The 487,587-nt window shown below is 39.2% G+C and overlaps 3 protein-coding genes, 1 long non-coding RNA gene, 1 other non-coding gene and 1 pseudogene across 8 annotated transcripts; 2 read left to right on the forward strand and 4 right to left on the reverse strand.

The window, feature by feature from the left end:
- Window positions 1-1,705: 1,705 nt before the first annotated feature.
- LOC118553185 (large ribosomal subunit protein uL2 pseudogene) lies at window positions 1,706-2,445 on the reverse strand (annotated as a pseudogene).
- Window positions 2,446-38,501: 36,056 nt separating this feature from the next.
- On the reverse strand, window positions 38,502-43,936 carry NKX6-1 (NK6 homeobox 1). The gene is made up of 3 exons (XM_036120165.2): window positions 43,267-43,936; window positions 41,361-41,533; window positions 38,502-39,079 (listed from the first exon to the last, which is right to left on the reverse strand). Exons 1-3 carry the CDS (start codon window positions 43,934-43,936, stop codon window positions 38,822-38,824), a joined length of 1,101 nt encoding a protein of 366 aa, XP_035976058.2. The 3' UTR covers window positions 38,502-38,821.
- A 77,363-nt stretch (window positions 43,937-121,299) lies between these two features.
- Window positions 121,300-184,157, forward strand: CDS1 (CDP-diacylglycerol synthase 1). The gene is made up of 13 exons (XM_036120163.2): window positions 121,300-121,947; window positions 137,203-137,330; window positions 142,449-142,545; window positions 150,576-150,673; window positions 153,312-153,451; window positions 168,826-168,884; window positions 170,454-170,536; window positions 171,863-171,950; window positions 174,628-174,696; window positions 175,435-175,587; window positions 177,070-177,189; window positions 179,261-179,364; window positions 183,911-184,157. Exons 1-13 carry the CDS (start codon window positions 121,831-121,833, stop codon window positions 184,038-184,040), a joined length of 1,386 nt encoding a protein of 461 aa, XP_035976056.1. The 5' UTR covers window positions 121,300-121,830; the 3' UTR covers window positions 184,041-184,157.
- Window positions 184,158-186,782: 2,625 nt separating this feature from the next.
- Window positions 186,783-206,676, reverse strand: LOC144381358 (uncharacterized). Its single transcript, XR_013446402.1, has 4 exons — window positions 206,252-206,676; window positions 205,119-205,203; window positions 188,072-188,197; window positions 186,783-187,549 (listed from the first exon to the last, which is right to left on the reverse strand). It is a non-coding gene; the product is annotated as an uncharacterized LOC144381358 (long non-coding RNA).
- A 400-nt stretch (window positions 206,677-207,076) lies between these two features.
- WDFY3 (WD repeat and FYVE domain containing 3) lies at window positions 207,077-481,517 on the reverse strand. Of its 4 annotated transcripts, none has more exons than XM_078068879.1 (67): window positions 480,940-481,517; window positions 448,022-448,115; window positions 384,424-384,634; window positions 374,404-374,527; window positions 362,931-363,040; window positions 358,765-358,926; window positions 354,099-354,291; window positions 352,210-352,396; window positions 349,708-349,874; window positions 343,238-343,705; window positions 342,166-342,267; window positions 339,517-339,710; window positions 334,633-335,090; window positions 333,145-333,228; window positions 327,488-327,665; window positions 326,480-326,694; window positions 323,531-323,643; window positions 321,063-321,294; window positions 319,773-319,873; window positions 319,412-319,630; window positions 314,990-315,171; window positions 312,823-313,054; window positions 311,345-311,505; window positions 309,266-309,377; window positions 307,338-307,528; window positions 305,978-306,130; window positions 301,243-301,316; window positions 300,996-301,157; window positions 299,593-299,687; window positions 296,047-296,167; window positions 294,986-295,203; window positions 291,028-291,218; window positions 289,667-289,801; window positions 286,634-286,813; window positions 277,895-278,128; window positions 271,529-271,628; window positions 269,227-269,387; window positions 267,663-267,892; window positions 266,446-266,555; window positions 264,447-264,629; window positions 263,423-263,580; window positions 262,245-262,322; window positions 260,569-260,796; window positions 254,023-254,076; window positions 251,344-251,512; window positions 248,747-248,910; window positions 246,074-246,222; window positions 244,853-244,973; window positions 244,232-244,317; window positions 242,560-242,640; window positions 239,196-239,250; window positions 238,810-238,929; window positions 237,337-237,454; window positions 236,019-236,125; window positions 234,298-234,451; window positions 229,377-229,468; window positions 228,937-229,149; window positions 225,699-225,846; window positions 224,354-224,508; window positions 223,263-223,421; window positions 222,003-222,182; window positions 218,860-219,042; window positions 217,651-217,747; window positions 214,997-215,317; window positions 214,299-214,410; window positions 213,703-213,900; window positions 207,077-210,462 (listed from the first exon to the last, which is right to left on the reverse strand). In XM_078068879.1, the coding sequence occupies exons 3-67, from the start codon at window positions 384,601-384,603 to the stop codon at window positions 210,339-210,341; spliced, it is 10,536 nt and encodes a 3,511-aa protein (XP_077925005.1). In that variant the 5' UTR covers window positions 384,604-384,634; window positions 448,022-448,115; window positions 480,940-481,517; the 3' UTR covers window positions 207,077-210,338. The 4 variants fall into 4 exon arrangements, with proteins under 4 accessions (XP_077925005.1, XP_077925003.1, XP_077925007.1 ...); XM_078068877.1 differs by having other exon boundaries at window positions 290,983-291,218; XM_078068881.1 differs by lacking the exon at window positions 333,145-333,228 and having other exon boundaries at window positions 290,983-291,218.
- Window positions 472,079-472,186, forward strand: LOC118518379 (U6 spliceosomal RNA). The gene has a single exon (XR_004908599.1). It is a non-coding gene; the product is annotated as a U6 spliceosomal RNA (small nuclear RNA).
- Window positions 481,518-487,587: the final 6,070 nt, after the last annotated feature.

The raw sequence follows: 487,587 nt of genomic DNA on the forward strand, positions 1-487,587 counted from the left end.
ATTAACCAACGTCCATAGTTTATATTACAGCTCACTCCTGGTGTTGTACATTCTATGCATTTAGACAACAACATAATGACATGTATCCATTATTATGTAGTATTATACAGAATGTTTTCAATGCCCTAAAAATCCCCCGTGCTCTGTCTATTCATCCCTCCCTCCATCCTCATTTCTAGAAACCATTCATCCTTCTACGGTCTCCACAGTTTTGTTTTTTCCACAATGACATAACTGCAACCATACAGTATGCAGCCTTTTCAAATTGACTTCTTTCACTTAGTAATATGTACTTAAGTTCCCTCCATGTCTTTTCATTGCTTGATAGCTCATTTTGGAGGGGGGGGGGGCACTGAACAATATTCCATTATCTGGATATACCATAATTCATTTATACTTTCACCTACTAAAAGACATCTTGGTTGCTTCCATGTTTTGGCAATAATGAATAAAGCAGCTATAAACATCATGTGCAGGTTTTTGTGTGAACATAAGTTTTTAACTCCTTTGGACAAATACCAAAAAGCTCAATTGCTGGATCTTATGGTAAGAGTACATATAATTTTGTAAGAAACTGTCCAACTGTCTTCCAAAGTGGCTGTACCATTTTGCATTCCCACCAACAATGAATGAAGAGTTCCTATTGCTACACATCTTTGTTAGCATTTGGTGTTGTCAGTGTTCTGGATTTTGACCATTCTGATAGATGTGTAATAGTATGTCATTGTTGTTTTAATTTGCATTTCACTGATGTGAGCATCTTTTCATATGCTTATTTACTATCTGTATATCTTTAGTGAATGTCTGTTAAGGTTTTTGCCCCATTTTTTAATCAAGTTGTTTGTTTTCTTATTACTTTTAAGAATTCTTCATATATATTTTTTTAAGATTTTATTTATTTATTTGACAGAGAGATACACAGCGAAAGAAGGAACACAAGCAGGTGGAGTTGGAGAGGGAGAAGCAGGTTTCCCGCAGAGCAGGGAGCCCGATGCGGGACTCGATCCCAGGACCCTGGGATCATGACCTGGGCCGAAGGCAGATGCTTAACGACTGAGCCACCCAGGCGTCCCTCTTCGTATATTTTTGATAATGGTCTTTTGTTAGATGGATTCTTTGCAAGTATTTCCTCCTAGTCTATGACTTATCTTCTCATTCTCTCGACATTGTCTTTCACAGAGCAGAAATTTTTAATTTTAATGGAGTCCAGCTTATCAATTATTTCTTTCATGGATCATGCCTTTGGTGTTGCATCTAAAAAGTCATCATCATACCCAAAGTCATCTAGGTTTTTTCTAATGCTATCTTCTGGAAGTTTTATAGTTTTGCATTTTACATTTAGGCCTATGACCCATTCTGAGCTAATTTTTGTGAAGGGTGTAAGGTCTGTGTCTGGATACATTTTTTTTTTTCTTGTGGGTATCCAGTTGTTCTAGCCCCGTTTGTTGAAAAGACTGTCTTTGCTCCATTGTATAGCCTTTGCTCCTTAGTCAAAGATGTTGACTATGTTTATGTGGGTCTATTTCTAAGCTCTGTATTTTGTTCTATTGATCTATTTATTCTTTTATCAATATCATACTGTCTTGATTACTGTAGCTTTCTGGTAAGTTGATTTTGTTGTTGTAGTTTGTTTTGTTTTTGTTTTTGTTTTTGTTTTTGTTTTTGTTTAGTAGCAGAAAGACAGACTTTATTGAGCCCCTCAACCCTAGTTTTCTTTGTCCTGCACAGGTTTGGTTTCCCAGAGACCCCTGTTCTGGCGGGCAGCAGTAAGACCCACTTTGTAGCTAGCAGGGGCATCTCTGTGGATAGTAGAGGGTTTACCCGTGTGCTGCTGGTTGCCCCCTCTGAAAGGATACTCCACAGGATTCATAGCCCCAGCCCACATTCATGGCCAGCAATTCCTCTCAACCAGCCTTCAGAATGAGCTTGTCAGTGCAGCCACCTCCAGCCACCACACCGACCATAGCTCTGTTGGCTGAAGAAAAGACCTTCTTTGAATCAAAAGGACAGCTTCCCTTGGGTCTTCTTGGCCTCGGGGTTGTGGGAGATGAGAGTGGTATAGTTTCCAGAGGCTCAGGCCAACTTGCCCCAGTCACCAGTCTTCTCCTCCAGCAACATACAATGATGCCCTCCAGCATACTGCCCACCGGGAGCACATTGCCTATGTTGAGCTGGTTCTTCTTGCCACAGTACACGAACTAGCTAGTGTGGATGCCCTTGGCAGCGATGAACAGCTCCCTCCACTTCTTAAACCGGTATGGATCCTGGAAGACTACCTCAGTGAGCAGTACACCCCAGCCTGGGTCATGGATGATGTTCTTCATGATGCCCTTGATGTAGCTTGACCACTCTGTGAAGTCCACAGTGTGCAGACAGGCAGTGCTTCATGTGGGTGTAGAACACTGAGCTGGCACCCTTTCCCTACCCCAGAGTTATCTGGCTCATGGTGGTAGCATGCTGACAAGCAGAGCTGGAAGAGCTCTAGTAAGTTTTGAAGTTAGGTAGTGTCAGCACTTTGACTTTCTTCTTCTCCTTCATTAATTGCTTTGGCTATCTGGGTTTTTTACTTCTCCATATAAATGTTAGAATCAGTCTGCCAATATCCACAAATAACTTGCTGGGAATCTGACTGGAGTTGCATCAAATCTATAGATCAAGTTGGGTTAAACTGATACCATCACAATATTGAGTCTTACTATCCATGAACATGAAAATGTATCTTCATTTTTTTTAGTTCCCTGATTTTGTTCATCAGAGTTTTGTAATTTTCCACATATAAATCTTGTACATATTTTGTTAAATTTATGTTGAAGTATTTCATTCTTTGGGTACTAAAGTGAATGGCATTATGCTTTTAATTTCAAATTCCATTTGTTCATTGCTAGTATAGGGGAAGCAATTGACTTTTGCATATTAACCTTGTATTCTGCAACCTTGCTATAACCACTTATTCCAGTTTTTTTGTCAATTCTTTCAAATTTTCTAAACAGATGATCATGTCATCTATGAAGACAGTATTATTTCTTCCTTCCCAATCTGTGTATCTTTTATTTCCTTTGTTTGTCTTACTGCATTAGCTAGAATTTCCAGTGATAGTGGGGGGTGCCTGGCTGGCTCAGTGGGTTAAGCATCTGCCTTCTGCTCAGGTCACGATCTCATTGTCCTGGGATCAATCCCCGAGTCTCCAGTCAGGTGCTCTGCTCAGCAGGGAGTCTAACTTATCCCTCTGCCCCTCCCCCCTGCTTGTGCTCTCTCTCTCTTTCTTAAATAAATAAATAAAATCTTTTTTGTTTTAAGATTTTATTTATTTGACAGAGACAGAGAGAGCACAAACAGTGGGAGCAGCAGGCAGAGGGAGAAGGAGAAGTAGGCTCCCCACGGAGCAGGGAGCCCAATGCGGGACTCGATCCCAGCACCCTGGGGTCATGACCTAAGCCGAAGGCAGATGCTTAACCGACTGAGCCACTCAGGTGCCCCAATAAATAAAATCTTTAAAAAAAATCAAAAAGAGGGCGCCTGGGTGGCTCAGTTGGTTAAGCGACTGCCTTCAGCTCAGGTCATGATCCTGGAGTCCCGGGATCGAGTCCCACATCAGGCTCCCTGCTCGGCGGGAAGTCTGCTTCTCCCTCTGACCCTCCCCCCTCATGCTCTCTCTCTCAAATAAATAAATAAAATCTTAAAAAAAAAAAAAATCAAAAAGAAAAGGAGTGGTAGGAGGAAACATCCTTTCTTTGTACCTGATCTTAGTGGGAAAACTTCTAGTTTCTCATTTCTAAGTAGGATGTGAGCTGTAGATTTTTTTGTAGATATTTTTATCAAGTTGAGGAAGTTTCTCTCTCTTCCTAGGTTGCTGAGAATTTTTATCATGAATGAGTATTGTATTTTGTCAAATGCTTTTTCTGTATCCATTGATGTGATCATGTAGTTTTTCTTTTTTAGTATCTTGATGTAATAGATTACATTAATTGGTTTTGAATGTTGAATCAGCCTTGTATACCTGGACTTGATCCCACTTGGTTATGGTGTGTATCTGTGGTCTTTTTTATCTTTGTTTTGCTCTATATAATGTGATCTCTCTAGTTGCTCTTAAAGTTTGCTTTTTGACACTGGTTTTCAACATTTTATTTTATTTTATTTTTTTAAGATTTTATTTATTTGTCATAGAGAGAGAGAGAGAACGAGCACATGCAGGGGGAGCGACAGGCAGAGAGAGAAGCAAGCTCCCTGCTGAGCAAGGAGCCTGATGCAGGACTCAATCCCAGGACCCTAGGATCATGACCTGATGCAAAGGCAGACGCTTAACCAACTGAGCCACCCAGGCATCATATTTTATTTTAGAGAGAGAGAGAGCACAAGCAGGATGGGCAGAGAGAGAAGGAGAGAGAATCTCAAGCAGACTGTGCTGAGCATGGAGCCTGACACGGGGCTCCATCTCACAGCCCTGAGATCATGACCTGAGCCGAGACCAAGAGTCAGACGATCAACCAACTGTGCCACCCAGGTGCCCCAGTTTTAATTATAATATGCCTTGACATTGTTTTCTTAATGTTTATTTTACTTACCACTCATTGACTATGTTATATCTGTGGGTCTGTACATTTTCTCAAATTTGGAAAATTCTTTATCATTATTTCTCCAAATTTTTCTTCTGCTCCATTCTCTTCTTGGACTCCAATTACATGCATGTTAGATTTCTTAATATTGTTCCATAGCTCACTGAAACTCTAATCAGTATTTTTTTTCATATTTTCTTCTCTCTGTTTTTCAACTTGAATATTTTATATTTCTAGGTTCTCAAGGTCACTAATTTTTCATATGCAGCACCTAAGCTCCTATTAAACCTATCCTGCAGAGTTTTTACTTTAAATCTACAGTTGACCATTGAACAATGCATAGGTTGAGGAGTACCAATCTCCTACACAGTTAAAAACCCACATGTAACTTTTAGCTCCCAAAAAACTTAATTGTAATAGCCTACTGTTGACCAGAAGCCTTACCAATAACACAGTCGAGTAACACATGTTTTGTATGTCATATGTATTATACACTGTATTCTTACAATAAAATGGCTAGAGAAAAAAAAATGTTATTAAGAAAATCATAAGGAAGAGAAAGTACATTTTCAGTACTCTACTGAATTTATTGAAAAAATCCACATATACATGGATCCATGAGTTCAAAACCTTGTTTTTCAAGGGTCGACATATTTTTATTTTTTTTATTTTATTTTTTTTTTTTTTTAAAGATTTTATTTATTTATTTGACAGAGAGAGACACAGTGAGAGAGGAACACAAGCAGGGGGAGTGGAAGAGGGAGAAGCAGGCTTCCCGCGGAGCAGGGAGTCCGATGCGGGGCTCGATCCCAGGACGCTGGGATCATGACCTGAGCCGAAGGCAGGCGCTTAACGACTGAGCCACCCAGGCGCCCCAAGGGTCGACATATTTTTAATGTACAAAAGTTCCATTTTGTTTTTTATATCTTCCATTTCTGTCCTCATCATGTTCATGTTTTTTTTATTAAATTCTTAAAAATATTTATACTAGCTATGTTAAAGTCCTTGTCTGCTAGTTCCATTATCTCTGTCATTTCTGGCTCTGCTTCTGTTGACTGATCTTCTAATCATGATTGTGGTCACACATGTTTTTTCACATATCTAGTAATTTTGATGCTGGACATTGTGGATATTATACTGTTAAGTGCTGGATGATTTTGTTTTGTTTTTTTAAAAATTTTATTTATTCATCTGAGAGAGAGAGAGAACACAAGAGTGGGGAGGGTCAGAGGGAGAAGCAGACTCCCTGCTGAGCAGGGAGCCTGATGCGGGACTCGATCCTGGGACTCCAGGATCATGACCCAAGCCAAAGGCAGTTGCTCAACCAACTGAGCCACCCAGGCACCCTGGATGATTTTGTTTTCGAAATTTGTCTTAATAATCAGATAAATCATAGCTTACTCCTTTTAAGATTGTTTGTTTAAACTTTGTTAGGGCAGGTTTCGGAACTTTACTCTCAGACTAATTTAGCCTGGTTATTGAGGCATGTCCCTTCTGAGGTTTCTACTAATTGCCCCAAGTGTTCAATGAGATCTCTCTAATCTGGCTAGATGGAATTTGGTCATCTCTCTGCCCTGTGTGAGCTATTGAATTTTTTTTATTTTATAGCCCTCTTATGACACATGTTCTTTTCCTAGCTTCATAAACAAATGCACTGATGGGTATTCATTCAAAGACTTTAGGGGCCCCCTATGCAGGTACATGAAGCTCTCTTGCTCTGCAAAGTTTTTTCTTCTCTGGTACTCTGTTTTCAAATTCAAGCTGCTTCAGTCCCCCAATCTCTATCTCCTCAAATCAGTAAGTGTCATGTGCTATGCTTGAGTTCCTTCTCCCTCTGCCACTGTTTGAAAATTGCCTCTAGAGACAGAGCATTCATAGGGCTCATATTTTTCTAAGGGATCACTGTCCTGGATTGCCTGTTGTCTCAATTCTGCAATTTTTTAGTTGTCTATGGTGGGAGGGCAAGTTCCATACCATGGCAAGTCCTATCATGGCCAGAGCACATAAAAGTTTTTGCTCTATTAAATTTGAATAAATAGGTCCTTTCATTGGCTGGCATATCTTTTCCAAAATTTTAATATTCTTAATACATCTTTAGATAAATATGTGCATAAAAGAAAGAAGTATTTAAAAACAAAAATCTGTATAACCTCCTTACAATGGATCTAATATGGTTTTCCTATCACAATCATGAGTGCAAAAAAGCAAGTCAAGGCAATTTTTGTAACAGTATCCTCTCTCAATTGCAAAGGAAAGTTATTGGCTCTTCTTACCTGGAGATTCAAAAACTCTGAACTCTAATCGCCTTTCTTAGTTACTGATTAGCTTTCTGTGTCCATTTTATTGAATAACAGGGACTGAGGGAACTAAAATTGATGCTTAAAGGCATATACATATAAGGAGATGGGAATTTCAGAATTACTTCATATGGATTTAAGCCTCTAATATTTGCTTTCACCTAGGTCAGGCAGGTAACCTAGAAGGCTGAAGGGACAAGGTGGGAATTGAGGCAAACTGTGTAACACATGGCCCATCTGAAGAGTTCCAACAGACTACTGACATGTGGGATGCAAAGCAAATGCTTTCAGCTCTTCTAATTGTTCAAGAGAAGATAAAAATTTCAGAAATGTAAATATTTTGTGTGAAATCCCCCAACATATGAATTTTGGAAATTAATTCAAAATTTTAAAATATTCTAAAGAATAGTGGGATTTAACCTACTGGCCACCACTACACTCTACTGCTCCCTTCCACTCCTGAAATCAAACATTCCAGACAACATCAACAATTAGGAGCAAAACTAATGCATTATAGAGAAGGTTCAATAGAGGTTGAGAAGACCATGTAAATGATCAGAAGATATCTATAACAAGAAGCTAATACATTTTGTGGGGAAGGAATGTTCATAAGAGTTATCTTGACATTAAATTCCCAAAAGTCTTTTATAATATTCCCATGAAAATTATTATTAAAATTGAGTCACTATGAGATTAATGGAGAAGGATAAAAAACTTAGAAGAAAAAGGAAAAATTGGGTGGGGTTAAGTGAATATGCCTTTAGTGGAATAGTTAGAAAAATGTTAATGGAGGAAAGCTCCTACAAGATGAAATATCCAAGTTGTTGAGACACTATGCATTATAAAACAGTAAATAAATAACTGTAGAAAGTGTAGAAACTTTAGAAAGATATCATCAGTGCATGAATCAAAAGTGTGAGAGTGGAAGATAAGCTTCTCTATGGTGAGACATTCCCTATCATCACTTCACCCATTTAGGTGTAGCAATTGAACATGCAACAGGCTGCTTATTTTCCTTAAATACTCTGTTTGCAGTTAGAGTAAACCTGATCTAGAAGAGTAACAGCAATTTTATGCATGGGAGTCAAGCTTTCATTTACCAGGTAACCAGAACATCATCATCACATTTTTTGTCTCCTTTAAATAGAAAAGTAACTATTTACCAAAATGTTAATATAACGATATTAAAGAATATTTTGAAAGTTATATGTAATACCTAAAATTTAGATAAATTAAATATCTAAATACAATTTGGCACTTACACATTAATTCTTAACTGTGGTCAACTACCTGGCTTTATGCATGAATTGAGAAGACCCTTCCTTCCTAATTTCAGATCATTATCTGGGAATCAAGGCCTTTCCAGGGCCAAGTCCATGAGCGCTAAAACCTCAACGTACTTTTAACAAATGTTTGTGACTTTTTCTTTGATTCTCATTGTTTTTCCTTTTCAAAAATAAAAATAAAAAACAGTTATTTACACTTGACTTTTTTAAAAGATTTATTTATTTATTTGAGAGAAAGAGAGAGAGCATGCGAGTCATGGGAGGAACAGAGGGGCAAAGGGAGAGGGAGGGGGAGAATCTCAGGCCGACTCCTGGCTGGCATGGAGCCCAATGTGGGGCTCAATCCTACAACCCTGAGATCATGACCTGAGCTGAAATCAAGAGTCGGATTCTTAACTGACTGAGCCACCCAGGCGCCCCATACACTCGGACTTTTAAAGGTAATTAAAATAGTTGTCCTTTGACTCTTAGTTCTCCTACTTTATAAGGAAAAGAAACAAAAATCTAAAAAATCATAGCAGTGTAATATAAGTTCTTATATTTAACCCAATTGTCTCTTCTTTCATTTAGTGGATTCAAGTTTCCTTACCCAAATTTCACTGCTCAAGAAACTGGCCCACCTGTATCCTGTCACTTGCCTTTTCTAGGACTGTTTCGTCTATTAAAGGAGGAATTTGAATTGAATTATCTCTGAGATTCTATCATCCAGTCAAATTCTATAAAATTGCAACCTAAGGCAAAATCTGACTTGGACTTCCAAAAATATCAGTTTACACTGGAAATTGTTCACTAAAAGGGGTGTACCTCTTCTAGAAAAAAAGCACTTTCAAATAGCATTTATATATAAAATTTAATGTAGTTTTTAAGCGAATATAAAATAATAGGATGACAACAGTATGTTAAGAAAATTTCCATATATATATAAAAGATACTGGGCAGAGTGTCACTACCCAGTTAATGGACCTACAAGTCATTGTGAGCCTTTCCAGGATTCTGCTGCAGTCAAGAGAACAAAAATATTAAACATCAACCCAAGAGGCAGGGTAAATAAAATTAAGAAGCAGTATCTCACTTTCATACAAAATTATAAGTTATGCACAAAATTCTGGGCCCCACAGCACGGAAAAGCAAGCCTGAGGCCATAGTCTTTGAGGTTAAACTCTTTTAAAGTGAGACTGCTTAGTTTTAGTGACAAAGGGCGAAGGGGATACAATCAAAGTTATTATCATTTTAAATGGAACGGACAGCTTAAACATGAACTCATTAATCAAACCCTAGAACACCAGAGTACCAATTGAAATTGGAAAGAGGTTTTTATAGAGCAAAGGAAGGAAGATAGCTAACATGGAAATTCTTACTTTCAAGAAATGAGACAGGCTGGGGGAAATGTGTGTGTGTGTGTGTGTGTGTGTGTGTGTGTGTGTGTGTAATTTCAATGCAATTTGAGATAAGTTGAGATTTAATTTAGTGAAGATGTACCTGTTATTGTGTCCAGAACAATACTAGATATGACAGAAATGTTTAAAACATGGACCTTCTCTTCAAGATTTATAATCTGTCTGAAAGAAGTGTACATTCATGGATTAACAATTCAGAGTAGGCTGCGAAGTGAACAGAGTTATGTTGGGGTATAAATCTAACCTCCTCAACTTTTTTGATGGCACTGTTAGATATGAAAATCTGAGAAGCAAATGATGCTTGACCCTATGATAGTGTTCCTTATGTCACACATTCTTAATGAAAACTATAAAGATTATAAACTGTAATTTCATGTTCACCTATGACTGCATTTCGTGAGTTGAAAAATTAACCTACAAGAAAATAGGAAACATTAGCAAAAACACAAAAAGTCATAAAAACTGAGGACATACCTAGGCCCTAAAGTGATATGCAGCAGAGCATAAGTGTGCATGGACAGCTAGTCTCCCTGGAGGGCCAACACAGTAATGTTCGCTTGGGAAGGCAGTTAGCTTAGTGATGAAGAATATGGATCATGGAGTCAGCCTGCCAGCGTTCGAATCTTAGCTTCAGCATGGAAAAGTTGTTAAGCCTTCATGACTCTCAATTTCCTCATCTGTAAAGTGAGGATAGATATTGGGTTAACCTTACAGAGTGGCTGTAAAGATGAAATCAGGTAATCCATGTAAAGAACTCAACACCATACCAGCACATGGCAAACACTCCTTAAATACTAGCTATTACTAAAAACAGATCCATGTGATATAAAGAGCAAAGTGTCCCAGCTATTCCTTTAATAGCTAGTTGAGTCTGGGGAGTCCCTTCATCTCTAAGACAAGAGCATTGGTTTGCATACCTGTAAAAAGACAATAATAATAATATTTGCCTCATCCAGGGAAAACTCCAGGGGGAAGCAGAATAAGAACATGTATGAAAAAATGCTTTGTAATAAAGAAAGTGGTAAAGGCATGTGGGTTCTTGCTATAGTAATGATTCCTGTGCGCCCTTCTAAAGAGGTCAGCGGCCTATATTTTTGCCTACTTTTGCTCACAGATGTACCCCAGCACTTAGGACAGTGATGGGCACAGAGCAGTGGTCATTAAAAATAATAGAATGAATAAACGAAGATCACATTTCTATAACCCTGAAGTTCATTTTGTTTGGCCTGTCATCTCTCTGGAATCAGTACAGATGAGGAATCTGAAGGCCTGAGAGCAGTCACATAGACCGCGTTCGTTTTCTGTTGCTGTGTAACAAATTATCAAAAACAACACCCATTTGTGCGCTCATGGTTCTGTAAGGCAGAAGTCTGGCCCCACGTAGCTGGGTCCTCTGTTCAGAGGCTCATGGTGTTGACATCAAGCTATCAGCCAGGCTGTATTTTCCTCTGGAGGCTCCACTAGGGAAGTCTCCCAAGCCCATTAGGGTTGTGACAGATTTCAGTTCTTTATGATTGCAGAACTAAGGTTCCCATGTCCTTGCTGGTTGTCATCTGGCTGCTCTCAACTCCTTCAGGCTGACTATATTCCTTCCCATGTGGCCCCTCCATAAGCAGTTCACAATATCTCCTCAGCAGAACCCTTCATGGCCAGCAGTAGGATCCTCCTCACCGTGAATCCCCCACATGCTTTGAATCTCTCTGACTTCTGCTCATTGGCTAGAGAAAAACTCTACTTTTAAAGGAAAACCCAGATAATCTCCCTTTTGCTACAGAATGTAACCTACCCAGGGGACTGATATCTGATCATAATCAGAGATTCCACCCACACTTAAAGGGAAGGGGTTTATGAAAAGGCCAGGACCATTGTAGGTTATCCTTAGAATTCTGCCTACCACATATACTATATTGTGTGAACAAAGATAGCTTGTCATAAATATATTGGTGAATGTTTTAAAAGCAGGTGAGAGAACATATGTCTAGGATGATCCTTTATGTTTTAATTAATGTGTTTAAATATCCAAGAAGAAGGTCTGACAGGCTACACACTAAACAGTTCACAGTGGTTATCCCCGAGGAGTGAGAATAAGTTTCTTACAATAAACATACAGTATCCTTACAATTAAAAATAATAAAAAGAGGAGATACAAACTGACCCTTTCCCTTTACATTTCTTATCTTTTTTCTAGGTCACAAATCAGGTCTCAATGCAAATTCTAAACACTTGTTTCTCCTCTACTTTAACTCAGCTCACGAATAATGCTGCAGATTAAGTAAAATAACTTCTCCTTTTACAGCATCTTTCTCCAGAGTTTTACAGATATTTCCTTATGACTCATCTCTTACTCCACACTTCCCTAGATTCTCCACTTAAGGTTCAGAAGGTCTGTCTTCATGGTCCCAAAGGCAACAAGAGCTTCTCAGCTCTGCAAACCCCACTCTCCTACAGTATGGACTCAATGCCATCATTTTTATCAAGTAAGCTAGGTCTCATTTATGTTTTTTTGCCCAAGGAAGGAAAATAAAATCTCAGAAAACCCACCAGTTTAAAGAAAACAGTCGTGCTGTAGCCAAGCATAACTTCACAAACCATGTTTGCAGCAGTAGATTGGATTAGCTGTATATTGTACAATAAATGAGTTAGAAATCCAAACAGTAGGTGCGCTGATATTTTGTTGTAAAATTCATGTGTCAAGAAGTATTTGACAAGCAGTATTTCCATACTTAAATTGAACAATGGATTGAAGCCTGAAAAAAAGCAAAGGGAATGTATTCTGCAGTTGTCTCTTAAATCGTGTTACCCACTGATAGTTTTTTCCCATGGAAAAAGCAATCCCTCCAATAGAGAGAGACGGCAGGCCAAGAAAACAGGCTTTAATTAAATCAGTTATGTTGCATTATATCATGTGAACAATGTGCATCCACAGCAATCTTTCCATGGAAAATTAAATAAAGCATATTTATAATTCATATGTATATAAACATGGTTGGGCTATCTCATACATTGCCTGTTGTCTATTCAAAAGAAACCTCTAAATTCTAAATATAATGGATTCTTGGCTGGGGTGAGAGATACCAAAGAGATCTTATAACATATTTAAACTTCATCAGATTTCTACACAGCCTTCTCAAATAAGCTAGAAAAAGTCCAGAAACAGTGATCTTTTGTCAGTACCAACCCCTACCCTGATTATCTACTCTTGTAGTTTCAATAATACATTTCTCATTGTGCCTTGGTATCTCCCATCTTTACCCACACAAAGCCTAGGATGGCTTTGCATTTTTGGAAAGTACCACAACAACATAACATATAAATCAAAAGCAGTGTAAGTGTTAGCAAAGAAGAGCTGGTCACCTTGAGTAACTTTCCCTAGCCGCCTAATAAGGTTAGGAGTAAGACCCATTTTTCAATGTGTGAGCAGTGTGTGATTGTTGTTACTATGAGAGAGATTTTTCATTTAAAAATGCATGATTCATCTTTAGAAAAAAATCTTCTTATCCAAATCTTTCAAAGAACTGAGCAAACATACATTATTCTATACATTATTATGTGGAAGAGCTTTGAAAAGCCAAAAGTGCTACATAAATTTTTTAAGTTATCAATATTCCAAGTGTTTAACTTCTGAAATATGCTGGATGCTGAACTAAATTGGCTTTTTGAGTTTTCTACTTAACTAATAGGTGGGCTCCTGTGTTCTATCTAGTACTTGAACATGTTCACAAATATTTCCCTTGATGCTTAATTTACTATGAGAGATTGAGGAACTGGGTTTATTTAATTGTATAATGTCCCTTTAGGGCATGTAATTAGTAAAAATGGGTTACAAAGAAGCCAAAAGACATAACCATAGCAAGAAAATACAGCAAACAGCAGAAATGAACCATATGTTTTAATCCTCAAAGTTCCATTTCTCATGTCAAATAAATATTTAAATAACAGCAACCGAGTTTTTTAAACAGCACAAAATCTGGATAATAAAGATACCATTCAATCAGTCAAGATAATGCTAACTGATTTAACATTTAATATCTGAAATCTCAATGGCTTATCATAAAGGATATTTCTTTCTCATTTAAGGTTCAGGGAGGAAGGGAGAGCAGAAACTCCATGGAGTCATTCAGGGACCCAGGCTGATGAAGGCTGTCATCTTCAACTATTAGCTGTCAGTGCTGCCCTAAGGATAAACATCTAGCCAGTAGTCGGAGCAAGAGGGAGAGTGGAACATCACAGAGAAAGTGTTCCTGGGTCAATCCTAGAAGTGATATACATCACTTCCGCCCACATTCCATTGGCCTGAACTCAGTACTCTGGTCACATCCAAATGCAAGGGAGGCTGGAAAACGTGATCTATCTGTGTGCTGAAGAGGGAAGAAAACTGACTTGGTAGACTGCAAGCCAGTTGCAGCCAAACTACAAATGCTTTCTCTTAACCCCCATTCACAAGAAAAAAGAAAGAAAACAAACATCAAGAACAATAAAGAGAGAGAAAGAAATGTTTTCTTCTAGCAGGGCAATTGAGTGTCTAGCTTTTCCAGAACTTCCATTTTTCCAAGCCATTTGAGCCCCAATGTTTGTTCTTCTATTGGGCGGTATGTCCATTCATATGACATTCAATAACACAAGAACCATAAAATATAGAAATAGAGGGCAGAGTAGAAAACTTATGCAATTTAGTGCTCAGAAGTTTGTGGGCCAACTTGATTTGCTAATCCACAGTCTGTGCTTCTGGAGAGGAGAAGAAAGGGGAGTTCACAATCCACAAACCAATTTGTGTTGTTTCTGCAACACTGCAAAAGTGCGACTCATGAATATGCTAATGAAATTGCAATGAGAGTTTTGGCACTATTTCATCACCTCAACTAGATTAGAGAGTAATAACACTATGGGTTTACATGTCTTCAGAAACTGCTGTGGTAGTAGAAAAAAAAATTGGATCTGTGATATTTATAATGCAACAAAAATTATAACCATGCTACAATAAAATAATGATAATTATTTTATATGTAAGTAATAGTTTGCAGCACACACACACAATAGTTCACTTTTAAAGTCATTCACTGCTTTTCATGTTTCTGCTTCCTAGTGTTGATGTGAGTCTATATTTGTGAATGGGTTCACATTTCTATGCCTTCTTCCAAAGATAGAAAAGAGATTTTTTTTAAAAATGGAAATACTGGTGGAAAAAATGTTATTGGCAAGGCAGGAATCTCCTCTTTATAAGCATTTAGCACCCTTTTTAATCATTAATTAGGGTTCTAAGATTAGAAGAACTAAGAAAAAGCTATTCTTACCTTTATATTCCAATTTCTCACATAATAGTCAAACTATATCCTGGGACTCTAGAACTGTCCCACAATTCAAGCCTACTTAACAGTTTATGAATGCACTGTTTTAAGGTAATGACCTCTTCAACAGGTAGGGAACTATGTAGAGACAAAAAGATTAAAGATTAAATGAAAAGTCTCCAACAGCTTCATCAGGCAACCCAAACCACAAGGAGGCATCTGAGCATTTTCTCCACATGGCATTCAGAATGCTTTATAATAGGATCGTTCATCAGAGCTGACCCCCTGCAATATCAGAAATTATGCTCAGCCTTCAACTTCCCAGTAGATGTGCTCATTAGGAGCTATAAGAAGTAAGAGAAAATATGCGGAATAAAAACGCATAGGCTCCAGGATTTGGAATCCTCTCTGATCCCTAAGAGATGAGGATGTTGCTGGCTCCATAAACTGAGGGGAAGCTGCTGATTTTCTCACCATGCTTCACGGGCACTTTATAAAAGAAAAGATACTAGGCTTTCTTTTACACTTGTTTAATCAAGAGAGAAAAAAATTTTTCAGATTAGTGAGTAATGACCTATGTTTAAGAGACATGCAGCCGCTAAATACTTTCATACACGTTATCTCAAATAATGCCATCCATCCAACAGTATGAGGCCAGGCATCCACTGTTTATGTTGTTAAATATCCCAAAGTGATGAAATTGCAAGGCTATTTATATAGACCCTCTGTCCTTCTGCTGTGGCCACTCGGTTTATTTTTAAAACAATAAAAAAGTTGTGACTAACTTCAGTGACACTTTCAGAATATCCCCGACCCAGAATGCCTTCATTCTGAGGGCAATTAGGTGCTATTAAATAAAGAAGATGATTTTGCTTATAGAGAAGTTTGTTGGGATACAAGAAATGGAAATAATTCACTCTAACTGTACATAAATAGCACTGTACACTTTTGGGCTTTTATGTACTTATATTTGTATATATATATGTATGGATATGTGTACACACACACATATACACACATACACACACAATCGTGGGGGAAAAAGAAACAGCCAGATTGGAAATTATCTTTAAGTTGGTATGCATTGTGAGTTCTGTGCTTACTTCGATTCCAAACACACGCCTAATCGCCTTTGGTGATACAGTTTCATAAATAAGCTCTAGGTTGGGTTTAGCAGAATCGAGTTGTAGCTCAAAGTCTTCTAATTTGGTAAAGAATGATTCAGTAATATCAAAGATCTCTTCCAACTCTGAAATTGTCACTCTCTGCTTTTGCTATACCTATGGAGACCTGGCCCCTATGGTCCTAAACACATCTCTACATTTCCTTGGATCTCATTTGGCACAACTGTAAAACTATTTTATATGTGCTTTATCTCACAGGGATAATCCAGGGACATAAGTGTTTCTGCTACATTTGTCAATCTGAAATATTTGGGTAATTATTAGATTAATTTGGGACGCTTATAATGTGGACAAAACATTAGGAAGAAAAAAACACAGAGCACCAGAAAGGGTCATTTATATAGCGATCCATTTTTCTTTGTTACTGTTTAGTCTCTTTTCAGACCCATTTCATTTGATCAAAACCTGGGGTGGCTTGGTATCAAAAATGACTTCAAGAAATAAAGATTGAGGGCGCCTGGGTGGCTCAGTCGTTAAGCGTCTGCCTCCGGCTCAGGTCATGATTCCAGGGTCCTGGGATCGAGCCCTCCTGCTCGGCCAGGAGCCTGCTTCTCCCTCTCCCACTCCCCCTGCTTGTGTTCCCTCTCTAGCTGTCTCTCTCTCTCTCTGTGTCAAATAAATAAATTTTAAAAAATCTTTGAAAAATAAAAAAAGAAATAGAGATTGAAAATTAAAACTATGAAACTACTTAAGATGAAAGAGTCACATGGGGTAGAAAGCAATGTAGAAAAATGCACGTATATAAATCAGTAGGATTTCTTAAATTCATATGCTTACAAAGGAAACTAAAGGATTTCTTTAAAAAGTCAAGAACTTTTAGTTCTAGCTGGATCGTAAATAAGTAGCAGATATTTATTCTAATTAAGTAACACTTTCTGAAAAGCAGAGAATGTGAATGTGATTTGATTTAATAGAACCAACTAGAATATTTATACTACATTATGGTTCTTAGACTCTTTGGGTGCTGAACCCCTTTGAGAATATAATGAAAGCTGTGGACCCTCTCTCTAGAAAAACACACAGGCATGCAATTTTGCATATAAATTCAGGACCCTACTGGGCCATGGACCACAGGTTAATAACTCCTGATTTACAATGTTACAGCCCTGTTTATAAAGTACCAGGGCTCTTGGATCAGAAGAGTCTGAATTTGTAGGGTTATTTACATAAATTTGCATACTCTATTCAATCTGCTCTACCTCTATGTTTATAAGATAAATTATTTAGTCTAACCTACTACAATAGTATTCAAATTCAATATCAGTGACATGATATACATAAAATCCTTTAGCAGATATTTAAACCAATCCATTTAATCACATCTCACAACCAAGGCATAGCTAGAAACACCCTGGCTGAAATGAAGATTGCTCCATGGGCTCTCATACAATGAAGCGAGGCATAGCCTGGCTTGGTCTTACCACAAAAACGCCACAGCCCCTTCCTGATGTTGCCTGTATCCTGTGCAGCCCTAGAATGTGATGAAACTGCCTTTGGTGGTTTATTTACTAGCCATCAAAGCTATTCTTTCATTACCTTCAGAATGTAATGGTTATTTTATGAAGACTCATTAAATTTAATGAGATACAGCCATGTTTATTGCTATCCTATAAAATGGGGGTGGGGGGAGACCCATCTTCAAACTGACTTTTGCTCCTGTGGAGTAACAAAAATAAAATGCCAGCCCTAGCACTGTACTCAGAGGAAGGTGCTTCAGAATTCAGAAGTCACTCCCAGGAGTCAAAGTTGATTAGGATCATAATAATCATTGTTGTTCTTATTATAACCTGGCCTTATTAACAATAACAGCAAACTCATACAAGTCAACAGTAAAAATATAAATAATCCAATTAGAAAATGGACAGTGGATCTGAATAGACATTTTTCCAAATAAGACGTACAGAGGGCCAACAGGCATATGAAAAGGTGCTCAACATCACTAGTCATCAGGGAAATGCAAATCAAAATCACGAGATATCACTTCATACCTATTAGAATGGCTATTATCAAAAAGGCAAGAGAGAACAAGTGCTGGTGAAGATGTAAAAGGGGACACTTGTGCACTGTTGGTCAGGATGTAAACTGGTGCAGCCACTATGGAAAACAGTTTGGAGGTACCTTAAAAAATTAAAAATAGAGCTACCATATGATCCTGCATATATCCAAAGGAAATTAAGATAAGATCTCAAACAATACCTGTACTCCCATGTTCACTGCAGTGTTATTCACAATAGCTAAAACATGGAAACAACTTAAGTGTCCATCAATGGATGAATGAATAAAGAAAAGGTATATATGTGTCATAAATTGCATCTATAAATACATATTCATAGAAATATGAATGTGAAATATTCTTACTTTATAATGGAATATGATTCAGCCATAAAAAGAAGGAAATCCTGCCATTTGCAATAACATAGATGGACCTGGAAGACATTATGCTAAGTAAAATAAGTTAGACAGAGAAAGACAAATATAAGTGGAATCTAAAAAAGCCAAACTCATAGAAACAAAGAGTAGATTGGTGGTTGCCAAGGGCTGGGTGGTGCGGAAATGGGGAGATATTGGTTGAATGGTACAAACTTCCAGTTGTGCAGCATGGTGACTATAGTTAACAATACTGCAATATATACTTGAAAGTTGCTAAGACAGTAAATCTTAAATGTTCTCACCATAACAACAACAAAAAATGGTAATTATGTGAGGTGAAAGATGTGCTAATTAATCTTATTGTTATATGTGTATGAAATCATCACACCGTATACCTTAAACTTACATAATGTTATATGTCAATTATATCTCAATAAAGGTGGGGAAAAAATAGTAACAGTGATAGTCATAGTAATAGTATCAATAATAATAACAGCTACCAGGGCACCTGGGTGGCTCAGTCGGTTAAGCATCTGCCTTCAGCTCAGGTCATGATCCCAGGGTCCTGGGATCCAGCCCCATATCGGGCTCCCTGCTCAGCGGGGAGTCTGCTTCTCCCTCTCCGTCTGTCTGCTGCTTCCCCTGCTTGTGCTCTCTCTCTGGCAAATAAATAAATAAAATCTTCAATAATAATAATAACAGCTACCAATTTTTGCATCCTTACTTTGTACCAAGCATTACTGTAGGCACATTACAGATTATAGCACTTAATTTAGTTATGCCATTAGTCATAAGGCAAGAAGATGCTACATTTTCCTATGCAATCTGGAGCCTCAGTCCAGTCTAAAAATTGTAAGTTGGGACATGATGGCTCATAAGAGGCCCAAAGGAAAGGCAAAAGAGTAGACCCAGATCTCAAAGTAGAACCAGGAAAAAACCTAAGAAGAGAATCCAGATTCACTCTTCAGTACAAGTTCTGCCTTATAATTTTATGGCCAGATCTCACAGATGGAGCATCTTGTCTTAGAACTCACCTAAACCAAAGGCAACCAGTCTGCCAAAAGTGACCAAGAGCTGAAAAGTACTAACAAAGAGCCACTTAAATGGAGTCTGAACACATGGAATTTGGAAATAGGATTTGCTGCCTCTGTGGTCCATCATGTAGGAGATGAAATATTTAACTGTCAATAGTGATTGGGAGACCATAAATTTTATATGGCAGCCCTTAGAGCAGATTTTAGATTTTGTCGTATTTAATATATGAGACTTAAGTTCTATGTTAGAAATCAGGGTAATTCCAGAATCTGAGCGATGGGTATATTCATTGCATTACCTTAATTTTGTCATTCATAAAGGGAACAAGAAAACTCTATGCTGGGCCCTGAAATTAAGTTAGGTGTCTAACTGATGGTGCTTGTCTCCTCTTAAGTTTTCTTTACTTTTAACCCAGTCCCAGAGAGTGCCCAACTTCAGAGGCATTAAAAGAAAGTCCAAGGCTGTTTGGAAGGCAGAACAGGAATCTTCCATTGCTCTGAGCCCAAATTCATCCCACTGAAAAATCTTCCACAGTGTATAATGAACATTGAGCATCTGGTAATGGAAATATTTCTATTTTCAAACGATTTCCAAATATATTTCTTTTTTTTTTTTTTTTTTTTTTTAAAGATTTTTTTTTTTTAATTTATTTATTTGAGAGAGAGAATGAGACAGAGAGAGAGAGCATGAGATGGGGGAGGATCAGAGGGAAAGCAGACTCCCCGTGAGCAGGGAGCCCGATGTGGGACTCGATCCCGGGACTCCAGGATCATGACCTGAGCTGAAGGCAGTCGCCCAACCAACTGAGCCACCCAGGCGCCCCCAAATATATTTCTAATTAATTCTAAATATAAGCTTATGAGCAGATTGTCCCTGCAATCTGTGACCTACAAGTGTCCCAGAAAGTTGCATTTCAGAGGCCAGGTAGAAAAATAGTCTGGATGAAGAAAGACCAGAACAAAATGTATATTTCTCCCTTCAAAAGATTGGGTCCGGCCTACACGGGGAAAGCAGGTTAATAAGCAGACGAGACAAACAGAAAACAATACAGTGCTGAGGTATGAAGTCTGAAGAACAAACCCTCCCAATCACCAGGAAAAGTAACTCTGAAGTAGGATGCTTATCTGAAATGTTCTAAATTACATTGAAAGTTACCTTAACTTTTTTTGTTTTGGGGGCACCCATGTGAGCTAATTTGATATAATTAACAGTCTGCCAGTCAATTTACAACAAAAGAAGTTTCTAGGAGTGACAGTCCCATGAGAAACTGTGCCTTGGAAAGTACCCATCTTCTTTCTTCAGGAGCCACAAGGAATCATTTAACAAATTACTTTACCCTGGCAGTAAGGGGCTTCCTGCGATCTACTCTTACATCTCAGTTGCCTCAAAGAACTTCCTAACTGCAGAGATCAGGCAGGCCATTTACATTTGGTGGTGTTGATTGTCATACTCACTATGGAACATTTTTTTTTTTTTTTAAGATTTATTTATTTATTTGAGAGACAGGGCACGTGGGTGCAAATTGGGGGAGGGGAAGAAGGAGAGAATCTTCAAGCAGACTTCCCACTGAGCGCAGAGCCCCACGCGGGGCTCTGTCTCACCACCCATGAGATCCTGACCTGAGCTGAAACAACGAGTCCGAGGCTCAACCGACTGAACCACTCAGGCGCCCCAACACTACGGGACAATTTTAATTAAACAACACCGATTTATCATCCTACTCAATACTTGTTTATTAAAGTGTTGTCTGAGTTAAGTACAAAAGCTTATTTTTCTTAGAACCAAAGTACATTTCTTAGGCCTTCTCCTTCTATCAAGTTAAACTATATGTAAGCCAACAGCTGCAAATTAAGATAAGAAAGAGTCTATAATGATGAGAAAGAGTTTGCAAATGAAAGCGTTTTAAGTGAGGTGGAATGTGCTTCATGAAGGCAGCGTAAGGCATTTTAACTACTTTAGAGTCTGAATTTGATTCCAGAGTAATACCTCTATTAATCTTGGTCAAGTAAGTAACCTCTCTGAGGCTTGGTATCCTCATCTGTAAAATGGGGATCATAATAATAATAATAATACCTACTTCATCAGGTTATTGACAGGATTACATGAAATGATGTAAAGAATGTGAAGATGTATATACAGTATGTTACTTAGTGCCTGGGATGTAGTGAGCACCCAATAAATGACAAATATTGCTAAAATTTGGGAAAAGAAAACTTAAAAATTATATTTACAAAAAAGTTACTTTTACCATACTAAGAAATGAGTTAAAATCTCTAAGGAAACCTTAAAAGGTAAGGCAAGCTTGTCTATGCTTATTTAGATGAAGTTGAGTAAAAGTCCATTCCTGTTTTAATGCAGTGATCTAATTAACCTTTTGCCAGTATTAAAATGACCTTGAGTTGGTCTTGTGACCTCGAATGCTTCATGTTGTTGACTTTAAAACAGGCTTTTTGGGATGGTCAGAAATAGCATCTGGTGAAATGGGCAAAAGGTCATATTCATTTACTTTGTAATAAATAGCAAATATATTTTGCATTAGCTGCTCACAAATAGGAAGAAATGCATAAAAGTCATTTGTCAAAGCAAGTAAGATATTACATAAGGATTTAGAATAAATCAAAAAATTCCAAGAAGGATCCAACATTGATTTTTGGTCTCATGCCACTTATTTTATACCAGGAAGTGATTAAATTATTCATTTTTATAAACTAAAGAAATACATTTCCAGCTAACATTAAAATGAAGTAAAGATGCATCTAATTAAACAACACTGATTTATCATCATAAACATTCCTGTCTCAGGCAGAGAAATCACTGAGCTATGATGAAAGCGAAAAGATAAATGTAGCTTGTGAAAATGTCAGAACTGTAGAACTATATGATTTCTAAAACTCTTTCTTGTTTTACAAATGTTTATGCTTCAAAAACCAAAACTCTAGTGGCATCCTCCATGTTATCCACAAGCTTTAGGGTGAATGACTCAAAAATAGCCTCTTTGATCAACAGAACTACGTTGGGAAAATTAGTTTCAAAAGAGAATCCCAACCATGAATAATATTACATACATTGTTTAACCAAAGCCAGTAAATACAACCACATCTGATTTTTGTACCTCTTATTGAAATCTTGGTGGGGGTTTTTTCCCACACCATTCGTAGAGCAGGTTTCTTTCTACTCGTAAAACTCTGAGTTGAGTTTCATCGTATGTAATAATCATAATTACTCTTGATACAGCACAAGTAGCCATATCTTTTTATTTACAAATTCCATTCATCACCTTAATGTCCATTTACATTTCAAAAGGACACCAAAAGGAGGACATGAAAGCATTCGAATATACTGTTAATATGTGTGCAGTCTAGAGTCTTTTTCAAAATGAAATCAAGTTCAAACGCCTGCCTGTCCAGCATTGTTAAGGAAGATTTGTAAAGAAAGCATCACCTTATTGGAAATACACCCAGCTTCTCCCTCTTCCCTGTAATAATTGTTAAGCTATTTAGTCAATATCTGGCATCTGTGCATAGTTACTCACATTATGCAGAAGCTCTTTATGCCTCCAGTGATCATGTAGGGCTATCACTCCCCTTGTATTTCTCTAAGCTCAAGTGTTTACCTCTGCAGCAGGCTCATTCAGTTATCATTTATATCAGTTATTGGTTACAAACTGATCATTCCAATCCCTCCATTATTAATTTTTTTATTGCCCCTCAGATCATGCCCCATTTTTCAAGTGGTGTTTCAGAGCCTAAATCATTTCTTCCTACAAAAAATCTAGACATAAATGCCAACTATTTGTAGTGCATTATCATTTGTAATGTTCTAATTATTTTACATAATCAATAACATCAAGTTCCTTTTCTTGGGGACTTTCTGTTTATTTACATTTTATTCTACACACGTCAGTTTCCATCAAGAGCAAAACCGATTTTCTTGTCCTGCATCTGCTCTCAAGACAACCTTAATTCACCATAAATCTATTTGTGTTCACTACATAGTTAGACCCAGTTGGCTATGTTGATACAATCGTGGGGCCAAACATGTCTTGCTCTGCAAAACAAGACTTAAGTATAACTCAAAATGTTACTCTAATGATGACCACGGAGACCAGAGGTGGTGTTTTATTTCATTGTTGTTATTTTGCAGAGGTCTCTGTTTATGATGTGATGCATTTGGGCCTAAGCACATTAGCTGCATTATTCATTGGGTACATTTGTCAGAACATGCACGTGTATAAAGAACTAATGATCCATATTAAATTAATGGTGCTATAAAAAAGAAAAATACTCCATACAAGCAGCTATGTCAGAAACTACAGACTTTGATAAACCATAGAAAGGACCTAATCAGATGAAGCATTGGACTGTTCTGTCTCCAAAATTACATTTCTAGAAATGTACTTGTACACAATGTTGGTTTTATTAAAACAAATTAATTCAGTCATTAAGGAATCATAAGGCAAGTGTCTCATAAGTCAGGACCTCCAGTGTAACAAATTGATTAAATGACTGTGTAATAGTCTCTTTAAACAAATCTAGTGTAACAAGTTAATAGATCTGCTCAATTACCATGCTGGGGTGATGAGGCTGTGGGCGACTCTCTCATTAAATCTGGGAGATAGTTCTTAGTTTTTTCCCCTTTTCTCTCTATTTTTCTCTGAGGGCTGTGTTGTGTTTTGGATTTGAGGTTTATTTTTAGGCCTCTGGAAATTGATTGTTCCAATGGCAATTAAAAATTAAAAGAAAAAAAACTGAATTTGATGCTGCTGACTTCTCCAGTGGATTTGTCAGCTGCTGTTTCAGATCCATGTCCGCCCACCTTGCGCTTTCTCCACCTCAAACCTGGGCGTTGGCTGAAGGGATGCGGGGCACCACTGCCGCCCCCACTCTGTCCTCGGTACGTAAAATAGCAAAGTCCCTCCGGGATCAGCCTAGCGCTTGCCCTGGTTTAGCAAAATTTATAGCAAAGCGCTCTAACCAGGAAACGCGCGGCCGGGGGAGGGGTGGGGGGAACGGGGAACGGGGGGCGGGGGGAGAGAAAGGGGTGGAGCCGGCGGAGGGGCACCTACGTTTCTTCTGAGTCGAAACTGAAAGGAGATGTGCTTATAATTTAGCCAGGAATTATTTTCAATAGAAAGTTTTTCCCCAGGCTTCTACACACGAGGGGGAAATTTGCCAGCAAGTCCCCGGGCCTTCTTGGGCCTCCTTTGCTCCTTCTCCATCTTGTGACTGGGGGGAAAGAGCATCTCAGAAAGTACTCGAGGTGGGGTGGGGCTCCCGGTGCGGTTAGTGTGGACCAAGAAGTAGCCTCGTTGGGGGCAATGAAGAGAGCGAGAGAGGGAGAGAGAGCGAGAAGGCGAGAGAGATTTGGGGAGGGAGAGAATGGTTTCAGCCATAAACCCTACATTGACATTTCTTTCTGGTGAATGTTGAAATCCTTGTGCCGAAAGATGGAGGCCAGGTACGGAGGAGCTCTGGAAGCTTTTCCTCTCCTAACTCTGAGGATATCTCTCCGGGGCTGGTTCTGGGGTTGGGACAGGGCAAAGTAACCTCGAGCCTTTTGCCTTTTCCGAGGTATGGGTGCCCATGACACCCTTTCGCCAAAAGCCCTGGGAGAAAAAAAATCTATTACCCCACTGCCATTTTGTTAAGTGTTTGCTCCTGCGATGTGACCCTGCCACTTTATCTGTTGGTTTTTATTTTCTGAGTGCATGTTGCCCATATGTTACTCTAATAGTTGCTATAATTCTTGAGCAATGGGGCTCGTATTTTACGGGGCTGAATTAAAAAGAATGCACTTTAATAAAAACCTGAGCAATACACTAATGGCCTGACATTGATGTATTTGCATAGAAATGAATTATACGGGCCTGCTTGACACGACTTTTAATAAATGATTGAGGAGGTTATTATAGGGATGCACTTTGGTGTGTGTTAACAGGTTATTTTAGTGCATCCGTAGCCAAAACTGAGAGCAATACAGTCCCGCATACAGTTGCAGGGTACTTTTTTGTCTTATATCTTGTGACATTTATTGGGACCAATCCGTCCCCATATTACGGTCGCAAACTACATTTCATTAACAGTTCGTAATGTTCAATGTGAATGGAATCGGGGGAAATGAAAAAAGGAAAATGAAGCCGCCCCTTTCCCCATATACCCCTCACCCACATTAGCCAATAATGAGCGTTTGATACCAGGAGCCCCCACTTCGGAAGTTACAGAGGGCTGGCTACGCTCACCTAGAACACGGCAGGAAAAGCGGCGGCTCTCCCCGGAACCGCAAGGAGAACTGCTGCTGAGCAGAGGCGATGAGAAACCACCAAGCGAGAAACTGTCGGTGGATGTGGATGATTCAGGAAATGATCCTCCCGGCTTTGTGGGCACATGGACCGACCCATGACAATCTTTCTGAGCCCAGAGATCCAAGAGCTCAGACACTCTTTAGATAAGGCACCCAAGAGAATATATTCAAATACTTGCTTGCATGTGCGTCCTTTTGTCCTGTTTAAATTTGTTTTCATCGTGTGCGTACTAGCTAGTAAAATATAAGCAGACAGTGTAAAACTTATTTGTAACTGAAGGCGGCCCTGCCTTGCCTCCTTGTCTTTGAAGAGACTGCTCGAACGCGCTCGCTCGCGGGGTTTCCGCGCGGGGCACGGGGGGTTAGTGCCCCAGCTCTGCGCCCACAGTGCCCCGCCACCGCGCCGCGCCCTTCCACCCGCACCGGGTCCGCACGCTCGCGACCAGGGGCGCGGGTGCAAACCTTCACCTCGAGCGGACGAGGACAGTGGAGGAGGAGAGGCCCCCACCCGCAGCCTAGCGGGTGGTGGCATAAGAACAAAGGGCCAAGGTGGGTAGCATAGGATCTGAGAAACGGCGGAACACCCCCACCTCGCGCATTTCGGGCGGTGTCGCCGCGCCCTGCGGCTTGGGGTACCTGCGGTCTCGAAAATCATTTGCGACCGGCAGGGGCCCTCTCCCCTGGCGCCGCGCTGGGGTGGGGTGCGTCCCGCAGCGCCGCACCCGCCGCCACGGCTTCCAGCCTCTGCCCGAACAGATGTCTTCGTCCCTCGCGGAGATTTGTACCGGATGTTCGGGACAGCTGGTAGACGGCGCAGGCAACCTGTAACCTGTGTCTGTTCTAGAACATACCTGGTGGGAGCTGTGAGGGGAGGGGGGTGGAGGCAGGAATGATGAGAAGAAATCGGTGTGTGTGTGTGTATGTATGTGTGAAGATAGATGTACACACGTGTGCACACACTTTAAATATATCGTTTAATAGCGTTTCTAAAATGGTGAGGTCCAGCATAGCTGTGGTGGCCTTCATGGTTTTGTCGTAAGCCAAGCAAGGGAGAGAGAAGACAGAAAACTCCGCGGAAGCGAGAACAGGGCGTCTCGGTGCCGAGGAGCTCGGGGAAGAGGCCCACACTTGTCTACAAATTGCAGGACCCGCCCCGGGCTGGAGCTCAGTGACCCCAGGAGGCCCAAAAAAGCCGACCATTTCCCTGGGTGGGGGGCAGGAAAGGTGCAGACGGCGCTGGGGTTTCAAACCTGGGACGCTCGGCCTCTGTGGGGACAGCCTGGGCCCGGATCCGAAGCGCCGGAACAAACAGCCCAGCCGGCAGGGGGCGCGCCCTGGGCTCGGTGGGCCGACGTGCGGGCTTCCAAGGTCAGGCTTCCGAGGCTCAGCGCCCTCCTCCACGCTGGGGCTAAAAACCCGAGGTGGGAACAAACGCGGGAGCTGCCTATGATCCGCTCTGCCCTGGACACCCCGGTTTGGTTCCTCTATGAAGCCGCGCCGTCAAGTGCCTGGCAGGAATGGGGTCCGTCCTGGGGAAGGCAGTAGCAAGGGCTGATAGTACCAGAGGACTTTTAGGGAGTCCCCAGGGGGGCTGCTCAAACCCTCTCTTTTCAGCGGGAAGGCCGTCCTGGGGGAGGGTCCCCAACTGATTGAGCACACCTGGCGAGAACAAGTGGGGCCCACAGGCCCCCGCAGGCGTGTGCCCAGCGACCAGGGTTGAGGGGTCCGGGCTCAAAAAGGAATTTACCGAAGGCAGAACCAGGACCAGAAAGGGAAATACGGTGTCTGCCACTTCCGAATTCTCTCGAATTTCCCGCGCCTTGTGATCCCCAAAAGAGAGAATGTGGTAGGAAGTGTCTGGAGCTCTATGGAAATGAGTTCCCTGAGACCCGCTGTCCAGTGACTGGATTTTAGCTCAATCCAAACCGCAGAGAAGAGAACACGAGAAGAGGGGGTGTATAAAATAAGGGGCAGTTCGATGGCGGAAGGCAGCGGCCACGGTTGCCCTTTCTGGCTCTAGGGGGGGATCTTCTGGAAGGATCCAGAATCTGCAGCGCCTGTTCCTCTGCGTGTAGGCATGCACTTCCTGGGCAAGTGGGATGTGCAAAGCAAGTGTCTTCAGAGGCACCACCCTCTGAGCTTAAAGGTGTCAATAAACAAACTAGAGAAGCAAACCCATTCAGGGGACCCTAATTGCCAATGTCCCGGCATGATCCACGTAGTGAGTACCACCCTTAAACCCCACCTGCAGACACGCTCTTGCCCTCTTGCCTCCCTTTCCAGTCGTGGACTCAGGAACCCAGAGTGTGCAAATCAGAAAGACAGGAGAGGACCCAGCTTGAGCCTGTGCATAGGATTCCCCTGTGGGGAGCCGCCTTCAGAGCAAATGGCGTGACACAGGCAAACAGCGTTTTTTAAGCTGTCTTCCCATTTACTCAAGACGAATTCTGATTCAAAGGGAGCCCCAGCCCCTTAAACTCCGCATCTTTTCTTTCCAGGCCCTTTTTGAACCGGAAGGACCCTGGGAGGTCCGGGTCTTTAGGCCCTGGGGGAGGGGGGCCTCCCTCTCCCCTCACCTGGAAGGAAAGTGTAGCGAGGCCTGGGCCAGACATTCGGGGAGATTACTGCAGCCCCAGCCCATAGATGGGACCACTGAGCACATTCCAGACTTTACCCTTCGGAACAGATGTCCCAGTCTGGGAAGTCTTTCCTCGCCAGATATGGCCCTTTCCGCCCTAGGGAAGCCAAGTGTCCTCATCCTCTGCTAGTATACAGACCGGCTCTTTAAAGAGAGCCTTATTTGTGCCAGTGTCAGGTGAAAGGTGGGATCTGGGAAACAGCTCCTTGAAAGGGAAGCAGGTCTTCGGCCCAGCTGAATAGAATGAGGTGAAATAAGAGAGCCCAGATTTCAGCTGTAGAACTGAAACCTGAGAACCGTGCTGCCACTCCCCAGGTAAAGGACGTCCAGATTTGAAGGGAGCGAAGGCACCACACAGGGCTTTTCTAGGCTGCCCAGGCCTCTAGGGGACAGTGAGGGGGCTGTTGCTCTCATCAGCTACACAGAAAATGTACTGAAAAAAAGGAGTTGAACGATGAAGCCCTTAAAAGTGAAGAATGCGAACCGCTTTTCGGAGGGGGTGGGGATCGGGAACTGTTGAGTGGCAGGTGTTGCTCGTTGTATAGTCTTATTTAAAAGACCTGAGGTCTGGACTTATTTCTCCTCCTCCTTGGACCCTAAATTTGTTCATGAGCTGGGGGGGGGATTTTTTTTTAAACCTTCCCCTTGGGAACAGACGTGGTCATTGCAAGTTGGCTTTCAATACAGAGGCTAATTGGGAAGAGTAAACAAAAAACCAGGAGCTCCTAATTTCCCTTTCTAGGGGAAAGGAAAGGGAGTGAGCTGAAGAAAACAGCCTTAATTGTAACCTTGGCCAATAGGGTAAGAGAAAGTTGACTCCAGCCGCACCACCACCTAACTGCCCCAAGTTCTGCTTCAGGCTTCTTAGCCCTCACACAGCCTCTAAGAATCAGTTCACCACAAAGGGGGCTCTAAAGACGCCAAGGTCTCCACAGTGCATCCAGAATTTTCAGGTACTGAGATGGGCATGAGACAGACAGACAGATGGAGAAGGTGGTCAAAAGAAATGCTTCCAACTCTTAGAGAGAGGGAAGCCTAGTTAAAATATGTAGGAGTTAGTTGTATTAATTTATATCATCCTAAATTTTTGTCTCAGGGAAAATATTGCTGAAAATCTAAGTTTGGTATTACTCTCTGATGGGATCAGTGAAAGAGACATGAATCTCAACTGCAAAGTATATTTTAAATGGCCAATCAGTCCTCCTCTTATTTATTGCTCTATGCATTATTTTAACCCATGTGCCTTGGAAAGTGACATACATTTCTACAAATGTTGATTGTCCTGAAGATTTTATTTTTAAGTAACTTTTGTGAGCTGAATAATGAATGTATTATAATACCCTTACTTGATCTTCCATTTTTCCCAAGGGAAAATCTTCGCATTGAACTCACCCATTTGGTACTTAAGCTGTGCGTGCTTATTTTTACAGCAATTTGTCAGATATTTACATATATACTCACAGCTAAAAGAGACTCCTGATAGTTTGGAGATCATTTCTCCGCTTCCAGGCTGGGAGAACAGAAAGGGTTACCTTACAGGTCTATCATTTTCTTTAAAATCTTCAAGAGAAAAACAAAACAAAACAAAACCCTGCACGAGAATGCAAAGTTCCCTGTGGCTTCATTGTGTGGGTGTTTATGTGTGTGTGCTCAAGCAGGAGTGCAGACACTCAAGAAATGTTCCTTGAACACCCTCTTTGTGCCAGGCAATGTCCTGGGGATACAACAGTAGGCAAGGACTGTATAGTCCTGTGCCCTTTCAGTCCGACTATTCTGGGTTTCAGTTTTCCGAGAGGTAGTACAGTTACAGCTCTTCCAAACTGTCACCCACTCTGGTCTTTCACGTCTCTCGGAGGCACATTCTTCCCCTGGGTGAAGTGGCACTGCACTATACTGTACAGAAGGAGAGGGGGGAGAGGAGAAGAAGGGAGAGGGGAGGAGGAAGAGGAAGAGAGGAAGAAGAAAAGGGGAGAGAGAAGGTAAGAGGGAGGAAGGAAGGGTGGTGGGCAGGCTGTCCACCTGGAAGCCATCATGATCTCCAGGTAGAGCATGGGTCCCTGGCTGATACAGTCATCTTAAGGGTGCTGAAAGCAAGGTCCCCGAAGTCATCCACTTCTGCCTTACTTTCTATCTCATGGAAGTTAATGACAATGTGCTGATTTCACATTTGCCCTTGCAGTCCCTTTTCTCTGTAATTGCTTTTAACGGAATACCTAGACAGGCACCAGGATGGCTTCTTACACCAGAGGCAAGGAAGCCCAAGTCTTCAACTGTACCTTCAGTTTTTATTGTTCCCCTGGTGCACTGATTTCTCTCTGCTGCTCTGTTGCCAAGGGGGTGCAGGAGTCAAGTAGGCAAGCAGGGAAGAGGAACTTTGTGCCCACCAACTTCAAGTGGCAAATAATGTCCAAGCAACCTGGAAGGAGCAAGGTCTACAGGAGCTTTCTTCTGAATCAAGAGCTCTCCTGACTTTAGGGCCAGGCGTGGTGGGGGAGGTTTCCTTTGTTTTTCTAGGGGCTTGCTGCCTCTCTTCCTTAACCCCCAGTAACCAGCAGCAGCTTCACTCACTCCCTCTCTCTACTGCCTTCTCCCAACCTGGACTGTCTTGGAAAGAGTCATGTCCCTAGTTCTCAAAGGAAAGGTAAAGGGGACAATTCCAAATCCTCAGTCCTAACTTGAAATCCAGGGTCCCTTCTCTTCTTTGCACCTTTTTTTCTTTTCCTGAGCTCCCCAACCCCCCTGGGTTTCCCAGCATCCAACCAGTCTGAGTAAAGTTGAAAGTGTATCTGGGCCATGTTCCATGGGGAGAGAAATAATACTGCCTTGCAAAGCCAGATTCAGGCTTTTTTCATGTCTGAGATTCCTTTATGGGAAACAACATTATGACATGTTTAACCAAACTATACATCTTTATTACAGGACAGTCATCACCTCTTACATTTATGTGCTACTTTATACTTTATGAAGCCCTTTTGCTTTTGCAACTTTGTGAGGTAGTAATTTTTTTTTACTTTTTTTATTAACATATAATGTATTATTTGTTTCAGAGGTACAGGTCTGTGATTCATCAGTGTTACACAATACACAGCGCTCACCATAGCACATACCCTCCCCAGTGTCTCTCACCCAGCCTCTCCATCCCTCCCACACCCCTCCCCTCCAGCAACCCTCAGTTTGTTTCCTGAGATTAAGAGTTTCTTAACGGTTTGTCTCCCTCTCTGGTTTCCTCTTGTTTCATTTTTTGTGAGGTAGTAATTATTATTAAGATGATTTTATAGATAAGGAAATGGAAGCTTATTTAAGTAAAGTGACTTTTTTGGGGGTCAAGTTACCATCAAGAAATAGAAACCAGCAATAGGGCTCAAGTTTTTCGACCCTGATGAAGTTACCCAAAGGCTTCTTTCATACCACATGGGGTCATTCTGGTGGCATTTTCAAATGAATTTAAGTAATCATGAAAGATGCCTTCCTCAAGAGTCTGTCTTCAATACAGTATTCTTTATTCAGAGAACAAACATAGGTCTGTTAGATACTGTATTAGTTATCTATGCTATATAACAACTTATCCTCAAATGTAATGGCTTAAAACAATAAACATTGATTATCTCACAGAGTGGGTAAGGAATTGTGAAGAGCCTAGATGGGTGATTCTGCCTTGGGGCTCATAAGATGGCAGAGAAGATGCTGGCCAAGACTGCAGTCATGTGAAGGCTTGACTGGCCTGGAGGACCAGCTTCCAGAGTTTGTTTATACTCCTTGCAGATTAGGACTGATTGTTGGCAGAGGCCTCAGTTCCCCACCAAGTGGACCCCCCCATAGGGCTGCTTGAGTGTCCTCACAACGTGGCAGCTGACTTCTCCCAGAGTGAGTGTTAGAGAGAGAGACAGAGAGGAGGGAGCCATAATGCCTTTATGACCCAGTCACACACCATCACTTCTGCTGTACTCTGTTCATTAAAGTCATTAAATACAGCCACACTCAAGAAGAGGGGGATTAGGCTCCACCTTTAAAAGGAAGGAACATCAAACAATTTTTAGAAATATTTGGAAACCACTACCAGCAGTTAGCCTTTAAGTTTCACATAAAAAGAAAATACCCCTTGCTTACTTCTCGTCCCACTTTCACTTTTCATAACCTTTCCTCAGTTAAGTAGTTATCCTACACAAGACAGCAGGGTCCAAGCTAGGAGCAACTGGAGACTGGGCTTTTCATGATGATCATGATAGTGGTGATAATGGCTAAGAACTCCATAGCTTACTATTTGCTGAGAACTGTCCCAAGAACTTCTATATATTAATCCATTTACTTCCCCTAACAATGTTATGGATTAGATACAGTGATCTCCATCTTACAGATGAGAAAACTGAGGCATAGAGAGGTAGAGTCATTTGACCAAGATCACACAACAGTCAGTGATAGAACTCCAATTCAGATCAAATAATCTGGCTTCACAGTCCTACTCTCAACCACTATGTGATCTGATTGTGGCAATGGTAGAACATTTCTCAGACCCTCTCATTCACTTGGGACCATCTGGATTTGGAAGAAAATTAGGCAAACCCTTACAAACCAAGTAAGGGGCTCAAAGAGGAAAGAAGAAAAATCCAGTGGGGGCGGGGGGAGGAGCAGAGAGAAAAGGTTTACAAAATTCTTTTCAAGGGCTGAGCCACAAAAATAAATAAATAAATAAATAAATAAATAAATAAATAAATAAATAAATAAATAAATAAATGGACCTGAGCCATAGCCTCAAGCATAAGAACCAAAGCTACCCATGATGACTAGAGGAATTACTACAACCATGGACCCATGGAGAAGGCTGATTGGAGGCATGAAAACTTGGATGCGCCTTTATTTGAAGGTGGTTAGACCGTCTGGTAATAAAGTTAGTAGATTTTTTCAGCAACCTTGCCTTTCTGTGATCTATACAAGCAGATTGGTCCCAAACAATTTCCTGGTGATTAATAGTTTTTTCATAATTTTTGCATATCCAAAAATAAAACTATATTACAGAGGTGTGCTGGTTTTCTTTCTCAATTTGATATATCTTTCTCCCTTATAATAACCAAATATATTTGATAATTATATTTTCACTTTTCCTTTGGCTTTACCAAGATAGATAGAGGCAATAACATTAGAGAAGTGGTAGGGCTCCTCTATAAAAATAATGCTCACTTTCAGTTCTGTAGAAAAAAACTCTTTCTCTCCCTAGAATGAGGAAGGGATCCATCCTTGAATATATCTTCATTCAAACTAGCTTTTAGTATTCAAAATACACGAAAATAGAAGCTCTGGATGAGGCTTCTGTTTCAGAATCCTGGCCAGGCTCCAATAGATATTAAACACCACAGAGACATCATGCTCTACTTTTTCAAGTCTTCAAGTGTGGTATTCAAAGAACACGTTTTGTGGGGGCCAGAAAACAAGGGATGCATATCTAGACATTTCATCTTTGGGGTCAATGATCTGCTGGATGAAAGAGGAAGAGCAGAGAGTGTGAACTGAGGCTCTCAGATAAACTTTCCAGTTTGTGGAGCAACCCCAAGCCAATCTATGGAATGCTGAAGGCCAGAATTCGGGAAAATAGCCCGTCCCTTTGTCATCCCCTCACACCATTGCTCTGCTCCCTAGTCATACTTTACATTAACAGTGGGGAGGTGTTGTACGACTGTGTTTTCTGCAGATCTGAAAAGGGGCTATGTTAGGAAGAATGTATTTCTCTGTGAAGCTTGCTGTCTAAATACTGCAGAACAAAATACAGACTTTCCTGTCAAAAAAGGAAGTGTACTGAGGAACTGGCTTTTTTAAAAGTCATACTGAGGAGGGGAGAAGAGCATTTGTGCACGTATCTGTGCGTATGGTAGAAGCGAGGAAATTTAGTGCGGAGAAAGCTGTTCAAATTAGGTTAAAATAGAGTTTATAGATGAAATCTGCTTACCTCTGTTGTTACTACATGATCGTATTGTCAATGATTAACAAAGGAGCCACTGTCTCTTTAAACTATTCAGTGCTAGGAGTTCCCAAGTGGAATTTCACCTCTCCAGTGTGTGTGTGTGTGCGTGTGTGTGTGTGTCCACTGATGACCAGCTTACAGGACAAAACAGTGTGGATCTAGCCAAGTTTATGCTGGTCTAATAACATACTCATGTATATGACATTAGGCTCCAAAAGGTTTCAAATGCACCCTCAGACTCTGTTGTCTAGCACATTATTTCCAAGAAGAGCTGGCCTCCAGTCCAAACTGCCTGCACACTAAGCAATGATGAAATGCACATCTTTCCAGAAAAGAATGAGTGGTTTTCAGTTTCCCCCTTCCCACTGTCTCCCAAGGAGTGAAAGGAAAAGTGGATTAAAGTGCTCACAAACTTGGAAAGCCACTCACTATACCACAGCTTCTGGGAAAGAAGGCATAGAGCTCTAAGTTACAGAATCCTCTGAATGTGAAGTGAAGAGTTTAGCCACCAATGGAGAACTGAGCTTGGGCTTTGGAGACTAGGAAAATAACTTTGTAGAAGCTGCGAATTATAAATGCTGTTGGGACATCTGAGAGACCCATATAGGGCCCTTCCCTTCCATTCTGTGTCTCTCACCCAACCTCACTGACTCTCTTTTCAGAAAAAGAAACAGACACACACATTATAAAACAAAAATGAAAAAGCAGTTTTACCCTTCCTTTCACAAAAATCCTTGTTTTTCTCATTTCTCATGTTTCCATGTCGACATTTTGTTGCCTGCAAGCATTTTTAAAAGTAGAGGTTGACTGCAGGGGGAAATGGGTGATGGTGGTCAAAGGTAGAAAACATCTGGTGATGTGATGGTGACTATAGTTAACAGTATTGTATATTTCAAAGATGTTAAGAAAGTAGATCTTAAAAATTTTCATCACACGGAAGAAAACTGCAACTATGTGAGGTGATGGATGTTAATTGGACTTATTATGGTGATCATTTCACAATATATACATATATCAAATCATATTGTATCTTAAATGGATACAATGTTATATGCCAATTATATCTCAATAAAAGTGGGAACATTTTAAAAATAAAAGTAGTCCATCAGGTCACTTGCTGTTACTTTGTTTTTAAATCATGACCCCTTTAGCTGTAATGACTGGGTGGCAGCCTTAATCAGATGTTTATGGCTGGTTAATGCCATAAAAATTTCGAGCCCAAATGGAAAATGATTCTTACTCTGCTGTGCTTGAGGTGTTTCCTCAGCTTCCCCACCATGCTAACTCTTTAAAAAAATTCTTGTTGCACATACACAGAACCAAATCAAACCAACCAGTATAGAGGAACACCTAGGTAAAGTGTCCCCCCACCCACATATCCCTCATTCCCGGTTTTATGGGGCCAGTTGCAACTGGTGGCCAGCTGGAATCCTGGGTGGAAGTAAATTAACTGGAAACGTCAAGTCACTGTTGCAGTCAACTGGAAAAAAGGAAAGAATGCCAGTGCTGCAGGGCCAGAGAGCCCAACGCAACTCAGAGCACTTTCCTGCAAGCAGGAAGACCTTCGCGTAATTGCCTGTAGGGCGGAGGCCAGGCCACCAACCCTCATTTCTCAGATGCTCTCAATGTAAAGGCGAAGAGCTCGAGGGAATGCTTCCTAAAGGAATTGGAAGAGGTCTTTCCACATTTCTAACTTGAAATAAATACTGTAACCCTATTTGCTTCTTGAGAGAAAGCTTCGGTCTTGGTTCCAAGTTTCTATGATTGATACTACTATATTACTATTACTACTACTACTAACAACAACAATAATAGTTGTTATTATTATATTCCAAGAATAGCATTTCTAATTATCTTGTGAATTTTTGTTTTCTTAGGAAGAAGGAATAACTAAAAAGTTGCTTGGCTTTTCAAGGCAAAAAAAGGTTAAAAAGTAGTTAATAAAGTAGACAGGACACTTTCACTTGTTGCAAATTAACAAATAATAAAGTGCAGATAATAGACTTTCCACAACACCCCCTCCCCAGATTCTTTCACAAAAAGAGAGAGAGGGAGGAAGAGAGGAAGGGAAGGAGGAAGGGAGGGAGGAAGAAAGGAAAGGAGGGAGGGAGGAAGGAAATTCTTATTATTTATAGCTAAGACTCAAATTTCATCACTCCAGCACAGCAAAACCTCTTTTGAAATAGCTGCCACTCTATAGGATACACACCTCAGTCTTGCTAAGAATGCTAAAATTCAGAAGTTTAAAACTTATTGGGAACTTCACAGACAAACTAGAGAAAAGAAATAGGGCAGATTTGCATCCTTTCCATTACACCATGCCATCAGGAATATATTCTATAATAATTTCCTTCAGGCAATCACATTCCCAGTTTTCACAGTTTTTTTTTTTTTCCAAGGGAACAAAACAGACCCACACTTTCTTTACCTAACGCTAGCCTGAAGAATCTACTGAATTCTATTGATTTTTCTCTCTTTGAACACAAGCTCATTAACCTGAAACACTAAGGGGATAACTATATTTCACCAAGCCTATAACTGAGTGTCTGAAAACAAAAAGATCCCAAGACAGTGATACAGCCCTCTCCCTAGGTAGGATTCCTTTTTCTTCCCCCTGCAAATTTAGCTGCAGAAGCTGTGACATTGATTCCATAACCCTAAAGACTTTCGCATCAGCTAGAAGAAGCTTTCTTTAAATTCATCCTTTATTGTAATGGTTAGCAAAATCAAGGTTCCTGTCTTTCCAACAACTTCTACATTCTTACAAGCTACAGAGTGTGGGTAAATGTTAGCATCAAATAGCAGGGCTGCTGCGCCAGCAAGCTCCTCAGCCTCCTCTCAGCTAAGCGAGCTAGGGCTCCACCAAGGAGCTATCTTGGATATATGGAAATGAGGCCTTCCCAAAACCCTCCAGGGACTTTTTCGAAAAGGAAAAGGCGATCAGGAAAAAATTAGACAACACAGACATCAGAAGCAGCCTGTTAGACAAGTCTCTTCAAGAAGCCCCACGAGTGGGGCTACATTTCTTTTATCTTCCTAATCCAAGAGAATGAGAGATGTGACCCCACTCTTAAATAAATAAATAAATAAATAAATAAATAGCAGCTATCTTACCCAAGGAACCAATATAATAATTCTGTGGTCTTGACTTTTGAGATCTCTGGTGAGATCAGATGATCTCTACCCTTCCATTCAAGGCAACAGACGTCTTCAAACTGTTTTTTAATTTGATTTATCCTTTGAAACAGAAAGTGCATTACATTTAACTGGTCTTGCAAAGGGGGGTTCTCTTCTCTTTACAAACCGAATTCCTTATATAAATTAATAAATGTTAAAGATGCTAATATATCACCATTATTAGCTTAAAAAAGAAAACAATATACATAGTCTATAGTATTCTTATGATACAAAACACTTCAAATTCAATTACAGCAACTAAATGAATTTTTATGTTTCTGACCCAGAGCAGTTGTAACAATTCCCACCATCTACTTTAACACGCATTTTTATCAGAAAGGAATTAAATTAAATACAAGCTATTGTAGCCCCTCCCTCCCCAATACTTTCTTTAAATCACTAATAAATAGCAACAAACGACTGTGCAATTTCTGAGAGGGACGGAGAGGCAGGTCTGAGGCCTTCCCTGGTTCCACGTCTTCTACTTCGAGTCCTGGAGGCGGCAGCGGGACGCCTGGCAAGGGGGTGGTCAGGGACGAGCAACAAGGGACAAAGGGAAAAGTGAGATTGAACAAATCCAAACCCGGGCGAGGAGCGGGGGTGGAGAACATTCTTGTCTCGCTTCTCAAATTAAGTTCCAAATAAAAGGGAAACGTGTGGTTTGAGTAGCTCTTAAAGGGGGGGAGGGGGCAGAGTGAAGGAAGAAGGAGGGCCATCTTTTTATACCAAATTCAAAAAAGCATTTTACATTTTAAATATTCACAATAAAGTAACTTCTAGTCAGTGTGACTCACGATTTATTTACAAAGAGCCTTCAACAGGTTGCTTTAGTCGGCACAGCAGTTTGTGGGGGGAGAAGCCGCCCGCTCTCCTCCCATCTGTGGCGGTGGCCCGCCCGCGTGGCTCCGAGGTCCCTGCGGTGGGTGTGGAGCCTTCAAGAACACCTCTCCGCGCCCCGCCCCGGCCGGCCGCGGGGGCGCAGGCGGGAGGGGGCGGTGCGGGGACCGCGGCAGCTCGCGCCGGGGGGACGGGTCTAGGGGACCGAGCGGGGCCGGGACGGTGGCCCAGCTGCGAGTTTCGGTTGCCTTATCTATGCAGTGCATTTCGAGGTCTTTTCTGCCTTCCGATCAACCCCCGAGTGTCTCTCTCTCTCTCTCTCTCTTCCCCGGCCCCCTCAACTTCCAGGTTAAAAAAATAGATATGTACATCTCAGAAAATAGCAAAGGGCCCCGGCGGTTGGGGCCGGGTCCTCCGGGGCCCCGAGGGGCGGGCAGGCGGGGCGCGCGCGGTCCCCAGGGCGGAGGCCGGAGGCCCGGCAGGCGCCGGGGGGGGGGGGCGGCGGGCGCTCAGGACGAGCTCTCGTTCTCGGACGCGTGCAGCAGGAGGCCGCCGCCGCCGCTGCTGGACTTGTGCTTCTTCAGCAGCTGCGTGATTTTCTCGTCGTCCGAGTTGGGGTCCAGAGGCTTGTTGTAGTCGTCGTCCTCCTCCTCGTTCTCCGAAGCCCCCTTGAGCCGCTCGGTCTCCGAATCCTGCTTCTTCTTGGCCGTGGCCATCTCGGCCGCGTGCTTCTTCCTCCACTTGGTCCGGCGGTTCTGGAACCAGACCTGAGGACCAAGAAAGAGGAGGAGAGGGGAGCCAGCGGGGACAGGAATTGAAGGCGAGCGGATCCAGGCAAGGCTGCCTCTCCCAGACCCCCTGGTCGCTCCAGCGGGCGGGCCCCTGACGGCCTGCCACCCTCCCTCAGAGACCTTCCTTGTTCGGGCCGTCAAAGTCTGTCTCCAACGCGCCAGCTTCCTCCGAGTATCCGGCACCAACAAACTGACTGCCGTTGCCATAGCGATAGTAACACAAGAGTACAGACGTTGTCAGTGAGCTATCTCTAAGAAGAGAAAAAACTTGGAAACTTAAAATAAGTTTCCCTAAAAATGAGCCCGCTTTCCTACTTTGTAGTTTGAAGTAGAAAACTTCTCACCTTCCTACGTTTGCCTCATAATGACTGTGATTTTATTTGTTATTTACTTTCTTAGATTAAGACTTTGAAACAACTTGAAGTGTACTTGCTTCTTAGTGTGATTTGGGGGGGAAAGTACGGCATTTACCCCAATTACCTCTGTTCTCCTTTTCATTTTTGGATATTTGTCTGTTTCACGGATCTCAAGTCTGAATCCACACAAACATGGTAGGTAAACACTCCCCTCCCCATTTACACTTGTAATGTACCATGTAAAGTTAAAAAAAAAGAAAGAAAGAAAAAAGAAAAAAATTTGCTAAAACAGAAACCTCAAATCACTAATAATAATCAACATAAATGCTTGAAAATATTGAATAGGTTAGCTAAAATCATCACAGTAGTTTGTGTGTGAGTCTTTCTCTGTGGTTTGTTTTTCATAAAACCAAAAATCAAGCTGAAATTTTCATTAGTTATTTTTTAAAGTGAAATTTTGCCAATTACATTATTTCCCACTGTTAGCATGTCTAGTCTTTCAAATATTATTTTAATATTGTTCTTCTCTAAGACATTTATTTTATATAACAAATATTTTAAGCTATTCACGATGTTTGACACCGTGTTTGATACACATAATTTAACCTAAAGCATCAGCAATAAGCAAACAATTTCCCAAAGATATTATCCTCTTTTTATGCTACTCATCCCTTTTCTCATCCGTTATGTATTTTATCTAGAGAATCAGAATTGTTAAGAAAGTGATTTTTATTTTCCTTATACAGCTATAATAATTCACTTTTAGCCACACAGACATATTTACGGTGACAAATGAAGACTTCCAGATTACTGTGGTAGGCTCTGTACCAACCACTGCAAAAATAATTTTAACTGTGATGGTATTCTAATGGTCACAAACAAAATCACTCCTGAAATGCATTTTATGATGCTTGCCCCAGGGGAAATACACTCTAACCAGCAGACGTGGCTAACAGTTATTCCTACTTAATTTAAGGAGCAACAAGATTACTAATGAAAACAGACTTACACTCCTTCCCCTCCAAAAACACCCAAATATAATAAACTGAAGAAGAGACACAAAAAAGAATACTGGAAATACTGGAAAACATTAGATTTAATTTACCTACTGGTTCAATCCTTTTATTTTTCAGGGAAAGATTTCTCAAATTTGATTCCCTGGAAATATACTATACAACTTATAAGCTAAGTGACATTTTAATTATAAATTGTTGTCACAAACAGTAAAATATCATACATCTGTTGATGAACTTAAACAGAATTCTTTCGTAATACAGTAATAATCTTGTCAATTCATTTGGAAAATTGCTATTCCAAAGTTTTGGTCCTCAGGTAAACTAAAAGCAGATTCATGTCCTGCTAAGTTGGATCCTGTGGACTTTTTTTTTTTTTAACCTACAAGTTAATTTAGTAGCACTATAAGGCTGATCTACATCGGGAAATTATATAACTAGCGGAGCTTGAATTGACAAACAAAAGCTTGAATATCCTTACAGATTGAATAAATAGAAGCTATCTAACTGGCGTGATCTATTCTAAGGGCTGATATTTCGGTCATGCTTTTATTCTCCAATAATGGCGAGATCCCCCAGCACATGCTGCTATCTAGATTAACCTAATTTCAAAGGCGGGGGCTTGATTCCTTTTGTTCATCAACAGTTTGCCCGCCTCGAGACCCCAGGGCCTTTGTAACCCCCACTCCCACCCCCTTCGCTGATTTCATCTTCTCCCCAGGCTCCTAAGATCCGCACCCCGGAGCGGCTGTTTGTTAGAGGGTTGTGTGTGTGTGCGCGCGCGCGTGCCCTTGTGTGTGCGTGTGTGTGCGCGCGCGCGCGTCTATGTGCGCGCGCGCGCGCTGGGAATTGGGAGACCATCCCTCGAGGTTTGCAAGGTCTACTCACCTTGACCTGACTCTCCGTCATCCCCAGCGAATAGGCCAAGCGAGCCCTCTCGGGCCCCGCCAAGTATTTCGTTTGTTCGAAAGTCTTCTCCAGAGCGAAGATCTGCTGGCCAGAAAACGTGGGTCTCGTGTGTTTTCTCTTCCCGTCTTTGTCCAACAAAATGGATCCTTGATCTGCGAGAACAGATAAACAAGGGAAGGGGAAAAACAATCGGTTACAAGCGGCTCCACTGAATAGAAACAAACTCAAAACACGATGTTTTTTGGAAAGCTTATTCCGCGGCAGACATCACAAGTGTCTGGCGCTTCCAGTCCCACCGCGCGCCTCCCTTGGCCTTTTTACGCCCACCTGTTTTTAAAAGCCGGGTGTGTTTGGAGCAGCAGTAAATAACCTTCTGCCGAACACAGACGTCAAACAGTGAGGGAGCGCATTGCTGAAGTTTGCCGGGGCCGAATCACCAGGCCCCAGTAAATTGAGGAATGCCGGGAAAAGGCTCCTCTCGCCTCCCAGTCCAGTCAGTGCTTGCTCGGCCCCGGAGACTTTGCTTGAGGATGACTAGTTTTTTTTTTTTCTTTCCCCCCCTTTTTTTCCTTTCCTTGAACGCTTTCTTAACCTGTGTCCGCACAACAAAGGGCGCCTTGTTTTTTGCACACAAGAGAGCTAAATCGCCCCCAAGTCTAACGCCTCTGCGGCCGAGGGGGAGGGGGTGCCGCCTTTGTTGGCGGTCCCTACATGGCCATCAAAACGAATACAATAGCGTCTCCCCGACACCCTCACCCGCCCGGGCCGCCCTCCATCCGGAGGCTTCCCAAAGGAGCCTCTACTTAGCTCCCGCAACTTCCCTTAGTTACTGCCGCTCAGCCACACGAAAGAGGCCTGGAGACTCGGGGGACTCGGTCAAGAGCAAAGAACGGAACAAGAGAAAGACCTGGGCTGGGCCTCGAACTCCACTTGGAAGATTAGGAGCCTCCGCGGCGGTGGCCAACTACCCAGAAAATTGGACGGATCGCGGGGCAACTCAGTTGGTTTGAAGCAAGGTCTTGGTGGGATGTGCATATTCCCCGGTCCTTCTGTCGCCACCTCGTTCTTCCTCTGGTTCATTTTCATGTTAGGATGTTGAGGGCCACGATGCTTCTCAAAATTCCCAAGCCCAGGATGTTCCGGCCCTTCGCCACCCCCACACCCCTTCCCCGGGGCCGAGGCAGGTGGGAAAGTGAGAGCCCAGCGGAGGGGAGTGGCCCGAAGTGACTGAGCTCGCTCCTGCGGCTGCCGCGGGCCTGTCTTCAATGGGCTCACCCGGCCCGACTGTACTGGAGTGGGGGGGGGGGAGCTCCTCGAAGACGAAGAGGTTAGGTAGGGACACCCTGGGCCGAGACGTACATGCAAATACACGCACTCGGGCGGGGGGTGTGGAGGGCTTGCAGCTGTCGTGCCCCACCAGTTCGCAGGGAGGCCAGTTAAGCTGGCGTAGGTAGAGTGGGGCCCTCGCCGACAGTCGGGAGCCAGGAAAGAAGGGGTGTAGCCGGGGTCTCAATGGCCTCTCCTGCCCTTCCCACCTCTTTAACCCAGGCAGGGCCTGAGATTGTCGTCAGGCTGCTCCAGAGTAGCCGAGGCCTCGGGTGAGACACACGCCTAGCACCGCGTTGTTTTCAACGCGGACTCATGCACACCCGCTCCTCGAGGCGTGCCCAAGACTTGGAGAGCGGGGGGGGGGGGGGGGGGGGCCTTGGACGCAAGCTTAGGGAAGCCAGAGTCCCTCAATGAATGCCCTGGCAGAGCCCAAATCGTGCGATTCTGGCGCTGCCAACCTACTGGGGAGCCAAGAGGGTGCATGGATCCCCATGCACACCAGGGGCCATGACCCGAGAGTGGGCAGAACACACACAACTCAGGCGATCGTACTCACGAGGAGTGCAGGCCAGGCGGGCGTCCCTCCAGGGTGGGCTCTGCATAACTCCTGGCCAGAAGATGGGCGTCCGGCCGGGCAGCTCGGCCAGCGGCTTGGGGTACCGACCTACGGCGGCCACGGCCGCTGCGCTGGGGCTGAAGTAGAGCCCAGGCGGCGGCGGCGGCGGACTCAGGCTGCTGAAGCGGGGCAGGCCAGCCAGCAGCCCCGCTGGGGATGAGGCGGCGGCTGCAGCGGCCGCGGCCGCCGCGGCAGCTGCCGAAGCGGAGGAAGCGGAGGTGGACGAGGAAGAGGAGGAGGAGGAACCCGAGGGCGAGGCGGAGGGCAGGGCGGCCCCTGAGGCCACGGGCATGGAGGGCCGGCTCAGGATGTCGTTGATGCCGTGGGGGGTGGCGGCTGAGAGCTGCTGTGGGGGGCTGCCCAGGGATGAGAGCCCCCCCGCGGTCGGGGGCTTCAGGCTGCCTGGGTTGTGGGCGCTCAAAGGCGGGGAGGGCGACGACGAGGAGGATGAGGAGGACGAGGAGGAGGGGGGGCCAGCGGGCAACGGGGGGTACGCCGCGGGGTACAACGGGGTCTTCATTTCGGCCATGCTGTGCAGGGCAGCCAGGGGTGGGCTGCTGAGCAGGAACGCGCTCTGCCGGGTGCCCTCCATCGCCCCCACCGCTAACATCCCACGGCCAGGCCGGAGCCCGCAGCCACTCAGCGAGGGCGCCGGCCGGTGCCCCGGTGGGGCTCAGGAGAGCGAGGAGTGCCGAGGGCGCGAGCGAGGAGTAGCTCCGTGCTCCCAGAGGCGACCTGCCAACTGGGCCGAGAACGCCGCCGCCGAGAGTTGCTCTCGAAGCTGCGCAGCAGAAATGTCCAAACACGCCACTGGAGAGGCGGTGGCTCGCCGAGATCAGTGGGCGTCCGGGCGGGTTTGGCTGTCCTTTCGCTCCTAGAGTCGTGGACTCAATCTCGGTCTCTTCTCTCTCTTCACTTTTCCTCGCCTCTCAATGTGCGCTACTTCTCATCTCCCCGGGAGAAATAAGCAAAGCAAAACCCAGGCCGGCCCCAGAGTTTGCAACAAAGTTAAGAGTCACCGAATCTCCACTTCGATGTTGGCGTATAGGGACTGGCTCGCTTTCTTTGGGGAGGTTTAAAGGACTCCAGGTTCCGCCGGACGCGCTCCTCTAATCTTACTTGACTGCCCTGTTCTTTCGCTGCGAGGCTGATTCGCACTCGGCGCTCGCTGCTCCCGGGGAGAGAGAGCGCATCCAGCCCGCGGGAGGATTTTGCCTCTGGGCGGGCTTCCTCCGCCGACTCTGCCAGGGGCTGGTGCGCCAGAAAGGGCAGTGCCACCAATCCCCGCCACTCCCGGATTCGGCGCGCCAACCCGCCTTCCCCTCTGGGCCACGGGGCACTAGAGTTGCAATATTGAAAAGAAAAACGGGGAGAAAAAAAAAAACACAGAAAAACAAAGACTAAGTGTGAAAAGTCTGACGGCTTCGGTTACGGCTCCGTTCGTCTGTCCACTTCTGCAAACGGGCCTGGCGACCCCCGCCCCACCCCCCCCCAGCACCCTCTCTTCTTCTCACTCTCCGCCTTTGCCTCTCCTCTCTCGCATTTTCTTCGCGGCTTTACAGGCTTCGTTCTTCTAAGTCCTGTCCTCTGGCCAAGCTGACCCTCTCCGGCTCTTCCACTCCCTCTCTCTCTCCTCTCCTCTCTCCTCTCTCCCTCCGGGCCTGACAGTTCAGATGAAGCTCTCAAAGGTAATAAAACATTTGCATCACTCCCTACCCCTCTTTAGCTGGGGGACGAAAAGGAGGGGGAAGTGGGGGTCCAAAATGAGAACTTTGAGGGACGTCACTCAGAGGCTGCCGGGGAGGCGGAGCCGAGGAGCCGGGTACAGGCCGGGGGCGTAACCACCGTCTCCAATTGCGCGCAGCCTCGGGCAGCGCGTCGCCTCTGGGGCACGCCCACTCCGGAGCGCCGCGCCCTCTGACTGGCTGGGGAGGGCGAGCCGTAGGGCCGCGCCCGCTTGGTTCCCGCCTCCTCCCACCTCCATCGCTTCTGTGGGTGGGGCCAGGGGGTGGAGCCTGGCGAGTGGTGCGGTTCCGCCTTGGGGCCCGCGGACGCCTCAATTAATTGTGTTAAATAAAATGGAAAAGTGGAGGGGGGAGCAGAGACGGAGAGGGTATTACTTTTTAAAGAGAAGAATAATGAAAATCCAGCCCTTTTATGGAAAAGCAGTTCATATTCTTCCCTCGCCTCCACCCCTCGCCTGCTCGCGTCACCCTACCCACCCCCCTTTCCCCCACGAGCTCGCGACGCCTCACCTCGAACAGTCTGGTCCCTTGTAAAATGGAGCTAATGGAGCGGGCAGCCGGCGCAGCCCTGGCCTAGCTCCTTCTTTTGAAGGGATTAATTAAAGGCCATCTGGGCTCTTCCAGAATTGTGTAAATTAATTTGTTGCTCCTTAAGCCTATAGATGTCCTTAATCCCCTAGTAGGCCGAAGGATCGTCCTCTTCCATTTTTGCCACCGCCCTCTTTCCTTCTCTGTTCTTTCTTCGTTACTTTTCTTTTCATTCTTAGGTTTCTCAGCAATGATATCATTTATAGGGTTACTCAATACTCAGAGAACAGAATCAGCATAATGGGAATATTTGTTTTTCAGGTGATGTTTAGACCTGAGAGGAGTGAACCCTTTTTTTTTTTTTTTTTTAACTTTTCTTTCCTTCGATTATTGTCGTTATTTGTTCTGAGTTTACACGGGAGCAGAATCACCAAAAGGGGCATCTATATTAGAAGTATCTGGGTATGCCCCGGGGGACTATAAGTTTTTGAAAACTGTCTCCAAAACTCTGGCCCCTTGCCCTCAACTCCAGGGTTGTTTTGAGAGATGGAGATGTCCAGCCTTCTGGGTTGTGGTGATGGGATGTCTAAGATTTAGGAGTTGGAGAGTGATTTCCTTTATTCCCTTTCTATCTTCCATCCCTGGTCCCTTGTATGAGGGTCTTGAAATTGCTGGCAGGGTTGAGCTGTGCAAGGGAGGAGGAAGACTTTTGCACAATTCTGAGATTTCAGGGTGTTGAAGTAACACACCAATGAGGGGTAGTCACTAGAGCAATTTGGATGAGATCATGAAGTCCAAACTTAATTCTTAGAAAATAGAAATAAATAGCTCAAGAATAAAATCTGAACGGCACCACCCATGGATGGAGTTTGACTGTGAGTGCCAAAGCACTCCTATGGGTCCAAGCACCAAAAGCTAGGAGGGCTTATTCCGCTTTGATAGCTCTCATTTCTAAAGCTTTGGTCTTTTCAAGGTGGCAGCTTGAGCTTGAGTTGTTTTTTTAAAATGTTTTTGTTTACCCTTTGCCACTTTTATTATTCATTTCTGAGATAAAAGTAATTTTGTTTTTATTTGGTCCCCCTCTTCCCTCTCCACCCGCTGGCATTAACTTCGAGACTGGGCTAAATAGATCACTTCTCAGACCTTAGACTCTGACCTGAAAGAAAGTGAATTCCTTCCTCCACGTGAATTATGCTGAGTTGGGCAAGAAAACAGTTCATGCGGGGACTGTCTGCATTTCCCTACGAGGGAGGATGCTCTGCTGGGCTATGGGTCTAAACCCCAGTGCCCTGCCATTTCGGCCGAAAGACTTCAACGGAAGGATGAGGCGGGGAGCCGAGCCGGGGCCGAGTTGCTGGGGCCCCTCTGCCCCTCGCTTCGTTACAAACGAAACTTTTCCTTACCTCGCGGGCTTCCACTTGACAGTGGCACACAATCTCCCTCCTGAACCCCCGCGCCTGGGCCACCAGCGACCTCCTCACATTCCCCCAGTACACTACATTCTCAAGAACTAGGTAGGAACGGAGCGGGGGAAGGAGGCCAATGATCCCCAAAGATTCCAATTTCCAAAAACGATCCCCCATTTATTTCATGTAAATATTGTGACCCGGGAAAGAATTGGATATTCTCCTTTTGTAAATTTAGTATCTGATACGGGGAGAAGTGAGGTAAAGAGACAGAGAAATATGAGAGAGACATTCAACTCAATCCAACCAACTCTGGCTTAACTGACATTGGTAAATAGTTGCAAAGCTGGGTGCAAGGCATCTCCATCGTTTGCTTTTATTTATCATTCACACTGAGGAATTAAAATAGCAGCATTTTTTTCTTGTGACAACAAAACAATTCTGGGGTCTGTGTACCTTGATTCCCGGGGGTTAACCCTGGGTGCCTGAATCCCGCGTGAGGCAGCTTGTATTCCAGACACACACTGCGCTGCGCTGAAGGAAGGCGGGTGCCTCCTGCCTGGTGCTGGTTGTCATCGATCTGCTCTGTCTGTCTCCAGCTGGGAGCGGGAAGAGCGAGAGGCGTCTTCCGAGGGGGGTGGGCTGCTCCTGTCACTCGCGCGCGGAGAGATGTCACCCTGCCCCTGCAGAACTATTACCACCTTAGGGGCCGAGTCTTGGAAGAACAGATCCCGATGCTGACCAGGGAGGCCTGTTTCTGGTCGGGGCCGTCCTGCACGCGGCTTACAGACGCCCTAGAGAGTCCGGACTTTCCCTTGGGGAATCCCCAGGACCCGCATGCCTTTCTGCCCAGGACCTAATAAAGTCAGACATTTCTAAGTCCAAGTAGGAGAAGACTCTAGTAGAACGTGTATCACGTGGTCGCGACATCCCCCTCGCATCTCAGCACAATATATATATTTTGGGGGGGGGGGCTGTGTTTGAAAGCGAACGATTTGCATTTTAATTGAAAATAAATGAAAGAGTGTTGGCAAATTTTGAGGTTGCAAAAAAAGCTAAAATGATAGGGATGAGGAAAGCTACACGCCTCCCTTGACTTTCTTGAGCCCGAGAACAAACGAACCAGTTTTCAAGTTATGGTTGTTAGCCTGCTCCCACTGTTACGCAGCCTGCGCGATCCCCCTGACCACCCTACCCTCGGTCTAACCCTGGACTCAGAATCGCCTGGCGCATTTGGATTCTTCTGCTTTAAGTTAAAGGAACAGCCACTAAATTCAGGATAACTCGCAGAAGGAATGCAAATGAAATCTCAGCTAAATGTACTTAAATTCAGCAGTCGGGAATGAATGATAACTATTCTCCCCCAAATATATTAACGTCCAGTGTCGGGGATACTCAAGTGTAGCCACAAGAAGCCTATTTTACATTCGCAAAAGGCGGGGGACACGGGCGGGGGTGGCGGGTATGAAGGGAATTAGGTGTGTGTTTCTGGCCAATAACCTCTCTGAAATGTGTTTGCTTCAATTGCCTAGATGACTTCTTTAAGGACTCCACTTCGCCAGGGAGTGGGGCCTGTGCGGACTGAACCCGGAGGCCAGCTGGGTTTATGTGAGTGTTGTAAGAGGGGTCGAGCAGGCACAAGGGAGAAAGAAGAAATGTCCACAAGCTTGAAACAAGTCAGTCTCAGAGAAGGAGAGCAGGGGAAGGGGGCTGCTTTTCTGTCTGTCGGTCTCTTTGCCTCCTGTAAACGCCATGAAGGGGAACTGGACCCTTGGCTGCTTCTGCTGACCAGCAACTAAGGAGACGGATTTGGGAAACGCTGGAGTAGAAAGAGGCCACCAAATGCCCGGTGACCGAGAGTGCTGTAGGGTCTTGTGGTCCACGCTCTCCCAACGAGGCCAACAAAATATGTGAGGGAAGCGACTGGTGTAGACTTAGAATCTGCTATCGGAAAGATCTCAAACCCCAAGCCAGGACATCCCTCAGGAATCTTCCAAATGTCAGCATGGCCCTCCTGCTGCATAGTCGCTGAATAGGTACTGAGCTCTCACTGGACATACGTGCACTCGGAAGGGAGGGTTCTGAAATGTCCCAGAAGATGAAGAACACTAAAGTCCAGAAATGTCTGCAATATCAAAACCCAAATTCAGGAACAAGAGTAAATGCAAGAAAACACTAAATACCTTGCTGGAGAGAAAACTGGTCTTGAATTTCAGCAAAGCATGTAGACGTGTATATATAATCCTCTCCTCTCCAGAATTTTCTGCGGAGACCCATTTGCTTCCAGGGAACACCCCCTTGCTTGCAAGTATATTCTGGAAAACGGGCTCCGGCGTGGAAATCCTGTGCTTGAAGGAATGTCTGTGGGTTACTACAATTCCTTTACGGAATAAAATGCTAGCCCGGTTTGAGCCACCAGATTTTACAGTGTCTGATGTGAACAGCCATGAAAAACTTCTACCTGTATACCTGTATAAATAACATCCACGGAACATAATTAGGTAATTTAGTTCCTCTTCATGTCCTGCTTAGAGTTGTTGCTTCTGACTTGGGTGTGCGTGCATGTGTCAGAATGGGTCCTTCCCGTGCCTCACACGTGCGGCTCCTTATTCTTCGTTAAGAAAAAGTTATTTCATTTGCATTGCTGCTTGGTTTACAAGTGTCTGGGTCCTTTAGAAGTCCCTTTGAAAAAAAAACCCTGAGCAGTTACCGCCCTCTTGTGGAAAAATAACTTCTTAGCGTTTCATTCTATCGAGGGAAGACCAGCCTCCGGAGTTAAGTGCCATACAGGATTTACTATCTCGATGAGGCATCTGCCTTTGTTTCACTCCAGGGTTCATGGATTAACATTTACTTAATTTTATCTGAAACGCCAAATTCATAAAATGAAGTGTGGGTCTGACAGTTCTTGCTTTCTCAAATAGCAAAAGCTCCCTAAAATGAACATTTGAGATTTTAAATCTTTCTTCCTCACCTACCCTTTTGATGCTCCGTTGTTGGACTCAATGGTACTAAAACAAGTTTCTATTTTTATTGGAATCATTTTTGTTTTCTACTTTTCTTCCCGGATTATCAAAACAATACTATGCTCAATACAGAACACTTGGGAAAGTAGAGACAATTATAGAAACAAAGAATGGCCCATAATCCCACCTTCAGGGGCAAATGCTTCTGATATTTGGCCTATGTGCTTGCTATCTTTTCTCCAGGTTTTAGGCTATGCTTTGTTTTAATGGTTGAGATCACGTTGAGTGGATCCTTAAGCCTGTTTTAATAACCTGCTTTTTTCACTTACTGAAGCAGTTGCAGCTCAGCACTGAAATCTGCCAGACTTTATCTTCTGTGGGGTGAAAAGGACCGTGAGCACGTGTCAAAAGACATGGGTCCTACAAAAAGGTAATCTTGCACGGAGGCAATGTGCTCCAATACCTGATTTTTCCACTCACCATTAACCCCTTCAGGCCCTCAGACACTTTGTCACTAGTTCTTAGAATTTTATGACATAATAATAATAACAATAGCTAACACTGAGTGTCTACAATTCTGAGTATAGTATAAATTCAACAGCAACTCTGAGTCTCTGAATTAGGTACTATGGTTGCCCCCATTATAAGGATGGGAAATGATGATGAAAACTAAAGCAAGGAAAGTTAAGTAACTCATTTAAGATTACACAGCTACTAATTGGGGAAGATGGAGTTTAAGCCCCAGGTAGTTTGGCTCTAAAATCTATACTTTTAACCATTACATTAAACTGCCCCTCTGACAACTGAAAAAAATTTTTTTTAATGCATATGAAAGCAGTCTGAATATTGTAAATTGATAAACAAATATTGGCATATTCCATCACAGAAGAAAAACCACAACTCACATTTTCTTAGATAAGAAAAACATTTCAAAGGGCTTGGGAGCTTCTTGAATTCTTTTTTAAATTACTCAAATACAGGGGCACCTGGGTGGCTCAGTCAGTTAAGCGTCTGCCTTTGGCTCAGGTCATGATCCCAGGGTCCTGGGATCAAGTCCTGCATCAGGCTCCCTGCCCAGAGGGGAACCTGCTTCACCCTCTCCTCCTTGCTCCTGCTCTTTCACACTATCTCTGACTGTTTCTTTCTCAAATAAATAAATAAAATCTTTAAAAAGTTATTCAAATACAAATTTAATTCCTGAAAATAATATTAGGTATTATTAGACAAATATTTAAGTTTCAAAATAATTTTGATTTTAGTTACCTTTAAAAATTAACAGACTTTATTTTTAGAGCAGTGTTAGGTATTTTAATTTTTAACTTTAATTTTTCTTTTAGCATACACACACCTCAGCTTCATATCTTCATTCCCTGATCATAGATTTGCCTCACAGATGGTATAGATTGTAGCTTTAAAATCCATTCAAAGACCAAGTAGTCTTCAAAACAAATCAGTCATCCTGGCCATCTTACTCTGCAAAATTGCCAAAGATGTAGGTTATCCCCTTGGTCACCAAGAAAATCTCCAATTACTTGGGATACTTCGTGTATCATGGAGTAATGAGCAAATCCAAGTGGTACGAAAGTCATTTTACATCAGCACAGCTTAGCTATCAACCAACCAGAAGTGATACTCTGTCTATTAAGATGCATGTACTATTTATCAGCCTGGAATTCAGCAACTCTATCAAGTTCTGGTTCCTGCCCTACACCCTCCTAGCTGTGATCTTAGGTAAGTTCGTTACTTTTTATATAAAACTTGCACTCTTGAAGAGATGCTGGATCTAGTGCACTATCTTCCCTAGGATTGTCTTGTAGAGGTGATCTTGCAGTGATTGTCACCCTTGTGTCTATAGGGGTGAAGTTTCCTCAAAGGAAGTGAACGTTCTTGATCTTAATTATTAGTGGAAGAGCAGGAAGGAAGGAAGAAGGAAGGAAGGAGATACTTCAAGGCAGGCCTTAGATAATTAGAAAAGAGGAAATGTTTACCTCACTCAGTGTCCCTTGTTTTGGTTTGGATTTCGAGCTCTCCGAGGTGTTTCTAAGGTAGAGGCTAAAGGTAAGCACTGTCACTGGAGGCAAAACTTGAACCAAGAAGGAGGAAATCCTGCAAAGAACCCCAAATTAATGATGAGTGTGTTGTATAAACTAGTTTATCTTGTTTTATGATACTCATTTTTGCACTGCAATTTTCTCTAGATTATAAGTAAGGCTTTGTTGAAATGTTCTAGCAGGGTCTAAGAATTGCTCCTGGAAAGTACAAATCCACTGTCCACATTTGGACAGAATATTAAAGAGAGACCTGTGCCCCTCCTAGGCCATCTGGTTAGCTATCCAGGTACTTCTCCCTTCCAGCTCAGAAATATTGCCCCACCTTAGGAAGGAGAGTATTAGTGTACGATAAGAAGTGACAATTTGTGTTTTTTATAGAAATGTGCAGTCCTCTGGCAGGTTAAGAGATTACATACAGCAAACAATGAGAACAAGGACCGCATTGGTTTAAAACAATGGCTCCTAACCCTATTAAAACTAGAGCTACCAGTGTCGTGGAATGAATATTTGGTAATGGTTCTTTTACTACTCTGAAATTATATTAATAGGTAATGAAATCTACCTACCCACATAATTTCCAAAACAATCAATATAGAGCTTGAACTATAACACAAAGGAGAAATAAAAGGAAAACTATTTATAATGATATAATGTATAATTCTGTATGTAAATGCACAGGGACTATCTACACCGAAGACAATGAAATAATCAGACATACCTATATATAGAATCACAATAAATGTAGTCATTGCAAATACAGGCTAATTAAGGAGTTTCAAATATTATTAGTGGCACTGACATTTATGTGTTGATTTTTCAGAAATGGTGACTAACTCTTGAATGATACAAAGTATGTCCTTCTCTTAGTTTATATGGAAGTTACCTTCTTGGATAAATCTGTGTTTATTGAAAACATATAGAAATGCTCTGTGTTTATATATAAAACAGAGTAAATTCTGGGCTCAATAATAATAAGTAGAATTTTTACCTACACAAATGTTCATTAGGAGGATTTAAATTTTTACTTTTGCAGGAATGTTCCATGTATTATAGGACATCTCACCTCCCTGGGCCCTGCCTGTTAACAGCGTATTGCCCTTAACCAATCTGGCAAAGGAAAATCACCCACAGATTTGCCAAATGCCCCCAATGAAAATCACTGTTTTACAACTTGAGACAGTTTTTTTTAATTATTTTTTTAAAGATTTTATTTATTTATTTATTTATTTGACAGAGAGAGAGAGAGCACAAGTAGAGGGAGCAGCAGAAAGAGAGGGAGAAGCAGGCTCCCCACTGAGTGGGGAGCCAGATGTGGGACTCGATCCCAGGACCCTGGGATCATGATTTGAGCCGAAGTCAGATGCTTAACGACTGAGGCACCCAGGCACCCCAATCAATACTACATTGCATGCATTTCTTTTTTTGACCCTCATCTTGCAGGGTAACTGATAAGGAAAATATGCATGCTCTCACATAAAGTGGATATAAATAAAATTAATCTTGAAATCCAGGTTATGAATTAGTTTAAATGACAGTATTTAATATTTACTAACTCCCGTCCCTGTGCCCAGTACTATGATGGAAATTTAACAGATACAGAAAGCATAGCTCTTGCCCATGGCAGCCCATTGTCCTTGGAGAAACTGAGTACATACAATATATGAAATGTCTGGAGATAATTAAGCAACATTTAGTAGTGCTTGTGATTTAAAAGTGTAAACTAAATATTGCAGGAATACAGAAGTATACAATGTTATTAAAGGGTGGTGCTTAGAAGAGAAAGCTTTGTGAAAAAGGGCCAGTCACTTATAGTGGGTCTTAAATGAAAGCAAGATTTACAGAAAAAGAATGAGAAAGAGAATTCTGGTTCTAGAGAAGAGCATTGTAAGTAGAAAGAAAGCATGTAGTCAAGAAATCAAGAAATAAATGAATGTGATGTTGGCAAGGGAGGAGATGATATGAAAATACATTTTAGCATTTACTGGGTGCTTATTTTGTACCCTTGACACAATGGAGAGGTGAGGAAAGGGCATTGCTTCATAGGGGTGGAAACTTTTAGTTCTTCCTGAAAATATGAGATTTCCCTCAAATTTCCCTCTAATTGTGCCAAATATCTGTGTTCTTTCCATTAGTATTTATCTACTATTCCTTGGATCCATTTTTGCAGGACTTGACTGCCCATACCTCAATCAGGTGAAAAAAGAAACAAAACCCAGATGGAGGCAAATGACACAGGATCAGGCCAAGGAAAGAACCAGAAGCACCTCCCCCAGCCCCATGGGAGAGTTAGACTTAAAGCAAATGGAAAAATCAGTAGTTTAGGACACTAAACCCCACAGGAATAAGAACAGAGAAATTCAGGGTTCCTAAGCCACATTTGAGAATCCCACTTCAGGAGTCTAAGCCAAAGACAAATAAAATTGTTCAGACCACTTAGGAACAAATGTCATGTTTTATAATCACAGCCACAATTCCCAGGTTTGGGGCCTCTCTTTGGTTAGGAATAACCTGGGTTTGGGGTCGCAGAATAGCATGGGTTATTTAATCTTGGCAGATCTAATTTTTCTCATCTTCAAAATATCGATGGGTAAAGGAGAGAGTTGATTTAGGTCATCTTGTGGTGCTCTTTGATGCTCATATTCTGTGGGTCTAATAATCAACCAACAGCCAGGTGTTTGCAAAAGAGCAATGTAAAAGCTGGTATGAAGCTGACTGCAGGGTTGGAACTAGGAAACCGATGAGGAATCCCAGCAGACTCCAAAGAAGGAGGCCAACGAAAATACTGCTGTGGTTTGGTTTCCAGAGGGCTGGCTTTCTGGAAGGCTGCTACCCACTGGCTGGATGCGATTTCTGTACTCAGAGCAGCGCAGGACACTTGCGATCAAGCTCATGTAGGCACTCACTTTAACTTAACGCTGTTTCCCTTATGCTGAGGTATTACAGTCACGTGCATCTGGAGAGCATTTACTTCCCCAGCATTCTTTTTTTTTTTTTTTAAGATTTTGTTTATTTTTTGACAGAGAGAGACACAGCGAGAGAGGGAACACAAGCAGGGAGAGTGGGAGAGGGAGAAGCAGGCTCCCGGCCGAGCAGGGAGCCGGATCCCAGGACCCTGGGATCATGACCTGAGCTGAAGGCAGACGCTTAACGACTGAGCCACCCAGGCGCCCCACTTCCCCAGCATTGTAAGACCCATGGCAGGGGGTGACTCATTCTGTAAGAACTCTCCACGGAATTCCTTCACAATTACTTATTATTTAAAAAAATTATATTACAGGCAACAGACCTCAAAGACTTACTAGAAGGATGGCATCACCGCCTATCTGCAATTTGGAATAGGAAGAGATATATGGGCAGGTACAAAGATGTTTAAAATATTTTGAGAACAAATTCAAAATCTGTTTCTACATTTTGGATGCGAATTGAGTCCAGAAGTGGAAGCAAGATGTGATAGTGAAGTTTTATAAATAACTTGTATTTCTAAAATTTCTGGAATATAGTGAGTAGAAAGAGTGCTTTACTGGAAATTGGAATCTTAGGTTCTAGCACTCAGTCTGGTTTTCCTCATCCTTAAAAAAAAAAACACAGATTAAAATGTATGTCTATTCAAAAACTTTTTTTTTAAGTTTGTTTGTTTGTTTGTTTTATTTGACAGAGAGACAGTGAGAGAGGGAACACAAGCAGGGGGAGTGGGAAAGGGAGAAGCAGGCTTCCTGCTGAGCAGAGAGCCCTATACGGGGCTGATCCCAGGATCCTGGGATCATGACCTGAGCCAAAGGCAGACGCTTAACGACTGAGCCACCCAGGCGCCCCTATTCAAAAACTTTTATGCTAATGTTGACAGTAGCATTATTCATGGTAGCCAAAAGGTGGAAGCAGCCCACATGTTCATCAACTAATTGATGGATGAATAAAATGTAGCACATCCATACGATGGATTATTACTGGGCAATAAAACAGAATGAAGTATTGACACATGTTACAACATGGACGAACCTTGAAAACATTATGTTAAGTGAAGAAGCCAGTCACAAAAGACCACATATTCTATGATTCCATTTATGTGAAATGTGCAGAATAGGTAAATCCATAGAGACAGAAAATAGATTAGTGGTTCCTTGGGGATGGGATGGGGTGAGGAAGCAGAAGTGGGGAATGACTGCTAATGGGTATGGGGGTTTTTTGGGAGGATATTGAAAATGCTCTAAAATGAGATTGTGGAAATAGTTGCACAACTCTGTGAATATACAAAAACCTCTGAACTGTACACTTTATATGGGTGAATTTTTTTATGGTATATGAAACATACCTCAGTAAACCTATTTTTTTTAAAAAGCAGAGAGATTGTGTGAAAGTACCAAAAGGAAAATGCTCTATTTGTGTAGGAGGAGTCACTGTGGTCTTCACCTGAGGAAATTTGCTGGGAGGGAAATGACAAACTGCCAGTAGCTAAAGGAATAGATACCTGAAGACAAGGGCACAGGAATGACTGCCTTATAAAAGGAAGATTAAACTAAAATGTAATAACACAATATGAAAAAATGGCCCCAATTTATTTATTTTTCCTTCTAGGTTTGCCTTATGTTTCATATGTAAACAAGATGTAATTGGCTTGTAGAAACAACAAATATGCATGTCAGGTACTTTTTACTATTTCAGAATCATAGAGTCCATAAATCAGTCCTTGACTGCCCTAGAGACAAAGAAAAGGTATGCAGAGGATTCAAGCCAAGAAATTTTGACGTCCTACTGGGTGTTAATTCTACCTCTTAATCAAGATCTGATTACAAAAAAGGAAGCCAGAACATAAAAATGCTATAAAGATTTAAAGTTTTTCACTCTTCTCCATAACTCACACTGTAAATGTGCTCATTATGACATTCACTAGAGCAAGAAAATTGAGATGTTGTTACAAGGTTCTGTACAACAGAATTTCTGCCAATTATGATGAATAATCCAAGTCCATATGCTTGCTCTATAAAGTTCTGCAATATCAAGGTACTCCATTCTGCTCCTGCTTCTTCAGAAATATACTATATCCAAAGAATAGTAAAAGGGAATTAAAAATACTTAATAGCTTAATCACAATTAGTCTTATATTTGCCCAATGCAGACACTGATTTGCTGGTGATATAGGTGTAAGGCATTTTCTTGAGCCAAGAAAATGAATCAGATATTTAATGGATATGTGGAAACGGAAATTTTCTTGTAAAATTACAAAAATGCAAGCCAATAGTACACTAAATTATAATAAAGATTTTCATTAAAATTCTGAGCAGGAACGTTATACATTACATTCTTTCCCCTGAAGGATTAGGTATTCTGCAAAAGAATGCTTGAATACCATGTTCATCCTTTTATAGATAAATATAACTTGTAGGCTAGTCTACAGAGCAAGTGGATGAATTTTCCCCATTTCATTATTTCTATACATTAAAGGCATGGGGCAAGAAGCCCTCCGGTTATCAACTAGTCAGTTCTGTGTAGATCTCTAAATCAAAACTGAAAATGCCTTATAGCAGAATATCAGGTCAGAAGCTTAAATCTCTGAAGAGTCAATAGGAGTAGTTCATACTCTATATAGCACTACAGTGCTTTATCAATTATTCTTCTTTAAAAGTAAGGCTTTGTCTTTGGTGAAAATTGGAAGTCCCTGGAAAGACTGAGCAATATGCCTTAGCAATCATATAAGTCCGGTTATAATGAATTTAGCAGATCCTTACCTAACAGTAAGCTTTTTTTCTTTTTCTTTTTTAATTAACGTATAACGTATTATTTGTTTCAGAGGTACAGGTCTGTGATTCATCAGTCTTACACAATTCACAGCGCTCACCATAGCACATACCCTCACCAATGTCTATCACCCAGCCACCCGATCCCTCCCACTCCCCTCCACTCCAGCAACACTCTTTGTTTCCTGAGATTAAGAGTCTCTTATGGTTTGTCTCCCTCTCTGGTTTCATTTGTTTCATTTTCCCCTCCCTTCCCCTATGATCCTCTGTCTTATTTCTCAAATTCCACATATCAGTGAGATCAAATGATACTTGTCTTTCTCTGATTGACTTACTTAGCTTAGCACAATACCCTCTAGTTCCATCCACGTCATTGCAAATGGAAAGATTTCATTTTTTTGATGGCTGCGTAATATTCCATTGTATATATACACCACATCTTCTTTATCCATTCATCTGTTGATGGACATCTAGGCTCTTTCCATAGTTTGGCTATTGTGGACATTGCTGCTATAAACATTGGGGTGCATGTGCCCCTTTGGATCATTACATTTGTATCTTTGAGGTAAATACCCAGTAGAGAAATTGCAGGGTCATAGGGTAACTCTATTTCCAACTTTTTGAGGAACCTCCATACTGTTTTCCAGAGTGGCTTGCACCAGCTTGCATTCCCACCAACAGTGTAGAAGGGCTCCCCTTTCTCTACATCCTCGCCAACATCTGTCATTTCCTGACTTGTTAATTTTAGCCATTCTGACTGGTGTGAGGTAGTATCTTATTGAGGTTTTGATTTGGATTTCCCTGATGCCGAGGGATGTTGAGCACTTTTTCATGTGTCTGTTGGCCATTTGGATGTCTTCTTTGCAGAAATGTCTGTTCATGTCTTCTGCCCATTTCTTGATTGGATCATTTGTTCTTTGGGTGTTGAGTTTGGTAAGTTCTTTATAGACTTTGGATACTAGCCCTTTATCTGATATGTCATTGGCAAATATCTTCTCCCATCCTGTCGGTTGTCTTTTGGTTTTGTTGACTGTTTCCTTTGCTGTGCAAAAGCTTTTTATCTTGATGAAGTCCCAATAGTTCATTTTTGCCCTTGCTTCCCTTGCCTTTGGCGATGTTTCTAGGAAGAAGTTGCTGCGGCTGAGGTCGAAGAGGTTGCTGCCTGTGTTCTCCTCTAGGATTTTGATAGATTCCTGTCTCACATTTAGGTCTTTTATCCATTTTGAATCTATTTTTGTGTGTGGTGTAAGGAAATGGTCTAGTTTTATTCTTCTGCATGTGGCTGGCCAGTTTTCCCAACACCATTTGTTGAAGAGACTGTCTTTTTTCCATTGGACATTCTTTCCGCTTTGTCGAAGATTAGTTGACCATAGAGTTGAGGGTCCATTTCTGGGCTCTTTATTCTGTTCCACTGATCTATGTGTCTGTTTTTGTGCCAATAACATACTATCTTGATGATTACTTTGTAACAGAGCTTGAAGTCTGGAATTGTGATGCCACCAGCTTTGCTTTTCTTTTTCAACATTCCTCTGGCTATTCAAGGTCTTTTCTGGTTCTATACAAATTTTAGGATTATTTGTTCCATTTCTTTGAAAAAAGTTGATGGTATTTTGATAGGGATTGCATTAAATGTGTAGATTTCTCTAGGTAGTATAGACATTTTCACAATATTTGTTCTTCCAATCCATGAGCATGGAACGTTTTTCCATTTCTTTGTGTCTTCCTCAATTTCTTTCATGAGTACTCTATAGTTTTCTGAGTACAGATTCTTTGCCTCTTTGTACCTAACAGTAAGCTTTAATGATGGGAACAGGGTGTAGGACTTCTTGGCCACACTGAACATCTAAGGACTGGGGAAAGGGGCCATGCTGGAGCAAGGGGTCTTTACAAAAGATGGCATAAGAATAAGGGAATGGTTCCAATAAGCTTTGACTTCAGAATCATGGAGATGGGGAACGTAATCCCAGAGTTCCAAGGCACCACATCAGCCCAGGGAGTCAGCAGATATGCACAGGAAATAGGAATATAAAAACTTTGTAGGGGCACCTGGGTGGCTCAGTTGGTTAAGCATCTGACTTCACCTCAGGTCATGATCTCAAGGCCCTGGGGTCATGATCTCAGGGTCCTGGGATCAAGCCCTGCATAGAGTTCTGAGCTCAGTGGGGAGTCTGCTTCTCCCTCTCCCTTCTCCTCCCTGCTCATGCTCTCTCTCTCTCTCTCTAATAAATAAATAAAGTCTTAAAAAAAAACTTGTAAAATTTCTCAAAGTTAGTAACTTAAGTACACTTGTTTTCTTTTTCCCCCTCAAAGCCCAGGGGTTCTTTTTGCTTATATTTACAGACAGCAAGCAAGAATGATACCTGGGAGACTCCCTATGACTCTTGAGCAGGTCTTGGGGAGAGCTCATTACCTGGTGTGTGTGTCCTTGTGTCTGTGTGTGTGCACTGGAGAAAGCAGGCATGTAGTGGAGGAAGGCTGTTTGGCCTACAGCTTCCACACACAAAGCGCCTCACATTTAGACCTTGTACATTACTTCCAAAAGAGAAAATATACACAGTCACAATCATATACACTGACCAATGGAAAGAAAAAGACAATCACCTTCTAATTTTAATCCTGTGGTCCCAGTACCCAACCACATAGCCTTTGTATGATCTACATTAATATTTTTAATAAATCTCATAATTAGCTTGTGAATAATAAAAAATGCATATGTTAAAAGTCCTAAATTGTTAAAAGTAAATAGACCAGAATTTTCATAATCCTATTTTGGAATTCATTTATCTATTAATATACCAAGAACCTCAACAACTGGAAGTAGTTTCTGCCCCTATCAACCTTTGACAGATTCTGATGTGAAGAAATTGGATGGGTGTGTCAGCTGCTAAGAACAGAGGCAAGTAAACTTAATTTCTGGAGTCTGCAGTAATGGGAAAGGGGTAACAAATAATTTTCCTGGTCTGAGAAGGGACTCTGGGACTCTTTACTAAAAAGATCCTTAGGAGTGTCCTTGGCATTATTATTTGGACATTACATCACAAATCTACTTCTGCTTGAATTATCCTAATATCTTCAATAAGAGTAATTTTTTTTGTTTTTTTTAAAGAAGCATTCTTTTAAGGAGGCTCCATGCCCAAAGTGGGGCTTGAACTCCTGACCCCAAGATCAAGTCATATGCTCTACTGACTGAGTCAGCCAGGCACCCTTTAATTTTTATTTAAATTCCAGTTAGTTAACATACAGTGTAATATTAGTTTCAGGTGTACAACTTAGTGATTCAGCACTTCCATATGTCACCCAGTGCTCACGACAACAAGTGTCCTCCTTAATCCCCATCACCTATTTCACCCAACCCCCCTACCCACCTCCCCTCTGGTAACCATCTGTTTGTTCTCTGTAGTTAAGAGTCTTTTTCTTGGTTTGCCTCTCTCTCTCTCTTTTTCCCCTATGCTAGTTTATTTTGTTTCTTAAATTCCACATATGAGTGAAATCATAAGGTATTTGTCTTTCTCTGACCGACTTATTTCACTCAGCATAATACTCTGTAGCTCCAAGTAATTTTTTATTTAGATAAATAAAAATTTTTAGATAATTTAGATTTTTTTGTTTAGATAATCCAGAACATCAATTTACCCTTGACTTTAAGGACATAGAATATAGTCTTGATCTTAAATCAGCTAGATGCTGACAGGAGCATTTCTTACAGGAGCCTACTGATAACTTGGTTCATTTATGTAAAAAGATAACTAGCAATGCATGGCAGAGGCTAACTGATAAGTACCATGCCAGTGGCCAGTCAGCTAGGAGTATGGGTGGGAGTTCATTAAGAAGAGAACCTCTGGCCAGAGAGAAACTTGCAGGTAAGACAAAATCTAATCGAAGTGGAGCCCTTTCACTTTTGAATATGTGTTTGTGCGTTTTCCCCTAGACCAGATGTTCCTGTGCATTTTTGCAGAAAGCCAGAAGGAAGAAAATGCAATGGAAGAGACTGAAGATTCTAAAAAAGGAGGAGAGGATTGCCAAGCAATATCCAAGAGGATGAAAAGAGATGGAAAGGTAAGCCTTTCTTTGGGGTTGAAGGAGGCAAGACTGGGTATGAAAAAACACAGGCATTTAGGGTAGGAAAATAAATAAGGAAACTTCTCTCAGGTAAGCAGGAAACATCCATTTGATGGAAAGATTTGGGGAGGAGTTGGTAATGTGAGAAGGGAGAGAGGTCAAGACAGTTGCCCCATAGATATGTGAATGGATCAAGAAGAGGTGAGTAAAAGGGTGACTAAGTGGCGGGGTGGAGCTGCCCAGGGATTGCTCTGAATGCTTCAGGGATGGATGGCTGTGAGTGCAGCAGCTCCCCCACCCCACTCATCCTGCACCGGAACCTGGGCTGTTGAGTCATTCGAGCAGGGCCAGCAATGTGACCCATGCTGTGAAAGCAAAGGGCCTGAACTTTGAATTCGTTTTCTTATTGGTCCAATACTTGGTTCCTATCTTTTTAGGCTGGAGGCATGGGCTAGAGGAAGACAGCCTTCTCTGCACCAGCCTGGCCAGATCTCAGGTTTTGCAGACACTAGAGGTGGCCCGGTAAATGCGATCATCTTTATCTGCACTTTTTATAAGCGGTATTTTGTAAGTAGCTTACTGGCAGTGCTCATCTCTTCCATCAACTGGTTAAAATGCTGTTCCTGTTTCTCACTTGTATTATATCAATATAGTTTAAAAAGTGCTGTGCCCTAGATTCAGAATTGCTGACAAAGGAGTTACACTGGTTTCTCTTAAAGAGCTTATTATAATGGTGATTCAAGATAGAAATTCCCAATATCCTTTTTGACTCCCAATCAAGATTCAATTAACAGGAAAGAAGATGAAACATAAAATAGCAGCTATAACAGATTTGCATTGCCTTAATCTCCATACTTGATACATCACATAATGTACCTCTTTCGGGCCCTGAAGAATTCACCTGCAGAAGAGCGTCCCCAAGTACTATGTTTATACACTGTACCGATCATGATACATTGCATTTTTTTCAACCCCAGAGGAAGAGATTTATCCATCCTGTATGACTGAGGCAACCTACTCTAAGCTATCTATTTACATCACTTTATCCTGACCTTTGCTTCCAAAGCTTGATTAGCAAAGGAGCACCCACCAATGGGTGTTCCTTTCTATAGTTAGGAGAAACTGCCAATTATATAAAAAGACATATCTTCCTGTCAATTGATTCAAATGCATAAAAAATACAGTCACCCAAATGACTACAGATGCCAAGTCACAAATTTGATTAAATTAGGAGTGAAGTGAAGCATTATTCAGCCATAAAATACACGGGGCCATGACCAGTACTACCTCCTCCATCAGTAGGCAGAGAACTATCACGAAATTTCACCTGGAGCACCTGCTAGGGAAGCCGGACAGAGGGTGATGTGATTTATATTTTTAGCCCTGACTCATCACGCCACAATTACTTGAAATATGGTATGCTTCCACACAGCTATATTTTTATAACCAATATTTTCCCTTAACAAAGATAAGATATAGTTCATATCATATAACTCAGTTTAATGTTAGGTTTAGAATAAATTAGTTCCACAAATGGAATTTTAAGTAAGAGTAAAAGCATTGTCAAAAAAAAAGGGGGAGGGCGCTTGGGTGGCTCAGTCGTTAAGCGTCTGCCTTCGGCTCAGGTCATGATCCCAGGGTCCTGGGATCGAGCCCCGCATCCGGCTCCCTGCTCAGCGGGGAGTCTGCTTCTCCCTCTCCCACTCCCTCTGCCTGCCTGCCGCTCCCCCTGCTTGTTCTCCCTATCTCTCTCTCTGTGTGTCAAATAAATAAATCAAATCTTAAACATACACACACACACACACACACACACGCAGCACAAGAAGATTCCTGCACCCATGGAATGCAGTCTAATAAGGGCAAGTGGGCACGACACGCAGGGATAGAAAAGCAGACAGTTTACAAACACCCACAGCTCGGATCAGGAAGGCACAGACGCAGCCAAAACCAACCTGCAGACGTGAGCTACCAAGGTAACTCTGGGCTCACCTCATGTACACAGAGCTGATGGTCCTTGAGTAGCAGGGGGCAAGACAGCGTTGCTCAGCTTCATCTTCCCCATTTCTGACTGGGAGTGGAAACCGCTCTGAAATCCTCCTCTGAACTTTCCCTCAGTCCAAAGTCAAATTCTCAGTTTAGAAATTTGAACTGTGACACTTCACATTGCAACCCAGGACCCACACATATATGTATAGAGATGATATCCTCTAATGTTTCCTATTTTGTTTTATTCTATTTCATTCTTTTTAAGTTCTGATGAAGATACATGTTATGGGCTGCATTGTAGCCCACCCAAAATTCATATGTTCAAGTCCTAACCCCCAGTACCTCAGAGGGTGACCTTATTTGGAGATGGTATCTTTATAGAAGTCATCAAGTTAAAATGAGGTTTTGGGGGCACCTGGCTGTCTCAGTTGGTTGAGTATCTGCCTTTGACTCGGGTCATGATCCTGGAGTCCCAGGGATCGAGCCCCGCATCAGGCTTCCTGCTCAGCGGGGAGTCTGCTTCTCCCTCTCCCTCTGCCCCTCCCCCCTCTCAAGTTCTCTCTCTCTCTCTCACTCTCTCTCTCTCTCTCAAATAAATAAAATCTTTAAAAAATATAAAATATAAGAAAAATGAGGTTATTAGGGTGGGCTCTAATTTGGTATGACTTGTGTCTTTATGACAAGGGGCAATTTGAACACAGAGATGTGCATCGAGTGAAGACTATGTGAAGAGACACAGGGAGAAGTTGGCCATTTGCAAGACAAGGAGAGAGGCCTGGAACAGACCTTCCTTCACAGCTTTCAGCAGGAACCAACCCTGCCAACACCTTGATTTCAGACTTCTTGCCTCCAGAATTGTAGGACGGTAAATTTCTGTTACTTCAGCCACCCAGTCTGTGGTGCTGTGGTACACATCAGCCCCAGCACATTAATACAACACGCTAAATCAATTTCATGATCCATTAATGGGCCATGAAGAGCAGGGTTTGGGAAAAAATGCTTCTGGTCACACCACCTCCTCCAGCATCTTCTGTCCATCTTGAGCACTTGCAATGACAAGGAACTCACTACCTCTCAAGGCTGGGCATTTCATTTGTGGGTATCTCTGACAGAGCCAAAAATCCAATGCCTGTTAACTTTTTCTCACAGCTTGACTGCCATCTTTTGGTCATTCAGAGAAGTCAGATTTCTCCTTATCATGTCAGTCTTTCAACCTGGCATTTGTATTCTGGGACCACCATATTTGTCTCAATGTCTCCTACAAACTTTCTGCTTTCTTCCAAATTGTTGTCTTTTGGTTCTCTGAATAGATACAGACCTATTTCTTTGCCTTTTTTGCTGACCTCACCAGCAAAGTGGGATCGCCTGCCCTTCCTCTCCCACAGGCCAGCCCCAGCCTGTTCTAAAAGGCTCAGCCCATCCTCACCTTTACAAGTCATTTTTTGGTCCTGCCAATGTCAAACCTCTAATGCTCTGTGCTAAATAGTAATTAAAGATGGGCCCGTACATATCCGTACTTAGGCAAATGGAGTTTTGACAATAGTTACTGAACTTATCACTTAATAGAGGGAGTTTGAGGAGACGGCAGTTTCACGTATCAGATCGAGGGTTGACATACCTGAGTGAGCACCTTCTAACCCCTTTCCTTTGTTCAAACCAGTTTTTCCCAAAGCATCTTCTAACCAGCCTCCTCTTGAGGTGAGTAGAAGTTCTGAACCAACAGACCAGGAAAGAATGGCAGATTCTCATAAATCTGAAAGTAGGCAGCTGACAGAATTCTGTTGTCCCCTCAAAGCCTCTCTTCCCATCCATGTTTTCCCTTCTCCTCTCTCTGTCCTTATTCTATGCACTACCCTGTATGATCTCTGCTACTTTTGTGGCTGTGAGACATCAATGCCTCTCTCAACAGGTATCTTACTTGAGCTCTACACTCACCTGTCCAATAAATGATTTCACAAGCTCCTCAGACTCCACAGGCCCAACATGGAGCCCATCCTCCTCTCTTCATCAGTATTTCCCACCTCAGGGAATGGTCTCATCGTCTACCCATTTGCCCGAGCTAGAAACATAGATATCAATATAACTCCTCCCCTGACCCCACAGTCAGTCAGGCACAGCTATTGTGGATTCCACCTTCTTTTTTTTAAGATTTATTTACTTTAGAGAAAGAAAGAGCGAGAGAGAGAACACATGGGGTGGGGGGAGGGGCAGAGGAGAAGAAGAGAATCTCCAGAAGACTCCCTGCTGAGTGCAGAGCCTAACACGGGGCTCGATCTCAGGACCCTGAGATCACGACCTGAGCTGAAATCAAAAGTCGGACACTTAACAGACTGAGCCACCCAGGCGCCCCTGGATTCCACCTTCTTAATATCTCTCCAATTAACCTCTTTTCATTTTAAACTCTGGCCACTGCCTAAATTCAACCCCTCAGCACGTCTCGCCTGGGTTACTGGGCCACCCTCAGTTGGTCTCTCTGCTTCTGGCTCCCTCCATGCAATTCATTTTCCCCAGCAGTTTGAGTGATCTTTCCCAAATATTAATCGATTCTATCATTTTTGTACCAGTCAGTGTCCAGCCACAGAACAAACTACTCTGAAAAGTAGATGTAATTTCCGACTGAAAATTGACTGCACAGGTGATAAAGGAGCCTAGAAGTCAAAGAAAGGATGGAGGGGCAACCCACAGATTAGGAACAGCAGAAGAAAGAGCCACCACCACCCAAGGAAGGAGGAGTGACAAAGGGGAATATGGTTATTACTGGAGTCCAGAGTCTGGGGTCGCCCAGCAAGTGGAAATGACATCCAGCCTGTGTAGAGAGAGACAAGGGCCACCAGGCAGATATAGCTGCAGCTGGCCATGCTGCCTAAGGTGGAAAGAGTTGAGAAGGAACACTCTGATTTCTGCCTCCCCACGACCACCCAGTTTTCCAACAGTACTTCCCTTTGGCCAAGTCCAGCCAGAAGCCAACAGATACTGGAGCCTGGGAAATGCAGCCTGCACGGGTCAGACGTGGCAGTACGAGGGAAGGGCTACGAAAGGATATGGGGCCATCAGGCCCAGCACTGGATGACTTCCCTTCCAGGAATGTGAGTGTCCCACTCCTAATGCCTTGCATAAAGCACAACTCCTTGCTATGGAAGACAAGATCCTGTACTCTTACTCTGGCTCCTGCTTGTCTCTTTAGGGCCACCTTTTACCACGTCTACGAACGCTGACCTGCCCTCATGCCCAACTCAGTGCTCCCAGCTGACTCTACCTGCAGTTTTCTGAATATGCTAAGCTCTTTCACCATTAAGCCTTTCTTACTACTACTCCCCCAAACTAGAATCCACTTGATACCCCTTCTTCACCTTCACATACCAGCTCCCACTCCAGCACCCTTGTGCCTCCATGCACCTGCCAGCTCCCTGGGAAGCCTCCCAGAACCTCCTGCCTCCCACCCTCCCCCATTGGGTGCCCTTTCTATGCATTTCCATGACACCCTGTGCTCACCTCCAGCATAGTATCATCCCCTGGTTACCAAAATTGTCACTTTTCTGGGCTTCCTCATTAGAATATAAACTCTTTAAAGATAAAAACACTTTCTTATTCTCTTTCTCCCTTTCAGTACAAAGCACAGTGCCTACTACGTTTAGTAAATACTTATTGAATAAACAAGTAAGTTTGGTTTTAAGGAAAGTTATACTTCACTTAAGACGGCAGGGCCAGTTCGACTCAAAACTTAGGATTTCACTCTTCAACCACAAGGTTTATTTTTAAAATTTACTCCAAATATTTTTAATACTGGACAAAGTTTCCTTTCTGGAGACCAGGGAATCCCTCCCAGATATTTTTGGAATATGACTTGAAAACTGAAAACCACCTAAAAATAGAAGGTAAGAAAGCTAAAGAATAAGCAGCATTTTAATATTCTCTAAGCTATTTAAGGGTATCAAGTTTTTAAACAAATAATATTTTACTTAACAAAAGTTTTTGTTCCAAATCATAGTGGGACAGTGGTTCCCAAAGAGGGGTCCATGGAAACCTAAGAGTCCTCAAGACCTTTTCAGGGGGCCCACCAGGTCAAACTATTTTTATAACAATACCAATTGCCTTTTTCACTGTGCTGACGTATACACTTACGGTATAGAGGCAATGGAGGTTAGACTACTATTAACTTACAATGAATTTCGGTCACGGCACCAAACTATACTAGTAGTCATTAGGTTAATGCACCAACATGCACTTGCAGGAAAAGAAAAACTAAATAATGACAGTTTTACTTAATAATGTCCCTGATGAAGCTGTAAAAATTATCAATCTTATTAATGTTGACCTTTAAGTACATATCTTTTGAAGAGTCTGTTTCATGACTTTGGAAGTATACACAAAGCACTTCTGATGCATGCCAAGATGTGAGGGTTGCCTTGACATCATTTGTGGTTAACTTATAAGTTGAACTGGACACTTTCCCCCCCAAAATACCATTTTTACTTGAAAGAACAACTGATGGACAAACAGACCTGGGTATTTGGCAGACATTTTCTCAAACATAAACATGGTAAGCCCCTCACTTTAAGGAATACAATGGACAGTATTTTTTTCAATGATAAAATGTAAGGTTTCAAGCAAAACTTCTGGATATTTGTATTTGCCACCATGAGTATGACCACTTTCTAATATTTAAATCCTTTTGATGACCTTGGTGGTTGGAGAAATGATGCCTTGCTGACACAAATTACCATAAACTTAGTGGCTTACACCATCACAAATTTTTTTATTTTATAGTACTATTGTCTAGAAGTCTAACACAGGTCTCTCTGGACTAAAATTAAGGTGTCAGTAGGTCTTTCTGGAAGCTCCAGGGGAGAATTGGTTCATTTGCTTTTTCCAGCTTCTAGAGACTTCCTTGGCCCCATGCCCCTTCCTCCATCTTCAAAACCAGCAACATAGCATCTCTGACTTCTGCTTCTGTCATTGTATGTTTTTCCTCTGACTCTCTCCCAACTCTTTATCCCACTTTTAAAGACCCTTGTGATTACATTGCATCCACCTGGATTATCCAGGCTGATCTCCCAATTTTAAGCTCAGCTGATTAGCAAACTTCATTTTATCTGCAAACTTAATTCCCCTTTGCCAGGTAATCTAACCTATTCACACACTCAAGGGATTGGGGTGTGGACATCTTTGGGGGCCACTATTCTGCCTACAACAGATAGTATTATTAACAAATGTAATTTTTTAACATTTTAAAATGATATGTGTTAACATTTGAAAGATCTGCATAATCTAGTGAATCAACATTTTTGAAATGACCAATGTTTGATGTTCAAAATCATGCATGGGTAAAAGATCCATTCAAACTGCAAGGCACATGGATTTCAGGTTATAGAGTACAAAAATGTTATTGACATGGTTTCAGAGTCCTAATTTCACTCATCTTTTTTTTTTTTTTAAAGATTTTATTTCTTTATTTGACAGAGAGAGACACAGTGAGAGAGGGAACACAAGCAGGGGGAGTGGGAGAGGGAGAAGCAGGCCTCCCGCCGAGCAGGGAGCCCGACGTGGGGCTCGATCCCAGGACCCTGGGATCATGACCTGAGCCGAAGGCAGACGCTTAACGACTGAGCCACCCAGGCGCCCCTTCACTCATCTTTTAGAAACTAGTACTTGTTGGGACGCCTAGGTGACTGGCTCAGTCAGTTAAACATCTGCCTTCCGCTCAGATCATGATCCCAGGGTCCTGGGATCAAGTCCCGCCATCAGGCTCCTTGCTCAGTGGGGAACCTGCTTCTCTCTCTGTCTGCCGCTCCCCCCTGCTTGTGCTCTCTCTCTCTCTATCCCTCTGATAAATAAATAAATAAGTAAATCTTTAAAAAAAAGGAAACTAATACTTGCTGAGTTTTGATGTAGTATCAAAGAATAGACACAATTACCTGAAAATGCTACTAAAATACTCCTCTTTTCCCAATTTTCTTTATATAAATCAACCAAAACAATATATTGCAGATTGAACACAAAAGGAGATAAGAGAAACGAGCTATCCTCTATAAAACCAGACTTTAAAGAGGGTTACAAAAGGTAGAACAATGCCCCTCCTCTCACTAATTTTTTTGAAAACATGATTATTTTCATAAAACTATGTCATCCAAGGGCACCTGGGTGGCTCAGTCGGTTAAGCATCTGCCTTGGGCTCAGGTTGTGATCTCAGGATCCTGGGATCAGCCCCACATGGGGCTGCTCAGCAGGGAGTCTGCTTCTCTCACTCTTCTGCCCTTCCCCCTGCTGGCGCACACTCTCTCTCTCTCTCATCTCTAAGATGGGTAAGATGTCACCCATCTTAACTTGTAATATGTTTATTATTGTTACTTCTAAATGGATTAATAATGGATTAATTAAATTCACATTTTTTAAGTTCTCAGTTTTCATGTCTAAAACAATGTATATTGATAGGTGTAACTCACAAAGGCAAAAGCTTTCTGAAGACTTCAATAATTTTTAAGAATATAGTGGAGTCCTGAGACCAAAATGTTCGAGAACTGCTGCACTAGAGTTATAATTTTTCTAGTGAGACAAAAGAATATGTGATCTTTAAATTGTGCTCTGCCTTGGGACGTTTCCTTATCTTCTCATGGCCCCAGATTCCTCATCTGTTACCTAGGACTGCCTATCCATGAAGGTTGTTGTGAGGCTCAAAAGCAAAAATGATGTATATGGTAGGGCTTTTCATAAACTATAAATTGTCTTTTCTTTTTTAATTTTTTTTAAAGATTTTTTTTTTATTTGAAAGAGAGAGAATGAGAGAGAGAGAGCACATGAGAGGGGGAAGGGTCAGAGGGAGAAGCAGACTCCCTGCTGAGCAGGGAGCCTGATGCGGGACTCGATCCCCAGACTCCAGGATCATGACCTGAGCTGAAGGCAGTCGCTTAACCAACTGAGCCACCCAGGTGCCCCAAACTATAAATTGTCTTATACAAATGCCAGTGCTAAGGAGGAACTTGATGGGGTAACTTTATTTCTCCCTCCCATCTTCATCGTCCCCACTCTCAATTCAACCCAAATGCAACCAAAGTAAAATCATAATTTTTGCTATAAAAATGTAAACTTATGGGCCTCCTGGCTGGCTCAGTCAGTTAAGCATCTGCCTTCGGCTCAGGTTACAATCCTCAGGTCCTGGGATTGAGCCGTGCATCAGGGATCCCTGCTCAGCGGGGAGTCTGTTTCTCCCTCTGCCCCTCCCCACTCCTGTGCTCTCTCTCACTCTCTCTCTCAGATAAATAAATAAAATTAAAAAAAAAAAAACGCAAACTTAACCTTACTCTTCTTCCAACCAAACTGTTACTCCCAATACCTTTCTACAGAGACATCCTCTACCATTCTTTGCTCTATTTATTCTTCTGTTCAGTTCTATACCTTTCTCTGTTTTACCTATTAATATTTGGCAATATAGTGTTTATACAAGAATTTGAAATGCTCAGTGACTGACTTGTGCAATCAACCATTCATTCAATAAATATTTAAGTATTTGCAAAGTGTCAGGCTCCGAACAAGGCAGTGGAGATATAGCAGGAAAAAACATACAAAAATCCCTGCCTACAGAGAGTATAATTCTAATGGGGGCTGGGGGTGAGATGATAAAGAGGTGAAAACCAACACTATGTCAAAGGGTGGTGTGAGCTATAGCGAAAAAGAAGGGAAAGGGATAGGGAGTGCAGGGCATTGGTGACCGAGAGGAGGGTGTGAAAAATTATATAACCAGGACAACGCTTCATGACTATGATGTTATTGAAGCTAATATATGATGCAGTTACCATAGAGAAGATGGTTCAAGGCAAAGAAGACAGCAAGCACAGAGGTCCTGAGGCCTGGTGTACAGCAAGGATACGACAAGGAAGCAGGATACCTGTGGAGAGCAAAATAGGGGGACAGTAGTAGAAAATGAGTAAGAGAGAGAGTGGTGTGGAGGAAAAAGACAAGATCCAAGGGCTTCACATGTCACAAGGAAGAGCTTTGAACAGAGGCCTGCATGACCAGATTCAGGTTAAAAGAACTACCTTGGCTACTGTATGGAGTATGGACTGCTGAGCAGCAAAGCCAAAGAAAGACTAGCGAGGAGGCTTTGGAAATGATACAGGGAAGAGATCAAAATGGTAACCACAGAGATGGTGGGAGGTAGACAGTCCAGATATGTTTTGATGGTAGAAACAAAAGGATTTGCAGGACAGGATGTGGGTTATAAGAGGAAGAGAGGATGACTAAGGATTTGGCCTGAACAACTGGAATAATGGAGTGGCCTTTTGCTGAGATGAGGTGGACTGAAGGTGGACCAGGTCTGGATGGGTGGAAAAATTAGCAGTTGTTTTGCACATGTTAATTATGAGATGCCTCTTTACATCCAAGATGTCAGGAGGTAGTCTAATATGAGTCTGGAATTCATGGGGAAAGGTCTGGGTTGGATATAAATTTGGGAGCATCTGTATTTATATGACATTTAGAGCTCACTGAGACTAAATGATATCGAGATAATGAGTATGGATAGAGAAGAGAAGAATTTCAAGGACTGAGACCTGAGCCTTTAAAATCAAGAATCTGAGGAAGAACCAGCAAGAAAGACCATGGAGTGACCAGTGAAGCCTAAGGAAAACCTGCAGATCGCTGTGACCTGAAAGTGAACAAGATTATCAGGGAGCTCGGAGTGAGTGGTCAACCACGTCAAATGCTCCTGATAGGTCAAGTCAGATGGGGACTAAGAACTGACACTCAGATTTAGCAAAGGGAAAGTCATCACTGACCTTGACAAGAGCAGGACAGTCATGGCAGAGCCCTGATGAAGTAAATTCAAGAAAGGATACAAGGAAAGGAACTAGAGACAGCAAATACAGATGACTCTTTGAGGAGTTATGCTATAAAAAGAAACAGAAAAATAGGGAGGAGAATATAGGGTTGAGAGGTTTTGTCTTCTGAGATATTTTTTATGGAGATGTTTGTAAGACGTTCATAGACACTTTATTCATAATTCTTTATATGCAAGTATATAAAGAGCCAAGGTCAGACATAGATGGGTTTTACCCTAATTTCTCTTTTCATAAACACGGTTAGCAACTGTAAAATAAAGAAAGAAAAAACCAAGGCTTAAAAGCGACCAATGCCCCATCCCTCGACACGCAGCTAAGAGGGAGATCTTAATTGGCTTCAGACTTTGAGCACAAATGAACTCAAATGGATTCAACTTTACTGAACTATGTATCGTTTATTTTGTTACTGAAATAAGAGTATCAGGCAACTGGAAATCAATGAATTGATTTAAATATTATGCAAAAGATGGAGCTATTACTATGGGCACATTTTTATGATTTAAAAATCACATTTCAGCATTTTCCTTATGTCAGGGGCTATGACAGGGCAGCATTGATTAACACATTCAGACCCAATCATCAAGAAAAAGACTTGGAACTGCAAATTTCTCTTGTAAAAGATGTCTTCATAGGTACATAGAAGTTCAAAGTTATTAAATAATGACCATTGGGTTTTGGAGTTTTTTTGGCATGTAATTTTTTTTAAACTTTTTACTATGAAAAATTTCATAATATGCAAAAGTAGAGAGAATAGATAATGACCCTCTTCTAGATATTGAGGACCCTGCTTCAACGATTACCAACTTATGGCTAGGTTTATTTCCTCTAAATCCTCTCCCACTTCTCTCTCCTCGAGCACTGCACTGTCGTGAGACAAATCCCAGACAACATATCATTACATCTGTAATTATTTCAGTGTGTATGTCTAAAAGAGAAGGACTCTTTTTAAAAAGCCCACTATATTACTATCATTTTCACACCTAAAAACTGGATAGACTCCTTAATTCCATGCAAAAATTCTTCGGTGTTCACACTTTCTCACATGTCCCGTAAATGTCTTTTTACATGTAGTTTGTTTGTATCAGAATCCTAACAAGGTCTAAAATGGACCCATCATTTTTGAAAGAGACAAATGGATATTTTTAAGACGGTTCTGCAAATTACCAGCTCTTTAGTGTTAAGGTAGATAGTATAAAAGTCATTTTGATTGAAATGGGAACAGTGTATTTCTAAATATAATTCAATAGGGTATAATGAATCTTCCAAATTTGAAAAGAATTTTCACAAACAAAATAAAAAATGGAGATATGATCTGGGACTGCCAATTACAAATACATTCATGATGGACATGAAAGTTTCCAGTTGAAAACTTAAATCTTATTTTTTAAAAATATGTATTTCTTCCATAGCTGTCTTGGCTTTGTGCTCTAAGCTGCACCCCCGCCATTCTTCGAGCTGTGCTAACGTAGCCAGCTTTAACATTCTTCAGCTTGGGCCAGTCCGAAGAAACTATTCTCTTATCCTCCAAAAAGGACCAAAACAAAGCAAGTAATACTAATCACATGTTGGAAATATCTGTGTGAGTAAATTATGACTCTGATTCTGGTGTTAGGAGACGTTTGTCTAGAGCAAATAAGGACCATATGACTATAACACTTAAGGTATTAAGAGTTAAGCAAATACTTACCTTAAACATAATTACACATAATTTACCGTTTTTTACTGTCACTATCCTAGTGTCAGAACCAGAAGGACCCTTGGAGCTCCAGCCCTTCTCCTCTTAGGGGGAAGGCAACTGGGGCAGAATGAAACAGCAGAAAAGCTGGCCCCTAAGCCCAGGTCACCTGAGTACTAGACCAATCCTTTCTCGGGCTGCTTTGTTGTACTGAGTCCCTAATTGCCAGATTATTTCTGATTCAAAGCCACTCTGTTTCTGTTAAAAGTCTCCCCTCCTCGTGGGGGAGCAAGACTTGGGAGAGCCACTTTTAAATTGTCATTTGTCTTTATTTTGCTTTTCTACAGTCATTTCAGAGAATGCTGTTAATGATTTTAAATGGTTTGTTTTAATTTCACTATTCAATGTGACCCTATTTAACTAGAAAGCCCTACTGATTATTTACCTCTTACAATTTCTGTGAAATCCTTTTGGCCAAGATGGAATGAGATCCTAGTGCCGTTTTTCAAAGTTTAGTAAATACTTATTCTCTCCAAATTAAATTAATGTTTGTCTTTTAAAGCAGTTAGCTATCATATTTATAGTCTGCCCAAAAGTACAGCATAGTACTTATCAATTTTCACTTCACAGCAAAGATATATTGTCGATAAACTATGAAAAATATTTTTAAAAAGAGTACCACATAATTTGTTATAGTAGCTCCCCCTAGCGAACATTCCCACTATTGTTTTCTGAATGCCGTTTAGGGCTATTAATTTTAATACTTGTTACTGTTCCTTAGAAATTTTCTTTTTCTTAAGCTTTTATTTTTTAAAATTTAAATTCCATTAATTAAGATACAGTGTATTATTGGTTTCAGAGGTAGAGTTCGATGATTCATCAGTCTTATATAACACCCAGTGCTCATTACATCACATGCCCTCCTTCTTAGAAATTTTCTGTCACACATTGAACAAAAGTTATGTTACCAAACGGCCTTTTCAGCCTTACATATACTCACAAGAATTAACCCTATCAGCAGAGTGATTTTCAACTAGAAAAGAATAGTACAATCTTTTTCATTCAACTTGAAACAGAAAAAAATGGAAAAGAACAAAGAAGTCAGCAAATATGATTGATAATATTAGCTGTGATTTGGGGCGCCTGGGTGGCTCAGTCGTTGGGCATCTGCCTTCGGCTCAGGTCATGATCCCAGGGTCCTGGGATTGAGCCCCACATCGGGCTCCCCGCTTGGCGGGAAGCCTGCTTCTCCCTCTCCCACTCCCCCTGCTTGTGTTCCCTCTCTCGCTGTGTCTCTCTCTGTCAAATAAATAAATAAAATCTTCTAAAAATATATTAACTGTGATTTATTGAGGATTCACTCTGTGCTACAGATTCTGCTCAGTACTTACATGGGTTTTTAATTTAATCCTTGTATCACTTTATGTTGTTAATACGATTACTAATCTCATTTTACAGATGCGGAAACTAAGTCTTTGACCTAGGATGTATAGCTGGCATGTGACAGCTGAAATTTGGATCCAGGTGGTCTGATTCCAGAGTCCATGCTCCGGGCCATTAGTCTATTCTGTTGACACAGCTACAAAATAAGTTACATCTCAAACCTGGTTTCTCTTATGATAGCAAATCTGTTCGCCAGAGTATTGCATTACTTATCCTCTCCACTCAGCTTATGTCACAGAAAGACTGAAAGTCTTCCTGTCTCAGAGGTATAATTTCCCCCCTTTCTGCCCACCCACCTGAGTCTACAGCTGCCACACTAGTTAAGAAGTAGTAGTAACTAATTCCAGGGCCAAGCAGGATAAATACATGATGAGCCTCAAGCAGCTTGTTGTGTGAAAAGGTAAGAAAATTCTTTTAAAAAATGAATAAGTAATAAGAAGTTAGGTGCCAGCTTGAAGACACTTCTGGCCAAACCTGGGAAAATTTGGGCACAAAAATGATGCCATGTAAACATTGAAACATGAAGAATTCATGAGTTCAAATTAATGCTAAATAGGCAAGCAAACAGATTAAGAAAAAGGGAGGGCTCTTGCTGACCAGAGAATGTTGAGGGCAGACTAGTAAATGTGGAGGGAGTGCAAGAGTTAAAAAATGATTATTCTGCAACCATCATAGTGGGATTGAGTCAGACAAGAAACATCAGTAGATTCCAAATCTAAAAGAGAAATGTTGATGAGTAGGATGTTTGCATGGTGAAATGTCTTTTCACCTACTATGTGTTAGTTGCAAGGGAGAAAAATGACAGAGAATTAAACTGGAGAAACAAGACAACACCTTGAGCTGGTGATCAAACATAACATAACTACAGAAGCACGACTGGACATCATGTGCTTCCAGATGGGACAGCCTCAGAAAATCATATCACGTCTGCAGTATTCTTGTTGAGGATGCATAACCGGACTGCAACCACAAGGAAACAGGGGGAAAAAATGGTGACTGTTCTGCTCTTTTAAAGACAGGGGAGGAGGGAGTATATTCTTTAAAACAAAATCACAAAAGATAAAGAAAGGCTGTGGAAACAACCCAGGTTAAGGGGCTAAGGAGATCGATGACTAAATGCAATGCCTGTTTCTGGACTTGATTGTTTGGGAGGGGGAAATGCTCTAAAGGGCATTTACAGGGCCAACTAACAAATGAATAGGTAGACTGGATAAAATAGTGGATTAGATGAAAGTATTGCATCTGTGTGAATGAATTCACTGAACTTGAGCCCCACACTGTGCTTATGTAAAATAATATCTCTATTGTTAAGAAACATACATGGAAGCATATAGGGGTAAGTATACAGGGAAATAGAGGGAAAGGGTGATGACGTACATAATTTACCCTCCAATGCTTCAGAAAAAGGGGTGTGGGTACACATGTGTGAGTACAGAATTTTAGGGTTGCAAGAGGAAAAGTTCCCTGGTCAGATGAGGGTATGGTTGCACAGCAGTGTGAATGTACTTAATGCCACTGAACAGTAGACTTAAAAATGGTTAAGATGGGGCACCTGGGTGGCTCAGTTGGTTAAGTGTCTGCCTTCAGCTCAGGTCATGATCTGGGGGTCCTGGGATTTAGCCGGGAATGGGGCTCCCTTCCCAGCAGGGAGTCTGCTTCTCCCTCTCCCTCTGCCTCTCCTCCCCTCTCCTGCTCTCTTGCTCATGCTCTCTCTCAAATAAATAAACAAAATCTTAAAAATACATACATAGAGACAGAGACAGAGAGAAAGAGAAAAGCAAATGGTAGAGCAAATTCGGGAAAATGTTAAGGATAGGTGAATTTGGGTAAAAGACATTTGGGTGTTCTTCATACTACTTTTACTTGTGCAATTTTTCTGCAAGTTTGAAATTTTTCCAGTACAGCAACAGTCACAGCTACCTTGGGAGTGGCAGGAGATGGCCTCTGGGAGCGGCCACCTGCGCCCAGGTCCGTCCCTCCCCGCTGCACCTGTGCAGGGGCCCTTTCTTTCAAAGGCCTCTGATGTGAGGCCAGGTGACCAACCCGACTGCATTCTTTTAATGAACTGCCTGGCTCCCTGTGGCCAGGATAAGCTCAGGGAGTGGGTGTAAGGTAAAATGCCCTAGACCAGGAGGGGAGGAGTCTGCACACAGCTGATCCTGGCTCCACGGATCAGCCGTGTGGCCAGAGCAAGTCACGCCACTCCAGGTGAACATGCCAACCTGGAGTTTGTCTAAGGTCCCTTCTATGATTTCATGATTTACACCCACCACTTTTCAGAGCTGGCCACCGATGAAGCAGTAAGCGATAGAGCTCTAATGTTAGAGCCATGGAGGATTTGAAATCTTCCATGCATTACCTTTTTTTTCTTGCTGCTTGACTTTTGGTATTATGTCCCATTCTAGAGAAAGTAGAGGTAAGGGTATGTGTGTGGACGTTTGTGCAGAGAGAATTTAATATCAGGAAGACAATACCTACAAATGATGACATTTAAACATCTGTAGCTTTGGGGGAAAAAATATGTTGGGACAAATACAACCTGGAAGCAAGTGGTGAAAGAAGTGTTTCTTCTGTATGGTCCTTAAAATGTAATTTGAATTTTATATGCTCTTTAAAGAATACTTTAGCAGAATTCACAATACTGCTTTTAATAAAGAACCAAAAATGTGGGCAGTTAAAAAAAATCTGTAGCATTAACTCACAACTAAAATGCCTTTCTTTTTTTTTTTTATTCTTTATTTAAATTCAATTTAGCTAACATATAGTGTATTATTAGTTTCAGGGATAGAATTCAATGATTCATCAGTTGCATATAACACCCAGTGCTCATTACATCAGGTACCCTCCTTAATGCCCATTACCCAGTTACCTACCCCCTTGCCCCCTCTTCCTGCCCTCCAGCAACCCTCAGTTGGTTTCCTAGAGTTCAGTGTCTCTTATGGTTTACCTCCCTCTCTATTTTCATCTTATTTTGTTTTTCCTTCCCTTCCCCTGTATTCATCTGTTTTGTTTCTTAAATTCCACATATGAATGAAATCATATATTTGTCTTTTTCTGACTGACTTATTTCACTTAGCATAATACCTTCTACTTCCATCCACATTGTTGCAAATGGCAAGATTTCAAACTTTTTGATGGCTGAGTAATATTCAATTTGATATATATATAAAATAGATATATCATAGATATGTATATAGATATCATAGATATAGATATATAGATACATCTTCTTTATCCATTCATCTGTTGGTAGACATCTGCAAAATGCCTTTCGTTTTGTGAAATGCTTTGCAGTTTGGAAGTACTTCCAGATCCACATTTTTATCTTATCTTCTGAAGAACTCTGAGACAATCAGGTCAGGCAACATTATCCCCATTTTAAAAAAATATTTATTTCTTTATTTTAGAAAGAGGGGGAGGGTAGGAGCAGAGGGAGAGAGAGAGAGAGAATCTCAAGCAGCCTCCCTGCTGAACGTGGAGCTCAACACAGGGTTTGATCTCATGACCCATGAGACCATAATCTGAGCCAATTCAAGAGTGGGACACTTCATGGACTGAGCCACCCAGGTGCCCCAACATTATCCCCATTTTAAAGACAGGTAGATTGGTCCTGAGAATGCAAACAACCCACAATTCATTTCTGGTGGATCATCAGTTAGAATCCCAGATTTCTGGTCCTGTGTTGATACTCTTCCCCCAAATTTCAAAACATGTTAGATTTTTTCCCTACAAAACAGGTCTGTAGGGTTCAAAAATGTCACTGTCATAAAAGGCAAAGAAAGACTGAGAAACTGCCTTCTAGAATAAAGAAAACTAAAAAAGCACCATGACTAAATTGAATATGTGGTTCTTGATTAAATCTTGAATTGGGGGGGGAAGTTGCTTTTATAAAATACATTACTGGGAAAATTGCCAAAATTTCAATTTGGACTGTGTATTAGTATTGTTTCCTGTTAAATTTTTGGAATTTGATAATAACACCATGGTTATATAAGGCAATGCCCTTGTTCCCAGGAGATAATACTGAAGTACTTAAGGATAAAGGGTCATAATCTCTAACCTACCTCTAATTTGTTCAGAAAAAAATAATTAAAAGAATAAAAAACATGGTGTGAATTAGTATATTATAACCATATTTATTACAAATAGAGGTGTAGCAAATATGGCAACATCTAGGAGTTCTTTGTAATATTCTTATAATTTTTCTGGAGTCTGAAATATTTTTCAAGATCAAAAGTTCAATAAAATAAATAAACAAACAAGAAAATATCTGAGATCAAAACACTCTAGGAAATGTCATATTGCTCTTTCTATTATTTTCATTACAATAATAATAGTATGTCATAGTACTGTTTCTATGATTTTATTACAATATACTATCTTCATCTGTCATTACTGAGAAACATAATAATTCACAGAAATCACCTTTCTAAAACACAAGTGAAAACTAAAGTGTAGCCACATGCAGAAGAATTAAACTAGACCATTTTCTTACATCATACACAAAAATAGACTCAAAATGGATGAAAGACCTAAATGTGAGACAGGAATCCATCAAAATCCTAGAGGAGGACACAGACAGCAACCTCTGTGACCTCATCCGCAGCAACTTCTTCCTAGACACATCACCAAAGGCAAGGGAAACAAAGGCAAAACTGAACTATTGGGATTTCATCAAGATAAAAACTTCTGCACAGCAAAGGAAACAGCCAACGAAACCAAAAGACAACTGACAGAATGGGAAAAGATATTTGCAAATGACATATCAGATAAAGGGCTAGGATCCAAAAATATGTAGAGAACTTACCAAACTCCACACCCAAAGAACAAATGATCCAATCAAGAAATGGGCAGAAGACATGAACAGACATTTCTCCAAAGAAGACATCCAAATGGCCAACAGACACATGAAAAAGTGCTCAACATCCCTCGGCATCAGGGAAATCCAAATCAAAACCTCAATAAGATACTACCTCACACCAGTCAGAATGGCTAAAATTAACAAGTCAGGAAATGACAGATGTTGGCGAGGATGCGGAGAAAGGGGAACCCTCCTACTCTGTTGGTGGGAATACAAGCTGGTGCAGCCACTCTGGAAAACATTATGGAGGTTCCTCAAAAAGTTGAAAATAGAGCTACCGTACAACCCAGCAATTGCACTACTGGGTATTTACCTCAAAGATATAAATGTAGTGATCCAAAGGGGCACCTGCACCACAATGTTTATAGCAACAATGTCCACAATAGCCAAACTATGGAAAGAGCCCAGGTGTCCATCGACAGATGAATGGATAAAGAAGATGTGGTATATATATATATATATACAATGGAATATTATGCAGCCATCACAAAAAAAAAAATGAAATCTTGCCAATTGCAACAACATGGATGGAACTAGAGGGTATTATGCTAAGTGAAATAAGCCAATCAGAGAAAGACAATTATCATATGATCTCACTGGTACGTGGAATTTAAGAAACAAAACAGGATCATAGGGGAAGAGAGGAAAAAATAAAACAAGACAAAATCAGAGAAGGAGATAAACCATAAGAGACTCTTAAGCAGAGGGCAAAGTTCATTCTGTGATCGTTTTAATACATTTTCGTATTCGAACAAACATATGTAATAGATTATCAAATCCATATGGAGTTTTTAAGATAAACCACAGAACTTTAAAGGAAGTTCACTATTTTAATTATTTCACAGTTTGTCTGCCACCATCCCTGGAAGATTGCCTTTCTTTCCTTTGCCCTTATAGGTAAATCGCTGATTATTAGCAAAGCAAGGGAAGATATAGAATTAAATAGTTCCATGCTTGGGTACATTGCACCTATTTTTTTAGGTCAAAGTAACGCTTTAATATTTATGTTAAATCTATTTCTATTGCATTCCTTTCCTTTGTTTTATGCTTATAATGTCTTTCATGCAGAGATCAGTGAGGTAGCCACTCAAGATTTTTCAGCTTTCATATAATTTCCCTGTATTTTTCCTCTTCACAAACTTTAATCCTTTGATCCATTTGAATTTTATTTTATTTTATTTTATTTTATTTTATTTTATTTTATTTTTATTTTTATTTATTTGACAGAGAGAGACACAGCGAGAGAGGGAACACAAGCAGGGGGAGTGGGAGAGGGAGAAGCAGGCTTCCCACGGAGCAGGGAGCCCGACGTGGGGCTCGATCCCAGGACCCTGGGACCATGACCTGAGCTGAAGGCAGATGCTTAACAACTGAGCCACCCAGGTGCCCCTTTTTGAATTTTATTTTTATTTATTTATTTTAGTGCATGGTATTAGGCATGGAAACCAAAAAGGGTTTTTTTCTTCCAAATTACCAATTTTCCTAATATATCCTATTATTTTTCCTGTTTATTCATGGTATGCCCTTCATCAATGCCAAGTCCTTTTATGTTGTAGATTCTGTCACTGGGCCTATTTATTATCTCCAAATGGAGTTTTGGTTGTCATTGCAGGACAGTTAGAGTTGATGGAGTAGAGCCAGCCACCGTACAGTGGTACTCAGCGTTCTTACGACCAATAGACTGATTTCTGCCTAACTTGGACAAAGAAGGAATTGGAACAGACCTGCGGTAGTTCCCAGAGTCAAAGGAAAAGCTGAACAACCAGAGGGCAAGTCCAAACCCCTCACAGCTCCAGGTTCTGGGTGGCAGGAAACAGGATGCTCTGTAGAGAACCACCTCTGGGATGGATGTGGGTCAGTTCTCCTGCTTTTGTGTCAACCCATCAGACCTCAGACTGCAGGGGGACCGAATCAACAGAACCAACCTGGGTCACGTGCCCACCTAACTCAAACCCATGTTACTAGAAGAAAAGAAAATGAATGTCAAGTAAATCACTCAATGTAGCTCTACCTGGGCCCCACCTCAACTGCCTGCACTCAAGCTCTTGTCTCAGGCTCTGCTCTCTGGGAGGAACCAGGCTGGGATTCCTTCCAATACTAGATGTGACAGAGAAGAAGACTGAGACCTCCCTGACGTTGCCACTTCTTTGTGGGTAACAATTTTCCTGGATTCTTGTAGGATTTCTTCTTTATCGTTAAAATTTTCAATTCTATCGGGACACCTGCGTGGCTCAGTTGGTTAAGCGTCTGCCTTCGGCTCAGGTCAAGGGCCCAGGTCCGAGTCCCACATCGGGCTCCTTGCTCAGCGGGGAGCCTACTTCTCCCTCTGCCTGCCGCTCCCCCTGCTTGTGCTCTCTCTCTTTCTCTCTCTCTCTCTGACAGATAAATAAATAAAATCTTAAAAAAGAAGTTTTCGATTCTGTCGGAATACATTCAGGCATGTTGTTTTTTGCAAATAATTTGCCTGGGACATGGTACTTGCTCTTAATTTTCAAATTGGGGTCTTTCTTTGGATCAAGAAATTTATCTTCTTTTATTACTGCTTCTGTGGTGACTATGCCACCCTTTCTGAAATTCCTCATACTAAGAGATTAGATTTCTTCCACCTGTCCAACTTAAAACTTTCATAATTTTCATCATGTTGTCATTTGTGTCTGAGTTTTGGAGAATCTCTCAAATTTGCCTTCTGTTGAACGAGCTAGATTTTCAGCAGATTTTAGGCTCCTATCTAACTAGCCCTTTGGGGTGGATACATTGGCTCAGGGTCTCTGCTTACTCCTGTAAGTAGATACAAATAACATGTCATACCCTTTTTGTGCTTAGTGACTTGCTTTGCTCAAATGGAACTCCCTTCAGTGCCCAGTCCTTGCTTGGAGTGGCCAAACACCCTGTGAACCCTTCAGTTCTTTATCCTTCTAATGGGCTTGAAATGTCATCGTTAGGAAAGAGGAAGAGATAGGTCCAAGTGGAGCCCATCCCTACATTCCCATAGGTTAGTCTCATTTCCAGGCCTTCGGGCAGATGATATTTGTTCACAGTGTTGTGAAGGTTACAAAATAATGTACATGAAAGTGCTTTGGAAACATGAAAAGGCCTTTTAATTTAAAACCACCTGGTGGTTGATCAATGAAAACACTCCAGTTATGGAGCTTTACATCACAGCATTATCACCTCCCCAGTAAGATTTGGGAGTGAGCAGACTGACTGACTGAGAGAATTGGGAGCATCAGCCCCTTGCCAACACGCTTTTCTGAACTTTCTGCTCCTTGTGCCAAGTCTTTACCCAGCGCATTTTCCCCCCATTTTACTAGTACCAGCACTAAATGTCCCTTTCTAGATGCACCTCCTCCTCATTAGCAATGAGCACAGTACAGATAGGGCTAACCCCATACCCATTCCAAAGGTGGGTGTTTGACCCAGTTGGGGCCATTAAATGTAAATCTCTTTCTGCTAGGGTTGGTAAGTGGTAGAATGTAAGCCTGGAATTAGTGGTGGCCATCTTTGCCACCAAAGGAAAGAACCTGTTGGAGAATGGGATCAGAGCAAAGGAGAGCAGAACCAAGGCATAGCAAGAGACGGACTTCTGTCTGAGCAGTTGGGCTGTGCAGTATCTGGGCATGACCTACCTTGGCCCCTTTCTGTTTCCTACACCTATAAATTCCCTTTTCACACAACCTTATTAGAATTGACATTCTGTCATTTACAACAAAAGATTGCTAATAAGAAAGGCTACATTTAAATTTGGTCCTTTGTTGAGATTGCATTTGCAGTGTGTACTGGCGGGGGGATTGAAACTGGAATTTAAATTAGTTTGTTTCAAATCCCAACACTTATCAGTTGCTTGACATTGTGGTGTGGTCTGAATGTCTTTATCCCCACCAAAATTCATTTATTGACATCCTAACCCCCAAGGTGGTGGTATTAGGAAGTGGGGCCTTTGGAACATGATTAGGTTAGGAGGGTGGAGCCCTAGTGAATGGAATTAGTGTCTTTATAAGAAGCCAGAGAACATGCTTGCCCCTCAACCATGTAAGGACAAAACAAGAAGCCTGCAACCCAGAAGAGGGCTTGCACCCGACCTTGCCAGCATCCTGATCTCAGACTTCCAGCCTCCAGAATGATGAGAAACAAATTTCTGTCGCTTATAAGCTGCCCAGTCTATGGTATTTTGTTATAGTAGCCCAAACAGACTAAGACATATTGGAGAGGTCATTTCTGAGCCGTATTCATTATCTTTAAAATTGTTAAGAGCCTACTTACTTCACAGATCTGTTTGTGTAACAAATGTGAAGTGTATTTGGAAGTGCTTTGTGAATTATATAGCATTCTGAAAAAGTAAGTTATTAGTGTCTGATTATGTTATTTTGCCTCATTTCAAAAAGAGATATATTATCTGGGTATTTTGTCATGAAAAGTGGTGTCAACTGACCGTTCTTTAAAATCATTTTGTTTTACCCTTCTAGCTAAAAATTTAGGTATGTCTTCAATTCCTTCTCATTTTTTTCCCACTGATATTTCTAACTAAAATAACAGGAAAGCTTTATTATCAAAACATGTCCTGATATAAATGGTACAATGTCTGGTACCATTTGCAAGATGGGGAGTGGCAGGGTAGTGGGTTAGGATATAGATTCAAGAAAATTGACTGTGAGCTGATAATTGTTAAGGTTGGATAACTACATGCATGTTCATTATACCATTTTCTCTACCGTTGTACATGCTGGAAAATTTCCATATAAAAATGTAAAAATTCTACGGCGTCTGGGTGGCACAGTCGGTTAAGCATCTGACTCTTGGTTTCAGCTCAGGTCATGATCTCGGGGTCCTGGGGTTGAGCCCTGTGTTGGGCTCCACACTCAGCATGGAGTCTGCTTGAGACTCTCTCTCTCCCTCTCCCTCTGCCCCTCCCACTCATGCTGTCTCTTTTTCTCTCTCTCTCTCTCTCTCAAATAAATAAATAAATAATCTTAAAAATTTTTTAAAAATGTAAAAATTCCCTGAAACTCTAAGCTGGCAAACACCTGTCCAAGAAGACTTACTAACATGCATACTCAAATGTCAGGCCTAGTTTTGTTTTTTAAGGTTTTATTTATTTATTTGAGAGAGAGTGAATGAGAAAGAGTACAAGCCGAGGGAGAGACAGAACGAGAGGGAGAAGCAGACTCCCCACTGAGCAGGGAGCCTGACATGGGGCTCAATCCCAGGACCCTGGGATCATGACCTGAGCCGAAGGCAGACACTTAACCGACTGAGCTACCCAGGTGCTAGCTTTATAGATTAAATCGTATCACTCAACTTGCAGAGATATAGTGGTGATAGATAATCCAGAAAAATGGCATACCCTAGGTAGAGCTAACAAAGAGAAAAGCAGGGCTTGACAATGATGGTGATAATGATAAGAATTTTTCACAAATATAAACAACATCATTGCCATTATAACTACTACTAGAATCCTAACACCTTAGTAGACACTGCTCTTTGAATTGTTTTGTGCTCTATATAGTGTTTAACTGTACCTATGCCTTTATTGGAAAAGAAAAGAAATCCATGGAAAATATAAAAGAAAAAAAAAAAGCAAAAGAACATTCTTGAAGAATATCAGGACTTCCTTGAAACCAAAAGGTCATGCCCTGCATTCCAAAAGGTCTACATTTAAACTCTTCCAAATGGGTGGCCATCTAGCCTGATCAGTAGGGTATCAGTCACCATGTAGACCAAAGCTCATGCGACAACCTTGAAAGAATCTGGGATTTGGAGTTAAAAGCAATGGATTGAAATAGCTCGACTGTCTACTGGCTCTTGTTCCTGAGCAAATCATTTAATCTCACTGAATTTTAGTTATTCATCTTTAAAATGGAAATAATAGTAATCTCCACCTGGGGGGATGCCAAAGACAGCAGGTAGAGAGAGGTAGAGAGAGGTAAAAGAACTTTGTACTGTGGCAGCCTGACTACTTTATTTGGTTATTGTTGCCATTGTTGCTATTAGTATTATTATAAGAATATTTCATGGTAAAATGTTTCAAAGTAATATAATCCTTACGTTCAGAATGTTTTTCTTAAAACCCACTTAAGATCCTCCTGCTAAAATTAAACTCCATTCTTCTTAGTGAAAATAAATGGATCCATTCAACATCATTCATGGAGCATCCCACCAAAAATCACAGATACAATCAAACATTTGTGTGCTAGAAGGGGACTTGGCAATCGGTCCAGCCTTCTCATTTCCCACATGAAGAAACCAAGGTCTACAGTATTGAATCATCAGTCAGGGTGATAGAACCAGCAGGGGAGATAGCTTGAGCTGTAATCTAGGTCTCTGGATTTCAGGTCTTCATCAGACTATGATATCATGATGTCCACGACATCATACTATCTAAAAAGGGAGACAGAGAGAGAGAGAGAAAACATAATCAAGAGTAATCAAGATACCCTATGTCTATATTATTGTTTACCAGATGGTGTCCCTCAGAATACAAATTCCTCAAGATGTTAATAAATGGTATACAGAAAAGGGTTCCAGAGATAAATTTATGAACTGTTTTAGATAATTTGATGTTGAGCAGGATTATTTACAAAAAGACTTCTCAAAGCTTTGCACTAATATATTATAAATCTAAAAAAAAGAGCAGAATTTCCAAAAAATATTTGATCATAGAACCCTTATTTTAGTAACAGACTCGAGAGCCGGATGGCCTTTGTTCAAATGCTCTCTAGTAACTCTGTCTATCTTGGACAAGTTACTTAATAATTTTGTGCCTCAGTTTACACATCTGAAATGCTGAAATAATAAAGGTACCTACTTTATTGGGTTGCTAGGAAGATTCAATGAGTTAATATATGTAAAGTTTTGGAATAGTACCTGGCTCATGGTAAACACTAGAAAGGTATTTGGTTATTGTTACATTGTTGTTATTATTATTATTATATCATTGTTATTGTTATTCCAGTTATTATTTTAGAGGACTACTCATTAACTGCTCAAGGTCAGTGGTTACCCAACCTGGTGAATCTTCAAACAATAGATTGCCAGCCCTCCCACCTGAGATTCTTTTTTTTTTTTTAAGATTTTATTTATTTATTTGACAGAGAGAGACACAGCGAGAGAGGGAACACAAGCAGGGGGAGTGGGAGAGGGAGAAGCAGGCTTCCCGCGGAGCAGGGAGCCCGATGCGGGGCTCGATCTCAGGACCCTGGGATCATGACCTGAGCTGAAGGCAGACGTCAAACAACTGAGCCACCCAGGCTCCGCCTCCTGAGATCCTGATGGGATGGATCTGCAATGGGGCCCCAGAATTTGCATTGATTTTTTTTATATAGTCTTAAGAAGACTTTTATTTGACATTCAAATTATAGTCATTATCACAGAAATGGATTCCTTTGGTATCATTTGAAAGTCTCATGACAGGTCTTTGTTTGAAGACATGTCTGGATAGAGAACCAGAAAGCAGCTAGACTTTTGGCAGTCACTGTTGATGCCCATCTGGTACCTTGCTCTTCCTGTCCCTTTCTCAGTAGCAGAGCCCCTGTGTGACTGTGTGCCCAGGAAAGCTGACCCTATTCTAGCCTCAGAGTGAATGTTAATTAGTCTTAGCCAGTCTTGACAATTTCATCCTCCCTGCTAATGGAATCACCAGGCAGGGGCCAATAACACCGAAAGAAGTTTGGTAGGGGTGTTTATGAAAGATTTTTCTCTTTGTCAAAAAAGAGACACCAAAAGAGAAGCTGCCCTTCTTCTCTTTGAACAAATTTATGTGAAGACATGATGTCCAGAGCCGTGGCAGCCTTTTTTGGAACATGAGTGGAAAGCTAAGAAATATATGGAGATGGTGCCTGGGAAGCTGGAACGACTTTCCAGTTCTGTGAAATAATGAAATATTCTCTCCATTAGGCTAATGATTCTCCCAACTGCAATGTGCATCTGAATCACTTGGGAATCTTGTTAAACTTAATATTATAATTCAGTAAATCTTTATGCTCCCAGTGAGGCTGTTACTGTAGGTCTAGGGTCTATATTTGCAGTAGCAAGATAAAAAACTTTTGCACAGCAAAGGAAAGAGTTGACAAAACTAAAAAGCAACCTATAAAATGGGAGAAGATATTTGCAAATGTCTTATCAGATAAAGGGCTAGTATCCAAAATCTATAGAGAACTTACCAAACTCAATACCCAAAACCCAAAAAATCCAGTCAAGAAATGGTCAGAAGACATGAACAGACATTTCTTCAAAGAAGACATCCAAATGGCCAACGGACACACAAAAAGATGCTCAACATCACTCGGCATCAGGGAAATACAAATCAAAACCACAATGAGATACCACCTCACACTGGTCAGAATAGCTAAAATTAACAAGTCAGGAAACAACAGATGTTGGTGAGGATGTGGAGAAAGGGGAACCCTCTTACACTGTTGGTGGGAATGCATTGATTTGTAAAGCACCCCATTTTCATGGTCACTTGCCTTTCTTGTTGCTAAAGGAATCCACAGGGCACCAAGGAGACCTTATAGCTGTTCCTAACTAGAGTTGACAAGATGTTCCCAGGTTCACCACAGAAACAATAGCCAACTTTTCTTCATCAGTTAAGTTAAAACATCATGTTGGGTTCCCTTGTCTGGGTAAATAGGAGCTTTGATCTCTACCTTTAAGAAATCTATATTGTCTGCCATTCTCTTAATCTTCCATGGTAATAAATAGATTGACTTGAAAATGTTATCTTTTCCCACACATCAACAAAAAGAAATGTCAAGATGCTTTAAAAAAAAAATTGGTTTCATACCATTATGCTATTCTGTAAACCAAATATGGCTATTTAACACATTATGGAAGCTAAATTGATTGCAGTATTGAGACAGTGAATTGATTTAAATTACTCTAATTCAAAAAAATATTATCTATCTGCTAAGCATAATGTATTTATATAAAGTTTTATGTATCACTTAAAGCACAACTAGAATTGAACCCAACATGGGAGAAGTCACTGGCTTCAGCTGAGGGAATTACTTTATCCTCTGCAGAGCTTACTAACTAGAAGGTACTTGAAAGTTATCATATTGATTATAATACCATAAATAACTGTAAAATAATGGATTTTTTTTCCCTTAGCACACACATATTTTCTTTTATTCCTAATGCAGGGGTAAGCAGAAAGGACACTTTCATCCAGCTATTCCATGTGGGCTCTCATCCAACAAAAGGGACAAAGACACTAAAGAATGATCCTACAAAACACTAAATATATCATTTCCCATTAGCACAGCACACGTCCTATTCCTGGTAGTAGAAATTAGGCCATGCTAATGTGAGAGCCCAATAATGAGAGCATAAAAATTAATACACATCTCTACAATGAGTTTCAAGTTTCCAAGAATCAACCACTTCTCTTTTTAATATGCTTACTGGTTTTTGGTGAAAGAGGAAGAAAGAATAGCATGATGATTAATTTTGTGTCAACTTGGCTAGTCATGGTACCCAGATATTTGGTTGAATGTTATTCTAGGTGTTTCTGTGAAGGTATTTTTTAGATGAAATGAACATTTAAATCAGTAGACTTTGCATAAAACAGATTATTCTCCATACCATGGATGGGCCTCATCCAATCAGTTGAAGGCCTTAATAAAAGAAAACTGACCTCTCCCAAAGAAGAGGGAATTCTGCCAGCAGATTACTTTTGGACTTGAATTGTAGCATCAACTCTTTCCCTGGTCTCCAGCCTGTCAGCCAATCCTGCAGACTTAGGACTTGCCAGCACCCACAATCACATAAGCCCATGAACCAATGTCTTAAAATAAATATCCATCTCTTTCCCTCTTGATTAGATAGATAGAGATGTCTATCCTTTTGATTCTGTTTCTCTGGAGAATGCTGACTAATACAAATAGTAAAGGGTTTGCAAGTAATACTTGGAAGTAGGCATGTGGGAAGGAGCAAGGAATGAGCCCAAGAAGGAAGAGGCAACTCTCTAAGCAGCTAACATATCTGTAATGACTTGGGCAACCACACAGACATCAGACCAATTGAGGCACCTTCCAGCTGTGACACAAGGCTTTAACCCCAGGCTAAACCATGCAGCTATCCCACAGTAAGAGGGAGCGCAAGGTGACTCAGCCCTATTTACAATAAAAGTTTGAACTCTCCCAAAATCTCCTGCTTTGTTTCTTGAATATATTCAAGTGTAGGGGAAGAAAAATAATTTTCCCTTTTAGGTTCTTGGCTGAGATTTTCCTGTACTAAAAAGATTAACAGAAGAAAAATTTAATTATGTACACACCTGTAAACATACAGGAGCCCCACAAAGGTATGAGACTCAAGTAACCAGAGCAGGAAGGTTTTATACCTTTTAGACAAATAAACGATAGATTTGTGAAGAAATGACAAGACAAAGGGGTTTGGGTTAATGGTAGTAGAATGGTGAAGAAGTAACAATGTTTGTTCATGTAGCCTTCTTAGCTGTTAAATTCCCAGACTCTGGTGATAAGGATGTTTTCTAGCCTCCTGGCACAGGAAGGGTACCTTTCATGTGTGAGATTTATCTGCTGCTTTTTCGAGTTTATTTCTTGCACTGGCAGTTTCTCAGGTACCTTCAATTCAAAATAGTCAATATGCCAAAATGGCATGCTGGTGGTGACATATTCTGAACCCTGGCACAAATTAGCCTCGGGTTCCATCTCTGGCTTCCACCTCCCCCCTCATCATCACCATCATCCCTACCACCTGATGATAGCTTTTGTTTCTTCCACTTAACCCTTGGCAGGCTTCCATGGACATGTGACATGTGTCTTCTCGCTTTATCTACTCTTGAAATTTCTCCGAACAGGTCCCATTCTCAACCCCTGTTCCTAGGATGCTGACCATTCATTAAGGAGAGACTCATATCTGCTCACTTAATCTTAGCAGCAGGGTCTTTCTTCATTGTAGGCCGGTAAGGCTCTCTCGGTTCAAGACTCTCATCTTCTCTTTAATAATACCTATAGAGACTTTATAAAGGAAGCAAAGATACTACTTGTAAAGAGCTAAACCTATAAGATGGTATTAATAAAATATAATCTACTAGATAGCTAACTAAAGTGTGTGTGTATATATATATAGAACAAAATACAGCTGCCCCTTGAGCAACACGGGGGCTCGGGGCATCCTGTACAGTCAAACATCAGCTATAACTTTTGACTCCCCCAAAACTGAACTACTAAAAAATAGTCTATTGTTGACCAGAAAGCCTTATCCATAACATAAACCATCAATTAACACAAATCTTGTATGTTATATGTGTTATATACTATATTCTCACCTTAAAGTAAGCTAGAGTAAAGAAAATGTTATTAAGAAAATCATAAGGAAGAGAAAATACATTTATAGTACTGTATTTATTTATTGATTGATTGATTGATTTGAAAGATTTTATTTATTTATTTGACAGAGAGAGACACAGCGAGAGAGGGAACACAAGCAGGGGGAGTGGGAGAGGGAGAAGCAGGCTTCCCACGGGGCAGGGAGCCCAATGCGGGGCTCGATCCCAGGACCCCGGGGTCATGACCCGAGCCGAAGGCAGACGCTTAACGACTGAGCCACCCAGGCACCCCTGTATTTATTTTTTTTTAAATCCACATGTAAGTGGACTCACACAGTTCAAACCCGTGTTGTTCAAGGGTCAACTGTATAACAGATGTGACTATAGTTTATCCTCATTTTATGGATGAGAACACTGAGGCTCAGAGTTTTCCAAGAGATTTGCCAAGTCTCACATCTGGTTCCAAATCCATATTGGTTATCAGATTCCAGAGCTGATATTCTTAACCGCTACAGAAAACTGTCTCCTAAGATTCTGTGGGAGATTGGGATACTAACAGCAAACAAAACAGCAATAACAACAACAAACTTCCCATTATGACAGAGAGTTGAAGGGAATTTGGTATCCTTACAAATCTTTATAAATAACTCATGGAAGTTGCATTTCATTGTTCAGAATGTATAAGGCACTTATCAGTAACTGATAAAACGAGAAAAGCAAAAGTGAGCACATTTCTGTAGGGAAGTGTTGCTGGTGATAAATGTTTAAATGCATTTAAATGTTTAAATGTGATGATTATGTAGATTATGCAATTACTTCCCAGAATGGGTTCTGAGGTACAGCAGTACTGAGAAATTCTCCTTTCCAAAAGAATTCTAGGGTTAAAATAATTGGAAATGATTGTATATTCTGGGATGCCTGGGTGGCTCAGTTGGTTAAGCATCTGCCTTCAGCTCAGGTCATGGTCCCAGGGTCCTGGGATCGAGTCCCACATCAGGCTCTTTGCTCAGTTGGGAGCCTGCTTCTCCCTCTGTCTGCCGCTCCCCCTGCTTGTGCTCACTCTCTATTTTCTCTGACAAATAAATAAAATCTTTTTTTTAAAGAAATTTTTAAAAAATGACTGTATATTCTTGGAAATTCACAAAGCACTTGCAAATAATTTTGAGAAGCTCTGCAATAAGAATGGGTATTTAACTGTCAGCCCAACATGTCCCAAATGTATTTGCCTATGGAACAACTTTTTGTTGTTGTGACACTTGTTAACAGCCTTTAGGATTACTGTCCTTCAAACACATTTTGGAAAATGACATTTTATAATAATGAAGGAAACAAAAGTAACACTTGCTGAGCACTATCATTCATGTTCCTTAATCCTCATGACAACCCCAGGCTGGTATCACTGGATTTGGGCCACTTATTTCTGTTTGAGATTTCATTAAACAATCCTTAAATTCTCAACTCAGGCAATGCCTTCACCACTTGAGTGCTATACATAGCGCTATCCATAGCTGTTTACGGAAGCATTTGCCTTAACTGCAGTTCTGGTCATTGGGTCATCAACAAATCTGGAGATCTTTAAGGCAATTCAAAGAAATTCTACAATTTTCAAACAAAGCTAAAAAACAGCAATGGCAAGACTCAGAGCCTTGAGGTGGATGTTGATGGTTGTGCGTCATAACAATTGGATTTTTTTCTTTATTCTTTATTTTTTAGAGAGCCTTTGGCTCGCTCTCCCATTCTAATAAACTCGCATTAACCTTCCCTCCCCTTGAAGTTTCACTCACTCTCTTTTCTTTCAAAATCAAACTTCTGAAAAGAATAATCACCAGTCGCTGTCCTCATCTCTTGTCTTTCACTCAACCCACTGCAGTTTGGCTCCCGCTCTAATACTCCAATAAATTTACTCCGACAAAAGTCACCCATAATCTCCGAAAGCAATTTTATGGCATTTTAAAGCTTTTTAATGCGAGAAATTTCAAACATAATTAAATAGACCAATGAGTATAATGTGCTATTTGTCCCACGTACCCATCCCCCTGTTTCAACAATTATCAATTCATGGGCAAGCATGTCTCATCTCTACCACCATTCCCTCCCTTCTCACAGTATTTTAAAGCAAATCCCAGACATGATGTCATTTCATCCTTAAATATTTCAGTATCTATCTCTAAAATATAAGAACACTTTTAAAAAAGCTTAACCACAACGTTCCTGGCCATTTGTCTATTGCTTCTCCCACTCAGCCTCTCTGCATCATCTTAATGCTGATAGGTTTTCTCTTCTTGAAACTTTTTTCTCCCTTGTCTTGCTCATCAGTTCTTTCTCCTCATTATTTTATTTCTCCTGATGTCCCTCCTCCTTCTCTAGCAATCTTCCTCTGCCACTGCTACCCCATTATCTCTGCCCCACTTTTCAATAGTTGCCCTGCCCCCTCCCTCCAGTACTGTCCTGGGCACTCTTGTCCTTTTTAGTCCACTTCAGAGCTTCTCAAACTTGATGTGCATAAAAATCACCTGGAGCTAAAATGCGGATTTTAATTCATTAGATGTGGTATGAGGACTGAGATTTGGCATTTCAAGAGGCTTTCAGATTACGACTTTGATGCTGATTATATTAGTTATCGTTTGCTGCGTGTGCATGACTCCAGAAGTTAGCAGCCGAGCACAACAAAGGTATTATTTCACACAGTTTCTGATGGGTCCCGAGTCACAAGGGCTTGATGGGTCTCATAGGAGGTTGTAGGCCAGATGTTGGCAACAGCTGTAGTCATGGAAAGCTCAAATGGGGCCGGAAGATGATGTGCTGCAAGGGGAGCTCACCCACATGACTGGTGGGAGGAGTCCTCAGTTCCTGATCACTGGGTAGTTCTAGTGTCCTCAGGACATGGCAGCTGACTTCCTGCACAGCTAGGGACTCGAGAGAGCAAATGAGAAGCCACAACACCCTTTATGAACTCTCCTTAGAAGTCACACTCTGTCACTTACTCAACATCCTGATGGTTACACAAGTCAGCCCTGTTTGTTGTGGGAGGGGACTACACAAGGTCATGCACACCTGGAGGTGGGAACTATCTTGGAGGCTGGCTTTCACACTGGTCTGTGGGCCATGCTCTGTGGAGCAAGACTTGAATATATTGAATATTGGCGTCACTGGATGCCAATTGCATATTCCAGTACCCTTGGAAGCTTTTGTTGTTGTTACTCCCATGGCATCCGGTTTCATTTCTATATATAAACCCTAAATTTTTTATCACCCCCCCCATTTTCTCCTGAGTTCTATACTTATAACTGTCAAATGGGCATATCTTGCTATTTGAGAAGCACTTCAAACTCAGTATGCTCCAAAATGCACTCATTTCTGCCCTCACATGTCCCCCTTGTCCTCAGCCCCATCCTCTCAGCACAAGGCAGAGTATCACCATCTGCACAGGTGTCCAAGCGAAGAACCTGACAGTCAGCGACCCTTCTGTATCACTTTCCAATATCAAAGTGGTTGCCAAGTCCTGCATTTTTGCCTTCTAAATTTTGCCCTTCTTCACCAACATCATCAGTCCTCCCACCTTAGGATCAGACCAACTGGCCTTAAAACAATTTTCTTTAACTAATTCCACTATGATCACACTATTTGCATAGTCACCTAAAATTCATTTGAAGCATTCCATATATAATAAGCAAGTGTCAGTTCCTTTTAAGAATTTCTGCATACTTTCTCTTTCTCTTGTGGGGAGGATTTCTATTTCACCTATTATTTAGCCTTAAGGATTTTTTAAAACACATTTGTCTAAGGACATTTCTTTTTTTTTTTTCTCTTAAGATTTATTTATTTATTTGAGAGAGAGAGAATGAGAGTGCATGCATGCACGCACAGGAGAGGGAGAGAGAAACCCAAGCAGACTTGGCACTGACCAGGGAGCCCAATGCGGGGGTCAATCTCAGCACACTGAGATTAGACCTGAGCTGAAACCAAGAGTCAGATGCTTAACCAACTGCATCACCCAGGCACCCCTCTCTAAGGACATTTCTAATCCATGTTGTTATGTTGTTCTTCTAGTATGATTTTTAAATAATACTGATGCATTTATACACAATATGATATCAATCTCTTTCTGAATATGTATGCTTTTTGTTTTTCTATTTTGAAAATTTCAGACTTAGCCATCCAATGATGTTGCTTTTTTATTTTCAAACTTTTCATATATTTATCAAATCTGTGATGGTCAAATCCTGTATGTCAAATGTTTTCAATATTCTTGCCTTTGTTCAAACTTTTTTCCTGATTGATTCCTGATATCTTTGCTACAAAACGGACTTATTTCATAAATTAGCACATGCTCAATGTTGATTTCTGATTTCTTCAGCCTTATGTGCTGAAAGTAAGAGTAAAAAGATATTATGGATAAATCCAGTGCAATTTTAGTGTACTCTTCTGTTTTTCGTGTTATCTAAATCATCAACTGATGCGTGATTTGAAAATATTTATCAATATAAGTAACATCTTTTAACCTAGTCTTTTAAACAAAGTTTTTTTTAAAGTAATATAGTTCATTTTCTTATTTGAAAGATACAGACTAATTTTTAAAAATCAGTCATAATAAGGGCCAGATTATGAACATTAGAAATCCTAAGCACTGAAAAGATTGCTTTTCCACTCCCAGTGTAATTCTATCTAAACCACAAAAACACAAAACTTATATATGTGCTGATATTGAATAGGTTATTTCTACACTTTTCTGAAGCAATAGTTTGAAACCAAACTTTTCTCTCTCCTTCCTTCCCTCCTTCTCCCCCCGCCCCACCCCGCCAGCCTTCCTCTCTTTCCTTTTCTCTTTCTCTTTCCCTCTTTGTTTTTGTGTATGTGTCCTGTTTTGCTATTGTTCTAACTGTAGGTTTAGTTTACTCACTGCAATATCCATCATTGTTCATGGCCCCACTCCTTCATTTAACAAATATATATTGAACATCTGCTATGAGCCAGATGTTGTGCCAGGTGCTAAGAATACAATGGTGAGCAAAAGAAAAACGGTGCCTGTGCTCCCTGGAGCTTCCAGTCAGGCCTGGGTGTTAGCTGTTTAAAAAAATAACAATAATCCCATTAATAAATATAGAATCTCAGTCTGTGGTAAGCATCTCAAAGGGACAAGGCGGGTTGCAATGAGAGTTGATTCCCTCCTAATTTAGGGTGCCAGGAGAGTGTGCTTTCCTGAGAAGGAAATAATTTTTTTAAAAAAGATTTTATTCTTAAGTAATCTCTACACCCAACATGGGGCTCAACTCACAACCCTGAGATCAAGAGTCTCATGCTCCACTGACTGAGCCAGCCAGGTGCCCCAAGAAGGAGGTATTTCTGAGTAGAGGTTATTAGTAATAGATAGGAGTTAACTATACAAAGAGAGGAAGGACTGAGAGCAGTCCAGACAAAAAGAACAGTACGTGCAAAAGTCCTGAAGCATGAAGGATTTGGTGTACTTGATCAGCAAGGAGGCTGGTGTGGCTGGAGGATGAGAGGGAAGGACAGCTAGAGTGGCAGGTGAAGCGGGATCTTGCACAGCTTTTAGGTCTCAAGAAGAGTCTTGGTCTTTATCTTTCCTTAACAGCTGAGAAACTACTGAAGGAGTTTAAGTAGGGAAATTATAATATTTGCATTTTTAAAATATGCTTCAGGCTGCAGTGTCATGAATGATTGGGAGGGAAGAAGAGTGAACCAGATGGAAGCTTTAGGACAAAATCAACCAGCTATGAAGGTAGCTTGGGCTAGGCTGGTGGCACTAGATGAGAGATAAGGGACACTTGATGCATTTTCAGAAGGTATGGTAACACTGGAAAGTGGCTGCCTATGGGGGCAATGGGGAAAGGAGGTGTCAAGGCATAGAGCCAAGAGTGGTCAACTGGAGAACAGAATCTAGCAAAGAACTTATGCATGTAAATATAATGATAATTTGGATATCAATTATGGGTGAAGCATTTTCTCTAATCTTTTACAACCTTGAGAAGTAGGTGTCATCTCTATTTCTTAAGAGAGGAAACCGAAGCTCAAAAGTAGGATATGAATTATATACTCACTGTGGGTAGTGTGTCCAGCATGGTAGCCACTAGCCACATGTGGCTATTTATTTTCAAGTTAAATGAAATAAGACTAAAATCAAGTTCTTCTTTCATACTAGCCCCACTGCAAGTACTCAGTAGCTACCTGTGGATAGTAGCTACTGTATTGGCCAGTGCTAAATCACAGAACATTTCCATTCTTGCAGAAGTGCTGCCGGACAGCCTGGTCTAAGTAATTCAACCTGATCCCATAGCTGGTAAGTCATGGAGCGGTGATTTAAGAGCAGATCTGTTTGACTGCAAAGCCTGTCTTTACACCAGGGGTGCTTGATTTACACCAAGAGTGCTGCTTGATTCTGAGCTAAAGGTGTCCTAGACAAGGATTCACTGAGGATGGCCTCACCTGGCCAGAACCAATCTGAAAATGCACATGAATGAGCTTAAAGCCTAAAGGGGCCAAGCAGGGAGCCCTGGTTGAAATAGGAACTGTTGTTGTAAGAAACAAGCAATTACTAATTTGTTGACGTGGTCTACCCACAGTGAGTATATAATTCATAGCCTACTTTTGAGAATGAAAGGGAGCACTATTAATAATTATGCCGGACAATAGGCAAAAAGCAAGACTGTGCTGAGCACACCTTGTCACGCTGGTAATCAGGCACTGTGTGTGATATAAATACACAGTAGTCACTTTAAAGTTACCTTCATTTTTTGCAATTCTTATGTAATTATTCTTTTAGAATAATTTAAAACTGTGAGGAACTTGGGGTGCCTGGGTGGCTCAGTCAGTTAAGTGTCTGACTCTTGGTTTCAGCTCAGGTCCTGATCTCAGGGTCGTGGGATCAAGCCCTGCAACGAACTGTGCTCAGCAGGGAGTCTGCTTGAGATCCTCTCCTTCTGCTCCTCCCCGGCTCGTATGCACTCTCTCTCTCTCTCAAATTAATGAACAAAGTCTTTTTTAAAAAGAACTGTCGGGGCGCCTGGGTGGCTCAGTCGTTGGGCATCTGCCTTCCGCTCAGGTCGTGATCCCGGTGTCCTGGGATCGAGCCCCACATTGGGCTCCCTGCTCAGCAGGAAGCTTGCTTCTCCCTCTCCCACTCCCCCTGCTTGTGTTCCCTCTCTCGCTGTGTCTCTCTCTGTCAAATAAATAAATAAATAATCTTTAAAAAAAAATAAAATAAGAAGAACTGTAAGGAACTTAAAAACACTTCAGTCCTTCATTGTTCAAGGAAAAATGAATAATTTTACAAATTAAAGGTATAACAAGAGCTTTTTATGTCATTAATCTAAATAAAAGTGCCTACATACAGTTACAAGGAAAAGTGTCAATGATAAGCTACGTTAAAATGAGAAGAAAATACAACTCTGATCTTTACTCAACAATACCACTTGCTTGCTGAGAGTTCTTGGAGAACTCACTCAACTTTTCAGTACCTCAGCTTTCTCATCTGTAAAATTAATTTCCTGTTGTGGCATCACAAATTACTCCAAAACTTAGATGCAATTTAGCTGGGTAGATTGGTTCAGGGCCTCTCATGAGGTTGCAATCAAGGTGTCAGGGAGGGCTACAGTCACCTCAAGGAGGAGCCTTCATTTCTACCCTCCATGATCTTCTCCACAGTGGCTCCTGCCATGGCAGCCGGCTTCCCCCAGAGCAAATGATCCAAGAAAAATTAGGAAGAGCAACCAAGATGGTTGCCACCATGCCTTTTATAACCCAATCTTGGAAGTGATATAACATCATTTCTGCCACGTACTATTGGTCACACAGACCACCTGGCACAATGTGGGAGGGAAACAGATAAGGGGGGTGAATACCAAGAGGCAAGAATTGGGGACCATGTTGGATGCTGGCTACCACAGATGTAAATTTGCTTCTTTGGGCCTTTTGTTTTGCCTCAAAAGCATAACAAAAGCTGGGTGGAGAATTACTGAATGATTGGCGAGTATTCCAGATAGATGTTTGCATTAAAAGTAAAGATGCTTGATGAATTATACATTGCATTATGCTCCTGAAATCTTAGAGAAGTCATTGCATGAGAACAAACTGCCCCTGCCACTCAGTTATAAATCATACTTAGAGGAACCATTTGGGGATGCAAGTTTGAAAGAAAAGAAGCAAAGCAATATATACTACTTGGATACATTTCATTTAGTTGAAAAGTTAACTAAAAGCAAAACTTTAAAAGAGCTCAGCTGAAGACTGACATGTTTCCTTATGAGGTGCCTCCTTTTAAATGAATACCACACAGAGAATCACACAGCTGACCCAGAAGATAATCTCTTCCTAGTCCGACACCATGACCTTCAGACCCAGGGAGTTTATGAGGTTTATTAAAGTTACATAGCTGATTTACAGCAGAGGCAAAAGCAAACATGGCCTCCTAATTCCCAGTCCAGAGTTTGTTTTTTGTTTTGTTTTTTTTAATTTTTAAAAACTTATTTATTTGGGAGAGAGAGAGAGCGCATGGGGGAAGGGGCAGAGGGAGAGAGAAAAATCCTGAAGCAGACTCCCTGCTGATCGCAGAGTCCGACTCAGGGCTCCATCCCAGGACCCTGAGATCATGACCTGAGCTGAAATCAAGAGTCAGACACTTAACCCACTAAGACACTTAGGTGCCCCCCCGTTCAGAGTTTATGCATCGCTTACCAACAGTGCAAACTTGACCTGCTTACTTAACTTCTGCTGCCTTAGTGTCCTCATCTACAAAATGGAGATAGTATTAAAGCCTAACTTATTAAGGTTGCTCTGAGCATGAAATTAGTCAAGACATATAAGTTAACATTCAAAAAAATGGTTCTTCTTATTAATATATTATTCACCATGACAAATGTAAAAAGAGCAAACAGGACTTTTATTTAGCAAAGAATAGTATGACCTGGCTTATGTCTAAGCCTGGTGTCTAATCTTCTGTCGGGACAGCTGAGCAAGGACTTTAACTGGGTCAGTAACAGAGTCTGGAGGTTTAAGGAAAGGGTTAAGATCAAGCCAGGAAAACAAGTCCAATTCAAATCTCCAATCCAAAGGAGTCTAAGAGAATTATCAGTAGGCATCCCAGAAGACAAAGAGAAGAAGGGAAGGGAAGAGTAGAGGAGAGGAGAAGAGAAGAGAAGATAAAGAAGAGAAGAGAAGAGAAGGGAAGGGAAGAGAAGAGAAGAGGAGAAGAGAAGAGAAGAGAAGAGAAGAGAAGAGAAGAGAAGAGAAGAGAAGAGAAGAGAAGAAGAGAAGAGGATTCAAGTAGGCCAACAGGAGATAGGTGTGTATTCATTCCTGTGATGGGATAATAGTCTCTGGAATGACTTTTGCATATTCCTCATTCATGCTTTTGTGGGAAATCCAGATGTTTAAATTTCATTTTTAAGATTTAATTTATTTATGTGAGAGAGAGAGCATGTGCGCATGAGCAGGGGAAGGGGCAAGGGGGAAGGAAAGGAGAAGTAGACTCCCTGCTGAGCAGTGAGCCCAACCAGGGCTCCATCCCAGGACTCTGAGCCAAGCCAGCCACTTAATGGACTGAGCCACCCAGGCGCCTCAAGGTTTTTAAATTTTAAAAAGTGCGGGGATTGAACTCACAACCCTGAGATTAAGACCTGAGCTGAGATCAAGAGTCGGAAGCTTAACCAACTGAACCACCGAGGCACCCCTTCTCTGTACTTTCTGCCCAATTTTACTACGCTCCAAAACTGCTCTTAAAAACTAAGGTCTTTTCTTTAAGTAATTTTTTTTCTTTTTTAAGATTTTATTATAATTTTTTTTCAAAAATACTAAATTAGAAAAAATAAATTGAATCCATCAGGCCAGCTTCAGTAATTATCAACACATAGCCAGCCAATCTTGTTTAATCTATACTCCCACTCACTTCCCTCCAGCTCCTCCACTGGGTTATTTTGAAATAAATCCCAGATATCAAACCATCAAACCATCTCATCAAGCCAAGTTAACTTCAAGGAGCTGAGACAGAGTGAACCAAGCATATTAGGTACTCATTATACCAGAAGATCTCAAAAGTCCTCACCATTTTCCTCACTATGCAATAATAGCTAAAAATGGAAAACTCAAAATAACTTCAATTTATATTCAGGCACCTAAGCTAATAGTGGGAATTATTTTACTGCATTATGCTTTTAGATTTTTTTCCTTTTATGTTGAAACATTTTTGGATGGTTTTTCTCTAAATTCACAGTATGCCCATCTTTTTCAACCTCCAAATTTAATTTTTTCCAAACCTTCTAAACAAAATCTCTTTATAAAAACTGAAAAATATCATGACTACTGTACTAACCAAGTGAATAATTTACAAAAGCTGTAAGGGAGAAAAAATAGAACACTACAAAATTGTGTCTAGGTTGTCTTATGACTCTTTAATAAGTTTTAAGAAGTAAGGAAAACCCATGCTTTTATTATTATATTTTCTTGGCACCAGGACATCTCTTTATGGGCAGAGTTCTCATTTACCACTCAAGTAAGCTATTACGAGGCACAACTTGGCCAACACTCCTGGAATGCTGAAGTCAGTGACCTGAGCTTCCTCAGGAATGAGCTAAGTAACTTCACATAATATGTTTAGGAACACTTACAACAGTATCACCTGCTAACGAAGGGCAGGGCTGGGGAATCTTCTTTCTGACAAATATTATTATAGGTCATATTGCAATAAGGATCTCCGTTTACCCACAGTATACTTAATACCATGTTTATCACCCACTACCTACCAAGACTCCACTGAAACTACAGGAAGGGAATTTAAAAAGATAGAAAGCCAAAAGAATCAAGTAGAGGGAGATGAAAGAAAGACAGAAAAAGAAAGAAAGAAAGAAAGAAAAGAAAGAAAGAAAGAAAGAAAGAAAGAAAGAAAGAAAGAAAGAAGAAAGAAAGAAAGAAAGAAAAGAAAAGAAAGAAAGAAAATGGAAATGAAAAGAGAGCAGATGAAATGTCAACAAAATTTTGGAAACTGGGAAGTAGATAGATAAATAATAACTAAGGTAGCAGCCCAGAGAAAGCTGAAATTGAATTGTTACCAGGGAGAAAAGCCAATACAAAGGAAGGTATTTCTCATACAAGGCACCTCCACCTCTTATCCCGGCCACTGAAAAGACATGATAACACCAAGCCTGCCTGCAGATGGGAAGTTGGGAGTAGGGTGAAAAACTGGAGGATTTATTGAGATGCTACATAAGGAGCAGATATAATTATAAGGAGTTCAAGATCCTCATACACACTCTGTGTAGCCAGGTTAGGACCATTCCCCACCCCAGCAGAAGACAGGTTGATTCTCTTTGAACCCTAGAATCCATGGACCTGGAGAGCCTAGACACGGGAAAGCAGTGGGAAGGGACTGAACTGAAAGCAAGTATAGAAATCCACATCCCCGAAAGTGCGACTTCCAAATCTGCTCCCCTCCACCACCAACCTCCATACAGATTCTAGAACACGAGAGGCAGACTTAAATCTATAGGCAGATGACTGAACAATTTCTCTTTGGGGAAATCAATCAAATCAAGGGTGGGGGGAGGGGAAGGATATCGATATTCAACACTTGATCATGCAGGAATGAAGTCCGTAGGTCAGCAAGGCCTACCATGCACACGGATTCCCAGCAGATTTTTAGGGGCCGTGTTGCTGGCTGCAGAGCTTCAGAGCCTGGCTCTGTGATTGTCCCAGAGATTTGTTCAGCTGCTCAATAGTCTTCCACAAATTCTCTTCTGTTTAAATCATTCAGAGGAAATTCTGTCATTCACAACTAAGAATCACCACAAATACTGTACAATGGAAAATGGAATGGTACTCTGACATCAAAATTATAAAGTTCATTGATATGTCCTCATACACAAGGAGCTCCAAGGTGTATTGTGAAACAAAAAAAGAAAAGATGCAGAACGATGCGTAGTATTCAAAAATAAATAAAATAATATAAGAAAGACCCTTGGATTCATTGACTTGATAAAATCAGTGAACTAACTTGATAACACTCCAAAATATCACCATATATTAGGAGTCAGATTGTCGTTGTGGAAAGAACAAAACTTTAGCATAAAATAGACCTGTGTTCAAAGCGTAGCTTTGCTGGTTACTAGCTATTAAGTTTTTGACAAATCTCTTATCCTTACCCTCTCTGAAACTCAGTTTAGGCACATGGAAACTAATGATAGTATCCAGTGCTGGAATAGACCATGGGATTGCATCAAAGCTGTGTGCATAACTGCCAATTATACCTGGGCTGTGGGACATTATGAAAGAAGAAAATTGGCTGGCATTTTTCCCTCCATTTTCTCATCTCCAAGAAGGTCTTTGTGAAAAGCATTATGAAAGCATTATGAAAGAAGAAAATTGGCTGGCATTTTTCCCTCCATTTTCTCATCTCCAAGAAGGTCTGAAAAACACACTATAAAAATGTACAACCAGTGAAGGGGGTAGGCGTGGGTGACTAGGGAAAGAAGGATTGAGTAGCTAGACTGTTCAGACTTGAGGTTGAATGGTTTAAAGCGCTACATAGGGGGCGCCTGAGTGGCTCAGTCATTAAACGTCTGCCTTGGGCTCAGGTCATGATCCCAGGGTCCCAGAATTGAGTCCTGCATGGGGTTCCAGGCTCAGCGGGGAGTCTGCTTCTCCCTCTCCCTCTGCTCCTCCACTCTGCCCATGCTCTCTCCCTCTCCCACTCCCCCTGCTTGTGTTCCTTCTCTCGCTGTGTCTCTCTCTGTCAAATAAATAAATAAATAAACAAATAATAATCTAAAAAATAAAAAAATATTCCTAGAGAGGAATATGTCAAAAATCAACAATAATTTAAAGTTTAAAGCAAGGCCTCAGAAAAATCCAAATCCTGAGAAAAGAATAACAATTCGAAAGGGTAAGAGTTAATAAACAAACCAACCAAAACCCCATAAAATTCACTCCAGTTTTGGCAGGAAAAAAAAAAAAATCAAAGTGATCATCCTAACAACAATGAAATAAATAACCCTTAGGCTATTAGTGTTCTTTTCACCTCATCATTCATGAGGCATGCTGATTTGTGGGCTTTGGTTCTTGGTTTAGGATTGTTTCTGGGTGTGTCTGAAGAAGGCAGCAGGGTAGGAGAAGTGGGAACTCCACAGTCCTACAATTCTTATTTTTGTTTCTCCCTCACACAGAAAGCTGATACTCTGGGTTCAGGTTTTTCCTTGTATTGCAAGGCTCAAGATGAAGAAAACAAAGAAAACTTTTGCTGATAAATATATTGAAATGAGTTTGAAGTTAGGCTGTCATTATCTGCTTTTAATTTCCTCCTGGAAAGAGATACTGTTTGTGCTTAAGGATTTTTCATGGCAGCAAATTATGTTTGGCGCTGGGAGCAGCCTGTGAAAACAGGAATAACACGTTTAAGTGGTAACATCCTACTAGCTATAATTAAAATAACACCCCCCCTTTTTTTTTAACCTGTCCAGCTGAGCCAGTGGTATTCTGTAACTAGAATGCCTGCCTAAAATTGCTAATTAGAATGGTACCAAGTCTTAAATACTAAACAGGAAGTATTTGTTGGACAAGTGTATGAGTTCTATAGTATAATTCATTCAATTTTACAGATGAGAAGACAGGCTTATGGAGATTAAATAGCTTGCCCAAAGCCACAGTCGGGAGGTCAAAGAGCCGGAATTACAAACCAGGACGGCCTACCTGGGAAATGCTCCTAGCCACTGAACGGCATGGCCTCACCAGAGCTCGGTTTTAGAAGCTGTTGACCTAAAAGTAAAATAGCTAGTTATTTTACCAGCAAAATGTGTTTATTTGGGAACAGCAGAGGAACTGCAAACAATTAGGGACATGCAAGCTGTCCTATAAGTCATAAGAAAATCCAGAAAACAAAGGCGAGGACTGCTCTTTAATAGAGGAAAGGGCTGGTGGTGCCCGCGGGGCTGTTATAAATGAAGAGTCCATTGGCCTGAACTGGGAGTTTGACATGTAGCGACTTTTCATTGGCTGAGTTGTGACTGTCTCCTATTGGCTGAATTATGACTATCTCTCATTGGCTGAATTGTGACTATCTCTCATTGGCTGAGCTGTTGCCAGGCCAGCAGACAATCTTCCTTCGGCTTCCGGGGTAGTAAGAAAGCAGAGTATGTCTCTTCCTGTTGGATCTACAAAGGGCTGCCGGGAGCAATACGGTGTGAGAGCTCCCCCTTTTCTGGCCTCCCAACTCCATTTTAAATGAGGTTTCTTTTATTTCATTTCACAAAGCCAGCAGCTCAAAATGGCTTAAGTTGTCCTGTCACCTTTGCATCCCACCTCTTGGTTTCGCATCGCCACTCTCCCCACCTTCACTAGTGCCTGCTACACACTGCCAAGGATGGCCAGGGCAAGTCGGGAACTATTGAAAAGTTTGTTTTCCTCAGGTCAGAGAGATTGAAGTCAGAAAATAGATATTTTCTTTAAAGTATGTGTATTTAAAACACGATTTAAATTAGTCAGGATGGACTTGTTCTGTGAAGTAATACCATAGGGGCACCTGTCTGGCTCAGTTGGTAGAGCATGCAACTCTTGATCTTGGGCTCATGAGTTCAAGCCCCATGTTGGGCATGGAGCCTACTTAATTTAAAAAAATAAAGATAAAATAATGCCATAAAATAAATAATTTCTAAAGCAATGTGGGGTGGGTGTATGTGTATGTGTGATAATTTGGGCAAATTTGGATTTCTTGATATTCAGTTTAGATTGATACATTGAACACACCCTTACAAAGTACATCCAGAATTGAGAAATCAGACAATATTGAATGAAAACAAGATTAAAGGACCACATTGGATTTATTTTGAAATAGAGAACATTTTGTTTACAAAGAGTAAGTGGAGTGAAAAAAAGGCTCAAATACTACCTATGAATAAAAAACAGAAAAAAAACTACTTTAAAAGATCTTTATGCAAAATGTACAAAGGAATCTGATTAAAATGGTTATTCTGAAAGGGACAAAGTGAATTACTCTATGTGGACAAATAAATCAGATAGTTATGTTGCATGGTGAATACAGACTGGATGTCCACCAGTTCAATGGCTTTGAGGTAAGACTGATTGGCTTCTGAGAAGTTGCAATCTTCTGAATTCTAAGAATTCTTAACATGGAAAACAGGTAAGTAGGTGGTAAGTCATAGGTTACTAAATTATCTTAACCTTTTAACTCAAAAGTAATGGCAAAATGTTTTGTGCAAGGATGCCACACCAGTAAGAATGGTTTCATTAAAAGCTTAAATTGATTTGGATTCCAAGGTCTTTCCAGATTCTTGGTCATATTTTACAGATATGCATAATCAAACATAAGCACTTTAGACTATCATCACTGAATATTTTTATCAATATCTGTGGTGAAAAATAAACTGCAAATATATATTCATGTGTTTTAAAAGTTAATAAGTATATTTGCCTTTTATTAATCAATGTTGGGTTTTGCACATAGCATACATATTAAAGGAAATAGGAGCTGAGAATATTATAAGTTCCAGGAGGGCAGGGACCATGCCTGTTTTGTTCACAGAGAAGCTGTACATCATAAGAGAGTGGACTTTAACAGTAAACTGCCTGAGTTTCATCCTGCCATTGACACTTTCCGGGAATTGACCCTGGTGAATTATTCAGGCTCTCTTTACATATCCAGATGGGTGATTTTACCCAGATCACCCATCTGTAAAACGGGTGATGATTATTAAAGGACCTACTCATAAGAGTGCTGTGAGGGTAGGATGACTCCATACACTCGGGGCGGTGGATGGCACAAATGAAGACCAGCTGTCATTCCTCACAGCTATATCCCCAGCTGGGCTTAAAGCAAATCCTTGTTGGCTGCATCAGTGAATGACAAAGAATCAATTCCTTTTTTTTCCTCTTTTGGATTTGTTAACGGATATAAACTGTATGGCAATTCCATGGTGTTGACATACAATAAGTTTTCTTTACTGTCAATAGGTATAAAGATATTAGATCTAGCAGAGGAGAAGAAGCCCAAGTTAGGAAAACCACAAATCAACATATATTCTATCCATCTCCATCACCATCATGTTTGGTTCTGATTAGATATCTTTAATGGTTTTATAGAGAAGAAAAGGGGCCTGAAGTTAGTAGGTACTATGGAAAGTGAGAAAGTGAATAACCTATTTAGGTAACCAATTAGGTTACCTCAAGACTTCAATCAGGTATTTAAAATTAAAGAGGAGAGGCTTTGGGGGGACTTTGAGTAATCACTTACTTGGTTTAAATAAGTTTGAAAATCACAGAATTGACCCTAATTTTCAATTGGATAGATTTAGCCAGTGAATGCTCAAATTCAGTGTGAACCCAGATAGCCATGCGACACCCAGACTGAACTTACAGCACAAATAAAATGCAGTTTAGCTGCATGTCATGCTCCATTCCCTGGGAAATGTGGGCGTCCTCTCTCCTGTTGTCCACAGTATCAGAGTACTCAGGAAGTATGGTTTATAAATATCTCCAAGTGAATTCAAATGGAACAGAATCTCAGAGGCAACACTTTGTACCATTTCTCATTTTGTGCAATGACTCGCTGGGTTGAATTAATTTGAATTGTCAAGTCAGAAAAAAAGATGATCTGAACTCATAGTCTGGTACAGTTGCCAGATAAAATACAGGATGCTTGGTTAAATTTCAATTTCAGATCAACAGTGAATATTTACTTTTAGTATAAGTATATTTCAAATACTGCACGGGACATACTTATACTAAAAAGAAAAAAAAATTGTTGTCTATCTGAAATTCAAATCCAACTGGGCGTCCTGCATTTGTATTTGCTAAATCTGGCGATCCTACTTTCTGCTCATAATAAGCACATACCTTTTTATTTTAGCCACTGCTCCTCTATCCGTTCATGGGGGAGAGGGAAGAATACTAGCCTAAGAGAGAGTGGAAGATATTTAATATTTGTCTTGGCTCCTATCGAAAAGAAAAGAAATTGAGAAGGGGAAAAGAAAATAATACCTTCATGAATAACATTTTTGTCCATTAAGGCGGTCAGCTATTTTCTACTTGCAGCTAAAATCTGTTCAACTGAGACTATTGGATCCTTCAGAAATGTCAAGTTCTCTGTGGTGGCTGAGAAGGAGAAAAGGGACAAAAAGTGGCAGGAGACCATGAAATGGATAAGACATTACGATTTTCTCAGAGGCTGAGCCTGCAAGGTGGATGCATTGCAGGGAGGGAGTATAAGAGTCACCTGACAGAGGTTGAGGCAGAGGCTTTCAAAGTTTAGTTTCATGGAATATATTTAACTGCTAACATGGAATAATGGCTTTTTTCCTTTAACCTTTTTTTTTTTTTTTTAATAAACTCTGGAACAGACTGATAGAGTTCCAATCCCAACCCCACTATTTAACAACTGTGTAGTCTAGGGTGGTTACACCTACCTACAATTTATTTGGGAATAACGGGTCTGCCGAGTGGGTGAGAATTCAACGAGTATACACAAGGCACATCCCTGAGCCTCGTGCCCCATGAGGATTATATAATTGTATAGAAATTCTGGATTCTCAAATGTATCCTCTGGAGTAGTGCTTAAGGGCCTGGATCCTAGGGTTCCCCTGATCTGAGTTTGATTACCAGCTATGTGACTCTCAACAAATTGTTTAACTTTCATAAGCCAGTTTTCTCATCAGTGAAGAGAGGTATAATGTAACAGTACGTTGATCATATGGTCATTGAGAATTTTCACTGAAATAATGCATGTCATTATTTTTTTATTTTATTCTAATTCCGGTATAGTTTACACACAGTGTCATATTCACTTTAGGTGTACAGTATAGAGATTCAACACTTCCATACATCACGCTGTGCTCATCACAAGTGCCCTCCTTAATTCCTGTCACCTATTCAACCCAACCCCCCACTAGTGACCGTCGTCTGTTCTCTATAGTTAAGAGTGTGTTTCTTGCTTTGTCCCTCTCTCTTTTCCTTTGCTCGTTTGGTTTTTTTCTTAAAGTCTACATATGAGTGAAATCATATGGTGTTTGTCTTTCTCTGACTGGCTTATTTCACTTATAATGCATGCCACTATTAAAGGTTTATAAGTGTTAGCTATTGTTGTTCTTGTTGAATGTTTTTCTTTTTTGGCATCCACAGTGGTTTAACATTCTGTTCTGTTCTTACGTCTTCATCCCTGCTTGTTGCCATGCCCGTATGGTTTCCTTTTCCCTGCCAAAGTCGGTAAGCCTTTTGCACACTCACCCAGTCTCTCCCCGCCAACCCCCACCTCCATGCTGGCAATTCCTGAGTCTTTTACCTTCACTCTTTGTTCTCCCATTTATACCACAGTCCCATGCAACTTCCACAACCTCAACGTTGTTACTTCAGAGTATTACTATCATCTCAAAACATGCATGTCCAAATAAAATTCTCAGCTCCTACCCGCTGCTAATTTTCACTGGGGTTATAGAGGAAGTAACAGCTCTTTACAGTTTTCCTGCTTTTGGCAAACAATGTCATTTTCTAGCGGTCTCCAAGGTAAAAAGTTTGGAGCCACCTTTGACAGGTCCATTTCTATCCTCCTTCATGTCCACTTAATCACCAAAGCACTGGGCCACCTACCAAATACCAGGAAAAGAGAAATCAAACTCCCTGATAAAAATAAAACTACCATCTTTACAAAGCTACATCTGACAGGAAAAAAGAATTAGTTATTATTTAAAATCTATACCCCACCCCCTCCCCCCAAAGCTCACGCACACACTCCCTTGGACTTCTCAGGGAGGGTAGATATTGATTGGTAATTGGAGTATCTTTTGCTTGTCATTTTCAGGATAAAGGCTTTTGCACATTTAAAATAGTAGGAGGGGCGCCTGGGTGGCTCAGACAGTTAAGCGTCTGCCTTCGGCCCACGTCATGATCCCAGGGTCCTGGGATGGAGCCCCACATCGGGCTCCCTGCTGAGCAGGGAGCCTGCCCCTCCCTCTCCCTCTGCTTGCTGCTTCCCCTGCTTGTACTCTCTCTCTTTCTGTCAAAAATAAATAAAATCTTTTAAAAAAATAAATAAAATAGTAAGAGAAGGAAGCACAATTGAGAGAGCTGAGATAAAGTTAAATTGTTCTTCATGGAAAGGATGGGAGATGGGGGTGGATGATGCGGAGATGTGCCAGGGGAAAGCTAAGGAGACCACTGCAGTGAAAAGTCGCCGAAGATGAACTCCGAGGGAAAACACAAGTTTTCTGACAAGCTCTTCTGTTAAAGAGTGGAACCTGGATTGGATCCTGGCTGGGCTATTGTGATGGTTAGCTATCTGTGTCAGCTTGACTGGGTGAAGGGGTGCCCAGATAGCTGGGAAAACATTATTTCTAGGTGTGTCTGTAAGGGTATTCCCAGAAGAGATCAGCATTCGAATCTACAGAGTAAAAACCACACTCACCAATGGATAGGCATCATCTAATCCTTTGAGGGCTGACAGAACAAAAAGGTGGTGGAAGGTGAATGTGTTCTCTTGTTTGAACTAGGATATCCGTCTTCTCCTGCTCTTGGACATGGGTACCCTGGGTTCCTGGGCCTTCAGACTTGGATGGGGATTTACACCTTCCATCCCTGGCTTTTGGGCTTTCGGACTCAGATTGAGACTTACACCATTGACTCCCCTGATCCTTAGGCTTTTGGGTTTGAACTGGAACTCTACCACCTGGCATCCTAGGCCTCTGGCTTTCACACAGCAGATACTGGGATATTTGGCCTCCATAATCCATGAGCCAATCAGTTATAATAAATCTCTTTCTAACATGTTTTTTTTTTTTAAGATTTTATTTATTTATTTGACACAGAGAGTGCACAAGCAGGGGGAGTCGCAGAGGGAGAGAGAGAAGCAGGCTCCCCGCTGAGCAGGGGGCCCAATGTGGGACTTGATCCCAGGACCCTGGGATCATGACCTGAGCTGAAGGCAGATGCTTAACCAACTGAGCCACCCAGGCGCCCAAATCTCTTTCTAGAGACATATATCTTATTGCTTTTATTTATCTACTATCGAATGTTTTTTTCCACAATCATATTTTCCATTTCTGAGAGCTTTTTCTTATTCTTTTTTTCCTTTTTACAAAAGCTGTGATATAATGCTTTCTTGACATATTTGGTCTTCATCCATATTTCTGAAGCCATAAAGGTGACATGGATGTCTTGTTACTAATGAACGTGATTTTGGATTCCACCGAAGGGCGGGGGCTCTTTGCCAGGAGGACCAACCATGTGATTAGAAGGTTGCACCTTGCAGCCTCACCACCTGACCTGCAGGGAGGGGAGAGGAGCTGGAGGTAGAAGCAGCCAGTGGCCAATGACGTAGTCAATCTTGACTGTGTAATGAAGCCTCCACAAAAACTAAAAGGACTGGGTTCAGGGAGCTTCTCGGATGGTGAACAGGTGGAGATGCAGGGAGAGTGGCATGCCTGAAGAGGGCATGGAAGTGCTGAGTCTTCTACCATACCGCACCCTATGTGTCTCTTCATCTGGCTCTTGATCAGTACCCTTTACCATATCCTTTAGTAAACCAATAAATGGGAAGTGTTTCCTGAGTTCTGTGAGCCATTCTAGCAAATCGAAAAAACCAAAGGAGGAGGTCCTGGGAACCTCTGATTTATAGCCAATAGGTCAGAAGTACAAGGTAACAACCTGGACTTGCAACTGGCATCTGAAGTCCAAGGAGGAGATTGTTGGAATCCCCAATCTATAGCAGGCTGGTCAGAAGCCCAGGTAAACAGCCTGGAGCTTGAGACTGGTGTCTCAGTCTTGTGGGACTGAGCCCTTAACCTGAGGAGATTGGCACTATCTCTGGGTAGATTGTGTCCGAATTGGGTTGAATTCTCTGACATCCTGCGGGTGTCTGAGAACTGCTTGGTGTTGGGTGGGGGAGGGGGATCCCCTGACATTGGAATTGGGTCCAGGAACCCAAGGAGTTTGTGTCAGTAAAACAGCACTCTGTTCTTATTTCAAAATTCTCTTCTAGTTTTTAAATTACCTTTGCCAGAGGTCATTGTTACTGCTTAGATATCTATATCTTTATTTTGTAGCATGCTTTCTTTAAATGTCTGTGCCTTTTTCCCCCTTCATATTAAAGAACAAGCCGGAAATATCAGGCTTGATACTGCCTGTGGGAGGAGTTGGTCAACAAAGGGAATTTGCTTTGCTTGGAGAACTGGATGAGATGCAGGCAGTGGAGAGATTTTTTTCCCCCCTTGGACTGGTCCATTATCTTTAGAAAAAAAGTCTTTGATATTTGCCAAGCATTCTGTGCACAAGGATGAGGTGGAGACGTAATGGGATGAAGTTAATTCTTCAATACACTGGTTTCCAATGCCCATTTTCAGTCTCATTCCCCATGCTGATAGCTGGCATTTTATTAAATAATATGCTCCAAGGCATATTATTAAATTAAAAAGTATGTTACAGAATATTATATAGCACATATATATGTATATAACATATAATGTATATATAATGTGTGTGTGTATGTGTGTATATATATATATATAATGTATATATTTCTATGTGTGTGTGTATCTGCAAGGAAGTCCAGCAAACAGTTAAACAGTGGTTATTTCTAGGAAAAGTAGTATATTTTTAGGAAGAAGGAAAGAAGACTATATGTTACTATATACTCTAGATAATATAGATTGTTTAACTTTTTAAGTATGTATTCATGTATCATTTGTAACTGGATGTGTGTGTACATAGATAATAAAAAACAAATCCACATATTAGAGCGGGCACGTGTTGTAATGAGCACTGGGTGTTACACGCAAATAATGAATCATGGAACACTACATCAAAAACCAATGATGTATCTTATGGTGACTAACATAACATAATAATAAAAAAAAAGAATTTCAGTTGGTTTTTATCTCTGGATCCCATAAAATGCCTAGCACAGTGCCTAGACATTACAGGTGCACAATAAATATTTGTTACATAAACAGATGAGTGTCTATGGAATGAAAACAGATATGCATTATTATTGCTGCTAAAGTATAATTTCTAACAATAATGAATCATGAATCTCGTAAAAATATGAAATGAACACATGTCAAAGATTTTAATGTATTAATTAATGAGGGAGCCAGAAAGATGTTAAAATCAAATGGGATTTTGACTTAAAATTACTTATTTTCTCTATCAGACAAAATTCACTTACATTGTCATGAGCAAGAACCATGTCCATGATTATTAGTTTTCCACAAATCAACTTCCATCCCTACAGAGTTATAAAATAGCCTAAGTGATCAACCACAATTGCTATAGACTGAATGTTTCCCCCTCCCAAAATCATATGTTGAAACTCTACCCCGCAGTGTGATGGTTTTACGGGGTGGGGCCTTTGGGAGGTAATAAGGATTAGATGAGGTCTTGAGGATAGAGTTCTCATGAATGGGATTTGTGACTTATAAGAATCATTAGACAGTTTGTTTCCTCTCTCTGGTCTCTGCCAAGTGAGGATCTGAGAAGTCAGCAGTCTGCAACCTGAGAGAGGGCCTGTAAAAGTTGACACCTTGATCTTAGACATCCAACCTCTAGAACCGTGCAGAATAAATTTCTTTTCTCTATGAGCCACCCAGTCTGTGGTATTTTTGCTACAGCAGCCTGAGTTGACTAAGACAACAAAGGTGCATCCCTCGGTAGTATCAGAGAACTCCCAGTGGACCTACGAGGCAATGCCCAACACCCACTGCAAGTGGACCTCTTCTGCTCCCTTCCAAAACACTGTCAATTTTTCCTGACACCGTTAGGTTAACAATCATCTGTTGTCTTAATGTTTTGAAACACTTACGAATCTCTTTTCTAACATATGTCAATGATTCCATAATTCTGAATAATTTCTTTAATCCATATATATGCAAATTGATACTATTCATGCATTCTCGTGACAAGATTGCCAAATGACAAGGTTGTCTAAATTTGGTTTGCAAGTAAGGCAATTCAAGGTTTTGCCTTATGAAAAGTTCGGTGTCCTTGTACAAAATTTTTTTTATTGCACTACTTATCTCCTCCTCAAAAATGCTGGCAATAACTTGGCAAAACCCAGTTTGAGTCATTTTGGCACTTGTTCCCTAAACACAACAGTATATAGTATTTGTAGTCTGAATGACATGTTGCTAAAGCCAGGTTTGTTGACAAAAACAAAAACCTACACTGCAGTATTCGGTCTTTCTTAAGCATCTTAGGTTAACAACCACTCCTGGCCCACCCAGATACTCTCATCAATTTCCTATTCGAGGCTCTTCCCAACTGCCTGGAGGCTACAGTCCCTTTCTGTTCTCATACATTTAAACACAAAAAAATGCATCAAATACTCATTGATCAAGACATCACTTATTGTTGTTAAGGGGATAGGTGAAATTAATTTAGTCTTTGCAATAATTTGGGATATTAATATTAATTTGGGAACAAATAAAATCTCTTAAAATATTTTTAGTAAATCAAACTGTAAGAGGGCCAACAGACAATAAATATTACCAGAGATACATCTAACATTAAAAGTCTTTTTTTCAGGGGTGCCTGGGTGGCTCATTAGGTGAAGCATCTGCCCAGGGTCCTGGGATCAAGCCTCGCAGCAAGCCCTGCATCAGGCTCCAGGCTCAGCGGGGAGTCTGCTTCTCCCTCTCCCTCTGCTCCTCCACCCTGCTCCTGCTCTCTCTCGCTCTCTCAAATAAATAAATAATCTCAAAAAAAAAGGTCTTTTTTTCATATGCAGGAATAAAATAGATTCACTAATGAAATTACTTTTTAAACATGCTTGCTGATGATATTTTCCAAACCAAAACTTAGGCCTCAAAAAAATTAGTCTAGCAAAAGGTGTTTTTGGTTTTTGTTTGTTTTATTTTATTTTATTTTGCTATGAGAATATATAAATGTGGAAAAGTTTTTCAAGTTTTTGAAACCTTAATAATATTACAGTTATATATTGAACAAATACCCTTTACTAAAAAGAAAAAAGATGCATATAATTAGGACCATCTGGAAAATCCCAGATATGTGATCTTCCTAACCAACGATAGCCAATCTTTAAAGTGCTATACTTCATTGACTCAATTAAACCATCATTTTTTTAAATGCACCATTATTTCATGTACTGCTAAGACAAAATGGCCAATTCAAATATGACACTATGTTTTCCTACCACATCAACTGTAAGACACAGTTGATTTGAATGATTTCAGAGGGGTTGAAATGTAAATAAAAAGAGAGTCTTAGAAGAAATACGGCATGTGTTATGTCTTCCAACAGACATGAACTATATTTCTCCGTTCAGTAAGGATTTTTTTACAAAGAGATCTTACGGCTATTATTGCATCTTTTCAGATTATTTTTTTCCTTTTTTCTATTGAAGTATAATTAACACTTATACATACAGTATTATATTGGTTTCAGGTGTGTAACATAATGACTCAACAATTCTATACATTACTCAGTGCTCACCATCTGTCACCAAACAACATTATTACAATCTTATTGACAATATTCCCTATGCTGTACTTTTCATCTCCATATCTTACTCATTTTACACCAGGAAGTTTGTACCTCTTAATCCCCTTTGCCTAGTTCACCCATCCCCCCACCCAGCTCCCCTCTGGCAACCACCAGTTTGTTCTATTTAAGGGTCTGGTTTTTTGTTTGTCCCTTGGTTTCTTTGTTCATTATTATTGCATCTTATAAGGAAACGATCCCCATCATTAAAGTATGAGTAAATAAGGGTTGGTGAAGAGAAACCTAAGTGAGAAAGAGCCAGCCATGGCAACTATGGCCCCCAGTGGCTGCTGCCCCCCCCGCCAGAAATGGTGCAAGCTGTGGTGGGCTGTCCCAGTGGGGACCCCAGTTGGCTGGTTTCGGGTATGGCTTGGACTCTAGTCCTGGCTGCTGCTTAGCATCTTTTGTTTCTGCCAGGTTCCTATGTGGGTTCTTCAGCTTTCCCAACAGTTCTGTGAGCTTCTCATCCTTTCAGTAAATTCCTTGTCTGCCTACGCCAGCCAGACTTGCAACGAAGAACCTTGACTGATACCTCTGGATTTCAGCAATTTGTTGACAGAGATCATTGATATAATTTGAAACAAATCAGTAATTCAGCCCCTCTAAGGGCAGTTAAACAATCTCTTCCACTTCTCTACATGACCACCTCCAAAAAAGATACCAATCCAGCCAGATTCAACATTAACAGAATAGTTGAACCAAGTGGTATTGAAAAGACACATATATCTATTCTTTTAGTACACAATTTAAAAAGTTCCAGAGGGAATATACTGCCTATTTTACAAGAGAATTAAATCACCAAAATATAATTTGCTGAGAGTTACTCTGATCAGTGGAGAAGCTAGAAAGAGAAGGAACTCTACAGTTACCACACCATATACAGGCTACTTGGCAGGAATCGATTCCAGTTAATGACAGGGACTGCCGATTTCATTAGTCTTACTACCACTGGAAGATAAAGCAAAAATTAATTAATTTGATAAGCTGATGATTTCTTTGTACTTATTTGCAAAGTTGCCCTACCCCATTTTATAATTTCTACCCACCTCACCAATGCAATGTCGGCATATCCTGTCTGCTTCAAAGTATTCTAGGGGAGTTGAAGCTTCAGTGAGTTTAGAAGTTGAATATTGTTCTTGAGAAATGCAGCTTTTAATAATATAATGATCACAGATAACACTCATGTAGTCCTTCACTATGAGCAGGTACAGTTCTAAGTATTTTACATATATTAACCAATGTCATCTTCCTAAGGATTCTAGGAGGAAAATATTATTACCCTTATTCTCATTTTATACACTAGGACACTGAGGCACAAGGGCATTAAGTGACTTGACTGATGGCACAGACCAGTAGGGGGCAGATCTGGGATTTGAACTCAGGTTGGCTCCAGCAGTCTTGTGCTTAGTTGTTATAATAAGTTGTCCCCTTTTAGAAGTTATTTGTTTCTGCTACTACCTATTTGCAGTACAGAGTGGACCTGGCAGAATTTGAAGTATAAAAACCTGTGTTTCAACGCCAAACCTGGGCAGTTTACATACTGAACCTCAGGTGTTTTTTCCTTGTAAAGTGGGAATAATAATAATTGTCCTGCCTACCTCATTGGTTGTTGAGTAGAACAAATAATGTATGTAAAGGCCTCTGTGAAGTGTTCCATGAAGAGTTATTACTTAAACTTCGAATGGTCATGTCAGTTAGCATATGGCTCCACACCGAAAAGTGGGTGACAGCTAGAAGATGAAAGAGCTATGACTAGAACCCATGGCCGCCCAAAACCTGTGCTTCTAACTAACTACACCTCTGCACTTGCTCTTCTGATGCTCAGTCACTGTAATACTTGGTGGTACACCATTGATTTCCCGTGTCATTTCATTAAAAATAAGAATGTAAACATAAATTGCCTTTCAAGAATTTTCCACAGAATGTTTCTCTGGTAGGCCTGTGCCAGAAATTCCTACCTCCAACTTACAAACTGACAGAGGGCAACAGAGAAATACAGGTCGAGTGAGGAAAGTTATAACATGGGTGTCCAAGCAACCGGAAATGATGCTTGGCTGAGGAAGATTTCTTCTTCCCCTGGCAAGCTGGGGACATTCCAGTCAGGCGCCTTGGAGGCTCTGATGTGGAAAGCAGCTCAAATTCCCACACAAGAGGAGAATGTTTATCAGTCTGGGAACATTCTGAGGATTCTCAGGGAGGACAGTGGTAACAGGTCTCTCCATTTCATCCATTTACCACTCCAGGCAAGGTCTGTCCATCTTTGGGTAAAATCAAACTAAAATGAAAACCATATAAATAATAATGTTAGTATTCTCCCTCTTTCCCTTCTAGCAAATCCCTTGCTAAGGGTTATAAATTGTTCCAATATCACTAAAGTAGAAAATCTATAAACCAACCAAGAAGTATTGGCAAAGTGTCTCCTATGTGATTAGTCCATGCATGAGCTTGGGGTTTACATGATGCCCTTTAGCAGATTAGACTCTCATAAAACTAACAGGTGAGGACTTAGAAACCATTCCATGCCAGATTTTGTGTCACCAAACACAGTAAGCTCCTCGAATGAAGAAAAAAGAAAGATGACATGAAAAAGCACACCCGAAACTAATGTAACATCATGTGTCCAAAAAAATGAAAAAAAAAAAAAAAAAAAAAGACACCAAGAAAGTCTGAGAACATAGAGCTCAGGAAGGCCATTTGTGGTTGATTAAATCATAATATATCTTAAGTAAAATGTGCAAGTCATTACTAGAACCCCCTTTAATACATATTAAGATCAATCTTTCTCTTTTCATATAAAGTGAAAAATGACAAGTGAGTACCTATCTAAGTCTAAAATAGATCTTCTCATTACAAAACCACAAATACCACATGTCTTTCCCTGGTTATGCTATACCTCTGCCACTCATTCATTTCTTCATTCACTTCTTCAACAAATGTATTAACTACATGGGGGTGGGGGCCAGCACTGTGGCAAGGGCTTGGCCTGTGAAGATGAATAAACTATGGTTCTTGTCTGGACTCAGTGTGATCACTCAACGAGTGGCAATAACTATAAAGAAGAAGATCAAGAAATTACTATCTCAGAAATCCAGGAAGTAGGCAGAGCTTAAGGAAGGGTGAGGTAACATAGTAAACCAGTTTATTTTGGCAGTCTCTGCATTGGTCCCACTTTTCCTAGGTCATGCACTTTTGTCCTCTGTTGTTCCTCCTCCTACTTCTCTCACTCTCTTTTGCTCCTGCAGCAAAAGAAGAAAGTTAAAGGAGCTATCAGGTTGAATAGGGAAAGGGGAAGGAGGAAACCTTTCAGGTACCTTGCTATGCTAGGTATCCCTATCTTGAGGCATGGGGGAAAGGAAGGACTGGGCTCTGAAAAAGGGAGACTTTAGTTGCAGAGTCATGTGTGAGCTGGAAGGGACCACGGAGGCTATCCTCCCTAGTATCCATGGTATAGCTGGGGACACTGAGGCTTATCGACTAATTCAAGCCAATGAGTGGCATCAGTTTCACTAGAACTCAGGCTTCTGAACTTCCACGAAGGCTAGAATGGACCAGAGGAACACTTCTAATGCTCCCTTTTGCTGAGTTGGGTGAAGGAGCCAGAGTTGGAAACTTCACTACTGCCTTCAGCAGCCTCTTCAACCTTATGTTCTTGACAAGCAGGCAGTCCTTCATGTCTGGTCCTCCAAAGAAATGGAGGACAATTGATTAACCTAGTCACCCCATAGTGTTCCATTCCTTAAAGAAAACCACACCGTGACCATCACTCAAAGGACTTTTTTCATATCTTTTATCATTTTTGTTACTCTTCCCATGAATCTGATTTCTCTATATCCTTTTGAAAATATGATGACCCAATCTGAACTTAGAGCTTTAAAGATTTATTTTGGTGAAATAAAATGATGTCCCTGTGCTCTGGTTTTTAATGCATCCTACTTTGACTTTTTGGTTTTGCTTGTTATTAAATTTTCAGGACAACGTGTTGGTAATGACCTTACTTACTTTCAACGTGCTAGTAATGACCTTGAGAAATTTATATTGTTGATTTATTTCTCTTAGGGGTGTCTTCCTGAACGTTGTTCCGTTTGTGTGATGGCCTGTCTCCCCTTACCCCCCCCCCCAATTTGTCAGCGTATCAGTCATCACCAGGTGGTGGATACATGTCAAGAAAACTAATCACCTTCTAACAGGATTTGGAATGGAATTAATGCGGATCTTGTGCCCTTCCTGTTCCAACTTTAGCAGCCCAAGGTCCACGACTGCTTAAAGATTAGCTGGTTGGCAAATGCACCCCGCAGCATTTTAGGGTCTGGGTTCTCTCTTCGGGACCTACGCAGTGAATTTTGTGAGCTCCAATACTCGAGTTTCTAGGAGACAGAGCTTGGGTTTGTGACTGAAACTGGCCAGTCCATCCCAGGACACCCGGTGGGGTAGATGCAGCTCTCGGCATCTATTTTCAAGGTGCTGACACTGAGCTACAACGCCGCGAAGTCAACGAGTCCGTCCTGCCAGACAAGTTTCTGCTTCTGGACGCCTGTGAAGCTCCGACACGCCGCGGTGTACCAAGCTGATGCGGCCGTGGAGTCATCTGAAGGGGGTCGTGCATAGTGCTGTCAATATGTACCAGGCGTTTTCGGGCAGTTCTTCCAACCCTCTCGGTTGCGCGGGGACGAGCCTACAAGTTCTCCACTTCACTGCTAACCACCGTACTCGGCCCTCCTCCACCGCCCCGCTCCTCCCTTTTCTCCAGCCGGCGCCGCTCCCACCTTTCCTCAAGGCCCCCACCTGTGTGCGTGCAGAGACGGGGGTGGAGCCGGGGGGGCTCGTGACGTCACCTCTCCGCGAGGGAGGCGGGGCTGTGGGAACCGCAGTGCAGCGCAGAGGGGCGGGCCGGGGCGGGGCCTGCGGCGCGTGACCTGGCTGCGGGAGGCAGGAACCCAGAGAAAGGTGTAGGGGGGCCGGGACTAGCCGACTCCGGAGTCCGGAGGCGGGGCAGGGAGTGCCGCGGCTAAGGCGGCGGGCGCCCGGTGAAGCGCTAAAGCGGGTCACGCTTCCTCCTTCCCTCCCCGCCCCTTCTTCTCCTCCCACCTGGGCCTCTGCGTGTAGACGCGCACCTGGCAACCGGCGGCCGTGCTCCGCCGCGTCCCCGCCTTCTCGGCTCGGGCCGGGTGCCCCGAGCCTGCCCCGCACCCCGAGCCGACCCTGGCCCCTGGCGCTCGTCCTTCGCCCCTCGAGCGCTCGCTCGTTGATGCCGTTTTGGGGGTGACCCGGCGCGGCGGCGGCGCCTCCATGGTGGGGGCGTGTTAGTGGCCGCGGCTCTGCCGGACGTCGAGTGCGCGGCTGGTGGGTGGCAGAGCAGCCAGCCAGTGAGACCCCGTGCGCAGCTCGGGTTTCGGGGCGCTGGAGGAGGCCGCCACGGCCGCGCGGGAGCGGGAGATGTTGGAGCTGAGGCACCGGGGAGGCTGCCCCGGCCTCGGGGGAGCGGTGGCGCCGCCACCCCGCGAGGGAGAGGCGGCCGGCGGCGACCACGAAACCGAGAGCACCAGTGACAAAGTAAGTGGAGCCGCGAGAGGCGCACCTGCGCCCCGGCTCGGTCCTGGTTTGGGCCGGGACGCTTGGGAGCAAGGGTGGGGCCCAAGGAATGTCTGGTGAAGCTGCAGGCTGCCCGCTCCGCCTTCCTCCGGCCTGGCATTATTTCCTCCTTCCTCAAGTGGGCTTGAGAACCCAGGCACCAGAGACGGCGCGTTTCCCAGGATGACCACGACCGCTGCCCAGCATAGCTGGATGATTCAACTTGATTACAATTTAGTTTCTTCCCATTCCGGTTCCCCTCCCTGTCATTTGACCGACACTAGAATCAGGATGGAACCTGCCAGCCTAGGAGCTGCCACCTAACACCTCTTCTCCCTAGAGGAACAAAGTTAGGAAGGACGAAAGTTAAGACATGCACCTTGGTTTCTAACGTGTCATTGGATCCTGACGCTGGAAGCTTGGCTTGTTGCGCTCCATCCCCCATCAGCACTTTTTTCGTTTTCTCTGCCCTTTCCCCGTAAGATAGATTTGAGGGTGGGGGGTGGATGGTGTTGAGAGTATCATACACGTGACACAGTTGTAATCCTCCGGCTTCTTTTGAGTCCAAGACAATGCATTTTTTCTGTCTATAGTGGATTTCATTTGACCTGACATAGTAATTCATGAGGACTTTTAACTCCCATTTTATTTAAAGGTAGAAAAAGAGTCAAAGTTCGGCTTATTCCATAATATAGTGGTCGAAATAGGGATTTTGGGAAGCAAAGCACTTTTATGACCTTTTAAGCTAGATGGTTTAGGAAATTGGGCCAGAAAATAGATTGTTTCATAAAATCTGTTTATACAATTCCATTGTCGTTTAGAAACTTTTAAACTATTCCTAGAAGCATTCTTTTTTAGAAGTAGGTATTGCGGTTTGAATTACAGAAGTGAAGTGGATTACCCAAGGTCAAGTCAATGGCCTTTTGGAAGTAGAACGTGTTTCCTGATACCCTTTCTTCTGGTTTGTACTGTTGCTGAGACTCACTTGGCAGTTGTGATTTGGGGAGGGTTCCACCTGCAACTTGATGTTGGTGAACTTGATGTAACCCAAGTTTCAAAGCCCTGGTAGGAACCTCACAGGATATCATGAAATAATAAATTTAACAGTGAATTTAGGAATGAAACTTTAGAATCAGTGGGATGACAGATCCTTTTATTTTCTACCCTTGATAGCAGGAGGAGTAAAATGAGAATCTGTGATAGAACATATGTGTCAAGGAATTACACAAAATATAACAGTTTCCAGTTACTGAAGGTTGGTGTTACAAAGCTAGAAACAGAGGGCTGAGAATAGTCTTTGTGAATACTGCCTTGGAAACTAGACCAAAAATAGAATTAATTAAGTTGGGATTTGTTTTGTTTTAGCACTTGTATAGTTTAGAATCAAGGAAATACCAGCTTCCCCATGTCGACTTCCTTAACCAGCAGAAGCTAACAAGCTTTTAATAAGAGAAAACATGTTCAGGAAGTCATGCATAAAATAACTTTTGAATGAATTTAGTTTCTTAACACCCTAATGTATTTAAAATGGAAACTACAGTGGTTTGATTTAACTCATTAGAACTGTTGTCTCTAGCTATCTGACTGGATTACCTCACTGCATATTTATTTATTTATAAATACTGCACTATTGGTTTTCATTAATATGTACCCAGCTGGATTTTGTTTTCTGAGAGTAGATATTGCCATATGTAACCCAGTCTGTTAAGATTCCTTAGACAATGATGAGCATTTTCAAACTGTCTAAAATATTGCTGCACTTTTAGTTTATCACAAGGAACTCTTGACTGGGCAAGCTCTGAGACATTGAACTCTATCCCCTATCTGTCCTTTCTTATCAGGGTGTATATTTGAATGCACCTGTATTTCCAGGTCAAGGGCTGTTTTAAAATCAGTTTGCACATCAGAGGCTGGTTAATATTTGGTCCATTTAAACTATTTAAGTCCCTTCTCTGTTCAGGTTGAAGTAAAGGTAGAACTCTTGGGGAATTAATGAAGTGGAGGAGGTGTATTATATATTCTGCTATTGTACACTCCTATGTCATTTTGTAGTCTTTTTATAATACTGTTGTTAACATGACATTCTCATTGTTCAGACCTGGAGACACGCTGGGAAAGGCTCTGTGCTCCAGAGAATTAGCAAGTGAAAAAGTCTGTCTTACCTGCAGGGGAATGTTCCCAGTTGTTAAATGCTGGAGTAATACTTGAAAGATGACAAGACCAGTCCCTCAAGGAACCTCCCAGGAGACATATGAGTTAGATTTATTAGAAGTCTGAACAAGGCTCATTGTTGGCATAGAGGGCATAGTTGGACTCTACATTGGAGACAAGAGGAAAAGCTTTAAAGAGGAGGTGAGGATTGAGCTTGGAATGAAAAGATGCCTGGGGACTCATCAGGTGTCCAAGAGTTGGGACAGGGCACTCCAAGCAAAGGGCATGAGGAACTGTTTCTTGAGTCAGCATTCTAGGCACAGGGAACTGAAATTAGTTTGATAATCCTGGAGCATAAACTGTGTATGTTTGGGAGGTGAGGTTGGGAGACTGAAAGTCTTGTGAAGAAGGTTAGGCTTTATTTTATGGACCCTGGGAAGCCACTCGAATGTTTTTGCAGAGGCATTAGCCTATCACTCTAGCAGCAGTCTGGAGAAAGTGTTGGAAGTGGGAGATACCTGCTGCAAAGAAACCAGATAGGAGTGTATTGCAAGGGGCGCCTGGGTGGCTCAGTCGTTAAGCATCTGCCTTCGGCTCAGGTCATGGTCCCAGGGTCCTGGGATCGAGCCCCGCATCGGGCTCCCTGCTCCACGGGAAGCCTGCTTCTCCCTCTCCCACTCCCCCTGCTTGTGTTCCCTCTCTAGCTCTCTCTCTCTGTCAAATAAATAAATAAAATCTTTAAAAAAAAAAAAAAAGGAGTGTATTGCAAGCATGATAGATATGAAATGATGAGGGCTTATAGTAGGTCTGATAGAGGCAGGGAAATAAGGATTGAGAGAAAACGTATATTTTAGATAATGGTTGTGGGACCTAGACTAGGGTGATCAGAGTAAGAGTAATACAGGAAGAGCCTGCTGACAGACATACTTTGATTCATAACTTAAGAGATTTTAAGGGAGGAAGCAAAAATTTTGGAGTTTTGCAGGTTGAGAGTGAGCATAAGTGAACTGGGTTGGGCAGGGTTTGTCGTTCTCTAAAATGAGAGGTGATTCAAGGTGGTGATGGAAACTGAAATGAAAGGTCAGGTCTGGAAATGTCAGCCTTTGATTAGAGTAGAGAGGGGAGAAAACTGAAGACAGAACCTTGAGAGGCGCCCATGTGTAGAGCAGAGTTGTAGTTGTAGGGACGGAACCAAGATAACAAGGTCCTGCGAGCTAAAGGAAGAGGGATTGCTTAGAGGGTATCATCAATAGGATTTAGGAATAAAGGTGAGGCATAGAACACCGAGTTTGGCAAAAGATCGTAGTAAAAGCCAGGTTTTAGGTTGAAGACTGTGAGAGGTGAAGTGCTGGTGGTTATTGTCAGGAAGTGGCAGTGAAGGGGAGTACATAATAGCTAGAGAGGATGTTCTAGTGAAAATTCCCTTTTTCACGAGAGGGGAGATAGGTATTTGAATGAAAGAAGTGAGAGTGAAGATGCTGACGAGGATGGGCAGGCCTAGAAAAAAGGAAACAGACATGGTGTGGAGAGTACAGAAGATGAGGGTAATCAAGGAAAGGAAAGAAGGAATGGCAGGTGGATAGAGAAACATTTTGAAAAGCAGAAGAGGGGAGATCAAAGTGTGTGATTCTTTTACTTGTCTCACTAGAGTCTGAGAACCACAGGGCTTCAAGGGACCTTAGAAACAATTTAGTTCAACCCAATCTTTATATATATATTTAAAAATAATGAACTTGGTCTAGAGTGTGGTTGTTACTGCTCAGAAGGACCTAGAGCAAGCAGCAGAGCTGGAACTAGAAGTCATGTCTGACTGGGACCTGTTTGGAGTGTTATTTTAGGGAGTGTGATATGAAATGACCAAGAGGCATATCACTCAGTGAAGATTCAGTTGAACTAAAATAACACAAATTTGTTATGCACCAAATTAGCATAGTTCTTAACTCAGTAGCAGTATTGGTCATAGTAGTTGATGCTGGTAGAGTGATGTAGAGTTCACAGAGTACTTTTACATTATCGAAATTGACATAAGACAGACTAACAGGAGAAAATGAAATTTAATTTTATATGTACAAGGAATCAAAATAGACATGGAAGTTCCAAAGACAGGCAACATGAGGTATATATGGTACACAAGGAGAAGGGGGTATATATGGTATATAAGGGGGGGGTAGGGATCTGGGATTTCGGAGGGAAGGAATGCAATTTCACAGAAAGATGAAAAAGAGTAAATGTTCGATAAAATGTTTGCTGGGCCACTGAGAAACAATGGGACATGGAGGACTTTGATCAAACAGGTTCCTCCTTATCAGACCTAGTTCATAGTGTAATATAGTTATCTATGGTGATAGCTCTCTACCTGGAGCAGGTCCTCTATCTAAATCTTTTTATGCGGCTTAGGGGGAGATAAAGGCTTTTCCTGAGTCTGCTGGGTTTTGATTGCTTTTAATTCAAAATAATCTTCATGTCAAAGTGGCCCATCTTGGGGCTGCCTGCTCTTGGCCCCTGTAACATCTTACTTTACTTGTTCCTCACAGCAAGTACATGTGTTGGGAATAGCCACCATTTAATAGCCGAGAATAAGAAAGGCACTAGGTGTCATTTCGGCCTGGGAATGCCAGGTCAAGAATGCCCAAAGAACGAACAAATCACAAGTTAGGGTAAGCGGGGAAGTGGACTGAAGGCCAAAGTGGGTCACTGAAGCTCTGGATGGATTGAGAGGGGTTGAGCAGTTGGAAGTTGAGCTAAGACCTGATTTCCTGGACCGAAAGTGGGAGAGAAGGGGGTGCACATGGAAGTTACGGCTAGTAAAGGGGAGCGCATGTGAAATAGTGTGCTGTGGGACAGGGTCCCTTGTAATGCTTCTGTGTGAGGCTGCTACTTCACTACAGATTTTGGTTTGTGAGGTTGAGGGTGAAACAGTCTGGTCGGTTAATTTCTGTCCTTCCCCATTTCAGATGTGTGTAGTTTCTTTCATAAGTGATTTTAGTATTTTTTAAAATAAACTTTTAGTTTTGGAACTTGTGTTTCTACAAATTCTTCATTTTGGCCCACTTCTCTATGGGTTGTCTTGGTATCACCTGTAAGTGAATAAACATTTTCTGTTTTTTTTCTTTCATTTAAATCTAGGCCATGAATAAATACTAGTATTTAGATATAGACATCTAGAATACTGTTTAGACTGATACTTCCCAATTGTTGATCAATTATTAGTCAGTATTACCACCTAAGTAATTTTCCATGATTCTTTTGTCATTTGCAGCATATTCATTTTATTTAACATTTTTTGAATGCTGGCTCCCCAAATACCACCAACCAACCAATTGATAAGACAAAGGTGAGTTTACGGCTTCCTGCGTTGAGGGAGAACAGCACCTCAGCAGAGCTTCGACAGAGTCTTGGAGTGGGAAAGGCAGGGTTGGATTTTAGTGCTAATTGGAAGTTTGGCTTGAGGCGGGTCTTTCAAGGCAAGGACTTGTTTAGGATTGAGTAAAGATCACAAATAACAGTCTGGGGTTGGTGGCAATAGCAATGTAATGATTTTAAGGCAAGGGTTCAAAGAATCTTAGAAACTTATTTGTTGATCCTTCCATTAAAGAGTTGATGTGTGTTTCAGAAGTGCTTTTGGTGAACAGTGATTTCCAGATCGAGTGTCCAGGAATAGTACAGTTATGCTAATGTAGACAGTCACATTTTAAAGTCATGGTAATGTAGGCAGTAAACTTTTGGAGGTGAGGGTGGGTAGTTTCTTCTCCTATCTTTAAATTATGTTTTATATTATTCTTGGGACATCTAAAGAATATCCTGGTGTCCCCGTGTGAGTTTTTACTTACTGTTTGTGATCTTGTCTTTAGACAGTTTATTTTAATATTTTGAGAAATTTTTATCATACGATGTCATCAGCTGCATCAGGCTTTGGATGTGTACTGTGATGGACTTTTTTGATGCAAACGTTATTTTGTTTGTCATAAATGTACTAGGGGAAAGTGGGACAATTTAAAGTAGTACTCTGGAAAATTATCTCATACAGAAAAATTACACTGTATACATGAAAAGTATGATTACCCTTTATGTTTACGTATATGGCTTTTTGTAAAACAGACCTTCACATGTTTCTTCATGGAAGCACAGCTAAAAAACAAAGGTTTTTTTTCTGTTTGTTTTTCTTTACTCTGTGGTTGGGAATGTCTTTAAAAAAAAACACAGGTTTTGAGTCAGTATAAGGAAAATAGGTCATTTAAGAATTTGTATACAGACATGTTTCGTGAGACTTGGCTTGCTTCTCTGCATTCAGCAAATACTTGTTGGATGCCTATTATATTTGAGGTTCTGATTAAATGTCATCTTTTTTGTGGTTCTTTGTACCTTTGAGAAAAGGGGTGAGGCCGAGATTTGTTGCTCAATTACTAATTGTAGAATATATAATAATTTCTTGGACTGTGGACTTTAACTGTATGGAATAAAGGTCATAAAGTAACTTATACTTTGCAAAATACTCACTTGTGTATAATGCCAATTTGAGTCTCTTAACAATTGTGTAGGCAAGGGAAATAGCCTTAGTTTACACCTGAGGAAACCTATATTCCTTTCCCAAGGTCACATGGTATTAAGAACTGGGATTTACCTTAAATTTTCTGACTAAAAAAATGTAAAGGAGAAAATTAGGTATGTGGTCCTAAATTTATAAAATTAATTAAAATATTTACTTAGGAACTTTTTTTACTATTACCACTCTGTGTGGCTTTTTAAAACTAATTTGGCTTTTCTGAATTTGGTTAGAACCTTTTAGCTGAAAACCTGTAAATCTGTGATTTTAAGCACCTGGATTCAAATCAAGCAAAATAATTTCTAGGAGCTCCTGGGTGGCTCAGTCCGTTAAGCGTCTGATTTTTTATTTTAGCTCAGGTCACGATCTCAGGAGTGTGAGATCGAGCCCCACATCATGTTGGGTTCCATGCTGGGCATGGATCCTGCTTAAGATTCTCTCTCTCCTTCTCCCTCTGTACCCCCACTGCTTGTGTGTGCGCGGTGTGAGCACGCTCTCTCTCCCTCTGGCAAAACAACAGCAAAAAACCCAAAATAGTTTCCTTTTTTTTTTTAAAGATTCTATTTATTTATTTGACAGAGAGAGAGGGGGAGCATAAGCAGGGGAACTGGCAGGCAGAGGGAGAGGGAGAAGCAGCTCCCAGCAGGGAGATGTGGGACTCTATCCCAGGACCCTGGGATCATGACCTGAGCTGAAGGCAGATGCTTAACCGACTGAGCCACCCAGGTGCCCCCCAAAATAGTTTCTTACTCACTTATTTCGTGATTGATTAGAAGAAATCATTCGTTTTTATTTTATAGGCTTTTATGCTTTGATTCATTTAGTTGGGAAATGTTTCAGAACCTATTTAATGAGAATGATGTCACATTTTGAAGTGACTCCAGAAAAGGAACTAATTTCATTAGTGACCAATTGGTTGTTGATCATATGCCAAGCTTAGTTATCTTTCTAAGTGTTTACTAATTTTCTTATCCACAGGGAGAGGTCAAAGTTATTTTTCATGTCATGTCATTGAATGTTTGTATGTTTAAGACTCAGAACTATCCACATTGTAAGCTTTCTTTTAAATATAAAACTGGAGTGCACAGGAAGGGAGAAACAAGAGTCGAGGCCAGCATGAGGAGCTCGTAGCAATGGAAATTTAAAGTTCCTTTGTGCTAACTTGGTGACTAGGAAAGCAGTGTTGCTTTTCTGTTTCCTGGCTATGCTCGCAGTACCCTTTGTTTGCCAGAGCCTATGGCCAGCTACTGAAGAGCTTTAGGTAAGGCTGATGAAGCCAGTCTGACTTCATCATCTGTCTGGCCCAGGTGGGACCAAACCTTGGCAGTTAAGATTGGGCTCAGTGCCACCTTCCTATTCCAAGCAGATTATTTGAAAACAGTGTAGTGCGGTGGGGCGGCAAATGTTTATTAAGCCCAACTGACGCTTAACATTTTACCTTGAAATACAAAAATCCAGATCTGGAAAACAAAATGAATATCCTGTCTCTTTCAGGGTTTTGGTTTTTCTTTTCTTTTCACCCACTTAATATGTTTGTACTTGAACTGGTTCTGTGTTGTCTTTGAATGACCCTGGGGCGCCATTCATGTAGGGTTTAATGTAGATGATGCCCCTTGGAATTCTGCACGTGCTGGTACTACTTATAATAATCTATATTATTATTAATAAATATAGAATTGGTACAAATAGATCATGATTATAAGGAAGCCCTTAGGCACCTAACTAATCACAGCTTGAATTTTATATTCAGTATTTCCTTCTCTCGTTAGGTTTACAACATATTTGTATCCCCAAACCGTGTATTTTTTAGTTTTGAATTTTTTCCTAGCTTTTTATTATAAAAGTTTCTACTGTAGAGAAGTTAAAAGGTTAGTATGGTGATTATCTGTACACTCAGCACTTAGAGTTAACAATTGTTAAGATTTTGCCAGATTTGCTTTATCTTGCCATATATGCATATGCAAATATTTTGTTAATGAAGCATTTGAAAATAAGTTGCAGACCTTGTGGCTCTTCACTCCTAATATTAAATCATGCATCTCTTAAAGACATTCTCCTTTGTAACCACAATACCATTATCATATCTAAAAAAATTAACTTTCTTATCTACAAACAGTCCATATTCATATTTTCCCATTTGCTGCCAAATGTGTATTTGAGATTCTCCTCTTCCTCTGCCCTTTCCCTTCAAACCAAGATTCAGTCGAGGTTCACACATTGCAGAAAATATCCAAGGACAGGTTGAATCACCCTTAGTGCATATAACTTGTTTTTCCTTCCAAAAGGCAAGGAGAGTCAACAGTCTTGCACAAAAAAAAAAAAATGAAGAAGAAGATAGCAGGAGGGGAAGAATGAAGGGGGGGATAATCAGAGGGGGAGACGAACCATCAGAGACTATGGACTCTGAAAAACAAACTGAGGGTTCTAGAGGGGAGGGGGGTGGGAGGATGGGTTAGCCTGGTGATGGGTATTAAAGAGGGCATGTTCTGCATGGAGCACTGGGTGTCATATGCAAACAATGAATCATGGAACACTACATCAAAAACTAATGATGTAAAGTATGGTGATTAATATAACATAAAAACAAACAAACAAAAAAGGCAAGGAGAGCTATAAGCATTATTTCTCTTAGCCCTGAGCCCTGTGGAGAGCCCAGCACTAATGTGCTCTCAGATAGAATGCAAATTTGTGATGGTAGTAATATTTTACATTTGAATAAAGCTTCTCCAATTTCAAAGTTCTTTTGTGTTATCCCATGGATCTTGCCTTCAGGGATCTTTATTTCTAATTTGGAATTGAACACTCATATGAATGAAACCATAAGACATAGTATGATTTTAATGTGTAATAGAATTGGGTGTCATTGGGGGAAAATCAGAATGAGCCAAAAGTTTAGCAAAGACTTAAATCAATATTTTTAAAGTGCTTTTGCTCTTATTTTCTAAGTGTACTTGTACTGTAGAAATTAAATTTACAGGGTAATAAAGAAACTCATTTCTTCAACTTTCAGTCATCATTTCCTAGACATTTTCATTAAAATTTAATATTTGGAAAATAGTAGTCCTTTGTAGTCAGAAGCCTTTATTTTACATAAATAAGTGCATCCAAGGTCCCACACAAGGTAACTTGGCCAAGACTCAGTTAGCAAGAACAGATGAGAACTTCTTATTTTAATCTTAAATGTTAGCATGAGTTGACAGACTCAATTCATTCAACACATATTTATGTAGTGTTTAATAAATGTCGCCTATGGGGCAAGTTCCTCTGCTGGCCTCTTGGGATTCAAGAGTGAGGCCAGTGAATGGTATTTTTTCTTCTCACAAAGCCTATGGACTCCTGGAAAATGAAGATAAGCAAACAAATAACTTTAATGTAAACTGATAGGTAAAAATTGGGATTGTGGAAACACAGTTGAAGAGCAGCTAACCTGGAGCTGGGGGTCAGGGAAGACATTTCCAAAGGAAACGGCCTTGAAGCTGAGGTCAGAGGATGAGTGGGCAGTAGCTAGGTTTGAGAAACGGGGAAGAGAAGATTGGAACTGGGATGAGACCAAGAGAGTAAGTGTACAAGTTGTACTTTGTACATAGAACAAACATCTGGATTCAAGGGAGTATGGCACTCTTTTTTTTTTTTAATTTTAATTTTATTATGTTATGTTAGTCACCATACAATACATCATTAGTTTTTGATGTGGTGATCCATGATCCATTGTTTCTGTATAACACCCAGTGCCCTCCTTAATACCCATCACCGGGCTAACCAATCCCCCTTCCCCCCTGCCAAAACCCTGTTTGTTTCTCAGGTCCATAGTCTCTCATGGTTCATCTCTCCCTCCAATTCCCCTCCCCCCCATTTTTCCCTTCCTTCTCCTAATGTCCTCCATGTTATTCCTTATGTTCCACAAATAAGTGAAACCATATGATAATTGACTTTCTCTGCTTGACTTATTTCACTTAGCATAATCTCCTCCAGTCCCATCCATGTTGATGTAAAAGTTGGGTATTCATCCTTTCTGATGGCTGAGTAATATTCCATTGTATATATGGACCACATCTTCTTTATCCATTCATCTGTTGAAGGGCATCTCGGCTCTTTCCACAGTTTGGCTATTGCGGACATTGCTGCTATGAACATTGGGGTGCATATGGCCCTTCTTTTCCCTACATCTGTGTCTTTGGGGTAAATACCCAGTAGTGCAATTGCTGGGTCATAGGGTAGCTCTATTTTTAAATTTTTGAGGAACCTCCACACTGTTTTCCAAAGTGGCTGTGCCAACTTGCATTCCCACCAACAGTGTAAGAGGGTTCCCCTTTCTCCACAACCTCTCCAACATTTGTTGTTTCTTTCCCTGTCCATTTTTGCCATTCTAACTGGTGTAAGGTGGTATCTCAGTGTGGTTTTGATTTGGATTTCCCTGATGGCTAATGATGATGAACATTTTTTCATGTGTCTGTTAAGTATGGCACTCTCTTGAGTGTGAAAACTGGGGAGTCATCAATCTGTGGCTGTAAGAGCAGGGTCCCATCATGAAAAACAGTAAAAGCAATGCTAAGTAGTTTGACTTTATCCTGGTGATTTTTAGGCTATAGAATTTTTTTTCTACAAAAATTAGAAAAAATTTTTCTATAAAAAATTGTAAAATCAGATTTGCAATTTAGAAAGATCCTTTTTATGTTGAAAATGAATTAGAGGGGCGTCTGGGTGGCTCAGTTGGTTAAGCATCCAACTCTTGATTTCAGCTCAGGTCATGATCTCAGGGTCCTGAGATCAGGCTCTACGCTCAGCGGGGAGTCTGCTTGAGATTCTCCCTCTCGGGATACCTGAGTGGCTCAGTCAGTTAAGCAGCTGCCTTCGGCTCAGGTCATGATCTCAGGGTCCTGGGATCGAGTCCCATGTCAGGCTCCCTGCTCAGTGGGGAGCCTGCTTCTCCCTCTCCCTCCACGTCTCCTCCCACTGGTGTTCTCTCTGTCTCTCTCTCTCATGCTCACTCTCTCAGATAAATAAAATCTTAAAAAAGAGAGAGATTCTCCCTCTCTCTCTGCCCTTCCCCCTGCTTGTGCAAATGCTCGCTCGCTCTCTCAAATAAATAAATCTTTAAAAAAAATGAATTAGGGTAGGGGGATGAGCTACGTGAGAGAGGATGATGCTCAGCAAGGATAGAGCAGTGGGTGGGGATGGAGGGGGGGAAAGATGAATGACAGGCTTGGTCCTAACTGAATGAGTTTTGGTCAAAGGAGATGCAGGTGTTAAGTTGATAGCCAAGTTTCAAACCTGAGTTAATTGTTGAACTGTTTTGGTGGTGGTGTTTTTACCTGAATAGGGAATACAGAAGGGGTAGCAGGTTTGGTATAGAAAAGATAGGTCGGTTTGCTTATGTTGAATTTCAGGTGATGTTCATGGAAAGCCCACCCATCAGGAAATGGCATGTTGGAAGCTAGACATGCAGGTCTATTGGGAATTGTGAGCTCACAGAGAGATGAAGAGGCAAGCTACCAAGGGATCACCTGGTAGGGGTGAAAGAGAACAGGGCCTAAGATGAAAAGTGGAGGATCATCATCTTTAAATTACAGGCTTGAGAAGAAGCCCTGAATTTGGTTTTCTTAAACATTTTAAATACCTTCATTCAGCAGGCACCATGCTTCATGGCTCTAGTTGATCACTATAGTATTTCCTTCTTTCCCAGGATCTCCAGTCACATTCATTTTCTTTGCCAGTTTTGGTATCTTTGTAACAGAGGATCCATACAAGAAATAGAGCAACACAAGAGTCTCTGCTATTCACTGCAGTATTTGAGTAACATTGCTCTAAAATGTCATTATTTTGGAATTATCTTTCGTTCTTTAGTTATTAGAACAGAATTGAAGAAGCCTAGTTAAATCTTAAGTGTTTCATTTTGTGTTTCTCTAAGGTATACAATAGAAATCAGAGGTTTAAATCAGAAAAATAAAAGCAGGGCAGCTATTTTGAGAATGTGTGCATGGGGAGGGGGGTTGTGCACATCACCATTATTGCCAAGTAGAATTTGAAGTGGCTTGCTGAGAGAGTTAGTGTTTGGAGCAGCACAATTTGTATTCTAGTCCAGTGCTTTATTTTATGGGGAAACCAAAGGTGGAGTTTGTTTGTTTGTTTGTTTCTCTTTAAAGATTTATTTATTTATTTGACAGAGAGAGACACAGCAAGAGGGGGAACACAAGCAGGGGGAGTGGGAGAGGGAGAAGCAGGCTTCCCGCAGAGCAGGGAACCCCATGCGGGGCTCGATCCCAGGACCCTGGGATCATGACCTGAGCCAAAGGCAGACGCCCAACAACTGAGCCACCCAGGCGCCCAAAGGCAGAGTTTCTTAACGAAAGGGCTAAGTAATTTGCCTTTCATCACAGTAATAGAGTAGAAGTGGAATTAGTGCTGGTAACTTGTGGTTCCTAGTCTAGTACTCTTTTGGCAACATGGTGATGTTGCCTTAGGGAGCCACGTCCATTAGTCACCATCTCTACTACTTCTCACACCACGCCTACAACACTGGGTTACTGAAGGTTAAAAAAGAGTAGCAGAGAAAAGGAAAAAAAAAAAAAAAAGTGATGTGTTCCATTGTTCTAGATGTCAAAGATATGCTGGCAAGTCAGACTCACAGCAGGTGCCCTGAGATTTTCAGGGGATGTTCTGTCTGGTGGTTTATTAGTCAGCATCTCTCTGTTTAAGCTGCTTTGGGGACAACTGATTCTGTCACAGTGGGAATTCAGCATGTCTATTTCATTTGTCATTTTTGGTATAATGACACATTTAATTAATTGTTTAATAAGAAAGTTATGGTTAGTAAACAAAAGTTTATTATTGCTTTATGAAAACTGAAAATACTCCCCCAAGGCTAAAATTTTATTTGGTAACCTACTTAATGAGGAATTGGAAGACTTGGTTCAATCATAATCATAGCTTACTACTACTTTGACTTTACTAAGGCCTCAGCATTATATTAAATGCTTTTATTTTATGGATGAAAAAAAACAGGTAAAAGGAGTGATGAAATTTACCAGAACTTTGTTGCCCATAGGGATGGAGCTGGGTTTGAGATTCCTGAACATTCTGAATTCCTAGGCACTCTCATTCCTAGGATCACTTCTGGCCCAATGTTCTGCTCAGTGCTCCCTCTACTTGTATTCACCTCCTGTGAATATTCCCTTCTTCCCCAGTTCAGCCCCTTTTGCCTCAGTTTCCCCCTCTATAAACCACTCTCCCAAAGCACATTTATGTGTAGCACTCTTTACTCAAGGTTGCTGGGGGTGGGGGGCGGTGGGTGTAGGAGAGGGAAAGACATAGGAGTGGAGACACATTACAGCAGAACAAACAACTTTAAAACAACATCAGGCAGCTCTGTTCTTTTTTTTTTTTTTTTTAAAGATTTTATTTATTTATTTATTTGACAGAGAATGAGCACAAGCAGGGGGAGTGGCAGGCAGAGGCAGAGAGAGAGGCAGACTCCCCACTGAGCGAGGAGCCCTATCCCAGAGCCCTGGGATCATGACCTGAGCTGAAGGTAGACGCTTAACCAACTGAGCCATCCAAGCTCCCCAGGCAGCTCTATTCCTAAAATTCCTTGGCCATTCTACCCCTGGAAATTCCACAGTGAACGTTCAACCTTTGTCTAAAGGCCCCAGCATACACACCCAGCTCCTGTACATGTACTCTTAGAAGGCAATTTGGGTTTTAAATAACTTTATGAAAAATATTACCATCCAAGCAAATGCTCTTGATCGTAATTACTTATCAGTAAGACAGAGATGATAATGTCTGTTTGCCTTGCTTCACTGAGATTGTCTCTTGAGGATCTAATAAAAATGAGGGAAGTGAAAATACTTATATATATGTAATATATATATTATATATATGTATATTAAATAAAATGCTATGCCAGTGTAAGATTCTGCTTTTGTTGTTGATGCTTTGATTGTAATCAAATAAAAAAGGGACTGTGCACAGTTCATCAGAATTTACATGGAATTAACACCATGTTCTCCCAGTTAAGTAGCAAAACAACAAACATTTGATTCTTGTTGGTAAATTTCTGATTTAGATACTATAGGAAGTTTCTATTTGTGCCTTTTGTTTAAATTAATCCTTTATATTGATAGATTTTAGCAAAGATCATCAAACTTTCCTAACAGGGAAGTACAACGGTGCTTGGTTATTCAAGACAGGTTAATAGTTTTTCTTTTTTTTTTTTTTTTTAAAGATTTTATTTATTTATTTGAGAGAGAGAATGAGAGAGAGAGCACATGAGAGGGGGGAGAGTCAGAGGGAGAAGCAGACTCCCTGCTGAGCAGGGAGCCCGATGCGGGACTCAATCCTGGGACTCCAGGATCATGACCTGAGTCGAAGGCAGTCGCCCAACCAACTGAGCCACCCAGGAGCCCAGGTTAATAGTTTTTCTTTGTTTCAAGTTACATAACTGAGACTTGACACACTGAACAATAAATAAATGCATTGGCAAGCATGTGCTTTTTTTTCTTTTTCAATTTTGCAAAGTGATTTTCCTTTTTCTTTAATTTTAGGAAACAGATATTGACGACAGATATGGAGATTTGGATTCCAGAACAGATTCTGATATTCCAGAAATTCCACCGTCTTCAGATAGAACCCCTGAGATCCTCAAGAAAGCACTATCTGGTTTATCTTCAAGGTATGATTGGATGAAGATGACTGTAATGGGTGCTCAAGAGAAGTTTTGAGGTTATGCTGGTTGATGTTATAAATCTCACTTTTTCTAAGTTTTGGAGCTGTGAAAGAGAAGGCTTATACTTTTTCACCATATGTGAGGCATGGTAGTAAATGCTTGATGTACATTCTTTCATTTAATCCTTATAGTCTTTTGAAGTATGAGAAAACCAAGTCTGAGAGGTTAACTGGGGAAGGTTCCAGAGCTAGGAAGATGCAGACCTGGGACTCTTGCCCTAATTTGTCAGATTTCTCGAGTGATTTACGACATCAGGTTACCTTTTCTGGTATGTATTGAAACATCTAATAAAGAAAATTCCATATTCTCTGTTCCCTGTTTTTCAGATGCCAGATGGAAATAGGTCATTTTTTTTCTTTTAACTGAGTTTAAAATTATCAGCCAAAGCTCTGCACCCTTTTACTATTTTATGTTTGCTATAGTTTTGAATGTTTGGTCACCACCAAATTTGAGCTACTCTCATATTGCCCTCCATTGTATGCTTTACTGATATGAATTAGAAAATTTTTAAAAGCAAAATAAATACAAGCTTTTATCCAGATTAATGTGTGAAATCTTAAATGTTGGTGTAGAACAATGCTTTTCCAACTTTTTTGACTGTGACACACAGTAGGAGATACATTTCACACCACATCCCAAGAGACACACAAATGTGTATTTTAACTGTGGCAAAAATACTATGAAACAGTTCTTGCTATTACTATGTGTGATACCCTCTAATTTCTTTTGTTTGATGCGCTTCTGTATTATTGAACAAAAATGCTGGATGTGACTTACTAAATTGATTTTACTACCCATAGGTCATAACAAAAAACACTGGTTAGTCATATCTAATAAATGTAAGTTTTTCTGTTTTTAATTCCTAGCAGATAACCATATTAAAATAAATTGGTTCAATCAGAAGTTTTCATATTTGTTTAACCAATAGAAAAACTTTCTGCTGTTCATTATTGAAAACCTGATTATTATTTTAATACTTCTTGATCTCAGTTTTTCCGACCTCATTCACAGATATATGTTTGCTTTAAAATCTTATCAGGTCTATCTCAGATCTGAAATTTTTTTCTATTGTTATATAAGAATGATGCTGGATTCCTATATGTCATTTATAGTAGATTTTTCCTTAATAATGAGTTTTGTTTTTTTTTCCTGGTGTAAAGTAACAATAGCAAATAATAGCAGCTGGTATTTATTGAGCATATGCAATGTGCTGGGCACTACTCCAGGTACTTCACACATACTGACTATTCTCACAGCAACCCTGTAACACAGGTTCAATTATGTAAACCTGTCTTGTAAATGAGGAAACTGAGGCACAGAAATGTTCTGTGTCAGGGGTCATGCAGTTAGCAAGTGATAGAACCACATTGTGACCGTAGGTATTGTGCTCTGTTTATAAAAGAATTGGTTTTTAAAAATGAACAATAAATAAATAAGAATATAACCAGTTTCAGTCTTCTCAAACTTTGCCCTAAAGGCTACATGAATGTTTCAAACTCTATCTTATTTTAGGGTCTTTTTAAGCTAGTAACCAAAATGGCCTGTCTTACAAAGATTTAGAAGTTATAGATACATGGGATTAAAAATACTAATTACATTTAAAAAGTACATGAATTGCAGGGGAAAAAAACTCCTGTAATCCTCCCCCCCAAAAATTGATATTTATGGTATTCTGATATCTACTGTTTGAAGCTTTTTTTTCTTGTGCATTGTGTATATATGTATATATGTGTATGTGGGGGGCTGTATAATATAAAAATAGCATTGTACTGTTTCCTACCTTTCTATTTACATTTTCATTCTGCGGTTTTAGGAACATCATTACATTACTTAAATATTTTTAATGACTGCATGATAGTTCAATTTACTCAACTAAACGGTTATTGCTGGGCATTTAGCCGGTTTCCAAATTTTCACGATTAAAAACAACTCTGTATTAAACATTTTTCTTTGTAGCGAGGTTAAGATTTATGCTCATTTTTAAGTCTTTAGTATATAACATCAAACAAAGCATAAGTTGTTGAAATTGGAAGGGGCCTGATGGTTTTCAGTCACTTGGCAAATTGTCCCAGTCTGTTTTGTGACCTGTGTGTGGGTCTGTGGGAGTGAATAGTCATTAACCAGCTAAGGCTGGTTTTGTCTGTTAGTGAAGCTCTTCTTCAACTATCAGTCTAGGTTAGTAGTCCTCATCCAGGGGCAATGCCCTGACCCCCCAGACGGCACCAGTGGATGTGTGGCATGTGATCATTTTTGACATTTTAGGTGGTCAAGAGAGATAGCGTTACTGGCATGTAGTGGGGAGAAACCAGGGAGGACGTTAAACATCCTGCAGTACACAGAACAGCTCTTCACAACAAAGAATTCTCTGGCTCAAAATATTACTAACACTGAGGTTGAGAAGCCAAGGAAAACATCCAGGCATAGCCTTATACTCGGTGCTTTTATACTGTATGATGCATTTTCCTACTCTCAGGAACTTGCACACTTCTGTCCAGTTCCTCCAAAGGCTGATAGATGAATTTTCTCAAAACTTCTCTTTGCCAGATGGCCCATAAAATTCTTGCTTATTCTTGACGAGTATCTCTGTATACCAATTCTTGGCTCAGGTGAACTGCCTTGCCAACCCAGGTTCTTGATGACTCATGATGTTTGTGCCACAAGGAAAATAATTATTTTTAAACCTTGTCATTACTTTTGAAATAAAAACCACTTAATATTTATAGTAACAGTAAAACATTGTACATCTCATGAACGATTTGAGCAATAAGTGTATAACCACTTTCGATAATCACTTTTAAGGCTACTGCTTAATTATATACTTTTTAGAAATCTCATTTCTATCTCAATGTAGGTCCTGGAGACAAGAGACTTGAATGCAGTTCTCTTTTACTGATTCTGAGTTCCTTTTTTCAAAGCAATCATGAGGTGATGACTTGGACTCAAAATTAAGACTTTATTAATGTGATCATGGTAGCATGATAAATCAAGAATTTTGAATCAGAATCAGGCTATCCTCTGGTTTTTAGTAACAATGTTTTTTTATCCCTCATATCATGCTCTGTTTTGAATTTAGCGGTTCTCTCTTAAAAGATGACTTTCAGTTACTGCATCAATGTTCTTTTATGTGCTTAACTTTGTATTAGGTGTTCTTAGGAGATTTGGGGAATCCGTTAGAATAATTAAAGGAATTAAGTCTTTGACCTTGTTGGGGGAGGGGAATTTTTCTGGGAGGGGAAAAAGCCATATAAAAGATAACCAGATAGGATATATTCCTTGAGGTGCTCAGGTTTTCAGTTACCATGGAACTTTTGGATGATATGAAGAAAGTAGGTTTTCTGTTTAAGGTCTCTGGTTCTCAGCAGCTATCATCCTCTGAAGTTCAAAGCCAGGCATCTAACAAAGGTACACATGGACCTTGGCAACATCCGCCTGGAGACTGATTTCTGACACTTACGTAGAGTCCTCTTCTGTAGGTTCTGAACAATTCCAAGTCTGAGGATCAGTTATAAAGGAGAGCGAAATACGCTTCTGGGTTTCATGCAAACAGGGAAGAATTATTATCAGGAGACTGGCTTTTGGTCCTTTATTTATCTCTGACTAGCTCTGTGACCTAGCCCAGTTCCCAGTCAATATATTCATTAATCCACAAAGAGTTATAAATGGAACCTTTCAGCCATAGCATTTTTTGACTCTCTGCTCACTTCAGTTCAGTTCTAAAACTTACAGTCTCATGAGAAATTTATGAGTCTATATAGTTTGTTACACAGTAGAGGGAAATAAAGTTAGGTAAGTACAATTTGACCACCTCATGAAAAACCTGGGAAGCTAGATGGAAGAGTTGTGACTTAATGTTGGTGGCATTTTAGATCTTGAGTGCAGAAATGATATCATAAAAGGGATATTAAAGAAATATCTAGACTGTATAAGAGAGTGGTTGAAAGCAGGGAATGTAATCAGTATTTGATAAATGGATGAAGTCAGCAAATATTTCTTTTTATAGACAGGAGAATGAAGGCCTGTGCTTAGAGCACAGTACATATCTGTTACTATACTTTAAGGTGAACCCAGACCTTTTATAACATAATTTCAGTACTGTCATTTGAATTAATAGAAATCAGAGAAGTTTTAAAGAAAAACTTTATTGTGAGCTCAGTGTAGAATGAATAAAACCAGGGGGAAGAAATTTTAGATTCAGAAATATCATCCATATATAGGTATTATTAGAATCCTTTCAGTTTTACACAGGACATTTTTCATGACCTGGCCACAGAAAGAGTGACAATATTTGTAAAGTATGCTGGGGATGAAGCCTGAGTCTCCTGGGTGTAGTGGGAGAGCCACGGGGCAAAACCCCGGCCCTTACTGGCAGCCAGAGGACTGAGGGAGATCAGTCTCAGTCTAGCTGGGCCTACGGCAGAGCAGCTCTGCTCTAAGGAACAAGCGAAGGCCCGAGGGTGAGGAAGTACTTTTGTCCGTAAGCGAGGAGAGCCAGCAGCACACTTTGAGCACTAGGAGTGGCCATCAGTCTGGTCTTGCCTCCATGACTGACCTTCTCGTGCCTTCTTCATTTCACTGAAATCACTGTGCTGTGCAGTTTCACTTCTGTGTTAAACTTTTTTTACTTTTTCTCATTAGAAGGCTGTGTTCTCTGTCTAAACCACCTTAAAATCATTACTGTTTTTTCTTACCACCCTAAAGGATAGAGCGTCTTTTCAGAGGGCTTTTGCACCTGCCTTCTTCCTTCTGAATGACCCTGGTTGGGACATGCACATAGCCACATTGACCATCTCACTGCCTGACCTGGTGATTCATCCTTAATCACACTTGAATAAAAATTCATTTCTCTCTTTGGGAATATAATTTTTACACTTAATTTAGCTCTGAGTAAGTGAACAAATGCTGTTTGTTTGGTTTTCATTTTTGTTGTTATTATATAAGGTGAAGTAAGGGATTCTTCAAGTAGAGTTAGGGAAAATCCATATGCGTCTGGTAATACTGAAACCACACAAAAAACTTTAAGAAAGAATACATTAAATACTAACTTTATAAACATTTTCTTTGTAGGTGGAAAAACTGGTGGATTCGTGGAATTCTTACTCTAACTATGATTTCATTGTTTTTCCTGATCATCTATATGGGATCCTTTATGCTGATGCTTCTTGTAAGTGTTTCACATTTCCGTGAGTATCTCTTGCTTTGTTTCTCAGCACTGATGTGATTGAAGTAATTTGAGCCTGTCATAAAAAAGAAGGTAGTTCAAAGAAGGTTTGATAACAGTGAATTTTGTTCCCTTAAGCATCTTCTAGTTCATGAAATGACCTGGACCAATCTTTTCTGTTTGCAAAATAGCCATTCAGTGTGTTCACTCAGCAGAGACCAAGTATGCATAATAAATACATTTTGCCAAGCATTAGATACTGCTAATGAGTTCACACACACATGACTTTATCATATTGGACTATTAGCCAGATCCCTTACTTCAAAGAACTCAGTCTAATGGCAGAGACATAGAAGTAACTATATGAATAAATAGTGTAGTAAATAAGTGGGTGAGTGCTGTCATAGAACTTGTTGGTTGAGCACGGTAAAAAAAGTGTCTAATCTAGCTTGACAGAGAGAGAACAGGGAGGACTTCCAGAAGAGGTGATGCCAACGTTGAGTCCTGAAGAAGGGACTGGACAGAGGAGGGCATTTCCAAGGTGGGCACATCAGAAGCAAGACATGGAGGTAATGAGAGAATGTGGTTTGTTGGGGGATTTGCAAGCTGTGCATTTGGAGGGTACCTAGGGATGAGACCAGAGAAGCAAGCTGAAGCCAATCTCCTTCTCACTTTCTCATGTCAGCAAACTAACAGAACACAGAAAGTGATTTCTTATTCACTGCTGTTACCCTGATATCCCCAAGGAAGTACAAAATTAACGAGGGGACAAAGGGGACATGAAAGGGCTTTATGGCACTAATAAGAGCTGCTGTAAGTGCTTTTAGCAGGTGATGGGATTTTTTCTGGGCGTTTGGGATTTTGTTGTGTATGGGAAGTCTAACAAGGCATGAAGCCAAACAGGTATTTTAAGCTTTTAATTCATTCGTTTAGCACATACTTCCAGGATGCCTGCTGTGGCAGGCATCGCCCTGATTCTGGGGTGTGATACGGGCTTGGTAAGAAAAGCACACTCGTCTCTTCCCTCAGGGAGTTTACTGTCTACATTTTAAAGAACTGATCAGAACTATAGTTACAAACTGCAATAAGCATTTGAAAAAAAAAGAATAAGATGTTGTGAGGGCAAGTGGGGGAGCCAGAAGACTTTCTGGAGGTCTTCTGCCCCACACGCATGCTGCAGTTTGAAGCTTGAGCAAATGAGGTGAGAGGGGGAGCTTGGGAGCAGGAGGGTCACAGCAGAGGATTCCCGGGTGTAAAAGCCTTGATACCCAAAGAAGCATGAAACATTTGAAGCCCAAAGTGGTGGGAGTGAGAAGGAGAAATGCGCTTGTTGAACAGATTCATCAAGCCCTTAGTGGGTGCTGAGCGTGTTTAGCAGGGTGCAGGGAGAGCCTGCTCTCAGCGAGATGCATGTCCCTCTTTCTTGTTGTTTCTTTTCATCATCTTATCTCCATTAGTTTAGCCTCTTTCGCACTCACCACCCAGATCTCTGGCTGCTCTTGCCCACTTAGATGCTTATCTGTCTGACCTGTCTGCTCCCCTCCACGCTCAGTCCAGTTCACAGTGACGAGCATGGGCAATAGGATGTGGTTTTCCTTTCAGTCTATAAAAGAATAAATAAGTTCTGAAGTGAAATTAGACACCATTGGGAAAAAATCCCATCACCTGCTAAAAGCACTTACAGCAGCTCTTATTAGTGCCATAAAGCCCTTTCACGTCCCCTTTGTCCCCTCGTTAATTTTGTACTTCCTTGGGGATATCAGAGTAACAGCGGTGAATAAGAAATCACTTTCTGTGTTCTGTTAGTTTGCTGACATGAGAAAGAACTTTTTCTTACAAAGGAACAGTGGATCAGGGATAGGACCACTTTAATGCGAGGGCGGAAGATGCTGAGCCTAGAAGCCAGATCGGCCGGTGTGAGCATTGTTCAGTTGTGACCCCAGGGAAGAGCCCACCTCTGGTCTTCTCAGTGGGGACCTGCAGAGGACGATGAGTGTCAGCGACTACCACTGGCCTCAGAATCTGGGCCTTTCAGGAGTGAGTGTGTGCGGAGCACTTTTCAGTGCTGTGTGCTGAGTGGCAGGCCAGGGGGCCAAGGGACTGGGTGATGGCAGACAGTTCGGTGAGGCTTGGTGGAGAAGGTGAACTTTCAGGGGACCTGAGGGTATATCGGGGTGGAGGGAGCACTGTGAGTGAAGGTCTGAATGGCTGGATGTGTCAAGAAAAGGCGGGCGAAGCCCTTCCCCTGGAGCACAGGGCCTTTGAACTTGGGAAAATAATTGGGGATCAGATTCTGGAGGGCCTTGCAATACTATGTGAAAAAGCTTGGGATTTATTTATAAAGCACTGGGGAGCCATTGAAAATATTGGGGATCGTTTAAATTATTATTTGCCTTTAGAAGGTACTTTTGAGCTAAGACATCAAAGAACATGAGCATCCTCAATACACAGACTCAGGCCAGCTCGGTGGGCTTCCTGTGAGTAAGTTACGTTGTTCTCCAGACTGAACTGTTTGATGTGGTAACTCAGGCCAGAATTTGTGGATAAAGGCTAATTTTTAATCACTCATTTATGAGAAAATTCAAAACACCTTTAAAGACATCCTTGCATATTTGGATTCTGATTTTTAAAAAGAGAACTATAAGTATACCTAAAGTGCTTGGGCTTTCTTGTTCATTTTTTCTACCATGAGAGGAAAATACCATTTTATTACAAGTTATTCCTTTCATTGGTGAGCTTAGTCAGCCAAGAATATTAAAGATGTAGTTAAAGTGGGAGCGCCTGGGTGGCTCAGTTGGTTAAGCGTCTGCCTTCGGCTCAGGTCATGATCCCGGGGTCCTGGGATCGAGTCCCGCATCCGGCTCCCTGCTCCGTGGGGAGCCTGCCTCTCCCTCTGCCTCTGCTGCTCCCGCTGCTTGTGTGCTCTCTCTCTCTGTCAAATAAATAAAATCTTAAAAAAAAAGATCTAGTTAAGTAGATTTAAACTTACTGATCTTATTTAAGTTCATTGCACTGCGTGCACACACATGCATGCACAGGGGTACACATGCATACATACTTAGGTTGTATTTATGATAATTCATGTTAAGGAAATGTGGATGGATTTACACATATGCACACACTGTTGGTACTCAAGTGATACTACTTTTATGTGTTTTAAAGTCCTACTTATATTCATATCCCTAACTAGGTCATTTATATTTTGAGAAGTATGCATCATTTCTAGCTTGCATTTGCCCTACAATATCAGCACTCATAAATGACTAATTTAAGAGCGTTTTATTAAAAACGTATTTCTAGGAAATGAAAGCTACTACTTTAAATTGGAACTCATAATATGAGTAATGAATAATAAGATGTTCCTTAAAATAAAAGGAGCTTTTTTCCCTTAGCCTGCTACTTAAAATACTTTTTTTTTTTTTTTTTTTTAAAGATTTTATTTATTTATTTGACAGAGAGAGACACAGCGAGAGAGGGAACACAAGCGGGGGAGTGGGAAAGGGAGAAGCAGGCTTCCCGCGGAGCAGGGAGCCCGATGCGGGGCTCGATCCCAGGACCCTGGGATCATGACCTGAGCTGAAGGCAGCTGCTTAACGACTGAGCCACCCAGGCGCCCCTTAAAATACTTTTTTAGTTGTTGCATTCATAACTTGCAATCATACTTTCTACGTGATGGAGGTACTAAAGTATAATTTGATTTAGAGGCAGATAGTGTAAGAGGTTCCCCCCTCATCTTCTTGGAAACTCCTCTAAGTTTTTATTTACATTATATGATTCAGTTTTAAATAGTTCATTTTTTCACATGCGAGAGTTATACAAGAGTGTTAAAATTACTTTGGGAAATTGATAATTTTTTGAAGTTCAGCCCTAACCCTATCATCAACTACCAAAACCCAATTAATACTGCTATTTAATATATTTTCTTTTATCCCTTTTTTATGTTTTAAAAATCATAGTTGTAATCATAATGTGATTAGACTTTTGTATCCTGCTTTTTAAACTAAATGTTATATTGAGTGTTTTGTGTTGTTCCACCATTGTTACAACCATCGGCTTCATTTAAAAAAAAATTTTTTTAGGGGAGCCTGGGGGGCTCAGTCGTTAAGTGTCTGCCTTTGGCTCAGGTCATGATCTCGGGGTCCTGGGATAGAGCCCCGCATCGGGCTCCCTGCTCAGCAGAGAGTCTGCCTCTCCGTCTCCCTCTGCCCCTCCCCCCTGCTCATGCTCGCTCTCTCTCAAATAAATAAATAAAATATTTATTTTCTTTTCTTTTTTATTTTTTAAAAGATTTTATTTATTTGACAGAGAGAGACACAGCGAGAGAGGAAATACAAGCGGGGGAGTGGGAGAGGGAGAAGCAGGCCTCCCGTGGAGCAGGGAGCCCGATGCGGGTGCGATCCCAGGACCCTGAGATCATGACCTGAGCTGAAGGCAGATGCTTAATGACTGAGCCACCCAGGCGCCCCATAAATAAAATCTTTAAAAGAGAGAGCGCGCATGTGTGCCAGGGAACAGGGGGAGGAGCGGGGAGAGAATCTGAAGCACACTTCTCACTCAGCTCGGAGCCAGATGTGGGGCTCCATCTTACCACCGTGAAATCATAACATGAACCGAAACCAAGAGTCGGACCCTTAACCGACTGAGCCACCCAGGCACCGCCCGCCACCCCATCAACTTTAATACATTCATGGACTCAGTGGAATGAAATGCGTCATAAGTTATGAACTACTGTGTTATTTTCAGACATTCAGGCTATGTTTTGGTATTTCTTTATGGTGAATAACACTACCCTGAACATATTAGAATGTAAAGCTTTTTCATATGCAGGATTATTTTCTTTAGATAGATTCCCAAAGTGAAAATAGGCACTTTCATTTGGATAACGCATAGATACCATAGTCAAACTCAACATACCCAAATCTGAATTCTGTTCCATCCCCAGTCATTCTGCATAAATCTGTCTACTTTCCCAAAAGCCTTCCCTAGTCTTATTCCATGTTCCCCTGTCACCCTTAGCCCCCCAATTTCCTCAACCACCAAATCCAGCCAGTTCTAACTCCTCGATGTCTTACTCCTTGTACCACCCCCCTCTGCCACTGGCCCAGTTAAAGATTCATCTACACTTGACCAGATGGTGGTATCTTGCCTGCCTTCCTGTCTCTACTCTTGCTGCCTCTCCAGTCCATTCTTTCCACCTCTCTTATCCCCAACACATACAGCTGATCATGTCCTTTAGTGATCAGCACGAACTCCTTTTTTTTTTTTTAAGATTTTATTTATTTGTCAGAGAGAGCGAACACAAGCAGGGGGAGTGGCAGGCAGAGGGAGAAGCAGGCTCCTCTCTGAGCAGGGAGCCCGATGTGGGGCTCAATCCCAGGACCCTGGGATCATGACCTGAGCTGAAGGCAGACAGTGAACCGACTGAGCCACCCAGGTATCCCCAGCACGAACTCTTGTGTAGTCCTTTGTACCGTTTGCTGTGATTCTGTGACTCTCTGCTTCTCACCTCCATCCTTGTGTCTCAGCAACTCTGAACTACTTGTAGTTCCCTAACATGCCTCTTCCTCTCCTGTATCTGTGATTCTGTGTATCCTTCTCCTCTGTCCCCACTGCAGCCTGTCCCCAGTGCCTGCTTTGTTGGTGTTCTGTTTGGCCGTGCTTTCATCCATGTGCCTATTTCCACGTGGTGGTGTAGCCACTTCTGTCCTCCCTGACAGACTAGCCCTCTCTGAAGACAGATGTCCGGTATTATTTCTCTGAATCCTCAGTAACTAGCAGAGTAAGCATTTACGTATTGGTTGTTGTTTTAAAGGCTCTTAACACATTTATTGGGCCAACAGAGTCCTACCAATGTGCATTGCTACCAGTATTGATGGCCTGGAATATCAGTTTCTGTGTGATCACCCAGCCTGGAAGATATACATATATTTTAAGGATTTTAGCTCTGTTGATTTGAATCCCTTAGGTTTTCTCTTTTCCCAGTAGCGCTATATTGATTCTACTTGCAAACTGTAGTTGACAATCGTATAAATATATATGTGTGTGCTATTAAAAGTAGTGTTTTCCCCCTCTCAGTAAAATACCATGTACAGTGCTAATGGTTGTTCTTGAGCAAATGTGTTCATTTAGCAAATAGAAATTGCATCAGTGCATCTGATATTTTAAAAGCCCTTGGTTCTATAAATAGCATGGCTTTGCCATTTTATTTTAACATCTAGCATTGTCCCCATTCTGTGATTGTTTTATTTATTTATTTTTAAGATTTTATTTATTTATTTGACAGAGAGATACAGCGAGAGAGGAAACACAAGCAGGGGGAGTGGGAGAGGGACAAGCAGGCTTCATGCTGAGCAGGGAGCCCGATGTGGGGCTCGATCCCAGGACCCTGGGACCATGACCTGGGCCAAAGGCAGATGCTTAACGACTGAGCCACCCAGGCGCCCCTCCGTGATTGTTTTAAAAAATGACTTTTGACATATTCAAAGCTTATTTGAAAGACACTATTTGAATTTCTTGTCCTTATGTTATAAAGCAGTAATGACTGTTTCTTAAAGAAAACTATAGTAGTTTGGCCTAATATTTTCTTATCATGTGGCTGAGGGGACACAATTACTTTAAGTATGTGATTGGACATGTAAATACAACTTAAGAATATCCTGAACAGTAGCTTTGGGAAAGCTAATTTGTGGAGAGCTTAAAAAGAAATACCAAAGTATATTCTTGGGCAGAGTTTGGTAAGCTTTTTAAGTAAAGAAGCAGGTAAAAATATTTTAGGCTTTAAGGAACCACATATTTCTCTGTCACATCATGTTTGGGTTTTGTTTTTAACTTTTTAAAAATATAAAATCCATTCTTAGCTCCAGAGCTATACAAGACCAAGCCCTTGGGTATACTCTCTAGAGGTTGAAATAGTCTGCTATATTCACAAAGATTTTTTAATCTCTCGGTTCATGGTAATAAGTGTTCAACTTGCCACTTGCTCTTTGAGTCTTGGAATTGACTTAAGCCAAGCATTGAATATGATGCTACATCCTCAGGGATTACCTATACTCAAGTTGGTGGTGGATACAACAGTTTGAAGGACTGCTAAGTAGACCATCAAAAAAGGATTCATAAATATTAACCCATTTTTTTTAAAAGATTTTATTTATTTGAGAGAGAGCAAGAGAGAGAGAGCACGAGTGGGGGTGGGAGGGCCAGAGGGAGAGAGAGAAGTAGACTCCCTTGCTGAGCAGGGAGCCCGAGGCGGGGCTCCATCCCGGGACTCCTGGATCATAACCTGAGCCGAAGGCAGATGCTTAACCCACTGAGCCACCCAGGCGCCCCTAACCCATTTATTATGAATGTACATAGGACACTGTGCAAACGAAACTGCATAGAATCAATTGACTGGCTGAAGTGGCTGCAAATGTAGAAGGCTGTTTTATAATTTGCCAATGTAGCACCACTTGGATTGATGAGAGATATACGCAGCTGTCTATGTGAGAGTTGGCACAGCTGGAAGAATGAAAAGATCATGCCCAAACCCTGCTGGGTGACAGGGGAAAGATGTTTTAATCATTTGTTCTGACAGTATCTTTATCCTTGGAAAGCATGCCAGGATGTATGGTTAAATATATATAAGCAAACTTGCACATTCAATAGTTTTCCTAGGGTAACTAAAGAAACAAAATGTACAAAAAGATCGTCCATCTTAAGAAGGACGAACTCAAGAAATGAAGTAGTAACGAGGGATAAAGCCTAGTCTGTGACCAACCAGACTGTATCCCTCAAACTTTAAGCTACAGTGCCCCCTCCTACCCCAGGAAGGAGCTCTCACTTTTTGGATAAAACATTGATTTGCTTACCCCTTTGAAATATCACTTGATTTTAGAAGCATTGACTATTCAATTTTTGCTACCGACATTTAGAATAATTAGAAATGGGTAAGCTAAAGATTTTTAAAATACATATGATAACAAACTGCATATTAAATGATGAAGCACAAATGTAAACACTAAGAGATGTATGTAAATGTGTTCTCTTGGTTTCAGGTTCTAGGCATCCAAGTGAAATGCTTCCATGAAATTATCACAATAGGTTATAGAGTCTATCGCTCTTATGACCTGCCATGGTTTAGAACATTAAGCTGGTAAGTAATTTAAAACTCTTTCAGATATGAAAATGTGACTGTTTTCTAGAGTTTGTAAAGAGAGCATCCTGATCAGTCAGTATCACACAACTGACCATATAGATTGATTTTTGGAGGAAGATAAATAAAAAGGATGCAATTGGATTTTGAAAAGAAGAAAATCACCTTTAAGTCTCCCATCCCAACACAACTATTTTCATATCTCATCTTTCAGTCTTTGTAGAGATACTTTATGTCTGTATATACTCATATATACACTATTGTCCTCTTTAAAAAAAACATATTGGGCACATTTTTATATTCTTTATAATTAGAATTTTAACACAGTTTCATTTTATAAAATGTTAGAAATATGTGTGATCTTTTGCTTTATTTTTCCTCAGTTGACCTGAGACCACACACAAAATTAGATTATCTCTACAAAAAGTGAAAGATGAGATATGAAAATAGTTGTGGGTTTTCTGTTCTGTTTCTCTTGAGTGATCAGTGGTTTGTTGAAGGGGAGGAAAGCCCAGGATGAGTATCTGTCTCCCTCCCACCCTCCGTGGCCCACCTCCCTGTCAGCCCTGGGGTCTGGGCAGGGCAGTGAGAGGAGAGATGACTCCACCTTTGTTGTTCCTGGTTTGATCTTGTGTTCAGGCCCTGGGCCCCAAGACGTGCTGCATGGAGGGCAGTCAGAGGGAAGAGTAAGACTCTCTGAGGGGGCTGTGTAAGGCAGCCTTGTAAATAGCACTGGCAGTTACCAGCCCATGAAATATTGTATGGGTACAAATGCATGTAAAAATTAGTTTTAAAAAAAGTCATGTGATTTTAATATTTAAAGTTTTTTTTACAACTTTTCAGGTATAATTCTTAGTTATCAAGACCTTGACCAGGAAACATATAATATGATTGTTCATAATTGACCTAACTGGCCATGCCTTTGAATATAGTTATTTGATTAGTATCAGCCAGAGGGTCCAGTGTCTTAAGAAATCAAATGTACACCTTTGGGGTTTAGAGTGGTCAAAAAATAGTTTCTTGGTTTTGGTAATAGCTAATTTTTCCTTATAGCAGGTTTTTTCATGAAGGGCAAAATTATGGGAAATGTTAGATAGAGTAAGCAGTTGGAGAATAATTAACTGCTAAACCATGCAGGATTGATTGATTCTAAGTGTAGGGGGAAAAAAGGCAGGTCGGGATGGGCTCCAGTGATTGTAGAAGTCTTTATGGAGAAGGTGAGAAACAAACTATCACTTGAAATAAAGACAAGTTTTGGATAGAGAAGTGTTCCGCATTGGTGAAGCTGCACCCATCAGGTTCCAGATAGGGGACTGAGGAGGCACAGATGGAGAGACATTCCTGGCTCTCCTGAGCAGAATAGTGGGCAAAAACTTGGGTTGGTGGGCTAGAGTAGGCCTTGATAGCCTTACGGAGGAGTCAAAGACAGTTTCCATTATAGGAGAATAGAAAATGGTAATGCAGCTGATAGAAGTGAGAATACTCTACTTTGAAAACACTGGGGTCTGATTCCATTCATGACAACTAGAAGGGAGATCCCTCCTTTCCTCCTCTGCTCTCCTGGCCACCTGGGACGCTGCCCTTCAAAGGATGAGGCACAGAGGAACTCTGAGGCAGTGTTTCTCAGCCTTTTTTCCTTGCTCACACAAGCTGCCATCTGCAAAATGTCATGGGTTCAATCCTTCCCTGGGTGGAAAAGACATACCAGAGCTGGGTGGAGGGACAGGTGATTTACACAGTTTTAAAAAGTTGCTCTTAGAGATTTTTACCTGCTGCTTGCTCCCGCCCCCCACCATTACCTCTTAAGCATCACTCTGCCACTGGAGTCCATCTGGAACATGCAGGAGAGGGAGAAAGACACCAATATGCACAGGGCAGTGCAGAGAGAGGTCAGAGGTTGAATTACCTCTTCCTACTTTCTCTGTTGATCTTCCTTAGGGCAGGTGGGAATTTGGCATAGGATCTCCACTATTAAAAAGCTTTAGAGCTGTGAGTAGTTGGGAGTGAATTTTCATTATAAACAGTACTGAATGTGTGTGTGTGTGTGTGTGTGTGTGTGTGTATGTATCTGTGAGAGAAAGAATGTGTGTGTTTGTATATGTGTAGTGTTTTTTACGTTGTTTCCCAATTATCTGTCTCTTAGACTTTGACCTAAGGAAAAAAAAAAGAGAGAAAGAAAGAAAAAGAAAAAAAAAAGATTTTTTTTTTTTAAGATTTTATTTATTTATTTGAGAGAGAGAGAATGAGAGAGAGCACATGAGAGGGGGAAGGGTCAGAGGGAGAAGCAGACTCCCTGCCGAGCAGGGAGCCCGATGAGGGACTCGATCCAGGGACTCCAGGATCATGACCTGAGCCTAAGGCAGTCGCTTAACCAACTGAGCCACCCAGGCGCCCAAAAAGAAAAAGATTTTGACCTAAGTAGAGGCATGAGCTATATTTGGTAAATTTTTGTTGACTGATATATTTGAAATTAAGTTTAAAAGCAGAAAAACATGTTTTGATGGAATATCCTGAACCTGTCTACTGAATTTGGTTTATGATGTTTGTGTCATCATCAAAATGTAGAGAATAGTTTTGTTGAGTTTGAGAGAGAAAAAAGGCTTCAAGTATAAAAAAGCTAATTGTTTTTAAATTATAGGTACTTTCTACTGTGTGTAAACTACTTCTTCTATGGAGAGACTGTAGCTGATTATTTTGCTGCATTTGTTCAAAGAGAAGAGCAACTTCAGTTCCTCATTCGCTACCATAGATTTATATCATTTGCCCTCTATCTGGCAGGTAAGGAAAATAGTACTGATATGTAGCTAGTATATTTTACATGTTTATTTTTGCTTACATGATTTAAATTCATAACATCCTTTATTTGTTACATTTTAACCCAGCTTCTCTTTTTATTTGTCCCATGTATAAAGGTGTTTTTCTCACTGTGGTTTTAAATAGCGATTACTCCCTAATGTGACTAATAAAAGTACATTACTTGTTTAATAGTCCACAGATTTCAAAATTTTCTTTGGAAATTGTAGTAAAGAAACTTTTAAATATATGGATTTGTTGTTAACCAAGTATAATTTACAAAGAAATTTTTACATATATATTGCTTTATTTCTACCCAGGAAATAGTGTTCATACAGAATTTATCAGGGTATTTAGTTTTGCTGACATGGTTTATTATATATTCTTTGTATACATTTATATATATATATACACACATATCTGTTTATAGTATACTTTATCATCTATTTTTATGATTTTATTTTTAAAGATTGTATTTATTTATTTTAGAGAGAGAGAGAGCAGGGAGAGGGACAGAGAAGGAGGGAGGGAGGGAATCTCAAGCAGACTCCCCACTGAGCATGGAGCCCAACTCAGGGCTTGATCTCATGACCCTGAGATCATGACCTAATCTGAAATCAAGAATCGGACACTTAACTGACTGAGCCACCCAGGTGCCCCCACTGTTTTTCATTTTAAAGGAGGATATGAACTTTGAGTTTTTTTTTACTTCAGCTCTTAATAGTTACTATTTTAGCTCTTAAGAGTTTTTCAATAAATAAATTCTTCTCAATACAGTTTTGGAAACTGAACACAATGCAGGTGACTCTTTTCCATCTCTCAAACTAGAAATACACAGAGTGTATGGGAAATACATCAGGTCCTCTAGAAGTATGTCATTTTTTTCAGTTGTTGTGTTCTTCATGATGTTCCTGCTTTAATAAAGCCTTCTTCAGATCCTGGTCTTGATTTTGTTTCTGAATCTAGAAAGTCAGAAAGTGAAGCACAATCTTAAATGATAATAGCAATTTTCAGAGAATCATTTTTGGGGGTAGGAGGAACCTATATTTTCTAAAGAGTTTTCCTCTTTTTACATTCAGGGTTTTTTTTGCGTGTGTGTGTAGTCCAGTTTTCTGAGTCTGTTACTATATTTTTAAAAGTTATTACTAATGCATCTAAAGAAAATACATTCTTGGGAAAAGATCCTGAAAGGTATTTCTGTTCTTTCAACGTCATAAGAAATTACTTATGACGTTTAAAACTGAATCGATTTTAAATTTGAATCGATGTAGAAGAATCATGATGATAGATTAATGATGACTGGTAACAGCTAAAATTTGGAGAGAAAAACACTTGGCTCTGATTCTATGTTTATCAAAGCACATTTGTGAAATTTTTTTTTTCTTGGTAGATTTGAGTGGTTTACCACACTTATCAAACCAACAGGGTTTGATTTGCATTGTTAAATGTAAAGTAGATTTTGGGATGGATTCTTTACTGTTACAAGAGAGAAGAATACAGTGCCTTCTCACTTTATATATAGACTGGCAAGACTTTATTGGTATTTTGAATTTTAAAAACAATTATTAGCAAGGAAATTGCCTATAGTGGCTTCTGTTGCTGAACCCAACAATTTTACATTATTTCATAAGATCATTCTTATAATTGCTGAATAACAAAGTTATGATTAATGAAAATGTAAGTCATTTGTAGCATTAAATGATCTTATAATTGCTGAATAACAAAATTATGATTAATGAAAATATAAATCATTTGTAGCATTAATATATGTCCATTTAAAAAATCAATTTTAAAAGACAATGTAAACAACAACCTGCCTCCCACCACTTACAGATTTTTTCCCCCATTTTTCTAAGTAATATGCCCATTTCTTAATTTATATCAGGCATTACCTATTGACTTCCTGCCACAGTTTGTTATTGTCGTTGTTGACATTGTTAAACAGATGCTGAAAATATCACTTCCTGGAGAACCAAATAGTATCTGTGATTGCACTTCTCTTCTTACACAACTTTTTGTTTTTCCTGAACTTAGTAACTGCTTCACCTTCTTCTTTCCACATCTGTAAATTTCCATGTAGGAATCCTTAATTTCTCTTCTGGGTCTATTCAATGTGTATTGGTAGTTTTTTCCAATTTTCACACAAATCAGTGTATCAGTTTCTTTTTTTACCTTGAGACCTCTGTCCTAGAAACTCTGTAGTCCTGTCACATTTGAACTGTCTGCTCGTAGCCCAGTGCCTCAGTATCCTCCTGATTTGGCCACCTCATTTCTTGAATCCTGCATCTTACAGTTTCTGGGTTGACATCCTTATTTTGCTGAAGCATGGCCTCCAATAGTTTCCTATGAAATGTGCTTGGAAGGTAAATGTTTTATGTTCATACATTTCTAAAAATATTCTCACAGTTGACTGCTTTGGCTAGAGCTTGCACTCATTATTAGTAGACTTTTACTTAGTACTCTAGTCTAGGAGTCTAGGCCCTACCCTGGCCTTCCACTGAGTCTTTTCTGTTCAGTTTTCTCTAGAAGATACTATCAGTCCCTGATTTCTCAGGTCTGCTAAAAGTTATCCCGTCTGTTTTCAGCTTGCAATTTTGTAGTCATGCCTCTTCTGTTTTTCTTGACATTTCTTCAGTTTTCTTCGCTCTGTGGGTTTTCACCTTAATTTATTTCTTTCTCTTTTTTTCAAGTAGTCTCCACACCCAGCATGGGACTTCAGCTCACAACCCCGAGATCAAGAGTCACATGCTCTAGTGACTGAGCCAGCCAGGCATCCCCTCAGCTTAATTTCATTTAATGTTAATTTAGTGGACTGTCAGGACAGAATAGAAATAAATGCATGTGATCAACCTGCATTTTAAGGCCCTGAAATCCTTAACTAGTTTTTCTATTTTTCCCTTGGCTTAAAACAGTTTATTCTGTTTCTCTCCTGATCCCACGGATTGGCTTGGCTTCACTGGGCAGCTCTAACTTAGTGCCTCTCTTACGATTGCAGTCAGATGGAGGTAGTGCTCGTTGTTTAGGTCTTGAGTGAGCTGGGTGTCCGAGGTGGCTCGCTCACGGCCGCAGTGTGTGCTGGCTGCCGACCTGAACGCGCACATCTGGCCTCCCCTTGAGCACCAGGGCTGGGTTCTGAACAGGGAGTGTGCCAAAAGCCAAGTCCTTCAAGAGTCCTTAGGTGGGTTGTGTTTTTTTTTTTTTTTTTCACTAGATTTGAAAGATAAAAACCTAATACATGCCCATAGTAAAAATCTGGACTAAAATGGAATTTTCAGTGAAATCCCCCTCCTGCCTCAGAGCCTCATTTATAATCTCCAGGGCCTGCCACTACTACTGCAGAAGGTTTCTGGGTATCCAAGCTTATGTGTTTACATCCTCTCCACCCTCATTTTTTTAATACAAATGAGAACAGACTATTCTGTACCTGTTTTTCTTTTCCCACTTAATGCAGTTTATGGATGGTTTTATATCAGCACATCTAAATTCATTTTTTCATAGCTGCGGTTACATCTTTATTGATTTGCATATAGCAATACTGGCGGTAGAATGTGAGAAAATAAGGTGATTACTGTTTCCTTTTCTTACTTTCCCTTTGGGGTTTGCTACAACTAATATTTGAAAATAACTTCCCTGTTGAATGGGTAAAGGCAATGGAATTTATTTTCTTTGTTTTATTTTACACGTGATATATACCCTAATTTTTAGTAATTGTTTGCATCATACCCTAAATTACTTTTCGACTCTGTTTTTCTAAAGTAAAATCAATATTTCTTCTTTTTTTCTGATTTCTGTCACAGAAATAGCTTACCACTTAGTATTTTAGGCTATTGGAACCATAAAAGCTCATTGCAAGTCATCAGTGTCATTTTTTCAGCAAACATACGAGTGTTTTCCAAATGCTAGGTACCGTGAATGGTATCGAGGACAGAGAGGGAATCAAGGCTGATAGCATGCCTTCCGGGGTCTTGAAACTGGTGGGACACTGAGTCCCCTCGTGCACTGCTGAGATGTGAACAAGGACCTGTAAGTGCGTGAAGGGTGAGGAGGACTCCGCTCTGCAGGAGACCATTGAAGGCCTTTGAGAAGAGATGGCAGGTGTCACAAAAGTAAAGAACAAGCAGGCATTTGCTAGGTGGATAGTGGGGAAGAGCATTCCAGGCAGAGGAAGCAGCTGTGCAAAGCTTGGAAGTGAGAAAGGACTGCATGTTCAGGGCCGGGAGCAGGCACTGAAGGCTGGAAAGGGGGGGCCAGGAGCCACATCTTGAGAAGCGTGTCAGATTCTGCTGTGAAAATCTTTGGAATTCTTTTTGTAAAACAATATCCAAAAAGTCCTTTCAGAATTTTAGTTCTGCAGCAGTCAAATGACTTTGGAAGGTATAGGTCTTAGCAGATTTAAACAGCAGAGACAGCCCAAGCTATTTCATTGATACGGAATTTTATTAAAATAGAATGCAGGTATCTCCAGGTCTGACCCCCTCACCATGGCCCATGAGACTAAATGACTTGACTAATATCATACAGAACGACTCACTGACAAAGACCCAGAAAGTCATTCTGATATTTAGATAATTTTGTTGTAAGACGAATTTGCCCGATAGCAAAGAGAAAATCAGTGAGACTGAAAGTTATTAATAAGGCAAACATTTTCTCTAGAGTCTAGATATATTTTTATATGTGCTGCCGAAGTGAGCACTAGTCTAGATATATTTTTAAAAGATCTTGGTGACTTGGATTTGAGGCTCTTTAGGAACCAGAGCAGTCATGTGATTAAAAATGAGTAGTGTTGAGTGAATAAGCTTAAGATGTTTGACTCTTTTTTTTTTTTTTTTAAAGGTTTTATTTATTTATTTGACAGAGAGCAAGAGCGGGAACACAAACAGGGGGAGTGGGAGAGGGAGAAGTGGGCTTCTCCCAGGCGCCCCAAGATCTTTGACTTTTAATATCATCACCTTAACATCTCTTTAATCGACCAGTGATATGCATGTTGTTTTTAGTTTTTTTTTTTTTTTTTTTTTTGCTTGTATGTATGCATGGCTATTTTGATTTTTAAAAAAACCCTTAAGGTGGGACACCTGGGTGGCTCAGTCAGTTAAGTGTCTGCCTTTGGCTTAGGTCATGATCTCAGGGTCTTGGGATTGAGTCCTGCATTGGGCTCCCTGCTCCCAGCGGGGAGTCTGCTGCTCCTTCTGCCTGCCGCTTCCCCTGCTCGTGCTCTCTCTCTCTGACAAAAAAATAAAATCTTTAGAAAGAATAAAAAATAAAAACCTTAAGGAGAAGGTATGACTTGAATACTTTGAATTTGAGAAAATCAATGGATATATAAAATTAAATTTAGCTAAAATTAAGGCATAATTAAGAATTTTTTCTCCAAACATCCTGGATATTATCTCAAAGGATATTGATGAAATCTTTAGAAAGATGTCACAAATAACTGTTCACAGAAGACTCTACCTCCAGAACCACTTACAGTTTTGGAGTAAAGACTGTTAGAGGGGCACCTGGGTGGCTCAGTTGTTTAGGTGTCTGCCTTTGGCTCAGGTCATGATCCCAGGGTCCTGGGATTGAGCCCTGCATCGGGCTCCCCGCTCAGTGGGAAGCCTGCTTCTCCCTTCCCTCTGCTGCTCCCCCTGCTTGTTCTCACTCTCACTCTCTCTCAAATAAATAAAATCTTAAAAAAAAAAAAAAGATGATTAGAATCTGTGCACTGTGCCAGTGTTGTTCTAGACTTTAAACTCACCATGTAGGGATGCCTGGGTGGCTCAGTCGGTTAAGCGTCTGCCTTCGGCTCAAGTCATGATCTCAGGGTCTTGGGATCGAGCTCCACGTTGGGCTCCCTGCTCAGCGGGGAGTCTGCTTCTCCCTCTCCCTCTGCCTCTCCCCACTGCTCATGCTCTCTCTCTCTCACTCGCTCTCAAATAAATAAAATCTTAAAAAAAAACTCAACATGTAGATTAATAGAAAACTTTTCTTTATCTCAGCTAATGTAATGGTTGGTTTGTGTGACAATTTCTACAATGCAGATTCACTTAAAACTTTTTTAAAACAACTCCGTCATAGTCTAGTGTCTCAGTAGGGGCCACATAATGCAGTGCATGTCTGAATTTACTTAACATGATATTTGAAATGTTTGGAAAAATATAACCACATGAAAGATCAAGGAAGAGTCATTAAGCTTCAGAATTTAATCCTGGGTCCACCTTAATGTCTGTTTCTTGAATTAAGGACTACATGTGTTTATTGAATTAGTTAATCACCAATAGTAAATTTTAAAAACAACTTCATTAATTTATGCTTTCTGTCTCTTCAACTAGATTTTGAGCTCCTTGAATGGGAATGCCTGTCATACTCATTTTTTTGTATCTGGTGTATCTTTACACAATAAACATTTTTTGATTGTCCATTTTTCTGAAATTCCCTCTATCCCATCTTTTGGACTTTTGAATGTCTTCTTTCTCCTTTACTTCTCCTGACTCCTTTAGAAATCTCATTCATTTTTGTTCTTTTTGAATATGCCTCTCTTTAGTCCTTTGGGTAACTGGATCTCCTGAACTCCCTGGGAATTCTTTGATATTCTAGACAACAGGACGTATGCATCTTTGTATGACAGCACCAGGCGCAGGGCTGTGTACATAAATGGTGATCAGTAATAGCAACTAGACATAGTTGCATATTAAAAACTGTATGTTAGGAAACTTTTTCCGTGAATACTTTTATTTATAATACTTAGGAAATCCCATTTTTAATTGGAAATGTAACCATACAGAGATTCTTTGTTAATTAGGAAAAAAGTAAACTATGGATCCAAATGAACAAAGTTATTCTTTTCATAGATTTGTTGAAATATAGTATAATGTATTTTTACACACTGAAACATAAAATATACACATAGCTATATGGTTGTGAATGAAAAAGTAAATTTGTGTGTTTTTCAGATTGTTTTTCTTTAAAAATAATATTCCTTAGATATTCTAGGGAAAACACTTTATACCCTTCCCAAATTCAGAAAATTGTATTATCTTAATGTATCTGGGAGTCAGACAATTCTGTCCTTTATTAAAGCACCCCAAAAAGCTGCATGTTACTGGTGATTTAACAGTAAAATTGGATCAGGTAAAAGTAAGTAGCCAAGACTGTCCTGGATAAAATCACCATTAGTAAAATACTGAATAATTCTGCTGGTCATTTTTGTTTGAAGAAATGCTTAAGGGTGAATGGTATTATATGATTTCAAAAATGAGAAAACCATACATGTGAAAGCAGTATTTGTGAGGAGATAATTCACAGCTAATGATGTTGAGAAGTTCCCAAGGTTGTGCTGGGAGAGCCTGAGAGTCCATTTGGATGGAAGGCATCTGTCTTGTCTCTGCTTAGCTCTTACCCCATTAGCCTCTGTACTAAGTCCAGTTTATATTTGCCTCTGACTATGAACCAGTGGCATAAAACACAGAATTTACATTATTCTTTGAGCCACAAAATAAGTCTACCTGCTATAGAATAAAAACCTTTTAAAAGCAATAATTTTTAAAGAGGTTTTTTATGCTAGTGGTGACTTCAAAGCCATGAATTTCATGTTTTATTCTCTACCCCCTCCCAGGTTCTTTCTTTGTCTCAAGAAAGTGGCGTATGGCTTTCAGTTGTGCTTCCGTTTGAAAATGGTCCCATATTTCTTTTGCAGATCAGTCAGATTACTCTGTAGGTGACAAATAGGAGGGGAGATAGGGTCTGGGAGCCAGTATGTATTCTCTTCTTTTGTCATTATCCTTTCCACTGACATTTCCAATTAGCCTTCAAAAAATAGCTCAAGGAAGCTGCTGGTTGAGTCTTTGCTCTGGTCAGAGTAGTATCAACTGTGCTTACTCTGGTGGGTAGAATTGCCTTGGCAAATATTACTTATATATATGAAATCTAGTATTTATTTCATATGGGATAGATTACCGGACAGTTCATTTTCTATCTTGGAGAACTCACTGTAACGATATTGCAAAACAGAATGGATGGATGCCTCTTTATCTGAAATTAAGCTTAGTTTATGCATTTCTAATATCTACCTCTGTAAAAGAATATTTCTGTTTAGAAGTTTACTGATATATTGGGCAAAAAGTGCTTCCCATTGCCTCCCATTATTTTTGTATATGATTATTAAACTTCAATTAGGTAGAATTTTTATTTAGTAAAATGTCATTGTAATAAATGTGTGGGATATAAACATAAACACAAAACACAGACTTTTGCTGTTTGTAAATCTTTAAATTATTAAGAGTATTGTATTTTACTACAATTATTATAATACGGTTCTGAGAAATTTCAAGTCATTCTTAACCTGAATCTTACTAATAATGGCTTATGGAACCACATGACTCTTGAGAGTCAATAGGAACTGAAGGTTTAACTGTTTTCTAGGCCTTATTTTTCAGTCAATTAATAAAGTCCTTTGTGCATGTTTCTTCATCTATAAAATGAAGATAATAATAGGGATGTTGGAAGCATTAAATGAGTTGATATTTGTAAAATGCTTGGATGAGAGCCTGGAACATAATAAGTGTTCACTAGATGTTAGCTGCCATATAATTATTATTAATTTTTGTATTATGTAGAGATTGAAACATTTTGTTCATACACTTGATGGATTGATGTAGCAAATAAGTTTTTTTCCCATGATGACACTTTGTGTTTTTTTAATGTAGTTGACACACAATATTATATTAGTTTCAGGTGTATAACATAGTGATTTGACAAGTTTATACATTATGCTGTGTTCACCACAATTGTAGCTATCATCTGTCCCTGTACGTTGCTATTACAATATCACTGACTATATTTCTTATGCTTGGCCTTTTATTCCAGTGACTTACTCATTCCATGACCGAAAGCCTGTATCTCCCACTCCCCTTCACCCATTTTGCCCATTCTCCCACCACCTCCCTTCTGTCAACTGTCAATATATTCTGTATTTATTGGTCTGGTTCTGTTTTTTGTTTTTGGTTTTTGGTTTTAGATTCCACGTATGAGTGAAATCATATGGTATATGTCTTCCTCAGTCTAACTTATTTCACTTAGCATAATACTCTAGGTCCATCCATGTTGTTGTAAATGGCAAGATCTCATCCTTTTTTATGGCTGAGTAATATTCCATTGCAGATACATACATCTTCCTAATCCATTTGTCTCTTGATGGACACTTAGGTTCCTTCCATATCTTGGCTGTTGTAAATAATGCTGCAATAAACATAGGGTACGTGTATCTTTTCAAATTAGTTGTCTTTGTTTGGGTAGATACCCAGGAGTGGAATTACTGATTCATATGGTGTTTCTATTTTTAATTTTTTGAGGAACCTACATACTGTTTTCCACAGTGGTTGTAACAATTTATATTCTTATTAACAGTGTATGAGGGTTCCTTTTTCTCTGCATCCTTGCCAACACTTGTTATTTCTTGTCTTTTTAATTTTGGCCATTTAATGGGTATGAGGTGATATCTCATTATGGCTTTGATATCCATTTTCTTGATTTTTTAATATTTAAATTTAATTAGTTAACATATAATGTATTATTGGTTTCAGATGTAGAGGTCAGTGATTCATCAGTCTTATATAATACCCAGTGCTCATTACATCACATGCTCTCCTTAATGTCTATCACCCAGTTACCCCATCCCTCCAGTCCCACTCCCCTCCAGCAACCCTCAGTTTGTTTCCTGTGATTAAGAGTCTCTTATGGTTTGTCTCCTTCTCTGATTTCGTCTTGTTTTATTTTTTCCTCTCTTGCCCTATGATCCTTTTGTTTCTTAAATTCCACATACCAGTGAGATCATATGATAATTGTCTTTCTCTGATTGACTTATTTCACTTAGCATAATACCCTCTAGTTCCATCCACGTTGTTGAAAATGGCAAGATTTCATTTTTTTGATGGCTAAGTAGTATTCCATTGTATATATATACCACATCTTCTTTATCCATTCATTTGTCGATGGACATCTGGGCCCTTTCCATAGTTTGGCTATTGTGGACATTGCTGCTATAAACATTGGGGTGCAGGTGCCCCTTCGTATCACTCCATTTGTATTTTTGAGGTAAATACCCAGTAGTGCAATTGCTGGCTCATAGGGTAGCTGTATTTTTAACTTTTTGAGGAACCTCCATGCTGTTTTCCAGAGTGGCTGTACCAGCTCATATTCCCACCAACAGTGTAGGAGGGTTTCCCTTTCTCCACATCCTCGCCAACATCTGTCGTTTGCTGACTTGTTCATTTTAGCCATTCTGACTGGTGTGAGGTGGTATCTCATTGAGGTTTTGATTTATATTTCCCTGATGTCGAGTGATGTTGAGCACTTTTTCACGTGTCTGTTGGCCATTTGGATGTCTTCTTTGGAGAAATGTCTGTTCATGTCTTCTGCCCATTTCTTGACTGGATTATGTGTTCTTTAGGTGTTGCGTTTGATAAGTTCTTTATAGATTTTGGATACTAGCCCTTTATCTGATATGTCATTTGCAAATATCTTCTCCCATTCTGTTGGTTGTCTTTTGGTTTTGTCAACTGTTTCCTCCATTTCCCTGATGATTAGTGGTGTTGAGCATCTTTTCATGCTTACCGTCTGTATGTCTTCTTTGGAAAAATGTGTATTCAGGTCCTCTGCCCATTTTTAAATTAGATTTTTTTTTTGGTGTTGAGTTATAGAAGTTCTTTATATATTTTGGATATTCATCCTTTATTGGATATATCATTTGCAAATGTCTTCTCCCATTTAGTAGATTGCCTTTTGTTTTGTTAATGGTTTCTTTTGCTGTACAAAAGCTTTTAATTTTGAGGTAGTCTCAATAGTTTATTTTTGTTTGCCTTAGGAGACACATCTAGAAAAATGTTGATGTGGCTGATGTCAGAGAAATTACTGCCTGTGCTCTCTTCTAGGATTTTTATGGTTTCAGGTCTCACATTTAAGTCTTAAATCCATTTTGAGTTTATTTTTGTGTATGGTGTTAAGAAGTGGTCCAGTTTCTTTTGCATGTAGCTGTCCAGTTTTTCCAGCATGATTTATTGAAGAGCCTATCTTTTTCCCATTTTATATTCTTGCCTCCTTTGTCATAGATTAATTGACCATTAATCATGGGTTTATTTATGGGGTCTGTATTCTGTTCCATTGATCTATGTGTCTTTTTGTGTCTGTATTATACTGTTTTGATTACTACAGTTTTGTAGTATATCTTGAAACCCAGGAGTGTGATATCTCCAGCTTTTTCCTCCCTGCCTTGCTTTGGCTATTTGGGATCTTTTGAGGTTCCATACAAATTATTTGTTCTAGTTCTGTGAAAAATGCTGTGGGTATTTTGATAGGCATTGCATTGAATCTGTAGATTGCTTTGGGTAATGTGGACATTTTAACAATATTATCATGATCCATGAGCATGGAATATCTTTCCATTTATTTGTGTCATCTTCAATTTTTTTTCATTAATGTTCTATAGTTTTCAGAGTCCAGGTCTTTCACCTCTTTGGTTAAGTCTATTCCTAGGTATTCTTTCTGGTGCAATTATAAATGGTGTTGGTTTCTTAATTTCTCTTTCTGCTACCTCATTATTAGTGTGTAGAAACACTATTGATTTCTAGGTATTAATTTTGTATCCTGAAACTTTACTGAATTCATTTATAACATCTAGTAGTTTTTTAGTGGAGTCTTTAGGATTTTCTATGTATCGTATCCTCATCAGTTTAACTTTTACCAATATGGATGCCTTTTATTTCTTTTTCTTGTCTGATTGCTGTGGCTTGGACTTCCAATACTATGTTGAATAAAAGTGGGGAGAGTAGATATCCTTGTCGTGTTCTTAATCTTAGAGGAAAGGCTCTCAGTTTTTCATTGTTGAGTATAATATTAGCTGTGGGTTTTGTGTGTGTGTGTGTGTGTGTGTGTGTGTGTGTGTGTATAAGTGTATATGTGTATATATACATAGTCTAACCTCACTTAGTTGAGAGTTTTTTTTATCATGAATGGATGTTGGATTTTGTCAAATGCTTTGCAAGTTTTGAGATGATCATATGATTTTTATACTTCATTTTGTTGATGGTGTATCACATTGATTTGTGGATATTGAATCATGCTTGCATTTCTGGAATAAATTCCACTTGATCCTCGTGAATGATGTTTTTAGTGTATTGTTGTCCATGGTTTGCTAATATTTTGTTGAGGATTTTTGCATCCAAGTTCAGGAATATTAGCCTGTAGGTTTTGTTTTTTTGTGGTATCTTTGTCTGGTTTTAGTATCAGTAATGCTGGCTTTGTAGAATATATTTGGAAGTTTTCCTTCTATTTTTTTGGAATAGTTTGAGGAGAATAAGTATTAATTATTTTCTGAATGTTTGGTAGAATTGACCTGTGAATCCATCTAGTCCAAGACTTTAATTTTTTGGTGGTTTTTGATTAGTGATTCAATTTCTTTACTTGTAATCAGTTTCTTCAGATTTTCTATTTCTTCCTGATTTAATTTTAGAAGATTGTATATTTTTAGAAATTTATCCATTTCTTCTAGATTGCTCAATTTGTTGGCATATAATTTTTCATAGTAGTCTCTTGTAATCCTTTGTATTTCTGTGCTTTTAGTTTTTATTGCTCCCTTATTTCTGATCTTATTTGGGTCTTTTTTCTTGATGAGTCTGGCTAAGGGTTTATCAATTTTGTTTATCTTTTCAAAGAACCAGCTCTTGGTTTCATTGATTTTTTTTTTTCTACTGTGTTTTTCAGTTTCTGTGTTATTTATTTCTGCTCTGATCTTTATTATTTCCTTTTTTTTTTCCTACTAACCTTGGGTTTTGCTTGTTCTTTTTCTAGTTCCTTGAGATGTAAGGTTAGGTTATTTATTTGAGCTCTTCTTTCTTGAGGGAGGCCTGTACCACTATGTATTTTCTTCTTAGAACTGATTTCACTGTGTTCCAAAGATTTTAATATTGTGTTTTCATTTTCATTTGTCTCAATGTTGTTGTTTTTTTTTTTATTTCTTTCAGCCCATTAGTTGTTAGGATCATATTGTTTAGCCTCCATGTGTTTGTGTTGTTTCCATTTTTTTCCTTGTGATTTATTTCTAGTTTCATACCATTGTGATTGGAAAAGATACATGGTATGATTTCAGTCTTAAATTTATTGAAGCTTGTTTTGTGGCCTAATATGTGATCTCTTCTGGAGAGTGTTCCATGTGCACTTGAATGTGTATTGTTATTATTTTTTTATTATTTATTTATTTTTAAAAGTGTGTTTATTTATAATCTCTACACCCAGTGTGGGGCTTGAACTCACAACCCTGAGATTAAGAGTCACATGCTCTACCAACTGAGCCAGTCAGGCACCCCTATTCTGCTGTTTTTAGATGCAATATTCTGTATGTATCTGTTATGTCCATCTGGTCCCATGTGTCATTCAAAGACACTGTTTCTTTTGTTGACTTTCTGCCTAGGTGATCTGTCCATTGATGTATAAGTGGTATGTTAAACTCCTCTAATATTATTGTATTACCATCAGTTTTTCCCTTATGCCCATTATTATTTGCTTTCTGCATTTAGGTGCTCTAGTGTTGGGTGTATAGTTGTTTACAATTGTTATATCTTCTTGTTGGATTGACCCCTTTATCATTATGTAAAGCCCTTCTTTATCTCTCATTACAGTCTTTATTTTAAAGTCTACTTTGTCTGATATAAGTATTGCTACCCTGCTTCCCCCCACCACCACTTCCATATCCATGGTAAATGCATTATCATCGCTTTGCTTTCAGTCTGTGTCTTTAGATCTGAAGTGAGTCTCTTGTAAGCAGCAGGTGAATGGGTCTTGTTTCTTTATCCATTCTGCCATGGTAGGTCTTTCAATTGGAGCATTTAGGCCATTTACATTTAAAGTAATTATTGATAGATATTGCCATTTTGTTGTTTGTTTCCTGATTGGTTTTGTCTTATGTCTACTTACAGCCATTTATTTTCTACTTAAGGAAATCCTGTTAACTGTTCTTGTAAGACTCCTTTATCTGTTGTTCCTGTAGTTCTTCTCTGTTCCTTCTTCTCCTGCACTCTTTCTTTGTCATTGATGAGCTTCTATAGTCTTTTGTGTGGTGTTCTCTCTTTTTATTTTTTGTGTATCTATTATAGGTTTTAGGTTTGTGGTTACCATGAGATTCATATATGACATTCCTAAGTAAATAGCAGTCTACATTAATTTAATGGTTATTTAAGATCAAACACATTCTTATTTAAAAAAAAAAAAGGAAAAACTTTTCTTTTTCCTCCCTGCCCCCTTTTTTTATTCCCGCCCCCATGTTTTATGTATATGTGATCATATTTTACATCTTTTTTTTAAAAGGTTTTATTTATTTGAGAGAGAGTGTATGCGTGAGAGAGCAGGGGTGGGGGGAGGGGCAGAAGGAGAAGCAGACTCCCCGCTGAGCAGGGAGACCAACGCAGGGCTTGATTCCAGGACCCTGGGATCATGACCTGAACTGAAGGCAGACACTTAACCGACTGAGCCACCCAGGCACTCTACATCCTTTTTTTTGTTGTTTTTTAAGATTTATTTATTTATTTGAGAGAGAGAGAGAGAATGTTAGCAGGGGGAGGGGCAAAGGGAGAAGGAGAGAGAGAATCTTAGGCAGACTCCACACCCAGCGTGGAGCCTGATGTGGGGCTTGATCTCACAACCCTGAGATCATGACCTGAGCCAAAATCAAGAGTCCGAGGCTTAACTGACTGAGCCTCCCAGGTGCCCCACATCTTTTATTCATAATTTTCTTATGTCTACTTATGGCCATTTATTTTCTACTTAAGGAAGTCCTGTTATAACTCTTCTTGTAAGACTCCTTTATCTTTTGTTTGTCTAGGAAACTCTTTATCTTTCCTTCAAATTTAAATGATTACCTTGCCAGATAGAGTATTCTTGGCTGTAGGTTTTTTCCTTCCAGCACTTTGATTATGGCATGCCACTCCATTCTGACCTGCAAAGTTCCTGCTGAAAAATCAGCTGATAGTCTTAAGATTTTCCCTTTTAGGTAACTTTTTGTTTCTCTCTTATCAAATAACTTTCATTCAACTGAAATTCAGGATCTGTTTTTCTATGTCCACATATTTGCAAGGGACTAATTGACTTAATTAATGCAGGGGATGTTTATTGAATTTATACCATGGACTATATTAGGCATTTTGGAGAATACAAGATTATTTCACTCAAGAAACTTTTATTTAAAATGCTTATTGTGAGTAGGAGAGGTGGCCTGTGAGTAAATGCTAAAGTATACATGGAAGTAGTACCGAAAATTGGCTTCTTTGAGCTCAGTGAATCTTATATTTTATAACAAATTGCACAACAAGCACATGTTTTTTGTTCTGAAACAGGTTTCTGCATGTTTGTGCTGAGTTTGGTGAAGAAACATTATCGTCTGCAGTTTTATATGGTCTGTATTAACCATAACTACGTATAATAAAAACGTGCTTATCCTTATTTTTTTTCTATAGTGAGAAGATCTAATCTGCTAGTTGATGTTTTGCCTAAATATGAGGGGTATTTCAGTTTTGGATGACTATTAAATACAAAAGGTTTAAGTTGTACAATTTTTGAAGATTTAAAAATTTTAACTGTTTTCAAAGTATCTACCATACTTTTCCATGGAAAGTAACTATAATTATTTGTCCTTAGCCTGAGCATAGAGAGAACAGAATATACATTTTCTTGGTAGCTATGGTTAGTCACACAGTTAATTGCATAATTCTTTTTGCCCTAAGGTGTTTTATGCAGTTTATCACTGAACTGTGTTGAGTATTTTATGAAATTTATCACTGTGTATGATGAACTTTTCTTATTTTCTTAAAAGGTAGCTAATTATAAGATTATAAAATGGAAAATATAGTATTTAATTCTGTGAATTCATGTATTAGTAAGGCTTATTTTGTATTTGGATATATTTACTATTTTTATGCTTTGCTTTTCTCCACTGAGACATTCTGCTGAGCATCATCACTGGGAAACTGTAGTATTTCTTTACATTTCTGATTTTTCGGGATCCTAAGGGGAGAGTAAAATTATCTGTGAAAATCTAGAAACCATCAAGACAAGTTAGAGATAATAGAATCTCCTATGAAAATATAAATGGTGCCTATTGGAAAAAAATCATTTATGCATTTTGAAGCAACCAAGATAAAAGAGAATTTGACCTTTTATGCAGATAAAAATAAAACAAAAAACTATTATTTGCCAAAATGGGAAATAGGTTTATTATGAATAAATCCAAATCTTAAGAATGTTGAACATTTTACAAATTCCAGTCAAAATTATGAGACAAATATATAGAAACACTAAGTTTTTTTTTTTTTCCACATTCTACTCATACTGGTGATGCTAAAAGAATTATTAAAGTGGTATCTCTCAGTCTAGATGGACTTGACGAAACACACAAGTTTGAGATTCTGAAATTGAATACTGTCATTGAATAGTGTACTGTAAAGGCCAGCTTTCAAGTATGGAAAGCTGGTGTTTAAGGGTAACTGGTCCCTGCTGGTTTGAATTATTTGAAGGCAGAAATAACTCTTTATGGGAAAAAGTTACCAGAATGAACTCCAAAAGAAAAGCTTTTCACATTTTTAGTGCAGAATGCAGCCAGAGTAAAATGTTCCTCTCTAAGTGCTGTAACAACACCATAAATTTCTCATTATCATTTTAATCTAATGATCCAAGAGTATTGTATATTTTGTATATGTTTTTAAATTCAGTAGTGTTTCTCAGTATTGTTAGCATTCCATTTGTGTATAAATTAAGATTACTTTGTTAAATGTCTTCGTGGTTTTAAGGTTCCAGTAGGCACCAAAATGACTATAATTTACTAACAGCATTTATTTTTACAATCCCTATCTTACAAAATTTGACCAAAAGTCATGCTAGAAATTTATGTTTCAAAACTGCTATTTTGCTCCAGGGCTGCCCTGATCAGCTGTGTTCACTAATTGTTGTGTTGTTGGGCTATTAACAGTTCGCATGGACTCATGTCACTTTACTGATAACAGTTACTCAGTCACATCTTGTCATCCAAAATCTGTTTGAAGGCATGATATGGTAAGGGGACAGCATTATGCTGCTTTGTATTTGTGTCCTAGCCTTTTTAAAGCTCTTTCACATTGGACAGTGTCTTGTAGATTTCTGCTAAAATGTACTCTTTATTGTTGCTCTCTTTCACTAAAATACCTTACTGAGTTTTGCTTACTATTTGACAACTGAAGACAAACGCTTTGTTAACAACTTGAAAACCCTTCTTTTTCGGGTTGCAAATAAAATGCAGGAAGTCCTCATAAAAGCTCCCAAAATTAATTACATTTTCAGGTGTTAACTACACCTTAATGTGGCTGTTTACAAAGCATACATAGACTTTAAAAAGAGTATATTATTTTTGTGGAATGCAAAAGAACATGAAAGTTTGCTTCTTAGCAAACAGTGTGCTGCCAGTGTGTTTTCTCTGGGTGAAAGTTGGGTAGGTTCTACTCTGCCTTTATACAGGAGTGGGCGTCCAGATTTCAGATGGAATTACTGCTGTGTAGCAGTGACTTGAAGATTCAAAAAGCATTTTTATTAGTTTGAAATTATAAAAATTATTAGTTAAAAATCAGAGTGGAGAAAAACGATTTAAGAAATCTGACCATATTATCCCCACTTTCTTTTTAAACCCATTAATTAAAATCTTTTATAGTTGATAGGTTTTGTCAAGATAAAACCCTTCACAGCTTCATGTTTGGGTTTTTTATACCAAGGTTGTGTGTGTATGTGTGTGTGTGTGTGTGTGTGTGTGTGTAAAGCAGCATCATTTTAAGATTGTCTTCCATATGCAAACTTCTAATTGATAGGAGGCAGTTACTGAAATTAGTAGGTTCTGTACAATTAGTAGGGTTTAATGTAACTATAGGCTAAGGTAGAATTAAAATTGATAGTTCTTCCTGAAAAAGGATTTGTATTAAGAGCTTGGTATAAATTTATGACATTATATTGTGTCTAAACAAATGACTCATTTCCATTTTGAAAGGCTGCTTTTTTTAAAAAATTTTTTGTGCTATTATAACTTGTTGCTCATAAAACTGAAATTTGAAAGTCCATAGCTATAGAAATGGATTGCCTAATATTAAAATTAAATTGATTATTTAATATTTTCCTTAGCAATATTCTCCTGGTATGTTAGTTTATTTATAGATTTTGCTCTGCTGAATTGCATTAAGCAGATCTGGGCAAATTTACTTGATATTTATCATTTCTACTAATGTTTTGGCAAATGTTATGTTCTGGATGAAGCTGCAGTATAATCCAAAGGGTTATTGCATTGGTTCATTATGAGTCATAACCTGTGTAAGTGTTTGCCACTTAATCATACGGATTTTTTTTCTGATTCTCTTTAAGGTTCCTTGTTCCAATATCAAGTGTTATTTGCAATGACATAACTGCTTACCTTTTTGGATTTTTTTTTGGGAGGACTCCATTAATTAAGGTAATGGAACAACATCTCAAGCAGGCCATTACCATAACCTTAAAGATGAGCCACTGGCGAAAATTCCCAACAATTTGGTGCTGTTGCACATTTTTATTTTTGAGGTGCTTTGATTTTCCCATAGCTGTATTTAACAGCCACAGTGTAGGGGCAGTGAGCCATATTTCCCAATGATTCCATCTAGATTCTTCATGAGACATTCTCTTGGCTCCATCAATAAGGACCTGACTCCATCAGTTATCCTCCATCTTGTGAAGGCTCATTTCATCTTTCTGCTGGTTTCTTTCCATTAGCTGTAGTGCAAGTTGTCGTCTTCCATTCTCTAGCGACCCTACAAACAAGCCTTTCCTAGACTCTACTTTCTCCTCAAGCCATCTCATTTATCACCTCCTTTACCAGATTTTTTGAAAGTGTACACTTAACCATCTTCACATACTCATGTCCATTTGTAAAACTTCTACACCCAAACTCATTTCAAAAAAACCCCGAGGCCCTACAATAAAATACTGATAATGCAAGTAATAAGTAAAGGTTAAGATAAGGGAAAGAAAAATACACATGTGCAGACCATGTTGTTTTGCCTTAGATTTGGTTCTACTTACAGTCACTGGAGGCAAGGAAGGAAATACGTTATACGGTTCTCCTTTAGGGGAAGAAGGAAACAAACCGATTCCTCATGGAAAAACAGACCTTTTACTAGAACTGATTACTTTTAAACAAACTTTTCATGTTGGGGCTTTAGATACGATTCATTCCATTCATGTATTGGGCAAAGTCTTTAATAATATTCCCACAAATATGTTAATTGGCTATTTTGATGTTACTATATGAAGGCTGTTTGGAGGGATTGAGACAGCTGTGCAGATACAAAACCTGTTTGATCAGAATGATACAAGAGTAGCTTAAGTGTTTCCAGAGGAAAGCATGGACTGCTTATCCTTCAAGAAAATCTTCCATAAATTCTTCCCCATATAGGAGTCTAGCATACAACATCAGGCTGAGCTGTAGGGATACTGGCAAGCAAGCTATATATATGTGTGTGTGTGTGTGTGTGTGTGTGTGTGTATATAACATTTCTAAAGCTGCTTCAGCATAAGAGCAGGTGATTAAATATTAAAGGCTTCTATACCAGATGAGAAGTTTTTGGCTTAGGAAGTCTTCAAAGAGGCTGTTATGGTTGTAGAAGAATGTTACTGTCTGATTTTGAACATAGATTCCTAGTGAATTTACCAGGCTGGATTAGTTGTGTGATATACCCATATGTAATTAAACAAGTTAACCCCTAAATCAATTTGATATAGATCAATTTAATTGATAAGTTATCTTTATTTTTTTTAAAGATTTATTTATTTGAGAGAGAGAGAATACAAGTTGGCGGGGGCGGGGGGGCAGAATAAAGGGAGAGAGAGAATCTCCACGTAGACTCCCCTGCTGAGCACAGAGCCTGACACAGGGCTCAATTCCAGGACCCTGAGATCATGACCTACTCAGAAATCAAGAGCCAGATGTCCAACTGACTGAGCCACCCTGGTGCCTGATAAGTTATCTTTAAAATAATCAACAGGCACTTTTGAATTTGAGTCAACTCCTACTTCATGATAGTAATACTGAATTATCCTAGGAAATGGTATATATCAGTCTCCTCTGTGGCAGAATTGTTAACAGATTTGTCAAGAAACTGTTTCTATCAACCCTTTTGGCTTTGGGCTTTATGAACATCATTAGGACAAGAGGTCTATAAAGAGATCATGTAGTTTAGCCTGTCACCTGTTTCTATCTGCATAAACTTCTGATATTTATTTGGCTTCTGTCCCCACCCATCCACTGAAAGGGTCATCACAGAGGTCATCAGTGATCTCCAGATGACCAGATCCCTCTATATCAGTCCTTATCTTATAGGGCACCTGAGGCAGTTAGTGCTGTCCACTCCCAAATCTTTTCCTCCTGCCCCTGCATCACTGATTTCCAAACTTTCCTCCAGATTTCTCTGCCTGAATGCCCCATTGACTGAGAAACAATAGCCGGAATCTGAAACAGTATCTATTCTTAGAAGCACAACATATTCCTTTCTTCATGGAGACAGACATAGATTGTGACCAAAGGGAGAAGGATATGTGAATACTTGTGGAGCAAATACTGTATCTGGAGTGTTTTGCCATTTCAGAAAGAGGTCTGTTGTATGCATGGCATTTTTGGGAATATGCGAAAATCTTGTGTGCTGCAATGTCCATGTTTTGTTATACTCATTCTATTTTTTTTTTGTCAGTGGTAGTTCAATACAGACCATATGTACTTGGAATGAGTACATCTTATCCTTACTGCAAGAACTACACTATTGTGGGGGTTTATATAAGCATAAAAGTCATGGGATGATGATTTCAATCTAGAGCTTATAGTTCTTTGAGAGAGAAAAAAATAAGTTGAGGTTATACAGAAATAGATATATTCACAGTATGTCAAATGTTTGAGGGTCTAATATGTTAGATATTACTAGAGAAATTGCACAAATAAATCAGGATCGTGGAATGAAGGAAAAAGGGTTGCAGAGCCATTCCAATAAGAAAAAAGTAAGAAGAGATGTATAAGGTATTGTGGGAATTCATTGAAGAGAGTTTGCCTATGTATTTGTGTGTTTTGTGAGTGCAGTAACTCTTTTTAATTTATTTGGCCTTTTTAGTTGTCTCCTAAAAAGACTTGGGAAGGATTCATTGGCGGTTTCTTTTCCACAGTCCTGTTTGGATTCATTGTGAGTTTTGCTGGGATTTTTATTTATATTTTGAAAAATGATGGCAAGTTTTATTAATCTGTTCTAAACCTAAAAAACTGAACCACAAAATGTTAATAATGTATTTATTGAAACGCACTAAACAGAACCAATTCTGTACCCCAGTAGCTCTGATCATGGCCTTGTATCAGAATTACCTGGGAATCTTATACAAAATCTATGTCCCAGCCCTATCCCACGTCAGTTAACTCCCCCAGCTGGTTCTAGTGCACAGTTAGGCTTGAGACCCATTGCTCTGCTGTTGTGTTTTGCTAGTTTCTGACAGTTGTTCTGCCTTACGGGGGACACAGGTGCTGGGACAAGTAGTGGCTTTGAGTAAAGCAGAGAACGCAAATGATGTTGAAGAACTCTGCCTCCTTAATGCATACTAGCTGATTGACTTAGTGGGTGCTGCTGTGAGCCCAACTTGCAGGAACAGTTTGTTAAAAATAATTGACATTGACTTTTAGCCATGCATAACAGATATTGTTAATGTTTTAAAAATTGGTGTACAGTTATGGAATTTAGGTTTTTATTAAAAGAGGTCTTGTGAGAATCAAAGATAACAATGAAATGACTGGAAAAAAGATAAGTATACAAAAAATGTCAGGAAGTTTAATTTTTGAAGAGTCTAATGAAAAGAGATTGATAAATATTTTATATATATATATATATATTTTTTTTTTCATTCGTTTCATGGACTTTTGCTTTGTTATTCAGGCTGCCTACATGTTATCCAAATACCAATACTTTGTCTGCCCAGTGGAATACCGAAGTGATGTAAACTCCTTTGTTACAGAATGTGAACCCTCCGAACTTTTCCAGCTTCAGAGTTATTCACTTCCTCCCTTTCTAAAGGCAGTGTTGAGACGGGTAAGATAAACATAGTTAAGGATCCTGTATCCCAAAGATTAAGGTTCATTTAAAAGTAGGACTAAACATTTTACAAGAAATCAGTTTCTACAGAATTTTAACTCTTTGCTACAGAAGTGGTATCCCTGTCTGCTTCGCATCAGTAATATTTTCTATCCCCTTGTGATTTCCCTTTCTTGAACATAAAATGAGTATTACTATCACAAACCAGCTGTCTGTTAGGAATTTACTTACCTAGTGGTTTGAATGATTGATTACTGATGGTAATTTATCTTGTTTGTTTTGCAAACATTTTCCAGTATTCCTTAGATTTCTATAAATCAAAGGGGTTACAATGAGCTTCACTTGTAACTGGTAGGAACTGACTCAATTTAAAGCTTAATTAAAATTCAACAGCTCAAAGATTCCTTGATTTTTAGGGGACCTTTAATAGTACAGAAAGCTGCTGCTTCTAAAAAATCAATTTCCCTTTGAAAAGCACACTCTTGCCATTTAAAGGCAATGTTGAGGTCTCTCACTGAAGGATGTTGGCAAGCTATCCATTAGAACCCTGCTGATATTTGCCATCAAGACTGGTGGGTAGTTGGTTCAAGTAAGGAATCAAACAGTTGTGTGTGTGTGTGCTGTGTACGTGTGTGTATCTGAAATATTTTTAACTAAAGTCCATAATTTTTGAGGAGCAGGTTAACGAACAAATTATTTCTCTCCTTGTGTGTGCAATACATTGAATCCAAGAATTTTTTTCAATGTCCAAGCCATCTGTTATCTGCTATAAAACTTTTTGATACTACCAATCTTTGATTGGGGCAAGGCCTTTGCTTTGAGAACAGGTCGAGATTGGTGTTCTGAATGATCTTTCTAAAGCCTACCTATTTATGCACTGTCTACAATTTGTAGTTTCAGTCTCTTTAAAGTGGAGCAAGAACCAAGAATTTACAAAATAATTTGCCTGCAGAATTCTTCTCAATTTTTATTATCTCCTCCCTGAATCTTTTATGACTGCCTTGCTGATGCTCAATTTGGTGGTCTTCTTTAAAGCAACTTAAAGACAAACTTTTCCCTCATTTTGTCATATAATATTAAAGTGAAATAAAATGCAAAAGTTACAATTATAAAGTTCTACTGGTAAGAAGCAAATTCAGAAATTAACTCAACTGATTCTTACCAAGCCTACAAATCAAGTGTTATAGAAGTTTCTAGATGAACTAGAGTATCCTGCCAACTGCAAGATTTTAGTGTGCCAGGTGCCGTCAGTATGCTTAGAGAGGGAATGGAGAGTGCTGGCTAAGCAGAGGATGGGAATGCCAGCTTTCTCCCTGCTATAAAACATATTTTTCTCCCATGGTCCTGAAAGTTTATGAAGTTAACAAAAATGTGGTATAATGGTTTAATATTTATATCATGGTTCTTATTAGTTTAGGTGGCATGCTCAAATACAACTTTAATGCAGTTAAATCCCTTCCCCCTTTATTTTCTCTTTAGGAAACAGTGAGCTTGTATCCTTTCCAGATACACAGCATTGCTCTTTCAACATTTGCATCTTTGATTGGCCCTTTTGGAGGCTTCTTTGCCAGTGGATTCAAAAGAGCTTTCAAAATCAAGGTGTGTGTTTAGAATCTTTGTTACATTATTAGGGAATATAATTTGAGAATATAATATAGTTGTAATTTGGTTCTTTCTTGGTCTCCCACATTAAGCCTCTGGGCAAAAACTTTTACATCCTGTTTGTTTCAGCTTCACAGAAATGCTTCCTGGCTGATTTGAGTATTTTCTCTCTCGTTAAATTTTGGACATGCCATGTTAATACATTTTAAAGTGTTATGTCAGCCTCATTTATGGAATTGGCATGTGGTCACTTAATGTTGGGACAAACACAGAATCTTGATCCTTCAAGTGCTCACCCAAAAAGCCAGCTGTGAATTGTCTGAAGTTTACGTGTTGCACCAGAGTCTCAATTGAAGAGACAAGCAGGGGAGCCTTTGGATATAACTGTCCATTCTCCTAGATCTGGGGTCAGTGAACTCTTCCTCTAAAGGGAGAAATCATTTATTAATCATATTGTAGCTACTCAACTCTGAACTCTGCCACTGTAGTGCAAAGCCCTGTGGGCAATATGTCAATGAATGGCCATGACTGGGTTTTAATAAAACTTTTACAAAAACAGGCAGTGGGCTAGACTTGGACTGTGGGACATAGTTTGCTGATCTCTCTTCCAGATACTTGAAATTTTCCCTATATTTCATTTAATTTGGATTCTCATAAAGTCATATATATTTTATCCTATTATCCCAGCTGTCCTCACATGCCTTCACTAAGATTGAATGTTGTGCCATTGGGAGTCAGGGAGTGGCTATTGAAAGTGGGGTGAACAGAGCAGGCCTCTCTGAAGGAGGTGGCATTTGAGCAGGGGTCTGAGAAAAAGAGAATGAGTCCTGTAGAGAAGTGGAAGGAAGAGAGTTCCAGCGAGTGCAAAGGAGAGGAGGAGCTTAGCCTATTTGAAGGGGAGTGAGAACAGTGTGACTGTAGTAGAGAGGAGGCATTCAGACTGCAGAATTGGTGGGGCCAGATCAGCGGGGCTGCAGAAGCCAGGGATATAAACAAACCCTCAGTGAGCACTTAAAAGGGGGAAGATACTATGTTAGGTGGAATGCAGTATGCAGAAGCATATAAATGTCCCTGTTCTCCAGATGCTCACCACCTGCTAGGGAAGACAACACTTGCCCACAGCGAACCACAGCAAGAACTGTGCCTGAAGACTGTCATGTCAAGGCTGCAAACGGCAGAGTGGAATTGAGTTACTATGGCTCTCTTGTTGCTTCAGAGAACAGGGAAGAGAAGGAAGGAAATGTGTGGGCAAAAAGTAACTGAAGAATTTTTCAATAATTGTTTGAAACAGAGAAATGTTACATTTAGAATGGTATTTTCTTCAGTGGTCTTTAATGCAAGGTTTATTCTTGAATGATAGATTATTTTGCATGTCTGAAATGAAGGTATATAGCTGTTGCATTTAGATGCTTTTAGGTTGCGTGCGTATGCTAGAAGAGCAGTCCGTCATTTCCGTATCTTTAGCACCCAGACATGTGGCTTGATTATCTATAGAGTCCACTTGAGAGACTTACTAACCATTCCCTCCACTTGGCCATTTAATGGACTAATGTGTCCCACATGATCTGTTTTGGTTTTCTTTTTACCCCAATACTTAAAGAAGAATATGCATTATAGTAGCAAAATATTTCAGAGTAAAAACTATTAGGATAAACATGAGTTAGAACTAGTAGTACATCTGTCAACAACACTAAAAAGAGCTCCTCAAATAATTTCCAGTTAAACAGAAAAGTAAGCTAGAACAATGTTAGATTAATAATAGCCGATAGCGCTTCTGATTTAGAAAAAGGTTTATTAACTTTAAAAAGTTAGTGCTAGATTTAATTAATATTTAATTAGTGTTACTTGAATGCTTTTGGTCAATTCGGTAATGATTCTAACATGGGTACGTATTTGAAAGATGTGGTTTTAACTTGTGAGACATGTTCTAGTAAGTCTGTATTTAGTGAGAAATCCAGTAGTAAAGTATTTTCTTTAGAGCCCCTGATGCCAAGAGACATTTACAGGTAGGAGTTTTATAGAAGGCGATTTTTTGAAAATTTGCTCATATGTTTGTTTGTTTCTGAAGGATTTTGCAAACACCATTCCTGGACATGGCGGGATAATGGACAGATTTGATTGTCAGTATTTGATGGCAACTTTTGTGCACGTGTACATCACAAGTTTTATAAGGTACTTTTAGATTTTTTAAAAAATGTTTTATTAGATGATTTCTTTGAGTTCTCATTTCCATAGGCATTAGTTTGAATGAGTTACTTTTTCTGTCAGTGGTAATTTATAATATAAAAAGGGAATGGTGGCCCCTGGAGTTTGCGTCACATTGTAGCCCTGAGAAGTATGATTAAGGAGAAATTAAGAAGAAATAATTAAATTATAATTATTTTACACACATTTGAACAACTTAAATAATAGTATGTGTCATGGTCTTTAATAGGGCCAAGGTAAAATCTAGGTAATGTGGATGGTACTGGATTGAATCATCAGATTTCCCATTTTCTGTGGTATACAATGACAGTGAATACTAACTAAAAAGGAAGAGGACGTAATAATTCATCCAGTCCACCAGTTATTGCTTGAGTGCCTGTGATGTGTTGGGGAATGTTCTAGGCATGGATATAGCAAAGAACAAAACAAAGTCCCTGCCCCCAGAGCTTACATTCTTACTGGGGAACTGGAGAGAGAAGGGGCAGAAACGGACAAAAAACAAACCTAGTTTGTTAGCTGGTGGTTAAGTGCCGTGGAGAAAAATAAAGTGGGCCAGGGGATTATGGTTGTATGGGAGGTGGAGAAGTGGGGTGAATGGAGGGGTGTTGCTTTTTTATGTAGGGTGGTTTATTCTTGTTATTAAACCCGTAAGGTTTTGGATCTGACCTAAAATGCTAGTTTGGGATGTGAAAGCAAACCACAGCAAGCACATATTAACTTTATTTTCCATGGTCTCTACTAAGTGCCTGACCACAGAAAATACGTACTTCCTTCAGAGAGTATTTAGAAACTCATATTTGTAGATCCCTAAACACGTATTTTAAATATATACCCAGAGCAGTGTAGGAATTTTGTATTAATTTTTATTTTTCTTGAGCAGTCTTGTTAGGAGTTTATTTCATTAATCTTTTCAAAGAATCAAGTTCTGGCTTTGTTAACTTTCTATTTCATTGATGTCCACTTGCATCTTTCATTCTTTTCATCTTTCTTGAGATGGAATTTGCTGTTGCTTTTTGAGCTTCTCGAGATAAAGCTTAGGTTATTGATTTTCAGCCTTCTTGTCTGATATATTCATCTAAGACTGTAAATTCCCTCTTAAGTACTACCTTATTCTCATCTTACATGTTACCTTTGTACTTTCATTATCAGTTACAAATATTTCCTGATTTCCAGTATGATACCTTCTTTGACACATGGATTATTTAGATGTGTATTGATTGCTTTCCAAACAAATGGAGATTTCCTCATTCTCCTTTATTGACTTTTGCCTTCATTCCACGTGGTCAGAAAACATACTCTTTATTATTTCAGTTTTTAATAGTTGTGGAGACTTGTTTTGTGCCCCAGCATATAGTCTGTTCAGGTATGTGTCCATGTGCCCCCGGAGCATGTGTGCATCTGCAGGTTGGGGATGTAGGCTTGTACCCGCCAGTTAGGTGAGGTTTAGCTAAATCTTCTGTACTGATTGTTTGGTTTGTTTTTTCCATTTTTCATTTTTTCAGGAAGAGAGCTTTGTCAGAATATCCCACCCTGATTTTTTTTTTTAAACTTTTATCTACTTATTTTAGAGAGAGAGCACAAGCAGGGAGGGGCAGAGGGAGAGAGAGAGAATCCCAAGCAGGTTCTATAGCCAGCATGGAGCCCAGCTTGGGCCCAACCTCACGACCCTGAGATCATGACCTGAACCAAAATCAAGAGTTGGACGCTCAACCACTGAGCCACCCAGGCCCCTTCTCTCCCACTGTGATTGTAAATTTACTTATTCCTAGTCTGCCAGTTTTTGCTTTATGTATTTTGCGGTGGTTTTAGGTATATACACGTTTAGGACTGTCCTATCTCCCTATTGAATCGCTTCTAATGTCATTCTATAACATCTATCTTTATATACCACTTGCTTAAAGGCTGTTTTGTTGGATATTAGAAGAATGGCATCAGGGGCACCTGGGTGGCTCAGTCGTTGGGCGTCTGCCTTCAGCTCAGGTCATGATCCTGGGGTCCTGGGATCGAGCCCCACATTGGGCTCCCTGCTCAGCGGGAAGCCTGCTTCTCCCTCTCCCACTCCCCCTGCTTGTGTTCCCTCTCTCGCTGTGTCTCTCTCTGTCAAATAAATAGATAAAATCTTTAAAAAAAAAAAAAAAGAAGAATGGCATCAGCCTTCTTTTGGTTAGTATTTATATAGTGTGCTCACGCTCTCTTCAAATAAATAAATAAATCTTTAAAAAAAATTGTGTGTTTCTTTTCTAACAAGTATATAGCTTGATTTTAGTTTTTTTTTTTAATAACCCAGATGACAACCTTTGTCTTTTTTTTTTTTTTTAATTTTTATTTATTTGAGACAGAGCAAGAGAGAGAGAGAGAGAGAGCATGAGTTGGGGTGGGGGAGCGGCAGAGGGAGAGGGAGAAGCAGGCTCCCCACTGCGCAAGGAGCCCGATGTGGGACTTGATCCCAGGACCCTGAGATCATGACCTGAGCCAAAGGTGGGGCTTAATTGACTGAGCCATCCAGGTGCCCCCAACCTTTGTCTTTTTAGTTGGGAGTGTCTAATCCATTTATATGGCAGTTCCTGATATATCTGAGTATTAGTAATTAATGTTTAAATCCTTAGAACTCTGGGGGCACCTGGGTGGCTTAGATGGTTAAGCGTCTGCCTTCCGCTCAGGTCATGATCCCAGGGTCCTGGGATCAAGCCCCGCGTCGGGCTCCCTGCTTGGTGGGGAGCATGCTTCTCCCTCTGCCTCTGCTGTTCCCCCTGCTTGTGCTCTCTTACTCTCTGTCAAATAAATAAATAAAATCTTAAAAAAAAAAATTGGGGAAAAAAAAATCCTTAGAACTCTGTTTTCAGATGGTGGCAGCTTTTAGGGCATTAACTCACTTTTTTTTTTTTTTAACCTGCTATTCTCTCACTAGAGAAAAGTAATGCTGAGCCACGTTGTCTACCATTTGAAAGCAAATATTTAGACTATTAGAAATACAGGGCTAGTGCCAGGGTGCATTTAGCTGGGAGCACCTGCTGACATAATTTTGCATTTAGCTGAACTTGCTACAATACTCTTCCTTTTTTCTGTGGGCTCCTACTCTGGGTTTGTTAGGAAGTTGCTGAATCTTTTGAAGACATGTAAGACAAGCTGTGCCCTGCCTTGAGCAGACAGTGGCTGTGAGAGGCATCTGGCCGCACTTTTGGCAGATGAGCTACGGCACGTGCACGAAGGTAACCCAGGGGATGGCAAATCTGTGCTGTGGGTTTTTTAATCAAAGACTTCTGTTGTGATATCCCTATATAGCGGACATTTCTTTGTTGCTGGGTTTTCTATTTCCTATAATTCCATTTGAACTGAACAGTCCTAATCATAAATTTAGTTACCTGTGTAAATGTCTTTCTCAGAATTCGGTGCCCTTCTCCCATATATCATTTACGTCTTGCTGTTTTCCATTGGATTTTACTAATCTCTCTTTACAAGAAGTGAACCATAATCTGCTTTTCATATTCAAATGGACTGTAGAAATTGCAGAGAATGACACATCTGCATTAAAGTCTGAATTCGGTTCATTCGGAACGTGACAAAATAGCAGTGCAGAAGACCACACAGGTGTAAGCGGGTTGAGTTCTCGAGTCCCGTGGTGGGGGGAGGTCACGAACCCCTGACCGGACAAGTGTCAGAGCAGGGAGAGGGTAAGAGTCCTGTTTAGCACCTTTTCCGATTCAAGGAGTCCAGTGCGACCCGGAAGGGTGGGAAGGGGAGGGCGGGGGCGGGGAGGCTGGGCAGCTGCAGGAGGAGCCGCCCCTGGGAGAGAAGGGGGAGCGCCGCACCACCGCCTCTGCCTTGCTGCCTCAGCTCCCCTGGGCTCGCCTCCCCTCTCCCGGGACTGCTGGCAGGGACTCCGCCTCCTCGTCCTCCCTTCAACAAGAAAGCACCCACTTTTGTTTCCTACATTGGGGTTCACCGAAGACTGTCTTTGGACAAAGGCTGTGGCATCCACTGCAGATCCCGGGTAGCAGCTTCAGTGCCGGGTCAGCACCCGTGTCCTGTCTCTCGAACATTCATAATACCCCAGGGGCACTTCTCGAGGTTTCTTTGAAGCTAAAAATTTAAAGTATATTTTCCTGCCCTCTTCCGGCTTCTCTTCATCCACCGGGACTTCTGCTCCTTTCCTTACAGGATGGTTTGTGTGTCTTGACCAGTCAGGATTCATTCCCTGTTCCCACCTCTAACTCAGGTTGCCCCTTTGAGAAGCTTTGTAGAACTTAGATCTGCACCCCCTAGATTGCCTAGTGTTGTTCCTGCATTTTGTGTTTGTGCGTTCTTCCCAAATCTAGACTGTATGCCTCTCGGTGCCGAATATTTCCGGGGCTTTTTTTCCCTCTGACACTAACATTGGGCACTAAAGTGAGCTTGATCAAGTAAAGGTTGTTACTCTTCACTTAAGTGCATGATTTATTTTCAGTTGGGGGTATATGCTTCCTTTAGGTCTCTCAAAATAGCATGAACTTGGCCTTTTCTGCTTTGTTATCAGGGGTCCGAATCCCAGCAAAGTGCTTCAGCAGTTGTTGGTGCTTCAACCGGAACAGCAGTTAAATATATATAAAACCCTGAAGACTCATCTGATTGAGAAAGGAATCCTACAGCCCACCTTAAAGGTATAGCTGGATCCAGAAGGGAAGGACTGACCATAAGGAGCTCTACAGAAAAGCACTGACAGATGAAATTTTGTAATTGTACAGAAAACTGGTTGAAAATGCAATAGATTGACGTTTTACTGACACGAATGTCTCTTCTCGAAATTACTGTGAATATTTAACACTTACTTGATCCAAGTTATAAAATAAGTAACAAATTATCAGCAAAAGATCCTGTACTTTTTCTAAAGTGTATTTTCTGATGTTAACTTCCTTCCCCAGACGTGCTAGGTTTCATAATGTAAAAGACTTGTGTTTTAGAGTCAAACAGGAAAAAAGTAAATTGAGGATGTCTTAAGATTGCATCTGGCATTGTGCCCTTTGCACAAATATTTACTTTTGTACTTGGAGCTGCTCTTAATTTTAACAAAGTGTTTTATGTAAGGCACAATAGGAAGTTCGTTCTCCTGTACTTCCTCCTCTTAGTCTGAAGTCCTTTCTGAAGGGCTGAGTTGGATCCAAAAAGAAAAAAAAAATGCTTGTCCATTTTTCAAAGTAAGTAAGTAATCATTTGCCAGGGGAAAACATTCCACTTTTAGGTAGGTTCAAAAGGAGCAGACATTAAACTCCACTCCTGATAAAATTGTTTGGAAAAACATGACAGTTGCAAGAAAAACAGGAGAATTCTGCTATGGAGAACACAATGTACGCATCCTCCTCAGATTATGTCCACGGAAGACAGTGATGCACGACCCAGGCCACCTCTTGGTGGAATTCTCTGCTTTTGCTTGTTTCCCAGTGAACTGGTTTCCATCAGTTCTGCAGCCTCAAGCACATAAGATCAATATAGAGGGTAGCAAGTAGGGGTGGTAGCTGACGCGGGGGGGGCGGGGGAGGGGAGGGTGCTCCTCTGAGCCAGAGCGGCCCATCCCCGGAGGAGGCTCCGCATGCCTGTGTCCCAGGGGCTTCCCTGCTGGCGCCCGGGGCGCCCGCGGGACACTCACATGGCAAGAAGGAAGATCTGCCTGCAGACTCAAGCCCCGACCAGCTCCCTGCTAACAGCTAATCTTTGCTCCCTTCCTCTTTCACATCATGTCATGAAATCTGAGGACATCAGCTGATGATTTTTTTCTTCTGAGAGTGAAAATCAAGCAGAAGTGATTCTCATCAAGAACCAAAAGCACACGAATGCCAAACCTTTCCTCTGTGGGACTGGACACTGTAACCAGATAAGAGGTTTATTCTCATGGTGAATGTAAATAAGCTACAGCTGCTGGGTGTTCCCCCACGACCGTATTTATTGTAGTGCACGGAGCCTCCCGAAAATTGCCTAATGCTCCTTGGCTAACTGTTCAGAGCGGAGAAAAATAGATTTTAAAGAATGTTTTGCTAATGAAAAGAGTAAATATTTTTGTTTAAATCAGAAACAGATTTCACTTATTTTAGATTTCCGTTCTCCGACTATACCTGAAATAAAAGAGGACACATCTGCCTGGGATCCATGGATGGAAGTCTGTAACTAGCAGCTTCATCATGTGCACTACATGATTACAGTAGATCTACTTAAACTCGGTACCAAGAGTCTAATTTCTCAGTTTGGCCCGCACGCAGTCAGTTCGTCCGCCTGGGATGTGTTCAGTCAGCATTATTTCAGACCATCCCGTGAAAACCTAGAATCGGCACTGGAAATGTTTTTACAGGAGGGAATGATTCCTTTTAAAGTCAGGCTACCTACAGGTTTAATTTTCAGCATCTCTCATTTATATTTGCCTCATTAAAAGCTCCAAATGCTGATCATAAAAGAATTTAGATTAGCAGAGGTTAAAAAATAAGAAGAAAAATTTGTCACAGGAGCTTACATTGAAAACTTGATTTGCACAATAAGAAAGAACTGCTTGGAGATACACGGTTCCCTCCACATTTTTCTTTAAAGTGATTGGTGAGGCACGGCAGTGCAGAATTATAAGAGACATTACTGAATACATGTATTATAAAATCAGTCCTATTATAAACAAAATACAAAGCTAGAAATATTTGGGGTCACAGTAATAGCTTTCCTCAAATATACTTTTAGAGGTGGGTGTACATTATTCTATATGTAAAAAAGTAAATTCTTAATTTTAACAGACCTCTAACGATTGACCTTTTTAGTGTACTTTTATAGCATGTATATTAAAATAGAATATATTTTAGCAAAAGATTGCCATAAAACCCTGACTTCAATCATTTTTATATTCGCACTGTGAAGAGAGCTTAAATTCCAGTGTAGGAATGTGGTGGCAGGAAAATAAAAGACTGGGGACTTCCTTCACAGTAATAGCTAATTGTTCCAAATTTGCTATTTTTGGAGGTACTCTACTTGTACTAATTGCTTGACTTTTTAACCTGTGGGATGCAAATGTTTCCTCAGTGCTTTTCCCCTTATGGTGGTACATATGCATTTACTGTCTGTGAATAAAAAGACCACACCTCTGCCCCCTCTCCCTCTTTGTTCCATTTGTATTATCTCCTCCTTGGTACTTTTGGTTTGAAGACAGTATCACCTTGTTCAGTGAGAAAGAAAAAAGTAGAAACAGTGGACATACATACACTGTAGATGGATGGGAGATAGCTAGCTTATGATTTGTGTCAGTAAGTTCTCTGAATCTTTTACTGAAACTGAGATAGGAAAATAAAATGGAAACAAATCACATTTTGACTCTGCTGTGCCGCTTTCTCATTGGAGAAGAATCATTCGCTCAGTGTTTACAAAATGACCACAGCTGTGTAGACATTGCATCTCGTGTATATTCCATCACCAGAGGCTAAGAGTCTACAGTGACATCTTCAGGGCGGGGTACATACTTCTGTGATGAGGGGACACATGTGTTTGTTGAAAGGTGATGTCCTCAATAGAAAGAGTACTGAATTTTTATATTTTCCACAATTTATAATGACACATTTACTTTTGTGAATCTCTGATCCGGTCCCCACCGGAGCTTTACGGTATATGGCCGCTGAATGGCATTCGTTTTGATCAGCCATTGTGTCCCCGTTGTGTGGCTCCAGCCCAGCACCCCTGAGGCCCTCGAGCTTCTGAACGGAAGAACGGGTTTGGAGTCCTAAGACCCAATTGTGCACATTTCTACTTGTCTTCCTTGGACAGCCCTTCCCTGCCCACCCCGGTCTTCATTTTGCATGACCCTGAAATGGATGTCATCCTTCCTAGTTCTTAGGGTTAAGGATTAGGTAAAAAAAACTCATACGAATGTACCATGATTTGTGTCCAGTATAGAGGAGCTGATTCGTAATCCTTCGTTTCCTTTTCTTCCTATTGCTCCTCTTCTGTTGCCCAGATCCAGTTCAAAGTGACAGCCTGGTAGAGCTGACCGAAAGGTAACCACATTTGGCCACTTAGGATTTAGGTGATATTAACGTTAAGAGTTCCTTGAATGGTAGACAGCCCGTCCATTGGCTTCAGCAAACCTACGGTGTTTCCCAGACATCCAGCACTGGGCTTTGTCCTGGCACCAAGAACAAGAACTGTAGTTCTCCGCCTAGTCACAGAGATAGGGACAGAGACAGAGGTGAATGCCTTATGAGGTAGATGCCGATTGGGGCAGTGACAAATGTATAAAGCAGAAGGGGAAATGGGAGACCAGCATTCTGGCCTCCACAGAGGATCTGTCACTCCTTAAGGAGGGGCTCTATTTGGGAATCTGTGTTGTGGCTGCAAATAAAAAGCAGGTCTAGACAAATGAACCCAAATCAGAAACCTGTCCTACCTTAATCCCATTGTCTTCCTTTTCCCGTGCCAACAGGGAGAACATTCTCAAATCATTAGATAACATCAAGAATCATTTAGTAAGGGTTGATGAATGGAACGGTATTTGATAATGGCAAGTGAGTTTCTTAAAAGGAGCTGAGAAAATACAGCCTGCTTCTCTAATGTGTAAAAGGGACATGGGTGGGTAGAGCAAAAGCCTTGTGGCCCAGGTAGAGAAAATCATTGAGGGATGGTCCACCCAAAGGTGTCCTCTCAGTGAGAGAATGAAATCTCCAACTGCAGTCAAACTTACAGCACAACGTATGGTTCCTGGGCTTGAGCTCTCAGAACCCCCTCTCCAGTGTGCGCCCAGCTTGAGTTCACTGGGTCCAGGTGGTATTCTGTTCAAGAATGTGTGATGTCAGGCTTGAGACAGGACCTAAAAGAGTGGTAAGTTTGAGAACATTTTTGAGTATTTTTGAGTAATCTATTAAGTATAGTTTTGATCAGTTTTAATCTCAAAAGTTTGTGAGGAAAAGGAACCCAAAGGCTTCAGCTAGTGTAGCTAAGACAGATAACAATCGAATCATCAGCAGTTCTATTTGTTTTTTCCTTTTCAACAGCTTTATTTATAACAGATTCCAGTTTACACACCGTAACCCTGTGCAAGCATCACCACCTCCAGCTTGACACTATTTCCATCACTCCACAAAGTTCCCTGGTGCCCATTTGCACTTAATCCCCGCTCCAACCCCCAGGCTTCAGCAACTGCCGCTCTGCTTTCTGTCTCTAGAAATGTGCTTTTTCTGGACATCTCCTATAAAAGGAATCCTACAGTATATAGTGTTTTGCATCTGGCATAATATTTTTGCCTGTATCAGTACTTCATTCCTCTTTAGGAATACCATATTGTACTGACCTACTTACCGGTTGATTGGCATTTGGGTTATTTCCAATTTGGGGTTCTTATGAAAAATGTTGTTGTGAATATTTGTGGACATGGCTTTGTGTGTTTGTGTCTCCATTTCTGTCAGACTTCTAAAGGTGGAATTGCAGGGTCATGTGATATTTATGTTTTAACTTTTAGAGAGATGGCCAAACTGTCCCAAGTGGCTGGGCAACCTTACAGTCCTGCCTGCAGTGTACACAAGTCCCCGTTTCTCTACATCCTCACCGAAACCCAGCATGTCTGTTTTGGTTTTTTTAAGAGAGGGAGAGAAAGAGAGCGAGCGAGTGAGCATGCACACGTCGGGGAGGGGCAGAGGGAGAGAGTGAATCTTAAGCAGGCTCCACGCCCCTCGCAGAGCCTGATGTGAGGCTCAATGATGTGGGGCCCTGCACGGGTCTGGATTCCAGACCCTGAGATCATGACCTGAGCTGAAATCAAGATCAGAAGCTTAACCAACTGAACCACCCAGTTGCCCTGGCATGTCCGTCTTTTTAATGATAGCCATTTTAGCTGGGATATAGAGGTACCTCAAGGTAGTTTTAGTTGCATTTCCCTATGGCTAACGGTGCTAAGCATCTTTTCATGTGCTTATTTGGCATTTGTATATCCTCCTTGATGAATTGTCCATTCATATCTTTGCCCATTTTTACATGGGATAGTTTTTCTTCGTATTGAGTTGTAAGAGATCGCTATATATCCTGGATGCAAAACCCTTATGAGATACACGACTTATAATTATTTTCTCCCAGGCTGTGTTTTTTTGTCTTTTTGGTTTCTTTCTTTTCTTTCTTCTTTCTTTCTTTCTTTCTTTCTTTCTTTCTTTCTTTCTTTCTTTCTTTCTCTTTCTTCTTTCTTTCTTCTTTCTTTCTTTCTTTCTTTTTCTTTTTCTTTCTTTCTTTCTTTTCTTTCTTTCTTTCTTTCTTCTCTTTCTTCTTTCTTTCTTTCTTCTTTCTTTCTTCTTTCTTTCTTTCTTTCTTTCTTCTTTCTTTCTTTCCTTTCTTTCTTTTCTTTCTTTCTTTTTCTTTCTTTCTTTTTTCTTTTTCTTTCTTTTTTTTATTCTTAAGACTTTTTTTAAAAGCAGTTTAAAATTCACAGTAAAATTGAGGGAAGGTATGGACATTTCCCATAAATCCTTTGCTCTGCACCCCCCTCCCCTCATCTGTCACCACATTCATAGCCTCCCTATTATTTACATCTCCAACCAGAGTCATGCATGTGTTACAATTGATAAACTTGCACTGACCCATCATAATCACCCAAGTACATAGTTTACATTAGGGTTCATTTTTGGTGTTGTACATTATTTGGATTTGGAAAAAAGTATGATGCTATGTACCCATCACTGTGGTATTATAAAGAGTATTTTCACTGCCCTAAAAACTTCTTTGCTTCCCCTGTTCATTCCTCCCCATACCCATAACCCCCAGCCTTTTCGGGAATCATAGTTTTGCCTTTCCCAGAATGTCCTACAGCTGGAATACAGTTGGAATCCCACAGGATGTAGCTTTTTCAGCTGGGCTTCTTTCACTCAGTAGTATGCATTTAAGCTTCCTCCATGGCTTTTCATGGCTTGATAGTTCATTTCTTCTTAGTGCCAAATGATACTACATTGTCTGGATGTACCACAGTTTAACCATTCACCAACTGAGGATATCTTGCTTGCTTCCAAGTTTTGGCAATTATGAATAAAGCTGCTGTAAACATCAGTGTGCTAGAAATATCAGGTTTGGGGTGGACATCATTTTTCATCTCCCTTGGATAAATATCAGGAATTGTAGTTTCTGGATCATATGGTAGAAGTATGTTCAACTTTGTAAGAAACTGCTAGGCTGTCTTGCAACATGACTATACCATTTTGCATTCTTAACCAGCAGTGAATGAGAATTCCTATTGTTCAACATCCACGCCAGCATTTGGTTTTGTTGATGTTCTGGAGTTTAGGCATTCTAGTAGGTATGTATAGTGTTTTAACTTACATTTCCCTAATGATGTGTGTTGTGGAGCATCCTTTTTTTTTTTAAGACAAGAAGTTTATTTAAACAACAAGACAACAAGACTTGAAGGGGAAATGATCTAGGATTCATTTAGAGTAATTTATCCCTATTTAAAGACAGATTGCCCTACATGCAACAGCTACAGACAAGTTATAACATTGTCCCTGGTTTTATAGGGATCAATGAAAAACATTAAAATTCTCCAATTGAACAAGGTATGTAAGGATTTTTATGTTGTTCTTTTTTTGTTAAAGAGTGAGAGCAAAGTAACTTACTGGAATATAAAGACAAGAGCTGAATGAGCATGCCTCGAATGGAGAGAAGGGGTATTTTCACAGACCCAGTATTTTCCCCATCCCATCTCCATTTGACGTTGATCAAAACATACCATTGGCCATTTTGTTACAAAAATGCAATATGCTTGTGCACATACAGTTACTTTATAATAAAGGAATGGGGAAGGAAAAAATGAAAGAATAGAGAAAACTCTGTTGTAGTGGCCAGGATGTGGTGGGGCCAAATTGCAGTTTTCTACCTGAGAATGTCATCTTGGTCTGGAGGAGCAGAGTTCTGCAGGAAAAAAGTAGCAGGTTCCCTTCTCAGTGGACACCTCCTGTCTGCTGCTGGAACACATCAACCGTATCTTCATCCTCCTTCTCCGACTGTGCAGTGTGTCTGTTTCATTGACTGGCTCAGGGAATCGGAATCTGAGTTGCCTCATTGACAAACCCTTTCCAAGTAGCAGCAACCCAACTTGCTTCAGACGTCAGCAGGTTTCTGATTCTGTATGAGAAATGAGCATACTGCTGTTTTCAGCCGCTGAAATCAATCTGGAATATGAAAAATCCCTGGGCTCTTTGTTGGCCATGGTGAGTACCAGAGTCTCCCCAGCTGCCGCCTCACAGAGAGGTACTGGGTCCGCACCCAGCGAGCACACGAGCGGCCGCCGGAGCATCTCCTCACAGGCTGTCATCCGTCTCTCTTCCCTGGTGTGACGCCTGGGAAGGTTTTTGGCCCATTTTTTAATGGGCTTGTTTTCTTGTTTTTTGTTTTGTTTTTTTTAAGATTTTTATTTATTTGAGAGAGAGAGAGAGAAAGAGAACATGAGCAGAGGGAGAGGGAGAAGCCGACTCCCCGCTGAGCAGGGAGCCCCCTGTGGGGCTTGATCCCAGGACCGCAAGATCATGACCTGAGCCGAACGCAGTCGCTTGACTGACTGAGCCACCCAGGCACCCGGGTTGTTTTCTTACTGTTAAGAGTTCTTGTATATTTTGGATGACAGTGCTTTATCACATGTCTTTTGCAAATATTTTCTACCAGTCTGTGGCATGTCTTCTCATTCTCTTGACATTATCTTTTGCAGGACAGAAATTTTATTTTATTTTTTAAAGATTTATTTACTTATTTAGAGGTGTGTGTGCAGGGGACGGGAAGGGGAGAGGGGCAGAGGGAGAGAGAAACTTCAGCAGGCTCCCTGGTGAGCCTGACTTGGGGCTTGATCTCACGATCCTGAGATCACGACCTGAGACCTGAGCTGAAACCAAGAGTCAGTCACTCAACTGACTGTGCCACCCAGGCACCTCCCCCCCCAGAAATTTTAATTTTAGTTAAGTCCAGCTTATCAGTTCCTTCTTTCATGAATTGTGCCTTTTGATGTAGTAACTATGATGTAACAACAACTTAGATGTAATCATTGCCATACCCAAGGTTATCTAGGTTTTCTATGTTATACTCTAGTCTTATAGTTTTGCACTTTGCATTTAGGTTTATGAGCCATTTTGAGGTAATTTTTGTAAAAGGTGTAACATTTGTCTCTACATTCTTTTTTTTTTTGCATGTGGATGTCCAGTTATTCCACCACCCTTTGTTATCTTTGCTCCATTGTATGGCCTTTGCTCCTTTGTCAAAATCAGTTGTGACTATAAATGTGTTTCTACTTCTGAGCTCTGTGTCCCGTTCCATTGATCTGTGGGTTTATTTTTTTGCCACTACCACACTGTCTTGATTATTGTAGCTATAAGTCTTACTTACAGCTTACTATATGTAAGCTTATGACTTATAACTTACGATATGTAAGTCTTCAAGTTGGGTAGTGTCAGTCTTCCAACTTTGTTCTCCTATAATATTGTTAACTGTTCTGGTTCTTTTGCCTCTTTATATAAATTTTAGAATCAGTTTATTGATATCCACAAAACAATTTTCTGGGATTTTAACTGGGATTGCATTGAGTCTATAGATCAATTTGGGAAGAACTGATATTTTGACAATATTGAGTCTTCCTATCCATGAACATGGAATATCTCTCCACTTATTTAGTTCTTTGATTTTGTTCATCAGAATTTTGTAGTTTTCCTCATAGAGATCTTGTACATACTTTGTTAGAGTTATACCTAAGTATTTCATTTTGGAGGATGCTCATGTAAATATAGCATTGCAGTTTTAATTTCAAGTTCTACTTGTTCATTGATGGTATATAGGACAATTATTGGCTTGTGTATATTATCCTTATATCCTGCAACCTTTTTATACTTGCTTATTAGTTTCAGGTTTTTTTCTTCAATTTCTTTTGACTTTCTACATATGATCATGTCATCTGCCAACAAAGACAGTTTTATGCCTTTTCAGACTGTATATTTTTATTTCTTTTTCTTGTTGCATAAGCTGGAATTTCCAGTATGATTTGAAAAGGAGTGGTGAGAGGGGACATCCTTGCCTTGTAACTGATCTTAGTGGTAAAGCTCTGAGTTTCTCACCATTGGGTATGATGTTAATTGTAGGGTATTTATAGATAGTCTTTATCAAATTGAGGATGTTCCCCTCTATTCCTAGTTTATTGGGAGTTATACCACGAATGTGCATTGGATTTTGTAAAGTTCTATTTTTGCATCTATTGATATTTATGAATTTCATTTTTAGCCTACTGATGTGATGGCTTACATTAATTTTCAAATAATTAGCCAGTCTCATGTTGCATACTTGGGATAAGTCCCACTTGGTTATGGTGTATAATTCTTTTTATACATTGTTGGATTTGATTTGCTAAATTTTTTTTTTTTAGAATTTCTGCATCTAATATTCATGACAGATAATGGCCTATAGTTTTCTTGTAATGTTTTTGTCTGGTTTTGGTATTAGGGTAATCCTGGCCTCCTAGAATGAGTTAGAAAGTATCTGCATCTAATCTCCAAAAAAGATTGTAGAGAACAGATAGAATTTGTTTCTTAAATGTTTGTTGGAATTCACCAGTGAACCCATCTAAGCCTGGTGCTTTCTGTTTTGGAAGGATATTAATTATTAACTCAATTTCTTTAATAGATATAGGCCTATTCAGACAATTTGGCAATTTGCTTTTGCAAATTGTGTCTTTCATGGAATTGGTCCATTTCATCTAGGTTATCAAATTTGTGGACATGGAGTTGTTAATAGTGTTCCTTTATTATTATTTTAATTTCCATAGGATTTGTAGTGATGTCTTCTCTTTCTTTTCCAATATTAGTAATCTGTATCCTCCCTCCTTCTTTCTCTCTTTTTGTAAATAGCCTGGCTGAGGCTTACTGATTTTATTGATCTTTCCAAAGAACCAGCTTTTGGTTTCACTGATTTTTGTATTGATTTTGTTTTTCAATTACACTGACTTCTGCTGTACATTTTCTTTTCTTTTCTCCTTTTGCTTATTTTGGATTTAATTTGCTCTTCTTTTTCTATTTTCTTAAGCTGGAAATGGTAATTGATATTTGATATTTTTCCCAATATATGCATTCAATGGTATACATTTCTGTCTAAGAACTGCTTTCACTGCATCTCACAAATTTTGATAAGTTGTGTTTTCACTTTCATTTAGCTCAAAATATCTTTAAATTTCTCTTGAGATTTCTTTTTGGCTAGTGTGATCTCCATGTATTTTGGGATTTTCCTGCTAATGATTTCTAGTTTAATTCCTTAGTGGCCTGAGAGCAGACATTGTATGATTTCTAGCCTTTTAAAATTATTAAGATGTATTTTATGACCCAAAACGTGGTCTGTCTTGGTGAATGTTCCATGCAAGCTTGAGAAGCATGTGTATTCTGCTGTGGTTGGGTGAAATAGTCTATAGATGTCAGTTATATCCAGGTGATTGATGGGGTTGAGTTCAACTATATCCTAGCTGATTTTCTGCTTGCTAGATCTGTTCATTTCTGATAGTGTCATGAAGTCTTCAACTCTCATAGAATTTTGAGGAGAAACAGATGAATGCACTACCAGTTTTTGCCTCACATAGTTTGACACTCAGTTGTTAGGTGCGTGGCTTGATTTTTATTTTCTTAATGGTGTCTTTTGAAGTTTGATGCCTTTTAATTTTGAATATATTCTGTTGATCACTTTTGCCTGTTGAGGATACTGTGGGCAGTGTCAAGGTCAGCCAGGAGTATGTAGATCACCGAGACCTTCTCCAGGTCTCCACTGTGCATGGGCGTAGCCTCATCCAAGAATATGCTTGACTCAACCACACAGTTCCAGGCTTATGGGGCCCACTCACTCTGCTGAGATGGCCATTTCCACTGACAGCTTTACTGGGTTCAGGTTTCATCCACTGTTTCAAATCTAGTGAGTCCTCTTGGACTGCTGGGGTCCTCATAGTTCTGTCATGCTCTGACCAAACCTCCATGTCAACTAAGCTGGCAGGGGAACGGGAGTAGCCCGGGGGAAGAACTGCAAAGACGCACTGTGCAGCACTTGTTAAAGCATAGATGCCTCTCAGATTGTTGTAGATCTTTCTTCGATTTCCAGAGCAGTGAAATAATCAGTTTTGTTCAGCTTTATAGACCCTTTTTGGGGAGAAGCTATACCAGTTTCTCCCTCAGCCGTAGCTAGAAATCTGACATTGGCAATTCTATTTTAAAGCAAGAAGAGAAGAGAGGTCTTGATTCAAATATGGCATCCTCAGCTGAGAAATAGTGACCAAGTGTACACACTAATATTAAAAAAATAATAATTAAATAAATAAATAAATAAATAAAACCAGTGCCTAAAGAACTTCTTATAAATTCTAAATGACAGCTTTCAGATACACCCTCCTGTCCTCAAAAGAATTTCCAGGTTACTTGGGGAGACATTGTCGAAGGTGCTGTGAATGTGGTCTCTACAGGAAGGGCCCCTCACCTGGCTGGATCTAGGGAGGGAAGGATGAGGAGAAGTGGCAGGAAAAACCCAAAGAGGAACAGAGACTCTGGTGCATTCAGAGGCTGCTGGTGCAGGCTGTCACCTACTTTCTTACCAGATACCTACTTGAAGGTATATTGGAAAGTGGCTTGTCTTGGAAAGAGACATTCTAATGAGGGCCTGTACGTGACAAGGAGGAGGAGTGCCGGTTGGTTGGTGCTGTTCCCTGAGAGTAAAAACCGACTGGATACACTGCTGGAGGGAATGTAAAATGGAACAGTGGTTTTGGAAAACAGTTTGGCAGTTCCTCAAAATGTTGAATGTAGAGTTATCATATGATCCTGCAATTCTACCCAAGAGAAGTCAAGTGCCCGTTCACACAAAAACCTGTACATAAATGTTTACAGCAGTGTTATTCACAAATAGTGAAAAAGTGGAAGCAACATCAAGTGGTAAATGAGTAAAGTGTAATATATCCATGCAGTGGGCTAAGACTCAGCAATAAGAAGGAACAAAGTTCTGATCCATGCTACGATATGGATGAATCTCAAACACATGTTAATGGAAATAAGACAGTTACTAAAGACCACATATTGCTTGCCTCCATTATACAAAATGTCAGAATAGGCAAATCTGTAGACAGGAAGTAATTCGTGGTTGCTAGGGGTTGGGGACAGGGAGGATGGGAAGTGACTGCTCATGGTATGAGGTTTCTTTTGGGGTAATATGCTCTAAAATCATATTGTGGTGATAGTTGCACAACTCTGTAAACATATTAAAACCTACTGAGTCGTACACTGTAAATTGATGAATTTTATAGTATGCTAGTTATAGCTCAATAAAATGGTTTAAAAATCTGATTTAGAAATCTGTAATGATAGGATCTGAAGGGGAGGCTATTCTGGGCCTTGGGAGGATCAGGGAAGGGCTGCCAGATGGTTCCATGATGGGACCCCCAGAACGGGTCCCACTTCTGTGAATTGTCTGATAGGCAGGAGAGGGGCGGGGCCTGCACTGGAATATTTAAACCTCCCCAGTAGGTGGGACTAGAAGGAGGGCCGGCTTTCTTCTCTGGTGTTGCTGCAAAGACCCTAAGGCTTCTACCCTGGGCTGGCAGGCAGCCGGCTCTCCCCACAGGGAGAGGGTGCCTTGCTCAAAGGTGCCCTCAAGAGCTGAGGAAATTTGAATGTTTAAGATCAAACCCTCGTGAGAGTTTGAAACACAAATACCCGGCATGTGGTCTATGAAAGCTCAAATTCAACACATGAAAGAGGATTTAAGCCTTCCCCCAAAGCAGATTACACTAAAGTGGAAGATCCACAACATTATGCTAGGTGCAATAAGCCAGTCACAGAAGGGCAGAGACTGTAGGATTCCCCTTAGGTGAGGTCTCTCCAGAATTCGGATGCCTAGAAGTGGAGAGCAGCATGGTGCTTGCCAGGGGCGGGGTGAGGGGGAACGGAGAGATGCTGTTCAACAGGCATAAAGCTTCAGTTGTGCAGGACGGTCAAGTCTAGGGGTCTGCTGTGCAGCACCAGTCTGACGCTAACAAGATGGGATTGTACGCTTCAGCATTTGTCAAGAGGGTAGATGTTAGGTTAAATAGTCTTCCTACAGTAATACAAACAAAAGCTAAAAATTAGTTATAGATTTCTGGGGCGCCTGGGTGGCTCAGTCGTTAAGCGTCTGCCTTCCGCTGGGGTCATGATCCCAGGGTCCTGGGATCGAGCCCCGCATCTGGCTCCCTGCTCAGCAGGGAGCCTACTTCTCCCTCTCCAGCTCCCCCTGCTTGTGTTCCCTCCCTCGCTCTCTCTGTCAAATAAATACAATCCTTAAAAAAAAAAAAAAAAAAGATTGCTAAATGTCGGTCGGTAGGCTGCCTCTAATTCTTTCACTCAGCAAATTCACCGAGCAGCTACTCTCCCTGCCAGCCACAGCTGTGGCCAGAACAGACGCCAGTCTCCGCCTCCGTGTAGCCCGCGCTCCCCCGGGGGGACGCCGTAGGGCAGACTGCGGGAGATGCTCCAAGGAAGAGCAAAGAGAGAAGGGCGATAATGGAAAAGTTAGGGGCCGGCCAACTGAGATACCGCAGGTTGGTCAGAAAAGACACCCTTGGAAGGTGACGCTTGAAGACTTGAAGCGGGTGAGGGAGGAAGAGGGGTACAGCGGGGTTAGGATCCTCACGGGCAGCTGGGGTGGGGGGCGTGGGGGGGAGGGCACGCAGGCAGGGCCCAGCGCGTGAGGGGGCTCCTGCCCGGCTTCGAGCAGGGGGGATGCGCCGGCCCCCTGCTGCTCCTCGGTTGGGAATCACAGAGGCAGGCGAAGGCGGCAGCAGCCAGGCCTCAAGCTAGCGGTGGGAGTGGTGTTAGGGAGAATTCACGCACGCTGCCTCTCAGCAAGTTTAAGCCTGGGCGGGAGTGCCCACATTCCAGAGGGGCCGCAGGAAGATCGTGGTGTAAGGCCTCCCTAGACCCCGGCGGGCGGGCAAGCGGGAGAATACTTGCCGAAGGCCAAAACCCAGCCCGGAGGGAAACCAATCCAGACAATGTTCTGGTAAGGCTTTGTATTATATATAACTTAGAACATGAATTCAATTCATATCAAAGATGAGATGACAAAATAACAGAGTGATACGTCCGAAGACTGCGGAGCTAAGAAAACAAATGCCAAGAGGGTGTCATTCTTACTGCCTTAGAAACAGTGAGAAGTAGAACAGACTTGCTGAAAATTGAGTTACAGATACCCACATGAGGGCAAGCCTTTTGTTCATGGCTAGAAAGTTCTTGAAGAGGGCAGTCATGTCATTTTTCTATCATCTTGAAGGCCCAGTGGCAGAGGTACCAGCAGGAACAAAAACTACCTTTGGAGAAGGCAAAACACATCCACGTGGGTGGACCCAAATTTGAGCCAGACACATACTTGAAAGCATTGCTTTGATAGATCTGTTTCTTCCTTTTAGCAGAATCAGCCTGCAGAGCCCGGCTGTGATGATCCTTAACTTTACAAAGACTCCTTAGGTTGACTTTTGCTCTAGGGTTTGTTTCTAATGAGGTTGCAAAAGAGTGGCTCCCTTTTGTGAATAGCAATAGCACTTGGGGGGCGCCTGGGTGGCTCAGTCTGTTAAGCGTCTGCCTTTGGCTCAGGTCATGATCTTAGGGTCCCGGGATCGAGTCCTGCATCGGGCTCCCTGCTCAGCGGGGAGTCTGTTTCTCCCTCTCGCTCTGCTCCTTCTTCCCCCACCCCCTGCTCATTCTCTCTCTCAAATAAATAAAATCTTTTTAAAAAAAAAGAAATAGCACTTAGGGTATAGCTTTGGTTTGAAATTTGAAGTAGTGCTTGAGGGCAAGTTAATAAATAAGTCATTTGTCTTTAAATAACTGCCAGCTTGCCCCTTTCCTTAGTAGAGCAGAAAATGTGACAGCTGAAGGCCAAGGCTGAAGTTCTAGTGTTTTATTTTCTCAATAAAGTAAGGCATGATTATGCACAGATGATACTGAAAAAAAATCCTAAGGACATTTTCACTGCAGTCACCATAAACAAACAAACGAAAAAGGAAAATGCAAACTGGGAACTGTTAGTAAAGAGCGTGGGCCTGGACGTCAAAGCTGAGGGGTGGAGCAGAGAAGGAAACCCAGCCCCAGCACACCCCTCTCTGAATCCCTTTCCTTTTGCATTAAATGAGGGTCTGGGCAGGTGATTTCTTAGGCCTCTTCCCACACCTAACATTCTGGGTGCTGTGCATCTAACTGAAGGTTAACCACCTGCCAGTGGCTTTATTTAGGCTTTTAGAAATGTTTTAGCGCATTCCTTTTATGTTCCTATTTCCACACTGACACAATATATTGAGAACATACATGTCTCAGGCACATGTCCCATATCTACGTCACCTGATTTAATTCTTATAACAAACAATTCTCTGGGGGCAGGTATCATAATACAAAATTTACAGGTGAGGTGAGGAAACTCAAATGCAGAAAGAGAGCCCAATTTCACAGTAAGTAGTAGGGTGGGAACTGAACCCCCAGACTGACTCTCTGCCACCATGCTCCTCACCAGTGTATTACACTTGGTAGAACTGTACCTAGCAGGAAAATATTACTTTTTTTTTTTTTTTGACAGAGAGAGAGAGAGTGCAAGCACAAGCAGGGGGAACAGCAGAGGGAGAGGGAGAAGCAGGCTCCCCGCTGAGCACGGAGCCTGACTTGGGACTCCATCCCAGGACCCCGGGATCATGACCTGAGCTGAAGGCAGACACTTAACCAACTGAGCAACCCAGGAGCCCCTGAAAACATTACTTAAGTTTTTTTTACTTGATCAAAATGTGAAAGTCTTGACCAAAGAACTAAGTAACAAAAAGACTAATTAGAGTTCTTTCCAACTTTCCTCTTGTGATTAAGTTCTAGTTGGAAAGAACTCAAATACATGGAGGCTAAAGAGCATCCTACTAAAGAATGAATGGGTCAACCAGGAAATTAAAGAAGAATTAAAAAAATTCATGGAAACAAATGAAAATGAAAACACAACTGTTCAAAATCTTTGGGATGCAGCAAAGGCAGTCCTAAGAGGAAAGTATATAGCAATACAAGCCTTTCTCAAGAAACAAGAAAGGTCTCAAATACACAACCTAACCCTACACTACTAAAGGAGCTGGAGAAAGAACAGCAAATAAAGCCTAAACCCAGCAGGAGAAGAGAAATAATAAAGGTCAGAGCAGAAATCAATGAAATAGAAACAAAAGAATAGTAGAACAGATCAATGAAACTAGGAGCTGGTTCTTTGAAAGAATTAATAAGATTGATAAACCCCTGGCCAGACTTATCAAAAAGAAAAGAGAAATGACCTAAATAAATAAAATCATGACTGAAAGAGGAGAGATCACAACCAACACCAAAGAAATACACTTATAAGAATATATTATGAGCAACTATACCAGCAAATTAGATAATCTGGAAGAAATGGATGCATTCCTAGAGATGTATAAACTACCAAAACTGAACCAGGAAGAAACAGAAAACCTGAACAGACCTATAACCACAGAGGAAATGGAAGCAGTAATCAAAATCTCCCAACAAACAAAAGCCCAGGGCCCGATGGCTTCCCAGGGGAATTCTACCAAACATTTAAAGAAGAATTAATACCTATTCTTCTGAAACTGTTCCAAAAAATAGAAATGGAAGGAAAACATCCAAACTCGTTTTATGAGGCCACCATTACCTTGATCCCAAAACCAGACAAAGACCCCATCAAAAAGAATTACAGACCAATATCCTTGATGAACATGGATGCAAAAATTCTCACCAAAATACTAGCCAATAGGATCCACCAGTACATTAAAAGGATTCTTTACCACGACCAAGTGGGATTTATCCCTGGGCTTCAAGGTTGGTTCAACATCCGCAAATCAATCAATGTGATACAATACATTAATAAAAGAAACAACAAGAACCATATGATCCTCTCAATAGATGCAGAAAAAGCATTTGACAAAGTACAGCATCCTTTCTTGATCAAAACTCTTCAGAGTATAGGGATAGAGGGTACGTAACTCAATATCATAAAAGCCATCTATGAAAAACCCACAGCGAATATCATTCTCAATAGGGAAAAACTGAGAGCTTTCCCCCTAAGGTCAGGAACACGGCAGGGATGTCCACTATCACCACTGCTATTCAACATAGTATTAGAAGTCCTAGCCACAGCAATCAGACAACAAAAAGAAATCAAAGGCATCCGAATCGGCAAAGAAGAAGTCAAACTCTCACTCTTTGCAGATGATATGATACTTTATGTGGAAACCCCCAAAGACTCCACCCCAAAACTTCTAGAACTCATACAGGAATTCAGTAAAGTGGCAGGATATAAAATCAATGCACAGAATTCAGTGGCATTTCTATACACCAACAACAAGACAGAAGAAAGAGAAATTAAGGAGTCAATTCCATTTACAATTGCACCCAAAACCATAAGATACCTAGGAATAAATCTAACCAAAGAGGCAAAGAATCTGTACTCACAAAACTATAGAATACTCATGAAAGAAATTGAGGAAGACACAAAGAAATGGAAAAACGTTCCATGCTCATGGATTGGAAGAACAAATATTGTGAAGATGTCAATGCTACCTCGAGCAAGCTACACATTCAATGCAATCCCCATCAAAATACCACCCACTTTTTTCAAAGCAATGGAACAAATAATCCTAAAATTTGTATGGAACCAGAAAAGACCCCGAATAGCCAGAGGAATGTTGAACAACAAAAGTAAAGCTGGTGGCATCAAAATTCCGGACTTCCAGCTCTATTACAAAGCTGTCATCATCAAGACAGTATGGGACTGGCACAAAAACAGACACATAGATCAATGGAACAGAATACAGAGCCCAGAAATGGACCCTCAACTCTATGGTCAACTAATCTTCAACAAAGCAGGAAAGAATGTCCAATGGAAAAAAGACAGTCTCTTCAACAAATGGTGTTGGAAAAATTGGACAGCCACATGCAGAAGAATGAAACTGGACCATTTCCTTACACCACACACAATAATAGACTCAAAATGGTTGAAAGACCTAAATGTGAGACAGGAGTCCATCAAAATCCTAGAGGAGAACACAGGCAGCAACCTCTTCGACCTCAGCTGCAGCAACTTCTTCCTAGAAACATTGCCAAAGGCAAGGGAAGCAAGGGCAAAAATGAACTATTGGGACTTCATCAGGATAAAAAGCTTTTGCACAGCAAAAGAAACAGGCAACAAAACCAAAAGACAACCGACAGAATGGGAGAAGATATTTGCAAATGACATATCAGATAAAGGGCTAGTATCCAAAATCTATAAAGAACTTATCAAACTCAACACCCAAAGAACAAATGATCCAATCAAGAAATGGGCAAAGAAGACATCCAAATGGCCAACAGACACGTGAAAAAGTGCTCAACATCACTCAGCATCAGGGAAATCCAAATCAAAACCTCAATGAGATACCACCTCACACAAGTCAGAATGGCTAAAATTAACAAGTCAGGAAAGGACAGATGTTGGCAAGGATGTGGAGAAAGTGGAACCCTCCTACACTGTTGGTGGGAATACAAGCTGGTGCAGCCACTCTGGAAAACAGTATGGAGGTTCCTCAAAAAGTTGGAAATAGAGCTACCATACGACCCAGCAATTGAACTACTGGGTATTTACCCCAAAGATACACATGTAGGGATCCGAAGGGGTATGTGCACCCCGATGTTTATAGCAGCAATGTCCACAATAGCCAAACTATGGAAAGAGCCCAGATGTCCATCAACAGATGAATGAATAAAGAAGATGTGGTGTACACACACACACACACACACACACACACACACACACACAGGAATATTATGCAGCCATCAAAAGGAATGAGATCTTGCCATTTGCCATGACAATGATCATTGCAAATGGCAAGATCTCATTCCTTTGGATGGTATTCCTTTGGATGGTATTATGCTGAGTGAAATAAGTCAACCAGAGAAAGACATGTATCATATGATCTCACTGTATCAAGACATGTATCAAGATCTCATTCCTTTGGATGGTATTCCTTTGGATGGTATTATGCTGAGCGAAATAAGTCAACCAGAGAAAGACATGTATCATATGATCTCACTGATATGAGGAATTCTTAATCTCAGGAAACAAACTGCAGGTTGCTGGAGTGGTGGGCGGTGGGAGGGATGGGTTGGCTGGGTGACAGACATTGGGGAGGGTATGGGCTATGGTGAGCGCTGTGAATTGTGTGAGACTGTTGAATTGCAGACCTGTACCTCTGAAACAAATAATACATTATATGTTAAAAAAAAAAAAGATAGCAGGAAGGGAAAAATGAAGGGGGGGAAATCAGAGGGGGAGATGAACCATGAGAGACTATGGACTCTGAGAAACAAACTGAGGGTTCTAGAGGGGAGAGTGGTGGGGGGATGGGTTAGCCTGGTGATGGGTATTAAAGAGGGCACGTGCTGAATGGAGCACTGGGTGTTATACGCAAACAATGAATCATGGAACACTACATCAAAAACTAATGATGTAATGTATGGTGATTAACATAATAAAAAAAAAAAAAAAGACATTAGAAACTCCAATGCTTCAGAGATGCACTCTCGGTCTTTGTGTTGCTTTGAGCTGAGGAGGTGGTGGTATTCCAATGGCCGGGTGTGGCCGCCAACAGCGGGGCCTGGTCTTGCACTTGGCAGGTTTCAGTGGGAGCCCAGTTGGAAGCCCCAGGCCTATGATGAGGAACACTTCCCAAATGAGATTGCATGCAACATGCTTCTTGACAATTTGGATTCCTTGGACCAATGCTTCTGAAAGTCTGGTTCACAGAGCCCTGGGAGTTCTGAGTGCCTTTTGTGGAATGTGCAATATTAGACTATTTTCATAATATACTACAAACATTACTTGCACTGATATTTGTACTGAACTAAGGTGCAGAAGCAATGGTGGGTAAAACTGCTGGAATCTACACACACATCAAGCCAGGGGCACCAAACTGCTGGTTAGGATCACGATACTCTTTATCTCAAGCACTTGCTAAAAAAAAAAAAAAAAGTGCTGTTTCACTTAAGCGTGTCTTTAGAGAAGCAGTAAAAATTGCTACTTTTATTAGATCTTGAAATTTAAGTTGTGTGACACAAACTGAGAAGTACCCATAAGGCACCCGCATCCCGGAGCACAATGTTGGTCTGGAAGAAAAGCACCGTGGTAATTGAGTTGTGAGCTGAACTAGCTGCTTGCCTCACCGCACACCAGGTTTACTTAAAAGAACTGACAGATTGTGGTTCTTGGGCAGAGATTTTCTTGAACTTAACGAAGTTAGCCTGTTGCATCAAAAACAGCGAACTATTTATTGCCAATGATAAAATTTTAGGTTTTAAGCCAAAATTCTACAAGAAAACACGTCTCCATCACTCTTTGGCTTAGAATTTCCCGAGGCTGCTGGTGATACTTCGAAGTTATTATTAAAATATTTATTTTGTAGTGAAATATGTCAACACGTGGACGATCTCTACACACGTCAGTTGGAGCAGTGATGTAGTTGACTACTACGTCGGTGACCCAATATTGTCTAAATGACCAGTGCACGCTGTAAATTATGCACGGGTAAATGCTGGATTCACCATGCAAGACAGACCAAAAGTTCACTGATGTGGTTCCAGATGCTATACAGTAATCAAACTTTAAGAAACATACTATTATCTTTAAAAAAACAATAATCTGGATAGGCTATTAATATATCCCCCCCCTTTCCAACCACATACCTGTGTGAGGCTGGATTTTCCTCATATGCTTCGACCAAAATGAAGTATCCCAAGATGGAATGTAGAAGCAGATGGGAGAATCCACCTGTGTTCAATTAAGCCAGACATTAAAGAGATTTGCAAAATTGTAGAACAATTCCACTCTTCACTAATTCTTTTTTTTTTTTTTTTTTTTGGCTTGGAAGGTTTTTCCCCATAGAAATATATAATTGATGTTAATATATAATGGTTTTATCATTATTATTTTAAAATGAATTAGCATATATTTTTAAAATTTGTTTTGATTTCTAATACAATGACTATTGATAGATGCAAACCACATAAACAGAAGTGTGGGGGTCCTTGACAGTTTTTAAGGACCAAAAGGTCCTAAAACCAAGAAGAAGTGCGATCTTAACCCCTCCCTGCTCCCCCGGCAGCCAGGGACACATGAAAACCTGACACTGGGAGCTATTTCAACAGGGGCTTCTCAAGTTCACAAGTGGGGAGCAGCTGCAGCCTCGGGCCCTCAACTCGGGCCCTCAACTCGTATTTCAGGGCTCTCCAAAACACCATGCTGGCTCCCAGTGTGGGAGCTCAGCTTGCTGCCATTCTAGCAAAAGTCAAAAGGAACAGTAAATAAAAAAGAGCTTTGCAATGTGTGAGGAAAATGAGAATAGCAGTAAGGAGACTAAGTCAATGCTAGACCACTTCTGCTGGCCTGCCTCTTCTCCGATGCTCCAAAGGGGCTAAAATGAGGGGTGCATGTGTCATTTTATTGGAGAGGAGAAGCAAATTGCAGAAAAGGGACTTAGTGATCATTTGCATGTTTCTCCTCTAAATCCTGAATTTCGGGGCGTTTGGGTGGCTCTATTGTTAATCATCTGCCTTCGGCTCAGGTCATGATCCCGGGGTCCTGGGATCGAGCCCCGCATCGGGCTCCCTGCTCAGCAGGAAGCCTGCTTCTCCCTCTCCCCCTGCTTGTTCCCTCTCTTGCTGTATCTCTCTGTCAAATAAATAAAATCTTAAAAAATAAATAAATAAATCCTGAATTTCAGCAATGCCCATCCTTGACTACAATGCTTCTTGAGGTCATTAGAACCTGGAGTAGTACTGCACTAAAGAAATGGGAACTACCCTGTTTTCTCTCTTACCATTGGCTGTTGTTGAAGAAATGGCTGTTCGTTCTTGGGAGTTCTTGGTATTCCTCTATCTTTGCCTCTGAAGGGAAAGGAGTTGTACTGAAGTGGGATTTGTAATGAGCACAATATCCTCAAATTTGGGACTCTGCCGTTCAAGCTTACATGGAACTGGGATTTTGTTTGTATCTTTAGAAAGAGGAAAATTAGTTGCTAAAGCAGCTTAAATAAATTTAAAAAAGTGTTTTCTATACTCAGAAGGCAGTTTTAAAACTAAGTAAGCTAGTAACAATAAGAATGGATTTGTGAGTTCTTAACTCTCAGCCTGAAGACTGAAATGGAAAGACTAGCTTATGACAATAGGTGCCGTGCTTCCAGAAAAAGGGCAGGATACCAAAATATTCCTGATGTGAATATGGTAGGGGTGGGAGACAGACGATTTACTGTTGCTTACTTTTCTTCACAATGTGATGGAGAGAGAATGAGGGTCAGTGAAAAAGAGCCAAAACCACACGATGCACTTTGTCCACGGGTCCATTTGCGCTTGCAGGCGTGTCTCCCGAAGTCAGCTGTCTCTCCCTGCGGCCGTCCACACACACTCCTCAGCCCCAGGAAGCCAGCACAATTGGGAAGCTCAATGCAGAAAGCATTTAAAGATGGATCAAACTAGGGCTTGAACCAGACCCTAACAGCGAACATTTCTGTAAGCAGGAGCTTCTGAAAGAGAGATTCACAACTCGAAAAGAACTACACAAAGTTTAGGGAAGTATTTGCTTTCTGTTTTGTTTTGTTTCTCCTTCCCTGAGTAAACTAACTTAAAAACAACTTTTATTCTTTGGGTGGTAAATAGTAGGTATTTATTTGAAATGAAAAAAAAAAGTACCTGGACTATTGCATTTAATCATGTATTGTAATTGTGTTACTCTACCTTTTTGCATCAGAGACAGATACACAATGAACATTCAGTTATCACAGATTGCACACTAGATAGTAATTCTTCAGGCCTTTTACATAACCACCAAAGAACAGATATTGGATTCTGCAGTATAGTACAAACGTCCACAATCAATCCAGTCTTAGCCAGGTCTTCAATTTACTTCTGTTGCTGTACAAATAATTGGCCATTACTAGGGCTTACAAGTTAATAACAGGACAAAAAAATATACATTGCACTGACACAAAAAGTCAGCTGTGTTAATAGTCATGCAACAAGTAACCAAACTTGCTGAAATTAAAAATACTTTCTAAAAACAGTTTTAACGGCATAAATATTTTATACACAGTTCATTTACCAAAACAAAATGTATTTAAATGATACAAAGCAAAAAATAAGTTTCTACCAACTTTATACATAAGAAAGTGCAAAATAACTTATCTAGAGTGTTTTGCTATTATCCAGACGGACGGCTGCTATGGGCAGCTATTTTCCTCTTCCGAAGCATGACATTACGGTTCCACGCTACACACAAATGTTAGAATAGATGGATGGATGAACAAATGAACTACACAGATCAGGCAGGAGCCCTGTGAGGTACTCTCAGAGAAGGAATACAGACCACACGAAGGTGGGTGTACATGCTGAGAATAGATGTTGGTAAACAAATGTACATGAAACACACAAAGACATCCAGAGGAACAATTAGTTCATGTATGTGAGTGTACTTGCATGTGTGAGTGATTTGTGATTTCTGCATCAGAAAGCAAAAAGAAAAGAAACCCCACTGAATAAAAGAGTTGCCCACAGCACCAGCTGCCAGAGGAAATACTATCATGAGGGTTTTGGTTTCCACCTTCTATTATGGAAGTTGTGTCGGAAAGTTTAAAAGTGTTCATCCCATATAACTTCGTATGACACAGAGGAATAACCTTTAAGTAACTACATACACACATTCATATATTCAAGTCTTTAAAGAACACCTCTGCCATTGGGTTTGGGGTAAACATGGTTCATAGACACAAGGAGGACGCTTCTTTTAAAAAGTGTAGAATAACACTGCTACAACTCATCTGTAGGGCCAGACAGGGGCAAAGCCCATGATTCTATGATAGCACAATTCCTGCCACTGTTGAACATCCAGCATTATTTATTAGAACTGAAGATGGTGGGTGAGGGGGAAGTGTGGGGAGCACTTCAGACACAGGAAGGAAAACAGAACACAACTTTTCTTCAAGTTAAAGTATTAATGCCAATAATCCTTTTATTAACAAGTGTATTTGAACTTTTAGAAATGGAAGTGTACTAATCAATTTTGATATGTAATCATAAATAGACTGTAGGCTCAAACCTAGGTAAATAAAGGGTTAAATTTAGTAAGCATAAGGCACTAAAGCAGCCTTTATATTTTCTCTTGGAGACCTAGTTATCAGGAAGAACAAATTTGTTCTTAAGCTGGTTTCAGCCCATTAGGTACAAGATTACTATTGTACCAATGCCTATTTTTGAATGCATGTGCATATATGTGCATTTTAGTGCATAAGTGTGCCTGTCACCAGGGCCTAAAGATGAAAAGTTGGGAAAGCCAAAGCCACTGTCCTTTGTATGATACCTCCATGAGGGTGTGAAGGCCTGTCCTTCCTTGCTTGGGCCATAAATAATTCTACACTTTTTCAAATCACAGGGCTTTTAGAATTGTTCATAATATTATCACTAAATATCTGAAAATGTTAAAATCTAGATTAATTGTTTCATTTGTTTTTTATATATATGTATATGTATATATATATATATGTACATAACACACATTTTAAAAAATCCCACCACCAAAGCCTTTTTTCTGTAAACTAAACTTCTCTCTTAAGCCCCAACCAGCTTTAGTCTCCCCGGATTTGTGTGTTCTGTATCCAACTAGTAGAACAAATTAAATAACTAAATATTAAAATACTGTAATTATATTCATAGCAAAAACAAAAAAATAGACATTGATACAGTATAAATCTCACTGTTTTCAGGTAGATGGCATTAAATGGTAAAGGTTAATTATAAGCAGTTCTGACATGATCCAGTTTTACAACAAGGTTTATATGTTAATTCTGTACACTTTTTTCATTTTTTACCCTTTTTTGAAAATAAGCTATCGTAGAACATTAGTGTCACCCAAGACACATCCTTATTATGTTCTATGCAAGAGAAGCTAATGTGGGTTACATGCAACTATATTTCCATTAGTTGAGGCAGGGCTGGCTCCTGCACCGCATCATCAATCACCTGACCGCCACTGTGCAATGCTCAGAAGGGGACGCTATGGCCACACGGCAGTCCAGACAGGAGTTTACATGGGGCCTTAGGACACTGGAACAACACTGAGGTGGTGCGTAGCCGGGTGCAAGATGCCCAGATATTTCCAGGGTATCTTATGGCAGGACTCTCAGTCTCCCACACTGTTTCCTAAAGAAGGTCCGCATTGTTTTGGTTACTAGCCTAGTTTAAGTGGAGATACTGTGGGCAACTTGAAAGAAAGGACATCGGGCACACAGGCTGGGCTGGAAAGCGGGGAGAAAAGACCACAGATAAATGTCTTTGAGGATTTAAAAAACATATTTATAATTAATTTGTGAGAGATGTCAGACAAACCATAAGTAGTTCACTGAGTTAGTGGTTTAGATTGAAGTCTCATGTTACAGACAGTTAAGTCCTTATTTAGAAAAAAAGGCCTTTATACCTATTTACAATATACACAGTTACTTGCAAAGAAGTCAGATTTACAACCATTTTCTAAAAGCCTTTTTTTGTTGGTGGTGGTTTTTCCAAATAAGGATGAGTCGATCTATAAAAATGAGACGCAAGAAAAGACAGTTAGTAAGTGAGGATTTTTCTCTTGGAGACAGCTACTGGTAACAGGGAGAACTGGATACTGGAAAAGTCGCTCCTAGGAACCACCTCCTGTTCTTCTTGTGCTGTTCCCCCAAACAGTGTCCGCCCCACCGCTGCACTCTACACCCGTTTATTCACTGATCCCTTGGAATTCGACGCTTCAGACACGTGGTCTGAAGAGAGGCGTAAACGGAGACTGCTTCGAGACGCCTTCCGAGCTGTGAGCCGTGACCGGGGAATCAGGAAGGGGGGGGTCTACAGACCGTGATGGGCAACCAGCTTGTCGAATCTTCAACAATTCCGAGGCCCGTCCTCCGAACCCCTCTCGTGCTGTAGGTTGTAGTAACAGTTCTGACACACGCGCACCGGCGATGAGATTTTCAAGCGTTTGATTTCTGACTGAAACCGACTGCACCTAAAGGAAAGGCAAAATCAAGTAGGTACACGTCCTCGCCACGTTTGATCACTGGGCCGAGAAACACAAACTTAAAAATTGAACAGAAAGCCGGCACTATAATGCCCAAGAGCAGAAGTATAATTGCCAGAAGATGCCAAAGACGTACTGGTTTGTGGTGTGTGGCTCACCTGGGACCAAAAAAAAAAAACCACCATATTATTTGTTTTCGTCTATGAAGAAAAGTAATACTAAACCAAGGCAAGCTCTCTATGTGACTGAATTTTTTTTTTTTTTTTTTAAAGGCAAGATTTTCCTACAGGATGAAGCCAAAGGGTCTGAACAGCTGTGAGGCCAGTCTTCCCGTGTGGGACGGGCTCTCGGGCCCTGTAAACCTGGGAGCGATGCCAACATCTTTACTTGGAGCTTAACTCTTTTTCTCTTGGCAGAAGATTTACTACTTGTTTTAAAAGACTCTTTGGTCACTATCAAGTTCCTTTGGGCTTTTAAACACTGTTTGATCTACCCCTCAGTGATTTCTTGAACAGGAGTTTGGCTTTTCTGTCTGGTCCAAATGTTCTCATTTTCTGTTTATCTTGATAGAATTCCTTGAAGTAGACTCTACTAAAAGAGGTGTTCAAATTCTTCAAAAAGTATTCCTTTTCCTGGAATAAAGCAGGGTGTGACCTTGGATGTGGCATTTAATCACTTTAAGCTTGCCTTTTCATAAGACTGAAATAGAAAATTATTTTTCCTCCAATAATCTACGAGTAAAGGTGTCCAGAGAATAAACAAAGTGTCACCAGCTTAAGGAGTTTAAAGGGCTCTTCTTGGATCTGGGACTTTGACGAGACCCTCAGAAGTGCTGATAAACTCTCAGGGAGCCTGGGTGGCTCAGTCGGTTAAGTGCCTGACTCTTGATTTTGGCTCAGGTCACGATCTCAGGGTCATGAGATGGAGCCCCGCATCAGGCTCTGCACTCAGCAGGGAGTCTGCTTAAGATTCTCTCTCTCCCTCTGTCCCTCCCCACTGCTCACTCTCTCTCTAAAAAAAACTATTAAAAAAAGTGCTGACAAAGTCTCTCACCAACTGAGGGGCACAAAGAACGTGGGCAGGGCTCTGCTCTGCCTTCTGTGTCTGCTCTATCATAAGCAATCACTGTGGGGTTGGTTTTTCAAATATACCCTCCACCGGACATCTGATAGCAATGGCTAATTTAAAGAATTATCTACCCTTAAATAATATTTGGGAAGTTAAACATGGCAAGGAATAATGTGTGCCAGTGTACATTCAGGGGTGTTGACTGTCAAAACTTACTAGATTACTAGGTTTTGTAGAGTGGGCCTCTCAAAGCACAGAACCCTAAGACAGAATCCTCTGCCAACCTCATAGAAAGTCCCATAAAGAATGGCTGGCACCAACATTCTGGCTACCTCATCTTGAGTGAGACTTCCCAGGAAAAAGGTTTAAGACATTAATCTGAAAAGAAAAGGAACTATAATAACATCTTTTACTGAACACCTATATTGCCAGACTCCACACTTGGTGTTTTATAAAATTCACACACATGATTTCACCGTTCTCTCAGCACCTCTATGAGGGGTGGTATAATTATCCACATTCTACAGATAAATAAACAGGCCCAGAGAGGGTCAGTAACCTGCCTGAGATGACAGAATGGACAGGAACCCAGGGAGCATTTGGTCAGTATAAACCCAAGGGCCACACCCTTTCCAATACGCCGGTGCCCACAAAGCCTCAGGAACCGGCTCAAAAACAATTATACAGCTCATGCTTCTATGAAAGCATCTCTGGAGTTAAGCAGCCTCAGCATCAGAGAGTGCTACGTGCGGGATCCTTTCCGTGGTCTGCCACGGAACGAGAGGACTGCAGACGCAGGTATGGGACCCCAGTGCAGACAGAGACGGCATCCAGATCAACGGTGAGGGGACAACGGACTCCCCATACAAGGGAATTAAAAAGGATCCCCACTACAAACCATACCTGCAAATAAATTCCAAGTGTATTTGGACCTAAAGACCCAAGTGTGAAAAACAAAACCCTGAACTTCGTAAAAGAAAATAAACAAGGCTGTCTTTATGATCTCAGGACTGGGAACGATTTCTTAAGCCACAAAAAAGCAAAAATCACAAAAAGTAAGAGATGCGACTACATCAAAATGAAAGACTTGTGTGCCAGAAAAAACATATATAAACTGAAAATGTAAGCCACAGACTGGCAGAAGGTACCTGCGAGATGTAGAAACGACAAAGAATTAGAACCCAGAGTAAATAAAGAACTCCTCAAGTACGGGGCCGGGGCGGGGGGGGGGGGGGGGGGGACGACAGGCAAACCTAAAAGGAAAATGGGCCACATTACCCAAGAGCAAACTCGAACAGCCAATAAGCAAATGCCAAGCTGTCCCACCTCAGCAGCGCTGCGAGTTACAAGCAGCAAGTGGTGGCGGCTCCCGGAGCGGCCAGAGTGACCATGTGGCAACACCGGCCCGAAGAACCGGGATGGCCTGCAGAGCCTGCCTGAGGCGGTGTCACGCAGCACCGCTGTTCCCGAGACGAATCTGGCCACAACCAGTGCAGCTCAGTTTACGATCGGTCCGTTCCAGTCGGAGCTGTCTCCTCTAGGGACAGTCCAGCTCACCTACTGAGAGGGCATCTGTAAGGGTGTGTCCTACAGCACTGCTCAGAGAACCGGTAACATGCACCAGTCCCCGAGGAGTCCATCAAAAGGGAAGGAGATGAATTCTGATATATTCATACAAAAGATCTATGACAACAGCTAAAATGAAAGTATTAGTTATTTACGTGGAGTTCAGTAACAGTGTTGAGCAAAAAAAGGAAGTTACAGAAGGTACCGAGAGTGTGCTGTATTTATGTAAAACGGAAACCCCACGAAACACTAATATGGTGCTGTTTAGGGAGAGTCGAAGACGTGGGGGACGGGGGTGACGGGTGAGGGCGCACACCCGCACTGCTGCACATGCAAACACGGCGGAACGGGAGCACCTTCCCCTTCCGAGTCACGCAGGACCAAGTGTTTGTGAGGATTCTTTCCCTGTTTTTCAACAGGACAGCAGTGGTGCACAACTGTGATAAAAGGACAAAGAGAAAGCGAAGCTGGTTTAGACCGTCACAGCACTGTGTGCTGGGGACCCCGGAGCACATGAGAAGCTCTGTGCAGGGCACAATGCATATCCTGGGGGCCTGACCCCCAGAAACTCAAAACGCTCGCATCTCATCTTACTTCTGGCAGAAGAGCTGGCCGCAGTTCCTGCAATGGTGCCGTCTTTCTGTCAGAGAAAACCGCACGGAGCAGCCCGAACAGCTGTCCCCTCCTTCATCCTTCACCCAGTGGTCAGCAGCGGAACGGCCCGGCTGGTCACTCACAGACCAGCTGAACACTCGGCCTCGACTGTCACCGACGAGGATCCTGCTGTGATCCCTGCAGGAGACATGACATGACACCGAGTCACCCTGGGGAAGGCCTCCGCAGCCACGTGGCTGAACAGCGCTGTCACTCCTGAGGTTCTCCAGGTTTCCGTGGATGTGTGTGCTGGGGTGGGGGCTGTGTGTATGAAGAGACAAAAATAGAACCGAGCCCGAATTTACACTTTCGGCTCAGCTCTCCAGATCAAACCTTGCTGTAACCTGGAAGAACAGAGATTTACACTCCATGCACTGGCAGATTTCTTCCTCTGATCGGTCTGTTCAAGCCACGTCTGATACTGCAAACGACACCTGTTTTCCCCAAAGATGGGTCTGCACGTGTGGACCTAGGCTAAGCAAGTGACTCCGTGGCGGGGGGCGGGGGGGGGGTAGCTGGCCAGGTTGGGCACTTACTTGGAGACGCCCAGGGCGGTGATCTCTGCGGGGTGTGCGTTGTCCTTACGATCGAAGGCCGTGTGCATAGTTAGCTTGCTCCTGAACACCAGCTGCCGTTCCCACCGGTACCCTGGAGTGCAAGAGACATGACACCCTGAAGTGAGAAAAGCCGGCATTCGGTAAGGGTGCCCTCATACGGTGCTCTCGAAAGTTAGGGTGCTGCATCGTCCAGTTAGAGCAGCTCTGCCTGTCCCAGCAGCTGCTGCCTCGGCTGCAGGTGAAGCAGTCTAGCTCAACACTGGTCGTGGGCCAGGCCAGGGAGCGCCCCGGTCAGAAAGATAGTGCAGAGATGGGGAAATCTTCAACGCGAGAAGAGGGAGTCTCTCCAATCGAGAACCTGGCCTCTAGCTCTCTAACAGGCAAGCTACCCGTAAAGACAGTTTTATTTCTTTATCTGTAATCAGTAACTTGCCCATTTTCCCAAAAGCGTTCAGGATTTGTGAAGGAAGAAAGTTTTTGGTGGGAGGTGTTTTTCTTTAAGAAATGCCCAACGTAGAGCAAGCACCACTGTGGGGTAAGGAACTGAAGAGGCCTGCTCTGTGAGAGGCTGAAGTCACAGGGACGGGGTGCAGGGAGAACGAGAGCCCGCCGCCTCACTCCACCAGCCCTCACGCCACCCGCAAGGAGCAGGAAACCGACAGCAGACTCCAAGTTACCGGGCTTCAGTCGGCTGTAATTCCGCACTTCCATGGGGCTGGGCTGAGGGTGGTTAAGGGGACCCTGCAGATGGGCTCTGGTCTGGCCCTCTGAATAGTTCACAAATATGAAGCCGTCCTTCTCGTCCAGGCTGAGCTGGTCGGACCAGCGCCTGGAGTCATCGGAAGCACTGTCGGTGCACCAGACGGCCGCTGCTCGGCAGGAGGCTGCCCGGGGCGCGTGGCTGCCGCTGGGCTGACGGGGTGCGTCCTTGGGGTCCTGGCTGGTGCTCTGCTCATCCGCGTCCGAATCGCTGCTGTCCTCGTCCTGGGCTTCTGGCCCTGGGTGAGGCATGGGGAGAATGACAAAACACACACATACACACACACACATTACAGGTAGACCCAGCTTGGTCCCACTGCTGTTTTTCTTCTACAAGTTAAGGCACGATATACATAGCATTTTAAGCTAAGTATAACAATAAAAAAAAAATACCAGAAATTTCAGCTAGGTTACATACAGCAAAAAGGAAAAAAAAAAAAAAAAGGAATTTCTGAGTTCAAAGACTGCTTTGGCCAAAATCCTGAGGTTGCCATTCCTGCTTTACAATGTGGCCCAGACCTGCCTTTACGAACAGCTCAGTGCCTGCCGCACCCTCCCTACCGGAGCTCGGCGGGCCGGCACCAACTCTGTGCTCCACGGAGTCCGGCTGCCCCTCGCGGCGAATGCCGCACGTGCCGCTGGCCCACCTCGCTGTGTGCCCGTGTCACCCACCTGTCGAGGCACAGCTCAAACACTGCTTTCTCTAAAATCTCACCTGGTGCCTGCAGCCCAAAGTGACTCCCACTTGTCTGGCCTCCTTGAACAGCTGTACGCCTCTCATGTTTGAATTCTCACCCCAAACTACTACTTCTGGATAATCTTTCTACAGGACAGTGGTCACCTTGGGAGAAGGGGCCCCAAGCACAGTGCCTTCCATGTGGCAGTCAGTGTAAATGACAATCTAGGTGAATCAATTATTGATGAAAGCTTTAATCTACTGATGTGGGGTTTTTCCTTCTTCCCATCGTTACTACGCATTTTCTTAACCCAACTCCCTACTCTCTTGCAAGAGAGTCTGCGGGAGAGAAAATTTATAAGAAATAAATATACAGAATTGGAAAAAAAGGAAAGTACAAACAAGTGTACAAGCACCAGCTCACTATACATACACATTTTTTTTTAAGAGAAATTACTTAGTTTGCCTTCCTTGTACTAACAGTAGTAGTCTAGTTAGCTGATTTTTTTCCAATGGCTTATTACTACGAGCTTTAAGGTCTTCACTGACGAGCAGTCTTAGAAACGGCTTTCATTTCCAGTGAACCACTGGCTTGCCTTCCCTTTCACCCAGGCGACTGCCCTCGAGCCCTGCCACTCCTATACTGTCCAAAGTCAACCCTTCCCTGTGGGCTGCTCTCCCCTCCGCCACTTCTATCAACCTCTGTCCATGATATAAACATATAAGAAGAAAGAAGACATACCAATATCTCTCCTTCCTGAATGTGACCTCTTCTACCTTATTCATCTCATCTTCTTGTGTTATTCACTTAAACCTTTGTTAAAGGAAAGGACAGACTTCTCACTTCTCCTAAGACTGCTTACTCCAATGTCTGACACCCAGCAGGTAACCTCCAAGTACTTACTGAACTGAACTGGATTTTATGTCCCCAAACACCCAGATGACCTTTTTAGTGGAGCTGCAATGGACTCTGCAGAAACTTACATGCATTAAGGTAAGAGAAGCATTAAAATGCCCTGCCCATTGGATCATTTCTGTTTTCTGGCAATGAAAGTAGAAGCTATTTTCGGCTTACAAAGAGAAGTGATTTATGCCTTTCTGATAATAAGTCCTTTCCCTCATATCATCAAACTCATGCGGAATTCTCAGTGTACAAAAGTTAATCATGGAGAAACAATCTGAAGGCCAAAGTTAAAACCCCGTTCCTCTCGGGGAAGTCTATTGTACCAATTGTTCTAAATCAAAGTGGGGTAACTTCTCTGGAGATGAGCAACCCAGAGCAGATCTCAGCCTGGGTTTATGGCACCGCTTCTCATCATTCTGTATAGCAATCATCCATCTCTGTATTCCTCTGGAAAATCTTCAAGTGTTTCACAAATAACAGATAGTGGAGCACAGAGCACCAAGCTTCAGTTTGAATAAAAGCCCCTTTTCAAAGGCAGGCCTAGGGAGGGGATTCTGGTCTGCCTCCGTGAATACCTTACAAACATGATGCCAGCCTGTCACCCATACTGAGCCTGACAAGTGACGAGCAGAACAGATGTGGGACTGGGGGCCGTCCGATTTCTCCACCACTGCGCCCTCCAGATGTGCTCTGTATTTTCAGAAGTGAAGGCCTGAGCCTTTGGTACTCCGGGAAGCTAGCAGCTATATTTACCCTACTAGGATGAGGAAGCCAAGCATGACATAGCACACCACGTAGTGCCTGGTGAGCTGGCGAAGTCTCGGGTGCCCGCCCCACGACCTCCCCCGAGCTGGGGGGCACTCGTGCCTCTGACAGCCACACTCGACCTTAGGCTACTGTTCATGCTGTTTGATGTGAGTTTATCCACAGTGACCTCAAACAAACAAACAAGAAATATGAAAACTATGGAATAATTAGAAAGTATCCAATACCTATTTGTGCTTCTGGACAGTCTTCCTGCATTTCTAGGACTTCAACAGGCTCAGGAGCTGGTGTTTCAGGAACTTGCAAAAATTCCATTCTCCAAAACTGAATTTAAGTAAGTATGAAAATAAAAACGTTAAGCAGCTTAAAGAAACAATTTATATGTGACTGGATGAAGATGAGCTGTTGGGGGTTAAACACGTATCTCTTATTATTGTGTCTAATTAAATTTCCCTCTATCTTGAAAACTGTGGGAGAGAACTGTATGCACATAAATAGTGCTTTCCGAACCGGGTTCCATGCGATGTTGATGGGTGTTTCGTGGTGAAGGGAAAAGGACTGTGGTCAAGTTAGTTGGAAAAACATGGTTCAACTAAGCACACTTTTATTTCCAACAAAACCCCAAGAGTCTTGCAAGCATGAAGGCACGCAATAAGCAGGATCGCCAAACGCATTTGGCTATGGAGCTTTTCCCGAAACGCCTCAAGAACAGAGTCATCTGAAACACCACTCTGGAGACAGCGGACGTCAGGGTGTGCCTGTTGTCTGAGGCACAGGGTGTGGTGTGGCGGGGGCTGAGAGCCTCATCTTTGCGCAGCCATTGACCGTGACTCCACGGCGGCAATCAGCTGCTCTCTGCTTTTACAAAGAGCACAGCTCAAGAAAATAGGCACAAAGGGAAACCTCCTGAGAGAGAGACCCAAGTATTCGGAAAGACTGTGAAGGTAAATACTCCGTGGATTCTCTTTTCTGTAGAAGCCCAACACGAAGAAAACTACGAAAAGGATAAACTAGGGTTCGGGTGAAATCATCTAGGATTCTAGAGAGGGACTGGACAACGTGAGTCCTCGGACAGCATCTTTCAGCTGTGATTCTCTGTAGACAAGAGACAGTCCCTGTTTTCCCCATAGAAGCCCTCTGAGAGGCCGAAAAGCCAATACTTTAGTGATTTCTGTGTTTAGCAATCTACGGGGACATGAAAATCATGCTTAAGTGACCCTGGGTGAAGTTGTCCAGTGGTGAGTGGCACTAACAGATCAGCTTCGGGGTAAGGAAGGGGCCGAGTCACCGCCGTTGCCGGTGTCTGAGAACCCAGTGGCCGAGGCCTGTTTGGATCCGGGCAAGAGTTTGCTCACTGACAGCACCGCGGACAGCTCCGCGGGTCCCAGGTAAGCAGGGCGGCAAGCACCTAGCGTGGCTCCTCACCGCGGACTTACCCGGACCACGCCGTCCGAGTGCCCCGTTACTATGACGTTCTGCGTGTCCCACTCGTTCATCTCCGACACGCAGCAGCAGACAATCTGCTGGCTCCTGCCTGTGAATGTGTTCACGCTCACGACAGGGTTCCCGTTGATGCTCCACACGTGGATGTGCGTGCCAGCGCAGGACACAATGTCCCCCTGAGAAGGTAAAACAGCCTCTTCACTCTCTTTGCTCCCTTCATACCACATTTTGGTTTCAGAAGCAAAGTCAGTCTTGGGCCTAGCTCTCAAAAAAACCTTCTAAGTTCTTCGACCGGTGGCTCGGGATTTCTGAGGCAGCCTGGAATTCAGTGCTTGCTGACCGAAAAACATACCCCGAACAGAGAGGCCTCTTAAAGAATTTGTGGGTGAGCGGCTGCGGCGGCGTGGGGGCGTCTGGCACGCACACCAGGGTAGGAGCCCTTCCACGCTCTCGGCTTATGCCCCAGCACACTGCTGCGTCATGCTTTACTCCGGGGAAAGCTGCCTGTGACCAAAGGAGGTGGGGCACCACTCTTGTGCCTCCCACTGTTTACAAAACCTCTTTATACCTTTCATTTAGAGCCAGGAATCCACCTCCACTTAATTTTACAAAATGAGTCCCATCACCAACAGCGTAAGGCAGAAGAGAAATCTTTCAGTCTAGATACAGCTATATCTCTCTTTTCAATAAATAAAGATGAAATGCTGGCAACACTGTAGCATCCTACTTTACAATTTGTATTCATAATAAGGGGAGGAGAATGAGGGAAAAAAAGAAGAAAATTAGAATAAAGGTCACTTCTTGGCCAGCTGGATAAACCTGCAGACTCCTTAAGCTGTTAACTCAGGTTTTTGTAAGTTCCAAAGACAGAAAAGAACAAGCTTTTCCCTTAAACTCTACCAGGCAGGGCTCTACCCAACCTGGTGAGACTCCAACCCACTCCTGTTACAGGAATGAAGACGCTTCCGGAGCATCTACCGTGTGTCAGTTAGTGTAGAGGACACTTCTGACATTCCATTTCATCCTTTCAACATCTGTGAGGTTACCTGTACTAGCCCCGCTTTAGGAGGGATCAAAGCCAGGTGCAAAGACTGTAAGGAACCTGCCTAACGTCACAGGATAAAGATGTGAAGCCAGCCCTTTCTGGCCCCGAAGCTTATGTACCACACCACGCTGCTAAGACAGCCTGGAAGCCACGATGCTAGGCACTGACTTCAGAAATGACCCGGGGACTTTCAGTACAGCCGGCAGGCACACGAGGACCTACAGAAATAGGAAGCCGGCCATCAAAAGCGGGGGAAACCGGAAGCTGAACAGCAGCATCGACTCAAGAAAGAAGGGAAGGGGGAGCCAAGGGCGGCAAGGTGAGGAGGCCTGGGGCGCTCCCAAACCACCCTCTGTGTGGGTCTTGCTACTGCTCCCTTCCCCACTCTGGCCTTCTACCAAGATGGCAAGAACCAAACCCAAACCCAAACAAAAGTGATACTTAGCCAAGCACTGCTGTGTCTACCTCTGATTCAGCCACTGCACCACCTCGGACACTGAGTGTGAGCAGCTGTGCTGTAATTAAGGGGCTCAGTCTCTGTGAGGGGCGAGAGGCCGCTGCTGCTTCCGGCCCCGCGCCAGGCTCTCATCCTGTACTCCAGGGTGCCTCAGTCAGGGAGCATCAGAGCAAATCCTGCGGCTACGGCGTAAAGCAGAAGAGGAGGAGCTAAAGGGCAGCCGCAAGGTCGCTTACGCCCAGAATGCAGAGTGAAATAAGGCAGACTTGATACGGGCTGCAAAACTATGACAGAGTAGCAATCTTTTCACGTGTTATCAAGAGATGACAAAAGCACTGTGAAAGGGAGAAACCAAACACACCTGTGGTGTCGGCTGCAACGACGGCAATCCACTGCGGAATAACTGACCGTCAATAAAATTCTCAGTATTCAAGTGAAAAACAACTCCAAAACAAAGCGCTCAAAATAGTGCCACAAAGCATCTGACTCAGGGCAACCCTGCCAAGTCAGAGCCATTCTGTTGCACTGAGGTTTTCGTAAAGCTCTTAGGTATACGTGTTTGTAGGACCGAGGTGCTGTTCCAAAAGCATCTTAAACCTTTCAGATATACCAAAAAATGAATTTGACTTTTACCCCTGCATACTCTCCCCTCCCTGCCAGGTGTGGTGGCTCTATTACCAGACATACCACCTACCATTCACTACAACTGAATTTCTTTTTCCTTCTTCTTTGACTGACTACAAGGTATCTGACTACTTAGTATTTTCTGGTGTAAATTAAGGATGCTGCATTCCTCCAAAGGAAAGCTGTCTGTGTGGGTGATGATATGATGTGGCTACGTGATTTCACACAAGAGGACCCCAGGACAGCGCTAAGGGTAAGGGAGGGAATGAGTACACATAGCTAAGAAGCAGTGAGGCTGGGGAGTTCTGGTCAGTTTGCAAGACCGATTTGCGTATGTGGGCATCACCAACATACAAATGTGGCAACTTGTCCCTCAGACACAGGGACCTCAGTCTTTGTATAACATACCCTTAGCTTCCCCTGATCCCCACACACCTCGGCAATGACCGTCCTCCCCTCACCCCACCTTAGGTGGGCGTGGTCTCCATGGGGGACTCCTAGGCTGGTGCATTAATTTTATGCTGACTCATTTATTTATACATAAAATATTTATTTATGAGAAGAGATTAATATCCTTCAGTAAGTTTGGGATAACTTTGAAAATAGTTCTATAACAACTCTGCTCGTTTGGTTCCCCAAATGTTACTCTTTTCACCTTACATAATAAATAAAGACTCTGAACGTATTTCATAAAAATGTCAATACAATTTTAACATTCTTAACAGATCCTACAAATTCCTTGTTTTTAAAAAAGCCTATTCTAGAATGTTGTTTTGAACCAAATCTTGCTCTTCAAAGTATGCAGCAGTGAATGGATTTTAAGACAAAATTATCTCTGAGTTACAAACTTTAATATCCATTTGCTTTTTGCATAAATCAAGGAACATGTAGTAGCATTTATGAAATGAATGTCTATCAACTTAGAAAACACTCAGAGTCATTTTTTGTTTACATTAGCCAGAAATACTTGTTTTCCTCACCATAAACCAAGTGGGCAACTGACTACTTACTGTTAATTCATTGATACAAAGAGCAGAAACTGGAGCTCGATGGCCTCGGAGCTGGGTTAGGAATGACAGTTTGTTCAGATCCCAAATGATGCAGGTTCGGTCACGGGACCCGCTGACGATTATGTGATAGGCCAATGACGCTGTGGCGCAGGTGACAGTATCCGTGTGGCCAAGTAAGGCCTACGAAGGAGAAGAGAAAAAACCAGGCTGATCACCGTGACGGTGCTCCCTGAGGGGCTCCAGAAGGTCCTGGCTGCACTAGGAGTGAGGGGAGCACGTGCTGGGAGCAGCAGCGTCTGCAAAGTCTTCCTTCTTTGCCGACTGTCCTTGCCTCATCCCGCTGCGGGGAAGTCTGGGGGACTCTGGAGGCTCTGACTTCCATTTTTACATCACTTCTTTCCTGGACCTGGGCTAGAATCTTAGAAGGGAGAATGGAAGCTGCGACTCAGCTTAGATTTTTTCATCCCGTTTCTACATGGAGATGCATCAGTTATGCCCCCCCAACCCCCAAAGTACAGAATTTAAACTGGGCATTGATTCTTTTATGCCCTGTGTCCTGTTAGTCTAAGGAACTATAACTGGATGGGTCTTTAAAAAATGCACATACGGTAAGGCCTGCCTGGTGATGGTACATGGTCCTAGCAAGATAAAGGGAAGTGTGCTGAGCTCCTGTTACTGACCTGGACACGTCTGTGCCCAAGAGATCTTCTTCAGACTACAATAGGAACTTTTGTCTTCTGCTAGAACATGAAGAGAAACAGGACCCAGGGAAACGGCAATGTGGGAGAGCAAGCATTTCAGAGAAGACGATTCAGATTACTGTTAAGAGTTCCTAAGTATTTAACTATTTAAATAATGAGTTGGCTTACAGTGTTTTGTCATACATAAATCCTTTCTGTATGCTCAGCAAACCCCAGGAGGCTGTTTTAAATAAGAAGTGCCTTCTACTGAGTGGGTTACTGGCTGGCACGCTAGCTTCAAAGCCTATTTTCTAAATGGAAAATACTGTAAGCAAGAGAGTCTGGATCAGCAAACTAAAATGTCAACCTTGCATTTGGAATAACGGGGTGCTTAGATCATTTTTAGAAATAGTACCGTCTCATTTCATTTCTTTTTAAAGACCCATTTCTAGCAAAAGAACATATTTTTTTTATTTTGTCCATTATACCTGAAGCACCTTGTTATTAAAGAAGCTTTGTAGTTTCTCTAGAGTGCAGGCCGCCGAGATGGAATATATCCATCTTCTGTTTATTCTGTTACCTGTTTGAGAGTGAGGGTCTTAGCCTTTTCTTTCGAGGTGCCCATCTCCCAGACACAAACAACTGTGCTCGTTCCACCCGTGACGACCAACTTGGGGTTGGGGCAGATTGCACAGAGAATCTGGCCCCACTCAGACAAACACTCATAAACAGTCACTACCTATAAAATAAAACAGATGTGAGACACACGTGCCATCAAGTGCTATCAACTTCGGAATCACAACGAGCACGCTGAGCGAAGGAGAGCCCCCACGCAGGCGCCTCACGGGCAAACGCATACGTACATCCCGGGCTGAATTTCCACTGAGGCTCTACCCTGAACCAGCCCTACAGCCTCCGAACTGCAGCTGCTATGAGAAACCATAGTAAAAAGGACTTTGCTCCTAGTGGGTGTCTTCAGTTTCTCCAGTCGCGGAAAATGATGTTCCGACTATGTGATGCTGTGTACGAGGCAGGGGATAATCTGGTAGAAGGCTGTGTTTGCTACAGCCAGTTAGAGGTACACGGAGATCATGAGTGCTGCCATTTAATGAGAAGCTTAACTAGAGTTGTGTCACAGCGCAATGCACAGACTTGCGCAAGCTAGATCCCACCTGCCGTTAGGAGGAGACTGGCAGAGGGCAAGCCCAGGGCACTGGACGGCCACGCCGCAGGGCCTCTCCAAGAGCTACTATGGGACTCCACACAGTAGCTGCTGCGGCCTGGGCGATGGGCTGACAGGTTTTCCATCAGTCACTTAAGAGTACTGAAACAGTACGTGGGCCAGATGGTGATCCACCGAAGAGACGCTCTTTCAGTGGTCAGAAATGTTGACCACCTGGCTGACTAGGATCTCTTGGAGGAATTCTCTGAGTGGGAGAGAAACTGCTAGAGCTCAGTACACAACTTTTGAAAAGCGGCTTGTTCTGTAGGAAACCTGCCTTGTCCACTAGTTCCTTTAACCTGATCTGATGCTGTGAAGCTCTCCCTTCCTCTGGGCTCTGCAGGAGCGGTTGACTAGCCCTTGGACCGGGCTCTTCCCACCCCTTTCAAGCAGGATATCCAAACCACAAAAGAGCAAGATTAAATGAGTGAGCAAGAAACAATGCAAACCTTGTCTGACTCATAGGTTCCCAGCCTGCAGCTGAGGTCCGCATAGCCCCAAGCGAAAGTTTTGTTCCAGGTTGGTGGGATAAGAACCTTATTCTGTTCTACTGCAAGAATGCCTTTATCTGTGCACACTATTTGGCCCACAGGCTCTTTAAGTTCTGTAAAAAACAAATCAACAGATCAGAATAGGGACAAGGAAAATGAACCTCATGATCCTATAGGGGATCATCATTTCATTTGTTTGTAGGAATCAAGCCTCCTGACACATACATTAGGACAAAATGACATTAGAGGGAGAGCTTGGCTTTTGAGTCTCCGCTGGGTGATGGACATCGACCCTGACAGGTGTTCTGCAGGGCTTCCTTCCGGCTTTCCTGCCTCTTGAAGACTTGGGTTTGGCTCCTAGCAACTGGCCTGTCTTCTTGACCATTAGGACCGCGCAGAGTAATCTGAGATGCTCTCCAGAATCCATACACAGACCTTCAACCAGTCTAGGCCTGCAGCACCTCCCAAATGATATCCAGCCTTAGACTTCCAGAAGGAAGGACATGCCGTCCCCCACAAGGTCCGACCCCCTGCCCTGCCCTGCCCCAGGACACTGCCGAGCACGCCGGTGCTCCGTAACCGTCACCCGCGGTGAGTGGGGCTGGTACAGGGCAGTCTGTGTCATGAATCCAAAGAGCACCGAGCGGGGAGCCTATCCAATCAACCAGACTGATACTGCAATTTTTAGATTTAACAGTGGCAACTTTAAGCCTTTACAAAAACCTTTTTTCATTCTAAGAAAAATATCCACTTGAAAAAGTATTTTATTTATTTAATTTTTATTTATTTATTTGAGAGAGAAAGAGAGAGAGCATGAGTGGAGGGGGAAGAGAGCAGACGCTTAATGGACTGAGCCACCCAGGAGCCCCCAAAAAGTACTTTTAGAGAAGTCATAACCACATTAGATAAAAAACAGATACTTTCAGTTGGCTTATTAAAAATGCAGTCTTTTTACTGCTATTTCTAAATTGGCAGAACACATACAAATGAAGATTACAAAGGTTTTTCTACATATATAATATAATGTTGAGCTACAAGATTTGGTATATTAGAATTTTCACTGTCTTAGCAGGAGGAGAAACCCGTTTGGTTCTTTTTGATGAAAAAATCCAACAGGCCAAAAAACCCCAAACCAAACCAAAACAAAAGGAAAAGGAGAAAATCTAACAAGTATTTGGTGATAGAAAGTATAGCACTTATTACAAAGGACACTAATGTTGAAAGGCACACGTTACTGCTAAACTAGGATTATTAACTACGCCCACAGCATCAGGAAGCACAGGTTGACTTCCTGTCACCTCACCTTTTACAGGTGTTAGAGAAGGCCTTAAGTTGTCCAGGTGATGGAAAAAGATCTTGTCACTTGTAGACCCCGGGGGGGCAGAGGCGCCCATACTGTCTCCATTCAGTCGGCTCCTCACTCGCTTTGGTGGATGAGGTTTCTTAAATAACTGGGATGAGAGAGGATGACACATTTTACAATGAAAGCTAACATTTATTGAGCCCTTTAAATGCCAGCTATTATGTTTTTATTTCACTTGCACTTCACAAGGACCACTAGGCACTACATTACCACGCCTTTCATTTGAGGAAAGAACCTTTAAGGAGGCTCAGAAGAAGGCTGGAGGTCTCCCATCTTGCAAGCAGGGATGGGACCATGATACTTTTTAAAAGCCTGGGTTACCACCATGCTCTATGCTACTCTGACTTCCTAACTTTTCAGGGGTAAACGAATCTACTCAAACTATAGCTGATCAACAATTATTTTCCAATGATTTTTAAAAAGTAACCAATTCTTTACAGCCAGATACCATTCTGTACCACTGAGGGCAGACTGACATTCTGAGTTATTTCTGGCTTCAACGTGGCCTTTCAACATGACATCCTTTTGGTGTCTTTTAGATGCTACTAATTGTTCAAAGTATGAACACTGTTGCCTTCTTTTTACTTTGCAATGTTGTAAGGGGAAAAAAAGAAAATAGTCATGTAAGATGACTATTTTTTAAATACTGTACATCTTCAAAATAGGCCTAGAGCCATTTCTGTTAGAAAACTGTTATCTGAGAAAGATATCTGGAAAATCTTAGATAAAATGAGATTTAAAATGACTAGAAAACCTTCACACTTCGTGAATGTGACATTCTGGATTTCCAGAAGAAAAAATAGAAAAAAATGCTTTGTAAAGAGAAAGATATTTTAGGCATCCAAACATTTAAAAACCTTGTTCCTATCTTATCTACATATATCAGGGTTCTGTTATTTTCTCTAAATGACACAGACTCTGTAGTTGTATAAAAAGACTCCCCTACTTTAAAGCATGTTCATGAATGGACATTTGCTGAAGAGCTTTTTTTTTTAATACAGATATCACATTAATAAGTTCTTTTTTTTTTAAGATTTTATTTATTTATTTGACACTGAGAGAGAGCACAAGTAGGCAGAGCGGCAGGCAGCGGGAGAAGGAGAAGCAGACTCCCCCGTTGAGCAGGGAGCCCCACATGGGGCTCGATCCCAGGACCCCGGGATCATGACCTGAGCAGACACTTAACTGACTGAGCCACCCAGGCGTCCCTGCTGAAGAACTTTTAAGAGGACCCAAGGATAGGGCACCTCGCCAGGTCAGGGTATATAACAATGTATGGATATGCTGACTGTAAAACCTAGATTTTCTAGGAGGACATACTTTGAAGGACTCTTATCAGTCACTGGAATGTCTGAAGAATATTCAAACTTTAGTTCCCAGGCTGTCCGCCTCTTAAACTCAAAAGGGACCGAAATCCTGTGACAGTACATGTGTCCTGATTTTTTCGTTCAGAATATTTCTCAGAGGGTATGAAACACAGTTCTTGCGCTTGTAACCCTCAGAGAAAAGGAAAGGTTTAACTACAATTCTTCAGCTGCGATTAGAGTTTATCAATAAGCATTTCACTTTAAAAGTAAACACAGTTCTGGGGCGCCTGGGTGGCTCAGTCAGGCGTCCAACTTGGTTTTTGGCTCAGGTCTTGGTCTCGGGGTTGTGGGCTCGAGCCCTGCATTGGGCTGGGCGTGGAGCCTGCTTGGGGCTCTCCTTCTCCCTCTCCCCTGCACCCCCCTCTCTGAAAGTAAACACAGTTACTCAGTTGGGGGATCGGACTACGCTGTGAGTGGCGCAGTTACAGCCTCTGCTGCTGTCTGTTGTATGAAGAAGTGCCATTGTTCTGACTGTTCCCAACCACCAACCCTGGAAACCTCCAAGCTGGTTCATGTACAAAGGGAGCCCAAGAGAGGTATCTGAGGCAGGGACAGAGAAGGATGTCCGGGCCAAAGTGCAGACCCAGGGCATTTGGGAAAGCTAGGTGGTTTGGATGGCCAGCAGAGTGTGCCTTTCCCACAGGGCTGGTTCCTCCCAGCGCATCACACCCTCCTGCTGTGCTCTGAGGACGGGGAGGAGAGATGGCATAAAGTCTCTTGACTGGGCTTCGCTCATCGTGAAGGTGAGAGATCTACAGCACTTGGGTGCTGAGTGGCTACACTCTTGGTTTTTCTGTTCAGGTTCCAGATGGTGGTTACAGCAGCTAGGGCAGGGCTGGCTCTAGGCATTCCCACAGCATGCGCTCTCCTACCAGAGCACTCATCACACCTGCATCACTAATCTAATCCAGATCACCACTATCTGTTCCCTCGACTACTATTAAGAGATTCCGAGGTGGTATTCTGCTCCTAACTTGGTTCCCCTACAGTGTGTGCGTGTATGAGACTATGGACAGAATGATCTTTATTTTTCAGTTTTTATTTTCATTCCAGTTAGTTAATGCACATGGACAGAATGATCTTTAAAGTCTAAATAAGGGGGAGCCTCGGTGGCTCAGGTGGTTAAGTGTCTGCCTTTGGCTCAGGTCATGATCCCAGGATCCTGGGATCAAACCCCACGTTAAGCTCCCTGCTCAGCGGGGATCCTGCTTCTCCCTCTGCCTCTCCCCTGGCTTGTGCGCTCACTCTCATTCTCTCTGTCAAATAAATAAATAAAATCTTTAAAAAAAGTCTAACTATGGGGGCACCTGTCTGGCTCCGTCGGTATAGCACATGACTCTTGATCTCGGGGTTCTAAGTTCAAGCCCCACGCTGGGTGTAGAGATTACTTAAAAATAAAATCATAATAAATAAACGAATAAGTAAAAAATAAAGTCTAAATACAACCATGCCATTTCCTTGCTCAAAGTCAGCACTGGCTTCCTACTGGCCTTGGGACGAAACCCCATCTCTGTGTGCTGTGGCCCCCGAGACCCCATCTTCTTCCCTGATTGCAGGTCTTATGCAGACATAGGAAAGCGCTCCCTGCACTCGTCTGTGAGGGGAAATTCTCTCTGAACAACATTTCTATTTACCTGGACTGCAAAAGGGAGGAGAAAGCAATAATCTTGGAACCTACTGAACCTATTGGGTGGCATGGCTCTTCAATAAAAACTTAGCCTGAACTTATTATATGGTCATTCACCATCTATAGCAATATTAGAGCTTAAAAAAAATGAAACTGAGAGCATCAATGATAAGAATATCCATACCTGTTTAGGGATCTGACCAAAGTTATTAATGAACCCTATGGTGGCTGTCTCCTTTAGTGGGTCATTTATGTTGTAGATATCCACTTGACCCTCATAAAAAAGATGGTGGAAGACATTTACAGCTTCTACTGCAGCAGGGCCTTGCTGTTTATAACCAAAGATTAAGTCAATCCACTCATGCAGATGGGCACTCACGTAATCACATTCCAAAGCCTGTAATTTCAAAACACACACGTTCAGTCACAGGCTGACTTTTATTACTTGCTCAGAAAGCAAAAACAATTGGCCAGTGATCACAAGGAACTAAAATAACTAAAAATCATAAGAACAATATCTGTAATTTGAACAAATGGGTGCTATCTTGCTCAAGGTCCTCTCTTTGTATTGTGGTCAACGACCCAATGAAATTCAAATTCAACTGCAAAGGGCGCTCCCATTACCTCACGGTGGACTCTGATGAATTCCCGTGGGTCCCCTTTTGCCCACGGTGGAAGGATAACATCTCCAAGCTTGGTGCCATTTTGTTTACAGCCTGTGCAATTAGATAAATTAAAAAGAAAATGAAAGATGGGATAAACAGTAACTTTACATTAAAATAACAGAGAAATAGTGGGTTATCAGAACTATGAAATTTTACTACCAGAAAGGACCCTCTGAGATCATCTACTCTGATATTTCCCTAAGTCTGCTCCTTAGAGAATTCCCTCAGAGAGATCATTAAGCATTAGCAAAACTGAGGGGCCCACCCTGTCAAATGACTTCAGAAAATGCTGAGTTACGCAAAGTTAAACATGCTTCTTCCTGCAAGACTCCTCGGAGGCACAGCCCTTCTCTAGGAGGGATATTAGACACAACATTCCTGAAATTTAACTGACCACAGGACTCCTTTTTAACAAAACATTTAGTGAGGCTACTGTTTTGAGTTTGGAAGAAAAGCTCAAATTCAATCCCCTTAGGACTGCACATTTGGAAGACCATTAGCAATTTCTCTCAAATCTTCTTTTGTTTGGGCTTTTCCTGAATGCTCAGAGCTTGGTGAGTCATCAGCAGTGAACCAGTACTGAATTTTTTGTCTTAATGTTTTGACAAAATTTTGCCTCTCACATGGAGGAGGTTACTGAAGGAATACCTAACTTCTCAGTCACCGAGGAGTTTGAGTGTTCTCTTTGCTCACGAGGAAATAAGAATACCAGTCTTCCAGAAACATTTGCAATACATGTGGCTTCTCCTATTTCTGATTCTTAAACTCTTGAGAGAGCTCTGTAGAACTGACATGTATTTTGCTGTAAGGATTCTCATTAAAAAAATAAAATCTGAAATGTAACTTTTTGCTGTTAGTACATCATTTAACAGAAAAAAAAAAAAACATCTGGAAAAACTATGGGGCTTCCTGGCAGAAACGAAAAATGCATACCAAGTGATATTTATTCCATGGAAACTGTTAATTTAAGTCATAGCTAGATAATTTGAAAAATATTTAAGAAAGTGTTTGCTATAAAATCTACCCCCATAATAAAACATATTAAATGGGATTGGCATCTCAGGAAACAGGTCCTGTCTTTTCATTTTTTGGAAGTAAAGACCAAAAAGTTAACTTTAGCTTACAGTTTTCCTAGATACAAGTCAGATGATCAATGTAAAAAATGACTCTATGAATAGTAATGTTGACTCACTAGCTCAACAGCAGTTGGGTAGATAAACAGTTATATTAGACATTTTCAGAGAAGTACAATTGTTCAAATTCTAGAACACAAAGGCAGTTTCAAGTGAGGGCCAATAAAAATATTTCCCACAGAAACAATCTTGTTCTTGTCACTGTTATTTGATGGCTTATTGACAATGTGATATGAAGTGAGAAACACAAAGATCAGTTTATTGTTTAAAGGAATGTCTTGACTTGGTTGGAAAAATTACCATATGACTTAAGAAAAAATGAAACAATCAAGTTATTACCACCCCTCCCCCTCATTATTCTCAGTCCACTCCCCTTGAAATACCACCCAAGTCCCCAGACTTAAAATATAATCTGCTTTTCAAAAAATATGCTTATCATCCCTAAAATTTATGCAATATAATTTTATTTCACCTGTACTATCTGCAATTTTAAAATTCAAAGGGAACATTCTGCAGTATACTCTTGGTCTGATTCTGGTACTCTGCAGCTCCCCTCCATGTAGATCTACATGCAAGGGCATAAAGACAAGACAACGTAACTCATCCAAGAGCCAGGGAAAAACCCAAGCACTCTTTGTTTTACATCATTTAAAGATAGTAAAGATAATAAACAGTGTTGTTGGGTTTTTCTTTTCTTTCTTTCTTTTCTTTTTTTTGGTAATTGAAGTGAAACTTACCTAACACAAAATTAGCCTTTTTTTTTTTTTTTAAAGATTTTATTTATTCATTTGAGACAGAGAGAGAGAGTACATGAGCACGGGGAGAGGCAGAGGGAGAGGGAGAAGCAGGCTCCCCGCTGAGTCAGGAGCCTGATGTGGGACTCGATCCCAGGACCCCGGGACCACGACCTGAGCAGAAGGCAGACGCTCAACCATTTGAGCCACCCAGGTGCTCCCAAAATTAGCCATTTTAAAATGAACAATTCCAGTGGCATTTAGTACATTCACAATTTTGTGCGGCCACCACCTCTATCTAGCCCTAAAACATTTTCATCACCCCACAGGGAAATCTTGTACCCATTAAGCAGTGGCTCCCCATTCCTCCTGCCCTCCTGTCCCTGGGTAACCACCAATCTGTGTTCTGTGTCTATAGATTGACCTGTGCTGGATCTTTCATATAATAGAATCATACATTATGCGATCTTTTGTGTCTGGCTTCTTTAACTTAGCATAATGTTTCTGAGGTTCATCCATGTTATAGCATGTATCAGTAATTCATACTTTTCCATGGCTGAATAACATTCCACTGTATGTACATTCCACAATTTGTTTATTCATTGATAGACATGTGGCCTGCTTCTATACTTGGCTACTGTGCATAATGCTGCTATGAACAGGTGTGGATATGTACTTTGCTTGAGTCCCTGTCTTCAGTTCTTTTGGACATAGACCTCAGGGTGGAACTGCTGGGTCATACGGTGATTGTATTTTTAACTTTTGAGACGCCAACAAGCTGTCTTCCACAGCCGCTGAGCCATGTTACATCCCCACTAGCAGTGCATGAAGCTTCTACTCTCTCCACACCCTCATCAGCTTTTGCTCTTTTCTGTTGCTGTGGCTTTTTGTTTTGACCACAGTCATCCTAGTGGATGTGAAGTGGTACCTCATCGTGATTTTCACTGGCATTTCCCTAATGACTAATGATGTTGAGCATCTTTTCATGTGCTTACTGGTCATTTGTATAACTTCTTTGGAGAAGTGTTTACTTGGGTCATTGGCCCATTTTTAAATTGGATTATCTTCTTGCTGTTGAGTTGTAAGAGTTCTTTATATTCTGGACACTAGACCCTTATGAGATACAGCACTTGCAAATATTTTCTCCCATTCTGTAGGTGTTCTTTTCACCTTCTTCATAATGCTCTTGGATACAGAAGTTTTACATTTTGATCAAGTCCAAGTCATCCTTTTTGTTGTTGATGCTTGTGCTGTTGATATCCTACCTAAGAATGCATCAGCAAATACAAGATCACGAAGATTTATGTTTTCTTCTAAGAGTTTTACAGCTTTAGCTTTTTTTTTTATAGCTTTAGCTCTTATATGCAAATAATGTTTTTTAAAGTGTGTGATTTCATGGAAAGAAGATGATTTATTATGAAGATGAGCATGACAAAAATACATGACCCTTTCTTAATTTACTTTTTAAAACTAGATAATTTAGTTCGGTTTGTAAGTGGTTTGGACTAAAACATTTTTGCAACATGTATTAGTATAACTCCGTGTTTCTGAAAGATTGGGGCTATCTCTTTCTGTGCCTCTCTATTTTTCTCTTTGAAAGTGGCGTCCCCAGGGAACAGAGTAGCATTCTCCAAAAGTGAATTATAAGTGAACACAGTAAAACACCAATGTGCATCCATATTCAAATGCTGTGTAGGCATGTGCTATTTTTCTCTGTTCACCATCTATTCTATTCCTTTAAGGAGCCATCACCCCTACAACTCAAAGCCCCAGAACTTGGTGTTTTTAGTTGCCCAAAGGTGAGCTCCAGGCCCGATCACAGGTAATGAGACTGACTTACAGGTCTTTTGCTGGGGCTATTAAGAGAGTCTTTTATCTTTGCCATTAGACTTGGAGCTATAATTTCATGAGGTTAGAACTGCTTATGGACAATTAAAAATTATTTAAAACTATTTTTAAAAAGAAAAAACACTCAGATGTATTAGATATGAACATTTCCCTAAATTTTCTGTTAACTTTGAGATAGTATAGTAATGATTTAGATGTTGAACTCTTCAATACGAAGTATTTCATACTTCATACTTCAATATGAAGTATGAAAAATATATGAAAATAGGACAAAATCTGGCAGGAACATTCTGAAGTGGAAACAATGGAATTTTGATATGTTCTAAAAGAAATACTCAGAAACCTAGATCAGCAAACTATGTTCCAAGAAACTGTAGCGAAAATCAAATCTATTTCCTGTAACTGCTGAATTATACAAAGAGAGCAGAGTACTGACGAAATTTCTCTCCTTTTTAGGACTATTGATTTGTTTCTGTTTTTCTAGATAATACTACCCTAACAGGATAAAGAAGAGGAATTAACTTAAAGTTATTCTAAAATTCTAATTTTAGAACACATTAGCATGGAACCTGAGAATGCCTCAGGCAATACGTAAGATTAAAACAATGCATGAGGGGCGCCTGAGTGGCTCAGATGGTTAAGCGTCTGCCTTCAGCTCAGGTAGAGATCTCCAGTTCCTGGGATTGGGCCCCACATCGGGCTCCCAGCTCGATGGGGAGTCTGCTTCTCCCTCTCTCTCTGTCTCTCTCTCTCTCAAGTGAATAAACAAATCTTCAAAAAAAATCTTCAAAAAAAAAAAACCCAATACATGAAAAATGTGGATATATCCTTTTTGGCTATTAATTTGAACTGTAATGATTTTTAAATACATTTTCACCTCCCCTTTGTTTTTATTGAAATCACAATATTCTGACCATTAGATGCAATCTGTGTCAATTTTAAAATTTTTCCAAGACTCCACATTTGAAACAGCTATTTTGGGCATAAATCTATTTTTCTTTTTATATTTACTCCCACATACCCAATTATAGTAAATAACAGCTGCTCAAACCACAAGGAAGTCTTTCCTTGTCAGTGTGTACCGCAGACAATATTCAGGAAAGTGACATTTCTATTGGCCCTTTCCAGGTGAATGTTCCTAAGACAGCGCCGCAGCTGTACATACCTAGGTCAAAGTTGTTGGAATTGAACAGGAATTCTGGTAAGTAAAAAAATTCGGGGATAAGTTCTTTTACATCTGCCATGTTGTGCTTTGATGCTGAATACCAGGCCTCGCGCACACTGTGGAACATCCGGTCAGCCAGGTCGAAGTGGCCTCCCTGTGGGCAGAAGGAGAAGGCACCGCTCTGTTAGAGCGCCATCCCCACCTCACAGCTTCTGTCAAGCTCACGGGCTCGAAAATCCCAAATAAATACATTTGGTGACAATTCCATTTCCCACCATCCTACGTCAAAACACACAAAATTTTAAATAATCACAAAAAGAAAATTCTTTTGGGGGTATTTCTGACAAAGAGTGCTTAATGCATGTGTTTTGTAATCAAAGTGAAATCCAAATCCAAAGACTTTTAAAAGTCATTAAAAAATTAGTTTTTAGCGAGAGGCAAGAATATAAGGATATATAAATTCTTCCATAGTCTCATGATGCTCTCCTAAAACAAACAAACAAACAAAAAACCAAGATTCTAATGTAGCCATCTACAGTTGGAAATATTCAAGTTATATATATGCTTGACTGATTTTATAAATTAACATGACATTCAAGTTCTCACACTGCTAAGAATTAGGTGAAAAACTAAGAAAGTGATAAAAAAGTTATAGATGTAACGAATTCAAATAGAAAAGGGATTTCTTACACAGCCTCATAGATATAACACACCTTCCTCAGTTGAACTCCCTATTGCTGTGTTTTCAGTGGACACAGTACATCTGTTTTTATACTGAAGCTCCCTGCAGGAAAATGCCAAAGTCCATACAATGCCCCACTAAACCTGCCACAATCTGGCCCGTTACCTCTCTGATGTCATCCTCTGTGAAGTTCCCCTCCACTTACTCTGCTCCAGACACAGTGGCCTCGTTGCTCTTCCTAAAACATCTCAGGCACATGCTTGACTTGAGGCCCTCGCATGGACTGTTCCCTCTGCCTGGAACACACTTTCTCCAGATTATCTGCATGAGTAACTGCCTCACTTCCTTCAAGTCTTTGCTCACATGCCACCTTTTCAAGGAGACCTACTCTGACCACTCTATGTAAAACTGCACTGCACCCTCCTCTACCTCTTACCCCTACTTCTGCACTTCCCAGCCTCCTTTCCCTGATCTCTATTTTCTGCTAGCATGTATTATATTCTAAAACACTTTAAGATGTATTATTTATTATTCTTGTCTGTTTCCCTCAACTAAAATATATAAGTGCTACAAAGCAGGACTTTTGTCTTTATTCATTGATATCTTCCATGTACTTAGAACAGTGCCTGGTACATAATAGGTATTCAGTAAATATTTGCTGAATAAATGAAAGAGAATGTGGAGAAAAGCAATTATAATGAAGAAGATAGCAAATGGGCTAGACTGTATCACTCTTTTTAAAATATTTGTTGCTAATTTAAACCAGTTAAGGCTGAATTCCATATAACTGGCTGGAAAGCACATGGTACTTGCTTCTTTGACTAAAGGACCCTGGCTCTTGTTTAGTATAAACAAATGCTAGTTTACTCATCAATTGTGATCCAATGAAATTCCACTTGAATTATGTTTGACTATTTTTTGTGACTAAAACTTCCCAGGACTTCTTGTAAGGCAAGATAACAACATTTTTTTTAAAAAAGCAACAATCTTAAATAGAAAGAAAGAATAAAATAGAAAAATACTAAATTTAGAGTTTTACCTGCAGCCTTAAGAATATCTGTGTGAAAGGCTCCATCCTTACTAGGTACGAAGCCACAATCATTGCAGATGAATAGTGGGTCCCATAATGGTAGGCTGGAGTTTCTCCTGTTCAAAAAAATTAAAGCATAATTGAAAACAAAAGAGTAAATGTGAAAAATAAAATCGGTATTCATAGGCTTGAAAACGCTAACACACGTCACAACTGTGACACTAAACACAACTGGTATTGGTGTTTGTAGCACGAGAACGTTACAGCACCACCACCCCTCGCTTACGTATCTGGCAGTAATCCACACTGAGTATAACTCCGTGCCTTTCCCCACAAACTTAGCACATCTAGCAATTCATGGTTTGAGGTTTATTGTAATAGATAAGCCTTAATAGCAAACCACCTTCCACTAAAGCAGGATATTGACTTACAGCTACTTTTTATGAGGTTCTGGCTTTGCAATGATCTATTTCTATAAAGTACTGTCTATGAATATTATAGAATAGTTATTACATACGCTCCTTGGCAGGAAAAAAAGAGGCAGAAAAACAGGGAATACTGTTAGGCTTAGGCTCAGTTTTTCTTTTTTTTCCCCTTTGTTTCACCCATTTGCAGGGGGTGAGGGGGGGACGGACACATATGATAAACATTAAACATAACAGGGGCGCCTAGGTGGTGAAGTTGGTTAAGCACCTGACTCTTGGTTTCGGCTCAGGTTGTGATCTCAGGGTTGGGAGACTGAGCCCTACATTGGGCTCTGTGCTCAGTGCAGAGTCTATTTAAGAATCTCTCCCCCTTCTCCGCCTCTCCCCAGCTTGCACACGCATGTGCATGCATGCACACATGTTCTCTCTTTCTCAAATAAGTCTTTTAAAACAAAACAAAACATTAAACATAATAAATAATAAGTGTAGAGTTTTAGGAGGTTATCTATTATTATTATACTATTATTATTTTTAAAGCAAAAGGATTCTAAAACGTGCCTCAATAAAATAAAAAGACAGTTTAATTAAGGAAACTGCAGTTCCTGGCTTAAATATGGTTAGAGACAAAGGCAGGTTATCTAATGGGAAATTTCTGACCTACACAAAACAGACACTTAGTTTTCTGCCAGTACCTGATAAGCCATCTAAAACATGCCTTCTAAGCATGGCCATCAGTTGGCATGCAAAATCTGATAGCTGTATATATGTGTGAATATATAACTTACACAGATGTAATGATACATAAGCAATTTGGGAAAAGATACAGGGATGTCAGACCACTAAAATAATGACTTATGTTTGAAACTGAGGTACAAAGTCCAATGACAAGAAAAGTTACTTACCATTAGGATCTTCCCAGTCTTTATACCGCTTCTTATATTGAGCTAATCGTTCATCTGTCTGTGCTCCCATTGGCTTAGCCAGGTTTCTAAATGTCTTGGGATTAGTAAGATCTACCTCCTAAAATACAGAATGAAATCCAATTCCAAATTACTATACACCTTTCATTCTCGCCAACGTAGGTACAGTGGCTATAGCAAATGATGATGATTTATAAATGTCTGTCACACTGGCAGAACAGGGCTCCACAACAGTGCTATGTACCTACTGGTTATCCATATTTTACCGACAGGCACATGGCAGTTTGTTAACTGGTTCAGTTTGAAGACAACCAGTTTGGAAATTAAGTATTCACAGAAGACACTCAGGATCCAGGCTGGAGATGAGGAATAAGGGAAAATCCTTCCCTGTCTTGGCAAGGACACAGCAGGGGACTCGACACAAAGCCTGGAATTCATCTTTAACCTCCATCACCCACGTAACTGAAGCACCAAATCTCCTTTCTTTTCTCTTCCTCTCCTCCCCCATTTCACCCCAACTTCACTTCTGAGTATTCTCTTCTTAGAGGTGATCAGGAAGTGAAATGAACTAGAGCACCTGGTAACTCATTCACCTCTGAAAAACATCATACCAGACCATGTGACTTCTAAGTGAGATGGAATCTTTCAGTCTATCTACCACTGATTATTTTAAAAGTTCATTTCTAACTGACCTAATTCATATACTTAAAAGAGAACCAAATTTGCCACCTGGGGTTTTCAAAGTAAAAAATCTGAAATATGTACCAGGGGGTCTGTGTCCTTTTAAAGGGCATCCCGACCAACCAATTTTGCCAAACTTGTCCTTTAAATGAATGCACATCCATGAATATAAGGCAAGTTAGTACATTTGTCTGCTCAAAATCTATATGGCACAATCCCTCATTAATACCTTTTTGGTTAATTCAACAAAAATTAAATTGTATGCTAAGTACCAGGCACCACTCTAGTGGTTGGGAATTGAGAGATATGGGATTGTCTTTGTGCTCAAGGGATATACATGTAGGAGCTACTTTGTGAAGGGTACTGTGTTGAGGTTTCTAAATTCTCTCCAAATTGTGATGACCATTCACTGAGTAATTTTAAACAGTGATGACTCAATTATATTAGTGTTTCTGAAACTGGCTGCAGTGTAGAGGACAGAGGCGACACCCAGCAGGGGATACAAATTAACTAGCACTTAAGAAACCAAATAGATATTATGAATAAATATCTAAAAAATTGGTCAATGACTTAAACTTCGTACAAGTCCAAGCTAAAACTCTTCTCATCTTCTTGTAATAAGTGCCGGTTGAGGACTTGAAATTATAAAAATTATAAATTACATTATCAACTAAATTATAAATTACAAAGCAAGTAAAACATTTGAGCAAATTAAGTACCTCTTAATTACTTTTGCAAATGTGTTCCACTTACACAAAATGATTTGAGATTTACCTCTGAGTCGTAATCTGCAAGGATCCAGGGGAAGACAGGATACTGCATGAGATCATTATACGATCTGCCAGCCAAAGTGTTCAAGTGCATCAAATACTGGAAGTTGCTGATTTCACCTCTCTTGGAAAAGATAAATAAAGATTCATTTCAGGATCATTATTTCTATTGTGTTCACTTTAAAAATAACTTTTAAATGCAAAATGAGGTAAAAGTTTCTTTCTTGCAGATTTCATAACAATAAAACACTTGTTTTTCCCAAAAAGAACAAAAAACAAAGTTTTTTTTAATGTATGTATTTTATGGATTGTTGGGAGTGCTTTTAACTGTATGACTTATACCATCTAACTACAAATTATGAATGAAGCTTTTATGTTCATTAAGCCTACCTCCCATCTTTGAGTCACAGACTTCTCTCCAACCAAAGTGCTAAGCAACCCAGATCTAAAAACAAGAAATAATCAAATTATAGGTGATATAATTTTAAATCTGAGTAATAATCAAGTTGAAAATTTAAATCATCTGGTCCAGGAATTTTTCAAACTATGGAAGACCTATTACAAATGGCCACAAAATCAGCTTAGTGTATTGTAATCAACATTTTGAAATATGAAATAACATGGAACTAAACTGAAGAAAACAGAGAACACTGAAAGGCATCACATACAGTAAGGGAAAGTATTCCGTCAATTCTGTGTTAGTATTTGTAACTCAGTTTGTGGGTCCTGGGATGCAATATAAAGTCTATTTTTTACTATGGGTTATAGCAAGAGTTTGAAAAACAATGATCTAGTCCAACTGTCTACCTTTTACAGTGATCTATACAGAAACAAACTCAAAGACATTAAATTGGAATAACTGAAATAGTATACATAGCACATTTCCTAAAAGAGATGTTGAAGAGTGAATGGTCATTTGAAATTATGGACTTTTTCAGATATCAGATGTTCCTAGAATGCTATCAAGCCCTTCTTAAGGTTTAACCGCTTTATAATATTAGTAATTAATGATTTGAAGATTGTGACTTGGTCACTGAACCCATAGGAAAGCACTGAACTATGTATTTTACTGTCTGAAAGGAAATCAACAGATTTGTAAACCTTAGTTCTTAAACATTTCTGGCTCAATAGTACAGGTAACACTTTCCATTTCTAGGTAAGTTCTTCCCATCACGCAAACTGAATGTACATGAACTCTCCCTATAAAAAGAGCTATGTTGACTCCTCAACTTTATAAGAAAGGGAACAACCAAAAAGATTAAGTTGGAAATGAATTTCTGCTTCTTGCCTTCAAGCTTTTAACAGCTCTTTAAGTAAAGAATTGCCAACTCAGCACAGATAGGAGCAAGAACAATGAAATAACAAGTTGAAGATTATCTAAGCAGGTGAAAATACCGGCAACTTAATTACAAGTAGAAAAAAAGGCTCAATGTGCTGTAAGGGGACCTTTTATTTCCTGTTATTTATCTTTTTTTTTTAAAGATTTTATTTATTTAGGGGCGCCTGGGTGGCTCAGTCGTTAAGCGTCTGCCTTCGGCTCAGGTCATGATCCCAGGGTCCTGGGATCGAGCCCCGCATCGGGCTCCCTGCTCAGCGGGAAGCCTGCTTCTCCCTCTCCCACTCCCCCTGCTTGTGTTCTCTCTCTCGCTGTGTCTCTCTCTGTCAAATAAATAAATAAAATATTTAAAAAAAAAAAAAAAAAAAAAAAAAAGATTTTATTTATTTATTTGAGACAGAGAGAATGAGAGAGGGAGAGCACATGAGAGGGGGGAGGGTCAGAGGGAGAAGCAGGCTCCTTGCTGAGCAGGGAGCCCGATGCGGGACTCGATCCAGGGACTCCAGGATCATGACCTGAGCCGAAGGCAGTCGCTTAACCAACTGAGCCACCCAGGCGCCCTTTCCTGTTATTTATCTTAACAACAACACAAATGATTAGGAACAGAACATGACCTGAAGTTAACAAAAGCACATATTTAGCATTTGTATTTGCTAAACCTCAGCTAAAAAAAAAAAAAAAAAAACAGTTTAAAAGAGAAATACACACATTTAGTACAGTTAGATGCACAGACTAGAATCAAATTTTATTTACAAATTACAGAATCCCCAGTAAAGTTTTAAGTGACTTTCTTGCATGTTGCAATCATTTGTAGCCCAAAAGCACTGCTTCGTTTCCAATTAATTATAAATGGCTACCAGTTCCAGAGTGACTATAAATGGATTCTTGAAATGGCTGTATCATCCAGAAGGACTTTCTAAGATTAAATGCAGGTGAAATGAGCATAAAGGAACCACTGATAGGTTTGAGCACATAAAAACAAAAGTTTAAATTTAAATGTTAAAAACAAAATTAAGGGGCGTCTGGTTGGCTCAGTCATTAAGCATCTGCCTTCAGTTCAGGTCATGATCTCAGGGTCCTGGGATCAAGCCCCGTATCGGGCTCCCTGCTCTGCAGGAAGCCTGCTTCTCCCTTTCCCACTCCCCCTGCTTGTGTTCCCTCTCTCGCTGTGTCTGTCAAATAAATAAATAAAATCTTTAAAAAAAAAAATTAAAACTGGGCAATTTGCAACAAATATAACAAGGAGTAGTAATACATTATTATAAAAAACTCCCATACAAATTGATAGTAAGAACTCAGAGGAGATGTCAAGTAGACTTATTGTGGTGATCATTTCTCAATTACACAAATATCATTATGTTGTATACCTGAAACTACTATAATTATATGTCAGTTATATCTCAATTAAAAAAGAAAGTCAAACCACCATCACCACCACCAACAAAAAAGAACTCAGGAAAAAAATAGGTGAAGTTATGGATAATTCACAAATGAGGATTTTAAATGGCTAACAAACATATACAGTGCTCAAGATTACTAAGAGAAATACACATTTAAAACCTGAGAAAGCATCTCATAAAATCAGTAAAAATGAAAAGATAAATATAAAAAGGGGACAAGCATCTACTGAGATAAGTAATTTATCCACTAGTGGTGGAATATAGACACGTATAATTTTTATGGAAATCAAGTTGGTTTTGTATCAAAAGCCTTAAAATTCATACCTTTTTTTTACTAAGGACATTTTACCCTAAAAAAATAATGAGCAATCACACTTGCATAATTAGAACAGGGAAACCTGACAAATGCGAAGTATCCAAAAATAAGAGAATGCTTTATACATACCATGAATAGGTAGTAAGTAAAAGTAATATTTCTGAAGAATTTTTTTTTTTTTGAAGATTTTATTTACTTATTTGACAGAGAGCGAGCGAGAACAGGAACACAAGCAGGGGGAGTGGGAGAGGGAGAAGCAGGCTTCCCACTGAGCCGGGAGCCCGATGCGGGGCTCGATCCCAGGACCCTGGGATCATGACCTGAGCCGAAGGCTGACGCTTAACGACTGAGCCACCCAGGCGCCCATCTGAAGAATTTTTTAAATGCAGAGGGAAACAGTTACATACAACACTGCATAGAAGAAGCAGAATAAAAATCTGTGTTTAGAGTATGAACTCAATGATGCAAACGGGACCATATGCTGCTTAAAAAACTCCAGGAAATCCATCAAACCGTGAGTGCTGATTTGACAGGAGTGTCATGCATACCGTGTCTTTTTCCTTTTAAGTTTTCAGCATTTAAAACATTTTGTGCAACCACTAGGAGGGGAAAACACTCATTAAAAATATTAAATGATACTGTGCAGATGCAAACCATCCTAATTTCACTATTAAACTATGATGCATGAAGCAAACAACCTACCCTTGCTCCACACTTGTGTTCGGTCGTTGCCCAGACACTGACTCTGAACTGTCAGTAAGAGATGGCACGACAGCCAAAAACCTGCAAAATTTAAAAATGGCATAAAATTGGAAATGAAGTCAAAGTCAGGACCTAATGGGAGCCTCAGAAAGGATGATTCATGCAGACCTCGACTATTGCATTTACCCCTCCACTACCCCATCAACAGCAGGCTAAGGGAATACACAATAATTGGAATACTCTGTTATAAAAAAGTGTCAGATGATGGCTTCCAAAGCCAAGTATGAAGGGCCACAGCAAAATCTATCATTCTGGATTTTAAATATGCTGTCATATTACTGGAAGAAAAAGCCCTGCAACACTGATGCACAGAAACTGAGTCAACTTAATGAAGTCCTGAAGAGTGATTAACAGCCAAATATTCACATGACAGCAAGTAACAATGATAGCTAAACGGTGATGGAACAGGGACAACACTAAACTAATGAAGATACATCCAAGGTAACTTTATGTGACACTTCTACATCTTTTTCAGAGTTGCTCACAATGTCAACATAAATATTTTAAAGGTGGAAGAGAGTTATGGGAAAATTCTTAGAATAGACGTGGACCCCGAACTGGGCACATACACAGACATTTCTCAGAGAAAGGCAAACTCATCTCCTTGTAACAGCTGCTAATTATGAAGAGCAAATAGTTTCCTAGTGTTGAAAACAACATCGCCTTTAGAAGTGAATAAGAGAGATAACTAAAATTTCAGTCACTTCATTAGCTCTTCCCACATGCGAAAGGAGTTTTGGATTACCAATCATCATCCACAGGCACTTTGTCTGAAGAACCCCCCTCATTCCCTTGTGCTCACAGGTACTATTACTGTACCGCAATGATAAGCAACGTTGCTTGGCATCAGACATTCCTCACAGAAGTAATGTGAGATATAAAACTTCCCTTAGTAGAGGGCTTGCAAGGATCTATACCACCCTTCAAAGAATAAGAGAAGGTCTCTCATATCTGTGATCCGTTCATAAAAGTCTCATTATTCATACATCCAACAGAAATATTTTTGAGCACCATGTATACATACTGCTTTTTCTTTTACAAGGCAAATTTTAAATACAGCTTACCAAAAGTACACTATGATTAGGTTAGATTAACTGCTTTATTTGACTATGCTACTTTTTTGAGGATGAAGATATCAACCTCTCTTCCAAGGCCAGAGAAGGTCTCATGTAATTTCTAAGAGTGATTAACAACTAAATATTCATCTGCATTCAATGCAATGTATGCGATGCAAGGAATGGCATTGTCTTCTTTTTTGGTAAATAGGAAAGAAGCCTATTTTGAACCTGAAGTATTATTTTTTTAAGCTACAGTTCCCTCGTTCTTTTACATTTAATGACACAGGACTCAAAGGTAAAAGTAGCTTTTGATGACATCTACTATAGTCACCAGAAAGATAAATGGTATTTCACAACAGAATAGCATCACTTTAAAAGCTAATTAGAAGAATCATGTTTCAAGAGGTTGGCAAAAATGAAACCAACATTTTCTTCAAAGACATTAATTCACTGATCTCAAGATCCTAGACTTTAAAAAACTAGCTTATCTGGTACTAGTTTCACTTCCATCCCCTCCCCTGATAGCATTATCAAGTACTCCTAATAAACAATACCTTTGATAGACTTTATTTCTAATTCCTTTCTGAAAAGCAAGGAGGTAATTCCGTCCATCTCCAGAGAAAACCTCCACAGCAATAGGCTAAAATGATCAAAGAGAAAAACAAGAAAAACACAAACAAGGTTATATATTAACTTTTCCACTATGAGTATCTACAATGTTGAAGAAGTTAACTTTTAAAGAACATTTTTAGAGTCACGAATTCCCAGCAGATTAAATTACAAAATAAACAGAGCCCATGTGCTCTTAAGTTTTGTTTCTAAAATCTTTAACAGAATAATGGCAAGATAATTATAAAACGATAATTGGAAAATTATAGTGAAGATGCAATTTTTATATAAAAGACAAGTATGTTGATCTGGATGCTATAGGGGAAGATGGACAATAAAGATATTACCCAAGTTTTAGGCTGTGCTTAAAAAAAAGAGAGAAGTATTATACAGAGTTGTGCACCCACGTGACATGAGTTTGTCTATCATAAAATCATCTAAGGAAATACTGTAAGGGACAGTGTGGATCCTATAAAGGGTTGTCATGGCAAGTATGAGTTTTAAAATAATGTATCCTCTGAAAAAAGGAAGATGACAGAGTGTTTAGTACTACTAAATCAACTCACCTGCAGGAGATACCTCCTTTTATGTACTTCCTTGATATCTTCATACGCAAAAATGCTGCATGTTCTCTTGAGTTGACTGGGGCCTTGCCTGGCTCCTCTAGGGATAATTGGCTCATGCATACTACAGGCAGCCAAGAGAAAAAAAGATAAACAAAAAACAGCAAGAGATAAATTCATTGTTCAACAAAGGGTGTTATTTTCAACATATGAATAGGAGCAGGGAACAATATAACAAAATACTGAGTTCTAAAAAAAAAAAAAAATGTGTTTAATAGAAAAATGTATCCGCTACTTAGTAAACAAAGAAGGCTGTTTGATGAATATGATTTAAAATATCCCACTATCAGGGCCAACTTATCTACCAGGCACAGCAGGTACAGTGCTTTTAGGGGCCCGAGAAAATGTTTTAATTTTTTTTAAAATCAGAAGAAAAAAATTGAACTTTTTGGTAGAAGAAAATGGTTTAATGTATAATATGAATATATTCATCTTTAAAGCAACACAGTCACAAAATATAATTTTTAATATTTTTATATGGAGCAGGGGGCCCATGGACGTCATAACGTGGCCCCGACTGCTGCTGACAGGAAGTATTTGAAACCTCTCCCAGGAACGGACCGCAGAGACGGGTCTATATCCGACAGCGTTAGGTGTTCAAAATGTTAAAGACAGAAGAGCATGTTGACTTCCTAAGCCTCAAGCTTTCTGTCTTCCTTCTGCCCTTGTCAGTGTTCTGGGTTTCTGTTCCCCACTATCATCCCATCACAGGACTGGCAGAAGAAAAGGAAGATAAAACTCAGTTCCTGCCTGTGCTTTAGTCACGCTGTTGGGAGGGCACTCAGAGGACATGGACACTCTTCCAGTTGTTAGAGGATTGTGTCCTTACCTGCACTTTCTCTACAACTGTGTCTGTACTAAAATTTAAAAACAACAATTTGCAAATTCTGAATAAGTTTATAAATACACAGATTATAATATAAGGAACTTGGTGTCTGATGCTACTAATGCATAACAATAAATTTTATTTAATTTTCATTTTGATAAATAAGGCAAATGTTTTCTTACCTTGAAGTAACATATTACCCTTGTGAATATTTAATGACACACAAACTGAAAGATAACATTACTTCAAACACGATATTTGGATTAAAACAGAACTATGTACATAGACTGCTGTTCTCAATATAGCTGTACTTTGTGTCTCTTCATTCATTTACTTACTTTGGAGGTAAGGTTTCAATATCTCTTATTTCCCTGGTTGCTGTCATTGTAAATCCATCAATCACATAAAAATGCTCTTTACCAAAAAGAAGTAGCCCCTCACTGGTATCCAGGCCCTGGACTCGAGCACAGCGGTACATGTGCTGAATCTATAAAGAAAACCATAAACGTTCATTAATAAAGTTAACCAAAAAAAATCCCTGATAATTTTTTTGAGATAACTGAAACAAAATGTTTTTAAATATGGATTTAATGGGCAAACAGGGTTTTACCAAGGTATAGACTGCTATGGCATCCCCTGAGCTAAGCATATGAAACCTGAGTTTAAGCATGTTAAAAAAGAATCAGCTAAAACTGCCGTCTGATTTGTGGTTGAGTTCAGTAAAAGGAGACAACCATTTTACTCACATCCATACACCTACCCATCCAACCCACTTCTCCCACTATTCAGGTTACTCGCTGTGTGCCAGGGACATGTGTACTAGGTTCTAGAAGTGATGAACACATTAGATAAGGAAGGGGACAAACACAATAAACTTGGCAGGAAAAAAAAAAGAGAATTGAAGAGTATACGTAAGGAGCTTAGGACTGTGCCCTTGGTGAGACTAGAGTGAAAACAGGTCTGTTGAGTCTAACAAAACTGAGTGAATCCCCAATCCTGTCACTTAGTTGTAGATTTAGCCAAGTTTCTTGACTTTTCTGGGCCTCTGTGTGTCGTTTGTGATTTTCAGATATACACCGGCTTGTTGTGAGAGTTACTGAGATAATGTACGTAAGCGTGTAAGAAACTGTTGGTTGTCGTCCCTTCCACACTGCTCAATTTCGTCTTTTTCCACAACAGCTCCTGGACGGGGACTGCGGCATTTGTCCCTCTTTGCTCCCCACCTGGGGTCCTGCTTGCCTGGCAGACTGCTGTGCCTTTGTAAAAAGCCAAATCTGGCAGAAGTTGTATTTTCCTCATAGGAAGAAAGAGTTGCTAAATCTTTCAATGTAAGTATTGTTTTCTTTCCCAAAGGCAGGATTCAGTTCTTTCTTCCTTAAAAACTATTTCTTGCTAAAAATTATTTCTTGCTTGCTCAGTTCAACATGAGTCAAGGAAAAAATATCAGCAACTAAACTAGAGCCAAACAAATGTCAAATAAATGTCAGTCTGAATACACTTCCTGCATTATTCAAATTTAAAGCAATTAGAGCAAAATCTGTACTCATGAGATTAAAAGTTTAAAAAATGACAGCATTAGAAAATAGCAAAATACACAACTGTAGTCAATTTTCATCACATCTGAACTACTGGAATAATAAAAATGCAGAATGTTATAGGAAAAACACTGATATTTTAAGAAATCATCCCACTGTAGTGTAATATACAAACACAAAAATGTTTTTTCTAAGTGTATAGCTTGAGGAATTTTCAAATGCTAAAAATATGATGCAGCCAGCATTCAGAACATTCCCAAGACTCCAGAAGCCTCTCTTGTGCTTCCTTCAGACCTAATGTATAGACCTTCTATAATTATGATTTTTAATTTATTATTTATTTATTTATTTATTTATTTATTTATTTATTTATTTAATTTGACAGAGAGACACACAGCGAGAGAGGGAACACAAGCAGGGGGAATGGGAGAGGGAGAAGCAGGCTTCCTGCTGAGCAGGGAGCCCAATGCGGGGCTTGATCCCAGGACCCTGGGACCATGACCTGAGCCGAAGGCAGCTGCGTCACAACTGAGCCACCCAGGCGCTCCATAATTATATGATTTTTTAAAATATTTTCATTCAAGATTAATTAAGCTGTATATTCAACAGAATTTTTGAAATTAATCCCTAATTTCTGACTATATCTTAGTGGGTAAGATTTCAAGGGTTACATCAAGACGCAATATGAGGGGCAAAAAGAACATCCTTTTAAAATGGTGATACAACACATTAATTCATTCCTTCATTTATTTATCTTTTATTTACTCAAGAGAGCTCGAGAAATGAGACTGTATCCAGTGGGAGTTCCTAGGATGGAGATTATGCGAGTGATGGAGAGAAATGCATTTTGGCAGAAAATACAGTGAGCAAAGCAAAGAAAGAGCGTTATGGATGTAGTGAACTGCGGGGCACACAGTGCTGCAGGGGCCTCGGCTTCTAAGGCGGAGCCAGTGCAGTGAGCCCGAGCAGGCTGGCAGGGTGTAGGAGGTCCACAGGGAAACAGGAAGGTAGGGTAGTCTTCTGTGAGTGAAGGAGAACAGGGCTTAAATACAAGCCTGACGATGACAGTACTGATGGGCTGAAACTGCTCGTAGATGGTTAATGGAACTATGGAGGTGTAGAAAACTAGTACAAGGGCAGATGAATGAATGGATTGTGTGCATGGGTTTGAAATAGAAAATGATGGCCAGAAGAACGGTCTAATAAAGGCTACAGTAATAGAGTGAACTAGACATCAACTGCTAATATTGTATCTCATGAAACTCTGGGCTGTTTAGCGTGTTCAGACAGGTCAGAAAATCCTGAAAAGGAGAGATGTAGAGTACTGAATCCAAATGGTTGCTTACTATTCACAGTATTTCATTACAGAGGGTAAAATATTTATCTTCTGCCACCAGGTAAATAGCCTATCAGTTAGTGTTATAAAATGCAAACGAGTTACTTCAATGCAACCCTTACGCTTTAGAAGCACAGTACCTTTTCTCCTTCCTCCAGGAGGCGGAGGAGGGTGGCATTATCCGTTTTCTCTTCCTCCTCTATAGAGCTGCCTTCGGCAATCTGGTCTTGTAGCTGCTCCTGGCTCTCCTCATCTCCTCCGTCAGGTGCGGACCGAGACCGTTTCAGAGGAGGCTTGACCAGACCTATAGGATCACAACCACGAGAGCCATGTGACCTTGCAGGGCCCACTTGGAAGCAGTCTGGGCTCCCGCAGTCCCTCCTACACATTTCCAAATTGAGATAACTCTGGAAGGTACAGGGAGGCAGCACAGTGCAGTGGTTAATGACAGAGGCTCTATAGTTAAATAGTTGTGTGACCCTGGACAATTATCTGCCTCTCTGAACGTGTTTTCTCATCTATAAAAATGGGACAAAAATACTATTTATCTTAGGGGGTTGTGGAGGACTTAATGAGTTATTCGTGCTTAGCATCGTGTTTAATAGTAAATTCTAAATAAGTGTCAGATGATGATAAACAGAGCTTAGCATAATTAATGGTAAGGACAGTACTGCTTATGGACAGGTGTCATTAAGGGGATACCATAAATAAATGATCAACCACTATCAGAAACAAAATTAAAGACAGAAAGTTATAAATATGATTATAAGAGATCCCCCCCTACTTAGAGGGCCCCTGAGGACTATTTCAAGACTTATGTCACAAGCAACAGTATGGTCATTCATATACGAACGAAGGTGATCAAATCATCATGTCATAAAGAATAGAATTCTTTAAAATACAGGGACAGATCATTTAACGTGCAGGTTAAGGAAACATTCTACTGTCTACATTTTGATAATTTTATGAATAATCACAGGAGGTGACAAAATCAATTGATGTGATGCCGAAGTATGAGAAGCATTCAAAATACACTCTAACCCCCATATTTAATTAATATTCTCTACTTGTTCCAAGAAAAGGCCCGTTACATCTACCAATGATAGCTGCTCTAAGAATTCTGGAAAAGAGTTAAGTCATAGAATCTTATCCTTTGAGCATGAGTTATCAGAGGTTCTGCTTTGCCTTAAGAAGAACGCTCTTTTCACATATGAAAGAGTATAATAAATAAGCAAGAGAGATCAAGTCCTGCTGAGAATATCTATAAGGGGGAAAAGCTCCCAGTTGCACTTTTTTTAAGTAAGCTCTATGCCTAATGTGAGGCTTGAACTCACAACCCCCGGATTAAGAGTCACGTTTACCAAACGAGCCAGCCAGGCACCCCTACCGTTGCATTATTTTTAATAAATCAAAACATCTAATTCTATGTCTACCATAACACCTTGCATAGCATAGTAGTGACACCAATTTGTGGGTTTATGTCAGCAGAGATTAGGAAAATGAGGCCAAGACAAGTGAAGTGCTAATGACCCAAACACAAGTCATCTAACTCTGTGAATTATACCTTAGCTTATACTCAAGAAACAGCATTGGACCTACTTCTGTAACTTTGCTGGTACAATGTCAAGAAAATTAGAAGACTATAAACCCTCTCAACTACTAAAAGTTTCAAGGAGTCTATAAAATGTTAGATCAATTAGGAAATGCTTAATAAGTCACAGTCACCATGAGAGAGAAGAGGAAAATTATAATAATAAGAGAAATGGATCACAATTTTTGATGGTGTGTTTTGTTGACATGTTGACATCATATACTATCAATTTTTTAATCGATGGGATCTGAAACTGATTTTTAATTTAAAGTTCTTAATCTACATTCTGAGGCTTTGTTTATAGAATATGCCAAGGACTTTTGAATTTATCGTGAATCAGAGGCTTAAAAGAGTTAAAAAACAATAGATTGATTTACTTTTCAATACTGACTGAATCCCCGTTTTGTGCTAGGTATGTGCCAAAACATCAAGTGAGAAGAAAAATGATCTCTGCCTCTGAGAAACTTATAATTTAGAAAACATAAAGCAGTGAAAAATCACTGAAATTGCTATGATATGAGCAAATGCTATCTGTGGACAGGAGAGTGGGAAAAGGTTTCAGAGAACGATAATTTGATATTTGACCAGTGTCTTCGAGGCTGGGTGGGGTTTGTTAGGATCCGCATCATGGAGAAGCTGCAGGAAGTGCGCAGAGGGCACACACATATGTAAAAGTACAGAATCAAGAAGTCCAATTCATCATCTCATGTATGTTTTACTAAGATCATAAAGCACAGATGTGGAATAATCTGTCTTAGCTCATAGGAAGAAAGACCATGATTTCTTAACTGTTGTCTAACATGCACTAATAACACATTTAGTTGTTGTTTTAATTTTACAAAATATTTATTTAGTTATCAGGGCCTTAGATTAAAATGTCAGGTGTCACTGAGAATCCTGCCAAATGCAATAAAAACATTATCAAGCCAAAAGGCACATTCTATCCATCTGTAGGCAATAACGAGCCAGTCTCTTTAGTTCTCATACAGAAATCAATCTTAAAAAAAGTGAGATTGTAAAATATGTATAGATACTTTTATCCATATGGTTGGCCCTACACTTTACAGTAGCTCCTATTTTCATAAAAACTCAAATACAAGAAATGCTCCAAAGTGATTTTTACTTCAAACAAAGAGGAAGGCTGACCTTTGACTTTAGCAATAGTGTCTTCACCATGCTCTGGTTCCTGCTGAGCAGCTTCACCTTCTGAACTCTCTACAATGGCGTCTTGGACAATGGCTGGGTTGCCAGAGGCCAGTCGCATGTAGTACTCCTTACTGTCATAACTTATGGCTCTTCTGTATCGAGCTGGTTTCTAAGAAATAACGGAAGAAAAGGATTCAGATAATTATTTTAAAGAATTAAAATATAAGCTTCCCGGAGGAAGGTATGGTATCAAGACTTCTTTATGTGTTACCTTTTTAAAGGGATTTTTAACAAACTGCATTTATACGCAGTAAGTCCACAGACTTTTGGGTTAAGTTTCTCTGTTTTTAAATTGCACTGATTTTTAAAACATACATATAAAAAAAACAGTATTAGCAGTTTTTCTTCATGAAATAGAAATAAATCATCTCTAGTCAAATAACATTTTCATGTTAGTATGACATGGCCTCACTGATGTATTAGAAAACCTTCCTAAACAGTAAAGAGAACACCCAGTTTTGGAGAGCATCAAGTTGCAAGAGGATGTCTGGTTTGTGTGGAGCCTGGAACTTTGCTTCCACCCCGCATAAAGTAAGTAGTCAGGCCTAAAGCCCATCCATTCAGTTGGAATCCTCCGTGCCAATGCTTAGAGGTAAAGACTCAGAACTGCACTGTTCTTCCCCACATTCCCAGTTCTCACTAAAACTCCAGAAATGGCCCAAACCTTCCACGAGTTCTAACCCAACATGGAATCAACCAGCTTCAGGCCCGATGGCGCTCTCTGCTTGGCCTGCTCCTCCAAGCTGGTATCTTCAATTTGCTAAAACATCTTTGTTGTTTATTGTGTAAAATAATATGCTCCATAAATATATTAACTAAATGAGTATATTAAGAACATATATAAGTCCATCTTAAAGAAGTTTATTACCTAGAAACATCAGAAAAGATTTGATATTTTTGGCCTAGGATACAAGAGCATTTCTTTTTAAGAGTTAATATTTATCCTAAAAATACAGTCTCTAGCTAACCTAAACTTTTTTTTTTCTTAAAACCATAACATAATGAAAAAAATAAGGTCTAAAATGCCCTCAAAACTGTAAAACCATAAGGAAAATTTAATATGTATACAGGTTCCTTAATCAGAATTAGACCCAGACTTTGGATTAACAATTTAAAAAAAAGATGGGGTTTGAAATATGCTTTAAAACCTCCCCTTTTTAGGGGTGTCTGGGAGGCTCAGTTGGGTGAGCATCCAACTCTTGATTTGGGCTCAGGTCATGATCTTATGGGTCTAGAGATTGAGTCCTGCGGTGGGCTCCATGCTCAGCAGGGAGTCTGCTTGAGATTCTCTCCCTCTCCCTTTTGCTCTGCCTCTCTCCCTGCTCACACACATGTTCTCTCTTTCTCTAAAATAAATAAACTAAAAAAACCCCCTTCACTTTTTAAACATTATTTCACTTTCCCATTTATAAAAATACCTAATTAAAAATACTCTGTTGGCCTACTCTTCAACTCAAGTAGTCAATATGTATTATCCAAAATCATGCTTATTTCAAGCAAGACCTTTTTAAACAAATAACTTCCAACTCAAGTGGAAAACAAGTGTCCAATTGGTTGGAATATTTAGACTGAAATATTGAACCTATTTTGAGATAAAAAGCTACCTAACTGAGGTCATACTACCCTTCTTTTAAATTCAGGTCCAGAGTCAGGGAATCAAGAGAGCTGCAAGCTAATTGAGGAATGATATGCAATAAATAGAAATTGAAATATATAACATAGGAAAGTATTAAAATGAGGTAAAATGATACTACAATGATGGAAGGACCAATCTGATGAGCAAACTAATAAGAATATTGCAGTATTTTTTAAATGAAAGGAAAGGTAGTAAACTTTGTACCATACCAATTCTTCGATGTTAGGTGTAACAGTTATCTTCAACTCAAAACTGTTCATTTTTAAAATGATGAAAGCATAGTTAGTGACGGGCAAGACAATGAATTAATAGATGTCAGACATCTACTTGGTTACTGACCTCAACTTGGAACTATGTTTTTTTCCCTAAATATTTTGAGGTATATTTCTGCATTCTAAAGAACTACCTTTTTTTCCCTTTTTTTTTTCTTAACTGAATTACGTACTGAATCTTTCTGGAAAAAGAAAACAATTGTAAATTTTTAAACAAAATAAGTTAAAATTGTATTTTAAAAAGTGATCTATGTATAACCTTAGTTTTCATTGTTCCTTCTGATTGAAAAAATGATTTTTAAAAGAGGATACTCCTTGCATTCTCAAGATACACACAGTTTAGTATCTGGAAGAATTAAATGAGCAAATGAAAAGAAAAAAGTTGAGGGTGTCAGGCTGCCCATTACTAACATGCGTCAGAACTTGTTAGTTTATACGTGAAGCAATATACATTTTACGGTGAGAGCAGTGAATACTCAGCCTGTTAGTGAGCAGCACACAGGCCCTAGAAAGCTAATTAGAACAAAGCCAAGACTAGAACATCTCTCAGCACGGATGACACTGACTTTTTAACTCTAAGGAACTTAGAGGAAGAACAAATTGAAAGTCAACCTTTTACGTTAGTCTAGCCTACCATGCACTAAAAAACCAAAAACAAAACAAAGAAAACTGCAAGTATTTTGCATTCTCTTATGGTAATTTGTGTTTTACCTTTTGAGGAATGATATCATCAGGTGTCTCGGGCTGTTTACTTGGGACCTCAGACTGAAAACAGGGTATTAAGTATAGATACATCAGAAAAAAACAACATAAAGAACACCACAAAAATAAAATTTTCGTGAGGATTGTATGAAATATGGAAGATGCACACACTCAAAGAAAATTATTATGATATCCTAAGTTGTTTGAAATAATCACTTAGCATCTTATAATTATTTTTTTCTAATTACCAAAAGTAGTTTTAAAGTAGAAAATACACTAGAACTCTCAAGGCTATTGAACAGGACTAACTTAAAAATCTCACACAAAACTTCAGCCCACGTGGCCAGTGTCACGGATGATTGAGAGGCAACTCTATATGGCTTCGAAAGGAAAAAACTGAAAACTGGATAACAGAATCTAATGCTAGCTGTTACCCTCCACCTACCTTTCACTGTGCTTATCCCTACATCTGTTTTGTAACAGGAGCAACTGGTTTACACCATGATCTCCAATACCCCATACCACAGAAATCAAAGGGTGCTTATTAGTGAAAAAACATCCTCCCATAAAAGCCCAATGCCTACTTTATTACTTGCATAGCGATAACCCCAGAAAGGCTGAAAGCACAAGGGCGGCTGGGTCATCAGCCTCCAGACCAAAAGTTTTTGTAAAAAGTACTTTAAAAAATATTAGGTGGTTGCTTCAAATTTTATTCTTAGAATAAAATCTCAGTTAACAAGAGGGCAGCTTCTGTTGAGCTGTCATGTGTGGCCTACGTAAACATGCACAGATAGCTACATACAGACAATGATACTACTTCCAATTTTTCTTCCTTTTCAGTTTTAGCTGGAGACGACATCTAGTACTTTTCCCCACAGTAAACATGCATCAGCAAAATGATTTCACAAATGTTTTCTCCCTAAGCAAAACAAACACTGGACTACTAGGCATACTTTCAAATACTTCACATGGTTTTAGTAAACGTTTCTCTTTAAAAAGCAAACTTTTAAAAACATACCTGTGATGAAGAATAATCTTTATAATATACATCTATGTTCTCTAACTTGGTACAGGTTTTGGCTATACGAGTATAAAATACAAATATGTGAACACACGATGGTACACTTAGGATGTGTATATTTCAATGTATGTAAAATTTATGTCAATAAAAAAAGAATTATAAACAAAAACTCAACTCTAATTAATGACATGCATGTGGAAGTGTTAAGGAGTGAAGGGTACTGATTCTGCAACTTTCTCTGAAATTCATTAAAAAAAAAACCCCAAGATAGATTGCTGGATGTGTGATAGACCAATATAGCAAAATGGACCCATTACTATTGTCAAATGCAACTTTAATGTCCACTATTTACCCCCAACCAGAATGTGGGCAGGGTCTGACATGCATACTCCTTATCTTCTCTGCAACATACGGTACAGTGCTGGTTTAATACATATTTACCACTGATCCACTGACTGAGGCTCTTATTTTATTCCAAGGCACAGCATTCAACCCATAGTAAAGAAATACGCTGTACCAATAATTTCAGTATTATCATAGCTCTCTTTTACTTAAAATTATATAACTAATTATTGTAATTATGTTTACACAGAAATCTTAACTTTTCAAAGTCAGAATTTCTAGAAAATAATTCTCTAGTCATTTTTTCTTCAAAATTTTCTATAATGCTGGCAATGGAATTTCCTGAATGAGTTGCTTAGTTTCTTTGAGTCCTATGACATCTATATATTACATAAAAAATATCTGTGGAGGCAGCCACAGGAGACTCCCTTCATTAGAAAAGGAACCTTCAAGTAAGTCAATTACCCCTCTGTCCCAAGCAGCCCCAAATTAAAAGGTAGATAGTGGGGTTTTCACCCCAATAGTATTTGCAAACAATAAATTTGTTTGAGATTATTATTCCATGAAAATAAATTTGTGAAAATAAGGGGATCACAAAATCAAAACCTGGTTTTTGTATCTAAGTGTGATTTTTTTTTTTAATGGCAAAATATGGAATCTCATTCTCCTTCCGTAGGATTCAGAATAATGAGACCATTGCTTAAGAGCCACTGCATTTTGTATTTTCATCATACCCGAGGCTCACATCTTAACAATATCTACAACTGACATTACCACTTAAAATATAGAATTACAGTGCAATTTAGCATAGCTGTTTTATGGAAATTACCCCACAGGGAAAGTCGCTGTGCAAAGAGGAATTATTTTCATGTGAGAATAGGTAAGTTTCCACATGTACCTAACTTTTCTCATGACAAAAATTATTACTCTTGCTTTTATTAAAATAATTTTAGTAGATAAACTGTCAAAGCTTTTAAGTCTGAGGCAAATGAGACTCTAAAGATATATTCTATACTCTATAAACAAACATCTAATTTAAAAATCAAGAAACAAAGTTCAAAACTTAGAATAGGTAAGCTATCCTGTATACAATGTGTAACACTATCAAGGTTTAAGAAATAAAACTTTAATGACTAAAGAAAAAAATCACTATATTCATTTCTAACACATCGAAGATTTTAAAACAAGAAAATAACTTTTAATCATCACTGTATTCTTTCACCTTAAGCAACAGAACTAAAAATTTCAATGCCACTTAGGAACAGTAATTATTCTTACAAAGGCAAAAGATTAGTCAATTGCCCTTGCTCAGATAAAGCCTGCTTTACCTAGCAAGAAGAGGCTTCCAAAGCAATTTTTAGGTTGGCACATAGCTCTTACATTGCAAGAAGTACTGACTTTATTTTATAAACACGCAGGCAAGGAAGGCAACACATTTATGGGAACAGAAATGGAAGTGATTGATCTCTAACTCTGGGAGGTAATTTGGAATCTTGTTCGGGGTAGAGGTGGATTTTCTACAAAGCTAATAAAGCTTAAAAACTTCAACAGCCCTCACTTCCCATGGGATCCTTTCAAAACCTTGGAAAGAGGCGCTCAAGTAATTTCATATTCATAAGTTTATACCTTTTTCCTTGTAGAGCCCTCTGCCAAGTTATATAAACTTTAGGCCCAAAGTTTGTAATTTGGCTCTAGCCCTTTTTAGTGGAAAAATTTCAGAATTAGGAAAATTCTACAGAATGCTGAATGGGAAAGCAATGGAAAAAGTCTGTAATTTCGGAAGAAAAAGTGCTGGTAGTCCATTCATTCAACATTTATTAAGTTCTTGATACTCTGTTAGCACTAGAGAGACAAAACCTAGTATATTGTTTCTGTCTGGAAGAAATTCACCGTCCACCAATAAGGTCACAAAACCATCAAAGGTTGGAACCTCTTTCTCAAAATGACTCAACTTCTAAGGAACTGTCATCCTATATACTCATTATATGGTACTTTACTACTTAGGAGCTGCAACTAGACCTTTCTCTAGGTTTTGATTCCTCATCTGTAAAATTGGGATATTTTCCCAATTAGTATCACACTCATTGCGCTTTGTATCTGGCTCTTCTTTGATTTCATGATAGAAGTCAGTAGGATAGCAGTTGCTTCTTCTTTTGGGAATTTTCTTTGCTATCAACATTGCCAGACTGCATATTCCATAAAATAAAAGTGGACACTTAATGGCGTTTCAAATTTACAAGGATTTTGAACTGGCAAGACCAAAATAATCAGTCATTCAGAAAATTTCATCATAGCAGATTAACCTTGACTCGTGCATGAACTAAGCCACATAAATTCCACATTCTGTAACTGTCGCCCCTTCCCACCCACTCTTTCCTTTTTTGTTAATGTATCTCCAGCATTTCTTGACTGCCTTGTATTTCCCAATATGTAACCCATCTGGTTAAAAAATAAGTTCCATATGGTACATACTTATTTCTGAGACTGTCTGTTTAGACTTTTCAGGCTGGTGAACGCTTTTGCTTACGTAAAATGCTAATAATACTAAGGTTGTAAGTGTGAACCCCGAATAGGTTATTTTGTTTTTATCTGATACAGAAGTTTAAATATACTTTTATAAAGTGAATGGCACTGTTATAAAGAAGGAATAAACAATATAAAAATATTATGGTTATGTAAGTAAAAAATATGCCTCAGTTAAAAAAAACTCAAAAGCATATGCCTCAGTTAAATAAAAATAGTGAGTTGGTCACATATATAGGAGAGCATATATATTTATCTTGTATTTTAGTATTCTTGAATGGATTCAATTTATATGATTGTTGACTCAATAAGAAATATTTTATCAAATTGTTACAGGCTTGAAGTATTTATTTGGGGAAAAAAGGTTAAGAATTAGGAACTGTATTACTGGTTTGCTCGGACAAAAGTAGGTTCTGGTAAAGGCTACAAAGTATGGGTGGATTAATTTTTTTTTTTTCCATAGTGCAGTAGTACTAGAAATTATGGTGCTTTAAATTACAGCTGTACCAACTATGACATTCTTGACAGAATGGAATAGCTTTGAGAAAAGTGAACTTTAGGAAGCTATCTTGAAAAATCTTAAATAATTATATATTAGCAGCTCTAAGACCTATACTCTAAGAAGTATCAGGATAGAAGTGAAATCGCTGACCACAAAATAAGTGGGAGCCAGGGTTTTGGCAGAAAAAAAAGAGACGGGAACAATGCAAAGTGCCCTCACATCATAGAATCCAAACTATTTATTAGAAGACCCATGTTCCAAGCCTCTTTTATAAATCTTAGTTTCTTCAATTGGTGACAGAATCAAATATAAAGTCAAGAATGTGAAAGTATTTCAAACCCATGAAGGGTTTGAAATAAAGTTTTAAAATAAAATATAACAAAACTTCTATACTGGGCAAGTGTTTGAACTTTATGACCTCACAGATTCTAAAATCCTATTATCCAAACATCCAAGAAGAACAAACCGAGAATGTTCTTCAGTGGATGATTCTTTGTAGTGATCTGGGTTTCTAACTGGGTACAGGAGTTTATACTAGATTTATTTTAGAGGCAGCTAAACACTAAAGTGAAACAAAGCGTGGGATATGTTCCCTAGAGAGATAGTCACCTTTCTGTCTTAATGAAGCATAGTGCAGTCAGATGCTTGGCAAGGGGGGGGGAATCTTACAATATGCTTTTCCAGACTGTATTTTTTAAAAGTTACAATACTAATTTTTTAAAAACTTTAAATGATACCTCAAAAAATTTAAATGATATTAAAGGAAGACGTAAGAACTTTGTTTATCAAAAAGGAGTATAGATTTTTAAGAAGTCACAGAACAGTGGTCTAAGAATCAGGGACTCTCTAGAGCTGCCCCGGTCCATTGCGGCAGCTGCTGCCCATGTGAAATGTGGCCAGTCCCAACTGAGATGTGCTGTAAGTGTGGACTACAGACACATTTCAAAGACAAGGCACAAAAACAGGTAAGATGCTTCATTGATAATGTCTCTGTAATTGATTAAACATTAAAATGAGAGTATTAAGAGGCTGGATGAGATGACCAGTGAGACCCCCTCTCAACTCCCAAAGCTGTGCTTCTATGACAAACATGAGTTTTCTAAGGACAAAAGTACTCTCCATTTTGGAGGCAAAGGATTATTATTGGACACTGAAAAGTTGAATTACTATTTAGAAATGTTGTAAGGAGGGGCACCTGGGTGGCTCAGTTGGTTAACCGACTGCCTTCAGCTTGGGTCATGATCCCGGAGTCCTGGGATCCAGTCCCACATCCCACATCGAGCTCCCGGCTCAGCGGGTAGCCTGCTTCTCCCTCTGACCCTCTCCCCTCTCATGCTGTTTCTCACTCTCTCTCTCTCAAATAAATAAATAAAATCTTTAAAAAAAAAAAAGAAATGTTACAAGGATTTTCAGAATTAAATTCAGTAGATTTTTATACTCTTGTGCTTTCTCTTTTAAACTTGTAGTGGCTTTATTGGGAGAGTATATTTTCCTAAACTTAAAAACATGATTCCTGGACCATCAACAGCTTAGACAAAATTTTTCTAGTCATGTGCAAAAGTCTGAATAAAGGCTTTGGGGAGGGTGACTTGTCTGAAGAAAAAAAAAAAACTCATGGGCAAATGCTGTGTTTTAAACCTGTGGAATCAGTGATGAAGTTTCTTAACATACACAGAAAGATCTACATATTCAGGCTATTATTCTTTAGCCCTCTTCTGTGTTTCTTCAAAGAATATTGCTTATGCCAATATTTATTTGCTTAACACTCAGAATAGTGTCTTGCACAAAATAAGCACTAAGTGCTTCACTAATATTAACCTAACCCTAACAGCTTTTGAGATGGAACTGTTCTTTTTCTCCACATTAGGCATCAGGAAACAGGAACCTAAGATGACCCAATGGCCTGTCCTCGGTCACCCAGCTTAGTGAAGGGGCAGAGCCAGGGTTTAAATCCTGCCAGTCCGGCTCCAGAGCCTGGAAGCTAAACCCCTTCGCTCCATGTCTCCCTGCTGCATTCCACCACCACCACCACCCTGCATGATGAATTTAATATAGCTTAGTGAATTTCCTAAATTAGATATTTTAGGTAATTGACCTTAATTGACGCCTGCCAAGAAGAAGGGAAACTTGAAAGAGTCATTAGAAACACTCAATTCTGCATACTCACCGCTACATTTGTCTCTTGCTCCGTTTCTGGCACATAAGGGTAATGGTTATAAAACATATCATTTCGCACCATTTTTTTCCTCATTCTGCAGGGCCCTTCTGTCATCTCCAACATCCATTTGTCTAGATGGGAGCCGATGGGGGGACCCCACAACCCTCGCTCCCGCAACAGTTCGTACTCGATTTGGCACCACTCTTCCGTCACGTACTTCAGGGCATTTTGCTGACGCTAAGGGGAGGGAGTCCAGGTTGGTTTTCAAGCAAAAGCAGGAGTAATAATCAAAAGTCTACAAATAACTTACAACCAAGTTAATATTTGGAAACAAAACCAGTACATATCATTTCAGTCAATATTATGAAAGTAAAATTATATTTATTTACGGTTACAGTAGCCTACTGATTTTGTGAGAAGGTGTGATTGTTGTGGGGGCCCAAGTGTTTACTTTAGCACCAAGTAAATGACAGGTATGTAAAAGGGAGAGGGTGTAGTACACCAGGACAAAGGAACACTGAAGCAGGCAGCTGGTAATACTACTTATGAAAATACACTGAAATGGTAGTCCAGTGTAAGTCAATAGATAAACATGGTAATTTAAGGATGACTCTCCCCCTCCCACCCCTAAGTTATAAAACAGTTACTAGAACATGGACAGGAGAAGATCTAGTAAATCAGAGCAAGAAACATTGCCAGCATATTGGCTTACTGGTAAGCTTGGTAACATTTCCAAAGATTTTAAGTAAAGGATATAAACATGCAGCTCTGATATGTTCATACAAAAAAAAAAGAAAAACCATTTTCAACTGACCACTGGGATAGATCTAAGCCATTGTACTTAAATGAAAATTTCTGAACTAGTATGACTTCTTGCTATTTAACAAATGTCAAGATGTATAGCAATTTAGCAGATGATTATAAATTATAACTACCTTATCTAATGGTTCATGGACTATATGTACATAATATCAATCTAAGAATAAAGATCTCTTTATATAGTGAAGGTTACTGAATGAATAATCTTGAAATTACATGATATCACAGTAGTACTTATGTGTTCCTGGGGGGGGGGTGAATCCCCTATAACAACTAGCTAGTGTATGCCCATAAAATATTAGCAGTTTATCATTCAGAAACCTTTAATAGATCTAAGTCAGCCACTTGGGAAATAAAATATTTAGGGTAAGTTGTTGAGCAATTATGAATTCACCAAGAGGATTTCACTGAATTTATTTCTTACCAACATAAACACCAAGTGCCTACAATAAAAAATTATTTTGGCTTTAAATTTTTTTTGAATTTTAAGAGACTTTTCAGAGACTTTGATGCATATTTTCATAGTCTCCTTGTTAAGTCTGAAAGAGAGGGATTTTCTTGTATTTTAATATTTATTAGGACAACACAAGCAATATGTCAGTAGTTAATGCCAATGGGATTCAGTTGTGCTGATTTTCAGTTTGTTGTTTTTTTAATGCCATCTGCCTCTAGAAAGTTCAAATTTTTCTATCTTAAAAACAATGACCAAAGTAACCATTGGCAGGGATCATTAAAAACATCATCTGACGATGAATGCAGTTCAGCAACTTACTCTTAAAAGGGGTAAAAAAAGTATCATGAGAAACAGAGTTCTTTCTCACTTGAGGAATGCAAAACAAACCTTTATTGTGGTTATGAATTCTTACCTCCTGATATTCCTTATATTGTGTGTCTACTAAGTCACGGACAACAGCAATATGTGTAAACATCCACTGAGAAATCTCCTAACAATGGATGGAAAAAGAGTCTTAGTATTTCATGGATTTTCCTGTAAAAATGTTAACTAGCCTTAAAATAATGCCAAGTAAATTTATTAAAATTCCATTAAAGACACAACTATAAAACAAAACAGGCAAAACAAAAAACTGAAAGATTAATTATATGATGAATCTGGTGGAGGCTTGTGTGATGGACACAGATCCACTCCCCCTTTCCCCTTATCCCTATGCCCCTTCAAGGACAGGCTAGCTCCCACAGCTTCTGCAAGTGCCATCAGCACCTTCAGGGATGACCTCAGCTGTAGAGAAACCCCAAACCCAAGGACTGGCTGATTTGAAGGTAAGTAGGCTCAGCCATTTCAGCTCAGTACAGGTCAAGTGTGACAGGCCATTTTGGTCCCAAAGTTCCACTTAGGTCAGTTGAGCCTAGACCTGCCTTGTAACCTGGTATTTCCCTGTGACCAATCCTACTTCCTTTCCTACCCTTCCACAAATACGGACCACAAGGGCACCCGTAAAAACCATCTTGCAATAAACACCCTCTCAGTGTGCTTCCTGGAGAACCCAACCTTGAAATAGGGAATGAAAGATACACACTGTTTCTCCCAGACCCTTTTCACCGCTGCCACTAAGATTCTAGGATGGCAACGGAAGTATGATGGGGAAGAAATTAATGGAGGTAGGTAAGTTAAAAAAAAAATCAATCACAAATATATGTGACAAGATTATAAAGAATAAAAAAACCATTTTGTTCTGCTACTGCTTTAAAATTTATATAATGATCAGTAACAAAATTATTAAAAGTTTGGGAAAACTGGGGGAAAAAATTACCCATAGTTTGATCACATATCAATAATCTGCATCTCATCTTATGTCCATTTACGAAGCGGGTCTGCATACACAACGCTCACAATGCAATTTTATCATAATAAATTGGGAGAAGTTTTCATAATCTGGGTTATTTATCTCTTCTAAAAGCAAAAATGCAGAAATGTCCCACTTCAAATCGTGTGCTTGTACATGTTAAGTGTGTTATATAAAACACTACAGCTAAACCTTGAAATACAGATTTCTAATAATACCACTGATGAAAACAAACAATGTACCTGGGTGGAAAGACTGTGTTTATTAAGACCACTTTCCTTTCGATTCCTTCTTGATCCTGTTAACTTGGAAAGACCAAAGCCACTGCTGACACGGGACAATTTGGATTGTGTGGTGGGCACTAAAGCTTCTCCTCGACTTATGCATTTCTTTTCATGGGCTACGAGATTAAAATTAGATTACTTTACAATTTCTCCATGTATTTATTAGTCTTACTTTTAATACTTCTGCATCATGGCCACAAATCACAATTCTGTAGTTGCCAAAAGCAGCTTACATTATAGACACAGACATTCTCTTAGATATCTCAGATTTACTTGCTGGTGATCTTGTATAAGCATAGCTGCCTGACAATTAATGTACTAGCTCAATTTACATTTGGTTGAAACTTCACAGTTCTGCAGTAAAATGCAAACTTACTTTAACTGTATTCCGTTTCTATGTTAGTAACAATTCATAACTCCCCATCTAAAATATTTGGTGCTGCATATACTCTGGAATTTAGAAGGTTTTGAATATAAAAAGGTGATATGATACATACACTGTATGTTATATAATACAAAGGTCAATGGCAGTAAACCATAATTGGACACATTAATATTTCTGCAGCAAAATGTGTGAATATTTACACATAAGGGTAAGTTAGGTTTTGCTACCAAGTGATTTTGGGCACCAAATTCATGAAAAAACCTTAGGTTTTCAGGGCTTTCTGAATTTCAGAATTATAGAGAAGGGATTATGGATTTGTAGCCAAGACAGAGACCATAATTACATCTGTGAGCAATGTATCATCTTCCAAATTCATAGATGCCAGATGTGTAACACGTTTTAGAATTGTTTTTTTTTTTTAATCTGAGAAGAAAAGCCAAATCTCAACATAGTCATTCTAGAATGGGTGTTGCTTTTCACTTCTGCCACCGTCATGACATCCTTTTGGGAGAGTTTTAATTACGTATCTAAAGTGAACCCATATACAACAGTCGCGTGTAAATCTGTTAGTCACATGATGTCTGAGGACCCTCTTACCCAAATGATTCTGCCAGCACTTTAAACCAGCTTCTTCAATGAGTGGCCTTGCTATAGCTATGTCCACATGACCCCTTTCGTTCACAGGTAGAGTGACTTTGAAAAGCTCCTCCAAGGCTTGTTTCTTACTATGAATCAATTCAGTCCAAACTCTATTGACAGCTTTTATGAGAAGCTGACGCCCTAGGAAATGAAGGAAAACAAACAAACAAACAAAAAACCAACAAAAAAACAATTTATCAAAAACACAATATGAAGGTAGTAATTTTCTTCATGTCTTACATCTAAGAATCTCATCTATAGTACTTAATTGTCAAAAAAAAATGCTTCAGATAGTATTAAGCTCAATAAAGAAAATTATTCAGATAACCAATGTGGCTGAGAACTTGGAGAACTTAAAAAAAAAAATCTTCCTATGTATGCAGAAGACTGCATTTTTTATTTATAAAACTGGAAATTACATACACATTTCATTGTCTAGCTTCTTCTATGTAAGAACCACCCCCATTTAAAAGTAAGCTTTAAAAAAAAAAAAGCTTTACATCTGAATATTTAAAATAAGATCAAAATTAAGTTAGTTGTTCCTTAATATTTTGCAAGAGGCAAGAAATAACATTTTTATTTTATTTTATTAAAGATTTTATTTATTTATTTGAGAGAGAGAATGAGAGAGAGAGAGAGAGAACACATGAGAAGGGGGAGGGTCAGGGGGAGAAGCAGACTCCCTGCTGAGAAGGGAGCCCGATGCGGGACTCGATCCTGAGACTCCAGGATCATGACCTGAGCCGAAGGCAGTCGCTTAACCAACTGAGCCACCCAGGCGCCCTAACAAACATTTTAAAAGAACATTTACTATTAAATTCCATCTTGTTTTGGATTCCTTGCTAATTTGTCTGACTCCTGCTCTAGACCAATCTTTAGCAAGCATCAGTCACCTGAATAGCCTTTTCAGATTGCTGGTCTCCACCCACAGTTTCTGATTCAGTAGATCTGGGTGGGGCCAGAGCATCTGCTTTTCTAACAAGTTCCCAAATGATGCTGATGTTGTTAGTCCCAGCACCTTGCTTTGAGAACCAATGTTCTGGACTGTCAGTTCCTTGGGGGTGTTCTCAGTGTCTGGGCTTCAAGATGCGTTAGTGAAGGACAGAGAATAAATTAATGCTTAAGTGAAGGAAAGAATAAGTGCTGGACTTCCAAAGGATAAAATCATATGTAAAACTACCACACTGTATGTATGGCTAGGGAGACAAATGCTATTATAGTTATGACCTTCTACTGACCAATGTGCAAATCAGAAATGAATCCACTCCAAAGATTTTAATGCACAATACTTATAAAAATCACTGGGAAAACTAAATTAAAAGAGAAAACAAATAAAAGAGAATAAAAATGGTAGCAGCGACAACCTGTCTCAAGCAGTATTTGCACCTCTAATGAGACCTGCCTAACACTACCAATAGGCAGCTCTCTTAACGGTAAATGCCATGTTAGTATTGGTACTACTACTTGTGCAAATGTAAGTATCATCAAATCTCCCAGTGTTACCATGGAATGTTAGGGGCTAGCAGTATCCGTGGTTAAGTGGTTTACCCATCTTGGCATAAGGAGAGCTACAGCTAGTGGATTGGTTTACGTTGGTGGGCATATTGGTGTATGTTCAGGAGGGACCTATTGGAGCACTGGCTACCAATGTTGGCAGTATCTAAGGTGAGTTTTTTTGGGAGGGGACAGGGTGTATGTTAAAAATTGGAAATGAGGGGTGCCTGGGTGGTTCAGTCAGTTAAGCGTCCAACTCTTGATTTTAGCTTGGGTCACGATCTCAGGGTTGTGAGATCAAGCCCTGGGTCGGGCTCAAGCGCTGGGCTTAGAGCCTGCTTAAGATCCTCTCTCTCCCTCCCCCTCTGCCCCTCCCTGCTCCTATGATCGTGCTCTCTTAAAAAAATATTGGAAATGGGGAGAGTGGGGAGAGAAAAGGAAGAAAACAAATTGAGGTAATTACCTTCACTAATATCTTGGCTGTAACCACCATCTGGTTCAATGTCAGAGGGGATCATAATGTGCCATGTAGTCATGCGGGCTTCTGCTTCCAGTCCGAACCCATCCACATTGCTGAAAAATTCCAGTCAGTTTAAACTCTATGAAGGAAATGACTGTAGCTGAAAACTATAATGATTAAGTGTAACTCTGCAGAGAGAAGTAAATGCTGGCTCCATCACAAAGTTCCGTAACTGACAGACAGATATTCAGCAGATGCACAAAAACAGAACTACTTTATCAAGAACATGCCATTTTATAGGGGTGATCTCACAAATCCACTTGACTAAATGTAATTAAACTAAACAACAGCATCAAGATGAGCATCTTAATATTTAAGGTGCTTTCTGATCACTATTAATATTTTTACCTAAAAATTACAAAAAGTTCCTAAGAACATTTTCCTCATAGGCCTATGCACCACCTCCCCCCAGTCTTTCATCCCACCACCCTTTGCTCCCGTACCAGTGAAATACTTGCAGTTTCCCCAAAGTGCCATATTCTTTCCTTCCCCTGGGCACTCACACAGATGGCTCTTTGTTCCCATATCACTCTTTCTCATCCTTTGTGGAGGGCTAACCTCCTCAAGCACGTTCAAGTTGTAACTCAGCAGGTATCTCTTTCCAGCTAGGGGCACCTGTTTCATGCTCCCAAAGCACCATGCTTCTAGCAGAGCACCCAGGACACCTGACTGGTCTGTTTCCCCTCCTAGACTGCACATTCCAAAACCCTGCCATGGGGTCTTTCTTGCTCACATGTCATCCCAGTGCCTAATTCAGTGTCTAGACACTAAGTAAGTATCTGTCAAAGCAATCAATGGAAAAATCCTAATTTCACCCATTTAACATATAGCACTGCATTTATTCATTACATTCTTTTCTTTTTATCCCTCTTAACCTCCAACAATGTGTATGTTTATTTTAAAAGTAAACTTTCTTTTTAAATTATATATGTGACATAAGGTGATGAATGACCAATTTAAAGACACAGAAAATTAAAGAAAAAAATACTCATTATTTCATTGCAAAAATGTAACCCTTGTCTTTTATATTTTCCATGAAGTTTTAAAACTGAGATTAAAAGGAAAAAGAAATGTTACTATCAAAAAAGTAGAACAAAGAATTTTGGTGGAAAACTATCAAAGATAAATTCATGGCGGCAAACTGAATGTGAAAAAGTTACCTTCCAACATGTAGATTAATAAGGCAGTGAGCCAGACAGCTAATGAATTCTTGGTCATGGTTCCCAGGTCCCAGGATCAAGTTCCTGTTGACAGTCAGTACCCGGAGCGAATCTAGGAGAGCTACTTGCTGCGGAACAGTTTTGTGTGCCCGTGAGAACTGGTACAAGATGGTCCTATTGAGGCAGTGATAAACCGCATCGAGTGACAATCCCTGTGATCTTCTTTTTGACTAAAGATATGAAAGATACTTTACTTAGTAAAATGGACAGAAATAAATGGTCTGCTTCTCATTCACACATCAACATTAGGTTTATTTTGTACCAGGTGCCATGCTCAGTACAGGGTGCTAAGTTAAAAACTAAAAAGCTCTTGCAATGATGAGGATCAGAACCCAGGAGACACATAAATATAATTTAATGAGATGAGAGCCTCATGCCCCAGTGAGGAGAGCTGCTAACACTCCTGGAGGCACAGCAGCCTGCCTGAGCACGTGAGGAAGTGCCATCCAGGGAGACTCTCCTACCACAAAAGTTTTGTTCGGGTGAATGATCTCTACTCAAAATTACTGGGAAAAACAAACAAACCTAAAATGTTAGTAAAAACACTTCTTTTGACATTCTAGTTTCATTTCCTTACTTGTAAACTTTTCTCTTTGGCTTATATACAAATTTATCTCTTAAAAATTCTTAGATGACATGAAAGAACCTATGCACCATATGCTAATAACACGTGATAACAGTATTTCCTAGTTTCTGCATTATGTGTTGGTAAGAGTAATCACTTGTGGCAAACCAGGCCAACATTCCTTGGTCAAAGGTACCACGCACACACATGCGCACACATACACCCTCACTCACTAAATGACACCTTCAAAGACCTACAATGAATGTTGTGAAGATTTAATTACAAGAAGAAAATATTCCTTCCGTATCAACTCTTCTTGCTCTGTAAACCTTTACACACAAATGTACCATACTGTAAAAAAAAACCTTATCAACTTATACCAACTTAAGGTATTTAAATCAAAAGGAAGGGGCTCCTGGGTGGCTCAGTCGGTTAAGCATCTGCCTTTGGTTCGGGTCATGATCCCAGGGTCCAGGGATCGAGCCCCGCATTGGGCTCCCTGCTCAGTGGGGAGCCTGCTTCTCCCTCTCCCTCTGACCACCCCCCCCCACTCATACTCTCTCTACCTCTGTCACTATCTCTGTCTCTCTCTCTCAAATAAATAAATCTTTAAAAAAATAAAATAAAATAAAAAATAAACCAAAAGGAAGCTATCCAGGTATCTGGGTAGCAAAAAGCAGTACCAGTGGGGAGATCAGTGAGAGACCAAAGCTTGAGAGAACCAGGCAACTTTATAAGGGACATGTTGGCACGAAGCTACGGGGTAAGTAGGGGAAGGGTTACAATTCTACAGTTTTTATTCACTTTCAATAAGCTGAGCTTTATATTAAATGTTAACATTATCTTATTAGTTACATTTATTTCCAATAATTTTGACACATTAGGAAAAGTTTTTCAAGGAAAACATGTACTCTAAAACTAACAGTGACAATAGATTACCTGTGCAATTAGTTGAATTATAAAATCTATAAGAAGTTTAGATTCTTTGTTGAACATGCCTTGCCAAAGTTTGTCCACCACACGTTGTGTGAAATAAAACACATTGTTCACCAATACCTGGTAGCTTCCTCCACTGGTAATAGGCAAAGATGCATCTTCCCCTAAATTCAAGCAGGAAAAAAAAAGTATCTAAGAAAATTGCTATCAACCAGCACAAGACCAGATCCTCCAACAAATGAGGCTAAGGCAAAATGAGTTCATCTACTACATTTAGAAATAGGACCACTAGGCTCTTATGTACTACTTTAAGAAAATGATGTTCATGGCCAGAAATCCTGACAAATGTTGGAAGAAATAATTCCTACATGATAAAAGAGTTATGGATTGAGAGTGTGAAGTCTCTTACTGCTTGAGACCGTCTGTGATAAGCAAATAGTTCCTCAACTTAAACTGGCAGTGACAGAGGATCTCTGAGAAAAAAGCTGTCAGGTTATTAGCTGTGAATCGATTCTGTGTAACTAATAAAGGGTAAAACAAACCATCAAACACAACTCTGGTTCTGAATATACCTTCAAGCACAATGAAGTCATATAGGAGAGGTTCAGAACAACTGTAAAAACTAAACTACAATCAGTGCTGGTGGGGCCAAGGGGCACCTCTCCCTCCCTCCACGATTACCTTCAGTTCTGTTTCTCCTCAAAAAGCTACCCGAGTGCCTTCAGTGTGTTTGCTGTGTACACACTGCTTGAAGACTAAGCCTCCTAACCCAAATGCCTTCTGTAAGTCCCTCCTTCCTAGAAATTCTGGAGCCCTCTGAGTGTAATTATTATTCCTACCTAACTCTAAGTTACTCCATTATGCAAAACTCTTCATTTTGGGTTTTTACATAGTAAGACTGATACTGTGTAAAGAAGATTCTCAAGTGATAAAAACAAACACAGAAGTTTGACTTGACACCATGCTTTGAGAGTTACATGTTAAAGACAATACTAAAGATGTCTTGGCAGACTGACTTAGCAACAAAATGATAACTGAATAGGATGGAAGTTCTTTGATTAATATTATTACTGGGCACTTAAGTAGCAAATATGTTAAATCATTACTTTTCCTTCTCTAGGAATGATGAAATTCTATCATTATTTTATATATAAATGTTAGCTCCACTGTACATGTATCAAGTTTTGTATTTTTATTGTAACTAGACAGGGACATACAGAAAGAATATCTTAATGTGTTTTGAATTTATGTTCTGGAAGCCATCCTAAAGAATAACATAGGGGCGCCTGGGTGGCTCAGTGGGTTAAGCATCGGACTCTTGATTTCGGCTCAGGTCATGATCTCAGGGTCATGAGATCGAGCCCCACATGGAGCCCCGCGTTGAGCTCCGTGTCCAGCTCCACATGGGTGGAGGTTCTCTCTCTCCCTTTCCCTCTGACCCTCCCCCCCAACAAGAGGATAACATATACATACTTCTGACCTAACAATCCTACTCATGCGTATATATCTAACAGGTATGTATAAATATTGTACACATATATGGCCCATATGAACAAGAATATTTATAGCAGCTTTATTTCTAATTGTCTCAACCTAGAAACTACTAAATGTCCAACCACAACAAAATGGATACATTTATATGTTCAAATAATAGAATACCACAGTGATGAAAATAAATGGACTCTTGCTACAGGAGACAACATGGACACATCTCACAAATACCACGTTGAGTATATGAAGCTAGACTACAACAAATACATGTTGAATGATTCCATTTATAAAGTTCAAAAGCACGCAAAATGAATCTGTTGTTTTAGAAGTTGGGACAGTGATTCAGTGAGCAGTAACTGGATCAGGGCAGGAGGGAAGTGGGGGCGCCTGCAGTGCATTGCTATCTGAGTGGTCTTATATAGGCAGGATGTCTGGGTAATAATTCATGGAACTTTCTGTTTATAATTTATGTATATCACAGTAAGTTAATTTTTAAAATATTAGACATTTGTAGAAATGTGACCTGTTTATGTAATACGGTTTTTAAAACAGTTTCTCTTTATTTGTCCTCTTCCTGCCACCTGAGAGTCCACATGTGGACAAGCAACTTAAGTACTTCCTGTTGTTGATTCTTTATCCCAGATTCAAAGGGAAGAGCTAGACGGGCCTCTTTCTCTTTAGAGAAAGGTACCAATACGAAGGAAAAATGCACAGAAGAGAAAAGATGAAATTAAAAAGGAGATATACTTGAAGTTTAGACAGAGAAGAGTGATTTTAGGTATTTTTATAAAGTGAAAATAAAACATAGTATTACCCAATAAGACATCAGCTGCAAGCAAATGGTCCATCACACTATCCAAAATATAAGTTTGGAATTCTTTTTGCTGAGTTCTTGTAGATCTTTCAGGGGAAGCCTAATCAATGAAATTTAGAATTAGAAACAAACAACTAAAGAAAGGTAAGGGCTCAATCATAGTTATATTACCATACTTACATAGTTACATAAAAAAAAACACCCTATTGGTAAATAATATGACATGAGAGATGGTAGATATGCTTATGCGTTCTTTCATTTTTCTGACCACAGAATTAAAAAGAAGTGAAACACCATCATCTTTTGAATCCAGTCTTCAAAAACACATCTCACAAATATCATGTTTTGTTCTCTCTCCCTTTCCCTCTGACCCTCCCCCCCAACAAAAAAGGGTAACATATACATACTTCTGACCTAACAATTCTACTCGTGGGTAGAGCATGAGTATTCTAAGCATTATTAGTATTTAATAAATATTTGGTAATCTACTAGTATACCTCACTTCCAAAGACAGCCGGCAATTTATTATGAGATACTGATAAAATCATAAAGCCATTAAAACAAATACAAAACCTCAGGAATCTAGTAATTAAGGGGGTAAAGTCAATGGGGAGGGGAATATTTATATCAAAAAGTTAACTAAGCACACAATTTAGCTCTGAGCTTCCTAGGTATCTAGAAGGAGGAAAAAAAAGATGATATGGTTTACAAAGCTTTTTATTGTCTATAAAAAGAAGCATACTAGATTGTCAGCAAGGATGTTTTCCTAAAACTGTTCTTAGAGGAATATTCTCTGTGGGTTTTTATAAAGAGGACAATGATAACGCTATAGGTAATACCTTTGATAAGGGTTTTATACAGTACAAAGATGATTTTAAAAATTATCTTGAATAAAAGCTTGCGGCACAAAGTTAAACTACGGTCCTCAGATGGCATTTCTATTGGTAATTAGGGTAATATAATCCAGGTGCATAAATGTCAAGTATCTAACCTATGAGGTGGTGGTAAAGCACTGGGAGCCCAGTGGATAAAAGGTGGGAAAGATCCTTTTGTCATCCTCAAACGCCAGTGGTTTTAGCCAGCTTTTGATAGGAGTTGGGCATTGAACAATTCAATAAACTGACATAAAATATTTTCTTAAAAAGAAATCTGGATGTTTTAGATACAGGCATAGTACTGATGCTTTGCAGATCCTTGAATCAACAGATCTGGGACTATGTTTATGACCATGTTACAAAAGTAGGCTTTAGTCTACTGTTCATTTAATATTAAAATCTGTGCCATTTAAAAAAAACCATTTCTTTCTAGTCTGATTTTCAAGGTGGTACTGATAAAGGGTTTAAAGGAGCAGTTAAAATCTAAATTCTACATTCAAATCAAAGAACTTATTCTAGGGATTTGAAAACTAACCGCTAAACCAGAGTTGCAACAAACATTTCTCTGTTTTGCTGATAAGACATACTTATTTTATTTTAAAATGACAAAATATGAGCCTAATTAGTAACATTTAAAATAGTACCAGTGTTGAGGAATTTGGTTTGGTATCTATTTGGGAAAAAGTGAAGGACATGTCATGTTGTTTTTGATCTTAATCAATTTTCCCGTGTAGTTGAACAGAAGAAGCCCAATGGTCAGGAGGACAGCCTCAGCCACCCACACCCTGCCTATTCCTCATGCTGATGGTACAGTGAGACCCCACCCCTGCCGAATGAAGAGAAAGTGAAAATGTTTAAGTGGTAAGCAGATTGATTAGATCTTTGAGGATTACCTTGTAATCAGATCAGAGACCATTTTATCAAATAGCTTTAGCTGATCGAAGTTTACCAGAGTAAGGCTTTCCATTTACAGGAGGATTTAAACACTCCTGAAGATGACAGTGCTCATTCTGGATCATAACAAGTAAAGGTGGTTAATGGGATTAAGTAATAATGAGTAGAGTTTATCAAATCTTAGACAAAGTTTTGGAGTCTGCAGACAGAGGGGCCAGAGAACAGAGAAGTAGCTTCATCAATAGTATTTATCTTTACTTAATTAAGAAATATTCTTTTGTGTTCTGCAAGTATTTAAGGCTGGCTCAGTCACCAATAGACATTTAATCCTCTGAATCCCCTCACAGAAGCTGTTATATGAGGGACTATGACCCAGAATTTATCCTTGTTATTGGCTCTAATTGCTGAGTTTAAATGTTCTTGCTGAGATTTATTGTAGCCTAACTTTTAAAGGGTTTAAGACTTTATAAATGCATGCACAGCTGTCTCAGAGGCGTTTTTTTAAAAATCATTCTATGGACTTACTATTATGTTCCAGACACAGTGCTTAGTTTTAGGTACATTATCTCAATCTGCAAAAATCTCTCTCTGAAGTAGATACTATCACCCCATTTCAGAGATAAGGTCACTGAGGCTTGGAGTGGTTAAGTCACAACTAGGATTCAAACCTCAGTTTCTTTGATGGCAAAAGTTCATGGCCTCACCTGCTCTAGCACACTCTTCCAGCTTTACTAAAAGTCTCCATACTGAAGTTAACAAATGCACACGAACAACTCTGCTACAATCTCGTCAATCTTTTAGATAAACCTGGTTGGTCACACCAGATAACTGGGCTGAGTTCAGGGCTGAGGAGGACAGGGTGAGCACTCTGATCTGCTCTGGCTTGTGGCTGTCAGGTGCCTTCCCTATAGAAACAGTGAAGCCAGTCTACACCAGTACTCAAAGAATCACAGCCTCCTTTTTGCAGCCTGCAGACGCTGGGCAGAATCTTCGCGTGCACAGGCCAGAGAGCCCAGGGCGTCTGCTGCCCACACTGAAGGCAGCGCGGCTCTGGGAGGAAGACACCAGGTGTTCTGTGGTTTCTGTCATGGGCTGAAGCCCTTCAGAGAAGAGGATTTTGAGCTTCTTCCTTCTGGCTCAAGCATTCCTCTTAGCTGATCTCTTCTCTCAGGTATGTTACAGAGCTCTCTTTGCCCCCCCTCCCACTTTTTGTCTGTTTATTGCCCTACGGTCAGCCAGGGTGGACTGCACGCTGCTGTGAACGGGAAGGTCTCTCAGAAGACGGCTGGGACAGAGGGTCATGAACTCCGGAGACCCCAGAAAAGTACTTACGGCCTCAGACAAGCACACGCTATCTTTCCTGCAGGTACAGCCCAAACCTTTTCTATCTGTTCCCTTGCACTTTCCTCCTGCCGCCATGGTGGTATTCATGCGCCGCCAACTCCCTGGGCCCTCCGTGTGACGCCCGTGCTGACAGCAGACCCGGGGGCGGGGGGAGAGCTCCGGGACAGCCGGGCCGACGCCAGCGTAGGCTACTGCAGTTTCTGAGGGAGCCTTCCACGCCACAGGTCCCGGGTTAGGAACTGTAATGTAGGATCTCACTTAATCCTCACAGCAGCCCTCAGAGAGACGTGTTCTATTCTTATACCCTCTGAAAGATGGGCAAACTAGAAGGGCTGAAGAGAACTCAGAGTGGCCAAGGTCACACAGCTATCCCCAGCACACATTTAACTTCTCAAGATAGTTTTTGCTGGTGATTTACATATATTTAACTCCCACAAAAATCATGCAGGGGAGACAGTATATAAATTATCTCCCAGAGAATGGATTGAGCTCCGTGAGATGAAAATGCTTATATAATAAATAACAGAGCCAGAGTTCAAAACAGGTACTTCTCACTCCCAAACCCATGCCCTTTCAATTAAGCCACACTGTCTCCCCTGCACTTGGCCTCAGTGTCACATTCTGGTCAGCCTGTATGAATGGGAATCCTATTTTTATTAACTGCTAATAAAGATAATTTCACACATTCTTTTGTAGATCTAGTCAAGTAAGAAGATAATCTTGTGGTGAGATTCTAACAATCGTAAGGCTGAAGATGGCCTGCCTCACATACACTGAACTGAAAATCAGTTGGTTCAAACCCCATCCTTCATGTAGGTAAATGGTAAATATACAGGATAATTCTCTTCTTGAACTTCTTCAGAGATAAAGACTTCATAATCCCAACATTCAAAATCATATGCTTGCCATTTATTTTTTTACACCATAGGAAGACACATAGTGCAATACGTTTATTCTGTACAGAGAATGTAGTAGAGTTGAAGCTCCTCAAAATATTAAATTAATTTTTAAAAGCCAATGTGTATCTCTCTTATTAGATGGCATCATATCTTCCTGTTTGAGAAGAACTGCCAGGATGTACAGTTAAATGATTTAAAAATACAGAAAAGAACACACCAAAAAACTGTACTAATTCTGTGAGAGATTAAAAGACATGTGAAAGGTGGTCACTAACTTTAAGGAGTTTATAATCTACCTGGGAGTTTCAATCTTGACATTCCCTGCTTCTCCCTGAAATATAACCCTAGCCACCCCTGACTCCCCAGTGCAATCAGACACAATTCTACTGTAGGGCAAATTACTATCTGCAACAATGAGAACGTTAATTCAAGGTTAATACATGTTATATCAAACCTTCTCTTTGAAAAATATAGAAAACTAAAATAAAAGACAATTATATCATTTATCCACGGCTAGTGAGTTAGCTATTAGGATTCCTACAAGACTGAAAATGCTATTACTGGATATATCTCCCCATATATTCCACACACGTGTATTTTATTATTTGGCTCAGTTATGTTTTGCACACACCTCTTTTGAACTTTATTATCCTGAACTTTATTATCCTATTATGTTCTGATCACCATTTCATTTTGCACAAAGTGCTTCAAATTCCTACCCAATACACTAAGATACTAGCCATCTTACTTTTCAAAGTTTTCAACGAGGACAAGCTCTACCAGGCATGCTTTTAAACTCTACCAAATGAATTACTAATGATAACAATTATTTTTCTGCCAATATTAAACATTGTGGTCCCAGCTAAAAGCCTCAGCATGACTGGTATCTGAATTACATTAGCAATTTCTTTTAACTGACTGAGCAGAGATATTTTCACAGGAATAAGATACAGTATCTCCTGTGGTTTTAAGGTTTCAAACAAAAAAATTAACTGTGTTAGCCACTAGAGGGAGCAGAGAAAGTGAAGGTTCAGATGCCAAATGGCTGGGAGCATGTGGGAAGTTCCCCAGAGAGACAAGCAGTCAGTCTTCTGCGCTGACTGACTCTTCAGAGACCATTATTATTTTCAGAGCCCTGGAAGGGACGGACTGCGTGACCCTACTCATATGAAGTGACCAAAAGAATATGAATGTACAGGCAACTCATCATATATTAAATTCTCTTTCTATGATCTTTCGCGATTTTTTGTAGATGAATGACCAATTTCTAGAGCCAGCAGTGTGGCCACATGGGGCTCATTTTCTGGTGCATCAGCTGATTCGTATCATTTATTAGGAGAATGGGCAAGGGCAATGGACTACATGTCTGTGTCCCCCCAGATTCATATGGTGAAGCTCTAACCCTCAATGTGATGGCATTAAGGGACAGAGCCACCAGCAGGTAATTAGGTTCAGATGAGGCCATGATGGTGGAGTGCCCAGGAGAAGATCAGTGCCCTTGTAAGAAGAATCTTTCCCTCTCTGCCATGCAGGAGTACAGCAAGTGCAGCAAGTACCATCTGCAAGCCAGGAAGAGGGCACCAGAACCTCTCCAAGCTGGCACCCTGATGTCAGACTTCTCAGTCTCTCGAACTGGGGGAAAGAAATGTCTGTTATTTAAGCCACCCAGTCTACGGTATTTTGTTATAGCAGTCTGAGCTAAAATAGCAAGCAACCAGAACTTTGCTGCCTTGGGGAAAATTCAGTAAGTGCATATTAAGCACCTACTATGTGCAATGCACCATGTCTTAAGCTGCACAGGGCACCAAGAGCAATAATACCTGGCAATAAAATGAACGAGGGACGGAAGTAGGGAGTTATAAGCTGAGGAGACAAGGCCGCTGTGTCAAGAGAAAGTGTGGGCACACTGAGGCCCATGGGCTAAATCCAGCCTATGTCTGTTTTTGTAGACAAGTCTTACTGAAACACAGCCATGCTCATTCATTTATGTACTGTCAATGGCTGCTGTCTGGCTATAATGATCTAGTTGAACAGCTGTAACAGAGAATGTATGGCTTGCAAAGCTTGAAATATTTCCTATTTGGCCCTTTACAGAAAGAGTCTGTCAATTCCTGGCCTAGGGAAAGGATGAATTAGGGATACGCTTGTGGGAATGGAAAGGAGAGAAACAAACCGTTAGGGGATATAGCACAACTGAGATAAAAAAAATTTCCATAGCCTGTGATATGTTCTGCCTGTACAACCCAGAAGAATATGAAATCTGAAAGGTATCTGGCAGCAAATGTGCTTGGGTATTAATGTTCTAATTAGAAAAACTACACAAAAAAGATGTAAATGCATTTTTTTGTCTTTACCTCCAACAAAAGATCAATTAGTGGAGTTTGCTTGCTGGCAGGAGTAAGACAGAGGTTGTCTATTATTAAGACCCGCATGAAGTCAAAAACAAACTTCTTCGCTGGGTGATTGGTCAGATAGGTCTTCGTGCCCACATTGCAGTATTCTGACTGGCTTCTGTTCATCCCTGTGTCTGCTGCAAAGGCTTTAAATTCTTCTGCTGGAGATCCAACTTCATCATCAAGATCAGTCACCTGGCAAAATCAAGCAGAAATATATGCTGGTCGTATTTGATTTTATGTGATATTTTCATTTCCATGTTTCTTAAAAACCAAATTATAGCAGCAACAGTACTTTTCTTCAACATTTACCTCATATCAAGCTATTCAATACATTACTTCACTTTGTTTATTTGACTCTCATTTCAAGGTAGCAACTGGGAACCATAGGTCACAGTTACCTAACACATGCTCTTTCTGATATTAAGCTGACCAGCCACTAACCATGTATCTGTTTTTATGTTGAATTTTAGCTCTATTGTGGATAACTGCACTTAAAATAAATGAAATGATGAGAATGACTATATTTGCATACTGAAATATACCTATTGAGAAGTCATATGTCACAGAATTTCAGATAAAGATCTGGCACAATGGGGGCGGAGCAAGATGGCGGAGGAGTAGGAGACCTGGATTTCGTCTCCTCTCAGGAATTCAGCTGGATAGGGATCAAACCATTCTGAACACCTACAAACTCAACAGGAGATCGAAGAAAAGAATAGCAACAACTCTCTGAACAGAAAAGCGACCACTTTCTGGAAGGTAGGACGTGCGGAGAAGTGAATCCGAGGCGATATTCGGGAGGATAGACGGCGGGGGAGGGGCCTCCGTCGGCCGCTTCTGGCAAGTGATAGAGCCACGGAGCACAAAATCGGAACTTTTAGAAGTCTGCTCCGCTGAGGGACGTCACTCTGGTGGCGAAGTGGGGGGTGGAACCCTCGCGGGACAGTGTGGTCTCAGGACCCTCGGGGTCACAGAAAGACCGGGGGTGCCTGAGTGCGGCAGAGCTCCCAGGTATCGGAGCAGGGAAGCCGGCTGCAGAGACGGAGCCCAGGCGCGGGCTCTCAGCTCGGGGTTGCTATAAACCGTGATCCGCGGCACAGTCGGGCCACCGCTCCTCCAGCAGGGACCCAACAAGCGGCAGATCCGGGGAGACTCACCTTCTTCCCCCGGGAGGAGAGGTGCGGGAGCGCACCGCGGGGATCTGCTGGGTTTGGAGACTCCACCCGGGGTCGGGTGCCAGATAGAAAGGCGCGGTCACAGGCCGGGTGAGCGCGGAGTGTGGCCGGAGACCGGGGAGACGGGAGTGACTGACTGCTTTTCTCTGGGGGCGCACTGAGGAGCGGGACCCCGAGTTCTCGGCTCCTCCGGGGCGGAGACTGGGAGGCCGCCATTTTCACTCTCCGCCTCCAAAGCTGTACGGAAAGCTTGCAGGGAACAAAAGCTCCCGAGAGCAAACCCAAGCAGATTACTTAGCCCGGACCGGCAAGGGCAGAGCAATTTTGCCTCCGGCAAAGACATTTGGGAACCACGGCAACAGGCCCCTCCCCCAGAAGATCAGCAAGAACAGCCAGCCAAGACCAAGTTTACCGAGCAATGAGAACGGCAGAACTCCAGCGCTAGGGGAATACTGCACATAGAATCCACGGCTTTTTTACCATGATTCTTTAGTCTTTCAAAGTTAATTATTTTTTTTAACTGTCTTTTTTTCTTTTTTCCTTTTTTCTTTTTTTTTGAATTTTTCTTTTTCCCTTTTTCAACCAACATCTTATCAATCCCTTTTTTAAAAAAAACATTTTTATTTTTCATTTTTAAAGTCATATTCTATCCCTTCATAGTAGTTACCCGTATTTTTGCCATATATATATAAGTTGTTCTCTCTTTAAAATCTTGAGATAGTTTCTTCTAACAGATCAAAATATACTCTAAATCTCCAGTGTATGGTTTTTTTCTACTCCCCTGCCTGATCACATTCTCTCCCTTTTTTCTTTCTTTCTTTCTTTTTTTTAATCCTCTTCTTTCTTTTTTCAAGCAACTTATCAAATCCTTTTTTAAAATTTTTTATAATTTCCATCTTTACAGTCATATTCTATCCCTTCATCATATCAACCCTTATTTTTGTACATATATAAGTTTTTCTTTCTTTAAAATTTTGGGAGGGACTTTCTTTTAACAGACCAAAATACACCCAAAATCTAGTGTGTGGCACTGATCTATAATCCAGCCTGATCATATTTGATCACATTCTATTTTTGTTTTGTTTTGTTCTGCTTTTGTTTGTTTTTATCTTTATCTTTTTCTTTTTTCTTTTTTTCTTTCCTTTTCTTTTTTCTCTCTTTCCCTTTCTTTTCCCACTGCTTCAGGTCTTTTCTGATTTGTTTAGAGTATATTTTCTGGGGACGTTGTTACCCTGCTAGCATTTTGTTCTCTCATTAATCTATTCTCCTCTGCACAAAATGACAAGACGGAAAAAATCACCTCAACAAAAAGAACAAGAGGTAGTACCGACTGCCAGGGACCTACTCAATACGGACATTAGTATGATGTCAGATCTAGAGTTCAGAATCATCACTTTAAAGATACTAGCTGGGCTTGAAAAAAACATGGAAGTTATTAGAGAAACCCTTTCTGGAGAAGTAAAAGAACTAAAATCTAACCAAGTAGAAATCAAAAAGGCTATCAATGAGGTGCAATCAAATATGGGGGCGCTAACTGCTAGGATAAATGAGGCAGAAGAAAGAATCAGTGAGATAGAAGACCAAATGATGGAAAATAAAGAAGCTGAGAAAAAGAGAGATAAACAACTACTGGATCACGAGGGCAGAATTCGAGAGATAAACGATACCATAAGACGAAACAACATTAGAATAATTGGGATCCCAGAAGAAGAAGAAAGAGAGAGAGGGGCAGAAGGTATAATGGAGCAAATTATAGCAGAGAACTTCCCTAATTTGGGGAAGGAAACAGGCATCAAAATCCAGGAAGCACAGAGAACCCCTCTCAAAATCAATAAAAATAGGTCAACACCCCGACATCTAATAGTAAAACTTACGAGTCTCAGAGACAAAGAGAAAATCCTGAAAGCAGCTCGGGAGAAGAGATATGTAACCTACAATGGTAGAAACATTAGATTGGCAACAGACTTATCCACAGAGACCTGGCAGGCCAGAAAGGACTGGCAGGACATATTCAGAGCACTAAATGAGAAAAATATGCAGCCAAGAATACTATATCCAGCTAGGCTGTCATTGAAAATTGAAGGAGAGATAAAAAGCTTCCAGGACAAACAAAAACTAAAGGAATTTGCAAACACGAAACCAGCCCTACAACAAATATTGAAAGGGGTCCTCTAAGCAAAGAGAGAGCCTAAAAGCAACATAGACCAGAAAGGAACACAAACAATATACAGTAACAGTCACTTTACAGGCAATACAATGGCACTGAACTCCTATCTTTCAATAGTTACCCTGAATGTAAATGGGCTAAATGCCCCAATCAAAAGACACAGGCTATCAGATTGGATTAAAAAACAAGACCCATCGATATGCTGTCTGCAAGAGACTCATTTTAGACCCAAAGACACCCCCAGAATGAAAGTGAGGGGGTGGAAAACCATTTACCATGCTAATGGACACCAAAAGAAAGCTGGGGTGGCAATCCTTATATCAGACAAATTAGATTTTAAACCAAAGACTGTAATAAGAGATGAGGAAGGACATTATATCATACTTAAAGGGTCTATCCAACAAGAAGATCTAACAATTGTAAATATCTATGCCCCTAACATGGGAGCAGCCAATTATATAAGGCAATTAATAACAAAAGCAAAGAAACACATCGACAACAATACAATAATAGTGGGGGACTTTAACACCCCCCTCACTGAAATGGACAGATCGTCTAAGCAAAAGATCAACAAGGAAATAAAGACTTTAAATGACACACTGGACCAAATGGACTTCACAGACATATTCAGAACATTCCATCCCAAAGCAATGGAATACACATTCTTCTCTAGTGCCCATGGAACATTCTCCAGAATAGATCACATCCTAGGTCATAAATCAGGTCTCAACCGGTACCAGAAGATTGGGATCATCCCCTGCCTATTTTCAGACCACAATGCTTTGAAACTAGAACTCAATCACAAGAGGAAAGTCGGAAAGAACTCAAATACATGGAGGCTAAAGGGCATCCTACTGAAGAATGAATGGGTCAACCAGGAAATTAAAGAAGAATTAAAAAAATTCATGGAAACCAATGAAAATGAAAACACAACTATTCAAAATCTTTGGGATACAGCAAAGGCAGTCCTAAGAGGAAAGTATATAGCAATACAAGCCTTTCTCAAGAAACAAGAAAGGTCTCAAGTACACAACCTAACCCTACACCTGAAGGAGCTGGAGAAAGAACAGCAAATAAAGCCTAAACCCAGCAGGAGAAGAGAAATAATAAAGATCAGAGCAGAAATCAATGAAATAGAAACCAAAAGAACAGTAGAACAGATCAACGAAACTAGGAGCTGGTTCTTTGAAAGAATTAACAAGATTGATAAGCCCCTGGCCAGACTTATCAAAAAGAAAAGAGAAATGACCCAAATCAACAAAATCATGAATGAAAGAGGAGAAATCACAACCAACACCAAAGAAATACAAACAATTATAAGAACATATTATGAGCAACTCTATGCCAGCAAATTAGATAACCTGGAAGTAATGGATGCATTCCTAGAGATGTATCAACTACCAAAACTGAACCAGGAAGAAATAGAAAACCTGAACAGACCTATAACCACTAAGGAAATAGAAGCAGTCATCAAAAATCTCCCAAAACACAAAAGCCCAGGGCCAGATGGGTTCCCAGGGGAATTCTACCAAACATTTAAAGAAGAATTAATACCTATCCTTCTGAAACTGTTCCAAAAAATAGAAATGGAAGGAAAACTTCCAAACTCATTTTATGAGGCCAGCATTACCTTGATCCCAAAACCAGACAAAGACCCCATCAAAAAGGAGAATTACAGACCAATATCCCTGATGAACATGGATGCAAAAATTCTCACCAAAATACTAGCCAATAGGATCCAACAGTACATTAAAAGGATTATTCACCACGACCAAGTGGGATTTATCCCTGGGCTGCAAGGTTGGTTCAACATCCGCAAATCAATCAACGTGATACAATACATTAACAAAAGAAAGAACAAGAATCATATGATCCTCTCAATAGATGCAGAAAAAGCATTTGACAAAGTACAGCATCCTTTCTTGATCAAAACTCTTCAGAGTATAGGCATAGAGGGTACATACCTCAATATCATAAAAGCCATCTATGAAAAACCTACAGCGAATATCATTCTCAATGGGGAAAAACTGAGAGCTTTCCCCCTAAGGTCAGGAACGCGGCAGGGATGTCCACTATCACCACTGCTATTCAACATAGTATTGGAAGTCCTAGCCACAGCAATCAGACAACAAAAAGAAATCAAAGGCATCCAAATTGGCAAAGAAGAAGTCAAACTCTCACTCTTTGCAGATGATATGATACTTTATGTGGAAAATCCCAAAGACTCCACCCCAAAACTGCTAGAACTCATACAGGAATTCAGTCAAGTGGCAGGATATAAAATCAATGCACAGAAGTCAGTGGCATTCCTATACACCAACAACAAGTCAGAAGAAAGAGAAATTAAGGAGTCGATCCCATTTACAATTGCACCCAAAACCATAAGATACCTAGGCATAAATCTAACCAAAGAGGCAAAGGATCTGTACTCAGAAAACTATAAAATACTCATGAAAGAAATTGAGGAAGACACAAAGAAATGGAAAAACGTTCCATGCTCATGGATTGGAAGAACAAATATTGTGAAGATGTCAATGCTACCTCGAGCAAGCTACACATTCAATGCAATCCCCATCAAAATACCACCCACTTTTTTCAAAGCAATGGAACAAATAATCCTAAAATTTGTATGGAACCAGAAAAGACCCCGCATAGCCAGAGGAATGTTGAAAAAGAAAAGCAAAGCTGGCGGCATCACAATTCCAGACTTCCAGCTCTACTACAAAGCTGTCATCATCAAGACAGTATGGTATTGGCACAAAAACAGACACATAGATCAATGGAACAGAATAGAGAGCCCAGAAATGGACCCTCAACTATATGGTCAACTAATCTTTGACAAAGCAGGAAAGAATGTCCAATGGAAAAAAGACAGTCTCTTCAACAAATGGTGTTGGGAAAATTGGACAGCCACATGCAGAAGAATGAAACTGGACCATTTCCTTACACCACACACAAAAATAGACTCCAAATGGTTGAAAGACCTCAATGTGAGACAGGAGTCCATCAAAATCCTAAAGGAAAACACAGGCAGCAACCTCTTCGACCTCAGCCGCAGCAACTTCTTCCTAGAAACATCGCCAAAGGCAAGGGAAGCAAGGGCAAAAATGAACTATTGGGACTTCATCAAGATAAAAAGCTTTTGCAAAGCAAAGGAAACAGTCAACAAAACCAAAAGACAACTGACAGAATGGGAGAAGATATTTGCAAATGACATATCAGATAAAGGGCTAGTATCCAAAATCTATAAAGAACTCATCAAACTCAACACCCAAAGAACAAAGAATCCAATCAAGAAATGGGCAGAAGACATGAACAGACATTTTTCCAAAGAAGACATCCAAACGGCCAACAGACACATGAAAAAGTGTTCAATATCGCTCGGCATCAGGGAAATCCAAATCAAAACCTCAATGAGATACCACCTCACACCAGTCAGAATGGCTAAAATTAACAAGTCAGGAAATGACAGATGTTGGCGGGGATGCGGAGAAAGGGGAACCCTCCTACACTGTTGGTGGGAATGCAAGCTGGTGCAGCCACTCTGGAAAACAGTATGGAGGTTCCTCAAAAAGTTGAAAATAGAGCTACCATATGATCCAGCAATTGCACTACTGGGTATTTACCCCAAAGATACAAAAGTAGGGACCCGAAAGGCTACGTGCACCCCGATGTTTATAGCAGCAATGTCCACAATAGCCAAACTGTGGAAAGAGCCAAGATGTCCATCAACAGATGAATGGATAAAGAAGAGGTGGTATATATATACAATGGAATATTATGCAGCCATCAAAAGGAATAAGATCTTGCCATTTGCAACGACGTGGATGGAACTGGAGGGTATTATGCTGAGCGAAATAAGTCAAACAGAGAAAGACATGTATCATATGACCTCACTGATATGAGGAATTCTTAATCTCAGGAAACAAACTGAGGGTTGCTGGAGTGGGGGGTGGGGTGGGAGGGATGGGGTGACTGGGTGATGGACACTGGGGAGGGTATGTGTTCTGGTAAGCGCTGTGAATTGTGCAAGACTGTTGAATCTCAGATCTGTACCTCTGAAACAAATAATGCAATATATGTTAAGAAAGAAAAAAAGAAGAAGAATGTAGCAGGAGGGGAAGAATGGGGGGTGGAAATCGGAGGGGGAGAAGAACCATGAGAGACAATGGACTCTGAAAAACAAACTGAGGGTTCTAGAGGGGAGGGGTTTGGGAGGATGGGTTAGCCTGGTGATGGGTATTGAGGAGGGCACGTTCTGCATGGAGCACTGGGTGTTATGCACAAACAATGAATCATGGAACACTATATCTAAAACTAATGATGTAATGTATGGGGATTAACATAACAATAAAAAAATTAAAAAAAAAAAAAGATCTGGCACAATGGTAGCACCTAAGGGCTGATCCATTTTTGCAAATTAAAAAAACCCCAGATAACTAAACCAAACAATGAGAAAACCAGAGCCAATTTTGAGCCGACAGAAAAAAAAGAAGGACCAGAAGACAGATTATAAACTGCTGACAAGGAAAAGACGTTGAGATAATACCTAAGGTCTGTTTTTACCAAAAAAATTAGGATTTAAAAATTAGAAACAAGCCAGGTCATATGTTTTGCTTGTCTTTCTCCTAGAATTCCCCACAGTTTTACAATGAGCTTTTCACCTTTATACATGAAGAAAAATTAGTATGAACAAGGTAGTTTATTCCAGGCCCTAGAGTAAGTGGTGGAAATAAGAGAAAACATCATGAAATTCCAAAGTATATAGAGTAATAACTGTTTTTGGGGCTTTGTCTTAAAGGACAGAAGAAGTACCTGTACTACCTATGATTATAGTCTAATAATTTTCTATTAAATTAGTATAGAATATAAAAAATAAAATCTGAACAAAGTAAGAAAGGTTAAACGAAAAAGACAAACACAGATTTCACTTTTGTATAAAGACAACCACTCCTATAATTAATTTGTAAAGACTAAGTCCAGGAGATGCCTAATTCCTGAGATGAATAAAGTGGAGACAAATCTGGTCTGACCAGAGTTCTGTAACCTGGATACATTTCACAATGACACAGCTATAGGCACGTAAAGTAAGAACTGGGTCCACAATGACTTGGAGAGGGAAGTGATTAACCAGGGACTTGCAAGAATACAGTAAATGAAACAGGAAGCAGCGTTCACTGCTATTTTAGGGGAAAGCAGAAGGAGAGTGTGAGGAGGAGACACCAGAGAATAATTGAGAGGTGAGGCTTTAACTTGGTCAGAAGCTTAAAAGACTGGGAAGAAAATCCTGCTAACCACTAAGCAGACTATTTCCAGTTTGACACCCCCTGCCCCCCGCCCTGTCCCCTTTCCTACCATCTCTGAGTAAGGGCGAATGTTGAAGGGGAAGACCGTGGCTGCTAACGCACACAGGAAGTCAGGGCTCATCCACATGGAAGCCAGGTCGGGAACGTTGTGATATAAGTATCTAAAGAACTGCATCAGGGTCACAGGATATTCTCGGAGCCAAGATCCCTCTTCTTCTGATTGCCAAGGCTGTCATGGGGACAAGAAAAGAAATAATATGTTAGAAAAACTGACACTGCTAAAAATTGCTTTAAAAATCCATTACTCACTACTTTTCTAAAACTTGAGATGTTCATGGTTCAGAACTCTTAGGAACCACATACATGAGCAAATATACAAAAACAAATCTAGAAATAAGCTAAAACAAAAACAGTACTCCTAGAAACTGACAGGATGTTTGTCTGTTCATTGGTGTACTCACAGCTCAGTAACTTGAGTCAGTGATTTTGATTATTTATCATTATCAACATGAGTAGAGTTGCTGCCAATGTGGCTGTATTATCCACAAAGCTGTCCCACCCTCCATCACGTGAGAGTTAAGAGTAACGTAAAAGATGGGGAAGTTACTTCACCTTTCTGAGCCTCATACTGTCATATGTAAAATGACAGGAACAATGCTTTCAACCACATGCAACTGTGATATTATGATTTATAATAATAAATACATACTTGGTCTTTGTCCCATCCCTTTCCTGGCACAGTGCTACTAAAACCCTTAGAATGTCCTAAGCAAGAAGAGCCATAAAGGGTGTCTTTTGTTAATCATAACAAACGCCTTTCAACCACAGGCTGAGTTAATGTTAATGATAAGACTTCTGGAAAGCCCCTAAAGATGGAGGCTTTCCAGGGGAACCAACCACATCACTAGAGGGCTGGAACTTTCAGCACTAAAGCTCTGCACCCCCGGGCGCCTGGGTGGCTCAGTCGGTTAAAGCGTCTGCCCTCAGCTCAGGTCATGATCTCAGGGTCCTGGGATCAAGCCCCACATTGGGCTCTCCGCTCAGCGGGGAGTCTGTTTCTCCCTGTCTCCCTCTGTGCTCTCTGTCTCTCAAATAAATAAAATCTTTAAAAATAAAATAAAATAAAGCTCTGCACCCCTAACTTCTAGGGAGGGGAGAGGGGCTGGAGATGGAGTTCAATCACCAATGGCCAATGACTCAATCATGTCTATGTAATGAAGCCTGCATAAAAACCCTAAAGGACAGGGTTTGGAGAGCTGCTAGTTCGGTGAACACGCAAAGGCGCTGGGAGAACAGCAGGTGGAGAGTATGGAAGCTCTGTGCCCTTCTGCACCTTATCTTACCCTCTGCATCTCTTCCAACTGGCTGTTGCTGAGTCACCTCCTTTTATAATAAACTGGTAATCCAGTATGTAAAATGTTTTCCTGAGTCATGGGAACCTCCAATCTATAACTGGCAGGTCAGAAGCACAGGTCACAGCGTGGACTTGTGATTGGCATCTGGTGTGCTGGGGGAGGGGGTCAGTCATATGGGACTGAGGCTACCTCCAGGTAGATAGCATCGGAACTGAACTGAGCCATTGGACACTCAGCTAGTGTGGCAAAACCCCCCACGTATTTGGTGACCAGAAGTGTCAGAGGTGAAGTAGTGTTAGAGCACAATATTGGGAGTAGAGGAGACACACAGGAGTGTGTTTTCCTTAAGAGCAATACTACAGCTATAACGATGATGATAAAAAAGGAAAAAAGGGGGTGCCTGGGTGGCTCAGTTGGTTAAGCGTCTGACTCTTGGTTTTAGCTCAGGTCATGATCTCTGGTCTGGAATTGGGCTCCATGCTCATCGTGGAGTCTGCTTGCCCTCTCCTCCTCTGTCTGCTCCTCCCCCTCCCCCCACCCCCGTTCCTGCACTCGCTCTAAAATAAATAAATCTTTATTTTATTTATTTTTTATTTTTTTATTTTTTTAAAGATTTTATTTATTTGACAGAGAGAGACACAGCGAGAGAGGGAACACAAGCAGGGGGAGTGGGAGAGGGAGAAGCAGGCTTCCCGCGGAGCAGGGAGCCCGATGGGGGGCTCGATCCCAGGACCCTGAGATCATGACCTGAGCTGAAGGCAGACGCCTAACGACTGAGCCACCCAGGCACCCTAAATAAATCTTTAAAAAAAAAAAAAAAGGGGAAAAAAGAATATATATGAACAATACCGATCTTCTGATACTTGCCCAGGGAGTGACTTTTTTTTTTTAACTTAGATTTTTATGTTTGTTTACGAAAAGGAGCCGAAACAAGAGTCCCAAAGCATTCTAAATTAAATAGTAATGTTCTTTTCTAAGATGACACAGGAATAGTTTTGACTAAATTAGGTTCGCCAGTACTTATGACCCAAAGAGTCTAGTTAGTAATTCCTTTTACAATGTGATCTTAAATTGTGTAAGCAAATTAAGCTATTATTCACAGTAACCCTGTAAGATAAATAGGAATATACATTTTGTCACTTAGTCTTTCAATTCTTCATATCTAAGTTAGAAATAATTAGAATAGTAAAGACAAAAACAAATACAACACAAATACATTTTTAACCTTTAAATGAAAGTGATTTTCAAAGTTCAAATAACATATTGCAAGGACATATACAATAATATATATTCGTTACATACATGTATACATTGTAATATCCATTTTATGACACTAATAATATCAGTTAACACTTACAAGACACTTACTACATACCAGGCACTCTTGTAAGTGCTTTGTGTATATACTAACTCCTCATTAAATCCTCACAGCAAACCTAAGAGATCAGTTCTCTTTATCACCAGCATTTTATACATGAGGAAACTGAGGCACATAGAGGTTAGCATGTCTTAAGTACCAGACATAGGCTCTGAACCCAAGCAGGGCTCCAGAGTCTCATCAACTACACAGTCCATCCTTACAGTAGAGATAACAAAACTGAGAGGCTGAACTTCCAGTAACCGTGCAGTTAGTAACAGTCATGTTACCTAAGGATTCCTCTATTTAAAAAAAATATATGACAGGCAGGAGGAAGTACCAGCAGGTTTAAGTATTTCTGTAAACTTACTGAATTCAGCATGCTGCGGAGCATCCCCAATAATAAAAAAGCAGCTTCTGTGCACACGTTATGGATAGAAGAGACCACAGTTCCACTGGAGGCAGGAACTCCAAAGATAAATGTCCAAATGGAATCTAAATCAAACTACAGAGGTCAAAGTGAATGAAGATTAGCCACTGTCAATTTTTTTCAGCTAGAGACCCTCACAAGTTCTAATATTCTGTAACTTCTTTGAGACTAATTAGGGTTTTTTCAAAGTGATCAATGATGGAGAGAGAGAGAGAGAGACCTAGCATTCCTCCCTCCTAAATTTTGAAAATTTGTAAATTTTTACATTTATAAAGAAAAGAGAATACTATGTATCATCCTGTCTTAGGTACTAAAAACATTGTTTTCTACTTTTTTTCTCTATGAAAACAAACAAAAAGAAAATACATGCTAATTAGCCAGGAGATGACGTTATAGGACTGACGGTTTTAAGCAGGATCTTTTAAAAGAGCATGTGGGACTCACTTATTTCCCCTCTCTTGGCAATGTTCTAATTCACTTTTAGGTTACATACAGATAAGATTTGACGAAATAAAAATCAGTTTAAGAGACTTATTCATAGCTGTTTTATATAACATTTTATGACTATGGTGTCATGCTTATTTTGAAAAATTACATAACCAACCAAACTCTGTTAAGCCTGAATCTGAATCCTGACTTAATGTAAGGGTACAGACTTTGTTTTCGTTTAAAAGGTTTTGTCAATTACTAGAATTGATTTAAATTAGCATTTGGCATTAGGATGGAAGTATAGTAGTTGAGTTTAAAACTGAATCCCTAAGTCTTTGCAGTGCCACAAACATAAGCTATATATAGATATCCACAACAGTATTCAAATAAAGCCTTAGTGTTTTCCTAAAGTGGATGTCATCTATCATTAAGAAATTAAAAATATTTTTGTAATCAGAACTTGTACTAAGAATCCTATCCAATTAATTCATGGTATACACACCACTCTATTTTCAGTTCTACAGAAATGACATTATACTTCTAGATAAAATCACATAACTCGAATTCTTCAGATTACCATTCAAATACCACCCAGTCTTTACGCATACAGGATCATACAGAGTAAAAAAAAAAAAAGACCAAATAAGGAAAAAGGACTTCTTTTTGTGAAAGTTTTCTATAGTATCTTCAGATTTTTCTTCCCAAATCAAATCCTAAACGTGAGAAAGGGAAAGAATCCCTTTGGTTTTACTGTGAGTAACCCATCACCATACGGTGATTTTTCCGGCACATATAATTACACTTACGCCTTACTAGATAATTCCTACCTGGCAACCCTGCTTACATCGGCTGCTGATGACAGGCACACTGACCTGCAGGTTCTCAGGCAGCTCACTAACTGGCTGCTGCAGAAACAATGCCATGAGGAGAAAATAGAGAGCAGGGACATTAGTGTGTTTAGGAAGGAATGACTGAAGAACTGGGAAACCAGGAAAATGACAAGCATCCCGGTTAATCTCCCTGACCGTCGATCTCCCGCCAGCACTCCTGCCCACATTGAATCCTAAGAGGAGAGGAAATGTAACAGTAAGTACAAAATGAATAATTGATTGTCACGCTGTATTAACAAAGAAAGGAGTAATTCAGTATATGTGACATTTCTCTCCAGAACATCCATATTAATACAGGCAATTAACTATTCCATTGTTGAATTAATCTTCCAGTTAAAAGTTCTCATTTACTATCTCTGATTTCAGCAAGCCTGTCTCTTAGAAAACAGGTCTTGAGAAATACTGGAGACAATCAGATATGAGAGGTAATATAAATTCTATGCATTAAAAGAATGCCCTCAAACGAGCTCTAACATTTCCCTAAGAAGAAAGTAAAATTCAAAACGTAGCCAAAATTTAGGATGCTACAAAAATGTATCTTAAGAAACGAAAATTGCTGTCATTATATTTAGCATATAATTATAATTAACTATACTTAGTTAATATATGTCATTTGCCCTGGATCCTGTTAAACTAGTTAACTGTAAATTATCTACAAGTTTTGAGACTAGACAAAATAAATAAGCACAATAATCTTTCCTCACAACATGATCTGTAATTCTGCTGGAAAGCTGCCCGGCGCTGGGACAGCAAATGGGAGCCTGCTGAGACTGGGGCTATCTGAACATGCAGGGCTCTTCCAAGAAACACAGATCAACTAGGAGAGGGTCAGTGCGGACTGATGTGGCTTACACAGCATCAGCCTTTCTATCAATGCCGCTCCCTCTGTTATAGAACTAATCAGGATACAACTCGAACATTCAGTTCTTTTGCTCAGTTCTTTCGCCTTCCCAAACCTAGTGCGGCGCTCGGCACAGAATAAACGTTGGCCAGAGTTTCAATGTAAAACTTGTGTGAATAGCAACCAAGAGATGAAGGATTGATTTTTACTTTGAGGCAATTTTTATTTCAAATGAATATTCATTTTTTTTCCTTCCAATTTGTTTTTTCTAGGATGAAGTGAGCACATACTTGCTACTATTTATAATAATAAAACAAATTTGTGTCTAGCTAGCTTTTTAATGATTTCATCCTAACCAGCTGCTTAGCATGATGTGAATTAATCTTCTGAAGTATGTTCTAATTAAAAAATCATAGAGCAATTTACCAACCTCTTTCATAGATCATCTCATTTCTCAAACACAATGAATGTGTGAGCTAGAAATTGCTATGATCCTTTTTATAACATGGAAAATAGGCAATTTGTTCAAAGTCACCAAGTTGAAGAGAGGTGGCACTGGGACTTGAGCCTGATGTCTCTATTTCAGAGTTTGTAAAGTTGCACTGTCTCCCTTGGCCTTCCTAATGACATCACCACATTTCTGAAAGTCTGGCTGCATCTGGTGATTTTTGCTTATAGTGAATTTTAAGTGAAGTTATCAGTATAAAAAAGTCTTGAGCTTTAACAAGTCAGAAGACATAAAGTGGCATTTTATACATTAAACAGGAAAATAAATTTTGAATAAATTGCAGGTCCTAAATGAAAACCAGTACCAGCATTTATTGTCCTTTCTAAATTCTCACACTCTACTTTTCCCTATAATTAATCTTAAGGAATACTTAGTATGTTACTAACAATTAAGCCTTAATTTAGATTCAAGTAACAGCTACACTGAAGGTATTTTATAAAGAAAAATTTGACAAAAACTAATAAACGTGAATAAAACATTCAAAGACATTAGGTTGCTCATCACATCAAAGAGAAATAGAACCAAATTATATGAGATATATATATGTATGTATGTATACAAATACATGTATGTGTGTTATCACACAGGTATTCAGGGAAATTAAATTGAATCAAATTTAAATTAAACTTAAATTCTTAGATTTCTCTTTCAGAACAAGAGCAGCATATTGCAATTTCTAAGCAGGTATCAATGAAGGACAAATAAATTCTAAGATCAGATGTGGAAAAAGCACCTTTTTCTGATATTACTGAAGTGATACAGGACAGACAAAAGAACAGGATTAACACTTAGAAGACAGTTACATAAACACTATTACTGTCAGACTCAGAAACCTTATGCATTTAACAGTCTTACTTTCCTAATTAGAGAAACCCTTAATTTTTATTTACTAGGTTTATTGCCTATAAAGTATAACTTATATCCACAAAATATATACCTGTCTCCAGAATCATGAAGCCCAAATGAGATGATACATGTTAAAAGACTTTGGCAAACCACAATGTGCTGTATGAATCTTAGTTAGGTGTTATCACCACTGTGGTTCTGAACTTCAATGAGAAGCAGTGCAGTCGGTTAGCATTTAGAACTGTCACATTCAGCAGAACTCACATTCACTCCTAGCAGCTATCATTAAGGTCAATAAGTGAAATCCCTTGCTACCAAACTGTTCATAATAATAACATTTGTAGGCTATATCCCTCCCCTAGGGTCAATGCAAAATAGTGATTTTTTAGATCATAGAAGTATATATAATGATAATTTAGAATACGCATTTTAAAGCCAACAATTTTCTTGAGAAATCATTTCACAGTGAATTCCTTTCTTCATTACAAACTTTCTTCAGATATTTTCCAATGTGAAATAACAAGAAAATAATCTTACGTGGTAAAAACTCTGTCTTCCTATCATTTTCTTTGATATTTGAGAACGCAGTGCAGGCAGCACCTAGGTATTGATGCTTTTACATTTTTTTTTTTTTACAGATAAATTACATATTCAATTTGGATCCCTAATTGACAAGGGCAAACATATATTCTTGATGCTTATTCCAGAATACAATTACATATGATTTTAAAACGTAATGTTATAAAGACAAATATATTTTTAAAATGCTTGAATTAAAAATACTTTAAGAAGTGAATGACTATAATTTTCAATAAAAACATTATTTTAAATATATATATATTTCCAAAATAAGATCATTAATATGAACAGAAATACAGCAGTTCAAATGAATCTAACATAGGAAACTATAATCTTCTAATATTACGTAAATGCTCAGTTCCATGTTGAAAACAGCACAGAACTAGCAAGCAGACAATAGGGAACTTCGGCTAAAACTGTGAGCTTAAATATTTGAGAAGCAATATAACATAACTTAAAAGCACGGGTTTTGGATCTAATCGACCTGGATTCAATTTTTGACACTTCCTAGCTAACAAGTGACTTCATCCCTATGCCTTGGTTTTCTCATCTCTAAAATGGGTATGACAGTTATTTATACCTCATGGGACTATTGTGAAAGTAAGTTATTGTGAAAATGAAAATATTTAGTAACTGGCACAGAATTAGCACTCAAAATACTGACTATTAATTTAGTTTTAATAATTTGCTAATTACCTACTTATAGATCAGAAAGGGAATTATAGAACAAAAAGATCATAAGGAATTCCCTTGAGTTTTCACATCTTTACTATCCTGTGTCTGACTTCAATTTGATTTGTAATTTAAAAAGCAAAATTTGAACCTAAGCTTTTTATTCATTTGTTCATTCATCAAAATTCATGACTCTGGGGCACGTGGGTGGCTCAGTCAGTTAGGCTCAGTCAGTTAAGCGTCTGACTTCAGCTCAGGTCATGATCTTGGGGTCCTGGGATGGAGCCCCAAACTGGGCTCCCTGCTCAGCAGGGAGTCTGTTTCTCCCTCTCCCTTTCACTTGTTCTCTCTCTCTCTCAAAATCTTTTTAAAAAACTCATGATTCTTAATGACTGTCAGATAAACTGAAGAGTATAAGCTTTGATCAGACTTAAATACAAAATACAAGAGTACAAGAGAGCTTATTTTAAAGCAGCTGATGTTAAGTCCCATACCTAATACAGTTCCGATCTTATTAGTTAAGACAGAATCTGTCTGTTCCAGCCACCCTCCACCGCTGAGTCCTTCCTTAAACTTGATGAGGATAGACTGATTACTCAGTAGCACAACAAGAATCCTCATGGCTGCCGTAACTGTGGTGGAATGCAAGTGTTCTTCCATAAACATCATAATCCAGTCAAAACCCAGTGTCCTGACCAGTTCTTCACAAGCTCTATTTAAAGGCAGATGAATTAAGAAGACAAAAACAGAACATTAATTTCAAGGATTAGGACTCAAAATTTAAAAAAGTAAGACTTAGGTTTTGTTCGGGGCGCCTGAGTGGCTCAACTGTTAAGCATCTCCCTTTAGCTCAAGTCATGATCCCAGGGTCCTGGGATCCTGCTCTGCGGGAAGCCTGCTTCTCCCTCTCCCACTCCTCCTGCTTGTGGTCCCTCTCTCGCGGTCTCTCTCTCTGTCAAATAAATAAATAAAATCTTAAAAAAAAAAAAAAAAAAGACTAGGGGCGCCTGGATGGCTCAGTCGTTAAGAGTCTGCCTTCGGCTCAGTTCATGATCCCAGGGTCCTGGGATCGAGCCCCACATCGGGCTCCCTGCTCCGCGGGAAGCCTGCTTCTCCCTCTCCCACTCCCCCTGCTTATGTTCCCTCTCTCGCTGTGTCTCTGTCAAATAAATAAATAAAATCTTAAAAAAAAAAAAAAAAAAGACTAGGTGTGTTCTCAAGATACTATAAATTACAGGGTTCAAAAAAATCTATTAAAAGTCAATAGCAGGGCGCCTGGGTGGCTCAGTCGTTAAGCGTCTGCCTTCAGCTCAGGTCATGATCCCAGGGTCCTGGGATCGAGTCCCACATCGGGCTCCCTGCTCCGCGGGAAGCCTGCTTCTCCCTCTCCCACTCCCCCTGCTTGTGTTCCCTCTCTGGCTGTGTCTCTCTCTGTCAAATAAATAAATAAAATCTTTAAAAAAAAAAAAAGTCAATAGCAATTCTTTCTTTTCTCTACTATGAATTAACTAGTAATAGCACCTGGTACCATCAATTCTAAGAAAATTTTACTTACTGCAAATTAATGCTTGTCTTTTCTTTAGATGTGTAAACTAGTTTTAGCAAGATATCTAGAAGTCTGTTCCTCAAAAGTATAAGATTAGCAGATACAAGACCTCCAAACTCTTCTTCAGTTCCTACAACGAAAAAATATACATTAAATTGCCTTAGTAGATAACACAGTATAAAATATACAACACTGTCCTAGGAAATCTCACTGAAAAATACATCTTTTAGAAAACATTTTCTCTAGGAGTACTTTCCACTAAAGTGGACAAGCAAAAGGGTTCATTAACTCACTTCTCTTTAGAATCCTGAAAATTGTTCATTTATATTTGACATTGTCTAAACAAGTAATAAAAGGCTGTAAACCTTTCTTACATATTTACCCGCCACCAATAGAGTGAAAGTAGTCACATGGATAAAAATAACAATCCAAATCCTTAATTTCCAGTTTCGTTTTGAAGGATATAAACAGTTACATTTACCAGATTTAAAAATGAAAAACAGGAAGCATAAACTATTCAATAAATGTAATACATAAAGGAGACTTAGAATTAAATAGCATAGAAGAGCGATAAAGGCACACAAATGCACAGAGAAACTAGAAAAGAAAGGGAAGAAAACAGAAAGCTTATGGTTCTCAATGGATAGTGCTGGAAGCACACAGGACTGGGCATCCATGGCCCAGAGTTCAAGGTCCAGGCCTAACATGATGGGCTCTGGCTTGGTAAGTCACAATCCCCATGCCTTCCTTTATTTTAGAATTGAAGCTCAGGCTAAACTTTGACTTACCACAGTCATTTGCTTTTTACTTGCTTGGGAAAGGGATTCTTTTTACCTTTAAACATTGTCTTTTAAACTGCTAATTTTGTGCCTTAATAACTGGGAAGGGTGCTTCAAGCTTACCAAGGGGAACTCCAGATTCCCTTCTCTTCTAAGAGGTAAGACTGGTATTTTATAAATTGTTTTATTAAAAACATACCATACAACCTAAATTGAGATAAAGATTACTTCCTTTCAATTATTTCCTTTTCAATTATTTTTCAGTAAAATGGCAATCCACACAGAAACGAAAAATTCTCCTTACACTTATGTCTAGTTTTCTCACTGTCAGTTTTGCTACCCCTAATTTTCAAATATAATGTAAAACAATAAACTCTGAATTTCTAGCTTAACTTCTTCCCACTCAGACTGATGTTTTCTTCCACACTGCACTACACTTTTATGCTATTTTATTTTGCACTGACTATTATATTGCTGTTCAGCATTATTATTCAAGTCATTTTCTTTTTTGTACGTGTATCCTGAATGCTGTATAAATGACTTCAAATAAAAAAAAACTATGGTTTTAATTTTTTAGATCATATTATAGTTAATATAGTCTTCAGTCCATATCAAGTAAACAGCAAATGCCCTATACTAACAAGACCAGTAGTGTACTTCTGACTTTATTAATTCAAATGGCAATGAAGTGATTGAGAACATTAGTCTCATTAACTTGGCAGATCAACAGAAAAACTTAGCAATTTATACATCTCCATTATTGTGCTCTTCTCAAAGAAAATTTTACACTAGTTGTGCTAATTGAATTCAACAGCCAGCAAGAAACATGGAGACTAGAGAATTATTTTTCTTACATCTTTTTTATATTTGAAATAAGCGTTATATATTTCTGAGATTTTTAAAGGACTTTCGCTAATACCTATTTACTTGGCTTATATTAATTAATTCAGAGCTAAGAAATAATCCTTGCATACGGTAGTAAAACATAGTGGTTAAAAAGCTTACAATGTTAGTTTGGATTACCTGGGTTCAAATGCAAGTAGCATGATCTCAGGTAAATTTCTTTTACTTAATCTTTCTGGGCCTTAGTTTCTTCCCTTGTAAAACTAGGATAACAATAATACCTAATTCATAGGACTGTTACAAGAATATAAAAAGCACTTAAACAGTGCATGGCAGGTATTAAGCACTCAGTAAGTGTTATACATTGATTTTATCTTTATGCTTTTCATCCACTGCTTTGCTTTACCAAAGAAATATCAACATTGCTCCAAATGAGTAGGCAGTAGATGAGTGGTCAGAAGCAGCCTTATGTTCTGCTATAATTTGCAGGAAATCACCGAGGCTCCCAAATCTTAGGTTCTCTTTTGAAAAACATGATTATAACACTTTCTCTTCTTATTCATGAAGCACCAGAAAGGCTGTGCCCCAGACGGTGTAGCCAACATGGAGAACACCTTTGTGAGGCACTGATTCAGCAGTATTACTTCTCCTCTGTCCATGTGAACAGTGGCCCAAGGGAAGTCATTTATGTGATATGATTTTGGAATAAAGTAACAGGATAATAATGTAAATAATGCTGACAAATATAAGATATTGTGAATTTAATTACAAGTCAATCTAAAAGGTTCTCTCAATGTTTTCCAAACAAATCTCCTATCCTAGAACATATAAAAGGAAAAATATAGAAAAGAGGGGGAAAAATATGTACCAAATGAAGAAAGGCTGAAAAAAAAAAAAAAAGGTGGGGACGCCTGGGTGGCTCAGTCAGTTGAATCCAAATTTTGATTTCAGCTCAGATCATGATCTCAGGGTCCTGGGACTGAGCCCCATGTCATCAGGCTGCACTCTCAGCAGGGAGTCTGCTTGAGATTCTCTCTCCCTCCCCCTCTGCTCCACCCCCTGCTCATGGTCTCTCTCTCTCTCTCAAATAAATAAACCTTAAAAAAAAAAAAGGGGGGGGGTTATCATGGGCCCAGAATCCCACAATTTATGAGACTATTTTTATTTTATACTTACATAAACTGATTCTAGGAAAATGCTTTTTCCCTAAGTGACTACTAAATATTTAATAGGAAAATGAAAGTAAGTTATATGGATATAATTCATCATAGCAAGTATCTGTTTCTGAAGAGAGGTATTTTAAAAAATTAATCAATGTTCAAAAATCACAGAATAGTTTGCTATTTAAAGGAAAACTGCTATGAATCCTCTATGATAGGAAAGATTTAATTAATTTATTCTATTTTTAATTTTTTTACACAGTGACTTTACAACTCTGTATGCTCTGCTATGTTCAACCACATGTGTAGCTACCTCGGTCACTATTATCATATCACTGACTATATTCCCTAAGCTGTACCTTTCATCCCTGGGACTTCTCTTTTTTACTGCTTTAGGAGTTTTTGTTTTCAAATTTACGTAAAACTAACATCCAGTATTTTATTGGTTTCAGGTGTACAATGATTCAACAATTCTACACATTGTTCTCAGTGCTCACCAAGGTAAGTGTACTCTTAATCCTCCTTACTTCACCCATCTCTCTACCCATCTCCAGGAAAGATTTTAGTTTTTAAGTAAAATTCACACCCTATTAAATTCCGTGGGTAATTCTGTATTTCTGCATACTGTACAGGCTTGACTTAAGACAAATACATCTGTGCAAGACCATGAAAAGTAATAGGAGAGAAGTAATATAATAGCATCACATATAATTCTAAACTGTGCCAGAAAACAGGGCATAGTAATTAGTTTTCAAGCTCCATTCTTGACTCACCAGTATCAAGCTTTTCTTCATTGTTTATTTCCATAACTACAAATTTCTCACAAACTGCAAATGTTGGTAAAGTAGAAGAAATAAACTGGCCAAACCTTTAAATATAAGAAAAAAGTTACAGATTTCAGGTTTCTCTTTCCCCAAAACAAATAAACAAACAAAAAAAAGAAAACACAAAGAAATGAAAAAAAATAGTACTTCTTGTTTTAACTAATTTTTTACTGTGACACCTTTAGATGACTGTATTTGTTTTACTTCCCCTGGACCATTGCAATTAATGTTATATGTTACAATGTTTTAAAACATAGGGCAAAATATTTCTCCAGAAATATGAGTCCTTTAATATACTTTTAAGAACCAAACAGTGTGATCCAAATCAGTGTCCTAACATTATCTATATGTAGCCTAGTAATGAAGAACTTGGGTTTTGGAAACACAGGTAATGTTAAAATCCTGGCTCTATCAGTGTTTAATCTTATTACCTGAGGCAAGTAGCTTAACATATCTGGGTTTTAGTTTCTTTAGAAACAAAAAACTTGATAGGTTTCAGTGATAATTTTAGCAAAGTGATCATTACAGTTCCAGAATAACTTTTAAACAAATATTGTTAAATAACAAACACTAATCTCCAAAATAATTTTTAAACTCCAGTTTTAAATCTGTTGCCACGTTACAAAAATGTCTTCAGGGTAAATGAATATAAAACTGAGTGATTTACATGCTACACAGCTTAGAGATTAGTCTACTGGGTATATTCTAATCAGTCAGTGTGATTTCACCTGTGATACCTGGGAGCTTACAGGAAAAGTGGTCAAGTTGTGTTTAACCAATTCTCTACTGGGAAAATACTTTGGTTAAGGAGCGTTTTCCTTCCATTTCCAGTTAAGATGGGAATTATGTAGATATTAAAATTATTTTACAGATAATCCATAAATATGCCTTCGGCCATTTCTCATTAGCAGCAAAATAATCAATCATACAAAAGGTTGAATATACAACACCTTTTTGGGTGATTGAAAATAAATAAATAAAAGAGATGGCATGCCCACGATAGGGGGTGTGTGTATGTGTGCGCACACATGCTTGGGCACATACACTTGAGCAGTAGCAGGGCTTAGGGAAGATGAACCGAGAATTCCTATACTGAACACTTTTATGTCTAGGACAAAAATCTTGTTGGGCTCAGTTCTACATATTTTCTTATTCACTAGTGGCAACAACTGGTTTTGCTATACAAAGACAAGATACTGAAACATGCATATTTTTTGTGCCTTACAAATATCCTGAATACTAACATTACAGGTATTACACAGGCATAAGAATCAATGACATTCATCTCATTCACTTTAACCTCATTGGTACTTTTAGTGAATAAACAGACAGATAACAGAAGTTTTCACTACCTGAGCAGATCATTGCTATTGGGAAAACCTTGTAGTAAGAAGCTCAGCACATTACTAATAGCAGCAATGGTAGGCTGGGATAAAGACATATCTCGAAGAGTCAGTAGCAATTTGGGGATCAGCTGGAATTCCCTCATTAATTTGGCATTCTTTGAAGCTTCACTGTAAGAAAAAGAAGACTTTATAAAGGCCATGCTATCATGTCCTCTATAATTGAACAGGTAACTACACAGATATTAACTAATACCTGGACTCAGTGAGCAGTTCAATAAAGTGTTCAAATAAGGAAAGATGAAGTTCATACGGTGCATGGAGCCAAACCTACAATAAAAATAAAGAATAGTGGTACATTTAGGGTTAAAAAATACCCCAAATGATTATTCAACAAACATAAATGCAGCACACAGAACTTATTTCACCTATATAGTTAACTGAATATAATATAGGGTGAAGCCCTATAAAACCGCTTGAATGTAAGACTTCTGGTTCTGTTTATAAAAGAGTAATTGCTATGGAAATTACCCTCCTAGAGTAAACAACTGGAAAGGGAAAATGTATAGAAAACTTATCTGGAAATCAAGGACTGACTTTTATTACTGAATACTGAACATAGCATATGGAATAGAATGAATACTGAATGCTGCATCCTGAAGACAAAGGCTGAGTGACTGGAATCTCATATGGGGTCCAAAATTGGAATCAATCACTGCAGAAGAGTACACCAAACAATTCTTGGAACTTAGAAAGGTCTGAGACTAGTTTGCACTCCCACCAAAGAGCATGCAGACTTCTTAATACATGGGGAGTTGGGTAGAGGCCCAGGAAGTGAAATACCTGAGTAGTGGGGCTAAATTTGTGCTCAAGGTTACTCTAGGTTCACCCTAACAAATATTAAAAGTGTGCCTCGAAAAGATAACTACAATACCACAGCAAAGTTCAATACTTCTGTAAAGGAATACAACAAAATCTAGCACTTAACAACGTAAAATTCAGCATACTATCAAAAATTACCAACCATGCAAAGAAAAAGGAAAATATGATCCATAAGGAGGTAAAAAATCAATTATTATACGTAGCCCAGAAATGAAAGAAATGATAGAATTATCAGGACTTTCAAAAATCTATCAAAAATATGCTCCAGGGGTGCCTACGTGGCTTAGTCAGTTAGGTGGCAGACCACTGACTTTGGCTCAGGTCATGGTCTCAGGGTCCTGGGACTGAGTCCCACATCAGGGTCCATGCTCAGCAGCGAGTCAGCTTAAGGATTTCTCTTCCTCTCCCTCTCCCCTCACTCATGCTCTCTTAAAATAAATAAATAAATAAATAAATAAACAAACAAACCAACCTTAAAAAAAAAAAATCTTAAAAAAAAATGCTCCATATGTTAAAGAATGTAACCAAAAATATGAAGATGAGGAGGAGAAATAGAAAGTAATCAAAGATCCAAAATAAACTTCCACAGAGGAAAGGTAAAATATTTAAAATGAAAACTATACTCGATAGGACTAACAGCAGAATGAACACTGCAGAAAATAATTCAGTGAGCCTGAATACACAACAATGGACACTATTCAAAATCAAGCATGAGAAAAGAAGTAAAAAGTAATTACTAGATACAGCATCAGTGAGTTGTGGGAAAATAATCAAGCAATCTAACACTCGTATAACTAGAGTCCAGAAAAGGTTGGGGGAGAGCACCAGGAAAAATAGCTGTAGAAATAATGGCTAAAAATTCTCCAATTTGATAAAAATGACAAACTCACAGATCTAGAAAAATCAACAAACCCCAAGCAGAAGAAACATAGAAAAGACAATGGAGTGACGGACATCTTTAAGGCATTAAAAAGAATTTTAAAAAGTCAACTAGAATTCTATTCTATATAAAAATACCCTTCAAAAGAGAAAAAATAAAGACTTTCTCATATGGGAGAATTTAAGGCTAGCAGACAGGCACTATGAAAAATGTTACAGGAAGTTCTTCAAGTTAGAAGAATAAGATGGAAATCTGGATCTACACAAAGGAATAAAAATGGCATGAGTATTATATATGTGGGTAAGTATAAAAGAATTTTTAATATTGTCTTTCACAAATAACTTACTATTTAAGCAAAAATAATATAGAAAGTACTGTGGAGATCATAAACATACAGAAATAAAATGTTGGAAAAAAAAAAAAGGCGGGGGGCTCCTGGGTGGCTCAGCCGGTTGGGCGGCTGCCTTCGGCTCAGGTCATGATCCTGGGGTCCTGGGATCGAGCCCCGCGTTGGGTTCCCTGCTTGACGGAGAGCCTGCTTCTCCCTCTCCCTCTGCCTGTCACTCTGCCTACTTGTGCTCTCTATCTCTGTTAAATAAATAAATATAAATCTTTAATAAATAAATAAATAAATAAAATGTTGGACACTAATAGCATGAAGGACAGGATGGAAGAAATCGAAGTATATCTTTGAGGTTTTTACACTATGGGTAAAGTGGTATAATATACTTCGAAGACAGACTGAATTGTTATAGATGTCTATTATAAATTCTCGAACAACTACTAAAAAGAAAATGCCTGTAATTCTATTACCATTACCTTACTTATATCTGTCAAGTGCTGTTTTAAAAATAAGGTTGAATTAAAAGTATTTAGAGACTATTATGGTTTGCAGTAATTAGGGATGCTATATAATGCCATAAAGTTAGCAAGGTAATTTAAAATGAAGCCAAAATTTGTCCAGCAACTAAATTTCTGATGATTGTGTATCAGATTTTAATCAGACACCTGAAACTAAAGATAACCCATGATTTAAACGTTTCCATTTCCAGATGAAAACAAAGCCAGGCTTGATTAAGTAGGTCTCCTTAGTACTCCCATAATTCTCTCTACATACCTCTATCTCTGTGCTTTCACAAGTTTTTAATGGTCTATTTATTTGTTCTTCTCTTCTAATGGATTAAACGCCTTGAGGCAAGGACTCTTATTTTCACATCATTAGCACCTAACACAATGCCTGGCTCAAAGACGCTCAATAGGTATTTTCTAAAAGAATGAGAGGTTTGCATATTACAATTTTGAATATCAGGTTAAGAAATGAATACTTTATTGTGTTGGAAGGGAAATCACTGGAAGTTGTGAATGATTAGTATGATTATGCCTTAGAAAGAATGTCAAAAGATCTATGGATAGGTTGAGGAAAGGTGGAAAAAAGTGATAGTTATCCTAATAGGTAAGAGAAGATGATTAGGGCTTGGGCTAGGATATAAAAGTAGAAACAAGAAGGTCAACTACAGGAAATATGGAAGTACAGCCTATAGGACCTAATTTCAGACTGTTTATAAACAGGGAAGAAGAAGAAAGCTGATTTTTCAAATTCAAGCCTCAGTGACTAGGGAAATGGTGGTGTTATTAATAGAAATAGAAGGAAGAACTAATTTGGGGAAGGATGTTAAGTTCAGTTTAGGTGTTGCTGGGACAGAAAAACGGAAATGTTGGGGTGCCTAGGTGGCTCAGTCGTTAAGCATCTGCCTTCAGCTCAGGTCATGATCTCAGGGTCCTGGGATCGAGCCCCGCATTGGGCTCCCTGCTCAGTGGGAAGCCTGCTTCTCCCTCTCCCACTCCCCCTGCTTGTGTTCCCGCTCTCACTGCCTCTCTGTCAAATAAATAAATAAAATCGTAAAAGAAAAAAACAAAACAAAAAAACCCAGAAATGTTGAGCAAGAGATGAGAACTAAGTGTGGAATTCAGATGTCAAGCTAGAGATCAAATTTGGGGCTCAACTCTGTAGAGACGAGGCTGTGGGATGGGGTAGAACCTAAAGGAAAGAAAACAGTAAGAAAAGATAAAGAAATAGGACACGTTTATGCAAAAATAATGAAAATTTCGGAGCCAGAAAATTATGGGGAAAGTAGTAAGAAAGATATAGGAGCCAGGACACTGCTGCCCGAAGGCTAGCAAGAGAAGTCAGGAGCTGCATAAAGGGGGAGACACCGGGACGCCTGGGTGGCTCAATCGGTTAAGTATCTGCCTTCAGCTCAGGTCATGATCCCAGGGTCCTGCGTTGGGCTCCCTTCTCAATGGGGAGTCTGCTTCTCCCTCTCCCTCAGCCCCTACCCCCTGCTCATCTTTCTCTCTCTCAAAAAAAAATAAATAAAATCTTAACCAAAAAAAAAAAAAGGAGGGAGATACTGCAGCATCTGCTCCCGAGCTGTGGGTACTGAAGACGGAGTATGGGCCAGGCTGCTAATATGCTTTCAAATAAAGTTCCAGGAGAGCAATTAGGGCATACAGCCTGTTTGTTAGGGATTCAAAATAACTGACAAGACAGAGCTTACAGTAGTCCTGAGGAAGAAGAGCTGCGGCCTAGACATTACAGAGAGCGAACACGTAGTACTAGGCACCAATCTGGGTGGTAGGGATACAGACAAAGACACGACCTCTGCACACATGATGCCTACAGCCCCACAGAGAAGACATACAGATAGAAAGCATAGAGTGTGTGTGTGTGTAAAGTATATAGTGAGTACGCAAAGTACTGTGAATGGGAAGTTAAATGGAAAAGGGATATGTGAGATTAAGTGGTACCTTATTATTTAGACAAAATAAATGATAGTTTACTATGCAGCTACTTACTATTAACCATAATTTCAGGTGTAATATAGCTCATATTTATGGAGGAAAAATTTCTATTAGAATTATTTGATGAAAATATGTTTGCCTCTTGCAATGCCAGAGGAAGGAGCAAATTAGCTATAGTTAGATAAATGCCTTACACCATTTCACTTCTATACTACTTGTAAACTGGAATATCCTTGGGGAGAAGAAACCCCATCACTACCCTATTTTTTGTACTTTACTAATGACATTAATAGGAGCATCATAAAATTATAAAATTTAAACACATCCTAGAGACAAAAATTGTTTAATCAAAGTTAACTCTATCAACATACAGAGTAAGAAACGGATTCATTGACTGTATATTACCAGTTAGTGTTCATATACATACTTCAAAATCACAAAGTAGATCCTGGAACGCAGTTGAATTTGGAATAATGGAGGTCTCATGTCCACTATCAACAGTTCCCACCAAGGAAAACGTTAGATGGAGAATGTGGCTGTTAAGGAGGGAACGTTTCTTCTTAAGCAGCATCGCCAGCAACTAAAAGAAAGCAATACCACATGTCCATTGATCAATCATATCACACACACACACACACACACACACACACACACGGGAGAACTCTGTGTAAAGCAATTCCTGAGACAGAAAGCTGATTTCTAAATTTATTATAATATAACATTAGAGAAAATCTGAAAACCAGGGTAATCCCATCACTCTATCATTAAAATATCTTCTACATAAACCCTTCCAATTCACATATATTTGTCATCATGTGCATATAATTTTTTACTTTTTCTCCACATAACATTTTATTACAAAGATTTTTCTTCTGCACCATAGTCTTCGTAATTACAATCTGAAAAGGTTGCAATGATGTTCTCTGGAATGGTTATAGAATTATTAGTCATTCTCATAATGTTGGAACATTTAGAGGGTTTGTGTATTTTCACGAAATGTGGTAAGCAATGCCACAATAATCATTTTGAAAGTTTTGTAAAATAACACCAAAATAGTGTGATTAAATCTACAGAAAACAGTATAGTAAAAAGTTTATTCACTACCAATGAAGCGAATGTAAAAGAAGGCATTTACACTTCATCTACACTAAAGGGATTTAATCTTGCTCCAAATACTTGTTTCTCTTCTGACAAATAACTTTCTGCCTAAACCTAGTAGGTTGCGGATACATGAACACTGCCTATTTTTAATCCCAGATGAGTTTTCAGGACTAGCAATGGCACAGGTATTATATAATGGCTCTCACATCCCCTAGATAAGTAAACGGGGACGGGTGGTAAAAGATGACTGTGTGTGGAGGGGAGAGACAAGGAAAACGAGGAAAGCTCTGGATCTATCACCAATTTGGCAGCCTCTAGAGTAGCTGGCAATGTGACCCTATTTCATTTCACTCTTATTTCCATAGAGAAAAATAACTCCAAACTAGCAAATATATCTGAAATCACTGAATAACTGAAATTACATAGCCTAATTCAAGAGTTTAAGAAGGGAGATTTGATGAGATAGGATAAAAAGTTTGAGCCAAAATAAACAATTCATAATCTCACCTGAAATACATTACTTTTACTAAAAACCAGTGACCTTTAAAGTTTACTTGGATGAAATAATTCTTCCAGAGTTTGAAAAAAATATGAACAATGAAAATTAGAAGTTGTGTTTTTGTTTGGTTTGGTTTGGTTTTTTTAAACGCAAAGAGAAGTGAAGGTGAAGCTTCACGGTAACAAACCTGGTAGCCCTTGATTCTTTCCATTTCTTTGCTGGCTAGTGGGTTACTCTTGACCACACAAACCAGGGCCTTGACTGCTGCATAGAGCCCTTCCACATCAGAAGCCATGGCCACCAGGCCCAGGATGGCTGCCGCTCCGCCAATGTACTGCAAAGTAGTGGCAACAGGCTTAGGGACAAATGTTCTTACTCCTGATTAAGAGACAGTGAAAAATAATTAAATTCCCCATGTTAACAAGAACTGAATAAATCATCTTAAGTATTTAGTTAATTTTAAATTATACTTTAAGAAAAACCACCTCTATCCTAAAACAAGAATTCCCAGAAAAAAAAAAAATTCAAGGTCGAATGTGGAAGGTAATAAATGCTAAGAGCTACACTCAGAGATGAGCTGGGAGTAAAGAAGTGAGTAGAGAAGGGCTGGGGTTTGAGAGCAAGCTCAAAGGTTTTGACTGTGTAGCTTTGGACAACATAAAGGAAAAGTACAGAGATCCTGGGAATGTATTTCTGCGGTGAGTGAGAATGCCTGCCTAGGTACTGTTGGGGAATAAACTTGGGGAGGGCAACAGCACCCTAATTCTGAATTGGGGAATGGGATGTGGATGCCATCCTGGCAAGGACCAAGTATTCCCAAGATAAGCCAAGCAAGGCACATCACTCGCCATTATTCAAAGCTTTTCCTAGTTCCGTAGTCTGAGTAACAGTACATCAGTGACCCCAGAAGAGTATCATCATGTGGAAAGAGAGGACTAGAACTAACTTCATGTCCACTAAAAAAAAACTCGCATCTATGTTCCTAACCTTGCTTTTAAAAAAAAAGGCACAGTTTGAATGTCGTCTGCCTACTAATCAAGATTGAGTTTTCCAAAAATAAAACTAATATGCATTTTATATTTCTATGTGCTTTGCAGTATTCATAATATTTGCATATATTATGGTACTAAATTTTGAAAACTACCTTCTAAAGTCATTAGGGCCAACATTGCTAGTTTATAGGTAAGAAAGTTGAAAGAGCTCAAATGTCTGGTATAATGCCACACAGTAAAAGAATAGGAGCTAGAACCTAAATCTTTCAACTCTTCACTCACTGCTCTTTTTACTATACCATGTGCTGCTATATTTTTTGCAAAGGGCATAGAGCAGAGTTCAGTCAATACTCGCTGAACTGAATAAAGAAAAACTACCCTGTGCATGAGCATTAAGAAAACTGTTTTGTCAATGCAATGTGATTAAAGAAGAAAACCAAAGTTAAGATATGTGCACATCACTGAGACAATAAAAATTGCCAAGGATGATAAACATGTAGGATTCTGACCAACAGAACACTAACTTTTTGTTAATCTAAAAGAGAACCAATATTATGTACTGATTTGTACATTAAATATACAATGGCTGGTTCTGAATTTTGGATGACATGACTAGATTATGTCTCAGGACTCTAACCAAAATAAGTCAACTTTTTTAAAGCATACATCAGGTATAAGGCTCTGCAGAACCGTCCACCAGCTTTACCTTTTACTATAGTTGGATTCACTGTTTATATGCCAAAGCTCTTATTTCTAGCTCACTTCCAAACAACAGATGCACTCCTGGTGCCACCACTGCTATACCAAGCCATGCAATTACCACCAATATTTCTAAGTCTTTACATCTATCCCTAAATGCAGTGTGAAATTTATCTTGAAATTACACAGAAGTATGTAGTCGGCACTGATGAGTGCTGACAAAAGAGGGAAAAAGTTCATGGGATTTTTAAAAAGGTTGTATGATTTTTAAAGTTGACTGGAGTCTGAGATTGTTACACTAATCTCTAAATATTACAAGAACACTATAAAATATGAATTTAAACACTTCCCCTCCTGTGAGGAAAGTGAATGCAGAGTTGAAGGCAAATCAAGAAGTTTGAAACAGTAAGATAATCTGACTCACCCAAGTATCCAATCAGAGTAGCCCCAACTGTCCGTGCAGGTCCATTAAGATGTCCTGCTGAATTGTGTATCAATTTCACAGGAGTGGCATTCTCATGGGAGGAAATGCCTAACTGAAGAATAGGAAAGGGAAATAAAATGTAACTATAGAAGAACAATCTGAACATTTTGATTGGAAAAGAAAAAAAAAACATGATTAGTAACATTATCATTTCTTTCTCCCCATACCAGAAAATTAAAAACATGGGCATTCATTTTTTAAAAATGCACAAGCTCTTCCAATGGTTAGAAAGTCACAGAAAGTAAGTTAAATACAATCTACTGAGATAAAGATGGGGGGGGGTCTTTGGAAATAGCTTCAGAGGTCTTTCTGAATGAAACTGTCATGGTTTTACAAGTTCTTATCATTTGCTGCCTCACAGTACTTCTGATCAGTGAACATAATATTAGCTTTACTTTGTATCCATGTAAACGTCACATAAATTATTCAAGTGTTTATAGATAAAACATGCCTACAGAAAAGAAATGTTAAGTTTTGCACGTGTACACACATATAAACGCATAATGTGCTTTCAAAGCTAACACAATCTTAAGACATCAAACTCTCCTAGTTTTTCTCCTTTCTTGCTGGCTGCTACTCCTCACTGTTTTCTGCTGGTTCTTCATCTCCCCAGCTCCACAGTACTGGATGTCCCAGGTCTCAGTCTGTAACCTTTCTCTTCTCTATCCACACTTCAGTGAAAGCATCTAGTGTTGTGGCTTTAAATACCACCTCTGAACATCCATGGTTCAAACCTCTACTCTGAACTCCAGATTCATATTTCCAAAGGCTCTGAGACCTCCACTAAGATGTCTAATATGCTTTTCAAGTTTTTCCAAAACATAGTTCTCTGAATTCCTCCCCAAACTACTCTTCCTGAAGTTTTCTCCAAATCAGAAAAAGCAACCCTATTTTCCTCCCCGTTAGAGCAAAAAACCTTGGAATTATCCTTGATTCCTTTCTTTCCCTCATGATTCACACCCAATCACCAAAAACTGTTGGCTTATATCTTCAAAATACACCTCAAATCTGATCATTTCTCATCATGGCCACTGCTATCACCCCAGTTCTCACCACCATCGTCGCTCATATGAATTATTATAAAATTGGTCTTCTTGCTTCTACCTTTGTCTGTCCCCCTTCAGTCTATTCAACAGAGGTCACAGTCATCCTGGCTAACATTTCAGTCATTAGGTCTGGAACCCTATCACGCTCCCCATCTCACTTAGTTTAAGCCAATGCCTCTCCCACTGCCTATAAGCCCTTAGCAGTCCAGTCCCCATCACCTATTTGAGTTCCTCCCCTACTACCCAGGTCTTCTCTCACTTGCTCTGCAGTAGACATGGACCTTCCTCAGGACCTCAGCACTTACACCACTGGGACAACCCCCCCACCCTGTGCCGGGCCCGTATCCCATTCTGCGTATTCTCATGGCTTACTGCCTCACCTCTTTCAACTCTTCTCCAATTTCACCTTCACAGTGAGGCTTCCTCTGACCATCCTATTTAACACACTATAAGCTGATGGCTTTCTCCTTCCTTGCTTTATTTTTCTGCAGAGCACTCTTTGCCTTTGAACATGACCTATGATTAGGTTATTTCTTTAGTTATTATCATCTGTCTCTTCCTCTGCAATGTAAGAGCCATAAAGGCGGGAATTTTCTCTATATCCACTGCTGTGACCTAAGCAAGATGGTACCTGGCATTATAGTAGCTGATCCAGAAAAAAGTTAAGTTATAGCCTTAAGAAGAGCAATTGTTTTCTTTCGTTTTCTGCAGTTCAATTTCTTAATTCCGATGAAAAAAAAAAAGAATGAATATAAATCATGCACAGAGAAGGAAATTCTCACTTTTCCAAATTAAGTTAAATATCTAATTATGTTTTGGCTTAAATCCAAAGCCAAATAAAACAAATATAAGCAATACAGGAAAGGCACTGTTTTCAGTGCCTATTCCTACTTGGGTGGTCCCCGTAACAATGCTCTGAAACACTGTTCCCGGGAGAACCCGCCACAGCTTCCCGGGGAATCATCCTGCTTACCTGCTTAGCAATGGCTTTGCTGTCCAACTTGTTGTACACTTTCCGGATTCTTGCCACCGTTAGGGAAGACACCGAGAGTGCATAGAGGCCAAAGGACACCTTTTCTTCTGGCACTAATGACACAGGAGATGGGACTACGCCTTCAGACTTTGCATCTTTACCTTCAAACGAAGAATGATCCTTTTCAAAATCGTATGTCTCCTTATCCTAACACAGATTTTTTATTCTATCATTTTTAAGTGGGTAAACTCAAAAATCTTTTAAAGTGGAGCATGAGAACTAAATTTAAAAACTGTTTTATTTAAATTTTCAGCTCTTCATTTATTTCTTCTCAGAAAATAGAGAAAACCACCTAGTCGTAGACCTTTACATTCCAAGTTTTATTCTTAAAATGGGCTTTACAAATAGCATAATGTAAAGGAAACGAGTTTTAACTGTTAGCAAAGAAATCACACATTTCTCCCCTTAGGATCAAAGGAGAAAGAGCATGAACATGAGTGGAATGCCTATATGTTTTGTAACACTAGGTCTCCTCTCCAGTGAGAGCCCCCATATGTGCTTCTCTATATTCTTCTAAACAACATAGCAGAGTAGTTAAGAATACAAGTTTCGGAGCTAGATGGCTTAAGTGTGAATCACGAGTGAAAGAGGGGCTCCTGGGTGGCTCAGTTGGCTAAGCATCTGCCTTTGGCTCAGGACACGATTTCAGGGTCCTGGGATCCAGTCCCGCATCAGGCTCCCTGCTCAGCAGGAAGCCTGCTCCTCCCTTTCCCTTTCCCTTTATTTATATGCGTTCTCTCTCAAATAAATAAATAAAATCTTAAAAAAGAAAAAAAACATGAGTGAAAGACAAATTACTTAGCTACAGGATTATCATCATTTACACCACACTTGTCCTAACTCTTCTGAGAACTTCAGGAGAATGAGAACAAGAGGATGGAGAACATCACTTGGAAAGAGTACTACTTACATCAGTTCCTTTGACTCTAAATTTCTTTTGGGAAAAAGGATAATAAGAAGTGGACTCTAGGAGTAAAGGGATGAGGAAAACTGATGTTAATTCATCTAACCTGAAAAATATATGTGTGTGTGTGTTTTCTGCAAACATCTTTCCTTCCTCCAACCAGAGTAGATACACTTTAAGATGCTTATTTAATAAGAGAAATTATAGAAAGAGAAGAAAGTTGTGGTTAGACTCTTAGAGAGCATACATATCTTGGAGCCAATCAGAGAAACTAGAAAATTAGTGACAGGGCATGAAGACAAAACTCAGGAAAGTACAGCACAATCAGTGGAGAGCATTTGGACTAGGAGTGAGTGGTCAATAGTATCACACTGAAGAAGAGTGAAGGAAAAGGCTCTTTTTATAAGATGAACACAATGTACAACCCCATCCACACCCTATCTACAAATGCGTATATACACTTATTCATGGATCTACGTGGCAGGAGCTAAGTTTTATACATTAAGTTACTCACATGGCATACATACGGCCTGAAAACTTCCAACATAATTTGGTCCTAGTTCATAAATGGTAGTAACATTTGAAGGAGGTAAAACTTCTTCCAGAAAATGCGTGGGTCCCAGGCGCCAAACCAATGAAGCAATTTGGCGTTGGGCAGGTGGAGTGCCAACGTACGCATAGACTGTGCTGACCACAGGGGGGTTAGCAGAACCTGAACCCCCAGGAGTACTGTGAACATAATGCAGCTGTAAAACAAATGAAAGCAAATGTATGAGATAGAACCAAAAATCCCCCACTTTCACCAGGAAAATAAACCACTTTTTGTGTATAGTTTCAGTATCCTAAAGTCATGCAACTTTACAAATGTACAAAAGCAGCTGGATTAAAAAATATGAGGGCAGGCCAAGATTCTGGAATGTGATGTGGAAGATGGAAATTTGTTATTGTCCAACTCTCTGATAAACTATCTAATGTAAGAAAGGGAAACAATCAGATAGAGGGATTCTGTTACTATCAGGTTGGTTTGCATATCAAATTAATGATGCTTCTATGAAATTTTTGGGTTGATATAAAAACAGAGCTCTCCACCTATGGAATTCAAATAGTCTTGAAATTAGTTATGTCACCAATGTGAGTCTGTCAAAATTCATGAGAAGTGTTTTATACTGGGTCAAGTGCCATAAAAGTTACGAAATTTTTGGTTTGATATAAAAACAGAGCTTTCCACCTATGGAATTCAAGTAGTCTTGAAATTAGTTATGTCACCAATGTGAGTCTGTCAAAACTATATTCATGAGAAGTGTTTTATACTGGGTCAAGTGCTATAAAAGTTATAAAATTTAACAGCTATTATGTAATTTATACACCCATGATCTAAATGTAAAATACATTCTCAGATTTGAAATTACACTAGTGTTTACTGACAAGGTGCAAAACTATCATTTAATTCATTCATAATAAATATGTGATTAGAGTATAAGAGAGAATGAAGTCAAGTTGTTTCTTGTGGTAGAGGCCGCTTCTATCACTTGATGGTATGAAGGATGTTTTGTGGTACCACTGTCCTGGCTTCAGATTACATCTATCACTCCACAGATTACAGAACAGTTCCTTAAGAGTGTGAGTGTGCAGACCACCACGCGGCCTGAAGGTGGTTTCACGAGACCACTGACTCTTCACAGGTACAGTGATGATAATGATGTAAATGTATCAATAATAAATCTACCTCTCAATTCTAGAAGCTGAGGACATTTTTATTTTAAATAATACTAAAAATAACAAAGGAGCAACCTACTAGAGAATCCACAAGCCCATTCCAAATGCAATCATGTGTACAAAAGAAACAATGACTATTCCCACAGAGTGCATTTTAGTGTTTATCTTACTGAAACACAATGTCACAATAAAGTATCATTAACAGGAAATGCATTCAAGGAAGCTGCCGATTTCACTGTTTTTTAAACTTTAATTCACACAAAAGGACAAACTTTGCTTTTGTTGCTTCTTTCAAGACATAATCTCTATAAAAATGGATACTATCTTTTAGATAGCTAAAGCATTTTAACAGCTTGCTACCTGAGTTCTGTCTGAAGTAACTAGAGGCATTCATCCTGATACAAAAAAGGAACTTCCGATTCTTTACTGGTTATTTCAACTCTCTTGCCGCTCTTCTGAATACCATATACCTATATCTAGAGTAATATTTATACACTCATTCATTCAGCAAACAGTAATGGAACACCTACTCTTATTATCAGGGACTAACTGGGTGATCTGAAAACAAATTTGGATGAACAAAAACAATTCCAGCTCTAAAGGAATATAGAGTCTACTGGAATGCATAACAACAAATGAAGTGACAAAAGAGTGTGCTCATAGATTATTTAGGCATCTTTCAACTGGTTTTTCTGTTGTGAAAAATCACTTAGCAAACTGGCTCAAGCGCTGACATATTCACTAACTTCTTTAGTACTCTGTAACCCCTTCTTTCTCTTCTCTAATCAAGTGATAGGAATTAGCCAGCCACATGACTCTTAAACATATTTTTCAAATGGGTAATAAGGGTCAATTTGAAATTAAGACAGCAATTTAAAATATATCCCTGCCAACACCCCCCCGCCCCCAACACACACAACTCTCTTGTAAAGCAGGTTAAGACTTCCAAGCACAAGTATGCTTACCTTCACAGTGTTAACAAGCTGTCCATCAATATAGAGGGCTGCAGTACTGTTTTTCAGCATGCCTTTGCTCATCACCAAAACCAGATGATGCCATTGTCCCTCAATTATAAGTTCTCCACATCGAAAGCGGGCACAGCATGGCAGAATCTCATAAAAAGAGGATTCTTCACTAAAATCATCAACTAAAATAAAAGCGCAGAAAGAAAAAACTCAACATCCTCATTCTAACAATTATTCATATCTACATCTTGACTTTATGTTAAAATAATAATGATGATTTAAATGAAAATGCCCTATTCATTCAATAACTTTATCTGTAGCAAGAAGTAAAACCTGGAATGTATTTTGCTTTCTTCTGCTCAATATATAATCAAATAAAATTATAATAGTTGATAAAATACAAAATAAATAGACAATAAAGTTACAAGAGACAACAAAAAGAGACTAGTTGATTATTATCTGTCATGATCTGTTATGAAAGCTCTTTTGAAATTCTCATTTGCCATGCATTTGATTACAGCATTGTAATCAAACCGGTTAGAAAATTGGTTAGAAAATTAAAAATTTTACTCTTGCTATATGCTCTCTTCAAGGACACAAAGAGCCAACTATATGTTCTCAGTTTGTGGTTGTACTGCCCCTGACCCTTGCCTGATGATAGCTGGTAGTAAGGGGGTAATTTATGGAATGGAAAGGTTTGTTATATTAGTTTCAGGTGTACAAAAGAGTGAGATTCAACAATTCTGTACATTACTCAGTGCTCATCATGATAAGTGTACTCTTAATCCCCTTTACCTATTTCAGCCATGCCCCCACCCACCTCCCCTCTGGTAACCATCAGTTTGTTCTCTATAGTTAAGAACCTGTTTCTTGGTTTGTCTCTCTTTCTCTCTCTTTTTCCCCCTTTGCTTCTTTTGTTTTGTTTCTTAAGTTCCACATATGAAGGAAATCATATGGTATTTGTCTTTCTCTGGCTGACTCATTTCACTTAGCATAATGCCCTCTAGTTCCAACCATGTTGTTGCAAATGGCAAGATATCATTCTTTTCTACTGGTAATAGTCCATTGTATATACACATATACCACCTCTTTTTTACCCATTCATCTATTGATGGACACCTGGGTTGCTTCCATATCTTGGCTATTGTAAATAATGCTGCAATAAACATAGGGGTGCATATATCATTTGAAATAATGTTTTTGTGTTCTTTTCATAAATAACTCAGTAGTGGAATTACCGGATCATACAGTAATTTTATTTTTAAGTTTTTTGAGGAAACTTTATACTGTTTTCCACAGTGGCTACATGGAAAGGTGTTTTGGTTCAAGTTTCCTGTTTCACCAGACAACTCTGATTATTTCCTAACATTCTGCAATCACTTCCTGACTCTCATCTGGCTTCTCTCTGCTACCCAGTATGTTGCCTGATCATGCTAGGAAATAATGGGTCAGTATTAATTCAGAGGAGCCTGGGTGGCTCAGTCGTTAAGCATCTGCCTTTGACTCAGGTCATGATCCCAGGGTCCTGGGATGGAGCCCCACATGGGGCTCCCTGATTGGCGGGAAGCCTGCTTCTCCCTCTCCCACTCCCCCTGCTTATGTTCCTGCTCTCCCTACTCTCTGTCAAATAAATAAAATCTTTTAAAAAAATATTAATTCAATCTTAATGTTAAGCTAATTAAAAATTAATTTAACTTTTCTAAACATTCAAGAAGGGGTGAGATAACAGTGTATATATCCAGATGTTAAAAATTCCTCCACCCATCCACCCCCAAAAAATTTTTTACAAGAGCTAATCTGTAACCATGTAACTTAAAGCAGACCCACCATTTTTCAGGATAAGCACATACAAGTAAATACACTAAAAGTTAAAAGTTTAAATTATATGAAGAAAGAATTACAAATAAAATACTAACATATGTTTTTCGAATCTTAAAGTATCAACATATACTGAAATGCCAAGATTTTAAAATGATAATACAAAATATACATCCATTGATGAGTTAAGAAATACAGAATCTTATCAACTGGTGACCTAATATAGGAACAGAACTGAAGAAACTAGGTGAAAAGCAGGGTCAAACAGCTTTGAAAGGTCTAGTGTATGGACCAAAGGATGTGAAAGAAAAGATCAAAAGTATGGGCAAAACTAGGAACTCTTCCCTCTCCTGTTCATAGACTGAATCTTCTCCAGAACTGTAGAAGATTTTACCTACAAAAATTTTCTGGGAGTTTCACATTCTGATTCAGGTTGAGACTAAGCCATATCCAGCATTCAGTGGTATGTCAGGATATCTTGGTGAGCCAACTGGTTTCGGACAACTCTTAATTAGCTACGTGTCTTAAAGGGCTGCAGCTATTCAGAGGATGGATCCTTGTAGTAGTAACATCATCTATAACTAATGTATCTGTTACTGTAATTCATAGTGATATATGGATTACAGTAGTCTTGTAAATTACATTTCATGAAAATGATAGTTATTAGAAAACATTTTCCTAGTTTAATGAAATATCCCTAGATCCATTCTTAAACTTTTCCATTAAATTCTATCCTTTTTCCTCTCCATTATTATTCACTTTTCTCATTATTTCCCTTTCAAGACATCCATATTTATTTTCCTTTTCTTCTCATTCATTCATTCATTCATTCATACTTTTACATTATATTTTAAGTGTTTTAAGTAGCAGAGCTGCCCAGATTACCAAGGTAATAAATCAGATCGTGTGTAGGAGCACATAGTTCTACTTCTCTCTTTGTCTAGACAAAGACAAAAACAAAGAGTTAAAATCTTGGAAGTCCAGATCGGTGATAAAAAAAACTGAATAATATCTATGACAGCGGGCATAAGAAGAAGGGAAGATTCAAGAAATATGAAGGAAGCATAATTCAGTAAGATTTAGTGGAAGGGGTGGTATTATCAAGGTAGACTTGAGGTTTTTAGCTAGGCTGACTGGTGGTGGGGGTGTCATTTACCAAGACAGTTAAAGAGAAAGAGATGCAGGTTTTATAAAGAAGAAACATTACAGTTTGAGTTGTTTACAGAAAGACTATTCATATGAAGATGTCTAATTTGCATTTAAAATATGAGGAGAAAGCATGGGACACAAAAAAACAAAAAAATTTTTATTTTTTTTATTTTTTATTTTTTTTATTTTTTTTAAAGATTTTATTTATTTATTTGACAGAGAGAGACACAGCGAGAGAGGGAACACAAGCAGGAGGAGTGGGAGAGGGAGAGGGAGAAGCAGGCTTCCCGCGGAGCAGGGAGCCCGATGCGGGGCTCGATCCCAGGACGCCGGGATCATGACCTGAGCCGAAGGCAGACGCTTAACGACTGAGCCACCCAGGCGCCCCAAAAACAAAAAAAATTTAATTTTGGAATCCCTGGGATTAAAAAGACCTAAAGCTAACAAAGATAGGTTGTTTTTTTTTTCCTCACAAAGAGAAATTTGAATACAACGACTAAAGATGAAACCCTGGGTGGAAAAGAAAGCTGTTGAAGCAAGTTGCAAGAGAGGTCAGAGATGTAGGGCAAGAATGAGTGGGTCTCCCAAACAGCAAGACTGAAGACCAGTTTGATTAGGAGGAAAACATCAACAGGATCAAAGGGAGTGTCCTAGGAAGAATTTTAAAGCAGTTATACTGCTTACTCTGTCCTAGTCATAAAGAATACTAAGAAAAGAGGCCTTACAATCTAACTGAGCTAACATTCAAATTAATATTTGAATACTAACCACATGTGAAGCAATACGTGGTATTATTTGGTCAGTTAAAAGATAAATTTAGAAGACAATAAAGAAGAGGTGTATTTATGTTACAAATGCTTATATTCAGAGCAAAGAACATTCAGTAAACTGAGATTTATATTTTCTGTTATTCACATCATTTAGGAAGATCCTCACGAATGTCTTGTGTTTGAACCTCTACTGGATAGCAATGTAACATTATGGCATGTTGGAGAGAATTAGGAAATTAAGATTATTAAGTGGTATGTATTAAGCCTCGAAGGTAAGTGATGGATAAAGTAATTAATATGTTATTGTGTCTAGCACAGAGTGGCACATACGGTAGGCAGGTGCTCGATGAATATTCATTAGTTAAGCAGAATTCGTGGCCAATGAAAATCCTTACTAAAATATATCAAACAAGCAATCTGCTTTCCTAGCAAAAGCTGTGATTTCTTGGCAAGTAGAAATGAATCCTTATTTTAGGAATTCTCTCCATTGTTTTCTATCTAAGTCTCTTTTGAAAGTGCCTTAAAATTCACTGGTAAACAATATTCAACATTTCATAACCTGTTCTATTCTATAATAATTTAAATTGGAAAAGAATTACCAGCTGGACTTTAAGGATGACTATTATAGTGAAACTTAATACTTTTAATTATCACAAGAAGCAAAAAGAAACAGACAGATACTGACCATAGTTTTGGAGTAGTTCCTCTTTGGTGGAAACAATCAGAGATCGGTCTTTTGCTGACAGAACGATGGCAAGGCACACGTAATGCTGCTCAGAAGAATTTGCTCGGCGCACAACAGTAAGAAGTCTGACAGGGTGGTTATTTGGAGGAGAACTAAAATGTTCAATACAGAACCAGCTAGAGTAGCTTAAGCCAGATGGAGGAGGGAAGAATCTTTCACCTAAAATAAAAATTGAAAAGTAACAATGAAAGAGTTGTGTGGACTGATATTTACATTTAAAAAAGAAGGCAATAAACTCTAAATAAAATAATAATCTACTAAAAAAGAAAGAATCTCATGAGCAAAGAAAGTTACTATTTACCAGAACCAATGCCGCTGACCACGGCCCCATCAGTAAGACCTGTTGTGACGGCATTGTTTGTAGGAGCATTATGAGGGGCCAGACTGGGCAGAAACAGGCAGCTATCAGAGAAAAGACAATGTACACATTAGAGATCAACTGTTTTCTTCTGCCACTACGCACTTACCATCGTGGAATAAACTGCCATCATTTATGGGTAACTAGAGCAAAGAGATCATGGAATAAACCTGGGTGCCTAACAAAGTCCTTCCCTTCTTGTAATTATGTAAGAGTGCAGAGAGATATACTTTAAAAATCTCCAGTGGCATAATTTTTATTTTAAATCTTTTAAAAAATCAAAGTATAGGCCACATATGGTAAAATGCACCAATGTATAACCCTGTTCAAGACACTGGAACATCTCATCACTGCAGAAAAATTCCCTTGGGCCCCTTTCCAGTGAGCTGTTTTCCTCTGTGCTGATGAGTTCTGACTATTCCATAATATGTTTTAATCCACCATTCAGTAATAACACATGACAATGTTCTTAAAATACAATTTACAGATTTAGATTGATGTATGAGAATCCCACAGACAACCAGTATAGACATAGATCTATAGTATTAGCATTTCTGTCCATTTTGAGGCTAGTGGATTTTATAAATTCTTCTAGATTCTCTATAGATTTATTGTTGCTTCTGCTTCTATAGCATTTTCTGCCACTTGAAATTATTTACTCATCTGATGTGACAGTCACCCAGTATTTATAATGTATATGGTACTAAGGTAGGTAATTTCGGGGGGAAGGATGATGATGAGTAAACCCAACAGTTTTTAAATCTAATTTTAATTTGCATGTTATTTATAAATTTATTGTACTAAATCAGAGGTGGCAAACATTTTCTGAGAGGGCCAAACCATAAATATTTCACGCTTTGCAGACCAGAGTCTCTGTCATGACTACTCAACTTTGCCATTCTAGCACGAAAGCAGCCACAAACAACACATACATAATTGAGTGTGGCTGTGTTAAAATAAAACTTTATTTGCCAAAAAATAAAATAAAATTACAAAAAAAATTTGGACCATGGGTCTTAGATTCCAGACTCCTATAACATAGCAACTTATTTAATATAATAATTTCAAATTAAATCTAAAAGCCTTAAAATAACATGCTCAAAGAACTCAATCATTTCAGAATATATAGTATATCTTAACAAAGTATATTTAAAACCAAAGATCTATTTGTCAAAGGCAAGTAGGAGGCATAAAATCATATAATAAGGCTTGGCTACCTTACAAATTCCTTACCCAAACCCTTCAAGGGATGTGTCAAATTCAACAAAAGCTGGAGTAACTGATGACCCATGAAGTCTGATGTCATGTGGGGTTGTCATGGAGACCAGACACTTCACCCTAGTTAGAGGTACAGTACTTCCTTCTGCAGATTTTACCAGGCTCTTGCTTATCCGATAATGGTTATCTTCATGTAAGCTGAAAACATTATCAGAACCCAGACCTTCCATAGATGTGATCATACTACCTGTAAGTCAAAGAAAAGCTCTTGGGAAAAATATCATGTAGATTTCTAAAATAATGACTTTATGCAAAGCAGACTTATTTTTAAATACCACTCTTGAGTTTCAATATATAATAATTTTATGATTAAACCCTAAAGCTATTATCCAGTTTTAATGTACTTTATGTTCATTTTTAAACTTAAATAGCATGTGTTTTCTTTTTTACTTATAACTAAAGTCATAAACACTTTGCAGAAATGTTGGCTACTACAGGGTACAAATAATAAGAATCACAAGTAACCACTATCCAAGCCACAGTTACAATGTAATTTAATCATAAATTATAGATAATGATGTTTCTAAAAAGCCAGATTATACTTTTCACAAAATTATTTATTATCTCTGAAAAGAAAGCAAAATATTCTAGAAGAATTAGAAAGAAACAGGTCACCTTTACCATAAAAATAATCAGATAAATAGCAAATACTTGCTTCTCTTCCATTTTCTCCTTACTTTTAACTTTTCCCTTACAATTATTATAATTAAATATGTAATCACCAAAGTACTTGAATTAAAAAATTCCTATATGCATGTAAATGGTAATAATTTCAAGAATAAAAAGACAAATTTTAAACTGGTCTATTTTTCAGGAATACATTACAAATGTAAAGAATGGAGAAAATATCCCCTCTCGAGATAAACTACATAAATATATAATTGTTTTCTCTCTTAAATGTCCTATGCATTCAGGCAACCATAAAAATATTTCGATCTTCTCTTAGAGAAAGGAACTATTTTTGTTTCTCTTCTTTGCAAAGGAAATCACAATCCAATTCTAAGGAACTGTGTTAAGTACAAAATCAACAATAACAAAAGAATATAGACATCTAGGGGAGGTATACTGACAGATATGAAGAACTGCAATACTTTGTTTTCCAGTAAAACTGTACTGGAACTCAAAAGATCTTAGTTTCCAAAACATAGTATTCACTAATCACTGATGATAATTCGCAGGAGAAAAAACTAAGACGGAAAGAACAGGTGGAGGTTGCTTAACCTTTTGGATTCTCACCTGAAAGAACAAGGAGATGCACGACACGATCACTACATCCTTTCAGGGCAGCCGTTCTACTTTTCTAAGTTTTATTCTTTCCTGCTTTGCTAGTAAGGGTGACTTCAATCCATCAAAACAAATGCCTATCACTGTGGCTCACAATTACACAAAACGAAGTGTAAAGAAAAAAACCCCAACAAACCCAGAGAATTCGCACTAGCAGGAGGCCCAGTGCCACGCAGCTCTCTCCTGAGGGCGTGCTTGTCCACGGCTCGGATGGAGCCCGTCGCCTCTCAGGGGTCCCTGCCAGACTGGTAGGCAGTGCCCGTGCTCTCTGCCAGTCGTCAGGCATCATCCCAGCAGCCTGACGCGCAAACTGCTCTTCGGGGCTCCTCTCAGCAACGCTACCACACACCTGTGTCTACGAGAGGGCCCTCTGCTGCTACTGGCAGGTCCTTCTCGGTCCTCTCTGTACTAGTGCTTGCCAGCGTCCTGGGGGGTGTCCAGGTCCACACGAGCCACCCATCCAACACCTCACTTCGAGCTCTAGGATCATCTTTCACTCTACCTCACTCCAGAGCCACGATCTGGGCATGGTCCTTCCTTCCGCGTGTTTCCCTGCTCCAGTTTGGATTGCCATTCTTCTCCCCACCCCCATTCCTCCCTTTCTCTCACCACATTTGCTTTCTGGCCTAGCCACTATTCTCCAGTCCAGGGACCTATCCCTTTTCTCCCGGCCTATCACTAGCTGCTTGGTTTCACTTCTTTTCCTTTCCAGCCTGTCCTTCTCGGTGTAGCTCTTCATCTACTTTTATCAGTATTTTTAATCTCCTGTCCTCCACGTCCTCTTGCAGCAGCTGTCCTGCAAGCCCACGGCCTGTTAACCACTCTAGTTCAGGCAGCAAAGGCGACTTGAGGAAGGCAAAGAAATAACGAATCCTCTAAGAGAGATCGCCCCTTCCAAGCCAAGTGTTACTCCGCACGTAATTCTCATCTCCTGTGGATCCTGCTTACATCAGTGATTTCTTTCCCACCCCCATTGGCCCTCTTCTTCAGTCAGCCAACCAGATTTTATGTTTCCTCATTTAAATAATGACAATCCCTTTCCTTTCTTTCACAGTAAAACTTCTTGAAATAATATTCATCCCCTACGTGATTTTCATATACACAATAACCAAAAAAGGGAATTTGAAAGGTCAACTTACTTCTCATCTCTGGCTCATAACTCAGTGAACTTGGTTTGTGGACCCTATATTGTTTCAGCAGTTTTTTGTCCCAGGCACCACAATTTAATGGACTTGCCAAACGCAAAAACTCCCTGAAGAAGAGACAAAGCAGTTATTCCTTGATTGGGAACATTACAGAACTCATAAACCAAACACACAAAATATGGGGTCTCATGAATTATATAACAGACGACTTAAAAATACAAAAGCCATCGAAACGGTTATTATAAAATAATAATACAATGTTAATTTTACATTTGAATTACCTAGCACTGAAAAGAGAACAGAATATTGTGAAGGACTAAAAAATGAAACTGGGGAGCATTTTCTTTTAAAACGTGATGTACAAAAATTGAATTGTCTAGGAGTTACACAAATAGGAGTCCTTCATATCCAGTCATTTATGGCATCATGTAAAAGGGGGAAAAAAAAAAAAAAAAGAATACTTCTCTGAATTTTCAACTCCCTATAGCAGAAAAAAAAATTTTAAGTTAGGTACCCTTTGCCAGTTTTTCATGTAGCGTACAATATATGATTAGTTTATAACCTTACAGCCTATGGCTCATCAACAACTCTGGTATCTGTACTCTATCATGAGACGTTTTGTTCTGAAAATTCATTCACTGTGAAAACTGAGCACGTGCAAATAGTTGGTCTACATTGCTTACTGTTTACCTCAGTAGGCAGTATAAGCTATTTAATAAAATAATTGTATTAAGTATGAGATAATCTGTCTCATTCACTCTATTTTGAAAGCAGATTACCAAAATTAATCAGGGGAAAATCTCCATGCTATTTACAACATTTTAGGTTTCTGAATATATCCATAAGATGATGGACAAAGTGGGTAGGGATGGTCTCTTTCATCTTGGTATTGTCAAGGACTAGTACACACTGCCTGATACAATACTGTTTAATGTTTATTGCATGGTTTATTCTTAATCTACCATTATTTGGAGCCAGTTAAAAAATATAAGTCACAAATAAAGGCCAACCATTTTTAAGAAAGTTCCCAAAAGCTATATAAGAGAGGAGTACTTCAGCAGAAAAGAAAATCATCTCATAAAAAGAGCTGCTTATATCTGAAAGTGATGAGATACAGGAGTATATTTTTGTAAGGAGGGACAAGATGACTTATACATTAAATCTGTTTGGCAAGGTAATCTCAAGGAAAGGATTTTTATTTATTTATTTATTTATAAATAAGTAGAGGGGGGGAATGGAGGGGCAAAGGGAGAAAGAGAATCTTTTTTATTATTATTATGTTATGTTAATCACCATACATTACATCATTAGTTTTTGATGTACTGTTCCATGATTTGTTGTTTGCATATAACACCCAGTGCTCCATGCAGAACGTGCCCTCCTTAATACCCATCACTAGGCTAACCCATCCCCCCACCCCCCTAGAACCCTCAGTTTGTTTCTCAGAGTCCATAGTCTCTCATGGTTTGTCTCCCCCTCCAATTTCCCCCCCTTCATTCTTCCCCTCCTGCTATCTTCTTCTTCTTTTTTTTTTTTTTTAACATATAATGTATTATTTGTTTCAGAGGTACAGGTCTGTGATTCAACAGTCTTACACAATTCACAGTGCTCACCATAGCACATACCCGCCCCAATGTCTATCACCCAACCACCCCATCCATCCCACCCCCGACCACTCCAGCAACCCTCAGTTTGTTTCCTGAGATTAAGAATTCCTCATATCAGTGAGGTCATATGATATATGTCTTTCTCTGATTGACTTATTTCGCTCAGCATACTACCCTCCAGTTCCATCTACGTCGTTGCAAATGGCAAGGTTTCATTCCTTTTGATGGCTGCATAATATTCCATTGTATATATATACACCACATCTTCTTTATCCATTCATCTGTCGATGGACATCTTGACTCTTTCCACAGGAGAAAGAGAATCTTAAGCAAGCTCCACACCCAGCGTGGAGCCTGACGCAGGGCACAATCTTACAACTCTGGGACCAGGACCTGAGCCCAAATCAAGAGTTGGATGCCACCCAGATGCCCCTCAAGGAAAGTATTTTTTTTAAAGGGTTTTATCCCTAGGAGCACCTGGGTGGCTCACTTGGGTTAAGCGGCCGACTCATAGTTTCAGCTCAGGTCATGATCTCAGGGTTCTGGGATCCTGCCTCGCGTCAGGCTCTGCGCTCAGCAGGGAATCTGCTGGAGATTCTCTCTCTTCCTCTCCCTCTGCCCCTCCCCCTGAGCGTGCACTCTCTCTCTCTAATAAACAAATAAATCTTTAAAAAAATAAATAAAGGGTTTTATCCCTAAAACACAGAGGACCGTTTCTCTTGCATTACCAAGATTTAAATATATATATTTCTTGAATGGTTAAACTGTAGAAGGTATATTCATACCATAGAATACTACTCAGCATTCAAAAGAAACTACTGAAACGTAGTAACAATTTGGATGCATGTCCAAGGCATTACAGAAAGTGAAAAAAAGTCAATCTTCAAAGGTCATATACTATATGATTTCTTTTATATAACATTCTCAAAGTCACAAAATTATGGCGATGGAGCAGAGATTCATGGTTTCCAGGGTTTAGGAATGGTGGCGGCTAGGGGAGTGGATGTGACAATAAAGGAGTAGCAGCACTAGGCGATCTCTGTGACATCCTGATTGTGAAATCTACACATGCGGTAAATAACAGGAACTATAGCATACAAGGATACATTGTAACAACATCAGCAGTTTTCAGGTTGTATTACTGTTACATAAAATGTAACCACTGGAAGAAACTGGGTGAAGGGGACACAGAACCTCTCTGACCTATCTTTACAACTTTCTCTAAATCTGTAAGTATTTTAAAATAAAAACATTTAAAAAGTATTTCTTAAGAGACTCTAGGAACTGCCCTTACTCACTGGGGCTTACTCAGCTGTGAAGAAGAGAACACACTGACCTCAGCACCATGGGCTCCAGGGCCTGGGAGGCCAGCCGCTCAAACATGCGCTGCAGGGGCGGGTGCAGTGCATGCTCCTCGTCAGCCAGCGCCGCGCTACACCGCTGCAGCAGCCGTGCGTGGAGACCCGCTTCACACATGACCTGCTGGTTTCTCTCCGTGTGCACCAGGGATTGTAAAATAGTTGCCACAGCGAGTTGAAGGTCCAGAGCATGCTAAAGTTAAAGAAATCCATGCCACCAGGGCATTCTTAGTAAGAAAGGGGAGCGTTCTCTCCATGTGAAGCACACCTTTTAATAGGAGCTCTCTACGCATTTCAGATGACCTGCAGATGAGTTCAGAAGCTGACTGGGAGTGACACAGCCACTCCAGAACTGAGCTAGGCAAACGTTTCCTATCCTCATCTGGCTGGAAGCATACCCAGTGGACTCCACTCTCTTCTAAGTCTTCTGTATTAAATGGCTATATAATGAATAGTATTTTAATTTTTGTAGAAACAGTGAATGCAAGGTCTTTTACATGATCGGTAAAGCACCGGTTTAAAGGAAAGCCTATCATTTACATTTGTGACCCTTTAGGCCTTAGAGGCCATATACACCATTTTAACAAATTAATCACCAAAGCTCCAATTCACCCAAACTCTTGAGTGCTACAAGTCAGAACAGATAAATAGTCTCAAAGTGGTATCTTCAGTCACTTTTCTTCCTGTACTATTTATTAATAATTTCCACTGCTGAGCAGGATTTATAAGGAGAAAGAGAATTATTTTAGCACCTGTCTTGGATGCATTTGTGACAGATGAACTGTATTCTAAAACACACATATCTATCGCATTAAGAAAGTTAAGACCCAAATAAAAACCTATTTTTTCATTTCCTACTTTAGTAGGTGATATAGAATGGTTCCCTATCAGTCTGTCTTTCTGGGCCCCACTTCCTTGATTATACAGTCATATTCATGTCTCTTCACTTATTAAAGATGGAGAGGAGCTAACATGTCCAAGCTTACTTCTGGCTGTGTCACTGACCCAACAGAGGCCAGCAGGTCCAGCATAGCAAGCATGGCTCCAGGATGGATGATGACGGCATCAGAACTCTGGAGAGATGTCGTTGTCACATGTAGTTTCAGGTCAGTGACATTTTTAGGAGGGTAAACAGGGGGCGTTGAAACAGAATGATATGCATGCCTGTAAAAAAGAAAGAAGGATAATTTAGCATAAAATTCCAATCAAATCCTCCTGTTCAATTTCTTCATCTTTTGTTACCTTTATCCACTGACAAGCAAAAATCTTTGCAATTCAAGGTTGGGTTACAAAACACTTTAAGGCTGGGATATAAAAGATTCTTAGTGAGTCATGTATAAACGATTTAACTATTAATTCTTCTACGGTCTGATACGTCTTTACCATGTGTTATCTCGATTGTTTCATTTAAGAAGGGCGCATGACGACTAAAGTTAACACTGCTCTCTGGTATATTTGAAAACTGCTAAGAGAGTAGATCTTAAAAGTTCTCATTACAAGGAAAGTATTTTTTGTCTTATATCTGTATGAAATCATGGATTTTTAAAATTTTTTAAGATTTTATTTGTCAGAGAGAGAGAGTGAGCGAGCACACAAGCAGGGGGAGTGGCAGGCAGAGGGAGCAGCAGGCTCCCCACTGAGCAGAGAGCCTGACGCAGGACTTGATCCCAGGACCCTAGGATCATGACCTGAGCCGAAGGCAAATGCTTATTTAACTAACTGAGCCACCCAGGCGCCCCATGAATTTTTTTTTTTTTTTGAGAGAGCACATGTGAAAGCAAGCAAGGGGGAGGGGCAAAGGGAAAGAGAGACAGAATCTCAAGCAGACTCTGTGCTGAGCAGGTGTGCAGACTTGATGCCATATCCTGACATCATGATCTGAGCCGAAATCAAGAATCAGACAATTAACTGACTAAGCCGCCCAGGCGCCCTAAGATGATGGATGCTAACTGAACTTATTGTGGTAATCATTTTACAACATTTGTAAGACAAATCGTATCTGGGGGGGCCTGGGTGGCTCAGTCGTTGGGTGTCTGCCTTCGGCTCAGGTCATGATCCCGGGGTCCTGGGATCGAGCCCCGCGTCGGGCTCCCTGCTCTGCGGGAAGCCTGCTTCTCCCTCTCCACCTCCCCCTGCTTGTGTTCCCTCTCTCGCTGTCTCTCTCTGTCAAATAAATAAATAAAAATCTTAAAAAAAAGACAAATCATTATCTATAATTTAACGTATACAATGCTGTATGCCAATTATATCTCAATAAAACGGGAAGAAAAAAAAAATGACACCTGTACCAGATGATGCAACAAACAGGTAAACTCACAGTGATTCAAAACTTTAGGTAAGGTAAAAGTTCTGATATAATGTGATGAGGGTATAAATTAAATCCAATCCCTCGATTTTTTTTCTTTCCTTCTTTCTTTTTTTTTTTTTTTTTAGAGGGTAGAGGATGGAGGGGCAGAGGGAGAGAGAGAGAATTTCAAGCAGGCTCCATGCCCAGCGTGGGCCAGACACGGGGCTCGATCCCACAACCCTGGGATCATGACCTGAGCCAAAATCAAGAGTCAGACGCTTAACCGACTGAGCCACCCAGGCACCCCTTGATAAGATTTTCTTTTGAAATAACCTATGGTTTGTAACCTTTCCTTAAACCATGGGTAACATAATCAAGGACTAACAAGATCTAAGTGGCCTACTCTCAAACTGGGTCAATCAGTCAGGGTTGGCTAAGAATCTTGGCTCCCTGACAAGAAATAATGTTAAGCATCAAGGAAGTTTTCCTTTAGCTTATTTGGAACTACAGTCACATTCTTTTGCATTACCCACTTACCGCTGAAAATATTCACCACAATTTTTTAAAAACATAGAAGGCATATTTTATATAATAAGCTTCTATGAGGTAGAAAACCTCGCTATATCCTGAACATAGCACATTTCTTCTCGTCAATGATCTCCACTTTCTATTTCATACTATTCTTCTACAATTCATGAGTTTTGCACATTTTGTATCCTGGCACTAGAAAACAGATGCTTGTGGCTTCAGCCTATGGGAGCTCTTTGTTCCAATGACTTGGGTTCAGCATAATTTGTCTAATGCTGAGCTCTGTCACTGAGAGCAGTGCAGTTTCAGCTCTCTGGCACAAGAGCAGCTTGGGAAACAGATGCTTTAAGTCAGTGATTTTGTAGCAAAGATTTGGCACCGCCTTTTTTTTTTTTTTTTTTTTTTTTAAGTACCATTCTCTTTTTAACAGAGATTCTAGGAAAGTATTCAGCTTCACTTATAAAAAAAGCATGTGGGCTCTTCCAGTTTATTTAAAGTCACCATGTCCTCCACCTACTCATTTTTTCAACTCTGGGTTTTTTGTTTTGTTTTGATTTGGGTTTTTTTTGCTGTTTTTGTTCAGAAATATTTAATTTCTAAACTTACAGGGCTATATTGTTAAATGCTTATTACCAGTAGGTATCCTCTTCCTATGTTGCTTCTTTTATTCTATGAAATATTTTGACCCATCTAGAAAAAAAGATCATAGTGTAATAGGAATTCTCAACCATTAAGAAATTTCATAAAAACTGTTTTTCATTACACATAAAAAATAACTCAATGTGGAGAAAAATCCAATTCTACTCGTATATTTTAGTCACAGGCCTTCCGAAATTATTTCTGAGTTTCCAGATTTAATACAGACTGAACTTAAATTATGGATATACCCAGGAAGGAGCCTTTATGTCTTCGGAAACCAAGCTCTTTACTAATTAATATACAGCTATTATAGTAGTAAACCTTTTAATCTTCCATAAGATAACAATATTCTGATATAAAAATTACATTCATCTCAAACTGGAAAAATTTTGCAAACATTGCATAAATCTAAAACATGGTATTTATTAACTAAAATTAGGTCTATTTTAACAAGTATTATATAATATTATTAATACTTACTAAGTCACTTAGGTATCACTGCAGGTATTATCATTTTTTAAATTTAGAGATTACAGTAAGCTTATTAAATGAATAATCCCAAGCAAGACCTAATCATTTACAAACACTGGATAAGACAACATTTCAAAATTTAACTTTTATGTTGCAGTTACTTTTAAAACTTAGAGAAATTGCTACTTAATATTTCGATCTAAATTTTCATATATATTTAAGACTTACCTACCTCTTTGGGGAATATATTCTTGGATATTTAAATTCTGACTATGCTTTGCCTTAATTTCCATCAAGTGTATATAGGCCCTGAGTAACAGGTACCATGTTTGAACAATACCTGGTACTTGCCACCTTCTTCTCCCCTGCAGATATACTCTGGAGAGCCTTGGTTTTTATTTTGTATTTTGTTTTCACTTCCTCTAGCTCTGATCAAATATTGTTCAGCTATAATTCTGTTCCATTATTCTTTCGGAATAATGAATAATAATGAAAAGTGTTACGAGTTTTAGTTTTCCAAAAATAAGGCCTCCTAGGTTTTTGATCCCAATTCTTGAAATAGAGAAGAATTCCCAGGACTTTATGTGCCAGACAACTATCACAAACTCAAAACTTCCTTGTGTCTGAATACTCCACAAGCCATAAAAACTAACACAATGTTGGTTTCTCCTTTCGCCAATAGAAACATGTTTTGCCACAAGAAAAAGATGAAGTAATTTGTTGAGATGCTCTAGAGATATTCTAATTTCAAAAGTTACGGTATTTGCATTTGAAAACAAAAAGTTTTCTTATCATAGAAAAAATCATAATCATAGCTTATGATTCTTATCACTGAGCAAAATGTACGTAACCTGACCAGAATGGCAACCAGAAAATGTCAACGTTGACCTTATTATTATGAACAATTGGGAACCTCCTTGGGGTAAAACCAACCTGAAAGCCTAATTGGAATTCCCATAGAAAATGAGTTAGTGACATTTCCCCTGAAGTCAAAGATATGGCATCCCTTACGTGTGGCTCTGATGCAAATGATGACAAAATGTTTTTGATCTAAGCCCTTAAATAACTCTCTATGAGATGGAATAAAATTTTCCTTTCGTCAGATTATCATTTAAATAAATAGTAAGTTCTGATGGATTTTCTTTCCATGTGTTCTTTTAACCTGTGAATTTCTATTGCAATATTTTATAGTTTTCGGTTAATACTTAAAAATGGTTAAATGTTTTTAAACACAGCAATTTTTATACCTTCACAATTTATGGAATCATAAATGTGACTTTCAATAATTAAAACTATTTAGTAATTAAAACTATTTTTCTAATATCCAGTATGTGGGATAGTGAGCACACGTGAATCTTCAAACACAAAGAACACCTTTTACTGCATTCATTTTAGCAATAGAAAAATACACTACATCAACTCAAAATGATTTTATGGTTTCTTATATTAAAAACTGCTCTAAGAAAAACAAAAACAAAATAGTTTTAAAATACAAATATACTGAACAACACTAAATTCGTTTAAGACTATTCTGAACTATTTCAAGATTTATTGTCAGAAAATGAGCTCTAAGTCCTAGTGTAAAAATAAAAGAAAAAGGAAAATATAAAGTCCACCCATCTAATGAATATACTACTGTAATATATTGAAATACAGGACCTGTAACAAATAGTTTTAATACAATAATTCCACTAATATTCAAATTTCAAAATCTGAACAACAGAAATAAAATTAATCAACAACATAGCTGAACCTCAGGATTCATTTTTAGAAAGCCACAACAGAAGAATATATTAATATAAGACTGAAGGACTTGTACTTGGTTATGAGAAAAACTGGGGAAGGAAGGTTATTGGTCCCAACTCTACAGGGTATTATCACTTTAAGTACAGGTTGCAGATGGAATCTTAAATGGATCTTAATTGTACTCCTGTCAATCAACTGCTGGTTCTTTATATTCATAACCTTTATATACAAGGTAGACTAGATGAGCTTAGAAAGAGATATACACAGAACGAATGAAAACAAGAGCTAGGGTAGCTTTATTTATTCATTTTTTTCAAAGGTTGGCCCTGACAAGTCTCCACAACAGCATCACATTTCAACTGGTTGAACCTGATTGAGAAAACACGCAGTTCCTTGCCAGTGCTGTGATGTGCATTTTGGAGTAAAAGCAAAAACCGAAGAATGATTCCTAGCACATTTAAAGTAGAAAGAAAAAGTACTCTACTTAAATAGGCACTAAACCCTCATTTCTAAATTAATTTTAATTTAGAAAATTAAAATTTAGAAAAATTGCCATCTTTTTCTCCCCTGCAGATATACTCTGGAGAGCCTTGGTTTTTATTTTGTATTTTGTTTTCACTTCCTCTAGCTCTGATTAAATATTGTTCAGCTATAATGTATATTTTATATACAAAATGTATATACAAAATAAATAAAATGTATATACAAAATATACAAAAATGTATATTTTACTCTAAATAGAATCAGATGACAATATTTTAAATGTCCCTCATATCCTCACGGCATTAACGTATTTTATTCTCATATACTCAGAATTTGACGATTCTAAAACCTAAAAAAAAAAAATCAAAGAGAATGCCAAAAAAATTTTGTACAAAGCACAATCACCACATTAACATTTAATTAAGCACAGACCAAAAAAAAAAAAAAACCCACACAAATAAAGATTGACTTCTGTTATAAGATCAGTACCTTTTCCTGGACAAAGCTGGTGTACCCCAAGGAGAGGGGAGAGAAGACTCACTTGTCAGGCAAGGAGGGATCTGTTCTGCACGACTACAGACAACAAAACAGACAGGGCGGTTTAGAGAGGTTAGAAGAGAACACCAGGTTGGCAGTTGGTTAGTTTCACACGAAATACCAGTAAAAGTGTAATAAGGAACATCTTCCATACTCAGCAGGAACAAGAAACAACACTACAACACATGCACTGAGGAAAACAGAAAAGCATGCTTAAGGCAGATGCTTATCTATTAATGTTAACACTTAACACATTTGTTAAACAGAGTGCCGTAAGCCCTGTTTTTAACAAAGAAAACTAAAAATGAGGTATACTAACTAGGGTAAGTAGAAAAGAGAAAAGTGGCTGAATCTAAATATAAAAATATCAACCTCAAACAGCTTGTTCCTTGAACACTTCAACGTACTATGTTTCTTTTAACAATATATATGCATTTTTATTTTCAAGATGTTATACTTTCTTATCTAAATGTTAAGGTCAAAGAAATATTGTCAAGAAGGAAGAAACATCTCAGTAGATATTTCAAAGTAGATTACTTCATGGTAAACGATAGAAAACCTATTAGAAAGCTTTATCAAAATAGAGTTATTTGCTTTACTTATGGGGCCAATACAGAAACAATCCAGTTATTTTACGAAATAAAACTATGGCAACTGTTAAAAGTGATAATGCTTGGGACAAATGAGCACCATGACCACTCTTACATTATTTTCAAAGAAAACACTTTAAGAACTGAAAATAAATGATTTAGGTAAAGTGGCACTCCTATGATCTGCCTTAGAACCCTGGAATTCCCTCATGATAGATTTTATCACAATATATTGTCATTGTTTATGTGTCTGTATTTAAGCTAACGGACGACCATGTCTAAAAGTAGTCTTGTGCTTGAACCCTCAAGACCAGCACAATAACATGGCACGCAGCAGGTGTTCGTTAAGTACTTGTTTAATGGAAGGAATGAGTAAACAAATCTGAAAGACTCTCGAACCACCAATGTCTCTTATGGAGCTATATTCTTTTTTAATGATTACAAAATGTTGAGAATGATGAGGAATGCTGAAAATATATCATCTGTCTGGAAATACATATAATAATAACCATGTTCTCCTACTGATAACTAGTATCAGTAAGTCTGGATGTACCTAATGTTGAGAATAGAGGAAAAAGAGAATAATAGTAAACACCACCATTAAAGTAAACTTCATACAAACTTACATTACGTGCCTCAAAAGCTAACTGACCCTAGATTGACAAATAATACACAAATATTCACGTTGAAAACCTTAACATCAGAGCAACAGTAATATTCGCAAATAAACTGACAGATAAGCAAATAAGAGAAAAGATTCATTTTCCTTTTCCTTCAGGTTAACTTATAATTCAAACCTTAATGCTGAGGTCAGACACAGCATACCCTTTAATTCAGAGCAAAGCCATACCTGTCAAAAGAATCTGTGGCTACTTTGTAGAGATAAATAAAGAGTTTACTGCAATGCCGTAAAGTGGGTGACACTGTGTCCATCGAGATTACATCTTCCTCCAAAAGTCTTTGAAATGGCTGTGTGTTTGAGGGGAAGACATTCATGGGGCTTATTTTTCTTAGGTCTGAGAAGCAGCCAAGAAATCGAACGGCATCTGCCAACTTCTCATACTGAATCTCTGTTTTGAAGAAATGAGAGTTGGCTGGCTCATAGCGCATTGCTGCAGTCAACGTGCAGAACACAGTGTGGAGAAGTTCAAACACTTGATTCTGGTTCACTTTCTCCCAGCCATTCTTGGGTGGTGAGCTCAAAGACCTCTCCATAGCAACAAGCAAGGATGTAATGTACACAAATCCTCCAACTTTCCTAAAAACTGTTCTTGAACGATGGCTTTCTCGAAGGACTGATAGGAGGGCCTACAGGGGATGAGAAAACAAACAAAGGGTTTCCCTTATAATTAAAATTAAAACAAAATACATGAATGTCATGAATTTCTATGAATACCTCAAAGGAATGTTTTTGTCATTTCCCCATTAAGCAGCCCTATGAAGCATATCAAATATTTTACTAATTAAAAAAATGACATATTACACAAAAATAGACATATAGATCAATGGAACAGAATAGAAAGTCCAGAAAGAAACCCACACTTATATGGGCAATTAACCTATGACAAAGGAGACAAGAATATACAATGGGGAAAATGGACCGTCTTGGCAACAAATGGTGCTGGGAAAAATGGACAGCCACATGGAAAAGAATTTAACTGGACCACTTTCTTACATCATACACAAAAATAAACTCAAAATGCATTAAAGACCGAATTGTGACACCTGAAACCATAAAACTCCAGAAAAACAAAAAAAAAACGAAACAAACAAAACCCCAAAAAACAACAACAAAAAAACAAAACACACACACACACACAGAGGCAATAATTTCTTTGACATCAGCTGTATAAACATTTTTCTAGATAGGTCTCCTGAGACCAGGGAAACAAAAATTAAACTATGGGGACTGTACCAAAATAAAACGCTTTTGCACAGCAAAGGAACCCATCAACAAACAAAACTAAAAAGCCAATCTACTGAATGGGAAGTGATATTTGCAAATGATTTATGTGATAAGGGGTGAATATCTAAAATACATAGAGAACTTTTACAACTCAACACCAAAAAAACAATACAATTTAAAAATGGGCAGAAGACATAAATTGACATTTTTCCAAAGAAGACATACAGACGGCCAACAGACACATGAAAAGATGCTCAACATCACTCATCATCAGGGAAATACAAATCAAAACAATAATGAAATATCATCTCACACCTGTTAGAATGGCTAAAATCAAAAACACAAAAAATAACAAGTGTTGGCAAGGATGTGGAGAAAGGAACCCCTCGTGCACTGTTGGTGGGAATGCAAATTGGTGTAGCCACTGTGGAAAACTGTATGGAGGTTCCTCCAAAAATTAAAAATAGAAATACCATATGATCCAATAATTCTACTACTGGATATTTATGAAAAGAAAACAGAAACACTAATTCGAAAAGAAGACTAAGGCTACATCCAAATCCTGATGGAAAAGCTTTTCTTTTGATGGAAAATGACATCAATGAATTCAGTGATTTTTATAAAGTAATTGTATTAAATAAGTAAAATACATATTCTAGTATAATTTTACACAATCATGAACACTTATGACTGTGTATGTATACAAACTGATTTATTCTAGAAAAGAAGCCAGGGCAGCCAAGACCTGAAGTATTTCAATTCATATAAAGTGACCATATCCTGATTCTTTGGAAAGAGGAGCAACTTCAGGGGACTTATTAGACAGTCCCTCTTGCAAAGTGAATTAGAGTTTGATGGCTGAAACTGCTCTTGCCCAGAACAGCTGTAAGTACTATGAAATAAAACCTGAAGGAAACAAGTAAAACAATCTTTTAGAACTATTAGTTATTTTCTGAACTGTCAGACTTTTAACTTAGTTTATTATTAAAAATAACACATTATAAAATTAGCTGACGTTTTATAGGCTATGTATAAGGCACTTGTTTAAATTGTGTATTAGCGTATTTAAACCTCTCCTTAATCCTATGTGTTAGGCACCATTATTGTCCCCACTTCATAAATAGTGGTTAAATGTGGTTCAACGTGGTTAATTAACTTGCCTAAGACTGTACGGCGTACACAACGGCAACAGGAGGACATAAAACCAATCACAATGCTGCCCCCACTCATGCACTTAACCATGACACTACTGGCCCAAAGGGCAATCTGAAAAGTGTTTGCCGACACGTGGGCTCCTTTTCCCTGTTTCAGTCACTGGAACACCATGGGTATCTAATATTACTTAAGACACCGTTTATTACATTCCCAATCATTACATTTAAAAAGGCCATTTTAGTAAAATATCTCACATTTCTAATGGTATTTGAAGGGAAAGGCTAAATATTAATATATATAATTACCCTTTTGAAATACACTGCTTCAGAAATTAAGATATTATATGTACCAATGCCTTAATTATTTTAAAAGACAGAAAATATGCAATCTGTAGATACATACAAAAATCTAAAATTCAATGCATTCCATTATACTGCCAATAAATTTCCATTTTATCAGGATTTGACAGTACACTTTCCCTATCTTGTCAAATTTAATAAACTGTACTTATACTTGCAATATCAACTTTTTGTTTCCTTTTTAAACATTTTATCATCTAGCCTGGAGATTAAATGCAAGGGCTTGAGTCAGAATGCTTGGCTTGAAATTCTGACTCCAATGTTACAAAACATTCTACCACGGTCAGCTACTTAACCTCTCTGTGTCTGAGTTTTCGCTTGTGTAAAATAGAGGCAATAATGATAACTTTCTCCACAGGAAGTAAAACTGTTAGCAAAGTGCCTGACATAAGCCCATGACCATCATCGTCTTCAAAAACACACTGGGGAAAACAGGACAAGTATTATTTTATATAGGAGGAAGGGTGAGTTCAGAGTCAAAGTAATATGCAGAAAACCATATTGCAGGTTGGAATTAGGATAAGGGTTAGAAAACAGTGCTTATCAACGCTGAGTCCCATCGTCTATATTACATACTTCTGGATAAGTTCCCCTCCAACTACCTCCCGACTAACACTCTCCTGGCACTCCGACATCATCATAGCTTCATCTCAGTATCTGAAAACTTTCAAATACTGTGAATGATTTAATATGCTGCTTCAATCAATAATTAATGATCAGTAGCAGATGCTAAAGTTACAACGCACTGTTGATGGTAAGTGGTTAATTAGACAAAATCATCATATATATATATATATATATATATATATATATATATATATATATAAAGATTTTATTTATTTGACAAAGAGAAAGAGAGAGAGCACAAGCAGGGGAACAGCAGGCAGAGGAAGAAGCAGGCTCCCTGCTGAGCAAGGAGCCCGATGCGGGACTCAATCCCAGGACCCCAGGATCATGACCTGAGCCGAAGGCAGATGCTTAACTGACTGAGCTACCCAGGCATCCCCAACAGCTATATATTATCTACATAATTTGCATAAACATAATGCATACAATTCAAATTTGTGCATCAGGATAAGTATAAAATACCGCATATGGAATTTTGGGTTTCTGCACAAATAATTAAAAATTAAATTACACAGGTCTGTGGTTGTGTCAGCTGAACAGAGGCACCAAGAAGCAGTTCTGAACGCAGCAAAAATGGAAATTGAAATCGAGGTCCCAAATCCTCCTCGCTGCCTCCCTACACTCCTTCATGCCCTCAAAGCAGTGCAATGCTGGAGCCGGCTCATACAAGCTCTTGAGAGCCAACTGTTGTATTTTTGGAATTTTATGTGTCTTGTTAAAACACAGGCATGATTAAAAATTAAGTTCTATAAATTTACAACTAAATAAATTATTTTAAAAACAAACATAGTAAATACTCAAAGCTCATCACTTCCCAGTTATTTTCTGTATTTTACTATTGCCTGTACTCATGAGATACTACGTAGTGGGTTACTATTGTCCATCTCTTCCCAATCCACACTCAGTAACACATTAACAGCCCAAAACAGATCATAGTGGCAGTATTTACACCATGGAAATTAATAAGTACAACACATGAGGACCTCCCTCCTGCCCTCCTCCAGTCTGAGAGTCAGTTAATTACCATTCACCAGAACAACACTACCTTACTATTACAGGTCAGCTCATTACCTCCTGCTGGCTTTATCTATCAATGTTTTACAAGTTCAATTAAAAAGGCACCAAGAAAGAAGGAAAATGTATATTAAAAAAGCTGGCAATCTTAACATCTTTGGAAGGCACTTTTTTTTTTTTTCTGAACAATACCTTCAAATACACAAATATTCCCCAATATTGATACACATGTAGATTTCCTGCTCACCAGTGAGATAAGTTGTGGTCAGACTGTGTTTTAAAATAAAATGCGTATTCAAAATTGTTATTATACTCAATCAAAAAAGGATGAAATATACAATAGGGTAAAGAATAAGAGAAAGTCGAGAAAGTCACTGAATAAAGCAACAAGTAATAAAAGAAAGCTATGATTCTAGAAGGTAGCTATTCTTGCTGTGATGTCTGTGCCAGGACTAGGTGAGGATACACGGGGAGGGTGTCAGAGGGGATGGAGATGGCGACCTCAGGGCCTCGGGGGCCAGAGAAGACACTAGCTTTTCTTCTACTACTATGACTTTAACATAATTTTAGACTTGAAGAAAAACTGCAAGAATAGTTTATGACCAACTTAAGTCATTTAAAAATAACCACAGAATTTAATGGTAAGAGAGCAGTAACAGCTTATTAAATTTACCCTTAAAATATCAGTCTTCAACTGCAGTTCTGTTGGTGGAGCTGAATGCATTAAGCCCAGGAGAGTGCCCATGTCATCCTCCCCATTTGGAGAGAGCACCAACTGCTGGATAATCATCAGGGCATGCTGCCGGCACTGTGGGTACTTCACTATATTATGCGCACATCTTGCACCTCCAAATTCTCGGAAAATTCCTTGAGAGAGAAAAAAGAACAACATGGGCTAACTTAAAACCTTCTAAGTCAGATGGGTTAAAAGTTGATCTTTTTGTAGGAAGAGTAACTCAAAAGATTGCAAATAAAACCCACCCAGCCATTTCACCTTTTAAATTACCACACACAACTGCACTACGGGAGGTCAGCAAAGAAGCAAATTCTCTCTAGGCTGCCTTAATGAAAGATTAATGCCCTAATATGTTCACCATGTTCAAATTTTCCAAATCTAGAACATTCAGAAATTCTACACGTAGACACAAAAGAGGTCAGTGGCCACTGTAAAGGTGGCTTTAAGCTGAACAATACTGGAATTTTTATGTAAAGGCTTTCAGCTGAACAATATTGGAATTTTAATGTAAAGGCTTTAAGCTGAACAATACTGGAAATCAAATTATGTAAAAAGTTTTCAGATGAACAACAGCCCAAATAAACAAGATTTAAACTGAACAAGGCATCCAAAGTATCTGCAAGAAAGGAGTGGAATAAATTATTCTTTAATGAGAAAAATCACAAGGAACCAAACTTCTTGATGAAGTAGAGCACATGAACAAAAAAAAGACAAACTCTGTAATAAAAAGCATCAGTCACTGTACCACTCCAAAGACTTTTATAGACTGATTTAATCTTTAACCCTTACTGTACAGATGAGGAAATGAGACATACAGAAGTTGGGTAACATGGCCAAGGTCACCCAGCCAGCAAATGACCGAGCAGGAGTGATACCTACATAGCTCAGCTTTAAAGCTTTAAGCTTTTAGAGTACCTTATACATGCCACTATTATAGTAGTTTATATCAGACAGTTCAGTATTATTTGTTTGTATGTTTGGCTCCCCATTAAACTTGGGATTTCCTTCTAGTCTGTATTTCAGTAAATGTTTCCTGACTGAAAACCTGCCTGTGTATTTTGCTGTAGTGGCCACTGTCCTCTATCTAATGACTTCCTATTTGCAAACTTTGTAAGAATTACATGGTCCTGAAGTGAATGGAAGTCATGTGCTGAGATTTAGCACATGGAAGATCATGTGTACTTACTTCCAGGTGACCAGTTAGTGCCCATTACATAATCATCATGGCTAATATTTTCTGAACACTTACTATGAGCAAAGCACCGTCTGAGTGCCCAAGATCACATAGCTAAGTAGTATCTTTCTTAACAAGGAAAGATAGTCATTAAGAAAAGAGCTTTGTGAAAATGTCTGGCACTCTGGGAGATGTGTTAAGTGACTTTTAGTCACACAAGGTAAGTTCTCCACTCTCCTCCAAGAGAACTGTTCAGTCCATCCTGTGTAACACTAGCTCATGTCATCAAAAGATAATCTGCCAAATAAATCCTTTATAGTGCCTTACCCTTTTATCTAAGTCAACTAAACCTAATTAGTGGAAATAAGGAGATCATGCATTATATCACAGATGAAATATCATACCCATTCAACTTCACCATACTTATTAAATAACCTACTAAATTCATTCAACTCTGTCTTGGAATTTGCCAAAACTGTACTTAAGTAATGACATACAATTACATGTTTACATCTTTTCCCATCAGGTTATAATTCCTTCAGGGCAAGAATTATCTTTGTGTCTCGAACACCTAGCATGGTGCCTGGGACACACAATATATTTTAAATATGTTGAATATTGAGTTCCTTTGCATTCAGGCAAATAGGCAATGCATTTGTTCACTAGTTCATTTTTTCGTTCGTTCATTCCTTCACTCATTTGTAGCTTTCCATAACATTTAAAATATAATTCATGTTCCTTGGCATGGCCTGAAAGGCTCTGTATGATCTGAGCCCAGCCTTCTCATCTCAATTCACCTCCCCGTTACTTACTCTTCTCAAACTGTATTGACATTGTTGCCTGAGAGGTTTCAAGTGATCTTTTTTAAGAGCAAGAGTGATATTTTACAAATACAAATGGACTGTTAATGACAGACAGAAAAAGACTGAAGAGAAGTTGAGACCAAAGATAAAAATGTTATGAATCCAATCTACCTGGGAGAGGCAAGTTTTACTACAGAATCATTTTTCAATACTTCCTTAAAGTTGTAACATTATAATACTTTAACTTGAATTACTAAAAATTAAGAAAATCACTATAGGAAGCAGGTACTTTGGAAAATATTTAAACAAAGTCATTCTACTAAAAGTCTGTATTATGTAAATAAAAAAAACCCACTACTCTAATGACTATTTTAAAAAAGACTACTTTAAAAACAAGGCATAGTATTGAAATAATAATAATAATGTTACATATTTTGTCAATAAACTTATAACGGTCAAAAGTTTTGTGTTTCTAGATATGATGGTACCGTCACTGAATCAACAGTTTTTTCTCTAAGTGATAGGAACATTTCAGAAGCAAGAGTCATTAGAGAAGACAACCCAGAGATAACACTCCCCGAAGCATCTGCTAGTAACTGGTCTAGTCACCTGCATTTGTGTGGGATCCTTGAAGCAGCACTGTCAAGGTCTCCATAACCAACAAAGCCAGGTGTTTTTGGTCTTCAACTGAACTATTATTTCTTGAGTCCCCTAGGAAAAAGGACCAAAGGTTCAAGTCCCAAAAGTTATAAGCTTTTTTTCTTGATTTGGTTTAAATAATTTAATTATTTCTTTATTAGTCACTTTTACCACTAATACAAATGATATAATATACCCTTTAAAAATGATACACGTGTCTACCATCTACCAAAAGTAAGGTCAACATCAGTGTTTACGGATTTTATTTTCGTGTGGCTAGGAAGTTACAGTTGTCTAACAAACAGGAGAAAGGAAAATGCCAGTGTTGGGTGATGTATGGAGGTGATGAATCCCTGTATTGTACACCTGAAACTAATATGACACTGTACGTTAACTGGAATTAAAATAGAACCTTAAAAAAAAAAAAGGGAAAACGCCAAAGTTAAATGTATTCTTCTAACAAAGGTTTTCCTAATCAAGGCTAAGGTTAACAGGAGAAAACTAGATTTTAAGGCACTATTTATGAATAGTGCTATCTATTCACACTGTATTAATTCATTCAACACAGGTAATACTAAGTGCTTTTATCAGATTAGGAAGGATGAAAAATATTAAATTTAAGGTACCTAAAGGATAATATATGTGTACATATATAACATTGCTAAAAAGATTTATTTTTTTGCTCTCTAGAATTAAAAACATTGTGAGGCACCTAAACATCCCAGTTGTTTCTAGGAGCTTTTTACATTCCCTCTTAGAAGCAGAAAGTAGTACACATGAGTCATGTGGACCATAAATGTTTCCCTCAATTTTTACCTTAAATTCTTTTCCACCACAATGACATATTTCTAGCTGCCCCCCCCACCCACATCCCTAACAGAGGTTGAATGAACAAGTTAAATGTGGGAAATACAAGGATATCACAATAATGCACATTAGTAAGTCATTCAAATCAACAGCCAAATGAAAGGCAAAACATGAACAAAACACCCTGCCCAAACCCCTTTGTCAAATAAAAGCGAAATTCTGGAAAATGCTTTACCTTGTTCACTTAGTGCCTGAGTTGGATCCTTCAAGAGGGCAGCATATTTGTGCAAAAGGTTTACCATGACCTCCAGAAGGCCCACCTCCCTGAACACATCTTTAAATATGTAATCGTGTCGTGTAAACTTAAGAAGTGTCTTCATTGCAATAATGCTACAGTGGTAAGAAGAGCTAGATTTTAAGAGGATGCTAACACTAATGAGTTCTTTACAAGGGATGTAATTTAAGCTAAAAACGACAAACTCCAGCATCTCAAAGTATTTGCTTTGTACTTCCGGGAGTTTAGAAATCTTTTCTGCAAACTGTGACAGTGTGTGCTGTGACTCAAGGATGAAGTAATTGGCATTGTCAGCCATGTAAATATTTGTGATGGCATCAAGGATGATCTGGGCAAGGAAGTTGGTTTTTGCTTTTAAAAATGCATTCTGAAGAACTGCAAAGGCTTGGATGTTTCTCACACTGTGACCTAAAATGGAAAACAAGAACACAAAAGTAGGTGCTACATGATATTTTAATCATGGCAAACTAGTCTATTTAAACGGATCACGAATTGTAACATTTATCAACTGTTTCCTAAGAACACATCCTGTTTTCACAGAAAGTCCTGTTTTTCTCTATCTGACTTCAGTTAAAAACAATACTGTTTAAACTTTTAATGCATCATTATGAATATTCTAATTCAAGAATAGTATATATTGAAACATTAGACTGTTTTACAGAAAATAAAGCATATTATGTAAGTCCAGCCTTCTGAGTTTGGAAATGTGCAAGGATTTCACTTTTTATTATCTGTAAGATGGACCCTGACTGTAAGAAAATACTTTTAGCCTGAAGCAGTAAAAGGCCAGGGAGCAGCAAGAATGCAAGCAGGAAACGGGGGGTTGAAAATTCTCTAAGTTCCAGTGTCCCTTTATCATGACTACACTAGAACTCTCATAAACTTTAATTTGAAAATGTATTTTGTTTTCATGCTAAAAGTACAATTTCTTTACATATACATGTGTTAAAGCCATTTATGGCTAACTACTAGCTGTATTTTTTTAACATCTGATTTTCAAACACACCAACCGAGAAAAAAAATCTGTATACCTGGCTCTTGTGAGGTAAATTAGTAAAAAATAATTATAAAGAAATTAACATATAAAGTATTTGAAGCACCTGAAAACAAGTGTTTGCCTCTAAAAACTGTCCCCATGTTCACAACTATTAGGAATACAGGGTATTTGCCAGAGTGACCAAAACATTAACCTAGAGCCAAGAAATTAGCATAGTGCCTTACAGAATAAGCCAGATTTCAGAAAGAAGATAAACACAGAACTAGGAAAAATTAAAAAATGAGTTAGAAGGACTGCCCAGAAATCCTGGCTTAGACATTCTTTAAAAAATGAAAAGATTTTTTAAAATCTTTAATCTGTACACAATTTCAATTTTGTCTGTAACATATAAACTTCTTCTATGTGTAGCAAATACTAAAGATATATTTTTACTTCCAGCTCCAGATTCATAATATGCTTGCTCTTTGAGGATATCTTTCCTTTTTATTACCTGCAGATAATACAAGCTCAGATGGACTGGTGGACATACAATGTTAAAGTCTGACTACAAGTGACCAATGGTGACAAATAAGGTTAAAGGATAACTATATCCAATATTTTGCATCTTTCAACTAAGTGACAATGTATCAGTTTTCACTATAAAGAAAGGAGTCAAAAAGAGCCGAGTTTAGAGTAATGTGGGAAAATTTGGAATTTCCCAAGTTTTATCTTCATTATCTGGTTTGAAGTGATGTCAATGACAAAAGATAAGGAATATTAATAACCAATCCCAAGAACAAACTGTCCACCATAAAAAGCTGAACCGAATACAATGTTTAAACATACAACAATTAAAAGTCAAATATAGGGGCATGTGGGTGGCTAAGTTGGTTAAGCGCCCGCCTCTTGATTTTGGCTCAGGTCATGATCTCAGGGCCCTGGGATCGAGCCCCATGTTGGGCTTCACACTCAACAAGGAGTCTGCTTGAGATTCTCTCCCTCTCCCTCTGCTCCTCCCTCCTGCTTGTGTTCTCTAAAATAAGTAAATAAATCTTCAAAAAAGAAAAAATAAAAAGCTTTCTGCTGGTGAGGATACAAAGTTTTATAAAATATAGAAATATAAGTCATTCTCAAGCATTAACATACACAGATAAGTTTACCACCTTCATTAATAACTCAGTTTACCTTTTCCTTTAAATTTTGTATGTCTATACTGTTCCATTTGATTTAAAATCAGCACTAAAAATAAGGTCGGTAAACTATACCTATGTATAGAGCAATATAAGGTAGGTACATTCATTTTGACCTTTTAAATGTGATAATCAATGAATATGTAAAAAATTCCTTAGTAGCAGGAATTTCCTTTTCACAGATGATGAAAGGGAAACCAATGAAACCAAAGCAAATATTCCCCCAAAGTACTCTGAACAAACAACTGACAAAAAGATAAACAGTGTCAATATATCAGAATATAGCCAGCCCCAACTCCTAAACAGTCTAAACTGAAGAGTTACAATCTGCGAAGACTATCATTGCTTCATTCTATCAGTGCTACACAGGACCCTGTCACACTTGGCTTTCCTCATCTCCATTCTTTTACAATAATCCATCATCTCTTATCCAAAACTAGATTAAAAAGAAAAGTAACAGCAAAAAACAACAAAAACCCCACTAAAACCAAAAATCAAATTTAACAGTCATAGGTAAAAATGGATAATATTTTAAAAATCAACTGCATTTCTAGAAACTAGCAACAAGAAATCTGAAATGAAATTAACAATTATGTTCATAATAGTATCAAAAAGAATAAAATAGGGCGCCTGGGTGGCTCAGTTGGTTAAGCGACTGCCTTCGGCTCAGGTCATGATCCTGGAGTCCCTGGATCGAGTCCCGCATCGGGCTCCCTGCTCGGCAGGGAGTCTGCTTCTCCCTCTGACCCTCCCCCCTCTCATGTGCTCTCTCTCATTCTCTCTCTCTCAAATAAATAAATAAAATCTTTAAAAAAAAAAAAAAAAAAAAAAAAAAGAATAAAATATTTAAGAATAAACTTAACAGAAGAATCGAAAGTTCTGTACAATGTACACTATAAAACTATGCTTAGAAAAAATAAGACCCAAATAAATAGAAAGCTATATATATATATATATATATATATATTCATGGATTGGAAGATTCAATATTGTTAAAATGTCAATTCTCCCCAAGTTGATTTACATTTGATGTACTCCCAATCAACTCCCAGTCTCAGGCTTTTTTTTTGGTTTGTTTGTTTTTTTCCAAAAATTGACATGATCATTAAATTTATATGGAATTCAAACGATGCAGAATAGCCAAAGTAATTTTGAAAAGAACAAAATTGGACAACTTAAATGACTCTATTTCAAGACTTACTTTAAAAATACAGTAAAAAAAAAAAAAAAAAAGATACAGTAATCAACGTCTTATAGTATTGGCTTAAGGATGGACATATTGATCAATGGAGCAGAACTGAAAAAGAATCGCAGATATATGGTTATACACAGTCTTTTCAATAAAAGGTCTTGGATAGTCATACTGGAAGAAAAAAACCTTATTTCCTACCATATACAAAAATTAACTTAAAATGTATCACAGACCCTAACAGAAGTATCAAAATATGAAACTCCTAGAAGAAAACACAAACCTTAGTGAATTTGGTTAAATAAGATTTTTTCAATACGAAGTAAAAAATCTGCAAAATATTTTTAAAATAAGTTGGACTTGATCAAAATTAAAAGTTTCCATTCTTCTAAAGATGCTACTAAGAAAAAAAGGCAAGTTAAGACCAGGAGAACATACATACAAAATATATGTATCTTATAAAAGATTTATCCAGAATATCTAAAGAACTCTTAAAATCCCAATAAAAAGAATAATCCTATCAAACACTGGGCACAGAGTTCTGAACCAAAGTAGAGAGATACAGATGGCAAATAAACACATTAAAAGATGCTTGAAATTATTTCAAAAAATGCAAACTAAAACCACAACTAGATACTACTACACACTCATTAGATTATCTACAATTAAAAAGACTAACACCACCAAGTGTTGCTGAGGATGTAAAGCAAACTTTCTCACATTGCTGCTGACATGAGTGCAAATGGGACAGCTACTTTAGAAAACATTTTGGCAGTTTCTCATAAAGTTAAATAGGAGCCAGCAATTCTACTGCTTGGTATTTACCCCAAAGAAATGAAAATGTATGTCCCCACAAAGACTTGTTTCATATAAATATTCATAGTAGCTTTATTCGTGACAGTTAAATACATGCCATCAATCGGCGAAGAGGTAAACAAAGTGCAGGAAATCCACATAAGGAAATACTATCCAAAAAAGGAACAAACTTCAGATACATGCAATAACATGGATGAATCATAAAAAACTACATACTGTAGGATTCCAGTTTATGAAATTCTAGAAAGGGTGAAACTAAAGCGGATCAATGGTTGCCAGGGCAAGTGGGGCAGGGAGCGGGGATTGAACGCAAGGCAAAACAAGTAAATTTTTAGAAGGATGGGAATATTCCCTATCATGATTATAGTGGTGATTACACAAGCATATATATTTATGGAAACTCATCAAATTCGACACTTAAAACGGATAGATTTCAATACATTCAAATGATGTTGGCCAGAAAAAAAAAAAAAAAGATTCCACATTCTCTTTATGTGAAACAGAGCTGTCTCCTTTAGTCTGCACAATAACCCTACAAAGCAGGCCATGGGAAATACGTATTTTTTGACTTACCGATGAAACTCAAAATGATCTAGCTTGATCCATGCATTTTATAGACTACTACCATCAATTTTTCTGAAGAAGAAAGTGATATTTAGAAAGGTTCGATGACTCATGTCATCCAAATTCTGAATCTTAGGGCACTGTCCTTTCTAGTTAACCTCACTTCTGTAGACATCACATCACTGGATTGTCCCAGGAACCCCCGGACATGCTAGGTTATATATTTATTATCTCTGATACAGATGAGACAATATGAGGAAGACCTATGAGGAAGGTCAATTTTGCTACATTAATTCCCTCATTACAAAATTATGCTATCGTAACTAGCTATTATGCCAGTATCATGATTGGATTGATTAACCAAATAAAACAATAAAATTTAAAATAGGAAGTATGGTAAGAGCTATTTTTAAATTAACTCAAACAGTTAATTGTGGAATACTCAAGATACAGTCTATATATTGGAAGTTTTTTTGAGAGTCCTATTTTTTTCTTAATATTTAATAAAGTGAAACCTTGAACTGCTCAGTAAGAAATGCCTGGATTTCTACTTACTAAGTTCTATATAACCTACACATTGAGAGTACAATTTACTGTAGGACAACTGACAACTCCATTCTAAGTCATGACCTTTCAATATAATTTTCTCCAGTAAATTAAATTTAGGATTTTCTAGTAAATCCACTTATTCTCACCAAAGAAATAAATTTATAACTGCTGACTTCTATGTCATAAAAGACATAGATAACGTACTGTGAAATTTAAATAACCAGACATGTTGATATTTTCTGGCTAGTTAAATTTTACATGCAAATATCGTAACTACATCAAATATTTATTAAGTGACAATCATAGTCAAGAAACTATGAGAGGCCTTCAGGCTCAGATTCTTTTAGAACAGTTATTATGCAGTTAAAAAAATTAAACAGTAAAACTAGCTTGCACTCTTATGTAACAAAATGTTATTAACTAAACAAGTTTTCTTAGTAAAAGATCACTAGATGAGGAGTCAAAGTTAGGAAATTCGAACTATAAAATTTACTCCCCAATCTGAAAGAAATAATATAACGTCTTTGTGGGGCGCCTGGGTGGCTCAGTTGCTTAAGCATCCAGTTTCGGCTCAGGTCATGATCTTGGGTTGTGAGATCCAGCCCCTCATCAGGCTCCATGCTGGGTGTGGAGCTTGCTTAAGATTCTCTCTCTCCCCTTCTGCCTCTCTCTCTCACCAAAAAAAAAAAAAAAGAAGAAAAAGAAGTCTTTGTACCTATATTTGCTTAGTTTTAAAATATAAGTATTTGCACCCCATGCTTTCTATTTATATCTTAGAGATAACAAGGTGATCAGTGTGTGAATCAAGTTCCAACCACATAAACTGGAAATGCATTAGCGTTCCAACATTCAAAAAGGATATGTTTAGATTATTAAGCTGTTTGAATGTTAAGATAAAATACTAAAATGTAAATTTCATTGGCTGTTATAATGTTTTCATAATATATATTATTTTCAAGTACGTGAACTGGTAAGGCTGTCACTCAAGAATTTGCACCATCAATAAAGCATAAACTCTAATGAAAAACAGCCTTAATACCTTTATACATGTAACAAAGAGCAATCAAGTCAAACTGATTGTCTCTACTTCTTTGAGGGGCTCAGAATAGGAAAAAAAAAGACTCACCTTTGCCTGCAGGCTGAGGTACTGCAAATCCAGGCAATAAAAAGGGTGCCCCTGTGGTAATACCAGCTGGTTTTAGTTCACTGACACCGTATGTTGTTAGGGAAGTTATCAGATTAACCAGATCTTTCAAGGCATCTTTGGATTCTGCTTCTTTTGCTTGTTCCAATCTAGGAAGAGTATGGTTTAGTAAGTATTTTTTCTCTTTTGTTGTACTCTCAAATTTAATACAGAAAGAAATTTTCAATTTGTATATGCAGAAAGTAAATGTATAAAGTACTCCAAGAAGTTTCTTTGTACAATTTTTCCTTACATAAAAACATACTATTTTTTTTAAATCTACAAATTTTATTATAAGACATTACACCATAATGAAAGAAAATTATAATAGGCTAAGACCTCATATATAAGTGCTGATTTTGCATTTAACAATGTTATTTTAGGTAGATCACTAATCTTTGGTAGAAAGTATCTATAAAATAAAAGAATTACATTAAATGTCTCTCTTTTTTTTTTTAAGATTATTTATTTATTTATTTATTTGACAGAGAGAGAGAGAGAGAGCAGGAACACAAGCATGGGGAGTGGGAGAGGGAGAAGCAGGCTTCCTGCTGAGCAGGGAGCCCGACGTGGGGCTCGATCCCAGGACCCTGGGATCATGACCTGAGCCGAAAACAGACGCTTAACAACTGAGCCACCCAGGCACCCCACACTAAATGCCTCTTAAGTTCCCTAAAACTCTAAGATTATAAAGTTTCACTGTTTACAACTAAAAACCTTATTAACCATTTCTTTCTTTCTTTCTTTTTTTTTTTTTTTAAAGATTTTATTTATTTATTTGACAGAGAGAGAGACAGTGAGAGCAGGAACACAAGCAGGGGAGTGGGAGAGGGAGAAGCAGGCTTCCCGCTGAGCAGGGAGCCCGATGTGGGACTCGATCCCAGGACCCTGGGATCATGACCCGAGCCGAAGGCAGACGCTTAATGACTGAGCCACCCAGGCGCCCCTAACCATTTCTTTCTGAAGACATTTTTTCTGTTAACAATTTTTAAAAATAAATTTCTTGGAAAGAGTTCTAAGTCTTTATCTGTATCTCATTAATTCAGATACTCTCACTAGAATACATTTAAATAAAGTTCTGAAGAGTCTAACAATTTTTTAAAACAATATTTCTTTAAAAGAAGCATTTGGAGTTGTTATGGAATTATCTTTTGACTGTGGCTTTATTGAGAACACAAAATGGGGTGCAAAACTATCTCTTTTGAAGAGTAAGATTTATTGGGGCTTCCTCCATAAAAGAACTAATTATTCTCATTAAAATAAAGCTGAAGAATGCACTAAAGTAGAAAAAAGTATGTTTAACCTCACAACTAAGACACTTTTTAATATTCTGATATGGTTTATAAACTTGCCTTTTTTTTATTGTAAAAAGTTTGGTCTTAATAATAGTTATTTTTATACCATATACAGAGTTTTATAACCTGTTTTTTCCATTTACCAGTGTTAACACAAATGCTTCTCCTTTTAATATAAAATCCTTATAGATATTCTTTCAATGGTCATGGAGAGCCAACCACAGATTTGGGGAGAGGGAGGTGGGACAGCCAGTAGAAATCAGAATATAGGAGTACTAATACACATAAAATTTTGTCTACATTTAGGATTATATTTTTAGGATTAATAACCATAAGTGAAATTATCGTTGTCAAAGTGTATCAACATTTTTAAGGCTCTTGATTGTATCTGATCAACCTGCATTCTCAAAGGATTACACCAATTAACAGCCCCCTAGTAATGTGAAATGCTTACTTCATCAACTTTTATGTCCTCCTTTGTAAACTAAGATATATATGCAAAATTGTATTCTGGGGAGTTGCTTAGCAGTAGTGGCAACTAGGTTAAACTGCTGTTAGAAATAAGGAGTTTACAAAATAGTGCTGGTTTACAACAGATCAAATGATTTAAAAGTAAGTAATGGGCCAGGAACAACTAGTGAGACATAAGTAGTTTCTTCCTAATAAATTTGCAACCAGCCATTTCCCCAGGATACGCATAAAACATTTGGGATGGGAAAGGGGGGCTTGTGAAACATTTTGTTTTATATATACATTTGTAAGGTCTCATTCAATCTACATAATTATTCTTGTTATTAACTACATTAATAAACCACTGGTATAGTAGGAAATCCCAAAAATATAATTAAGCACGAGTTTACACTTTAGGAAGATGTTAATTAGTTCATCTAAGCTCTTCTCCCTCAGCTACTGAAGAACAGATTTACTTCCACACCTAACCCACGGACTCCACCACGTTTGTAGCCTGCATTTGTGAGCTTAAACTCACTTTTTATACTCTGTTGACAAGAATAAAAAGAAGTGATTAAAGCCAAAGGGATAAAGTATACATTGATTAATTCCTTTTTTTGCATGGCCCCAAACCACGTTGTTTCCATTGACAAAGACTGAATAGACATTTAAAATATATTCTTAAATTGTGGGGTTTTACCTAAGCAAGAGATCACAAAGGAAATTATATCCTTGCCATATCCGAAAATCATCCAAAAGAGTTTGGGAAACATCACTCGAATCTTTGAGGAAACAAGAAAGCCCAGCAAACATTTCAACAATTTCTAGGGGAGACAGGTCATCTGATTGCTGCATATTCTGAACACATGTAGATAAACATTCTTTTTCTGCAAAAATTAAGAAATAAATATGTATTATTTACGTCAATTGCTTAAGAAAATTTTTATTCTTAAACCGGTGTTTAATGAAATATTAAATTTTAATGTATCTATAAAATACTGTAAGATAAATGTTACACATTCTCAAGTAAATATAAGATTCAAATTCACTGGAAAAGCTCTGCCTCTAAGTACTAAACAAAGGGTAATACAAGAAATGTTGAAAAATATTTGACATTTATTATAGTTTTTATATCATACTTGGATGTTTTTCATTAAACAAAATGATTGCTTGCTGCCAAATGATATTTTTGATCTTTTATGTTAGGATAGTGAAAGGATGGGAAAAAGAAAACCCATCTTCAAAGTTTAAAAAGAAAAATCCAATCATTAGTTTAAAAGCACAAATTAGAGTGCATATGGACCAATGAGATACAGAAATACTTCAGGAAAGAAAATTTTTTAAATTACGTTTGCACTGTATATTACTCATTTAAAGCATAGTTATACCTTCTCACTGACTTTGGCGATTAAAGTCTTTTCAAAAAAGATTTTCTCTCAGCCACCTGCGGGCACATCTGCAGGCCTAGTCCAGCCTCCCAGTCAGAGAGATGCTGAGCCTGGACCCTCGAGCAGGCTGTCACACACTCCTCACCTGCAGAAGCTTTCCCAGCACAGCCAGGGTTTTGAGCCTTGTGGAGAGGTGCTGGGGGGATGTGACGTGTGTCACAGAAGCCCTCACACAGCTGGGCAGGCACTGGGGTGTGAATATAACTCATTTGTCCTTGTAGCCCCTTCTGATCTTTTAGTTAGAGCAAATTTTCCACAGAACACTCAAAACTTAGTAAAAGCATGGAAGAGTATGGTTCGAGCAAAAGCAGGTTGACTCATGAATCATGAACAAATTTAAGAATAGAAATGGGGTTCTGAATGAAGCATAACTCACTGTGATTTATTAGTTGTTCCATGAAATAAAATAGAGTGTAAACTCTCAAAAAAAAAAAAAAAAAAGATTTTTCTCTCTCTTATCCTTAAAGAAATTTGTCTAAAGAAACCCAATGTCACATAACAAAAGCTAAGGAGATTTAACATGGGAACGTAGGCAAGAACCATTTAATGACTGACTGATGTTAGGTGAGTAAACAAACAATTGTACTAGAAATTATTTTGTAAGATTTTCAGGAAAAAATATATGAGAAGTAAACTATATGAGCTACTACACTGTCTCCTATTAAGACATTTTAAAGGGTAGCTGACACTTACATAGGAGTTAAACAGAATGCACAATTTCTCCTTACTGATGATAAAGAATCCACCTAATTTCATTTATGCCCATTGGACAGACACTTATCTACTTATGAAATACCTTCAGAAAAGCTTTAAACTATAGCATCTCAAAAAAATTTATTTTTTCAGTAGAAGAGTAGGGAAGAACAGGCTACAACACCAAACTTAAATTATGATTAAACATTTACATGACAATGAAATTACTTCAACTCTTGTAGATATCCATTGTTTGGAACATATAAAAATTTCTTACATTTGAAATGTCTCACAAATAAAATTTTTTTTTTCATCTGGCAAGTATCATTTTTAATTTAAAATAGAATCTTTAGAGAATTGAGAGATAAAAAGCAGTCTGTCGTCATATGAGGAAGAGAAAATTGAAAGAAACTTAGAGCACCGAAAATGAACATAAAGAAATATTCACCATGAATATACTTTACTACATTGACACTAAGACCATGACGGGATATGGTCATAAGGACTTCTCCAGCACTCTTCCTCCAAGGCAGGTTGTAGGGAGGGCACCAAGAGGTTATTGCACTGAATAAAAGCTGGAGATCATCTTTTTGAGCCAGCTCCTCCGCCGGAGAAACAAAACTGCAGAGTTTCACTAAGATCTAAAAAACAAAACAAATGTGTATTTAAATAAATGAATGGTTGGGTAAAGGGAGGAGCTAGAAGAGGACTAGATCTGATTATTAAAAACTCTGAAAGTCCAGGATTAGTATTACGTGATATCATTAAAGCCACAATGATGGGTGCTCTAACTTAGGCAACGTTAAAAAAAAAAAACATCTATAATTTAGAAGTGTGTTATGTTAAGACCATAAGCCAGACCTACTTTTATCAGCTTATTTAAAAACAAAAAACAAAAGAAAAAAAACCAACTCTGTTTACTATCCTGTCTTCTCTGTGGTATTTTTGCATACTGACTCTGAAATGGAATAAATCAACAGTAACTTTCAAGGTCAACATTTTGGTTTTCTAATTTGGTTCTTTAATTCTTAGATTGTCATAGATGAGATGCAATTTTCTTCTCTAAAAAGGACAGTTTTAGGGAGGTGAGAAAGTAAAAACAGGTCTTGAAAAGTGTTTCGGAATTGTTCCAATTTCTATACAAGTAGAAGGGGATATCACAATAATAAAATCATCTTAATTCAGAGGTATCTTTCAGTTAAGCCTAGTAGCCAAATATCTTCTAAGGCTTGGCTTTCAAAGAAGATTCAAAACTTCTTAAACTTTGGAATGAGAACTTATTTAACTATGATTTGTAGAATACACATTACACAAGTACTCAAAGCGCTAAGAGCCACTATTTGCAGAATTCAGCCATGGTTTCTGCCCTCGATGGATTTTTTTCTTCTAATCTTGACTCAGCGTCAGGAGAAGTTAACTTTTCTTCTCCTTGCTCAAATTCTTTTCTAAATATTTAAAAATATATGTAATAATGAGGGGCGCCTGGGTGGCTCAGTTGGTTAAGCGACTGCCTTCGGCTCAGGTCATGATCCTGGAGTCCCGGGATCGAGTCCCGCATCGGGCTCCCTGCTCGGCGAGGGGCCTGCTTCTCCCTCTGACCCTCCCCCCGTCATGTACTCTCTCTCTCTCTCTCTCTCTCATTCTCGCTCTCTCAAATAAATAAATCTTTAAAAAAATATATATATGTAATAATGAATAAAATAAGTATAATTTATGTAAATTTTATTCTCTTGAAAGATAAGTGCTTCATGAAATTCGAGTATTTCAGTATCTGTGGGGAAACTGCTAAATATAAAAAAAGTATTTAAAATATGTTTTGTCTAAGAAAGATAGGTTTTACTTTTCCTATTACCTTCAATGCAAAAATTTACTTAAATAGAAGGGCTTTCTAATTCATAGCTGCCAAATATGAGGAATGGGGGGAAAAAAAGGACCAAGAATTCAGAGAAATAAGATATTTACAAAATTGGTAAATACAGGTATTCCTCCCCAACAGACACACACAGAAATGCCTGGAGAAACTGTTGGATACTGACTTAATACATGTAATAGGTATTATCTTTTCCCATATGCGTCAAATGCAACAAAAAAGATAATTTGAAAAAAAGATCGTCAACTGCAGCAAAAATATCTATCCTCGGAAACGTGTATTATCAATTATACCTTTCACTGGTTCTCATTGGATGTCATTTCTCTAATTTGTAACATAAAAACAAACCCGAAAATAAAATACTTTTTTCCAAATCAAATCTTTGTTCTCAAAAATGAACTGGATTTAATTCCCTAAATTTGTTGATTCTTAAAATAACTAGTTCTTAATCTTTAAAGGCAAAAGGATTCTCAGAAATAATCTCATGTAATCCTTTCATTTTATAGAATAAAAAACCAAAGAGTCTATATCTCATTCCTCTTCTCCCATACACTAACCATTTCTATTTATAGGGACTCTGTTATTAAGTCTAGCCAAGTGTGGCAGAAAAATAACTGGCCACATCAACACAACAACAACAAAAAAATCCCACAAAACAAACAAACAAAACAACACAATGAATGCCTACATGAAGCAGTACCAATGCTAAGGTCCCAGGAAACCATCTGTCACGTAACATAAACATATGGATTTCAACTTTCATAAACAATATGTGTCCTGAAAACATTTAGTAAGTCTGTCTCCATTGGCATTCTAGACAAAATGGCGACCACAGTGTCCAGCCTGTAAGGAGAAACTGAAACGAGGAAGTGAGGCTAAAGGAGCCCTGGATTAGGAGGTGGGAAGAGCCAGGCCCCCACCCCTGCCACACAACTGCTGTGGATCACAGCCTCAGCTATTAGTTTCTGTAACTTTAAATGGGGAGTTTCATTCAAATTCTCTTTGAAGTTCCTTTTGGCCTTAACATTCAATGGTTCCAATATGCTGAAATGAATCCCACATTCATTTGGAAACACCCACTGCATTCAAATACAGAAAACATTTTTTTTTAATAAAGTTTCAGAAGAAATCTTTGCTATACTTATTTAGCATTAAATACATAAAATTCAGCTTCCATTTATTGCCTAAGGTATTAATTAGTTCTTTAGAAAAGCTTTATTGAAATAGGGTTACTAGTCTAATAAGCAAAGAATAACCCACCACATTCATTAGCAATGTCTTAAAGCAGCTTTAATTCCTATGGGATTTACTCCTTTGTTTATTCCCATTGCTTTTCTCATCCAATCTAATTCAGGACTCAGATAAACAAATTCTAATCCTATTTCTGCCATTTGCTCTCATCATCATTTTGTGGAAAAACAAAACCTCTAAAGTCATGGGTTGTCTTCCAAATTGTATGAGATAATGGAGGCTACCTAACCACTAGCAAAAAGTTATCTAAGAAATCCAGTGTTCAACAAATATTTGTTGAATTAGTACTTTATTGATAATCCTGTCTTTTTTTTTTTTTAAGATTTTATTTATTTCTTTGAGAGAGAGAGAGCATGAGTGGGGGGAGAGGCAGAGGCAGAGGGAGAAGCAGGCTCCGCACTGAGCAGGGAGCCCGACCTGGAGCTCAACCCCACGACTCTGGGATCACCACCTGAGCTGAAGGCAGACGCTTAACCGACTGAGCCACCCAGGCGCCCCATGTCTCTTCCTTTCTAAAACTGCCTTAGTCTCCCTCTCTCCTGTCCCTTCATTGCTCACACCTCCACAAAGCTCTGCAGCAAAGACCCCATTACTACGAGGTGCAATCGTCACCTGTACCCAGCTCCACCTTATCCCCTGCAGATCCGCTGTCCTCTCTGCCACTCTGACAATAGCGGCATTGGTGGTGGCAAGAGCAGCAATCACAGGGACTTTCAGGTCATGTCTACCACACCCAGGACAGAGAACCATCGCCTTGTATATTATTCCACTTAAGCCTCACAAAAATCCTTTAGGTAGCTATCGTTATCCTTATTTCAGAGGTAAGAAATCTGCATCTTAAGTTACATAATTCCAGAGACCTGAATTTAAACAGGTGTGGTTTCTTTTTGTTTTTTTTTAATGGAGGTGGAAACATGTAACACAAAATTTATCATCTTAATCATTTTTAAGTATAGAGTGGTGTTCATTACATGCACGTTGCTGTACAACAGATCTCTAGAATATTGTCATCTTGCAAAACTGAAACTCTATACCCACTGAACAACAACTCCTTATTCGCCACCCTCCAGCTCCTGGGAACCACCACTCTACTTGCTAAGAGTTTTACCACATTGGAGTCACATAAGTAAAATGATGCAGTCCTCTTGTGTCAAACGTGGTTTTTTAAATACTCTATTAGTCCCATGGACGAACCATATTCCACATGTGTGTACTTTGTTTTGAAAATTTTCTCCCAAGGAAGGATATCAAAATGATGGCAGTATTTCCAGGCTAACTAACAAAGATCTATTTAAACCTTGGTTAACTGCTAATGCTATTAAAAGACAGCAGCAACAGTGGTGAAGAAGGACTTCACAAGCAGGGAGCAGAGGAGGTGGCAGAAGCCACTAAAATAAACTGCCTTTTACAAGTAAAATATTTATAGGCTAGGAATTTCCTGTATTTAGAGCAACAAACAGAATTTCTTCATATTTTAAGAAATACTGCCCCAAATTTAATATGATTGTCAACAGAAGTTTTTTCTTGCTTAGTTCATTTTAGAGACGTTACTGCTTTATCAAAGGTAACCTTAATAGTTGAATCTGTCCAGAGAAATAAACTTGTTAATGCCTCACTCCATTACTCCTTAAAATAAGTGTTCAGATTCAAGAAATGTGACAATTATATGAGATAAAGTCAATAAAAAAGAGCATGGAAGCAGTGCCTGGGTGGCTCAGTTGGTTAAGTGTCTGCATTTGGCTCAGGTCATGATCCCAGGGTCCTAGAATCTAGCCCCGTGTCAGGCTCACTGCTCCTCTCTCTCTACATCTGCCTCTCTTCCAGCTTGTGTGCTCTTTCTCTCTCGCTTTCAAATAAATAAAATCTTAAAAAAAAAAAAAAGAGCATAGAATACTGTAGAAAATGGAATAGGCAGAACATCTCCTTAAGGAGTGCACCTGTTTCACTTTAAATAGACTGGTATTGATGGGCAGACAAATAGCACCTTCCATACCTGTACAAAAACTTTCTGGAGTAGTCCACGACGTTCTGCTAGAGGTAGCTCATTCTGTGCACCTCCAACGGCCTCAGGCACATGTGGAAGGTCAAAAAACAGATACAAACATTTAACCAGGGTGGAAGGCACCGACATCGTTGTCATGCAGTCCACGGTTTTCTGGAAAACAAACCAATAAATAAGTGAACAGGTAGACAGACAGATATAACTGTAACTGGTACAGCTAAGGAAGTTCACAAATTTTAGGCCAGAAGTTAAATCATTAACTCACAAATTTTAAGCCAGAAAATTAAATATCAAAGTAACTTTTTAAATGCCTGAAAAATTTTAGAAAATTACTCCACAGTGACAAATACTCATTTTCCATTTGGACAACTTTGCTTTAAGCCAACATTGAGATGTGTTTGTTATTTATTAAATTTGCTATTTATTTATTAAGAGGAATCATGTTTCAAAGAACATAAGCTTTGTGATTTAGAAAAGAGAAACATAACTATAAACTTGGGCAAACTAATTTTGCTGGACCTCACTTTCTTCTCCTATAAAACAGATATAATGCCACATAGGTCTTAGAGTTAATATAAGCATTATATAACAAATGTGAGATATATTAAGCACTAAATTACATGTTAGTAGTTGCTTGACTATCACTTTTATTCTTATTATACGTTCTTGGGGCTGGAAGGACACTTGAGGGATATAGCCATCACTGACACACAAAAAATCTCTATCATTTTCAACAATTTCTAAAGGAAGAAATTCCACCTTCTTATGGTGAATCTTCCAGTATTCTTAAGAAGTATGCTATAATAATTGCCAAATTTTCTTATGGTGCAGTTTGGAACAAAAAGTTTTACCACAATGGAGATCAAGAGGTCGGCATCATCTGTATTTAGTTTATTAGCTTTTTCATCAAGCAATTTTTGAATGCGTAGGGTATGTCTGGCAGTGTGCTAGAAACGGGGCATGCAGCGACAAAGCACCCCTGCCCTTCAGAAGACTGCAGTCTACTAGCAGAAGCAGGTTCAACTATGATTTAATCTCTTAAGTGTAGCAATGATAGTACACACAGGCTAATCTAGAAGGGAATGATCAACACTGCCAGAAATGGAATGGAGAAGGATAGGAATTAAAGAGGGGAAAGATCACCTGGAAGACACATAGGCGGTATGTTTCAGGAACCTGAGTCCAAAACTGTTAATTCCTGAAAAGCCACAATAATAATGTCTAATCTTTAATAAGTGTTAAGTATAAAACAGGCATAAGGCTAAGCATTTTAATTATCTTATCTATTATCCTCCATCAACCCTACAAGGTAGACTCTATTATTGTATGATCCTGACTTCACACATGAAGCAGTGGAAGCTCATCACTGACATAACCTGCCTCAGGCAAGAGAGCTGGTTCAATGGTCCCCAAGTGGGAATGTCTGATGACCTATGTATGCATATGCTCTCCCACTCTGGTTTAACTTTTATTTTGCTGGCACTGGAGAACCACTTAAGTGTTATAAACAAAGGAGCAAAAGAACCAGATTTCAGAAAATTAGCTGGTGGTAGTCTAGACCTAAATTAGATATGAAGAGCAAGAAAGCCAGGGTAATTAGGAAACTAATACAGAAAACCATATGAGAGCTGGGGCCCGAACTAATGCAATAGCAGGGTGATAAGAGGACAGAGAGCCTAAAGAACAATCCCTTGCAAACAAACAAACAAAAAAGAACAATCCCTTGCATGATCTGGTCCCTTTCTACACACCCAGCATCATTTCCTGCCTCTAAATCAAAAACCCTTTGCTCTTCCCACTAAGATTATTTCTAGTTACCCCTTGTCTCCATATATCTGACATTCAGTTTAAAGGTCTGCCCATGTCAGAAGCTTTAATTCCTCATCTATCCTCCCACCCTCACCTACAAAATTTTAACTCTCACATTCCACATTTCTATTTTCATAGCACTACACAGACCCCATGATTGCATTTTATAATATTATCTTCATCTACTCCATGTCTGTCATCTACATGTTGATTTAGGATATGTTTTAGTCATCTCTGTACCTTACCGCTACCAACAGGAAATGGCAAGCAAAAAAAAAGCCAACTCAAAATACACAACACTGAATTTTCTTTTAAAATGTTTCTTTTTCGGGGTGCCTGGGTGGCTCAGTCAGTTAAACGTCAGCCTTCGGCTCAGGTCATGATCCCAGGGTCCTGGGACGGAGCCCCACATCGGGCTCCTTGCTCAGTGCGGAGCCTGCTTCTCCCTCTCCCACACCCCCTGCTTGTGTTCCCTTTCTTGCTGTGTCTCCCTCTGTCAAATAAATAAATAAAATCTTTAAAAAAAAATTTTTTTTTTAAATAAAATGTTTCTTTTTCTAGTTAGGTTATTACTAGCTTTCCCTTTCCATTAGGCAAAATGGTATGATTTTTCATTTTCATTTTATAACTGATACACTAAAAGTATAACTTGGTATCCAAACTAGTAACTGGAAACATTTGTAATTTTTTCAAAAAGTGATTAGGTTTCTCCTGATTCTTCTCTTACACTTTTAAGGCAATCTGTCCATTTGTACACATTTAAGTTAATCCACATATATTGACTTTCTACTATGTTAGGTATTTAGTAAGGACACACTTTCTGTTCACACCTGAGAAAGCATCTACAGAAAATACGAATAAAACTTAGAAATATTCTGGGGCGCCTGGGTGGCTAAGTCGGTTAAGCGTCTACCTTCAGCTCAGGTCATGATCTCAGGGTCCTGGGATGGAGCCCCAAGTCGCAGCTCCCTGCTCAGCAGGGTCTGCTTCTCCCTCTCCCTCTGTCCCTCACCCCCACTCATGCTCTCTCTCCCTCACTCTTTCAATATATAAAAATCTTAAAAAAAAAAACTTAGAAATATTCCAATTAAAAACGATTATTTTATATGCTATTCTAAACCAACCAAATTTTGATACAGTAATATGGAGGCATTTATGGCTACCATCAACAGCAAATAGAATCGACATTTTGATGGTCTTCTGGTATGGTCACAGATACATGGAAACAGGGGGCCTCTTTAGGACTATCTGAAGGTTACTTGGGGTAAATTAACAGCTCCATTTGCCCAGGACTCAAGGGTTGTCTGGGATGTGGGGCTTCCAGGCTAAAATCTGGAAAGTCCCAGGTACATCAGAACAAGTTGGTCTGATTCCTTTTGTGATTTAAGAAAGAAACAAACAAACCTAAACCAGCAAACAAAAAAGGGAAACAGATCATTCTAAGGGGAAAAAGTCCAAGTGCTACTACTTGAGGCTATTGACTAGTGTCAGGATACGGTTACTAAGGAATATGCACTGTTTCTGCTGTGGCCTGTCACTGCAGTATGACTAGCTTCACAGACACCTCTGTCAGTCCCATTATTAAATGATGTGAGTTGTTTGAAAGCCCACTGTAATTTAGAGAGTAGCCATTCTCAAGACTGATACTAACTTCGATAGGTAATTCTTCTCGGAACTGTAGAAGGTTGAATAAACTTTCATGCCCACAACATCACAGGCGAAAAATCAGGTATCCAAACAGCTCATCACTAAGTAGATGCAACACAGATCATGGCAGATGTTTAAAGGTGACTGGGGGGGGGGGGGGGGGGGGCAAGCAATCTCCAGAATAAATCAAACGGGAAGGGAATATATATTATCCTGAAAATGTCAGTATTCCCCTATTTTCCATAAAAATTAGAAGAATTTAAAAATATTTTCCATGTCATTTATTCCTTATTAGCGAAGTGACCTGATGATTCTTCTAGGATAAGTGCCCTAACATGGATCACAGAAGTGTTTGGTCTGGGCCAGATGGAGCCAGGGCTCAGGGCTACTCGCCTACAATCACAGAAGTCCAGCACTGTGCCCCACACATGTACGCAAGCTATCGTGTTCCACATGTGTTATGACATGACAAAGATGGAAAACACTGTTCAAGTTAGGCATGTTCTCAGGTGTAAAATTTATAAAACAAACCTCCTCATAGAGATGTTATAAGAAGCATGATATAAAGTGTAAGAAGCATTAGAAGAATATAATGATTATCATAAAACCTCATTTGGGAACGATGATAAATTTAACTTCACAAAATTCCAAGAGGATAAAAAAAGAAGTCAAGTTATCAAACATAAAAACAAAGAACTCACCTGACCAGAGGATGCTAACAAATTAATTGTTGTCAGAAGCATCCAACCTCTACTGGCTTCTTCACTCTGATTGATTTCTAGGAACTGGACTATGGCCCGACTTGCAGCCTCTATAAAACCAAAGGAAAGCCATGAGGTGGGGGGATATCAGACATAAAGTGGTTCTTCTTTAAAGCCTGGCAAAAAAAAATGATCATTTACTAAGCACGTGCTTTATATCAGCACAACTGCATGCTCTGTGTAAAATCTGTTAAAAAGAGCAATATTTTAATGGCATATCTAGGCCCTTACAGCATATTGTCACATCAATACAGAAGCGGAGAAGTCAACCTAAATATTTCAGGGACAGTTACGTCACGAGCTAGTCAAAAAGAGTCATGAGAAAGGTAAAATTTGAGCTCAACGTACCTGGAAAACAAAGATATGTTTGTCTAGGAAGTGGGAGGGAAGGCAGGGAACAGAGAGATTAAAAGCACAGTATTAAAACAAAAGTGTAAATAGAAGACTGAGCCTAATTAAGTTCAGATCAAGACAAAGAACTATAATAACACTGCATTAATATTCTACAATTTTGAGAATTAGAGTCCAGCATCAACAGTAGTGATAGAAAATCAAAGCCAATTTATGAAGAAGGTAATCTAAAGGCTGTTGACTCTCTGCGCAAGAGAAAGCAAGTGTAGTTTCTCAAGCAAAGTAGATGATGAAAGGGTCGTTCTAAGACTATGTAGTGGTGATGTGTAAGACAAACTGGAAGGGCAAAGACTCTGGTGGAGGTGACCCAAATCAGGAGCCGCCCCAGTGATATGCACGAGGGGGGACTTGAACAGCTGACAGTAGGAATAGTGAGTGTCAGGCACAGAATGACAGCGTTGGAGGAATCTATGAAGTAAATTTAGTTATGGTTTGAGAGGTAAGGGAAGATGGACAAATCCTGAACCATGTGCTTAATTTCATCAGCACAAAGCTCATCAATGTTTCTATCAATATATGAGATGAATTAAAGTGTCAAAAAATCTCTGAGAAACAAACTGAGGGTTCTAGAGGGGAGGGGGTGGGGGATGGGTTAGCCTGGTGATGGGTATTAAAGAGGACATGCACTGAATGGAGCACGGGGTGTTATACGCAAACAATGAATCATGGAACACTACATCAAAAACTAATGATGTAATGTATGGTGACTAACATAATAAAATAAAATTTAAACTACTAAAATAAAGTGTCAAAAAGTAAGTCCAATTTGTTCACTTATCAAAACCAACCTGATAAGTTGCTAATGTACACTTAATACACATCATAAAAATGCAAAATGTAGAATAAATAGATTTTAGGTTGCCTTTGAGGTATTTTTTCTTCCATTTAAGACAATCAAGATAAAAGTGTTTCATTAAATAATTGAATGAATACAAGACTTACATTGGATACTTTGCTGGGCATATTTCACCTTTACATACTTCCATTTGAAAGAGGATTTTAATAGGAAAAATTTTAAATAGCTTAATTTTACTAAGTCTTAACTATAACAAACACTCTTTTAGGTACTTGAAGATTTAACTCATTTAATCTTTACAAGAACCTTATGAGTTATTTTCTATCATTATACCTGTTATAATAATACAAACTGAGAAACAGAGAGGATGAGTAATTTGCCTAGAGCCACACAGTTAGTCAGTGACAGAACTTAAATTCAAATCCAAGCTGTCTAGCCTGTAAGAGATAAAGATAGTGATTTAAAAAAAATTTTTTTACTGGAGAAGAGGGAAGCCAAAAGAATCCTGGCTTTTTCTAATATGTCAGTATCTTAAAAGTGTTGAAATTCTTGTATTCCTATTTTCACTGATTTATACCCTCTCGCCCCTCTCTAGAAAATAAACATCGTGGGAGCAGACTCCATGTCTGCCTTGTTCACTGCCAATCCCTGGTATGAAGCACATCACTGGCACTAAGTGGGTAGTCAATACATATCTGTTAAATGAGTGAATAAGTCAAGCTAAAGAGGTCAAAGAAGGACATTTTGAGCTCAACTTGTTACAAACATCAAGAGTGTTTGGGGCGCCTGGGTGGCTCAGTCGTTAAGCATCTGCCTTCAGCTCAGGTCATGATCCCAGGGTCCTGGGATCGAGTCCCACATCGGGCTCCCTGCTTGGCAGGAAGCCTGCTTCTCCCTCTCCCACTCCCCCTGCTTGTGTTCCTGCTCTCGCTATCTCTCTGTCAAATAAATAAATTTTAAAAAGTCTTAAAAAAAAAAAAAGTGTTTGTGTTTACTATGGATAACAGAGATTCCTGAAAGTTCTGAGAAGGGGAGTAATAATATAAAGAAAGCAATGTTTAAGGCTAGTTAAATTGTGAAGGTCTCAATAGAGAGGGGAGCAAACAAATAAAAGAATGTCACTGAGAAACATTCTTTAGCAATTGTGGCCTGAGATCATTAGTAAAAATTGATCTGTAAATTTTTCTTGCAAACCTGTCATGGGCCAGGTTTTATTACATAAGCCCTCTTTCCTTAATAGGAATTAAATGCTCGTGTAATGAAGATGACTCCTTTCCAGTAAGTAAAATTCTCAAAGGCTGACATGCTGTGCTTTCATTTTCTAGGCTTCCACACAAGTTAGGCAACTTTGGTGTTAAATTGTGCATTTCCAACTTTATAACTCAACATATTAAAAAACTACTTGCAGTCTTCAAATTGATTATTCCATCATGAAATCAATGTAAAAAAATTCTATTTCATAACAACAACAAAAACATTGATTAGAAAATGAACTGGTCAATACCACCTATGCTTCTGACAGAGGACAAAAAGAAGAAAGATGCTGAAGAGACAAACAAAATTACCTTCCCAGTATGAAAGCTAGAGAGCTACAGATAAGACACATTCTGAGTGAATTGCAATGCCACCCATGTTTTTTAACATAACGTTATTAATGCTAAAAGGAAATTGGACAAATATGTCTCTTCTGCTACTCAATAACTGCTATTCAGTAAGTTGTCAATTATGAACAATGAATACTAATGCTTACTTTGAGAACCAAAACACCAAAAATGTACTCTTGGCTTGCAACAGTTCTATTGACCTGAGTAACAGTGGGCATTTATACAAATGTGTGGTTACTCTTGTGTTGGCTGACAATGAATATTAAGGTATTCCTCAAGATAAGAAGAGACAAATAATAGATTTAAAAAAACCCTCAATGTTCTAATTGTTATTAAACATTACAACAGTTCAATGGATCACTGAGCTGATTAAATAATACACGTGAAAATAAAGTTTGAAAAAGACCAAGACAGTGTAATTATTAACAGTATCTAACAACTTTACCAACTTAATAATAACCATCCTTTTTAGAGAAGAATGTGGAGAAGACCTCATTGACAAAGGATCTTTACATAACAAATGTATTCATAAGAACTATTTCACTCTCACCTACTTATTTCAGTATGCTGCCATTCAAAACACCTTAATGGGATCTCCCACTTCTTATTTTAAATGAGTCAAGAAGCTCACTGCAAAAGTCTTGAACATTCAGTGTGATCTTTAAAAAATTACGTATACTAGAAAGTAATTTTAAATTAAACCTCCACAAATTATAGTTTCTTAAAACTTTGAAAGAAAAACACTTCTAATAAAAAAAAATTGCATTAGGATCTTTCAATTTCACTAATATTTAACAAATACAAATTTAAATGATTTAACTGAAGGTTGTAAGAGTTAATGAAAGGAACATATTAACCCATATTGAGAGCTGCCAATCATTTGATTCAAGCTTTAGCTTTCACACTGCATTTCAATACATAAAGTTAACTGAAAAATACAGAAATGGAGTTAGTAGAGCTCATTATTAGACTAATATAAGGTAGACAATTTTAAAAGAAATTAAAAGACAGAATATAAGTAAATTCAGTTAGACAATATTCAGAACAATCAGAAGGCAAAATTTAGTTAGTGCAATACAATTTTTCCTTTGCATTTAAAGCACAGTCATTTTCAAACTTATGCAACAGGATGATAATGTGAAATGAATCCACAGTATTACATTCTTTTTTCATTAATGAAGAAACCAAGCCCTAAAAAACTCTTTCCCATCCCAAAAAAACTTCCACAAGTTAGTCAGAAAAATAGTAGTACAACTCATAGCTTCCATGCTCTTTTTTCATTTGATAATATACAACCACACCTTGGGAAAAAAATTACCTGAGGGTGTTGTGGCTTTGAAATCCTTGGAGGACAGCGGGGCACACTGTTTTTCTGTTTAAAAAAAGAGGCTGGGTTGTCTACTTGGGGATTCAGTACATGACACTAATCCCACCACAGATGCTGTGTGAGACACCAATTGTGGCAAGCATCCCCCAGCTTCTCCATCACCAGGCCACCGCCCACTGGGGATCATACCACTGTATTTAACAGCAGCATTTATCACACAGTGATGTCATTAACAATAAACTGAAGATACTACTTTTACATGGTGGAGATTTTTTGCTTCCATGACATACACGGACCACATGCCCTTAGCACTAAGCAGCCTGCATAGTCCAACTTAATAAATAACTACAAGAGGTAGGAAAAAGTCTTAAGCTATACTCTGCACACAATATGGCCACAAAATTATAAATCTTCTCAAATTAGTTGAGGGCCACTACATATTTTTAACAAAAGCCACATGGAGGCAATAACCAAGAGAGAATTATGGGAGACAGAGAGAAAACGAGAACTGTCAAACTGCCCTCATATATTACACATCAGTCCTTGTATCCATTTTGCATGTTTCCATTTTTACTAACTTCTGATGGATGGATTCAAAATAACAGAATTGCAGATAAGCATATCTTCCTACTGAGAGAACTACAATCCATATTACAAGTGATCTGATAAAAAGACTTGATATGTGAGTGGTAATTAGGTAACAAACAAAATAACAAGTACTTCACACCAAATTCAGAGGAGTCCTGAAAAAATAACCTTGCTGTGATGCACAACAAATACAGACAACTTTCAAATGAATCACAGAGGGCTCAATTTCTGGAGAAAAATTATGTGCATATAAATTATAGCAAAATTACTTTCAATGATAACTTCCTGTGAAATAAAAGGTCACGTAAGGTATCAAAAGTAGCCAAATTCATAGAAACAAAAAGTAGAATGATGCCAAGGGCTGGGAGAAGGAGGAGATGGGGAGTTGCTGTTCAATGAGTATAAAGTTACAGTTATACAAGATAGAAAAGGTCAGATCTACTGTAAGACACTGCGCTTAGAGCAGACTGTACAATACACTTAAAATCAATCAGTCAGTCACAAAATGAGATTGGGATATACAAGAGGTAAGATGATTCAGGGGCACCTGGCTGGCTCAATTGGTTAAGCAGTGGACTCTTGATTTCAGCTCAGACATGATCTCAGGGTCCTAGGATCAAGCTCCGGATTGGGCTCACATTGGGCTCCAAGCACAGCGCAGAGTCGGCTTTCCCTTCTGCCCCTCCCCCCCCACCTCAGGCTCTCTCTCTCTCTCAAATAAAATCTTAAAAAGAAAAAAGATGATTCAGAATGTACCTAGGGATCTTGAAAATTTACTAGAAAAATCAAAAGATCAAAAAATCTCCATCAAAGTATCTTTAAGACTTTATTTATTTGAGAGAGAGAAGGAGAGAGAGTGTATATGAGCAGGGGCGGGGTCAGAAGGAGAGGGAGAAGCAGACTCCCCTCTGAGAAGGGAGCCCAACGCAGGGCTCCACCCCAGGACCCTGAGATCATGACCTGAGCCAAAGGCAGCCGCTTAAATGAGTGTGCCACCCAGGCACCCCTCCATCCAAGTTTGATAACAAAACTGACCAAAAGAAACTTCCAATGTTAAAAACTAAAAATAAAAGAATAGGAATTCCCATAGCCAGGGGTCTTTAAGACTGACGAAGGAGATACTCCAAAATTATGCTTTTCTCTCTTAAACACCAGTAAGTCTAGCTTTTCTAACACTACTCTAATTCTCAAAGTATTTAAAAAAAATAAACAACCGAACAGAGAAATCCTCTATCAAAAATCAGTAAAGATTTTTTGAGCACCTCATCTGTGACAAGTAGTCCTCTAGGTGATACAGGGGTGAACACAAGAGACAATAAAATTAAGTAAACGAGATACTTTCAGATGACAAAGCTCTATAGGAAGTATTTAAGGTGACTGAATAAAATACTCACTGGTGTGGGGATAGAGGATAAAGGATCTATTTGAGATGATCAGGAAAGGTTTCTCTTGTGGAGGTAATATCTACAAAACTTGAATTTCAATTCAATGGATTCTGAAGTTAATAAATTTCAATAAATTTTAAAACTAAAAATTGTATGGAATTACATGATCTGGAAAAATATATCTTAAAAACACCCGGAAATCAAGAAGTCACCAATGGAAGAGGGGCTCAGGGGGCTCTATGTACTACATTTGCAACTGCTGGTGAGTCTAGAATTATTTCAACATAAAAAGTTAAAGGAAAAACTTGTGTAACTATTACTGTATTTAACAATAAGACATCCTGTACTCCATTTAAGATACTATTCATTTTGTCAAAAAACCTACCCTATCTATGTAAAATCGTAAGAGGATTTAGGAAAACAAATTTCTAGTGCAGAAAAGCGTTTTTCTACAAACATGCAGATTAGGTATTTAAAAAGACAGCAACAGAAAACCAAGTATAAATACAGTTTGGGGAATATTTTATTCTAATCTAGGGGTATCACTCAAGAAAGAAAATTCAATGACAGGAGTCAGTATAGAACAGAGAAATTTCCCTTCATGTTACCTGTTTAAAATAGCTAAAAAGGCATAAAACACACAAATCTTATATTTAAGAGCAACTTCTCTGTTCTACTGAAATAACTAAATCAGGAAAGACAAAAAGGATGGAGTCCCACTGTGCATGGAGAAAGGAGAAGACAGGGGTTACCTTAAACCATCTTACCACCTTTCACTGAACTTGCTTTAAGGACTGCAAGTATAATTAAAATCATCTCACTTTAAAATCCATACATCAATTAATATAATGTACTGCTTCTGAATAAGAGATTTAGTCCCTCGATCTAAAAATATTTTAATGGCTGTTGCTCCAAAGACCCCATAACGGGCTCCGGTTAAAGATGGAAGGTTGTGCACGTGCATTTACCTCTGCTTTCTCCTGAAGTCCCACGGCTATGAACTGAATACTCTCCCTCAAATTCCTCTGCTGAACCCTCTCCCTCAAATTCCTCTGTTGAAGCACTAACTCTTAATGCAATGGTATCAGAGATGGAGCCTTTGAGAGATAATTAGGGTTCAGATGCAATCACGACGGTGGGAGTCCTCATGAGGAGATTAATGCCCTTATAAGAAGAGACACCTGAACTCTCTCTTCCTCTCCTCCAGGGGAGGCCACATTGAGAAGGTGCCATTTGCAAGTCAGGAAGAAAGATCTCACCAGACACCAATTATGCTGGCACTCTGATCTTAGACTTTCAGGCTCCAGAACTGGGAAGGACTATTTCTGTTATTTAAGTCACTGGTCTATGGTATTTTGTTATGGCAGCTTGAGCAGATTAATACACCCACTAAAATGGTTATAAAAGGATTTTTCAAAAAGCCTAAACCCATAAGGACAAAGAGAATAGGAAAGATGAAAGCAACATTTTGGATACTAAAATAGCAGAGAGGTTAGTGGTAACTGATTTAGCAAACTCTAGAATCTTAAAGCAAGTGCAGGAAAAATGAAAAAGCAACTAAACTACAACAGAACCTCCAAGAGGCTCAGGAATTGGTGGCACCAGGTACCTTTGGAAACAGAGGTAAATGTGGGAGTGTACACAGAAGGCCTGGTAAAAGGATGTTAGAGAGCAGTAAGACCCCCCCAGATCCCACCATGTGGGCATCAGACTGGAAGTGTGCTCAGTAGGAAGAGTGAGGGAGTGTGTTAGGGCTGGGGCAGGAGTGAGGGAGTGCGGCCATCACACCAGGCACAGCTGCAGCTCACGGAGAGCAAGCAGAAGCTTACACACTGCATGCTGAGGGTCCTCAGACCTTTCCCCTACTTGGCTTCCAAAATGCTGAGAGGGAGACATGGATCTTCCAAGTAGAAACTGGACATTCTTCACTGGGGACTCTGCCTAGCTCAGGGGAGAGAGTCAACAGAACAGCCTAGCAGGATCACACTGGGCTGATGCCCACAGTTTCAAGCCCCACCCACAAGTGCAGAGCTACCAGCAGCTCTCTATGGCTCTGTTCTTATACATGAGCAGATGGCCAAGGAAGTCCTCTAACCTAAAAGACAGACAAAAGCAAGTTAACAAAAAAGTCCTCTAACCTAAAAGACAGACAAAAGCAAGTTAACAAAAAAGTCCTCTAACCTAAAAGACAAAAGCAAATCAAAAAATTAACAAAAAAATGAACAAATTAAAAATTTTGAAAGAAACAGAGCTAAAAAGAGCATCTATGAAAGAACACACACTAATAAAAAAAGAAACTCGTAGGAATTAAAATTATAATGTCACAAATGGAAAAAAAAAAACAACTCCATAGAAGGGATGAATGGCAGGGTCAAAAACCAAAAATACAAAATAAGAGAAAATAAGAAAATGAGAGGGACAGTCTCAGGGGTACATCTGAACAGAAAAAGAAAACTGAGTGGAGGATATTATTATACAAATAATTCACAAAATTTTCCTAAAATTAAAGGATGTGAATTCCCAGACTTCAAAGTTCAGTAAGTACTCAGCATAATGTATAAGAATATATGCTCCAAGGCATGAAATTTTTGACCAGGAGGGACAAAGAGAGGATCCTAAATGCTCCAAAAACACACAAAACAAAAACAAAACAAAACAAAACAAAAAGGCAGGTCACAGAAAGAAACAAGAATCTATGCAGCTTACGATTTCTCAATAGCAGTGTAGGAGTCTAGAATATGAAGGAGAAATTATTTTTAAATTCTCACATAAAATGATTTCCAATCTAGAATCTGATACCCACTGAAAGGGGGATAAATATAATGCAAGCTGCAAGATTTTCCAAAATGACCCTGAGAGCTCACCCTGGGCTGCCTGGAGAAGGACCTAGCTAAGACCCCCCCCACACACACACACCGACCACATCCTCAAGGGAGTTGCTAGACCTAAACTCAACTTCCCATGACACTGGGAGCTTCCTCTCTCTGGTAGCAGGGCCTCTAACTTCCCCTGGGCCCCGAAGTCTCCTGGGGCTAAACAGCGAGGATCTGCAAACAGCTCCTGTAAACATCCGACAGACATTCAAATCCAGTACTCAAACAGCCTAGATCATAAGCATTTGTTTATTTTTCATTGATAAGACCACATTTGTGTTTGTACTTTAGGAATGGAGGGGCATCAGGGATTTTCCGAGGACACTTTTCTGTGACAGAATGAGGGTGGTGGACCTGTGCCTTCTTTTCTCTTGCTGAATCCCTGGTTTTGTTTCTCCTTTCTGCAATAAAGCCATGCTAAATGACATGTTGTTCTAAGCCCTGGTACCTGAAAGGTTGTCAGCCTAAAGACATCACCTTCCTTGATAAAAAGAAGGGAACCCATCTTACACAGTAACAGTCAAAAGATTTTTTCACTAATGGGATTTCTAAAAAACAAAATAAAACAAAAACAAACACACATACACACATAAAATCCGAAACCTTAAATGGTAACCCCCTGCATCTTTTCTCAGGAAGCTGCTGGAAAAGATGCCTTAACAAAAATGAGGAAGTTAGTTTGAGAAAAAAAGATGCCTTGAGATTCAGGAAACAGAAGTTCCATCCCAAAGAAGTGGAAAGGCAGCCCAGACGATGTTGAGTGGAAATATAAAAAGGACAGCTGTGCAGCTGGCCTAGGGAGCAACTACCATGGATTAATGGATTAATGCAAGCCAGAAAGTTCTGGAAGAGGTATTTGCAAGAAGATGAAACTAACAGAATATCTGGTGCCTTCAATCATATTGAGGGGAGATTCAGAAAAACATTTTAGCAATAGGGGATGAATGTGTGATGAAAATCTAGAAAACCAGTAAACAAAAAATAGGCAATTATTAATTCAACTGGAGGTGGAAAAGAAGTTTTCAAGGAAGGAAATCACACCATACCATACAACTCATCTTAAAATAGTGTTTTCATAGTCTATACAAGATAATATTGATCTAATCAAATTAAGACAGAACAACATTGGAGGGGCTTAGGAAGCACGCACGTACAGCTTTAGAGAGTGAAAGTCTCATCTTCTTTTGTGGGAAGTCAAAAGATAGTATCTAAATGTGAAAAAACAAGGGCACACACTGTAGGCACATCATTTAGAGACACAGACGTAAATATCAAAAAGAAAAATTTTTTTTTTTAAAGTGAGTGAGAGTGAGAAATGGAGTTGAACTAGGATGGTGGAAGGGAAATGCTGTTTTCAATAAACCTTTTAACCACCTGACCCTTAAATACGTGCCTGTATCATGTTAATAAAAAATAAATTTAAAAATAAGATTAAACAAAAGCATTACTGTTACTATTGGAAAAATAAGAATTTGATGGGCTGAAAAGATAAGTGATTGTCCAAAGGAACATTATAAAGAGAATTTAAATCATCAGTTTATCAGTCTCGTGCTTCAATAAGAAAGCCAGCACTCAAATGACCATTACAAAACCAAAATAACAAAATAAAACAAAGTCAAGATAGAAATCCCTCAGACATACTGTTAATTTAGAAAATGACTAATGGTAAATAAAATCAAGAAAGCTTACTTTAATTCTGGATAAAGGGATAATACCTTATGAAGTTTAAAATTACCCAATTATGAATAAGAACAGTTATTTGGGCAGCATTCACAAAAAGCTTACTATATGTAAAGATTATTGGTTAAAGACCCCTAAGCAGTTTATGGTCTAATAGGAAGATAAAGACACACACACAAATAACCACTGGTGGAATGAGAAACAAAGAGTAGTTCCAAAGAGAAAGTTTTTCCTTTGATTAAGGGAATCAAGAAACATTCCATCAAAGAAGTGTGACTTAAAATCCAAGCTTCCAAGATTTAGACATACTAGGGGGGCAAAGTCTCCCTTCTGGGTGAACCATCATAGGTGAAGGATAAAAATAAGAGCACAGACATGTTCACGACTATAAGCAGCTTGGTTTGGTTGAAATATAGAAAAGAAAACAAGAAATAAAAACGTAGACTAAAAAAAAAAATTCATATGGCCAGATCCTGGATCTGCCTTGAATCTGGATTTTGTTCAGAAGGAAACAGAGTGTTCTTGGGAGAGAGGGGGTGGGGATGGGAGGTCTAAGGACAATGGTCTTGAGTACAACCGCTCCACTTGGGAGATGCTGAACCAACCAACAGCAGAGAGTGTGAGAACGGGAACAGGGACAGGTAATTAAACCCACGTGGATAAAACTGTGTCAGTTTTCTCTTTAATTTTAATAGAACTTTTACCAAACAGCCTATTCCAATAGTTTTTCCTGGTTTCAGTAAAAATACCTGTGGATTTGTTTGATGCTCTCCTTCGAATTTCTGTCACCATCAGTCGTGAGACTTGGGTTGTGAACTGCAGAAGGTCAGAAAATTTTTCTGTCATCGTATTTGGCGGAGCATTTCCAAAAACCTGTGGATGAAAAAAAAAAAACAATTTTAATGAAGCACTGTCAACTACTGACTTTCATTCTGTACATTTCAAAGTGTGGTATGACTTGAAAATCAAGTCAAAAAAGTGGTCTTATACAGATACTTTGAATCTGAATAATACGTTTAAAATACAACTCTTTCAATAAATCTTATCTAGCCGCAATTCTTGGTACATATTACATAATCTTTTGAATGAATGATTTAAATAAATGAAATAAAAGCCAAAGAACAGTTATCTATGAAATTTGAATCAATCTTACCGGTAAACTTTAGAAAGCATGTTTCTCTGAAGAGATCTAAATTAAGAATTTAGAGAAAGGGGATCCTGGGTGGCTCAGTGGGTTAAGCTTCGGACTCTTTGTTTAGGCTCAGGTCATGATTCATGGGTTCTGAGATGGAGCTGAGCGGAGCCCCACCCTGCATATAGCTCCACACTCAGCAGGAAGTCTGCTTGAAGATTCTCTCCCTCTCCCACTCCCCCCACTCACCCAAATGTGCACTCTCTCTCTAAAATAAATCTTAAAAAAAATAAAAAAAGAATTTAGAGAAAAGTGGTAAGGTTCTATGATGGTACATAGATATATCAGATGGTGAAAAGCAGGGATTTATCTATGGTTAAGTCCTAGACTGAATATAGAATTCACTAAACTCATGCTATAGCTCAGAATTTCTAAATTCTACAACAATTCCCAAAACAATACCGTTAGGAAAGAGACTAAAGAAAATGAATGTGAGGGTCATGAAATACACTTTGTTTTAATAAAACATCTAAGACAAATGAACTTTAGAATAAACCATAAAAAAAAAAAAGATTTTATTTATTTATAGAGAGCACATGCACACGCGAGCAGGGGGAGTGGCAGGGGAGAGGGAGAGAGAGAATCTCAAGCAGACTCCCTGTTGAGTGTGGAGACCTACTCGGGGAGGGGCTCAATCTGAAGACCAATAGCTCATGCATGACCTGAGCCTAAACCAAGAGTTGGAAGCTTAACCCACTGAACCACCAGGCACCCCTAGAATACATAATTCTTAAAGATAAACCAGTGTGGGCTCAGCAAAGAGGGCAAGAAAATGAAACCTGGACTGACAGTCTTAGGAAGAGAAATGGCTGTATAACTGGATGTATCTAAAATATTATTTTGAAAAATGTCCTTTATAACTAGAAGGAAATCCAGTCTTCTAAAACTATTATGATAGCTCTCTTATTATAATACTAATCACACAGTATTTTATATTTTTATTATCTGTTCAAATGTCACTCAAAAGGAGGGAACATATCTTACTCATCTTTGTATTCTACTCTGCTTTAATTTATAGAGATGTTCCCTAAATATGTTTGTTCATTTATATGCTGTCTCCCATCCCCCACAACAACAGATTCTAGAGAACATTTAAGTTAGCACTGAAGGATACATAAATTATAACATGAGAATATAAACTAAAATTAAGAAAGAAAACAAAAACAAGGAAATAAACCAAGGCTAGGGAATGGATGGGAAAACAGGACTAAAAATATCTAAGACCAAAAGACCAATTCTGTATTTGTCGTGTTTTGGTCATAAATTTTGGCTCAAATATACAAAAGAGAAAACCTATTCTATTCCATGGTTCACAATGTCCTTATGTAAGAAAAAAATATATTTAAGGAAGTATCTCTATTTTCATACTATAGCATAAAAATTTCCTTCCAAGGATCCTCAAAAAAAGGATATAACTTATAATGTAATATCCTTGTAACAGAAATATATTTCTTACATTCTTACAACAGATACTATAGTCCTTATCACCTCCTTCAAATTGAGCTGAAAGTACCAAACAAATCAATGCTACAGGTTATACTTTTGTTTGGTTATCTAAAGGCTGTTCATTAACTTGACACAGGAGTAATTTTACATTATCTCAAAGAACAAATAAACTACTTTTCAAGACCTCAATAAATTGGGTTTTTTTTGGCTGAGATATTGATAAATGTTGTGTGTTTATAGCTCAACTGGGTCACTTGTTTGTAAAACCGATATTCTTTAACAAACAAATTGGAGGCAGATTAGAAATTGAGAAGCCTAATAATGACACATGCTTGAATAACCATTCTACTTCCAACTCAGAGATGTGAGTATATAACTGTTGTTTATAAAACAATTGCGTATTTTCCTAAGGCAATTATGAAACCTTTCGTCAAACTAATTTAAAACAGGCAAATATTCCTATTACTCAGAATATATTAATATATATTTTGCTCCCAAGAATTATTAAGAGCTATTTTATTCTGAAGAGTTATGAAGACAACTTCATAAAATAAAAAGATCATTTCTTAGACAGTATATGCATATGGTTATTCAAGCAGTCTTCATGCTAGGTGAATAATTGTTAAAAATGCAACTAACTTGGGGCGCCTGGGTGGCTCAGTCAGTTAAACGTCCAACCCCTGATTTCTGCTCAGGTCATGATCTCAGGGTTGGGAGACTGAGCCCCGCATCGGGCTCCACGCTGAACATGGAGCCTGCATAAGATTCTTTCTCTCCCTCTGCTCCCTCTCTGCCCCCCACACCCTGCTCTCTTAAAAAAAAAAAAAAAAAAAAGAAACCTAACTTTTCACACAAATCCTGATATTAAACCGCTTTATTGACGTGAGAAACTTTTTTTCAAAAGATGTCTTCCTTGAACTGACCAAATACTATTAACGGAAAAAGAGCTATGTCCTATTTGCTAATTTGAAATGAACAACTATTGCTTCTTTGACACAAACAACTTTTAGTCTAGTGATTCATTCTTTTCATTTATTCACTCATAAATATTTATTGATCTCCTACATATGCCAGGCAGTATCTGGAGTGATGAATACAAAGGTAAATAGAGAGTTGTGAATACAAAAGTAAATGAAGCAAAGAGGATTCCTGTGTGTGTGGAGTTCACATTTTAGTACAGGAGACAAACATGAAACAAATTAAGAACAGAAATTACATTAGTGATATGTTCTAAAGGAAGTAAGCAGGGTAACTGGAAGGGAATGCCTATTGTGGCAACAGGCTGTCCAAGGTCTCCCTGAGACGACACTGGCATGAAGGAGTGACACTGTGTGATGAGACAAAGTCACACAATTCAGAGTGCCAGAGAAAGAGGGGACTGGGCAGCAAGAAGAGTGTGCTAAGACCTCCAGGTGGACATGAGTCTGGGGTAGGTGAGGAATCCAAAGGCTGGTGCAACTGGAATGTATTTTATGAGATGGGAAGTGTGCAAGATAAGGTTAGAGAGGTACAGGGACTAAAACATGAACTGACATTTAGATAATACTGAATATATAAGGTAGCAAAGAAAAGAGTAGATTTTTCTGTGATTAACTTCAACAATTAAATCTAAAAATATTAGGTACATATTTAATCACCTTCCACAAATAGCGATATTACTTGAAAATATATAACGCTTCAATCCTGTGCTTAAATGTGTGCTACAGAGGACGGAGCATGAAGCTGCGAGTCCAAGGAGAATTGGATTCTCCTCACCCTCAGACACTACTGGTCAAATTTTTCTGGTTCTCCATTTCCCCATTTGCCAAGGGACAGAGCTAAGCAGCTGGAAAGAAATGACTCTACAACATCTATGTGACATTCATAACTCAGATTAAAAAAAAAAAAAAAAACAGGGCGCCTGGGTGGCTCAGTTGTTTAAGCGACTGCCTTTGGCTCAGGTCATGATCCTGGAGTCCCGGGATCGAGTCCCGCATCGGGCTCCCTGCTCAGCGGCGAGTCTGCTTCTCCCTCTGACTCTCTCCCTCTCATGCTCTCTCTCTATCACTATCTCTCTCAATAAATAAATAAAAATCTTTAAAAAAAAAAACAAACAGAGTGAGCAACAAATATGCCATCTACCAAGTTCAAGAAAAATAACAGTTACCAAGGAAGGAGCATTTATAATGTGCCTAGTACTATGCAAATACTTGACATGTTAATAACATTTAAATCTCATAAAATCCTATATAGTGTCCTCATTTTACAGATAAGGGAATTAAAGTTTAGAGAATTTAACAACTTAAGCCAAAAGGTGGTGGAGACAGAAGTCAAAATTAGGTCTGTCTCATTCCAAGCCACGCTCTTAATCACTCAGTACTATGCTGTCTCAGTTAAACTTCGTATGAACTCTATCACTGTCACTTTACACAGTTACACCTTAAGAGGGGAACAGCATGGTTAGACTTGATTTCAGAAGAGTCATTTTTAATATCCACCTGAATTACAGAAAATTTTCTGGCACTTCCTCAACTAAATGTTTTTGGCATACTCAGGGAGAACAAATTAACAGTGTTATTTAATGCCACGTACAACACAGAAGCTCAATATAGGGACGCCTGGGTGACTCAGTTGGTTAAGCATCTGCCTTCGACTCAGGTCATGATCTGGGGGTCCTGGGATGAGTCCCCACATCCGGCTCCTTGCTCAGCGGGGAGCCTGCTTCTCCCTCTGCTTGTATGCTCTCCCTGCTCATGCTCACGCTCTCTCTCTCTGACAAATAAATAAAATCTTTAAAAAAAAAAAAGCTCAATTGAGTAAAGCTACTCAAATAAAAATTTATTAAATATGACTGATAAGAGAGGTTAGAATTTTTACAAAGTTTTCTAAAATGGTGTCTTTTGTTTCCTAAATATATGTAATATCTAAAATTCAGTTACATGGTACTGACCATCAGGAGTCCTGGAATAATTTGCTATACATAACAGATTTAAAAAATTAACAATGAAGATATAATTGCATTATTCATAGTAAATGAGTCTTCTTATTAATTAATATAAATGATTAGGAAAACATGTATATCCTCCTTGTTTCTAAGAAGGACCATCAACTCAAGAGAAAAGGAACTGAGAAGGCTCAGTCCCTTTCTCTCCTTTGGGATATGCCTGCCTCATGAGAACATGCACGCTCATCTACTCTGCATGGGGCTTGCAACTATCCAGTTTTGCCAATGGCTGGGTAAGAAAATTCAGCTCTTTCACATGTGAATTTAGCAAATCCTATGTTGCGGAGACCTAAGCTACACTGTCCAATATCCAACAATTTAAAAAGTAAAGGTCACTTGTAAGGGATAAAAAAAGAAAAACACCATATTCAACTTAGGTGCTTCTCAAATATAAGTAATTCAAAAACAAGGGGAGTTTCTAAAAAAAGATCTAGTTAGTAAAATTATATTTTAAAACACACATATACCACAGTAATTAACAATGGCAGTTAGTTTTTAATGTAAAATGTTATTCATTTTTGAATAGTTTAAGCCAAGTATTTTGTCAATAAGCTTTTGTTCTTAAGACTAAAATGGTTAATCATTTTTAAGAATGCTGGAGAAATATTATTCTCAGACTCCACCATCATCTCTCAGATGACAGCAGCAGTCTCCTTGCAGGACTGTGACAAAGACCACAGGAGGCCACTGAGGACCTCAGCGTGAGCCGTGGCCCAGAAAAAGGACTCGACACATGTCATTTCTCAACCTGGGTCTCTTAAAGGCAAAAATCACAAACTGAAATAACACTACTGAGCACTCTTTAAAAATGATTCTGCAGAGAGAAGCTCATGTCTAACAGCAATATGGTTTATTTGCCATTTAGCACGAATCAAGCAAAGTCTCAAAAATTGATAGTATGATTCACTTTTAGCAATCATGGTAGGAACTCTAGAACCATACTGAGCTATTCTTTCATCAAAGCTCTTTCTCTTTCTTTTTCTTTTTAGTGAGGGAGGAAGGGGGGAAGAGACAGAGAGAGAGAAAACCTTTAGGAGGCTCCACGCTGGGGTGCCTGGGTGGCTCAGTCATTAAGCGTCTAAGCGTCTGCCTTCGGCTTGGGTCATGGTCCCAGGGTCCTGGGATGGAGCCCCACATCGGGCTCCCTGCTCTGCGGGGAGCCTGCTTCTCCCTCCCCCACTCCCCCTACTTGTGTTCCCTCTCTCGTTGTGTCTCTCTCTGTCAAATAATAAAATCTTTAAAAAAAAAAAGAAAAAGGAGGCTCCATGCCCCAGTGCAGAGCCTGACACAGGGCTCGATCTCCCAACCCTGAGATCATGACCTCAGTCAAAATCAAGAGTCAGACACTTAACCGACTGAGCCATCCAGATGCCCCTCATCAAAGCTCTTTCTTAGCAGTGGAGAATGTTCATGTATAAATGGCTGAACAATGAATAAATACAGCTATATATTTCAAACTTAATGGATGGGATGTCTTATCTAAGGATAATTTTAGTTTGTTAATGACAATCGAGTGAATAGTATGTATTTTTTAAATTGGTCACAGTGGTACAGAAGTAAGTTCCTATCTTTTCATTAGTTAAGAGCTTACTGACCTTTATGATATTTAAATCACTCACTGTATTAGAGGTATAAGGCAATGCATATATATATGTGCTTTTACTCAGGCAATTAAAAACTTTTGACTTGAAAGAATAATGCAACTTATGACAAAAGAGAACTAAGTCACAGTCTAAGCAACAGAGAATCACTAAAGCATCTCATATCTACTTTACAAAAAAAAAAAAAACAACAAATATTTAGATGATTCTTCCAGTCTAAGCCTAACTTGCATTGGCTGTAGAAGCCTAACTGATGAAATACATGGGACACATATGTAGGATATTACTTATTAATTTATGTTAATAGCTGAGAACAACTGCCCTAACTATTCTGAACTTTATCATCACTTTGTAAATGGGCATAAGTCTGAGAGAAGGAAATTACCTCAAACTATTCAGGAGGCAATAGTACATTGTGACACTGAGGTAAAACAAAAATAAAAAGATTAAAAAAAGAAACAACTTCCCAGAACTGATTCCAATAAAAATTAATGACTGTTACCTCACCAGGGCTTGGGAAAGAATGGCTTGTCCATAATCAGTTCTCTCACTTTCAAAACAGCTATTTTATTTTATTTTATTTTATTTTTAAAGATTTTATTTATTTGACAGAGTGAGATACACAGCGAGAGAGAGAACACAAGCAGGGGGAGTGGGAGAGGGAGAAGCAGGCCTCCTGCAGAGCAGGAAGCCCGATGCGGGGCTCGATCCCAGGACCCTGGGATCACGACCTGAGCCGAAGGCAGACGCTTAACGACTGAGCCACCCAGGCGCCACCTCAAAACAGCTATTTTAAACCTTTCCCCACCTCTCCGCATGTTCGTACTCTACCATCTCCTCCCTCCACCATTCTCAGCCTCTTATTTCACAGATTAAAAAAATGAACATCCTCTAAATGTACTAATGTTTGCACCTGCTCTTCTCTTCTACCCAACCTGATGGGTAATATGTGAACTGATCTCTCTTACTGTTCTCCTTCCACTCCTGCCCCTCTGCCTTACCAGCCCAGCAAAACCTCAATCCCAATAAATAATGTATCTATCTGCCTCCTCTACTTCCACACACATGCTGCCGAGTGCCTGCAAGAGGAAAATCACACACCCACATGGATAAGATCCAGCACAAATTTATCATCTCCAACTTTCACTGGACCCTCAATACCCTTTAATTCTTTTACCATCCCTTTCAACTCTCTCTTTCATTCCCTTTCATAATATTCCAAATCATCACAATTTCCTTAAGCCCCCTAACTTACTCCAAGGCTCTTAACAGACCACATCTTCTGTTGATGACTACAAGAAATTGAGGATATCAAGCAAGATTTTATTCAACTTCCCACCTAACTACACATCATATTCACACCCAACAAAATGTGCTCTTCTCCAGGATGGAGTATCTTTCTCCTGCTCAAGGCTCACCTGCCCCCAACTCCTATAATTTGACTCCATGCTCTCCTCCCTCAATCATTTTCACTCTTAAAAATTTCCAAACTTCCTCTTCTGCTGGTTTTTTCCCTTCTCTTTGTTAGCCAGCATCTCCTCCATCTTTACAATCAAAGCAAAAACACTAGAAACACACACAAAAAAAACCCCTCTCATCACCAAGTTCATGTCCATCAATCTCTTTTGTTCTCTTTTCTTTCAAATTTCTACAAGCCCAGTATATACCTACTGTCTCTTTTCATCTCCCATTCACTCCTCAACTCACTGTTTTCTGGCTCTGCCATTCTAGTAACCTACAAACTTGCAAATTTCATGAACATTTTTCAGTCCTCATCTTACTGGGTCTCTCTATGGTACATGGTAGTGTTGACAATGTAGCACTCGCTCTCTTCTTACATTTATCTTTTGAGCTTTATAACCACCCCTCTCCTGATTCTTTTTGTACTGCTACTGACCAGCTCCTATTCTGTATCCTTCATGGGTTCCCCTCCTTTCATTAGACATTCATATTCTCCATGGTTGATCCTTAGCCTATAGCTCTTCTGGCAGTATAAGCCCTGAGTAATCTCTCATCTCCTTCCAGGATTTCAACTACCCCATCTGTGCCAGAGTCCCCAAAGCACATATCCAGCCAAATCCTCTACCTGAGCTTCTAAGTATATTCAGTTTGGATCATTGAGTCTGAACTATCTGCAAGCTTCCCAAGTGATTGGGAAACTTGCAGGTAGTTCAGACTCAATGATCCAAACTGAATCTAAACTTTCTCAGCAATTGGGAAAAACATTCCCAATTAGTTTCCCAAATTAGAAACCTAGTAGACAGCTTACCTTGGTCCCTTCTACTCTCTTATTCTATTGCTTAAAATACTTCATTGGCTCTGCATGCCTCCAGGAAAAAGTATTGACTCCTAATACAATATACAAACCCATCATGATGTACCTCCTATCAATCTTGACAGTCTTATTTTTTTGTTCCTCCTCAATATAAAATCAACTTCTTGGACTACTTATAGATTTTGGCACATATTAAAATATCTGTTGCCTTTTATCTTGACTCATGCTTTAACCTCTTACTCTAATTACCTTTTTGGTTAATTTGGTCCAGTTAATTCCAATTGGGCTAATGCTTATCTTTTAAGGCCTCAATAATCACATCATATTCTTTTTTTTTTTTTTTAAGATTTATCTATTTACATAGAGAAAGTGTGTGCGCATGTGAGTGGGGGAAGGACAGAGGGAGAGAGAATCTCAAGTGGACTCCCCGCTGCGCATGGATCCCAATACAGGGCTTGATCCCACCACCCCCAGATCACGACCTGAGCCAAAATCAAGAGTCAGACGTTCAACTGACTGAGCCACCTAGGCACCCCTACATCACATTCTTGAAGGAAACTTCCCTTCCCCAATCCCCACAGACTTTCAGACAACTTTCTTTTAAGGGGTGCCCTTCAGTACTGAAAAAGCTAAAAGTAGGAGCAGTAATTGGCAGTGAAGAGTAGTGGGGCATCTAAAAGCCCTATGGAACTACCTGACTTTTTAAACTATGTATTTGTACACCTTTGATAAAAATATAAAAATTATTTTAAATATCCCCATCAAGACTGCTACCCATGTAACCAACTTGACAAAATACCTTAAAAAATTAACTCTATTTAGACTCTCTTGGGCCTATAACTATCCTCTTTCAAAATCTCTTACAGAAAACCTGCCAAACAACAAAGCAAACTGAGATGGTTCTGTAACGTGTACAAAATACTTGGGCAATTACATTCTATGGTGCAATAAACTATCATTTCAAAAAAATAATGGAAATAACAAATGGTAATTGATAACCTATCCCTCTTCCAAAACTCAGCCATTATAGGAACATTTTACAGAATGCTCAGTCTTCCTTTTATCTGTTAGAACTAACTGGAATTCACTCTGACCAAGTCTCAGGTAAAGTCACATGGCTTTACAGCAAATTTAAAGGAAGGAATGAAAACATCGAGCTTCTTAAAAACTCATTCTATCATTTTTTCCTATCTGTGATTTACTATAACCTTAAAATTCCTGCAGTGCTACCCAATCCTGGAAGGAGGCATGGCCTTGGCAACGTGGCCTTACCCTGTTAAACACTGGCAGCATCATGTACAGCTTCTCCTCTTGTTCCTTCTGAGTCATGTGCCGGGGAGGATGGCACAACTCAGTGAAGAGACGGCGGAGGTGCATCAGTCCTAAGGCGTTGTCTTGGGGGCTGCACTCCTCCTGCCTCGGTCGCCCCATGATCCTCTTCACCATGTTCATCTTGGCTGGTTGGTGATAAACACTTCTAATTCTGTGGGAAGATGTTCATACGCACACAGTCAAAATGTCATCATCCTGACCAGGTCAAGAGCTTATAAAAAGTCAAAAAACATTTCTTTTTCTACTTCTTTAAATTGAAAAGGTAGAGAGGCAAAGCTAATTGTGATAAATCTCCCTAAGTGACAGATCAGTAATCATGGCACCCAATAGTCCTACTAGATTTGGCACCATTTGTATAAAATGTAAAACATTAAATGTAAAACATTAATTGGACAAGCATCAAATGTTTCCAATTTAGTCATATGAAATTCAACAAATAAAGGGACCAAAGATCTCACTATTAATATGTTGCTTAATAGCTGAGCATATGTAAAAAGAATGAAGAATAGAAAGTTCACCCTCATCTCCAAACAACCAAAACAAAACAAAACAAAGAAACAAAAAACCCTACCCCCCAAACATGAAGTTTTCTATTTTTAATTATTTAATTTTTTTTCTAGATGAAGGATTACAGTTCAGGTACCTGTTCGAAGAGCCTACTTTGTTATAGTTTGAAAACATACAAATTAAAACAAATACATCCCAATATATTTTACAAATCATAAGACAGTAAAAATTTTCATATACCTGAAGACTACTTTTTCAAACTATAGTTTGAAACCCTTTGGCAGGTCATGTTAATTCATTTAGTGGATCATGATGAGCATTAAAAAAAAAAAAAGTGAAATAGAAGATATTGGAATACATATAGTAAGGGTGATTATTATTTCATGAAACTTATTTTAGGTAATTCATGCATACTCAATCACAATGTAAAATGTATCCCTGGCTAGAACTGCAGTTAAGAAATCAACCAACCAAACACTGGGTTAGACTATGTACCAGAATCAATAACACTAAGCATTCAGAAAGCATCATCAGCCCTTTTCAACCACCACTCACTGTGCCAGCAATTAGCTAATTTCAGACACAAAAAGAGGATATTTTACTAAAGGAACCAAGAAGGCTGGGAGGAGATTATGAATATACAGAATTTGGATAAAAGGCAATTTGCTTTTTAATCTGTAGAAAAGCAGGAATAACCTGAAGATTACTTTTTAATTTTGCCACATAACCACATAAGCCAGTAATGTCATTTCTTAAGAAATGAAAAGATTACTGCAAGGCTAGAGCTTTACTTACTAAACAGCTGTCTCCTGATTTTTAAAACTCTAAGAAGAACTGGTAACTTAAATATGCTTGCCCTTGAGAATTTTGAGTGAATTGCGTATTTGGCCACTGGTACATGCTTATGCGCTCTAGCCGAATGCCACGGGAGGCCATGAGGTGACTCACCTCAGGTCAGGAGTAGAAAGACATGGCCTAGAGCCCTGCCAGTGGTTCCTTCTGGGCCGAGTGACCAGTGCCTAAGGGGCCCAATCCCAGGGAAGAGTACTTAGACACAAAGGCAAAGGCCAAAAAGAGCCACTAAACCACAAAATGACAACATATTTCATCCTCAGAAAACATGTAAGTCTTCCAACTATAAGGATTTCAACAAGTATATTCAAATCACCTATATACTATTTATAGTCCGGAGAGCCCCAGAACAAAAATAAAATTTGAAGTAAATTATAAAACTTTTGATAATTAGCTAACATTTTAGATTATGCTTATCTCTGCTCTTTTTCCTTAGGCCACAACTAGAGTTCATAATCTAGACAGTCCTGGAGAGGATTCAGGAGATTCCCGTTCCTCTAACACCTCAAAAAAATTTATAAGAGATCCCAGCTTTCCAGGGGTCTATGTCATTTTTTTAAAAAGTCAACTATTGCTCCATATTAGAGTTTCAAAGCCCTTTCAGACTCCTCCTTCACTCTTCATTCTACCTTAAGCAAGTGGGTGGAAGAGAGGATTAACTCTACCTTGATATAAGGCCTCGAGACAAGAGCAACTTGCTCAAAATCTCACAGTGATAAAGAACTAGATGAAAATCCAGACCTCCTACCTCCTGGTCAAGTGTCCCTCCCACTTACTCATATTCACGTGCCATTTTTTTTTTTTAAGATTTTTTAAGATTTTATTTAGGGACATCTGGGTGGCTCAGTTGGTTAAGCATCTGCCTCCGGCTCAGGTCATGAGCCCAGGGTCCTGGGATCCAGCCCCACATTGGGCTCCCTGCTCTGTGGGGAACCTGCTTTTCCCTCTGCCTCTGGTGTTCTCTCTGTCAAATAAATAAATAAAATCTTTTTTATTATATATAAAATTTATATATTATATAAAATAGAATATATATATAATTATATATATAATATATAAAATAATTTATATATTATATAAAAAAAGAGAGAGAGCACAAGCAGGGGGAGCGGCAGGCAGAGGGAGAAGCAGGATCCTCCCCGCGGAGCAGGGAGCCGGCGTCGGGACTCATCCCAGGACCCTGGGATCATGACCTGAGCCAAAGGCAGACGCTTAACCATCTGAGCCACCCAGGTGCCCCTTTAAGATTTTATTTTTAAGTCATCTTTACACCAACGTGGGGCTCGAACTCACAACCCTGAAATCAAGAGTTGCCTGCTCTACTGACTGAGCCAGCCAGGCAGCCCTCACGTGCCTGTTTTAAATTACAGAATTCTTGGAAACTGTAACTCTAGCATATTTATTTAGCACCAAATAGCAGGTAGAATGGGAAATAAACCTTTTTGATTTTTCTTAAGATTCTAAACTTATCAACTGTCATTTAAAAAAAAACAAACCACATGATCACATAACGACAAACATGAACTATATGTAATGAAACTATGGTACCATCGTTATTTAATATTTATCTGATACAAAAGGATATATATCAATCAGCTAAGTGGGTTTACCAGTACTTCTCACTTACCCAGATAATCTCAGTGATGGAAAAAATTCAGATTCCTCCTTTTCTCCTTACTTAGCAAGAAACACTTAAGCATATCAGATTGCTGGATCATTATTTTGTCTCCACTCCAATATTTTTATTTAAAGTAGTGTTCAGACCAAGAACTATCATGTTTAAAATACTCTTCAGCAGTGAGAGACTAAAAAGAATAAGCACTTTTCAGGCAAACCTGTACAAACATATCCACATGAGACAGGTAACTTCAGGTGAACCCCCTTGAATCTTGGGTTTCTCTCAGCTGTAAAATCTTTCCTCACAGCCTTTCTGTAATGCATACATAAAAGAACTTCATTTCTATTAAGTGCCGAGCACATTAGTTACATTCAATAATTCTTTTTTCTTCTTTTGAGCCTAACCATGAGACATTTAATCCTTTTCATTTACATTTTCAGTTATTTAAGCAAGTAAAGAAACAGTTTAAGACTTTACAGTACTATGTTTTAGAGGCTCACCCAATGATAAAAGATAAGCAAAATATTTATTTCTCTGTTAGATGCTCAATACGAGACTTATAAAGCAATATAAAAGAGATACGCAAAATATAATAATAATAATGACAAACCACAGAATGATTATTTTGGGGACAGTGTTATTAGAGGTTTTCAAAATATTTATAAAGATTATCCTCTATAAGAACTAGTTTTCTAATACAAACCCTATTTTGTTTCACAAGAGAAAAGTGTTTGTACTGCCATAGTGCCAACAGGGGGTTATTTAAATAGCAATGAGATAATTACTGCAATGAGCCCAAGACAGTATTTCTTATTCTAATCTCTTGTGCTAATGCTTGAAAATCCCAGATATTTTAACCTTCTCCACCCAAAATTCTTTAAAGAGTCTGCCATTATTTAAATTACAGAAGGGTATAAAACAAGTAAATAGCCTAAGTTTTAAAAATATATTTGTCAAGTAACTAGCTAGCTGCGTTTGAGTAGCTCAGCCAAAAGCTTAAAATAGCTTTCCTAAAAAAAAAAAAATCCCTTAATTCCACAAGAGACAAAATAAATAGCTCACATGGCTAAGGGAAATCTTATAATTTCTTCAAAGAACTACAAGTAATTTCTCAGGTTTTTATTTTGTTCTTAAACCTTCTTCATTGTGAAGAGCAAAAGCAAAACTTCTTACACTTTTGAAGAGTGAAGGGCAAATCTTGGAGAGGCTCCCAACAAACTGGGTTTATCACCCAACAATCTAACATATATATACTTTGAAAAAGACCTAGGGCGCCTGGGTGGCTCAGTCGGTTAAGCGTCTGTCTTCTGCTCAGGTCATGATCTCAGGGTCCTGGGATCCTGTCCCGCATCGGGCTCCCTGCTCAGCGGGGAGTCTGCCTCTCCCTCCACCCCTCCCCCCTGCTTGTGATCTCTTTCCCACTCTCTCTCTCAAGTAAATAAAATCTTAAAAAAAAAAAAAAAAGGCAAAAGACCTATAGATACAGTCCTGAATTAGAATTTTTCCGCCCGCTAAAGCATTAAGTTTTTTGTCTTACCAGAACAGTCATTATCAGATTTTAGCTTCATCTACATTACAAGATCAGCCACCTCATTTATATGGCAAAATACAATTACTTAAGACCTATTCCCAATATCCCCTCATCCTTCCCAGCCCATCTGTACACTCATCATCCACACATACACTGAACTAGACAACTTCTCAAAGCATCTTTTCGGTGTGCTTAATTTTCTCTCTTCAGAGACAAAAGCATATTCCAAAGTCAAAAGCAACTCGCTTCCATTTAAGAACATTTCACTTACGTATGATTTCCAAGTACAAGTAGCCACTGTTGACATCTCCCTAACACCTTTCTGAACCCCTCTTTCTAGCAGCTTCTACTGCTGTTTTGGGAGCCCCAAAGGCAAATTTAATAGTTAAATAGCAGATAGATTACTTGATATGATTAATATAGTATAATTAAATATTATGGAATAAATAAACTTCTGTAGGCTGACCTGAAATCCCCAGCATTCTCTAAAAGTATATTTTTATGCAAATTGTGTTTCAAATTTTGTATAAGATCTGCAAAAGAATATTTGTAGTGCAATGCTTCTATAGTTTATGATTACCTAATACTGACACATTTTTGCATTCCCCACACCTCCACTAACTTCTAGTACAAGTCATTCAGCTCGGTGATCATTTATCGGTATCCTCAGTGGATGGCACAGTGCAGGGGAGACTGACCTCAGGAGTGAGATGCATATTAGCAAGCTCAAAACTTTCAGGGCCATACCCTCCCCTACCCCCAATAGGAATTTCTCTATTTCTGAAGTTTGAAATTGTGAAATCTCACTCTGAGATCCTAATTTTCAATCCATCTACTTTTCTCACTCCCTAAATCTGTGGTCTTTACTAAAAATGATCTGCGTTAGAAAACTGTATTTATATAAGAAAAGGAGGAATGCCAGAGAAGGAATAAAGGTAAAATAAAATGTTATTATTTTGGGGCGCCTGGGTGGCTCAGTTGGTTAAGCGACTGCCTTCGGCTCAGGTCATGATCCTGGAGTCCCTGGATCGAGTCCCGCATCGGGCTCCCTGCTCGGCAGGGAGTCTGCTTCTCCCTCTGACCCTCCCCCCTCTCATGTGCTCTCTCTCATTCTCTCTCTCTCAAATAAATAAATAAAATCTTTAAAAAAAATAAAAAAAATTAAAAAAAAATATTATTTTTTTGATTCAAGTATAATTAACATACAGTGTTGCATTAGTGTCAAGTATACAATACAGTGATTCAACAATTCTATACGTTGCTCACTGCTCATCAAGATTAGTGTACTCTTGATCCCCATCACCTGTTTAGCCCATCCCCCACCCACTTCCCCTCTGGTAAGCATCAGTTTGTTCTCTATAGTTAAGAGTCTGGGGATTTTTTTGTTTTTGTTTTTCTTTGTTTTGTTTCTTAAATTCCACACATATATGAAATCATATGGTATTTGTCTTTCTCTGACTTATTTCACTTAGCATTATATCCTCTAGCTCCAACCATGTTGTTGCAAATGTCAAGATTTCATTTGTTTTGATGGCTGAGTAATATTCCACTGTGTATATATATAAAACATGCATCCTTTATCCATTCATCTATGGATGGACACCTGGGCTGCTTCCATATCTTGGCTATTGTAAATAATGCTGCTATAAACATAGAGGTGCATATATCTTTTCAAATTAGTGTTTTGTTTTCTTTGGGTAAATACCCAGTAGTGAAATTACTGGATCATATGGGTAATTCAGTTTTTAAGTTTTGTGAGGACTCTCCATACTGTTCTCCACAGTGGCTGCATGAGCTTCCACTCCCACCAACAGTGTACGAGGATTCCCTTTTCTCTACATCCTCACCAATACCTGTCAGAATGGCTAAAACCAAAAACATAAGAAATAAAAAGTGTTGGCAAGGATACAGAGAAATATCAGGGATAAAGAGGTGTATTACATACTGACAAAAGGGTCAACTCCCCAAGAAGACATTACAATCCTTAACATACAAGAGCCTGAGAGTGTAACCTACATGAAGCAGAAATTGGTAGAACCAAAGGGAGAAAGAGACAAATGCACTGTTAGAGAGCTGAGACTTCAACAGCTCTCCTATAATAAAGGACAATCAAGTGTGCAGGAAATCAATACAGACAGTTTACTGAACAGTACTATCAACCAACTGGCTCTATAGTTGATATTTGTAGAACACTCCATCTGACAAGAGAATACATATTCTTCTCAAACTCACATGGTACGAAGTGCAAGACAGATCACACACCGGGCCATAAATACACCTTAACAAATTAAAAAGCAGAGAAATCATACAAAGTATGCCCTCAGATCACAATGGAATTAAACAAGAAATCAGTAACAAAAGATAGCTGGAAAGCCCCAAATACTTGAAATTAAATAATACACCTTTAAATAACACATGGAAGAAGTGTCAAGAAAAATTTACAAACATTTTGAACAAAATGAAAATACGACTCATCAAAATGTATGAAATACAGTGAAAGCTGTTGCGAGAGGGAAATTTGTAGCACTAAATGCATGTATTACAAAAGAAAACAGATCTAAAACCTTTCCAACTTTTCTCTGCCCATACCTTGTCTGGTACAGGTCTCCCTGCTGCGCCTTCACACGTCTGTGCCTCAGCACACTCTGAACCCTTTCCTGGGGGGGGAGTGCGGGGTGGGAGGGGGTGGGGGCCTTCCCCCTCCAGCTTATCTGCATTTACCTAATTACTTATCATCCTTTAAATCTCAGGTCAACTGTCCCTCTTCTAAAAAGCATTCCCCAATTTTCCAGTTTGATAGAGATGCTCCCTTCTTTGTCCCCATACAATCCTGTGCCTATCTTTATCATAGCATTTCTCACAATGTTATGTAACTGTTATTTGTTTTTTTCCAACACTGGACAAATAATATAAGATTATGAAGGCAAAGATCGTGCTGTATTCAACTTTCTCCCCCAATAGTTAATACCTGGCAAATAAGAGACAGGCAACAAATGATTGATAAATGAGTAAAAAGTGATCAATAAAAGTTTAGAAGATGAATGAACTAGAGGCAGCTCAAACCAAAGGTAAGTTAAGGTGATTTAAAATAGGCCAAAAAGGGGGAAATTTTTCTCTAAATTCCTTCTCTGTTTATTTTAAAACAAGAAGTCTTAGGAGACAACTTTTTTCTTCACAGTTTGTTTAAATTCAATTTTATTACTTGAAAAAGTAAACCATTACCATATGACCATTTTTGGCAAGAGGCGCTGGGTAACCCAAAACGTATTTTTTTTTTTTTTTAAAGATTTTATTTGTTTATTTGACAGAGAGAGACACAGCAAGAGAGGGAACACAAGCAGGGGGAGTGGGAGAGGGAGAAGCAGGCTTCCCGCAGAGCAGGGAGCCCGATGCGGGGCTCGATCCCAGGACCCTGGGATCATGACCTGAGCCGAAGGCAGACGCTCAACCGACTGAGCCACCCAGGCGCCCCCAAAACGTATTTTTTTAAAGTAGTCAGGGGAAACTGATACAAGTTCAGAAAGTAAGAACTATGAATGTGAAGGCAGGGGCAGAAGGGATCAAAATCACTGCTAACAGAGTTGGTTGGTAAGCAGATGATGACAGAACAAAAGGCTGGAAGCCAGAATCTTCCACAGGGAATCAAAGCATCAACAACAATCCTGAGGACGAGGAACATCCAAGATAGGAAGTCAGCTTACCATCGTCAGTAACAAATCACTCCTGCATGGGCAGGAAGATACTCTGTGATCTGATAGTGACGAAAAGGAAATGACCAACGCAAAAGATGATGCAGAACTGTATCAGTAAAGTCACAAAAATGAAAAAAAATAATGATATCCATGACAGTAAGAATGGGAAAGTAAGTGCTGGCTTCTTCACAGACTGATTAGACAGTGATAAGGCTTTCCATTGTGAAGCCCTATACTTTTCAGAGTTCATACATTCAGATAAATTGTGCTCTGCCCACCACATAACGAAGCTAACCTGGTTCAAAATACTTTTTAAAATTCCTCTTTAAAGTGGCTTTCAGAGCATTTTATAAGCTGTATCTAAAAATCAGTGTCATCATTTATCATGTTTTACCAAAAATGGAATCACCCAGCTTGCTCATTTGCCTTAGTTTCTAAACTTCCTCCAAATAACTGCCTATTACTAAATATCAAACCCTTTCAAAAGATTGAAAGTTCACCACTAATAATCAAAAGAATGCACTGCCAACTGTGCAGCTAATTATAGGGAAAATATTCTATTAGATTCTGAGCAATGGCAAGTGTCTGTCCACTATATGCAAGGCACTGTGAGAGTACCAACCCTCCACAGTGTGGCTATATTTATTTTTCTAAAATTCCTAACAGATCGGTACAACTTCCCTTAAAAGTGACAAGTGCAGGGGAATAGAGTCAAAACCCTTTGCAAGACATAAAATGTTTCTCAAAATCTGTTGTGTATCCAATTTTGCAGCTATGGCTTCTGCAATATCCCTCCCCTCATTCTACGCTCATAGAACACCACCTAACTGCTATTCCCTGAACATGCCATGGAATTTCAAACCCTTCATGCTTTCTCCCCATGGTCTTTCCTCTGCCTGAAATGGCCTCCTCAGATTTTTTTTTTTACCGCCTGGGAACCTCTCATGGATAGTTCATGATCTTACATAATCTTAAAACAATTTAAACATATCTCCATGGTGGTAACATGATCACAGATGCAAATAAATATTTATCAAGACATTCCCCACCTCACCCGAATCTCTTCTGTTCCAGCCACCTAGCTCTGCTATCAGTAGCTTATACTCGCCTTGCCCTTGCCACTAAAGCAATTAAGACAGTAATTTGAAAAGCAAAACTTTTAAAATATTTATAAGAAAATGTTGGAAAATATCTTTATAACCTCAGGGTAAGGAAGAATGTCTTAAAAAAAAAAACTACACACATAAGATGAACCTTATCAAAATTAACAACTTCTGTACATGAAAAATCAACAGAAAGTAAACACAAGCACAAATTGGGAATGAAATTTCTGCAATAACTATAATGAACAAAAAAGCATTTGATCTAAAATATATAAAGAATGGCTACAAATCACTGAGAAAAGTAAACCACCCAATTAAAAAAAAAAAATGGACAAAAGACAAATAGGCATTTCACAGAACAAGGCAAATGAATGACCACAAATATAGGAAAGGCTGCACAACCTCATCAGTAATAAAGGAAATAAAAATTTATAATGTTCTGACAGCTTTTTGCACTCTGTGTAAAAATGTATGTTCATTTACCCAATGTCTGTGTTTCGGTCACTGACTATCATCCAACCACCCCAAATCCACAGGACTCATTCTCATCACCTAGAGAAACATGCACTAGGGATCCACATGAAGCTTCTCCACCAGGAGTGAGCCTGCAGTCAACAGCCAATAACCATGATCCCATCTGAGGCTACTTCTCAACCTACCACAGGTATAGTAAAAACATCTTAGGATTTAGGGAGGGTATCTCTAGGGAACAGGCAGCTCCACCATTTCTATACATTGAACCTAGCTTGAGGTCAGTGACATAACGTATTTTTTTAAAAAACAGAATGATCTTACAGATTTTAAAAATAAAACTATCATACAGATTTTTAAAAATAGATATATTTTTTACATTCAACTTTTTAGTGTTTGTCACATACCCGACATACCAAACATGAATAATAAATGTATTATGGATGGGTACACAGATAGTTAGGTGGATAGAGGCAAGAAATCGTCCTGCTGACACTTATTAACTTTCCCATAAATTCCTCTATCCAAATTATTTTAAATACTCTTTATTCATTTAACAGAAGTAATATGAATGAAAACACTTATGAAATTTATAAAATCCGTAAAGAAACATACTTTAAAATATAAAGGGTGGGGGCGCCTGGGTGGCTCAGTCATTAAGCGTCTGCCATGCTCAGGTCATGATCCCAGAGTCCAGTCCTGTGATCGAGCCCCACATTGGGCTCCCTGCTCAGTGGGGAGCCTGCTTCTCCCTCTCCCACGCTCCCTCTGCTTGTGTTCCTGCTCTCGCTATCTCTCTCTCTGTCAAATAAATAAATAAAATCTTTTAAAAAATTAAAAAATAAAATAAAATATAAAGGGTGGTACTGATATGAATCTTTTGGACAAAAAAATTACTTATTATTGGATATAACCTTTTGCTAACCAGAATATTATTGTTTCCCTTCTAATTTTTTTTGTATTAGATATTCTATAAATGAAATATAAAAATGTACTTACATTCTCATGACTGAGGGGTACATTCTCACTAAAGGGGTCAAGAGAAGGGAGTTGAGGCATGAAGGGATAGAAGGAGAGAAGAAAAGAATAAGAAAACTGTATTTCTCTATCCTTCTAATACCAACACATAAGAATGATTGCCACAAATAGTCATGTCCTAATTACATCATTTCAGTGTTGATCACATGTAGCCTATTTTAAAAAAATGCCTTTGGGGAAGAATAAGAGAAATGCTATTCTTAAGTTAGCTATTTAATACATTTTATAAATCCATCCAAAATATTGACAATAATGTTTTAAATACATTGCCCTTTATTCTAGGTGAATAATTTTGCAGAGTGCAACTCAGTTTACCATATTTTTCTTATAATAATCTCATCCTCCTCTCAGAAGGAATGCCATGTAATAAAACATATAAAATACTACCTTAAACAAATTGGCACTGACCCCGACGATGGACTGTGGCGAGATCACTGTTCTTAGGTTTGCGGATTTTTTTTTTAAACATACCATAGTAAAGCCTAACTCGCATCGTTTTGGAGAAACAATCTTAAAAAAGCACTGACTATTCTTTCAGGACCAGAGGATCAAGCATACCCAGCGTTATTCTCATTCTGCTCATCTCCTTATCCATTTTACAGTTAACCTCTCAACTGGAGCTGGGGAACAAAAGTATAGGCTATACAATGGAAATCTCCTAGCTCAGATATTTACTAGTAGGCTTAGCATTTAGAGGTTAAAATTAAATGTATAAAGTATTTTATTTCAAATATCTAGGCTTTTTCCTTAAAAAGAAAATAGAACCTATAAGAATTAAAATTTTCTATAAATGAATGAAGGGTATAAAGTCTCATTTTGTTACTTAATTTCCTCCTACAAAGTACATGTAAGATTCTAAAAATCGCAATTTGGATTGAGCAAGATGTTCTAGGTAGAGAAGTGCTGCATGCAAAGACTTAGGACTCAAGAAAATATGGATTACTTTTCAGCTTTATTTTTCTTTCTGAAATTATATAAAAGAAAGTTATTCTATTGTCATTCCAAGACATTTTAGTTGATTTTGCTAAAAAGCAAAATTTAGCACTTCAAATAAATGGGGAAGAGACCCATGAAACAATTAAAATTAATATATATATTTAAAGAAATGGATTTGGAATTCTAATACAATTATATTTAAAGAAACTGATCCAGAATTTCCAATAGAAATGTTTCATGGATCATGGTTACTAGTTAATATGTTAAACATAATATAAATGTCTTTAAGAAAGAGGTAACAATGAAACTGTTAGAACTTAGTGAAACTTGAACATTAAATTATGTAATATTAAATTGTGAAAATAATCCTCTGCCAAATCACGGTAATAAAACCAGTGACGGACTGACATAAGAATAAACAAACCAAAATGCAGATGAGAGAGGTCAGAAACAGATCCATGCATGTATTAGAAACCTAACATATGATAAAGAACACAGGAAAGGATGTGATTCCTAGATAAGTGATATTGACAATTGACTTCTACCTAAAGCCATATACAAAGGTGGCCTCAAGGTGGATTAAGACCCAAAGAGAGGTAAAACTATAAAGAGAAGAAAATGAGGATATCTTTATGAATCAGTTAAGAATTTCTTAAGCATATAATCAAAACTACATAAAACATATGCAAAGATAAAATGAATATGATCATATCAAAGACTAAACATTTTGGGGCCCCTGGGTGGCTCAGTTGATTAAGCGTCCAACTCTTGATTTCGGCTCAGGTCATGATCTCAGGGTTGGGAGATGGAGCTCTGCACTGGGCTCCATGCTACACATGGAGCATGCTTAAGTTTCTCTCTCTCCCTCTCCTTCTACCCCTCTACCCACCACTCCCTCTCTAAAAAAAATTTTTTTTTTTATTTTGGCTCAGTAAATCACATGGTGAACCAAGCAAAAAGTGAAATAACACAATGGGAAAAGATACTTGAAATGTCTAAAACCACAGGGATTGTCATTTAGAATTTACAAAAAAAAGAAAAAGAAAAATCACAAATCACAAATTCAAATCACCAAGAAAAATACAGCAATCCCAATTAAAAAACAAACAAAAAACAAAAACAAAAAAACATGAACAAGCACCCTGGAAGGCCAAACACATGAAAAGATGTTTTTATTTCCTCAGTAATCAAAGAAATGCAGACTAAAATAAGGAAATGCCACTTTATACCTCTTATATTAGCAACAAGCAGCAAGTTAAGAAATGCCTCTTGGACATGTAGACAAGACCCACATACAGGGAAAACTGTCTGGTAGAGGATCTAAATAAAGGGCAGTGTGTGGCGTGTTTTTTCATTTTCTTAAAATTCAGGTGTAATTGACATACTGTGTTACATTAGTTTCAGGTGCACAATATAATGATTCAACAATTACATATATTACTCAGTGACCATCACAAGAAGCGTATTCTTGATCCCCTTAAACTATTTCACCCATCTCTCCCCTCAAGTCTCCTCTGGTAAACTGTTTGTTCTCTACATTTAAGAGTCCGCTTTTTTGTCTTTTTAATTTGTTCATTTGTTTTGTTTCTTAAATTCCACATATGACTAAAATCACATGGTATTTGTCTTTCTCTGATTTATTTCACTTAGCATAATACCCTCTAAGTCCATCCATGTTGTTGCAAATGGCAAGATTTCATACGGTTGAGTCATATTCTATGTCTATACATACACACACACACACCCCACAGCTCCCTTACCCATTTGTCTAACAATGGACACTTGCAGTGCTTCCATATCTTGGACTATTATAAATAATGTTGCAGGAAACATGGGGCTGCATATATTTTCAAATCAGTATTTTTGTTTTCCTTGGGTAAATACCCAACAGTGAAATTACTGGATCATCTGATATTTCAATTTGTAAGTTTCTTGAAGACGCTCCATACTGTTTTTCACAGTGACTGCACCAGCTTGCATTCCCACCAACAGTGTATGAGGATTCCCTTTTCTCCACATCTTCGCCAACATCTGTTATTTCCTGTGTTGCTAATTTTAGCCATTCTGACAGGTGTGAGATGGTATTTCATTGTGGTTTTGATTTGCATTTCTCTGGTGATTAGTGATGTTGAGCATGTTTTCATGTGTCTGTTGTCCATCTGTATGTCTTCTTTGGAAAAACGCCTACTCATGTCCTCTGCCCATTTTTAATCATATTTGGTTTTTTGGTATTATGTAAGGTCTTTATATATTTTGGATATTAATCCCTTATTGGATATATCATTTGTAAATATCTTCTCCCATTCAATAGGCTGTCTTTTTGTTTTGTTCATGGTTTCCTTTGCTGTGCAGAAGCTTTTCATTTTGGTGCAGTCCCAGGAGTTTAATTTTACTTTTGTTTCCCTTGCCAGAAGAGACATATCCAAAAAAATGCTTCTATAGCCAATGTCGAAGAAATTATTGTCTGTTTCCTTCTAGGAGTTTTATGTTTTCAGGTCTTACATTTATCTCCTTAATCCATTTTGAGTTTATTTTTGTGTATGGTGTTAGAAACTGGTCCAGATTCAGTCTTTTGCATGTAACTGTCCAGTTTTCCCAATACCATTTGTTGAAGAGACTGTTTTTTCCCCATGGTATATTCTTGCCTCCTCTGTCATAGAATCGGGGCTTTATCTGGATTCTCTATTCTTTTCTATTAATCTGTGTGTCTATTTTTGTACCGGTACTAAACTGTTTTGCTATACTACAGTTTTGTAGTATATCTTAAAATTGGGGATTGTGATATTGTGATACCTCTAAATTTGTTCTTTTTCAACATTGTTTTGGCTACTTAGGGTCTTTTGTGGTTCCACACAAGGATTATTTGTTCTAGTTCTCTGAAAACTGCTGTTGATATCTTGATAGAAATTATATTAAATCTATATATTGCTTTGGTAGTATGGATATTTTAGAACAATACTGATTCTCCCATTCCATGAGCATGGAGTATCTTTCCATTTGTTTGTGTCTGCTTCAATTTCTTTCATCATTCTATAGTTTTCAGAGTATGGGTCTTTCACCTCTTTGGTTAAGTTTATTCCTAAGTATTTAATTATTTTTGTCACAACTGTAAGTGAGATGGTTGTCTTAATTTCTCTTTCTGCTACTTCATTTAGTGTACAGAAATGTAACAGATTTCTGTATATTAATTTTGCATCCAGTGACCTTACTGAATTCATTTTATCAGTTCTAGTAGTGTTTTTGGTGGAGTCTTTAGGGTTTTCTGTATATAGTATCATGTCATCTGCAAACAGTGAAAGTTATACTTCTTCCTCACCAATTTGGATGCATTTCTTTTTCTTGTCTGATTGCTGCGGTTAGGGCTTCCAGTATTATATTGAATAAAAGTAGTTAAGAGTGGACATCCTTGTCTTATTCCTGACCTTAAAGGATAAGCTCTCATTTTTTCACCATTGAGTATTATGGTAGTTGTGGGTTTTTCATATATGGCCGCCATTATGTTGAGGTATGTTCTCTCGAAACTTACTTTGTTGAGAGGGTTTTTACCATGAATGGATGTTGTACTTTGTCAAATGCTTTTTCTGCATCTATTGAGAGGATCATATGGTTTTTATCCTTTCTCTTATTGATGTGATGTATCACCTTGGTTGATTGGTGAATACTGAACCACCCTTGCATCCTGGGAATAAACTCCACTTGATCCTGCTGAATGATTTTTCAAAAGTATTGCTGGATTTGGTTTGCTAAATTTCGTTAAGGATTTTTGCATTTATGTTCATCAGAATTATTGGCCTGTAGTTCTTTTTGTAGAGTCATGCTGCCTCCATAGAATGAATTTGGAACCTTTTCTTCTTCTTCTTCTGTTTTTTGGAATAGTTTGAGAAGATTAGGTATTAACTCTTTTTAAATGTCTGACAGAATTTCCCCAGCCACCTGGTCCTGGACTATTGTTTGTTGGGAATTTTTTGATTACTGATTCAAATTCATTACTGGTAATTGGTCTGTTCAAATTTCCTACTTCTTTCTGTTTCAGTCTGTAGAGGCTTTATGTTTCTAGGAATTTATCCATTTCTTCTAGGTTGTCTAATTTGTTGGCATATGATTTTCCTTATATTCTAAGTCTTTGTATTTCTGTGCTGTTGGATGTTATTTCTCCTCTCTAAAGGGCAGTTTTACATTACTCAATCTTGTATTTTGCTCCTCAGTATATATTCCAAAGAAATTTGTATGGGTAATAACTTAGGTTGTTTGTGGAGACTAGAGGGCTGGAGGCTAGAGGTTCATCACTGTTCATCACTAAGAAGAGGAGTAAGTAAAACAGGGTTTATACACAATCATATATATTCGTTTAAAAGTATACATTTCAGATAGCTGCATCTTAAAAACATGATGATGAGTGAAAGGAACTAAAAGTAGAATAAAATATGTATTACAATACCATTTTTTTAAATTAAAAATACATGCACATAAAACAAATATTTTGCAAGAACACATACTGACTAAATGCTTCAAAATTATTGTGCCTGTCCGCTATTAAATTACAGGTCTTTAAAGGAAAGAATTGCTTGTCTAATACTTCTGAATTTAGTTAAATAAAAACCAACAAACTGCTGTTTTATATAAGAACTATACATTTACCCTACAATAACTAAAATCAAATACTTAAAACCATTCATTTCTTAAATGAGTTTCAACTGAACCACATTTAAATCACATACAAGTTGCTATTTTTTTCTAAAGTAATTCTTAGTTATTTCTCAGTTTAACCTTTTCATTCCTTTTAATCCTCTGACACTTTAAAAATCCCTTAAAGGGGACTTTATCTGCTCTGCAAGTAACAAGAAAAAAAACTTTTATGTGTAGGAATATTTGGCTAAACATTTTTCTTAAAACCATTTGTGATTGTTAGAATGGCACAAAGTCTGGATAGACTTCTCCATCCTCTTGGGGATGAGGGAATGACTTTTAGCCAGAGATGATAATCTGGCATTATCATAAACCTTAAGGAAGGAGGACCTGGCTCAGAGAAAGAAGAGCCACACTTCCAGAAAGACTTCCAGTATCAGAGGGAAAAAAAGGAAATAAAACTGGGTTCTTTATTACATCAAAATAAATTATGCAGTTTTGTGGTTTTTTTAAAGATTTTATTTATTTATTTGACAGAGAGAGAAAGCACAGGTAGAGGGTGTGGCAGACAGAGGGAGAGGGAGAAGCAGGCTCCCCATAGAGCAGGGGGAGCCCGATGTGGGACTCGATCCCAGGACTCGGGACCATGACCCAAGCCGAAGGCAGTCGCTCACCCAACTGAGCCACCCAGGCGCCCTAAATTATGCATTTTTTATAAAGATTTTATTTATTTATGAGAGAGAGAGAGAGCAAGCGAGCAGGGGGAGGAGCAGAGGGAGAGGGACAAGCAGACTCCGCACTGTGTGTGGAGCCTGACGCAGGGCTCATTCTCAGGACTCTGAGATCGTGACCTGAGCCAAAGCCAAGATAACCAACTGAGCCACGAGGCGCCCCAAATTGTGCAGCTTATAATGATAAATCTGAGCTTTTTCTAATCTTCAGACAAGCCTACCCATGATCTCCATTAATAAAAAAATCACATTGGTAATACCAAGATGGTTCTGTAGTGTTGAATAACCTAGATTTGGCTTTACTAAAAAAGCAGCTTCTATTAGTATTTTGGAATCATTACAACTTCGTCATAATCTCCCTCCCATTTTTTCTATGGCTATATATTTAAGAAACTATGGTTCAGAACGATGACTTTTGCACTATAATATTCTGAATTAAGGGTGAATTATAAAATGTCAGCCATTTTGCTAGGAAGATCTTTGGGATACAGTGGTGAATGTCAATAACAAATAGCACATGTGGCATTTACCACTTGTTCTGAAATGCCAACTCTTTTAAGAATGACATGATATCTGATCTCATGGAGCTTAGTCTGGGTGTCATACAGGTGAAGCATGTTATACCAGGGAAGCACAAAGCACTAGGGAAAAGTACAGCAGGGAACCTGATCTAGCGGCAGGAACCTGATCATCAAAGAAAAATACAAATTAAATGAATATTATTAACAGGGCTACAGGGAAGAAAAGTGTCAGGGAAAATAAGTACATTTTTAAAAGATTTTCAACAATAGAGGGGTGCCTGGGTGGCTCAGTTGGTTAAGTGTCTGAGTTTGGCTCAGGTAATGATCTCACAGCCTGGGATCAGGCACCACCTCAGGTTCCCCGCTCAGCAGGGAGTCTGCTTCTCTCCCTCTGTCTCTGCCCTTCCCTCTCCAACCCCTGCACTCTCTCTCTCAAATAAATAAAATCTTAAAAAAAAAAAAAAAAAGATTTTCAACAACAGAAAAAAAGAAAAAGGAATTCACTGGCCTCTCCACAGGCTATTTTAACTAATCAGGTTTGTGCAGCTTTGTTCTCTCCATGTTAATTCTTCCCACGCAAACTTTTCTACACATTGGTTTGTAATCAGTTTTTCCAAGTGGAAAACACCAGCCATTCTGCCCTTGAATCATTTTAAGAGTCTAAAGGGACAGCATCAGCAATTAGTAGCCAGTGCTGGAGTTAATCCCTAAGGAACTCTTGTTTCCTGCCTCTGCATTGGTTTTTGTCTAAGAAAGAGAGACTTGAAATCCACAGCCAAATACAATGAAATGTATTCATTTATTTCCTACCACAGAATGGTATGCCTACTTCACAGATGAAGAAGCTGACGTTCAGAAAGGTAACAGCAACTTGCCAAAAAGATCCAATAAGTAGAATTAGCTGAAATTTGAATTCAAGACAATTAATTCCAAGTCCAATGCTCTCCCTATTAAATGGAAGCTGTCTCTTTGTCGTTGTGAAATAATTTTATTTATGAATGTAATTGTGATTTTATTTTTTAGCTATTCCTAGCAATGATAGTACTATTTGTTCTTCCCTAAAACATTTGGACAAAATTATCCCAAGTATTTTTGTCCCCAAGAAGTTAAAAACACACATACAGAAAGCCCATGTTTACTCTGCATATCTTCCACCATGGGTGTAACCAGACTAGCAACGAGAAACATGATTCATGAGTAATATCTTGGCAGAGAATTCTTAGTATCTCTAGATACATCTGACACATAAGGGAAATGCCACATATACTTAACTACATTTTCTTTTCCTTTAAGTTTCCTGTTCTCTTTAATTGAAGTCCTCCCCCGTACTCACACCATGCACTCAACCACGTAACCCCAAATAAGGAATAATGTTCAGAATATTAAGGAAATAATTTCCTGGCAGGATTCATCAAAGAAAAATACAAATTAAATGAATATTATTAACAACTACACACATTATATTATGTAATTTAACATGTTCTGAGCAATTTTTCTCATTAAAGAGAAAATATGAGATATTAACCTTAGAAAAAGTTTCTTCCAACATCAACAGAAACTATTCATCTTATTCTTCTGTGAATAAAATACTTTTTTTAATAAGATGAACAGTTTGATTTAAAAGAGAAGCTCAAGGGCCCCTGGGTGGCTCAGTCGTTGGGTGTCTGCCTTCAGATCGGGTCGTGATCCCAGGGTCCTGGGATCGAGTCCCGCATCAGGCTCCCTGCTCGGCGGGAAGCCTGCTTCTCCCTCTCCCACTCCCCCTGCTTGTGTTCCCTCTCTCACTGTGTCTCTGTCAAATGAATAAATATTTTAAAAAAATAAATAAAAGAGAAACTCAATTCCACATATGAGCAAAATAAGATGGTATTTGTCTTCCTCTGACTGAATTATTATATCATACACCTGAAACTAATATTATACTGTATGTTAACTAACTGGAATTTATATAAAAACTTAAAAAGTAAAAATAAAAAAAGCGAAACTCAAAGTTTCATAAAATATTTTCCCTGCATATTCACTATAAATGTAAATGTAAACTATTTCTGCCCTGCCTTGTCTAGTGTTTTTACCTTGTTTCCAGGCTAAGTGGTGTGGTGGAACCGATGGCTAAATTTTCAGGAATGTAGAAAGCCAGTTGTCAAACCATTAATAGCATGAAAACCAGCCATGATGAGAGTATTTATACCAAAGAAATCAACAAATGCTAAGAATCAGGGTTTCTTGGGTTTTTTCCTGGAGAGCCAGTTATTAAACATTTACCAGCACACCTCTGTGCTTGGGCCTCACTAGTTCTTCAGAAGCTTGTATTTTATTTACTCCATTATGTCTCTTCTTTTTCTCTTCAAGTCTGATTATGTGCTTTCAATTATTTTGTCCCAAGGCCTAGCCTTGAAAATATTTCGACTTAACCTCAAAAAATCAGGGTATTATGACTAAGGATCTAAATTAAAAATATCCTTTCACCAAAATATTCTCACAGGAAATGTTTCCCTGAATCCTTATCTGATTGGCCTGATTTAGCATACTCAGCTACTTTAAGGGCAAAGTCTCTATTCTTTGTGAGGTTGCTGATATGAATATTGTGCTCGAAGTTTATACATGTGTTCCTCACAAAATATAAATTTAGTATAAATACTAAAACTTCTATTGTCTTCTAAGAAAATAATAGATTATACAGTGTTGTATATTCAGAGACCCTTTGCCTTAAGTATGAATCAATATTATCCAAAAAAAAGGATAAAATCTCTTAGTCTGCTTTTACTGAAGAAACAAAGCTAAAAGGTTATAACTTCTGTAAAGGCAATGAGAATGAATTAGACAGAACATTTAAATGTTTTCAGTATGCGATGCAAAATTTCTGGCAGATTCATAAAAAGGGTACATCACAGATGGACAAGCAATAGGCTGACAAGAGCCAAGGATGGTAGTAAAAGGGTTCTGGAGTCAGGAAGACACAGGTTTTAAACTTTGTCCCTCCCATCTGTGTGACCTCAGGAAAGTTAGTCAAACTACCATAAGCCACATACTATTGGTACTGGCTTTATAGTGCTGTTAAGAAAGGAATGTCAGGGGGGCACCTGCGTGGCTCAGTCGGTTAAGCATCTGCCTTTGGATCAGGTCAAGATCCCAGGGTCCTGGGATCCAGCCTGCATCCGGCTTCCTGCTCAGCAGGAGTCTGCTTCTCCCTGTCCCTCTGCCCCTCCCCCCTGCTTGTTTTCTCTCTCTCTCTCAAATAAATAAAATCTTAAAACAACAACAACAAAGGAATGTCAGAATACATGTGATGTGACTATCACCTAGAATTAGTTATAGCTAAACCAGTCAATAACTCTGAATTAGAAAAAAAATATTTTTTTTTTTAAGATTTTATTTATTTATTTAAGAGAAAGAAAGAGAGAGGGGGAGAGAGTGAGCATGAGCAGGGTGAGAGGCAGAGGAAAAAGCAGGCTCTCCACTGAGTGGAGAGCCCAATGTGGGGTTCGATCCCTGGACTCCGGGATCATGACCCAAGCCGAAGGGAGATGCTTAACCGACTGAGCCACCCAGGTGCCCTGGTTTTTGCAATTTTAAATGGATGGAAAAGGGCCACCTGGGTGTCTCAGATGGTTAAGCGTCTGCCTTCGGCTGAGGTCATGATCCCAGGGTCCTGGGATCGAGTCCTGCATTGGGCTCCCGCCTCAGCGGGGAGCCTGCTTCTCCCTCTCCCTCTGCCTCTCCCCCTGCTCATGTTCTCTCTCTCTCTCCCTCCCTATCTCTGTGTCTCAAATGAATAAATAAAATCTTTTTTAAAAAATGGATGAAAAAAAGTGTTTTGTGGCACCTAAAAATTATATGAAATTCAAATTTGTGTTCATGCATAAAGTTTTATTAGAACACCGTGAAACTTACTCATTTACCTATCATTTATGGTTACTTTCACACCACAGTGGCAGTGTTAAATAGTTGTAACAGAAACCACATAGTAAAATATTGATTATCTGGCTCTTAACAGACAGAAGTTTGCCAGCTCGTGCTCTAGAACATTCCCTCTCAGTGCCATTTCAGGAAGTACCTCTACTGCTGCTTGCTTTACAGCCAGTATGATGGGCCAGCCAAATGGGATGTGTCAATACCCTGCTTCCCTACTGGATACCGAGATCTCTGCTAACACTGCAGCTAAAAATGTAAATGTCAGCAGAGTGTGGTCTCTGCTTCACTTCTGCCTTTCAGAATTTGGGCAAGGAAGTTTGATTGGCTGAACCTAAATTGCAACAAGCACCTATTCACATAGGAGTCTGAAAACCCTGCCATTTGCTTTACAGCCTCTGTAATATATGAAGGTACATTATAGAAACAGGGTAGAATGGATGTTGAGCTCTAACTCCCACCATATTTCTCATACACTAGTTGTAAGAATTTGTTTTGTTTTTATAAGATTTTTATTTTTTTTTTAAGTAATCTCTACAGCCAACATGGGGCTTGAACTCACAGCCCCAAGATCAAGAGTCGCACACTCCACCTACCAAGTCAGCCAGGTGCCGCATTAGTTTTAAGACTTTGAAACAGATAGTCTCTAACTTTGTTCATTAAAATAATATTTTTATGGGGGGAAGCTTGTGCTCTAATACATAAGTAAAATCTTTTTTAAAAATGCAAAAACCATTATTAACTAGAGGGACATACATGAACAGTTTAGATTAGACGTTGCCTATAGGTAATAGTTTGCTAATCCCTCCAACGGTATTCTGATCTACAGAGAAAGAAGCAGAACCCTCAACAGCCTGGCTCTGTGGTATAGCACTGGGAAAGGTAAAGCGTCAAGATCCATGAGCCTAAAATCTGTTTGTTCAGCCCTTCCTTCTCTCTGTGAGCCATGAAAAGCCTACAATAAGTATCTTCCTGCTATAACTGGCTAGAACGGATTTTGGTCTTCACAAATAAATCCTGACTGATTTATAGTGCTATTACATACACAGTCTTAAATATCCAGTGTTCCAATGGTCAATTATTTCATAAATGTCATTTTTATAATTATTTCACATGAATCAGGATAAAAATAAGGACAAATTACTGCTATTTGCTGATAATGTCTCTTAAGCCTCTCAACATGGATCTCCCAGTTTTTACAGGGTACAAGACTTAATTCTATGTTGCCTACCAGAACACCTGTGTGTTCATTTATTTGCTTAATAATCTATTCAACAAGTATTTATTAAGCCACCACTATGTGCCAGGCACTGTTCTAGGTGCTAGGAACATAGAAGGGGAACAGAAGCCTACTAACCACGTGTCCTTTTAGAGCTTAGATGCAAGTAGGGAAGAGGGAAAAAAAATCAATATATAGGCCTGGTGGCGAGATGGCTATGAAGAAAAATAAAGTAAGCTTTGAAAACAGAATGTTCCCGGGGTTGCTGTTTGAGTCCGCAAGGTCAAGGAATGCTTTTCTAAAGAGTGAATACAAGAGAAACCTGAATGAGGGAGGGATCCATAAGCATTTCTAGGGGAAGAATTTTCCAGGCTGAGGGACAAGCTAAATCAAAGGCTCAAGGTAAGAACGTGCTTAGCATGGTTGAAGAGCTGGAATGAAGCCAGCATGGCTGAGGCACACAGAGAAGAGGAAAATGCTAAGCTGTCAATTGTCTGCACTGTGATTCGGGACTTACTTCTCATCCACTGCTTTACATCAACTGATGCCCAGGTGACAGCTCTGTAAACTACCTCCTCCCCTTGGCTGCTTCTTCCCCACTGTTTTCTGCATAAAAAGTCTATCTGTGTCTTTTCCTGCAGCCTCTCCTTGCCTCCCACTCTGTAGTCCCCAGGCCACCTACTTTGGGGGAGCTCCATGCTGTGTTTAAAATGTTTTCACAGTTCCTCAATTATTCTAAAGTTCACAGTGTCTGGCAGATCTTCCTGCACTCTGAGGCTTGGGATTGTGGTTTTCCCATTTCGCTCAAGTTAAAAGATTTCTTCCCTATTCTTTACTATTAGTTTGTTCAGTTAGCATGAGAAAGAAGAGAATACAAATGCTTTTACCCAGTTATCTCTAAATGGAAATCCTTTATTTTAGACATTCATTAAGATAGGTACGTCTATAGATAAGGAAACTTAAATTTCTCAATTTCTACATTTTTTTTTCAAATTCCTACATTTTCGATTTCTTTTTTTTTTTTTAAGATTTTATTTATTTATTTGACAGAGAGAGACACAGCGAGAGAGGGAACACAAGCAGGGGAAGGGGAGAGGGAGAAGCAGGCTTCCCGCTGAGCAGGGAGCCCAATGCAGGACTCGATCCCAGGACCCTGAGACCATGACCTGAGCTGAAGGCAGACGCTTAACGACTGAGCCACCCAGGCGCCCTACATTTTCTATTTCAATCGACAGACTTTCCTATTTGAAAACCTAGATCACTCAGGTCTATAAACTATAGATTACAGATCACTGAGATCTATAAACAGATAATTCTTGTTTAAAAAATAAGCACAGAATCAATTTAAATGTATATGAAAGTATTTAAAGGAAATAAAACTGGAAACTAGAGTAAATTTCTACCTTAACACTTACATTCAAGCTAAGAAATGATAAAAGGCAAATAGGTATCAATATCCAAATGAATACCCAGTGTGAAAAGAATAAAAGGTCAAAAGAACAGAATATATGTTAAGTAAATATAGCATTATTACTTTCAAGAACATAAGCTCTGATTATGTTAATAAAAGCTTACTTTGTCTTCTGATTTGAATAATAGTCAAAATGTCTTGTACTTCCCATACAAATGATTTGGATAAAAAGTATTCTTCCAAATCATCTAAAGGTATTTTAAAAATGTCAGTTCTTTTAAAAGGTAAACATCTTCCTCAATCTCAGTTATACAATCTAGTAAATCCTTTCTTCACAAATATACAGTTTAGTTTAGCTCTTACTAAATTATCAAAAACCCTGACTTAGTGAGTTCAAGTAATTATAAAGCAAGAGTGCAAAAATATATGTTTTAACTTTTATTTTCTTGTTCATTTACTAATACCTCCTACAGCCAAGTACTCTGCTGGGTCCCTACCCTCTAGGGACACACAGTTAAGCCAAAAGATATTACAGAAGTGGTAAGTGCTAAAATAAGCAACAAATAAGTAAACAAGAACTATCAATCCAGAAGGTGACATCTGAACTAAATCTTGGAAATGGAACAGGAGTTCATTCAGCTGACAATGGGCCAGACCTTATTTCTAGCGAACAGACGAGCCGCACAGAGAAGAGAAGGCATAAGACATGCTGCTGCGTCCTGGCAACGTTGACACAGCTGGAACACAGGGTAAATGTGGGGGAAACTGGACGCGAGGCTTACACAGAATAGGCAAACGGGCAGATCATAAAAAGCCTTACCCACTAGGATAACAATAAACTCCCAGTAAGCAGGAGAGTAATACATGTTGAGGAAATATTTCTAAACATCATGTGAAGTGTGGAATGGACACTTCAATGATCCTTCAGTGATAAAGGCAGTGCCTATGGAGGTCGGGGTGAGGAACAATACTATGGGAAAACCCAAGAGATGTCACCAACACAGTATGAACAATCTGGGAATGGGATGTCTTTCAGGATCGGAGGAAATGGATGAAGGCGATGGAGGTTTCCAGCCTGAGTGATGAATGGAGTGCCATTAACTAAGTTAGGAAGTACTATAAAGGAATAAGGATTAGTGGAAAGATAAAAGAGACAAATTTGGACATGGTGAAATAAAAGGGCCAGGAGAAAATGTTAAAGCAAAGTGCAAACCCAGGACTTGGGTTCAGAAGAGGAAAAAGCAAATGTATATACTAAATAACACATCCAAAACAAGAATATACGAAACAATAAGCAGATATCTTCAATTTCAATGGCAATGAGGTTATTGTCTACTTTCTAAGTAGCAAAAATTATTAGCATAGCTGCAAAACTTTTTTATTTTTATTTTTTTAAAGATTTATTTATTTATTTGTCAGAGAGAAGACAGAGCACAAGCAGGGGGTGTGGCAGGCAGAGGAAGAAGCAGACTCCCACTTAGCAGGGAGCCCAATGTGGGGACTCGATCCAGGGACCCTGAGACCATGACCTGAGGTGAAGTCAGACGTTTAACCGACTGAGTCACCCAGGCATCCCTGCAAAACTTTTTTTAAAAAGCATGTTTAGCCATTGAAAAAGATTTTTTTAAGTTTAAAATATGCATGGTGTTAAAAAAAAAAAAAGATACTAAAAAGAATATACAATAAAGGTAAATATGCCACCACTGGGCCCCAGGTGGCCTCCCCAGAATCAATCATTACTAATTTCTTGAATGTCTTTGCAAAGATATGCAATATATGTATAGGCATATAGATATATATATTCTATGCATGCTCCTTTAAGTAGCCAATGAAAAATAAATAATTCCCAAGAAGATACATTTTGTATTTCCTTTCTTTTTTTTTTGAAGATTCTATTTATTTGAGAGAGAGAGAGTGAGAGAGCATTTAAGAGGCGGGAGGGTCAGAGGGAAAAGCAGGCTCCCCGCTAAGCAGGGAGCCCGTTGTGGGGCCTTATCCCAGGATCCTGGGATCATTATCTGAGCTGAAGGCACTCACTTAACCGAGCCACCCAGGCACCCCATTTTGTATTTCCTAAATATGATATTTATATTAGTCAAATTTATAATGATAGTACCAAAAATCTAGTCAATTAAAAATGGCATTTCTACTCATGAGTAATTTATAATTTTACTTTGCCAATAAATTTAGTGGTAATAAAGATTAAAAACAAAACTCCACTAATTTCTCTTCCCATACACTGATCTTTAGGGAATTCCTTGGATAACAGGTTCTGAAAGTGTGAGCACAATAAGGCCCATTCCCCTGATGGTACTTTACTCAAGACTTGAAATCTGGGCTCCAACCAGAAAGAGGGGAAGGGGGAAAGATTATGAATTAGTCTCTAATTCAAAATATTTTACTCAACATGGCTAGCCCAGGTCCACCAATTATCTCACACATGAGGGAATTTCAACCCTGCTTGGATGCTGGAATGAACTAGAGACCTTTAAAAAAAGATTTTTATGCCCAGAACACACCCCATTTAAACCAAAATCTCTGGGGCTGGAGCCCAGGCATTTTTCTCACAGGTTCCCTAGTTGATTCTAACATGCACCCAGGACTGAGAACCACCAACCATAGAAACTAAAATCAGATTTTATGGAAGTTGCCTTCAACCTTTTTATCTTGTTACTACATAATGTTCAAGTATAGGAAATGTACTTTTAAAATTCTTAGGGGCAGGGAGGCCTGGGTGGCTCAGTCAGTTGAGCGTCTGCCTTCGGCTCAGGTCATGATCCCGGGGTCCTGGGATCGAGCCCCACATCGGGCTCCCTGCTCAGTGGGAAGTCTGCTTCTCCTTCTCCTTCTGCCCGCCCCCACCCAACCCTGCTCATGCTCGCTCCGTCTCTCTTTCGTGTTCTCGGTCTCAAATAAATAAAATCTTTAAATAAATAAATAAATAAATAAGTAATAAAATTCTTAGGGGCAAAAGTGGCTCTAAATCATCAGAGTGTTCCTAAGGCAGGATAAGGTGACACAAGAGATCTCACAGCACACCACTAAATAGTCTTCACCTGACGTTCTCTGGACAAGCCTGCTCTAGATACTGCATTATGGAAAAACAGGATCAGATGCTGACCATCTCCCTGAATTACAAAAAGGTTACATACTTAGAGACAACCAAACTCGTGTTTAAATTTAATAACTGAAGACCCAGATACAATGACCACTGTTTGGCTGCAAAAAAATCAGAAGTGAAGTGAACAAATCAAACTCCCAGGAAGCGGCATGCCCAAGAACCTCTTTTATAGGGACTCTAACCAGGGTGACATGGAAGAGCTTAGGCCTGTGTTGTCCAGCATGGCACCCACTAGCCACATGTGGCTATCGACACTTAAATTCAAATTAATTTAATTAAATAAAAAATACAGTTTCTCAGCTGTACCAGCCACATCTGAAGTACCCAACACCCACAAGCAGCTAGTGAATACCATATTAAGAACCAAATGTCACAGAAGGATATATTAGACAGTGCTGGCTTGGGATGAATGAACCTCTGAAACTGCATATTATATTTGTGAATATACATATATTCTAGGAAGATGGTCTATGGTTTTTATTTGATTCTCAAAGGAGACCATCTATGATTCAGTTGCCAGTGCCCGAGCCAACAGAAGGTAGGAAAGAGCTCGTTTTCCAAAGAGTTACCTCTTATAAAAAGCATATATTAACAGGAGCGCTTCCCACCCCCAGACATAACCTTTCAACCATCACATTAAGACAAGTGGGACTACAACTAGTACAAAATGTTCTTCCACTTCCATGACGTTGTCACGATCCTGGGGCTTCACTGCTTTTTGAGAGAGCAAAACGAATTGTAAACCCAACCAAAAAGATGTACCTCTTCTGCTTTATTCACCATCTCCGAGCTAGTGGTATAGCCAAGATTCTTTGCCTCCCTTTCAACTCCAAATCCCTGCTTTTGTAGCCATGGGAACCACAACAAAATATTACTTATGGAAAGCTAATTCTGCATCCCACAGACAAAACAAACAGAAACAACAGCCTTCCAACAGCAACTGTAGAATCCTGTTCCTCAGACTAACTCTAAGGACATGGATATAAACCTAAGATTTAATGCCTAACATGTCATCAGGAACTTACACAAAATACAAAGTCAAGGGTCTCCTAGGTGAGCCTGGGATTTGGATAACCAGTCTGGGTCTGGTATTGAAAGAATGAACAAACACTTCTAAATAGACTGCATGTCATGATGTGATGGCTGCCTATTCAGTTACACTCAATTTCAAGGATAAAATCAACTGTTCGATTGATTTTAAAACGTATCAGCTCTCACCGTGATTCACTGCTCCTAATACATCCCTGAAAGACACAATATCCCTGAATATCCTAGTATCTTAAGTAAGTCAAATAAAAATGACTGAAAGAAGGATATGCCCTTTATCTGGGAAGGAAAGACCCATCTAAACCAAAAGACCTCACATGAATATGAATAAAAGTAGAAGGCAAAACAGATCCTCAATGTAAGACAAGCTCAAAGCCTGTCTTACCATAAATTATGTAGGCCTGATGTGTGAACTATAAGGTCTGAGTTTATCAACATTCCAGAGTCAAATATTATTAAACCGAGTATTTAAAAATCAATAGACTGGCAGTTTCTTACCAAGTGAAACCTGTATTTATCACGTCCCTGGCAATCCATTACTAGGTATTTATCACAGAAAAGGGGTTGGCAAATTATGGCCACATGCCATATTTGGCCCATCTCCTGTTTTGTAAATGAAGTCTTCTTGGAAGGCAACTACATCCATTCATTTATGTATTGTGCATGACTGCTTTCATATTACAAGAGCAGAGTAGCTACAACAGAGATCCTATGGCCTAAAATACAAAATATCTAGTCCTTTACTGATTCCTGCACTTGAGAAATAACTTATGATCACACAAAATCTAAACACAGGTTTATAGCAGCTCAATTCATTCATTATGGTCCAAAAATGGAAACAACCAAATGTCCTTCAACAGATTAATGGATATGCAAACCGTGGCAAAGGCATACAACTCAACAATAAAAGTGAATTAATTATCGATGCATACAATAACTTGGATGATTCTCAAAGGCATTATTCTGCATGAAAGAAATCAGTCTCAAAAGGTTACATGCTGTATGATTCCATTTACATGACATTCTTGAAAAGAGAAAACTAAATTGATTAAGACAGATTAGTGGTCGCCAGGGGTTAAAGGTGAAGGGAGAGACAAGGAAGGGATAAGACAAGGAAGTTTTTGGGGTGATGTCCACATAGTGGCAGTGGCTACACTAACCTGTATATTTATCAGAGTTCACAGAACTGTATACCAACCAAAGAAAGATAAATTTTATTTCATAATAATTTAAAAAAATAAATTTTTTTTTTGGCTAGGAAAATAATTTAAAGAAAAACAACAAACTAACAAGACAACAGTCTCTAAAAATTTAGGGCAAAGAATGAGAGTTTGCCAAGGAAGATCAGATGAGAAAGAGTGGTCTGGGTCACTATATTCTTGGGTTTTATTCTTGGTTTTACCATTGATTTATTATGAGGCATTAAATCAACAACCCATTTTAGTATTTCTCTATAATTTTTATGCATACAGCTTGAAAGGTGATATCTGAGGAAGAATATAAAATCCTCCACACAATATTTCCCCTGTCAAATATGACATACTACATGAAGAAATACTGCAATTCAACTTATCTCAGAATACTTCCATTCTGTCCCCCAGATTAGCCATAAATATAAAGGTGTAGTTTATATCATAGTTCTCAAACCTTCTTACATACTCACATTTTCTCACTCTGCTTTCAAAGCTCTTTCACATCCCTAACTGTCTAGAAAATCTGGCATCTTATTCCATAGACACCAAAAGACTCTACCACATATGTTTTCATTCTATACATGGTCTGCAATTTTCTTTCTAGCAACCAGACCTGCAGATTGCCCAGGAGCAGTCTGGAAACTGCTACCCAGAATTAATCAAAAGGTAAATCTGGTAAATACAAAATAATTTTCAGGGAAGACAAGAGGTATGGTTTAGTCCTTTTATAGGATCAATGATAAAAGCAACTTACAAATTATATATTTTTTAAATGTAATAAAATAGATTTTTAAAAAATCAAACAATAAAAACTGGAAGATTAAGATTCCCGTACCAGTAAGAACATTCAGACAAATTGCTTTCATTGTGTGTAGTTAATAGACCATATCTCAAGTTAAAATCAAGCCAGAGGACTCAAGAGTGACCACTAACCTATAAATCATTTATCCTGACATCAAAGAGAGGAAAAAAAATATTTTTTTGAGAAGAAAAAAAAATTTTTTTGATAAGAAAAAAATTTGAAGAGCAAAATAAATTTTTCATCATGACAGCACAACCAAAAATCTTCAGCTTTTTGTGGTGATTTTAAAATGTCAACAAATTCTTAGATACTCCTACCTTCAAAAGGAGGAGTCTATCTCCCTCCTGAAAAAGAACTCTCTTCTAGCAAATACAATGTTGGGGGTAACACTATATAATTTCCAACACTAGGTCATGAAAAAGAGTACAAATACTAGCTCTGCCATTTATAATAATTCCTCTTCCAGGTCTGTTGTCAGAATTAGAGATAACATATATAAAGCCTTTTACTTGCTGCCAGAACATTAGAAGCTTAACAAATAGCTTCTAAACAACCATTTATAGTCCTTAAAATCTCATGGACGATGTGTATTATCAACATTTAAAGATGAAAAACATGAGGTGCCTGGGTGGTGCAGTTGGTTGAGCAGCCAACTCAATCCCGGCTCAGATCTAATCTCAAGGTTGTGAGATCAAGCCCCACTTGGGGCTCCATGCTCAGCACAGAGTCAGCCTGTGTTTCTATCTCCCTCTGCCCCTCCCCCCCATGCATGCACATGCACAGGCGCTCTCTCTGATAAAAAAAAGAAATCTTTAAAAATAAAATAAAGATGGGGCACCTGGGTGGTTCAGTCAGTTATGTGTCTTCCTTCAGCTCAGGTCATGATCCCAGGATCCTGGGATCAAGCCCCGCATTAGGCTCCCAGCTCAGCAGAAGTCTGCTTCTCCCTCTTCCTGACCTGAACCCAAGACAGACGCTTAACCGACTGAGCCACCCAGGTGCCCCATAAATAAAATCTTAAAAAAAAAAAAAATAAAATAAAGATAAAAAAAGTTCATTATATTGTTAAATGAATGAAAGCCACAAACAGCTGAAGTTAAACCAAACCACAAGGAGCAGAAAGACTTTTAGACAAAATTCTTGCTTTCTGTTAGGCTGAATCACATGAAATGCCATTTTTATTAGGTCAGAAGGGGTACAGTATCAGCAATTTTATACGGTTAAACCTAATAGTTATAAAAGAAAATATAGGTGACCATAGAAATATTATTGAAGAGGCTTTTTAAAATTATTATAAGCTAAAATAAATTTATATTTCACAAGTTATAAGAAAAATTGAAGCCAAGATTGCTATAAAATGATAGTTTCTCTATATCCATTTTAATATGTCAGTTATTAACCCAGCCTTACCTGAGATCAAATGCAAGTTAAATGTATTTGTATATTGTTATAGCACTCTCTATCAGAAAGACCACTACGAGGCACTGAAAGTGAGGGAAGTGATGCAGAACAAAGCCTTTAGAACAATTCATAGATTTTAGCTTCTAGTGGAATATAAAACAGTATGTTTTTCAGTGAGCAACAGACCACTTTCTCCAATTCAGACAAAAGATGGGTCTTATAAAAATCAGAACAATGACTGGAAAATTAGCACCTTAAGAAAAACACAAATTCCTATTCAAAAGCCAGATACTAGATAGTTGCCATGAAGTAAACACAGAGAAAAGAATGATATTTTAAATACATCCACGGTAAAAAGGAGAAAACACTATGTATTACAAGCTCCTTTTATATTTATTATTTTAAATGGCACATTATTCTGACTTAAATTCAACAGTAATGAAAATATTTCTAAATATATATTTTATGTTTGAAATCATATTTTTACTTATTTATGACACTTAAGTTCTAGGTATTCATTTAATCCTCAAAACAACCCTGTGAGATAAGTACTACTATTACCCACATTTTTTTATTTTTTATTTATTTGAGAGAGAGAGTGAAAGAGAGAGCACAAGAGAGGGGTAGGGTCAGAGGGAGAAGCAGACTCCCCGCTGAGGGACTCGATCCCAGGACTCCGGGATCATGACCTGAGCCGAAGGCAGTCGCTTAATCGACTGAGCCACCCAGGCGCCCTATTACCCACATTTTACAGAATAGAAAATTGAGGCATAGAGAGATTAATTAAGTATCCCACTGTCACAAGACTAGTAAGTAGTAAAGCCTAGACTTAATCAGTCTATTTGGCTCCACAGTTAGTGTTCTTAACTTCATTATGCCACCTTTCATATTCAACTAACTTCATTATGTTACCTCTTAGATTAAACTTTGTAAGCATGGATCAAAATGTAGTCAATTTCCTGGTACCAACCCTGACAATCAAGGAAGAGGACTAAATTAAACTATTATTCTCAGGGTGCCTGGGTGGCTCAGTAGGTTGGGTGTCCAACTCTTGATTTCGGCTCAAGTAATAATCTCAGGGTGGTGAGACTGAGCCCTGCTTTGGGCTCCACACTGAGCATGGAGCCTGCTTAGGATTCTCTCTCTCCTTATCCCTCTGCCCCGCCCCCAATCATGCTGTGTCTCTGTCTAAAATTTAAAAAAAAAAAAAAGTAAGTAAACTATTATTCTCAGACACAGTATTAAAAACCTCTGACTGGGGCACCTAGGTGGCTCAGTTAGTTAAGCGTCAGACTACTGATCTCAGCTCAGGTCATGATCTCAGGGTGGTGAGATCCAGCCACATACCATGTATCAGGCTCTGTGCTGAGCATGGAGCCTGCTTAAGATTCTCTCTCCCTCTCTCTCTGCCCCTCCCTCACCACTGGTTCTTTCTCTCTCTTAAAAAAAAAACAAAAACTCTGACTTACTAATCTGTTAACAGTTTTCCACTGATCTTACTTTATCTATCTTACTTTATCAAACAAATCATACACAAATAATTTGTTGAAAAATTGAAAAATCATTTGCAAACTTAAACCAAAGATCATTCATTCACAGGGGGAAAGACTGATTCATGAAGGTAAATGTGATGACCTTGCACAAGACACAGATAGATGGAATGGAAAAGTAACTGTGGGAACGAAAAGAAACTTTTTAAATACGGAATTTTTGGGCAAGCCCTCAAAGATGATCCAGAAGTATTTTGGGGACTGATGTTTCAGAAGTGACTTGATCATTATAATGTCCTACTATGGGTTAGCAAACTTAGCTTATTGGCAAAATTCAGCTCCCAGACTGTTTTTGTAAATAAACTTACTGGAAAATAGCCATGTTCATTTGTGTTGTCTAAGGCTGCTTTTGGGCTACAACAGCAGAGCTGAATAGGGGCCACAGAGCCTAATATATTTACTATGTAGCCTTTATAGAAAGTTTGCTGACCTCTGTTACATTCACCAACACTGAGCAGAAAATAAATGCAAAAACATAATCTGATCTCTAAAAAACTGATTCTTATTTGACATGAGCATAAGTATCAAATTTATGTATCCTATGGCTAGAGACTTAAAGTTGAAAGGCTACCATATTTCATGAAATCTAAAATAACCACCAACTATAAGACTATTTTATGTACCAAGGAAAAAACACTGCCAATTAAAAAATGACACAATAATTGCCTAAAATATCTACTGCAAGATGATTCCATTGTCAAAATACTGCACATGAGAAAAAAAATGTGTATCTTAGAATTGATGAGATACATCACTCTATAGTGGTATAAATTCATACATAAAAGGTAATAGGGCTATGATACATCTACTGGACAAGATTTTCCACTTGATCACAGGGATCTAGAAGGGACAAGGAGTTTCTTTACACCACTTTGCCAATACCTATAAGACCTTTCCAAGAAATATTAATAGAGAACAAAGGACTAAGGTTTTGCAAGCTGTCCCACATGCAAGGCACTAGGTAAGAAGGTCCACTGTAAGCCCCATTGCACAATGCATATCCTTCTTTCAAAACACTGGTACCTATACTGAGTACATTTAGGTGATGGACTATTGAAATAATATATTCCCTTTGATATTAGACACATAATCCTCTATTTCAAAGTAATGGAATACCCCTCGAGTATATTCCACAGCAGAACACACATGAAGGTGGCGCCTGGGTGGCTCAGTCGTTAAGCGTCTGCTTTCCGCTCAGGTCATGATCCCGGAGTCCTGGGATCGAGCCCCGCATCGGGCTCCCTGCTCTGCGGGAAGCCTGCTTCTCCCTCTCCCACTCCCCCTGCTTGTGTTCTCTCTCTCGCTGTGTATCTCTCTCTGTCAAATAAATAAACAAAATCTTTAAAAAAAAAAAAAAAACACACATGAAGAGTCTGTTTGAGTCACTGCTTTTATCTGGAAGAAGGGAGGGAAGAAAAGTGGGAGGGGAAGAATGAATTAGAAACAGACTTCATAGATTCAAATTTAGCATTTTATCTTTGCCTTCGAAGTATTAAGATTATCCAAGTTTATGTCTGACAATGAACAATTTAATATGCAATTGAGAATTCTATATTAATAATTACAGAGCTTTAATACATAGGAGTAGAAGTGACTTCTCTAATACTGTTATAATTCATTCTCACACTCATGAGGCTTCAAAAATATTCCAGAACAAACCTTTATCTTTAATGTTTCATTATTTAAGAAATGATCTTCCTTTTTTATTTACTTATTTTAGAGAGAGAGTGTGCGAGTGGGGGGGGGGGCAGAGGGTAGATACAGGGAGAGAGAGAAGCAGACTCCCTGCTGAGCACAGAGTCGACACAGGGCTTGATCCTATAACCCTAAGACCATGACATGAGCTGAAATCAAGAGCTGGATGCTTAACCGACTGAGCCACCCAGGCACCCCAGAAATGACTTTCTGTGAAGACAGGAGAGTTACAACAATCTGAAAAATCAGGACAAAAAGGCTATGAACATTTAACAAATAACAGTTATCAGACATTTCAGAAACTATGCCACACACACACATATTTATATGTTATGTCTGTATCTCTCCATTTCTATCTACTTAACATCATAATAAGAATAAATACAGCACCTGTTTCAAACCCCCTCTCCCGCTGAGATACACATATAAACAAATTAAGAGCAAGGAAAAAGAAAGTGTTTAGTATGTACCAGACACCATCCCAGACACTTTAGATAAATTCCTTTAATCTTCAAAACAACTCTGGGGTTATTCCCTTTAGCAGATAAGGAAACTGAGGCTCAGAGAAGTAAAATTCCAAAGTCACATAGGTGGTAAAAGTGGCTTATTCATTGAACAGGTGGCTGGCTGGAGATTTAAATTTCTCATTTAACCACACTACTGCCAAATTAAAAAAACAAAACACGTCTTTAATATATATTAGATAGGAATAAACCAAACTTTCTGTGCTGCAGTTTTGTCTTTTGTGTTTGTGTTTGTTTTTGTTTTTTTTTTTAAAAAGAAAGCACCAATGTTGCCCATGCATGCAAATCCTAAAAGCTGGAGTTCCTAGGGCATCCCCTCCCTAGAAAAGATCTCATCTATTCCACAACTTTAAATACCATCTGTGTATCTCCTCTTAAAACTCTGAGCTCCAGGACTACCTAACTGTCTGCCATCTGACAGGTCCACTGGATGACTGGCAAATACAACAAAATCAACACTGTCAAAATAAACTCTTGATTTCCCTTCTCACTGACCTCCAATCTCATTTAAGGATATTACCATTCACTGGTCTGCTCAAGCCAAAAACGTGGGTATTATCTTTACGTTCCTTTCCCTCAGACTTCATGTTAGGTCCCACTGGTTCCACCTATGAACTAGATCTCAAATCCATCTTCTCTCCCACCACCCTAGATCAAGCTGCCATCATGGTTCATCTGGACTGCTATAATGCCTTCTCACTATTTTCCCACTTTCTTGCTTGCCTACTTTCTCTTTTGCAGCCGAAGAGCCTTTTGGCTTTGGTTAGCACAAACTGTAAAATGGAACTTCAGAATCCTTTACTGGTTTTCAGTGTGTTGAATTAAATCCATACTCCTTGTCATAGCCTCTTAAAACTCTAGATAACACAATCTCTTTCTATCTCTCAAACTCCATTCCACTCTCCCCCTGAACATCTCCAGGCATTCTTTCAACTCCTCATGCACCAACTGTTCACACTGCAGGGCGTTCCCTCTTCCTATAAGCTCCTGGCAGGGAGAACGCCTTTACTTCTCAGCTTCAAGGTCATCTCTCCTGACAACCCTTTTCTCACAAGGTAGAAGTAACTCAATGTAGAATAACTATCACTTCACCTTTTTCCATTTCTTCCATAGATAGTACTGATTGCTGTTGGTAAATATCTATCTATTATCCACTCTCTACCAGATCATGATCTCTATGTGGACAAGAATATGTCTGTTCTGTTCACTGATATACACCCAGCACCTACTAAAATGCCTGGCATATGTTAGCAACTCCGGTTTTTTTTTGAATGAGCCAGTTATGTGTATTAGGCCAAACAGACTTTAATTTTTATATAACTAATTTAAATTTTGTTTTAAGCTATAAATTTAAAAAGCTATCATTTTCTCTTAAAAGTATATAAATACAGTTCACAGATAAATGTGTTTGATTTTTTGAAGACCTGCAATAAGCCTTAAAGCGGTGAATACTGTGTCACATTCATTTTACAGGCAATACAGAACTTAAGGGACAACTTTCTTGTCTTATTTCTAGAATCTAAGTGAAAGCAACAATAAAATTATGAATATTTAGATAATTAGCTCACATAACTATTTATGTACAATCTAGTTACTTTGTTTTGTCAAAAACAAGTAAAATATTTTAATAAAAGCATACTTTAAAAATGTATTTCCATTTAAACAAATTTTTTAAAGATTTTATTTATCTGTCAGAGAAAGAGAGAGAGACAGAGAGAGACAGAGAGAGCACGTGCACAAGCAGGGAGAGTGGCAGGCAGAGAAAGAAGCAGACTCCCCGCCGAGCAAGGAGCCAGATGCAGGACTCAATCCCAGGACCCTGGGATTATGACCTGAGGCGAAGGCTGACGCTCTACCGACTGAGCCACCCAGGCGTCCCTAAACAAATTTATTTTATAAACAGGGAAAATGACCTATTTTGGTGGGGTCCAAGGGTCCAATTACTACTGTTCCATTCTGTGGTAGTTATAAAATATACCCACAAATTCTTTGGTACTCCTCCCTTCACAGGTAGAGTTTCCTCTTAATTGTGAGTTAAATTTAGTGACGTGTTTCTAAGGAACAGAATGTGGTGGTAGTGACTATGTATGACCACATCATAAAAGGCACTGTAGCTTTCTCCTTGCTCTCTCTCTCAGATCACTCACTCTGAAGGAAATGGACTTCCACATCATGAGAATACTCAAGGTGCCCTATGAAGGGGTCTATGTCAATAGAAATGGTTCACACCAAAAACCAGCAAGAAACAGGCCTTCGTCAAAAGCCATGTGAGTGAGCCATCCTGAAGTATCCTCCCTCGGAGGCCCAGTCAAGCCTTCAGGTAGCCCCAGCCAACATCTTGATGACTATACCTCATGAGAGATTCTTAGCCAGACCCACCCAGCTAAATCACTCCTGAGTGCCTGACCCACAGAAACTGGGAGATAATAAATGCTTAGGTTTTTTTAAGCTCCTAAGTTTTAGGGTAATTTCTATCACAGCAATGGGTTACTACTAGTATGTATTCATTCATTCAATAAATATTGATCTGTGCCTATTATGTCCCAGTCACCAGGCCCCAAAGATAAAGAGGAAAAATAAGACACTAAAGTTAGAAAGGACAGAAATTAAGTAGTCTGGCAATACAGTAAGAGTGCTCTAAAAAGGTAAATACAAGGCCCTACCAGAATACCTAGCACAAGTATCAGATTTCAAAAGAAGGGAGAGGAAGCTGAGAAACAGCAGGAGGGAAGAGTGGATGTGGTGTATATACATACAGGTAAGGGATGAGGAAAGCATAAAGATGAAGTATGAAGGGACTAGAGATATAAGCACCAGCTGGGTAAAGAAACATGTTATAGGACATACTCCGAGCTTTACCCAAAGGCAATAGGGAGACACTGAGAATTTCAAAGAGCAGAGTAAGAAAATCAAATTTGCATTCTACAAAGAGGACTCTTGCACTATGGAAAAGGACTCATAATGGAGCTTTCTCTAATCCAGACAGTTAAGAGGAAAAGTTCAGCCATTCAGTGTAGGCAGGATGATAGCCTGAAATGTTAACAGCAAGAAGAACAAAAAGTAGTAGGTGAAATCAATAAATATTAAGAAGGTTTAAAAACAGGATTTTGTGATTGTATTTGAAATTAAATGTCATCAATATCTCAAAGCTGAAAAAAAAAGGAAAATCACAGTAATATGAAAATATTTAGAATAAAAGAAAATCTTAATTGGCATATGTAACATAGCTTCTAAATTTAAAAAATCACCAGCACATTTTGAAAGTGGAAAATGAATTTTAAAATTACCACTGTACTAAAAAAAAAAAAAAAAAGAACTATAAAGTCAGTATGATGAAAGCATAGTGGTTTTGCATCATTCTAATTCATCTAATCTAAAAGCATAAGTCATTTATAACTGATAAGCCTAACTCTTTGTGTATTTCTAACATTTTTTATTGCCGATATCAAATATAGTTCTATTTTTTTCCCTTTTAAGATAAAAGGGCTAGGAGAATACTGTATTACCTCTCCTTGAGTATGAGTCAGTATGTCAGAATACAACTCATTGTTCTTATCTGGCTCAAGAATTCTATTTTGTTTTTCTAAGGCTGAACTCAAAACTCTTCAGGACTTCAGAGCCCATACATTTTCAGCATAAGAAATGGCTCTAAGCTATAATATAAGCTCCTTCAGGAAAGGGACTATCTTAAACTTTTGTCTATCCCTAGCACTGATCCACTGCATCTAGACCATAGTAAAAATTTAAAAAATATTTACTGAATGGATTTGCCCTAAACTGTATACACTAGCAGTCTGTTCCTACACACACACACACACCCCAGTATCAAAATATTTACTGATGAAACGATGTCTAGGATTTGTTTCAAAATTATGCAGGGAGAGAATAAATGCACGGGGATATAGATAAAGCAAGACTGGCCATTATACAACTTTTAAAAATTGTGAGACTTACCAGAAAAAAGTCAAAGTAAGCAACTGAGTTATAGGGGGGGCATCTATTTTGGTCCATGGGGTAGAATTAATTCATTTATAGCAAACTGTAAAAAGGCTAAATTATATTTTCTTAGAGAGATGTGCCTTTAATTTTTAAGCCAGTATTCTTGTTACAAAATATTTTTACTTCATAAATCCCAAATAATTTACTTAAGGACTACAGTTAAAATATAGGGGAGGAGGGTATAAACCTACTCTGAAAAAAAGTGATAAAAACAAAAATTTGTATATCAACAGAGAAAGAATAACATCTGATGTCCTAATTTTCTAATTTTTGTTGCAGTCTGAAAAGAGACAAAATTAAGTTAGAAATCTGTAACATAAAAAAAGCCTAATAAACATAGCCATTCAGATCTGGCTTAATAATTAAGAGTCTGCCATTACTATCTCCTTATTGAAAATGCTCTTTACAAAATACAAATTATTTTCTTTTATGAAATTTCTAAAAGAGTTTCATTAAGTAGATTACTTCTAGAACTAAAATACAGTGACATTTAACATGAAATTAAAGCATCACTTACTAGATTATATAAATAATTGGTCTTTCCAATACTTTTTGTTCTGTGAGCAAGTACAAACAACAATCACTTTTTGTCTTTATTCTTTTCCCTCTAATTTCCAAAGAAAATGCAGTATCAATTAAATAATCCCAAGTCTGCTTGCTTTAATATTAAAATTCCTGGTATACTAAGTCCCACAGGATTCATTATAAAGTTGATATTTTCAGTTCTTATTGAAGTACTGTCAACTAAATAAAACTATTAAAAGCAAATTTTAAAGATACATATTAGAAATATTTTTAAAGATTACATTCTTACACATTAAGAATGATAAACTAGTCAATCAAAAAGAAAACCTTTAATACAGTAATAAAAACAACATTCTGATATAAGAATGGACATACTGTGCAATGGAATAGAATACAGAGTCCAGAAATAAACTCTCACATTTATGCCCAGTTGATTTTCAACAAGGGCCAAGACCATTCAGTGAGGAAAGGACTCCTTTAAAATTAAAAAAAAAAAAAAAAATGGTGCTGGGAGAACTGGAAATCCATATGAAGTTGGACCCGTACCTTACATCACACACAAAAATGAACCTAAAACAGATCACAGACCTAATTTAAAAGTTAAAACTATAAAACTCGCAGAAAAAAAAAAAAGCAATTCTACATGACCTTGTATTTGGCAAGTTTCTTAAATATGACACCAAAACCACATGGCATTAAAAAAAAAAAAAAAGGTTAAATTGGAGTTCATCAAAATTAAAAATTTTTTGCATCAAAGGGCACTATCATCAGTGAAAAGACAACCCACAGAAAGGAGAAAATATTTGCAAATCATATCTCTGAGTAGGGTTTAATATCCAGGATACATAAAGAAGAGGCTCCTACAATTTAGCATCAAAAAGACAACCCAATTAAAAAATGGGCAGGGGTGCCTGGGCGGCTCGGTCCACTTTTTTGTGGATAAGCTCTAATTTTGGGAGAGGGATTGAACAACATCATAAACTAAACCAAACACAAAGACACAAAAACGACAAGTCAAGAAATGTAAAATACAAGCAAAAGGTAATGTCTAGTCCATCAAGGTACGTTCATAAGAAATGGCCACAGGAAAAACAGTGAATACAGACCTAATGTAGCAATATTCCTCTGTGACTATGCCAATCCTCTTTATCCACTTCTCGCCAACAAGTACTCTGTCTTGCCATGATCACTACCACTGCTATTCTCAGTGAAGAAAAAAAAAAAACCAGATGTGGACTTTACTTATACAAATGATTAATAATCATTAAGAATTCACTGGTTTCCGGGCGCCTGGGTGGCTCAGTTGGTTAAGCGACTGCCTTCAGCTCAGGTCATGATCCTGGAGTCCCCGGATCGAGTCCCACATCGGGCTCCCTGCTCAGCAGGGGGTCTGCTTCTCCCTCTGACCCTCTTCCCTCTCGTGCTCTCTGTCTCTCATTCTCTCTCTCTCAAATAAAAATAAAGTCTTTAAAAAAAAAAAAAAAAAAGAATTCACTGGTTTCCTTTCCTGCCTCTGTTAATATTTTTCAAAAGAATATTGATACTCTCAGCATACAGTTACTGGCAAATGACTGCTCAGCTTCTACTTAAAGAGGAGGGAAAGCTATTCTAAAACCGTAATGTTGTAATTCAACTGGGTTTTGATGCATTGAGAATGTTGTTCCAAACAGAATACAGGCCCATAAAACAAAACAAAATCAAGAAATCCCAGAGCCCTTGTGATGTCTAGTCATTCTTTCAAACTAATCATGGACCCTTGATAAACTGAAAATGAATACACCAAATTAATAAGACAATTTTCATGGAGGCTATCAAATGAAAGCAATATAATTTCAGTTTAAAATAACTGTAGTACAAAGAAAATTCCATTAAGCAAAGTAGAATTGTTGAGTGTTTTCCATGTTATGTTTAGATGCTGGCTGGCAAACGTCTATAAGCTATCTTAGGATCATCGATAAAAGACATTTGTAGCTTCTACTCTAACAACATATATGTATACAATAAACAGTGTTTATTCTGACCTTAAATAAGAGATACAACTTTTAATCCATCCATCAACCAGACGCTTTTGAGTTCTTTTCACCGATGCATGCCACGTTACTCTCTAACCTATTATCTTTCTCACCTTTTTTACTATGCACTTCAGATATGTGGAGATGGTAGAGTTACAGAGCCTGAAAGAGGTCATGTCTGGTGTTAGTTTTATGGATGTTTGAAATTTTCTGTAATAAAAAGTTAAAATAATTAAATTGGTATACTCTTTATATGAAATAGCAGATTCCTATGGTTCAGGCTCTAAAATGTAAAACTGTGGGTCAGTGATAGAGCACAGAGAACTATCCCTATTTCTCTGGTATAGGTAACTACCTCATTGTTTCACTGTTAAATACAGCAAAATCATTCCAAATTCATTATGTTTTCTAACTATAACTCGAAATGCCAAGGCTATAAAAGTCATTAATAAATTCGACTACATAAAAAATTTTTTTAAAAATTTGAATGGCAAAAAATACCGTAAGCAAAGTCAAAAGACAAATGAGAACACTGGGAGAAAATATTTGCAGATATCTATTACAAATAAAGAGCTGATATTCCTAATATACAAAGACCTTAATAACTTTAGGGAAAAAAGACCAAAAATCCTATAAGAAAAATGGAAAAAAGACATGTACAGCTATCCACATCTATATATATGGCTCTTACATATCTGAAAGATATAAACTTAACACATAAGAAATATGTACATTAAAACTACCCTGAGATACTATTTCTTTGCCCTTTGGATTGGTGAAAATTAAAAGCTTGACAATACACTCTCTTTGTAAGGCTGTGGAAAGACAGGCACTCTCCTATATTGCTGGTGGGAATGCAAAACAGTACAACTCCAATGCAAGGGGATTTGGTAACATCTAGCAAAACTACATATCCATTTACCCTGTAAGACAGTAATCCTACACCTATATTTATCCTGAAGCTCCACCTCCAGCGGTAAAAAAGACATGCACAAGGTTATTCACTGCAGCATTCCCAAACTGCAAAATTACTAGAAACCACCTGAATAGCCCAGAGAAGACAGGACAAATAAACCTGCATACATACCACACAGTAGAATGATGATGATCTCTATGAATTGATAGAAAATGATTTTCAGAGTATATTTTCCAGTGAAAACAGCTAGGTGCCAAAGTACTTACATAGACAGCATGCATGTTAGTGTTAGAAAAAAAGGAAAAAAGAAAAAATACATGTTATCTGCTTATTGATACAAAAGAAAAATCAGAAGGATAAACACAAAACCAATGAAGTTAATTGTCTACAAGGGTGGGGTGTTGTTTTTGGTTTTTGGTTTTATAGTGGTATAGGTGAAGGAATTCTGAAACCATTTTAGATGATGCTCGTTTAGGGCAAATGAGTAAAATGCTGATATTATTAGGCGCCTGTGTTCTCACTATAGAAAAAGGGAAAACAGAGGAAGCAGTATGAACTCGTATTTCTAAAATACATATCCACGTTCAAGATATATCCATGTTACATGAGCACATGCATGCAAATGTGTATATGTGTATGTACATATACATACACATATATATGTACATATACATATATACATATAAATGTGTATATACATATAAAGATACATATGTTTTCTAGCTTGTCCTCTCATAGGGCCCAGAAGCAAAGATATCCAGCAGCAACATCCATACTGAATATCCGGATCTTGGCTCCTACTATCATTTCCCATCCCTCACTAAAAGGGACCAGGGCTCCTAGGAGACTGATTCTATGGGCAGAGAAGATATAAGAGGAGTCTTTTTAATAATGAAAATAATGAAGTACTTGAAAAGCAAAAAATAAAAAATGATGGGAGCATGTAGAAGGACACAGGAGCAGGCATGGAGAAAGAGGATCCCACTGATGAGATCTGCGACAATTTGAGAACCAAAATATTTAAGAACAGTAATGAATTATTAATCATTGGGTAACAAATAAGAATCCAGGAGTTCAATAATAAAACAATACAGACAGACAAATAAAAGGGCTCTTATTTCAGTAGAATGCTGAGTAATCACTGGTAAAAGTAGAGGGAGAACTGGAATTGGAAAAAATCATCATTTAACAACCACAATCATAACAACTGGTTGAAGCAAGTTATCATCAGTGGATCCTACACAAAGGGGACAAAATTTCAATGAGAAGTAGGATATTTTAATTGTCTTCAAGTATCTCCTCACAATCTGCTTATTAACTCTATGGGAGTATAGTAACTATAGAGTGAAGAAATCAGATAATGAAACAGGTGGTCAAAATTTATATCACAAATGAGGAACAGATGGACACTGTGTACCTTCAGATATGATGTCCTTAGAAGACACACCCCTTATGTAGTATTTCATCCAGGAATGCATAACCTGAATCTTATCAAGAAGAAACATCAGATAAACTGAAGATAAGGAACACACTGTTAAAAAGGAAAAAAAGGGAAAGGGGGATGACTATATTCTTTGAAAATGCCGATGTAATAAAGGACAAAGAAAAGTTGAAGAACTGTTACAGATTAAGAGATAGTGAAGACATGACATCTAAATGCAATATGGGATCACGGACTAAATTCCGTACTGGAGGGGAAGAAACTTGCTTATAAAGGACATTTATTTGATCAACTGACAAAATTAGAAAATGGTAGATTAGATCAAAGTAATACAGAGGAGCCTGGGTGGCTCAGTCAGTTGAGCGACCGATTCTTGATCTCAGCTTAGGCCTTGATCTCAGGGTCATGAGTTCAAGCCCTATGTTGGGCTCCACGCCTAGCATGGAGCCCACTTAAAAAAAAAAAAAAGAAAAAAAGTAGTGTAGCAATGCTAAATCTATTGAAGTTTTTAAGACTGCTCTGTAGGAGGGCAGTTGGGTGGCTCAGTTGGTTAAGGGTCTACCTTCAGCTCAGGTCATGTTCCCAGGGTCCCGGGATCTAGTCCCCATCAGGCTCCCTGCTCAGCAGGGAGTCTGCTTCTCCCTCTCCCTCTACCCTTCCCCCCTGCTCGTGTTCTCTCTCTCATATGAATTAAAGTAAAGTAAAGTAAAGACTGCTCTGTAGGAGATTATCCTTATCCTTGGGAAACCCACCCTAAGGTATTTAGGACTAAAGGGATATGATATGTTCAATGTAACTTTTGCATGATTCAATGAGAATACATATATGCATGATTCAATGAGAATACGTATATGCATGTGTGTGTGTTTATACATATACACACATATATTCACAAAGTGAATAATAAAGCATTTGGGACAAAAGATTAACAGGTAAATCTGGACAGAGGACACATGGATGATCTTTACAGTATAGTTGTAACTTTTCTGCAAGTTTGAAATTCTTTCCAAAAAATCATTATGTTCAAAATTCTAACATATTTTCTCCCTAAATTCTATTTTTTCTTCTATAATTTCTACACAGCTAAACCAGGATACAGAGTCAATCAGTCATCCAGCTAGACACTTGGCAGTTAACCTTGCCTACCCAATGGTTTCAATTCGTTTCCTTCCTTTCCTTCAACTCCCACACTCAAAGGGAGCATATCCTAAGGGAATATCTCTTATATTTGTCCTTTTTCCTCCAATCATACTGAATGGGTTCAGGAACTAATCATTTAGCATATCTCATCCGATTTACTAATACCATCTACTAACAATCACACTTCCACCAGTCCTCACTCTAAACCACTCTCCACCCTGCTACAGAGTGCCCATGCCCAAATGAAATCTGATCATGTCACTCTGTATTTCTCAATTGGTCCTGAATATAGGTAGGAAAGAACTTACCAGATCAACTTAAAAATCCCAACACTGAGAAAATGTATTACTTTGGCTCTCCAGAAGCAAATAAGCAAAAATTACCGTCCAGAGGCTTAAAAGCTAGAATAACATAATCGTAAACTTAGTCATGAAACAACTGCAGGGCCTTCTTGGAACCAATCATAAAGTAACTGTTATTAAAAGCAGTATCTTCAGTGCTCTTACACAAATAACACAGGATAGGACCTCTGGAAACAGGGGAGGTCATTAAAAGTAAGGGATGAAAGAAAAAGGCAGGGAACAGAACAGAAGGGAAGGGTAGACTACTTAAAAGTAAGGGAAGGAAAAGTAGAGAAGGTAAGAGAAAGAAAGGGAAAGGGAGGAAAAAAAGTCTATTCTCTAGGATTTCACAGTAAAACAGTTCTGTCTCACAGTAAAATGTCAACATTTTGAGAAATAACTAGCCATCTCTCAATTTGTCCTAATTGAAAAGCATTGAACATAATCAGAGAAAAGTTCTTTATGTCTTTATGAATATCTGACATTTTATCAGAAGTTACTTGAGATCAGTATTATTCATCATCAAAGTATATTCTATGAGTAGTGAAAATATTTATAAGCAAATATAGAATCATGTTTCTACTGCTTTCGTTTTGGAGATTTTTTTTTAAATTTCGCAGTTCAGGGCGCCTGGGTGGCTCAGTCGTTAAGTGTCTGCCTTGGGCTCAGGTCATGATCCCAGGGTCCTGGGACTGAGCCCCGCATTGGGCTCCCTGCTCCGCGGGAAGCCTGCTTCTCCTTCTCCCACTCTGCCTGCTTGTGTTCCCTCTCTCGCTCTCTCTGTCAAATAAATAAATAAAATCTTTAAAAAAAAAAAAAATTTCGCAGTTCAAGGGTTCAACACACAAACTATATTATATAAAACGGCATATATATTTTATATATGTATGTTGCATACGAAAGTTATAAAACTGAAACTCTTCCCACTTAGAGTACCTACACAATTATTCTAATACATATAGATACAGCCAAAGTATAAAATCATGACTCCAAGTTTTCCCCTGGAAATTTGCAAGAAGCAGTACAATATATTAATATGACCCCTGTACTTCCACAGAAAGCCTTGTAACATACAAATGCACACAACCTCCTTTGCTTTTCCAATAGCAACTAAGCTGACCTGGGCTCAATGTGCTGCCTACAGTCAGTGCAGAAAATTCAAAGACCTTATTCGTTCAGCCACTCAGCCAATGTGGAATGAGCATCTAACCCTCTAGTTACTGCGTACTATGATTCCCCAACCCTCTTCTTTCTCTTTTTTTTCCCCTCCTCTCCGTATCATATAAATTGCCTGATGCTATCCCTCACTGCCATATGCATTCCCTTTAACCTCTTTCTTTTCCTGTTCTTTTCCCACCTTCTGCTCCATTAACCTGAAAGAAACCTTCCCTAGTCTCATTTGTCAACCTCAACCCAGTAATAACTATTTCCAGTCACTATTCAATTCACCTATAAATTTTGTCATATATATCTCACGTGGCTTCCTGCTCCTGTGACAGGAATATTTTCCAACTTCAGTGGGCAGGCAACAGGAAGGAACAAACACAGAATGTGGGCTGCTAAAGAAAACTTCTGGACTGTCTTCAAAAAGTCACTATCATTTAAAAAAAGAAGAAGAAAGTGTGAGAGAAAGAGAAAGGATAGGAGAAACTAATCTAGGTTTTTAAAGAATAAAGAGATATAAGCAAATGTTATATGTGGACCTTAATTAGATTGTTGTTTGGAAAAAAACTATAAAAGAAATCTTGGAGGGGGGGTACGCCTGGATGGCTCAGTAGGTTAAGCGTCTGCCTTCATGATCCCAGGGTCCTAGGACAGAACCCCATATCAGGCTCCCTGCTCAGCGGGGAGTCTGCTTCTCCCTCTTCCTCTGCACCCCCCTCCCCCGCTCATGCTTTCTCACTCTCTAATAAATAAATAAAATCTTTAAAAACAAATCTTGGGACTAACTGGAGAATTTGGATAGGACTGGACTTAACATGACAGTGTATTAAATTACTGTTATTTTGTTTCCTATGATAACGTATGATGGTCATATAGAGGAATGCCCTTATTTCTAGGAGGCGCATGCTGAAGTATTTACGGCTTAAGTATCATGATGGCTGAAATTACTTTCAAATGGTTCAGCAATGCCACCCCTCCTCCCTGAAATGTATATAAACACAATGGGACTGTATGTGGCAAAACACTGGTAATTATTGAGGCAAGGCTGAAAGTATTTCGATGTACACTGTATTTTCACTAAACTCTTCTGTATGCTTAAAATTTTCAAAATGCAGACTTTGGTTTAAGTTGGGGCTCTGCACTCAGCAGGGAGTCTGCTTGGGTTCTCTCTCTCTCTCTCTTCCACTCCCTCCCCTTCTACCTCTCCCCCCACTCTCGCACATGCACTCTCTCTCTCTAAAATAAATACCTTTAAAAAATAAAAGGAGAGGGATAAAACCATTGAGCAATCTCCACTTGTTTCTAGATTTCTCGTATTTTTGAAAGAGCAAAAATAAGAACTTTCCATTGGTCTACAAAAAGCTCACTGATAAATCTTAGAACAGGTTACCACTCTAGTCAGGTTGTAAATACACAAAATGAGGACTCTTTTTTTCCTATAAAAACAAATGTATTTTACATCACCAATACTTTAAACATAAAACCGTAATTTTTCCCATGTTACCAAATATGAAAATTTGTGGTTATACTGCACAAATCATTCCTTAAACCAGTAGTTTACAGTCTGCATTAGAACATCTTATATCAAGGCACACAAAAGGTCATGGAGCAAAGTATATTTTCATAATCTGTGAATTATTTGTATACACCTCATACTATTTCATATATGTTCTCCTTTCTGCTAATTCTGTGACAGATACTTTTTTATTCTTAAAAGACCCTACCACTCTGAGGCCTAGCTCTTTGGCAAATCATGCAGAAAGGAGTGCAATGAACCTAAAGTAAAAAAGATTGCTGACACCACCACATTTTTTTTTTCCTGGAATACACATCACAGAGGACACTGTTTAAATATTTTTAGGACCTGGGGTGCCTGGCTGGCTCAGTCAGAAGAGCATGTGACTCTTGGTCTCAGGGTCGTGAGTTTGAGCCCCACACTGGGTATAGAGATTAATTAATAAAACTTAAAAAAACACATTTTTAGAACCTATGTCTCTTCAAAATACAGTTATAAGATAGGACTAAAATATTCATTCATTTAATTCACAGACCATTTTCCACTGTATTAAGTTAGACTTCAACTATATCCCAGACTCATAAACTATGAACCATGAAAAATAAGACTGCCACAAAATCCCAACACCCATAAAAGAAAAAGCAAAAAGCTAATTCAAATCAATAAACTTAAAATGTATTAAAACTTAAAATCTCAAAAATGTTCTCATGAATAATAGTTTGCTTTAGTTATTATACTAAAGATATTTATTTTCTTCCTACACAAGCCCTTTTTTTTTTTTTTAAGATTTTATTTATTTATTTTAGAGAGAGACAGTGCAAGCACAAGTGGGGGTTGGGGCAGATGAAGAGGGAGAGAGAGAATCTCAAGCAGGCTCCGTGCTGAGCGCGGAGCCTGATGTGGGGCTCAATCTCACAACCCTGAGATCAAACCTGAGCTGAAATCAAGAGTCGGACGCTTAAACGACTGAGCCACCCAGGTGCCCTCAAAGAAGCCCTTTTCAGAGAATCTGCCCTTCCCCACTCACTGAAAAGCCAATTCTCTTATAAACACATAACGGGGTCTTTCCACCAACAGCTGACTGAACAGCAATGGACATCCTTCATAACATGAGACATATGGATTCTCTCTCCTAGCAAGTTAGAATTTAGAATGTGATAACTGAGAAAATTAGCTATGGGGGCCAAGAGCTAGCTGAACTTAACACCCACAACTGACCACTGTACACTAGTTAAAAAGGCAAAGAAAACCATTTGGCAGAGAGAAGTAAACACAAGAATACAAGCAAGTCCAGAAAAAGAAATGGAGAATGAGTACAAAAACACTCAGTTCTGTACTTCCTGTACTTCAGTTGTATAGTATTTGGTACCAGGATAATTGTTCTCAAAATTATTTTCTTAAAAAAAAAGGTTAAGGACATCTATGTGGGTACAGGACTTCCAAAGGAAACAAACAAGTTAAAATAGCAAACTAAAGATCAAAAATACGATTGGGATACAGCAAAGCCTGGGATTAAATTACTTTCAAATCAATAGATTCTTCCCCCAAAATAAAATATTAACCTTACACAGGGTCACCTGAGAAGACAGAACATATCATTCTGCTCCAAATATTTATTAGTAGATATTTTCTTACTTTTCTCAGCAATATAATTAAACATTTGAAGCCCATGTTTAATATAAAGAACATTCACAGGCTACTATCTTCAAATATAAATTCAGATGTAGTACAAATGCTTCACATTCTTTTAGGGAAAAGAAATAAGTGATGTCATTCCTCATGTATAAGATAGGCAGGATAGCAGAGCAGGTGAATGCTTGAGCCCTGGAGCTAGACTCCTAGGTTTGAATCGCGGCTCTACCATTACCTAATCCTGTAACTGTGGGCAAGTTACTTCTTGTACCTGTTTCTAACAGCATAAAAATTAGTATAATAATAGAATTAATCTCATGGGATTTTTATGAAGAATAAATGATGTAATATATGAAAAATCTAGGAAACAGTAAATGTACATGGCAATTAATATTATTATTATCACTATTATTCAAGGAAAGAGGGTATTTATTTTATAAAACTGAATTCCTTGAACAGGGCCATTCTTTAGCAGACATAGGACATGAAAAACATAAACATGACCCAAAGAAACAGGGGAGATAAAGATAAACCCACATAAAAGAACTAATTTCTATCATACAGACTCTGCACCAATAAATTAAGAGGTATTCTTTCAAGGGGGACAGCTTGCCTTCTCATAATATTTTATAAAAGTTTTCCTTCAGTAACCACTGACCATAAAAGGAAGCCCTTATTCCTGAATGCCCACTTAGATACAGCAAAGCATCAGGATGATCTACTGATGTTGGAGGAAAGTAAAAATATTTTTAAAGATTTTTTTAATTTTAAAACATTTTAAACATAAACCAAATCTTAGCTCTGATCTCAAAAAGTTTGAGTTTTGAACCATAATTGGCTCTGAGATAACTTCAAAAATTCATTCTTATGGAGCTTTTTGAAACATTTTTTGGACTAGGCAATTAAATAGTTAAGAAAGAGCTAGAGGGGTGCCTGAGTGGCTCAGTCCTTAAGCATCTGCATCTGCCTTTGGCTGAGGTCATGATCCCAGGGTCCTGGGATCGAGCCCCACATTGGGCTCCCTGCTCTGCGGGAAGCCTGCTTCTCCCTCTCCCACTCCCTCTGATTGTGTTCCCTCTCTCGCTGTGTCTCTCTCTGTCAAATAAATAAAATCTTTAAAAAAAAAAAAAAAGAAAGACCTAGAGATATTGTAAGGAGAAAAACAACTCTTCCATCATGAACACATGATAACATGATTTGCTTCCTACAAAACACGCAGTAAGACCAAATATAAAAGAACCAAACTGAAAGGTCAAAAATTATGTGGACAGAAACCAGGAAGGGAAGGAGTAAAGGTGGGAGGGAGAGAGGGCAGACCATTATTAATTATATCAGCTCTTTGAAGGTGGAAAGAACCAAGATAGCCTAATTTTTATTTTAAAGATCCAAAATAATTAACATTTAAATAAAAAAAGGAAAAAAAATTAGAAAGAATGTGTCCTTCCTTCCCTTTATGTTTTGAAATCATTCTTTAACTCACATTCTACTTCAGCATGTGGACATATTCACAACAATCCCTCATTCCATCAAAAAATACTGAATCTTAACAATGAATCATGGAACACTACATCAAAAACTAATGATGTAATGTATGGTGATTAACATAACATAATAAAAAAAAATACTGAATCTTTACTTTCCAAATATGATTCTAGGGTAGGCTTGTTTTTAAAGATTTTATCTAATTATTTGACAGAGAGAGAGAATGCGTGCGCACAAGAGTGGCGAGGGTGGGGGACAGAGGGAAAGAGAGAAACAGACTCTCCACTGAGCAGGGAGCCCAATACAGCTGGATCCCAGGACCCTGAGATCATGACCTGAGCCAAAGGCAGACACATAACTGACTGAGCCACCCAGACACTCCTAGGCTAGGCTTTTTGAGGTTCCTCTGCCACCACACACAAGGAAGATGATAAAACAACTTGACAAATTATGCTTTAGATTTCCTCCCATTTCCTATCCTCTTTCTATACCATTTGTTGTACAAAACTTCCAAATTACAAACTCTTAAAGACAGCTGCGCCGCCTTCTTAGTTTTCATTTACATAAAGCACCAAAAAAAAAAAAAAAGTGCTCAGGCAAAAGTAAAGCTGACCTCTCACCAAATTAGGAGCAAGACCTAAGTCAACAGGAGACTTCCTCTGACATTCCCCATTTCCCTCAACCTAGGCATAGATGCTTCCTCTACAAGGAGAAGGAGTTTAGCTCTCTTAGGATGCTCCTAAGTGGCCACAGTCATCTCACAACCAGGTTAATACAGTGAATGGTGCCCTGCAGTAGACGTCTTCAGAAAACCCAAGCAAGGGGCAAACCGACCACGCCTAAGAAGACTCTGTCCTACATGAGACTGTGAACGGAAAAGGCACCCCTTCTCCCACTCCGTTCCCCCAGGTCAAAAGAGAACAAAAACCAAAAGGGAGCAGCTAGCAGTAAGAGTCTAAAAAGAAAACAAAAAGGAAAAGCTGACCTCCTTGGGTTATAGATATATGATGCCAAATATATATGTGTTTGGTGCACACAAAATAGCTCCTCAGACCTACAGCAAAAACAGCACATTTATTTCCTGCATTCCCTTCTTCCTCTTTCTGAGTCAGGAATTTCAGCAGTGGCTCTAAATTCATATCCTTTTATGCAAACTCTATTCTATCTTTCTAAAATAAAGCCAATATGCTAATAAGCTGTGTAATCAACTAAACATTAAGGGTTATATACTATCATTAGCAGGACACCATTCTATTTATACTCTAACCTTCAAAAATTCAGAGGTAAAAATGACTTAAGGCCGGGGGACGGAGCAAGATGGCGGAGGAGTAGGAGACCTGGATTTCGTCTGGTCTCAGGAATTCAGCTGGATAGGGATCAAACCATTCTGAACACCTACAAACTCAACAGGAGATCGAAGAAAAGAATAGCAACAACTCTCTGAACAGAAAAGCAACCACTTTCTGGAAGGCAGGACGTGCGGAGAAGTGAATCCGAGGCGATATTCCGGAGGATAGACGGCGGGGGAGGGGGCCTCCGTCGGCCGCTTCTGGCAAGTGATAGAACCACGGAGCACAAAATCGGAACTGTTAGAAGTCTGCTCCGATGAGGGACGTCGCTCCAGTGGCTAAGTGGGGGGTGGAACCCTCGTGGGACAGTGTGGTCTCAGGATCCTCGGGGTCACAGAAAGACCGGGGGTGCCTGAGTGCGGCAGAGCTCCCAGGTATCGGAGCAGGGAAGCCGGCTGCAGAGACGGAGCCCAGGCGCCGGCTCTCAGCTCGGGGTTGCCATAAACCGTGATCGGTGGCACAGTCGGGCCACTGCTCCTCCAGCAGGGACCCAACAAGTGGCAGATCTGGGGAGACTCCCTTTCCTCCCCAGGAGGAGCAGCGCGGGAGTGCACCGCAGGCATCTGCTGGGTTTGGAGACTCCACATGGGGTCGGGTGCCAGAGACAGAAATGCTTGGTCACAGGCCGGGTGAGCACCGAGTGCGGCCAGAGATCGGGGAGAGGGGAGTGAGTGACTGCTTTTCTCTGGGGCCCCATGGCGGAGATTGGGAGGCCGCCATTTTCACTCTCGGCCTCCAAAGCCAAACGGAAAGCTTGCAGGGAACAAAAGCTCCCAAGAGCAAACCCGAGCAGATTACTTAGCCCGGACTGGGCAAGGGCGGCGCAATTCTGCCTCGGGCAAAGGCATTTGGGAATCAGGGCAACAGGCCCCTCCCCCAGAAGATCAGCAAGAACATCCAGCCAAGACCAAGTTTACCAATCAATGAGAACGGCAGAACTCCAGCACTAGGGAAATACAGCACAGAGAATCCATGGCTTTTTGCCATGATTCTTGAGTCTTTCAAAGTTAATTTTTTTTTAACTGTCTTTTTTTTTTTTTGAATTTTTCTTTTTCCCTTTTTGAACCAACATCTTATCAATCCCTTTTTTAAAAAACATTTTTATTTTTCATTTTTAGAGTCATACTCTATCCCCTCATACTAGTTACCCTTATTTTTGGCATATATATATATGTTGTTCTCTCTTTAAAATTTTGAGATAGTTTCTTCTAACATATCAAAATATACCCTAAATCTCTAGTGTATGGTTTTGTTCTACTCTCCTGCCTGATGACATTCTCTCCCTTTTTTTTTAAATCCTCCTTTCTTTTTTCAAACAACTTATAAATTCCTTTTATAAAATTTTTTATAATTTTCATCTTTACAGTCATATTCCATCCCTTCATCATATCAACCCTTATTTTTGTACATTTATAAGTTTTTCTTTCTTTAAAATTTTGGGAGGCACTTTCTTCTACCAGACCAAAATACACCCAAAATCTAGTGTGTGGCACTGATCTATGCACCAGCCTGATCATATTTGATCATATTCTGGTTTTTTTTGTTTTGTTCCACTTTTGTTTGTTTTTATCTTTTTCTTTTTCTTTTTTCTTTCTTTCCCTTTCTTTGCCCCCGGCTTCAGGTCTTTTCTGATTTGTTTAGAGTATATTTTCTGGGGATGTTGTTACCCGGTTAGCATTTTGTTCCCTCATTCATCTATTCTCCTCTGCACAAAATGACAAGACGGAAAAAATCACCTCAACAAAAAGAACAAGAGGTAGTACCGACTGCCAGGGACCTACTCAATACGGGCATTAGTACGATGTCGGATCTAGAGTTCAGAATCATGACTTTAAAGGTACTAGCTGGGCTTGAAAAAAGCATGGAAGTTATTAGAGAAACCCTTACTGGAGAAATAAAAGAACTAAAACCTAACCAAGTAAAAATCAAAAAGGCTATTAATGAGGTGCAATCAAAAATGGGGGCACTAACTGCTAGGATAAATGAGGCAGAAGAAAGAATCAATGAGATAGAAGACCAAATGATGGAAAACAAAGAAGCTGAGAAAAAGAGAGATAAACAACTACTGGATCATGAGGGCAGAATTCGAGAGATAAGTGATACCATAAGACGAAACAACATTAGAATAATTGGGATCCCAGAAGAAGAAAGAGAGAGGGGCAGAAGGTATATTGGAGCAAATTACAGCAACGAACTTCCCTAATTTGGGGAAGGAAACAGGCATCAAAATCCAGGAGGCACAGTGAACCCCTCTCAAAATCAGTAAAAATAGGTCAACACCCCAACATCTAATAGTAAAACTTACAAGTCTCAGAGACAAAGAGAAAATCCTGAAAGCAGCTCGGGACAAGAGACATGTAACCTACAATGGTAGAAACATTAGACTGGCAACAGACCTATCCACAGAGACCTGGCAGGCCAGAAAGGACTGGCAGGATATATTCAGAGCACTAAATGAGAAAAATATGCAGCCAAGAATACTATGTCCAGCTAGGCTGTCATTGAAAATAGGAGAGATAAAAAGCTTCCAGGACAAACAAAAACTAAAGGAATTTGCAAACACGAAACCAGCCCTACAAGAAATATAGAAAGGGGTCCTCTAAGCAAAGAGAGAGCCTAAAAGCAACATAGACCAGAAAGGAACACAGACAATATACAGTAACAGTCACCTTACAGGCAATACAATGGCACTAAATTCATATCTTTCAATAGTTACCCTGAATGTAAATGGGCTAAATGCCCCAATCAAAAGACACAGGCTATCAGATTGGATTAAAAAACAAGACCCATGATATGCTGTCTGCAAGAGACTCATTTTAGACCCAAAGACACACCCAGATTGAAAGTAAGGGGGTGGAAAACCATTTACCATGCTAATGGACATCAAAAGAAAGCTGGGGTGGCAATCCTTATATCAGACAAATTAGATTTTAAACCAAAGACTGTAATAAGAGATGAGGAAGGACACTATATCCTACTTAAAGGGTCTATCCAACAAGAAGATCTAACAATTGTAAATATCTATGCCCCTAACATGGGAGCAGCCAATTATAGAAGCCAATTAATAACAAAAGCAAAGGAACACATCAACAACAATACAATAATAGTGGGGGACTTTAACACCCCCCTCACTGAAATGGACAGATCATCTAAGCAAAAGATCAACAGGAAATAAAGACTTTAAATGACACACTGGACCAAATGGACTTCACAGACATATTCAGAACATTCCATCCCAAAGCAACGGAATACACATTCTTCTCTAGTGCCCGTGGAACATTCTCCAGAATCGATCACATCCTAGGTCATAAATCAGGTCTCAACCGGTACCAAAAGACTGGGATCATTCCCTGCATATTTTCAGACGACAATGCTTTGAAACTAGAACTCAATCACAAGAGGAAAGTCGGAAAGAACTCAAATACATGGAGGCTAAAGAGCATCCTACTAAAGAATGAATGGGTCAACCAGGAAATTAAAGAAGAATTAAAAAAATTCATGGAAACCAATGAAAATGAAAACACAACTGTTCAAAAACTTTGGGATGCAGCAAAGACAGTCCTAAGAGGAAAGTATACAGCAATACAAGCCTTTCTCAAGAAACAAGAAAGGCCTCAAGTACACAACCTAACCCTACACCTAAAGGAGCTGGAGAAAGAACAGCAAATAAAGCCTAAACCCAGCAGGAGAAGAGAAATAATAAAGATCAGAGCAGAAATCAATGAAATAGAAACTAAAAGAACAGTAGAACAGATCAAGGAAAGTAGGAGCTGATTCTTTGAAAGAATTAACAAGACTGATAAACCACTGGCCAGATTTATCAAAAAGAAAAATGACCCAAATCAACAAAATCATGAACGAAAGAGGAGAGATCACAACGAACACCAAAGAAATACAAACAACTATAAGAACATATTATGAGCAACACTATGCCAGCAAATTAGATAACCTGGAAGAAATGGATGCATTCCTAGAGATGTATAAACTACCAAAACTGAACCAGGAAAAAACAGAAAACCTGAACAGACCTATAACCACTAAGGAAATTGAAGCAGTCATCAAAAATCTCCCAAAACACAAAAGCCCAGGGCCAGATGGCTTCCCAGGGGAATTCTACCAAACATTTAAAGAAGAATTAATACCTATTCTTCTGAAACTGTTCCAAAAAATAGAAATATGGAAGGAAAACTTCCAAACTCGTTTTATGAGGCCACCATTACCTTGATCCCAAAACCAGACAAAGACCCCATTAGAAAGGAGAATTACAGACCAATATCCTTGATGAACAAGGATGCAAAAATTCTCACCAAAATACTAGCCAATAGGATCCAACAGTACATTAAAAGGATTATTCACCACGACCAAGTGGGATTTATCCCTGGGCTGCAAGGTTGTTTCAACATCCATAAATCAATCAACGTGATACAATACATTAACAAAAGAAAGAACAAGAATCATATGATCCTCTCAATAGATGCAGAAAAAGCATTTGACAAAGTACAGCATCCTTTCTTGATCAAAACTCTTCAGAGTATAGGGATAGAGGGTACATACCTCAATATCATAAAAGCCATCTATGAAAAACCCAGAGCGAATATCATTCTCAATGGGGAAAAACTGAGAGCTTTCCCCCTAAGGTCAGGAACACGGCAGGGATGTCCACTATCACCACTGCTATTCAACATAGTATTGGAAGTCCTAGCCACAGCAATCAGACAACAAAAAGAAATCAAAGGCATCCAAATCGGCAAAGAAGAAGTCAAACTCTCACTCTTTGCAGATGATATGATACTTTATGTGGAAAACCCCAGACTCCACCCCAAAACTGCTAGAACTCATACAGGAATTCAGTAAAGTGGCAGGATATAAAATCAATGCACAGAAATCAGTGGCATTCCTATACACCACCAAGACAGAAGAAAGAGAAATTAAGGAGTCGATCCCATTTACAATTGCACCCAAAACCATAAGATACCTAGGAATAAATCTAACCAAAGAGGCAAAGGATCTGTACTCAGAAAACTATAAAATACTCATGAAAGAAACTGAGGAAGACACAAAGGAATGGAAAAATGTTCCATGCTCATGGATTGGAAGAACAAATATTTTGAAGATGTCAATGCTACCTAGAGCAATCTACACATTCAATGCAATCCCCATCAAAATACCATCCACTTTTTTCAAAGAAATGGAACAAATAATCCTAAAATTTGTATGGAACCAGAAAAGACCCCGAATAGCCAGAGGAATGTTGAACAACAAAAGCAAAGCTGGCGGCATCACAATTCCGGACTTCCAGCTCTATTACAAAGCTGTCATCATCAAGACAGTATGGGACTGGCACAAAAACAGACACATAGATCAATGGAACAGAATACAGAGCCCAGAAATGGACCCTCAACTCTATGGTCAACTCATCTTTGACAAAGCAGGAAAGAATGTCCAATGGAAAAAAGACAGTCTCTTCAACAAATGGTGCTGGGAAAATTGGACAGCCACATGCAGAAGAATGAAACTGGACCATTTCCTTACACCACACACAAAAATAGACTCAAAATGGTTGAAAGACCTAAATGTGAGACAGGAGTCCATCAAAATCCTAAAGGAGAACACAGGCAGCAACCTCTTCGACCTCAGCCGCAGCAACTTCTTCCTAGAAACATCGCGAAAGGCAAGGGAAGCAAGGGCAAAAATGAACTATTGGGACTTCATCAGGATAAAAAGCTTTTGCATAGCAAAAGAAACAGTCAACAAAACCAAAAGACAACCGACAGAATGGGAGAAGGTATTTGCAAATGACACATCAGATAAAGGGCTAGTATCCAAAATCTATAAAGAACTTATCAAACTCAATACCCAAAGAACAAAGAATCCAATCAAGAAATGGGCAGAAGACATGAACAGACATTTTTCCAAAGAAGACATCCAAATGGCCAACAGACACATGAAAAAGTGCTCAACATCTCTCGGCATCAGGGAAATTCAAATCAAAACCTCAATGAGATACCACCTCACACCAGTCAGAATGGCTAAAATTAACAAGTCAGGAAACGACAGATGTTGGCGGGGATGAGGAGAAAGGGGAACCCTCCTACACTGTTGATGGGAACGTAAGCTGGTGCAACCACTCTGGAAAACAGTATGGAGGTTCCTCAGAAAGTTGGAAATAGAGGTACCATACGATCCAGCAATTGCACTACTGGGTATTTACCCCAAAGATACAAATGTAGGGATCCGAAGGGGTATGTGCACCCCGATGTTTATAGCAGCAATGTCCACAATAGCCAAACTGTGGAAAGAGCCAAGATGTCCATCGACAGATGAATGGATAAAGAAGACGTGATTGATATATATATACACATATATACACACACACACACACACACACACACACACAATGGAATATTATGCAGCCATCAAAAGGAATGAGATCTTGCCACTTGCAACGACGTGGATGGAACCGGAGGGTGTTATGCTGAGCAAAATAAGTCAATCAGAGAAAGACATGTATCATATGACCTCACTGATATGAGGAATTCTTAATGTCAGGAAACAAACTGAGGGTTGCTGGAGTGAGGGGTGGGGTGGGAGGGATGGGGTGGCTGGGTGATAGACACTGGGGAGGGTGTGTGCTATGGTGAGCGCTGTGAATTGTGCAAGACTGTTGAATCACAGATCTGTACCTCTGAAACAAATAATGCACTATATGTTAAGAAAAAAAAAAAGAAGAAAAGAAGAAGATAGCAGGAGGGGAAGAATGAAGGGGGAGAAATCGGAGGGGGAGACGAACCATGAGAGATGATGGACTCTGAAAAACAAACGGAGGGTTCTAGAGGTGAGGGGGTGGGAGGATGGGTTAGCCTGGTGATGGGTATTAAAGAGGGCACGTTCTGCATGGAGCACTGGGTGTTATGCACAAACAATGAATCATGGAACACTACATCAAAAACTAATGATGTAATGTATGGTGAGTAACATAACAATAAAAAATTTTTAAAAAATGACTTAAGGCCATTGGTTGCACCAATGAATGGCAGCTAATATATATTTAGCTTGTACTTACCACGTGCCAGGTACAGTGTTAAGGACTTTGCAAGCATTACCTCCTTTAACCCTTATGATACTTCTATTAAATACTATTATTAAGCCCAGCTTACAGATGAGGAAATAAGAAGAGAAATTAAGAAATGTATACAAGGGCAAAGAGATGTAAACAACGACATCATGATCTAAAGTTAGAAAGATGACTAAGTTTGGTACCTTAATCAAAACATATATTACACTGCAGTTTTCACTCATACCTGCTTTTAAATCTTTATATAATTTTTTAAATCATACTATCAATGAAGATCAATACATAATTTGTCCTCAAAACAAGAGCCAAATAAGGGATACTCGGGGTCAAAAATAACTCAAAGAAAAGTCATAGAAACCTCCACCACTAGTCAATAGCCAAAAGTCTACTGGTGGGGGGAGGATCACAAAAGGGGATAAAGTGAGATTAAAATGATTTATACTTCTAAGTCCCAAACTTTAGGTATCATTTCTTGAAATAGAGGAAAACTGAATTAAAACTTAAAATCCCAATACTCTGATTAGTGCTACTTCACTTTACAACTTGTATTTTTTGCTGATTATAAAAACTTTTAAAACTTTGTAATTTAAGCTTCACATTAAATATACCTGTACTTTTCATACAGTATTGAGTTCCATTTCTTGAACTTTTTAAACTCTTTCAATATGTTTCTAGAGAGAATTCATTCTACATAAACTTTCATGTCTGGGTAATATTTTTCTAAACCATAAAATATTCAACACTATTTCCTTCAGAGAGTCTAAAGTCCCAAATCTAGTCCTAAATCCACTCCCAAAAGTTTTCATAATAAAAAGAAGACAAATTATACACAAAACTCACAGTTCAATATCCTGTTAACAGAGAATCCTAAGAGCGTAAGTTTAAAACTTCCTCTCTGCCTCGGGGCACCTGGGTGGCTCAGTCGGTTAAGCTTCTGCCTTCAGCTCAGGTCATGATCCCAGGGTCCCGGGATCAGAGCCCCGCTTCTGGATTCCTGCTCAGTGTGGAGTCTACTTCTGCCCCTTCCCTGGCTTGAGCTCTCTAGCGCACTCTCTCTTTCTCTCTTGAATAATTAAATAAAACATTTAAAAATAAATAAAACTTCCTCTCTGCCATAATCAATGCAGCAGAGCTTTCTTCCTAAGAAAAAATATTACCATTTGTTCAAATATAAGAATGCATTCCTCAGTCCACTGTGTGTATCAAAAATCTTCAATTTAAAATTCTGTATGGTCTCTGTTAAAGCACACCCCGCTAACAAGTAAAAAAGGATATCACATAGAAATTCTACTGAATTCATACTCATTTTACTTTTGTACAGCATGAAATGACTTAAACTTCCAAACCTAGTGGGAATTAAAAATAAGTCTCATCATTTCTAATACTTAGCTGTTCACTTTCTACTAAAATGTATGATCTTTATTTATAATAATTCACAAATAATTATAATTAAACTGCTTATAGAATTCAGTCATGTAATCAGATGATTTAGAAGTATATGCTGAAACTATCCTAATGAGATTGTTTAAAACAGAGGAACATGCGACTATAGATCTTGGGAATCGTGAGTTCGAGCCTCACAATGGGAGTAGAGATTACTTTAAAAAAAAAAGTTGAAAACTTAAGCTTTCTGAATAATACCAAATAACTTAGATATTTTTCCTTTCCACCTAGCATACTCTCTTCTTCCTTCATTTTTATATTCTATTGTAGGGAGCTTCAAAGATGGTTCCCAATGACCCCACCTCCTAGTATATACACCCTTGTGTAATCCCCTCTCCTGAGTGTGGGCTGGACCTAATGACTCACTTTTTTTTAAGAATTTTTTTTTTAAGATTTTATTTATTTCTTTGAGAGAGAGAGCATGCAAGCAGGGGGAGGAGCAGAGGGAGAGGGACAAGCAGACTCCATGCTGAGTGTAGAACATGACACGGGGCTTGATCCCATGACCCAGAGATCATGACCTGAGCCAAAACCAAGAGTCAGAGGATTAACTAAGTGAGCCACCCAAGGGCCCCAGTGACTCACTCTTAATGAAGAGAAAAGGGAGTAACTAATGGGATGCCACTTCCATGATTACATTACAAAACTCACATGGAAAGGAACTAATGTACGTCACTGGCAAACAGCCAATATGAGGAACTTGGGCCTCCGCCCCCAGAGCCTTCAGATGAAACCACGGCCCTGTGGACATGTTGAATGCAGCTCTATGAGAGACCCTGAACCAGAGGAGCCAGCTTAAGATTCTTGAATGACAAAAGCTGTAACATAACATTTGTTGTCTTAAGTCACAAAGTTTTGGAATAATTTGTTATGCAGTGCTATGGGTTGAATTGTGTCCCTCTGAAAATTCCTATGTTGAAATCCTAATCCCCAGTACTTCAGATTGTGATCTTTTTTGGAGACAGGGCAAGATCTTCAAGTGAACATCTCTTGCCATCACCTAGCTGCCTGTACCTGCCCTTCAGGGAGATGGGGTTTACTAAAGGAAACTGAACATTGGGGGAAAAAAAAAAGAATCAGAGTCTGTTCTGGGAAATCTGGGATTGGGTACTTAAGTGTCAGCCTTTCTTTGGGAGTCTGAACTATAAGACACAGTGTGTGGGGAGTGGTGACAACCATGTTTCCCATGACAAAGAATGGAAAATGAAGAAAGCCAGTTCTGCAAAGACGTGAGACAGACACACAGGAGAGATGCTCCACTGACAGCGTGAGGGAAACCTGACTGCATTTGGTTCCTGGGTTCTTCTCTATAGCCCAGCTGCATTTGCATGTCTCTGGATCTTCTGGGGTCCCCCGGGAGACACACCCAAATGATAACTTCCCCTTTTCGCTTAAGCTATTTGAATTGCATCACGTGCAATCAATAGAGGACTACCATGGTCAAATGGGTACCCTCTCTAAAACTGAAGAACATCACTGAAGGACTAACCACCTCATGTAAAAAACTTTTCAGTAACAATAAAGCCAAGTAAAATACTAAAACTAAGGCAAACAGGTAGCAGTAGTACTCTCAAGTGCCTCACAACATAGCTCATCATTTAAACTAGTCACTCAAAGGAACTGCAACAGAACAGAATTAGAGTTCCAAAGCCCATGCTTACCACTAGATTTTTCTAGGGGGAAAAAAAAGAAAATGATGATTTAAAAACACAATTTTATTCTACATAGGTACCTACAATAAAAATAATAATGCTTTAAAACCAAAATGGAAACTGAAGATAATTTATTCTAATATATCCCTTTTTTTGGTGCAGAAAACTACCAGCCATTCAGGAAAGCAGGTTTGCCTAAGCTTACCCAGCCATTAGTGGTAAAGAAGGACTGAAACCCAGCTCTTTTGAGTCTGAGTTCAGTGGTCTTGCTACAATGCAATGATGTGAGAAAGACTATCATGATTCTTGCTCCTGACTCCTTGTCTGACAGACAGAACAATCATAAAACTGACCTGATTCTCCGTTCTGGGCTGGCATGAACCTGCGTAGAAACAATAGGAGTGGCAGGCACTTTCTTCCTGAAGCAAATGTGGAGAAGTAGTATACCTGTGATGAAACGAAGAAAAAGAAAACCCAGTTCATTTTCCGACTATGTTTTAGCATAATGAGTCGTTCATTTTCTACTGATTCCTTATCTCATTTGTTGGCGATAGTTTAATAGCAGAACACATGACAATGATTTATTTAAGATAGATAAAATTTGCCATCTAAAATCCATAAAGAATATAGAGTCATTTAAATTTCGTCTCTATAAACCACCTGGTTCAGCTTCTTCATTTTACTGAGACCAGGAAAAGTTATGCAAACAATCAATGACAACTCAGTTACTTAGTGGCAGAGCCAGGTTCAGAACCTAATTCTTCCCATATCCAGTTCAGTATTCATTTGTACAACACAGATCACACTAATTTTGGAAAACCAAATATGAGCAAAAAAGCAAAAAATTCATGTTAGTTTTCTAGGTATATCTGTCAAGTATCTGAAGGTAAATGTCGTTTGTTCTAAATTAAAATCAGAAAACGATGCTTCCTCACTTAATGGTTATAACCGAATCTTGAGTTATTTGCATGCCTTATATAGGATATTTAAATGTTTGTTTTATTTGGGGCACCTGGATGGCTCAGTCAGCAGAGCATGCAACTCTTGATCCCTGGGTTGTGAGTTCAAGCCCCACGATGGGTGTAGATTACTTAAAAAAAGAAAAAAAAAAAGTCTTAAAAACTGTTTTATTTACCATTCAGTATTTCAATATGAAAACACTAGCATATGAATCATGAGATCTAGGTTCTAGTCTTTTCTAACTCTGTACTCAACAAGTTCTATGATCTTAATCAATTACTTCTTTGGTCCCAAAGTGCCTTTATTCAAAAATGAGGAGCTTGGACTAACTCCCATGAGCCTTCTAACTCTAAAACAATACACCTATAAATAGCTTCCTCTTTTAGCAACATTCTGCTTTTCTGATCAACTATTTGTTTTTGGCATGTATTTGTTAATCTCTCTGATCATGTTATTAACAGTTGAAACATAATCAGAAATATTGCCTTCAAAGGGCCCCTGGTTGGCTCAGTCAGTAGAGCATGTGACTTTTGATCTCAGGTCGTGAGTTCGAGCCCCACACTGGGTGTAAAGATTACTTTAAAAAAATAATTAAGGGGCGCCTGGGTGGCTCAGTTGTTAAGCGTCTGCCTTCGGCTCAGGTCATGATCCCAAGCCCCGCATCGGGCTCTCTGCTCAGCGGGAAGCCTGCTTCTCCCTCTCCCACTCCCCCTGCTTGTGTTCCCTCTCTTGCTGTGTGTGTCTCTCTGTCAAATAAATAAAATTTAAAAAAATAAAAAAATAATTAAAAGAGAGTTTTACTTTATTTTTTTTTAATATTTTATTTATTTACTTGAGAGAGACAGAGATAGTGAGAGAGAGCCCGAGCGGGAAGGAGGGAGAAAAGCAGACTCCCTGCTGAACAGGGAGCCCGATGCGGGGTTTGATGACCTGAGCTGAAGGCAGACACTGAACCAACTGAGCCACCCAGGCACCCCGAGTTTAAAAAAAAAAAAAGAAATATTGCCTTCAAATATACAGCCAATTATCATTCAAAAGCTTACATAACAATAACCTAGTTTTACTGTCTATCTCACCCAGCTAGAAGTGGAAGGAAAAGTATTTTTCAAAATCTACCTCTAAGGTAGTTTTAAAGAAAAATCTTGAATTATTTTCCCAAATCATTCATGCAGTTACTCATCCAACAAGTTGTCACTGAGTGACGTGACAGATGGCAGACACAGGCTTAATCAGATAAAAGACTTGAAAACAAGACATCCCCAGTGAAAAACTGAGTGACGTTAGGAATTCAAGTGGTGATAAGGGAATAAGCAGAAGTGATGACATGTCTCCTAATTTGTGACTTCAGAATATGCCTTCCCTATTTTTTAACTTCTTGTAATATACAACAGTTACTTGTAACATGTTTTAAATTCAAAGAAACAGAGGGAACACCCAGGTACCTACCACCCAACTCAACAACCTAAATAGAAGTTACTGGTAATGTTTTCCTGACTTGCTCGCCGCCGCCCCCCCCCCAATGCCCCACCTCTCTCATCCCTCCCATCTCCTGTAACTGCTATGCTGTCCTCTGTGTTTATCATTACTTGGCTTTTTAAACAGTTTATTACAGGGGGATGCCTGGGTGGTTCTTGGCTTCGGCTCTGGTCATGATCTTGCAGTAGTGGGATGAGGCCCTGCACCCGGCTACCTGCTCAGTTGGCTTCAGATTCTTTCTCCCACCCCTTCTGCTCCTCCCCACTGGCACACACTCTCTCAAATAAATAAAATCTTAAAAAAAAAAAAATGTTCATCACAGGGACATCTGGGTGGCTCAGTTGGTTAAGCACCTGACTCTTGATTTCGACTCAAGTCAGGATCTCAGGGTTATGAGCTGGTGGGGGAGGGGGGTCAGAGCCTGCTTAAGATTCTCTTTCCCTCTCCCACCACCACCCCCTCCCCCCACCATTCACATGCACTCATGCATGTGCGCTCGCTCGCTCTCTCTCTAAAAATAAATAAAAAGTTTGTCACAGGGGCGCCTGGGTGGCTCAGTGAGTTAAGCATCTGACTTCAGCTCAGGTCATGATCTCAAGGTCCTGGGATTGAGTCCCGCTTTGGGCTCCCTGCTTAGTGAGGAGTCTGCTTGTCCCTCTGCCCCTCCTCAGCTCATTCGCGCGCGCTCTCTCTCTCTCTCTCTCAAGTATTTTTCGGGCGCCTGGGTGGCTCAGTCAGTTAAGTGGCTGCCTTCGGCTCAAGTCATGATCCCAGAGTCCTGGGATTAGTCCCACATCAGGCTTCCTGCTTCTCCTCTGCCTGCCACTCCCCCTGCTCACGCATATGCTCTCTAATAAATAAATAAAATATTAAATATTTTTTAAAAAGTTTATCACATATGTACCTATCCCTCAACAACATAGTGTTTCATTTTATTTGCTTTTGAATTCTGTGGGAACAGTATTAAATAGCTCCTGTCTTTTAGGGTTTGACTTTTTCATTCAATATTATGCTTTAAAAATTCATCCATGTTGGGGGGCGCCTGGGTGGCTCAGTCATTAAGCATCAGCCTTCGGCTCAGGTCATGGTCCCAGGGTCCTGGGATCGAGCCCCACATCGGGCTCCCTGCTCCATGGGGAGCCTGCTTCTCCCTCTCCCACTCCCCCTGCTTGTGGTCCCTCTGTGTGTCTCTCCCTGTCAAATAAATAAACAAATCTTAAAAAATTCATCCATGTTGTCGCATTAGTTGTAGTTCATACCTTTTCACTGCAGAATTCTGCGTTGTAAATATATCATAATTGAATTATCCATTTTCCTTACAACAGTATCTTATTTTTCTCCCAGGTTTTTTTTTTCCTATTATAAGCATTTCTGTTATAAAAGTTCTCATACACATCTCCTATGCCCCATGTGCCAAAGTTTCTCTTAAGTCTGTGCGTAGGAGTTGAGAAATATGCATAAGTTCAATTTTTCATGATGATGCCAATTTTTGTTTTCCCCAATTTATAATCCCACCCAACTACTTGCTCATACTGAACTACCTGTTCATATTGAACCACATCCAATACTTAGTAATGCTAACTTAATTTGGGGGTATAAAATGGCATCGAATTGTGGTCTAACTTTGCTTTTTCCTGTTGATTAATGATACCAAGCATTTCTTCAGATTTATTGGCTAACTCATGTTTCCTCTTTTATGAAATGCCTATTCACATATTTTGCCACTTCCTCCTCAGTTGTTTGTTCTTACTTATTGTTTCATAGAAATTTTAGTACTTTGGATGATTATTTGGTTTTACCCATTTTGAACTACCAGGTACAGGCAAGCATTGAGATAAAGAAGCAGAAACAGAACAGCAGGAGGCCAAACAGAATGGGTAACAGTGAGCTAGAGGACCAAATGTTTTTGTATATTAATGCAATCTACAGATGTCTTAAAGTACCAGAAATCTAGAATATTACATAATCCTGTTTTATAATCCTTTATTTTAATATAAACTCGTCCAAGGGCAAATGCATTGACATGATTTCAACTCATTCTAATTGCAATATGCAATATAATTTCAAGTAGCAGCTTTACACAAATCACAATTTAAGTCACACTTTAGACAGACTTCTCATTTTGACCCTGACGTTTTACATGTTTTTATTTCATGCTTTGGTTGCCTTCAATTTAGAATAAGTCAGTTATATTGTCAAAGGGGTGAGTTTGAATGTATGAATATGCAGACAGGTATAAAAACTGAATTTCAAAATCAAATTATATAAATTAGAAGACGACAGAGATCCCAATTTCAGACTTGGCTAGACAATTAGCTGTACCTCCTTGGCCTAAATATGTCTTTAAGTTGATTTTCTTATATCTAACATGAAAATTCTAAGGATCTTAAAATCATACTCTTTGGCTTGAATATCAGTAAGAAAAAAAAATTTTTTCCAGTTAGCTCCAGAAGGGTTTTAGGAATCTCTTCCCAAGGGTTATACAAATCAGACAGACTAAAGAGTAACAAAAAGCTGAATGTCTGAAAAAAATTTTAGCAAGCAGGGCTATAGCCCTCCTAAACCTTCGCAGGACTCCTGGTGGATCACCTGATGAACAGCATCATACAGGGGAAAAGAAAAAAATCAAAAGGCACATAAAATCTGAATCACTCTACATGCGGGCCTTGATTCCTATATAAGCAATCAGAAGAGAACTTCCAGAACCACACTTACTCACTTACCTAAATCTGTACCCTTCTACTGTGCTTGAACTTTCTGGGTCAAAGTCTAGCTCCTCCACTGTGATACTAGATATAGATATGATGCCCCTACCTTTCAAGGGCATTGCTCTAGTAAGGCCCGCTTCTCTCTCCTATATCATCAATTTCCTAGTTTCCTCCTCCAGATAAAGCAAACCAGTAGTATATACACATATTTCCAATCATTAGAAAACAAACAATAATAATGAACCTTTTGACACAACTACCACTCTAGGTTATGGCCAATTTTTCTGATTCCCTTTTCACAAAGGGTCACAAAAGAGTTGTCGGTACTCTCTGTCTTTAAGATTCTTCAAGTCAGATTGAACACATTCCAATTACTTTCGCTTCCTAATATGCCATTGAACTTGAATGCCACCAATTACCTACATATTGTTAAATCCAAAGGCCCGTCAGTCCTCATCTTTCTTGACCTATCTGCAGGAACTGTCATGACTCACCAAGCCCTGATACACTTTACCTGGCTTCTAGAACAAAGACTCTCCTGGTTTCCCCTGGTTTCATCCTATCTAACTGGCCACTCCTCACCTCCACTACTTGTTTCTCCTCTTAGCACTCATCACTAAAGTTCTTACCCTCTCTTCACCCTATCAGCAAACTGTACTGACTCTGTCTACAAAATACATCCAAAATCTGACCACTTCTCATCACCTAGAGACTTTGACCAGAATAACTATCATCTCTCACTTGAAGTTTTTCCATGATTTCGTAACTGGCCTCCCAACTTCTACCCTTGCCCTACTTCAGTCTTTTCCCATCAAAGCAGTCAGAGTGATCTTGATAATCTTACATAATTCATATAATGTAACTTCTGTGCCCAAAATCTCCTAATGGCTTCTCATCTCAGAGTAAATGCCAAAATCTTTAAAATAGCATATAAGAACCTACATAATTTGGCCCCTATTATCTCTGATCTCATTTCCTACTGACCCCCTTGCTATTCCTTATTCATGCTAAGCATACTCCTATCTCGGAGCCTTAACATTTGCTGTTCTCTCTGCCTAGATGCTTTTCCAGGAGTGATTATCTCTGCATGCCTCACTCCTGCACTATCCTCCGATGTCTGCCCAAATGTCTCCTGGGCTAAGTGTTTCCTGGCTACTCTATTTAAAACAGTAACACTTTTGCTCCCAGGATCCCTCCCACAAAAACATAAAACCCACAGGGCAAGAGCTTTGTTTTGTTTGGTGCTATATCTTCAATGCCTAGAAAGGGTTATGGCACATGGTGGGTATTCAATTAACACTTTTTGAATGAACAAATAAATAATTACACTCTTAGGCTAAAAACTATAATCTTTCTGAGTTTACAAAACAAGAAAATCTAATCAGGGTGCAACAGTTAGATTTTTTATATAAAATAACCATTCTAATTTCCCAACAGTTAAGTGATAACAACTCTGAAGACTTCAGTAGACATTGCAACTAATACTTCTAGAAATTTAAAGTAATCACTATAGTAAATGGTTCCCCTCCGCAAATTAGGTTTTAGACTCTAGCTGTCTACACAGCGACATTTATTTTTCCACTAACTGCTGTCATATTCAATAATGGCTGGCTTGCAGAGCCACAACACCAACACACAGGAAAATATTATAAAAATGTTCATTCCAAACTGGTTCCAGACAAAGCACCACGCTCTTTATAAATAAAGAAACTCTAAAAATAAAGGGCAGATATTTTTAAATGTTTTAAATATTTGGTTTGGAAATATTTTCAGACTTACAGAAAAGCTGCAAATATAAGAATTCAAAACCACCATTCTACCTAAAGTCACCAATTGTTAATGTTATTCTCTTTGTTTTATCATCTGTGCTCATGTGCTCTCTGGCACTTTCTTTCCATTCACACAGACACACATGCTATTTTTTTTTCTCTAAACCAACTGAGGATAAATGATATACATCATGGCTCTTTGCTCCGTTGACTCAATGTGCATTTCCTAAGAATAGAGATATTCTCTTTTATAACCACAGTACATTGTCTTCAGTAATCTGAACAGTATTACAATGTTATTATGCACTCTAGTATCCACTTCCCCAATTTTTTCAACTGGTCCATTAATGTCCTTTTATAGTATTCCCCCCTCCTATCCAGTATAGGATCCAGTCTAGGGGCAGGTAGTGATTCTCTTAAGCCTCCTTTGATATGGAACACTTCCACATCCTTTGTCTTTTATGACATCGTTTTTTGGAAGAACACAGCTCCCTCCCCTTTTTATTAAGTAGAATGCTCCTCAGTGTGAGTCTGTCTAGTGTTTCCTCATGATTAGATTCGGGTTATGCAGTCTTGGCCAGACTACCACACAGATGATGATATGACCCCTCAGGATGTCATATCTGGAATCACACGGTATCCATCTGCCCCATGTTGTTGTTGTCACCAGTGTATAATCCCAATTTTATACCTTGCAAATAATAGGTCTTCTGTGGGGAGACATTTTAATACCATGGAAATAAACTTCTCCTCATCAATACCCCCCCCAATTTGTTATGTTTCTTGTCCTGTCTTATCTTTACTATAATGTCTGCAAATTGACAATCTGCCAACTCTAGAACTTCAGAATTCTAATGTAAGCAAGAGACCTCCCTTCTCTATTCCTTTATCAGTTTATTACTATGAATAATGAATTCTTATTTTAACTAGTTCATAATTATTATACTTATTTGACAATCTAGATTGGACCAGTAGGAAAGCCAACAGGGTTCTTATGAAATGCTCCCATTTTTTTTCCCAAAAACATTTTCTTTTACATTTCTAGTACACCAAAAAGGAAAATGATACAGGTTCACCTGGTATATACCCTGCCCGGGCCTGCAATCAACCAATTCTCTGAGGATCTCTGGTTCCTTTGTGCTGGTTATAGTTTTAGAGATCAAGATTTGGCAATTAAGTGTTCTCGCTGCTCTTTCCTTCTTAGCCTTTTTGTTGGACAGAGCTACCAGGAAATACATGTGCATATATACACATATGCATACAAATGTGTACATACATGTCCATACATATATATATATACACACATGCACATGTAGACACAAGTACACATATATATACTAGTTTCAAAAATAATGAATTCACACTAACACCTTCAATTCCAATCCATCCCCACAGGATTCATTTTTGCCTTTCCCCGTTCCAAATTTGTATGTCCCTGCTTCCTCAGGTCCTGGCTCCAACAACCTCAAAACATTTACTCAAAGCATAATACACCTAAAAATGACCCAGATTTGCTTTGTTCTTATCACTACAAAAATAAACTCCAGTAGAAAGAGTTCAAGATTTGTTTGCAATCCCTCCCTCTTCCTCCACCCAAGTAGAGGGTAAGTAGTCATATATTTGTTAATAAATCACTTAGATTCACTCTTTCTTCCCTCTCAATGTAGGTATAGCACTAAATTAAGGTACAGTCAGGTTTATTTGTTTTAGTAGTTTAAAATTTTCCCCATCCCTATCTTGAATATGGAAGATAACATGCTTTGCTTTGAAAAGTCAATATATAAAAAGATACACTTTGAAAAGTGTCATTTCCACCCACAAACCTTTGGTCCCATCACCTCCCACCACCGCTACCTTTTGCAAAGTTTAGCAGCTATATGTATATTTTATCCCTCACCCCTTTTTTAAAACACAAGATAACAAACTATATATGTGTGTTTACACTAACCTGTTCAACCCAGACTGGAGAAAGCTCTTCCCAAAACATTTTACGAGACCAGTAATTTCTTAATGCCAAAACCAAAGTCATTAAGAGAAAAGGAGACTGGAAATCCAATATCCTTTGTGAAGAGAGATGGGAAAAATTTTAACAAAATATTAGCACTATATAATAGAAATATTACATCATGATGAAGTGGAGTTTATCCTGGAAATATAAAGCTGATTCAAGATTTGAAAAATTAATAAAGTTCAGGGTGCCTGGGTGGCTCAGTCGGTTAAGCGTCTGCTGAATCCCCAAGTCGGACTCCCTGGGAGTCCGCTTCTCCCTCTCCCTCTGCCCCTCCTAGCCCCCCACCGCTCATGCTCTGTCTCTCTCTCAAATAAATAAATAAAAATCTTAAAAAAAAAAAAAAAAAGACTCCCTCCCTCTCCCTCTGCCCCTCCCCCCACGCTTGCCCTCCTGTGTGTATACTCTCTTGTGCTCTCTCTCAAACAAATCTTTAAGAAAAAAATTTAATATAATTCACTGTATCAACTGAATAAAAAAAACCATATGATAATCTCAATATTAAAAAAAAGCATTTAACAAAATTCAACATCTATTCATGATTTTAAAAACTCTTAGTAAGCTAGGAACAGAATGCAATCTAACCTGATAATTGGCATCCTTAAACAAATACAATTAATATCATATTTAATGGTGAAAAACCGAATGCTTTTTGTCTTTAACATTATACTGGGAGTCCTAGCCAGTGCTATAAGGCATAAAAAATAAATAAAAAGCATATACTACAAAGGAAGATATGAAACTGTCTTTATTCCAAGCAACATGACTGTCTATATATAAAACCCCAAAGAATCCACAAAAAACCCTACTAGATTTAATAAAGGAATTTAGCAAGGTTGTAGCATACAAAATTCAATATACAAAGATCCATCATGTTTCCACATATCAACAAAGAAACAAATGAAAATTACATATATACATATTGCCATTTATAATAGCAACCAAAAAACATGAAATGCTTAGGGATAAATTTAACAAACTATGTGCAAGATTTGTATTCTGAAAACTACAAAACATTGATGAGATAAATCAAAGATGACCAGTATAATATGTTCACGGATTTGGAGACTCAACATAGTTATCACTTCTCTCCAAATTTATCTACAGATTTAATGCAATCCCAATCAAAATTCTAGTATTTTTTTTTTTGGAAACTGACAGGATGATTCTAAAATTTATACCAAAAAAGCAAAGAAACTAGACTAGCCAAAACAATTTCAAAAAAAAAAAAGAGTACTCATATTACTTGATTTCAAGCTATAGTAATCAAGATAGTGTGGTACTGGTGACAGGTAGACACCTCAATCAATGGAAAAGAACACAGATTCCAGCAATAGACACACACATATGTGGTCAACTGATTTTTGACAAAGATGTCAAGGAATTCAGTGGAAAAGAAAAAGGAAAAACTTTTCACCAAACTGTGCTAGAACTGGACATCCACATGCAAAAACCAAAGCAAAACAAAAGAATCTCAACCAGCCCATACATCAGAACATATCCAAAATTTAACTCAAAATGAATCATAAATCTAAATGTAAAGCCTAAACTATGAAACTTCTAGAAGAAAACAGTACAAAATAATATTGACTTTGGGTTAGGAAGAATTCTCTGATAGATTCTCTGACAGAATTCTCTGATAGGCTATAAAGCAAAAACCATAAAAGGAAACACTGACAAACTGGATTTCATCAAAATTAACTTCTCTCTTCAAAAGATATATATATATATATATTTTAGACTTTATTATTTTTTAGAGCAGATTTAGGTTACAACATAATGGAATGGAAGGTACTGAAATTTCTCATATAATTTCTGCTCCCACTCATATATAGCCTCTCCCATTATCAACATCCCCCCCATAGAATGGAACCTTTGTTACAACTGATGAACCTACAGTGACACATCATCACCCAAAGTCCACAGCAAATGTTAACTTTTGTACCTAATTTTATAATCATAATTTTATATTCTTTTTCCTAATTAGGGTCCCCCAATCTTACATGCTTCAGGACCCACAAATATTTGCTTTTCAGCAAGATGATTTATGTTTTTCCTGAAGTTCTAATCTCTATTGAGAATTTTTTTTATTCAATTAACATATAATGTATTATTAGTTTCAGATGTAGAGTTCAGTGTTCCATCGGTCTTATATAATAACCAGTGCTCATTACATCATGTGCCCTCCATAATGTCCATCACCCAGTTACCCCATCCCCCCATCCCCCTCCCCTCCAGCAACCCTCAGTTTCTTTCCTATGATTAAGAGTTTCTCACAGGGCGCCTGGGCAGCTCAGCTGGTTGAGCGTCTGCCTTTGGCTTGGGTCATGATCCCAGAGTCCTGGGATAGAGTCCCGCATCTGGCTCTCCACTTAGCGGGGAGTCTGCTTCTCCCTCTCCCTCTGCCCTGCCCCCAGCTTGTGCTAGCTCTCTCTTGCTCTCTCTCACGCTCTCTTAGCTCAAATAAATAAAAATCTATAAAAATAAAATAAAAATTTTAAAAAGTCTCTTATGGTTTGTCTCCCTCTCTGATTTCATCTTGTTTTATTTTTCCCTCTCTTCCCCCATGGTCCTCGGTTTTTTCTTAAATTCCAAAAAGACAGGGTTTTAAAAATGAAACAAGGGGCGCCTGGGTGGCTCAGTTGGTTAAGCGACTGCCTTCGGCTCAGGTCATGGTCCTGGAGTCCCGGGATCGAGTCCCACATCGGGCTCCCTGCTCAGCGGGGAGTCTGCTTCTCCCTTTGACCCTCCTCCCTCTCCTGCTCTCTGTCTCTCATTCTCTCTCTCTCAAATAAATAAATAAAATCTTTAAAAAAAAAAAAAAAAAAATGAAACAAATCTGGGGTGCCTGTCTGGCTCAGTTGGTAGAGCATGCAACTCTTGATTTCAGAGTTCTGAGTTCGAGCCCTACGTTGGAGTAGAGTTTACTTAAAAAATAAACTACAATAATAACATAAAAAATAAAAAGTATAAAAAAAAAAGAAACAACTCCCAAACTGGGAGAATTTATAAAACATATACCACAAAAAGACAATTATATCCAAAATATACAAAACACTCTTATGACTCAACAGTAAAATAAGCAACCTAATTTTAAAAAGAGCTAAAGATGTCAATACTTCTTAAAAAGACAGATGTAGATAGAGCAATGAAACACATGAAAGGATGTTCAACACTGTTATTCATTAAAATTAAATGAGAACCATTTTGAATAATGCTATGAACATTAGCTTTTTTGTGGACATATGCTTTCATTTCTCTTGCGTATATACCTAGGAATGAAATTTATAATTCATAGAGAAAATGTTTAACTTTATAAGAAACTACCAACTGTTTGCTAAAGTGGCAATACCATTTCACCAGAAATGGATCAAAGGAAACTTCTAGTTGTTCCACATCTTCACCAATTTTAACACTGTCCGACTTTATTCCTAGCCATGTTAGTGGGTGTGTAATAGTATCACCCTACAGTTTAAATTTGCATTTCCTTGATGACTAGAGATGTTGAGCATCTTTCTACATACTTGTATCTTTTTTTTTTTTTTTAAAGATTTTATTTATTTGACAGAGAGAGACACAGTGAGAGAGGGAACACAAGCAGGGGGAGTGGGAGAGGGAGAAACAGGCTTCCCGCTGAGCAGGGAGCCCGATGCGGGGCTCGATCCCAGAACCCTGGGATCATGACCTGAGCCAAAGGCAGATGCTTAACGACTGAGCCACCCAGATGCCCCACATACTTGTATCTTTCTATGTGGGATGTATTGGCCATTCATGTATCTTCGGTGCAAATTCTTTGTCTATTTTTTGACAGGGCTCTTTGTCTTATTATCAAATAGTGACAGTTCTTAGGGTATTTTGGTTCAAATCCTCTGCCAGATAAATGTTTCGCAAATATTTTTCCCAGCCTATGGCTAGCCTTTTCATTTTTTAAAATAGTATATATATATTTTTTTAAGATTTTATTTATTTATTTGACAGAGAGCTAGAGAGCACAAGGAGGCAGAGAGGGAGAAGCAGAATCTCCGCTGAGCAGGGAGCCCGATGCAGGATTCATCCCAGGACTCTAGGATCATGACCTGAGCCAAAGGCAGACACTTAACTGACTGAGCCACCCAGGTGCCCCTAAAATAGTATATTTAAATGTTCATTTATATTTGTTCACTTTTCTCTGTGTATGTACTTCAAAGAATAGGTTCCTTTAAAAAAAAAAAGGTAATAGACTGTTCTTTGGGAGCTGACAAAATCATCACCAACTACTGAACAGTCTTAAGATGATACAATCGAGACTGCCATACTAAAAACTGGAAAGTACATCCTTTTACATCTACTTTAGAGCCCTTCATAGCATTGGGTCCTTATCAGATGCCTGACATGAAACCTAAAATTAGGAAGGGAGAATAATATGTTGAAAGCCTCCCTCTTGCAACTCCTTTTTGCAATCTGACCTCTGAATTATAGACATTTCAGATTAGGATATATTACACTTTTTGTTACAGTTTTAAATGAACACTTTATGTTTATGAGAAAAGCAAAGAAATTCAACTTTAGTGTAAATACATGAAAAACTAATTTATGCAATGACTTTCAATAAGCAGCTGATAGTCAAATACGTAGGCTAAAAGAAAAATTTAAAACCACTACATACGCTTTTGTTGACAACACAGGTAGCTTTATATATAAATAGTGCTTATTAGTCTTTAATCATCCTGAAATTCTCTCCTAACTTTAAGAAATAAAAGTCATATGCTGGCATTTTTCATATTAATGAAAGTGCACGCTCAGTAAAATATGAAGTGTCTAGCAGAACATTTTTTTTTAAGTAAAACAATAAAAGTTGCTCTCCACTACAATTCCTAGTCTTCTTTTCCCCCCAATCCATGCTCCAAAGAGAATCATAAGTCTGGTATGCACTTTTTAGAACACTTCCTATACTCAAATGAGCATATATATACACATATGCACATATATGTATATATATGTATACACATGCCTTCACAATCACAGGATATATGGCATTTTAGCATTCTATAAACAAAAATAAAAAGAAATTTTAAAGTGAGGCCTTGGGACGCCTGGGTAGCTCAGTCGGTTAAGCGTCTGCCTTTGGCTCAGGTCATAATCCCCAGGGTCCTGGGATCGAGTCCCACATGGGGATCCCTGCTCAGCGGGGAATCTGCTTCTCCCTCTGCCTGCCACTCCCCCTGCTTGTGCTCTCTCTCTGACAAATAAATAAATAAAATCTTAAAAAAACAAAAAAAGTGAGGCCTTTATGGCTGAGAAACTATAAACATGAAATCAAAAAGAGAAAAGGTCTGAATCAAGTAATATAAAACACTTTTTGAAAACTTTTAGAATATAAAATTAAGGTTTTTTTTTTATTTTTTTTATTTTTTTTATTTTTTGACAGAGAGAGAGAGACAGAGAGAGAGGGAACACAAGCAGGGGGAGTGGGAGAGGGAGAAGCAGGCTTCCCTGCTGAGCAAGGAGCCCGATGCGGGGCTCGATCCCAGGACCCTGGGATCATGACCTGAGCCGAAGGCAGATGCTAAACGGCTGAGCCACCCAGGCGCCCCATAAAATTAAGTTTTGAGAACTTACGGAATGTATTATTACTTCTGTAGTAGGTACTTCTTGAAGTGGCTAGAGAGCCTACGATCTTTTCTGTGCCATGATCAATGGCCTTGAAGGAAAAGATCAGAGGAAAAATTATGGGGAGTTTTAAGGAATGGCTATTTGAATGAACGTCTCACAATGGGGCCATAGCTTAAAAAAATTCCTCACCAGAATCCTACCGCTGCCAAAGCAAACAAATCAAAATATTAAGCCTCTTAGTGATCATTGGAGAGATGACCCACAACAGAGATCAAGTCCTAACTCCTCCTGCAGCCAGCCTAGTCCTTGCTCAGTGAGTTCATGAAAACCACAACCAGGCGGTGGGAAGAGTACTTATGCAAGGGATCAATTACCTGACTCACTAAGACTGACCGCAACTGCCACTACTGTAGAATCCATTTGCCTGAGTTCTCCATAGGCACTACTTCTTAGCAGGCAAAGTACTGCAAGCTCCCTGGACTACAGAAATGGTGATGGCAGTGGGTGTGGGGATGGGGGAAGTGTGTGATGGGGATGAAGGAGTGCACTTGTGATGAGCACTGGGTATTGTATGGAAGTGCTGAATCAACTACATTTCACACCTGCAACTAATATTACACTGCATGTTAACTAACTGGAATTTCAATAAAAACTTAAAAAAAAATGGTGATGGCTGGTTCTTTGCTGTAAGAGACACAGATTCTGAATTGGCCTTGCCAGGAACACTACACAAGATTATCCGAATGTTTCATATAAATCACATGGCCTTGGGGTGCCTCAGTCGGTTAAGCGTCTGCCTCCGGTTAAGTGTCTGCCTTCGGCTCAGGTCATGATCCCGGACTCCCGGGACTGAACCCCTGCACTGGGCTCCCTGCTCAGCGGGGGATCTGCTTCTCTGCCCCTCACCCTGCTCTCATGTGCTCACTCGCTCTCTTTCTCTCAAATAAAATCTTATTTAAAAAAATCAATCAATCAATCAATCACATGGCCTCTGATCCAAGAATTCCCTTCAAGTGGCAGTGAGTGGATGCTCAGGGCCTCATGATCAGGTAGACCCTTATTCAGACACTGATGTCTCCCTAGCAGAAAGTAAAGGCTTCTTGAAACTTAATATATCAGTTGTTGCCCCAGCTAAAAACTTCTGAATTTGGGATGCTACAGGATATAAAATAGGCTCTGAACCACCAACCCAATAAATGCTGTTTCCCATCTCCAGAATACAACGGATGAGGGAACAAACGATTACAGTGGAGTGATGTCTTTTCTGCTCTCAAGGTTTTGTTTCTTATATCAAGAACTCTGAAATCTGCTATCTAGAAGTTTAGTACCCTTAAGAAATTCTTGTGCCAGGAAACAAAATAACTGTTTCACTCTATTGAAAGCTGAGCTTATCATGTTCAGTTCAATTTCCTCAGGACAGGAGAAAAACAAGAACAAAAACAGAGGTTACAGAATTGGTTGGGGGTGACTGTCCCTGGCTATCAAGGGGAAGTGAGGTTGCTACTATAACTCTGGGAACTAGGAAGACCATGAGAAGACCTCAGGGGACTCCCCTGAAGTACGTTCTCACAGTACTGTGCACATGTTAAGGTTAGTAGAAGACTATCCCAATTCCATACAGTTGGAACTATGAGGGCTCAGACTCTTTCAAGAATGCAAGAGGGTCAGCTTGTTAGGAACAGAACCCTGATAAGCCAAGATACTAGCAGAAGGTATGAAACCTGAAGTGAAACAGATTAGGGTGCGCGCACTGACGCAAAACTGAAGATTGAAGCCAGCACTGATTTCCTTACTAGTCACCAGTGTGTAACAAGTATGCCCATCTTTCCCTTTAAACACATTTTCTTTTTATCTCCTTTTCCTTTCCCCCAATCATGCAGATGGCAAATTAGCAGGAATTAAATTTAAGTTGTAAAATATGAAGAATCACAATGCAACCAGGGGCAGCATAACACTAGAACCAGTTGCCCTATGGCCCTGCCTCTGAATATGGTACCGCAGCTTGTGTTGAGATTTTCTCCCACTAGAAAAACTACATCAACAGATGGGATAACAGGGTTATCTCCACATTTACATAAGTGGGGAGGGAAATGAGGGGAAAGAAGAGAAGGGAAAAGAGGTGGTTAAACTACTAAAGGCTGAGATATTCTAGTTATTTCCTAGGAGGGCTACCCCATTTTTAATATCCCCTTCTTCGGGATGGCCACCAGCCATAGATTCTGGGGCTATGACTATATATCATAATCCTGGTCCCCTAGCTTTGGGAGACAGATAGCTGGTCTGAACAGGGTAATCTAATCCTTTATTACTGGAATGTAAAAACTGAAAAGGCAAGGCAGAGAGATTAAATCTTTAATGTAAAGTCACATTAATGGCAGGGGTCTAGAAAGAAGGTATAAAAACTGATGAGATCCCCAGAGCTCCTCTGGTTTCTTCTATTCAAGACCCACTTGTTCAAGTCATCATTCAATGTCCAGTATGGGTTCCAAAAATGGCTTTTGTTCCCCCGTAAGCTAATGAGTATCAGCTGATTGCAACCCAAAACATGCTAATAGGACTTCTTCTAGGAAGTGAAAAAAGGTGTGGAAGGTTCTCATTTTAATATCAAATTATCATAATCATACATTTTCCTTGCTTCCTCTTACCCTGCTCAAAAACTCAACTCCTATCAGAGTTTGCCTTCAGAATCATGACATTAGAACCCTCATGCCTACCATGCTTTTTCATATCCTCTTATTTTGCAAGAAAGTGTACTCACTCCAAAGCTTCAGTTTGTTCATTTCAGCAGCAGTTCCCTGTTAAGACTTTACTGTGAGGCATCAGCAGTTCTTTGCAACTCGTGACACCTTACCAGTGCCAATAAAGCAAACTAAATGATTACTGATTAACAATGGAAATGAATTTTTTTCCTTAAAAGATACTTAGTATAAAAATGTCAAGCCCAGCCTAATTCTACTCTCCATGTGCCTTGCTTCTCCTGTCACTTAAATCCTAGATCACCAACATGGACTTGTGACAGGAGAGGCATAAGCAGTTTCAGCCCCAATCTTTGATCCCAGATCAAGTCATCATTAACACTAATTCACTCAACCCTTATACCCCAAATTAGAGGACTAGGATTCCTAGCTTGTTCCGATACATACTCTGTCCTATTCTTACTCTTTCTGCTGTTCTAGCCCTGTTGATACCTCAGTTATTATAACTAAGCTTCTGTTTTGACACTTTTGTAGGTTCTTAGTCTGTTCCCCATCCTGTCTTTCCTAGGACTGGGACACCTACTTTTGCTTACCAGTCCCAATCCCAAGGACAGAAATCAGGCCATGATCTAGAGCCCAGCACCCTCAAACAGAATTCTCTGACAGCCATTCATATATGTGTACCTGTGGGTATTTATTTTATTCATTTATACATACACACATACACACACACACACACACACACACACACACTTTCTTTCTCCAAGATTCCATGTGCTGCTTCATCTTGCATTCGCAGTAACAAAAGGTTTGCTCTCTAGCTGTTCTACTCCTGACATGGCTGACCAAAGAGACCTTTCCTCTACACCTCTAGTTTAGACGAGACTGGCTCTAACATGCAGCACTATTTCTAAGTGTGGACTCCTTCTACTCTGTCCTGTGTAATTGTAACCTCTGCCCTAGGCTAAAACTGGGCCATGCTCTATCATCATAAATACAACAAAACTCTATCATATCTTGATATGGTACACGTAAGTAAACTTACAGAATTTAGAAACAAAGCAAACAAATGGAAGAAAAAAATTTCTAAATGGTATGGATTGTACACCTTGTAGCATAGTAATATTAAGATAATATGATTTCCGGACACTTACATGCCAAAAAAGTTTTTTTAAACACTAGATTATAATTTTTTAAAAGTAGAAAAAAAGACAAAGACTACATTATATTTTATAAATATATTCTATTATAGCATATAGAAATGATCATTTCATTCCCAAGAGTTCTAGCAGTAATTTCTTGACACAAAACTGATAAGGTAATGAGAGCAATAAAACAGTGTATGTATCTTGTCATATAACTTAGTATCTTTTTTTTTTAAGTTTTTATTTATTTTTAAGTAATCTCTCCACCCAACGTGAGGCTCGAACTTACAACCCCGAGATCAAGAGTTGCATGTTCTACTAACTGAGCCAGCCAGGCGCCCCAATTAGTATCTCTTTTGATCAATGCTGAATACTTCTTTATGAAACTTAAACTTCTAATCCCATTTAGTATCCAAAATGGGATTCCCATCACTTTCTCCACCTTCATTTTACTTCACCTTCATTGAATACTTGAATACTTCAATGAATACTACACCTTCATTAAAGTTGTTCCCTTCCCTGGCTTTCTCTACCTTGATTCCTAACTAAACATCAAGCCACAAGTGGGATGATCACAGGTATAAGGGAAACGTAGCTGAAGATTCAAGGAAAAAGGTATGTTAGGCCCCTTATAAGCCAAGAGAGCTGCAGTAAGAACAAGTGCAATGAATAAAAGGAACCCCAAATACTGTGGCTAGGGAGGAAAGCCAATGAAACCTCAACACAGATGTCGTTACCACAGTATTTAATAATTATCTGTTCATAAGCTAAAGTAGTTTACTAGCTCTTCGAAATGAGAAATAGTATTTTACTATCTTAACATTTACACCACAGAAAGTAGACAGTTAATAAACTCTTGTTGAATAAAAACAAAACAATCAAGGATTCAGATGGCTAGTTAAGGAGTGTCAAATGTACTCAGCTTAGATGCAGTACAGTCACTGTAGAAAGACAACTTCTTCCAGGGAGGACCTTACTCTAACAAAACCAAGTGTGATGTGAGTTCTAAGTCCCTCTTCCCAAAAACAACTCCCTACTGACATCAATAAGCATAAGGCAAAATGCATGCCACGTCATGGATTAATTTCATTTGCTCTTACTCTTTCACCAGGCAATTATTTTCCTTTATTCCGATTTTGTATTACTATAACCCTTTCCTCAGCCTAACACTATGCTTAATATTTCTCTTTTTTTATTTTTTAAGATTTTATTTATTTATTTGACAGAGAGAGATAGTGAGAGCAGGAACACAAGCAGGGGGAGTGGGAGAGGGAGAAGCAGGCTTCCCGCCGAGCAGGGAGCCCGCGATGCAGGGCTCGATCCCAGGACCCTGGGATCACGACCTGAGCCGAAGGCAGACGCTTAACGGCTGAGCCACCCAGGCACCCCGTTAATATTTATCTTTTAAAAATCCATTTTATTACAGGCATCTGGAAATGAGTTACTGGCCAATGTATCTTCTGAACTGCTGTTCACAGACATCCTATAGTGAGTTGAATTCTCATGAAGAAAACAGATTATGTGATAGGAAAATAATAATGTAATTAGGTTTACCTGTAACTCCAATAAGCCAGAGGATTCTTTACTAAGGTAGTCACTTTGCCATCCTTAAAACATTTTTTGTAAAAACAGGACTATTTTATTGACCCCTTAATGATGACAGATGATGAAATGAGACCAAACTCAAAACTTGTGTATAGTACTTAAATCTGCTACTCACAAGGATATGAGAAAAATTTTCAAAATGCCGAAATCAGCATGCTATATAAGAGCATTTCTAAGCTTTAATAAAACTGAAAAAAGTACATGCAGATGTGACTGATAGATATAAGCATGCCAGATATTAAATAATAACACCAAAACAACAATTAGGTACTGGAATGCAACTGGTCTTCTTCCATTAAAATAGCACTTGCGAAACGATCTTGACTAGACTGGAATGATGCTTTGACATCAGGATATGCAAAGCAACTATTAAAATCTACGCTTAAAGTAGGTGTCAACAAGCAGAGTAAGAAGAAAGGCCACAATGTGAGGATCCTTTTAAAGATCTTTCAACACTGGAAAGCAACAGTCAAAAAATGGCTCATTTCTGATGAATGTATTAGGCTGAGAAAATTCAAAGTGCATGCAAATTCATAAAGAAGAAAAAGAATAAGCTTTCTAAGAAAGATACAATACCCTTCTCCGAGCTATGCCTACAGATCACTAGCATTAAATATCATCATTTCAGAAAGGCTATTCAGCACGTATTTCTCCTGACCGGCCCCAAACACACAAGTACATGTCCCGTGGTAATGGCAGCCTCCACGCCTTTCAGCAGCTGCCATGTCCTGTCCGGCTTCCCCACACCCTCCTGAAAGTAGAAACACCTCTGCCAACCCATGTAGTTGGTTAGGTTATGCAATCTAACACAAGCTGGGAATCGCTGAACTTATTTACTCTGGTGACTCAGATTTAAATCTAGGTCTCTGTGGAAAAGGAGGTGGAGAACACAAATGAATGTGTTGACACCATTTTCCGCTAATATTTATTATATAACTAAAGCAAACTCAAAAGATTTTCTGCTCTGTATATAGGTTTTTTGGTTTTTTTCCTCTTTATATAGGTTTGACCAAGAAACTAGCTTTCAGAAATGCTCTGGTCTAACTAGGTCCAGCATGGCATCAGCTACACTGAATGACCTGAGGTAAAACAATTCCCTTCTACAGAGAACTCCCCTATGGTGTTGCCATTCACACATATTGTCCTTTTCCATCTTCTCTAGCCTCTTCTTTAGGCTGCCACCAAGAGCTACCTCTTAGCAATAACTTCACAATGTCAGGGCGCCTGGGTGGCTCAGTCGTTAAGCGTCTGCCTTCGGCTCAGGTCATGATCCCAGGGTCCTGGGACTGAATCCCGCATCCGGCTCCCTGCTCTGCGGGAAGCCTGCTTCTCCCTCTCACACTCCCCCTACTTGTGTTTCTGTCTCTCTCTCTCTGTGTCAAATAAATAAATAACATCTTAAAAAAAAAAATAATTTCACAATGTCAAGATAATTTTTTTTAAAGACGTTATTTATTTATTTTAGGGGGAAGGGGCAGAGAGAGAGGGAGAGAGAATCTCAAGCAGACTCTGTGCTGGGTGCGAAGCCCGATGTGAGGTTCAACCCCACAACCCTGAGATCATGACCTGAGCCAAAATCAAGAGTCAGGTGCTCAACCGACTGAGCCACCCAGGTGCCCCATCAAGATAATTTTTCCAATGCTATTTCACTTAGAGAAAATAGAAATACTTTAGACACTGGAACCTCAGAAATAAAACAGCAATAAAACAGTTTTCATTTTCACCAAAGAGATAACTCATCTATTTCTGGAGTCATCAAACTAAGATGAAATATATAAAACACATTTGTCATTAATCCGACAGATTAAATTATCTTTAAAAAGAATACAGGCTAAGAAAATCATATTTAGTACAATTTTCAGGGTAACCTAGCTGCAAAATGCTTCAGGAGCAAAAGGTTTTCACGTTAAAAATAGGTTTTTTGGGGGCGCCTGGGTGGCTCAGTTGGTTAAGCGTCTGCCTTCGGCTCAGGTCATGAACCCAGGGTCCGGGATCGAGTCCCACATCGGGCTCCCTGCTGCGTGGGGAGCCTGCTTCTCCCTCTGCCTCTGCCTGCCACTCCCCCTGCTTGTGCTCTCTCTCTTTCTCTGACCTTTTAAAAAACATAGTTTTTTCCTAAATATTTTACTTTATTCCTAATCCTTATCATCATTATTTCTTTTTAAGATTTTATCTACTTATTTGTCACAGAGAGAGAGAGAGAGAGCAGCACACAAGCAGGGGGAGCGGCAGGCAGAGGGAGAAGCAGGCTCCCCGCTGAGCAGGGAGCCCGACATGGGACTTGATCCCAGGGACCTGAGCCAAATGCAGGCAATTAACCAACTGAGCCACACAGGCATCCCCATCTTCATTATTTAAATATTAAAATCAGACTAATTTTTTCCTAGAAAACTCACCTGATTGATAGTAAAATCAATTGTATAATTTTCTGTAATTCTGACATAAGTAAATTTCACAATTTTCTCCAAGGAAATTCTATCAACCCGATACTCAGATCAAACATCATCGTAAGGTTCCCCTAATCATCTCAACTAAAAGTAATCTTTCTACTCACTAAGCAGTCATAGAACTTCTGTACCTCACAGACTAATCACATACTATTCCTTATGAGTCTATCTTACCTTCAGTGTATTATAAAGATACTGAGAGAACTATCCATGTCTTAGACATCCTTATAGCTCCCACAGCACCCAGCATAGCATACTATAAAACATTTAATAAATATTTAGGAAAAAATTACAGAATTTTTAATATACATTTTTAGCATCTTTGAGAGTCTATTTACAGTGTATCATCATTTTGGGAAATAAAAACTAGGTCTTCAGAGCAAGTTTAATCCCTTATACTTGATCTAATTTAGTCACTAGTCATTACAGAAATAAGTCAAGCTAAATAAAATTAGGCAATCAATTACACAATGATTTTTCTAAAAATAACTGATAGGGAGCTTATTTTTATTTCATACTTGTTTACTTAAATATGGCATTTATCACCTAATACTGTGTTTTAATGAGCAACATGCCATGGGGAAAATACTTGGGCTTTAGAGTCACAGAGACCCAGGCTTTTATCAAGGAAAACTGATTATGAGTTTACCAAAGGATTTCTAGGGCAAAGAGAATAAAGAAACATAATAAAACATGTATTATCATTCTTTCAGTCGATAATGAATAGTTTTAGAATTCCTAAGAGTGACAGTAAACATTTATTTTCTTAAGACTTACATAATTTTGTGACAACATGCTTATTACCTAAGTACAGTCATTCACTCAACAAATGCTTACTGAAGGCCAATTATATCCCTATGTGTACGTGTTTAGAGACTAAAACTTGCTAAATACATTATACAATATGTGGTAATGTTCTACAGCTGTTTATTCATCTACACTATAAATACCCTTCCTGCTTTTCCAAAATCTCCTTTATATTCAGTACAGTGATAGAGGGTACTTAATATCTCTTAACTAACTGTCCAATATTTCTTTCTTTACATTGTGTTACATCTTAAGAATGAAAGTTCCTAGTAAGCAAATATACTAGCAATTAAATAAAGAAGTCCAGCAAAGCAGAATTAAGAAGAATGCCATGTAATTGAAATTTTACATGACTATATCCAGGGCTGTGAATGAACTACCGATTGGGAAGTTATCAGCTGTTTGCCTACTCGTCACCCCTTTTACAGCAAATGTACAGGAGAAATATGTATCTTTGGTACCTATGGAAATAAGCATGGAATCTGAATTTGTACATATTAACCTCTTTACCCTGAGGTGAACAAAAATATCAACATTCTTGTATTTGTCAACATTTTTCAAAATGAGCAAGATCATTATGCTTTTAGCAATAAAATACATACAAGTCAGTATTATACTATAGTCATGTAAAATGTTACCACTGGGTAAAGGGTGATGGGTGAAGGGTACATGGATTCTACTATTTTTGAAACTTCCTGTATGTTTATAATTATTTCAAAATTAAAATATAGGGACGCCTGCGTGGCTCAGTCAGTTAAGCGTCTGCCTTTGGCTCAGGTCATGATCCCAGGATCCTGGGATCGAGTCCTGCATCAGGCTCCTTGCTCGGCAGGAAGCCTGCTTCTCCCTCTGCTTGTGCTCGAGCTCTCTGTCTCTCTGACAAATAAATAAAATCTCTAAAAAAATTTAAAAAAATATATATATATCAATAAGGTAATGCAATCTGAATAAATGTTAGAGAGATTAAAACAAATATATAAATTGCTTTTCTAAATTCAAACACTTAAAATGTACTAAGAGATCTGGACATTTTGAGACAATACTTGCGGGATTTTTTTTTTTTAAAGACTGTATTTTATTTTAATTAATCTCTACACCCAACTTGGCAACCCCAAGATCAAGAGCCGGAGCATGCTCCACTGACTGAGCCAGTCAGGTGCCCCACTTGTGGGATTCTTCTTAAAGTGTTTAGTCCTATTGCTCGCTTCAGCAGCACATATACTAAAATTGGAATGGTACAGAGAACATTAGCATGGGCCCTGCATAAGGATGACACATAAAGTGTTGAGTCCTATATACAATAATCAATCACCTCCTAAATTATAAAGTAAAATTTATGTGGGTGGATGTTTTATGTAGAGCAAGGCAATAAACCTACAATAAGCCTACAAGGTTCTATGCAGATATAAACAAATCAGTTGTCCCCCTGAAGAAAAAAATAATACAAAATAATTTTGGCATGGTTTTTGGTTTTTTGTTTTTGTTTTTTTTTTTGAGAGAGAGAGAATGAAAGAGTGAGAGAGAGCATGAGAGGGAGGAGGGTCAGAGGGAGAAGCAGACTCCCCATTGAACAGGGAGCCTGATGCGGGACTCGATCCCCGGGACTCCAGGATCATGAGCTGAGCCCAAGGCAGACGCTTAACCCACTGAGCCACCCAGGTGCCCCGGATGAGTTTGTAATATCAAGTAATGGCTAAGTATAACACTGTATGTCAACTACACTTCAATAAATACAATAGCTGTGCATCAGATGATTACTTTTCTTAGGCTAATATTAAATTAATTGGCCTCTTTAAGTCCATACTGGCTGGAGAAGAGGGAAACAAGCTGGGAAGAAACATACAGGAAGAGGGAGCTGGAACGGATATTTTAAAATGCAGCAAATTTGGGGCACCTGGGTGGTGCATTTGGTCAAGCACCGGCCTCTTGGTTTCGTCTCAGGTCGTGCTCTTGGGGTTGTGGGACTGAGCCCTGCACTGGCGGCACCACACCCAGCACAGTCCGCTGGTGACTCTCCCCCTCCCCCTCCCCGCAGCATGTATCTATTTAAATAAAACTTTTTTTAAAAAAGAGCAAATTCATCGAGTGTTGACGACGTACCTTTTATTCACGTCAAAGAGTACCCTGTAACAGGATCCCTCTCGCAACATAGGTAGCAAGGGCTTAAGGACGGAGGAAAACCAACAGAAGGAGTGTCAGAACTCAACCATCCCTGTTAGGGAAGGGAGCTGCAGTGGAAAGGACCACCAACAGATGGAGAACCAGAGGCCCGACAGGACAGGTCAGGGGCCCAAAGCAACACAGCTCTGTAGTGGCAGAGGGAGTACCGGAATCCCTTAATTTCTGGGCCTCTGAAGTGCCATTATAAATAGGCACTTATCTTTCGTAAGTAGTAATAAAGAATATTTTAAAGGGATTAGGCCATACCCAAAAGAAAAGTGTAATTAGTTTATTAGGGAAAAAAAAAATTCTCACCCAGTAGTCTTCTAGACTCCAAAATGTGAGTACCATACTTTAAACCCACTCTAGCTTCACACGAATGTAGCTGACTTACAGTTACTAATTTGAGCTTGTAATTTCACCAAAATGGATAATAAGTCTGTTCTCTTGGCTAAAAAGAGGTTCAGTTTTCCTAAGGCATCACAGTGTCTGCTATTGGGTCAGCATAACAAAAAGAGAGGGTTGTCACAGTGCACCCGCAAGTCTCGAGCGTGCCTGGGTACTGCGGCACCTGACTGCCATGGTGCAATGATAATACTGTACTTAAAATAACCAAATGCATTACTATTGTCCCAAGTCACACACTAATATGCTATATACAAATAGAAGCAGGTAACAATTTTTTTTTAATTTGTGAGAGTAAACTTAAACCAAAGTCCCTAACAATTGTCCTTGACATAAGAAAACCAACGTACACATTTCACAGTAAGACCACTCTATTAGAGAAATAAAATGAAGGCCCTACTCACACACAACCATTAAAACAGCGAAAACAAAAAAACTCAAACCCAAAACAAACACTCAGCACAGAGCAAAATTACCACTTTGTTGGTCAAAATACAAATGGTACCCACTTTAAGTGGACTAAGATATACAACGTATTTCACATACTAAAAAACTAAAGGGTCTATCACACTAGGTTTATCACAATGGACTGCAACACTATTAAAGATCAATAATCCAGTATTTCTGATTATACATAAGACAGCCTACTGCACACAATGATTTTTAGTTAAAAATGGAAAAAAATTCCTATCACTAACATATGTTACTTTAAATGCTTTGCCTCAGGACGGCTGGGTGGCTCGTTGGTTAAGTGTCAGCCTTCGGCTCAGGTCATGATCCCAGTGTCCTGGGATGGAGTTCTGCATTGGGGTCCTTGGTTGGTGGCGAATCTGTTTCTCCCTCTGCCTGCCACTCACCCTGCTTATGCTCTCGCTCTCTTGCGCTCTCTCTCTCTGGCAAATAAATAAATAAAATCTAAAAAAAAAAAAAAAATTAAATGCTTTGCCTCATCTTACAGCAAATACAATCCTTAGGGTCTCCCAACGTCCTTCCCCTGCAGGCTCAAAGACACGCAGGTATTATGGGGGAAACAGAATGTGGAAGCCTGAGATGTAAGGACTAAGGACTCAAGAGTTACTGGTAAGATTTCCAGGCTTAAGATGATACCTAGATGTTGTGGGGTTGAAGAGTCCCTGCTGCAGCCGGCCATTTCTGAAGACTCAGTGGTGAGCACAAAAAGCCTACAGGTCTGCAGCAGCACAGTGAGGTAAATAAACCAACTCTAATTGTTTGTTCAACCAAATGAAACACGCTAAGAAATACTGTCGATTTTATTTCTGGTAGTAGACTTTTCAGTCTACTCCTGCTTGAGCTGTTTCTAGAAAGGATATTCTAGACCCATCAGTGTCTTGTTTATTAAAGATTCAAGGGCCCAGTAATAAAATAACCTCAAAAAAATTACCACCAAAGAAAGGAAAACAGAAGTGCAAATGAGCCCAAAATTGCGCAACAACCCCCATCTATTTAGCCTGGAGAGAAATTACCTACATTTCTTTGTTACATTTACGTTCATTTATAATGAATGAATGAAAGAATCTCCAAAATATTGGCATTTCTTGAGCTTGTGATTAGAGAAAGGATAAGGCAGCAGGGAAAGGTGTTAAGAAATTTGGCGGAGGCTTGCCCGTGGGTTTCAGGGAAGCGGAGGAGCAAGCAGAGAGGCTGGCACATGGGTGTTCACTCGATCATTCACCACTTACTATGCACGGCTCATTGCTTGGGCACTAAATGCACAGTGATCAGCAAAACAGAATCCACATTCACATGAGGTAGCAGTCCACTCCACAATACTGTTGAGCATCTCTTACCCAGTTTTCAGTAATTACCCCATTTTCAGCAATTCTAAAATTCGACAGACATTATTAATTCAATGAAATAGGAATTCAGAGGTTTAAAAAAAAAAATCTAGGACCTCAGCTTAGGGAGAGGAGACAAACAAGGCAGCTATTCAGTATGGGTAGGACAAAGAGTACTACTAAGGGAACACAGGGGAGGGCTAAGGCAGCACTGTTGCTGGTAGAAGGAGAGGTAGCGTACTTGAGAAACCTCAAGTAGGAGACAGGAATGCATCTCTGTCTGTGGAGAGGACCCACTCTAGGCTCAGACTCACTGAGCTCAGAAGTCAAAGTCCTCACACTGGCCTGCTGGGTCTGCAGGCGCCTCCAGCAGCCTGACCCCAGCTCTCACCTGCCTCCAGCCAACCCCTTCCTGTTCTCTAAACATCTCAAGCACCCTCCCTCTGCAAGGCCTCAGCACCTGCTTTTCTCACAAATCTAAAACTCTCACTCCCCGCAACACTTCAAGTCTCTGCTCAGACGCCACGGTAACAGAGGCCTTCTCATACAGCCCTCTATAAATGGCACGGGCACCCACATCAGCAGCCTACTATTCCCTAACTCCTTACCCAGCCTTATGTTGCTCAAGGCACTTATTACCACCTGATAATAGTATACACTTGTCATCTGTCCCCCTCTAGAATTTAAGCTCCTTGATAAAACTCTTTCACCTAGCACTCCGCAGAGCGGAGAGCAGACACGCAAATCTTTTTTTTTTTTTTTTTTTTTTAAGATTTTTATTTATTTGAGAGAGAGAGAGCACAAGCAGGGAGAGCGGCAGGCAAAGGGAGAGGGAGAAGCAGGCTCCCCGCCCAGCAGGGAGCCCGACGCGGGGCTCGATCCCAGGACCCCGGGATCATGACCTGAGCCGAAGGCAGACGCTTAACCGACTGAGCCACCCAGGTGCCCCAAAATCTTTTTTTTTTTTTAATGAACAAATGAATGGTTGTCAGGGATGAGACCAGAGAAGCTAGAGCCAGGTCACAAAGAGCTTTGTACCGACTAGAACCCCATGCTTTAATGGCTCTTTGATGACTTAGGATCTATTAAAAGATTTTAAACAGGAAAAAAAAAAAATGCATATTGAAAAGATCACAACTGTGTATTTTTCAAAATCAGAAAAGAGTATTTGTTTTGGAAAGGGTGTGAGAGGAATTGATGAGCAGAGTGAGACTAGAGCTAAGGAAAGCATGTAGAGAGAAGAGCACTGTAATACTTCAGCAGAGAAATACAGGCCCGAATAAAGAAAGGCCTCTGAGGAGGAGAACGTAGAGGAGATGTACTTAGAAGACAAAAGCAATTGGACCTGGTATTTGACCAGAAGTGGAAACTGAGGAAAACAGAGGAGTAGAAGATGACAGCCAGGTGTCCACCTAGTGACACACTAGATTCGAATGGCATTTCCTTAAATTGAGAAGGCAGGAGGAGGGAGGACATTTTGTGGGGGAAAAGATTATGAGTTGAGGTTTGGACAGGTTGAGGCTCACATGCCTATGGAACATCTCAGTTGCATGTGTCTAAACTAGCAGCTGGATATATGAATCTAGAGCTAAGTAAGTTAGGTTTGGACTGGTAAAATGAAACAAGTGACAGTTAAGGATGTATGTTCAAATATCACAAATGTACTGTTTTTAAATTATATTTAAATGATTAGCCTTCAAATGTGTTGTCACTCCATATGGAAAAACTAAAAACCATTTTATCTCCCAGAATAAAATCAGCACTCCAAATGTCATTAATGCTTACACATTAGTATATTAAAAAATAAAACTTGACAGCAAAAAAAAAAACCCAAATACACCTAATCAGAAATATACATTAATATTACATGAAAAATAGCTTTCTAATTTTCTAATTTTTCTAATTACCAGAAAAGTAATGCTACATTTCTGTGTTATCACTTCTTACAAGTTCCTGGATGAGTTCAAAGTCTACATGACTGAATTCAGTCTCTTTTAAGTCCAAGCAAAAGTTGAAGAAATGCTTCATAATTTGAGGTTTTTTAAATTCTAAATTTTTATGAAAAAAAGCTTTACGTAGCTTTTTCTTAGGCACGTTTTGAAAATGTTAACAGCTAAGTTTTCGAATTCCCTAATGATTCCTCTCAAATACCAATTCTAATTACATGAAAGGCAATTTCATAATAAGAAATCAAGAAACATTCTTTGAGTGCTATAGCTTTCACAGTGAGATCATGACTGATGACCAAATTAAAAAAAAAAAATTATTCAGCAATGCCAGTCATAAGCTTCCTATATGGGTTCAAATACTATTGAAAAACAGAGTTAAAAAGTCAAAACGTTAAAGGACTGCTACACACATAATAATGGCTAAAAGCTTAATAACTGACAATAATAAGTACTGACAAGGATGCAGAGCAACTGAAATTCTCTTAACATTGCTGGTAGGAATTCAAAATAGTAGTCATTTTGGAGAAGTTTGGCAATTCAATATAAAGTTACTGCAATTGACAAATACAGACTTCTCCTAGGACCCTGTAATCCCACTCCTAGGTACAACTCAAGAAAACTGAAAACATTTGTCCCTCACATTGTTTATAGCAGCTTTATTCATAACTGACCCACACTAGGCATGAATCAAGATACCTTAATATAGGCCATGGTAAGAGTATTTATGCTGCAATAACTAGCAAATACTACAAATCAGGAATTTTTTTTTCTTTGGAGAGCACGTTGTTACAACATTTATCAGCATGCCACTGAACAAACTACTGATACATGCAACAATTTAATGAATATCAAAATCATTATGCTAAGGGAAAGAAGACAAAAAAACTACATATTGTAGGATTTCATTTACATGATATTCTAGAAAAAAGTACAGGGACATGAATTAGATTAATAGTTGCCGGGGTGTTGCTCAGTCCGTTAAGCATCTGCCTTCAGCTCAGGTCATGATCCCAGAGTTCCAGGATCAAGCCCCGCATCAGGCTCCCTGCTCAGCAGGGAGTCGGCTTCTCCCTCTGCCCCTCACCCTGCTCATGCTCTCTCTCTCTCTCTCAAAGAATAAAAAAATTTAAAAAAAATAGTTGCCAGGGGTGGGGGCAGAGGGCGAAGAACCTTTTGGTGTGATGGAAATGTTTCATATCTTCATTGTGGTGATTATCCAATTGTATACATTTGTGAAAACTTTTACTGCATGTAAATTATACTTCATTAAACCTGATGACAAAAAAAATTAGAGTAGGAGTCATTTATCTCTTAATTCTTTAATGGATGATAAATGAATCATACAAAAGAAAAACTGGAACTTAGCGGAAATGTCAGGAAGGCAAATTTTAACTTACATAAACAGAAAAAGATTTAAAATGTGGAAAGAAAGAAGTGAACTTGTAATCACATAGGTATGAAAATCAGAGGCTGGATGATCCTTCCAAGGATGCCATAGAAATGGCCCTACTTTGGGTGTGATTTCAGGTTAGTATCATTAAGAGAGGTTAGCATCACTAAGGTCTCTTCCTACTTGGGAGTCAGTGGCTCTAAAATTCCATGATACAGTATATTATGATAATCTCAGAGCCACTTTTCAATTCTAACAAAATATAAATTACTCATTTTAACACCAAGCAAATGTTATCATTGACTCAAAGCTTAGCGTAGCCTTCTTCTAACAGTGCTAGCGCTGACTTTAGACAACCTGGGTTCAAATGTTGGCCCACCAGTGGCTGTGTGACTTTGAACAAGCATCTCTAAATATTTATTTCCTCATCTGTAAAATGGAATTAACATTGTCCTGAGGGTTCAATAAGAATGCATGAAAATGATTTCTATGTGCTAAACTCTCAATAATAAAAATTTTTTAGCCCTAACTGCAAGTGAAGGATATAAATCATCAAGTCTTTAAGAATTTTACCTTCCAAATACAGGAGATTTATTAGTTATATATCCACTAGTTCATAATCTTTTGTGGAGCCATCTTTTGGGAATGTGATGACTCCATGGGCTCTTTATCCAGAAAAAAATCCAAATATATGCTACATTCTGCATAGAATTTCTAAGGATTCAAGGACCCTCTGAAGCACATGCATTAAATTAAGAATGCCTGATGTAAACTCTTAAAATTGCAAAGTTTAAGAATCTTCCAAGTAGATAATCCAACTAATATTGAAATACTATATTGTCATTTATTCTTTTCCCATTTAATAGATATTATAAGACGAGAACGTCATGTTTTCTAATTCATAACTCCTTTTTGCAGAAATTTTAAATTAGAAATCTAACATTTTTTTTACATGAATCAATTTCAACTCAGAAAAAGAAACTAGTATAAATCTGTATTTCTAGCAGCTTGAGAATGAATAGTTCAAAGTATAACATGTACTACTGTGCTCCAATATCCTAGCAAGAGTTCTCAATTCAGTGTAATGCAATCTGTATTTCTAAATACAAAAAAAAAATGTACCAAGCTATTTCCTGTGCTTAGAGTCCCACCATAAAGTTTTATTTTTTTTAAGCAGGATTTATTTTTTGCTAGACCTGTGCACTAAAACACACCTAGTTTGTTTTTTTTAACCAACATATTTTTGGTTCTGTTTTACATTATGTTTGTTATAGTAGCCTGATAGTGGAAACTAACTGTTCTAAACCTGTTTTCAAACAATTCCAACCTGGAATTATACTGCTATCTCAAAGCAAAAGGTTTTGTATTTCTTTTTTAATTGTTTGGTTTTCAGACTACAATAACCATTTTGGTACTAACCAACTCATGCCCATTACTGAACAAAAAATTGTTTTTCCTGTGCATTAGCACCATTTTCCCACAGGAAACAACCATTTTTTAAGGCACTGGAAGTAGAAGCAAGGATTCACACATACCGTAAACATCCTTTCAATCAGGTTTTATCAGGTTATTTCAGCAAAAAGAGGACCTAATGCTGTAGATCTCAGAATTCAATGGTACAAATCAATGAAATGCTGCACCTGAGGATCAAACACTGGCCAGGTGGGCCAAATGGCTTTTGGTAGGAAAGGTCACATCTGCTTTCTAAACCCCACCGTAACTGTGAATGTTTGCGATGCCACCACATCCCATGTACAAGAGAATAAAAGGGCAAACACCCACCCCAAGCATCTCGGTTCCTTGCATAAACGAAGGGTTTCCAGCACAGGGCGTTGGGGGAGAGCAGCGCTCGGGAATAAGCAGAAGAGGCCCGCAGCCCTGGAGACAGCGCCCGAGGGATGGGGGCCTCGCTCGGCTGAGCACGGGCGCAGGGGGGCTCCGGGAGCGCAGACCCCGCGGGGTCTGGAAAAGGGGCCTTCACCGGACCCCTATCCCTGGACCGCCAGGTTACACCTTCACTGCTCACTAGGGCAACGTCCAGCCCTCTCCTCCCCCGCCCCCCAAATACCCCAACATCGCTCCCCACTGCCAGCCGCGCGTGACCCCAACCCCGACCCCACCGCGACGGCGCCCTCTCCAGGCCGCGGTGGAGGACACCAGGCAGGCGGCCAACGCCGGTGGCAGCGGCGCCTCCGGGCAGCGCGGTCCCGGGGGAGGGCGGCAGCTGGGCCGCGGCCTGTCCGCAGGGGCAGCGGGCACAGGGCCGCGAGTGGGCAGCGCCTCCGCCCCGCACAAACAAAGCGGCCCCGGCGCGCCGGGCGCGGGGTGGGGTAGGGGGCGCTGGCAGGGGGCACTCACCGGAGGGCGGGCGGGCGCGGGCGGGCCTGGCCCGGGAGCGGTGACCGCGACGGGCCCGAGTGCGCGCCGGCGACGGGGAGGGGGCGGCGGGCGCGGCGTCCGCGGCGGGGCCCGGGAGCCCCGCGGCGGGGCACGGGGCCGCGGGCCGGCCTCGATTCTGCGGCCGCGAGGTGCGGGAAGCGGTCCGCCGGGGCGGGCAGCGGCGCTAGGCGGCCGGGGCAGCGACGCCGCCGCCTCTCCCTTCTCCTGCCCCGGTCCCTGCTCCCCCGCGTCCTCCTCCTCGCTGGGTCCCCGCCGCCGCCGCCGCCTCAGCCTCGGCGCTCCTCGGGCTTCTCCTCTCCATCAAGGCCGGGCCGACCCGCAGGGACCATCCCGGAAAGTGAGGGGTTGTTGCCGTTTCCCGCAGCTGTTGGTGGCCATCTTTAATCCTCCTCCTCCTCCTCCTGCTTTCTCCACCTCCCGCTGGCTGCCTGACTGACTGACTCTGGATCCTCCTCTTTCTCCTCCTGCTCCTCCTACTGAGCCGGCCGCAGAAATTGCAGCCACTCTTCCTCTCTCCCCTCCTGCCTTCCTTCCTCTTTCCTTACTTCCTTCCCTTCCCCCGGCTTCCCGCTTTCCCCCTCACTCTTACTGGCCGCCTTCACCCCCTCCTGCAGGCAGCGGGCGCTGGGTTCTCTGAGCTTGAGTTTGGCCCCGTTTTCACTCTTGCCCCTCTCCCCACTTCCCTTCCAGACGCACACACCCCGGCTTCCTTCCCCTCGCCCGGCACTCAGCTGCTCCCGTTTTTCCTCTCCCAACTCACTGCCCCTCTCCCGTGGTTCTCACCCTCCTCAGTTCCAATTTCTCAAAAGACTCAGTTGTGAAAGGACAGCTGGGTTCTGCTCTCCTTAACCCTACACCCATTTGCTGGATGCTATCAGACGGCGATGGAAGAAAGGAAGACTGCGTTAATTTTACTCCAGCTGGAGTACAAAAGGACTGCCCACGCTAGCTATTTTACTACGCAGCTTTGAAACTCCTGGATGGTGTCCTGTTTGGCTCCAGTCCATTATTGGACCGAGGAGTTGAAGAGCCCGGTCTCAAATGTTGCCTTCCCTTGGTGACCTTGAGCCGGTTGCCCTAAAATTTTAGGGGTTTCCCCCCCCTTCCCATAAAGGATATTTATACCTTTGCAGTCCTAACAAACACAGTGTTTAGACCAAACTAACACGCTATGGTAAACCCAGAACTACTGAGTGATCATCAGTTTGTCCCTCTGTGGTCTGTTCCTGATCAACCAACCCAGTAGACAGTTTGGGACAAGGCTCAGTTCTGGCAGTGGAGGCAAACTGAGTCAGCAGTTACGAGTGGAGACTGAAACAGGCTTAGAGTGGGGAAGTGGTAACATTGTTCTAATGACAAATTTGATTTTCCTAACACTGCAATCTACAGAAGCTTGTGAATTTCCTCCACGGAAGATGAAGCAAGGGGAACTTGCTGTTTGCTTCTTTTTAACTACTTTCCCTTTGGCAAGTCCAATCCATTTGTAAGGATCTACACCAGGTTCAGCACTGCTGCCAAACACAGGGGATATTATATGTGAGCATGTGGAGTTGGGGGCCCACAATTTCTGCTCCTTAGGAAAGGTGGCTAAAAAAAAGGCACCTTACCCTTTCAGAATATGAGGACTAGATGTGTTCAAAGGTTATTCCCTTCATTAGACCAAATATGGGGAGAAATGTTGGCTCAGTCGGTTAATCGTCTGCCTTCGGCTCAGGTCATGATCCCAGGGTCCTCGGATCAAGTCCCCGCATCGGGCTCCCTGCTCCGCGGGGAGCCTGCTTCTCCCTCTGCCTCTGCATTTCTCTCTCTGTCTCTCATGAATAAATAAATAAAATCTAAGAAAAGAAAAAGAGAGAGAGAAATGTTCTCAAATGTAGTTTTAGATGCTACTTCAAAATGAGTAAATTTTTAGTTTAAATCTAAAATACCGTTATTATAGAAATATGCTTCAAAGCTGCCTGAAAAGAGCACATACAATAAAAAATATTAGTATGTTTTGGGGGATCAAGGAGGTGGGGTCCTATTTCTTTGATCCTCACAAAGTAACCTGTGCCCAGTTAGGTTCCAGATTTCCGTTGCCACCTTTCAAACCAGTAGTTCTATTTGAAATCCACAACCTGCATCAGCATCTCAAACTCTTTCAAACCCAAATGAAGTCATTCAGACAGCTTTGTGTCTCAAATTCCAAATATGTTTTGGAATAAATTATTAAAAACAAAGCACCTTAGGGCACCTGGGTGGCTCAGTCGTTGGGCATCTGCCTTCGGCTCAGGTCATGATCCCAGAGTCCTGGGATCTAGCCCCGCATCCGGCTCCCTGCTCTGCAGGAGGCCTGCTTCTCCCTCTCCTGCTCCCCCTGCCTGTGTTCCCTCTCTCTCGCTGTGTCTCTGTCAAATAACTAAAATCTTTAAAAAAACAAAACAAAACAAAGCACCTTAAAAAAAAAAGCACCTATATGTTGTGTGTGTGTGTGTGTGTGTGTGTGTGTGTGTTTTCTTTTTGGCCTTTTGATGTTTATTCTTTATTTAGATTTTGTGTTTCTCCAGTCTATTACTAGGCAAAATTACCACAAAATTCTTAACTCAAGTATTTCCTTATAAAACTGTATATTTGCGGGGCGCCTGGGTGGCTCAGTTGGTTAGGCGACTGCCTTCGGCTCAGGTCATGAACCTGGAGTCCCAGGATCGAGTCCCACATCAGGCTCCCTGCTCAGCAGGGAGTCTGCTTCTCCCTCTGACCCTCTCCCCTCTCATGTGCTCTCTCTCTCTCTCTCTCTCATTCTTTCTCTCAAATAAATAAATAAAATCTTTAAAAAAAAAACACTGTATATTTGCGGAAATAAAGATTGGATAACATGAATACAGAGTAAGAAAATCAATTGACTTAAACACTGAGACCAGCAATGCATTTTAAAAGGAGGGTTTTTAGTTAAATATGAGGTTTCACGAATCTTACTGTAATTTTATTTACACTAAGGAAAGAAGAGTTCACATTTTTTTAATTCATTAATACCTTAATTATATTTTTCTGTTGAGAGAAATATATTGTAATAAAGTTCATTGATAGATCAGTATGCAAATATAGCTGTTTCTTGTTAATGTCTTACAAAGTGAAAATCTCACAAAGGTTCTTCACTGATACACACAAAAATGTAGCAAGCTTTTTTCTCTTTTCCTGAAGCCACATAAACACAAGCACTGTAATAATGGATAGTATCCAGAGAAATCAGACCCTTCACATTTACTTTTTTGCAGCTCTGTTTCAGATCTGGCATCACTACAGCCCTTACCTTCTTTAGCCTTTGTTACTGGCTAAGTGTAGTTTCTCTCTCATCTTAGGGTTTGGTTATAAAAAAAAAAAAGGTCAGATCAGGTTCTCCTGTAACATGATTATTGTTTCATATGTATTCACTCTCAGATAAACTCAAGGTCCTCCATAAAACAAAGAATTGTGTTAAAGTGGGATAAACCCTTTGTGCAGAGGCCAGATGGAAAGGGATCGAGGCATGTGCAGCAAACTCCTCTGGGAATAGAGGAACAAACACGAAGGGCTATTTCTAAGCAGAGCCTGGTCCCCAACTTACAATTCATGAATAAGGTGATTGTGAAGAATAACAAGAGGATATCTGTGACAATAAACAAACAAAACCCATATTTGTTTTTAACATGATTGAGAATTCTATGAACATGAATAAACAAAGCATAACTTTAAATGAAGGAAAATAGAGATAAAAAGGTTCATAAAAATATCAAAAAGTAAGAAGAAGAAAATAAAATGTAATAGAGCAATTTTGGAAGATTGTGAGGATAAATATTATGTATTGACAACTTGCTGTTTAAACAATTGTTTTCTTTATGTTTGCTTTTAAAACTAAGTAAAAAGTAAATTAAACCTGGGCAGGTAGATAATCTCAGAGATAAACATAAATAAATTATGGAATTTTAAGACATTTATTACCAGAATACAGAGTGCTAAATTATGCTGGAACACAAAACTTAAAAGGAATTGAAACTTCAATAGACATATTTTTAAATTATGTAACTACCATAGTTAAAATACACACTGATTTTTCCAGGCTGTTAAGTACAGCAATAGTAATATCATATTATTTTTTCTTGTCTGAAGGAGCCAGATGGAAAATAAATGGGCAAGCAAATGAAAGTCTCTGGGGATCATGGAAATTGAATGACTATAAAAACCATATTCCAGACAAGAGTATAGTCTTGGGGTAAATGTTCAGTGTGATTCTCATAATCTCTGTTCTTTTAGAAAAGACAATATTTCTGTTCCATGTCTTCCTCTTTAAATGGACTGTCTAAAATATCAAGTGAATAATGACAAGCCATATTTATCTATACTGATTGAAATTTAGTATCGTTCTTCACTCCTCAATTTAGAGAACTCCTTATAATTAACTGATGAGCTGTCCTTGAAACAGTGCCATTTAGAGTCATTTCTGCTCTCTAATTGGGGAGAAATGCTTTTAGAAAGTTCCAATTAGAGACTTTTTCTGTTCTTATAAATACATTCGAAGGAGGTACTGAAACATTTGTTTTCTGGGGGTTTTTTTGTGTGTCTTTTTTTTGGTGGGGAGGTGGTCGTAGTTTGGTGCATTGTTCTTGTGTTTTTGCTTAAATAAATAATAGAAGATAAAGCTTTATATTTTGAAGGGTAACATGACCACCCGAAGAAACTGAATAGTAACAATTTTTGCTTTTGCACATCATAATGATCATGATTATAATAGAAAAAGGGTGTTCTGAACTTCATTATTAGTGAATTGTGTTTCTACTTAAAGGTGGAAGGTCCCCTTGATCTTCAATCCCTTTATATGTCTTTATGGAGACTTCGTACTTTTAAAACCAGTATCTTGGCAATGTTTTTACAAGTTAAATATAGTGATATGCAGACTAGATTTACTTTACTCATTAAAAAATGTTGGCAAAAAAATAATAAAAAAAAATAAAAAATGTTGGCAAAAAAAAAATTCGAACAGCAGCTTGTTATAAGTTGTTTAGGGTGTATTTTATGGCATTCTGAAGTGAACCCAGATGTCTTGACTCACTCTCCAGTTCAAAAACTTCAGAGTTGAAAGGATTAATCTTACAAGGGGGAACTGAAGCCCAGTGAAACTTTCAACTGTGCCACATTAGTTTAAATATAATTTAAACTTTGTTTCCAGAAGTACTGTTCAGCATTGACTTTTTTCAAAAATAAGCTAAGGGACAAGGTAAAATAAACTGGGGTTTTTTGTTGTTTACAAAAATGAGAATAATTGTTTGCAATGAAACAAGTGAAAAGCAAATTGAAAAAGAATTTAAGAAAATTCTAACTAACTAAAAACTGGGTGAAATTATTTTTTTAATCTAGATCAGCCCCTATTCTATAATATTCATTTTTGGGGCAAAAATTATAAATTAACCCTCAAAAATACTGTGTTATTTAATAGATTGTCTAAATTATGAGCCTGAGAGAAAGCTCTATTAGCTAAATAAAGTAAAACACTGCCATCTGCTGATCAGATGAAAAAAGTAGTTGTGCTTTGACACCTCTGTAGGAAAATAAATTCAAAAAAACGGTATCAATTTATTCTTTTTATCATGATCTTTTTATCATGATCTTTTTATCATGCTAAAAAGTACTATGCTGGGTGATGCAAAATTAATCAATCTCCTATGAAGAAACAGGATTCTATACTCTATACTAACATGGGGTTGTTGTTGGTAGCACTATTTGAAAGCAGGCCAACAGTTAAATCTGATCATATTAGAAATGTAGCCCTCTTTGGCTAAAACCACATTTTCTTTTATGGGTAAATTTTAAATGAGTGAGTAAAGCTATTAACTGGGAATTTTGAATTGGGCAAATTTTATGTAAAGACTTTTGTTTAAAAATATGCAATCACACTAAAAATTATTTGAAAAATAGAAAATTTTAAAGTTGATTCTTGACCTAATTATTTCACTTTGCAAATATTTGAGTGGCTGCTATGTCGGAAACTTCACTGCCTCCTGGAGATATAAATCAGACCTAGTGCCTGCCCTCACGTAGTTCACAGTCTAGTGAAGGAAACAGATATAAACCAGAAATTCTAATGTATTAAGAATTAGAATAGAAGCATATGTAGGATGCTATGTGAATCCCTCATATGCTCTAGTAGTCATTATCAACAGTTCATATAAATTGAAGTCTAATAAGCATTTGTTCCTGTCTTTAATTGCTATAAATAATCCTTGGACTTATGCAAGAACTGTATTTTAAAACTTTCTCCCTGAGTTGTGTTTTCTATTGCTTTACTCAGAAACTTCAAAAGGTGGGGCGCCTGGGTGGCTCAGTCGTTAAGCGGCTGCCTTCGGCTCAGGTCATCGTCCCAGGGTCCTGCGATCGAGCCCGGCATCGAGCCCCGCATCGAGCTCCCTGCTCCACGGGAAGCCTGCTTCTCCCTCTCCCACTCCCCCCGCTTGTGTTCCCTCTCTCGCTGTGTCTCTCTCTGTCAAATAAATAAATAAAATCTTAAAAAAAAAAAACCCTCAAAAGGCAATATTCATAACACTTCCATGTCTCTCCTTCCCTGCATCATCTACTCCCAAAATATCTCTCAAACAT

The sequence above is a fragment of the Halichoerus grypus genome, chromosome 3 (assembly GCF_964656455.1).
Source record: "Halichoerus grypus chromosome 3, mHalGry1.hap1.1, whole genome shotgun sequence".
NCBI lineage: Eukaryota > Metazoa > Chordata > Mammalia > Carnivora > Phocidae > Halichoerus > Halichoerus grypus.

Coding starts and splice junctions, on each gene's coding strand:
- NKX6-1 (XM_036120165.2), bottom strand. CDS start 43,936: ATGTTAGCGGTGGGGGCGATGGAGGGCACCCGGCAGAGCGCGTTCCTG. Junction 41,534..43,266: donor CCGCCTGGCCTGCACTCCTC/GTGAGTACGATC, acceptor CTGTTCTCGCAG/ATCAAGGATCCATTTTGTTG. Junction 39,080..41,360: donor TGACGGAGAGTCAGGTCAAG/GTGAGTAGACCT, acceptor CTTGGTCCTCAG/GTCTGGTTCCAGAACCGCCG.
- WDFY3 (XM_078068877.1), bottom strand. CDS start 384,603: ATGAACATGGTGAAGAGGATCATGGGGCGACCGAGGCAGGAGGAGTGC. Junction 374,528..384,423: donor TGCTGCCAGTGTTTAACAGG/GTAAGGCCACGT, acceptor TTTCATCCACAG/GTTTTTGGAAATGCTCCGCC. Junction 214,411..214,996: donor TTACAGCCGACTGAAGCCCG/GTAACTTGGAGT, acceptor CTTGCACTCCAG/GGTACCGGTGGGAACGGCAG.
- CDS1 (XM_036120163.2), top strand. CDS start 121,831: ATGTTGGAGCTGAGGCACCGGGGAGGCTGCCCCGGCCTCGGGGGAGCG. Junction 153,452..168,825: donor ATTTGCCCTCTATCTGGCAG/GTAAGGAAAATA, acceptor GTTCTGAAACAG/GTTTCTGCATGTTTGTGCTG. Junction 174,697..175,434: donor CAGTCCTGTTTGGATTCATT/GTGAGTTTTGCT, acceptor TTTGTTATTCAG/GCTGCCTACATGTTATCCAA.